A 544580-nucleotide genomic window follows, 5' to 3' on the forward strand; every position below is an offset into this window, starting at 1 on the left:
AATGTGTATAACTCACTGGTTTCTACTACCTTCACAAGGCTGTACAACCGTCTTTGTTACCTAATTCTAGAACACTCCTCTCAACCCCCAAAGAACACTGGTTCCCATGAGCAATCATTCCTGCTCCAGCCTGAACCCCAGTGACCAACCAATCATCTCTCTCTATGGGTTCTCCCATTGGGAACGTTTCATGTTGAACAGATGACATAAGTGGACTTTTATGTCTGGGCTTCTGTCGCTGAACGTAACGTTCCCGAAGCTCAATCATGTTGTGACACGTTTCACAACATGTCTACAGCCGAACCATATTCCATTGGATGGACCTACCACATGGTGTTCATGCGGTCATTCTCTGACAGACTTCCGGGCTGTGTCCACCATGGGACATTATGAATATTACTGCTGCGAACATTCACATACAAGTTTTTGTGCCAGCTGTTTGCTTACATACCTAGGAGTAGACTCCTGGGTGACGCGGTGGCTCTAGGTTTCACTTTCTGAGGCACGGTCCATAGTTTCACAGCCCTGCACCGTTGGCTTTCCCACCAGCAGGGTGGGAGGGTTTCTTGCCTCTCTTGAAACGACTGGAGACCTGGTGGGACTGAGTCCACATTCTGCACATGAAGCTGGCTCAGGACACTTAGGCTCTCCAGCTTGTCACTTTTGTCACCACAGGCAATGGGCACGTGGGCATCTACTCTCCCCCAACCCCTGCCATTAGTCCTTCACACGTCATGCATTTTCCTTACCTGCCAGGCCCCAGAGGTAAACCCTAGGCTGTGTCATGGGAAGAGCAGCAAGATGGTGGGTGATTTTGTTAAGCAAGAAGCAGCTTTCGAAAGGACCAGGTGAGAAGGTCCTTGGGAGGGTGGAGAGCAAGGGTTTGTTAAGATGGGACAGGAGGGGCACCTGGGTGGCTCAGTGGGTTAAGCCTCTGCCTTCGGCTCAGGTCATGGTCTCAGGGTCCTGGGATCGAGCCCCGCATCAGGCTCTCTGTTCGGTGGGGAGCCTGCTTCCCCCTCTCTTTCTCTGCCTGCCTCTCTGCCTACTTGTGATCTCCCTCTGCCAAATAAATAAATAAAATCTTAAAAAAAAAAAAGGACAGGAATGACAAAGCAGTATGGAGAAAAAGAATGACCAGAGTTGCTGATCTTTTGGGCAGCGACCAATAAGAGGTATGGCGGGCTGAGCATCCTTGCCTAAGCGCTGAGGCCCAGCCCCTTCCACGGTGGTCCTGGCGGATAGAGAAGGGCGAGGCCTCCAGGCCCTGCAGCCTAGTGACCTCAAACTCCAGGTAGAATTGGTCTCAGTCTCGATCAGTACTGTCCAATAAGGAGAGTTATGAGCCACATATGTTATCAAACTCTTTTTATCTTTGCCAATCATTGAGTCTAAATGGTATCTTGCTGTAGTTTTAAGTGAGGTTAAGCATCTTTCAATATATTTAAGAGCCATGTTAATTTCCTTTCCTGTGAACTCTTTGTTCACACCCCATGACTGCTTCTCTCTAGGATTTTAGTCTTGCACTTTGATTTATAGACGTTTTTCTTCTGCTACGGAAATTTGTCTGCATATGTGTTGCATATAGTATTCTGTTCATTGTCTTTTTGATTTTGTTATTTTCTCTGTGAAAAATTTTAAGATTTTTATTGTGGTCAAAGTTGATGACTTCTGAGTTTTGAGTCATGCTTCAGTAAACCCACCCCACTGCAGGATTATAAATTTTTTTAGTCTGATTCTTTTATGATTTCATATTTTAGATTTATATCTTAGAGCTGTTTGAAGTTTATTTAGTATAAGTAATGCAGGAAGGATACAAATGCATTTGTTTCCAGATGCTGTTTCTGGAACTTCTATCTTATTCTATTGACTGATTTGTGTTCCCTCAAAAAATGATTTTTTTTAAAAGATTTTATTTATTTATTTGACAGAGTGAGAGCACAAGCAGGGGGAGCAGCAGAAGGAGAAGGAGAAGCAGGCTCCCCGCTGAGCAGGGAGCCCCATGCAGGACTGGATCCCAGGACCCTGGGATCATGACCTGAGCCAAAGGCAGAGGCTTAACCATCTGAGTCACCCAGGTGCCCCCAAAAAAGGATCTTTAATTACCATAGTTTTACAGTATTTTAAGATTTCTTTATTTATTTGAGAGAAAGAGAGCAGGGGTGGGGGCAGCGGGAGAGGGAGAGAATCTTAAGAGGACTCCCCACTGAGCATGGAGTCCAATGAGGGGCTCTATCCTAACACCCTGAGATCATGACCTGAGTAGAAATCAAGAGTTGGGCGCCCAACCACCTGAGCCACCCAGACACCCCTACAGTATGTTTTAAAATCTGGTGGGGCTGCACCCCAACTTCTTACTTTTCTTGATAATTTCCTTAGGGGTGCCTGCCTGGCTCAGTTGGTAGAGGTGAGGCTCCTGGTCTCTGGGTTGTGGGTTCAAGCTCCACATTGAATGCAGAAATTACTTTAAAAAAAAAAAAATAGAAAGAAAGAAAAGAAAAAAGAGGAGTGCCTGAGTGGCTCAGTTGGTTAAGCCTCTGCCTTTGGCTCAGGTCATGATTCTGGGGTCTTGGGAGGGAGTCCTGCACTGGGCTCCATGCGCAACAGGGAGTCTGCTTCTCCCTCCCCTGCTCCCCCTGTTTGTGCTCTCTCTCTCTCTTTGAGAGATCTTTAATCTTTAATCTTTAAGAAAAGGGGGGGTGCTGGGTGGTTCAGTCAGTTAAGCATCTGCCTCTTGATTTCAGCCGAGGTCATGATCTCAGGGTCATGAGCTTACGTCCCATATCAGGCTCCGTGCTCAGCAACGATCTGCTTGAGAATCTCTCTCTCCTTCTCTGCCTCCCCCCTCTCACACTTGCTCAGGTGAGCTCTCTCTCAAATTAAATAAATAGATAAATAAATAAATAAAAGTAATCTTCTTGACTCTTTTTTTTTTTAAATAAGATTTTATTTATTTATTTGTAAGAGAGAGAGAGAGTGAACACAGGCAGACAGAAGGGCAGGAAGAGTCAGAGGGAGAAGCAGGCTCCCTGCAGAGCAAGGAGCCCGATGTGGGACTCGATCCCAGGACGCTGGGATCATGACCTGAGCCGAAGGCAGCTGCTTAACCAACTGAGCCACCCAGGCGTCCCTCTTCTTGACTCTTAAAAACCAGCTTTTCTGTTTCTTTTGGGGAGCCCACATTAAATATATAAATTAATGGAGAAATAATTGATATCTTTCTAATACTGATTTCCCTCCTTTTCTGACACAAAGCATCACATAATCTATTCCGCTCCTTCCTTTCTTTCACTCAACAGTATATCCTGGTGATCTTTCCCTACTTCGTAGATGTTCCTTATCCTTCCGTACAGCCGCAGAGCATCTCACTGGTAGATGAACCTTAGTGTGTTGACTGGTACCCTATACACGGATACTTATTACCCTTTGCATCTTTCGCTATTACAAACACAACTCATTTTGTGTGCACACACACGCCACTCTACCCCAGAGACTTTGTGCTCCTCTCCACTAACCCCATATTCACGTGGCTCACCTCGTCACCTCCTTTCTTCTCCAGGAAGCTCATCTCAGCCACCTGGCACTCCCAAGCTCCCTACTCTGCTCAACTCTTTTCTATTAGCAATCACCACCTTAGAACACGCTGTATCATTTACTTTTACAATTACATTTGCTATCTGCCTCCTACCACCAGATTGGAAGGGTTTCGGTTTTGGTTTGGGTTTCATTTTGTCCAATTTATTGTTTACTCATTTGCGTTCTTGGCATACGGAAGAGTATCTGATGAAGAAAGAATAAGCACTCAGGAATAATGGTTGAAGGAGTGAATGACTCTGCAAACATATTGGTGAGGTAAATTCCCAGAATTGGAATTTCTCAGTCAAAATGTAAATCTTCCATTATATTTTCAAACTAATCTTTTTATATTTAACAAGCTCCTGTTTTTTTATTTTTTAAAATTTTTTTAGAGAGGGAGAGAAGTGGGGAGGAGAAATAGAGAGAAAGGGGAAGAGAGAATCTTAACCAGTCTCTACGCCCAGCACGGAGCCCAACATGGGGCTTGGATCTCACGCCATGACATCATGACCTGAGCGGAAATCAAGAGTTGGATGCTTAACTGACTGAGCCACCCAGGCTTCCCTAAGGCTATTGATTTTTTTTTTTTTAATTTGTTAAGTAATCTCTACACCCATTGTGGGGTCTCAAACTCACAACCCCAAGATCACACTTGGAGTTGCACACTCCACCAACTAGCCAGGAACCCCAAGCCTATTAATTATTGCTTACTAAATTTGTACTCAAACACCTACTGAATTCTTTCTGGGTTACAGATTTTTAGTTAAATTTCTTACATTTTCTAACTTATAATTTTATCATATTTTCTTTAAATAATATCCCCTCTTTTTTAATCACTTGTCCATTTGTTTATTTATATTGGTAAGTGCCTCTGGAACAATTTTAAATAAAAGTGATACAGGGAATATCTTTGTTTTGTCCTGATTTTAATGAGAATGCTTTTAGTATTCTAGTATTTTATCCTTACAAATTGGCTTTTTGGCTTTCTGGGTATGTGGGTGGGTGTGTGTAATTGTATTTTAAGAACATATCCTTTCCTTCCCCCTTCCCATTGTTTAGAAATTTTCATTTTAGGGCGCCCTGCTCTCCTTGAGCCTGATGCTCTCTCCCTGCTTGTTCTCTCTCTCTGTCTGACAAATAAATAAAATAAAATCTTTAAAAACAAAAAAGAAATTTTCATTTTAAATTAGGCATGGATTTTGACTTTTACCAAGTATTTTTGCAACATAATGTAATAATCATGCAATTTTTCTCCAATGATTTATCAACACAATGAATAATATCAACAATATTCCCATTATTGAACCATCCTATATTTCTTGGTATGCCCAAAGTCGGTTGTGGTATATGTATATTTTATGTGTTATTAGATTTTATTTGCTAAAATTTGGCATACAATTTTTGCTATTACATTCATAAATGAGACTACTAGTCTGTAGTGTTCCTCCCTTGTGCTATCTTTGAAAGACTGGGATATTGGGGCACCTGGGTGGCTCAGTGGGTTAAGCCTCTGCCTTCAGCTCAGGTCATGATCTCAGGGTCCTGGGATTCAAGCCCCACATTGGGATCTCTGCTCATCGGGGAGCCTGCTTCTCCTTCCCCCTCTGCCTGCCTCTCTGTCTACTTGTGATGTCTCTCTCTGTGTCAAATAATTGAAAAAAAATCTTAGAAAAAAAAAAGACTGGGGTATTAATATGTAATATTCATAAAAGGCATTTGGAAGAATGGACCTGATAAAGTGGTTAAGAGGGTAAATTCTGGAACTAGGTTCAAATTTGGATCTTCCACTTACAATTATGTAGCCTTGGACAAGCGATTTAACCCCTTTTTTAAAAAGATTATTTTTTTAAAGATTTTTATTTATTTACTTGACAGAGATCCACAAGTAGGCAGAGAAGCAGGCAGAGTGAGGAGGAAGCAGGCTTCCTGCTGAGCAGAGAGCCTGATGAGGAGCTCAATCCCAGGACCCTGGGATCATGACCTGAGCCAAAGGCAGAGACTTTAACCCAGGTGCCCCCCCCCCAAAATTTATTTTTATTAATTAATTTTTTTAAAGATTTCATTTATTTTTTGACAAGGAGACACACAGGAAGAGAGGGAACACAAGCAGGGGGAGTTGGAGAGGGAGAACAGGCTTCCAGTGGAGAAGGGAGCCCGATGTGGGGCTTGATCCCAGGACCCCAGGATCACGACCCAATCCAAAGGCCGACGCTCAATTGAGCCACCCAGCACCCCAATTTAACTCCTTTTGCCAGTTTTTTCATCTCTAAAATGGGGACATGATTTAACTTCTTCACAGGATTATCTTTAACTTTTTTTTTTTAAGATTTTATTTACTTATTTGACAGAGATCACAAATAGGCAGAGAGGCAGATAGAGAGAGAGGAGGAAAGCAGGCTCCTTGCTGAGCAGAGAGCCCGATGTGGGACTCGATCCTAGGCCCCTGGGATCATGACCTGAGCCGAAGGCAGAGGCTTTAACCCACCGAGCCACCCAGGTGCCCCGGATTATCTTGACTATTGAATGAATTCAACAGAACAGCAGCTGCCACTAGGGGCTCAATAAAAATAGGATTTTTTTTCTTTTCTAGGAACTTGAAGAATTTGAATAACACTTTTAGTCTCCGCACCTTAAAGTGTTGGTTGAATTCACCCAAGGACTTGTTTGATCCTGGTGCTTTTCTTTTTCCCTTTGTGGATGGGAAAACCACTCCCCGATAACATCTTCATTTTTTGTATGTGATATTTGGTCTGTTTCAAATGCAATTGTCTTCTAGGATTGATTTTGGTCATTTATGGTTTCCTAGCAAACCATCCATTTAATTCAGCCTTTCTCGTTTATTTGCATAATATTCAATTCTTTTAAGGTTTTTTTTCCACTATAACGTTTCCTCATTTTCATTTCTCATTTGGTTTGAAATGGTCTTAAGACCTTCCCTCCTTCCTTCCCACCTTTTTCGCTTTGTTTCTTTTTTTAAAGTAGGTTCCACACCCAGCGTGGAGCCCAATGCAGGGCTTGACCTCACGACCCTGAGATTCAAGACCTGAGCTGAGATCAAGAGTTGGATGCTTAACTGATTGAGCCACCCAGGTGCCCCAGGAAACTACGTTCAATACCTCAAAAAGTCCAAACACTATAGGTCTGTACTACTTAGCAAAACTAGCAAGTCTCCTGCTTTGGGCTGAAATGCTGTCAACCCGTTGAGGTAATGGTGGTTATCACCTGCTAATCCAAAGCACTAGTGGCAGATCAGGGTTATAATTTAGTTACCACATAAAGGCAGATGTCCTCAGTAGATACAATTTTTTAAACCACGAATCTGTAGTGAAGGTGACAGTGGTGGGTCACCAAGGGTCCTTGGTCAATGACCAGGGTCAGTAACAATAAAGATGTGTTAGGAAATATCTTCTCACTCTCTGCCGGTTTGTGTTAATCCTCATCGGCTTGGACAGAAAGGCCTTAACTAGTTTAGCAAGAGAAGGGTTCTCTGCTTTTGTCCTGGATTGCCCGTAGCTGTTGTTTCTAAGTTCTGAGAGTTCAGTTACCATGGCAACTGTGTGAGGGAGCCCCAGAGAGAGCTGTTTGTTAACTTTGAACAGGGTGAGTCTGGAAGGAGGCAGGGAAGCACGGAAAGAGGTTGGTGCGACCCATTCATTCATTCTCCTGGCACTGGGGATACCCGTGCGGACAAGACAGACAAAAGCCTAGCAAGACTGACGGATGGTTAAGAGTCAGGTAGATCTCTCTTCAACTGCCAGCCCTGCCTCCTAATAGCCGGGAGACGTCTGTCTACCGGCCTGGGGACTGAGCCTCCCTGAACTTCCTCTGCGAAACGGAGCTATTCACATCTGCTTTGCAGGGGCTGAGATAACTCCTGCAGGCGACTGGACCTAGAGGCTGCGCTCTGTAAGTGTTGGCTCCCTTCCTCCCAGGCCCAGCGCAGCCGTGTATGGGCTCTGCGACTTGGGGGACGGTGTTTATCTGCTTGGGGATTCCATGTCTTCCTGGATGATTTCTTAAGTCCCCTCCGGTTCTGGGAGCCTTGGATGCTGAAGGGTTAAATATGGCAGTTTGGCTGCTCCTTCCTCCCAAGCAGAACAAACCCGACTTACCCGACTTACCCCGGAAGTACAGGTTCCTTCTGCCGCCAGCAAACCCCAGCCGCAGGTTTTCCAGGGCTGGGCTGATTTCAGGTGTGAACCCCATGCTTGTCAGACCGGATTTCCTGGTTTGGGGTTTGGGCCATCCAGTTGCTCTCAACTGATCCTGCAGGGGATGCATCCCTCTGCTTCTCTTGGCTCCTCTGCTTGGGGGTGGGGCGGGGGGCTAGGGACCCAGACCGCTGGGTCAGTGGAGAACAGCAGTGGGAGTCAGTACACGGGGCAGGGAGCTGCGGAGCCTGGCCTTAGCTGCTTCGTGGGTTCTGTTTGTTTTAGGAAGGTAAAATTCATATACCATATAGTTAACCATTTTAAAATATATCATCTGGGGGCACCTGGCTGGCTCAGTCCTTAGAACATGCGACTCTTGATCTCAGGGTAACGAGTTCAAGCCCTGCATTGGGCACAGAGCCTCCTTTAAATAAATAGGAAAATAAATGAAGGAAGGAAGGAAGGAAGGAAGGAAGGAAGGAAGGAAGGAAGAAAGAATCATTCTTTGGTGTTTTGTGCATTTTCAACGTTGTGCTGCCGTCAGCTCTATCTTGTTCCAAAACGTTTTCATCACTGTCCCGGGAGATCCCATGCCCATTAACTAATCCCTCTCTGTTTCCCTCTCCTCCCAACCCCCTGCGACCACTAATCTGCTTTCTGTCCCTATTGATTTAAATTTACCTATTCTGGATATTTCGTGTGAAGGGAATCCTACACTGTGTGGCCTTTCTGCGACTGGCTTCTTCCACTTACTATGTTTTTGAGGTTTCTTTTTCATGGCTGAATAGTATTCCAGCGCCCAGGGAGCACACATTTCATACACCCACGCATCCGTGAGCACACCGTCTGAGTTGTTTCCACTTTGGATTATGGTGAGTAGGGCTGCTATGAATATTCGTGGGCAAGTATTTGTTTGAAAACCTGTTTTCATTTCTTTGAAAGGGTATATACTCTTGGTAGGAGCGCCATTCTGTCCCGCTGGGAGAATAATCATAGCCTTCTTCACCGGCTGGCATGAGGGTCGAGGGGAGAGTAGAGGAAAAACAGTCATCGTCACACTAACAACGCCCCAGTTTATATCAGCAGCCCGTTAAATATCTTCGTGTAGCTAACTGACCTCTACACTTAATGCACCCCAAACCGACCCCTTACTCTCCGCCGAAGGCAGCGGCTTAACCCACTGAGCCATCCAGGTGCCCCGGATTCCACTTTTGGAGGCTCAAACCCCACAGGCACCCTGGACTCCTCGCTCCGGCTCACGCTCCCCATCCCCGCCCCTGGGGAAACCAAACTGGCTCTTCAAACACACACAGACTCTGACTCCCCCTCACCGCCAGCAGCACCGGGCCTCCGCCTGCTCTTCTCATTCTTCCCCTGCCCCTTCCATCTAGGCTCATCCCGGCCATGGGTTATCCTTCTCCTGCCCAAGTCGGAGCCTGTCATTCTTCTGCTAAAGACTCAAGGGCTCCTCTCACCCAGAGTGAAAGCTGAGTTCACAGCGGCTGGCAGTGCCCCGTGGTCTGGCCACCCTACCTCCAACTTTGTTTCCCCGCTCGCTCCTCTACAGCCCCTGCACACCCCAGCCCTCCACCCTGGCTCCCCATGGGCCTGGGCAACTCTGGCCTGAGATCCTGGCACGTGTGTCTCCCTCCCCTCCAGCAAAGGCTCAAATGCAACCTCCTTAATGCAGCCAACTCTGACGCCCTATTTCAAATGACACTGCAGACCAGCCCACGGTATGCCTCACGCCATGTCTTTCTACTTTGTCTCCCCCAAGAGCCTTTCTCACTTTCCAACAGGCTGCTGCCCTCATCTGTTGTCTACTCTCTCTCTCCCCTGCCTCAATGTGAACCCGCCAAGGGAATGGGTCTCCATGGGTTTTGTTCCGTGATCTGCTCCGAGGGCCTAGAAAGTACCCAGCACTATTTGATGCCCATTTGTTGAATCGGTAAACAAACGATAGTGACCATTCAGCCTGTTACGGGCCACGAGCTCTCATGTAAATCTCATAAATGAGCTGAAATTTTTGGCTTTCATCTTACGGCTCAGGGCACACTGTAGGTGGCTTGTCCCGAGATCACACAGCTAGCACACGGCAGAGACGGGTTTCAATTCAGGTCTATCTGCCTGACTTTGAACCGATGCTTCTTTTTCCTTTGCCCCGTGGTCGCTGCAGCTGTGTTTAGTATGACTCGCTCACTCACTCATTCATTCAGTACATTTCCCAACCCTCCTCCAGCTCTCCGCCAGCAAAACGCCAGGCCTGATCGCTCACCCGGCTCCCTCATTTCGATGGGCCATGGATTCTGCCCAGAGGAGCTCAGGTCCCACAGCCTGGCCAACAAGTGTCCCTGGGAGCTTTGCAAACCAAAAAGTGTGTGGGGGGGGGGGGTTTCCTCTCCACAACGATTCATTACCTCTGCCAGACAGGAGTCCATTTGAACTGATGTCCCTCATTTAGAGCAGTGACAAAACCGCTTCCAGCGCTATATCCCCCGGCCCCCAGCCTGAGTGGGGCCAAAAGTGCACGCACCACGGCAGGCACCCCGCATCTCACCAGGTAGACAAGCCTGGAGGAGGGAGGCCGAGGGTGTGGGTACAGGCCCAGGGCCAGCCAGACCAGAACACGGGCTGAGAGGCGGGAATCCTAAGAGGAAGCGGGCAGGGGGAGGGCGCGGTCTGGAGCAATCATGATTGCCAAATGGGAAAGACGCCAGCCCCAGAGGCTGTCCTGGGGCTTCCTCTCCCTGTTCTCAACCCCAGGGACTCACCCAACACAGCTGAGCAGTGGGGGCCAAGGGGATCCATCCTCCTGCTCCCTTTCCTCCCCATGCCCAGAACTCCATTCTTGGCGCCCCCCCCCCACCCCAGCTGCCCCACTGTCCCATCCCCATTAACCTTCCTCGACCGCCTCCCAAGGAAAGGGGGAAATCATTCGGCCAACGAACTGCCAACTGCCTTGGTACTTCATTTTATAAAAAGTCGCTAAGGAGTTGGAATTGGGATTGGGGTTTGAATAAACACACATACTCTTGGTCATGCCCTCTGGGTGGCTTTCTCGTGCTTTTGTTGAGTGAAATGAAACACATATTGGAGAGCCTCCTCCGTGCCAGACCCTCAGCCAGGCGCTGGGCGCCCGAGATGCTCAGGGTCTGCTGGAGAAGCTAAAAAGGCAACCATAAACCACAGTGTAGCCATGGGAAAAGCTGGGGGGCTCTGGAACCCCAGAGGAGTCCCCAGGCAGCCCGGGCAGAGAAGACACCCCGGAGGAAGATGTGAATGACAGAAACGTTATGATCATCAGCTGAAGCTCCAGGCTCAGGAGTGAGCTCCTCGTTCTAATGATGACGTCCCTGCTATGTCTTTCAGAGGCATGGAGGCGACTGCCTAGAATCTGATCCAGGCCTCCCTTGGAAGGGAGGTGTGGGCAGTAGAGCAAATATCCTGCCCTTGAAACTGTACCACTGCGAATTAGAAAGGGCGCTCCCATTACAGAGAGCAGCCAACTGAGTCACAGGGGCGGGGCCCTCACTCCCCTAGATCACAGGCTGCCTTGGAGATGGGATATTGGGCTTAACACAGCATCTGCCCCACTGAGGCATGAAAGACTTTTTTAAACCATTGGTAGCAGGATTTTTATTGGTATGGTAATATAGAAACAGGTTGCTAAAAAGGTAAATGTTGTATGACCCAATTTTATTTTTTTTTTAAGATTTTTATTTATTTATTTGATAGACAGAGATCACAAGCTGACAGTGAGGGAAGCAGAGAGAGAGAGAGAGAGAGAGAGAGGAGGAAGCAGGCTCCCTGCTGAGCAGAGAGCCTGATGCGGGGCTCAATCCCAGAACCTTGAGATCGTGACCCGAGCCGAAGGCAGAGGCTTTAACCCACTGAGCCACCCAGGTGCCCCTGTATGACCCAATTTTATAAAATACATAGGCACCTATGCATCGATTTTTTAAGACTACAAAATATTAATAGTTATTATCTCTAATTGTAGACTGCAGATGTTTGTAAAAGACTGGATTATGTAGAATATTGGACATACACTAAAAAAGAGAATTAGACTATGAAACTTCATCAGCCCAATAGCCATCAGATCATCCCTGGCCATAGAGTTATAGCTCTATGACTTATGACATATGACATATGACATCTATGACATATGACATAGCTCTATGACATGGAAGGAAATACACACATCATACCATTCCTTCTCTAAACATTTCAGTGTGTCTCTGTTAAAATAAGAACTTTTTCTGTATTACTATATATATATATATACCTGTACCATATAGATAACTATATATATATATATATGTATACACATTATACATAGTATATATACACACAAAACCACAATACCATTGCAACTAAAAAGATATACAATCATTCCTTACTATTATCAAATGGCCAGGCAGTGTTCAAATTTCCAATAGTCTCATAAATGGCAGAGATGTTTCCATATTACAGTGTTTTGGTTTTAATTGGGATAAAAATGAAAACTGCCCTGTGCAACTGATTGAGATGTCACTTAGGTCTCTTTTGTACATGGTCCCCCTGCATGCCTTTTTATTTTCTTTGTAAACACCTCACTTGTCCTATCCTCTCCCACAGTTTGGATTCCGCTGCTTGCATCGCTGGGGTATAATTCAACCAGCTACTCTGTCCTTTGTGTTTCTGATAAATCGATGGTCTAACCTAGAGCCTGATGAGATTCAGATTAGTGTTTTCTGGCAAGACTAATTCATAGGAGGTGTTGTGTGGTTTCATTAGGGGGCAAATCATGTCTGGCTGTTTCTCTTTGTGTGATATAAGTGGCCATTGCTGCTCCAACCTTATATCCCTTAATTCATGAAGGGTTGCGAGACAAAGTCATCCAATTTGAACATTCTCTCTTCTACCACGAGCTGGAATGCTTCCAGGAAGAGAAACTTCTGCTCAACCCTATTTGGTTCCTCTGAGGTACAAATCATAAAGGAAAGGCAGAATAAATGCTTCATTCTTGCCCTTAATTTATTGGTCTTCAGAATAATGAGTTGGATTTCCCTCATCCAACAAGGGTGACAACTTCGGGTTTTTTTAATTATTACCTTTAGTACCATTATGAACACACAGATTTAAATATTTGATGTGTTTTAGTCTGTTACACTTACTATTCTTATTGATGTTCCGATCATCCCATCTTTGGTGCGTGGGAATCTCTTCAACGTGGCTCTGAGGTCCTTGGAACATCCCGTGAGACTCAATAGTTTCTTTGCTAGACGGTGTTTCAAGATGTTCCAAACTCCTCTTGTGTTCTGCTCCTTGCGTTCTAGCCAGGAGTCAGCCATTCTCTACGGAGCCCTGGTTCCTTTTGAAGGAAATGGTATTTAGAGATCACAAGCTGGTGCTAGGGGTATAAGAGGCTTCTAAAATTTTTTTCTTTCTTTTACTTTTTATTTTGAAATAATTTTAGATTTACAGAATAGTTGCAAAAATAGCTCAGAAGTTCCCGTATACCCTCTTACCCGGCTTCCTCTCAGGTTAACTTCTTATATAACATAATAAAATTATCAACGCTCCCCTCCAAAAATGGGCACAACACTTCTAACTAAGCTATAGACTTTATTCAGATTTCATTAACGTCAACTTTTCCATTAATGTCCTTTTTTTTTTTTCTGTTCTAAAACCCAGTCCGCATCCAGCCCGTCATGTTCCCTTACTCTTCTCTAATTTGTGACATTCCCTCCGTCTTTCCTCACCTTTTATGACCTGACATTTGAAGAGTAGTGATGAGGTGTTTTGTAGAATGTCCTGCACTTTGGGTTTGCCTTGTGTTTTCTCATGATTAGATCGAGGTTGTGCCTTGTAGGGGAGAATAACACAGGAGCAACCCTCTCTTTAGGGCTCCCGGGGGTATGTGATGCTGATATGTCTTATTTCTGGGATGTTAAGCTAATCACTTGGTTAGGATGGAGCCCATCAGTTCTCTCCAATGTGCACTTAGTATTTTCCCTTTAACAAGCATCTTGGGGCAGGGGCGCCTGGGTGACTCAATTGGTTGAGGGTGCCACTCTTGATTTCAGCTCAGGTCATGATCTTAGGATTGTGGGATCAAGGATGCCGCACTCAGCAGGGAGTCTGCTTCTCTCTCTCCCTCTCTCTCTCTCTCTCCCGCTCTCTCTGCTCCTCCCCGCTGGCATACACTCTCTCTTTCCCAAATAAATAAATAGATCTTTTAAAAATATATATCTCGGGGTGTCTGGGTGGGTCAGCAGGTTAAAGTCTCTGCCTTCGGCTCAGGTCATGATCCCAGAGTCCTGAGGTCGAGCCCCACATCGGGATCTCTGCTCAGCAGGGAGCCTGCTTCTTTCTCTCTGCCTGCCTCTCTGCGTACTTGTGGCCTCTGTCTGTCAAATAAATAAATAAAATCTTTTATCTATATCTATATCTATATCTATATATATCTATATCTCAGGGCACCTAGGTGATTCAGTCGGTTAAGTGTCTGTCTTCAGCTCAGGTTATCATCCTGGGGTCCTGGGATCGAGTCCTGCATTGGGCTCCCTGCTCAGTGTGGAGTCTGCTTTTCCCTCTGCCCCTCCCCCAGCTTGTTTGTTCCCTCTCTCTCTCTCTCAAATAAATAAATAAAATCTTTTAAAAGTAAATAAATAGGGGAGCCCGGGCGGCTCAGTCAGTGAAGCAGCTGCGTTTAGCTCAGGTCATGATCCCAGGGTCCTTGGATGGAGCCCCGTGTCGGGCTCCCTGCTCAGCAGGGAGCCTGCGTCTGCCTCTGTCTGCTGCTCTGCCTCCTTGTATTCTCTCTCTCTGTGTCAAATAAATAAAAAATATATTTTAAAAAAAAATAAATAAATAAAAATATGTATTTTGGGGGAAATACTTTGGACCATGCAAATATCTGTTTTTTCTTAAAATTTTCCCTCTAGTTTTCACATGCATCAGTGGATGTTGCCTGCAAAGATTATTATTGTGGTGTTCCAATGGTGAGTTTCCGTTTCTCTTATTCCTTTCTGCACTTATTAATTGGAATCCTACTGCAAGAAAGAATTGTCCCTTCTCCTCCCCTCCCCCCAATTATTTATTTATTCAATTATTCCTTTATATCAGTATGCATTTGTGGATATTTTATTCTGTGTGTTTTAAGCTAGTACTGCTGCTAGTATGATAGGCTTTGAATAAACGTTTCAGGGCCAAAGGATGGCGAACAGGGGAAAGAGGAGAAGAAAGTGGAAGTGGAGCTTGTCTCATTTCTTCCGAACACACTTCTTCATCCGAACACACTCTACAGATTAGGCAGAGTGTTCCAGGCCACCCATGTGCTGGTGGCAGTGACTTTTGTACAATGCAAACCTGATTCTGTTAGGAAACACCCCACTGCCTGAGGCTTTGGGGGGCTGGTTCCGTGTCTGATTGGCATCTCTCCCTCCTCAGGACTCAGTCTGGCCGGGACAGACCCACTGAACGCTGGTTTCTTTGAGCCACATTCTGCCCCTCCTAAGCCTACAGCCCTACAAAGTTTCCCCATCTCATTTAGTAAAAGCCGAAGGCCTCACAATGCTTTCAGGGTCTTCCCACTCGGAGCCAGCGCTCCACCCTCCCAGACCTCTTCTCTCTGTCCTTGGTTCACACTTTGACTTTGATCACATCAGTTCCGTTCAGCCAGGGCCGGGTCTTGGCGCTGGCCTGGACTGCTCTTCCCTTAGGATGGCCAGTGCTCCCCAGTCCTCCTCCTTCAACTCTTGAAGGTCACCCTTTGCAGGAGAATGTCGCTGACCACCCTACCCCAAACTGCCCTCTTTCCTGACACGCTGCTCCCTCCTTCCCCTCATAACACTATACATACTTGTTTGAGATAACCTTTATTTTTTCATCTCCGGCCTCTTTCTACAGGAATCTAAGTTCTGGGAAATGCAGAGGTCCTACAGTGTGACAGTGGGAAGGGGACAATGACAGCACAATGTGAAAACCCAAACAGGTAGCCAGGAAGGGCTCTCCAGAACAGGTAACCTCTAGATCTAGAGCTAAAGGTCATTTAGCTGCAGTGGTTGAATGGAGGCATGTCAGGGAGAGATAAAGTCCTTTAGGAAGCAGGGGGGCGAGAGCAGGTTACTCGAGGGGGACTGTGTGAATGGCCAGGTCATTGGAGTCACCTCCGCACTCCAGCCAGGGTCTGGCCAGAGTCTCGGGTGTGCCCGGCCACTCAGCCAAGAAACAATCAGAGGGGAGGGGAGAGCAGCAAACAAAACCACACAGCCCCTGGGGTCAGCAGGGAGATAATGAACAAACAGGGTAAGTGAGGGAATGTTTAATGCCACTGAGAGTAAGTAAGGGGAAGGAACAGAAAATGGTACCAGGGTGGCCACCTTTGGGGGGGGCGGAGCAAGGTCAGGGGCGGAGCAAAGTCGGGGGCGTGGCCCAAGGATAAGCTCCGGGGCCAGAGGAACACTCCAGGTAACCATACCTTGGTGGAAGAAGCTAGGCATCAAAAACCAGAGCTCAGAGACGTGGAGGAGGGATGTGGGGCCAGATTTTGCTGGAGGACATGGAATTTGGTCTTAATCCCCAGGAGGGAGAGCCACTGAGGGGTTGGAAACCTAGACGTGACTTGCATTCTAGGGGAGAATCCATCTCCCTTTTTCTGAAGAAACAGGGACTCCACTCAACAATGCCTCATTTTCCAGCCTTTTTTTGCTTTTCTTTTTAATTTTATTTACTTTTAAAAAAAGATTTTTATTTATTTATTTGACAGAGATGGAGCACAAGCCGGGGCAGTGGCAGGCAGAGGAAGAGGGAGGAGGTTCCCAGGACCCTGAGATCATGACCTGAGCTGAAGGCATACTTAGCTGACTGAGCCACCCAGGCGCCCCTTCTCTTTTATTTTTTAATATTTTATGTATTTATTTGAGAGAAAGAGAGAATGAGTGGGGGGAGGGGCAGAGAAAGAGGGACCAGCAGACTCCCTGCAGAGCTCAATGGAGGGAGGATCCCAGGACCCTGAGATTGTGACCTGAGCCAAAGTGAGGCACTTAGCTGACTGAGCCACCCAGGCATCTTTCAACTTTTTCTTAACTGTTTCCCCTAAATCCTAAGGACTGAATAACCGGGGCACGGATAGGAGGCCCCCAAAGTTTGCAGCTTCCCCTTTACTTGCTGACTCCGTTTGTCCTTTGGGTCCATTTTTCTTCCTTACATTTATCATAATTTATAATTATACATTTGTGTGAGTGTTTACTTGTTCATAATGTCTGGGCCACCGACCGCTGTTAAAATTGTGGGGTATATACTTCCATTCGTTTCCAAAATAATTTTACATGAGAACAGTAATAATGCCTCATAGTTACTGAGCCGTTATTATGTGACAGGCCTGATTCGGAACACTTTAAGGAGCATAAATTCATGCAAATCTACCTTGTGAGGTTGCACTAGTTTTTAATCTTCATTTTACAGACAAAAAAAAAAAAAAACCATGAAAGGGTGCCTGGGTTAAGCCTCTGCCTTTGCCTTGGGTCATGATCTCAGGGTCCTGGGATCGAGCCCCACATTGGGCTCTCTGCTCAGGGGGGAGCCTGCTTCCCCCACCCTCTCTGACTGCTTGTGATCTCTGTCAAATAAATAAATAAATAAAATCTTAAAAAAACAAAACAAAACAAAACATGAGACCCTTCATATGTGGGATCATATTCCATAGGCCTATCCCCAAACCTTGTCTTATTCAGTCATGTTTTAGAGGTCGCTTCTGGTTGGTGTACACAGATAGAGTTCTCCCATTTTCCCTTGGATGTAATGTTCCTCTGAAGGACCAGATTTTAATTTTTCTCTTTATCTCCTATTAAATTATCCCCAGTGTTTTAGTGACTTTCCATTATAAAGCTCTATTCTATTGTATATTAATCTTCCAGTTTACACTGAAAAAATATGAAGTCCAACTTTCTAAGTTAACGCAGAGGAACTGGGGGAAACTTTCCAGTAACCTCAGGTACCCTAGAATGGATTAGGGAGAAGCGATAGGGGAGGGAAGCCTGGGGTGGCCTTTCTCCAGCCTGAGAAAACTTTCTGTGTTGCCAATCTGGCTTTTCTCTAAGGTTTAAAATTGTTCAAAGGCTTAAAGACTACCTCACCCAGTCCTCCTTCTCCCACAGAAGCCGAGGGCTGGAGTGTGCTAGCGGGTCGCAGGGCTCTCCTGGCCAGCCCGGAGTGCTGTGGCCAGGTTGGAACTTGGGGGACCTTTTTGCCTTTCTCTGCGGCCCTCCGTGGGCCCTGCATTCCCTGCACGCAGGCTCAGGTATAAGGTGCTTTCAGGACTCCAGCCCTGCCCAGCCCTCAAGCCTCCTTTCTCCCTCCCCCACCTGATCCCTCCCACTGCTCACCTTCCCCCTTCTGGGCCCGGGAGCTCCCGCATCTTTACAACTCAGCAGTACCTGACTTGACAGTGACTCGGTTCCTCTGCGTTTCCTGCCAGACCCCCAGCTCCAGGAGGCAGGGGCAGGCTCTGCTTCGCTCCCAGAGTCCCCAGCTCCCAGCACGGCCTCCAGCTAAGAGCATGAGATTGAAGAAATGCATTGAGGAGCACATGGATGCTTGTAATGAGAAAATAGTGGGGAGTTATCACAGTGGTCAAGGTGAAAATCAAGGTAGGTCTGGCTGGGTCAGTGGTGGGCAGTGGAGGTGGGCATGGGTGGGGAAGAGAGATGAGCCCCGATGGGAGAGAGGATTTGCAGAGATAGAATTGAGGGTTTTTTGTTTGTTTGTTTGTTTGTTGAGAGGTTTGTTTTTAATGAGGAAAAAATACACAATGGCCAGTCCACATTCTTTTTGTCCCAGAGGGGTAACTGACCAGTGGGCAGGTTATTTAGAGCCACTGAAGGTTCTTGAGTAGAGGAGTGGTTGCTCTGTGATGCACATTGTCATGCATGTTTTGCATTTTGGAAGTTGTTTCAGTCTGAAGGTAATAGGAGCTTGAGCCTGGTCTGGAGGGGAAGTCTGGAGGGAAGACTGGTGGGCTCACTCCTCTGTCCACCTTGGCTGGGACCCCGCACAGCCCCAGAATCCCAGCCGGTGGGCCCACCCCGGCGCCACCGGAATCTCTCAGGCTCATGCGTGTGCGGGCATGACTGATATTCCGCCTGCAAAATCGGTGTTGCAGCAACACGGCTGTTGCCATGGTAACAGGGTCGCTTAGGCAGGTTCCCTCAGACCTGGCTTCTGAACCACACTGGGAGGGAAGGAAGGCCAGTTTACCACCAGGTGGCCCATGGCCCCTACAAGCCACTGAGTGAAGGAAAGGCCCACCCCTTTATCCTCAATGTAAGTCACCGTGGAGTAAGACGACCTGTGTTCAAATCCTGACCAGGACGCTTTCCATCCTCAAGTTACCTAACTTCTCTGTGCTGTGTTTCTCTCAAGAGTAAAATGGGTGTGAGGGTTACCTGAGATTATACATGAAAAGCCTTTAGCACAGGGGCGCCTGGATGGCTCAGTCAGTTCAGCGACTGCCTTCCTTCGGCTCAGGTCATGATCCCAGGGTCCTGGGATGGAGCCCCAGGTTGGCTCCTTGCTCAGTGGGGAGCCTGCTTCTCCCTCTGCCTGCTGCTCCCCCTGCCTGTGAGCTCTCTCTCAAATAAATAATTAAAATTTAAAAAGAAAGGAAGGAAGGAAGGAAGAAAAGCCTTTAGCACAAACCTGGTATGTGGTAACCGTTGGCTAATATTAAATCACCTTAGCCCCTCCCCTCCCTGCCACCCCCGGGTCCTCTGTAGAAGTTGGACAGGAACCCACAGGCCTCTTTACACAGCAAAGCCACAGTGAGATGCAGGACGGTCTTCTAGGACAAAGAGCAGGCCCGAGATGAGGAAGGGTAGGTGTGCCTTCTTATGTGGGCTTTAGCAGTTCCCAGTGACAAGGCCAAGAGCTTCCTGGACTGTCCTGCGGCTGGCCCAGCTTCCCCCAGACCTGTCGTCGGTCTTCCCCACTGAAGTCGGGCGGGCACGCAACTACGTGATGACCGTTCGCTTAAGGCATATCTTGGGAACTCACTGGAGCCCCTTCATTCTTTTGTTCTTTCATTCATTTGACTCAACATATGCTCTGCTGGACATCACAGAGCCCATCTGTAATGTGGCCCAGAGCTCACGGTCCTTGCAGAGGGACAAAGTGCCAAGCACAAATGTTATTTTATTTAGCCCGTTGTGGGACTCGATCCCGAGACTCTGGGATCATGACCTGAGCCGAAGGCAGTTGCTCAACCAACTGAGCCACCTAGGTGCCCTGTTACTTTATTTTTTAAAGAGGTTTTTTATTTGAGAGAGAGCGAGAGAGAGCAAGCACAAGCCAGGGGGTGGAAAAGGGCGGAGTGAGGGGGTGACGAGTCCTCAAGGAGCTCATGGTCCTTGCAGAGGAACCAGAAGAGCAAACAGGTGACTAATCTGGCAGCACCTGGGCCATTTGGCCCCGCTTGGGGAGGCAGGTGTGGACAGGGGGCACCCCGGGGTGGAAAGCCCAGCTGTGGCAAGGCAGGGAAGTGAGGACTTTGGTTTTGCTGCATCTTAAAGCCTGCAGTGGGTTGGCTGGAGAACAGGCTAAAATGTGGCCCAGAGCTTTACAGGCCCCCTGACAAGGGGTAGACTTCATTCAGAGGACAAGGGACCACTGTCCAGGGTTTTAAGGATGGAATTTGCTTTTTCCAAAGATGCAGGATAGGAATGGATTGAAGAGGGCGAATGGGCCGTCGGGGGTGGGAGAGAGGGGCGGGGAGTGGTGCTCCGTGGGGTGAGCTGGGACAAATGGTGAGACCTGTATCTGAGGGACACTGACGGGCAGCATCAGTAGGATGGGCCCCTGGCTGAGGGGATGGCCCTGCAAACTGCCGGAATGACACTCAGGCGCCAGTGCTGACTCTGGTCCCTGCACTGAGAACAGCAGGCCATGCAGCTGCCATGGGAATTGTGCAAGACCTCCAAGGCGTGGTGGGAAGCTCATTGCCTCCAGAGTGCAGCCCGCTTTTGGCTGAACGACCCGAATGGCCAGTCTGTGTCCCCTCCTACAGGAGAGCGTGAACCTGGCACAGCACAGACACTCAGTACACAGCAGCTGGATTATGAATTCGATATGACTGTGGGAGCACAAAAGGTAGCCTCCGTTCACTCAGTATGCACCCACTAAACACGCTGGGGACAGACCTTGGACATGACCACCTGAGCCTTCTGTGGAGACTGAACGAAGGAAGGACCGAGACATCAGGCAATAAATATCACAGGACTTGGGGAGAAAGGGGGTTTCCTTCAGGACTCTTCACAATGCAGAGGTGTCAAGAAAAAAAAAATCTTCCAGCCTGTTATGGGGCCAGGGTCTGGCTTCTTAGAGTCTACACTGAGGCTCACCATCATTTGGGAGAAACACCAACAGTGTTCAGGTCATGTGGCTTTTCTAAAAACAGGCCAGGGAGCCAGGATCACCTGGAGCTCCTGGGCCCTGACACACAGAAGAGCCCAGGGCAGGACAGGGCCCACAGCAGGCTGGCTTCCCCCATCTTCCAGGGCCCACTTCCTGGCCCCAGGGAAAGAGGTGGTTGTTTTATTGGCTTCTCCAGGCCGGGCCTGCAGCCTCCGCCCAGTACAGGCCTGGTGCCAGGAGCCTCCGAATATTTAATGGGAGGAAGGAATGAAAACCCGTGTGACTGGGTCTGTCCCAAACTGAATGTTTCGTTTGCCAGACTTGTGCCCAACGTTTTCTTCAGTAGCAAGGAGGGTAAGGGTGTCTTGAGGAGCATGGCGGGTGCCAAGCACAAAAGTTATTTTAAAGAGTTTGTCTGAGAGAGCGAGAGCGCGCAGGGAGAGGGAGAGAGGGGCGGACTGGGAGGGCAAAGCAGGCCCCGGGAGCCCCAAGCAGCAGTCTGTGGGGCTCCATCCCGGGGCCCTGATATCGTCACCCGAGCCAAAGGCAGAGGCATAACCGACTGAGAAACCCAGGCGCCCCACAAATGCTGTTTGAGACCGCCATTCCCATTACACAGACCAAGAACCCAAGGCACAGAGAAGCGACCGAGGTCGCACAGATCTGCGTGCAAGCGCTGCCTGCTTCCACCGCAGCGTCCTGCCGGTTCTGTCCCTGTGCCTTTTACTGTCCCCCCCTTCCCCCAGGCCCCAAATAACGAGGGGGAGGAGGAGAAAGGAGGGGAAGGCTCCTCTCAAGTCTGTGGTTAAAAGGAATGAATGTCTCAACCGCCCAGCCCCCAGCCGAAGGTGGGTCGCAGCCCCCACCTTCTACTTCGCCGGGTCTCCGCGCAGCCCCTCACCCCCGCCCTGGCCCCTGCCCCCCTCCCCCTCGCTGGGCCGGGCTCGCGGCTCTGAAACGCCGGCGGCTCGGGCCGTGGGCTCCCCCCGCCCACCCGCACTCCCTCCTGCCCGCTCTGCGGTGCCGTCGGGCCCCCGCGGTCACACCTGCCTCCCGAGCGTGACCGGGCCCGAGCCCGGGCCCCGGCGCCATTGCTGGAGGCGGCGCGTACAGGGGACTCTCCCGCAACCCGGTCGGGACGCGTTTGTTTTTCCACCATCCAGCCCGGTCTCCGCTCTCCGAGGGCGTCCGCCCGCCCAGGGTTCCGGCCGGAGGCGCAGGGAGGGCGCGCTCGAAAAGGGAACTCGATCGGGCAAACAAAACCCCAGCGGTTTCCTCTCCCCCCGCCCCGGAGACACAAAGGGTCCACGCGGGGAGGCGGGGGCACAGGTCGCACGGCGGGGCGCGGGGAGGCGGCGCTCCAGCCCCGGGCTCGTCCCCCGCCCCCACAGCCCCCGGCCCGGCCGCCGGCGCCCCGGGGCTTCCGCGGAGGAGCGGCGGCGGGCGGCGGGCGGCCACACCCGGCCCCGGGGGCCGACGGTCCGGGGCGCGGGGACGCTCGCCGGCAGACCCGGGACAGGGATCCCCGGGCCCTCGGGCGCTTCTCGCTGGAACCTCTGAGAGAGCTGAAGCTCGAGCCCCCCGCGGACCACCCGCCCAGCCCCGGCCCCGGCCCCGGCCCCGGCCCCGGCCCCGGCCCCAGCCCCAGCCCCAGCCCTCTGCCGGGACCGGAACCCCGAGCCGCCACCACTCCCCTCGCCGTCGGGGGTCGCAGCGCCGCGCAAACCCGGGCCGCGGTCACGTGCCCTCGGAGGGCGGGGCGGGGCGGGGGAGGAGGCGCCCGGGGTCCCCGCGCGGCACGTGCAGGGCCTCGGCGGGGGCGGAGCTCCGGCCCGGCCGCTGCGTCCTCAGCTCGCCCGGCACAAAGGTGTCCCGGGCGCCGGCCGGGTGCGGGAGCCGCGCCGCGATCGGAACCCCCGGACCCGCGGAGGGTGCCCGGGTGGCGCTTGGCAGCAGCCGGCAGCTACCGCGCCGCCCTCGCGGAACTCCCTGTTGGGGATCTGCGGAATAGGTCTGACCTTAGGAGCCCGACCAAGAGTTCTTGTCAGTAAAGGCAGGACAGAAGAGTTGGTCCCCTTGAGTTTTCTACTTGATTTTTGTTTTTTGTTTTTTAAATGGGGAACTTTTAACACAGACGAAAGTCGTGACGGTAGAATGAGCCCCAGCTGCTGATCACCCAGATACAAGCACCGACTCGTGACAGTCTGGCTCTGTCTGTCCCCGGCTCCGTCCCCACTGCCCACAGCCCCTCCCCGTCACCGTGGAACCGATCCGTAGCGTCAGGTCGTGTGCAGTTGTGCCCCTCACCCCCTGGCAGTACCAGTGGGTTTTTGGGAAAAGCCTGGTTTGTTTAGAAAACTTTTTTTTAAAAAACTGAGTAAATTAAAACATTAAGGAGGGGAGGTAAAGACGCTGATTGGAGCTGAGATGGAGATAAACGCAAGTAGTGGGTGGGAGGCGTGGAAAGACAAAAGCCCTGGCGGTGGTTTCTGGGACATTAGGTTGCCCAGGCAAGAGCTGGAGCGGAGGAGCCAGCGCGCTGATGAGAAGATGGGGGATGCAGGGCACTCACTGAAGGTCAAAGTGACCAGATTTGCTGATGGATTGAACAGGGAGCTTGAAGGAACGAGGCTTGAAGAACGGGAAACTAGGCGGCTGGCGGTGCTTTTATTAACTGCAGTGGAGACCAGATATGCAGTGGGGACCAGATATTATGGGAGAGTGAGGGAAATCAAAATCAGGCTCTGCCATGTTACTTACCTCTGAGCTGCCTCTTAGGTACCCAAATGGGCATGGCAGCATGGAGGTGGCTTGAGAATTCTGAGATCAGAGCCGGACTAGAGATACAAATCTGGGAGTTGAGAGCCAGTAGTGTATTCAGAATCCTAGGACTGGACTTGGTGTGGACCGAGTCCAGGAAGGTTGGAGGGTAAACCGGGACGTGTGCTGTCTCAGGAGTCAGGGGAAGAAAGTGTTCCCTGCAGGAGGGAGGGATCAACAGTGTGAAATGCCACTGAGAGGTCAAGGAAGGGGAGGACAAGAAATTGACCATCGGATTTAGTAACATGGACGCCCTTGGTGACCTTGGCAAGAACAGTTTCAAAGGAGTGACAACTGAAAGCCAACACAGAGACTTGAGAGAAAGGAGGGCGAGAGAGTGATAAGTTAATCTTTGAAGAAATTTTGATGTGGAAAAAAGCTAGAGTTGGAGGTGGAAGAAGGCATGGGGACAAGGAACATTTCAAAACAAAACAGGGGCCCCTGGGTGGCTCAGTCGGTTTCAGAGTCTGCCTCTTGATTTCAGGTGGAGTCTTCATTTCAGGCTTGTGAGTTCAGTCCTACCTTGGACCCCGGGCTGGGTGTGGAACCTGCTTAAAACAAACAAATCAACCCCTAAACAAGCTTTTGATACAGAAAATGTAAAGCTTACACAAAAGTAGAAAGAATAATGTGATGAACTCATTCCCATCATCTAGCTTCGGTGATTATCAGCATACCACCAATTTGTTTCAGCCATGCCTGCCTACTTATTTTATTTTAAATATTTTATTTATTTATTTGACAGAGAGAGATCGCAAGTAAGCAGAGAGGCAGGCAGAGAGGAGGAAGCAGGCTCCCTGCCGAGCAGAGAGCCCGATGTGGGGCTCGATCCCAGGACCCCGAGATCATGACCTGAGCCAAAGGCAGAGGCTTAACCCACTGAGCCACCCAGGCACCCCTGCCTACTAATTTTAAAGCAAATCTCAGGACACATTCTAGTTCACTCTTAGACTTCTGCATATATCTCTGATAGATAAGGATTCAATCTTTTAGTAGATTTTAGTTGTTTTTCTAAGATGGTGTTTTTTAAACATAACCACAGTGTAATTATCACACCTAAAAATAATTAGCAATAATTCCTTAATATCTTCTATTATGTGGTCACAGGTGTTCACATTTTCTTCACTATCCCATACATGATCTCTTTTTAAACTTGGTTGGTTAGGGCGCCTGGGTGGCTCAGTGGATTAAGCCGCTGCCTTCGGCTCAGGTCATGATCTCAGGATCCTGGGATCGAGTCCCGCATCGGGCTCTCTGCTCAGCAGGGAGCCTGTTTCCCTCTATCTCCCTCTCTGCCTGCCTCTCCATCTGCTTGTGATCTCTCTCTGTCAAATAAATAAATGAAATCTTTAAAAAAAAAAAAAAAAAAAAAAAAAAAACTTGGTTGGTTACAATCAGGATCCAAATAGGTCCATGTATTGCATTGGTCTGGTATGTCTCTTTAGACTTTATTGATCTATAACATTCCCTTTCCTCACCCTTACCCCTCCTCCTTTAAAGTTTTTTTTTTTTTTTAAGATTTTATTTATTTATTTGACAGACAGATCAGAGAGTAGACAGAGATCAGAGAATAGGCAGGGAGGCTGGCAGAGAGAGAAAGCAGGTCTCTGCTGAGCAGAGAGCCCGATGGGGGCTTGATCCCAGGACCCTGGGATCATGACCTGAGCTGGAGGCAGAGGCTTTAACCCACTGAGCCACCCAGGCACCCTTAAAGTTTTTTTTTTTTAAAGAAACCAAATCACAGGTACGTGGGTGGCTCAGTTGATTAAGTGTCTGCCCAGGGCTCAGGTCATGATCTCAGACTCCTGGAATGGAGCCCCATGTACAACTCCCTGCTCAGAGGGGAATCTGCTTCTCCTTCTGCCTCTGCCCTTCCTCTCTGCTCATGCCTGCAACCACTCTGTCTCTCTCTCAAATAAATAAAATGTTTTAAAAAAGAAGAAAGAAAGAAACCAAATCATTTGTCTTTTAGAAGTTCCCATATTCTGGGTTTTGCTGATGACACAATGGTGTCATGAACTTCCCACGGTGTCACATAAGGTCTGGTTGTCTCTGTGTGACTGCTCCGCTATCTTCAGCCAGATCCTTCAAGTATAAAGGTCCCCGCTCGCCTTTCACCCATCACCCCCTCAGCATTGCAGCCCCAGTCAGTGGTGAAGAGAAATCCTCATGAGGGGCAGGACTTGGAGACTATTTCATTGTTTACATGGTCTGAGCTTCGAAGTAACTGGAAATTGGACTCCTGTGCAGCATAGGCCTGGAAGATGGGTGACAGGAGATCTGGGGAAGGGCTTCTGGGAATGGACTCCTCAGCATGGGCTCTGTGTGGGCGTTTCTGGGTCCCATGAGCATGTGAATGCTCTCCGAAGGCCGTCTGCCGCAGACCTGGCTCTCAGGAATCAGGAGGACAAATGACACATTCTGTGGATGTCAGTCAGCCTCTCTCCCTGGCCACGCTGGTGCTTCTCCAATGGGTCTGCGTGGCAGTGATCGGGGACATGAACCAAACAAATAGCAAGGACGTCCCCTCCTCAAACTGACCTGGCTAGTGCATTCCCTGAGTGTTTCTCCTCCCAACAGCAGAGACCAACCCTGATGTCCTCCGCCCCCCTGCCCCCGTACAAAGGACCAACCAGCCACCTGTTGGACTCCTCAGAAGGAGATAGCAGTTTGCCCTCACTGGAAGAAATATGCATTCGGGATAAGGTGTACCCTCCCTGCCTGCAGTGTTTCTGCCAGCGCCACCGTCCATGGACTTTTGGAATGCCTTAGGCACTCTCGTGGTGTTCCACACAACAATACCTTTGATCAAGGGGATCATTTCCTAGCAGCAGAATTGCAGCTGTGAGCATGTGTGCATAGAATGCACTAATTTTTTCTAAAGATTTTATTTATTTATTTGAGAGAGAGAGAGGGTGAGTTGGGGGGAGAGTGGAAGGGAGAGGGACAAGCAGACTCCCCACAAGCACAGAGCCTGACGAGGGGCTCGATCCTATGACCCTGAGATCATGACCTGAGCCAATATCAAGAGGCAGATGCTTAACCAACTGAGCCAATCAGGTACCCCCAGAATTCACTAATATGACTGTGTACCCCATCACACAGAACCAGCTGGCCTGATAGAATGGCAGAATGGCCCTACTGATGCCTGTTGTGGCATCAGTCGAAAACTCCCTGAGAGGATGGTGTCTGTCTTACACGATGCTTTAGACCTGTGATCTAGGCACGGTGCCGTTCAAAATTCTGGAACAGGAGTGGCTGTGCACAGCACTACATCTGCTTCTCATTCCTCCTCCCACAACTTTCAGCTGGATGGGAGGTCTTAGCTCCCAAGGGAGGAGAGCGAACATCAGGGGAAGTGGCTAGGGCTCCGCTGAATTAGAGTCTGGACATTTCGCATTTCTCAGTTGGTGAACAAAGAGCTTACTCTGCTAGCCCGGATGACTCACCTCAGTTGCCAAACCAAACTGTTGGTTATAGCGCGGGCAGCAAAGCGACGTCCCGAACCTAGAGGATCCCACGTGGCACCTCTTATTACTTGCTTGTTCAGGATTAAAAATTAATGGGATATCAAAGTAACCTTGATAAACCAGAACCCCTGAGAACTCAGAGCTTTTAAAAATGAAGTTTGGATGGGGCGCCTGGGTGGCTCAGTGGGTTAAAGTCTCTGCCTTTGGCTCAGGTCATGATCTCAGGTTCCTGGGATCGAGTCCCGCATCGGGCTCTCTGCTCAGAGGGAAGCCTGTTTCCTCCTCTCTGCCTGCCTCTCTGCCTACTTGTGATCTCTGTCTGTCAAATACATAAATAAAATCTTAAAAAAAAAAAAATGAAGTTTGGAGGGCACCTGGGTGGGTCAGTGGGTTAAAGCCTCTGCCTTTGGCTTGGGTCATGATCTCAGGGTCCTGGGATAGAGGTGCGCATTGGGCTCTCTGGTCAGTGGGGAGCCTGCTTCCTCCTTCTTTCTCTCTGCCTGCTTCTCTGCTTACTTGTGATCTCTGTCTGTCAAATAAATAAATAAAATCTTTAAAAAAAAAAAAAAATACTCCCACCACCACTTTGTGAACAGCTACAGACCTGCTACGGAAGACTGGGGCACTTCCCAGCACAGCTGTGTCCTTTAGAGATCATCCTAGCGTTCTATCAGACCAGCAGCTCAAAATGTGAGATGTGGTATGTGCTAGGATCAGTGTCAAAGTGATGGAGATTCTTTAGGACTATATTGTGATAGAAAGCAGGAGAGCTAACGTAGCCCTGGGGTAACACAGGGAATGTGGCCTGCTGTTCATCACAGATGAATACAATTTGCTTTTCAGTCACCATTGAAAACTGTGCGTTTGCCAGATTAATAGCTGCATACCGAGTACCAGAGGCTGTGTTGTTGTATTACAGTAAAAACGCTGCGTCTGGCACAGCAGCTGTGATTAGAGCTACCGTTTGGTCAAGTTATGGTAGTTCACTTTCATGATCCATCTGGCTTTTGCAAGGGCTAGTCCCGTGAATTAAACATGATCCTAATCTTTTCCATTCCACCCAGGCTGTAGGAATGCTTCTGATGTGCTGTGTTGACCAAAGGAAGGACTCAGACAGTTTCAGGGACCTCTACCTGGTCTTTCCAAACACAGGGGTTAAGGAATAAATGGGTGGATTCTGCTGGCCGATAAGTAGATCCATTCTGATCGCTCCAAGATTTGGGAAATGGCTAGAGGACCATTAACTCCATTTACTGCCAGCTTTCCAATGCCCCAGGGCGGCGATGGCACTTGGGTCTCCTGGGATCGACATCAACTCAAAACTGTATCTAAGAGTCCTCGAAAAAGCTGGGCATTCCTCTGTTCATTTATTCTGATAAGTGACTAAAAGTCTTTTTGGAGAAGTTGGGGAGCCTCTGGTGTATATACTTGTTGCGACCCTACAGGGTCCTTCCTAGAGGAACCCTGACCTGCTCTTCCTTTGATGGGTTCCGCTGTAAGAACCAGTTCCCGTCCACCCAATAGGTGAGAAATGTAGATTTTCCAACCTCATAGCTGACCTCAGTCATCTGCCAAAGCCATCCATCACCACAGATCTCTGTGCTAAAGGCCATCTGATTGCCTGCCATTCGCATTTTCTTCCCTATGGTGGTCATTGTGTCTGTCTTGCCTCTGATGACGAAATGCTACCCCCGGCCTCTGCTAGTCAGACTCCTATCATCCATACTGACATTGAGGAGCCCAGGACCTTTGTAGGCCCAGGCCCACAGCACGGCTACTGCTGTTCTTCTGCAGTGCTGACCTCTGACTCTGAGCTGCTTCAGTGAAGACAGTATCTTCCAGAGACGGTAGTCAGCCTGCCGATTCTTGGGTTTTGCATAATAAATCCATTTTTAAAAACGATTATTTATTTATTTGACAGAGACACAGCGAGAGAGGGAACACAAGCAGGGGGAGTTGAAGAGGGAGAAGCAGGCTTCCCGAGAAACAGGAAGCCTGATACGGGGCTCGATCCCAGGACGCTGGGATCATGACCTGAGCCGAAGGCAGACACTTAATAACTGAGCCACCCAGGTGCCCCACATAATAAATCCATTCTAGCATACCTCCCTCAGCTTTTTGAGGCTTCTCTCCACTCTGCCCAGGCAAGTCCAACATTTCTACCCAATTTACTGTAGGATGTCTTTGTTCCAAGCTTTGAGGGGCTGTTCTGGAGACTGTTAGAACTGGAGTTCCAGGAATCCTTGCCAGAATACTAAATCCTGAATCGCGAGAGTGTTTCCCAGATCAGTAAAGTCTCCCCTTCCAGCGTTATAACCCACCCCTCCCTGATCCATTGCTCTCCAGACACGTTCCCAGGCATGGCCTTGTTCCTTCTGGAACAGATTAGCGATGTCCTGAAGCTCTTTTGTATGACTTGACCCTGGTTTTTGGTCCGGAAACCTTGAGGGCGGGAAAGGGCAGATCTCAAAGAGGGCAGGTATCCTTATACAAGACAATTGCCTCTAGTGAGGCCTTTAGGAGGTCTCCAGGTAATGGAGGCTGTGTTCCTCTCACGAAAGAGAGGGGCCCGGTGCTGCTGTCCTACATGGTGAATCTGGGTATTTAGGATTCTCCACTGAATCTGCTCCATTGTCACATCCCGTTCTTAGAGCTCCACTCCCTCCCTCCCCAGTCCCTAGCAGAGAGACTTGCAGGAGCTGTGAATTTTATAAGTAAAACCTGGGGTCTGATTTCAGCATTGTCTGTTCTCTGGCTGCAGGAGATGAGGGTCTCTTTAGACACTATCATTGAGGATTTCTGGTTTTCTTTTTCTTTCTTTCTTTCTTTTTTTTTTTTTTTTTTTGGTGGGCAGCAAAGCAAGTTTCATGGAGCCATAGCAAAGTTGTAGTACAAAGCTCTCAAGGAGGAAGGGGCCCCAAGGGGGTTGCCCAGATTTCTGGTTTTCATATCGTGCTTTGAGTTGCTAGCAGACTGAGTTGAGCCCATTATTTTCTTCCTTCTGGGCTTTAATGGCCGTTAAGACAGTCAACCAGCTTCATAATCCTTATAATGACCATTGCCCTCTTGTTTTTCAAGTTATTGATTTGTCTTGGGCTCTGGCGAATCTTCTCCCTGTATCCCATTCTAACCTACCCGAAGTTAAGAGTCCTGCTAACGCGCTGGTACGGCACCCTTGGGGCGCTCTCATCCCACGTAACATCAATAACACTGTCCTCGACCACACCTGGCAGACACGTGATCCGGTTCCAAAATCCCATTGGAGAGCTTACTTCCTGGAACCACATCTGGTAACCTCTTATTTTAGATCCCATCAAATGTAGACCCTTAAGCAGGGGTTTGAAGGCAGACAGTTTATTTTGTGAAAATGATCCCAGGAGGTCCCAGGGGAGGGTAGCATACAGGGTGTGGTTGATATACGGGTACAGGAACGTGCCATTACCCCTGTGAGCAACCAGGACCCCGTCTCAGGCTCCCTTTAGGAGGTGTGCAGGGCTTTCCTCTGGACTGTTTCTCTCTAGGAGTGAGGAAGCCCGGCATTTGCCCAGTGACGCCCACCTCCCACCATCTGAGGGCTGCTCTTAGGACTGTTCACTTCCTGGCATTTACATAGTGTCCGCGATCAGGCTAGACATGTTCCCTGTGATCAGAGAAGGTGCTTCAGGCCGAGAGTCTTGGGTGCTTGCCCTGGGAAACCTTGGGGTGCTCAGGAACGACGAGTGCTTCAAGGACCTGATCAGGTTCTGCCAGTGCTGAAGTCTAGGTCCCAGGCCCCGGAGGGCCCCTCCCCTGGCTTGTCACACAGCCCACAGGCCCTGCATGATCTGGCCTTGCCTACCCCACCGTCCTCATTTTGTGGGCTCTCCTTTTCACTCGTGCTGATCTGTTTCTCTGTTCATGAATCCCTTTATTTGTTTCTAGGCAGGAAAACGGAAACCAAACTGGTTATTTTGACCCGGAGAAACTAATGTAGGAGATGAGCTAAACAGCTATTGGAAGACTGGAAAGGCAGGAGAGGAACACTGAGACCGAGAAAGGAGACAAGGCCAGGCGGTGCTGTGTGACGACCTTGAGGGAACAAGGGAGAAAGTATTTGGGGAACCACCCAGACAGCATCTTGGCCGTGCATGGCCTACGAACGGTTCCTGTTTTCCCTTCTTGTTTCCGTTCTATCTTCGACTTTATTCTACAAGCATTTTACTGACCAGGGCTGTCCAGTCCCTGTGCCTAGAGTAGGCCATGCAGGGATGCATGCCTGACCTGTGTCTCAAAAGAACCATCTGATCTTGCCCTGAACAAGGCTTGAACCTTGTGGATATGGATTTTGGGAATCTTGGTTTACCCTCTGCTCTGTTGACATTGAACTTTGCTGTGAGCTCAGACGAGCCATGCGGTACCATACCTCAGGGCCTTTGCCTGTGACACCCGTGATGTCCCTGTGCCCTGGAACATGGCTTCTCCTGTTCCTTCTTCCTGTCATACCAAACTCCCACTCCTCCTCGAGACCTAACTGAACTATCCCTCTTTCTTTCCCTATGCAGGACTGTGGCTTCATCTGTGGAATTTACATATGCGCACACACATTTATTAGACCTTGTATTACAACTTTTTTTTTTTTAATCTGTTTTTCTCCTGGGGTGCCTGGGTGGCAGTGGGTTAAGCCTTGGCCTTCAGCTCAGGTCATGGTCTCAGGGTCCTGGGATCGAGCCCTGCGTCAGGCTCTCTGCTCAGCAGGGAGTCTGCTTCCCTCTCTCTCTCTCTCTGCCTGCCTCTCTGCCTGCTATGATCTCTCTTTCTCTGTCAAATAAATAAATAAAATCTTTAAAAAAAAATGTTTTTCTCCTGCCCAGAGTATGACCTCCTTTGGGGCCTCATTCATCCCTGTGTCTTCATTCATTCATGCAATGCATCTTTTTTGAGTCCCTGACTATCCTAGGCGTGGGAGCAGCTCCGTCAATGTCTGCTGGAGGGATGAATGAACTGGTGTGTGGTTGCTATCCCGATGGGTGCTATGTTGCTAGGTGACAGCCTTTAGTGATGATTAGCGAGAAGGGGGAGAATCTCCGCTGTTGAGTGAGGTGAGAGTAGACACATCTTCCTGCTGGATCAGGGAGACTTCGTGGTCCACGGAAGGGCCACACTTGGCCCTGCCAGTGTGGCAGGGGTGAGGCGGGGCTTCTGACCGTGGGTGGGGAGAGAAGGGACAGGGGGAGGCTTTCCAGGATACGCACGTCGTCTGAAAAATTCCTATGAGGCTATCTTTCCTTCCTCCTTCACATAGGGAATCACTGCAGTAAAAGTTTTCTTTTTTCTTTCTTTCTTTGGGAGAGAGCGAGCGAGCATGAGAGGGGAGAAGGTCAGACTCCCCATGGAGCTGGGAGCCCGATGGGGGACTTGATCCCTGGAGTCCAGGAGCATGACCTGAGCCGAAGGCAGTTGCTTAACCAACTGAGCCACCCAGGCGCCCAGCATTAAAAGTTTTCTTAATGAGAGTGAAGAGGAAACTGAATGGGACGGCTGATGTGCAAGCATCCGCACAGATGACAGCAGGAGCCCATCAGGACCGTGTGAGTGACAGAAGTGGGCTGGGAGACCGTGGCTGTGTCTGGAGCGGCGGCTGCTCGGCACAAAGGATGTGTCAGGTCCACGCTGCAAGATCTTTGACATTTTCAGGAGAGGCCACCAGGCCAGCTTGTACTGTGACGTCTCCTGATTTTTCAGTATCAAAAAAAATCAAGATTTTACAAAGCCAGGGGCGCCTGGGTGGTCGTCTGGCCTAATCTGGATCTTTCCTACAAGACCCAACCCGGAGAGCACCGTCCTGGGGAGCATTTCCGTCATATCACTCGCTCGGGAGTCTCTCCGCTTGGCAGCTCCTGCAGCATGCCCGCCGGGTTCAGTGCCTCCCTAGCTCTGTTCTTTCCCCCATGACCTCCGTCCACAGCCACTCCCCCTCTAGTCTGGGAGCACTCTGAGGGTAGTAAGAGTGCTGTGTGTGTCTCTGCATTTGGCACATGAAAGAACAAGACATGTGCGTAAGTGAAGCATCTGGGGGAACACAGGCCTTAGGTAAGTGAAAGACAGCGTGTGAATTTGGTAGACAAGTGGGTAGGGTACCGAAGGCTGAGCTAGGACCTTAGTCAGAGCTGAATTTAGTAGAAAGAAGCATCCCTAACCATGAGTTGGGAGGCCTGGAGGAAGGTAATGAGCTCACCATCCCTCAAGGTATCTGAACAGAGATGAGCTGATGAGCATCCAGAAGATGCTGGAAAGAGGGGAGCTTTACTGGGTGACAGGTTGCGCTGGATGGTTACCTGTTCCCTCCGCTTCCGTCATATCACTGATTTGTGTTCCGTAGAGCGAGATTGAACAAACCGCTAACCCAGGCCATAGAGGCATTCAGGTGGTTGGGAGCTGGGCCTGTGCCTCCAGGCAGACCTGATTTTGAATCTGGGCTCTACCACTTTGCTGCGCCAAAGTGGGCAAGATGCTCACCCTCTCTGAGCACAAGTGACTTAGTGTCTATGGCCCTGGAATGCTTTCTTCACTTCTTCCCCGCAGGGCTCTGACCCACGCAGCAGAGACAAAGGCCACCTCCGAAATGGACAGCAGGCACTCGGTGACAGCTAGCAGTGAAGGTAAAGGTTGCTCCTGGTTAAAGCCATTCTTCAGACGCCCTGGGAAGGTGGGGTGTTGTCCTGCCCCACAGTGAGTCCAATACCACCAGGGTCTTTTCCTGTTTTGTAAAAGAAAACCACTGGGAAGCACCAGAAGAAGCTGTTAGCTTACCTCTGAAGGCTAATGTTTTTGGAAAAACCCCCGTCCTTAGGCATTAGAATCACTTCCAGTAGGGAGATGCCCACACTCCAAGGGGCATATGGGATCCGAGTAGATCAGAGAACCTGACGATTTGGGTCTTCTCTCTCCACACTCCGGGCCAGAGAGTCACTGAGATGGAGGGTGGGTAGGATCACCTCCGTTATTTAAATCATTATTTCTCACTCGGTCTCCCTTCTCTGCATCTGCCAAGCCCATATACCAGAATCCTCATCTGTTACTTTACTCTTATGAACCTGGGCAAACCAGAACATAACCCAGGGCTTTGGTTAGTTGTGCTGAGAACTTGACTTAGGCCTGGACCTCGGTCCAGCCTTCCTCCTCTCCCTGCCTGCAATGAAGACAGCTGGGTCCCCAGTGCATCCCAGCAGGGATAAGTAGGCAAGCTGCAGGGGCGCCTGCGTGGCTCAGTGGGTTAAAGCCTCTGCCTTCAGCTCAGGTCATGATCCCGGGGTCCTGGGATCAAGCCCCGCATCGGGCTCTCTGCTCTCCAGGGAAGCCTGCTTCCTCCTCTCTCTCTCTCTCTCTCTCTCTCTGCCTGCCTCTCTGCCTACTTGGGGTCTCTGTCTGTCAAATAAATAAATAAAATCTTAAAAAAATAAAATAAAAAGTAGGCAAGCTGCAAGAGAGTGAGACCAGCCACCTCCCACGCTACTCACCCATCACAGGCAGAATAGAAAGGGAATGGGCACCTGCCAGTCATTTTAAAGTGATACCAACTACCATGAAGTGATTGTCGAGCGCTCACCCTCACCCCTCTACCCATCAGGGAGAGCAAGCAAGGGAGAGAAGGAAAGGCTAGAATTGTCCGTTGTGGGCATTTGCATGGAAGCACCCTCTTTATGGTGGCTTAAAACACTTCTGGCCACACACACTTGCTAGGAGACCACCCACGTGGTCTCCTATTATTATTCCAATAATATTATTATTATTCCAATAATAATGCAGTCCCTAGCACGTGGTGAGCCTTCAAAACAGTTAATTTCAGGGACATCGGCCAGGCTCAGTCGGGGGAGCCTATGACTCTTAATCTTGGGGTTGTGAGTTCAGGCCCCGTGTTAGGTATAGAGATTACTGAAAAATAATAAAATCTTGTAAAAATGTTAATTGTAGGGCACCTGGGTGGCTCAGGTGGTTAAGTGTCCAACTCTTGATTTCAGCTCAGGTCATGATCTCAGGGTCGTGAGATCGATCCTCACACTGGGCTCTACGCTGCCCCTCTCCCCCCTCAAAAAAATAATAAAAATGTTAATTGTAGCAAATAACAGTAGCCAACAATGAAAATAATAAATACACAGAATAAAAATATTAACAGTATAAAAATAGTATGATACGGGCGCCTGGGTGGCTCAGTGGGTTAAGCCGCTGCCTTCGGCTCAGGTCATGATCTCAGGGTCCTGGGATCGAGTCCCGCATCGGGCTCTCTGCTCAGCAGGGAGCCTGCTTCCTCCTCTCTCTCTCTGCCTGCCTCTCTGCCTACTTGTAATCTCTCTCTGTCAAATAAATAAGTAAAATCTTTTAAAAAAAATAGTATGATATAAAGAGTTACCAAAGTCGGACTTCACTCCAGGTGTTGGGTGCTATTAGAATCTGCTGAAACTACAATACTCCTATGATTCTACTGATGTGCATGTATTGAGTTCTTACTGTATATGTATGATTATGTCCCTGATGTTCATTTTATAGATAAGAAAAATGAAGCTTAGAGAAAGTTAAATAAGCAGCCAGACATACTGCTAGTGAATTTACAAACCCATGTCACCTGGCTTGAGAACCATTCACTTGAGTATTAGGCTCGACTTAGTCACTGATGTTGGGTCATTTCACTTATCCAAATAATGGTTGGTAACTGATCATTCCAATAATTGGTAACTCTGGAACCCAGCCAGAAGAGGTATATCTAGCTTTAACTTTTTTTTTTTTTAAGATTGTATTTATTTATTTGACAGAGAGAGAGAGACAGTGAGAGAGGGAATACAAGCAGGGGAAGTGGGAGAGGGAGAAGCAGGCTTCCTGCAGAGCGGGGAGCCCGCTGCAGGGTTCCATCCCAGGATCCTGGGATAATGGCCTGAGCCAAAGGCAGACGCTTAATGACTGAGCTGCCCAGGGGCCCCTAGCTAGCTTCATCTTGAATTGGAATCAGGAACTGATGCAGAAACTGGGTGATAATGCATTGATCCAGGCGATAGCAATGCCCAGGACAGGTATTGGCTGCAGGCACAGCCAGATGGCACAGGGTAGACGCGGCTTTCCCATTTCTTGTCTCTGCTTGTCCCTCTTTCTCTTTGCATGTTTGTTTCATTCCCTTTGGCCACAGCCAGACCATCTCTACCTGGTGGGAAAGGCAGATCACAACCTAAAAGAAGAACCCTGTCCCTCCTAGTGTCCCTACAGCAAGGTGGGCTACACGCCCATTTGACCGGTCACTCTGGACAGGAGATGGAGCGCCACTATTGTCCAAACCTGGACTATGGGCTCAGCCCCGCAGTTAGGTGGTGGTCAAGGCCCTGTGGGCGGGCATCCCACCTTGGGATGTGCTGGGTCAGTTTGGCAGTGGAAAGAGAGGTGTTAGGAAAACAAAAGCAGGCCTCCACTATAGGGAGGTCTACAACTAACAGAATATTTCAACACAGTGCGGTAGGTACTGGGTGCTGTGGGTTTGGACCGTAGGGAGCTGTCATTTCTCGCTGGGGTTGAAAGAAGCCTGTCTGGCTGGTGTGGCCTGGCACCTAGGGCAAGGCGGCTGAACAGCATCTAGGGCCGCTCCCTGCTCCCTGGGGGCCCACCTCCCCCGGAGTCCCCAGCTGCCCTAGCTCAGCACAGTGCCAAAGGCAATGGATGGGACATCAGCAAGCAAGCCGTGGAGAGCAGCTGGGGTTAAAGATCACTCCTGGGCTCATGGCTGAACCTCTCCTTGGACATACCGCGCCCCTCCTTCTAATTCCGACTCTTCCCGCTGGCCGTTTCTGCATTTGCAGGGAGGAAGACAAAAGAGAAAGAACTGGATGTAGACAGGGAAGCATGACCCTTGACAGACACAGAGTGGTCACTTCCCTTTGGATTTTTTTGAGGGGGAGGGGACTTCATGGTCAGAGTTCACAAAATGCCAAACACAACCTCAGACTCCTGCCACTTAAGCCAGCCTAGGTGGGTCGGTGTCAGGAGACCAAACTGCTGCATGGTTGCCTTGGCAACCAAATTTGTTAGTGATAAAACCTCAGAGCCACAGCGGAGGGAAAGCTACAATCTACAACACTTTCACAAATTTATCTAGTCAAGCAAAATCCCGAGTGAGGAGGGGCTCTCTGGGAAGGAGCTAGGTGATTCCCTTTGATAAGAGGACCTGGGGGTGCTGAGAGCATCCATTCACCAATGCAGCAAAGAAATAACCCCTGTGGGGTGCCTGGGTGGCTCAGTGGGTTAAGCCTACTCTTAGGATCCTGAGATCGAGGCTTGGGATTGGGCACTCTGCTCAGCAGGGAGACTGCTTCCTCCTCTCTCTCTGCCAGCCTCTCTGCCTACTTATGATCTCTCTCTCTCTGTGTCAAATAAATAAATAAAATCTTTAAAAAAAGAAAGAAAGAAAGAAAGAAAGAAAGAAAGAAAGAAAGAAAGAAAGAAAGAAAGAAAGAAAAGAAAGACCCTTATGACCGCACGAGCTCCCGCCTAGAGTGGCAGAGCCCTTCAGTCTGGAGCACTGGGGATGCCAGGGTTTTGTCGGTTCTGGGCTGACCACTTCCCGGGGTACAGGCAAGACTTGGGGCCTTTCTGCACTAGAATCAAGTGCTATGCCCTCGTGGGCTTGCTGGGTCACAATGACCAGAACGATCTCTACCCTTTGGGTGTTTGTTCCCTGTTTTTTTCATCAGACCTCTGCTGTCTTCTCTTTCATGCTCTGGGACTCTCCATCCCTCCCACAGCTCGCCTCACCTGTCCACTTTTTAAATAAAAAAGAGCTCTGTAGGGCTGCCCAGGTGGCTCAGTCAGTGAAGAGTCTGCTTCAGCTCAGGTCGTGATCTCAGGATCCTGGGAGCGAGCCCCACATCGGGCTCCTTGCTCAGTGGGGAGTCTGCTTCTCCCTCTTTCTCTGCCCTTCCCGCCTGCTTGTGCTCTCTCTCTCTCTTAAATAAGTAAATAAATAATCTTTTTAAAAAATGCTCTGTAACATGGGAATGGGGAATCACTTATAATCACAACTGTTTGATTCAATGATTTTTTTGTGCAGTGCTGGATAACATTGTCCCTATAATTTTTTTTATCTGTCCAGGAAGCAGATGAACATTAACCTCCACTATGGGAAGCCTCTTTCCCATCTGTCCCTGCCCACATCTAACGTCAATTCTGCTCTGTGTCATTGCAAGGGAAAAAGATCCTGCCTGGGCTGAATTCTAACATTGGCTGTGTGTAGGTCACGGCCATCAACTAATGTGCTGCCATGTGGTTTGGGATAAGCCCACCATACGTGTGGACCCCAGAAATTCTTCCCCAAATGTTCTGGCCCCTAATTCAGATTATTATGGCAGCTGTGGTTTCTTTCCCTAAAAATTATTTTTTTTATGTCTTGGTTTTCATTGTAAAGCTAATATTATATTGCAAAATTTGGTAACAGAGCTGTAAACTTTTCTGTATTTCCTTAAGAGACTTTCTTTCCCTTTAATTGGTATATATTTTTTTAAGATTTATTTATTTATTTGAGAGAGAGAGAGAGTGTGTCCATGCTCGTGGGGGGAGGAGTCACAGAGGGAAAGGGAGAGAGAATCCCAGGAGGAATCCTGGCTGAATGAGGAGCCCAGCAGGGGGCTTGATCTCATGATCCTGAGATCATGACTGTGGCAAAATCAAGAGTCGAATGCTTAAACCCATGGCACCACCCAGGTGCGGGGTATTTCATTTTTTTAAATATGATTGCAATCATATCATATATGTAATTTTATACTTTTTTTTGCACTTGACATTTCATAAAAGCATTTTACTTAGAAAAATAAAAGAAAGTAAGCCTTTTTGCAAAACAAGCTTTTACATACATAAACACATGTAATGGTGACCACTTCGGGTTCACAACCACACTTATATTTTTTTATTTGTATTTTTATTTTTTTAAGATTTTATTTATTTATTTGAGAGAGAATGAGAAAGAGAGAGAGAGCATGAGATGGAGGAGGGTCAGAGGGAGAAGCAGACTCCCCGCTGAGTAGGGAGCCGGATTCAGGACTCTATCCTGGGACTCTAGGATCATGATTGTGACCTGAGCTGAAGGCAGTCGCTTAACCAACTGAACCACCCAGGCACCCTTATTTTTATTTTTTAAAGACTTTATTTATTTACTTATTTATTTAATTGACACAGAGAGACACAGCGAGAAAGGGAACACAAGCAGGGGGAGAGGGAGGGGGAAAAGCAGGCTTCCCGCCAAGCAGGCAGGCAGCCCCATGCGGGGCTCAATCCCACGGTCCTGGGATCATGGCCTGTGTAGAAGGCAGACACTTAACCAAATGAGCCACCCAGGCACCCCTCAATGTAATAATTTAATTTTTAACATAGATGTGAAGGGTTTACTAAACAGAAATTATAAGGCAATGGAAGCAACCAAAAGTTAACAATTAGAGAATGGCTAATTACATAATAGTACATACACTATCTTGACAGCACACAGAGGAGCTATTACAAATGAGAATCATAGGGACAATGTTGCAACATGAAAAACCACCACTGCTACATGATATGGAAAAAGCAGAACTAGAAATTTCATGTACCCCTACAATGTTTGCTACAATGCTGCAATGCTTGGCACCCAAAAACTATTCAATAAATGGTTGATAGTATTAATTTTTGTCATAATGTTAAAAAAAAAAAAAAAACTAAATGTATGCCTATGGAGAAGAGCATCAAGGGACCACATCAAAAATAATTGATTTTGGTGCTGAAGGGGTGGGATTTTGTTCGTATTCTCTTCCTTTTTTTTTTTTTTAACAAATTATATTTTCTAAAGAAAAATTTGATAGTGCAAAGCCAAGAACCCCATACAAAATGGAATAAAAAAATGGACAGAGGGGGCGCCTGGGGGTCTTAGTGGGTTAAAGCCTCTGCCTTCTGCTCAGGTCATGTTCCCAGGGTCCTGGGATCGAGGCCCGCATCAGGCTCTCTGCTCAGTGGGGAGCCTGCTTCCTCCTCTCTGTCTCTGCCTGCCTCTCTGTCTACTTGTGATCTCTGTCTGTCAAATAAATAAAAATAAAATTTAAAAAAAATGGACAGAGAATAGACAAGTGCTTCTCATAATGAAAAAAATAAATGAATCAAACAAATGGAGAAATGTTCAGTCTCCCTCATAATGAGAGAAACGTACATCATAATTAGCCTGACACATCCTTCTACATCTGTCAGATTGGCAAAGTCCAAAGAGTTTGATAACGCCACTGTGTTACAAGAAGGTAGGGAAACAGGTGCTCTGATACCTTGCTTGTGAAACTGTAAGATGGTACAAGTCGCAGTTAGCAATCTGGCACTATGTATTAAAACTTAAAATGGACATGTCCTTGATGCACTAATTGTCCTTCTAGGAATCGGTCCTATGACCTACTTACATGTATGCAAAATAATATGAAAAAGTCTCTATATTGCAGCATTGATATAATATCAAATTCTTGGAAACAATCCAGATGTCTCCTAAAAGGAGATGTGTTTAAATAGTTCACGTGAGAGGTACCTGGCTGACTCAGTTGGTAGAATGCATGATTCTTTTTTTTTTTTTAAAGATTTTATTTATTTATTTGGCAGAGAGAAATCACAAGTAAGCAGAGAGGCAGGCAGAGAGAGGAGGAAGCAGGCTCCCCAAGGAGCAGAGAGCCCGATACGGGGCTCGATCCCAGGACCCTGGGATCACGACCTGAGCCGAAGGCAGAGGCTTTAACCCACTGAGCCACCCAGGCGCCCCTAGAATGCATGATTCTTAATCTCAGGGTTGTGAATTCGAGCCCCAGGTTGATTGTAGAGATTACTTAAAAATAAATAAGTAGGGGCGCCTGGGTGGCTCAGTGGGTTAAGCCTCTGCCTTCAGCTCAGGTCATGGTCTCAGGGTCCTGGGATCAAGTCCCGCATCAGGCTCTCTGCTCAGCAGGGAGCCTGCTTTCCCCCTTTCTCTCTGCCTGCCTCTCTGCCTACTTGTTATCTCTCCCTCTCTGTCAAATAAATAAATAAAATCTTTAATAAATAAATAGTTCAAAAGAAGGAGTCTTCTGTAGGCTTTTAAAAAGGGGCTAAGTATATTACCGTGAACAGGATTCAATATATTGTGTTAGTAAGTAGCTGGAGCGAGGTGTAGAACAGTGTATCCAGGATGTTTCCCTTTGTGTAAATAAGAAAGGAGAGTGTCTGTTACACACTGACTATCCCCACAAAGATGCACAGAAGTTTCCGCAGTGGCACCTGGTGTGGGGGGTGGGATAGGGTATGCTAAGAACCACTGAGAAGGAGGCTTTGCATTTAAACCTTTATTATACCTCTTGGATTTGGAGCTTTGTACACATAATGAAACACTAACTAAATAAAATAATATTGTTTTTTTTTTTAACCTAAAAAGATGCGAGAATGTTATCACTATTTTAGAGCTCAATAAAATCATAGCCCTTTGGGGGCACCTGAATGGCTTAGTTGGTTGAGCCTCCAGCTCTTAGTTTTGGCTCAGGTCATGATCTTGGGGTTCTGGGATCCCCGCCAGTCAGGCTCTGCACTTGGCAGGGAGTCTGCTTAAGGATTCTCTCTCCCTGGGTGCCTGGGTGGCTCAGTGGGTTAAGCCACTGCCTTCGGCTCAGGTCATGATCTCAGGGTACTGGGATTGAGTCCCGCATCGGGCTCTCTGCTCAGCAGGGAGTCTGCTTCCTCCTCTCTCTCTCTCTGCCTGCCTCTGCCTACTTGTGATCTCTCTCTGTCAAATAAATAAATAAAATCTTAAAATAAAGAAAAGGATTCTCTCTCCCTTTCCCTCTGCCTCTTGCTCTGCTTGCTTTTCTTATGTCTCTCTCCCTCACTCGCTTTCTCAAATAAATAAATAAATCTTTTTTTTTTTAAGTTTATTTATTTATTTATTTATCTGAGAGAGAGAGGTCACAAGTAGGCAGAGAGGCAGGCAGAGAGAGAGAGGGAGAAGCAGGCTTCCCGCCGAGCAGAGAGCCTGATGCGGGCTTCTATCCCAAGACCATGACCTGAGCTGAAGGCAGAGGCTTTAACCCATTGAGCCACCCAGGTGCTCCAATAAATAAATACTTAAAAAAAAAAAAAAAAAAAAAAAAAAAAGAACCTCATAGCTTGGGGCACCTGGGTGGCTCAGTAGGTTGAGCCTCTGCCTTCGGCTCGGGGTTCCAGTCGAAGACAGAGGGGAGCTTGCTTCCCCCTCTCTCTCTGCCTGCTTCTCTGCCTACTTATGATCTATCTCTCTGTCAAGTAAACAAAATCTTAAAAAAACAAAACAAAACAAAACAAAAACAAAAACTCATAGCTCTACAAGGTTTCTTAATTCAGACTTGCAGCGGACACCTGGATCCCTGCGATGGAAGTGGGAGGGTCTTTTTTTTTTTTTTTAAAGATTGTATTTATTTATTTGACAGACAGAGATCACAGGTAAGCAGAGAGGCAGGCAGAGAGAGGAAGGGAAGCAGGCTCCCTGCTGAGCAGAGAGCCGGATGCGGATGCGGGGCTTGATTCCAGGACCCTGGGATCACGACCTGAGCCGAGGGCAGAGGCTTTAACCCACTGAGCCACCCAGGCGCCCCGGAAGTGGAAGAGTCTTGAGGTCTCAGTTCTGCCTCTGCCTCAATGTGCACAGTGATCGGTTTCTTTGTGAGCCTTCCTTTCTCATCAGTGGAGTTGGATTAGGTAATCCTTAGAGTGACTTTTGCCCTGTGAGTACCTTTGAAAATATTTTATAGTTTACAGAAAAGAAGATACCATGCTCAAACATTTGCTAAAGTGAACGTTTTATTGAAGTAAAGTGCACGAACTTAAAGTGTACAGCTTGACAAACGAACAGGCACCTGAGACACCCAGCACCTGGTGGATGGTAGGACGTCACTAGGACCCCTGCAGACCCCTCCCGGGCCACCACCATGCTCCAAGGCCACCATTATCCGGACCCCATAGGTTAAGTTAGTCTGGCCAAGGACAGTTCCAAGCAAATCATTCCGGCACCCTACAACTGTTTGCACTTTTCTTCCCAGTCTTTTCAAGATGTAAATCCCCGCGAAGTTTGCCAGAATCTAGTCGACACCCCCGTGTGCTTTCATCCACTGCCGATTCTTTGCCATTTCAAACCTCATGGTAAGTGACCATTAATACTGTTTTTTCCTTTCTGCCGCCCTTCATGATGTTAAAGGAAAAATGCCATTTCAGATGTTTCTAGACAAATCACACGCAAGCAAAGTAAACACGTGGGTGAACTGCCTGGAATTCACTCTCATCAGATAAGGGAAAAATCCAGGCTGTCTTCTGGTGTCTGCACTCACATAGCCTGGGGCGTGTGTCCTGCTCCCTGGGCTGTGGCTCCCCGGCCCTGCATTCGCTGGGTGGAACCTGGGGGTTAGCTGGCTTCCGGGACGCTCCAGCTTTTGCGGAGAGGGGAGAGGCAAGAGGACCCGGAGCCCCAGGCCAGAGAGGGGGCCTGCCCTCCCTGCTGCCCCCACAGCGAGTGTGAATGAGTGACTTTCAAGTCAGATTCCCCAGTTTCCAACTTGGCTGCCGTGATGTAACTTCTCCCTGTTCGTCCACCTCGCTTCTGTTGCAGTGTCTAAGGCCAGTGGATATTTTTAAAAAGTTTGCCTCCGAGGACACAAAGCTGCAACCCTGGGCTTGAATGGAATGGATGGGATCTGGGGACTAGGGGGCGTGCTTCCGAGCCCCTGCCTGCTCCCCCACCCCACCCCCACTGCCAGGAGCTGGTGTCATTAGTGATTTATGGCCAGCGGGGCCCAGCTGTTGGGGTGGCCAGGGCAGCTGCTCAAGGTTAAGCGGGACTTCTGTGCGGGATACCAGTCCTGGGATGGCCCAGTGCAGTTGTTCCCTCTCGGGGTCAAGGGGGTGATCATGTTGCCAGGCTGGAAGCCAGGACAAGCTGAGGGAAGGCTGCAGGCTCCCCGCCCCCAACCACACTCACCCCCCTACAGCTGAGGCCCAAAGCTCTGCTCTCAGTCTGAACCCTCCTGGTGGCCCGTTTGATTCCGGGCTGGCTGACCTGAACGGATGTTTAGGCGCCTGGCCCAGCCCTGTGGGAACCTGGTTTGTGGGAGCTGCTCCCCATTGTCACCGAACATGGGCATACATCAGGGCAAGGGCTGAGAGCCAGAGGGGACATCCAGCTCTTCCTAGAGCCCCGACTGTGCCCAGGCCCCATGCCACACGCTTCACTTGCATGTTCTGATCTAACTCGCAACAAGCCGATTGATTTTACTAATATTTTACTAATGCTTCCCTCCGGAAAACCAAGGTTCAGAGAGGTTAAGGAAACTGACCAAGCTCACACAGCTGGCTGTCTCTCTCTGGGGCTTGAACTTCTCTCTCTTTTTTAAAATGAGAATTTATTGCTATTATTCAGCATTTTAGTTATTGTTTTGTGTGTGTGTGTGTGTGTGTTTTTATGTAAACTCAGTGCTCCACATGGGACTTGAACTCGTGACCCTGAGATTGAGACTTGAGTGCTCTCTAGACTGAGCCCACCACCGTCAGGCAGTTTGCACAGGCTAGTATTCAGTCTCCTCCTCCACCTAAGGCCATCCGGGCTCTCCACACTTGGGAGTGGAGGAGGCAGGCTCAGTGTCTTTCCTAATGTCACTTGGGCAATGAGCAGCAGAGCTGAGACTGTCCCGGGTGTGCGGGATACCAAACTCCATGCTTGTTTTCCCACTATTTCAACCTAACTACACCTCCCCCCTGCTTCGGGGAGGCTTCCTAAGAGCCCACCGTTGACTTTTCGGCTAAAGGTGCAGGCAGACTCCTGCCCATTCTGCTGCCTTTGACAAACTTGATCTCCCTTTTCCAGAACACTCTCCTCTCTTGGTCTGAGCTGGTCCATACTACATGGGTTTCTTTTACGCCATTGGCTGTTCCTACTTAGCCTCATTTCCTGAAGCCCCCTCCTTTCCCTTCCTCCGAGGAGCAAGAGGTTCAGGACTCCATCCTGAATTTTCTCATCCCTTACACATCTTTCCAGTGAAAGATCAGCCCCCCCCGACCCGCAGCTCCATAACTTACGACTTACTTCTCTTCATTCCTTTTAATGCCACATTGGGTTTATCCACTTATCTATATTTATTTTAGGGGGGGTGGTGAGGATCGGAGGGAGATAGAGAAATCTTAACCAGGCTCCACGCCCAGCACAGAGCCCAATAAGGGGCTCAATCTCATGACCTGGTGATCATGACTTGAGCGGAAAGTAAGAGTGGGATGCTTAACCCACCGAGCCCCCCCAGACACCCCTATCCATTCATCTGTTGATGGACATTCGTGTTGTTTCTACTTTTTAGCTATTATGAACAATGCTGCTAAGAATATTCATGTATAGGGGCGCCTGGGTGGCTCAGTGGGTTAAGCCTCTGCCCTTCAGCTCAGGTCACGATTCCAGGGTCCTGGGATCGAGCCCTGCATTGGGCTCTCTGCTCAGTGGGGAGTCTTCTTCCCCCTCTCTCTTTGCCTACTTGTGATCTCTCTGTCAAATAAATAAATAAATAAGTCTTTTTTTAAAAAAAGAATATTCATGTGTAAATTTTTGTGAGGACTGACATTTTCATTTCTCTTGAATATATACCTAGAAGTGGAATTCCTGGGTCATGTGGCAAGTCCATGGTATGTGTGTGTGTGTGTGTATATATATATATATATATATATTTTTTTTTTTAATTCAGGGAGTATGTTTTATTTTATTTTATTTTTTTCAAGTTATCTCTATACCCAATGTGGGGCTTGAACTCGCAACCCTGAGATCAAGAGTGACACATTCTACCGACAGCCAACCAGGTGCCCCAGCAACTCTTATGTTTAACTTCTGGAAGAACCACCCAACTGTTTTACACAGTGCTGCACCATTTTACATTCCTACCATTAGTCTGTGAAGGTTGCAATTCGTCCACATACTACCAACACTTGTTTGTCTGATTATAGCCATCCTAGCCATCCTGGTGGGTGTGAAGTGGTATCTCATTGTGTTGTTGTTGTTGTTGTTTTTTTTAAGATTTTATTTATTTATTTGAGAGAATGAGAGAGAGAGAGCATGAGAGGAGAGAGGTAAGCAGGAGAAGCAGACTCCCTGCTGAGTGGGGAGCCTGATGTGGGACTTGATCCCAGGACTCCAGGATCATGACCTGAGCCAAAGGCAGTGCTTAACCAACTGAGCCATCTAGGCGTCCCTTGTTTTGTTTTGTTTTTAAGATTTTCATTGTGGTTTTGATTGGCATTTCCCTAATGTTGAGAATGCTTGTGCTCATTGTCGATTTGTACATCTTCCTTTTTTTTTGCTGTCTTCAGCTCAGGTCATGATCCCAGCGTCCTGGGATCGAGTCCCACATCGGGCTCCTTGCTCGGCGGGGAGCCTGCTTCTCCCTCTGCCTCTGCCTGCCATTCTGTCTGCCTGTGCTCGCTCACTCTCCCTCTCTCTGATAAGTAAATAAAATCTTAAAAAATTAAAAAAATAATAATAAAGATTTTTTACTTTTTAGTAATCTCTACACCCAGTGTGGGGCTTGAACTCACAACCCTGAGATCAAGAGTTGCACACGCACTGACGGAGCCAGCCAGGTGCCATTGTACGTCTTCTTTAGAGAAATATCTACTCAAATCCTTTGTTCATCTTAAAATTAAATTATTTGGCTTATTATTGAGTTATAAATGTTCTTTATATATTCTGGACACAAGAGATGCAATTTTTTTTTCCCATTTGGTGGGATATCTTTTCACTTTCTTGATGGTGTCCTTTAGAACATAAGTTTTACAGTTTTTATGAAGTCCACTTTATTTCCTTGTCTTTGATTCTTTTGCTCTTAATGTCATATCTAAGAAACTGTTTCCTAACCTGAGGTCATGAAGATGTCCTCCTATATTTTCTTCTGAGAGTTCTTTTTTAGTTTTAGCCCTTACATTTAGGTTTGTGACCCATTCTGAGTTAATTGCTCTATACAGTATGAGGTAAGGGTCAGACTTCAATATTTTGCATGTGCATCTCCAGTTGTCCTAGCCCAGTTGTCCTAGAACCATTTCCTTTTTTTTTTTTAAGATTTTATTTATTTATTTGATAGAGACAGAAAGAGCACAAGCAGGGGGAGGGGCAGCAGGAGAGGGAGAACCAGATACCCACTGAGCAGGGACTCCAACATAGGGCATGATTTGGGGACTCCAGGCTCCTGACCTGAGCCAAAGACAGACGCTTAACCAACTGAGCCACCCAGGTGCCCTGGATTATTTTCTTAATTTCATTTTTGGAATGTTCCTTGCTGGCATATGGAAATACAACTGATTTTCTTTTTTCTTTTTTTTTTTTTTTAAAGATTTTATTTATTTATTTGAGAGAGAGACAGTGAGAGAGAACATGAGTGAGGAGAAGGTCAGAGGGAGAACAGACTTCCCATGGAGCTGGGAGCCTGATGTGGCACTCGATCCTGGGACTCCAGGATCATGACCTGAGATGAATGCAGTCGTCCAACCAACTGAGCCACCCAGGCGCCCAATACAACTGATTTTCATATATTGATCTGGTATCCTACAACCTTGTGAAACTCATTTATTAGTTCTAATAGTTTTTTCATGGGTTCCTTAGGATTTTCTATATATGAGATCGTCTCATATGTAAAAAGAGAATAGTTTTTACTTATTTCATTCTAATCTGGGTACCTTTTATTTCTTTTTCTTGCCTGATTACCCTAGCTAGAACCTCCAAAACAATGTTACAGAGAAGTAGTGAGGGGTGCCCGGGTGGCTCAGCGGGCTAAGCCTCTGCCCTTGGCTCAGGTCAGGATATCAAGGTCCTGGGTTGGGCTCTGTGCTCAGCAGGGAGCCTGCTTCCCCCCTCTCTCTCTGCCTGCCTCTCTGCCTACCTGTGATCTCTCTCTCTCTCTCTCTCCCTCTCTGTGTCAAATAAATGAATCAAATCTTCAAAAAAAAAAAAAAAAAGAAAGAAAGAGAGAGAGAGAGAAGTGGTGACAGTGGACATCTTTGTCTTATTCTTAATCTTAGGGGAACATCATTCAGTCTTTCAAGATTGAGTTTGATGTCAGCTAGGGGTTTTTCATAGATTCCCTTATTCAGGTTGTGGAAGTTCCCTTCTATTCTTAGTTTGTTGACTATTTTTGTCATGAAATGGGTGTTGGCTTTTATCAAATGGTTTTTTCTGAATCTACTGAGATGATCATATGTGGGGTTTTTTTGCCTTTTATTCTATTAATGTGCTCTATTATGTTAATGGATTTTGAATATGTGTTAAGGTCCCTAAGACCACCTTCAGGATCGATGACTCACAAGAAGGACTCATAGGACTCAGCAAATAGTCATACTCACAACTAAGTTTTATTATAGTGAAAGGATACAGAGCAAAATCAGCAAAGGGAAGCAGCACATGGGGCAAAGTCCAGAGGAAATCAGCCACAAGCTTCCAGAGTACTCTCCTAATAGAGTCAACGTAGGAAACGCCTAGTTCCTCCAACAAGTCATGACAGAGTGAGTGAAATGTTGTCTGCCAGGGAAGTTCATTCGATAATTTCATTGGCCAAGATTTTTAATAGGGGCTGGTCATGTAGGCACCCTCTGCTTAGCATGTGCCAAAATTCTGGCTCTGGAAGGAAAGCAGGTATTTAACATGTACCACACTGTTTGTACAAACAGTGTAGTCACAGTGAACCACTCTTACCAGTCCTGAAATCCATGTTCCCAGATGCCCGCTAAGGGCCAGCCTCATAAGCAGGCACTTCTAAGGAAAGAAGTCTCAAGCTCATGGTGTTAACTCCCTTCTGCAGAAGACATTAAACCAGCCTCGTACTCCTGGGATAGGCCCCACTTAATCATGACGTATAACCCTTTTTATATATTGTTGAATTCAGTTTCCAGTATTTTGTTCAGGATTTTTGCATCTAAGTTCATAAATGATATTACTCCGTATTTTTCTTTTCTTGTGATGCCCTTGTTTGGTTTTGGTATCTGACTAATACTGGCCTCATACAATGACTGGGAAGTGCTCCTTCCTCTTCCATTTCTTGGAAGGGTTTGTAGAAGACTGGTGTATGAGTTTCCTATTGCTACTGTAAAAAATTACCACAAACTTAGCGGCTTTTTTTTTTAAGGATTTCTTTCTTTCTTTCTTTCTTTGACAGACACCAAGAAAGGGAACACAGGAGAGGGAGAAGCACACTTCCTGCTGAGCAGGGAGCCCGATGTGGGGCTCAATCCCAGGACCCTGGGATACTGACCTGAGCCGAAGTCAGACATTTAACCGCCTGAGCCACCCAGGCACCCCAAACTTATTGGCTTAAAATAACACATATGTATTCTTTTACATTCCTGGAGATTTAAAATCAAAAATGAGTCCAAAGAGCTAACATCAAGGTGTAGCAGCTCTGGTTCCTTCTGGATGCTCTAGGAGAGAATTTATTCCTTTCCTCTTCTAGTTTCTAGAAGCTGCTTATTGCTGTTTCCTCCATTCTCAATGCCAGCCGAGAAGTAGGTTCTCTTTTGGGCTCTGCTTCCTTCCTCACATGGTGCTCTAACTCTGACTCTTCCATCGTCCTCCTCTAAGGACCTTTGGGATAACGTTGGGCCCATTCCAATAATCCAAAATGATCCCACCAACTCAAGATTCTTAATTACATCTGCCATGTGAATTAGCATTCTTAGGCTCTTCAGATTAAGACATGGGTATCTTGGGGCGCTTGGGTGGCTCAGTGGGTTAAAACCTCTGCCTTGGGCTCAGGTCATGATCCCAGCGTCCTGGGATGGAGCCCCGGCATCGGGCTCTCTGCTCAGCGGGGAGCCTGCTTCCTCCTCTCTCTCTGCCTGCCTCTCTGCCTACTTGTGATCTGTCAAATAAATAAATAAATAAATAAAATCTTAAAAAAAAAAAAAAAAAAGACATGGGTATCTTTGGAGAACCATTCTTCAACCTACCACATTGGTTTAATTCTTTGAATGTTTGGTACAATTCACCAATGAAGCTATCTGGGACTGGGCTTTTTTTTGTGGGATTTTTTTTTTAAGATTTTATTTATTTATTTGACAGAGGGAGAGACAGAGATCACAAGTAGGCAGAGAGGCAGGCAGAGAGTGAGAAGTAGGCTCCCCACTGAGCAGAGAGCCCAATGTGGGCCTGGATCCCAGGACCTTGAGATCATGACCTGAGCTGAAGGCAGAGGCTTAACCCAATGAGCCACATAGGTGCACCTGTGGGATGTTTTTATTTTTTTTTATTTTTTTTTTTAAAGATTTTATTTATTTATTTTACAGAGAGAAATCACAAGTAGATGGAGAGGCAGGCAGAGAGAGAGAGAGAGGGAAGCAGGCTCCCTGCTGAGCAGAGAGCCCGATGCGGGGCTCGATCCCAGGACCCTGAGATCATGACCTGAGCCGAAGGCAGCGGCTTAACCCACTGAGCCACCCAGGCGTCCCTGTGGGATGTTTTTAATTATTAATTTGATGTGTTTACTGTTAGAGACCTATTTATAGTTTCAGTTTCTTCTTCAGTCAGTTTTTTTTTTTAAAGATTTTATTTATTTATTTGACAGACAGAGATCACAAGTAGGCAGAGAGGCAGGCAGAGAGGGGGGGTGGGGGGAAGCAGGCCCCCTGCCGAGCGGAGAGCCCGATGCGGGGGCTCCATCCCAGGACCCCGAGATCATGACCCGAGCTGAAGGCAGAGGCTTAACCCACTGAGCCACCCAAGTGCCCCTTCAGTCAGTTTTTTGTGTGTTTTCCTAGAATTTATCCATTTCATTTAAAATCTCTATTTGTTGGAGGAAAGTTGTTCATAATATCCTCCTTTCCCCCCTTCTTTTGTATTCAGCTTCATTAAGGTGTAATCAACAAATAAAATCTTATACATTTAAGGTGTAGAGCTTGACAATCTGATATATGTATACCCTGGGAAACGATTACCACAGGTTAACACATCCGTCACCCCTGAGAGTTGCCCCTTTTGTGTGTGTCCTAAAGACTCTTACAGTCTACACTTCTAGCAGATTTCAATATACAACACGGTGTTTTTAACTGTAGCCACCATGCTATACAGTATATCCCCAGCGTTTATTCATCTTATAACTGAAAGCTTGTGCCCTCTGAGCAGCATTTCCCTATATACTTTCCTTTTATAATCTTTTTTATTTCTCTAAGTTTTGTGTCTATGTCCCCTCTTTTGTTTCTGAATTTTGTAATTTTAATCTCCTCTCCTTTTTCTGGGTCAGTCTAACCAAAAGGTTATTACTTCTGTTGATCTTTTCAAAGAACCAACTTTGAGTTTCATTGATTTTCTCCTTGTTTTTTTTTTCTCTTTTTAAAAAAGATTTTATTTATTTATTTGACAGAGAGATAGAGGGAACACAAGTAGACAGAGCGACAGGTAGAAGGAGAGGGAGAAGCAGGCTCTCCATTGAGCAGAGAGCCCAATGTGGGGCTCAATCCCAGGACCCCGCAATCATGACCTGAGCTGAAGGCAGCCGCTTAATCGACTGAGCCATCCAGGGTCCCCTGTTTTTTTTTTCTCTTCTTTACTTTATTTATTTCTGCTCTAGCATTTATTATTTCCTTCCTGCTTCTCAGTTTGGGTTTAGTGTGCTTTCCCCCCCTACTTTCTTAAGGTGAAAGTTTAGGTTATTTTTTGAGATCTCTTTTTTAAAAAATAGACATTTAAGGGGCCCCTGGGTGGCTCAGTCAGTTAAGCATCTGCCTTCGGCTCAGGTCATGATCCCTGAGTCCTAGGATCGAACCCCCTTAGGCTCCCTGCTCAATGCAGAGCCTGCTTCTCTCTCTCCCTCTGCCTGCCACTGTGCCTACTTGTGATCTCTCCTTGTCAAATAAATACATCTTTAAAAAAAAATAAAAAATAGACATTTGAAAAAATAGACATTATTTATTTATTTAAGAATTTATTTATTTATTTGACAGAGGGAGAGAGAGAGATCAGAAGTAGGCAGAGAGGCAGGCAGAGAGAGAGAGAAGAGGAAGCAGGCGCCCCATGGAGCAGAGAGCCCGACATGGAACTCGATCCCAGGACCCCGAGACCATGACCCAAACCGAAGGCAGAGACCCAACCCACTGAGCCACCCAGGCGCCCCCCAAAATAGACATTTAAAGAAAAAAGACATAAAAAAATAAATTTCCCTCTCAGCACTGCTTTGCCTACATTCTATATGTTTTGGTCCTTGACATTTAAAGGACAATGTTGTGTTGAGGTTAAGGTCACAGTCTCTGGAACTCATACTTCCTGGGTTGAAATTCAGCTCTGCTATTTAGTAACTGCTTGGTCTTAGGCAAAGCTTCATTTGTAAAATAACGTAACAGTAATAGTAAATACCTCATAGAATTGTTGTAAGGGTTCTACCAATATGCATATAAGTATACATAAAGGATACAGAATGATGCACAGAAAACAAAGTTCTCACTAAGTGTAGCTGGTGTTATATATTCAGTGAGTATTTAGTGAATCCCCACTATAGAGCAGGCTCAGTTTTCCGTCAGTGGGGACAGAATGATAAACAAGATGCGGGCACTACCCTCCTAGCATTTGTGTTTCATAAATGGGGAAGACAGGCAGACATACAGCCAGAAAATAAATAAGTAAATAAATAAATTAGGGGAATGTGTTATATTGAGAAATAAAACAGGGTGATGTGCTAGAGATTGGCTGAAGGGCGCCTTTCTGTTGGGAGAGGGAGTTAGGGAAAGTCATATCTAAATGAAATCTGGGTACGCCTGGGTGGCTCAGTGGGTTAAGCCTCTGCCTTCTGCTCAGGTCATGATCCCAGGATCCTGGGATTGAGCCCCACATCCGACTCTCTGCTCAACAGGGAGACTGCTTCCTCCTCTCTCTGCCTGCTGCTCTGCCTACTTGTGATCTCTCTGTCAAATAAATAAATAAAATCTTTATTAAATGAATTAATGAGTGAGTGAGTGACTGAATGAAATCTGTCAGGGACAGAACATGCCAAGGTGAGGGAAGGGCTCATGCCAGAGACTACAACAGGAACAGAGTAGCATGTTTGAGACCTCTCTTGGGGAGCCTGGAGAAGGGGACAGGAGAGAGTGGTGTAAGAATTTATTTATTTATTTATTTAAATTTTTAAAAGATTTTATTTATTTATTTGACAGAGATCACAAGTAGGCGGAGATGCAGGCAGAGAGAGAAAGAAGAGGAAGCAGGCTCCCCACTGAGCAGAGAGCCCGATGCGGGACTCCATCCCAGAACCCTGAGACCATGACCCGAGCCCAAGGCAGAGGTTTAACCCACTGAGCCACCCAGGTGCCCCAGTCTAGGTCTTTTAAATGGCTTCATGAGATTCCAGAGTCTGGCTGTTCCTTAAATTTTAAATACCCTCTTATCTATAGTTGTTTTCCAATTTGTTACTGTTACAAACAATGCCAGCCCTCCAGGTGTATCTTTGTGTGCTCATGGGAGCCTCTAAAATAGACTCCTAGAGGTGAAATTGTTAGGTTGTATTATTTTTTAATTGGAAACAATGTTATTACAAAATAAGAAAGGGACCATGGGATGGAAAATGGGGCCGACACCACAGACACATTCCAGAAGATTCTCACGTGTGGGAAAGTTTAGCCTTGGGGTAGCAAGATGATACTGAATAATAAACTAGAATTATCATTTATTAAGAGCTAATCATGTGCCTGGCTCTCCACTTCCTTACATGCAAATCCATATCTCATCTTCATAAAAATGCTCTGCTATGGAACTATTGGTCTCCCATTATGTTAACGCCCAGGAAAGAGACACTGTGTTAAAATAACTTGCCAACAAAAGTCATGTGGCTCGTGGTATAGTCTGGATTTGCACCTGGGAATCTTGACTCCCTTTTTAAGTGTAAGCCCTGTATCTGGTAGTTGAAGAGCTGGGAGTCTGGAGACACTATTGGTGGGAATGGGTCAAAGGCAGACCAAGAACACAGTGTCTACTTCCTAGGTGAGAATAGCTCTGAGAGCTTTTGTTTGTTTGTTTGTTTTTAATTAAGTATTTATTTATATGACACAGAGAGCACAAGCACAGGGAATGGCAGGCAGAGGACGAGGGAGAAGCAGGCTCCCTGCAGAGCAAGGAGCCTGATGTAGGACTTGATCCCAGGACTCTGGGATCACGACCAGAGTTGAAGGCAGACATTTAACGGACTGAGCCGTCCAGATGCCCAGCTCTGAGAGTTTTGAAATTGATTAGCACCCGTGATGCCTTGAAATTAGTAATTAAAAAAAAATCTACATATATTTATGCATTGTCAGTTGCCTTATAATTAACAGACTCTTTCATTTTTTCCATTTAATATAGCTTTTATTATTTTTATTTTTTTTTATTTTTAAAGATTTTATTTATTTATTTGACAGACAGAGATCACAAGGAGGCAGAGAAGCAGGCAGAGAGAGAGAGGAGGAAGCAGGCTCCCTGCTCAGCAGAGAGCCCGACGCAGGGCTCGATCCCAGGACCCCGAGATCATGACCTGAGCCGAAGGCAGAAGCTTTAACCCACTGAGCCACCCAGACGCCCCTAATGTAGCTTTTAGATGGACATGTTACCCAGGATAAAAACCATATCTCTCCCCGTCCTGCATTAACTGTGGCCCCGTGTCTAAGCTCTTGTGGGTGGGATATTAAGTAGAGATGCTGTCTGGTGGCTTCTAGGAACAGAGAGTAAGAGACTGTGGGTGTCCCCTTTGCCGCCTCCTTCATCTCTCCCCAAACTTCTGCCATGCGCTATAGATCCTATCTTGGTGCTTGAGGACAGAGGCCACCCATTATCAAAGGGGCATGGGCCAGAGAGCTAGCAGCAGCCTGAGCAAGGAATTCAATGTAGCTGAGCTTCTATTCCTGCCCCTAGCTGCATGCATCTAATATTTTCTATTCTATTCTAACTCCTTAAAATGAAAAATTGGGGAAAAAAAAAAAAAACGAAAAATTGCCTGTGACCCACTTGACTTCACAACACACTCATGGGTCACCAGCTCCAGCAGCCCTTGAAAGGCAAGTTCCCAACAAGGCAGGAATACTGGAGAACTAGTTGGGGAAATTGTCTTCCTGTGTTTTGGGTGCTGTTTGCTGCTTTTTAGATCTTACTGGAGGGGGGCACAAGCTGAAGTTCCCCAATCTTTGGCAGAGATAGAAAGATACTCCACTGGTGGTTCATAGTCCAAGTTGTCCAAGAGTTCCAGAGCGTGGAGAGGACTTTCACAGCCGAAAGAAGCCATCTGTTTTGGTATTTCAAACCTGAGCAGCTATAGGGAGTGGCAGGGGAGCTGTAACAAGAGATTAGACTAACTTTCTCCCAGAGGCCATGGGCCTGAAGGCAAAAGCAGGATTAAAGGATGCTGCTTTCCCACCCTATTTCAGGAGGAATGAAGATGGCTGCCATTAGGCTCAACACAGAGGCTCATTTCTAAGAAACCAAAGTACCCAGGCTTAAAAGTTTTATCTAGATGAGATCGTTGGCTGTGGTCATTTGCACTTGAAGCAAATAGCCTGAAAGCCATTTAAGTGTTTGAAAGAATTATATCTGCAAAGAAACCACTAGCTCGGCCTGCAAACATCTGTGACACTCACCCCTTGATTCCATGCAGGACACCAGAAGGAAGAGCTAGCGGCTGTCCCATGAAGTCCACACAGGAACTAATTCTACTGCCAGAGAAGGAAATCTTCCCTGTCCCCACCCAGACACTATGGATTGCAGTAGACCATCATCTGCTGGGTGTTTCATAGCCTTTAATTTTCAGAATGGTCGTTTGGGTGTGTGGGGGGATTATATTGTTCCTACGCCACTGACGTGTATTTAAATGAGAGTTCGACTTTTAGTTTGTAAGTTGCACCGACATCTGGAGCTGGTGGATGGTTACAGACCTTGAGTGGGGTGCAGTGAGATTTGGGGGTTCTCTACTGGGCACAGGTGAGTGTGTTCTATATATGGAAAGAAGGATGTATATAGGGTACCATGGGACATACTGCCCGAACTGGAACACTTCTGTATATTATCTCTTCATATATTAATGTAAGTATGCACGCATGTTTATTTTAATTGTGTTATTGAGGTATAGTCGGCAAATCAAAAAATTGCACATATTTCAGTATACAGATTGAAGAGTTTTGATGTTTGTGTATGTCCATGAAACTGTCTCCACGATGAAGATAAACATATCTGTTCCCCTTCCCAAAACTCCTTGTGTCCCTTGGTAAACTTTCTCTCCTGTCTCTACCTGTACCCCACCTCTCCAGGCAACTACCCATCTATCTCTGTCACCATTTGTGAGCCTGCATTTTTTAGAATATTATGTAAATTTTACATAGATCTATATATAAACACTATACTCTTTTTTGTCTGGCTTCTTTCATGCAGCATAATTGAGATTCATTTTTGTTGTATTCTCAGCAGTTTATTCCTTTATATTGCTGAGCAGTGTTTTTTTCTTACTTTTTTTTTTTCATTTAAATTCAATTAATTAACATATAATGTATTATTGGCTTCAGAGGTTGAGAACAGTGACTCATCAGTCTTGTATAATACCCAGTGCTCGTTACATACATCACGTGCCCTCCTCAATGCCCATCCCCCAGTGACTCCATCCCCCACCCCTCCAGCAACCCTCAGTTTGTTTCCTGTGATTAAGAGTCTCTTGTGGTTTCTCTGATTTTGTCTTGTTTTATTTTTTCCTCTCTCCCCCTATGATCCTGTTTTGTTTCTTAAATTCCACATATGAATGAGATCATATGATCATTGTTTTTCTTTGATTGACTTACTTCGCTTAGCATAATACCCTCTACTTCCATTCCCTCCATTGCAAATAGCAAGATTTCCTATTTTTTTTTTTTGATGGCTGAGTCGTACTCCAGCTGAGTCGCGTTCTACTGTGCGGCTGTACCACAGTTTATCCAGTCACCTGCTGGGGTACCATCCTCCTGTCCAGTTTCCACAGTAAAGCTGCTCTGAATAGTCAGTATTTGTATGGACATTTATTCCTTCTTTTCTCTTTGTAAATACCTCAAGTTTTGGTTTTTCCCTTTTCTTTTGTTATGGTAAAATATACATATCAAAAAATTCACCATTTTAACCATTTTTAAGTGTTTGGTGGCATTAAGTACATTCACATTATTGTGTTCTTGTAGCCATTCCCATAATTTTTCATCATCCCAAATAGAAACTCTGTACCCTTGGGCACCTGGGTGGCTCAGTGGGTTAAAGCCTCTGCCTTTGGCTCAGGTCATGATCCCAGGGTCCTGGGATGGAGCCCAGAATCACCCTATGGGGTTCTCTGCTCAGCAGGGAGCCTGCTTTCCTTCCTCTGTCTCTGCCTGCCTCACTGCCTACTTGTGATCTCTGTTTGTCAAATAAATAAATAAAATCTTAAACAAACAAACCTCTATACCCATTAAATACAAGCAGAACCATACAGTATCTGTCCTTTGTGTCTGGTTTCTTTCCCTAAGCATAATGTTTTCAAGGTTCATCTATGTTGTAGCATGAATTAGTACTTGATTCTTTTTTATGGCTGAATAATACTCCATTGCACATATATTCTACGTTTCGTTTATCTATCAGTTGGTCATGGACAATTGGTCGTTTCCCTCTTTTGGCTATTATGAAAAATGCTGCTATGAATATGGGTGTAGAAGTAATCTGTGTCCCTGCTTTCAATTCTTTTGGGTATGTACCTAGGATAGAATTTCTGGATCATATATTTCTATGTTGAATTTTTTGAGGAATGACCAGTTTTTCTCCCTTTTTTCACTTTTGAGTGAAAAGGAATGCTGTCAATAATTATGTGGGATAACAGTGTAAATCATGACTATCCTGTGCAAATCAAATTGTACAATCATCTTTCATATGCATGGACAAAAGGGTAGGACATGGCAGAGAAAAGTATTGGTTTCCCAATCTATGTTTTCCACTTTCTGTAAAATTTAGGTTTGCACATGACCACTCAGAATGAAGGCCATATTTCCAAGGTTGCCTTGCAGCAATGTGTAACTATGTAAACTACATTCTGGCCAAGGTGATATGTAATGGCGGGTGCAGTTTCTGGGAAGAGCTCTTATTTATTATTTATTATTTTTTAAAGATTTTATTTATTTATTTGACAGATCGAGATCACAAGTAGGTAGAGAGGCAGGCAGGCAGAGAGAGAGGGGGAAGCAGGCTCCCTGCCAAGCAGGGATCCCAGGACCCTGAGACCATGACCCAAGCCAAAGGCAGAGACTTTAGCCCACTGAGCCACCCAGGCGCTCTTACAGGGGAGAGCTCTTACAGGGAGGGGCATGCCCCCTTCTCTCATTTCTTCCTTTTCCAGGCTAAAGTGGAAATGTGATGGCTGCTAGTCCTTGGAGCAGAGATAACTTGGGAAAGGAAAATGCATGCACAAGGCAGGGCAAGAAGGTGGAAGGAAGGAGCCTGGACCCCTGATGCCCGCTGGAGTCCCTAACACCAGTCCTGGGCCACCTGCCTCTGGACTTTTACTGGAGAAAGAAAGAAATTCTTTTTTTTTTTTTTTTTTTAAGATTTTATTTATATATTTGACAGAGAGATCACAAGTAGGCAGAGAGGCAGGCAGAGAGAGAGAGGAGGAAGCAGGCTCCCCGCTGAGCAGACAGCCTGATGCGGGACTAGATCCCAGGACCCTGAGATCATGACCTGAGCCAAAGGCAGAGGCTTGACCCACTGAGTCACCCAGGTGCCCTAGAAAGAGAGAAATCCTTGTTTTATTTGTTTCAAGGTTTTCTACTCCTAATTTTCCCAAATGCTCTTATCTTAGTAACTAGTCCGAGATTGTTTTAAGGGTGTAAATGCTAACTGATCATAGAGTAAGTGTGGAAATCCAACTCCGTCTCTGGCTTTCTTTGCTTTGTTCCACTCTAGGCTATTCTGAGTTTCCTCACCCTTCGCACGTCTTCTGTGCCCTTTCTCCTTGGCTTTTTGCTCCCACTTTCATGGCAGAAAAAGCCCCTCCGCATCGACACTCAGAGCCCACTCCCTGCAGCCGCTTGTTCTCACGGGCACGCGGGGACCTGCTGGCCTTGGCCCTGCAGCCGCAGAAGCAGAGGCTCACGGTTCCTCCTCACCTCCTGTGCCTCTGGCCCTGTAGCCTTTCCCTGCTGGCTCTTCGCCGCAATTCCTCAGTCTCCTCAAAGCACCACCTGCTTCTCTGTCACACTCGGAGAACTTGGGCATCTGGGCCCCAGGACGGGCAGCTACGGGACAGAGAGCTGGTGGTGCTAGTGATTGGCGTGGGATCCAGGCGAAGCTCTCCCACCATCATGCCAGTCTCAGCAGCTCAGAAACCCCAGTCCCTGACATCCCCATGTCGTTGCCTCCTGGCCCCACTCCTCTCACACCCCCCCACCCCCGCCCCCGCCCACAAACCTCTGCCTTTCAGAAGCGTGGAGCCTCCTGGTGCCTCTCATCTCTTCCCCCTTCTCAGCCTCACCTTAATCATGCTACATTTCCTACAGGCAGTGGGCCCCACTTTTTTCTTTTTACTACCTCTCCGGCATCTTTGACTCCGGGGCACCCAGTCCCCCACCTCCTGCCTCCTCTAGGGCAGGAGTCAGCAAATTTTTCTATAAAGGGCAAGACAACAAATATTTCAGGCTCTGCTGGCCTTTCCTCCTTTATAGCTAGAAAACCCTACATAGACAATCAGTAAATGAATGGGTGGGGTTAGGTTCCAATAAATTTTGATTTACAAAAACCCGGCAGCTGGCCTCTGTAGTTCGCTGACCCCTGCTCTGGGGCATTGTTTCACGAATTATTCCTGACTCCTCCTGGATTTTTATTTCTTCCTCTATGACAGTTTCTTCTTCACAATCTGCAAACAGGTTCAAGTTTCTGCATCTGAATCGGGAAATCCCTGAAAGGGGAGAAAGAGTCGGGGCAATGGAACCCAGGACAGTTTGTGGCTGAATTTAAAGAAGGCAAGAGACTGAACGTGATTTCAGTGAACCTCTAACAGGAGCAAGTCCTTGTTTGTGGAATCTAAAAACCAAAACAAATGCACTAACACACAAAAAGCTATACAGACCCATAAATACAGAGAACGATCTGGTGGTTGGCAGAGGCAAGGAGAGTGAAGACATAGGCAGAAGGGGGGCAACGGAGTGGGAGGTACAGGCTTCCAGTAATGGAACCAATAATTCACAGGGATGAAAGGTTCAGCATAAGGAATATAGTCAGTGGTATGGTATAGTGTTGCATGGCGACAGATGGTCCCTACATTTGTAGTGAGCACAGTATAACATACAGACTATATTGTAACCCTGAAATTAAGGTAATATTGTGCATCAACCATACTTTCAATAAAAGACAGAGGGGTGTCCATCCGGGAGGCTCTGTCAGTTAAGGGTCTGATTTTGGCTCAGGTCTTGATCTCAGGGTCCCAGGATTGAGTCTCGCACTGGGCTCTGCACTTAGCAGAGCAAGGAGTCTGCTTCTCCCTCTTCCTCTGCCCTTCCCCCATCTGTGCATTCTAGTTCTCTCTCAAATAAGTAAATAAAATCTTTTTAAAAATAAAAGAGAGAGAGAAAGAAAGAAAGAAAGAGAACTTAATTCTCATATCTAAAGCATAAAAATGGTAAGAAACCAGCTCTTTTACCAACCAGAGTAGTTTCCAGGCCACACTAAAGACCTGGGTCTCATAGGGTTAGGTTTGACTGTCAGAAATGGGAAGTACAAAATAACAATCTTTTTTTTTTTTTTTTCAAAATAACAATGTCTTAAACAAGATAAATAAAAGCTGAGAGACACAGCCTTCAAAGGGAATGGGTCTCCACAATGTCAGGGACCCCGGCTCCTTCTGTCCTTTTGCTGCACTATTCGTACCCACCATTCCCAAGATCACCTCATGGTACAAAATGGCTGCTTGAATTCCAGCCGCTAGTTCTCTCTCCTTTTTTTTTTTTAAAGAATTTATTTATTTATTTGACAGACAGAGATCACAAGTAGGCAGAGGGGCAGGCAGAGAGAGAGGCGGGGGGAAGCAGGCTCCCTGTCTAGCAGAGAGCCTGATGCAGGGCTCAATCCCAGGACTCTGGGATCATGACCCGAGCCGAAGGCAGAGGCTCAACCCACTGAGCCACCCAGGTGCCCCTCTTTCACCATCTCTTGATGGCCCACTCTGGGGCATTCCAGCTGCTACGTCATGAGGCAGCCCTGCACAGAGCCCCATGTTAGTAAATTTGGAAATGGATCCTTCTTCCTTTGTGACCTCAAGAGCCACATGAGTGAGCTCAGAAGCAAACCCTCCTCGTGGAGACTTTAGGTGATGGCAGCCCCCGCTGATACCTTGATTACAGCCTCGCCCGAAAGAACCACGCTGCTGGATTCCTAACCCACAGAAACTTCAAGAAACTAATGTCTGTTGTTTTCAGGCACTTAGCTTTGGGGTAATTTTTTTATGCAGCGTGGATGATTACAACATCCCTTTTTAAGGATACTTCTCAAAACTGGCCTTCACCAATCATATGTACATCCGTTTGGTCGAAACTTACTCCATGACCACACCTAGTTGCAAGTGGTGGTGCTGGAGATCTAGTCTTTAGGGGGATGGTGGCCAAGGCCTGGCTCAAAATGGAGAGTTCTATAGAAAGAAGAAATATTGGAGGCTACCTACAGTCTCTGCCAACCCCTAGAACATGACAGTGACCAGAGGAACGGGTTGAGATGATTAGCTTAAGCAAAATCTAGAACTAATCACTCACTAGGAAAATGACTTTTTCATTCTGGCTTAAACGAAAGGGGATCCAGTGCCGGAGCAGGGAATGGGGTCAGAGTCCCAAGATTCTCATAGGCTGCCTGGGGAGGTACAAAGACCCAAACAAAACCAGGTTTCTGGCTGGAAGAAGGAAGGGGGACCTGAACACTGGGAAATCAACAAACAGCATCCTCCCAGACTGAATATAAAAGGTGATGACTTTCTTCTCACTCTCCATGATCTCCACAGGAGACAGAGACAACAGACTGATACCACTTTGCCCAACAATTTCCTTATCCAGCCCAGACCCCACTCTCAGGTTGAGACCCCACATACCCAACTTGCTTGCTGCCATCAGCTCACGGTCCTTCCACATAACCCCCTGTGTGCAATTGTCAGGGCTACTCCAGCAGAATACCATGGGCTGAGAGGCTTAAACAACAGAAATTTATTTTCTCACAGTTGTGGAGGCTAGAAGCCCAAGATCAAGGTGTTGGCAGGTTTGCTGTCTGTTGAGAGTGCTCCGTTTTGCAGGGAACCACTCTGAACAGTTTTCATGACATCACATGTATGTTGCTGTTGGTTTTCTACACCCAAAACCAGGTCTCCAGCTCTCTGGACACCCACTGGGTGTCCAACAATTCTATTCAGTTCTGACACTAACCACCCAGAGTTAGTTAGCATCAGATGCCATAAATTAAGGGTTGGGTCCCCTGAGAGAGAGTGCCCCTACTTCAGAAGCCAATCACAGGGTGCCTGGGTGGCTCAGTGGGTTATTGCCTCTGCCTTTGGCTCAGGTTATGAACCCAGGGTCCTGAGACATGGGATCGAGGCCCACCTGGGACTCCCTGCTCAGCAGGGAGCCTGCATCCTTCCCCTGCCCCCCTGCCTGACTCTCCGCCTACTCGTGATCTCTCTCTGTCAAATGAATAAATAAAAATAAAATCTTTAAAAAAAAAAAAAAAAAAAAAAGGAGACAATCACAATTCCCAGGCCTCCTGTACTTTTTGATTGAGGCTATAAATTGGGGGTTCCCATGACCCCCTCCTCAGGTTCAGTAAATTGCTAGAATGGCCAAGGTAGGAAGGCCGCTTTACATCCTGTTGTCTGTTTGTTATGAAGGACGCGGCTCAGGGACAGGCAAATGGGAGAAGTGCAGACGGCAGATGTAGGAGGACGGGCTGGAAGCTTCCATGCCCTGTGTGGGTGCGCTACCTCCCCAGCACCTTGACGTGTTTGCCAATCCAGAAGCTCTACAAGCCTCATAGTTTAGCATTTGTATGGAAATTCCGTCACAGAGGCACGAATGATTAAATTATTGGACTATTGAGATTAACTCACTCTCCAATCCCTTCGTCCTCCCCAGGGGTGGGGAATGGGGTAGACCTGAAAGTTCCAACGGTCCAATCACAGGGTTGGATCCTTGGGCAGGGGAGGATCCTAAAGCTATCTAGGGGCTTGGGGTGCGCCAAGAATCACCTCATTTGCATAAACTCAGGTGTGGTTGAAAGGGGCTAATTGTGAATAACAAAAGAGGGTCCTCTCACCTCTTCACTCAGGAAATTCCAAGGATTTTAGGAGCTCTGTGCCGGGAACTGGGGACAAAGACCAAATACATATTTCTTATTTTAGAGTAACCCATTTGCCTTCTCTGTGTCCTCAAAACAGGGCTTTTTTTTTTTTTTTTTTTTTTTTTTTTTTCTGTGTACCCGAATCCCTGGTATCTGTTACTCTTATTAGGACACCAGTCATATAAGATTAGGGCCCCACCCTACAGTCTCATTTTTTACTTAATCACCTCTTTGAAGATATTGTCTCCCAATATAGCTACATTCTGAGATACAGGGAATAAGGACTTTCTGAATTTAGGGAGGGACACTGTTGAGCCCATAATATCATCTTTTTTAATTTATTTTTTAAAAAAGATTTATTTAATTTATTTGACAGACAGAGATCACAAGTAGGCAGAGAGGCAGGCAGAGAGAGAGAGGGGTAAGCAGGCTCCCTGCCAAGCAGGGAGCCCTATGTGGGGCTTGATCTCAGGACCCTGAGATCATGACCTGAGCCGAAGGCAGAGGCTTTAACCCACTGAGCCCCCCAGGCGCCCCTATCATCTTTTTTTTTTTATTTTTTTATAAAGATTTTATTTATTTGACAGAAAGAGATCACAAGTGGGCAGAGAGGCAGGGAGAGAGGAGGAAGCAGGCTCCCTGCTGAGCAGAAAGCCCAATGCGGTGCATGGATCCCAGGACCCTGAGATCATGACCTGAGCCACCCAGGCGCCCCAATTACTTTTTTTTAATTAAATTTAATTTTTTTCAGTGTTCCAAAATTCATTGTTTGTGCACCACACCCAGTGCTCCATGCAATACGTGCGCTCCACAATACCCACCACAAAGCTCACACCCCCTACCCCCGCCAAAACCCTCCAGAAATCTTCACCTGCATTTGTTCACAGACTCATTCAACAAACATATGTAGGGATGGCACTTACAGACTGGTCGGGGATAGAGAGAGTGGTGTTGGAGGGCCGGGGACTGAGATGTGGGGATCTGAGCATCTTAAAGATTTTTTTTTTTTTTTATTTGACAGAGAGAAATCACAAGTAGATGGAGAGGCAGGCAGAGAGAGAGAGGGGGAAGCAGGCTCCCTGCTGAGCAGAGAGCCCGATGTGGGACTCCATCCCAGGACCCTGAGATCATGACCTGAGCCGAAGGCAGTGGCTTAACCCACTGAGCCACCCAGGCGCCCCAGAGCATCTTAAAGTTAGAGGAGGAAGACCCAGAAAATGAGCCAAAAGGAGAAAAGGCCTCCCCTTCCTGGTCTGTGGACCGCCCCCCCCCATTCCCCTCTCACTTCTCTGGTTCTTCTGCGAGCCTCCTCTGTAAGTGAGACCCTTTCTCGCTTTGAGCCCCACTCTGCCCCTTGAGATTCCCCATCTCCATCCCTCCTTGGCAGGAGAGCAGTGCCATACCATCTCGCTTCTGGCACATTCCCACTGGATGTCAGTGGAGCCTTCCTCTGCTTGGGCATCAACTGCTTTCCAAGACGACTGGGAGCAAGAGGGAGCTCTGGGCTCTCACAGGGCTGTAACGTGGTAGGCATTTTCTCTTCAGTTTGAAAGCTCTGTATCAGAAGTAACTGTAGCTGTTTTGTTCCTCAGTTACCAAAGGGCAAACTCACCGTATCACCATAGAATTCCTTTTCTTCCAACTCCATACTGTCTAGCCGAATGAAAAACGCAATTTCCTCCTATTGATAGGATTTTACCCTGTTTCTTGAGAAGTGATGAAGATTTCCTAGTCTTTTGGCCCCAACAATGCGTATGCTCTCCTCCTGGGGATTTTTTTTCCCAAATATAATTGTGTGAAAATGCCCCCATCTAAGCTACCAGGGAGGAATGACCCCATTAAGAACTAGATCTTCTCTGATTCTCTAGTTTCTCCTCTAATCTTGGGAGGGTTTGCTCCCTTCTGCCGTACTACTGAAACTGGAAGAAGGAATAGGCTCCAGATGGATATGGGTAGTGGGATTTGGGTAGTGGGGACGTGAACGTGTTGTCTTTGGAAGCTTTATCTTTGCTCTGTGAGGTAGGAAGTGAGGCCATTACTGAGAGTGAAAGAGGAAGGTGAGGCAAGCACACAGCTCAGCCAAAGGTTAGCCATCGTCCTGAGGAGAGTGGGCAAGACAGCTGGCTGGAGATGCTCGGTAATGTTCTCAGCATTGTTGAAGGCTCAGGGAGAGAAGTGACCTTGAATTTTAAGTTATACCAGTTTGTGTCTGCCCTGTATGGCTGCCTGCCACATCATTGCGTCCACTCCCTATCTCCTTCCATTAACCGGTCAGTCAACCACCAACCTCATAGATTCAACTATGAGGCCTAAATATTCCTCAAACCCATTTTCTGTCACCATACAACAGCTTCCTCACTGTACTCTCTGGTCCTCTTCTCTCTATCAGGGTGACTTTCCAAAATGCTTTCCAAATTCTTAAATTTTATTGTGTCACTCCCCTACTTACAGCCCTCCAACGGTTCCTTGTCACCCATGGGCTTCATTCTAAGAGCGGTAGGAGAACTTTGGAGGGCTTTGAGCTGTAGAGTGATATGATTCAGTTTAGATTTCTGGAAGTTCACTCTGGCTGTTGTGTGGAGAATGGGTCTGAAATGGAGCAAGAGTAGAAGCAGGGAAACCAGTGAAGTCTTGTAATGTGGACGAAATAGTGGCTTAGACCATGTGCTGAGAATGGGGATGGAAGTAATTGGAGGGAACTGAGACATCTTTTGTTTTGTTTCATTTTTTAAGGTTTTATTTATTTATTTGACAGAGGGAGAGACACAGGGAGAGAGGGAACACAAGCAGAGGAAGTGGGAAAGTGTGAAGCAGGCTTCCCGCTGAGCAGGCACATTGGGGGGCTGGATCCCAGGACCTTAGAATCTTGACCTGAGCTGAAGGCAGCCACTTAAGGATTGAGCCACCCAGGTGCCCCGAGACACGTTTTTAAAATAGGATTGATCACGTTCGCCAACAGTTTGGATGTAGAGTGCACGGGAGAGGGAAGTGTTATAAAAACCCCCTACTCCTGGGGACTGCCTAATTCCTTGGCTACTGGTGCCCTTCACCCTTCACTTCCCGTGACCGTGCCTCTCCAATTTTCATGGCTCTGCATTCACTGACAGCTCCTCAAATGGGTGTGCTTCTCCAAGGTCCATGCCCCTCTTCCGTTCTGTCTTTATTAGTTCCTTTACCCTTTAGCTGCAACTCTGAACTATCTATATGTTGACATTTTCCATGCCTACATCCCTGTTCTTGACCCATTATCATGCCCCATGTCAGTATTTCTATCCGGAATAGGCGCCTAAATTTAACATGTCCAAAATGGAACCTGTTCTTTGACCATCAAGTATGCCCCCAATTCTGTACTCTTGACCTCAATGCTTTCACCGTTTCCCCAAACATTCCTCACTGTGTACGAGCATGTCATCGTCTTCACCTTTCTCTCCATTCCCCCTAAGGTTGTGAGCCAACAAAGTCCATGGTCTTCAAATATGCATCCCATTCTGTGTTTCCATCCATTTCTAAAGCCACTGATTTATTCAACCCTTCATTATCTTTTGCTTGGACTATTCTGACCTCCACGAACTACTCCTTCTCTACCTTTTATCCTCCAGATTTCTGATGCTTACAATTAATATTTCCCCGGGGTTGTTCCACATATGGCTTGGTCAAAGTTCAGATGATATCACCAGAAACCATTCTTCTACCTCCTCCCTGCTCTGCTTCCTCTGTGTGCTGACTCCATTCCTTCATTCCTACGTTCCATTCACTTCATGCTGCCAGGACTCTGACCTTTCTCATTCAAGTCCACATTAAACACCTAAAATGGAGCCTCACTGGCTCTGACTGGCCATGTGTGTGTCGCGAACCTCCACTTGAACAAATCGGTGTTTAAGAGGACAGTATGTTCTCATTGGCTTAGGATGAGGTCACATGCACCCTTGGTAAGGGGGTAGAAGTTTCCCCCAAAGCATAATGGTTGAGTCAAGAAAGATTGGTTCCCTAAAAGCAAAACCAGGGTACCATGATCACAAGAAGGCAGATGTGATGCTGGGCATCATCTGCTCCAAGGTTCCTCTTCCCCTCTCCTTTTTCTTGTTGAGTGGTACCACCCCCAATTTAGCCACTTGAGGTAATCCTTGGCACATCCATTAAGTCCCACCAAATCCCAAATCCAATCCACTTTTCCTTTCTGTCCCCAAACAATCCATTGTTAGAAACGATCCTATATGTTCGTAAGTATTCGTTTCCTCCAACACTTAACAGGTTTCCCTGGCCTGTTAACTTTGGATTTCGCCACATGATATGCTCTGGCCAGTGGGATGTGAGCATATGGGAACTTTGTCACACTCATCCAGAGTTTTGTTTTGTTTTAAGATTTTTATTTATTTATTTGACAGACACGGACCACAAATAGGCAGAGAGGCAGGCAGAGAGAGAGGGAGGCAGGCTCCCCACTGAGCAGACAGCCCGATGTGGGGCTCAATCCCAGGACCCTGAGATCATGACCCAAGCTGGAGGCAGAGGCTTTAACCCACTGAGCCACCCAGGCGCCCTCATCCAGAGTTTTAAATGCAACTGTGGGGCTTGGCTGGGGTACTTGTGCTCTAGTCCCTCACTGTGAAAAAAGGTCCCAGACAGTGGCTATTCCTTCAGCCTGGACTCCAAAATGAAAAGATATGGGTAGCTGAGTCTAGCAGAAAGATAATCAACCTGAACCTATTATATGAGCAAAAAAATAAGTATAGATTGCCATAAGCAGTAAAATTTTAAAGCTGTTTCTTATGCAGCATAACTTAGAGAAAGCTAAGTTTTACATAGACTTTGTACACAGACTTAAGTTCAGGTCCTTAATATTTCTACCTGGATCACTGCAACCAATCTTTCCTGACTCTCACTGCAACGTCCTCCTAGTGATCTTTCTGTCTCCTGGCCTCCTCCAGTCCATTCTCCACTTTGCTGTCACAGGGATCTTTCTACAGGGCAAATCTGACTACATGATTTCCTATCTTGCCACTATTTTCAGGATAAAATTCAAACTGCTTGAACCCAGTTTTTCAAGAACGTCTCCGGATCTCCGGCCTTATCCATCTTCCTTCCTCGTGCATCTACCCCTGGCCCCAGTCTCACTGACCCCTTTGCAGTGACTAAAGTCATGATTTTAAGGTAGCAGGAACTTTGCCCACCCTGCTGGCCCTGCCTCTTACTCATTGAGGGGCCACTCAGTTGTCCCATCTTCTACGGAGGAACCCCTTGCCCAATGTAGATTTAAGTCTCCTTTCCCTCCTCTGTGTTCCCACAGTGCCCTGTGCCCCCTCCCCTTCTCATGAGGCTCACTAATCTCACTCTTTCCTGGCCCCAAAGTTCCACGAGGTCAAGGACAGGGTCTGGTTTGTCTCTGTGTTCCGTGGGCTTGGTGGTATCTCGCACAAAGCGTCTGGCGATGCTTGGAAGATAACTAAAGACAAGAATGAATGCACGTGTTGGATACTCTGCTACCTATTCCTCCAAGATTCTACTTCCGCTACCAAGATTCCCCAATCTTCCAAACTGCTGTCGGACTTACCTTCCTATAAATGAGATTTGATCATTTGATTTCCCTGCTGAAAATGCCTCTCCTGGCTCCTCTTTTTTTTTTTTTTTTTTAATTTATTTATTTGACAGACAGAGATCACAAGCAGGCAGAGAGGCAGGCAGAGAGAGAGAGAGGAGGAAGCAGGCTCCTTGCTTCCTCTCTGCGGAGCAGAGAGCCCGATGCGGTTCTCCATTCCAGGACCCCGGGATCATGACCGGAGCGGAAGGCAGAGGCTTTAACCCACTGAGCCCCCCAGGCGCTCCGGGTTCTTCTTTGTTCTTACTCCATCATGGTCTAGTTTCTTCCACTCCTTTGACTTTGGCCACTATTCAAATACCGATGAGGCCCAAATTCCAGCCCAGAACTCTCTCTACTTTTAGATATAAAACTGCCTATTTTACTTACCTACTCCTGTGTCTTGGAGAGACCTTAAACTAGATGAGTCAGATGTCCGTTTTCCTCCTCGAATCTTCTTCCTCTCCCTCTCCCTCTCAATAAATAGCATTGTCCACCACTGAGTTGCCCAAACCTGGCAGCTGGAAGTCGCCTTTAAGAAGTGGGTTAAGGTGGGGGGGGGCGCCTGGGTGGCTCAGTGGGTTAAGCCACTGCCTTCAGCTCAGGTCATGATCTCAGGGTCTTGGGATTGAGTCCCACATCGGGCTCTCTGCTCAGCAGGGAGCCTGCTTCCCTTCCTCTCTCTCTCTGCCTGCCTCTCCATCTACTTGTGATTTCTCTCTGTCAAATAAATAAATAAAATCTTTAGAAAAAAAAAAAAAGTGGGTTAAGGGCACCTGGGTGGCTCAGTGGATTAAAGCCTCTGCCTTCGGCTCAGGTCATGATCCCAGAGTCCTGGGATCGAGACCCGCATCAGGCTCTCTACTCCGCAGGGAGCCTGCTTCCTCCTCTCTCTCTCTGCCTGCCTCTCTGCCTGCTTGTGATCTCTGTCTCTGTCTGTCAAATAAATAAATAAAATCTTAAAAAAAAAGAAGTGGGTTAAGAGGGGCCCCTGGGTGGCTCGATCAGTTAAGCAACCAACTCTTGGTTGGTTGGCTGGATCTCAGGGTCATAAGATCGAGCCCCGTGTGAGGCTCCACACTCAGCCGGGAGATTGCTTGGGATTCTTTCCCTCTCCCTCTGCCCCTCCTCCCGCTTTCTTTCTCTCTCTCTTTCTGTTTCAGGAGTAAATAAAATAAATCTTTAAAGAGAAAGAGAGAGAGGGAGAGAGATGGGTTAAGAGCTCGATTGTGGCAGACAGATAAATGGCTTCAAAGGCTGGGTCTACCACGTAGTGCTTGTGTGTCCGCAAGCAAGTTCCTGCACCCTCTCAGACTTTAAATCTGTAGACTCTCGTCATGGCCACACCCTCCTCCCCAGGTCACTGAATGACAGAATCACTCCAAGTGCTAGGCGAGTACTACTGCCGAGTAAGTACTTACCAAATATTAGTCTTTTTTTTTTTTTTTAAAGATTTATTTATTTGACAGAGAGAGAGAGAGAGAGATCACAAGTAGGCAGACAGGCAGGCAGAGAGAGGAAGGGAAGCAGGCTCCCCGCTGAGCAGAGAGCCTGATGTGGGGCTCGATCCCAGGACCCCAGGATCATGACCTGAGCTGAAGGCAGAGGCTTTAACCCACTGAGCCATTCAGGCGCCCCTCAAATATTGGTCTTTACTATGATAATGACCCTCCCCCTCCTTGAGCCATCATCCAACCACTAACTTTGTAGATTCTACATTCTCACCGTCTCTTGAATCTGTCCCATCCTTTCTGTCCCCACTGTCGCCCTCCTAAGCCAGCTTCTGGTCCTCTCTTGTCTAATGACGACAGGAGCTTCCTCACCAGTCTTCTGGGCTCCACTCTTGCCCTCTTTCGATCCTTTCTCTATAGTCCTAGTGTGGCTTTTTCTGAAAACAGACTCAGCTCGTGTCGACTTCCGGCTGAGCAGAACTTCTTTCAGTTCCTCAAATGGACAGAACTCTACTCTCCCTCCACAAATGCTGTTTCCTCTGCCGGGACCTCTGCTCTCTGCCAGCCCCCTCCACGGGCTGGCTCCCTCTTCTCTTCTTTCTGCTTCCCACACAAATGTCAGGCTGCCTGCTCACCTCTGAGGGCTGTGGCTCAATATCCCCTGTTCTAGCAGTCATCACATGTTACCACAATGATGGCTTTAGTGACCATCTCCTGTCACTGGACTGGGAGCACCACAAGGCAGGGTCTCTATTTGGGTCACCACCATATCTCTAGGAATTAGCACAGGTCTGCTCCATAATAGAAACTCCATACATTTTAAAATTATCTAAGTTACTTTTTTTTATTTTTAAAGATTTTATTATTATTATTATGATTTTATTTGACAGGCAGAGATCACAAGTAGGCAGAGAGGCAGGCAGAGAGAGAGAGAGGGAAGCAGGCTCCCCGCTGAGCAGAGAGCCCCATACGGGGCTCAATTCCAGGACTACGAGATCGTGACCTGAGCGGAAGGCAGAGGCTCAACCCAATGAGCCACCCAGGTGCCCCCATCTTACTTACTTTTAATAGGTAATATATGTGGGTGCCTGGGTGGCTCAGTGGCTTAAGCCTCTGCCTGCAGCTCAGGTCATGATCCCAGGGCCCTAAGATCAAGCCCCATGTTGGGCTCGCTGCTCAGTGGGGAGCCTACTTCTCCCTCTCTCCTCTGCTCATGCTCTCTCTCACACTATCTCTTTCTAATAAGTAAATAAGTCTTTAAAAAAAAAAAAAAGATAATACATGTAACTAGTAGAAAATCCAAAAGGTGCAAAGGAACATACAGTAAAAAATATCTCCCTCCACCCTCATTCCCCAAACATCCACTATTCCTATTTTCTTGAGGATCATTCCAAGATATTCTATGCAAATACAAGTATATATGCATATTCACTATGGTTTTGGTAGTATATTATACACCGTATAGGACACCTGTTTATTATTTCTCTTAATATATCTTGCGGGATGCCTGGGTGGCTCAGTCAGTTAATCGTCTGCCTTTGTCTCAGGTTGTGATCCCAAGGTCTTGGGACTGAGTCCCACACGGGGCTCCTTGCGTGGCGAGGAGCCTGCTTCTCCCTCTGCCTTCCTCTCCCCCTGCTTGTGCTCTCTCTCGCTCTGACAAATAAATAAAATCTATATTTAAAAAAAGAAAAAGAAAAAGAAAACAACGTATCTTGGAAGACAGTCCTTTTCAGTCTACATAAAACTTTTTAAAAAATCTGCGTTAGGGCTGCCTGGGTGGCTCCGTGGGTTAAGCCTCTGCCTTCAGCTCGGGTCATGATCTCAGGGTTCTGGGATCGAGCCCCGCATCAGGCTCTCTGCTCAGTGGGGAGCCTGCCTCCCCCCCACCCCCGCCTGCCTCTCTGCCTACTTGAGATCTCTATCTCTGTTAAATAAATAAAATCTTTAAAAAAAAAAAATCTGCATTAGTGTTCCCTTGTAAATTTGTATCATAAATTACTTAAACAGGGGCACCTGGGTGGCTCAGTGGGTTAAGCCACTGCCTTCAGCTCAGATCATGATCTCAGGGTCCTGGGATCTAGCCCCACATCTGGCTCTCTGCTCAGCAGGGAGCCTGCTTCCCCCTGCCTCTCTGCCTACTTGTGATCTCTCTCCCTCTGTCAAATAAATAGATAAAATAAATAAATAAATAAATTACTTAAACAGTCCTCAGCCACTGGGGATTGAAGCTGTTTTCAATCTTTTGTTCTTATAAACAGTGTTACCCCGACTATCCTTAACTGTGTCATTCACACATGAGCCCTGATTCCCCCTCTCTCTCTGTCCCTCCCCACCACTCATGTTTTCTCTCTCTCTCTCAAATAAATATCTTAAAAATAAATAAATACATAAGTAAATAAAATTTAGAATCTGACAATACCAAATGTTGTCAGTCAAGTGGGATGACAGGAACTCTCAAGCACTTCTGGCAGGAGTGTGAATTGGTTAAGCTGCTCAGAAAACCTGGGACTGTGGAATCCCTAAATCCCAGAAATTCCAGTCCTAGGACTTACACATCTTGAGAGAGCCTTGCCCATGTACTTCAGTTCAGAGCAGAACTATTCCTCATAGAATAAAAATGAAAAGCCTTCAAAGGTCCATCCATAGTAAAATGGAAAAATAAATTGTGATTTATTAAGACAGTGCAAAACTCTACAGCAACAGAACGAGCAAATCACACCTTCAGGCAGCAGCATGGCCTAACAACGTGGAGCTGAACACATATGTCACAAAAGAAGAGAATGGCTTCCTTTATGTAAAGGTGAAAAATGGATGAAACTATTCTACAGTGTCTGATGATGCGCACATGGGAGGGAAAACTATATTAGAAAGGGAAGGAAACAGTGGTGACTGAAGTCAGTGTAGTGATTCTGCTTCTGAGAAGCAATGGATATGCGATAGGAGAGGCCACAGCAGCGATGGGCAGAGCTGCTAACAATCGGCTAGATTTCATTTTGTGGCCTGCCTGATGATTACACACTTGTTGGTTTTGTCTTTAAAATGTGTATATAAGGGTGCCTGGGTCGCTCAGTGGGTTAAACCACTGCCTTTGGCTCAGGTCACGGTCTTAGTGTCCTGGGATCGAGCCCCGCACCAAGCTCTCTGCTCAGCAGGAAGCCTGCTTCCCTTCCTCTCTCTCTGCCTGCTCCTCTGCCTGCTTGTGATCTCTGTCTGTCCAATAAATAAATAAAACCTTTAATTTAAAAAAATTTGTGGCTTAAACAATACAGACATTCATTATTTCACAGTTTATACAAGTTAGGAGTCCAGGCATTGCTTAGGTGGGTCCTCAGCTCAGGGTCTCCCGGGGCTGCCATCACGATGCCATCTGGGCTGCGTCTCATCTGGAGGCTTGAATGGGGAAGAATCTGCTTCTGAGCTCCTTCATAGGATTGGCAGAATTCATTTCCTTGTAGTGGTATGACTGAGGGCCCCAGCTTTGTTGTTGGCTATTGGCCTATAGTTCCTAGAGACCACTCACAGTTTCTTGCCATTTGGCTTCCTCAACATGGCTGCCTACTCCATCAAGCCTGCAAGGAGAACCTCTTACTCTGATTCTCTAATTGGCTAAGTCTTGATGCAGTCTCATATGACACAACATGATCTGGGAGTGATATCCTATCACCTTTCCCACTGCTATTGGTTAGAAGAAGTCACAGATTCTACCCACACGTAAGGGTAGGGGATTACACAGAGGCAGGAACATCAGGAGGGGGGAATTTGGGGGAGTCACCTTAGGGTTTGTCAGCCACCACTGTTTATTGTTTGGTGAGGTTTTTCATCCACTTTCTTTCCTATTTTTTTTCCCTTAACCGCATGCAAAAGCTCTGTGATTAAAGAAATTAACCCCTTGTTTACCAAACCACCAACTCTTTTTAAATTTTTACTTATTGATTTTTTTAAAGATTTTATTTATTTGAAAGAGAAAATGAGAGAGAAAGAGAGAGAGCGCGAGAGCAAGAGCACAAGAGAGGGGAGGGTCAGAGGGAGAAGCAGACTCCCTGCTGAGCAGGGAGCCCAATGCAGCACTTGAGCCTGGAACTCCAGGATCATGACCTGAGCTGAAGGCAGTCGCTTAGCCAACTGAGCCACCCAGGCACCCTATTTGTTGATTTTTTTAAAAAGTAATCTCTATACCCAATGTGGGCCTTGAGCTCACAATCTTGAAATTGTTCTTTGATTTATGCCAAGAGGAGTCAGAAGAGTAGTGCAAAGACTAAACCTGCAATGAGGCCGCTGGTCGGAGGTCAAGGCAAGTATTCTACCGACATCTGATGGAGATGCACCTGAAGTCCAGGGGGAGGAGATGTTTTTCAGGTTGGCGGTGTGTGGAACACTGGGTTTGCTACATTGTATGCCTGTAATGACTTCAGTACCCCAGGACATCAGTTGTCACCAGGTGATGTCACACGTTTAGCTCCCCAGTAAGCCACAACACCAGATCACCTGTGCCCATCGCCCATGGGCTTTATGGCATTTTCTGTGCCTCCTTTTACCTATGCCTGGATTACAGGGACAATGGGTTTTTCAATTGTTTCATGTTGGACTTTTTGCTTTTGTTTGCTTGTTGGTTTGGTTTGGTTTGGTTTGCTTTACCAGGATAGCCACTCTCAGTCATTCAAGACTCCACTCCCAGGCTGTGTCCTAGAAGGACACCGGAACTTCTAGGCCAAGGTTGTTGTATCATCATCTTTGTGTAAATTGTAATTGTGAGTATTGTAATTGATTCTGTATTTACATTCCTGTCTCTTTCACTCAATAGCAATACCCTCCAGGGCAAGGACTGTGTCTGATTTCCTTATAGATCTGTATGTCCATCCGTCCGGGGGAGATGTCCATATGGGTGTCCCACAAGCACATTACCATGTCCAAAGCTGAACACATCTAAAGCACCTGACTGAGTGCTCATATAACACCCAAGACTCTATCATTGCCTCTTGAATATTAGATTATAATTTCCTGTTTATGAGACTATCTTTACCACTAGACAGTGAGAAACTGAGGGCAGAAATCGTGTGAATTTTATTTAATTTTGCATTGCTGGAGCCCAGCACAGTGCCTCCATATAGGAGCTATTCAGTAAATGTTCAATGATCTGAACTGGATTTCTCTATCTTCAGGACAAGGTACCGTGGGAGTATCTAGGAAATTCTCAGGACACATTTGTTACGTTAGATTCTAGGAAAAATGCTTCTCCCAAAGCCCTCTGCCCGCCCTCCTTCTCTGGCAGGCTTAGATTAACAGTGAGAGCCAATAGTTTGTCACATAGCAACAATAGTAAAGAATGAGCTACCGCCGAATAGAGCAGACGCTTGCCTGCCGCAGAGAGCAGAGCAGAGCTATTTTGAGATCCTTTAGGTAGAGTCACAGTCTGATAGGCCCACACATTGTGGCGATAGTTACCATCAGCTTAGGGGTACGAGGCATTGAAAACATCTGATTTGCATGTCTGTCTTTTCTGCCATCCTTTGAAGAACGCTTTTAGAATATAAAGGACCAAATTTTAGGTCACGGTTTTCTTTTCTTGAAGTCAATCAGATTTTTATTTTTAATACTGCTAACCTATTTTAATATTCCAATGAATTGCTGTACATTCTAATTTGTAGATCAAACGACCACAAGTTCCAAATAAAAAGCAGGGCTCAGTCCAGCCTTCCCAACATGGCACACATGGTCCCTTGTGGCCTGGCCAGGCCACTCTTTCAGCATCCTCTGCTGCCTGGGTCCTTTCATTAGCATGTGCTCCAGCCTCCGTAAGCAGCACCCAGGCACCAATGTGACAAAGTATTTCACTCATGAATTATCCATTCTGTTTGCCTTAAGAGAGCCTCCACTACTCTGTCTGGTAACTACTGATCCAACGAGGTTTCTCTCCAACTAGATGGTGTGCCCAGGGGGTGAGAATAGTGTCTCTTCCATCTTGGAATCCACAGTTCCCAGCAAAGTGCTGGGCACAGAGAAGATGCTCAGGAAAGGCTGGTTCAGGGTGTCAAGACTGCAAGTTCTTGCTCACTAGTAGTTAGGCTCTAAAAGTCCACTTCAGTCCTTATGGTGGGGCACCATGCCTAACAACATGGAAAGTTACAAAATCTATGGCTGCTTTTATGGCTTTGGCACTCTGTGTTCTAATTTTACAGAAAAGATTTTATGATGGGGTGCCTGGGTGGCTCAGTCGTGTCTGCCATCTTTATCTTATCTCAGGTCCTCATTCTAGGGTCATGGGTTCAAGCCCCACGTTGTGCCCCGCATTGGGCACGGAACATACTTAAAAAAAAAAAAATTGTGAATGTGTGTATTTGAGTATGTGTTTATATAGAGAACTTCCTTCTTCCTTTATTCATTCATTCAACAGACATTCATTGGCTTTGAATCCTGCAGCAGCTCCTGTGCTAGGTACCAGAGGCGTGAGAAAGCGTGAGACCCACTTTCTGCCCTGAGGGTTAAGTGGTAAGAGGCCTGTATGGGCTGTTGGAAAACCTGAGTTCAAGACTTCCCTTTGCCTCAGTTTGGGGTCTCATGAAGGACATTTTATTTGCTTTAGAGCCTTGGTTTCCTAGATCATTAATGAATATAAGCACTTATTCTCCTTCTGTTATAAAAATCTGTTATAAAGAGGGCACCTGGGTGGTTCAGTGGGTTAAGCCGCTGCCTTCGGCTCAGGTCATGATCTCGGGGTCCTGGGATTGAATCCCGCATCGGGCTCCCTGCTCAGTGGGGAGCCTGCTTTCCTCTCTCTCTCTGTCTGTCTGTCTGTCTACTTGTGATCTCTCTCTGTCAAATAAATAAATAAAATCTAAAAAAAACATCTGTTATAAAGAATCCAAGATATTCATGATTCCAGGAGAGAGGAAGATTGGCTGGTACCCGATGCACAGGTGAGAGAGACTGTCTTTTTCAGGGCCAGATAGATGGTGTCCTGGTCACTGCAGCAGAAAAGAAGGATGGGCAAAGAGACCGACTCACTGAGACCAGCCTGGCAAATCAGGGGTGTCTATTCATTTGTTCAAGACGGTTGAGTTGAGTTCCTACCATGCATTAGGTCCTGAGTTAGGAGCCGGGAGAGAGAGAGATGGACAACATGGTCACCCTACCTGCTGTCACCGGGAAAGGCCAACAAGGACTATAACACAGGCCGAAACACAGGCAATTCAGAAGTATAGGGTTCTTGCCATGGGATGGCATCTGCAGTCAGGATTTGAGGGATCAGGAAGGCCATTACGGGAAAAGGGATGTGTAAGTTGAGACCTGGAAGGTGATTGGGAATTAGGTGGCAAAAAGGGGGCTGGGGTAGTGACTGTTTCAGACAGAAGGAATATGTGTGAAGAGAAAACACATCACAAGCAGCACAGAAGTGATTCCATTTTGCTGCAAGGAGGGAGTTTGAGAGAAATGGGGCAGGTAGACAAGGGCCATTTCTTACACATTACAAAGAAACACATTTCTTTGCTAATGGCAAAGAGGAATCATTCAGGCTTTTTTTTTCTTCTTCTTCTTCTTCTTTTTTTTTTTTTTAAGATTTTATTTATTTATTTGACAGAGGGAGAGAGAAATCAAGAGTAGGCAGAGGCAGGCAGAGAGAGAGGAAGGGAAGCAGGCTCCCCGCTGAGCAGAGAGCCCGATGTGGGGCTCGATCCCAGGACCCTGATATCTTGACCTGAGCCGAAGGCAGAGGCTTAACCCATTGAGCCACCCAAGCGCCACCCCCCCCTTTTTAAAATATTTTATTTATTTGAGAGAGAGACACACAGCGAGAGCGGGAACACAAGCAGGAGGAGTGGGAGAGGGAGAAATGGGCTTTCCGCCGAGCAGGGAGCCTGATGCGGGGCTCGATTCCAGGACCTTGGGATCATGACCTAAGCCGAAGGCAGACGCTTAACGACTGAGCCACCCAGGCACCCCCCCCCCCAAAAAAAAAGATTTTATTTGAGAGAGAGAGTGCATGGGTGAGAGTGTGCATAGCAGGGAGGGGCAGAGGGAGAGGAGGAGAGAATCCCAAGCAGACTCCAAGCTGAGCCTGGAGCCTGACACCCGACTCAATCTCATGATGCTAAGATCATGATTTGAGCCAAGATGAAGAGTGCGACACCTAACTGACTGAGCCACCCAGGCGCCCCGCTTTTAGCCACTTTTAAGTGCACAGTTTAGTGGCATTAGGTCCATTCACACACCTATGCCAGCATCACCACCATCCGGCTCCAGAATTGTCTAATCTCACCAAACTGAAACTCTCCACCTGTTAAATGGCTCTTCCCATTCTTTTCAGGCCCTGGCAACCACCATTCTTTCTGTCTCTGTGAATCTGAGAACTTTCATAAGCGTATATAAGTGGAATCATAATCCATAGTTGGGGTTTCTCGTTGTTGTTACTGTTTTTAACATTCACTTAGAGACCGGCTGGGCCTGGTGGTTTCTTAACCTTTGGGAGTGGGGAGAGGAACTATTATAATGCTGCAAGAAATGTTCTCATAGGGGCGCCTGCGTGGCTCAGTGGGTTAATGCCTCTGCCTTCGGCTCGGGTCATGATCCCAGGGTCCTGGGATCAAGCCCCCACGTCAGGCACTCTGCTCAGCGGGGAGCCTGCTTCCCTTCCTCTCTCTCTGTCTGCCTCTCTGCCTACTTGTGATATCTGTCAAATAAATAAATAAAATCTTAAAAAAAATGTTTTCATATCCATCTCTGTGCACTTGCAGAATTCATCCTAGAGATATTGGGATTTTCAAAATCTTTAAGTGTAATACTATGAACCTAAAACATGTGTTCCAAGCTCTTTTCCTATTAATATTGTATATAAACACCAATTCTCCACATCCTTGCCAATATTGGCTACTAAAATTTTTTTCAAGAACAGATTTTATTAAATGTATGATATAGATAAAAATGTGTTCTCGTAAACGCTGATAACATTTTGGAAGAGTGTGCAAATCAGTAATTACTTGCAATGGATATGCAGCCACTTTCACAGCCGGTCCCCATTTGTATTTGCAGAAGGAACCCAAGTTCCTGAGGCATTCTTCCCTTCCTGGGTGGGGAGCCACCCAGGCGCCCCTCGAATAGCCCTTTTAATCTAATTTTAGAATGAATGACTGGAGGGGCGCCTGGGTGGCTCAGTGGGCCAATCTTCTGCCTTCGGCTCAGGTCATGATCCCAGGGTCCTGGGATTGAGCCCCACATCGGGCTCTCTGCTCAGCAGGGAGCCCGCTTCCCCCTTTCTCTGCCTGCTGCTCTGCTTACTTGTGATCTCTGTCAAATAAATAAATAAAATCTTTTTTTTTTTAAATCCCAGGGGAAATTCTTTTTTTTTTTTTAAATATTTTATTTATTTATTGGACAGAGAGAGAGAGATCACAAGTAGGCAGAGAGAGAGAGAGGAGGGAGCAGGCTCCCCGCTGAGCAGAGAGCCCGATGTGGGACTCGATCCCAGGACCCTGAGATCATGACCTGAGCCGAAGGCAGTGGCTTAACCCACTGAGCCACCCAGGCGCCCCAAATAAATAAAATCTTTAGAAAAAAAAAAATGAATGACTGGAAACAGCTAAGGTGACACTATGTATCAGACATTGCAGGTAAACATTATTCCTAAATTATCATGTTTAATCTTCACAGTAAAGTAGGTCCAATCAAGAAATCCATTTTACAGATTGGGAGCCTGCCCACGTCACACAGCTGGTAAGTGACACAGCCAGAATTTAACCCCAGGCCTGGTAGCCTTCAGTGTCCATGTTCTTACCTGCCAGTCTCTGCTCTCTTCTGTGGCTCCCTCTCCCACCCCCCTCGCACCTACCAGTTTGTGACTGACAATTCCTTCTTCGTGCACACCCTTAATCCACACATAGCACTGCACAACTGTTGCAAATATTCATTTGGTTAAGGTATATATAATCCAGGGTGATCATTCCATTTTGCTTTTTTGAAACTACCTGAAGTCTCATTTTTTTTTTTTTTTTTTTTAAAGATTTTTTATTTATTTATTTGACAGACAGAGATCACAAGTAGGCTGAGAGGCGGGCAGTGAGACAGAGAAGGAAGCAGGCTCCCTGCTGAGCAGACAGCCCCATGTGGGGCTTGATCCCAGGACCTTGGGATCATGACCAGAGCCGAAGGCAGAGGCTTTAACCCACTGAGCCACCCTGGTGCCCCATGAAGTCTCATTTTTAAAAAAAGATTTTATTTATTTATTTGACAGAGAGAGAGATCACAAGTAGGCAGAGAGGCAGGCAGGGGCGGGGGAGGTGAAGAGCAGGCTCCCTGCCAAGCAGAGCGCCCTACGTGGGGCTCAATCCCAGGACCCTGAGATCATAACCTGAGCCAAAGGCAGAGGCTTAACCCACTGAGCCACCCAGGCGCACCCCCCCCCCCTTTTTTTAAAGATTTTATTTGACAGAAAGTCAGCGAGAGAGGGAACACAAGCATGGGAAGCGGGAGAGGGAGAAGCAGGAGTCCCATCGAGCAGGGAGCCCCGCCCAAGGCCGGGCAGATGCTTAACAACTGACCAATCCAGGAGCCACTGAAGTCTCATCTTGATTGCATTCGTGGGACCCTCGCTCATTTCTCCAGTCCTCTTCAATGCTGCTGACTCCAGGTCCTAGGTGAACACCCCGAGGCACAAATCCTGGGAAGGAGCAGGAGGCATGAGAACTCTGTTTACTGTGGAGCCTTCCCTCTGGTTAGGTCCATGGCTCCTGATTCTTTTTGCACAATTTTCTCATGAGATGGTCCTCAGATCTTCTTGGATAGGCTTCTTTTACCTAGTCCTAAGGTACTTTTGGCCAGGCAGGCCAGTTATGTTTGAATGCTGCTTAAATTCAGGTTGGATCCTTGGCAAAACGAGGCAAATCTTTTTCCGAAGGTCAGAAACTCTTCAAAAAGTTGGGTGAGCAACCTTCCAGAATAAAACTTCCAGTCAAGTTTCCAGGTGTTGTCCACATCTCTTTCCTATGTCCTCTTTACTGCAAAGGTGGGTATAAACTATCAGAAATAACTGAATCATTCCTGCAGGCCCATTTTGACCTTAGTCGCACATGCTGAATCCATCCAAAACCAACTTTCTTAAAGCACCTTTTCAATTTACCTGCTTTTCTACTTTGATTGTGGTGAATTAGGCCTGAACTTCACAGGACAGAACTCATCCTTATTGGTAATCTGAGTTGCTCCACGGATATCATCTCTGCTAGCTTCTTACTCCCCCCATTCACTTTAAAGAGCAAACCACCACCACCACCACCAAAGTGAATTCAACAATAAGCACACACCAACTAAGGAGCAATGAGATTTGAAATATGTGAAAAAGCTTTTAACTATCTCCATAGATACTGGTTTGGGGGTTTCCTTGGGGAACACTAACAACCTTGCCACCTCCTCAAGTACCAATTTACCCAAGGCCAAACACAGCGGAATCCCATAATGTGTAGGAATGTGAAAGCATGCTGGCAAGGCCCTCCTCTGCAAAACTATGTTTTGCACACACTTTATTTATATTCAAGAATTTTCCTCCGTAGTTACATTTTGCTTTTGTCCAGGCTTAGATTATCTTTAGCACATTACGTTTTTGCCCTTTTCCGTATCTGCATTATCTTTAAGGCACTACCTAAACGTACCTCTTTTATTGAACTAGCCTACTGGGGGTGGGTGAAAAGTACCAGCATAAAATGTCCTCAGATCTCAGCTGTATTCAGAAAAATAATTCGTCTCCCTTGGTGAAAGAGGTACCTGGTAGGGGCAAGCGGACACGTGGTGGGCTAGAAGCGAATTTAGGTCTGGTCCTACAGCGTCTTCCCACCACTGTGATTTTTGTTTCTTGATTATCAAAATAATATAGGCTTATTGTAAAACAAAGTGTAAAATTTGGAGAAAAGGGAAACAACTCATAATCAGTGTGAATTTTTGGATGTGAACCGTTCCCTCTGGGAGAGAGATGGAGGAGAGAGGACGCACTGGGTCTCTCACCAGAAACACTGGCCGACGACGGGGTACCCCCTGCCTGGTTGAATCCACTGGGGTTCGGAAGACTGGCCGCCCAAGGACCCGGGACGCAGGGCCATCCCCACGGCGCTCCTATTCGGCCACCTGCGCCGTGACCTGGCGCCTTCCCCAGTGCAGCTCCCGGGCTCCGTCACTCCCCGTTCCCACCGGTCCCCTACGCAGAGACCCAACCCAGGCACCTTCCCCCGCAAGTGTCCACCGACTGAAAATAGATCCCGAGTCGGCCCCTGAGCCCCCCCCCTTGCCGCCAAGTCCTCCCCTTTAAAGGGAGCCACCGGGTGACGCCGGGGGAGTTTGCGGAAGCGCCAACCGTGTTGGGGCCTTGGGCGGATCCCGTGATTGGAACTGGCCCCGCCCCCGGGTCCTCTTCCCCCATTGTGTGAGCGGCTCGGGCCCAGGCCCCGCCCCCTCGCCACCTCCCTCCGGAGGCCCAACCCCTCCCCTTTTTTTCACCCCCCCTTGGCTCATTTCCGGCCGCCGCTGCTACCGCTAGCCTGTAAGAAGGATTCGGCAGAGGGAAGAAACAACAGCCGCCATCTTGTTTGTGTGCTAGGCTGGGGGGGAGAGAGGGCGAGAGGGAGCGGGCGAGAGTGGGCAAGCGGGACGCCGGGCTGAGTGCGAACTGCGGGAGCCAGAGTGCGGAGGCGAGCCGGGCCGAAGAGAGGCGGCAGGGGCCGAGACAGTGGCAGGGGGCCCGGGGCGCACGGGCTGAGGCGACCCCAGCCCCCTCCCGTCCGCACACACCCCCACCGCGGCCCGGCAGCGGGGCCGGCGTCGACGCCTAGGGGGGACCATTACATAACCCCGCGCCCCGCGGCGCCTTCGCCCGCCGCCGAGGGCGGCCCCGAGCGGAGCCCCGGGGGGCGGGCGCTCCCGGCACCTGGCCGCCGGGGGTGGGGGCCGTAGCGGCGGCCGTATTTATTTCTGTGCCGCGGGAGAGGAGGGCGAAGGAAGAGAGCGCGGCGCGAGGAGAGGCCGCCTGCGCCGCCCGCCGGAGCGGGGCCTCCTCGGTGGGCTCGGCGTCGGCGCGGGCGGGCGGCGCTGCTCGGCCCGGCCCCCTCGGCCCTCTGGACCGGCGAGCTCCGCGCCAGGCGTCCTCGCCGCGCCTCCGCCGCCCGCCGCGCGATGTGAGGCGGCGGCGCCAGCCTGGCTCTCGGCTCGGGCGAGCTCTCTGCGGCCATTAGGGGCCGGTGCGGCGGCGGCGCGGAGCGCGGCGGCAGGAGGAGGGCTCGGAGGGTGGGGGCGCAGGTCCGGGAGGGGGCACCGGGAGGAGGTGAGTGTCTCTCGTCGCCTCCTCCTCTCCCCCCTTTTCGCCCCCGCCTCCTTGTGGCGATGAGAAGGAGGAGGACAGCGCCGAGGAGGAAGAGGCTGATGGCGGCGGCGGAGCTCCGAGAGACCTCGGCTGGGCAGGGGCCGGCCGTGGCGGGCCGGGGACTGCGCCTCTAGAGCCGCGAGTTCTCGGGAATTCGCCGCAGCGGACGCGCTCGGCGGATTTGTGTTCCTGTGCCCTCCTCCGGGCCTGGGCCCAGGCCCGGCCCCTCGCACTTGCCCCTACCTTTATCGAGTCGGCATCCCTCTCCAGCCACCGCGACCCAGCGAAGAGAAAAAGGAACTTCCCCCACCCCTTTCGGGGGCCGGCGGAGCCCCCCGAGCCCACCCCAGGGAACGGGGCGGGGAGCCCTGGCCCAAGAAGAGATTTCCCGAGGATTCTCGTTTTCCTCGTCTGTATCTCCGAAAGAATTAAAAATGGCCGAGAATGTGGTGGAACCGGGGCCGCCTTCAGCCAAGCGGCCTAAACTCTCATCTCCGGCCCTCTCGGCGTCGGCCAGCGATGGCACAGGTTAGTCCCGGGAGCCCTGGCCTTCCACATCCCCCTTAATCTTTTTTGCTCCGTGCACCCTTCTTCTTCCATATTTTCTTCCTTTTTCTTTCTTCTTAGTTCTCTGCTTCTTCATTAATTTCAAAGGTGTTTGAATGAGCTGGTCGAAGACGTCCAGTAGCCCAACCATTTTCTTTGCTTCCTAATACATTCGTTGCAACACTATGTCATATAGATGTGTGTTCTGGAATTAGAGCTCTTGAGTGGTGCTATGGAAATAGCCTTTATTGTTGCTCCCATGCAGTTTAATTTTTGAAATGCCAGTGCATTTGTGTGTAAGGGCTTTTTTAATGCAATTTTGCTTTGAATGTTTTGTTGTTGAGAAATGAGGAATTGCGAATCCTTTCTCTTCTATTGCACTTACTCTGTTTTCTCTACTTTCCACTCTTCCTTTTCAAGGTTTTCTCTTTTTTGAACAGGATTTTCCGTTGAGGATGAGAGTATTAAAAAAAATCTCGATTTTATTTGTGTGTATGTGTGACCCAAGATTTCAGGTTTGACGTTAGGTTTAACGTCAAACCTGAAATTTGGTTCGAATTATTTTACCTCCCATTCCTAGCCCCCCCTCTTTTTTATTTGCCTTAAGAATCAATATGGAGCGCAGTTCATTTTACATCTTCCATTTCTTTGGTGTGAGATTAAAATGTCTGAAACTCTGGGGTTTTAGGTTGGGGGAGAGCAGAGGCATTTTCTTTGCAGTTTGTACTCACTTTCGGCGGGGGGGCAGTGGAGATAACCAATTGTGTGAAGTTATGTACTTGGAAATCAAAATTAGGAGTTGTAAGGGTCCCAGTCATGAACTGCAAATGTAAACTGATCGTACAAAAGTTTCAAATGTGCATTAGGTTCTGTATTTGTGTGGTTTTGATTTTTTATGTTTTAAACATACTTGGGGATCCATAGTTCAGCTTAAAAAAGCTCAGCCATTCTTAACTTCACTCAGTTGTGGACCAACCCTTTTGTCAAGGGAAATTCAGGGAGACTTCCCTCCATCATTCCCTCCTTATAATTAGTTTGGTGCTGTCCTGATGGCCACCGACCTTCTCTTTTGCTCTCGTAGTTGTTTGAGGTGCCAGGATAATGAAGAGGGAAGAATGGCTGGCCATCTGACAGTCCACAAGATGTTCCCCCTTACTACGGAGCATCTCTTTAACTCAACGTCATCCCTCCATCTGCCAGTGAGAGTGCATAATGGAGTTAAATGTACCCTATGAGTTTGTAGAGAACTTCTAAAGTATGTTTCTAAGTAGGCTTCGTCTCTCAGGGTGAAAATGTAAGGATGTGTGGCAAATGCTTTGGATTCTTTGCTTTTATAAGAAAAATGTGTCATGAGTTTAAGATAACTGCAGATTGAAGATTTTTGCAGTTTTCTACTTCAGACTTGTAAAATTGGCCATGCAAGAACTTTGATCTATTCTTATTCCTTGAACTTTCTGTATTCTTCACAGGTTTTTTTTTTTTTTTTCTCTTACTTGCCTTTTTTCCTCAGGACTGTTACACATACCGAGTATCCTATTTCTTTGCACTTACTAAAATGTTCCGAAGGATTTTCATATCACCTTTAGACATATTTCTGTCTGTATGTTTTTGTTACTTTAATTTTTGTGTACTGTAGTAATGAATTTTACATTTGAGTTCAGTAGTCACTTGGGATGTTGTAGAAAAAACTTTAATGTGTCACTTTGATGACCCCTGATTTGAGCAGCTTAGTCTTAGAGAAATGCAAGGCCTGAAAGGAAAGCTGTGCTCTCTTGTTCAGGTACCTCTGTTCAGGTGCACTACTGCTTTCCTATTTGATCTGTGTACTTAGCAACTTTAGCTAACTCATTTTAGTAGTGTCTCACCTGTCTAGTACACAAAAACTGCTTCGCTACTGGAAATATCTTTGGATAATTGAGAGTCCTAAATGTATCAAGTGGGTTTTTAGAGTAAAAAACTGTCGACCTTGAGATGAACTCAATTTTAGTACTAAGGGTTTATCTTAGTATTAGTTACCTTTCTCTAAATTTTGTGATGAGAATTGATCCCCCTGCCCCAATTAAGATTGTACTCTAGGAATTTTTTGGTGTCAATTTTTAATCCTAATCAGTCTGGGTTTTGGCCGGGGAGCGGGGGATGGAGGGAGAGAGTGAGGGAGTTCTAAAGAAAATACTGTCCCATTGTGAACTTAATTGAAGTTGGTGATTCCCCCCCACCCAGCCAACAGTGTGTAGTATAAGTTGGCAGGGAACTTTAAACAGACGCACCTCACTTCTTAAAATTGAAGTTTTCAAAACATTTCTACTTTTTGACTTTTGAGTTATTACCTGGATATTTTATAAATGTGAAAGTAAGTTGTTTTTTGGTGATTAAGAATTTTATCTAGAACTGGATCAAAATGATCCCAATGTGCTAGCCATCAGAAACTTTTTATTTTATTTTTGTAATGATTAGGTGTTGCTATTTTAGTAGTGTAAGCAGACCTACCACGAGTGTTGGCATGTGCCCGTTTTACAGGAAGGAAAACTGGAATCCAGTTGGTTGATATACTAATGTGTTAACAAATTAACGTTTAAATTCCAACTTCTGGATTTTTACGGTTAGCCACTGATGGCAGAATAAAAATGACTTCTTTATGAGAAGTCAAGGATTCTTCTAAAACATTCCGGATTGATTCAAATAACTTGAATTAAGTTAAAGTTTATGTGTTGGAATGGGAAGACACATTTTTTTAGCTTTTGCATCTTTGTGTTCCTGTTTCAGTATTTGTACTTGACTCATTGAAAATTTTATTTAACTTGGTATGGTTAGATCAGAACTGTTTGATAAATCAAATGACTGCGTATCCTCCACCCAAAAAAAGATGCTGAAAGCCTTTTGTAAAAATATTCTGGTAAAATTACTGACCAGGAAAGTTAACAGGTAAGTCCTGAAAATATTTTTTTAACCTATTTCTAGTAATAATCTGAGTGATGGGCTTGATGAGGTTGATACAGTTGCTTTCATTGTTCACTGGGTATGTTCTGTAATCGCTTTGTAAACACTTAATGCTATATGCACTGAAAGAACAGACTCTGGAAAGATGGCAGATATTGTGAAGATCTGGCATGTTAAATAAGGATCTTTCTGGTCTTGGTAGCAGTTTTGTAGTCCTACTGTGTACTCGTGTCAGAATCGGCTTGGATTTTATGCCTGTTTTTCATTTCAAAGGAACAGATAGGGCAGATAGTATATGTAATATTTAATATATATAATATTTCATTTTGACCACTAGATTAATGCACATAATAAGGAAGTGGCAAGGATTTTTTTTTTTGTCATTTATATTTTCTCAAAACACTACTGTGGATTAATGGTTTATTATCCTAACCAGAATATTTTTGGTGGAGGCCATTTCTTTTCAGCTCTTAAGCCTATGATACTGTGTTTTAATTTTAATTTTTAAGGCGTGCATGTTTATATTAGAGTTCTCCTGGGGTTTTTCAGTTATGGCTCCTTGGTCCAATGAGGTATTGCTGACCTCAGTGTTATGTTGCAAAACCTTTTATTAAGTGCCTTGAACTCTGGCAGTTGCCTATTCTTAAGGCTTTGGAAGTTCATTTATAGGTCTTCAAGAAGGCTATATATGATTGATAGTGAGATAAAGTGACTTTTGTTAAATTGTAAACAGCATATGTGTTATATACAGTATGGGTGCCCTTTTCCAGCAGAAATTCTTTTTTTTTTTTTTTTAAGATTTTATTCATTTATTTGACAGAAATCACAAGTAGAAGGAGAGGCAGGCAGAGAGAGAGAGAGGGAAGCAGGCTCCCTGCTGAGCAGAGAGCCCGATGCTGACTCGATCCCAGGACCCTGAGATCTTGACCTGAGCCGAAGGCAGCAGCTTAACCCACTGAGCCACCCAGGCGCCCCATCCAGCAGAAACTCTTGTCTGTCACAGATGTAAGGAATGTATTGGCATGTCCAGTGAATGTATAATGGAGAGGAAGGAAACAGTTTCTGCTTTTGGTTGCCTTTTTGCATTATTTTCTGTTTTACTTTGCTTTTCCACCTTCTCCTTAGTCTGTTCTATAAAAAGCGAGAAAAATTGAAACAAGAAGTTGAAAATTAGTGCCTGATGGTGTTTGTAGGGACGTTAAGTGGTAAATAGGAAAGGGGAAAAAAGAGTAGGAAGAACGTTGCACAGTCAAGTGGGAGTGTAAAATCCCTCTTTCTGGTATATTTACAAAAACAGCTCAGGAGCTGTTCTGCCAATTCATAGCAGCCAACAATTAATAGAAAAGTAAGATATGCTTGTTTCGTGTGTATTTGGTGATTTTAGGGTTTCCTCTTCGAGAATTTCTTTTTTTTTTTTTTAAGTTTATTTATTTATTTATTTGACAGAGAGGGATCACAGGTAGGCAGAGAGGCAGGCAGAGAGTGAGAGGAAGAAGCAGGCTCCCCGCTGAGCAGAGAGCCCGATGCGGGACTCGATCCCAGGACCCTGAGATCATGACCTGAGCCGAAGGCAGCGGCTTAACCCACTGAGCCACCCAGGCGCCCTCTCTTCGAGAATTTCTGAAGTTGAATTTTTTAGTGTGGCAGACATACTAGAGAAATTAATGGGCAGGTTAAAACTTAAATTATACCAAGTGTACAAATTTTTAAAACATTGAATTTTGCAGATGATTTTTTCATGTGATGGGTGTTAGTTTTCTTCTGAAATTTTGGTAGGAAATTTTTTATTGCCTAGTTCTCATAGGTTTAAGGGAATGAATTTTAAGGTGTTAAGCTTCTTCTGAACAGTTAAGATATCCTTTGTTTTAAGATATAGATCTTATTTTATAAATGCTTCAAAAAGCATTTAGGAGTAATTTAATTAAGAGAGAAAGAAAAACTAAAACTCCTGAAAAAAAGTGAGTGCTTAAGAAAAGGGCTTTTTGGAGAGACTAGATTTCTGATCCCAGATGTGACTTTATTATGAACTGTCAACCTTGGGCCAATTACTTACCCTCTTTTTCTCAGCTTCCTCACCTGTATTACCCACCTTACAGGATTATGATGAGGAATAAAAGAAAATTCTCTTTGTCAAATGTTTAGGATGGAGTGCTTGCTGCAGTGTAGTAATATGCTCATTGTGTTGATGGTTTTTAACCTTACTGGCTAAATATATAGCAACGACACAGCAGTGGTAAAGATTTTTTAGTGGATTTATAGATAGATTAGATAAAGAGAAAGCCAACTTCATGAAGTTCAGAGAGTAGTAGTCTTTTTTTTTTTTTTTTTTTAAGATTTTATTTATTTATTTGTCACAGACAGATATCACAAGTAGGCAGAGAGGCTGGCAGAGAGAGAGGGGGAGGCAGCTCCCTGCTGAGCAGAGAGCCCGATTTGGGGCTCGATCCCAGGACTCTGAGATCATGACCTGAGCCGAAGGCACAGGCTTAACCCATTGAGCCACTCAGGTGCCCCCAGAGAGTAGTAGTCTCAGAAGTAAAGCTTATGATACAGTTAGCCAATCTGCTCAAAGATTAACTTTCTGAACAGTGTAAGAATACAGTAGCTGAGACTAAAAGTAGAAGCACGCTATGTCCTGTCATACAGGGTGTTTTGTATATGTAAGTAATTAAAATGGAAATGAAGTATTAAAAGCATAGTGAGAAATCAGAAAGATTGTTCTTACTAGAAATGCTCAAGTTAGAATGGCTTTTTGCTAAAGAACTGTGTGATTAAACACTATTTTTTTTCTATTTTCTGTTTGCTTATCCCTGGGTCTTAAAAGAGTTTCTTAAAAAGGAAGGGGGAGAAGAAAAGGACAGTGCAGTGCTTTTCACATGTTTTTGACACACCCAATAAGAACTACATTTTACATGGAGAACTAGAGCCCCTACCTCAGCAAGTGGACAAACTACTTCCCTTACTACCTGTAACATACTCTGATGTTTTCTATTATTTTTTTTAAAGTTCTGTTTGTGACTCATCATATTGATTTCATGACCCGCTATTGGCTTGTGACCCACAATTTGAATTACTGGCTTAGAAGAGTTGACAACTTGGCATTCATCTGTACTGGACCAACATTTTCTGTATACTAGGCATTTCTCCTCAGTGCAGGGAATACTCAGTTAATCAAGACAGACATGGACCCTTCCTTTCTGTACGTAGCTCATAGATAAGGGGATGAGAGTGATGATATTTAAGACTGACCAGCATTATGTTTGTGAAGTACCATGTACAGAGAGAGACACAGGAGGGCCTATAAGCTGTAACTACTGTTCCTCTGGTGGCTGTCTTTGAAGAATTGGTGTCTGATCCTGAGATCTGAAGGATAGAATATAGGATTAGTAAGAGTGCGCCCAGGCTGGGAACAAGAGTATGGCCTGTTCAGGAAACCTATTAATTTCCTTCTGACTGGGGTGGAGGGGTGGAATAGCCAGAGATACAACCATATACGTAAGCACAGAGCCAGTTATGCTTGGCTTACAATTCTTGGAGTTTAGACTTTTCCATTTTAGCTCTTTTAAAAAAGATTTTTATTTATTTATTTATTTATTGCCAGAAAACACTTGGATTAACACGTGCGCAAATGGGGGAGAAGCAGGCTCCCCACTGAGCAGGGAGCCCAATGCGGAGCTTGGTCCCAGGACCCCGGAAATCATGACCTGAGCCAAAGGCAGATGCTTAACCCACTGAGCCGCCCATTTTAGCTCTTTTTTCTTTTTTTTAAGATTTTATTTATTTATTCATGAGAGAGAAGCAGAGGCAGAGGGAGAAGCAAGCTCTCCAAGTAGCAGGGAGCCCATGTGCGATTCGATCCCAGGACCCCAGGATCATGACCTGAGCCGAAGGCAAATGATTAACCATCTGAGCCACCCAGGTTCCTTGTTTTAGCTCTTTTAAATGGTTGGGACATAATTACATCTTGATGATTGACTAAAGTGAGGAATGCTTTGCAAAGGAACAGGGAAAAATATTAAATAGGGAGACCAGAGAGATGGCTGTTTTAGGATTCCAGCTGTGATGAGGGTGGCCTGAATTAGTAGATGGAAAGCTGTGAAAAGATTTGAGGAAAGTGGGTGACCAGCAGAACTTAGTGATTAATTACACGTTAGGATGTTGTGATAGAGGAATCAAGGGTAATTCCCAAGTTTCAAGTTTGGGCAGTTGGATTGGTGAGGTTGCCATTTTCTAAGATAGCAAACATAGGAAGTGAAGTATTTGTGTCTGGATGGTGGTGGGGGAAGGGGTTGTGATGAGTTAAATTTTAAGCATTTTGAAATTATGTGATTCCCCTGAGTTGAGTAGTCACTGTTTTCATTTGGTGTGTCTTTCTCTTATTTCAGCCAATAAACGTTAATTACCAAACATCAATTGCTAGACACTTGGAATTGTAAAAATGAATCAAGGTTGTACTTTTTGCTCTTAAAGCATTTAGGATCTGATGGGGTTGGTACACATGTCCGCACAATTTTCCTGTGAGTCGTAGTCTGATAAGTGTTTTTAAAAAGTCAGGATAAAGGGAGAGGATAGGGATTTTTTTCTGACAGTGTGAGGTTGGAGAACTGAGGGAAAACTTCAGAAAGTGTATTTGAACAGAGGTAGGAGAACTTGAAGATGACTTAAAGAAGTAGAGAATGTTGGAAGAGTATTTGTGTTTCAGGTGGAACAAATTAAGGCGGTTCTGATGTGACTGGAACGCAGACTACGGTGTTATGTTTTCATGTGAGACAGGTGGAAAACGATTTTGGTGTCCTATTATGAAAAGACAGAAATATAGTAAGGAGTTTGACATTTCTTACCATCAGGATAAAGCTTTTACGAGCAAGAGAATGACATGGTCAGGGAAAGGGGGAAGACTAATTCTGGTGACACAGTACAGGCTCAGTAGCAAGGAGAGCCTAATGGCAGGAAGACTTAGGGATATGTCATTTATCTTTTGAAGTGCACTTCCATTTGCCTTGGAAGTTTTTGGTAGAGTGTAGTTATTGATGTGGGTGGTTTATTTTTTTAAGGTCCAGTTTTGTTTACCAGTAGTCCTAAATGTGGAGAATACAGGAGAGAACTCAGAAACCATTCATTCTCTCCTTTTTCTTTACAGATACGCAATCTTTAGGAATTTTTTTGGTTTTGTTTTTTGGAGAGATTATATGATAGCTCTAGCACGTAGGCTCCCCTATGGGCATTTCATTCCCACAGGACAAACCCCAGTTAAACAGATGAATCTTAGACTCACTTCCAAGATGTTACCAGTATTCAAAATCAAGAAATGATCAGTGGTGGTTAAACTAACATGCAGTTTAGGTTTAATATGAACATGTCATTGAGTTGATTTTTAAAGTGGGATTTTTGATAAATAATAGTGACCTCACCTTTTAGTTAATTTCATGCCAAGAAGTGTCACCATATTAATAAATTGATGAAGAGCAAGGCATGTAGTCAGTATAAAACTTATAAAAGTGGGCGGGAGGTCACACATTTGATCACTTATAACACTTCATCTTTGTTTAAATTTTGAGACCTAACTTAAATATGTTGGGGTTAAGAGTCAACTCCAAGTCAGTCACTTGCCAGAGTATAGGTACACCTTTTGATGTCATGGTTGCAGGACAATGTTAAGAATGCATATTTTGAAATTTGCTTGCACTTCTGCCCTTTGACTCCTTTGGATTTCAAAATTCAACACTTGCTGACATGCATAGCTGTGTGATCCTCTATAACCTAATATTGATCATCGTCTTCAATCCAGATTTGTAAATAACTCACAGATTGTTTCCAGTTGTCTTGAAAAGTATTAGAAGCCATATCTGTTTATCCAGCATGGATATTTCATTTTAATTTTCTTAGTTTTTAAAAAGTAGCTTTGAAGTGTTTGTGCATCTTTCCTTTCTTGATAGATGGGTTGTTTGTGATTAGATTAGTTCTACATCTACAGAGTATCGAAATACAATTTTTTTTTAAAGATTTTATTTATTTACTTGACACAGAGAGAGATCACAGGTAGACAGAGAGGCAGGCAGAGAGAGAGAGAGGAAGGGAAGCAGGCTCCCTGATGAGCAGAGAGCCTGATGGCGGGCTCAATCCCAGGACCCTGGGATCACCACCTGAGCTGAAGGCAGACGCTTTAATCCACTGAGCCACCCAGGCGCCCCTCGAAATACAATTTTTAAATAAAGCGCTGAATGAAGGTTAGGAAAGCTGTTTCATTCTAATTAATCCATGAAGTCTGCAAATTTGCCTCATTTTAAAGGCTGCAGTGTTTTAAAATGTCCTGCCTTTTTTTTTTTTTCTTAAGATTTTATTTATTTATTTGACAGGTAGAGATCACAAGTAGGCAGAAATCCAGGGAGAGGGGGGAAGGAAGCAGGCTGTCTGCTGAGCAGAGAGCCCAATGTGGGGCTCCATCCCAGGTCTCTGGGATCATGACCTGAGCCGAAGGCAGAGGCTTTAGCCCACTGAGCCACCCAGGTACCCCAAATGTCCTTCTTAAACACCCAGACAGCTGAGTTAATGTAGAAAGTGTCCTAAACCAATCAAGAATGAGATATCTTTGTTATATTGCCAATGTCTAGCCAAACTGTTAACAGATTTATTGAAGTTATATAGATTTGACTTTCATTACCATCCTTACTTTTTAAAATTCCACATCCCTCGCTTGGAATAGGGGCTCTGAGCATCTGATCTCTACCCACCTCGTCGCTCACTCTGTTCTCCCTACTTTGAATTCTTAACAGTTGCTGAACTGGAGCTTTAGGTGGTACACATCCCATTTTCTTTCTCTCCATCCTTCACCTGTCCCACTCCTACTTATCCTCTGGCCTCACTGCCGGGTTAGAGGAAAGAAAGGTTTTGAGATCTGGAATGTTCTTTTTTTAAAGCATTTTAATGCCATAGAGAGAACTAAATGAAAGGAGAATCAGGGGGGCCTGGGTAGTTCAGTGGGTTAAGTGTCTGCCTTCCCCTCAGTTCATAATCCCAGGGTGCCTGCTTCTCCCTCTCCCACTCCCTTTGCTGCTGCCCCTGCTTGGGTTTTTTTCTCTTTTGCTCTGTCAGATAAACTCTTAAAAATAAGAGAGAGAGACACACACACTCAGTGGATAAATTCTGTCTTCTGTTAAGTGCATACTTGAGAATTGACTAGTTTTGGAATAGTATGGATATTAGTATGGGTATTTTGCTTATGTGCACAGTTTAAAAGCAGTACTGAGTTTTTTATTTGACTTCAGTTTACCTGAAGCAAAAAAATAAGCCTGTTACAAACAAATAATGTTTGGGCCTTGTAAATGGGAAAAAAATGTATAACTGGGAAGAGGTGCCATTCAGTAGAATTAGATTTTGGGCCAAAATTATTTCAAGTGTCACATCCTAATTAGAAACTTAAAAAAAAAAAAAAGCCTATTATTTATGCTCACAGCACAGTGTGCAGTGTGGGATTGTATTGTTAAGTATTCTAATTTTGAAGGTTATGCTTCATTTATGTATTTCATGGTAGGTAGTATTTATCTAGTTTCTCATATATTGTGGAAGCATCATTTTTGGAAAGGCTAAGTGATGTGAGTATTCATTTTACAAGAGATTACATGGCTAAATTGTATAGCAATATAGAAAACACCAAGGGTGACCTACAAAATCAGTATGTAATAATGAAAGGATGTTTTGACTCAACGCTGGTTTCCCACATAATTCAATCCAATTTTGTTTTTGTTTAGGTTGTCACATTTCTAATATCTGGTTCATTAGATACACCTCATGTATTCTAAACTTTGCAAATCACATTTAAATCTGTCCTGTTAGTCACATTTGTATCACTGTATTTGGATTGAATGTACACTCAGGTGAAGAAACATTTTACTCAAAGTTATTTTGTACTTGAGCATCATTAAAGGTATTTGGGAACTTTTCAACCAACTATTTGGTAGAAACTGTCCGTTAGTGATGTTGATTGGTTGATAATTTCTTAAAAGTAAGCAGGAAATATCTTATTGGACATAATGTGAGTTTATTCAGCAGTTGTCTGTGATACTGTTTTGTGATAATTTGCTGTAGGATAGTCTAAAAGGTAATAGAATAAATTTCTAACCATATTTAGATTTATAAATTTCTAGCCATAGAGAAGGGAGGCAATTAAGCAAATATTTAGGAGCTTGCTTTAATATCTAGAAAAGATACTTGCTGCCTTTTCCTTTCTTACCTCCTACCCCTCAGTCCACTGCAGTCTGGCATTTGCTGTTCACAACTCCAGTGAACCACTCTAACCTGGATTAGTAAATATTTCCTAGTATCTACATTTAGTCAATTCTCTCTGGAGCATGGGACATCACCAACATTTCTTTCTTGGAACCTGGTTTCCAGGACAGTATTCCTGGTGGATGGGCTGGGGAATATTGGGTTTTAACATCCTTTGATGGTTTAAGATTATTGTCCCTTAAACGCTTGTATATCTCATGGTCCCTCTAATGTCCAGTGGTGACTTTTTTCTTACATCATCGTGTATTCCTCTAGATTTCCCATCTGAATAGCAGAACCACTATATACTCTTAAGTCATGCAGCCCAGAAACTTAGGAGTCATCCTTGTCTTTTTTCTTAACCCACCACCTGTAGTCAGAAAGAGTTCTTTTGATTGACATTTTGGTGCCTGCCTGTGCTCATCTAATACATCTGTTCCAGGATCAACTGCTAGTTTTTGTCACTTCTCCAGCAGCAGTCCCCTAACCAGTCTCTGACTCCAGCACGTCCGTCCAGTTCATTCTTTATCTTGTTTGCTTGAGTGGGATCTAAGAAATACAGATTTGTTCATATGCTATTATTGCTTAACGTTCTTCAGTAGACCAATTTTCTCTTTATAATAAAAATTCCAAACTCTTAGCTTAGGGGATCTTCTAGGTTTCTCATGTTTGTTGAACATCTGAATTTTATTCAGCAAATGTGAACTAATTACTATGAAGGGCAAGTTGAGTTAGGAGTCTGAGAAGATGATTTATTTGAACCTTCATTGTTTCCCCTTTCTTTGAAGGAAGAGGAAGAATTTGAAAAGCTAAGTAACAAGCATGAAATTGAGGCTGGTCAGTACTAAAACTCACCATCCTGTAGGATTTCCTAAATGTGACATTAAATTTTTTAATTATTTTTTTCCCTTGCATCTTCATACATTTTGCTTTAGTTTGGGACTGCTTTTCTACTAGTTTTAGACCAAGGGTTTCATTTGTTGTCTAGGACAAAATTGTAGCTAAGGACTCACACTAGAAATTATCCTGGCCCATCCCTCTGGACAGAAGGTTCTGAAATTTCTCATCAGGCGTTCAGATTCTCTGTCACTTAGCCAGGGACATCAGAATCTTCTGTGTAGTTTACCTTTTTCAGTAAACACTGTTCCTGTCCCTAAAAACAGAACAACAATAATAAAACTCCATGAAGGAAGTAGAGAAAGTTTAACTGTATCTTGATGGAAGGGCGACATGAGCTCACAGTTTCTAAATGAGGTCAGCTTATAGATTTGGGTTTAGACTCCCTGTGCAGTGCCAAGGTATAGATAAAACAATGATAGCTGATGGCATTTAGGAATCATAAATGTCCAGAGCTTTGAGGCACAAAGTAGCTTAGGGGTAATAATGAGTGTTAAGGATATTAGATGAAATAATAGGGTCTGTTTGATCAAAGAATATATGACTTTTTTATGTAGTCTTCCAAATTAGTATAGCTGTTGAAATGTTTTAAGTAGGGGCGCCTGGGTGGCTCAGTGGGTTAAGCCTCTGCCTTCGGCTCAGGTCATGATCTCAGGGTCCTGGCATGGAGCCCTGCATTGGGCTCTCCAGTCAGTGGGGAGCCTGCTTCCCTTCCTCTTTCTCTGCCTTCCTCTCTGCCTATTTGTAATCTCTGTCTGTCAAATAAATAGATAAAATCTTTAAAAAAAATGTTTTAAGAAGAGGTAAGAGAACTCTTAGAAAGTTTAAATACCAATCAAATATAAATACAGTATGCAATTTTAGAATTGCTGTAAAACATTATTTAATTCTGTGAGCATATGGTAGATCGTGTGAGAAATGTAAATATTTATTAAATGCAACCCTTGGGATGCCTGGGTAGTTCAGTCAGTTAAACGTCCAGCTCTTGATTTCAGCTCAGGTCATGATCTTGGGGTTGTGGGGTTGAGCCCCCCATCCTGCTTCCCTGCTCAGCAGAGAGTCTGCTTGGGAATCTTTGTCTGTGCCCCTCCCCTGTGCACATATGCGAGCTGCCTCTCAAATCTTTTAAAAAAATAAATGCGGGGCGCCTGGGTGGCTCAGTGGGTTAAGCAGCTGCCTTCAGCTCAGGTCATGGTCTCAGGGTCTCTGCTCAGCAGGGAGCCTGCTTCTCTCTCTCTCTCTCTCTCTCTCTCTGCCAGCCTCTCAGCCTACCTGTGATCTCTCTCTCTCTCTCTCTCTCTCTCTGTGTCAAATAAATAAATAAATAATTTTAAAAATGCAGCCCTTATCCTTCAGATACTCATAATTTGGTAATGGAGTAAGATGCACACAAACATTTAGCCATAACAAAAGGTAGAAGGGAGTGCCTAGTTGACATTGAGAGCCATCTTGGGAAACAGGAATATTGGGATCAATCTTTGAGTTGGAACCTGAGTGGATCTCTTGTAGTAGTAACTACATTTTAGGTCTATTGAAAATACAGGATTTAAAAAAAAAAAAAAAAAGAAAATACAGGATTGCCATTAACAAAAAAACCAAAACTTTTATTTTCAGGGTCTATCCATGTAAACCCTCCTGTCTGGCTTCCTGATGGAGCTAAACTTTTTAATGTGATGGGAAATGTTTTGCATAAACATGAAAGAGCAATCAGATGGAGCATATTTGTGGCTATAATGCAGGTTAAATTAAAATCCTCAAGATTCTAGGGTCTCCAGGGGGACTTCCATATTCCTAAAGTTGACTTCTCAGTGAATTCTGTGTGTGTGGCTCTTATCTACTACAGATACTATTGAGAAGGGTTAGTGGGAATAATACAATTCTTGAAGTGCCAGGAACAATCCCTTGTTGAAAGTGCCTGATAAAAGTTTGTTCTCCTTGTTACAAGATTGTTTGTCTCCTAATAGGGTAATGATTCCATGGACTAATAATAGATAAAACATTTTTATGGTGCTTAGTATGTGTCAGGCACTATTCTACAAATTAACTTATGAAGTAGGTACTTTGTTATATAGAGGTGGAAACTAGGCTCTTCTGTGTGTTCTTCAGAATCCTCTTGTCAGGTTCCCTGAAAAACTGTTAGGATTTTGATTGGCATTGCATTGAATGTGTAATTTTTCTTGTATTATTCCTTTGGCTGGATTGTCCAGTACAACATTGAATTAGAAGTGTTTCTCATGGTTATCTTTGTCTTGTTCTGATGCTAGAGACTTTGATGTTGGTCCGTTAATGCATTATTTGCTGTCAGTTTCTGGGTTTTGGAAGGAACCCCTTTTTTTTTTTTTATCACTTTAAGGAAGTTCCCATCACTTTCTTGATTGCTGTAGTTTTTTGTTGGGTGTGACTGGGTATTAATTTTTTTTTTTACGATTTATTTATTTATTTATTTGACACACACAGAGAGAGATCACAAGTAGGCAGAGAGGCAGGCAGAGAGAGAGAGAAAGAGAGAAGCAGGCTCCCTGCTGAGCAGAGAGCCCGACAGGCGACTCGATCCCAGGACCCTGAGATCATGACCTGAGCTGAAGGCAGCAGCTTAACCCACTGAGCCACCCAGGTGCCCCTGAGTATTGAATTTTATACAGTGTTTTTCTTTCAGCTATTGAGATGAACCTTACATTTCCATTCTCCTTTGTTAATACAGTGGATGGCGTTTATAGATATTATAGGCTTCTAATGCAGATCCCTCCACCCTGGATTCCTGACATTATCCCAACTTGATCATTACAGTGCATTTTAAGACACTGATGAATTTGACTTGCAGGGTTTTGTTTTGTTTTGGGGTTTTTGTTTTCAGTTTTTGCTTCTTACGTTCATGATTTTCTTTTCTTGTACTGGCCATGTGATTTTTAGAGTATTCTGTTTTCTAGAAGTGTGTATGAGGTTGAACTTTTACTTGGAAAGTTCAGTGAGGGGGGGTGCCTGGGTGGCTCAGTTGGGCAACTGTCTTCCACTCAGGTCATGATCCTGGAGTCACGGGATCAAGTCCCACCTTGGGCTCCCAGCTCCACGGGGGGTCTGCTTCTCCCTCAGACCTTCTCTCCTCTCAGCCCCTCTCTCTCTCACACTGTCTTTCCCTCTCTCCAAAAAAAAAAAAATCTTCAAAAAAAAAAAAAAGTTCAGTGGGAAATGCCTGTAAAAAAACATTTAGATATGGTGTTTTCCTCATGGGAAGATAAACCAATGATTAAGACAGAGACTCACTCTTTCTCTCTCTTTTTCTCTTTCAAGATTAATTCCTTTGAGAGAGAGAGGGAGAGTGCAGAGGAACAAGGGGAGGGGCATCGGGACAGGGAGGATCCCTAATTGTGTTTCAGGATTATTCAGACTTTCTGTGTCTCCTTTTTGAAAACTTATTTAAATGGGAAATTTCAACTTAATAGAATAGTTAAAAGGAATTCCCATGTGCCTGTTACTTCAAGTTATTTTTGCACACACAAACATGCTCCGCTCCTTTCCTTTTTTGCTGGAGTGTTTCTAGCAAATCCCAGACCAGTCATTTCACCAGAAATCTTCTTATGTATCTCTTAGTTTAAAGGATTTGTTTTAACATAGTAACTATGCTATTACCACACCCACCAAAGTCAATAATTTAATATTACCCACCACTCAGTCATATTTAATTTTACTGATTCTTTTAAAAAAATCTATTTATTCATTTATTTATTTATTTATTTGAGAGAGAGAGAGGCGCCTGGGGAGGGGCAGAAGGGAGAGGGACGAACAAAGAACCTCAAGCGGACTTCCTGCTGAGCGCAGAGCCCAACTCGGGGCTCAGTCCGGTGACCCTGAGATCATGACCAGAGCCAAAACCAAGAGTCGATGTCAACTGACTGAGCCACCCAGGTGCCCCTTCCTGATTCTCTTCTTAAAAATGGGTTTTCTTATAGTTGGTTTGCAGGTTCCAAACAAGGTATATCTAGTTGTTGGTTCTCTCTAATAACAACTCCCATTCCCTTATATTTGTCTTTTTATGTCATTGATTTTTTTTTGCAGAAACTGGGATGTTTACCCTACAGAATTTCTGTTTGATTAAGGTTTCATTAATATTTTCTCAGGAACGTATCCATTTTTGTCTCTAATTTTTTTGTGTGAGGCTGATTAGCTGTATTGCTTTCTGTTTTTTTCTTTCTTCCTTAACCTTCCAGAAACTCCGCACCCGGAGCAGAGAGCCGGATGCGGGGCTCGATCCCAGGACCCTGGGATCATGACCTGAGCCGAAGGCAGAGGCTTTAACCCACTGAGCCACCCAGGCGCCCCATGTTTTTCTCTTCTTTTGATAGTTACTTTTATCTTTGATTATCTTGCTACTATTTTTTTCTAATATAACTTGGCTACTTAACTCAATTTTTATCTTTACTTTTTACTTAAGTTTTGAAATGTATTGTTACTTTCCTTTTGTGATTTCCTCTTGTCACTTACGTATATGTACACTTTTCAAATTTCTAAATGACGGGGTGCCTGGGTGGCTTAGTGGGTTAAAGCCTCTGCTCAGGTCATGATCTCAGGGTCCTGGGATCGAGTCCCACATTTGGCCTCTCTGCTCAGCAGGGAGCCTGCTTCCCTCTCTCTCTCTCTCTCTGCCTGCCTCTCTGCCTACTTCTGATCTCTGTTTGTCAAATGAATAAATACAAAATCTTAATAAATAAAATTTCTAAATGAGCAGAGTTTTTTTTTTTTACTTAAATGCTCAACGCAAACTATGCATATGATGGGATATATCCTTGTATACTGTAGGGGAAAAGTAGAATGCAAAATTGTTCATAAAATATGTATGATTTTAGTTTAGTGAATTATGTAAGTGGAAACAGTGAAGGAAATATATCCACATATTAAGCAGTTGTTTTTTCAGTAGTGATTCAGAAAAAAACTTTTTTTTCTTTTAAGATTTTACTTATTTATTTGTCAGAGAGAGCACAAAGCAGGAGGAGTGGCAGGCTGAGGGGGTTAGCAGTCTCCCCACTGAGTAAGGGAGCCTGTTGTGGGACTCTATCCCAGGATCCTGGGCCGAAGGGAAATTTTACTCGAGACTTTATTTGTATTCCAAAATGCCTAAGATACATTTTGTAGGAGCACAAAATGATTTTTCTTTTTTTTTTTTTTTTAAAGATTTTATTTATTTATTTGACAGAAATCACAAGTAGACAGAGAGGCAGGCAGAGAGAGAGAGGGAAGCAGGCTCCCCGCTGAGCAGAGAGCCCGATGCGGGACTCGATCCCAGGACCCTGAGATCATGTCCCGAGCCGAAGGCAGCGGCTCAACCCACTGAGCCACCCAGGCGCCCCACAAAATGATTTTTCAAAAGGAAAGACTACTATAAAAATCTGGACTCTGAATCATGCCCAGAGATCCTGGGATATAATACAGAGCAAATTGTGTGTGTGTGTATTAGAACTTCCCATTCTTTCTTTTTTTTTAATAGATTTTATTTTTTTATATGACAGAATGAGAGAGCACAAGCAGGGGGAGTGGCAGAGGAAGAGAGAGAAGCAAACTCCCCACTGAGCAGGGACCCCATGTGGGGCTCCATCCCCTAGAGCATGACCTGAACTGAATGAAGGTGGATGCTTAACCAACTGAGGCACCTAGGTTTCCCAATTCAGAGCAATTACAATATGACCAAATGCTTAAGTGTGTTGGACATTAGGGAGTTGGTGTGTGAGTGGTGAAACTTGTCCTTCCCAAATACAGAGTCTGGATGCAGGGGTAGGGTGAGGGGTGGTGGTAGGAAGAGATAGCATGGAGGAGGGGAGAGAGACAGACACACAGATAATTTCAGTGCCATGATAGAATGCTCTTAAGAACAGAAAGGGCACATAGAGGAAGAGTTGGGCTTCGGAAACAAGATTAAATTGGACCCAAGTAGATCATTACTAAGTGGTATTTTGTCTTCAAGGGATGGACTATCTTTTAATAGTATAATCAGTTGATTCAAGTGTATCTAATTATTAAATACCCAATAGTGCCAAGATTTGAGAAACTCTGAGTTAATCCATAACTTGCATTCTCTTTTTGGGGTGATTGGGGTGATTTGTATGTTGTTAAAGGAACTAGGTAGGCATAGTTTTATATCCTATTCCAGTGAGATTTTGGTTAAGGAAAGCTCTCTGTAGGCTGAGGTCAGGTGAAAGTGAATTCACTCAGATCAGGCACTTTGATGGCAGGCACTTTGATAGTCACTTAGTAAGGAATGGTAGATAGCCCCTGTCATGGAGTTCACGGTTAACGTTCTTGGAATGTCTGTCAGTTTTCTTCACTTGATCTTAGCCAAAAGGCTGAGAAACCATCAGTTGTCTTTATTATTATAATATTTTAAGTCTTGTATTTCATTCTGAACTTAGTTTGTGTATAGATAAGTTATTTTAACCTCTTTAAGGAATTCTGGAATATTGAATGGTTGTATATCTTTTTTTTTCATGAACAGCAGTACAAACTGGGCAACTCATGTAATGGGGTTGTGCTAACATTTAATCCTTTTTCCTTTGGTCCTACTTTAGGTACAGTTCATAGGTGTTTAAACTTGTTGGCATAGCCAAATATTTTCTAATTTTTAAATACATATGTAAAAATTTTTAGCATAATATGAAAGACTATAATACATGTGGTATCCCATGGATTGAAGTTTGGAAATATTTAATGCTTATCAAGAACTAAACAGAGAATTTTGTGATTTTGATGGTCAGACTAACTGTCTTTTCTCCTTGCTTTTAGATTTTGGCTCTCTATTTGACTTGGAGCATGACTTACCAGATGAATTAATCAACTCTACAGAATTGGGACTGACCAATGGTGGTGATATTAATCAGCTTCAGACAAGTCTTGGCATAGTACAAGATGCAGCCTCTAAACATAAACAGCTGTCAGAATTGCTACGGTCTGGTAGTTCCCCTAACCTCAATATGGGGGTTGGTGGCCCAGGCCAAGGCATAGCCAGCCAGCCCCAACAGAACAGTCCTGGATTAGGTTTGATAAATAGCATGGTTAAAAGCCCAATGGCACAGGCAGGCTTGACTTCTCCCAACATGGGGATGGGCACTAGTGGACCAAATCAGGGTCCTACGCCATCTGCAGCAGGTATGATGAACAGTCCGGTAAATCAGCCTGCCCTGGGAATGAACACAGGGATGAATGCTGGCATGAATCCTGGAATGTTGAGTGCAGGCAATGGACAGGGGATGATGCCTAATCAAGTCATGAACGGTTCAGTTGGAGCAGGCCGGGGGCGACCTAATATGCAGTACCCAAACCCAGGCATGGGAAATGCTGGCAGTTTAATGCCTGAGCCACTGCAGCAAGGATCTCCGCAGATGGGAGGACAGACGGCATTGAGAGGCCCTCAGCCCATTAAGGTAAGTGCAGTTTGGGTTTGTATGCACGGTCAGGATGTTTTTCATTGTTCCCATGATGGAGGGAGGGCTTGAGGTCAGTTTCTCATCTGTTCTTTTTTTTTTTTTTTTTAACGATTTTATTTATTCGATAGATCACAAGTAGGCAGAGAGGCAGGCGGAGAGAGAGGGGGAAGCAGGCTCCCTGCTGAGCAGAGAACCCGATGTGGGGCTCGATCCCAGGACCCTGAGATCATGACCTGAGCCGAAGGCAGCGGCTTAACCCACTGAGCCACCCAGGCGCCCCTCTCATCTGTTCTTTATCGTTCCTGCTTAATCTTCTTCCATGGTGTACCATTTCTCACATATATGCCAAGGATCTGTGTTGGCACAAATTTTATGAAGCTCTTACATTAATTTTAAGTAAAACCGTTTTTTCACAGTTCAGTGATAGTGTATACCTTCAGTTTGTTCCAGCTGATTGCTAGCTAATTCCTGTTTTCTCGGTATTAGAAGTAGTATTGGAATATTTTCACAAATCCTAGAGAATTTTTAATTCCTTTCTAAGCCCACTTTACCCTTCATAGCATACTTGTAAAAATATAGTTTTGAGCTAGCTGGCTCTATACCATCTTCAGAGAGAGATCACGTATTTCCACTACTTGGAATATCCCTGGTTTTCAAGAGGTGTTTATTCTAAAAGATTTATTAAATGTTATTTTTTCTCGTTAGTTAATGGACATTAAGATGCATTCATTTACTCAGAAACCTCAACTGACATTCCAAGTGTTTAGTTAACATAATTTTGGTCATTGTTGGAAAGGCTTTTCTTTTTCAAAAAGCCTACTCTTTTAGCTTTATTAACTAACACACACCAAACACATTTTTCAGAACTTTTAAAGTGTGTTCTTGATGTATAAAATTAAGATGTTATAACTCTGTATTTGATGTGTATTCCTTCATATTTTTCCTACATACCTATTTCTTTATTTTTTGAAGTGGTATCCCTATAATTGCCAGCACCTGTCATATAGTTAGTAAATATTTGTTGAATGAAAAAGATGACTTTGCTTGGAAGGTGATATTGAAGATGGTTAAGATTTTCACAAGCAGTTAAGAGCAAGCTCTCTGTGTAAACTCAATTACTGAGTAGGCATTGGGACTTTGTGTTCCTGAGAATCATGATGATGAGAGAGTTCAGGGGTGAAATTAAAGACAGTGGGAGGAGATGCGCCTGGGTGGCTCAGTCGGTTAAGCATCTGATTCTTGAACTCAGCAGCTGAGGTTTTGATCTTCAGGTCGTGAGTTCAGGTGCCGTGTTGGGCTCTACACTGGGCATGGAGCCTACTTAAAAAAAAAGGAGATGAGGGACGCCTGGGTGGCTCAGTTGGTGGACGACTGCCTTCGGCTCAGGTCATGATCCCGGAGTCCCGGGATTGAGTCCCGCATTGGGCTCCCAGCTCCACGGGGAGTCTGCTTCTCCCTCTGACCTTCTCTCTCATGCTCTCTCTCACTGTCTCTCTCTCAAATAAATACATAAAATCTTAAAAAAATAAAAAAAGAAAAAGAAAAAAGAAAAGAAATGTTTCCCCTTAAAAAAAAAAAAGGAGATGAATAGGGAGTGGGGAGACTGAGGTCATATTCATAAATGAAAGCCCTTAATTTTTAAATTTAATTAATTAATTTATTTGCTACACAGTAAAGAATATTGACCTCTTAGGGAAAGATTCTGTTATCTTTCCTACCTCCTCTGTAGATTTTCCCTTTTTGGTACTTTAATGTTGCTGTGTTGATATGGTTCAGTTTGAATATTTGGAGTGGAAACCAGAATCAGGAAGGTAAAATATTTAGGGGTGCCTGGATGGCTCAGTGGGTTAAGCCTCTTCCTTTGGCTCAGGTCATGATCCCAGGGTCCTGGGATCGAGCCCCACATCCGGCTCTCTGCTCAGCAGGGAGCCTGCTTCCACCTATCTCTCTGTCTGCCTCTGCTTGTGATCTGTCTGTCAAATAAATAAATAAAATCTTTAAAAAAAAAAAAAGGTAAAATATTTATTAGGTACCTCTTCTGGGTTCTAGAACATAGCTGTAAAGAGTCCCTGCCCTCCTGTTGTTTACGCTCCAGCGGGGAGTGGTGGGGTGACAGATGAAACCTTCCCTGACTGATCAGATACTTACTGAGCCTAGCTTTGGTGTTGAATGAAGATAGAGCTGTGAATAAACTTACTTCATAGACCTTACTTTCTAGTGTGTACGTAAGCTACAGGCTTGCATATTCCAGGTACAGGGTGGGAAGAGAAATTTGAAAGGAAAGGCTCAGGGGCACCTGGCTGACTTAGTTGAGCATGTGACGCTTGATCTCTGGTTGAGCCCCACATTGTGTGTAGAGATTACTTAAAATCTTAAAAAAAAAAAAAAGACTCCGTCATAGTGGGGTACTATGTATTTATAATCTGAAACACAAATTTCAGGGCGCTTGGGTGGCTCAGTCGTGAAGCGTCTGCCTTCTGCTGTGGTCATGACCTGGGTTGGAGCCCTACGCCGGGCTGCCCACTCAGCGGGAAGCCCGCCTCTCCCTTCCCCCTGCATGTGGTCCCTCTCTTGCTGTATCTTTCTCTGTCAAATAAATAAGATCTTTTTTTAAAAAACAAAACACAAATTTCTCGTATCAGCATTGTTTCAGGGACTGGATATATAGCAGTGTATAAAACAGACAAAAATAACCTTTGTAGTGCCTCTTTTCGTGGGATGGAGGAATTCAGATATAAAAATATTATTACTAAAATATTTTGTGGTTTTAAATGAGTCCTGTCTATATTTTTAAAGTTGATATTCGTAAAGTACATAAAGCGCTTCCTAACATATAAGAACTCTAAATGCTTATTTAGTAGATGAGTTTTGGGGAATAATGTAGGTTTGGGATGAGATACCCAATTAATATACAACCAAGTACTTTTATAAAACAAGTTTTCTCTTTATAGCAGGGGGAAAAAAACTATATTTTTTTACTGGAGATTAAAATAAAGTTGAGTCAAGGTGTTAAAATTATTGGATAGCAATTCCCTTTCTGTGGGCCCAGGTCCGAAAATTACCTCAAAGAGCTGATTATATTCATTACTTTTCTTCCAAAATTCCTAAGAGTTCTAATGATATTTAAGAATCCGGAATTGGGACGCCTGGGTGGCTCAGTTGGTTAAGCAGCTGCCTTCGGCTCAGGTCATGATCCCAGCGTCCTGGGATCGAGTCCCACATCAGGCTCCTTGCTCGGCAGGGAGCCTGCTTCTCCCTCTGCCTCTGCCTGCCACTCTGTCTGCCTGTGCTTGCTTTCTCCCCCCCTCTCTCTGATAAATAAATAAAATCTTAAAAAAAAAAAAAAAAAAAAGAATCCGGAATTAAGGAAATTTTCAGTGAGACTTGAAGATTTGAACCGTCTTGGCAAATGGCAGTGACTTTTGAGCACAGTTCTTTTTATGGAGGAATCTGTGGTTCAGAGTGTGCTCATAGGTTGTGACATTACTGCTTAAACAGCGTTCTTCCAAAGCCTAACAGTGGTTTATGGGGAAAAACTTGGGTCATATCCCCCTTTAAGCTAGTGTTTGATTTTAGAGTTAGCATAAGATGAAGACAGGGTTTTATGTCTTAAAGTTATTTCTGACTGATTAGTTCTGGAAGTGCCATGAACAGCAGAAGAGTGCCGATTTTGAGTCCTGGTACCTGGGTTAGTTTCTGGGCTGTTAGCACAGTCATTTCCTCTTCAGCTGCATATTGCCACGCTTCTTGGTGAAATTCTTTCACTCTCCAGTAACGTCACAAGACATAATCTACCTCTTTAAAAATGCTGGTGACAAAAGAAATAAACATTTTTGAAAATCCTTTCCCTAATAGCTGCCTTTTTATGTATGAAGAAAGAGATGAAATTAATCATCATAGTTAATGATGGTGGACGGTGGAGTTTTACTGCCCAGGTTAACAATGAACTTAGTTATTCACATGTAGCTATAGTAACTTGGGCAACTTGCTTGCTCTACCTCAGATTTCCCATCTGTAGGATGGAAGTAGTAAGAGTGGGTAACCTACCTGGTGGAATTATTGGGGAACTAAATAATTAATAGAAGTAAGCCCTTTGTGAGTGGTATATTTTAAGGACTTACCTGTAGAGTAGTAATAGTAGTGGGAGCATGTGCTTAGTATTATTGTAGTTCCATTTTTGTGAAGTTGTTCAAACATTTTTATGGGGAGAGGGAGAAATCGAATCTAGATCACCTAAGTTAAGCTGTAATCTTCTAGAGGCATAGCTCTTGGCTATAACAGGAGATGAAACAATATACCACATGAACAGCTGTTGGCTGGAGGATATGGGGATGCCCACTAGTAGAGACTTCAGTGGATTAATATTCTATAAATTTGGTGAAGATTAACTTTCTTTGGAACTAAGGACTTTTTTTTTTAATGATTTTATTTATTTATTTGAGAGAGAGAGCAAGCACGAGAGGAGAGAGATCAGCGGGAGAAGCAGACTCCTTGCTGAGCAGGGAGTCTGATGAGGGACTTGATCCCAGGACTCCAGGATCATGACCTGAGCCGAAGGCAGTCGCTTAACCAACTGAGCCACCCAAGCGCCCCGGAACTAAGGACTTTTTATTCAGGCAGTGTTCATTAATATTCTGGATACCCCCCTCTTAGAAAATACAAAAAAAAATTCTAGGGGTTCCTGGGTGGCTCAGTCAGTTAAGCATCTGCCTTTGGCTCAGGTCGTGATCTTGGGGTCCTGGGATCAAGTCCCACACTGGGGCTCCCTGCTCAGGGGGGAGTCTGCTTTTCCCTCTCCTTCTGTCCCTCCTCCTGCTTGTGTGCATGCTTTTTCTCCCTCTCTCTTAAATAAAATCTTAAAAAAAAGAAGAGTATCTGTTCTGTTAAAGAGCTTGTTATGATTTTTTTAACTTTTTTTTTTTTTAAGATTTTATTTTATTTGATACAGTGAGATCACAAGTAGGCAGAGAGGCAGAAGCAGGCTCCCTGCTAAGCAAAGAGCCCAATGTGGGGCTCGATCCCAGGACCCTGGGATCATGAGATCATGACCTGAGCTGGAGGCGGAGGCTTAACCCACTGAACCACCCAAGCAACCCATGTTATGGGGCTTGTTATGATTAAAAAGAGACAAGATCCAGAATTTTATTAAATAACAGCAGACAGTATAGTTGTATCTAAATTAGCATTAGCTCCAACAGTTAAGGAGCTGCTGAATTAATATGCTAAGGACATTAATTCTAACAGCAGCCCTATGGTTTTATGTTACACAGGTGAGGGACCAGTCAGGAAATGGGTATTACAGAGAATTTTTGTTTGTTGTTTGTTGTTGTTGTTTTTTTTTTTTTAAGATTTTATTTATTTATTTGACAGAGATCTCAAGTAGGCAGAGAGAGAGGAAGGGAAGCAGGCTCCCTGCTGAGCAGAGAGCCCAATGCGGGACTCGATCCCAGGACCCTGAGATCATGACCTGAGCCGAAAGCGGCTTAACACACTGAGCCAACCAGGCGCCCCAACTTTTGTCTTTTTGAATTAAAAGTGCCTGTTGTTGATCACTGTATAATGTCATTCTGTTGTTATGATCCATGTATTAATAAAACTTACACAGGTAAAAACATAGAGTTGCCTTTATGTTTCTTGCAGCAGCAGTCACCTCCTCACTTACTTGTAACCTTATATAGGGGTGATCATTGCTAGATCTGCTAGATCCTGTAAGAGCAGGAACCCTGCCTGTTTTCTATAATTCAGTTTTCATGATTGCTGGGCCATCCACAGACAAAGCCTTGGAACATCCTTTTGTTTTGTTTTTAAGATTTTATTTATTTATTTATTTGAGGGAGTGAGAGGAGGTGGTGAGGGGGAGGGAGGAATCCCAAGAGGACTCCACACTGAGCACAGAGCCGGATGTGGGGCTCAGTCCCATGAGTTGCAAGATCGTGAGCCAAAACCAAGAGTCACACTCTTTAATCAACCTGAGCCAACCAGGCACCCTATCTCTTTTTTTTTATACGATTTTTTTTTTAAAGATTTTATTTATTTATTTGACAGACAGTTCATAAGTAGGCAGAGAGGCAGGCAAGAGAGAGAGGGGGAAGCAGGCTCCCCACCAAGCAGAGAGCCCAATGCGGGCCTCGATCCCAGGACCCTGAGATCACAACCCAAGCTGAAGGCAGAGCTTTAACCCACTGAGCCACCCAGGTGCCCCTCTTTTTTCTTTTTAAAAAGATTTTTAAAATTTATTTTAGACAGTACAAGCCATGGGAAGGGGCAGAGGAGGAAGGAGAAGCGGACTCCCCCACTGATCAGGGAGGGCGAAGCTGGACTCCATCCCAGGACCCCAGGATCATGAGCTCAGCCAAAGGTTATGCTTAACTGACTGAGCCACCAGTCGCTGCCAGTCACCTCATCTTAGAGCATTTTTATGTATTACTTTTTACTTCTTATTTTGTAGTCCTGGATCTGGGGGATGGCAGATCCTAACCTTCCTTTCCTCTGTCTCTGGTTACCTCACATGCTGTGAAGAATTGTGTTATTTGGCATCTGTATAGATTGGTTTCCAAATTTTGTATGAATTGTGACTGATGAAATTGATATTTAAAAAAAAGTCTGGGGGTGCCTGGGTGGCTCAGTGGGCTAAAGCCTCTGCCTTCAGCTCAGGTCATGATCCCAGGGTCCTGGGATTCAGCCCCAGGTCGGGCTCTCTGATCAGTGGGGAGCCTGCTTCTCTGTGATCTGATCAGTGGGGAACTTCCTCTCTTTCTGCCTGGCTCTCTGCCTACTTGTGATCTCTGTCTGTCAAATAAATAAAATCTAATAAATAATAAAATAAAGTCTGAACTTGATTCAAATGAATATTGGCTTTAGGAATAATTCCCATTTTCCTTCTTTCCTTTTCCCTTTTTACAATTTTTTTGAGGTGGTAGGAACAGTAATGTCATTTTTGGAGTGCTTCTCTTAAAATTAACATTAGTTAGTGATCATCTTTGCCATAGGATGTTAAAGAGTATTTAGCCTATAAAATTTTGAAGTATAAGAGCAGTGATTGATCTGTTTTAGAACTTGAATCAGCCAGGAGTGAAGCAGGTAGGAAGGACCACTTGGGATGGTGGGTATTAAGTTTAAGGAGGAAGAATCCATTTTGAGAGAAAGACTAATCTTAAATTCTGTAATCTGACAGATTTGAAAGAAGAGGGTCTTATACCCAAATTTACCATCTAGATGGATGTGGTTTTAGGTTTGTAATAACAGTTTGAGGGATAGTCTCAATGGGTGATGAGGCCTGCTAAACTAAGGCATTGGTATAGGAGTAAGGGGAATGATTCTGAAAAGTAATGTTTAAGATTTGCTGTAGGTTCTAAGAGATCCCTAGTCCTTCTTGTTTATCATTGTACCCTCAGTTACTAAGTAGTATCTGGCATCTAACTTGGATTCAGATATATAACGTTGATATTTATTAAATCTGATAGGTAGTAGGAAATGTCTGATTATAGTTAATTTTGTTTTTATTATTTGATGAATCTTGGAGTCACACACAGGGTATTGTTTTGAGTTACTGTGGTATCTTCAAATCTTACTAAGGGATTTTTTTTTCCCACTGTGCTAAATATTCCCAAACAATTATTTTCTTTATATTTGAGGTACTACTTTTATTTTTTCTATGTATTTGCTAATGATAACCCCTGTCAGGTGTTTTCTGGATTCCTGTGCTCCATAAGTTTCTTCTTTTAATATATTGAAAACTTAGAAAAAACCTGTAGAGACAGATTTTTTTAAGGATTTATTTATTTGATAGAGAAGGGGGGGCAGAGCGAGAAGGAGGCTCCCCCACTGAGCAGGGCCCATTGCCCACACACCCTCCCCCGCCAGGGCTCGCTCCCAGGACTCTGGGATCATGATCTGAGCCGAAGGCAGACGCTTAAACAACTGAGCCACCCAGACGCCCCTGTAGAGTCAGATTTTAAAAAAGAAAGGAAGAAAGAAAGAAAATATTCTCCCTGAGGTGTTTTTTGTTTTTGTTGACTAGAACTGTTGTGGCTTCCTGGTCCTCTCTGCCTTTTCCATTTAGGTGGTTCTCTTTATCCTTGGGGTGCAGGTGGGTGGTGGGTAGTTGGACGTCAAGGATCACTTGAGATACAGAGAAGGGAAACGATCAAATAATGAACTACAGTGTAGTGGAAATTAAGTACAGTATATTCCCTTCCTGTTATATTTGGTGGGGAAGTCCTGGAGGCTGGTGATATTGGAAGGATAGGGATGTGGAGATGGGGAGATTGGTTGTATTTTGTCAAACACTGGCCCCAGAACCCTGAGGAAAACCAGAAAAGCCAGAAGTCTGAGAGTCTTCGTGGGTCAAAGTGATGAGAAGTGTTAGGAATGCATTACTGCCACTGATCAGCAGTCATTGCAGTCTGTATATGTGAGACCAGTAGTCCACCCTGGAGTTTCTAGGTAATGCATTGTAACTGGGAAAGCAAACGTCAGGAACTGGTTGAAACCCAGTTGGAGTCAGATAAGGCAGTGCCTGTGTGAACAATGTGAACCACCAGATTCTACTGTGGTATATTTGAGTAGAGATATTATGCTTATTAAGAGACATCAAGGTAGCTTACAAATCACTGTGTTTTATTTTCATAAATAAGGACTCCTAAAAACTTAATTTATTGTCTGCTGGCCTTTTATGGTCTGTCCTGCAGATTCTGTGTCAGAATAGCATTCATTTTATGTCTGTCATGAGTTTCCATGCTGATAGGAAACATAGTCAACTGAAATGTAACTCCCCCAGATGTAAGCTCATGTATTATTGGACCTATATATTCATATAAATAATAGTACTTTAAAAGCATGTGGAGGACCAGCACTGCAGCCACGCTTGAAACTACCAGCAGAAATTTGACTTGTGTTTAAGCCTGTTTCTGTAGGCCAGATTCATTTAGGAAATTCCAGTTATTGGAGACTGAAGCAGTAAGTTTTTTACTCTGGATGCTCCCCATTCAGATTGCCTCATTCTTTTTTTTTTTTTTTAAGATTTTATTTATTTATTTGAGAGAGAGACAGTGAGAGAGAGCATGAGCGAGGAGAAGGTCAGAGAGCGAAGCAGACTCCCCATGAAGCTGGGAGCCTGATGTGGGACTCGATCCCGGGACTCCGGGATCATGACCTGAGCCGAAGGCAGTCATCCAACCAACTGAGCCACCCAGGCGTCCCAAGACTGCCCCATTCTTGTATGATCTCTCCAAACCTTGCCACTTCCCTCAGGCTTATTCCCCGAGTTACTGAACTCCTAGTCTTCTGATCTCATCTGGAAACTGTCACAGTTCTTTAGTTTTTCATTACAGGCAAACCTTTGAAGATGTCATATTTCTATAAATCCTCTGTATAGATACTGCATATAATTTATTATTATTATTATTATTATTATTATTATTATTTTAAAGATTTTATTTGACAGACGGAAATCACAAGTAGGCAGAGAGGCAGGCAGAGAGAGAGAGGAAGGGAAGCAGGCTCCCTGCTGAGCAGAGAGCCCAACACGGGGCTCCATCCCAGGATCCTGGGATCATGACCTGAGCTGAAGGCTGCGGCTTTAACCCACTGAGCCACCCAGGCGCCCCAGTACTGCGTATAATTTAAAGAACAGTTTTATTCACTGAAGTTTATGAGTTTATTTTGTGACTCTTATATTTCTGTTTTCCTGAGTCAACAAGTTCTTTTGTTGAGCAGGATAAGGGCAGTGGGGCTACAAAGATAAATGAACTAAGGTTCTTTCTCTTAATGTGCATGGTCCGGGGGGAATAGAAGAGGCATACATTTTATTTTTTCACCTCTGTTGTAGTATAAATGCACAAACATTTTTTTTTTTTTATATTTTATTTGTTTATTTGACAGCTAGAGAGAGAGCACAAGTAAGCAGAGTGGCAGGGAGAGAGGGGGAGAGAGAGAAGCAGGCTCTCTGCTGAGAGCCTGATGCAGGGCTGGATCCCAGGACCCTGGAATCATGACCTGAGCTGAAGGCAGCCGCTTAACCAACTGAGCCACCCGGGCGCCCCTGCACAAACATTTTTTAGGGCAGAAAAAGCGCTTCAGTGGTCTGGAACAATAGATGCTTCACAGACATGGTAACTTCTGAAATGTATCTTAGAGTTCCAGAAGAATCTGTAGCTGCTCCTTAGTTGATGGTTGTACCACTAAGTAAGCAACAAAAAATGAAAATTGGACTGCTTCTTGGTGGACTTAGTATCTTCTTTCTTTACAGGTTATCGTTCAGAAATCAGACAGGAAGGGAGGGTGTGCCACTGCTTAGTTATAGGGAAAAGGGAAGTCTTTAAGGCAGATGATAGAGATTTAAGAAGAAAGTTGCTCTTCAGATTTGCAAGTTAATGGGTACAGGCTACAGAAGGATACCATGGATAGATAGTCAGGCTTCGTGAACATCATGAAGGCTCTGGGTAGGGTAAAAAATAGAATAGACAGAAGGCAAGAAAACCTGTTGGACACAGCCTGCACAAGCTGTGATGAGGGGCTTGAATTAAGACACTGACAGCGGACAGGGAACAGTTTAGGGTTCGTGTATGTGTTTGGAGATAGAATTTGAAGGCCCCTCTGGTAGACCTGGATCTGTCTGAGTAGACTAGAAATCTAGTATGACTCCTTTTAATTGGGTAGTAGTACTAGTCTCCTTAGTTTCTATGCTGAGAGCTTTGCAGTATGTTTTTAATAGGTGGTGGTTGACTTCTGGTGGATTCTTCTATGGAAGAACAGGATTGTAAGTTGCATCATTGCTATCAGTAAAACATTTGGCTTCTGAATAATTAATACTCTGTTCATTAAGTTTATAACTATCCAGTATGATCGCTCCAGATTGCCTGTCCTAAGTACAGACAAAAATTTACTTTTTTAAGTATATAGGGGTTACAGAGAAACTCAGATTTACTTTAGGAGCCAAGCAGGTAATTTAATAAAGCAGGTAGGTTTGAGACTGCAGGGAATGATGTGGACTCTGAAGTTTGCATGTTCTGTCTAAGGGATTCAGATATCAAAAGTTGTTTTATTTTATTTTTTTATTTTTTTTAAAAGATTTTATTTTTATTTATTTGACAGATCACAAGTAGTCAGAGAGGCAGGCAGAGAGAGAGGAGGAAGCAGGATCCCCGCTGAGCAGAGAGCCCTATGCGGGACTCGATCCCAGGACGCTGAGATCATGACCTGAGCCGAAGGCAGAGGCTTTAACCCACTGAGCCACCCAGGAGCCCCAGATATCAAAAGTTTTAAAATCGCTGTGCCACTGTATCCCTAAATGAAAAAAGGACATATCCCCTAAATTATGTTTTCTACCTTTTATATGAACAAAATGCTAGAGTAAGCATTCAGATGCTCTTGACATGTCATACTCTCTAACATAGAGATTAGGTCATTTATTGAGTTGAATTTAATTTATTAAGCCATATTTTGTACATTAAACAAAAATGCATCTACTTCATTCAAGTGAAGGTGAATGACAAACCCTTGATTTTTAGATACAGCTTAATGAAGATGCTTATAAGTTTTCTAAAACACATTTATCAAATATTTACAGAAAATAGCTCTGTAGACTTATTCTACCTGAGCTGAAGCCCCTAAATATTTTTTTTAAGGTTTTATTTATTTATTTTGACAGAGAAATCACAAGTAGGCAGAGAGGCAGACAGAAGGGGGAAAGCAGGCTCCCCACTGAGCGGAGAGCCTGATGCAGGGCTCCATCCCAGGACCGTGAGATCATGACCTGGGCTGAAGACAGAGGCTTAACCCACTAAGCCACCCAGGCTCCCCTGAAGCCCCTAAATCTTAATCTTTTTAAATAATTTCTTTATAAAAAGTTTTTATTTATGTATTTGCGATAGAAAGCAAGTGAGAGGACTAGAGAGAAGAGCGCACAAGTGGGGGGAGGGGCAGAAGAAGAAGCAGACTCCCCAACAAGCAGGGAGCCCAACTTGGAGCACAATCCCAGGACCCCAGGATCATGATCTGAGCCGAAGGCAGATGCTTAACCAACTGAGCCATCTAGATTCCCCTATAAATCTTGATCTTAAAAATATGAGTATTTCCATGAACATACTTCTCTAGTCTGTTTATAACAGCAGAGGACTACTTTTAAAATTGTCTCTATAAATTAGGAAGTGGAAAAGGAATGGTCATGTTCTGTTAATGCAGGGAATAAGATTTAATTTCTTGTCTGTTTTTATTTATTCTTAGATGGGAATGATGAACAACCCTAATCCTTACGGTTCACCATACACTCAGAATTCTGGACAGCAGATTGGAGCCAGTGGCCTTGGTCTCCAGATTCAGACGAAGTCTGTACTACCAAATAACTTATCTCCATTTGCCATGGACAAAAAGGCAGTTCCTGGTGGAGGAATGCCCAACATGGTGGGTAGTAATCTATCAAAGATTTGTCTTTAAAGTAGCATTTTGACAGAAGTACTGTGTTAAACTTTCATGCTGTCTGTATACACACTAGGAGTTAATGGATGGACACTGTGATCTAGCTTGTTCCTTCCTTCCATTTCCCGTGGGTTTTTGTTTCTTACAGTATTGTTCAGTCAGAGTGCTTGGCCAAATGGGAGCAAGTGGGGCTGCTACAATGAAAATTTTGTGGCCTGTTCTATTGATTATCTTCTGCTTGTGAGCATTTCTGTGGAATTGCAAAGTAGAACCTTTCTCCTCTTGGGAAGGACTCTGGCGAAGCATTCGGACTCTCAATGACTGTATCTACTGATTTGTATCTGAGTACCATACGAAAGTAACCTCCCTCACCCTCAAAGTTACACATTGTTTTAAACCGTGATTTTTGTTTCGGGAAATCTCCAAAGCTGCTAACATTGCTATTTTTATTTCTTTTTTTGGTGCCAGGAGGGATTTTACTAAAGCATGGGCATGGGACCCATGGGCAGAAAGAGCTGCTGCTTGCTATTTTGCCAAAGTAAAACGATTTCTAGGTGTAAATTTGTTAAGTAGTCCATGTTCACCTTTGGAAAAAAATTGTCCTGTAGAAATGCTACTTCTCTTTCAGATTTTTAATTTTTTTATTTGTGTTATATAGTCACTGAATTGCGTGTATTTCAAATACTTAAATTACTAGAGATAATAAAAATGAATAAAACAAGGCATCTCTGTCCCCAGAAATGTTTACTTTTTTCACTGGGGAAGAAAAGGGGCTTTCTTCGATAATTACAAAAACTAATTTTTCACCCACCTAAAAGGATCTTGCTAGGTCTCCCGAGGAGTTCTTCATTGTTACTGTGTTTCAGAACCTGAGTTGGACATTCTCTTCACTATAGACTCCTTGCCTTTTCCTCTTCCACCTCAGCTTATCCTGCTGTTCTCTTTACTTTTGCTTTATATCCTATATATACTATGACTGTATTACTTGGTAATGTAGCTTTGTTTTCTTACTGAGCTTCTTGATGGTAGGAACCATTGTTTTATTTTACCTTGGAATCTCCTGTGGCACATGGTAGACTGTCCTTAAAGGTTTTAATTGAAAATGTCTAGGTCTGTATTTATTAAAGAGCACACTGTGACACCTATGTTAAATGTATCTTTGTTGTTTTATCCCTTAGGGTCAACAGCAGGCCCCACAGGTCCAGCAACCAGGCCTTGTGACTCCAGTAGCCCAAGGGATGGGTTCTGGAGCTCACACAGCTGACCCAGAGAAGCGCAAGCTCATCCAGCAGCAGCTGGTTCTCCTTTTGCACGCTCACAAGTGCCAGCGCAGGGAGCAGGCTAATGGGGAGGTGAGGCAGTGCAACCTTCCCCACTGTCGCACAATGAAGAACGTCCTAAACCACATGACACACTGCCAGTCAGGCAAGTCCTGCCAAGGTGAGTGGGCTCAAAGGGTTTCTGTGCTCAGCAACTGACCTTCAGAGTCCAAGAGAAGAGAGAAAATGTGATCTCTATTTTGAAACTCCTTTACAGTTAATGTCTTACTCCATATTAGGATATAATAAAATTCAGTATTATTTTGTCAGTATCTAGGGTTGTGGTAGAAATTTTGAAGGATATCCCTTTTGTGGTGATCCTTACTGACTTTGATTTGCCCTAGCATAATATACTTTAAATATTATTGAGGATTTGCAGTCAGGCAAATACTAAAACAATGTTACCCAACTTAGTATATTTTATATATTTGTGGAGTCATTAGAAATCTGTTTTTATAGAGTAAAGTAGATTGCACATCTTGGTAAAAAATATGGGCTCTGGAGCCGGGTTGCTTAAGTTTGAATCCCACTTTGAGTATTCTGACTTTATGCGAATTGGTTAACCAGGTTTTGCCTGTTTTCTCAACTGTAAAATGTGAGTGGTTATAGTACCCTATAGAAATATTAGGAAGATGAAATGAGTTAACATTTTAGCACTTGGTAAGTGCTATCAATAAGTTTGCTGATAATTAATGTAAAAAAAAAAACTATAAACTGCATTTGAAAAAATTATTCTTGTTCTTTTTAGTGGCACACTGTGCATCTTCTCGACAAATCATTTCACACTGGAAGAATTGTACGAGACATGATTGTCCTGTGTGTCTCCCCCTTAAAAACGCTGGAGATAAGAGAAATCAACAGTGTAAGTGATTAAATCTTTTGAGAAGCTTTTGTACTAAGAACATTCTTAGATTCTTACCAGTGCACTTTGGTGGGATTTAGAGTACTTTTTGATTATGTGACATTCCTGTGCTAGGTTGTTTCCACTACTGTTAATTTCATATTAATGAGATTAGAATTAGTCTTCTATTACCTAAAGATCCAGAAACTGTTAATAGTCGTTCTGTATAAAAACAGTGAATTTATGCTTCATTTTTACATTTATGAAAACTTGAAAGAAATGACATTGGGTAAATTACTCTTTTATACTTGTCTAAATACCTAGACAGTTTGAAATTTAAAGAAAAAGGAAAAAAGTTTGAGATTATTTTTATAAGCTTGGGATGATGAGCTTTTCTTAGAGAAAGACAAAAGGAGAAAGATTTAAGTGCAACTACCATACCTCCTCTCTAGAAACAAAACATTAAGGATTTAGGGCTGAAAAGACAAATTTAGAAATATGTGTACAGCATGTGAAGAAGGAATTAAGTACCATAAATTAATGACGTCATAAGTAACCCAGGAGAATATTGGGATAAGGAAATAATAATAATTATTTAATAGAGGGAGGACATACCAGAAAGTTCACTATTAAAAAATGAAATAAGGTGCTGTTTCTCTCATATCACATTAGAAGAAATGATGCTCCCTGGTGTTGGTATTTGTGTGGCTCTGAGTCATGGATACACTGTTGGTGGGAACACTGATACAGCCTATAGGGAGGCTTTTGAGTATTCTGGATTGAAAGTCTTTCATGCCAGTGACCCTCTTTTGACCATTCAGTTCTACATCTGGACATTTTTTTCAGGGAAATAATGAAAAACAAGAGGCATGTACTGAGATGTTTCATAATCACATAAAAATAATTTTATGTCTTTTAAATTCATGATGGGTTGGTCTGTTTTTCTTACATCTTTAACATTATAATCCCATTTTCTTTGTCTTCTCTAGCAATTCTGACTGGAGCACCAGTTGGACTTGGAAATACTAGCTCTCTTGGGGTGGGTCAGCAGTCTACCCCCAGCCTAAGCACTGTTAGTCAGATTGATCCCAGTTCTATAGAAAGGGCCTATGCAGCTCTTGGGCTGCCCTATCAAGTAAATCAGATGCCGACACAGCCCCAGGTGCAAGCAAAGAACCAGCAGAATCAGCAGTCCGGGCAGTCACCCCAAGGCATGCGGCCCATGAGCAACATGAGTAAGTTTGTGTCCTCCCTTGTGACAGGTGTGATGTTGGTTATATGTAAATGCCATGCAAAATGCAGAATTACCTACTTAGGTTTAGTTTATGTGTGTGTGTCTTTGTCTTCCCACTCTTAATTTTTTTTGTTACGTGACTAATTGTTTAAGGTATTTTTATTTTTAAGTTTTTATTTATTTACTTGACAGAGCACAAGCCAGGGGGAACAGAGGGTGGAGGGAGAGGGAGAAGCAGACTCTCCCCACTGAGTAGGGAGCCTGATGCGGGGCTAGCTCCCAGAACCCTGGAATCATGACCTAAGCTGAAGGCAGACACATAACTGACTGAACCACCCAGGCGCCCCCCATGATTAGTTCTTAAAGTAATTTTTTTAAAGATTGTAGTATAAAAGCCTCATTGTGGTCAGTATACCTGAGGCAACTGCTAGTGATTTATATCCTCCTCAATCCATACAAGCATATGTGAACTTGGATTTCTAGAACTGGGATCTTGTGTGTTATTCTATAACTATTTCTTTAATGCAGTTAGGACATCTTTACCCACTGTATCCTTTTTAATGGTTGAAGAGTAATTCATTGTACAGAATAATCTTTCACACATGGACATTTAGATTTCCTCCCCCTCCCCATCTTAAACCACACAAATTGTTATGGGGGCACCTGGGTGGCTCAGTTGGTTAAGTATCTGCTGTTGGCTCAGGTCATGATCCCAGGGTCTTGGATCAAGGCATGCGTCATGCTCCCTGCTCAACGGGGAGCCTGCTTCTACCTCTCCTCCCTGCGAGAGTTCTCTCTCAATATCTTCTTTTACTTTCTTTAAAAAAAAAAAAAAAAAAAATCTTAAAAAAAAGAAAAGGAAATTGTTGTATTTTGGTTTAAAATATATAGAAATGAGTGTGGTTAGTTTTGGGGTTTTTTTTGTTTTGTTTTTAAGATTTTATTTATTTGACACAGAGAAAGAAAGCCTAAGTAGGCAGAGGGATTGGCAGAGGGAGAAGGAGAAGCAGGCTCACCACTGAGCAGGGAGCCTGATGTGGGGCTGGATCCCAGGACCCTGAGCTGAAGGCAGTCGCTTAACTGACTGAGCCACCCAGGCGCCTGAATGTGGTTATTATTAATACAGAGGCCCATATTCTCACTGAAGTGGTGTGCCTTTTGAAATAGCTTATTGAATGTATGTGTTTACTTAACTTCTCCTATGATACGACTGAGAAGGAAGGGGAAAAGTGAGCAGTGTTCTAGTACCTAATTTGGGGCAAATTGTTCCCCTCTGTGTGTAGTGAAGTGAAGGAGGTTTGCATTTAGATTGTATCCCTTTGCTGTTACGCAGTTAACATTTAAGCCATTTTGTTTAAATAGTTAAGTAAGTAAATCCACTGGTGAGTCAGTGACTTTTAATACTTTGCCTCTTTATTCGAAAATTGTCCTTGGTGATGAGATCTTCTGTGAGTAGAAAACTGTCTGGGGGCGTCTGGGTGGCACAGTCAGTTCAGCATCCGACTTTTCGTTTTGGCCCAGGTCATGATCTCAGGGTCCTTGGATCAAACCCCATAGTTAGGCTCTGCTCAGTGCAGATTGTTTCTCCCTGTTCGTCTGCCCCTCTCACTTGTGCTGTGGTCTGTCTCTCCCCTCAAAATAAATAAATCTTAACAACAACAAAAAAGTTCTGGTTCTGTATAATCCACCATATTTTTTCCTGTGAAGTCCGTTGTCATCCTTCTGTTAATATTTGTAATAAGCTTTATTTCTGCCCATTACTGCCCAATTCTAACTGAGGAAACAAAGTTGGGCACACTACTCTTACAAAAATGTAATCTTGCTGATTTTTGTGCTTTTTAACTCAAATATACATCATTCTTTGATGAGCATTGCTAATTTATTAAATAATTATTGAGGGTCTAGTTTAAAAAACTAGACCGGAAACTGGGTAAAGAACTAACTAATCCTGCCCTTTTGTGCTCGTTTTCTTTTCTTTTCTTTTTTTTTTTTTTTAATGTATTTTATTTATTTGACAGAGACATTCAGAATCATTTGAAAGTTAGCTTCTTGAGATTTCTTTTGCCCTTTTCTTGGTGTCTATATTTTAGGATTGAAGATTAATTAAGTTTCCATCTCTTTCTTGTTAATTCAGTTATTAATAGTAATAATCATCATGAGCCGAAACTTCTAGAATACCTCATTTCTTTCTTCTTCTGTGTTCAATCCCATCTTAAAAACTGGTGTGAAAACAAACTCCTCTTTTTGGCGTGTTACATCCTCATGGTTTTTATCTATTAGGCCCAAGCCAGATGGGCAAAGGCTTATATATGAAGTGTTATTTCTTTTATACCAAAGCCCCTTTATTTATTTATTTTTTAAATATTTTCAGTGTTCCAAGATTTATTGTTTATGCACCATACCCAGTGCCAAAGCTCTTTTAGAAGTAAATAGTCCTGGGCACCTGGGTGGCTCAGTTGGTTAAGCCACTGCCTTCAGCTCAGGTCATGATCCTGGAGTCCTGGGATCGAGGCCCGCATCAGGCTCCCAGTTCCACGAGTTCTCATGTTCTCACTGTCTCTCTCTCCCTCAGATAAATAAATAAATAAAGACTTTTTAAAAAGGGGTGGGGGGAAGTGAGTTGTAAAAGTAAATAGTCCTGGGGCTCCTGGGTGGCTCAGTGGGTTAAGCCTTACGCTCAGGTCATGATCTCAGGGTCCTGGGATCGAGAGGCCTGCATCGGGCTCTCTGTTTAGCAGGGAGCCTCCTTCTCCCCCTCCCCCACCTGCTGCTCTTCCTACTTGTGATCTCTCTGTCAAATAAATAAATAAAATCTTTTTTTAAAAAAGGGGGGGTTAAGTAGTCCTATGTGTTTATATTGAAGGGTGCCCTCTCTCTTTTCATTTTCTTTTTTATGAGTTCTCTAAAACCTAGATAATAAAAGAAATGCATCTCAAAATGGAATCCCCCGGACTAGGGCATGTAATGTTCTCCACAGTCTTACCTTTTTCTTTTCTTTTTTGAGAGAGAGGGAGGGAGAGAATCTAAAGAAGGCCCCGTGCTGGGTGTGAGGGAGAGTTCAGTCTTGCAACCCTGAGATAATGACCTTAGCGGAAATCAAGAGTCCGACGCTTAAGCAACTGAGCCACACAGGCACCCCTCTCTGCAGTCCTTTTTTTTTTTTATTAAAGATTTTATATATTTATTTGACAGAGACAGCAAGAGAGGGAACACAGAATGGGGAGTGGGCGAGGAAGAAGCAGGCCCCTTGCTGAGCAGGGAGCCCAATGCAGGGCTCCATCCCAGGACCCCAGGATCATGACCTGAGCTAAAGGGGAGGCTTAACAACTGAACCTCCCAGGCGCATCCCCACCCCCTATTGTCTTTAAGAGGGTTTTAAGAAAGTATTTTATTGCATGTTATGAACATGTGACCTCTTTTTCACTTCACACCAAAATCTTAACCAATTTATTTGTTGTCGTTTTAAAGATTGATTTATTCATTTGAAGAGGAGAGCGAGCAATCGAATGTGGGGAGGGATAGAGGGCGAGGAAGAGGAAATCTTACGCAGACTCTGCACTCAGTATAGAGGGAGCCCTTTGTGGGGCTCAGTCTCATAATCCTGAGGTCATGACCTGAGCTGAAACCAAGAGTTGGATACTTAAACAACTGTGTCACCCAGGCAACCCAGCAATTTATTAGTTTTAATCAAAACTTTATACTTCCGAGTAATGTTTGAACTAAGGATTACTAAAAATTATTTTTTGGGGTACTTGAAGTGACCCTTTTAGGCTTCTATGTTTTGAGTTTTATATGGATTTTACTAGAAATATCATGATTTTGATTATCAGAAATAATGACTCTGGAGTTGTATCTTGGCCTTAGCCTAGAACCATATTATCAGAAAGAGTAAAGAAATGCACAGTTCAATACTCAGATTACTATTAACTGTATTTTCTTACCTTTCTTTTTTTTTTTTTTTTTTTTAAGATTTTATTTTATTTATTTATTTATTTGACAGGCAGAGATCACAAGTACGCAGAGAGGCAGGCAGAGGGAGAGGAGGAAACAGGCTCCTTGGGATCATGACCTGAGCCGAAGGCAGAGGCTTTAACCCATTCAGCCACCCAAGCACCCCTTTCTTACTTTTTTTTTTTTTTTTTAAGATTTTATTTATTTACTTGAGAGAGAGACAGTGAGAGAGAGCATGAACGAGGAGAAGGTCAGAGAGAGAAGCAGACTCCCCATGGAGCTGGGAGCCCAATGCGGGACTCGATCCCGGGACTCCAGGATCATGACCTGAGCCGAAGGCAGTCGTCCAACCAACTGAGCCACCCAGGCGTCCCCCTTTCTTACCTTTTTGATGTCTCATAATTTTGAAATACTAAGCCAGACTCTTCACTTCTGTTTTTTTTTTTTATTTGTTTGTTTGTTTTTCCCCCACTAATGTTCTTTATTTCAGGACACTTTATTTAGGTTTGAACCTGATATGATACACTATATCCACAAATAGAACCATATTGTGTCCTCTCAACAATGTAAGGTTTTTATTACATTTTATAAACAAAAGCAATTTACTATATTTCCACATACTCAGCAACTTAAAATTATTGGACTCCCAAGTGGTTAGTGCCATGAGGTCTCAGCCATATTATTTTAACCCTAAAGTATTGTTGGGGACCCTGCCAAGAGGGCAGAGTGGATAGATGATCAGAAATCCAGGGGAAAACTTCGTTAGGAAATTTGGGACATAAAGAATTTTTTTGTATCCTTCTTTACAGCAGTTTAAAATACTCTAGGTTACTTATTCATAATTGTTGCAGATTTAAGTAAGGTAAAAGTATTATTTAATATGAATATACTTTTTTCCTTCTATTTATTTGACAGCCAGCGATGAATATACTTTTTTCCTTCTATTTATTTGACAGCCAGCGATCACAAGTAGGCAGAGAGGCGGGCAGAGAGAGAGGGGAGGAAGCAGGCTCTCTGCTGAGCAGGGAGCCATATGCGGGGCTCGATCCCAGAACCCTGAGATCATGACCTGAGCCAAAGACAGAAGCTTTAACTCACTGAGCCACCCAGACGCCCCAGTATACTTTTTTCCTTCTAAATTTTAGTTTGGAGTTTTCAAAACCTACCTTAAAGTTGTAATATTCCAGTAAAGACTATATACATACCTTTTACCTAGATTTCTTTGTTCTCAGCATTTTTGCCACATTTGCTTTGTTTCTGAGTATTCTTGAGCTGTCCTGACATTTGACTGCTGTTTCAGCAGGTTTCCTAATAAAAAGGATATTCTTGTCCGTGACCACAACGCTGTTGTGATGTGTACAAAATCTAACATTTGTTGATAACGTCATCTAATGTACAGTCTATTTTAATTTCTCCAGTTGTCCCCCAGAGTCATTTGGGGATTTTTTAGTTTGTTTTTTGATCCACCAAGGCACCCCCAAAAGGTGGATTATTTATTTATTTTTAAAATGTTTTATTTTTTGATTAACATATAATGTATTGGGCGCCTGGGTGGCTCAGTGGGTTAAGCCACTGCCTTCGGCTCAGGTCATGATCTCAGGGTCCTGGGATCGAGTCCCGCATCGGGCTCTCTGCTCAGCAGGGAGCCTGCTTCCTCCTCTCTCTCTGCCTGCCTCTCTGCCTACTTGTGATCTCTCTCTGTCGAATAAAAAAAAACAAAAAAATATAATGTATTTTCAGCCCCAGGGGTACAGGTCTGTGAACCGCCAGGTTTACACACTTCACAGCACTCAACATAGCACATATCCTCCCCGATGTCCATAATCCCATTAAGTCATTCGGGTTTTACATTCAGTTTGTTATGTGCCATGTGTTTCTCTTTATTCATCACACATTGACTTTTGATGATCACTGTAGATTGTCCTATAATTTATAATAGTCTGATTGTTTCCTTGTAATTAGATCCAGATTAAACATTCTTGGTATGAATATGTCATGTATAGTGGTGTGTACGTGGTCAGGTTTTAATAATTTCAGCATATAAATGTCTTGGGACTCTTTATTTGCCTTTATAGTATCTCTATTCTCTTTATTACGGACCTTCAAATTATTGGTTAGCTATCTTTCAGCTATTTTATGGAAATTCTGGAACTATTACCGTTAAGAACTCCTGGGTTTTGTTTTGTGCTCTCTTCTAAATGTCTTCTGTGTCACCTATTTCTCGGATACAAGTGCCAGTTTAGGCTATTGGAGTTTGAGAAAAAGTAGTATTTGTGTTTATCGGTCTATGTCATACCATCATTCCCTGAGGTTTGTAGTCCTGGGTAGGAAGAAGCACCTAAGCAGGCCTTTTTACTAGTGCTTTTAAGCAGATTAAGATCCTCCAAAATGACTCGGGACTACAGGTGTTTCTCTTGCTGTGGCTCAACCGGCTGTAATGCTGGCGCATTCTCAGTTATAAATTTCAAGTACCTTTGATTGATGGGGACATTTAAGTAAATGAGAAACAGCATTCATTCAGATGTGCCGTGTGCTGGGGAAAAAAATAATATGAAAGGGGCATGGCCCCTATTTTGAAACATCTCTAGTTTGGATAGGTAAGGAAGCAGTTAAGCAGACAAAAACTACAAGATCTCTGTTAGTACACATCCAGTTATAGAAATTCTGTAGCCAGAAGGTGGACTCCCTTCTGGAGCCCTAAATTACAGCTTTTTTGTATAAGACTTCTTGACCATATTTGACCACATTCTTAATAGTTCTTGCTGAGTTCCCTTTCTCTGTAAAGGTTAGTATGGGATTCCTCCTAGGGCTTAGACACAGAGTGAGAGAGAGCACACACGAATTGGGGAGCAGCAGAGAGCCTGACGTGGGCCAATCCCAGAACCCGGAGATCACAACCCAAGCCCCAGCCAAGGCAGACACTTAGCCAACTGTGTCAGTCACCCAAGTGCCTTGCATCTGACTCTTGATATTGGCTCAGGTCATGATTTCAGGGTAGTGTGATCTAGGTCCATACTGGGCATGGAGCCTGTTTAAGAAAATAAATAAAATCTTAAAAAAAAAAAAATGTTGGACCCTTAACTGACTGAGCCACCCAGGTGCCCCAACAAAAATATATCTTTAATGATTTTTAGATGTTGTGATTCCTTCCTCCCCCTTCTGACTTCATCTCTGGCAGTACCAGTACTGTTTGACTTATTTTTGTATTCTCAAGTGAATGTTCGCTCTTGGGATTGTTTTTTTTAACCTCCTCTCAGGATCTTCAATATTAACCTATATAAGGGTATTCCTTCTCAAGTTATGATTGAGCTATAACTTGGAGTCAGGGCTGAGTATTAAATGGACCTGGGGATTCATAGAGAATGTTTTGCTGTGTTTTCATGTGCCATTAAAAGACAGTAAGCAAATGCGTGGAGGGTCATCACTTTTTCTTGTACCCCTTCGTGCTGCTGCCATTGATAAAGCAAATCAATATTATGGGTACCTAGTTTCTCTAAACACTCTAAAAAGGAGTGTTTAGGGGCGCCTGGGTGGCTCAGTGGGTGTGGGTTAAACCCTCTGCCTTCAGCTCAGGACGTTGATCCCGGGGTCCTGGGATTGAGCCTCGCATTGGGCTCTCTGCTTGGTGGGGAGTCTGCTTCCCTTCCTCTCTCTCTGCCTGACTTTCTGCCTGCTTGTGACCTCTGTCTGTCAAATAAATAAATTTTTTTTTTAAAGTATTTACACGGACAAATACAGAATTACGAAATAGTACAATTCTGTTTTAAAAGACGACCTTCAGGGCGCCTGGGTGGCTCAGTGGGTTAAGCCTCTGCCTTCGGCTCGGGTCATGATCTCAGGGTCCTGGGATCGAGTCCCGCATCGGGCTCTCTGCTCAGCAGGGAGTCCGCTTCTCCCTCTCTCTGCCTGCCTCTCTGCCTACTTGTGATCTCTCTCTCTATTTCAAATAAATAAATAAAATCTTAAAAAAAAGACGACCTCCAGCAACTACATTTCAGAGCTGGGCTGATGTCAGAAGCATATTTCTGCCCAAGTATTTAGGAAGCATGGAGAAGGAAAGCACCAGCATTTTTCTTCATTAAATGTTATTTACAGGTTCAGCCAATTATTCCCATTATAGTGGGAAGTTTTATTTGTTTCCTTGTTTTTAACTAAAATACCTTGAGGTATGTTGATAGAATTGTAAAAGTTGTAGGGGTTTTTTGGTTTTTGCTTTTACCACATGAAAATCTTATTTGTGTGTGAATATTGCTTTTAGTTGTTTGTTTGTTTGTTTGTTTTTTAAAGATTTTATTTATTTGACAGACAGAGATCACAAGCAGGTAGAGAGGCAGGCAGAGAGAGAGAGGAGGAAGCAGGCTCCCTGCTGAGCAGAGAGCCCGATGCGGGACTCGATCCCAGGACCCTGGGATCATGACCGGAGCTGAAGGCAGAGGCTTAACCCTCTGAGCCACCCAGGCGCCCCTAGTTGTTTGTTTTTAAAGAAATGAGCTATTCATTAAAATTACCAATTGAAGAGGTAATATATATACCTAGAACTATTTAGGTCAGTTTTTGAAGGAGTAGTCAAATGTTTAACCAAAACACGGTCTTTCGTTTCCCCCTCTCCAGTGATCATCATCACACTTACGTTCCTTACATCCTTACATAAGTTGTGCTTATGAAATTATATGCATATATAGTTGTTACCTACACAGTTTCGGTTCTAATTTTTTTTGCTTTTAACGCCATTTTACCCAGTGTCTGTCCATACATGTATAAGTACACCTATAAGACAACATACCAGAAATAGAAATACCAAGTCAAAGAGTGTGTGTGGATTTTCTATTTGTCAGCATTTGCCACAGAGCCCTAGTATTTTTTTTTTCCTGGTTTGTCATTTGTCTCTTTGCTTATGGTGGTTATTTATTACTGAAGATTCTAAATGTTGTCTTTATGGCTTCTGGGTTTTGGGTCTTTGAAAGGACAGAAAATTCTTGTGATATATTCTAGTACTTTTATAGCTTTTCTTTCTTTTGTTCTTTTTGTTAACTGGTATTTAAAATAAATTTTTTTGTTTGTCTTGACTTAGGTGCTAGTCCTATGGGAGTAAATGGAGGTGTAGGGGTTCAAACGTCGAATCTTCTCTCTGACTCAATGTTGCATTCAGCCATAAATTCTCAAAAGTAAGTTTTTTCTTGGTGGGCGCCCTGTGTTTTAAGCACTTGTTAGATTTCTTTGGTTTTTGTTTCCTTGATTTGAAGCTATCCTTGATGAATGACGGCAAATATTGTATTTGAGTCCATGCTTTTGGCTTTCTACAATATTATTTGAAGTTATACCAATTATCTGGGATAACCTATACCTTCCCTGGATGTAGTAAGAAGTTGCAAGTATGCAGCTGCTTTAAAAATGAGCTTACTCTGTCCCAGAGGTAAGAATTAATCCATTATCCAGTGATTCCCTGGAATAAGTTATGTCAAAGTAGCAGTTTAATCTTAACAACATAACACCTAGGTCATCTAGACTTCATCCTCCCCTCCAGAGGATCAGGTGTTGTGAGTTAACTTCTGCCTCACACAGGTACAAACACATACTATTTCTCTCAGATTTCTTTATTTAAAGACTTGTCATAGTGTGTTGGACCATTTGTACTCATCATTGTCCCCTCTAAATGAAATCTTCTTTCTCCTACCTTCTTCACTAAAACTATATCACAATTCTATTTTAAAGCCCAATGATGAGTGAAAATGCCAGTGTGGCCTCCCTGGGTCCTATGCCAACAGCAGCTCAACCATCCAGTACTGGAATTCGCAAACAATGGCATGAAGATATTACTCAGGATCTTCGAAATCATCTTGTTCACAAACTGTATGTCTTATTCATAAAGACTGAGCATGTCTTATTTATAAAGAGTTACCATGTCAACATGCTTCCAATCCTGCCAGGCACTTAACCACAAGAGGGGTATTATTGATTTTTCTGTAGCCTGGCTGTTGCCGCTAATGCTTCTGCTCCTGTAGCTTTCTTGCTTCCTGTTCTCTGCTTCTCGGCCTTTTCCACCATCATTCATAGGAGGCTTTCAGCTTTAACAGTGTATATACTATTCTACCTAGTGATGGTTTTTAGTATATTAGCTAAAAATTATTTTAATGTCCCTGCCTTTGCAAATTTCAAATTTTAGAAGCAAAACCACGTCTCAGTGCATTTGAGTATGGTAGTGGTAACAGTGTTTTCTTGTATCCCTAATAAAGCTCTTAAGATGTTGAATGGTGGCAGCTCTCTGTAGTCTTCTGGACCTCTAAAAATACATGTCAGCGGTTCGTGAGATATCTCTGCACTGTTTGTTGTGGAGTTGATAAATGCCAGGCATTTAGCTTCTTTAAAGAAGCTTCGTTACTTCTTGTCAGAGGAAAGAGGGGAAGGGATAGAGAGCATTATAATGTAATGTGCCCAATATCATAAAAGTACAGTTTGGACTTCACTCATTACAGAGCTTACACTGTGAGTGATGTCCAGCATTTTTTTCTCTGAGAAAGCAGTCTTTTTTCCATTTCTCCTCCACTTAATAGAAGGGTTTCCTTCATTCCATCCATATTTTATACTGGTTTAGAACCATGTGTCTTCTCTTTTATCTAAATTTATTTTTATCTTACATTAGCCTACCAAGTATATTTTAAGTTTCATTTAGGAATTCAAAAATTCCTATTAGTAGAATTTGACAACAAGGAGAAAACTCCCAAGATTTTAAGAAAATGAGTTAAAAAAGAACAAAATGGACTGACTTTGTGATACTCAAATTGTGTAACTATCATTACCTCATATCAGAATCAGTACATTATTTGGGGTTGATTATCTGGCTTGACATTAATTATGAATTTGTTATCAACTCAAATATTCTTCTAAACTTCAATTTCTTTCTTTGCCATTTCGTTTTTCCAAATCTTGCACAACTGAATGTGAGATACCCAAATAATAAAATGAATGACTGGAGGGGCACCTGGGTGGCCCACTCATTAAGGGTCTGCCTTTGGCTCAGGTCATGATCCCAGGGTCCTGAGATTGAGCTCCTCATCTGGCTCTGGAAGCCCACTTCTCCCTCTCATACTTCCTCTGCTTGTGTTCCCTCTCTCACTGTGTCTCTCTGTCAAATAAATAAGACCTTTAAAAAAAAAAAATTAATGACTGGAAATACATTTGTCAGATCTTCGGGAACACTAGTGCCAAGCATTTTGTAGGGAATTGTTAGAAAGGAAAAGACTTTGAATTGGGTGGAATCATTATGCATCTCTGCCCCTTCCACTTCATGTTTTTTATTTTACAAGATTTTATAGTGATTATTAGGTTTTATTTATTTATTTTTTGAGGGACAGAGAGAATCCTTAAGCAGCTCCCATGCTCAGAGCATGGAGCCCGATGTGGGTCTCGATCCTGTGTCCCTGAGATCATGACCTGATCTGAAATCAAGAGTCGGATGCTTAATTTGACTCAGCCACCCAGGTGCCCCATTAGGTTTTATTTTACTAAGCTGAACAAATTGAGGAGAATAGAAGGGTCTGAAGGCGGTTGGTTCTTGACACTATGACAAAGGTCAGCTTTTCCTCACTAACTTTATGCAAATAACATGGTATAATTTTTTTGGTCCTATGTTAGAGTGACAGGGGCCAGAGGGGAATTTTGCAGTGTCGTTTCTTACATTCTGCTCTGGGAAACCTTTTGTTTACCTCCGAGACCATTTCATTTGGGCCCGTATTACTTCCTCTTTGAGTACAGCCCACCCCTTTTTATTTTACTTAATAGGCACATGATATAAAAATGAGAAAATAACTAATGAGGAGAAAGTTCAAAGTATTGTGTATTTCGGTGATGAGAAGGAGAAGTTGACATGATATAATAGTGGTAGAATTTTCTCTTTCTAGTGTTCAAGCCATATTTCCTACTCCGGATCCTGCTGCTTTAAAAGACCGGCGGATGGAAAACTTAGTTGCATACGCCCGGAAAGTGGAAGGGGACATGTATGAATCTGCAAATAATCGAGTGAGCATTTGCTTTTCTATATAAAGTCAGAAATGGACCCGTCTACTTGTGTATTCTTCTTTGTAACATATACAAATAACAGTGTACGTCAGAGGATACTCTTTAGCTTTCCTGTCTTACTCTCCCTGTGCACAGTCAAGATAACAAAGCAATTTTCTTAAAGCGTATGTCATCAAGAATCCTACATTTTTCCTCTTTGTAATACAGTGCACTTGTGTGGCACTTTATCTGGGTTGTCCTTCTGTCAGCTTACAAAGTGGTTGAGCTGTTACCAGCTCTGTGCTGTGTTCACGGGAGTATGGTGAATCAGCTGCTTCTCAAGTAGCAGTCCAGTTTCTCTGCATCATTTGAACTTTGTTCTCTAAATCGGCAGTTTTTCAGAATACAGCGTGCTCATTCCACAGGCTGCAATTGCCAGCATGTGTTCTGTAGACCTGCATAACGAGAGGTCATGCTCTACTATGCAGGTTCATAATAAAGTCGCTTTTCACGTGATGATTTCAAACATGAACTCACACCCAGAACGATCGAGGAAAGTGGATTAGGTGGTGCTTATCAGAGGGGAGGGGTGTGCAATGGGGGAGACAGGTGATGGGGATTCAGGAATGCACTTGTGATGAGCACCGGGTGCCGTGTGAAGTGTTGTGTCGCTGTATTGTACACCTGAAACTAATATTAAATGTATGCTAACTGAAATTAAAATAAAAACTTGAAAACAGTTTAGATTTTTACCCTTTGGGTTTCTGCTTCCCTCTTTAAATGAAGCGAATATCTGTTCTTTATTCATTTTTTCTGTTACCTAATGGGAGTTCCCCTTCCTTATCTCTGTTTTATTTCCAATATTCACAAAGGCGGAATACTACCATCTGCTCGCTGAGAAGATTTATAAGATCCAGAAAGAACTAGAAGAAAAACGAAGGACTAGACTACAGAAACAAAACATGCTGCCCAGTGCTGCAGGCATGGTGCCAGTTTCTATGAATCCAGGGCCCAATATGGGACAGCCACAACCGGGAATGACTACCAGTAAGTGCTTTTTGTACGGTTATTTTGGGAAGAAACTGGTAATAAAATGGTTTCTAAACAAAGTCATTAATTTTCATTGCTTGTGTACCTATTCTAGAGTTTCTGAACCACCCCTTTCTTTGCAAAGAAATTAATTCATCCCTCAGTAAAAGAAGTAACTGAATAGTATATTTAAGATTTCTGGTGATAGTAAATACTTAACAAGTCTTGATAGAAGCCCAGGATACTCTTCTCTTAAAGCAACACCTAGAAAATGATAGTCTACAGGTTTATACTGACTTGAATTTGGTAGACCTCCAATAAATGTAGGCCAAGCAGGTTCAAAGTCCCCACCAGCCTTCATACATCCTAAACACGAAATAAATGTTACTTAACATTGTCACATTTTCTTCTTGACACAAGATGTTTGAGGGCTAAGAATTTTTTTTTTTTTTTTTTAAACACAAGGGTTTAAAATTCATCTTGACAGTTTTGGTATTCTGGTTATAAGAGCCTTCTCAACCTAATGAATTAACCAGATATCCAAGAGTGTTATACATTCCCTTATTCATTCACTGACTTATTACTGGATTTCAAGCTGTGAAATGAGTTTTATACACATGGTGAAGAACAACACAGGCTAGTTTGAATGCTGTGAGAAAGGCTATGAGAGCATCAAGCTTGTATTGCTTGAGGTGGGGAACGCTGACTACCTGTAGACCTGCCATCTGAGCCAGCAAGCACCAGCTCATACATCAGGATTTTAGGTGGGCTGAGAAATTCATCTCCCTCAGGCCTTGAAGTAGTAAAGTGGTGAATTCCTGGTTGCTACTGGCCTTTAACAGGCACATTTGTTAAATGCAGTATGCTGGATACATGTTCTCCTAGGGCCAGTGAGAACCTACTGAGAAGTGTTGAGAAGAGCGACAGTGTGTCTGGCAGAGGCAGAGTATACATAAAGGTCCACTGGCAAAGGAAAAGCAGCAGTTTTTTGTCTTTGGTTTTTTAAGATTTATTTTAAAGACAGCCCAAGCAAGAGAGAGGAGTAGAGAGAGAAGCAGATAAGCGTGCCTCCCCCACCAAACCCCCCTGATTGGGAAGCCCGATGAGGGGCTCTATCCCAGGATCCTGGGATCATGACCTGAGCCGAAGCCAGGTGCTTAACCAACTGACCCTTCCAGACACCCAAGCAGCCAGGGTTTTTTTGTTGTTGTTCTGCCTACCTCCTAGGAGTAGGTAGGAGAGGAGAACAAATGTTCAGAAACCGTCAAGACTAGAATTGAGTAGACTAATTAGGTGCTGATGGTCTAAACCAGGATTAGGTATAGAGACAAGTGGGCCAACCTGAGATACTTGAGTGTGTGAGAGTTTTCTGAAGTTCTTTAGATGTTTGAGCCAACTCTAAAGTCTGCAGATACTAAATTGTGGTCTTCACAGTAGAGGGAAAGCAGTATGGTATATTGATGCAGACATGCAGACAGCAACAGACATCAGTGGAACTGAGTAGCCTCTATCCCTGCCTTATCCCATATGCAGATTAATTCTAGAAGAATCAAAAGTTTTAAATTTTAAAAAATTAAAAGTAGTACATAGAATGTATTGAAGAAAATATAAAATGTATTTTATATTTGTATTTTCTATATGTACATAGAATGTATTAAAGAAAATATAAAATGAAATGAGAAACATCTTTAGATACTACCTAGAAGTTGTGAAGAAAAAAATGACAACAGAAGATATCATAAACAATTTTTAATATTAAAGGTGCTGACTTCCTTAGTGTATGACTCGGGGAAAAAGATGAAACATGGGAAAAGAAAATGAAAGAATAAGTAAAATCAATGTGACCTTTTTGGGGTCTTTAAAGCTTAAAGTGGATATTGAAGACTGTACAGTAACTTGGCTCTGGATTACGCTATTGGGGAAAATTAAAATGTTTTTTTCATTCCCTTAAATCTAGTCATTACATTTCTAGAAATTTGATTTTTAAGTAATGTACTGTTGCACAGAAATATTCCCAATAACATAATTTTTACTATAGAAACATCCTAAAAGTGGCCCCACTATTACATTGCTAAAGTAGCCATACAGCTGTACACTAGAATATTTTAATTGAGGCTTCTCCAGAGCATTCCCTTTTTACCCAAGCAGCTGGAAGATGGAACAGATTTGACCAACCATCTGGAGCCCTCTGCTTAAAGGTGAAGGGCTAGGTGTGGCCGCTAAAGGAACCTCTAGAAGGTAATTCCACCTGCCCTGGTGAGCAGGCAGCGCACCCTGAGGGGCAGCTCCCTATACAGAGATACATAATCAGGAAGAATTCGTCCTGTTGTCCTCATGCGGATAAAAAAGTGCAAGGGAAATTCATTATACAAAACGTAAATGTTCATAGGAAAAATGAAAACAAAAAGGATAGGAAACAAAGTGGGAAGGGTGCCTGGAGGGTTCGGTCGGTTGAGCATCTGCCTTTTGCTTAGGTCATGATCCCAGGGTCTTGGGATTGAGCTCTGCCTCTGGCTTCTTGCTCAGCAGGGAATCTGCTTCTCCCTCTCCCTGCCTGTGTTCTCTCACTCTGTGAAATAACTAAATCTTTAAATTAAAAAAAAAAAAAAAAAAAAAACACAAACTGGGAGAGTTGACAGAGTTTAAAACCAGATTTGTAATAAAAAAAAAAAAAAACCACAGAAGATAAGAATTAAAACAGCTTTATTTAAAAAGGTACAAAATGTGGGGAGCCTGGCTGGTTCAGTCAGTGGAAGCATGTGACTCTTGATTTCAGGGTTGTGACTTTAAGCCCCGCATTGAGCTGTAGAGCTTACATTAAGAAAAAAATTAGTAGGGGAAAAAAAAAAGAAAAGAAAAAAATTAGTAGAGAGATAACAGATACATAGAAAAAAAGATTTGAGAGATAATGTTAGATACTATTGCCCATTTTACCAGTGAGGAGCTGAGGTAAAGAGGTGGCTTGACTTGCTATGGTCACACTGTTAGTGAACGGCAGAGCCAAGAATCATACCCAGGCATTTTGCCTTCACAGTCAGCTCTAAACCATGAAGGTATGTTAAATACAATTGTAATTAAAAACTAATAAAAGGGGGCGCCTGGGTGGCTCAGTTGGTTAAGCAACTGCCTTTGGCTCAGGCCATGATCCCGGAGTCCTGGGATCAAGTCCTGCATCAGGCTTCCTGCTTGGCAGGGAGTCTGCTTCTCGCTCTGACCCTCCTCCCTCTTCTCATGCTCTCTCTCTCAAATAAATAAAATCTTTTTTTAAAAAAATCTGGGGGGAAAAAAAAGGTGCATGGGTGGCTCAGTGGGTTAAGCCTCTGCCTCTGGCTCAGGTCATGATCACAGGGTCCTGGGATCAAGTGGGATTGGGCTCCTTTCCCAGCAGCAAGCCTGCTTCTCTCTATGCTTGACACTCCCCTTGCTTGTGCACTCTCTTTCTTTCTCTCACACACAAAATCTTTATTAAAAAAAATTTTTAGGGTGCCTGGGTGGCTCAGTGGGTTAAGCTTCTGCCTTCGGCTCAGGTCATGATCTCAGGGTACTGGGATTGAGTCCCGCATCGGGCTCTCTGCTCAGTGGGGAGCCTGCTTCCCCCTCTCTCTCTGCCTACTTGTGATCTCTGTCAAATAATTAAATAAAATCTTAAAAAAAAATAAACTACAGAGGTTTTTATCTTACGTTCTATAATTTTTATGTATTGAGTGTAGGTTATACCCATAATTTTATAAATCTTGTATAATTGTGGATAAAAGAGTATGTGAATAAATGTTCAGAATTCTCTCCAGTGTTCAATTTGTGTTTTGGTTTATTAAGAACAATACTTGGGACGCCTGGGTGGCTTAGTCGGTTGGGCGTCTGCCTTGGGCTCGGGTCATGATCCCAGAGTCCTAGAATCAAGTCCCGCATATGGCTCCTTGCCCAGCAGGGACCCTGCTTCTCCCTCTCCCTCTGCCTGCTTGTGCACGCGCATGCTCGCTGACAAATCTTTTAAAAAACAAAAAAAGGAACAATATTAGTGGTAAATCCTAGTGGATTTAGTTAGTTGAATTGTACTAAAGCACTTAGTTGTGTGATGATTTTTATTGTTAGTATAGCATACTTGCGGAAGTGACAGGGAATTTTTTGTTTTCCATTGTGTGGTAGGCTTCCCTTTAGAGCATAGTCTGCCACCAGCAAATCTGAGGTCCTTGATACATAGAGCAGTATAATACGTGAATTATTTAAGGTCAGCGTTCACAGTGGGTTTATGCACATAAAAACACATGGGGTACACATCAAATTTGGTCACTGAACAAAATCTGTGGCTGTCTCTTGGAGGTATTCTGCTGCATACCAACCAAAGATTCCAGATTAGTCAAACAGTAGCATATTAAATGCTATAGTAGTCTCTCCCTCTCTCTCTCTTTTTAATTTAAGATACTACTTTATTTTTCTGTCAACACTGAAGGAAAGCAAAATACTATAATCATTTGGAGGCTTTTCTTATATTTTAGAACTAACATTTTCTTTGGGTTCCTAAGTTCATTGCTTCATTCTTTGGAGAGTCAGGCTGAATTTTTCATGACATTACTAAAGATACTTTGTGAGGTTTTTCTTTTGTTTTCCTTTTCTCTCCTTCATTCTATCAACCCTTCCCCTTTTTAATGGAAAGGCCAGTGGCTAAAAGATGGTTTTCTAAGGGTATCTGGGTGGCTCAAGTCGGTTAAGGGTCCGCCTTTGGCTCAGGTCATGATTCTAGGGTCCTGTGATAGAACCCTGTGTTGAGCTCTCTACTTAGTGGGGAGTCTGCTTCTCCCTCACCCTCTGCCCCTCCCTCTGTTCATGCATGCTCTCTCAAAAATAAATGAGTAAATCTTAAAAAGTAGAAAGATTTTCTAACCGTTTCTCTGTTCCACTCTAGATGGCCCTCTACCTGACCCCTCTATGATCCGTGGCAGTGTGCCAAACCAGATGATGGCCCGGATAACTCCACAGCCTGGTAAGTTGTAAAAGCAATCCATGTAATCCATGTATCTAACCATGGCTTTAGTTTTTCCCGCAAGTAACCTCGATGTCCTACATGGGGCCTAAACTCACAACCTTGAGATCTAGAATCCCCTACTCTACCAACTATGCCAGCCAGGTGCCCCAACCATGGCTTTTTAAAACAGAGTCTCTGGTGTACTACAGGATTATTCTTGCCACCTTGCTTCCTGCCTCAGACCAGCAGCATGTATCATAATTACCAACTTGAGAAATCCGAGCACATTTTGGAGTTGGAGTCCAGGAAGGGAGGGGAAAGGAATTAAGAGTACAGACAGGTTGGCTGGCAGGTCAGGTGGCAAAGACATGAAGCATCCATTTGAAAACAACTGGTCGGGGCGCCTGGGTGGCTCAGTGGTTTAAAGCCTCTACCTTCGGCTCGGGTCATGATCCCAGGGTCCTGGGATCGAGCTCCGCATCGGCCTCTCTGCTCAGCAGGGAGCGTGCCCCCCAAACTCTTTCTGCCTACTTATGATCTATCTGTCAAATAAATAAAATCTTTTTAGAAACAAATAAATTAAATAAATAGAAACAACTGGTCAAGTGGTGCCTGGGTGACTCGGTCAGTTAAGCATCTGCCTTAGCCTCAGGTCATGATCCCAGGTCCTGGGATTGGGCCCTACTTTGGGCTCCCTGTTTGGTGGGGAGTCTGCCTCTCCCTCTTCATCTGTACACCCCCCCCCAACTTGGGCTCTCTTTCTCAAATAATTAAATAAATAAAATCTTTTTAAAAATAATAAGTAAAAACATCTGGTCAAGGTGGATTTTACTCTAGATTACTAGATTTTATTCAGAGAACAATATATTAATTAACAGTGGCCTTCATTCACAGTTGAAAACAGGTTCCTTTAATTATCCTGATAAAATGTTACAGAATCAGAATTCATTCTTTAATTCTCCAATTCCATGAAGGTATTCAGACCTAATGTTTTGTACTTACAGGTTTGAATCAGTTTGGCCAGATGAGTATGCCCCAGCCCCCAATTGGACCCCGACAGACCTCTCCTCTTCAGCACCATGGACAGTTAGCTCAGCCTGGAACTCTCAACCCAGTAAGTGTGTCCTCTTTGTGTAATCATTTTGGCCTTTACCTAAATCTTTTGTTGTTGTTGTTGGTTTGTTTGTTTCTGTTTTGTAAACAAACCTTACAGTTGCTTAAACAGCTAACTATACGCGATTAGCGTTTAGCGTTGATTATTTTCTGTAATTCTATTTGGCCCTTATGGTACACATGATACATGATTATATATGTGTTTTAACGAGGAGAATAAGTAGTTATTTTTTTAAAGTGGAATAGGAGAAAACTAAGCCATATACCACAGTTAGGCAGTAAATACTATAATCCCTAATTTGCATCCATCTCTTTTACCAATAAATTGTATTTAGAAATTTATCCTACAAAATTCATCACTCAGGTACCAAAACGATGTAATTTGGAGAAAATTCATGTTAGGATCTTGTATTATGTACTCTGTTTTGAAAAAGGCTGTATCCTGAATGTACAGTCAGGGATTCATTATGGTTCAATTACGGTACATTTGTAAATTGGAATATTCTATAACCAGTAATTTCAGACTTAACATGGTGGCATAAAACAGGTTTACAGCTTTAAATGAAAAACCAAGTTTCTGAAGTATATGTATTAGAGGATCCAAGATAGTGAAGAACTCTGTTGATTATAATCAATATAAAATAAACACTAAGAAACCCATGGTTCTCTTACAAGAAGAAAGCTGATAAGAATGACAGTCCGCCTTTCCCTGGAGTCTCAATATTTAGTAGCCTGCATATTTTGATGGTCGCCGCTCTTCTGTAATGTGCATCAAACATAGAACCTATCTAGACAGGAAGCTGTCTCTTGCAAGAGTGATGTAGGGACAGTTGTTAAGTTCTAGGGACTAGAGAAGAGGGACTCTGAGCATTCACCTCTCCTTATACAAATTCTAAGGCAGTCCACCTTTCCATGTTAACCCCAACCCTTAGGCTTCCAGAATTAGGTAGTGTCTTTAGTCCTTGAGTGCCAGGCTGCCGTGTTTTAATAATCTTTCTTAGACTATTAAGTATTTGGCCTTTGTTTTTCTATAATTGCTTTCTCTATTAAAGTCCTATGTTTGTTTGCGGAATTTTAGAAATGAAATTTAATAATCCTCAAGATAAAGAACGTTTCCCCTAAGAGTGCCCTCATATTCCCTTCCATTGAATCACTGTCCCCATTAGACAGCTGATACCTTGATTACTGTCACCATGGATTAACCTTACCTGTTTCTCGTCTTCACATAAATGGAATTATTCAAATGTACTCTTGTGTCTGGCCTATTTGGCTCAACATAATGGTTTTAATGTTCATCTGCATAGTTGTTTATGTCCATAATTTGTTATTGCTGAGTAGTAGTCCATTTAGTGAGTGTGCCACAATGTGTTTATTCTTTCTGTTATTGATGGACATTTTGATTGTTTCGTTGACTTTTTTATGAATAAAGTACTGTAAACACCCCCCCCCCGCCATGAAAGAAATGAAATATAACAATCCTCAAATATTTGTGGACCATGAATGCCACCAAGTTCAGCCACAAATCTTTTTTTTTTTTTTTTAAGATTTTATTTATTTATTTGACAGAAATCACAAGTAGATGGAGAGGCAGGCAGAGAGAGAGAGGGAAGCAGGCTCTCTGCTGAGCAGAGAGCCCGATGCAGGACTCGATCCCAGGACTCTGAGATCATGACCTGAGCCGAAGGCAGTGGCTTAACCCACTGAGCCACCCAGGCACCCCTCAGCCACAAATCTTTGTAAGATTTTAATTGTACTGATTATAGATTCTTAACGGTTTGTGCTACTGCAACATCATGACGTGAACACAGACCTTGTGAAGGTGTATTTCACTGTCACTTAACAGTATGCAAAGAGTGGTTACCTCTGTACCTTGTCAGGTGTGTATCGGAATTGGTTTGTCTGTAACCGCCCGTGATTGGTTTAGAGTAGGCTTGGGTCAGCTGTAAGGCTGTTCTCCATTATCTTTGTATGAGAGTCCAGTGTTGTATTTTCTTCCTTTTCTATCCAACTTTCCCCTCAGCAGAGCCACAGCAGAGGTGATTCTAACTGTAGTAGAATAACCATAATGAAGCAATTGGTGCTCTGGGTAATGTTTGTTTTTCCCCCCTATGCAGCCTATGGGCTACGGGCCTCGCATGCAGCAGCCTTCCGGCCAGAGCCAGTTCCTTCCCCAGACTCCGTTCTCCGCACAGGGAATGAATGTAACGAATATGCCCTTGGCTCCGTCCGGCGGGCAGGCCCCGGTGTCTCAAGTACGTCTCAGCGACAGGCTGCTGCTCCTGTTCTGGGGGGCCTTAAACTTCTCTGATCCAGGTTTTCACAGGGAAGGGTGGGAGCAAATAATGGGTGAAAATAGAGGCTTTTTAAGTTTTCAATAAGAGCAATTATGGACATATGGTATTCTGGACATGAAAAGATTATTCTGTGATATAGCAGTGCTGCTAATTGTTACAAACGAAGAAAGAGGTTAAGTTGATCATTGTAACTGTTTTTTAATAGTAGCGAACACTTCTGAAAATGAAATCTTAGAGTTGTAATACGGAAGAACGAACTGTGGCTACGGAGAGCATAACCAGGGAGAAAATACTGTGTATTCAACTGTCCCATTCCCCTGAAGTGGCCGAGGCCCATGCTGTTGTGGGTTGTTTTGTTTTCGGGGATTTTCGGGTGAATTTTCTTTGAAGTCTACTTAATTAAGTACTACGTTGGTGGATTATGTGAAGTTTTGACACATTTTGAAATGGAAGCATATTGCTGTGTAAATATTTTCTTTTACTGTGTTCTCAAGTGCCATCTTGTTCTGTTTCTCATTTAACAGGCACAAATGTCCAGTTCTTCCTGCCCTGTGAACTCTCCTATAATGCCTCCAGGGTCTCAAGGGAGCCACATTCACTGTCCCCCTCTCCCTCAGTCAGCTCTGCATCAGAATTCACCCTCTCCAGTACCTAGTCGCACCCCTACGCCTCACCACACTCCCCCAAGCATAGGGGCTCAGCAGCCACCAGCAACAGCAATTCCAGCCCCTGTTCCTACACCTCCAGCCATGCCACCCGGGCCACAAACCCAGGCTCTACATCCGCCTCCAAGGCAGACACCCACACCACCACCAACGCAACTTCCTTCACTTCCTGCTGCTCCTTCAGCTGACCAGCCCCAGCAGCAGCCTCTCTCCCAGCAGAGTACAGCAGCATCTGTTCCCACCCCGACAGCGCCGCTGCTGCCCCCACAGCCTGCGACTCCAGTAAGCAGAGAGTTGGGTTCCCGCAGAACCCTTTCAAACTGTACTGTAGTGTTGAGATTATTTATATGCCGGTTCTAGTTTGTATTTTGTTGTCTCCCCAGTTAAACTAGAATCTCTTTGCAGTTAGGGACTTTCTTTCCTTTCCTGTTCTTACTATAATTAGTACCTAGCATAGAGGGAGCTCAAAGACTTTGTTTAGGTCTGACGCTGGCCGTGGTATGTTTTGCGTTGTGTTCTGAGACTTGAGGGCATATAAGCAGGTGACAAGGGGAAAGAATCCATAGTATGTTCAGCACACCACATAACTTTTTATTTAAAGAATGTTTTTCAAACAGTCTGAGCTGTAGTATTTGAGAGTAAACGAACAAAACCATAGATTTATGAACGTCTGGTTCTAGCCACAGTTAGAAAATGATGACCTAAGGTGAGAAAAGTATGGGTCTTGAACAGTCCTTAGCTTCCTTGTGAGAGATTCATCATGTACATAGCAGAGATCTAAGTTCCCATCTAATAGTTGCATCTTTACTAATAGAATTCTTTGTGTCAAGGCTCAGAACTTTCTGCTTGCTTACTGATACCTACATTTTAGTTCTCTGTCATGTTGGTGAACAGAAAAGTCCATGAGTCATAACTACTTCATAAAACACCATAAGTCAGCAGTGGTTCATCCCACCCTCTGATAGGCAAGGAACAGTAGAATGCAGAAGGGAAACTTTTGATTAGGGTTCCTGAAAATTCTGACTACTCATGAGGTTTCTTATTGGAAGACCTAGGAAAAGAGATTACTGGTTATCCCATTAGAATGTGGTGATTCAAAACAGCCACTCTGTGGGAGTTCATTATATGTTCTCTACTTTTTCTATACCCTTGCAGATTTTCCCACTGGAAAGTTAAAAAAACAAAACAAAATAGCTATTCAATCCATCTTTTCTTTCCATTTCTTTCTAAATGTGAGTTTCTCTGGAGTAGTCATCTCTGAGACCCTAGCCCTCACACCCTGGCACGGGAGGACAGCTAGTGCAAAAACTGCTGGTGTCTCTCACATGTACGGTCAGCCAGCCAGTTTTGCAAGTCCTCAGTCTTCTGTTCTAACGCACAGTTTACTTCAAGGGAGCGGAGTAGGCCAAGGACGTGAAAGCACCATAAATGAATGTAATGAGAGGAGCCTAGATTTGGGTTGTTGATCACACCATCCTGTTGTGGAGCTTAAACTCTGGTTGTATAATTGGCAAACTTTTTGTGTGTTTTCCTCTCTTTATGCCCAGCTTTCCCAACCAGCTGTAAGCCTTGAAGGGCAGGTATCAAACCCTCCATCCACTAGTAGCACAGAAGTGAGTTCTCAGACCATTCCTGAGAAGCAGCCTTCACAGGAAGTGAAAATGGAGGCAAAGATGGAAGTGGAGCCACCAGAAGCAGCAGATGCTCAGCCAGAGGATGTCACAGAGGTGAGAGCAGGGCAAGGACTGCTGTTGGTTAGGGCCTCAGTCTAGGAACCCAAATTAGCATTCAGGTAATTAGGTCTCATTTCGTTGGTTTCCAGATGAGAAAGGGTCTTCAGGTATGTCTACAGGACAGAGGTTATAAGATAATGATCTTGTTGCTTCCTGGTGGCAAGTGTTTGGAATACTAAAAACGTTTACCTTGTCTTTCAGAGTAAAGCAGAAGACTGTAAAATGGAACCTACAGAAACAGAAGAGAGAGGCACTGAATTAAAAACTGAAACAAAAGAGGAGGAAGACCAGCCAAGTACTTCGGCTACCCAGTCATCTCCAGCTCCGGGGCAGTCAAAGAAGAAGAGTAGGTCTCTTAGGCTCTCTGTTCCTGGAGACAAGGGGGAAAAAAAACCCAAGACTTGGAATAGAAGGGAATCAGGCTTCTTGGGTTTAAGAAATTGATTTTAATGTGATTTCATTAAGCCTGGAGCCCATTTTGCCTGGTCTCTGGGTTATTACTAATATTGGAGAAGACTTTTTCTTTTCTGTAGGTGTAGTTCCTTCCTGCAGTCATTGGGTCAGTTGCACCCATCATTTCTTCAGGGTGGGCTGGTTAACAACCTCTCAAAAAAATTCTTTTCCACCAGAGGAGAGAGATTGTTACATATCCTTGAGTAAAATGCAGGAATCAATTGCAGTGACCATAGTACTGTTTGTTGTTAACCTGGGACTAGGCACTGTACCACCTGCATTGTCTCCTCTAAAAACTTGACAGCGTCTCTGAGTTACCGATGCCTGTTTTACAGGCAGGGAAAACCTGAGGCTTAGCAAGGTTAAGTAGCTTGTCCCAGCTTACTCAGCTGGCAAGTGAACCCAGGGGGGCTGATTGAGTCTCTGCTCCCAGCCAACTCTTAAATATTAATGAGTCAAGCCCAGCAAACAGCTCTGCTTCACACAGAGTGTTTTCTCTCTTCAGTTAATTCCCACAAAAACTGATGTACCAACTACTGTAGGACTAGAACTTCTCCTGGCTGTAATGATGCCCTCTGTGGTAGGACTTCTCTTAAGAGAGGAGTCTGCTGGCTCCTCAGATTGGCACATACAAAGTTTTTCTGTTAATATAACGCAGTTTAGAGTGTTGGAGTTGAAAAATTATTTGTATTTAAATAAGATTTACATAACTGAAGTGGTATTTTAATATAGGCTGTAAGAAACCCAATCTTATTATTAGAAATCTGTCTTTAAAATAGGTAATTTTGCAGGCTCAAATTTTGTTTCTTTTGAGTACAACCAGATATGAAAAACAAAGTATCCTCTCTATTTGTTCATTTATTTTCATGGTCGCCCCCAACATCAAGTGAAAAATATCTGAAGTACTAACAGATAGCCCTTCCTGAAGATAAAAATTAATTTGTAAATAGAAGTAAGAAGGCCTGGGCTGAGAGTGTTTTAAAGCCCAAGATTGAACCTTTAATGAATAGCTTCTTAAATAATAGCTTAAATTAAATCCATCGTCAAATCTTTCCTGATGTTTAGGACATATTAACACGCTAGGATGAAATTTGATCAACTCAGTCCATTTTTTGGCAGTAACAATTTAGTTCTCTGTTTAGACTTAAACCTAACATTGGCCATTATAGATGATATGTCCTTCTCAGCTCTAAAACACCAAGCTAAATTTAATGAGGGACTCTTCCCTCAGGGTTTCGGATTCCTTTAGCGTTTAGATAATACAGGTCTAATTTCTGACTTATTAAATACTGTTATCATGAATAAGGCCTTACTTCTGTTCTTGTTCAACAGCATCGCCTGTCCCTCCCCATCGCTAGTATATTTTGAAATGTTTTTTTGACAGGTCTGTTCATAAATTTTTGGAATGTTGGGGATTCTGTTTCTACTTGGTCAAAACTATCTTAACTGAACTTCTGACTGAAAAATTAGCTGAGTTATGAAGGGTGTTTAAAGTTGACTAGACATGGTGTTTTGAAGGTGCTACCTGATGCGGACCAGGAATTAGAAATAGGAAGTGTGTCCTAAATGATACCTTCATGGAGATAACGTTGGGCAGATTTGTGGTTTGTGAGATATTTTTATAGCTTCAACTTGAAGCATTTCTTCTTTGCTTAATTGATAATTTCAAATGTGCTCTTAAGTTTTCAAACCAGAGGAGTTACGACAGGCACTGATGCCAACTTTAGAGGCACTTTACCGACAGGATCCAGAATCCCTTCCCTTTCGTCAACCTGTGGACCCTCAACTTCTTGGAATCCCTGTAAGTATGTGGTGGTACTTTCAATTTTTTTTTTTAATTTGTTAATAGCTTTATTCAGATACAATTCACATAATATACAAGATACCCATTTAAACTGAATAATTCAGTAATTTTTGTGTATTAACAGGATTGTGCAACTACGGCTAGTCTGTTCTGGATCATTTTCATCACCCCCAAAAAGAAACCCCATGTCCATAGGTAGTTACTCCCATTTCCTCCCCCATCCAACCACTAGTCTACTTCTGTCTCTATGGATTTGTTTATGGGCATTTCATTAAATGGAATTAAATAGTATGTGTTTATGACTGGCTTCATTCAAGGTTCATCCATATTATAGCATGAACCTGTATGTCGTTCTTTTTGTGGCCCAGAAATATCCCTCTGTATGGCCACATCACATTTTCTTTACCCATTCGTGAGTTCTTAGACATTGGAGTTGTTTGCACTTTGGAGCTGTTGAGGGTAGTGCTGCTGGGAGTGTTCATTCACGTGCAGAATTTTGTGTGGGTGGATGTTTGTGTTTCATTGGGGTATATTCCAAGGAGTGTGATTACTGGGTCACGGGTTTATTTGGTAGAAAAGATGGACGAAATTAGCTTCATCTGTTTCTGAAGTTGGCCTTTCTACGCTAGGCTGCTGGGAGCCTTCATTTGAGCCTTCTAAGTGGTGTTGAATAAGGCATTGGAGTGCTTACGGAGGCAAAGTTCTTAGGAACTTCTTTCTTCCTCTAGTTTTCTGTGACCTCAGATCACTGATACCTACTGGGCTTTGTTTTCTCATCAGTAGGCCCTTTTTAGTACTAAAATGTTATGACAGGCCATTTGCCTTCTTGGTCTTTAAATGGATCACACGTATACTGTAGTAAGGAATCTGGGGTTTCAGTAGGTCATCAGCCTACTATCTGGAAAGTCTGCATAGTAGCTCTGTTAATATCTCTATAGATTAGTAATTTAAAGAAAGAAGTGATAGGGGTGCCTGAGTGGCTCATTTGGTTGAGTAGCTGACTCTTGATTTCACCTCGAGTCATGATCCCAGGGTCCTGGGATCCAGCCCCGTGTGTCAGGCTCCGTGCTCAGTGGGGAGTCTGCTGGAGGATTTTCTTTCCTTCTGCCCTCCCCGAGTTGATACACTTGCCCACGTGCTCTCTTTCTCTAAACAAAATTTTTAAAAGAAAGCTAAGGGCATCAATCAGTTTCTTGGATATTACCTTAGGTCAAAGACTCAGCTTTTCTGGAAAACTCATGATTATAATAGGAAGACACACCATCTGCCGTAAAACATACTGAGACTGAGATAATGTTGCTTGGTGCCACTTACCTTTCTAGGATTACTTTGATATTGTGAAGAGCCCCATGGACCTTTCTACCATCAAGAGGAAGTTAGACACTGGACAGTATCAGGAACCCTGGCAGTATGTGGATGACATTTGGCTTATGTTCAACAATGCCTGGTTGTATAATCGGAAAACATCTCGGGTATACAAGTATTGCTCCAAGCTGTCTGAAGTCTTTGAACAAGAAATTGACCCAGTAATGCAAAGCCTTGGATATTGTTGTGGCAGAAAGGTAAGAAATTTTTCACCGGTAATTAAAAGCTTGACTATTTAGAATCCTAAATCATCAGATTGTAAACTCACCTGGAATAGGACTTTGAATCATCTTCACCTGTGGGTGCACAGTTCTGGCATGAGCTGGTTTTCCTGTGCATACCAACTCACATGCATTTCATCTTGTCCTACTGAGTTTTTTGCTAAGTGGCTGAAGGACGTGACGGCCCTGCCCCAATCATCTCAGAGTGATGAGCAGATACAGTACAGTAGTCCCTCTTTGTCATGGTTTTCCTTCCCATTGTTTCTGTCAACCATAGTCCAGAAACAGATGATGCACCTTCTGACATACTAGCAAGAGGTCAGTAGTAGCTTTTATGCTACTTCGGAACACCTGCGTCGTTGAACTTATTTCATCTCTTCACCTAGGCATCATAGCATCACAAGAAGGGTGGGTACAGTACAGTAAAATATTTTGAGAAAGGCCACAATCACATAACTGTGTTTTTAGTATATTATTATTTGTTCTGTTTTATTATTAGTTTCTAATCTCTTACCTGTGTCTAATTTATAAATTACCTTTATTATAGATATGTATGTATAGGAGACAACATGATACTATATTTACAGTGTGGTACTGTCCAGGATCTTAGGCATCCACTGGTGTGGTCTTTGCCTGTTGAAAAGTGAGACTGCTGCAGGATAGGAAGAGTGGTGGTAGTTTTATGTGTGCTCTTAGAAACTGAGTTAGCCCATTATATAAATGAGAACTCAAGAACTCACTGACTTTTGTTTCTGAAATGCTATTTTGCCTATTCTAGCTGGTTTTTCAGGCCTGTGTACTATTTAACAAATGGTTTCTATTGCAGTTGGAGTTTTCTCCACAGACACTCTGTTGCTATGGCAAACAGTTGTGCACAATCCCTCGTGATGCCACTTACTACAGTTACCAGAACAGGTAAGCTAAAACATGTGTGGACCATGGTCCGCGTATCCGTGTGTCCAGGGACTGCATGCGGATGGACCAGCACACATACATTCATGGTTCATGTGTATCTTGCTTGAAAACAACTGTACAGCACAAGTTCTGGTCTTAGCATTCTGCCTTTGTTTGCAGAATCAGTACAGCAGAAGGTAGCCTTGTGTCAGTTGTCTGGCCCCTTATTTTTAGAAGGCAAGAGCCCAAATCCTTGAGAGGTTAACCAGTTTTGTGAGTTGGTGGCATAGATGGCATTATATCCCAGCTTACCACAGCCTGAGGCTGAGAAAATTTTTAAATGAATGTCTTTTCTTGTCCATGAAATTGCTGCCATCTCCTTCCCAAAAACTACCCAAAAAGCTTGTACCAAAAGTTTTTAGCCAGCTATATCTTTTGGGAAATGTTTCCTTTTTGTGTGCAGCCTATCACTAAGTTGTACTCAAAGCAAATGAAAACAGGATTTCAGAGTTTTTTTCTTTGCCTCTGTTAAGCCAATAAAAAGGAAAATCTCCAAAAAATAGGTCTGCACCAGACTGTTACTTCAAGTTTATTTTGAATATGACAGTGGATGGTAGAGTTCTAACAAATTAGGAAACTCTGCTTTATTTTTCTCCTGGCCAAACAATGGCTGTAATCACACAGATGGCATTCATTTATCTATCTTAAGCATGATCTGTCTCCTATTTTCAGTCATTAGCCTACAAATAAAACTTGGGGCGCTGAGACAGTCATAACAAGACCAGGCAGTTAATACTCTTTAATAAAAAAACCAACTTCATGGTGGTGGTTCTTGCTGGACTTGTGTGCTACAGTTGCGTTTCTAGCTTTGAAAAAGTCACTTAAACTTTTTGTTTTGTTTACAAAAAGTTAAGTGCACTCCTAATGCTTTGTTGTATCATTAGAATCCATAGTTTTTCACTGTTAATACCTAGGAAAAGTGAGTCAAGTTTTTAAAAGCACTTACGTTTAAAAAAAAAGTGACAACTTGCATGAAACTTTGCTCATGCTGCAGCCTTGACATCTGTGCCATTTTTGTTTTTTTTAACACCAGTGCGCAGTGTTTGTAATCTTTGTACCTAAGGAACATGGAATCATGCGCCTGCGTGCACCACTGCCTGCCTTTGCCTTTTCAGCTCTCAGTTGGTGGCTGCAATGAGTATTTCAGCACTTGTGCAGAGTTTTCGTTGAAAAAATATTTTTTTACGTGGCTTTGTTGGGATCAGAAAAATTTTGTGGGTTTTTTTCAGTTGGGGTTGTTTTTAGGTGATTGCTTCCTCGTTCTGTATCCATAGTGGATTTTTATTTGTTACTTATTTTGTTCTTGGAAATGGGGAGAACTGTGTGATTGTTTTGTTTCAGTAATAGAGCAGCAGTTCTTTCCTCCAGTACATTTATCCTTCCTCCTTTTGATTATTTTCATCAAGTAGCATTAATTACTAAAATGAAAGAATGTAGGTCTGTGTAAGTGAAACTTTTTTGTTTTATTTGCTGTAATCATTTGCTACTTGTGATCCCATTTGAGATATTTAATGCTAATCTGCTTTGCCTTGGCTTTCTGCTTTGTGTTGTCTTGTCTTGCTTTTATGTTTTTTGTTGTCCTGCAATCCCTCATTTCTTCGTTTGTTTTGTGTTTTTTTTTTCTCCCTCATGCTTGTCCGTTGTCTGCACTTGGCTTTGATTGCAAAAAAAAACCAAAAACCAAAAAAAACCAAAAACAAAACAAAACAAAAAAAAACAAACTGTGGGGCCCATAACTCTGCATCATTGAATGTCCTTGTCGCCGTTGATGACCTGCTCTCTGCTCCCGTCCCCCTCCTTGGCCTGCTGTGATTGGTGGCTTCGTTGCTTGGCTTGGGCTGTGTTGTGTGAACGGAACAGTTCACCCCAGTATGGCCTTCTTGCCGACAGGTATCATTTCTGTGAGAAGTGTTTCAATGAAATCCAAGGGGAGAGCGTTTCTTTGGGGGATGACCCTTCCCAGCCTCAAACGTAAGTAACTGCATTGTTTTGGAAAGTGCTGTCTTGGTTAGTTGTCCAGTGATTATCCTTAAGCTTCTAGTGGTCTTGGGTTACACTGCCAGTATAGTAGCTGTTTGCCACAGTGGGCTATTTAAATACAAATTAATTAAAGGAAATAAAAGTTCACATTTCAGATGTTCCATAGACCTCTGTGGGTAGTGGCTGCCATGTTAGTCAGAAAAGATAGAAAACATTCCTGTCACAGCAGAAAGTTTTGTCAACACTGATCTAGGAAATACATCAACACTGGATTGGGTGGTCATTTTAGATACTTCTTCTATATGGAAACAGCTTCTCTCGTAAAAATTGAAAGGCTGTAGTGCAAGGGAACTTTGTTATTTAACTCAAGTTGGAGGGGAACTGAACAGATAACTTCCTTACAGCCTTCTCGTGTTTGGTTATCAGTACTGAAATCATTATAATCATTGAGCAACATTCATTTCACATTATGGGTTTAAGCACTTAATTAGAGTAGCCCAGAAGAAAGAGAGTAGGTTGGGCTTTTGCATTCTCACAAGCTCTTATTGTGTGTGGCAAATGCCAGGACAAATTTAGAAACATAGCTTAAGTTGGCTAATAGCTCTTCTGATTGCTAAAATGTAGTGTTAGACATTGTGTTTCAGGTGTGTACTGTTTTAGGAAGAAAACTATTTGGTATACTTTAAATATTCTTCAGTTCCTTTTTTCTGGTTTAACTTGTAATAAACAGAAGCAGTTCAGAACATTCCAAAAAGTGTGGGATTGTTACACTACTAGTGAAAAATAGGGCTTCTGAGGGAAAACTGGTTAATTTTTCCGAATTAAGTCTTGAAGTTGCACTTTTCCTTCAGTCACCGTTAGACTGCCAATATAGTAGAGTCGGGTGCTAGTCTGGGGGAGCAGATGCTGGGTCCCCTTGAACCTTAAGGAGATTTTCTGACCCTTGGCTAAATAAATCAGGCTGACTAGCTCTAAGTTCCCCTGATGGCAGGAAAGGAAGGCAGCCTTACCATTGGTACAGTTGAGTGGCTTCCCACAAGATCTAAACCTTAGGACCATGAATTTCTTCGACTAAAGTGTATGGAAATCCCCTTCCAATTCTATAGGTCTGTAGTGGGCCTGAGAGTCTGCGTTACTGACAGGCTCCTAAGTCCTTAAGCACACTTTGAAAAGAAAGGACTTTCGCCCTTTAGATCTAGACCATATGTAGTAGGAAGGAGTTTAAGTGTGGAGAGAGGTCCTCTTTTCTGTGAGGAGGAGTCACTGTAGTCAGCGTTGGGCACCCTGAAGTTGATTCTAGGTAGAGAAGGTTAAGACATTAGCGTCTGTATTGGTGAGGCTATGAGCAGTGTGTTGTGCTAGCTTTGGGGATGGGAGGCCATGTGAAAGTTTTAAACAGGTAACAATTAGTAACCTGAAATGTGTTTTAATATTGAGATTTTTTTGTTGTTAATATAAAATGTTATTTGACTAGACTGTCCTAAGAAATGAATATTAATTTAAAAGAGGGTTTAGCTCCTTCCGTATACACCATCTTCATAGCTCAGTCTAGGAGCTGTCTGTTATTAAAAGCTATAAATGCTGGGGGCACCTGGCTGTCTCAGTCAGGGGAACACGGGACTCTTGACCCTCAGGGTGGTGAGTTCAGGCCCCATGTTGGGTGTAGAGATTACTCAAAAACCAGATCTTTTAAAAAGAAGAAAGGTATAAATACCTAATGATTACTAAGAGTAGTAAACAAAGTTTTAAAAAGAACAACAAAGTCCTATGTTTGTAGTTGGTGAGTTGCTGGGTTGTTCATTTCCTCTCCGGGGAAATAGATTTATTATAAAGTCTCCAAAAACATGGGCATTCCTTTATGTAAATGTACATTTTGTAAGAGCCTAGAATGTGCCTATTCAGTGTACCCTCAGTATCTTAGAAGATTTAAATAATCCACTTTTGTAAGATTTGTTCCTTTGGTTAGAATGGTAGTCAGATTGCTCATTTTTATTGCTTTTTCTCATTGTGTCCCTCTTTTCTCCTTAGTACAATAAATAAAGAACAATTTTCCAAGAGAAAAAATGACACACTGGATCCTGAACTGTAAGTGGCGCCTTGCATAGTCCGTTTACTTTGATATTCCCTCTTCCTTTCCTTCTCTCTGTTTGCATAGCCAGTGTGGTGTGAGGATAAATCCGTACAACGTATGTCCAACACACGGGCTGGAAATTTGGAAGCGTTACAGTTAATATCATTTACATTTCTCTAAATCCCCTAAATAGTTTGGGCCCAAGTGAAGCTCCCTCCTACCTCTGCTGATTGTCATGTGTTCCTTCCCTGTGCATTTTCAGACATCTTCATACTCCCCTACTTTGTAGTGAGGCCAACCAGAAAGTACCGAACAGTCGTAGTACTCTGGACACTCCTAGAATGGGTAGCGTAGTGCCAGACTTCTTCCTTTTTTAAAAAAAATAGATTTATCAGAGAGTGAGTGCACAAGCAGTGGGAGTGGCAGACTGAGGTAGTAGCAGGCTCCCCGCTGAGCAAGGAGCCTGATGTGGGACTTGATCCCAGGACCCTGGGATCATGATCTCAGCTACACAGCCATCCTCAGTGGCTTTAAGCAGTAGTGATCTTTCACTTTTTACTGCCTACCCACAGTCATATTTTAAATTGTCACATTCAGGGGCACCTGGCCGGCTCGGTAGGTAGAGCTTGTGACTCAGGGTTCTAAGTTCAAGCCCCATGTTGGGTGTAGAAATTACTTAAAAAAATTTTTTTTGGTGTGCCTGGGTGTCACAGTTAAGTATTAGTTAAGTATCTGACTCTTGGTTTCCGCATAGGTCATCATCTTGGGGTCATGCAGTTGGGCTCCACACTCAGCAGGGAATCTGCTTAAATTCTGTATGGTGCTAACCCTCCTAACCCCTAACCTCCCTGCCACCGTGTGCTCCCTCTCTCTCAGATAAAATTATCACACTCAGTGACTTAATTACTTTTGAATTTTGCTCTGCCTGTAACACTAAAGAGCTTTTTTAAAAAAGATCCTTCTTTGAATGTAATCTTGGCTATCTTAAATTGTCGGGAATAAAGGAAAGTGTTGGAAAGTTTGATTTAGTTAAAGTTCTGGTTTAATCTCACATTCTTTGGCTTTTCATTACAGGTTTGTTGAATGTACAGAGTGTGGAAGAAAGATGCATCAGATCTGTGTCCTTCATCATGAAATCATCTGGCCATCTGGGTGAGACATTAGTATTTTTTCTAGAGTTTTTCTTTGTGAACTTTAGCAAGTTTTTATCATTGCAATGATTGTATCATATTTTCAAAGTTACTGTGTGTGATAGTTAAAATTCACTTTTAGGGGCACCTGGGTAGCTTACTCTGTTAAAGCATCTGTTGTCAGGTTAGGTCATGATCCTGGTTCCTGGGATAGACCCCCATGTCAGGCTCCCTGCTGCTCTTCAGGGTTCTGCCCCTTCTCCCTCTGCCATTCCCCTTGCTTGTACGCCTTGCATTCTTTCAAATAAATAAATAAAATCTTTAAAAAATTCTGAAGTTCACTTTTAAAACATAAAGCTAGAATCCAAAAATATAAGTCTTTCTCTTAAATTAGCAAGCCTCTGCCTTTGGCTCGGGTCATGATCCCAGGGTCCTGGGATCAAGCCCCGCATCGGGCTCTCTGCTCAGCAGGGAGCCTGCTTCCTTTCCTCTCTCTCTCTGCCTACCTGTGATCTCTATCAGATAAATAAATAAAATCTTTGAGAACAAAAGAAAACAACTAAGTATTTTTGTAAGATTTATCAGAAGAGTTAAGAAACCTCAGCACCTGGAAACTAACAAAGAGTTATTAGAAGGAATTAAATTTGCCAGATTTTGAGTGCTGCTTATACTGTCTATAGTAGGAACATTTTAAGATACAGAGGGTGTCCATGGGGCAGCTCTGTTCTTACCTCTGAGGAAATGTCATGCTGTGAATGGTTTACTAAATGGTAAAATGGGTTATGATTTGATGTTTGCAGGGGGTTGGGCAGTAAGTTATATGGCTATTGTCCAGTGAAAGAGTTTCATAGAAATGACTACAAACAGATTTCTATAAACAAACTGTCTTTGGGTCCCAAGTTCTGTTTCTGAATATTCTCCATGTATTTACTTAAGAACTGCACATTATCAACGACTTTGACAACAGTAAATGGATTTTTGTCCATTGTGACACTTGTCTACTACTGTGGGTCTCTGTTCACTCTCCAGGATGGAGTTGGTACCAGCTCAGTTCAAGGTTGGGGGTGTCTATACATGATCTCAGGGTGCCCGGCTGAAGAATTGGAAGAGCAAGTGACTCTTGATCTCACTCAGGGTTATGAGTTTGATGCACCCCCCACCACCACCACCCTTGTTGTGGGTAGAGATTACTTAAATGAATAAATAAATACAAAGTTAAAAAAAGATGGGCTTTCTGTACTGTCCTGTGCTCTTTAATTGTTGATGCTGGTTTAGGGATCACAGGAAAGAAGTGGCTAATTAACACATTTCTAGAAAATAACATGCAGGGGGAAAATCAGTCATTTGATGTATGTATGGCTTATGTTCAGATATGCCTTTTTAGTGCTCTCAATTTAGAGAGCTGGGTAAGAATAGTTAAAAGGCTTACAGTGATTCCTGCAACTTAAGATCAGTCGATTGGTTAAGGAACACTTTTTTTTATTCTTATTTTTTCCTTAATGCTTTCTAAATGCTCTTTGTATATTGCTTACTTTGTCATTATTATATATTTAGAAATATTTCTCCCAGTTTGTGTTTTGAGTTTTAACTTTATATATATATACACACATATATATGTATATGGTAGACTTTGTTACTACTATGTTAACTTGAAATTTTTCTCTAAGCTGTGTAAGCAGAGTCTTGGTTTACATTTTAGATTTGTCTGTGATGGCTGCTTAAAGAAATCTGCACGAACCAGGAAAGAAAATAAGTTTTCTGCTAAAAGTAAGTTTAATCTTAGAAGTAAATCCTGGCAATACTTTGCTGAAACATAGTTAAACTATCCAAGTGGCCCGCAGCTGGTTCAGTCTGAAGAGCATGTGACTTAGATCTCTGGGTTGTGAGTTCAAGCCCCACGTTGAGTGTAGAGATAACGTGTAAAGGATTAGGATTTGAAATGTGCAAGGTGTGTGTGTGGATTTTTTTCCCTAAATTTCTTCATTTTGGGGGCCACATATAGAAATACTGTCCAAAGTTGCCATCCCATGCGTGATTGCCTCGATTTGGTCCATACAATTAGGGCTTCTTGCAGACCTGTCTCGCTTCAGGGACAAGGGGGAGTGATAGCCAAAGATTGTTATCGTACGGTTGAGATTATCACGTTATTTGGTATTTGGTTTAATGTTACAGATGCCTTTGCACTTTTTACTGACCTACAGAATGCTTTTTTTCCTATAATTTCTCATAATACCCAACCAGTGCCATTTTTAAATATGACTGCAATTGAGGCAAAGTGCATGTAGGTGTTCTATTTTTTAACGTCTGAAATTGGAAAATTTTCCAAAAAGTTGGGTGGAGGGGTGCCTAGGTGGCTCAGTTGGATAAGCAGCTGCCTTTGGGATTAAATCCCAGAACCCTGGGATTGAGTCCTGCATAGGGCTCCCCACTCAGTGAGGGTCTGTTTCTCCCTCCCTGCCCCCACACTCATACGCCGTCTCTAGTAAATAAAGTAAATATTTTTTAAAAAAGAAGGTGAGTGGAAGACACATTAAATTGACTACCTTGTCTTCTTCGACTGCACATGTACTAAAATTGGAATGATAGAGATTTGCATAGCCCCTATGCAAGGATGGCACACAAGTTCATGAAGTGTTCCAGGTTTGGGGTTTTTTGTGTTTTTTTTTTTTTTTTTTTTTTTTAATTAAAGATTGTTTTCAAATATGAACCACATTGCTTTACTTTAACAAAATCAAGTTATCTTATTTGTGTAGAAAGGATATTTTATATTGAAGCTTAAGACGTTTAACAGTAATAAATTGGCACCTTGGTCACTCGTGGACTTCTCACTGCATTTCTAGGGTTGCCATCTACCAGGCTTGGCACCTTTCTGGAAAACCGTGTGAATGACTTTCTTAGGAGACAAAACCACCCTGAATCAGGAGAAGTCACTGTTCGGGTAGTTCATGCTTCTGACAAAACTGTGGAAGTGAAGCCAGGCATGAAAGCAAGGTACCAGTAATTTCTCCTTTCCTCTGGTGCTTACTGTAGCTACTGTTGATGATTCTGATCTGAACGAGATGTTTTTCTCTCCAATCTGCATTGTGTAGGTTTGTAGATAGTGGAGAGATGGCAGAATCCTTTCCATACCGAACCAAAGCCCTCTTTGCCTTTGAAGAGATAGACGGTGTTGACTTGTGCTTCTTTGGCATGCATGTTCAAGAGTATGGCTCTGACTGCCCTCCACCCAACCAGAGGTAGGACTTAACACAGCTGTCTTCCAATTTGAGTGGGAGTTTGAAGCATCATGGGCAGGAAACTATTTGATGTGCTTGGCTTGGAAGTGGAAATGCAAATTTTCACTGCTCAGTACTGCTGTTCTGTGGTCATAGTAATAAGGAAGGGGATAGGAACAGCAGCCTGAAATTGGAAGTGGGAAGCAGACTATTTTTCAGCAAATGGGCTTAAATCTAGATTGTGGTAAAGCACTTTGCCTGAGAGGTATGTGAAAGAATGTTAGGGTATGTTTAGAGTTTGTTTCCAGAACAAGAATGCTGCCAGAATACATTTGGATCCATAAATACTAACACAGTGTGCTTCGAGCACTACTGGGTACTGAGTCTGTAATAGAGCTATATAGGCTTGCAAAACTCCCCTAAACGGCGCACTGTTTGGTCACTTATCTGTGCCTCTGTGCTGTGCATTATCAAGGAGGTGAGAAAGGCGCAGGAGAGAGAGATTGTGTTTTCAGCCACATGAGTAAGAACTCCTTACGTGACTTGACTTGGTTTCTTTCTCCCCACTTGATGCAGGAGAGTTTACATATCATACCTCGACAGTGTTCATTTCTTCCGTCCTAAGTGCTTGAGGACTGCAGTCTATCATGAAATTCTAATTGGATATTTAGAATACGTCAAAAAATTAGGGTAAGCATACTGATGAGTCAGTCCTGTCTTTAAAAACAACTTAAACTAATGACCCCTGGGACATAGGTTGAAGCATCGGTGACTTCCTGCTCCCTTTTCTCAGTATTGTCATTTGGACAGAAATGGCTGTTGTGACCCTAGTCGGACTCATTCCAGATGAGTTCTGTTTCATTCAGTTAAGCTGTTAGGTGCAGTTTGATTGGACGCTTGTTTCTCATTTAGGGCCAGAATCAAAAACTGACTAAGATCTGGAGGTACACAAATGAGTCTGATTTCTTACGTTCAAAAAAAAAACATGTGCTTGAAAATATTCCCACTTCCCCTGGCATGTTTTTCCCTTTAACATTTTGCATTCTCTTGAGCTCTTATCGGAGTGGACCCGCCTAGCTTTGGTTTGGTCTTATTGGAGGGCTGCCTCCAGTAAGAACTACACATTGTGAGACCCACTGTAAGTGCTGTGCGTGAGGCCTGGTTCTGGCCTGATGCTGACTTGTACACTTAGTATTGCCTTAATATGATTTCTCTACTGACCCCACACTACAGCATTTTTTCTGGAATGGACAGTAAACTTTTCTCTTGAACATTCCCTCTCCGTGTTGTTAGATACACGACAGGGCATATTTGGGCTTGTCCGCCAAGTGAGGGAGATGACTATATCTTCCACTGCCATCCTCCTGACCAGAAGATACCCAAGCCCAAGCGACTGCAGGAGTGGTACAAAAAGATGCTTGACAAGGCCGTGTCTGAGCGAATCGTCCATGACTATAAGGTCAGGAGGACTTGGGGGGCAAGGACTCATCCGTTGCTCTGTAGTCTGCCGTTTGGCCATCTTAACAGAAATCTTCTGTTTGTTCTTCCTTTTTCAAAGGAAGAAAAACTCAGTTTTAAAAGAGTCAGATTTACAAATCTCTGTTTTAAAGATGTGATGAAAAACGTATTCTTAATAGCCATTCATGATTAGAGGGCGTCTCATGATAAGAACTTGAACAGATAAGTTTCTTATCTGTTTTTACTCCTGGGGAGAAAGACAAGAACTGGATGCTCTCCTAGGCAGCAGAGCAGAGCAGCCTGTAGCCAGGCAGTTTCCAGTATTTGTGGTTTGGGTTGTTTTGAACATATTTCTGAGTTGGGGGGTGGGGGATGGGCGCAAGGCAGGCATGCCCCCCATTGCTCTGTGCGCGGTCATCACTGCAGCGGTGTGATTGATCGTGCCTCCCCCGTGCCACTGGTCCTAGCGGGAAGATGTCCCACCAGTATAAAGGCAGGTAACCTCCCTGTTCTCACAGGCAGAGGAAAGATAGACCCAGAACTACTGACTTCAGACCTTGAGTTTTCACTGTTTAGGTTTAAATGTCTCCCTGGGCCCTCAATAAAGTCTCTGCGCGTTTCTTTCAGAAGGTGTTGCAGTCCTTTGTGTTTCTTGTGTCTAGCCGTGACTGCTTCTGAATGATAAATGCGTCTTTAAAAAAAAAGGAAAGAAAAACAACTACCTATTTGTACCGGGGTGTTTTCACAGGATATTTTTAAACAAGCTACTGAAGATCGATTAACAAGTGCAAAGGAGTTGCCTTACTTTGAGGGTGATTTCTGGCCCAACGTTCTGGAAGAGAGCATTAAGGAACTGGAACAGGAGGAGGAAGAGCGAAAGCGAGAAGAGAACACCGGCCACGAGAGCGCAGATGTAAGGGCTTTGCATTTTCCTTTCCGGCTTCTGCCTTGATTCCAGGGTATGATCCACGACCAGCCTTCAACTTTTGCCCAGATCTTAGAACTCTCAGGTGTGAAAGTTCTTTAAATTGGTCAGGAAAGAATTGGCTTAGATAAGTTATTAATGTTCTGTTCTAGTGGTTTTCCAGCCTTTCTATCATCAGACCCGTGGATTTCTGGCAGTAAAAAACAGAAGGAAGGAAACCTTGAAAAACTGATAGAAAATTAACTGTTCAGAGCAGGGGGCTGGCAAAAGTGCTTCCTGTAAAGATCCAGGTTGAATATTTCTGGCTTCCCCCCGCCCCCAGCACTACTTTCTATATGTATCGAGCATTCTGAGCCGTATGAAAACAGGCCTGCGCCAGAGTTTGCCAGTCCCCCGGACACAGTCTGGCTTTGTGTAGGGGTCATCTGAGGAGCTTTTCCTGGTCAGTTACTTCCCCATAGCTTAGCTACCATGGTCTCTGTTGAGTCTGACCTAATGATAGTCACTTTTAAGTAGTAGCCTGTTAAACTCACAGCATTGTAGCTTGAATTCATTGACTGGCTCTTCTCAAGTTGTTTTTTTATAGTAGACCCATAAAAGGGTGGGCTACCCTTCCACTCCTTACTCCCTGTTCTCAAATCAGATATAGGATGGATCGATCTGAGTGGTGTCCAAACTGTGGGGCTCGTCTAAGCAAATAGCTAAGGCTACCATGGTCTTATTGAAGGGTCTTAACGTAGGGAGTCTTCACTGGAAGAAAATTAGCGCACAGACGTTAGTAAACATTAGTCTGCTGTAAAAGCTTAAAAAAGAGGGTCTGTGTGGAAAGCACTGGTAGAATTAGAATCTCTAGTTTCAAAGAAAAGAACCCATTACCATTAGTATTATTCAGATCACTTCTTAACAAGAGTGTTAACATTTCCTTGTCCCCTCTGCTAACCTGCAGGTGACAAAGGGAGACAGCAAAAATGCTAAAAAGAAAAATAATAAGAAAACCAGCAAAAACAAGAGCAGCCTGAGTAGGGGCAACAAGAAGAAGCCGGGCATGCCCAATGTATCCAACGACCTCTCGCAGAAGCTGTATGCCACAATGGAGAAACACAAAGAGGTAATATGTAGCCACTTGTGGGGAAGAAGCAGGGAAGGAGGTCTGAAACACTGCCCCCCATGGCTAGCATTTAAGATGTGAGCACGGGACCATTTGAAATTCAGAAGGAAGAAATCCTCCGAGGGGTAAGAAGAAAGAAAAGAGGATAGGTGAGTGGGAGCTAAGAATAGGACTGATTATTTCAGTGCTGTCGTATTGTGTCTCTGGCATTAAAAGCATAAGCATAGTTTGTCCAACCCAGTTTGTAATCCTCAGGGTTTCTGAGTTCTGGTGGGTGCCTCGTTTTGATGTTATCAGTAATAATTATTAGCTATTTTGAGCAGTATTTCGTGTCATGAGATTCTGGCCTGACAAAGTGGTTGGGAAAGGTCCCTAGAGTGTATGATGATAGGCTTGACTTAAATTTTGCATCTAGTCTTCTGACTTTGTTTAGCCTGAAGCTGTTAGTGGGTATCTATTGGGAATTAAAATCTAAGGTTGTCAGTTTAGCTTAAATTTGGGTATTATCGTAGCTGGAGGGTAACATACACTGGAAATAATCAAGAGGATTGACACTGCACGGTTGGTCGTTGTAAAGATTTCATAGGGAGTCACCAGGTGGTTTTATTTCTTTGCCTCTATTTTGAGTGACTCGTTAAAGGGATTCCCTACTGGTTAGACCCAGTGCTTTCCTGTGCATCACATTTCAAAATGCTCTTCCTTGCTTTATGAGCCTTTCTTTGAGCCGTAATGTTACACGCAATATTGCGCGGTCAGACAAACATCACAGTCCTCCCTGATGCTTTTCACGGTTGGCATCTGTTCAAGAGGTGTCTCTACTCAGTGTGCTCTTCTTGCCCGGTGTTCTTTTTCTAGAAAGGTCTTAATCTCGTTTACGCAAATATTGCTGCCCAGGTACAAGTGTCACTGCCAGTTTGTACAGAGTTTCGTCTCTGAGAAACTGGCGGGATGTCGTGGGCAGTGCAGCAGGTGCTCACAGGTTGCTCATCTCTTGAAGGAACCTTTGCGTTTTTCAGCTTAGTAAGAGTTTATAGTTACATACAACTAACGCGAAGTCCATGTGCAGTGCCAGCTTCCTGTTGCAGCCTTGACACTAACGGTTATGGGAGTTAAGAGTGGTTGTGTCTTTTCAAACTTCGATGAACAAGAATTTTCTTGTTTATGCAGCAAGGACTAAGAAGGTTTTGCTTTTTTCTTTCTCATCGCCCAAATTTCAGACTTAGAAAAAGTTGCAGAGTGGATCCCCCGCTATGCCCCTTGCTTAGATTCACCGATTGTTAACATTTGGCTACATCTTTATCTGCAGTTCAGCAAGCACCTTCTAAGAAAAAAAGACCTCCTCTCCTTAACCACACTGTGGCTTCACACTCGTGAAGTTGCCCCCGGCTCCACTCTCTAATGTCTGATTGTTAGGCTCCAGTCAAGGATTGTGTGTCCCGTTGAGTTACCATTCTCGGTCCCTGGCTCTCTTGTCATTGGTAACGTGGGCGTTTTATTGAATCAGGTCAAGGCCCAAAGTCGTTTTTGTAGAATGTCCCTCAGTTTGGATTTGTCTGACTTGTTTCCTTGTGATTAGATTCAGAGTCGGCCGTGGATTGGATCTTAGAGTGGACCCTTTTGATTTGGAAAGGATTATTAAATAAGAGAATAAGGTGTCAATCTTAGGCCCTCTGTCGTCGTCCTCAGTGGAGAGACCAGAGGTTTCGAGCAGCCTTGCAAGCCTCCCTCCTGACTCACCTGTTTGCTGCCATTGACCCAGCGCTGCGCTTACCCCAGAGTCAGACTGCGATGGTCTCTTTCGTAGGTCTTCTTTGTGATCCGTCTCATCGCTGGCCCTGCCGCCAACTCCCTGCCTCCCATTGTCGATCCTGACCCCCTCATCCCCTGCGATCTGATGGACGGGCGGGATGCCTTCCTTACCCTCGCGAGGGACAAGCACCTGGAGTTCTCTTCACTCCGAAGAGCCCAGTGGTCCACCATGTGCATGCTGGTGGAGCTGCACACCCAGAGCCAGGACCGCTTCGTCTACACCTGCAATGAGTGCAAACACCACGTGGAGACGCGCTGGCACTGCACCGTCTGCGAGGTAGGCCCCGGGGGCGGGGGGAAGGGGGAGGCCTGGGTCCCCGAGACGCAGCAGAACAGACGTTACTACACAGGCCTGTGCTCGGTGCCGGTGGGGAGTCCGAGAGCAGATCGGGAGGGGCTTGGCCTTGGAGTGGTTCTCTATAAGGCAGCTTTGGGGCCCTAGCAGAATACAGAAAATGTATTCGAATGGCTTCTGTCTGGGAGAGTTGACTGCACCCATTTTCCCCCCAGGATTATGATTTGTGTATCACCTGCTATAACACTAAAAACCATGACCACAAAATGGAGAAACTAGGTCTCGGCTTAGACGACGAGAGCAACAGCCAGCAGGCTGCGGCCACCCAGAGCCCAGGAGACTCTCGCCGCCTGAGCATCCAGCGCTGCATCCAGTCCCTGGTGCACGCCTGCCAGTGCCGCAACGCCAACTGCTCGCTGCCGTCCTGCCAGAAGATGAAGCGCGTGGTGCAGCACACCAAGGGCTGCAAGCGCAAGACCAACGGGGGCTGCCCCATCTGCAAGCAGCTCATCGCCCTCTGCTGCTACCACGCCAAGCACTGCCAGGAGAACAAGTGCCCGGTGCCCTTCTGCCTCAACATCAAGCAGAAGCTCCGGCAGCAGCAGCTGCAGCACCGGCTCCAGCAGGCGCAGATGCTCCGCCGGAGGATGGCCAGCATGCAGCGGACTGGTGTGGTGGGGCAGCAGCAGGGCCTGCCCTCCCCGACTCCCGCCACTCCCACCACGCCCACGGGCCAGCAGCCGGCCACGCCGCAGACGCCGCAGCCCCAGCCCCCCTCACAGCCCCAGCCCACCCCGCCCAACAGCATGCCGCCCTACCTGCCCCGGACTCAGCCTGCTGGCCCTGTGTCCCAGGGTAAGGCAGCGGGCCAGGTGACCCCTCCCACCCCCCCTCAGACTGCTCAGCCACCCCTCCCGGGACCCCCGCCCGCCGCAGTGGAAATGGCCATGCAGATTCAGAGGGCGGCCGAGACGCAGCGCCAGATGGCCCACGTGCAAATTTTTCAAAGGCCAATCCAGCACCAGATGCCCCAGATGACTCCAATGGCCCCCATGGGTATGAACCCACCCCCGATGACCAGAGGTCCCAGCGGGCATCTGGAGGCAGGGATGGGGCCCGCAGGGATGCAGCAGCAGCCTCAGTGGGTGCAGGGAGGCTTGCCGCCGCCCCAGCAGCTACAGCCTGGGATGCCGCGGCCACCAGCCATGATGTCGGTGGCCCAGCACGGCCAGCCCTTGAATATCGCTCCCCAGCCGGGACTGGGCCAGGTCGGTGTGAGCCCTCTCAAACCAGGCACTGTGTCTCAACAAGCCTTACAAAACCTTTTGCGGACTCTCAGGTCTCCCAGCTCTCCCCTCCAGCAGCAACAGGTGCTTAGTATCCTTCACGCCAACCCCCAGCTGTTGGCTGCGTTCATCAAGCAGCGGGCCGCCAAGTACGCCAGCTCGAATCCGCAGCCCCTCCCTGGGCAGCCTGGCATGGCACAGGGCCAGCAGGGGCTGCAGCCGCCTACCCTGCCGGGCCAGCAGGGGGCGCACTCTAACCCGGCCGTGCCGAACATGAACCCCATGCAAGCGGGCGTCCAGCGGGCGGGCCTGCCCCAGCAGCAGCCGCAGCCGCAGCTCCAGCCGCCCATGGGCGGGATGAGTCCCCAGGCGCAGCAGATGAACATGAACCATGGCACCATGCCCTCGCAGTTCCGAGACATCTTGAGGCGGCAGCAGATGATGCAGCAGCAGCAGCAGCAGGGAGCAGGGCCCGGGCTCGGCCCGGGGATGGCCAACCACAACCAGTTCCAGCAACCCCAAGGAGTCGGCTACCCCCCGCCGCCGCCGCCCCCCCAGCAGCAGCCGCCGCCGCGGATGCAGCACCACATGCAGCAGATGCAGCAAGGGAGCATGGGGCAGATGGGCCAGCTGCCGCAGGCCTTGGGGGCAGAGGCGGGAGCCAGCTTGCAGGCGTATCAGCAACGACTCCTCCAGCAGCAGATGGGGTCCCCTGCTCAGCCCAACCCCATGAGCCCCCAGCAGCATATGCTCCCAAGCCAGGCGCAGTCCCCACACCTCCAAGGCCAGCAGATCCCTCCTTCTCTCTCCAATCAAGTGCGTTCTCCCCAGCCTGTCCCCTCTCCGCGGCCACAGTCCCAGCCCCCCCACTCCAGCCCTTCCCCAAGGATGCAGCCTCAGCCTTCACCACACCATGTTTCCCCACAGACCAGTTCTCCACATCCTGGGCTGGTAGCTGCCCAGGCCAACCCCATGGAACAAGGGCATTTCGCCAGCCCGGACCAGAGTTCAATGCTCTCTCAGCTCGCTAGCAATCCAGGCATGGCAAACCTCCATGGTGCAAGCGCCACGGACCTGGGACTCAGCACCGATAACTCAGACTTGAATTCAAACCTCTCACAGAGTACACTAGACATACACTAGAGACACCTTGTAGTATTTTGGGAGCAAAAAAATTATTTTCTCTTAACAAGACTTTTTGTACTGAAAACAATTTTTTTGAATCTTTCTTAGCCTAAAAGACAATTTTCCGTGGAACACGTAAGAACTGTGCAGTAGCTGTTTGTGGTTTAAAGCAAACATGCCAGATGAACCTGAGGGATGATAGAATACAAAGAATATATTTTTGTTATGGCTGCTTACCACGGCCTTTTGTTTCCCTTGTGTGTGTGGTTCAAGTGTGCACTGGGAGGAGGCTGAGGTCTGTGAAGCCAACCACATGCTCCTGCCTTGCACCTCCGATAGGTTTTATTATTTTTTTTAAATTAATGAAAATATGTAATATTAATAGTTATTATTTACTGGTGCAGATGGTTGACATTTTTCCCTATTTTCCTCACTTTATGGAAGAGTTAGAACATTTCTAAAACCAGAGGACAAAAGGGGTTAATGTTACTTTAAAATTACATTCTATATATATATAAATATATATAAATATATATTAAAAATACCAATTTTTTTTCTCTGGGTGCAAAGATGTTCATTCTTTTAAAAATGTAAAAAAAAACAAAAAAACAAAAAAAAATTTCACCTTTCCTCCCCTCAAGTCAACTTTTGTGCTCCAGAAAATTTTCTATTCTGTAAGTCTGAGCGTAAAAACTTCAAGTATTAAAATAATTTGTACATGTAGAGAGAAAAATGACTTTTTCAAAATATACAGGGGCAGCTGCCAAAATTGATGTATTATATATTGTGGTTCTGTTTCTTGAAAGAATTTTTTTCGTTATTTTTACATCTAACAAAGGAAAAAATTAAAAAGAGGGTAAGAAACGATTCCAGTGGGATGATTTTAACATACAAAATGTCCCTGGGGTTTCTTCTTTGCTTGCTTTCTTCCTCCTTACCCTGCCCCTACCCCATACACACACGTACACACACACACACACGTACACACATTTTCTGTAAAACTTGAAAATAGAAAGCAAAAACCCTCAACTGTTGTAAATCATGCAATTAAAGTTGATTACTTATAAATATGAACTTTGGATCACTGTATAGACTGTTAAATTTGATTTCTTATTACCTATTGTTAAATAAACTGTGTGAGACAGACACCTGACCTTGTTTTACTTCTTGCCATCACATCTTTGCCTTAGAATGCATCCAGTTGCGTAAGTGCCTGATACGTGGGATTCGGAGGAAAAAACAAAAGCACTAGCTTGGAGCCTTCCTAAACTATCACATAAAGTGAGTTCACAAATTTTGATAAATTTCTCCAAAGCTTAGGGGAAAACCCAAGGACCAGCAAAATGTCAGTTTCACCAATTTGACTTGGTATTAATTAGCCAGTAACAGCTTTATATAGGACCTTCTTCCATGGCTCCCAGTGGATGGATGACCTCATGGTCTTCTGATCTCTCTCATCTTACAGAGATGAGAATGAGCACCTCAGAGGAATCCTGTATGTGCCCAAGTCAGAAGTAACTCCTTGAAACAGCGGCACTGGATGTTGCGGCAACAGTATGTTCCTGTCCTGTTACACTTTGGTTTTGTGACCTGCCAACTAAGAAGTCAATGGGGGAAAATATGTGCTAGTAAGACCTGGAAGCCTGAGATTACAGCAATGAATCTTAGTATATTGTGCTAGCTAGAATGAAGAATGAATGAAGAGGTTACTGGTCTCCCAACTGAGTACTACTAACAGCTTTGGCATCATTGGACAGGCCTTGTCTTTGTCCTAGAGCGTCACCGCTATGATAAGTCTACTAAGGGCTAAAGAAAGATCTTCAAGTAGCTTAGTCCCAACACCTATTTGTTCTATTTTACATGGTCTCAACAAAAATAACCAGTATCTTAACGTGAGGTGAACTTGCACACTAAGCATTAATCAGAGACCATCCCAGAAAACGTGTCAAGTGCCTACCAGTCTCCGGTCAGTGTCCAGCAGATCCGCTTGGAGCACCTACATCATGTGCCAGACCAAATGGCACGCAAGGACAGGACGCGGCCCTGCAAGAAGATGGAAGGTTGCTTAAGTGAGATAAAGTGTCCATGTATGTATAAGCAAGGAACAGGCAGGAGTCAGGGAAACCTACTGATGGGGAATTGGGTAAATAAATACTGGAAAGGACAGTATTTAAAATGGATCTTGAACAGCTGCCTGGCTGGTTCAGTCACACAACTCTATCGCAAGGTTGTAAATTCAAGCCCTGTGTGTGGCATCGAATTTACTCAGTTAAAATGGATCTTGGGGGCGCCTGGGTGACTCAGTGGGTTAAGCCGCTGCCTTTGGCTCAGGTCATGATCTCAGGGTCCTGGGATCAAGTCCCGCATCGGGCGCTCTGCTCAGCAGGGAGCCTGCTTCCTCCTCTCTCTGCCTATTTGTGATCTCTCTCTGTCAAATAAATAAAATCTTTAAATAAATAATAAATGAAATGGATCTTGGGACGATGAATGGGAAAAGGTGAGAAAGGAAGGGAACTGCACCAGGAGAGAAGAATCAGATCCTGTCAGGAAGCTAGTTTCAGCTCTGCTTGGCTGACACCAGATTACAGAAGAGGGGGAATGCCTGTTAAAAGACCACTATTTTCTCCATGGTACTAGGGGCCCAGGATTGATCTGAACCCCCCAAAAGGGAAAAATACTCAAGAATTCTTAACTCCTTTCCAAGCCGTAAATATCCAACTTTCACATCTCTAGCCTCCTTAGCTTAAAGACATGTGGGCTGAAGTGTTCAATCACATTTTCACTACAACGTTGAAGAGAGAAAAGTGGGGGCAGAAGTAAAGAAATGGGGTTGGAGGGGGAGCAGTTGTCGTCTAGGTCAAAGGCTGCGATAGGGAGGGGGAAGGGAAGAATCCAGAGGCGGGAATACAAGAAGCTGATTTCAATATTCCTGTGTATTTGAAAACTATCACCATGAAAAGTTGGTTAGAGCTGAAAGGAGCCACAACTCTCCAGTTGAGCTATTTATAACACATCGGTCTAGGAAATGGACACGGGGAGGTGAGCAATGTTCGGAGTTCATTTACTTAGCTCACTGAAATCCTCAAAAACACCCCCAACTGATGAGTGAGAAGACTGCAGCTCCAGCAACAACTTGCTCAAAGTAACGCAGCCAGGAAGTGGGTTAGAATGTCAAGGCCTAAGGGGATCCAAAGCCTTTCTTCTGCACACCCTTCATCTCCCTTACCGCAGAGAAATCCCTAGTGATGGAAGCAAATTAACACATAGGAGGACACAGGGGCCCTGCGCCAAGCCAATGCAACACACAGACTCAAAATTGAAAGGGGAGAAAGAAACCAAGGAATCTGAAAGGTAAGTTCCTCAGGCTTCTCCTTTTACAAACAAGGAACTTGGTCTCCAGACAGATGGTTTCCTGGAATGTTATGTTCATGATGAGGTCATGCTATTTCAAGAGCCCATAAGGCCAGCATCAAAAAGAACAAAATGGTTAGGAATAGATTTAACAAAAACCACCAAAAAAAAGCGTAAGATGTGTACACTGAAAACTAAAAACACTGAAAGAAATTAAAGACCTAAATAAATGAAAAGACATTGTTCATGGATCAGAAGCCTGGGAAGTCCTCAGTAATTTGTTAGGGAAGAGGTACTCCAAATCCATCTGGAGATTCTATGTAACCCCTTCCCAAATACCTGCTGGCTTTTTGCCTTTTTTTTTTTTTTTTTTTTTTTGCAGAAATTGAGATGCCAATCCTAAAATGTATATGGAAACACAAAGGAGCCAAATAGCCAAAACAATCTTTGAAAAAGTGTAAATTTGGAGGACTCATACTTCCAAATTTCAAACTTAAACTTAAAATCTACACTAATCAAGAGGAGCAGTAGCATAAGGACAGACATTTAGATCAATGGAACCGAGTCCAGAAATAAAACCATATACGTATGGTCAAGTGATTTTTTTATAAGGATGCCAAGAGAAATCAATGCAGAAGGAATAGTCTTTACAACAAATGGTGCAGGGACAACTGGATAGCCACAGAACAAAGAAAGAAGTTGGACCTCTACCTCACACCAAATACAAAAATTAACTCAAAATAGATCATCAGACCAAACTGTAAGAGCTAAAATTACAAAAGTCCTAGAAGAAAACAGGTAGAGGTCTTCGTGACCACAGTAATCCATGACTAGACAGGACATCTAAAGCACAAGCAACCAGGGTAAAAATTGGACTTGAACAGAATTTCAAACTCTTGTCCATCCAAGGATATCAGGAAAGTGAAAAGACACCCCACAGAATGGCATCATGTATTTGTGAATCGTATCTGGTTTAAGAGTCTGTGTATCCAGACTATATAGAAAATCTGACACTCAACCACAAAAAGACAAATAACCCAATGAAAAATTGGGCAACAGATTTGAAGAGTTGTTTTTCCCCAAAGAGGAGATACAAATGACCCATAAGCACGTGGAAATGAAACCACAAGAAAAATACAGATGTGGGGCGCCTGGGTGGCTCTGATGCTTAAGTGTCTGCCACAGGCTCGGGTCATGATCTCCAGATCCTGAGATCAAGCCCCACATCCGCTCCCGGCTCTGCAGGGAGTCTGCTTCTCCCTCTCTGCCCCTCCCCCTGCTTGTGCTCACTCGCACGCTCTCTCTCTCTCTCTCTCTCTCTCTCTCTCGCAAATGAATAAAAAGATATCTAGAAGAAGAAGAAGAGAAAAAGGAGGAGGAGAAGAAAAGTGTAGATCCATGGAAATGAAGACAGATACACGAATGCTTCAGCAAGGCTTGACTTGAAACTTGAGTTTTTCTCTTCTTCGCTCTTAAAGCCTCCTCCTCCCCTGAACTTGTTTTTCTGTAGATCCTTTGTCCCAGGAGCTCCCTTCTTATCAATGTGGACATCTCACTGATCTCAGTGTATACTTAGTAACAAGACTCAGATGGCTGTTGCCAGAGCTGGTCAGGAGACCATCTTGAAGACACAATGAACGTGGCTGGCAGCACATACCAGATTCCTATCAAAACGGCCCCAATCCTGTATTTTCCTATAAAACCCTTCAGCCTTGTACCCCGCAGGCGGCTCTGCAGTTTTGCTGGGCTTTTTTGGTTTTGTTTTTGTTTTTAAAGTAGGTTCCACACCCAACGTGGAGCCTGAACTCACAAATGTGAGATTAAGAGTTGCATGCTCAAGAAAAAAAAAAAAAAAAAAGTTGCATGCTCTACTGACTACACCAGCCGGGAGCCGCTAGTCTATAGTTCTGAAGACACCACCTTGTTGCAGCCTCCTTTGCCTGGCCAAGTAATAAAATTATCATTCTTCTTTATCACCAAACTGTCTCTGTATTCTCTTTCAGCACAGAGGAGCACAGAGGTTGGTATCAACAAAAAGATGCTTAACATCATTAGTAATTAGGGAAATGCCGATCAAAACTACAATGAGATACCATTTCACACCCACTAGGACAGCTAGGATCAAAGATAGAGGCTGGTGAGGATGTGGAGAAAGTGGGACCTCACACACTTCCAGGGGGATGTGAAAGAAGGCAGCCACTTTAGAAAACTGTAGTAGTTCCTCTAGGCTAAATATTCAGGGGAGCTTGAAGGGCTCAGTGGGTTAAGCATCTGACTCCTGGTTTCAGGTCAGGTCATGATCTCAGGGTCATGAAATCAAGTCCCACTTTGGCTCGGTACTGGGTGTGGAGTCTGCTTAAGATTCTCTTTCTCCCCCTCCCTCAGCCCTCCCCTCATCCTCTCTCTCTCTCTCTCTCAAAAAAAGAATGTTCTTTAGGTTAAATATCTGTAAGAATTATGTGTACACTGCAGAAAATTTATCTCAGTAAATATCTGTTTGTAACATAAAAAATATTTATGCATAGAGTTACCATATGCCCTAGCAATTCCTCTCCTTGTTATAGACCCAAGGAAACTGAAAACAAATGTTCACACAAATATCTGTACACAAACACCTATGGCAGCATTATTCATAACAGATGAAATAATAAGCAATTCAAACGTCCATCAGCTGATAAATGGATATCCATCCAATGGGATATTACTCAACCATTGAAAGGAATGAGGTGGTGATTTACGCAACAATCTGGATGAAATCTAAACACGTGGTAGTCAATGAAAGAAGCCAAACATGAAAGACCACATACTATATGGTTCTATGTATATGAACTACCTCAAACAGACAAATGCTCAGAGACAGAAAGTAGATCAGTGCTTGCCAGGGGCCGGGTAAAGGGGAGCACGAGGAGTGACTGCTAATAGGTATGGGCTTGATTTGCGGGAGGCGAGAATGTCCCAGAATTGACAGTGATGATGGCTGTACAACCTGAATATACTAAAAATTCTGAATTGTGAGATTTATTCTTTTTAAAGATTATATTTGTCAGAGAGAGCTCAAGCAGGGGTGGGCAGAGGAGGAATAAGTTTCTCTGCTGAGCCCAGTGCAGGGCTCAATCCCAGAACCCTGGGATCATGACCTGAGCTGAAGGTAGACGCTTAACCCACTGAGCCACCCAGGCACCCCCAAGCCTAAGATTTTTGAGAAGGAAGTTGATCACCCTTCTTCCTAACTTCCTGACGAAGTTAATCCAAAAGTAATACGTGCAGTTAACACCTCCCAAATATAGTGCTAAACCTAAGTCCAGTCACTTCCCATTTATGAGGCGCTGAGACCTATTGCGTATGATAAGCTCTGGAGACAGAAGAAGGAAGAACTAAACCAAAACCAAAATGAAGTGGTAGTCACAGTAAACTATAAAATAAGTCTTGGGCTGCCTGGGTGGCTCAGAGGGTTAAGCCTCTGCCTTTGGCTCAGGTCATGGTCTCAGGTCCTGGGATTGAGCCCCGCATCGGGCTCTCTGCTCAGTTGGGAGCCTGCTTCCTCCTCTCTCTCTGCCTGCTGCTCTCCCTACTTGTGATCTCTCTCTGTCAAATAAGTAAATAAATAAATATAAATAAAACCAAAAGTCTTGGGTAACAACCTAAGTGCCAACAGGTATGAATGTGTGAAGAAGTAATGGTCTATACAGAAGCATAGAGCAGAGCGGTGTTCAGTCCTGAGAAAGAAGGGAATCCTGCCCCCCGTGACATGGGTGGATCTCAAGGCTGTTCTGCTAAGTGAGGAGAGTCAGAGAAAGACTGACACTGGTATCCATTCCATGTAGAATCTGAAAAAGCCACACTTGCACACACAGAGAGTAGAATGGTGGTCACCAGCAGCTCAGGGGTTGGGGGACTCAGGGAGGTGCTGTTTAAAGGTGACCAGCTTGGAACTGAGAGACAGACGCCCGAGTCCTGAGGATCTGATGCACAGCCTAGCGGTCTGACCCACCAAGACTGCGGTAGCAGCTTCAACGGTGTCCACAGGCTAGCTCTTAACTGATACCCCCACCAAAAAAGAACGAATTCTGTGACATAAAAAACATAAGCTAAAGTTAAAGTGGCAATTATCACATCGCTACATCCACACACTGCACCCCTCACACATACTATGTCACTGATATTTCAATAAAAACGTATCAACAGGTTTAGTCTAATGACTATGATGCGAAGTCACCAGTCTATGACCTACGACTTTGAAATGGAGGTGACCTTGTCCGTGCTGCCTCACGGAACAGTTGTAAACATACAAAGGTATTGCCCGAGCCCATCAGAGATTAGAACTCTTGTGCATTGGTGCATTGGTGGTGGGAATGAAAAATGAAACAGTGACTGTGGGCACAGGATACTGGTTCCTGAAAAGCTGTACATAAAATTACCCTGTGATTCGGCCATTCTAATACTGAGCATAGTCACTAAAGAACGAAAAGCAGGGACTTGAGCAAATATTTGGACACCAGTGTTCATAACAGCATTACTCATTATTCACCATGGCCAGGGGGTAGGCAGCAGCCCAAGTGTCTATCGACGAATGATGGGATAAAGAAAATGTGGTATGTCCATACAGTGGAACATCATTCCTTAAAAAGGAAGGAAAATCGACAAATGCTATAACATAGATGAACCATGAACCATGAAGACGTTATACTAAGGGAAATAAACCAGACACAAAAGGACCAATACTGTAGGGTTGCACTATGTGAGGATCCTAAACTAGACGAATTCATAGCAATACAAAGTAGAATGGTGGCGGCCAGGGACTGGGGACAGAGGGGACCGCGGGATTATCGTTTAATGGGCATAGAGTTCAGCTAGGGTTGCGCAACAATGTGAATGTGCTTAATAACACTGAAATGCACACTTAAAAATGGTTAAAATGGTCAATTATGTGTTATGTATATTTCACAATAAAAAGATAACATAAAATCATGTTATTAAAAGTATCTTAGGGGGGCACCTGGGTGGCTCAGTGGGTTAATGCCTCTGCCTTCGGCTAAAGTCATGGTCTCAGGGTCCTGGGATCGAGCCCCGCATTGGACTCTCTGCTCAGCAGGGAGCTTGCTTCCTCTTCTCTCTCTCTGCCTGCCTCTCTGCCTACTTGTGATCTCTGTCTGTCAAATAAATAAATAAAATCTTTAAAAAAAAAAAAGGTATCTTGTCAGCAATAAAGCCCTGACCCATACATTATTTTATTTCTTTCCTTCCTGGATGTGGTCCATCAGTTAGCCAAAAAGGAGCCAACGATATATAATTACGTGTCAGGATGGTGGAGAGACTTCTGGCCATGAATTCCAGTACTTCCTCCTAGTTCACACCTACTACGGAGCCGGACAGACAGTACTGCCAAAAGGAGGGGGAGAGATGGCGGCTTGGGTCCCCGAAGCAAACAAGATGATTACCGTTTTGCATACGCGGCCTGGTAGGAAGCAGCCCATAAAGCGAGGCACTAGGTCGTGAGAGTCTGGAATGAGACACACGCAACAGACCCCACAGTTCTCAGGGCTACCGGGTGGTCGCTGGCAGAAAACCGAAGAAAGAAAATGGTACATCAAGAGTGTATGACAGGACGTTCCGATCCGTGTAGCTAGTGCACGGTGCGTGGTAACACGCAGACCCCCGCTGAGCAGGGCAATGACGGTGGGGCTAGTGGGGGACACTCGTGACTCCAACAAATGGAACTTGCAGGCATGAGAAACACAAGGTCTGAAATGGAAAGTTAACGAATGGTGTTAACAGACGATTAAATAACGGCAGAAATTATGTTTGGTGAATCGGAAGATAGAATGATAGAAACGTTACAACGTAGAGAAAAAAGGCTGCAAGAAATGAACAGAGACTCTGCGGGACAATATCAAGCATATGTGTAATTAAAGTTCCAGAAAAGGGGGCAAGAAAAATATTTTTGGAAATAGATGACAGAAAAAGTTCCAAATTTGTTGAAAACTAAGTTCATTCACAGATCCGAGAAGCTCAGTGAACCCCAAGCAGGATAAACTCATAGAAAAATAATACCAAAACACATAATAATAAAACTGATGAAGAACAGTGATAAAGAGAAAATCTTTTTTTTTTAGATGTTATTTATTTTCTTGACAGAGAGAGAGAGAGAGCGCGCACAAGAAGGGAGAGCCGCAGGCAGAGGGAGAGGGAGAAGCAGGCTCCCCGTCAAGCAGAGAGCCCAATCCGGGGCTCGATCCCAGGACCTTGGGATGATGACCTGAGCCGAAAGTAGATGCTTAACTGACTGAGCCACCACGTGGGCCCCCAAAGAGAAAATCTTAAAAAAAAAAAAAAAAAAAGCCAGAAGATAATAAGACATATTATGGAACAAAGATAGATTTCTGGGGCGCCTGGGTGGCTCAGTGGGTTAAAGCCTCTGCCTTCGGCTCAGGTCATGATCCCAGGGTCCTGGGATCCAGCCCTGCATCGGGCTCTCTGCTCGGCAGGGAGCCTGCTTCCTCCTCTCTCTCTGCCTGCCTCTCTGCCTACTTGTGATCTCTGTCTGTCAAATAAATAAATAAAATCTTTAAAAAAAAAAAAAAAAAGACTTCTTATCAGAAATTATGCAAGTCAGAAGTCAATGAGAAAAAAACTGTCAACCTAAAATTCCACAAAAGAGAAAATAACCTTTGATTTAGGAACTTTTGAAAGTCCATTTGAAACAGTCTATTGGCCTTCATATAGTAAAGGTTTAAACATGAAGGCCAATAGGCTGTTTCAGATGGACTTTTACTCTCATTTAAGTAAACTCTATGCCAAACATGGGACTCAAACTTACAACCCCAAGATTGAGTCAAATGCTCTACCTACTGAGCCAGCCAGGCACCCCACAAATGGAATTTTTTTTTTTAATTTTTATTTATTTATTTGAGAGAGAGACAGTGAGAGAGAGCATGGGCGAGGAGAAGGTCAGAGGGAGAAGCAGACTCCGCATGGAGCTGGGAGCCCAATGCGGGACTCGATCCCGGGACTCCAAGATCATGACCTGAGCCGAAGGCAGTCGTCCAACCAACTGAGCCACCCAGGCATCCCCAAATGGACTTTTTTTTTTATATATATTTTATTTATTTATTTGACAGAGAGAGATCACAGGTAGGTAGAGAGGCTGGCAGAGAGAGAGAGAGAGGGAAGCAGGCTCCCCGCGGAGCAGAGAGCCCGATGTGGGACTCGATCCCAGGACCCTGAGATCACGACCTGAGCCGAAGGCAGCAGCTTAACCCACTGAGCCACCCAGGTGCCCCTCCCCAAATGGACTTTTATATGTTACTAAATTAGGGGTGCCTGGTTGGCTCAGCCAGTAGAGTGTGCAGCTCTCAACCTCACGGTTGTGAGTTCAAGCCCCACATTGGGCAGGGAGCCTATGTAAAAAAAAAAAAAAAAAAAGAAGAAGAAGAATAAAAGTTCGGGGGTGCCTGGGTGGTTCAGTGGGCTAAAGCCTCTGCCTTCGGCTCAGGTCATGGTCCCAGGGTCCTGGGATCGAGCCCCACATCGGGCTCTCTGCTCAGCGGGGAGCCTGCTTCTTCCTCTCTCTCTGCCTATCTCCTCTGCCTACTTGTAATCTCTGTCTGTCAAATAAATAAATAAAAATCTTAAAAAATATATTTTAAAAAAATAATAAAAGTTCCTAAATTAATGCAAAAGATAATAAGCAAAGAGGGAAAAGTTTACAAAGAACAGATAGCTAAATAGCAAGACCTAAGACTTAGACTCAACCATAATGATAATTTTTTAAAAGATTTTGTTTATTGGGGCGTCTGGGTGGCTCAGTCATTAAGCAACTGCCTTAGGCTCAGGTCATGATCCCAGGGTCCTGGGATCGAACCTTGCATCAGGCTCCCTGCTCTACAGGAGGCCTGCTTCTCCCACTCCTCCTGTTTGTGTTCCCTCTCTCACTGTGTCTGTCTGTCAAGCAAATAAATAAAATCGTAAAAAAAAAAAAAAAAAGATTTTATTTATTTTATTTGAGAGAGAGCGAGCATGCAAGCAGGGGTAGGAGCCAAGGAGTCGAGGATTTCAAGCAGGCGCCGTGCTGAGTGCGGAGCCTTTCTCCCTGCTTGATCTCACAGCAGCTCAGGTCACGACCTGAGCTGAAACCAAGAACCTGTCACTTAACCAACTAAGCCACCCAGGCACCCCTTAACCATAATGATAATTATAAAAAATGTTCTAAACACTCCAAATAAAAGGTAGACATTAGGGGTGTCTGGGTGGTTCAGTTCGTTGGGCATCTACCTTCAGCTCAGGTCATGATCCCAGGGTCCTGGGATCGAGCCCCGCATCGGGCTCTCTACTCAGGGGGAGCCTGCTTCCCCTCCTCTCTATCTGCCTGCCTCTCTGCCTACTTGTGATCTCTCTGTCAAAAAAATAAAATAAAATTTTAAAAGAAAAGAAAACCTTCTCAAAAATAAAACTCCAGGCCAAGATTATTTCACTGAATAATTCTATCAAACATATAAGAAATAATATAAATCATATATGATTCTTTCAGAAGATAAAACACCTTTCAACTTATTTTTATGAAATCAACACTACTTTGGTACCAAAATTTTTAAAAATTGTAAGAAAACTAAAGACCAATAATCCTCATGACATAGATGTAAAAAATCTTAAGAATCTGGGACACCTGGCTCAGTGGGTTTAAGCCTCTGCCTTCGGCTCAGGTCATGGTCTCAGGGTCCTGGGATGGAGCCCCATATCCGGCTCTCTGCTCGGCAGGGGACCTGCTTCCTGCTCTCTCTCTGCCTGCCTCTCTGCCTACTTGTGATCTCTGTCAAATAAATAAGTAAAATCTTAAAAAAAAAAATCTTAAGAATCTACAACAACAACAAAAAAGCTATTACATTACATACATACTATATTGAAAGCAAAGGTTTTCTCCATAAGCTCAGGAATGAGGCAGGAACCTCTGTTCTCAGCAATTTTTTTCAACATTATACTGGATGTTTTCGGCAGCAGTATAAAGCAAAAAAAAAAAATAAATCAAAGACCAAATGGTTAGCAAAGAAAGAAGTAAAATGTTTTATTCTCAGTATCATGATGGTGTAAATAAAAACCCCATAAAGAATCTACAAAAAATCTACTTAAAGTGATAGGTTAATTTAGCAAGGGAGGAAGATACAAGAAAAGTTCACAAAGATCACTTGCATTTCTATATTCCAGCAATTAACTAGAAAATGAAACTGTTAGGGGTGCCTGGGTGGCTCAGGCAAGCATCTGACTTTGGCTCAGGTCATGATGTCGGGGTTCTGGGGGAGAGCCCTACACCAGACTCCCCACTCTCCCTCCCCCACTTGTGCTCGTACTCATGCTCTCTCTCAAATCTTTTTTTCTTAAAGATTCTATTTATTTATTTGACAGAGAGAGGGAGAAACCATAAAGAGGCAGAGAGGCAGGCAGAGAGAGAGAGAGAGAGAGAGAGAGAGAGGAGAAGCAGGCTGCCCTTTGAGCAGAGAGCCCGATGTGGGGCTCGATCCCAGGACCCTGGGATCATGACTTGAGCGGAAGGCAGAGGCTTAACCCACTGAGCCACCCAGGCGCCCCTCAAATAAATCTTAGAAAAAGAAAATGAAATTTATATATTCTAAATAGGAGTCTCCTATCATATGTTAGGTTTGCAAATATTTCTAACAGTTTATACCTTGTTTTGCCATCCTCTTAATAGGGTTTTTGGGGGCCAGTGTTATAAATTTGTTGGAAGTCCAATAATACATTTTTTTTTTCCTTTTATGGATCATGCTTCTGGCATCATGTCTGAAACTCTTAGGTCTTGGAGATTGTCTCCTACATTACCATCTCAAGTTGTATAGTTTCATGCTTCACATGTGAATTCATGATCCATTTTGGGTTTGGGTTTGTTTAAAGATTTTATTTATTTATTTGTCAGAGAGAGCACACACAAGCAGGCAGAGGCAGAGAGAAGCAGGCTCTGTGCTGAGCAAGGAGCCCAATGAGGGACTTGATCCCAGGAATCTGGGATCATGACCTGAGCCGAAGGCAGTGGCTCAACCGACTGAGCCACCCAGGCGTCCCTTTTTTGGGTTCATTTTTATACAGAGAGGTTTTGCTTGAGGCTTGTTTTGGGGGGTGTTTTTGTTGGTGGTGGTTGTGGTTTTGCGTTTTATTTTGTTCTGAGTTTTTTGTTGTTGCAGATAGCCAGTTCCTCCAGCACCCTTGGTTAAATAGCCTTTCCTCCCCCACCTGGACTCCCTGTGCATTTTTGTCATAAAGAAACAAACAAAGTTGGCCATCTTTGTCTGCGGCTATGTCTGTGTTCCTCTGGGTCTGTTCCATGGGTCTGTATGTCTCTTCATCTGCCAACACACCTATAGTGCTGATTGATGTAGCTACAAGTCTAAAATAAGGCAGAGTGATTCTTCGCACATCATCCTTTTTCAGAATTGCCTTGTTTTTTTTTTTTAATTTTTTTAAGATTTTATTTATTTTGATAGAAATTTTGTTTATTTGTTTTGATAGAAAATGAGCTACACCTATATATCAACTGGGGGAGTTGTATCTTCTTGTCCAGGAGCACAGAATGCCTGTTTGTTTCCACCCCTTTGATTAATTTCATCATTGTTTTGTAGTTTTCAGCATACAAGTCCTCTACATGTTTTGTTATGTTTACACCTCAGTATTTCTTTTTCTTTCTTTCTTTCTTTTTTTTTTTTTACTCATTATAAATGCTACCTTACTTTTCAAGATTTTATTTATTTATTTGAAAGAGTATGTGCATGCACACCAGAGCAGGGAGGGCAGAGGGAGAGGGAAAAGCAGATTCCCCACTGAGCAGGAAGCATGATGTGGGACTCAGTCTCAAGACCTGGAGATCATGACCTGAGCCAAAGGACAGACGCTTAACAGAATGAGCCACCCGGTGCTATTTTACTTTTAATTTTGATTTTTTTGAAGATTTTTTTTTTTAAGATTTAATTTACTTACTTGTCAGAGAGAGAGAGAGCACAAGCAGGCAAAGTGGCAGAGGTAGAGAAAGAAGCAGGCTCCCCGCTGAGCAATGAGCCCAATGTGGGACTCGATCCCAGGATCCTGGGATCATAACCCGAGCCAAAGGCAGCAGCTTTACCAACTGAGCCACCCAGGTGTCCCTGAAGATCTTATTTTTAAATAATCTCTACCCTAGAACTCATAGCCCTGAGATCAAGAGGCGCATGCCCACCCACTGAGCCCGCCAGCGCCCCTTGATTTTCACTTTTTAAGGTTTTTTTTTTGAGTCTCATTGATATATAGAAACACAATTGGGTTTTGTATGTTTGTCTTAGACCAAACTCATTTATTAGTTCCACTGACTTTTGTTGCTGTTGATTGCATGGGATTTCTACGTAGCCCATTATGTTTTATTTATTCTTCCTTCCTGATCCATATCCCTTTTATTTCATTTCCTTCTCTTGCGTCATTGCACTGGCACAACTGGCCCGGACCCTGCTGACTAGCCGCGGGGAGAGTGGACCTCCTTGCCTTGTTTCTGATCTTAGGGGAAAATTCAGTATTTCACCATTAAATATGATGTCGGTTGTAGGTTTTCTACAGGCATTCTTTATCAAGTAGAAAACGTCTCCTCTATTTCTAGTCTCCTGAGCTTTTATCATGAATTGGTGTTGAGGGACGCCTGGGTGGCTCAATGGGTTAAGGCCTCTGCCTTCGGCTCAGGTCATGATCCCAGGGTCCTGGGATCCAGCCCTGCATTGGGCTCTCTGCTCATCGGGGAGCCTGCTTCCTCTCTCTCTCTCTGCCTGCCTCTCTGCCTACTGTGATCTGTCTGATAAATAAATTTTTAAAAAATGGATTGGTGTTGAATTCCTGCCAAGTGCTCTTTCTGTACCATTCCATATGATCAGATGATTTTTTTCTTTCGCCTATTACTACAGTAGATTGCCTTATTTTTGAATACTGAACTGGCTTTGTATCTCTAGATACAAATTTCCCTTGCTTGCAATATGTAATTCTTATTTTTTTTTAAAGAGTTTATTTATTTGACAGAGAGAGAGATCACAAGTAGGCAGAGAGGCAGGCAGAGAGAGAGGGGGAAGAAGACTCCCTGCTGAGCAGAGAGCCTGATGCGGGGCTCGATCCTAGGACCCTGGGATCATGACCTGAGCTGAGGCAGAGGCTTTAACCCACTGAGCCACGCAGGCACCCCAATATATAATAATTCTTATACCATGCTGAATTGTTTGCTAATATTTTGTCAAGAATTTTGGAATCTGGGGACACCTGTGTGGCTCAGTTGTTAAGCATCTGCCTTCAGCTCAGGCCACGATCTCAGGATCCTGGGATAGAGTCCCATATGATTTTGGTCATGATTTTGGCTCAGGTCATAATCTCAGGGTTGTGAAACAGAGCCCTGTGTGGGGGTCCGCACTCGGAAGGGAGTCTACTTGAGATTTTCTCTCTCTATCTCCTTCTCCCCTCCCCGCCAACAAAAGAATTTTTGAGTCTATGTTCACGAGAAACAATGGTCTACAATTTTCTTTTTCCTTTTTTCTTTCTTGTTTTTAACTGTCTTTGGTTTCAGTATCAGGGTAATACTGGCTTCAGGAGATTCTGTAGAACTGGTGTTAATACTTTTTTTTTTTAAGATTTTATTTATTTCTTTGTCAGAGAGAGAGAGGGAGAACACAAGCAGGCAGAGCAGCAGGCAGAGGCAGAGAGAGAAGCAGGCTCCCTGCTGAGCATGGAGCCTGATACAGGACTCGATCCCAGGATACTGGGATCATGACCTGAGCTGAAGGCAGCAGCTTAACCAACTGAGCCACCCAGGTGTCCCGGTGTTATTTCTTTAAACATTTTTTCGAACGCTCCAGTGACACCATCTGGACCTGGAGACTTCTTAGGACATTTTATGAATTCAATTTTCTTAATAGTTATGTGACTGTTCAGATTATCTCTTTAATATTTGATGAAGTAAGGTAGTTTATACTTTTTAAAGAATTGGTCTGGGGCACCTGCGCGGCTCATCGGTTAAGTGTCTGCCTTGGGCTCAGGTCAGAATCCTGGGTTTGTGGGATCGAGCCCCTCATCGGGCTCCTGCTCACGGGGTACCTGCCTCTGCCTTTCCCTCACCTGCTCGCCTGTGCTCTCTCTAACTAATACTCTCTCCCTCTCTCTCAAATAAATAAAATCTTAAAAAAAAAAAAAAAAGAATCAGTCCATTTCACCTAAATTGTCAAATCTGTGTGTATAGCGTTGTTGGTGTATTCTGCTATTATCTTTTTAACATCTGCAGATTCTGTAGTGATGGGCCCTATTTCATTACTGATCTGAGTAATGAAGTTTGTCAATATTGTTGATCTTTTCAAAGAAGTAGGTTTTTGTTTATTTCTATTTTTCTGTTTCCAATCTCATTGATATCTTTTTTCAACATTCATATTTTTATTTTTAAAATATTTTATTTATTTATTTGAGAGACAGAGAGAGCAATGGGGGTAGGGAGAGGGACAAGCCACTCTACACTGAGCACAGGGTCCAATGTGCGGCTCAATCTCAGAACCTTGAGATCATGACCTGAGCTGAAATCAAGAGTCGGTTGCCTAACCAAACGAGCCACCCAGGTACCCCACTGACTTTTATTTTCAGGGAGGCTCCACACCCAACATGGGGCTTTGAACTCATGACCTGAGATTAAGAGTCATGTGCTCTACTGACAGAGCCAGCCAGGGCCCCAAGCTCATTGATTTTTTATCTTTATTATTTCCTTCCTTCTATGTTCTTTGGGTTTTTTAAGATTTTTAAATTTATTTCTTTATTTGACAGATGGAGATCACAAGTGGGCAGAGAGGCAGGCGGGGGGTGGGTGGGGTGAAGCAGGCTCCCCACTGAGCAGAGAGCCTGATGTGGGGCTCGATCCCAGGACCCTGGGATCATGACCTGAGCCAAAGGCAGAGGCTTTAACCCACTGAGCCACCCAGGTGCCCGTTCTTTGGGGTTCTTTAAAATCTCTCTCTAGTTTCTTGAGGTGGGACTATAGATCATTGATTTGAGAACATTTCTTCTTTTCCAAACAGTAAGTGCTATGAATTTCCCTCTCCATTCTGCTTTAGCTCTATCCTACAAATTTTGATATTTCATGTACATTCAGTTTAATTTTTTTCAAAGATTTTATTTATTTGAGAGAGAGAGAGAGAGCATGAAAGGGGCAAGGGGCAGAGGGAGAAGCCGGCTCCCTGATGAGCAGAGGGCCTGATGTGGGACTTGATCCTGGGACTCCAGGATCATGACCTGAGCCGAACGCAGTTGTTTAACCAACTGAGCCACCCAGGTGCCCCAGTTTAATTTTTTTGAACTTCCCCTGAGACTTCATCTTTGACATGTACTATTTAGAAGTGCATTAATTTCCAAGTGTTTGGAGATTTTCCTATAATCCTTCTATTACTAATCTCTAGTTTGAGTCCATTGATTCCAGGGGTCAGAAAATGTACTTTGTATGACTTCAACCCTTTTAAACTTGTTGATATTTGCTTTATGGACCAAAATATAACCTACCTTGGTTCCACGGGCACTTGAAAAAGAATGTATATTCTGTTGTTGTGGAAAGACTGTTCTATACTGTTTGTAATGTCCATCAGATCCTGTTGGTTGATGAGTTCTATATCCCTTCTAATTTTATGTCTAGTTGTTTCCCATTTGTTGAGAAAAGGATATTGAAGTCTCCCAACTCTAACTATGAAGATGTCTACCACTTTATGTTTCACATATTTTGCAACTTGTTTGATGGATGTACATTTAGGGTTTTTTCTTGTTGTTGTTGTTGTTTTTGAGAGAGAGAAAGGGTGAGACCTTGAGCCAGGGAGGAAGGGGGAGGGGTAGTAAGAAAGGGGGAGAGAGTCTTAAGCTGGCACCACACTCAGTGCAGAGCCCAAAACAGGGCTCAGTCTCACAGCCCTGAGATCATGATCTGAGCCAAAATCGAGAGCAGGCCACTTAAACAATTGAGCCACCCAGGTGTCCCTACATTTAGGATTCTGTCTTCTTGACATATTGACCTTGTCATCATTATATAATACCTCTCTCTGTCCCTTGTTATTTCCTTTATTCTGAATTCTACTTTATCTAATATTAATAGTCATTTTTTATTAGTTTGCATATATTTCTTTTTCTATCATTTTACTTTCAATCTACAATTATGATATTTAATATCCATTATGTGATATTTAAAATGTATCTCTTATAATGCATATAGGAGTGCCTGGGTGGTTCAGTCAGTTAAGTGTCCAACTCTTGTTTTCGGCTCAGGTCATGATCTCGGGGTTGTGAGATCAAACCCTCTGTTGGGCTCTGTACTAGGGAAGTCTGCTTAAGATTCCATCTCTCAGGGAACCTGGGTGGCTCAGTGGGTTAAAGCCTCTGCCTTCAGCTCAGGTCATGATTCCAGGATCCTGGGATCAAGCCCCGCCATAAGGCTCTCTGCTCGGCGGGGAGCCTGCTTCCTCTCTCTCTGCCTGCCTCTCTGCCTACTTGTGATCTCTGTCTGTCAAATAAATAAATAAAATCTTTTAAAAAAATAAATAAATAAACAGCATATAATTGGGTCATGTTTTTTATTTTTTTAAAGGTTTTTAAGTGGGGCTTGAACTTACAACACTGAGATCAAGAGTCACACACTCCAATGACTGAGTCAGCCAGGCACCCTTAACTGGGTCATGCTTTTTTCTTTTCCTTCTTTTTAGAGAGAGATTGAGTGTGAGTCAGGGGTAGGGAAGGCAAGTAGAGGGGAAGAATCTCAAGTAGACTCCCTACTGAGTAGGGAAGCCTGACAGGGGGCTCCATAACCCTGGGATCATGACCTGAGCTCAGATCGAGAATCATAAAGTTAACTGACTGAGCCCCTGGGTCATGCTTTTAAATCCTTTCTGCTGGGGCACCTGGGTGGCTCAGTGGGTTAAGCCTCTGCCTTTGGCTCAGGTCATGATCCCAGCTCCTGGGATCAAATTCCACATTGGACTTTGCTCAGCAGGGAGCCTGCCTCTCCCCCTGCTTGTGCTCTTCTCTCTCTGTCAATAAATAAATACTTTTAAAAAATGAAAAATAATATATAATAAATCCATTCTGCCAATCTCTTCCTATCGGTGTATTTAGAAGATTTCCATTAGTGTAATAGTTAGGATGTTAAGGCCTAAGTTTGCCATTTTTTAAAAAATTTTCTGTCTGTTCTCTCTGCTTTTCATTTCTCCTTTACTTTTCCAGCTTTACTGTGAGTTACCTGAATAGTTGCAGAATTCCATTTGAATTTACCTGTAGTGTTTTTTCATGCATTTCTTTGTGTCGCTTTTCAGTGTTTACTCTAGCAATTTCATTATATACACACAACCTGTAAAAATCTTCTGGTGTTGACATTTTACCAGTTTGAATAGAGTACTGAAAGCTTACCTCCACTCACAACCCTTTGTCCTGCCTCATTCTAGTATCTCCCTCTACAGATGTTGAGAATTACATCAGGTAACAGTCAAGTTGTCGCTTCAACTATCAAATATACTCTCGAAAACTCAAAAAGAGAAGTCTATGTATTTACCCATATTTTCGTTCTTTTTTTTCCTTTCTGATGTTGTAAGATCTCATTTCTTTTACTATTTCATTTCTGTTTGGCCAACTCTTTTTAGTCATTCTTTCAGGGTAGGTCTGCTGGAGACACATACTCTTAGTCTTCTGCTTCTCAGAATGTCTTGATTTCTGCTTCGTTCCTATCTTGCCCGGCTGCCCCTTTCCTGTTGGCTAGAGGATTTCTTTTTGTCTGTGCCTGGTGATGGTTCCACGTTCCAGGTTCTGGAGTCTAGGCTTCTCCAGATCCAGTCTGGGAAGTGTGAGGCAAAAAGAAACTTGGGAACTCACCACCATGTCATTCCTTGGGTCCAAATCGCCCTATCTGGTCTGGTCTTGTCTCCGCCTTTCAGAATCTTCTTGTTCGTTCAATATGTGGTTTCCACATATACAGGGTCCAGGGCTTTTCGTGTACTTAGCAGGGGAAATAGTGAAATTATGTCTACCCCATCCTCTCAGAAACAGAAGCCTAGGAAATTATTTTTTAATAGTAGTATCTATAACAGCATTAAAATATGAAATACTTCAGAATAAATCTAACAAAACATATAAAATGCCAACACCGTGAAAAGTACTAAGTACCAGTAAAAGAAATTTAAAAAGCCTAATTAGAGGCATGTGGGTAGCTCACTCGATTAAACATCAGACTCTTGATTTCAGCTCAGGTCATGATCTCAGGATCATTAGATCGAGCCCCTGTGTTGGGCTCCTTGATCACAAGGGAGTCTGCTGGAGCTTCTCCCTCATTCTCACTCTCAATCTCTCTCTCAGATGAATAAATAAAAATCTTAATAATCTTATCTCTAATAAAAATAAAATAAGCAAATTTTTATAAAAATAAGAAATAAAGGAGCAGCTGGTGGCTCAGTTATGATCCCAGGGTCCTGGGATTGAGCCCCGCATTGGGCTCTCTGCTCAGCAGGGAGCCTGCTTCCTCCTCTCTCTCTGCCTGCCTCTCTGCCTACTCGTGATCTCTGTCTGTCAAATAAATAAGTAAAAATCTTTAAAAAAAAAAAAAAAAAGTGGGAGGACACCTGGGTGGCTTAGTCGGTTAAGCGTCTGCCTTCAGCTCAGGTCATGATCCCAGGGCCCTGGGATCAAGTCCTGCATCAGGGATCCTGCTTCTCCCTCTGCCTGCCACTCCCCCTGCCTGTTCTTGCTCAGTCTGTCGCATTCTCTTTCTGACAAACAAATAAATAAAATCTTTAAAATAATAAAAATTTTAAAAAGGCATCAGAAGATTTAAACAGAAAATCCACACAATAACATATGTGAATGGTTAATAAACAAATGAAAACTGCTTAATGGCATTAATCTTCCAGGGAACATGGAAATTAAAATGACAGTAAGATAAATAATAAACCCACTAAAATGGCTCAAATTAAATTAAACTAAACCAAGTGCTGGTGAGCAAGCCAAGCATTGGCACAACTACAATTCTTCTCAATTTCTGTTTGATGCGTGAAACACCAAACTTTGGAAAACAGTTTGATGGCTTTTTATAAAGATGACCACACACTTACTGTAAGACCCAGAAATTCTACTCCGAGGTACTTATCCCACACACTTGTCCATTGGATATGCACATTCCCAGCAGCTTTACTCACAATGGCCCCCAAACTGAAAATAACCTAAATGTTGCCAGGGGAAATACGACTCAGCAATGAAAAGAAACAACCTAATACATGCAAAACCATGGGCAAAAATAAAAAACTTCATGCTGGGTGAAAAAAGCCAGATACAAAAGCATATACTGTATAATTCCATGTATGTGGAATTCTAGTAGGAAAAATCAGGATTTTTTCCTGATATTTCTTCGGGGCAGGATAGCAGGGGTGAAGCGGGAATGACTGCCAAGGATAGGCAGGAACTCTTTGGAATGGTGGAAATGTTCTATGCTTGTCTGTGGTGGGGGTTACTCATTGAACTAGATCCCTAAAATGGCCGTATTTTTTAAAAATATTTTATTTATTTATTTGACAGATAGAGATCATAAGCAGGCAGAGAGGCAGGCAGGGGGTGGGGGAAGCAGGGTCCCTGCTGAGCAGAGAGGCTGATGCGGGGCTTGATCCCAGGACTCTGAGACCATGACCTGAGCCAAAGACAGAGGCTTAACCCACTGAGCCACCCAGGCGCCCCAAATGGATGTATTTTATTGTTTATGCATCATATCAAAATAAAGTTGACTTAAAAGACATTTAATTAATTTTTCCCTTATTTCCTTACATCTTTCTGCAAGATGTGATGTCGGCCACTCCTTGCTTCTAAAACACTCCGACTTCCTTAATAGCATCTCGCCTGATTTTCCTCCTCCTCCTCCAATCACAGGCCTTCAACCTTTCCCAGACAGGTTTCATAATTTTGGCCAACTTCCCAAGTTTTGTTCGTTTGTTTTGGTTTTTGTTTTTTCAGATTTCTGCATGTTCTCTCTTTTTTTTTTTTTTAAGATTTTATTTATTTATTTGACAGACAGAGATCACAAGTAAGCAGAGAGGCAGGAGAGAAAAAGAGAGGAGGAAGCAGGCTCCGCGCTGAGCAGAGAGCCTGATGTGGGGCTCGATCCCAGGACCCTGGGATCATGACCTGAGCCGAAGGCAGAGACTTTAACCCGCTGAGCCACCCAGGCGCCCCTCTGCATGTTCTCTTAACACATTTCCCTGGCTGACCTCTTCCACTTCCAAAGTTTTATATTGATTAAGGACCTCTATTTTGCCAGTGTGCCATGGCTGCAAACAGTAGCCTCCTCAGTAGTGGATGCAGACTGTTGATTGTATGGGTTGCCCTAAGGGACCTTGGAGACAGCCCTTTTGGTGGATGCTGGGGTCTGACCTCATGACTATCTCCAATTTAGGTTGCAGACAGGTATGCAAGGTGCCTTTGGAAAGCCCCAGGGCACAGTAGCCAGGGTCCACATTGGCCAAGTCATCATGTCCATCCAAACCAAGCTGCAGAACAAGGAGCATGTGATTGAGGCCCTACACAGGGCCAGGTTCAAGTTCCCTGGCCGCCAGAAGATCCACCTCTCCAAGAAGTAGGGCTTTACTAAGTTCAATGCGGATGAATTTGAAGGCATGGTGGCTGAAAAGCAGCTTATCCCAGATGGCTGTGGGGTCAAATATATCCCTAACCATGGTCCCTTGGACAAATGGAGGGCTCTGCACTCATGAGAACCTTGGCACTACCCCTTCCCGTCATATTCATACCCACCAATAAATCCAACTTCCTGTAAAAAAAAAAAAAAAAAAGAACCTTTATTTTGGGCCCAGGACTGCCCCCTAAGCCATGGGCCCACACTTTCCCCAAAGGCAAGAGAAACAGCTCCTCTTGGAATATACTAGACATTCCCAATTCCAAATGGCCTATACTGGACTCACTCTGCTCTCTAAACATACCTTGAATGACCACTGACCCCAGCTGCTCAAGTAGGAAACCACAGTGTCTTCCTGATTCCTCTCTCCAGTACAAGTCTTGGCTATTCTATCCCCTAATCACTCATGAACTTGGCCCTTCTGGCCACCTGCCCTGGCCTGGGTCAAGCCCTCAGAGACTCTCTTTCCTAGTCTATCATAGTAGCTTACAAACTAGTCTACCAATCTCCAGACTTTCTCCCTCAATATATCCCCCTAACCACAGCCTGACTAGTTTGTCATCCTCTTAATTAAAAACTTTTTTAGAACATAAATTACCTATTGGTTAGATTCCAAAGTCCAAATTAGCATGGCATTCACAATCCAGTCTTGCTCCCCTCCTCAGTTTCGCCACCTTCCAACACCATCTTGCCATAACTCCAACATGCAGAGTATCACACTATTTCTCGTTAAAACATGCTTTGGGGGCGCCTGGGTGGCTCAGTGGGTTAAAGCCTCTGCCTTCGGCTCAGGTCGTGATCTCAGGATCCTGGGATCGAGCCCTGCATCGGGCTCTCTGCTCAGCAGGGAGCCTGCTTCCTCCTCTCTCTCTGCCTGCCTCTCTGCCTGCTTGTGATCTCTGTCTAATAAATGAATAAAATCTTAAAAAAAAAAAAATGCTTTTGGGCACCTGGGTGACTCAGTGGGTTAAGCCGCTGCCTTCGGTTCAGGTCATGATCTCAGGGTCCTGGGATGGAGTCCCGCATCGGGCTCTCTGCTCAGAGGGGAGCCTGCTTCCCTATCTCTCTCTCTCTCTGGCTGCCTCTCCATCTACTTGTGATTTCTCTCTGTCAAATTAATAAATAAAATCTTAAAAAAAAAAAGATTTAATAAAAAAATGCTTTTGTTGTATTTTCTCTTCCCTGGGCTCACGGAGTTTCCTCTGTCTGGAATACTCGCTCGTCCTTCAGGACCCAGCTCCATATTCCTGCTCCACGAGCATGCTCCAGCCCTCTCTCCATGTTCCTAAAGAACTCGACTTCTGCCCAGACTCCAGCATATGAGCACATATTACATTGTGTTAGAACTTTCTCCATTTGGGTGTGTCTCCCTCTGGACTGAACTTCTAGAGAGTGTCAGTCATCTTTGTCTCTCTGGGCCTAGAGCACAGAACACAGTGACTGGCACAGAGTAGCTGCTCAATAAATGATGGATGAATGGATGGATGGGTAGATGGGCGGATGGATGGACCAAGGTTGGATGGATGGATGAACAATTAAATGAAGGAGAAACAAAGGAAGCTCTTGGCCCCAATGGTTTCTATTTGGTAACACTATGCATCCATATACACACATTCACCTCACTTTGAATTCATTCCTTCTGAATATTCCTGTGATTTTTTTTCCTTCTTGTTATATTTTATGAACAACTGAAAATGTTTGTACGAGCATCATGAAATGTCAGCCTGGTCAAGCAGTTGTCATGGAAACAGGAGACTGACTGCACAAATAGCTCTGGAGAGCTTGATGCTCTTCAGATCGCCACTGTTCTTCCTCCTCCCCCAGCTGGTGGGAGCGCAGAGAACCTCAACGAGGGCAGCCGCGGGTCAAAGTCAGAACTTTGAGCCTTAATTTTCCCCTGAAATTTGATGAATTCCAGGAAAAATCCTGAAGTCAGAAGGAGCAACAAAAGAGGAGGAGGAGGTGTGAGGACAAGTCCGGATGGTTTCCTTCTCAAGGGACTGACGCAAGGCCCAACTCAAGGTTCGGCGTCCCTGTGAAGCCCACCCAACCCCATGCCCAGCAGACGTTCTCAGTCTCTTCTCGGCTCTCCTCAAGCTTCAGTGAGTCTAGAAGGAATCGTTCAACTCACTCAGGCCCTTCTAGTCTGCTATGACCTTCTCTGAGTGGATTCACAGACATGTCCCACCTTACCTCATCTAGGCAAACCTCTTGGCCAGAGGCCACTTCTTCTCTAGAACTCCCCAGCAACAACCCATCCCAACAACCACTTGAACTCAGCACCACGCACTGTGTTTTTACACATCATTTCACTGAACTCTCTGGGGAGGACACTCTGTGACCGTGGAAATGTTGCAGTTCTGCACTATCTAGAACAGAGCCACCGGCCACTGGGGGTGGGGGGGGACTGAGCACTTGAAAGGGGGCCGATGAGACAGGAAACTGAGTTTTTCATTGTAATTAATTAAACTTAAATAGTCCTACGTGGCCAGTGGCTGCTACATCACACAACGCAGTCTAGGTGTCCCTGAAGGGAGGATCATGATAATCCACATTCTGCCTATGAGCGAACCAGAGTTCTTGTGAGGTCTCTGCATCAGTACACAGGGGAAATGTTGGGGTTCTCCCAACCATCAGGGAGCAAAAGAGAAATGCGAAATGGAATGTCCCCTAATGGGTGAGCTCGATGACACAAAGCACAAGAAACAGCAGGTCCCGAGGCTGCACGGACATCCATGACTGAGGTTAACAGGTCAGAAAAAAGGCCAGTCAACAACAGCGAGAAAGAATAAAGGATGGCCGGGGCGCCTGGGTGGCTCAGTGGGTTAAGCCTCTGCCTTCGGCTCGGGTTGTGATCGCAGGGCCCTGGGATCGAGCCCGACATTGGGCTCTCTGCTCAGCGGGGAGCCTGCTTCCCCCACTGCCCCCGCCTACCTCTCGACCTACTTGTGATCTCACACTCTGTCCAATGAATAAATAAAAATCTTTACAGAGAAAAAAAAGAATAAAGGATGCCCAGATACACCCACCCTGCTCCATCAAGAAAAGGCAGCGTCAGGACACCTGGGGGTTCCCTTGGTTAAGCATCCGACCATTGACTTTGGCTCCGTCACGATCTCAGGGTTGTGACATTGAGCCCCATGTCGGGCTCCGCACTTAACACGGAGCCTGCTTGACATCTTCCTCTCCCTATGGCCTTCCCTGAGCTCATGCTTTCTCTCTCTCTCTCTCTCCCCTACTCTCTTTCTCAAATAAAATCTTTAAAAAAGAGAGAGATTGAGAGAGAAGGAAGGCAGTGTCATCTCAAACACACATCTCAGCCCCCCAAAGGGTCAGCCCAGGCATACCCATGAGTCTTCAGGCTCCCAGAGCTTAAGGACACTCATTGCCAACCAACTGGCATTGCACGAGTCCCACCGCAACGGCCAAATGACAATCGGGAGTCCCATCTGGCCTGCCTCCCAGGAGAGCGTGCTCAATCGAGTCCCAATTTCTCTGTGTAAGTCCACGAGCGAGTGGCTGTTCCACCAGCCTCTGCACCCGCTCATCACGGAGGGCGGCTGAGGACAGGAAGTGTCCTCCCCGGGGCTGGGTCGGGTTTCTGAGCCTGCGGGCAGAGCTCCTGGCCGAAGACTACAGCAGACTTGCTAGCGTGACACGTGTCCCCTAGTGGTAATCTGTCTCACACCTGCTGGTCTTTCCCTGTCACACCCCCCCCCCCAGCTTTTCCACCAGCCTCATTTCCGGTTTGAATTGCAACCGACCATGCCCCTTAGCATAGCCCAGGGGGGCCTAGAGCACAGGGCGGTGGCTCAAGGCCCTCCTCTCCCAGAGCTGCCCTGAGTCTCTGCCCACAGAGACTCCTTTCCTACTCAACTTCCGGAGCCCTCACTGCCACAGCACACCCAAGATCTGGTTACACACTGTTCCTGCGGCACACGCCACCACATTCCTGCCCACTCTGTGCCCCGCTGGCCTGCCTTCTGAGCTCACCACGCTCACCCGCGTCAAGGCGTGTGTGCACTTGAGCTGGCCGGGCCTTGCCCATGACCTTTGGCTCCCCACTAAAACGTCACCTCCTCGACAGGCTTCCTGACTCAGGCTGCAGTAGGCACATGGCTGCCGTCTGGCCCGTTGCCCTGTGTCCAGGCTCCCCAGAAACTTCTCACTGTCATTTTTCCTGTTTATTTTTATTTTTTTTTTAAGATTTTATTTATTTATTTGACAGAGAGAAATCACAAGTAGATGGAGAGGCAGGCAGAGAGAGAGGGAGGAGGAAGCAGGCTCCCCATTGAGCAGAGAGCCCGATGCGGGACTCGATCCCAGGACCCTGAGATCATGACCTGAGCCGAAGGCAGCGGCTTAACCCACTGAGCCACCCAGGCGCCCCATTTTTCCTGTTTAGAGTTTGCTTCCATCCCAGTGGCTGGCTTAAGTCCTGGTTCTACTACCCACCAGCTCTGTGTTTTTGATCGGGAATAAAAATTATAGCTGAAGTTCCTGAGGAGTGGGGCGCCTGGGTGGCTCAGTGGGTTAAAGCCTCTGCTCTATGATCTGCCTTATGACCGCCTCTGCGGTCATGATCTCAGGGTCCCAGGATCCAGCCCCATATGGGGCTCTCTGCTCAGCGGGGAGCCTACTTCCCTTCCTCTCTCTCTGCCTGCCTCTCTGCCTACTTGTGATCTCTGTCTGTCAAATAAATAAATAAATAATCTTAAAAAAAAAAAAGTTCCTGAGAAGCTGTGGCCTGCCAGGCACCACTAAACTCTGTTAATACTCCCCAAATCCCAGTGAGGTAAGAGCTACGGTTACTCCAGCTCTACACCTGAGAACGCTGAGCCACCTGAAGATTAAAGAACTTGCCTGAAGTCAGACTGGGAATTAGTGACGGAATTACAAGAATCCCTCTGTACCACAGTGCCCTCATCTGGAACAGGAGGCTCACCTCTCAGAGGAGCAGGAACACAGGAGATGGTGTCTGAGAAAACTCCATTAGCATCTCCTCTGGGGCTCGGGACTGGATGTCAGGGCTGTCTGGACGCCATGAGCTGGTGGCAGCCGGCACACGTGTCCCTCTGTGCAAGGAAGGGTTCTCACGGGCTGAAGTATCGCTCAACTGGCCACAGGAACTTTGCACGTGGCAGGACTGAATAAAGCATATCACTGGGGACAAGGAAGGCCTACAGCCCTCTTGGATTTAGTGTGGATGGTATTTTGATCTATGCCTCTGTAGGCAAAGTTATTTTTTTTTTAAGATTTTATTTATTTATTTGACAGAGAGAAATCACAAGTAGACGGAGAGGCAGGCAGAGAGAGAGAGAGGGAAGCAGGCTCCCTGCTGAGCAGAGAACCTGATGCGGGACTTGATCCCAGGACCCTGAGATCATGACCTGAACCGAAGGCAGCGGCTTAACCCACTGAGCCACCCAGGCGCCCCATAGGCAAAGTTATTAAATGAACAACTAATGTTCCCCTGGGGAGAAAATCAGCTCAGGGAACGTGAACTCAATGCATCCTACCCCGAGTGCTGGAGTTCTAATGTGACCTGGAACAAGAGAAGACCATAAGGGAGAGGAAGAAGAACGAGAGACAGAGCTCAGGGAGCAGGAGGAAGCCAGCGGATGGGTCTGACCTGCGGCAGACAGGGTCCATCCAGAAAGAACAGGAGCTGAGTTAGCCACACACCTCAGATGGCCGTGGCAAGCTGCGAGGCGCGAGGCAGGACAGACACCGGGCATCCGCATCTCCGCTACTTGCTGCATTGTTGCTTAAGCTGCTATCGAGTCTCTCCTGGTAGAGAAGGTCTCAGGGAATAAGAGGAAAAGAACAGGAGGGGTGGACAGGGAATGGGGCTCTGGGGACGCCCTGCTGAAAGGAGGCAGAGAGTCCAAGAACCACGAAAGAAGAGCGAAGTGGCTGGAAGGTAACAGACCATGAGCATCTTGAAGCCAACGTGAACCCGAACGGTGGCCTGCCCGTCACTCTGCAGCTGGTGCGCACAGGCAGATAAATCAGATGGCAGCGGGGCAAGGAGCCGGTGGCCCATGCTGGGAACAAGGAGTGAGGAAGGGGCTGGAATCCGAGCAGTGGGCAAGACAAGCGCACGGGGAACGCCCCTTCCTTCAGGAGATGCCACAGAATGTCTGGGGACACGCTCGTCAGCAGGGAGCACGTGTCCTGGTATATGTGTATTTTTAAATTTGTATCCTATCTTGTCCCCCAAAAGATGAGATATTTTATAAAGAGTCACAGAAGAGGGGCACCTGGGTGGCTCAGTGGGTTAAAGCCTCTGCCTTCGGCTCAGGTCATGATCCCAGGGTCCTGGGATCGAGCCCCGCATCGGGCTCTCTGCTTGGCAGGGAGCCTGCTTCCCCCTCTCTCTCTGCCTGCCTCTCTGCCTACTTGTGATCTCTGTCAAATAAATAAATAAAATCTTAAAAAAAAAAAAAGGGTCACAGATTAAAAAATAAGTGAAGATTCCAGCTGTTAGTAATGGTAGCGGACCTCATATTAGACTAACCCTACTCCCAGTAAGAGAAAATTCTTATATGTGTGTGTGTATATTTACATATGTATATATGTATATAACAAATCCATTTATACATGTATGTGTGTATATATAAAATAATTTATGTGTGTGTGTGTATATATATATAAAATAATTTTTTTAACAATTGGAAGACACTCGGGGTGCCTGGGTGGTTCAGTTGGTTAAGTGGCTGCCTTCAGCTCGGGTCATGATCCCAGGATCCTGCGATCAAGTACAGCTATGGGACTCCTGGCCGTACTTGATCCGCTTACTGGGGAGCCTGCTTCTCCCTCTGCCTCTGCCTGCCGCTCCCCCTCCTTTGCTCCGCCCCCAACAAATAAATAAACAAAACCTTAAAAACTTTTTTTGAAGATTCTGAAGAAGGACAAAAAACAGGCAAAATGGAGAAAATTCTACCCTTTTTAATATATAAACTCTACGCCAAATGTGGGGTTCAAACTCACACCTCAGAGATCAAGATTGCACACTTTACTGACTGAGCCAGCCAGACTCCCCCAGAAAACTCTACCCTTTTATAAACAGACCACCCCTGGGTGAGACCCAACTTTGCATGGCTTTCTCCCCAAAAGCGCTTCAGTCCATGGAGCAGGCAGGGGCCAGAGTTCCTGCTGAAATTAACCATCTTAATATTAATAGCCTGAGCAGTCAGAGCTCAGAGTTTGGGGCTACCAGAGAAGCTACAAACTGAGCAGGCTGGGGGATCCTAGGAAGGAGGGAACCACAAAAGGTGCCCAAGAGTGCGTGAATGGCTCCCTTCTAGCCACTGGCTGACTCCGGAGTTGCACTCAGCGGGAAGATCCTTTGGTGCCCAAGGGGGAGGCTGGAAGTCCTGGCAGAGGTTTCGGCGGCAACCTACGACAGGGAACAGCAATTTGGAGTCTGAGTCCTGCCACGTTAGAGGGGCTGTTAAACAGCTTGGCTTTCTACTAGCACCCGAGAAGAGCTGCGCTTGAAGAGTACATCTCAAGACTAAGGGACTGATTGTATCGTTAAAAGTAAAACCAAGATCAGCTGCCCCAAGCCAGAAGATCAGAGTGGTCTGCCAGCAACTTAACCACCCGCTAAAACATAACTCAACCCGCCCAGAGTCACTGCGACCTATCATCCATAATGTCCGCAACACAATGAAATACTGCTGGAGATACAAGAAATAGGAAAATGTGATCTACTCCACAAAGAATTACCAGGCAACAGAAATAGGCACACAGACCACCACAGATTGGAATTGGCAAATTATTTTTTTAATTCAAATATAATTAACACACATTATTAGTTTCAGTTGGCAGTTAAATTAAAAAAACAAAACAAAACTGGGGTGTCTGGATGGCTCAGTTGGTTAAGCATCTGCCTTTAGCTCAGGTCATGATCTTGGGGTCCTGGGATCAAGTCCTACATCAGGCTCCCTGCTCAGTGGGGAGTCTGCTTCTCTTTCCCTCTGGCCCTACCCCCTACCCACTCATGCTCTCTCCTTCTCAAATAAATAGATAAAATCTTTTTTAAAAAAAGATTTTTTTTTTTTAAAGTAGGATCCATGGGGCTTGAACTCATGATCCTGAAATCAAAACCTGAACTAAGCAACTGAGCTACCAGGTGCCCCAAAACAATAAGATCTTTTACAGTACCATTTGCAATATCTCAAAAAGAAAGAGGAGGAGGAGGAGAAATATCTAGGTACAAATCCAATAAAATGTATGTAGGATCTTTGTGCCGCAAGGTTCAAAACACCAACGACAGAAATTGAAGAAAACCTAAATAAATGGAGAGAAATGCCATATCTATGGATTGGTAGACTCAACGTAGATAGGTCAGTTCTTTCCAAATTGATCTCCAGATTTAACACGCTCCCAAAGATTATTACAGTGCCGTTTTTCCATAGATATAGAGAAGCTGATTCTAAATATATGTGGGAAGACAAAAGAACTAGAGGAGTCAACAATTTTGAAAGAGAAGAACGAAACTTCAGAACCCATGCCACCCAATGCCAAGACTTACTGTAAACCATAGTAATCAACACGGTGTGGCTCTGGAGAACAGACATGGATCCAAGGAATGGAACAGATTGCAGAAATAGATCCACACAAACATGGTCAATCGATGTTTCACAAAGGCTAATTCCATGGGAAATTAAAGTTTTTTCAACAAATGGTGCAGAAATAATTTGGATACCCACACGCAAACCACCTCAACTTATACCCCACATCGGCTACAAGAGTTAACTCAAAATGGGCCATAGACTTAAATGTAAAACATAAAACTACAAAACTCATTTAAGAAAACACAGGAGAGGGGTGCCTGGGTGGCTCAGTGGGTTAAAGCCTCTGCCTTCGGCTCAGGTCATGATCCCAGGGTCCTGAGATCGAGCCTCGCATAGGGCTCCCTGCTCGGCGTGGGGGCCTGCTTCCTCTTCTCTCTCTCTCTGCCTGCCTCTCTGCCTACTTGTGATCTCTATCTGTCAAATAAATAAATAACATCTTTAAAAAAATTAAAATTAAATTAAAAAAGAAAACACAGGGGCGCCTGGGTGGCTCAGTGGATTAAGCTGCTGCCTTCGGCTCAGGTCATGATCTCAGGGTCCTGGGATCGAGCCCCGCATCGGGCTTTCTGCTCAGCAGGGAACCTGCTTCCCCCTCTGTCTCTGCTTGCCTCTCTGCCTACTTGTGATCTCTCTCTCTGTCAAATAAAATAAATAGAATTAAAAAAAAAAAAAAAAAGATTTTAAAAAGAAAACACAGGAGAAAATCATCATGTCTTTGGGTTAGGTGAAGAACTCTTAAACAGGACTCTATTCACAGGACTCCAAAAATCATAAATTGGATTTAACTAAGATTTAAAGCTTTTACTTTGCAAAAAGAATGAAAAGACAAGTCATAGACTAGGAGAAAATATCTGGAAATCACATATACAACAAAAACTGATATCCAAGAAAACAAAGGCAACGAAAAACGAAATAAGTGGAACAACATCAAGCTAAAAAGTTTTTTGCACAGCAAAGGAAACTGTAAAAAAATGAGAAAGCAATCTATGCGGTGCCTGACTGGCTCAGTTAGTATAACATGAGGCTTGAATCTCAGGGTCATGAGTTTGAGGCCCACGCTGGGTGTAGAGTTTACTTACACACACACACACACACAAAAAACAAACAAAAAAACCCTAGTGAATGGGAGAAAATATTTGCAAATCCTATGTCTCCGAAGGAGTTAATATCCAAAATAGATAAACAACGCATATAACTCAATTCTTTAAAAAAAAATCCAAATAAAAATGGGCAGAGCATCTAAATAGACATTTTTCCAAAGAAGACATACAGATGGTAATTCGAAACCACAGTGAGACATTACTTCCCACCTGCTACAACGGCTACTATCAAAAAACGAGAGGGGCGCCTGGGGGGGCTCAGATGCTTGAGCCTCTGCCTTCAGTCCAGGTCACGATCCCAGGGTCCCGGGATCAAGCCCCACATCAGGCTCCTGGTTCAGCTGGGAGCCTGCATCTCCCTCTCCCTCTGCCTCTCCCCGTGCTGATGCTGTCTCTTTCTTGCTGTCTGTATCTCTCTGTCTCAAATGAACAAATCTATTTAAAAAATAAAAACAAAAGGGGCACCTAGCTGACTCAGCCAATACAGCATGTGAATCTCCATATCGGGGCCTTGAGTTTAAGCCCCACAATGGGTGTGAAGATAACTTAAAAATAAGTCAGTCAGTAATTAAATGAAAATAAATTTTTAAAAAGATTTATTTATTTGACAGACGGAGATCACAAGCAGGCAGAGAGACAGACAGAAGGAAAGAGACGGGGAAGCAGGCTCCCTACTGAGCAGAGAGCCCGATGTGGGGCTGGATCCCAGGACCCTGGGATCATGACCTGAGCTGAAGGCAGAGGCTTTAACCCACTGAGCCACCCAGGCACCCCAAAAATAATTTTTTTTAAAAAAATAAGAAATAACAAGTATTGGTGAGGATGTGGAGAGGAAAAAAAGTAACTTTTTTTTTTTAAGATTTTATTTATTTATTTGATAGAGAGAGATCACAAGTAGGCAGAGAGAGAGAGAGGAGGAAGCAGGCTCCCTGCTGAGCAGAGAGCCCGATGCGGGACCGGATCCCAGGACCCTGAGATCATGACCTGAGCCGAAGGCAGTGGCTTAACCCACTGAGCCACCCAGGTGCCCCAAAAGGTAACTTTTTTGCCTTGTTGGAGGGAATGTAACCTGGTGTAGCCACTCTAGGAAATATTATGGAGGTTCCTCAAATAACTAAAAATTGAACTAAAATATAATCCAGCGGGGTGCCTGGGTGGCTCAGTGGGTTAAAGCCTCTGCCTTTGGCTCAGGTCATGATCCCAGGGTCCTGGGATTGAGCCCCACATCAGGCTCCCTGCTCAGCAGGGAGCCTGCTTCCTGCTCTCTCTCTGCCTGCCTCTCTGCCTACTTGTGATCTCTGCCTGTCAAATAAATAAATAAAATCTTTAAAAATAAATAAAATAAAATAAAATAAAATAAAATAAAATGTAATCCAGCAATTCCACTTTCAAGTGTTTACCCGAAGGAAATGAAAACACTAACTTGAAAGGATATCTGTCCTCCATGTCCACTGCATTATTTAAAATATTTTGTGGGGCGCCTGGGTGGCTCAGTGGGTTAGAGCCTCTGCCTTCAGCTCAAGTCATGATCTCAGGGTCCTGGGATCAAGCCCTCAAACCCCGCATCAGGCTCCCTGCTCAATGGGGAGCCTGTTCCCTGCCCCCACCTACCTCTCTGCCTACTTGTGATCTGTCAAATAAGTAAATAAAATCTTAAAAAAATATATTTTGCATTGTACTTTATAGTATCATTATATACAGTATATGCATTTCACAGTATTTTGTATTATAATATAACAGCATTATTTTCAATAACCAGGATATGGAGACAACCTTAATGTCCATTCTTCAATGGATGAACAGAAAGAAAATGCACTCAACCATATACATACACATATATACACACGCACACATACATATATAGGTATGGAATTTTACTCAGCTATAACAAAGGAAATCCTTCCATCTGTAACAACACGGATGGACATCGAGGGCATTATGCTAAACAAAATAAGTGGGACAGAAAACAGTAAATACCATGTGATCTCACTTATATGTGGAACCAAAAAAAAAAAAAAACAAAAACAAAACAAAAAACCTGAACTCATAGATACTGAGAACAAAGTGGTGGTTAACAGAGATGGGGGGTGGGGGGCAAAAAGTGGGTGGAGGGGGCCAGAAGGTATAAACTTCCAGTTATAAGATAAACAAGTCCTGGGGATATAATGTATGGCACGGTGGCTCGGGTTAATAGTCCGGTATGGCAGGGGTGCCTGGCCGGCTCAGTTGGAAGAGTACGATTCTTGGTCTTGGGGTCATGAGTTCAAGGCCCACATTGAGTATAGAAATTACTTACATAAATAAAAACTTTTAAAAAATACAATATTTGCTAAAACTATAGATCTTAAAAATTCTCATCACAAGAAAAAATTCATAACTATATGTGGTGATGATTGTTAACTAGACCTATGGTGATTATTTTACTAAATATACCTTATATCAAATCATTATGTTATGTACCTATAACTAATGCTGCATACTGTTTTATGTCAATTATATCTTGATTTAAAAAAAAAAAAAAAAACTAGTATCCAGGGGCTCCTGGGTGGCTCAGTCGTTTAGCATCTGCCTTTGGCTCAGGTCATGATCCCAGAATTCAGGGATTGAGCCCCACATCAGGCTCCTTGCTCTGCGGGAGGCCCCTTCCCCCTCTCCCACTCCCCTGCTTCTGTTCCCTCTCTCACTGTCTCTCTCTGTCAAATAAATAAATAAAACCTTTTTAAAAATTAAAAAAAAAAACTAGTATCCAAAACAAAGGACTTGTATCTCAAAAGTTAACAAAACAAAGCAAACAACCCAATCAACCCAATTTTTCAAAAACAAGTAAAAGATCTGGACACTTTGCCAACAAAAGACCTACAAATGGCACATAAACATAGGAAAAGAGACTCCATATCATTAGACACCAGGGAAATGAAAAATTAAAACCACAGTGAGATATCCCAACACACCTATTAGAATGGGGCGAACCTGGTATAGGGTTATGGTGAGAACACGGAATGAGGGCATGTATGCAGACTGCAAATGCACCACCATTATGAAGAACAGCTGGGCAGTTTCATAAAGTTCAGCACACCCTGGGGCGCCTGGGTGGCTCAGTGGGTTAAAGCCTCTGCCTTCGGCTCAGGACATGATCCCAGTATCCTGGGATCGAGTCCTGCATCAAGCTCCTTGCTTGACGAGGAGCCTGCTTCCTCCTCTCTCTCTCTGCCTGCCTCTCTGCCTATGTGTGATCTCTGCTGTCAAATTAAAAAAATATATATATATGGGGTGCCTGGGTGGCTCAGTGGGTTAAAGCCTCTGCCTTCGGCTCAGGTCATGATCCAAGGGTCCTGGGATTGAGCCCCACATCGGGCTCTCTGCTTGACAGAGAGCCTGCTCTCTCCTCTCTCTCTGCCTGCCTCTCTGCCTACTTGTGATCTCTGCATGTCAAATAAATAAATAAAATCTTAAAATATATATACATGTGTGTGTGTGTATACATATATGTATATATATATATAAATTCTAGTTGGTTAACATATAGTGTTGAGACTGGTTTCAGGAGGGGCGCCTGGGTGGCTCAGTGGATTAAAGCCTCTGCATTCAGCTCAGGTCATGATCCCAGGGTCTTGGGATCAAGCCCCATATGGGACACTCTGCTCAGCAGAGAGCCTGCTTCCCCCCTCTCTCTGCCTACTTGTGATCTCTCTCTCTCTCTCTCTGTCAAATAAATAAATAAATAAATCTTAAAAAAAAAAGTTAAACATACCCTTACTCACCTTGTAACTGAGCAATCTTAATTCTAGGTATTTACCCAAAGACAGCACAACTTATGTTCACACAAAAACCTGTACAAGAATGTATGTAGCAGCCTTGTTCATAATTACTAAAACCTGGACATTGGAATTAGTGTTCTTTTTCCTCTCCCAAAGATTTTTTAAAAGTTGTGATAGAATATGGATAACATAAAATTAAACATGTGGGGCGCCTGGGTGGCTTAGTGGGTTAAGCCGCTGCCTTCGGCTCAGGTCATGATCTCAGGGTCCTGGGATCGAGTCCCGCATCGGGCTCTCTGCTCGGCGGGGAGCCTGCTTCCTCCTCTCTCTCTCTCTCTGCCTGCCTCTCTGCCTACTTGTGATCTCTCTCTGTCAAATAAATAAATAAATAATCTTAAAAAAAAAATTAAACATGTAACTGTTTTTATGTGTATAGTTCAATAGTGGTAGATACATTCACGCTGTCTTACAACTACTGGACTACTGACAAGGACTTATTTCATCTTGCAAATCTGAAACTCTGTACCCACTAAATGAGAACTCATCCCCACCCCCACCTGCCCCTGGCAAGCACCTTTCTAATTTCTGTCGCTACCCATTTGACTAGGTACCACATACAAACAGAATAATGCAGTGTTCGCTTTTTTCTGAGCGGCTTATTTCATTTAATATAAGGTTATGCATATTGTAGCATGTATCTGATCTTTTTTATTTTTTTCCAAATTTTTATTTAAATTCTAGTTGGTTGGGGCACCTGGGTGGCTCAGTGTATTAAAGCCTCTGCCTTCAACTCAGGTCATGATCCCAGGGTCCTGGGATGGAGCCCCACATCAGGCTCTCTGCTCAGCAGGGAGCCTACTCCCCACCCCCCCGCTCTGCCTGCTTCTCTGTCTACTTGTGATCTCTGTCAAATAAATAAATAAAATCTTTTAAAAGAATAAAATAAATAAATTCTAGTTGGTTAACATATAGTTTAAGACTGGTTTCCGGAGAATTTAGTGGTTCATCACTTATCTATAACACAAAATTTCCTTCCTTTTTAAGACTGAATAACATTCCTCTGTGTATACGTAGACACACACATTCAAATATATATGTGTTTTATGTAATATATGTATAATAGACATAGAAAATATGTGTATATACACATTTTGAAATATTGTATAGACACACATTATATATATGAATATACATATGTATGTGCATATTATTTATTAAATCTGTCAATGGATACTTGGATGTTTGTACTTTGGGCTACTACAAACAATGCTGTTGTAAATATGGGTGTATACATATCTCTTCAAGGGACACGTGGGTGGCTCCGTCAGTTAAGCGTCTGCCTTTGGCTCAAGTCATGATTCCAGGGTCCTGGGATCGAGCCCCGCATCGCGCTTCCTGCTCAGTGGGGAGCCTGCTTCTCCCTCTCCCTTTCCCAACCCTCCATGCATGCCCTCTCTCGCTCTCTCTCACTCAAATAAATAAAATCCTTAAAAATAAATATAAATAAATACATAATTATCTCTTCAAGACCCTGCTTTCAATTCTTCTGGATATATACTCAGAAGTAAAATGTCTGGCTTTTTTCCATTTTTAGTTTTTTGAGGAACCACCATACTATTTCCCATAGCAGCTGTATAATTTTTCATTCCCAACGGCAATACAGATGGGCTCTGATTTCTCCACATCCTTGCCAACACTTGTTATTTCCTGGGGTGCTTCTGATTTGCATTTCCCTGAGTGAGGACAGGCGGTGCTGAGCATCTTTTCGAGCACTTGTCGGCCATCTGTGTATCTTCTTTGGTGAAGTTCTATTCAAATACTTTGCCCATTTTTTAATTGGGTTATTTGGAGTTTTGTTTTATTTGAGTTGTCGGAGTTCTTTATATATTCTGGTTGTTAACCCTTATCAGATATATGACTTGAAGGTATTTTCTCCCATTCCATAGGTGGCCTTTTTTTTTTTTTTTTTTTTTAAATAAACTCTATCCCCGGGGCACCTAGGTGGCTCAGTGGGTTAAAGCCTCTGCCTCTGGCTCTGGTCGTGGGTTTGAGCCCCGCATTGAGCTCTCTGGGATCGAGTTCCGCATCGGGCTCTCTGCTCAGCAGGGAGCCTGCCTCCCTTCCTCTCTCACTGCCTGCCTCTCTGCCTACTTGTGATCTCTGTCAAATAAATAAATAAAGTCTTTAAAAAAAAAAAAAAACCCTCTATCCCCAACATGGGATTCAAACTCACGACCCCAAGTTAAGAGTAGAATGCTTGGGGCGGCTGAGTGGCTCAGTGGGTTGAGCCGCTGCCTTCGGCTCAGGTCATGATCCCAGAGTCCTGGGATCGAGCACCGCATCGGGCTCTCTGCTCAGCAGGGAGCCTGCTTCCTCCCCTCTCTCTGCCTGCCTCTCTGCCTGCTTGTCATCTCTCTCTGTCAAATAAATAAATAAATAAATAATCTTTAAAAAAAAAATTTAAATTTAAATTAGAAAAAAAAAAAAAAGAGTAGAATGCTCTACTGACTGAGCCACCCAGGCTCCCATGTAGTCTGTCTTTTCACTGTTGATCCTGTCCTTTGATAAACAGAAATTCTTAGTTTCGATGTAGTCCAGTTGATAAATTTTAACTTTTGTTTTCCTGTGCTTTTAGTGTCCTAGCCAAGAAGTTACTACCAAGAAGTCATGAAGATTTCTTTTAAGACTATCTTAGCTTTTAAAAAATAATAATAATAAAATAAAACCTATTTATTTATTTATTTATTTGAGAGTGAGACTGCTCATGGGTGGGGAGGGGCAGAGTGAGAGGGAGAGACAGTCCTAAGTAGACTCTGTCTGTACTGAGTGGGGAGCCCAACTTGGGCTTGATCTCATGACCCTGAGATCATGACCTGAGACAAAACCAAGAGTAGATGCTCATCTGACTGAGCCATCCAGGTGGCCCTAAGCGTTTTGAAGTTTTAGGTCTTAGGTCTTTATAGTTCTATCTCTTGGATCCCCTAAATCTTTAATCCATTTTGTGTTAAATCTTGTATAAGGTAATACTTTCACATGTGGATGACCCAGTTTTCCCAGGACTACTTGTTGAAGAGACTCCTTTCCCCCATTAAAAGGTCTTGTTACCCTTGTTGAAAATTATTTGACCAGGGACACCTGGGTGGCTCAACTGGTTAAGCATCATGATCCCAGGGTCCTGGGATTGAGTCCCACATGGGGCTCCTTGCTCAGCAGGGAGCTTGCTTCTCGCACTGCTTGTGCTCTCTCTCTGACAAATAAATAAACAAAATGTTGTTTTTTGTTTTTTAAGAAAAGAAAGAAAATCATTTGACCATATATGCAAGGGGTATTTTTCTAAGAGCTCTATTCTATTGGGAGTTTATGTTTAATGAGGACAGAGTTTCAGTTTGGGAAGATGAAAAATTTCTGGAGATGGATGGTGGTGATGGTCGTACAAAAAATGTGAATGTACTTAATGTCACTGTACACTTTAAGATGGTAAATCATGAAAAAATAAAAATTAAAAATAAGAAAATAAAAAATAAATAAAATGGTCAATCTTATGGGTATTTTACCACAATTATATAAAAATTCTTAATAAAATAAACATTTTCAGATAAGCAAAGTCTAGGATAATTTGCAGCCAGCAGCAGACACTTACTCCAAGAAATGTTAAAAGAAGTTCTTCAGCCTGGACGGAGAGATGAAAATGCAAACCTATAGGAAGAAAAAAAGTACACTGAAAATGGCAAGTATGTGGGTAAATATGATTGTTCTTTTTTTAAACTGTTTTAAAAAGTAAGCTGGCAGATGATATGATACTTTATGTGGAAAACCCAGAAGACTCCACCCCAAAACTGCTAGAACTCATACAGGAACACAGTAAAGTGTCAGGATATAAAATCAATGCACAGAAATCAGTTGCATTTCTTTATTTTTTTTTAAAGATTTTATTTATTTATTTATTTGACAGACAGAGATCACAAGTAGGCAGAGAGGCAGACAGAGAGAGAGGAGGAAGCAGGCTCCCCACTGAGCAGAGAGCCCGATGCAAGACTCGATCCCAGGACCCTGAGATCATGACCTGAGCTGAAGGCAGCGGCTTAACCCACTGAGCCACCCAGGCACCTCTTTTTTTTTTTTTTTTAAAGATTGTATTTATTTATTTGACAGAGAGACAGATCACAAATAGGCAGAGAAGCAGGCCGGTGGGGGGGGCAATCTCCCTGCTGAGCAAGGGACCCTGAACAAAGGATCCCAGGACCCTGAGATCATGACCTGAGCCAAAGGCAGAGGCTTAACCCACTGAGCCACCCAGGTGCCCCAATCAGTTGCATTTCTATACACCAACAAGAAGAGAGAAGAAAGACAAGTTAAGGAGTCAATCCCATTTACAGTTGCCCCCAAAACCTTAAGACACCTAGGAATAAATCTAGCCAAAGAGGCAAAGAATCTATACTCAGAAAACTATAGAATACTCACAAAAGAAATAAAGGAAGACACAAAGAAATGGAAAAACATTCCATGGGGCGCCTGGGTGGCTCAGTGGGTTAAGGCCTCTGCCTTCAGCTCAGGTCATGATCCCAGGATCCTGGGATCGAGCCCCGAATCATGCTCTCTGCTCAGCAGGGGGCCTGCTCCCCGCCCCCCGCCTGCCTCTCTGCCTACTTCTGATCTCTATCAAATAAATAAATAAAATATTTTTAAATATATACATAAAAAAAAAAGGGAAAAACATTCCATGCTCATAGATTGGAAGAAAAAATTGTGAAAATGTCTACCTAGAGCAATCTAAAATATCATCAACTTCTTTCAAAGAAATGGAACAAATAATCTTAAAATTTGTATGAAACCAGAAAAAACCCGAATACCCAGAGGAATGTTGAAAAAGAAAAGTAAAGCTGGTGGCATCACAATGCCGGGCTTCAAGCTCTATTACAAAGCTGTGATCACCAAGACAGCATGGTACTGGCACAAAAAAAGACACATATATCAGTGGAGCAGAATAGAGTACCCAGAAATGGACCCTCAACTCTTTTTTTTTTTTTAATTAAGATTTTATTTATTTATTTGACAGCCAGAGATCACAAGTAGGCAGAGAGAGAGAGAGGAATAGAAGCAGGCTTCCCGCTGAGCAGAGAACTCGACACAGGGCTTGATCCCAGGACCCTGGGATCACAACCCGAGCCAAAGGCAGAGGCTTTAACACACTGAGCCACCAGGCACCCCTGGACCCTCAATTCTATGGTCAACTAATGTTTGACAAAGCAGGAAAGAATGTCCAAAGGAAAAAAGACAGTCTCTTCAACAAAAGGTGTTGGGAAAATCGGACAGCCACATGCAGAAGAATGAACCTGGACCATTTCTTTACACCACACACAAAAATACACTCGAAATGGATCACAGAACTAAATGGGAGAAAGGAAATCGTCCAAATCCTTGAGGAGAACACAGGCAGCAACCTCTTTGACCTTAGCCACAGCAACTTCCTCCTAGAAACATCGCCAAAGGCAAAGGAAGCAAGGGCAAAAATGATCTATTGAAAAAAGATGCATCTAAAATAAAAAATGTGATTTTTCTAATTAACAAAACTTATAACCCATTTGTTTTCATCAACAGTATGCTAATAGTGGTTGAAATAATTTCTTGATCCATAATAATTTTTAAATACAACTTCATGGACCCTGCAAATAAAAAACTATAACTTCAACATTAAAAAAATGAGCTATTGAGATTTCATCAAGATAAAAAGCATTTGCACACTGGGACGCCTGGGTGGCTCAGTTGGTTAAGCAGCTGCCTTCGGCTCAGGTCATGATCCCAGCGTCCTGGGATCGAGTCCCACATCGGGCTCCTTGCTCCGCAGGGAGCCTGCTTCTCCCTCTGCCTCTGCCTTCCACTCTGTCTGCCTGTGCTTGCTCTCACTCTCTCTCTGACAAATAAATAAATAAAATCTTAAAAAAAAAAAAAAACAACTTTTGCACAAAAAAGGGAGACAGTCAACAAAACCAAAAAGACAACTGACAGAATGGGAGAATATATTTGCAAATGACATATCAGATAAAGGGCCAGTATCCAAAATCTATAAAGAACATATCAAACTCAACACCCAAGGAACAAATAATCCAATCAAGAAATAAGCAGAAAACATGAACAGACATTTCTGCAAAGAAGACATTCAAATGGCCAACAGACAAATGAAAAAGTGCTCAACATCACTAGGCATCAGGGAAGTACAAATCGAAACCACAGTGAGTTACCACCTCACACGAGTCAGAATGGCGGAAATTAACAAGTCAGGAAACGGAAGGTGTTAATGAGGAAAGGGGAGCTTCCTACAGTGCCTACAGGAATGCAAGCTGTGCAACCATTCTGGAAAGCAGTATGGAGTTTCCTCAAAAAGTTGAAAATAGAGCTGCCCTACGACCCAGCAATTTCACTATGGGGTATTTACCCCAAAGATACAAATGTAGTGATCCGAAGGGGCACCTGCACCCCAATGTCTATAGCAGCAATGTCCACAATAGCCAAACTATGGAAAGAGCCTAGATGTCCATCAACAGATGAATGGATAAAGAATATGTGATACACACACACACACACACACACACACACTAGATGTCCATCAACAGATGAATGGATAAAGAATATGTGATACACACACACACACACACACACACACACACACAATGGAATACTATGCAGCCATCAAAAAACAAAAACCTTGCCATTTGCAACGATATGGATGGAACTAGAAGGTGTTATGCTAAGTGAAATAACTCAATTAGAGAAAGACAATTGTATGATCTCACTGATTTATTATTAATATTATTTTAAGTAAGCTCCACATCCAACATGGGGCTCGAACTCACAAACCTGAGATCAAGAGCTGCAGGCTCTACTAAATGAGCCAGCCAGGTGCCCCAGGAACATTTTATATTTCCCTTATATTGTCCCCTGTGTCTTTCAATAGGTCCCTGGTAATGACTCATTAAAATAGCTTCGATTACTTAGCATTATATAATATAATACAATTCTCTTTTTGCTTCACTAAATGGGACTGTGCTACTAATGGGGATTCATAAACTTGTTTATGACTTCTAGACAGATTTTCCCCCCCCACATCAGACAGGTCATGTGCCAGTGTTGTGATAAGCTTTGAGGGTAGTACAGCTCACACAAGCATAGCATGAACTCCCAGTAGTCACATCTAGGAGGCATAAAAGTATCTACAATCTTTTTAATAGACTTTCAATTTTTAGAGTGGTTTTAGGTTCAAAGCTACATTGAGTGGAAAGTACAGAGATTTCCTCTACATCCCTTGCCTCCACACATCCATTGCCTCCCCCCATCAACATCGCCACCAGAGCAGGACACTTGTTACATTGTGAACCTACACTGATCCGTCATTATCATCCAAAGTCCACAGCTGACATGAGGGTTCACCTGGGTGTTGCCCATTCTAGGGGTTTGGACAAATGTAGGATCTATATCCACCAGGATGGCATCACATAGAATATCTTCTACCCTAAAAATCTTCTGTGTCCTCTTGATCTCTCCCTCCCCCAACTCATGGCAACCACTCAACTTTTTTTTTTTTTTTTTAAGATTTGTTTATTTGACAGACAGAAATCACAAGGAGGCAGAGAGGCGGGCAGAGAGAGAGGAGGAAGCAGGCTCCCCGCTGAGCAGAGAGCCCGATGCGGGGCTCACTCCCAGGACCCCGGGATCGTGACCGGAGCCGAAGGCAGAGGCTTCAACCCACTGAGCCACCCAGGCGCCCCAACCACTCATCTTTTTTATTATCTCCATGGTTTTGCCTGTTCCAGATGTCAAACAAGCGGAATCATATAGCAGGTAGTCTTTTCAGATTTCTTTCACTTAGTTATATGCATTTAAGGTTCCTCCGTGTCTTCTCATGGCTTGATAACTCATTTCTTTTTAGCAGTGAAAAACTCCCCATTATCTGAATGGACCACGGTTTATTTATCCATCCACCTCCTGAAGAACTCGGTTGCTTCCAAGTTTTGGCAACTGCTATGGACATCCATATGCGGGTTTTCTTGTGGACGTAAGTCTTCAGCTCCTTGGAGTAAACACCAAGAAGCAAAGTTGCTGGATGGTATGGTTAGATTATGGTTAGTTTTGTGAGAAACCATCAATCGGTCTTCCAAAGCAGCTGTGCCATTTTGCATTCCCACCAGCAATGAATGTGGGTTCCTGATGCTCCATATCCTCGAGAGCATTTGATGTTGTCAGTGTTCTAGATTTTGGGGGTTCCAATACGTGTAAAGAGGCATCTCATTGTTGTTTTAGTTTTTATTTCATTGGGGTTACTTGATGTAGGGCATCTTTTCATGTGCTTACTTGCCATCTGTTCTGAGTCTGTTAAAATCTTTGGCCCATTTTTTTAAAGGTTGTTCTCTTCTCATTGCATTTTTCTTTAAAGATTTTATTTATTAGAGCGAGAGAAGGAACACAAGCAGAGGGAGTGGAAAAGGGATAAGCAGGCTCCCTACCAAGCAGGCAGGGAGTCCGATGCGGGACTTGATCCAGGACCCTAGGATCATGACCCAAGCCAAAGACAGATGCTTAATGACTGAGGCACCCAGGTGCCCCTTATCATTGCATTTTAAGAGTTCTTTGTATATTGTGGATAATAATCCTTTACCAGATATGTCTTTTGCAAATATTTTCACCCAGTCTGGCTTTTCATTCTCTTGACAATGTCCTTTGCGGGGCAAAACTTTTTAATTTTAATGAAGTCTAGTTTATTGGTTATTTCTTACATGGATCATGCCTTTGTTGTACCTAAAAAGCTTGGGGCGCCTGGGTGGTTCAGTGGGTTAAGCCTCTGCCTTCGGCTCAGGTCAGGATCCCACCGAGCCTGCTTCCCTTCCTCTCTCTCTGCCTGCCCCTCTGCCTACATGTGATCTTTGTCTGTCAAATAAATAAATAAAATATTTTTTAAAAAAAGTCATCACCATCTCCATGATCATCCAGATTTTCCCCTATGTTATCTTCTAGGGGTTTCACAGTTTTGCATTTTACTTGTAGATCTATGATCCATTTTAAGTTAAATTTTGTTGAGGGTGATCGGTCTCTGTCTGGATTCATTTTTTTTTTGCATACAGATGTCCAGTTGTTCCAGCACCGTTTGTTAAAAAGACTCCTGGCTCCATTGTATTGCCTCTTCTCCTTGATCAAGCAGTTAGCTGTTTTTATGCGGCTCTATTTCTGGGCTCTCTATTCTGCTCCACTGACCCATTTCTCTATTCTTCATCAGTACCATTGGCTTGATTACTATAGCCTTATAGGAAGTCTTGGAAGTTGGGTAGTGTTGGTCCTCTTGAGATAGGGAAACTGAAAGACTGCAGAGAAATCTGCTTTTTCCTCCTTTTCCTGCTTCCATTCTTTTTAATTACTTTCTCCTAATTCTTTTTTTTTTTAAGATTTTATTTATTAATTTATTTGACAAACAGAGATCACAAGTAGGCTGAGAGGCAGGCAGAGAGAGAGAGGAGGAAGCAGGCTCCCTGCGGAGCAGAGAGCCCGATGCGGGGCTTGATTCCAGGACCCTGGGACCATGACCTGAGCCGAAGGCAGAGGCTTTAAGCCACTGAGCCACCCAAGTGCCCATCCTGCTTCTATTCTTGCTAGGACCTACACCCCTACTTTTACACAAACCTCAGAAGGCAAATAGTGCATATCTTCCTTATAAGGGATAAGGAGTTGACAATTTCTCTAGAATAGATGACATCTAAGAAAGGACCAGGTGAGAAGGACCACACAAGCCATCACATGCATATTCCAGATCACTGGTGCAAGGCATCGACACCAAGATTCCCCAGTTCCAAGGAAGAGCACCCAGGACTCATCTAACCAGTTCCTGGTTGTCTAAGGGGACACAGACACCAGACTATAATCCTCAGTTAACACCCCTTTGCAGAGAAAAAATTTGAACAAAGATGAGACTCTCTTTCTTTTCCAAGTTTCCCAGACATTCTGTCTGTACCTGCACTGTCTCTATACTTTCAATAAACTCTCCTCCTACCGGCGATGCTGTCCCCATTTGATGACTCCTCAATGCACCCTGGGACTGTCCTGGCTGGTCCTACAGGACCCCTCCAGATTCTCAGACCTGGCCTGCCTACATCACTTCAATACTGAGTTGACTATTCTTTTTGCCTCTACATACAAACTCTAGAACCTGTCAACATCCACAGAAGAACTTATGGGATTTTGACTGGGATTGATCTATAGACCAAGTTGGAAAGAATGGACATCTTGGCAATATTGAGTTTTCCTATTCAAAAACATGAACTATCTCTCCATTTACTTAATTCCCCTTTAAGATCTTTCATCAGAGCTTCACGGTTTTCCTCATCTAGATCTTACATGATATAAATTTTTTAAATGTGACTGATGTGGGGGGCCTGGGAGGTTGCTCAGTGAAGCATCCAACTCTTGGTTTCTGCTCAGGTCATGATCTCAGGGTCATGGGATGGAGCCCCACATCCCTGCTCAGCCCAGAGTCTGCTTGTCCCTCTCCCTCTGCCTCTGCCCCTCCCCGTGCTCTCTCTCTCAAATAATAAATAAATAATCTTTTTTAAAAATGCAACTGATGTATTTAACACGAAGTCTCTCCATGTAATTTCCATCTGTCATTGAGGTCAGGATCATATATGTCTTTAAGCAGCAGATGGCCCTGACATTTGCAGGTATGGATATGAGAAATGTTCAAGAAGAGAAAGAAAATCTGGTTTCATTACAATCTCAATTCCAGGTGTAGCTCAGCCGCTAACTTGCTGCGTGACCTCTGGCAAAACATTTATTTCCCTTTCTAGGCCTTCATGAAGGGGTTAGCTTAGACCAGTGGATCCCAAAACTGACCCAAGGCTCAAGTCCCAAATATTTCTTCAATAGGTCCAGGGTGGGACCTGGAGAAATCTGCTTAATTAAAATCTTCCCTGGTGGAGTACCTGGGTGGCTTAGACGTTAAGCGTCTGCCTTCAGCTCAGGTCATGATCCCAGGGTTCTGGGATCAAGCCCCGTGTCGGGCTCCCAGCTTGACGGGGGCCTGCTTCTCCCTCTCCCACTTCCCCTGCTTGTGTTCCCTCTCTCACTGCGTGTCTCTCTCTGTCAAATAAGTAAATAAAATATTAAAAAAAAAAATCTTCCCTGGTGTTTCTGATCTCTGGGATCCACTGACCCATTTGAAGTAAAGGAGGTTCCCGAATTTTCACAATCTTGGGACATCAAGTGTTTCTATAATCGTTTCATGACCTCCTAGGCCTACAGAAATACCTACTAGTTCTGTTGATTAAGTACAAACAAACAAACAAATTCAGTAAGTATTTATGTCCTAAGAACTCAATGGCTGTTTGACACCACACACCTTCTCAAACCTTGGAAGCAGGACCCATTTCCTGTTTCACATTCATCTAGGCACAATACTTTTCTAAAAAATACATTGTTCAAGATTTTATTTATTTATTTGACAGCGAGACAGAGAGAAAGCACAAATGGACCTGCAGGCAGAGAGAGAGGGAGAAGGAGGCTCCCCGCAGAGCTGGGAGCTCGATGCGGGGCTTGATCCCAGGACCCCAGAATCATGACCCCAGCAAAGGCAGCCACTTAACTGACTGAGCCCCCCAGGCGCCCCCACACAAAACTTTTTTTTATCACAACCACCACCACCACCTCAGCTTTGCACAGGCAGGAGGTTATCTAAAGGAATGTAATGTGAGCTTGCATTGAAACGGCCTCAAGCCCGCAGCTTTGTGCAGTATCAGACCGATGTCCTTTGTGGAATGGGCTGAATTGTGTCCCGCCCCCTTTCAATTCCTGTGATCAGATTCTAACCCCAGTATGTCAGACTCTGACTGTATTTAGGGATAGGCCGGTAAAGCCATAGTCAGGGTAAAACCAGGTCCCGCAGGTGGGCCCTCACCCAGTCTGACTGGTGTCCTTGTAAGAAGAGATGAGGACACAAATGTGTGCACACATTTGGTGAAATGACCACATGAGGGGCGCCTGGGTGGCTCAGTGGGTTAAAGCCTCTGCTTTCGGCTCAGGTCATGATCTCAGGGTCCTGGGATCGAGTCCCACATCGGGCTCTCTGCTCAGCAGGGGGCCTGCTTCCCTTCCTCTCTCTCTGCCTGGCTCTCTGCCTACTTGTGATCTCTCTCTGTCAAATAAATAAATAAAATCTTAAAAAAGAAAGAAAGGAAGAGAGAGAGAAATGACCACATGAGGACACTGCGAGAAGGCGGCATCTGCAAGCCCACGAGTGAGGCCTCAGAGAAAGGAAAAGCGGCCGTCGCTTGAATCTTAGGCTTCTGACCCCCGGGAACTGCGAGAAAATAACTCTCGGCTGTTTAAGCTGCACCATCTGTGGGATTCTGTTCTAGCAACCTAGCACACTAGCACACGCACACACTAGGGCCAGCTAGCACATTTTCTGGAGACATCATAAACATAAATAAACACTTCTGCCCTAATAACACACCTCATTCTTTGCTTCCGCAGATACCAGTGTGCAGTCAGGAGAGAAGGCCTGAGGCTGGTGATTTAGGCGACCAGCTTGGAGGCGGTCGTGGTGTCTCAGAGAGAGCCAGTCAGGAGCCGGAGAAGGACAGGAGCCGTGGGAATGCAGAAAAGCGGACATATGGGGATATATTTAGTGGCGAGAAGTACTTCTGCTTCAGGATTTGCAGAAGGAATTGTGAGTGGCAGAGAACAGATCCTAGCTTTTTGTTAATAATATAGTTGTATTTTGGATGCCTGGGTGGTTCAGTGGGTTAAAGCCTCTGCCTCTGGCTCAGGTCCTGATCTCAGGGTATGGGGATCCAGCCCCGCATCAGGCTCTCTGCTCGGCGGGGAGCCTGCTTCCTCCTCTCTCTCTGCCTGCCTCTCTGCCTACTTGTGATCTCTGTCAAATAAATAAATAAAATATTTAAAAATAATAATAATAATAATATAGTTGTATTTGTATCATGACTAGAGTCTTTCATTCCATGAGTTTTATTAAGAGCCTCAAATTGCCATGCCATGTCCAAGGTGCCAGGAAGCAGAGGAGGGCAAGATAAGGGATCTGCTTTCACTTAAAATTAAGAGGGTGGCTGTTGGGGCACCTGGGTGGCCCACGTGGTTGGGTGTGTCTGCCTTTGGCTCAGATCATGATCCTAGGTCCTAGGATTGAGCCCTGAATTGGGCTCCCTCTCCTTCTGCCTCTCCGCCTGCTTGTGTTTTCTCTGTCTCTTTCAAATGAATGAATAAAATCTTTAAAAAAAAAAAAAGGTGGATATTGTTTTTCTCAAAATTAGAATAAATAATGCTAAAATGTGTATGGAACCACAAAAGACCCAGATTGCTGGAGGAAGAAGAGCAAACAGGAGTTATCACAATCCCAGGGTTCAAGATAGGCTCCGAAGCTGTTGTACTTGTAGTAGCATGCAACTGGCACAAAAACACACACGCAGATCAATGGAAGAAAACAGAGAGCACATGGGGCCCTGGCTAGTTCATTAGTGGAGCATGTGACTCTTGGTCTCAAGGTTGTGAGTTTGAGCCCCATGTTGGGTGTAGAGATTACTTAGAAATAAAATCTTAGGGATACTTGGGTGGCTCAGATGGTTAAGCATCTGCCTTTGGCTCAGGTCATGATCTCAGGGTCCTGGGATCGAGCCCCTCATCAGGCTCTCTGCTCATCGGGGAGCCTGCTTCCCCCTCTCTGCCTGCCTCTCTGTGATCTCTCTCTCTGTCAAATAAATAAATAAAATCTTAAAAAAAAAAAAAAGAAGTTGTATTTTCTACTGATTGAGCCAGCCAGGTACCCTTGACTAAGATATACATTTTATAAAAATTTAAATAAGATTAACTAAAGATTAAAATATATATTCCAATATATATATTTTTGAAAGATTTTATTTATTTGAAAGAGAGAGAGAGTGCATGCACAAGTGCAGGGGAGGGGCAGAGAGAGAGAGAGAGGGAGAGAGAATCTTGAGCAGACTCTGCACTGAGCATAGAGCCAGATGTCAGGCCGGATCCCAGGACCTGGGATCATTACCTGAGCCTAAATCAAGAGCCAGACGCTTGGGGGCACCTGGGTGGCTCAGTGGGTTAAGCGTCTGCCTTCGGCTCAGGTCACAGTCTCAGGGTCCTGGGATCGAGCCCCACATCGGGCTCTCTGCTCAGTGGGGAGCCTGTTTCCCCTTCTCTCTGCCTGCTGCTCTGACTACTTGTGATCTATCAAAAAAGAGTCAGATGCTTAACTGACTGAGCCACCCAGGTGCCCACCCTAATAGAGATTTTAAAGAGATCAGTCAGGCTATTATGTGTAAAATAGGTTTTAGGCTGGCAAGCGAGGCCACTGGGAAAATAGTTAGACATCTATTAGGACCGCGGGCAGAAACTCATGTTCGCTCATCTGGCATGGCAAGCCAAGGAGGTAAGAGGACAGATTTGGGATACGTTTCAGATACAGATCAACTAGGCTGGTACTTTATATGGCAAGTTCTGCTGTACAAAGATCCAGATAGTCTGCCTAGACCTAGTCACAGGTGTTTAAGTTTGCAAGACAGACAGATTTGCAGCCCTAAGGCTTTAGATCAGATGGATGTGGACTTGAACTCTGGCTCTACCACTTAGTCACTGTGTGACTTCGTACAAGCCATCTTCATAGCCTCCTAACCCTGTAAAATGGGGATAAAAATATTTAGCTCAAAGGGTACATAAGGTAATGCGTACAAGCCCCTCGCAGAGAATCTGGCCACACAGGAAGAGCTCGGTGGATGACAGAGGTTAGCATTTTTATCAGTTACTGGACACTTCCACAGTCATTCCAATTAACTAACTGCAACAGTTCTTTTCCTGGCCTCCCTGCTTCCGTTCCACCTGCTCCAATCCCTCCTCCGCTGGGCCGCAGACCCCCACCTACAGCACATACCTATCACCTCCCTGCCCTTTCAAACACTGTCGTGGCTCCCACTGCCCACATATTAACACGCAAATGTCTTAGAATAACATCCAAGGCCCTTCAAACTTGGAACCGTCCCTGCCCACCTATCCAGCCTGGCTTAGAGCCATGTCAGAATTTCCACCTGATGCTTTTTCGTAAGTAACACCTACTTGATCCAAGGATCGGATCAATGGTGAGTCCCATATTAATCCCTATGTGTGCATCTATCACAGGAAACCAATGGCATTTTCAGACTTAATTGTCATCAGTAGACGAAAACGCTCCTCCAGGGGACCTGGGTGGCTCAGTGGGTTAAGCCGCTGCCTTCGGCTCAGGTCATGATCTCGGGGTCCTGGGATCGAGTCCCGCATTGGGCTCTCTGCTCAGCGGGGAGCCTGCTTCCTCCTCTCTCTCTCTCTCTCTCTGCCTGCCTCTCTGCCTACTTGTGACCTCTCTCTGTCAAATAAATAAATAAAATCTTTAAAAAAAAAAAAAAAGCTCCTCCAATTCCATTTGCCCACGGAAGTCCCACATTTTTGCTTCACACCACTCTTTTGGAGACGTCAGGATCGGACCACAGGAACAGCTGCTGTTGCCAGGCCCCCGGCACCCCTCATATTTAGAAAGAGGGCTGATAAACATTCCCATGGATTTACAAATGCTTATCTCCTGTCCTACCAGAGGGAGTGGGCTGTTTTTTTAGAAGCCTTGCTAATTGATTTTAAGGTGATCAGCTGAAACGAGCAAGAGGCATGGTGGGTTGTCATGAGGATTCGATAAAATACTTGAAAGCACCTGGGGTAAGTAGACATTCATTAAGTATCTGTTGACCCTGAACCTGGGTCAATGACATGAAAGGTGTGGTTTAGTGAAAAGTTGTTTTGGCACCGGGAGGACGGGTTTACTTAGTCTTCTTAAGCTTAAGCCTCAGTTCTTAAAAAGATAAGAATGCCTCCTGCCTTTTAAGGTTGTTGTGAGGATAAAGGTGGTTACAGGATAAAGGAAAACACTTATGCCAGAAAACACCTGCCACACATCACAGGCCCATCTTCCCTTTCACAGGCCCAGAGGGAGAAAAAATAAATAAATAAAAATAACATCTCTCAGGAGACTTGTCAGCCCTCGTGGTGACGGACCTGTGTAGACCCCTCTTCACGCCTAAAAAAGGGCGTGTGATAATTAACTCCCAATTAACTGTATACACCCAGAAATGGTATCACCAAATTAACTGCCATCAGTTCATAAACAATTTAGGCTCCTTTAACGGATACAAAAATCCCTACTTACATTTCTCATGTTCATCCCAAACGATTTGCTAGGAGGTGGACCTGTCAACAGGAAGGACAAAATTATTACTATTTGTTACCAATGCCCTCAGAATAATCATTACTCAGAAAACCCAAAACAGTTGAAATTTTCTGTATTCAGTCAACAACTCCCTCTCAGTTTGGGCTTTGCCTAAAGGACTCCGCATAGCCCAGCCCAAACCTGAAAGAAACATTCATAGTCATAGCTCCACAGTGGCCATTTGGGTTTCTGGGCTAGAGGTGCTGGAAGTTGGGGAGGGCTAGGAGATCCAGCAAAGGTATCATTCTAGACTAGCAGATGATGAGATCACAGGATGTTTGAGTTTCTGAGCTTTATGCCCATCCAAGGCAGTTATCCTGAAAAACCTCTGATTTATTCAATAGTGATGCAGGGGTCACTGCTCCCTGACTTAACAAACCTCTCTAGGACACAATTCCTTCGTCCGTCCAAGGAGGCTAAGAAAAAAGCTTACTTGGGGAGTTCATTGTGAGGCATTATCTATGACAACGTAACTGAAAGTGCTTTCCGCGTTGCAAAGCACTACTTACAGATTGGTTATTAGTTTTCCTAAGTCGGGACATTTTTACGGAGGAGGAAAGTGTGGCCTATTAAAAAAAAAAAAAAAAAAAAAAATCAAACGTCTTCCCCAGGGCGATGAGGGCAGAGCTCGCTCAGTTACTGCCACTCACCAAACCCTTCCCGGTTTTCAAAGTACACGTTTTCCTCAGCCTGGCGCACTGGGCCAAGAGCCAAAAGTCCCAGGTTCGCATCCCGGCTCTGCCTCTTCCACAGTCCTAGGGCACCTGCTTTGTGTTCCGTGTGCCTCGGCGGCCACCTCGAGAAAAAAGGGTGGTGACCGCGCCCGGCCAGCCTGGGTGCTTAATAATGGCAGTTACGCTTTGTCTGCCAGCTTATCACTCCCTTTCCCGCTCCCCCGCGCACCGGGGTTGCAATCAAAGCCGGGGCACTTTAAGGGCTCGCTCAGGGCAGGGCTCTGTGCTCGTGGCTCGGGCCCGGGCGCAGCCCCGCACCTCCGAGTACCTAAGACAAAGGGGGGAGGGGTCTCGCCGCCCCCCGCCCCCAGGGGCGCAACCCCAGGGCGGTGTCCCAGCTCCGCCACCCCCAGCTCGATGGTTCCCGGAGGCCGGCTGGCCGCTCGGTCCCCGCGCCTCGGTCCTACGCGGCCGGCACGGACCGTCCCCCCCACCACCACCACCCCAAAGCCGGGGCCCCGCAGTCCAGGCGAGCCCGCGCCGCGCTCCTCCCAGCTCCGGCCGGGCTCGCTCGGGCGGGGGCTGCAACCTCCCAGCCTCGGGGCGGGCGGGTCGGCCGCGCGCCGGGAGGCGGACCGCGGGGCGGGGCGGGCGGGAGCGCCGGCGGTTGGCGCTCGGAACCGGCGCGCGCCCCCGGCCACGTGGCCAGGGCCCCGCCCCGCCCCGCGACCACCGCCTCTCCCCACCGCCGGCCCCTGCACCTCTGCGCGCGGACCGCCTGGGGCCGGAGCAACCCTTTGCCGTCCCATTTTGCAGAGGAGGCGAGCTCAGGCCTGCCCAGAGTCACCGGTCGCGGGCCGGCGTCAAAGCGATTAGCACCGTGCGCGCCTCAGGCCGGGGCTCGGAAAGCGTTGGGCTCCTTTCCTTTAGATCACATTGGCAGAGAAGCTCTATGAGGACAGGAACTGTGACGCCCTTTTTGCCCCCTCCCCCAAAGGTCTTGTAAAATAATAGGGGGGGAGGCCAGGCAGAAGTGGATGATTTGGTTTAGAAAAGAGCACCCAGCCTGCAAATTGGTGATGCAGGGGAGTTAATCCATCTAAGTTATGGGCTAGGGTACCAGAGGAGCCCAGCTGCAGCGGAATCCAGGGGAGGGATGATGGACTTAAGGGGCAGTAGGACTAGAAAGAAGGAGAAATATTTGAGGTGGGTTTAGGAGAATTAATGGGATTTGCTGGCGGATAGAAAGGATGGATGGAGAGGGAGGAATCAAGAAGTTCCCTGAGTGGTTTAGTAGTGCTGTGTACTGAAATGGGGGAAACTAGAAGAGAAATAGGTATAGGGTAAGGGAATAAAGTGTTCTATTGTGTGGTTTATGATGCAATGTGCAGTTGTCATCTGTAAAGATGGGTCTATGAGTCTGGAGCTCAGATGACACACACATGGGCTGGAGATGTGAACTGGGGGCATATAAAGGCTATTTACCATACTAAAAATAAATGAGCTCACTTATGGTGAGAAGTAAAGTGAAAAAAGGCAGGCCCAGGGTAGAGTCCTGGAGAATGCAAATACTTGAGGTTCAGGCCCTACAATGGGGAGAGAACTGGCCAGAGAGGCAGGAGGAAGACCAAAGGGATCCCAAGAAAGGACAGCGTGTTGCGAAGGCTGGAATGATCATCTGTGCCAAATGCTGCAGAGAGAAGAGAGGTGTGGCTGTGCAGGGGAGAAGTTGTACGGGAACTTGACAACAGTTTTGGTGGAGGGTGGGGACAGATGGAGAAGCAGAAGGGGAGGTAGTATGTGCAGACAAGACTTTCAAAAAATTGGGGGTGGAATGCAGGGGACAGAGGAGGTGGGTTTGAGGGATTTATTTGTATAGTTGAGGACATAAGGACATATTTGTGTTGCTATTGGGAATGATCCAACAGAGTAAGAGAAATCAACTGACCCGAGAGAGAGAGAGAGAGAGAGATGGTGACTCACGGATAGGAGGCCCTGGAAAGAGAGGGGTATTTGAGGTGCATGGTTAAAGGCACGACTCCAACCAACTGAAAAGAGTACCTGTGCTACAGCGTGAGACCCAGGCCCAAGAGCTCTGTGGCAGAAGGAATGACCACATGGTTCCAGGGGCCACTGTCGCTTAGCAACCTGTGTTCAGTAAGATGTTTCAACTGAATTCCTAATTAACAGTCATTTCAACTTACTAACAGTTCCTGTTACTGGGGTGCACACTCTGCTTCTTTCCCTCTCCCAAAGTCTTCAAACTCTTTTGTTGAAATGCTCTAAAACTGATGGAAAGCTTAAATTTCTACTCTCTTGTACTGTGGACACAGGTATGCATCACGATGTGAAAACTGGGAACTCTCACGCAGTCTTGGAGGGTGCCAAAGAATGCGGGATACAGATCTCCAGTTCAGAGCTCTCCAGTGAAGTCCAACTGCCTTCCTGCCCTCTTCCCCACAGGCATCTCCGACTAAGTAGAATCCTTAATACCGTCTATTCAACCACAGAACCTCATTCATTCATGCCACAGTTTTTAACTAGTAGAGATGATGCTTCCAGCATCTATCCATTTGACATGCCTTCCCAGAGTCATTCTGGATTCTTCACTCTCCTCACTCTGTACAGTTAATTACTGCCTCCAACACATTTCTCAAAAATTCTACTTTTCTGCATGTCCTCTGAGTCTGCCATGGTCCAAGCCACCATCATCCTTCATTGGGATCATTACAAGAGCCTTCTCACTGCTGCTTCTCTCAATCCATCTCCAATCCGTTCTCCACACTGCAACCAGAGAATGGTCTTTTAAAGCATAATCAAATCAATTTACTACCCCGCTTAAAACCTTCAAAGGTTTCCCATCACATTCTTCTGCCAACAAGCTGTTCGCCACCCTCCCTAATTTCTGTGTCTCTAGAATGCCTTTTTCCCAATGAACTTCCTATCCTAATTGGCTACTTCTCATCAGGCAAGTCATAACCCCTTCTAGGCACTCCCTTCTCTAGCCTCCATCACAGCTCCCTGCCATGTACCTTCTCAGCTCAATCATACATTACGTTTTCACTGTCTTCCTGCAGGAGGCAGTGAACTGCATGTGGATGGACAGAGATGTTCACCTGTGTCTTCCCAGAGTCCAGCACTGTGCCTGGCATGCAGTAAATAAATATTTGTTGAACAGCATGATTTGCTATGAGCATATTCCCTGCCTGTAAAGTTTATGGTTGTACTTTTTTTTTTTTTTTTTAAAGTAAGCTCTACACACAACATGGGGTTTGAACCCATGACCCCAAGATCGAGTTGCATGCTCTACCAACTGATCCAGCCAGGTGCCCCTGTGGTTGTACTTTTTAAATTAATAAAAGGTTAAGCAACATATAAAGGAGATTCTTCTTGACTGTTTTATCCTTCTCATTGCTGCCCTTCTGGTGTCTAAAAGAATGATGATAACCACCACTGACTGCGCCCGGTGTAAGGCAGGCACTGCCTGTTTCTTATTTCTAGTTCTTACAACCCAATGAGATGATCCTATTATTTCTACTGTACAAAGTAAAACCTAGACTCTGTTTATCATGCTTGATGTTGAATCTGGTTGGTTTGAAATATTTGGTTCATATTTCATTTGAAATCATGGAATTTTTCAAGTTGAATGAGATTAACTGAATCCAGTTTATTTCATGAAGAAGGTGAGGCCCCAGAGGGAAGGCTGAAGTCTCCTCATGAAGGAATGGGGCCCAGAACCCTTTTAGGGGCAAAACAAAACAGTTCTCCAGGGTCAGAACAGCAAGCTACCTAATCCAGTGCTCTGCCTTTAAGAAGCATCCTGTTGTAATCCTTCAAGTCTTATTATCTCTTATCTATTATTAATAAGACTTACCTAGATAAGTCTTATTATCTATCTCTCTAGTCACTGATCCTAGTATATGCTAGGATCTGTTCTCAGCTCTGGAAATACAGTAGAGAACAAGACAGGCTAAGTCCCTGCCCTTGTGCCGCTTACATCCAGTGGTGGGATATAGACAATAAAGAAATAAACGAACAAGATACTTTAAGACAGAAACAAGTATTATAAAGAACTATGAAATGGGTGAAGGGATACAGAGTGAGGAGAGGGAAAAGCTACTTTTTTTTTTTTAAGATTTATTTATTTATTTATTTATTTGACAGAGAGAGATCACAAGTAGGCAGAGAGGCAGGCAGAGAGAGAGAGAGGAAGGGAAGCAGGCTCCCCACTGAGCAGAGAGCCCGATGTGGGACTCGATCCCAGGATCCTGAGATCATGACCTGAGCCAAAGGCAGTGGCTTAACCCACTGAGCCACCCAGGCACCCCAAAAAGCTACTTTAAATAAGGTCCCTAAGGAGGTGACTTTGAGCTGAAATTTGAAAAATGAAGATCCATCCAGGAGAGCCACAGAAAGAATGTCCCACACAAAGAACATCGAGTACAAAGGCCCTAAGGCAAATTCAAGCTTGGCGGTCCAGAACAAGGAGTGAGTGGACCGACGCAGTGAAAGGTGGAGATGGTAGCACAGGAGCAGGTTGAAGAGAAAGCAAAGGGTCTCTCAGGGGCTGGTGGAATGTTTGAATTTTATTCAAAGTGCAAGGGGAAGCTAGCAGAGGTTTCTAGCAAGAGGATGAACATGATCTGGCTTATGGTTTAAAAGATCACCTGTATGGATTAAAGAAGGTGAAAACTCAAACAGGGACCGTTGGAAGGCTGTTGCAGTGAGCTGGTGGCTTCTATTTGCAGGGTAGTGGTATTGGAGTACAGGCTGTATTTTGGTAGTAGAACCAACAATGCTGATTGATAGCATGAATATGGGATTGGTAGTAGAAGGGGTTGAAGAAAGAAAAAAATCAAAGACTTTCACGTCTATGTGGTGGACTGCAAACTGAGACATATTTTTAATATATTCAGCCTCCACTTATTACATTTAGATTCTTTTTTTTTCCTTTGTCTATTTTTTTAAGGTTTTTGTTTTGTTTTTAGTAATCTCTACACCCAGTGAGGCTGGAAGCCACCACTCTGAGATCGGGTCCCACGATCCTTTGACGGAGCCAGCTAGGCACCCCTATATTTAGATCTTAATTAATTATAGCGGAGCATAGCACGGGGAAAGAATTTGAGCTAAACCTTAAATTGCAAACGTGTGCGATCTCGGAAAGAGCTACTGTTTCATCTTTGATAGGGTGATTGGCTGTCTCCAGATTTGAGCTCTTTGTAGATCTCACCGAAGCACCTAGAACTGAGTGTTTACGGAGGTTGTGGGACATCCAAAATGAGTTAGGCAGAGTGCCTCATATTCGAGGTTTTAGTCAGGCGATGGTGATGGAGGGGCAGCGTGGCTGGATTTTGAGCATGAGAGACATTCATAGCGCTGGGCATAAGAGCATTCCAGTTTCTGCCTGAATTGGAAATGAGTCTCTCTGCGAGTCATCCTGGACCAAGAGCACCTTAAAATTCTTCTAATCAGGAAGAATGCGATGTCATTCCTGGTGCCTGGAACAGCACCTATGTGCTCAATAATTGATAAAGAATGGGGTAGGGGCGAGAGGAGGAGGTTAGCGTACAGAAATGAGCTCTGCCCCCGTGCGGGCAGGGCCAGCGCGCACGGATTTTCACATCGCTATAGCAACGTACGCTTCCACGCGCACCCACAGGAGAACTACAAGTCCCACAAGCGCCCGCGCCTTCCCCGCCCCTAGGGCCAGGGGCGCGGGCCAGCGCGGAACCGGCTTTTCCTCCTTCCTGCAGTGTGATTGGCTTGCGGCTCTGGGAGGCGGCCAATGACTGCGCTGAGGAAGAGCCGCGAGGTCAATATGGCTTCCTGCACCTGGTGACGGTTGAAGAAACGGTGTTAGGTCTCATGGAGAAGACTCGGGGCGTCGAGGTGAGAGGGAGGGGATTTGTCGTGACTGGGAAAGGGAACCCCGAGAACCTCGCACGTGGGGCCGATCTTTAGGTCTTTTAGCGACGGCTGGAGGGTGGAGAGTGGAAAGATGGATAAACTGAGGTAGTTAGGCTGAGCAGGGCCAGAGGCGATTGGCCTTGCCTTTTGCGCCCATCCTGCCGGGGCCGACGTCTGGCGGGCACTTCAGGGCGGAACAGCTTCCCTGGCCTCCCTGGAAAGGGAACTGGGTTCAGGATCTGAGGGCTCCTGAATCTTCTTTGTCCTCCCTCCCTCGTGGTCGTTTCTTGGGGGATTAGGGGGTCAGTGACATCCTGGTGGGACGTGAGGGAGAGGAAGGTTTCGTAAAACTACGTGTCTGGAGCGTTCACGTGCCTAATCGCCCAGGGTACTCACAACAATCCGGTGTCACTGTTTCGCTGTTACGGTTAAAGTAGCCGAGGCTTGCAGACAGGTGGTGACTCCCCAGGAGGGCCACACAGCTGTAAAGCGAAGGAGATGGGCACTCAGTCTTGCAGGCTCCAGAACTTCTCCCACTGTCCTGTAACCTGTCCCCCACTCATCCTTGAGTCATTTGGCTTCTGGTCACCTTACATTTACATTCGGTGTCTTTTCTGCTACATTTGGGCGTGTAGTTGTAAACATAAAATGAAATAGCTAAAAAAATTCTATAAGGGACATGGAGGCTAAGAATAATAGTCCACACTTCTAGAGCTGTCGCTAACTGCTGGAAACAGAACTAGGCTTTACATATCTAGGTCTTCGTTCTAATCATCTAAAGAAGGCTTGCTGTTATCTCCGTTGTACTGATGAAGGCAAGGTTCGGTACATGGCACAAAATCACAGTTAAGTGGTGGAGCCAGGATTCAAGCCCAGGCAAATCTGGTTTGAAAGCCCAGGCTTTTAGCCAGTAATAATTGCCAACATGTATCAAACACTTGCTACATGCAAGTCACTGTTTTGAGCGCTATACTTGGATTAATCCTTATTTCTCCCTCAAAGCTTCTGAAAGAGGTAGTATCCTCATTTACAGATGTGGAAACCGAGGCGGGAGAGATTGACTTGCTGTAGATCATACAGCTTGTCGGCACTAGAGATGGTACTTGAGCCCTGGTCTGGGACCTTTTCTCCTAAGTGCCAGGTAGATTGATACACAATATCTCATTTACATTTCACATCCTGTGAGCTAACTACTTTTCCTGTTTCATAGATGAGAAAGTTGAGGCCCAGAGGGATTCAGTGACTTGCCCAAAGACCACAGCTAGTTAGGATCAGAGCCGAGTCCAGAGCTATGGTACATACCACTATGCTCTAACTAGTGTGTCATCTGTTTCCCAGATCCTCCTTAGGGCAGTCTGCGTTCCAAATTAACTTTTTTCTGTGGCTGTAATTGTTTCAGAATTGAGATTGTTTTGGGGCACGTATGCTGAAGAGGGAAGGATGATTTTCCAATATACATCTCCCCCAGAAAGTCTTCATGAGATAACTTAGAGTATTTTCACATCATTGTATTCTATGTGAATCATGTTAAAATGTCATCATTTACAAATCCACAGGAGGAGGTTGGTGAATTCCAATACCATTTTCTGCCTTATTAAGCTATTCTGATAAGTTGCAGTTAAGAATTGTGTAAACGAGAGTGGTGATCCTGGTGTTTGCCAAAGGGGTATTTGATTCTGCCTGATACTTAGCCTAAAGGTGTTGACCCAAGAATTGGAAAGTGAGCTGACAGCAGACCTGCATCCTTCTTCCTCATACAGTAGCCAGACCTGATTTCTTCCTGCCTGGTTTGTGTCATCCTTCCCGTAGGAGACTCCACCACCTTCAGAACCTATGGAAGAGGAAGAGGAAGAGGACGACGACTTGGAGCTCTTTGGTGGCTATGACAGTTTCCGGAGCTATAACAGCAGTGCAGGCAGCGAGAGCAGCTCCTACCTCGAAGAGTCAAGTGAAGCAGAAAATGAAGATCGGGAAGCAGGGGAGCTGCCCACCTCCCCCCTGCATTTGCTCAGCCCTGGGACTCCCCGCTCCTTGGATGGCAGTGGTTCTGAGCCAGGTGCTCTGAGGGTGTCCCCTGAAGACGGGGAGGTTTCAGGAGGCGAGGGAGGAAGAGGAGGATGTAGGCCATGTGGGCAGAGCTGTCCAGGTGTAAAAGCTGTTTGATCTCATATCTAAGGGCCTGTGAGAGAGAGAGAGAGAAGTGCCCCAGGGGGCATTTCCTGCTGCAGTCTGATTTGAAATCGCAATTTCCTTTGTTCTTTCATACGACTAATACTTACTTGGCACACGTTAGATGCCAGTCATTAATATGGTGCTGCTTTTACATTGGTGTGAATAGCTGGTTGATTTTTAAGCCTAGATTTTGAGAAGAACACCTAAAATGTTCTCATTTACTCTCTGGGAAAGGACAAGAAATAACATGTAGGTTGGATGTGGTTGGTGGGGGTGGGGTGGAAAATACAGAGTAAAGTGACTTCCTGGGGAGAGAATTACTGATGAAAATCCCCATAGAGCATCTGGAAGCCAGTGAATTTCTGCGCTGTGCTGCTTGGACAGCTGCTGGATCCCTGTGTCAGGCCTGCTATGTATGGATTGCCTATGAGGAGAGACAAGCTAGATGTCTATGAGGACATACCTGTCCCTTAGTGCTTGCCTTTAGAAGAATGATCTAATACTCTGCCACTTGACTTTTCCTTTCCATCGACCTATCTTCTCTTCGTTCCCCTACCCCCCTACCCCCCTACCCTACCCACTCTGCCACCCCTGCCACTGCCTTTTCTCCCTTCTTCCAGCCATTCTCTTAGAATCTTAGAACTCTGGGACTAGAACCATTAGAAACCATTGAGTCCAGGTGTCTCTATCATGGCTGTGTGTTAGGATCACCTGGGGAGCTTTTTTTTTTTTTTTTTTTTTTAAGATTTTATTTATTTATTTGAGAGCATGAGAGGGGAGAGGGTCAGAGGAAGAAGCAGACTCCCTGCTGAGCAGGGACATGCGCCCCCCTCCCCCCAGCCACCCCCATCCCCATACAGGACTCGATCCCAGGACTCCAGGATCATGACCTGAGTCGAAGGCAGGCGCTTAACCAACTGAGCCACCCAGGTGCCGCATCTGGGGAACTTTTAAAGATTACAGATGCCTATATCCCATCACAGACCAGTTAATTAGAATCTCAGGCTTGGGTAATTTTTAAGCTCCTCAGGTGATTCTAATACGATGTCAGGATGGAAACACTGATCTAGTTCAGTCTCTTTATAGATGAGAAGAAAAGCCACAGAAGTTAGGTGAAGGAGGCACTTTTTTTCTTCTCATTTTCCTCTTTACGGACTTTCCAACACTCACTGTTGCCCTGTGGATTTTCCTTAGCTCCGCTGGGCGACGCCAGGCAGCTGATCTTAGACAAAACAGATTCAGGCGGACACACACCTCCTGCTCCTGTTCCAGTCCTATCAGCCTGACTGGGGGGCTGGGACTCACCTGGTTATTGCACTGTTCCAGATTTTGAAGGGCCCGTTATTTTGTTTGATTTGGGGTGATCGTATTAGGTGGGTCACGTCCTAAGTTCTCTTCCCAGCTGTCTGTGAGATGTGTGGTATCGTGGGTACAAGGGAGGCCTTCTTCTCCAAGACTAAGAGATTCTGCAGCGTTTCCTGTTCCAGGAGCTACTCCTCCAACTCCAAGAAAGCCAGTATCTTGGCCAGATTACAGGTGAGAGACCGTCACTTGGAAGACCCTTCCTGGGGTCCTGGGAGCCGAGACAGGAGCCCCCAGCTGACTGATGGCAAGGGGCCAAGAGGGCTTGGGAGGAGCTTGCTTGTGGCTGTCTGAGGTTGTACGTTTCCTGCTATTTGTTATGCTCTGCAATCTAGAAGGCAGAGGAATCCATTTATGGAGCTTGTTGAATCGCAGATTTCTAGAGCGGCTCTCATCTCCCATCTTCACTCCCGGCGGAGTGCGATGTGTTTAGTACGTTTAAACAAGAGCCTTGGGGGAGGCCGATGCCCTTGGTCCTTGCTTCCTAGCTTTCATGAATGCTCTGAAGGGAAGCTAGGAGACAGGCATATATTTCACCAACCACAGTTGAGTTTAGGAAGTCGATGCCTTGTTCATAGGCGGCTACCTAGAAAGTCTTTTTGTTGTTTTTGTTGTTGTTGTTGTTGTTGTTATTGTTGAGAGACCGCAGTAGTGAGTGGTGGGGGGTTGAGCAGGGACTTCGGAGGGAGAGGGAGAGAGGAATCTTGAGGCTCCACACCCAGTGCAGAGCCCAACTCAGGGCTCAGTCTCACGACCCTGAGATCATAACTTGAGCCAGAATCAAGAGTTGGTCACCCAATGGACTGAGCCACCCAAGCACCCCTATAAATGGAAGGATTCTTTTTTTTTTTAAAGATTTTATTTATTTATTTATTTATTTGACAGACAGAGATCACAAGCAGGCAGAGAGGCAGGCAGAGAGAGAGGAGGAAGCAGGCTCCCCGCTGAGCAGAGAGCCCGACGCGGGACTCGATCCCGGGACCCTGAGATCATGACCCGAGCCGAAGGCAGCGGCTCAACCCACTGAGCCACCCAGGCGCCCAAATGGAAGGATTCTTAAAGAGATGTGTTCGTCACCCACACAGTAGCTGAGAAGTGTGCTGAGTTTCAGAGAGGAAGAATGACTTACCTAAGGTAGTTCTGTTGGAAGAGCAGCAGAGCTGGAACTGGGCTGTAATCGCAGGTGCCTGACTTTGTGGTTTCCCGGTAACTATGGCCACTGTCCACAACACTGGTTCTCTAACTTTCCTGCACATTTGGATCGCCTGGAGGGTGTTTAAAATACTGATGCTTGGGGCATCTGGATGGCCCAGTCAGTTGAGCGTCTGCCTTGAGCTCAGGTCATGATCCCGGGGTCCTGGGACTCAGTCCTGGGCAGGCTCCCTACTCAGCAGGCTGTCTGCCTCTCCCCTGTCCCCACTCTACTCGTGCTCACTCTTTCTCAGATAAATAGTCATAAGAGGCATACACTCCATTGACTGAGCCCGCCAGGTGCCTCCTGGACACAGGGACTTTAAAATTTTTTTTTAAGATTTTATTTATTTGACAGAAAAAGAGAGATCCCAAGCGGGCAGAGAGGGGGAAGCAGACTCCCCGATGAGCGAGAGCCCCATGCGGGGCTCGATCGCAGGACCCTGAGACCATGACCTGAGCCGAAGACATAGGTTAAACCCACTGAGCCACCCAGGCACCCCTGGACATAGACCGGTCTCGCTGGGTGACTAATACGTAGCTGAGCTTGAGACCCACTGCTCTGACATTTGGAAGTTACACTGTGTGCCAGGTCTTCTGCTTAGTAATTCATATAATTTATCTCTCACTTTTGTGAGATAATTGTTTGTTGTTTCCCTCATTGCATGGATTTTAGTCAGGGCATGGAAAAATCTGTCTCCTCAGTGAGCTAATAATAGTATTGTTAATAGCTACAATTTGGGAGTACTTGCTGAGCGTTTGGACTAAATCCAACCAATAATCTCTTAAAAATTATTTTTTAAAAATTCCTATTTAAGGGACGCCTGGGTGGCTCAGTGGGTTAAGCCTCTGCCTTCAGATCAGGTCATGATCTCAGGGTCCTGGGATCAAGTTCCGTATCAGGCTCTCTGCTCGGAAGCAGGGAGCCTGCTTTCCCCTCTGTCTCTCTGCCTGCCTCTCTGCCTACTTGTCATCCCTCTCTCTCTCTGCCAAATAAATTACAAAAAAAAAAAAAAAATCTTAAAATAATTCCTATTTAAGATTTTTTTTAAAGTAATTTCTACGCCAAACATGCGGCTTGAACTTACAATCCCAAGATCAAGAGTTGCTTGCTCTACTGACTGAGCCAGCCAGGTGTCCCATAAATTCCTATTTTTAAGGCTGAAACATTTTCAGTAACTTACACAGAGGTATATAAATGAAATTGAAGGGCCAGGATTTGATCCCAGTCAGTGTGGGATTTAAACTCACATTTTTACTTCACTGATCTTTTTAAATTATCTGGGGGGCGCCTGGGTGGCGCCTGGGTGGCTCAGTGAGTTAAGCATCTGACTCTTGATTTCTGCTCAGGTCATGATCCGATCAGGTCATGGGTTGTGGAATGGAGCCCGTGTCAGGCTCTGTACTGAGGATAGAGTCTACTTAAGATTTTCTCTCTCTCTCTCAAAAAAAAAACAAACAAAAAACAAAAGATTCTCCCTCCCCCTCTGTCCCCTCCCCCACTTTCACTCTCTGCCCCCTCCCTATAAAATAGATATTAAAATTCTCTGGGCCTTTCTGAGCAGGGCTTAACAAATTATAGACCAGACTAGTGGCCTTTCACCTATGGGGGTGCCCCCATTGGAGCACCTGATGAAAGCCATGGACCTGTTCCAGAACATTCCTGTATGTGTACAAAAGGCTGCCTCCTGACTCAGTTCATAGACCTCTCTGAAGCCCACTCTCTGCAATAAGTCTGTAGGAGCCTCAGAGGAAGGAGATGGCCGAGAGTTGAAGGCAGGAGGGAAAATTCCTGGAGAGGAAGCAGAGGCTGAAAAGATAGGAGTGTCCCTCCCTGTCCTGTAGCTCCTCTGACCGGGTCCTCCCTTGTCGAAAGAACAAGAGCTAAGCGCTTACTGAGTGTTGGTGTTAAGCAGGAACGCTCATCCTGGCCACGCCCCTCTGAGCTGATATTGTTATTGTCATCCACTTGATTTACAAATGAAAAAACTAAAGAGGAGTCCCTGGACGAACTCCAGGGTTTGAACCAGGGTTTGAACCACACCAGGGTTTGAACCAGGGCTTGAACCGAGGCCGTGGCCCTGTTCTCTGCTTTTGGGCCGCACACATGTCCGCCTCCCTCCAGGGAAAACCGCCGACCAAGAAAGCCAAAGTCCTGCACAAGGCAGCCTGGTCCGCCAAAATCGGAGCCTTCCTCCACTCACAAGGGACAGGACAGCTAGCAGACGGGACACCGACAGGGCAAGACGGTAAGACGGCAGGGCACTGGTGCTCAGGAAGCTGCTGGGGGTCAGCGGGGGTGGGGTGCCCGTTGTGGGGTGGCTCTGCCTGGGAGCCAGGAACGGGAAAGTGGGGCAGCCAGCAGTGCCCTGGCCCAAGCCCCGCGTGGATTGCCCCATCGGTAAATGGTATGGAAATTACCCCAGGAAATCCCTTTAGTCACTCCCAAGTGCCAGGACCCCTGCTCTTGGTAATTCAGAAACCCAGAATTAGCTTCTTTTCTCTTGTATTGCTTTTGGCCCTTTGACTTATGTTTCCCTTGGGCAGTGGAGACCCCTTTCTGGTTTGGCGAGGGGTTGTGGGATAAGGAAAGGAACCGTTCTCTTGGAGTGTATACAGCGTGTTCTGAGCATATGAGCATTAAGCAGCTCTGTTCTAGGTGGTCTGAGTTTCTTACTGCAGCTGAGCTCAACGGGCAGGCTGGAGGGGCGGAGGTGTGCGCCCCGCCCACCCATTCAGATAAACTGTGGCCAATGAAAGATTGGGGAAGGTCTAAGGAATTTAAGCCCAAAGGTCTTTGGATTTCCTTCTCTTTTCCGGGGAAGAAAGATCAGACATTTCCCTCGAATGTTTACTCCTGAGAGTCTGTCACCCTTTGGATAAGGTCCAGCCCTGTTCTGATGGCCCCTGGTGGGGCAGGTATGGGGCTGCCCCGGTGGGGAAGGACCTGTTTCTATAAGCTTATGGGGGCCAGGTTCCTAGCAGGGCTGCTGACTTCAAACTCTTTCTCATTCTCTGCAGCGCTTGTCCTGGGTTTCGACTGGGGGAAGTTCCTGAAGGATCACAGTTACAAAGCTGCTCCCGTCAGCTGTTTTAAGCATGTGAGTGCCCTGGAGATTAGGGGAGGGAGAGCTGGGAACTCGGGCACTTGCCGCCCCTCTCACCCCTGCCAGCCTCCTAAGCATTCCAGGCTGGGCATTGGCACCAGGGAGAGAACAGTGGTGAGGTCTGGGTGAGCGCAGTCCAGCTTTGCCTCTTGCTCTGGTTTAAATTTCTGTCCGCTTTTTCCCGGCGGCGTCCCACAAATCCTCATGGAGGCTCTCTGGCAGCGCGCTTCCCTCTGAGGAACTTTGTGCTAGAAGTCCTTTTTCTTTTTCTTTTTTTTTGTCTTCCCCATTGTTCCCTGTTTTCCCATTGAAAGCTTGTTCTGAGCTGCCCTGGGCCCCCTGGCCCCCAGGAGGCAGGTGGGGATCCTTCTGGACCCCCCTTCTGCCCAAAGCAGCATAGAAGAGTGAGGCCCCAGGGGGCTGGGCCTGGGCTGGAAGGACGGGCAGAGATGCTGCCACCTAGAGCGCTCACGTCTGGTCTTTCAAGCCAGGAAGTGGAGGAGGAGGCCTCTTTACTCTTGGAGTCCTCTGACCAGAGTCCCATCCAAGTCGCTGCTGAACTCTGGGGAGCGCTGTGGACAGTGGAAGGTTGGGAAGTTTGACTTCTCCTGACCTCTCCGCATTGCTGTTGAAGGCACCCCCCTTTCCCAGTGCGACACTCTTTTACCCTGAGTTTTCACCACAGGGAGTTACATCGTCCTTGCGTTCAGCGTACCTGATTCCGTAGGCTCTGCCAAGCGGGGCCTTGTGTGCCTGGTGATATAGCCCTCTCTAGGTTCTGTGGGAGACCCCTTCTGTGGCCAGAGATGTGGGGTGGTTAGCCTGATAAGCTCAAGCCAGGGTGAGAAGGGAAAAACGGTTGAATTTCTCCAAAGGAGAGTCAAGGTCCTGTTGGTGCCCAGTGAGGGTTAGATAACGGGGAAGGCCAGCAGGAAGGGTGTGCTGGTGCGTCCCAAGAGAAGACAGGTTGGAGAGGTGGAAAAAGAATGTACCAGAAGTAGTGCGTGAGTGCCAGCATGGTGATAGCTTAGAGACTACTGCGTAGGCTTGAGTGGCGATCGAAAGAGGTGGTATTTGTGCCCAGGACAGTCCCGCGTGTGGCGAGCACTAGGTGGTGTTAGGCCAGTGTCGTCACTGGCGCAAAACTGGCACAGGTGTGAGGTGCCCGGGATGACAGAGTGAGCTGGTCCACTAAGAGCAGCACTCGGGGCGACTCAATCGGGATGTCTGGCTGTGGCCCCCGCCCTCCTGCCCCGTCCCCTGCTACCCACCCCCAGAGTCCTCCCTCCGCTCTCTGGGACTCTCCTCTCGTCTTATGCCTCCATCCCTAGCCCCATACCTGGCGTGCCACATGCAGCGAGTGACCTGCACCGAGGTGCAGAGAAGGACGGGATGGCTCATGAGGCCAGTCGCTCCCCTGTCCGCTTGGGCAGCTCACCGGCCCCCCCGACCCCCGAATGCTCTTGTGCCCACACAGGTCCCACTCTATGACCAGTGGGAGGATGTGATGAAGGGGATGAAAGTGGAGGTGCTCAACAGCGACGCGGTGCTCCCCAGCCGGGTGTACTGGATCGCCTCCGTCATCCAGGCCGCAGGTGGGGACTCCTCCTGCCACGGCAGGGTCTGGGTTTGGAGAGTGACATCTCCACATGGGTGGGGATTGTTGCAGGCAGAAATTGGCTTCATGAAACAAACAAAAAGGCCCACCTACTAGAGTTCTGCCAATCCCTTCTTGGGTTTCTACTCTTCCTGGCTTCAGAGAGGCCACAAAGCATGGCAAGTTTGTAAATTCCCCTTTTTAAGGTTTTTTTCCAGGAACGATCAGGCTGCAGAAGATTCATTCTTCCTGCTATGCCATACTACTTTCCGAGTACGGGGCATGGGTTTATTTTGACTGTGACTGTTGTGGACAACAGGGACCCCCTCTTGCCCGGAAGGAGTTCTTAGAATAGGAGTCGGGTTTGGGCTTGAGAAGAGGGAAGGCGTGAGACTGCACCTTTCCCATTCCTCCCTCCGTCCCTCATGGGTGCCCTCCTCCTCCTCTAGGGTACCGGGTACTGCTCCGGTATGAAGGCTTTGAAAATGACGCCAGCCACGACTTCTGGTGCAACCTTGGGACAGTGGACGTCCACCCCATTGGCTGGTGTGCCATCAACAGCAAGATCCTGGTGCCCCCACGGAGTGAGTTGATGAGAACATTCCCTGTCACGGTTTCTGCAGAGCCCTTGGTGGGAGGGGAACCCTTTGTCTGAGGTTAGACCAGAGCAGAACCTGCTTGCCAGCCTGCTTCCTGTAGCCACCCCCCCTTGGCCAGACAAGGCCTAACTAGGTGGCTCTGGCGCCCCCTGTGGGTGGGAGCGGTGTCCGTCTGTGTAACCAGGATTCTGCTGTCTCCACAGCCATCCATGCCAAGTTCACCGACTGGAAGGGGTACCTCATGAAGCGCTTGGTGGGCTCCAGGACGCTTCCCGTGGATTTCCATATCAAGGTCTGGCAGCGAGCCCTTTGGGTCTCCTCCCTGATCTCCTTCCTGCACCCTTCATTTCCTCTGTCCCTGCTACTCACGAAGTTTTTTCTCAAAGACGCCCTTGCTTGCCTGTCTTCAGCAGCTTCACGTTTCTCCAGGAAGGATGTCAGTTGCTCTCTGCCTCCCCAGCCTAGGGTCAGCCTCTGCTCCAGCCTTGTTGCCCCAGACTCTGCCCCAGCCTTGTTGATTACGTTGCTTTGTCTCCTGCTTCCTCCTCCAGAGCCTCACCTTTGCTCACAGCATTTTTCAGGAACATTCCTTCCATGGATTTGGTTAAGTACTTGTATACAAAGAACTGTGGGGATACAGAGCCTGTATTCAGGACTCCGCAGTCTGGCAGAGGAAACGGAGTCCAGCAGAGCAGTCACAAAATAGCCGGGGTTCTGAACCAGGGGTGTGCCTCCGAGTCCTCTCTGTGGCTTTCCATGTTTTATTGTTTTATTTTTAAAGATTTTATTTATTTATTTGACAGAGACACAGCAAGAGAAGGAACACAAGCAGTGGGAGTGGGAGAGGGAGAAGGAGGCTCCCTGCTGAGCAGGAGCGCAATGTGGGGTCTGATCCCAGAATCCTGGGATTGTGACAGCTGAAAGCAGATGCTAAACTGACTGAACCACCAGGAGGCCCCACGCTCTCTTTCCAACAAAACTATAATGTACAACTGAAACTATGATTTCCAACAAAACTATAATTGTACCCATAATGCCTTGCCCAGTGGGCAGATTCAGCACTCTGAACCAAGCACTAAGATCGGAGATCAGTTAGGAACTGAGCACTCACTCTTCTCCAGCTGGCGCTTGTCTGAAGATGAGGCAGGTGACTGTGGGTTGGTACGGCCACCGGTGTTACCAAGCTGGCCTCTCCTCCACTTTAAATAAAATGAGCTTGATTCTGGGGCATTTGGGGGACTCAGTCAGTTAAGCATCTGGCTCTAGAGCCCAGCTCAGGCCTTGATCTCAGGGTTGTGAACTCAAGCCCCACATTGGGCTCCATGCTAGGCATGGAGCCTACTTAAGAAAAAAAAAGAGGAGGGGCGCCTGGGTGGCTCAGTGGGTTAAAGCCTCTGCCTTCGGCTCAGGTCATGATCCCAGGGTTCTGGGATCGAGCCCCGAATCGGTCTCTCTGCTCAGCGGGGAACCTGCTTCCTCCTCTCTCTCTGCCTGCTTCTGTCTACTTGTAATCTCTGCCTGTCAAATAAATAAAATCTTAAAAAAAAAAAAAAAAAGAGGGGTGTCTGGGTGGCTCAAGTCAGTTAAGCAGCTGCCTTCAGCTCAGGTCATGATCTCAGAGTCCTGGGATCAAGCCCCACACCAGACTCCCTGGTCAGCGGAGAGCCTGCTCCTCCCTCTCCCTCTGCCTGCCGCTCTCCCTACTTTTGCTCTCTCTTTGTCAAAGAAATAAAATATTAAAAAAAAAAAAAAAAAAAAAGCTAGATTCTGGTTCCATGTGAGCCAGTCAGCAAGCACACGGTGACTCACTGTCACTTACGCAGTCCTACAGTGGGTACAAAAGCAGGGCCTCTGAGGAGGGGGCGGGGGCAGAGGGTAAAAGGTGGGGAGCGTTGTAAAGGAAGCTCTCGTCCAAAGCCAGTCTAGTTTCTTTGATGCCGACAATGTGATAAGTGCAGAGTGAAATGTTTAGTACACCCAGTGTAAATGTTTAGTACCACCAAGGTCCGGTGTGTACTGTGTGTTGGTCAGGTGAGAAAAAAATGTTGATTGAGCGCTGTGTGCCTGGTTCTGTGCTTGGAGCTGGGCCTGTAGAAGAGGGTCCTCCCAAGCCTGACCTCCACCCCTGCGGAGCTCAGCTTCCGGGTGTGACTAAACAAAGAAGCCACGAAAGTGGTGTTGGGCTGTGGGCTGCCCTGGGTGGGCGGCAAGGAAAGGAACATTTAGGGAAAGTCTAGGCGGGGAAGGTAGCCCAGAGGAACCCCGGCCCAGACTTCACCCTGTGTCTCTCTCTCAAATGGGCCAATTGGGCAGTTGGTTTGGGCTTATATTCCCGGCCTTGAGCTGATGTCTGACGGGTCTGTGGTTTAGGACTCTGAGCTTTGCCTGTTGGCTGATTTGTGACCTTGGAGATGCTCCCCCTCCTGGTGGACTTTGAAATAGCACAGCTTAGGGACACCTGGGAGGCTCAGTTGAGTGGTTTAAGTGTCCACCTTCGGCTCAGGTCATGGTCCCAGGGTCCTGGGATCGAGTCCCACATCAGGCTCCTTGCTGGGCAGGGAGCCTGCCTCTCCCTCTGCCTGCTGCTCCCCCTGCTTGTATGCACATTCTGACAAATAAATAACTCTTTTTATAAAAAAGTTAAAAAAAAAAAAAAGCACAGCTTAGTCCTCATCTTGCCTAGGCTGGGGCTGGTTTTGCTGGGACTGGTTTTCCCAGGGCTGGAAAAGCCCTACAGAGCTCGCTGTTCGCATTTTCCTACCCCAGGCAGGAAGCACTGAGGTGACAGTGACCTGAAAGCCTCTCTACCCTCCTACCCCCTCATCCGTGGCCTGTCATCAGGGCTCTCCAGAACAGCTTGTGGGCATCTTGGTCCCTGCCCCTGGGTCAGAGTGCAGTAGCCGTTTAGAGCTGTAGCCCAGCGGGTTCACAGCTGTCATGAGACGTAGAGTCCCCAGGGGTCGCTGCTGTCTGGCCATGAGCGCAGAGCGTGCGCAAGGCTGGACTCTGGCACCAGTTTCACAGTCCAGCTCTGGCACTGGTGAAGCTGGGTGGGTGTGGGCAAGTCACTTGAGCCCTCTGAGGCACCTGTTTCCTTGGTCTGAACTGGGAGGACCCGAAGGCTCACCTGCCAGCTTCCTGGCTTAGGGATGGGTGAGTAAGGGCTGGCATGGGAGGTGGCAGGGAGAGCCCCAGGACCCCAGCAGGCTTGTGCTCTGATGTTGCAGATGGTGGAGAGCATGAAGTACCCCTTCCGGCAAGGCATGCGGCTGGAGGTGGTGGACAAGTCCCAGGTGTCCCGGACCCGCATGGCCGTGGTGGACACAGTAATCGGGGGTCGCCTTCGGCTCCTCTATGAAGATGGCGACAGTGATGACGACTTCTGGTGCCACATGTGGAGCCCCCTGATCCACCCAGTGGGCTGGTCGCGGCGAGTCGGCCACGGCATCAAGCTGTCAGGTCCGCTGTCAGGGCTGGGGCAGGAGCATCTCTGCATCCCACAGCCCCTGTGTGGTGGGGGTGACCGTCTCCAGCATGCGCGTGTTAGTACCGATGTCCAGAGAGTGTGCATGATTTGACCAAGGTCACTCAGTTTGTGAGGATTTTAAATCACTTCGAACCTGGAGCCTACATGGCGTGGGAAGCGTCTGGATCTTAAGGGTTCAGTAGCCCCTACAGAGAGCCCCTGACAGGTTCTGTCTTCTGGTCTGGGTGGAAGGGCGCAGGGTGCCCAGATACAGATTAGAGCCTATGCAGGGCAGCACCACGGTTCTGGGGAGGGCAGGGAGGTGGCCCTGTGAGCAGCCTGCAGCTCCCTTCTCTCCCTTGCTCCCCTTACCATCTCCCCAAAGAGAGGCGCAGTGACATGGCCCACCATCCCACCTTCCGGAAGATCTACTGTGACGCTGTTCCTTACCTGTTCAAGAAGGTGAGGCACAGCCCTCGGGCACTTCTCATCTCGGTCATGGTGTGCGCCAGGCCTCACGCCCCCGGGGTGTTCCTCTCCCTCCCTGTTTCCTTCCCAGACGACCAGATGAGGCCAGCTCCCCCCACCCTCCATCTGGGCCGCCCAGATTCCCCAGCTGCCCCATTCCTTTAAGGTTCGAGCTGTCTACACGGAAGGTGGTTGGTTTGAGGAGGGAATGAAACTGGAAGCTATTGACCCCTTGAATCTGGGCAACATCTGCGTGGCAACCATCTGTAAGGTAAGCCCGGACCGGCCCCGCAGCCTCTAGCGTGGCTTTTGGGAGCCAGTAGGGCAGCGCAGAGCCCTGCACTCGGCGTCCAGCCCCCCTTCCCCGCTCTGGCTGCTCGGGGAGTGCTGTGCTTATGTGAGTAGGGGTCTTACCTGCTCCTTGCTCAGGATCAGCTTCCCTGTTATCTCCCTGGGGGGCCTTCCCACCGCCACACACTGTCTTCAGGTGGCAGCCCCGCCAGGAGCCGTAGCTGCTGACCACGCTGCACGCCGCCGCCTCCCTTGCGACTGTGGCCTAAGCAGCGAATGACTCTGCCTAAGCCCTCCAGGACATGCTGGTTTGCACATCTAGCCAGTCTTCAGGCTGGGCCCGTGTACTCACCACTAAACATACTGGAAAAAAACAGCTGTAGTCCCTGTGGGAACAGCATTTGCTGTCTTATGAGGAAGGTAGAGAACCTCACAACTAGGGGTTCCGGCGAAAGCAGAAGCTCAGGGAAGGCTGAGCTCTTAACTCTGGTTGGCTCCATCCGCCTCGTGTCCCCCGTAGCCTCCTTACCCTAGGATGGGGGGTGCCATTCGTGATACCATGGTGTCTGCCTGCCCTTCCCCTCACTAGGTTCTCCTCGACGGCTACCTGATGATCTGCGTGGATGGGGGGCCCTCCACAGATGGCTCAGATTGGTTCTGTTACCATGCCTCCTCCCACGCCATCTTCCCAGCCACCTTCTGCCAAAAGAATGACATTGAGCTCACCCCCCCGAAAGGTAAAGACTGTCCTCACAGTTGGAAAGGGCAGTGTGTGCCCACGGGCCCAGATCCCTGTCCAAGCCCACACCCCTAGCCGTTCAACTGGGCTGACTTGGCTCCATGGCTGATGGGTATCTGGGTGAGCGGAGCTCCCACTTGTTCCTTTGGGCAGTGAACAACCTGTACGACAGGACCATGGTCTTCTGTAGCGGGTACCAGGCTGGGGAGGAGGGAGACTCTAGACTGGGTCCTGAAGCAGCTATCCCGTTTGGCTTGTGCGCCTTTCCTGGACTCCCTCCCGCCTCCTCTGCTTTCCCTCCACATCTACATTTTCTGCCCCATCAGGCTACGAGGCACACACTTTCAGCTGGGACACCTACTTAGAGAAGACCAAGTCGAAAGCAGCTCCATCGAGACTCTTTAACATGGTGAGGAGCGCTGGGAGGCACAGGGCCTGGGGCAGCCCTGCCCACTGTCAGCGGGGCTGACTCCACCCCCCTTCTTCCTTCAGTCTGGACCGCGGGGATCAGCCATTTCAGGGGAGAAGTCCCAAACTCTGCCATAGGCATTCCGCCAGACTGTCCGGCCGGCTCCCTTCCCTGCAGGGGCTGGTGCTGGGAACAGTGGGATCACTGGCAAGGGACCCTTCCCCACAGGCACTCCGGGCCCCACTCCTCCCGTGTACTCACAGGGAGCTGGCTGTCGTGGTCACCGCGTCTTCCCCCCCCCATCCCCAGGACTGCCCCAACCATGGCTTCAAGGTGGGCATGAAGCTGGAGGCCGTGGACCTGATGGAGCCCCGGCTCATCTGCGTGGCCACGGTGAAGCGGGTGGTGCACAGGCTCCTCAGCATCCACTTCGACGGCTGGGACAGCGAGTACGACCAGTGGGTGGACTGTGAGTCCCCGGACATCTACCCCGTCGGCTGGTGTGAGCTCACCGGCTACCAGCTCCAGCCACCTGTGGCCGCAGGTCTGGGCTCTCGCGGCCCCGGGGGACTCTTGACTTTCCTTCTCTTTTTCCTTCCTGCCAACCACTCCCTCTGTGCCGGGCCTGCCTCATTCTTTGGCATGAGACCGAGAAGTCTCCCGGACCGCTTCTAGTGAAAGAGTGGCCCTTGTGTCCCCACCTCCCGCTCCTGACGTGTCTGTCTCCCGCTCCCTCTGGCCTGCGGAGCGCCTCCCTTGACCTTGCCCACTCTGTCATATGCTCGTGCCCTGGTGCACCCAGGTAAACCACCCAGGCCCCTCGGAGCAGCCCGGGGGACAAGGGTGGGAAAAAGGGACAGCTGCTCTCCAGTCCCTCCCCCATTCTCATTGCCCAACTCTGGCTTTCCTTCTTGGGGTGCCCCGTGTGTAAGGGCGGCTAGTGAGGTGTGGGCAAGGCGTCTCGGGGCGTGTCCGTACCACGCCGTCTTCAGCTCTCCTCTAACCTCTGCCCCTCGTCTTTCAACAACAGAGCCAACCACACCTCTGAAGGCCAAAGAGGCCACAAAGAAGAAAAAGAAACAGTTTGGGAAGAAAAGTAAGTGATTCTCCGAAGCGGCCGGGCTGGTGTGGGACTTGGGATCAGTTGGGCCTTTGGCTCTGGGAGCAGGGGGTGGTCACCAGGTAGGTAGCGCTCTTCGTGGTCCCTCCGTCTCCTCTCCCTTGCCCTCTGACTCCTGTCGGCCTGTGTCTTAAGGGACCCAAGTACAAATAGGGAGGCTTCGGTCTCTGGGAACGGTCAGGGTCCCGGGGAGAAAAGGCAAGAGATGGTATTTGTAAGAGAGAAGAGGGGGAGGGGTCCCCATCCCTGCTGCCTGTGGTCAGAAGTCAGCGCGGCCCCGTCCGCCCCCAGGCGGACACAACTGCTGTCTGAAAGTCAGATGTCTGGGAGGCTGGCCGTTTCTCCTCAAGCCTGTCGTTCTTCCCCTGGGACCCTCAGGGGCAGGAGCTGCGGTGTCATTTCCCTAGGCGGCGCCCACTCAGATCCGGAGCCCTGTGCAGGCTCAGCTGGACGGGATGGCCGTGGGGTGGGTAGGGAGGGGAGGTAAAGCCGTCCTTCCGAGCTGCCGGCCTGTGGCAGTGAGCAGCTCTCCGTGAAGGGGCACCACGGAGAGGAGAGGTTTCTGGAAACTTGACAAGGAGGAAGGCATGGGGTCCCTGGGCAGGATCAGGGTGACGTGAGGGTATGGAGCTGGTCACGTCCGCAGTGGTGGGGCTGGGAGAGTCACCGTGCAGGGGAAGAGGGGAGGGAAGCTCAGCAGGCACCGGGGATGGGGGGCGGGGGGGGGGGCGTGGCTGGAACTAACCCCTCCCGGAGAGACGCTCTCTGAGCCTGGGGCACCTGCCCCTCGGCCCCTTCGCCTCTGCTCCCCCATGGATGACCCCCACGGATACAGCCCGTGCTGAGTGTCGTTCTGTTTTTATTCAAAGGGAAAAGAATACCACCGACCAAGACCCGGCCTCTCAGACAGGGTTCCAAGAAGCCCCTGCTGGAGGGTGACCTGCAGGCCGCAGAGAAGATCGGGTCAGATCCTGCTCCAGAAGAGAGTAAGAGCCTCCCGGGCGGGGTCGAGCCAGGGCCGGCCTGCTCGGGCGCTCAGAGGCGGCCCCTCTCCTTCCCCACCTGGGCACAGAAGAGGAGAGTCCAGTGTGAAGGGGCTTCTCCGGGCGCCAAGCAGTCCTTCTCGGACCCCGGGGCCAGGAGAGCTTCCCGAACGCCCACCCCCGCCTCTGAACGCACCCGCACGTCTCCAGCCGGGCCCTCTCCGTCTCCGCTGCCTGCCCCACAGGGGGAAGGTGCCATTCCCACCTCCCCGCCACGTCCCGAGGGCCCCCTGCCTTTCCCGGAGCTTCCCACCTGCTCACCCTGTCCTCCCGCCCCCCCCACCCCTCCTCTTCAGTCATCGCCGTGCGCGTGAAGGAGGAGCATCTAGACACGGCCGCGCCCGACAAAGCCCCGAGTCCGGCGCTGCCTGTCCCCATCGAGAGCATCAAACAGGAGACGGACGACTGAGCCTCCCCACCACCAGCCCCGGGCTCCTGGGGGCCGCCGCCCTTCCCCTGCTGCTTTAGTCTGCAGACGGAGCCTTTCTGCCTGAGTTCTGCCAGGAGCTCCGACGGCCGGCCCCAAGGACTCACGCCCTCCGCCCTGCAGTAACCTCGCCGCACACCCACATACCCCTCAGCTGCCAGCGGGCAGAGGGCTGCCCCAGTCACACTGGAAGACGAGTCTGTGAAGCGTGTACACGTGTGTCCCACAAGTCCCGTAATGCAGGCCTGGAGCCGCGCCCTGGAGGGGAGGCTGGTGGCAAGCGGTGTGGGTGCCTGAGAGCAGCCTCTCCCCTCTGGGCTTGGCGCTCTGCTTCTGCCCTACCCGGGGGAGGCCAGGGAACCCCGCGCAGGCAGCTAAGCACCAATGACTAGGAGGCAGGTTCTGGTGACTTGTGAGGTGGCCTTAACCTGTTTTCTCTGTTGGCAAGAGGACTGCCCCTGATCTCCTAAACAGAACAGTGGCCTAGAGGTGGGGTCTGCTCTGGGCTTGGGGCCCCATGCCACATGGGGAGGCCCGGTGGCAGAGGGGGCAGCCGGCCTGGAAGGCAAGCAGCCGTGCTGTGAGGAGGCCCCAGCTGGAAGGGAGACCAGCCAGCTTTGCGCTTAACCGCTCCAAGCCCCCTTCTCGCTGTTCCCCGGGGCCAGATGCAGCGCTGCCCGAGTCACAGGGCTGGCTCAGGTGGCCCTAAGGGAGCCAGAAGAGGACAATAGCACCTGCTTCCTGGCCCTCTATCCCTTCCTGTCCATTCTCCTTTCTGAAATTACATTCTAGAAGCTCCCCTAGTGTCTGCCAGATTTCAGTTGCTTTTATTTTTCCAGTTCGTCCCCTTGGAAACTGTCTCCTCCTTCTGTCTCTTCAGTGAGTCTTCCTGGAAGGGAAGGTGGAGGCAGGCTGACCTTTAGTTCTTGTCTTTGAGTAGAGACCCGCTGCCGGGTGGGTTCCCTTGTCATCCCTCGGGGGTGCGGCCGTGTTGCTGGGGGTGCGCAGCTACATCCTCTGAGCTGGTCCGTCAGGCTGCCGCTGCCCACGCTTGCTGGGGGCGGCGCTGGTCATGCATTTGCTCAGGACCCAGGCTCTTTGATGTCACCCAGAGATGGGGTGACCAGCCTGAGGGAGCTGATTTCCAGTCATTTCTTCCAGGGAGAACTTGAGCCTCACTCCTTTGCTAAAGGTGCTAGAAAGCTCCACGTGGTATAGACACCAGGGCCAGAAAGTGGCCGGTAGGTGCAGCCTGAATTCCCCCCAAAAGTGACTAGATCTAGAACACAGTGAAGATCAAGGACAGGGGCCCTGCTTTTACCTGCTGTCGCTCACACACACCCCAGACCTGCCGTGGTGACGGGTCAGTAGCCTCAGACCCCAGGGGAGAAAGATGTCCTGGGTGTGCATTTGGGCTCGCAGAGAACCCTTGGAGCTCTCGAAGGCTCCTGCTCCTGGTGGAAGCTAGTGCCTCGTCCCAATCCACTTGGAGTTTCTGGGAAAACTGTGTACGCCACGTGACGTGACCCTCAGTTCCTTCTTCCTGAATGAAGTGACACCTGCCTGTGCCTGAGAGCTGAGTGTATTCTCATTTGTCCCCTCATGGGATCCATTACGGAGGGTGGGTTCACCCACAAGCACAAGGAATAAATGTCCTCGTTTGAGCACCCCGTCTCCATAGCAACCACGCCCCGTCTCCATAGCAACCACGCCGGGGTACCCTTTACATCTCTGCTGTTCTCTTGCGGAAGATCCTCAGCTCCCCAGAGGCGGAGCCCGTGCTGCAGCGGACAAGCCCCGATGAGTGTGGGACCTGAAAATACGTGACCTGTGTTGCTGGAGCCAAGAGATCTACTTGATTGATCACAGACGGAAGCGTGGGCTTCTGGGAGGTTTTCACTCCAGGCACAGGACCGGCTTTATACCTCACTTACCCTTGGAGAGAACCAGAGACCTTGGAGTCCAGTAGCAGGGGGAATGGGTGGGGGGGGATGGGGGGCGGCTGTGAGAGCCCCTGACGAAACATGCCCGCTGCTCCATGACCTACAGGGGCTCCTGGCGCAGATTAGACCAAGTGCAGACGCGCATACCTTTCCTTCACTGCTCCCCAGTCTAGACACTGTCCGAGGGGTGGGGCAAGCACAGGGACTGCCATCGGAAATGGCCTCCTACACCGGGTTCAAGGACCCACGCGTGCACAGTCGATTTTCACAGGAACCCTGACGCACATGTTGACTTCACTTTATGGGGGAGAAAAAGCCTTATCAGAGTTTAGTAACTTGTTCACTTAAATTCACAACTGTTAAGTGACAGCACTGGGATTAAACCCAGGGTGGCCTGCCATGTTTCCACCAGTAAGTCCTCACTCGGTGTCCTTGCTGAAGCATCTTCCACTGGCCAGACAGCACGCCAGAGGTTGGGCCTCGAAAGCATGATGCATGCGTGGTCCAGCCGTAGCTGTGCGCAAGGTGAGCAACGGCCCGGAGCAGGGCTCGGAGCCGTGTATGATCCTCGAGGTCAGGGTCCTTGTCTTTTTTTTTTTTTTTTTTTTTTTTTTGAAGCAGGCTCCATGCCCAGCTTGGAGTCTAGATCAAGAGTCTCATGCTCAGAAGTTGCAGGCTGTACCGACTGAGCCAGCCAGGCACCCCAGGGCCCCCATCTTTCTGTTCTTTTGCATTCCTAGGAAGAAACTGCTACTTTCCACAAAAATGAAATAGCGGGGGCGCCTGGGTAGCTCTACTGGGTAAGGGGCTGCTTTCGGCTCAAGTCTTGATCTGGGGGTCTTGGGATGGAGCCCCATGTTGGGCTTCCTGCTCAGCAGGGAGTCTGGCTCTCTGGCCCTCCCCCTGCTCGTACTGTCTCCCATAAAAATCTTTTTAAAGAATGAAAAATCAGGGCACCTGGGTGGCTCAGTGGGTTAAGCCACTGCCTTCGGTTCAGGTCATGATCTCAGGGTCCTGGGATCGAGTCCCGCATCGGGCTCTCTGCTCAGCAGGCAGCCTGCTTCCCTCTCTCTCTCTCTCTGCCTGCCTCTCTATCTACTTGTGGTCTCTCTCTGTCAAATAAATAAATAATCTTTAAAAAAAAAAAAAAAAAGAATGAAAAATCAGGCACCTGGGTGGCTCAGTGGGTTAAAGCCTCTGCCTTCAGCTCAGGTCATGATCTCAGGGTCAGGGTCACAGGATCAAGCCCCACACCTGGCTCTCTACTCAGCAGGTGGCCTGCTTCCCGCCCCCCCCCACCTGCCTCTCTGCCTACTTGTGATCTCTCTGTCAAATAAAATCTTGAAAAAGAAAACGAAAAACCTCTAACTCCAGTGCTATTTGGAGCACCTCACCTGACAGGAACTTGGTGCCACAAAAGTGTCCGCAAAGACTGATGCCATTGTCATTAATGCTGCTTCCAGATCCATCCTCTAAGGCACAACTGCTCACCTTCAGCTTGGGGTCTTTCTAGAGGTTCCTTCCTCCCAGTCTACCTGACTAGAAACACTTATGAGCTGTGTGCCCCTCCCCCAAAGAAGATACACCTGAGAATGAGACCTTACTCGGAAATAGGATCTTTACAGAGGTAATCGTGTTAGAATAAGGTCATGGGGTTGGGCCCTAATCCAACTGGACTCCTGTCCTTCTAGAAAGGGGGAACTTGGACTCCAATCTTGCAGGAAGATGTGAAGGGACAGGGAGATGCCATGTGAAGTCAGGCAGAGACTGCAGTTGTGTGGCCACAAGCCAAGGCCCATCTGGGGCCACCAGAAGCTGGAAGGGGCTCAGAAGGCTCTCTCCCACAGCTCTCAGAGGGAGCACAGCCCTGTGGACATCTAGATTGCTGAGAACAGTGAGCCAAAATGTCTGTTGTCCTAAGCTACCGAGTTTGTGGTACTTTGTCACAGCGGCCCCTGGAGGCAACTACACCACCTCCGGTCCCCAGGCACGCAGGTCCTGGGGGTGCCACTCCATAGGCAGGCCAGGCTGAGCCCTCTCTCTGTCTTGCCAGGACCTGCTTTTCTGTTCTCCATTTCCCTCTCAGGACTGGCCTCTCCCCTAGACACCCTCCCGGTGCCCTCACCACACAGCAGGGGTCCCCACAGGCCAGGGTCCCCGTATCCTCCCCTCCACTGTGCGCTGCACAATTTTGCTACAACCAAGGGCTCAAGTAAACGTAAATGTCAGGCGGGTGATGGAACACAGAGCAGGGGCCAGCAGGAGGCGGTAGCCACAGCGACGGCACCCCTGCTCCTCCTGTCCCAGGGCTGAGCCAGGCCCCAGAGTCCAGGAAGGACTGGAATCAACAATGAGCTGCAAATCTGGCAATAGTGGCATTGCTTCTAGAATGTTGGCTCCAGGTATTCTGTGGCTTCTCAGAAAGGCCACTGTCCCACAGGATGGGACAGTGTAGTCATTTCCTCACAGACCCACCTGGGCCCAGCCAGAGGTAGAGGAGGTGAGGAGCGGGGACAGACATCATAGAATGGAAGCGACAGAGTCACTGTCCAGATCTGGAACCGCAGGAATTAGGACCAAGAGAAGTCAGATCCCTGCTACCCCAGGCTCTTCAGAAACTGACCCACCCACCGAGGCCTCCCCCAACCTGCCCCCAGGCCAACCTTGTCTGCTCTCGGCTGTCATCCCTTCATGGGGGTTCTCCTGGCACTGGACCTGGGGGCGGGCATCCACTTGGCCTTCCTGGCAGCCCAGCCTGGGCAGGTTTCAAAGACAGCAGTTGCAGCCTTCACCCTCTGGCCATGGGCACTGGGAGGGGTAGCACAGGTGGCTCCCACACGCAGGTTCAGCCCCATGAGCCACCTGAGGAGAGGGGAGAGTTCAGGGAACCCGATGTGCCGAGCCTTCCTGGGGAGGGGGCGGCGAGGAGGTCCTCGGGAACTGGGGGGCAGTGGAGCCTGGTGGGTGAGGACAGACTCTGGAGGGAATCCTGGCTCAGACCCTCACCAATTAGGGGACTCAGAGGGAGTCCCTCCATCCTCAGATCCCTTGTCTGTAAAAAGGGAAGAGTAGCAATAATAATGCCAGAGAGCTTAGGGTGCTCCCGACACTGTTCAAATCAATCTATATATGCGAGCTCACAGGGTCATCCTCACGAAGAACCGCCATGAGGTGGACACAGGTTCTTCCATCTCCTTTACAGATGAGGGAATGGCACAGAGAAGTTATGGGGCCCGGAGTCAGTTTCCAGCTCTGCTGGACTCCAGGATTCCTGCTGCTTTCTTATGAAATTAATGAAGGGCCCACAAATATTTATTAGGTCCCACCCCCCTAGGCTGGGAGGAGGAGTGAGGGAAGCCAGGCCCAGAGAAGTCCACCCCGAGCCTCCATGCACTTCTGGCGCCCTCAGGCCCGGCAACTGGCTCTGGCAGGACCCTCACCCCAGAAGATGCTCGGCCGCATGGCCATGGTGCCCTGGGGAGAGAGTGGGGCCTGACTGAGAGCCACTGGTGGGTCCCCAGCCCACCCCGGGGTGGGGGTGGGGAGCAGCGGAGGTGCCCACCTGTGCAGCGGGAGCAGCTGGCAGTCACAGTGGAAGGGGTTGCCGCTGAGGTCGATGAGCTCCAGCTGGCTGAGATGGGGCAGGGCGGGTATGGCCTGCAGCTGGTTCTTCTGCAGGTGCAGGCTCCTCAGCCGCGGCCCCAGACCCAGAAAGGCCCTGGGAGAAATCTTCGAGGAGACGCCAAGCGTTGGTGCGAGCTCCTGCCAGGCCTGTCTCACCCCAAGGCCTGGGAGGTTGACCCATGCTCCCCCAGCAGAAGGGAAGCGGAGAGCCCAAGGTGGCCCAGGGAGAAAGGGCAGTGCAGGGATGGAAACCCTGGCTGGTCTGATCCCAAAGCGCCTGCCCTTTGTGCATCACCGAACGTTCATGGTTCTTTCTATACCTGAACACACCCTCATTAAGGCAGAAACCCTTGGGGCTCCAGCCCTGCCTTCAAAGTGCTCAAGAACCCTACGGACCCCCTTCCTCCTTGCTGTGGCAGTACCTTCTCTGGCCGGCCTCCCGGTGTGGCCCTGGAATCCAGCTGGTCTGTCCCCACACCAGAGCGCCCTGGGGGCAGGCACAGCCTTGGCTCATCCCAGGGGCACCCGGGCCAGCCTCAGACCTGACTACGGGGGCAGCAGTGTTTGCTGAGGGACTGCATGCGGCCCGGGGCCTCATGCTGCCTCCCCTCCCCGCCACTCCCCAGCGCACCTGCTCCAGGCCGCTGTCGTTCAGGAAAAGGTGCTGCAGTGACCCGCCCACGGGCCGGAAGGCCCCATCTGCCAGGCCTCCGAGCGGGTTCCCGGAGAGCTGCAGCTCCAGGAGGGCAGGCAGCCCCTCCAAGGCCCCCGTGGGCACCGCTTGCAGCTGGTTCCTGTCCAGGTGCAGCTTCTCCAGCTCCGGAGCTGGGCCTATCGCCCCAGGGAACACTTGGGTGATGCGGTTGCCGCTCAGGTAGAGCCAGCGCAAGGCGGGCAGGCCCGTCAGGTCCCCGGGTTCCAGGCGGTCCACGACGTTGCTCTGCAAGTGCAGGGAAAAAAGGCCGGGCAGGGCGCGCAGGGCGGCCCCGGGCACTTGGCCGAAGCGGTTGCGCTCCAGGTACAGGTAGCCAAGGCGCGGGGCCCCCTCGAGGGCGGCAGCGCTGAGGCCGGAGAGCTGGTTGTCCGACAGGTAGAGGTAGATCAGGCTGCCCAGCCCCGCCAGGGCGCCCGCCGCCAGCTCGGTGAGGCCGCAGTGCTGCAGGTGCAGCGACACGAGCCGGCCCAGGCCCGGGAAGGCCGCGGGCGGCACCGACGAGAAGTGGTTCCGCCTCAGGTCCAGGAGCTGCGTGTCGCTGGGGAAGCCGCGGGGCACGGCCCGCAGGCCCCGGCTCTCGCAGCCGCTGTGCCGGGACTCGGCGGCGCACACGCAGGCGCGCGGGCAGGGCCGGGCGGCCCCGTCGGCCTCCTGGGGGTTGCCAGGAGGGCCGCGGAGCCGCGCCGCCGCCTGCCACTCGGCCTCCTCCTCCTCCTCCGCCCTGTCCCCGGGGCAGCGCAGGTCCGCGGGCCTCAGGGCGTCCAGGGCCTCCCCTCCCAGGCGCCGCGGCCCCCGGCACGTGCCGTCCGAGCGCACCCGCGCCCGCGCCAGCCACTCGAGCAGCGGCCGGGCCTCACAGCCGCACCACAGAGGGTTGCCCTGCAGCCGCAGCCGGCGCAGCTGGCCCGGGCCCCGCAGCGGGGGCAGCGCGGCCAGCTGGTTCCCGCGGAGGTCCAGGCTGCGCAGGCGCGGGCAGCGGGCGAAGGCCCTGGCGTCCAGGGCCTGCAGGGCGCCGTGGTCCAGCATCAGCTCCCGCAGGCCGGGCAGCGCCAGCCCGTCCTCCTCGCCCACGTAGGTGAACGGGTTGTGGCCCAGCTCGAGGCGGGCCAGGGCGCGGGCCTGGGCCAGGGCGGGCCCGGGCAGGGCCTGCAGCTCGTTGTGGTGCAGGCTGAGCCGGCGCAGGGCGGGCAGGCCGGCCAGGGCCTCGGGGGCCAGCACGCTGAGCGCGTTGTGGGCCAGCCGCAGCCAGCGCATGCGCGTCAGCCCCTGGAAGGCCATGGCCGGCAGGTAGACCAGCGCGTTGTGGGCCAGGTTCAGCGTGGCCAGCGCCCCCAGCGCCCCGAACGTCCCCGGCCGCAGCTCCTCCAGCCGGTTGCCCTCGAGCTCCAGCCGCTGCAGCGAGCCCAGCCCATCCAGGGCCTCCTGCGGCAGCGAGCTGAGGCGGTTGGAGGCCAGGTTGAGCAGGAGCAGGCGGCCCAGGCCGCGGAAGGCGCCCTCGGCCACCAGCTCCACCCCGCAGTGGCGCAGGTCCAGATGTGTCAGGTGGGGCAGATCCCGGAAGGCCGCTGAGGGGATCACCTTCAGCTTGCTGCCTTGGAGGTCCAGCCTCTGAGTCAGCTGCGCGGGGAGAGGCGGGGGTTGGGGGGTGCCGAGGGGCGCGAGCACTGCAGCCCTCGCAGGTGCTCTTCCCTCTCCTTGTCCTTGTTCTCTTCACCGGCTCCCCGGCTCCGAGCTGCCGGCGCTTCGCACATCGACCCGCGCTGCGCATTTGCTTTCTCTTCCCCTCCCGCTCCTGACTCCACAGGGCAGAGACCGGATCTTAGTCCCGCATATCCCCGTGCTCTCTGGGTTTGTAATTAATTCAATATTCTCACAGGGTTTGTAATTAATTCAATATTTATCTTTTTTTTTTTTTTAAGATTATTTGTCAGATAGAGAGCACGAGGTGCGTGGGGAGGGGTAGAGGGAGAAGCCGGCCCCCTGCTGAGTAGTGAGCCCCATGTGGGACTCAATCCCAGGACCCTCCGATCATGACCTGAGCCGAAGGCAGACGCTTAACTAACTGAGCCACCCAAGCGCCCCAATTTATAAGTCACCTACTTGTTCCAATCATATAGAATTTTAAATAGGCTGTTTTCCTAGTGGTGATGGTTATTCCCATTTTACAGATGTGAAGACTGAGGCTCGAGAGGAAAAGTGACAAGCTAAGGTCTCCCAGCCAGGCAGTGGCAGATCTACTGGTGCCAACCCAGGCTCCTCCTGTTGTCCTCCCTGCCCCCCTCATCCTGCTAACCTCAGGGATGGCGTTTGGCACCTCAGTGAAGTTCTGGTGCCGACAGGCGACATGCCGTCTGGGATTGTCGCAAATGCACATCTGTGGGCAGCGCTGGGCAGCTACGTGCCAGGCTGGGCCCAGTGGCAGCAGCAGAAGCAGCAGCAGCAGGGAGATGCTCTGGGGCCTGGGAGAGAGGAAGGGTCAGTCGTTCACAGGGGCAAGTGTCCCATGCTGTCCACTTACCAAGCCCAGCTCCTATTTCCAGAGCCCCTTGGATGTCTTCCTCCTTTGGCCGCGGCGAAGGTGTCATTACCATTGCTCCATGCAGCAAAGTTTCTATTGTCAGCCTTGTTTAACACTAGGGGAAACTGAGGCTCAGATAGGTGACCTGGCGAGTCTCTTTGGCTACCTGCCCCTCGGCTCAGGGAGGCCGTGCTGAATGTAAGGGTGACCTGACGGCTCAAAGGGTGTGCCCAGGCTGTGGTGAGGCTCCCGGACCTCCCAATGGCAGAGAGAGAAGCAGCCAGTGCCCCAGGCGCGGTGGCAGGGAGCATAGTGGCACCTACTGTGAGAAGATGGCCTGCGGCCAGAGGGGCACCCAGGCTGGGCCCGAGTGTATAAGGCAAGTCTCGGGGGGGCAGGAACTGTGGGGGCCGAGAGGCTCGAGAGACGTCCTGGCCGGTCTAGCCACACTGGCAGGTGAGCAGGAGGCTTGGGCCTCGGTTTATTCCCCTTTCGTCCATCCGATGCCATGCACCAGCCCGGACTGGGATGCAGGCAGCTGAGGGGATGGGCTTGGGCTGCGCTTCGCGTAGCTCCATCCCCTTCCCCGTCCTTCCCCCAAATTAGGCATCCATCAGATCAGCCAGTGGGAGCCCTTCCCCTCAACCACAACCATGGCCTGTTGCCTCAGGGGTGACCGCTGCCACCGGGGCTCTCCTGGCTCCCCCACACTGCCCACCACCACCAACCGAAGGGAACGTTCCACGACACAGACGGGCTTCTGACACCGCCAGCTGAAAACCTTCCAGCATCTCCCCGCGGCCTTTGGTGGCAAGTCCTGACTCTTGATGCCACCTGGAGTGTGCCCAGATTCTCCAGGGTCGCCCTTGGCTCCCACGACACAGCTTCCTCCTTGCCGCCTGTGACAGCTAAGCCCCCCCCCCCCTCCTCCTGCCGTTCTCAGCCTGCACAGCGTCCCCTGGGCAGCCCTCGCCGGTGCCTGCGCTAGGCCCGACCCTCAGCCTCCTCTCTGCTTGTCACCATCTGTGTTCAGTCTCCTTGAGGTCCCAGGCCCCTTGAAGGCCGGGGCTGCTGGCATCCTCCCGAGGCGCAGGGTGGACTGGGAAAGGGGGGCCCTGTGGGAACAGATCCCTCAGGGACAAGTGTCCGGGTTCAGAGGCCCGCTGCGCTCTCAGACAAGCCCCGAAAGACGCGCCCACGGCGGCTCACTGCAGCAGCCCCCCTCCCATTCACCCCCTTCCTCAGAAACCAATTCGGGGACACCCTGGAGAATCTCTCCCTCAGCAGATCCCAGAGCCCCTGTTTCCCGACCCGTCAGAGGCCCAGAGAGGGCCAGGGGCTTGCCTGCAGCCCCTCAGTTTCTCTAGACACCCCCGATGCCACCCAGGGCCCAAAGACTCACCCCTCCATGCCGCCTCGCCTTGCACTGCCAGTCCAGCCAGGATGCCGCGGGAGCCCCCCTGTCGGGCCCGCAGGCCTGGCAGCGGGGACGGGGCTGAATGGGAGGCATTGTGGGCAGCCCAGCCTGAGGCCGAGATGAAGGAGGGGCGGGCAGTGGTGGGAGAGGCGGCTGGAGTTACAGGGCCTCCTGCCCGGAGCCGGCTCAGGGCTCAGGATCGTGGAGAGCCCGGCTGGGACAGCCAGGGCTGGGCCGGCTGGCAGGGAGGGGCGTGCCCGGGCAGCTCGTGGGTCCCACATCTGGGCTCCCTCCCAGCTGTGGTCTGTCCGGTGGGACTGCCCCTCACCGAGCCTTCATTCCCTACGCTGTGAAAAACCAGTATTAGTAACCAGCTCACGGGGGTGCTGTGGGGGTCCAATAGGCAGCGGGAACATAATAGGTGCTCAAGAATGGTGGACTCTGGGGCGCCCGTGTGGCTCAGGGTCCTGGGATCAAGCCCCGCATTGGGCTCTTGGCAGGAGGCTGGCTTCCCTCCCTCTCTCTGCCTGCCTCTCTGTCAAATAAATTTTTAAAAAATCGAAAAAAAATGCAACAGGGGGACCTCTGACTCTTAGCTCAGATCATGATCTCAGGGTCATGAGTTCAAGCCCCACGTTGGACTCCACGCCGGGCAAGGACCCTACTTAAACCAAAAAAAAAAATTTTTTTTTAATGCAACAGTTTATGTAAACCATAGCAAACTTTTATACATCTGTGACTGTTCAGATCCATATTTCTGGTGGATTTGCATTCAGTTTGCTTGGATTTTTTTGTTTTGACCAGAGATAGTGCCATGCCACAGGCCAATTTCGTGTCAGCAGCATGGCGGTGTGTATACTCTTTGGTTTTTTTCCATTCAGCATTCATCTGTGATGTGTATTTTAAAAATTTAAAAGATTTAATTTTCATATAGCATTTCAGCACTCCCTTCCGTAAGTATTCCACAAGAGTGGCATGCGGGGGAGGCAAGGGAGCCATCTGCCCAGATGCAGGGAACGAGGGGGTGTGCAATCGACAGGGAATTTAAATGCAATGAGACACAGTTGGTTTGCTTTTCATTGTCATCACATGCTGGTGATTCTAAACAACGCTGGTGCTAAAATATTCCTCCCTACTCCGGTGGACCACTCTCACCTCCGCCTTCTTGGTACCACGTGGTGCAATGAATCCATTCCACTCTTGACGGACGTTTGGGCTGTTTCCAGGCTGGGGCTGTTATGAGGAGGGCTGCTTACAATGTTTGCACGTTTTTGTTTTTGTTTTTTTAAAAAGATTTTATTTGAGAGAGCGGGCGCAGGAGAGTGAGTGAGTGTGCACGAGCAGGGGGAGGGGCAGAGGGAGAGGGAGAAGCAGGCGCCCCGCTGGGCAGGGAGTCTGAAGTGGGGCTCGATCCCAGAGCCCTGGGGTCATGGTCTGAGCCGAAGGCAGACATTTAACTGACTGAGCCACCCAGGCACCCCCGTTGCATGTCTTTCGGAGAACACACAGCGCAGCCCGTCGCTGTTGGGACAGACGGATGGGTGGGACTGTTGGCCATAGGATGTGCTTATTTTCAGCTTCAGTGGATAGTGCCCAACAGTTTGTCCGAGGGTTTGCACCAATTTACACTTTCGCCAGCCGTGTAGGAGCGCCATGGCTTCACTCTCACCAGAGCTTGCTCTCCTCTGTCTTGCACTTTTGCCACCCTAGTATAATAGCATCACATGATAATTTTATTTTTTTAAGAATTTTATTTATTTGACAGAGAGAGATACTGCGAGAGAGGGGAACACAAGCAGGGGACAGTGGGAGAGGGAGAAGCTGGCTTCCCGCTGAGCAGGGAGCCGGATGTGGGGCTCGATCCCCGGACCCTGAGCTCATGACCTGTGCAGACACCAAGAGTGTCTGCCAGTCGCTTTACTGGCTATGCCACCCACACGCCCCCCTCCCCATGATGCCTTGTGGTAAACAAAGTCCTGTTCTCACTGCTACACAGTATCCATTGTGTGAATATCCTGCAGTGGCAAACCAAGGAGGCTAAATGCAGGTTAATGTATTAATTTTTTTTTACTCCCAAGGTCTTCAAGATACTCACCTACGCAAACTCCTTAAAGATCAGTAGTTTTGTCTTCTACATTTAAGATTTTAAAAATTGTGGTAAAATGTACATTACATAAAATTTACAATTTTAACCCTGTAACTGCACAATTTAGTGGCATTCCGTGCATTCAGAATGCTGTGCAGACCATTACCACTACCCCTTTCCAGACACTTTTCGTCATCCCAAACAGAAAAACTTTACACCCAAGAGACAGTAACTCTCCTTTGTCTTCAGCCCCTAGTAACCTCGCCGAGATACGCCTTACTCAGTGCGATCACGTGTTACTTGTCCTTTCCTGTTTGGCTTTCTTCACTGAGCACTTTGCTTCAAGGCTCATCCCTGCCATGGCACGTGTCCGAAGTTCACTTTTTTATGAATGAACAGTACTCCACTGTGTGTATTTTTGAAGATATATATTTATTTTAGCAAGAGAGAGAAAGCAGCGGGTAGAAGAGAGGAAGAGGGAGAGAGAAACCCAAGCAGACTCCCTTCTGAACGTGGAGCCTGACACAGGGCTCGATCTCATGACCCTGAGATCAGATCTGAGCTGAAATCAAGAGCTGGACGCTCAACCGACTGCACCCCCATGTGTAGTGATCACATTTCATCTGTCCCCGTTAATGGACACTAGGCTGCGTCCATCTCTGGACTCTTGTAATGCTGCTGTGTTTGCGGGCCTACAGGTTACGGGCTGGGGTCCCCGCTTTCCCTCCTGGGGTGCACACACACTGGAAGCGGGAGCGCAAGCGGTCGGAAGCCCCCTTTTCTCCACCTTGTCTCATTCTCTTCCCTCACTCTCCCCCCCGAGGCAACCACTTTCCTGAGGCAATAGAACTTCACTGTAACGTGTCATTAAAAATTTTAGACTACATGTATGACAGTACATACTGTTTTGCAAACTTGTTTTTTTCACCCAACATTTTCAAGGTTTATTCACATGAATGGAGACAGTTCCTGCATCTATCTCTTGTATTATACACTTTAACTGCTGCATTAAAAAAAATTTTTGTTTGTTTTTTTAGGGGCGTCTGGGTGGCTCAGTCTGTTAAGCTTCTGCCTTTGGCTCATGATCTGCAGGTCCTGGGATCAAGTCCCACATCAGGCCCCCCTCCCCTTGGCATGGAGTCTGCTTCTCTTTCTCCCCCACTCTTTTTCTCTTTCTCTCCTCTCAAATAAATGAATAAAAATCTTTTAAAAAATTTTTAAAGTTTTTATTTAATCTCTACACCCAATGTGGGGGTCAAACTCACAACCCTGAGATCAAGAGTCACATGCTCGGGGCACCTGGGTAGCTCAGTGGGTTAAAGCCTCTGCCTTCGGCTCAGGTCATGATCCCAGGGTTCTGGGATTGAGCCCCACGTCGGGCTCTCTGCTCTGCAGGGAGCCTGCTTCCTCCCCTCTCTCACTCTCTGCCTGCCTCTCTGCCTACTTGTGATTTGTGTCAAATAAATAAAAATCTTAAAAAAAAAGTCACATGCTCTCCCGACGGAGCCTGCCAGGCGCCCCGTAACTGCATCACGTTACCTCACTGCACACTTCACATACCGTCATCAACGATTTTTTTCCCTGGTGGACACTGACGTTACTAATTTTCTGGAATCTTTCATGAAACTGCCCTTTTAACTTGTCACCTTGTGCCCATGTACAAGGGCTTCTCTAAGATCCTTATAAATGGAATTTGGGATCACAGGCTACACTTGTCTTCACCGAGTCCCCGCCAGATCGCTCTCCGACATGGTTTTATTAGTCTGATATCCCTCCGGCAACAAGCGGAATGTCAGCGACTCTGCTCTTTCCTGGGGTCTCCTCTAGTGCCATCTGCCAGTCTGGTCTGAAACGGCATCTCTGTGGTTTTATTTTGCATTTCCTTGATTTCCAGTGAAGGGGAACATCTTTTTTTGCTTCTCAGGTTGCATCCTCGGTGAACTGCCTGTTCCTATCCTTTGCCCAGTTTTCAGCTAGATGTACGATTCTCAACACGAACCCTCACATGACAGACGGAGGAGTCCAGTGTTCTCTGACCTTGCCAGTTCTTAATTTTGGTCATTGTTTTTCACTTTCAACTTGACAGAGGCAAATGTCCTTATGCCTTGTGCTTTTATGACATCAAAAAAAAAAAAAAAAAGAAAGAAAAAAGCTCTTTACCTTACCTCCCTCCTTTAAAAAAAATATGGCTCTTAGATGAATAAATATGGATCATTTTGAATGTTTGGTGGATGACCGTGTGTAACTGTCCCTCCACCCGTCCTGTCCCCTGCCTTCCCCAGACAAACTGCTATCTTGAGCACTGGGCTCAGCACACACACGCACATGCCTACACACAGTAGCTTTTGAACCCATGGTACGTACCGATTTTCTTCACTCAGCGACCTTCCTGATTCACCCACGGCACGTGCGTAGCCAGAGTTGATGCGTTTTTGGCCTGAGTCGTTTCTAGGTTCTTGTGATCAGGAAGTGCTGCCTGGGAGCACCTCTGGCCGTGCTTCCTGGGGACTTTCTAGTCGAGCTTCAGAATGGAATTATTGGGGCGCCTGGGTGGCTCAGTGGGTTAAAACCTCTGCCTTCTGCTTGGGTCATGATCCCAGCGTCCTGGGATCGAGCCCCACATCGGGCTCTCTGCTCGGCCAGGAGCCTGCTTCCTCCTCTCTCTGCCTGCCTCTCTGCTTACTTGTGATCTCTCTGTCAAATAAATAAATAAATAAATAATCTTAAAAAAAAAAACAAGGGGGGGAATTATTGCTGCTTTAGCCCCAAGCCCACAGCTGGGCTCCCTTTAAGTGAGAACAGCCTCGGGCTGAGCAGGCCTTTTGTACTCACAGTTTACAGGCCGTCTCAGCCGAGGCATCTCTGATCTTGCAGGTCCCACGTCGCAGCGCTCAGGGTCCTGAGGCTTATGTCATCTCAGGGTTGCCTATAGGTCTTGGAAGCGCCAAGTGAGGGGAACTTCCAAAGGCTACACAGCTCTCAACAGGCGGCCGAGTTAGAGGCTGAGCCTCAGGCCCTCCCCTGCACCTGCGGCTGTCAGGAGTCTTGAACCCTGAGCTGGTCTGAGGGACTGGGTAGGGGCTGTGGCCTGTACCTGAGACCAACAGGACCCTCTGTGGTGTGTGGGTCCCAGCAGCCAGGCAGCACCGGCCTCCCACAAGGTTCGGTGAGATCCGTGGTGCACTTCTCAGTCTGAACTGATGCTTGTGCCTTCCTAACCTCGGAGGCCACAGAGCCGGCACCAGGCACCCTGGAAGGGTGCGCCAGGCTGGAGAACCAGCCGTGAAGCTGTTTCTCCATCTGTTAAATGATCACCTGTGAGAAGTTCTACTGGAGTCTCCAGACTCAGCTCTCGTATCCCATCTAAGATCTATTTGAGGGGCTCCTGGGTGGCTCAGTGGGTTAAACCTCTGCCTTCAGCTCGGGTCATGATCTCAGGGTCCTGGGATGGAGCCCCGTTATCAGGCTCCCTACTGAGTGGGGAGTCTGCTTCTCCCTCTCTCTCTGCCTGCCCCCCTGCCTACTTGTGATCTCTCTCTGGAAAAAAAAAAGAAAAAGAAAAAAAAAAATCTATTTGAGAGCGAGCACCGGCGCAGGAGCAGGGGGAGGGGCAGAGGCAGAGGACAAGGAGAGGGAACCTCAGGCGACTCCCTGCTGAGCGCAGAGCCTGTGTGGGGCTTGAGCTCACGACCCTGAGATCATAACCTGAGCTGAAATCAAGAGTCGGAGGCTCAACTAAGCCACCTGGGCACCCCATGCACCCCTAACTCTTGAAGACTTCCCTGACCTCACTGCCCACCATCCCTTATACTGGGCCATGACTGTTCGTCTCGCGTGCCAGACTGGGAGCCCCCCAAAAGTTGTGCCTGTGGCCCAGAGCTCAAAACAGGGCCTGGCGAAGGGGTGGGGGTTGGGGTCGGTCAGAACTCTACCTGCCTCTGCCGTATCACCTCACGGAGCAGGGGGTAGGGGGCCAAGGCATGGGAATCTCTGCCACTACCAGCCAAGAGAGAGAGTGCCTGTTGCCTGAGTGGTCCACAGCCAATAAGGAAATGCTGCCCCTTTGAAAGCTCGGAGGCACCTTTTTTTTTTTTTTTTTTTTTTAAAGATTTTATTTATTTACTTGAGAGAGAGACAGTGAGAGAGAGCATGAGCGAGGAGAAGGTCAGAGGGAGAAGCAGACTCCCCATGCAGCTGGGAGCCCGATGCGGGACTCGATCCCGGGACTCCAGGATCATGACCCGAGCCGAAGGCAGTCGTCCAACCAACTGAGCCACCCAGGCGTCCCTCGGAGGCACCTCTTGAATTCAGTGGGAGGCACGGGCTCCCCAGGCGTGCTGCTGGCTCAGGCAGGTGGTAAGGAGGGTCTGCTGTCCTCCCACCACATGAGGCAAAAGGGAAGGAAGGACCCCAAGGGGGTGCCCTCCACTCCAGGCCCTATGGCCAGACACCCCATGGGTGCTTCCCAGCCAAGCTCAACCCTGTGACATGACCTTGCTAGCCAGACCCGGGGGTCCTGACCGTGCAGCCAGTGAGGCTTGTGGCAAAATCCGGACAGGGTCTGGCTGAGCCAGGTCCATCGATGGAGCAGTGCAGGGGCCAGGGGCGCTACAGCCCAAAGGCTTGGTGAAGGGTAAGAGGAGGCTGGACAGCTGCAACATGCCCAGCTCCAGACCCTTTACCCAGAGGAAGAGATCCTTCCACGCTCCCTGACCCCCAGGACTCGTGCGCCGCTCCTGGGCATGAACTGCCCAGCTGTCTACGGTGAGCTGGCACGCCGTGCCCCATGGGACGATACAAGGTGGGCGCAGGGGCGCTTCTGGGGATGGACCAACCCGTCCGGACTGGATGGGCCTCCAGGTACTAAGCCCCAACTACCCACCTTAAGATGAAAGACTGCTCAGTGCCCACACTTGCCACAGATGACTTTATTTGTGAAGCCCCGGGCACAGCCCAGACACACAAAGAGCGCAAAGGGGAAAACACAGAGTGTGGGGGGGCGGCTCCAGCGCAGTCCCCACCCTGTCCTGGTCCTTTAGGAGCCTCTGAGCCACAGCTCAGGCTCTGTGGGCCCCGCCCCCGGGGGCCGGAGACCAGGTCTGGGCCTACCAAAAAGCACCCCCCAGCATGGCCCCCAGGCCAGTCACAGACATCTCAGCAGCAAGGCGCGGGCCCCACTGGGTCTGGAGCGCGCACCATCCACCCAGCAAGTCCTGCTCCTAGACCCCCAGGGTCCGCCACCGGCCTCTCTTCCTGTCCACACGGCCTGGGAACCGGAGTCTTGTCTTTTGCTGGCCGCCCCATGGGCCCACGCCCGTGGCAGTCTCTGCAGTCCAGGCGGAGAGATCAGCCCGGCCGTGATGGACAGTGTGGATGGCAGTGGCCACGGGACCAGGGCTTAGTGACAGGAGGCAAAGTCGGCCACTAAGTGAGCAGCCCCAGGCAGGGCGGGAAACGCAGCCCAGCCGCGACACAGAGGGGAGGGCGGGCAGACAGACAGCAGCTGCCCGGGCTTTGGGGCAGCCCAGCAGGGCAAGGAAGGCAAGGCGGGAGAGGACAGCCACCAGGGCCTTGGGCTGGAGGCGCGGATCAGCAGAGCGCCCTCAGACGGCAAGGAGTTTAATGGCAGAGCAGCTTGCAGCCCTTTCGGGGGGCCAGCTCCCCTCCAGTGGGACCAGGGCCAGTCCAGCAGGGAGACATTAAAAACCCCAACCCTGACAGGAAGCACACACCTGCACACGCACCACACCGACACGCACTCGGGGACCGACATGACACCAAGCAACAAAGAGCCTCCCTGCCTCTGGCTGGCTTGAGTCCTTCATCCGTGTCCCTTCCCAAGTCACTGGTCCGGGCTGCGGGCTCGGGGGGACGCTGGCTTCGCACCTAGACCTTGTACAGCGTCTGCAGCAGACTGTGGCGGGCAAAGGAGCAGGACTCCAGGGCACCATTGGGCCTGTGTGAGGAAAGAAGAGTCAGTGTAGGGGGTGGGAGGGAACCCACACAGCTCGGGCCGGAGACCTCAGGCTGCAGCAGGGCCACCATCCCCACTGTGGAGGGGGGGATCGGGGCTGTTTCTGAGGCCAGAAATGTGCCAGACTCTCTTTCTCTGACCTTCACGATGACTCTGTGGGGGAGATGATAGAAGCCTGCCTTCTGCGCGCTGCAGGGTGGGGGGTGTGTGAAGCTCAGAGCGGTGGGAACCCAGGCCCTACTCTCCACCCGGCAGCCTGTGCAAGGGTCCTTCCAACGGCCACAGGGCCCCTCACAGATAACGGGTTGGCCACTGTCACCGTCAAGATCATGAATCTCGGGGCGCCTGGGTGGTTCAGTGGGTTAAAGCCTCTGCCTTCAGCTCAGTCATGATCTCAAGAGTCCTGGGATCGAGCCCCACATCCCACTTTCTGCTCAGCAGGGAGCCTGCTTCCTCCTCTCTCTCTGCCTACCTCTCTGCCTATTTGTAATCTGTCCAATAAATAAATAAAATCTTTAAAAAAAATTTAAAAAAAAAAAAAAGATCGTGAATCTCACTACAGAGAAAGAAAGGAGGCTTGGCGAGTGGGGGTGCAGCCAGGATGTGCGGCCCACAGGCGCCGTATCAGACCACTGGGCCAGGAGTCGAGGGAGGGGAAAGGTGCCCGTCACTCTGTGGTCACCTCAAAGGCGGCCTAAGGGACAGCTTTTACCAATTCCCCTCTTTTAAGTGGAATAGACAAAGCCTGTGCTGGGGGTGGGGCACACACCCTGCCACTGACCAACAGCACCAAGGGAGAGGGTCTCTTCTTGTGGGTCCACACCCAGCCCTAGGGCAACAGAAAGGCAAAAGGAACAATTCTGACTAGAGGCTGAAAGGAACTGGGCTTTGTCAGGTGGTGGCGGGCAGGGCCAGGGCCAGTAGATGCTCCACGGAACTAAGCCCACACCGGCACAGGGGAGAGTGCACCTGGGCAGGGGAGGGGGGGCAGGGACATCCAGCTGCAGCCAGGGTGAGGGCCTGCCCTGGACTCTGGCAGAGGGCCAAACACTCAGCTCTTCCCCCAGCACGGGGCTCAAACTCATGACCCCAAGATCAAGAGTCACAGGCTCTACCAACTGGGCCAGCCAGGCGTCCACAGCTCGACTTTTCACAATGGCCAGTGCAGGTGCCGCGGAAGGGGTGGTGTCGGCCACAGCGGCGGCGGGGGGTAGGTGTGGTGGTGGCAGGTGGGCAGACATACGAGAGTACGAAGCCCAAGGAGCACAACAGACCACAAGATGTCACGGTGGCCAAGAGGCCGTGGCGCCGACAGTCCTGGAAGCTGGCCGGGGATCCTCACCACATGGAGCCAGATGACCCCGCAACACTCATCGCCTCCACCAGGCAAGGACTGTGCTGCGCTCGCTCCCTCCTGCCAGCCTTCCCCAAGGCACTGGATTCCCAGCAACTGTGGAGGGTCGGAGCCACCAGAGACAACCTCATTCAACAGCCTGGTGGGCAAGTAGGGAGACTAAGGTCTGAGGAAGGCCAGGAGGGGGCTGGGGCCACAGAGGACCTCAGTGAGGACAGGGGACGAGCCCTCCGACCCATCCCTCACAGGCGCTGGGGTGTGAAGGCTCCTTGTTACCCAACGTGGCTACTGCCCCACCACGGCCCATGACTCTCCTGCAGGACAAGGCGAAGGTTTCCAGGCTCTGAGCATCTGGTGTCTGCAGGCGGAGGCCCACGTGCGGGTGTGACAGGCCCTCTAGCTTCAGCCCTGTGGCCAAGGGAACAGACACAGAACTGCTCCCACAGACATCTGCTCCCAGAGACTGAGGACAGGACACTGAGCAGCACAGAGAACCTGGGCAACTCTCCAGTGCTGCTTCCTCATGAGAAAATGGGGGGCCATTCCGTGTCCTCTGTCTCTCTCAGGAAAAGACACCGAGGGGGGGACACTTAAACACAGATGCTGAGAGCCCCGCACAAGGGGAAGCCTCCACGGACTAGGGGTTGCATATGCGAGGTGCGGCTGCACTGGGGGCTGCGAGGGCACACTCACTTGGTCACGAATGCCAGCAGCAGGGGCGCGAGCGCCTTGGGAAAGTAGTCTTGCTGCACCATGTGGTTCAGCGCCATCAGGGGGCCGTACAAGTTGGCAATGGCCTTGATCTTGTCTTCACTCTGTGAGGGGAACACACAGCACAAGGCAGAGTGAGCTACAAGGCCCCTGGGGTGGCTGAGGTCGAGCTGAGTCCCATCATGGAGGAACGGGGCTTAAACGGCCCCGGGCCCCAGCAGGACTCTGGTGTGGGTCGGGGTGGGTGGGTAGGCGTGGCCCGAGCTGCCCCTGGTGTCCCCCCTCCCTCCCCGACAGCCTCACCTTGAGCAGCCCCATGTGAATGAGGAGCCGGGTGAGGAAGGCGTTGGAGTTGAAGGAGGGGGCGCTGAAGGCCTTCTTCATCAAGGCATCTGCAAAGCAGAAGCAGCCATGGGGCAGCAAGTTTGTTGCAGCGAATGGCCGCCCACCGGCCAAGGGCACGCAGCCCCGGCACACACGGGCTGGGGCCCGCCTCCTGCACGAGTCAGCCCAACACAGGGCGGCAGACTGCGGTCACGGGTCCCAGGCTGAGGGGACAGCCAGCACCGAGGGAAAGGCTCAACCCGCCCGCTGTGACACCTTGCCCTTCTTGTCCTGACCTCACACACTGAAAAGGGGCTTGGGAACCTGCGTGACTGGGGCTGGTGGGGGTGGGGGGGCGGTGGGGGTGGAGATGAAGGAGGCAGATCACCCGGGGGGAGGTTCCAGCCACTCTGGGGGGGGCAAGCAAGCGGGGACGAGCAGAGAAGGTCAGGAAAGGAGGGGTGGGGGTCTACTGACACTGGGGCTGCGCGCTGCCGGGCAGCTGTTCTGGGGAACAGAATGCAGGTAATTTGTTCCCATCAATGCGCACGGGGCTGGGACCACAAGGAGCAGACTTAGGGGCTCCACCCGGCCTCACCGCCCCCATCGGCCTCGCTCCCCACTGGCCCTCCTGCCTCAATGCCGCCCACAGTGCACCCACCCAGGACAAAGTGCCACACGGAGCCCCACTCCTCTCTGCCCTGTTCCCGTGCTGAGCTCTTCGTCCCCTCCCTGCCTGGCCAAGCCTGGCCCACCTGGCGGGGCTCAAGGTGCGCAGGGCACACGTGCTGTCACGGAAGCAGCACAGGGAGTGGGGTGGTGAGGGAGGGTCACGACCGGACGAGAGAGATCTCAGGAAGCCCTGGGAACGCTGTGGGGAAAGCAGGCATCCTGCAGGCTTCCAGGTGGGGGGACTGTGTGGAGGCTCAGAGATGAGGGCAAAAGCTCATGACCTCTCCTGCGGGCGGGCCACCCCTGGAAGGGCCTCGGGGCTGTCACTATCTGGCCTTCTACGGCAGATGCCACCTGATGAGATCCAACTAGACATAACTGTACGGCTCTGGAAAGGCCTCTGTTCCCCCTTCCGTAAAAAGTAAGACGGGACCGCAGCCAGCCTGCTCCACGGCAAGAACCCAACCAAAAAGGCAGAAGAGGGCAGAGAGCGGTGCACACGTCCGCGCGCGGCGACCAGGGGCTCCAGCAACTAGAAACGTCACCTGAGCCCGGAGGCAGCAGGGCGGCAGAGCCAGCCACACCCAGGCCAAGCCGCCTTACCTACTGCATCCTGCACAGCTGTCCTCACCGCGGCTTCGTCCTTAAACACAGACGACACCTTCAGGAAGGCAGAGACCACCTTTTCTGGGTCAGAGGTGTCGGTCTGAGGACACAGGAGACAACGGCTGGTCACCAGCGGCCAGAGCTCCAGGGAAGGTGTGCCTGCACACCGCTGCGGGCTGAAGGAGGCCTGTGTCGCGCCAAGGTCTCCGGGGCTAGGGGGGCAGGGATGGGTCCTGCCTCACCCCGTGCGGTCCCCTGGAGCTAGGCAGGGGCCTGGCCCACAGCGGTGTATAGTCCACACAGCCCGTGAGTCCACACAACCATGGTCATTCCCATGGCCCAATGGGCCCCTTCGGATAATCCAAGCTGAACAGATAATGCAAAGACGACATTCACGAGCAAGGAAGCTTAATCTCACGGAAGTGGAGACAAGGGGAACGAACGCGAGTGTCCAGACACAGCGCAGGCCTAAGTGTGACCTCCACTCGTGGGCACGGAGGGGACAATGATTTTGCTGACAGTTTTGCTGACGCATCTCAACAGATGACGGCTGGTATTAGAGGAAAAAGTGGACCTTTCATCCCATGCATCACAGGAAGGAAGAACAGAACACAAATAAAACGTAAAAAGGACATCAGCCAAAATGCCAAGCCAGCGCGGAGAGCGGGCCCATTGAATTACTTATGCTCATCAAAACTGTTTCCTCGGGACGCCTGGGTGGCTCAGTTGGTTGGGCGGCTGCCTTCGGCTCGGGTCATGATCCCAGCGTCCTGGGATCGAGTCCCACATCGGGCTCCTTGTTCAGCGGGGAGCCTGCTTCTCCCTCTGCCTCTGCCTGCCATTCTGTCTGCCTGTGCTCACTCTCTCCCCCTCTCTCTCTCTGATAAATAAAAAAAAAAAAAAAAAAAAAAAAACTGTTTCCTCATCTACAGATTACACACGGTAATAGGGTCCACATGGTGGGCTGCCAAAAGGCTTCGATACCAGAACCATGTTGGGACACTCAGGACAGTGCCTGGCAGACAGGAGGTGCCTGACAGACAGGAGGTGCCTGACAGCCGCCGCGGACGATCCGGGCAGTGAGCCAACACACGAGGCTGCAGCAGGGCCCTGGCAGGCACGTGGCCTCCGCGGGAGCCCCAGGAGGACAAGGGTGGGAGGCGGAGCCTAGGTGTGTGCGCACCAGAGCGTCCTGGGAGAACTCCCTAACTCTCCAGGTGTCCCCAGGTGCTGCGTGCCTGCCCGTCGGTGGCCCGCGCGCGTTCCCAGCAGCGCATCATCTGCAGCCCCCGGAGGGAGGTACACACGCGGGTCATACTCACTCGTGTTTCTGTGGGTTTAAAAAACAAACGTGTACGTATCTACCCAGAGGATACAAACACAGTGATTTGAAGGGGTCCCTGCACCCCAGTGCTTATGGTGGCAAGGGCCACTGTAGCCAAACTAGGCAAAGAGCCCAGCTGCGCATCGACAGACGAAGGGATAAGGATGTGCGACACACACAGACGGAGTACTACTCAGCCATCAAAAAAAGGAAGCTGTAACAATCCGCGATGACGGATGGAACTAGATATCATGCTAAGCAAAGTAAGTCCGATAAAACCAAATGTATGATTTCACCCATATGTGGACTTTAAGAAACAAAACAGATGAACACAGGAGAAGGGAAGGAAAAGAAAGAAGAGAAAGAAAGGCAAACCATAAGACTCTCACCTACCGGGAACAAACTGTGGGCTGCCGGAGTCAGGTGGGGGAGGGGACGGGGTGCCGGGGGGAGGGGCGGGCATTAAGGAGGACACTTGACTGCGTGAACACGGGGTGTTCAGTGCAACCGACGAGTCACTAAACTCTGCCCCCGAAACTAACACACACACAAACACCGGGCAGCCCCCATTCCCACTGGCAGCGTCCCCCCCCCAAGCCCGGGCTCTGCTGGTCCCCGTCTTCCTGCGGCTCCAGAAACCGCAGCTGGCGGCGCTGTCACGCACCTGCTGGGCTATCAGCACCGAGCTCTTGGGTCCGAGGCGCAGCAGCTTCTCCGGAGAGGGGAAAGCCAGGAATGTGGAGACGTCTGCGGGCGGCGGTGTGGACAGCGCAGGCGGCGGTGTGGACAGCACGGGGGCCGGCTCCTGAGGGACAGGGGGCACAGATGGCTCTGGACAGGTCCGAACCCAGACTCCTCACCCAGAACACGCACCCCTCACTCTGGGGGCCTATGGCTCGGAATGCAGTCTTCTCCCTCCCGCTCACAGGCAGGCCCCTAAAGGCTGAGGGGCCCACAGACGCTTCCCTGACTGGCTCCTAGTGCAGGAGCCTCTGCGGTGGGGGCAAGCCCCCTCCTTAGGCCAAGGAGCTCCTCCCTGGGACACACGATGTCCCAGAAGTGACGCAGGAGGCATGTGGGGGTGGAAGGGGACCCCACCAGGAACTCGAGTGGAGCCTGGGGAAGCACCAGAGGTGCCCAGCCATTGGCTCAAATGCTTTCCTAAACTGGGAAAAAAGTGAAATTCAACGTGAGCGCGGGGGTCCTTGTCCAACCCGTAGTTCTCCAGAAGCTGCACTTGGGAGTCTGTGAGGGAACAGACTACGGCCATCCTGTTGACATCAGCCTCTTAGTGAAGCAAGCGGGACACCAAGTGTCCCAGCTGGGCCACAGTCTCCAGAACGGGAGGCTGTCCCTACGGGTCACCTAAATGGATAGGAAAAGAGTTTCTATTTGTGCTGATTTTTACCCTATTCTTTTAGAAATATTTATATGTGTTTCGTAAGAAACAGTGCAGCTGCATAACACACGCTATAACCCCGTCACAGCGCACAAATGAACGCTCCTGTGCCGGGGACAGCGTAAGCCGAGAGCAGTACAGCCACACGGCGGAGATTTTCTTCTTTTACTCACAGGTGTGTGTGTTCAAAAACACTTTGCACCCAGGGTACCTAAGCGGGTTCCACACCCACCACCCCCTGAAGATGCTTCGGGATTTCACATCCGAGGGCCCAGACTCTGACCCTGGCAAAGGACAAGGAACTCACTCCACTGTTCGGGTCCAGAATCTTCCTTGACGGTGTGGATGGCTCCTCTCCTCGCCCCTGCTGTGGCTCCTCCTCCTCCTCCTCCTCTTCCTCCTCCTCCTCTTCCTCTTCTTCCTCCTCCTCCTCCTCTTCTCCTTCCTCTTCCTCCTCCTCCTCTTCCTCCTCCTCCTCCTCATCCTCGCCCTCGTCATCACTGCGGAGGGGACTCGGCTAAAGCGGACCCTCCTTGCCCAGTGGCCTATGTTGGCGCCGAGGCCTGGCTCCACACCCCCACACGGCCCGGGCACATGGGAGGGAGCCTGCAGAGGCCTGGGGGAGCAGCTGCTCCTGGGGTGGGGGGCCACGTGGGTCAGCGGAGAGCCCACTGCTCCCCCAAGGAAGCCCATGTCGTGAACACTGAGGAACCCGATCTCATCCCTGTCCCACATGGGCCCCAGTCCCACTGGGGAAACAGAGAAAAAGAAGAAAATGGTCTGTCACAGCTGACTTGGCATGAACACTGCCCAGGCTGAGATCCCAAGAATGCGCCACCCGTGGCTCACTGCCCACAGAAAGCTGCGGCTGCAGGGGACAGGGGAAGGGGGGGCTTCTGGAACCACGAGCCTCTTGAGGCCATTGCTGAGCCCCCGGTTCTCAGCGGCAGCACCGGCCTAGCCCTGAGGCGACACAAGTGAGGGGCTGCAGGTGAATGAAGGAGTCCTGGGGGCTAGAAGGGCAGAGGCAACTGGATGCTGATGGCCCACACGACTCCTATCCTGCCCACCCTGGCCCCTGCTCCCCCTGCACGTCGGCCCCGCAAACCCCGAACCCCCCACTCGCTTGTACCATCTTCCTTTCCAGACCCCATCTCCAAGTCTGACTGTACAAACAGTCCTGAGCGAGCCCAGCCCCTGCCCCCGGACTTCACTGCTCCCCACCTTAGCGGTCGCTCAGATCAAAGCTCATCCCTTCGGAAGCCCCCGGCTCACCCGCACCAAAGGGTGCCCGTTCCCAGGCTCTTCCTGCCTCCTTGCCGAACACCTGCTAATCCAACGTCCCCGGCCCACCCGCCCCGCCAGAACGACGTGAGTCAGAGACCTTCACGGGCTCCTCGCACCCGCCGCCCCGCAGAGCACCTGGCACAGACAGGGGCTCCAACAGCGGTTTCGGAGCAACTAAACGCAGAACCACAGGCGCCATGGCTCGCAGCCCCCTACCTGAGGGAGGCCAGCACCTTGGCCATGCTGAAGCCGTCCAGCACTTCCTGAAGCTGCTCGCAGCCCTCCTCTCCCAGTATGTTGCCTGTTCATGGGCGGGAGGGGGAGACAAGAGGAAGGAAGGTCAAGAGGGCAGCAGGGCCCACGTGGCAGGCCTGGGCCAAGGCCACCGTCCCTCTTACCGTTGAGGTCCAGCTTCTCCAGCTCGGTCTTGTCCGCCACGGCCTCGGCAACAGCCAGAGCAGCATCTCTCTTGATTTCACAGAACGACAAGTTCAGCTCCTAAAAATAAGAGGAAGGAGTAGAGGCAAACAGAACCACAGGCCGGGGGACCGGGACCTACTGTGAAGCCTCTGTTTTCCCCACGGGAGGGTAAGGCAGGCTCTGTCCTCCAGCCAGGCAGAGTAACGCTCACGATAAAAATAATGCCATTTCCGTCGTGGCGTGCCGGGCGCTGGGTGCGTTCTCTCGTGCTACACCCTCCTGACCTCACGGCTCCCTCCTCCCATTTCAAAAATGAAGAAAGCGGCTCCTATCACACAGGTGACAGGACTGCACAGCACGAGGGAAGCTGTGCAAGGACTGAGCCACGAACCTAGGCCCTCCCGGCCTTCAAGACTACCCCATCCCTGCCCCGACGGCAGCAACCCGAGCATGCGGGAAGCCCAGCCCCGCGCGGGGAGACACAGGCGGCGCCGGCACCTTCAGCTTGGGCAGGCCCCCGCGCACGGCCTCTGCGATGGCGACGGCGCCCTTGGAGCGCACCAGGCAGTCCCCGAAGTTGATCACCTCCACCTGCCGCAAGGTCTTCAGCGTCTACGAGGAGGAAGCCAAGGCCAGGGTGAGGGCGAGGGCCTCCGAGAGCTCACAGCTCACCCCGTCTGTCCTCACACTGTCGCCGCCCCTCTCACCTGGCCTTCCCCGAACCTCATCAGCTCGCGTTCCCTCCCGGCTTCTCGCGAACCTCCCTCCACCCTACTTCTGTGCTACGGCCAGAACCTTCTTGAAGCCCAAATCTGACCAAGTCGAACCTCCAACTTAAAACCCTGCACACCTATTACTCATGGGAGAGCCACGGCGTTAGCAAGAGACCCCCCCCACTCCCTGCCCCTCCTCCAGCCTTTAGACACACCCTGAACCCTGGTCATTTCAAACCAGGACCAATGGAACAAGGCTCCCTCCCACCTCTGGGCCTCCCCCCACGCTGCGGATCCCTCTGCCCAAAACACTCTTCTCTGTCCACAGTCCATGTGGACAGACCAAGCCCTGTACGACTTGGTCAAAATGTGACTTCTTCCAGAAAGTCTTCCCTAAGTCTGACTTGAACTTCCTGTGTGTTCCCCTACCCTTGCCCCCGTTTCTGCTAACAGCCCCCAGCAGCGGGACTAGCCTTTCATGGGGCTTGGGGCCCTGTGAGGTCTCGCCAGCCAGCCAGCCAGCCAGGTTCGGGCCCTGCGCTCTCGCTGGCCTCTCCCCTCCCTCCTGGGACTAGGAGCTCCTTGGAGGCAGAGTCTGATTCAACTCTGCCTGGCCTGCACGAGGTACAGAGTTCAATTAACAGCTGATGAAAGAATCAATGAGAAACATAGAAGCCAGGCAGCCTCTGAGAGCACATCCAGCACCAGCAGCTGGATGTAGAAGCAGCTCAGAGGGAGGCGGTATTTACATGCCCGAAAATGGCACAAGCAAGCCTGTGACATGTGCCCCACTCTGGAATGTTCAAAATAGCCGGGCACATACCTGGTGGAGGGGCAGAGGGGGCTTACCTGATGATGGGTGTGTTCAGAAGGCAGCAGCCACACCTGCTTATTCCCACCCTAACCCCGCCGCCCCCGCCTTACCTTGGCCATAGCCGCGGCGCCCTTCTCGGTGAAGGTGTTGTCGTTCAGGTTGATGACCCGTAGCAGGGGGTTGATGGCGAAAGCCTGGGCCAGGGCCGTGACACCGGGGTGATTGATGCCATTCTGAGGCATGTGGACCTCCTCCAGAGTCCCGATGATCTGTGAGGGGCAGGAAGGACAGAGCAGGGTGGTGGGCTCCCGAGCTATCTAGGGATAGGCCCCGCACCAACAGTATCCAGCGGGCAGAAGGGGAAGGGCTGCTGTCAGCTCGGGCCCAGGTTTGCCCGTGGCTATGCGGCGCACAGATCTCAAAGCACAGCTTTGCGCAGGGTCGTATCTGATCCTCTCCACAATCTCGGGAGGGAGACCTACCTGGACAGAGAAGACTAGGGATCAGAAAGGCTAGTAAGTAACTCATGCAGGGTCACACCGCTCAGAACACAGGTTCCTGCATCATACACAGGTGTCCTCTACCTCGCAAGGACCCTGGGCGCTGGCCCGGGGGTCAGCCGCAGTCCGTCCCTGCAAACTGCACACAGCTCCTGTGCCAGTCTTGCTCGGGGCTCTCCCGCGCTATTCACACAGCACAACCAGTGCCGCACGTTCCCTGCTGCTCTGCAGCGCGGAATCTCCTCCAACCACCTAGCTCTTGTTCAGCCCCATCTTCCGACACCTCCTTCGCTCTGCATGGAACACTGCGGCCTTATCTGTGGACATTTTCTTGATAGACTGACTCCTATGCTGTCTTCCTATATATAGCTCTCATTTTGGACACCTCCTCCCCAAGGAGGGCTTCCAGGATCCCCCTGCCCCCAGGCACGGTCCAGCGCTCTTCTCTGTGCCCCCAGAGCACTGTCCTTCCTCTCTGTGTTTCTCATCCTGAACCATCGGTGCCACTTTCCTGTCTACACCCCACCAGCCTGAGCTCCCAAGGAGAGCCACATTCCAGCCTCTACTGCTACCAAGGATTGAGGCCAGGCACGCGAGGACTCTCCACTTAGGGGCCTTTTGTAGTTCCGCAGTGCCCAGAACAGCACAGGGAGTTCACAGATAAATGCAGGCAGGTAGGCCAGTGAAGGAATATTACCAGTAAGGACTTCTCAGTATCTTCTGGTACCAGACCCTTTGGGCCATCTGCTAAAGCCCATGGCTCCCTCCTGAACATACTTTAAAATTTTAAGATAAATAATACAGAACTAAAAGGAAATCCATTCAACTGGAAGACAGTCCTCAAAATATTTAGAAAAAACCCCAAATGTGTGCTGCAGCAGTAGATGCCCTCCTTAGTACAAAGGCACCAGGTAACAGTACCCGCGGGCAAGCCCACCGCCACTGCGATGCTGATGAGCAGGAAACAGAGGTTCCAACGTCTCTGTAACAACTGTAACTTGATGTGAAAAATCTGTGATTTCCATACTTGTCACAATCACGGGCATTCTGAACGCTGCTGAGATTTATTCTATGTTCACGATTCAAGGTAACACTAGATTTTAGTTACTTTAGTGGTTGTCAACCATGCAATCTTCCCCCAGCCACATTCAAAGACTCCCTGAATTCTACCCACAGACTAGAGACAGCCCAGGGACCCTGTGCGAAGAGCCCCGCTCTAAGGGCACGGGAGGACGTCTGCCGGCGGCTCGCACTCACACAGCACACCATCTTCCCAGCCTGCTTCCCAGCCCACCAGGGACAGCAACCGGGCGGGGGGCAGGGGATGGTGCAGAGAAGGTGTAACCTTTAACGGCACAGAGTTCGCAAGGATGGCAACCGGGCTCCCCAGCTCTGGCGGCAGCAGGAGCTCCCTGCAGCCAGGGGTCCAGTAAGACCCAGGGCACCTTCCGCTGCCATGCTCCCTCTCTGCCCGAGATGAGCTCCGGCAGGGAGACAGTGGGGAATGCCGCTCTGGCCTGAGTGTGATGAATGCTGCCTAGGATACTGTTTGCCAAAGAAAACGTTTAAATTAAGAGAAAAGAAAGACTCCCAAGTTCCCACCGCCTTGGGGCAGGCATGGCCTTCTCACAGAGCTCAAGGTCAGGGTCTCAACAGTGTCCTGGGGTGGGGGGGCAGGGCACCGGGGCAGCCGTGAAGGGTGAAGGGAGGGGAGGCAGAGGGGAGAGGGCACCTGAGCCACTGCTCCCCGCCTCCCCCTCTCAAAGCATCTCTGTGCCCCACCCAGTGGAGGCCAGAGACACGGACCCTCCACGAGCCCAGGCGAGCGCCGTGCCAGGCTGTCATCCCACTCACCGCTCGGGCACCCCGCTGCCACTTCTGAGCCCAGCAGACCTCACCCACTGATCAGAGCAACCCCACAGCCTTCTCAAACACTACTCCAGGGAGCCGCCACCAATGCACCAGCAGTGGAGGACGGAGCACAGGAATTCGGCCCCGCTGCAGGAGCCAGCAGGTGCAGACGGGGAAGCAACTCACCCTAGGCCTCCCAGCTCGACTCCAGAGCTGGATGTCTACCAGCTTTGTCACCCTGCAAAACTCAGCCTGTCTCGGGGCATGGCGGGGCCAGGTGTGCTGGAGCCACTCACCCCGAAAGCTTCCGCCAAGGCAGTGGCTCCATCGTTCTCCAGACGGTTTCTGCCAGCCACGAAGACCTTCAGGCCCAGCGGCTTGCCTTGGGCACTGGATTTCCGGTGACACTCAGTCAGAGCCGCCGCTAGGATCTGGTGGGGGGAAGACAAGAGGCCCAACCCTGAGGCAGGAAGCCCTGTTTTTCAACATCCTGTGCCACCTACTGGTGGCAGACCCGGGGACAAAGAACAGCTCACAGGCACCATGTCATTCCGCGCCTGTGCTCAGCACCCTACAGCCGGCTCCGTGTGTCTGTCCCACCACCCTGTGGGATCTAGCCTTGGGTGAGAGGTGGGGACACACACCCGGAAGGAAGGGAGAAACCAACACGGAGAGGCCAACCGCAAGCCAGCTCCTGTACAGCCAGAAGCCCTCTGTGGGGAGGACGGTGGTGATTCCCACTTTCCAGCCGAAGAACTGCAGGCTCCGAGAGGGGCAGGGACATTCCTGTGGTTGTTAAACTAGTGGAAGACTGTGGACCAGAGCCCCAATCTTCTGGCACGTCTTCCACATCGCCCAGTGCCTAGGGGGAGCTGGCCGAGACCATGGCTCTGTCTCGCACCTCAGACACGTGGCTTGGGAGGTGTCAGGAGATAGCGAGTACCTGGTGATACCCACAGAGCAAACTGCTGGCTGGTTGCTGGGAACCCAGAGACCACGGTAAATAAAACGGGGCAGTCACGAGAAGTACAGGAGAGAGGCAACGTTCGGAGCGCGCCTCCTAGAGGGCCCACACTCTCGACAAAGGTACTTTCACACCTTCTCATTTCAACCACAAACTGAGCCTAGGAAGCAGGTGGTATTGGCTTGACTCTATTAGAAAGAAAGCCAAGGCTCAGAGAGGTAACTGTGCTGGCCGAGGTCCCACGGCAAATGCGCAGGGGAGCCCCAACTGACGGCTGCATCGGCCTGACTGCACAGCTCCCCGTCTCTGGGGGCAGGGAGGGCCAGAAGAGTGACCACCAGCCCGACTCCCGGTGGGCTGTGCACAGGCTCAAGACTGGACTTCTGCTGTAACCAGCCTCCTAAGAAATCTCTGAGGAGGCAGGAACCAGCGGCCCCAGGGGATCCCATTCTCCCTGGTTCCTTCTGAGACCACCATGGTAAGGCCACAGCACCTACTAGAGTCCAACCGGGAGACTCTGGGTCTGAAGAGCTCCCAGCACAGGGATACATCTCACTCCCAGTGAGTCCTTCGGGCCCCTGCCGTTCCGTGTATGTGGCACACAGGCCACAGTGAACACATTCCAGCGGGAGGGACTAGCTTCCGCGGGACCGGGAGACCTTGGCGCTAGCAGCTCACAGGAGGCACAGGTCAGCAAGGCCAGCACCCACAAGATGCGACAAGAGGGTCTCACTGAATCAGAGTATGGGCAGTAAAGACAAGTACAAGTCAAATACCAGAGTGGGGGGGGTGCCTGGGTGGCTCAGTGGGTTAAGCCGCTGCCTTCAGCTCAGGTCATGATCTCAGGGTCCTGGGATCGAGTCCCGCATCAGCCTCTCTGCTCAGCAGGGAGCCTGCTTCTCTCTCTCTCTCTCTCTGCCTGCCTCTCTGTCTACTTGTGATCTCTATCTGTCAAATAAATAAAATCTTTAAAAAAAAAAAAAATACCAGAGTGGGGGGCACCTGCGTGTCTCAGTCAGTGAAGCATCTGCCTTCGGCTCTGGTCATCCTCCCAGGGTCCCAGGATGGAGCCCCGCATTGGGCTCCCTGCTCAGCGGAGAGCCTGCTTCTCCCTCTCCCTCTCCCAGCTGCTCTCCCTACTTGTGTTCTTTGTCAGATAAATAAATAAAATCTTTAAATAAAAAAACAAACAAACACATGGGGCGCCTGGGTGGCTCAGTGGGTTAAAGCCTCTGCCTTCGGCTCAGGTCAGGATCTCAGGGTCCTGGGATCAAGCCCTGCATCAGGCTCTCAGCGGGGAGCCTGCCTCCTCCTCTCTCTCTCTGCCTGCCTCTCTGCCTACTTGCGATCCCTGTCAAATAGATAAATAAAATCTTTAAAAAAACAAAAAACAGGGACGCCTGGGTGGCTCAGTTGGTTAAGCAGCTGCCTTCGGCTCAGGTCATGATCCCAGCATCCTGGGATCGAGTCCCACATCAGGCTCCTTGCTCAGTAGGGAGCCTGCTTCTCCCTCTGCCTCTGCCTGCCATTCTGTCTGCCTGTGCTCGCTCTCTCCCCCTCTCTCTCACTGATAAATAAATAAAATCTTTAAAAAAATAAATAAATAAAAAATAAAAAACAAACAAACAAACAAACAAAAAAAACTCAGAGTGGAGCTGGGCTGCCAGGGAGGCTCCCCTGGCCACAAGGTTCAGTCTTTGTCCCCGCGCCATGCCACACTCCTAGGCAGCTCTAGGAGCCTCAGGTCCCGTGGCTGGCCACGAGGCAGAGGAGAGCCGATGGCAAAGCTGGGGCACTTCCCAGGCGTGTCTCCAGCTCCCTCAGCACACCCTGCTCTAGGGTGGGCTGGACCTATTTTCTGTGCTGATGCCAACATTTTAACGTCTTCACACACGTGCACAGCTTATTGCCCAATTAGACGGGGGTGGGGGGCGTGGGGCTGATTGAGCCGGCCTTCCCTCCCGTGGGGCAAGAGGCAGCAGGCGCCGCTTGCAGGGGAGGCCGCTCTGGCTCCTCAGGCTGGGGCACCAGGAGCACAACACCGGCTCCTCTTGCTGCTCTAACGGGCACGAAAGCAGGTTTAAATCCCTCAGTCCCACCCCAGCGACGCCATCTGGGGACTTGACCCAAGATTTCTAACCCCAAATCCACTCAGGTAGAAAAATAGGAATAGCATCACCCCCTTCTTGGTGGGGGTGGGAGAATCAGGGTAATGTATTTAAGCCATCTTCAGAGAGAAGACGTTCCCAGTCGCTGTAGGTCCCCGTGTCCCAGCCTTTTTCTCCTTTTGGTCAGAACGAGCAGAATGCTGAGTGCAGATACGGAGGATGGGAACTGGCCTTTCTAGCGTCTGGGCCTAAAGCAGCCAGAATGAACGACAAAAGAGAATCAGCTAGGCTGGGCTCCCTCAGTGCAGGCTCTGGGAAGAGAAGAGACACCTTTCCACACAGACCAGCTGACCGGCTGGCAGGGTGGGGGAGGCACCTCGGGCAAGGCCCAGTCCTGAGCTGTGCCCAGGCCTAAGCGGTTTCTCTTCCTGGGCTCTCTCCCCCACATACATGCCGGGCCTCACATGGCTCTGCACGCCGTTCCGAGGGCACAGCAGGTCTGGGATGCCCCAGCCCGGCGCTCTGCAGAGCCAGCAGACATTGCCTCCGTGTTGCCAAGACAACGTGAGAACTGGGGATGGTTGCTAGGCAACCCCACCCTCCAAGCCTCCACCTCCTCTCCCCACTGGCCACAGACTGCTGCCTTTGAGGCCTTGCTCCTCTGGAGAGAAAAGCACCAGGCCGGCCCTCCCAGATGGCGGCCACAGGCACTTACTTCCTGTTCCAACGCAGCAGGGGAGCAGGCAGGCAGGGAGGGAGGGAGGGGACGTGGCGGAGGGCCCGCCGCACCCACCTTGCCGCCGCCGATGCCCATGCCACAGTTGTTGAGCTTGAGCTCGTGGAGGGTGAAGCAGGCGGAGCTCTTGAGCAGGGCCTCAAAGCCTCGCACCCCATCAGGCCCGAAGGCGTTGTCGCTCAGGTCCAGCTCCACCAGCTGCGCCCCGGCGGTGATGAGTCCCTCTCCTAGTGAGGTCTGGACACAGAGAAGGTTCGGCTCAGTTTCATGGACACCTCCCGGAGGAAGCTTCTATGCCCCGTCCCCCCTGCCCTCAGCGGGCACCCAGGCAGAGACACAGACCATTTCAGTACAGACTGTCCCTATGTTACACCCGGGACCAGAAACTCTGAAGAAGGCTCCCAGTTCAGGTGGGGCGTGGGGTCTGGTATGCAGGGAGGTGGTCAGAGAACACTTCCTAGCAGAGGCGGCGCTTGAGCTCAGGCTGAATGAGAGTCAGTCAACCGGGCATGAGATTCCAGCCAACGGTGCAAACGTGAACAGAGAGACATAAGCGTGAGGCAGCCCACTGCGTGTCTGGAGACAAGCAGTGGCCTCCCCAAGAGGCTGATGCTGGAAGGAAGAGAGGAACCACATGAGGCTAGAGTCCTGGATGTCAGGCCAAGGACGGTGAACCTGAGCCTGAGAGCTCTGAGGGCTTTGATGTGGGGGGGAGGGCTACCGAAGACACATCCCCCAAACCTGAGGGCAGACTGGAGGCCGAGAGCCCGCCCAGGAGTGGGAGGCAGTGATCCAGGCAGCAGAGGAGGGAGCTGGCTGGCCAGGGTTGTGGGGGACAGAAGAGAGGAAACAGCCTCAGGTCGGTTCTAGGTCCCACAGAGGGAAGGAGGCCTGCACTTCAGGGCACGTGCAGCAAGGAGACAGGCCCCGTTGATGCCCCCAGGGTTCCTGGTGGTGAGTGCGCAGATGGGTGCTTATCTCCAAGCCGCAGCCCAAGACCAACATGGCAGGATGCTATGCTCTCCTGGCAACCTGCTGGGCGGGGGATACCTACAGTTCCCCACGAGAGACAGGTGAGGACAGGTGGCCCTGGGCGTGCATCCTACACAGGATTCCCAGTGGACAGAGTCAGGGAGCAGAGACACTCTTCCTGCCTCAGCCACAAACAAGAAAGCAGGGGTACTTTCCAGTACCCTCTCCACTACGGCCTTAGCAACGGAGGGCCATTCTCTGGCCGCCCCTGTGCACAGAAAGCCCAGCCCCTGTCACCTGGCCCCACTGGCCGCCTGCCCTCCAGCTGCCAGAGCTGCGGAAGCCTCTCTGTTTGCCCTACCTTCCCTGCGGCTCCGGCCCTTCCCTGACCCCAAATTCTCTTTCCCCCTTTCTAAGATTCACTCTGGTCATCGGTAATACGGAGGTAAGAATACCTCCCTCAGGGGCACCTGGATGGCTCAGTCGCCAAGCATCTGCCTTCAGTTCAGGTCATGATCCCAGGGTCCTGGGATCGAGCCCCGCATCGGGATCCCTGCTCTGCAGGGAGCCTGCTTCTCCCTCTCTCATTCCCCCTGCTTGTGTTCCCTCCTTATCTCTCTGTCAAATAAAATCTTAAAACAAAAACAAACAAACAAAAAAAACACCCTCTCTCAAAGATGGAAAAATTTAAATGTTAAAAATCAGGTAAAACGATGCGTGTGGGGCCCACAGTTCCTGTCTCCCAAGTGCATCTTCTTCACCCCCTCTTCTAAATTTAAATCCTTCTTATAAACCCCCAAATCCTCCCCTCACCTGTTCTTGGTCACCCTTTGAGGCCGGTAACTAATGGAACCGGCTCCCAAAGGGCTTCCTCAATCCCCCAACAGAGGAGCCCTCCCTCTGGGGTCCCCATTTAGGGCACGTATCACTCCCTGAATGACCCTTAATTGTTCACTGGACTGAGGTGCATCATCATCATCATCATCATCATCATCATCATTATACTAACTATTAGCTTATTAATACATTACTCATTCAGTCATTCAAATGGAAGCTCTATGTCCAAGGTGGGGCTTGAACTTGACCTGAAGATGGAGCCATTTGCTCTACCGTTGGAATCAGCCAGGTGCCCCCAGGCTAAGGTGATTTAGAAACGAAGGGAGTCCCTGGGCACCTCGGGAACCACAGTGCTGGCTAGAGGCATGGAGGTCTAAGAAGGCAGGCCCAGCACAACCAGGGTGAGAGACCTAGTAACAGACATTCATACCAATAATTGGCCAAGAACCTCACCCTGAAGGCTGGGCCCCGTGTTACTGAAAGGCTATCTATCACCTGCCTCTCTCCTTGAGCCCCAGGCCAGCCACAATCTGCTCAGTGACGCCCCCTCCTGACCCACCCACCCAACCCCAGGCTGGGAACCGGACCCAAGCCAAGCTGAGTCCCAGGAATGGGGAAATGGAAAGCAGAGTGGATGGAAGCCACCCGCTGTGAGAAGCGAAGGAACGAGCAGTGCAAAGGTAAGAGACAGAAGAGTGGAGGGAGTGAGAGTCACAGTGGAGTCAAGCCACAAAGCTCGGGAATGAACCCCAGGACCCCGGGGCTCTGCTGCACTGCCTGTGACTGGGCCTCGCGTCCCCAGAGGACTGGCCCCTAACCTCTGGCTCTGTCACGGCCTGGACATCCACCTGTCTGTCAGGACACGGGCAGACGCTGCACTTGCCAGGCTTCCATTCAGCGTCTCAGTCCCCCACGGTGTGAACAAGGTGTGAAAACAGACCTGGGAGGTACCAAAGGGGTCACGGTGCCCAGAGGAGGGGAATGGCGGCCCAGTGCACCTACCAGAGCTGGCGGGATCTCGGACCGCAGCCTCCCAGTGAACATGTCGCTCCAGTGGCATCGCTTTGGAAGGAGAAGGAAGAGAGGAGTCAGTGGAGGCTCGCAGAGGTGGCCTGCAGGCGACGCCGCACCCATGCGGCCACGGGCTGCTGAGCCTGACAATACTTCTGAAGCTGGGTTTCCTCAGCAAAAGGCTGGTCCAGCTCTGGCTGAAGCTGGGGGCACCTGGAGGCCCCAAAGGCCACACAGGGCTCAACAGAAGTGTGGGGAAAACCCTGATCTGCCCAACCCTCTCATTTTCCAGGAGGGAAACCAGGCTGAGAAGGAAGAGACTGGCCCCAGGCCCCAAGCAGGCCAGGGGCAGGGCCAGGGCCAATATGCCAGACTCCGTTTCTAAAACCAGTTTCCCATACACTGGGCCCAAGCAACACGGGACAGGATTTGAGTCGCAGAAGTGGTAAGCAAACAATACAAGGAACCAGCAGCGAGGAAGTTACTCGTTTTTCAAGGCTTTTTTAAAGTAATCTCTCTGCCCAACATGGGGTTCACACTCATGATCCTGAGATCAAGAGTCTCCTGCTCGGGGCACCTGGGTGGCTCAGAGGGTTAAAGCCTCTGCCTTTGGCTCGGGTCATGATGTGGAGGTCCTGGGATGGAGCCCCACATCGGGCTCTCTGCTTAGCAGGGAGCCTGCTTCCTCCTCCCCTCTCTCTCTGCCTGCCTATGCCTACTTGTGATCTCTGCCTGTCAAAAAATAAGTAAAGTCTTAAAAAAAAAAAAAAAAAAGTCTCCTGCTCTACTGCCTGAGCCAGCTAGGAGCCCCCCAAGACTCTTTCCAGCCCTCCTGATTACCTCCAGAGGGCGGTCTTGCTTTGGGGCTGGTGGATCTTGCCTACCTCTCCACTTCTGGCTCGAGTGCCTTTTTTTGTTTCTTTGTTTTGTTTTGTTTTAAAGATTTTATTTATTTGACAGAGAGAGACAGCCAGAGAGGGAACACAAGCAGGGGGAGTGGCGGGGGTAAAGTAGGCTCCCCAACAAGCAAGAAAACCTAGGCAGAGCTCGATCCCAGGACCCTGGGATCATGACCTGAGCCAAAGGCAGATGCTCAACAACTGAGCCACGCAGGCGCCCCTTGTCTGCGTTTTGAACAAAGCGTGAGCAGGCCTCATGCCCATAAGGTTTAGGTGACAACCTTTAGGTGACAAGAATTTAATAATGCTACTTTGTTACTTTTATGGTAAAGAATACCATCTTCCATTTACAGAAGGGATCAGGTTTGCTTTTGAATTACATCAAAGTGAGCTGATTTAAAGAAAGTATTGGGTAAGGCCACAAAGGTGGTGGCCCTATGGCTAGACTGTGAGATGACGCAGGTCAGCGGAATTTGGTCTCTAAGTACCCAGCCCTACCCTCCAATTGTGGCAACTCCAGCCTCTCCTGGGAATCTCGGAATGATGGAAGCCAGAGAAAGCAACTTTCCCCTGAAAATCCGGTCCTTGGAATGTATAAACTAAATCCAACCTTAAGTACCAGGCAAACCGATTTCTGTAGAATTCTCGAGGCCTCCAGTAAAGCAAATCACCAACACACATGGAGACTTAGGGGACAGTCTACATGGGTCTGCTCAGTCAGATACACCAGCATGCAGGTGCTCAGGGCCAGGACAGGCAGCCAGAGCCTGAGCACTGGAACCCCGAACAACTGGCCTCTCACCCAGAAGCTTCCCCAACCCGGCTCTGATGGGCCAACAGTCTGCATGGGGCTTGGGGGCACAAGGATGAGGTTCCAATTCTGACTTAACCTGACTCCAGGCCTGCCACTCCCCACTCCCCATCTTGGACCCCCAGGATCCCATCTCTGCAATACAGCATTTGGCCCCAACAGTCTCTAAATGAGAGTGGTTACTGCAGAGCGATGAGGCTGGGCTGTCATCTGGGCCCAGTCCCAGCCCCTCCTGACCCGTGTGGCTGTGGACCTCACCTCTCTCATCCGTCAAGACCTAGCTTGCGCCTGTGTTCCAACAGGAGACAGAGCATCTTCTCGTGCCCCAGCACCCTGGCGAGCATTACTGGGGTCAAGGGTAGCTCCCACCTGCCCCGGCCCTGACCCAGCGGGGGCAGGGTGACTCAAGGCCCTGGGCCTGCACGAGGTGACACAAAATGCATGTGTCACAAGCCTGCATTTGCTCACCACAGCAACCTCACAGGGAAGAAAATGGCTTCATCAAGGAGCCCAGACTCAGAGCGGAACTTGGTGCAAGGCCACAGAACACAAGGTGGCGGTACCGGGGCTTGAACCCAGACCCTCCGATGACAAACGCCAGCTCCAGCCCAGAGCCACATCTCCTCCGTTCCTGCCCTTCACTGGCCAGTGCGGAGGGTCTTTATTCCTAGGAAGATGTCCCCGTGTCTGCTCAGGGAAACGACAGGCCGTGGGCAGAAGAGAAGACGCACCACTGCCCTAGCTACTAAGCTAGGACCATGATCCTTCTGAGAAAACGAATGGTAAGGGCCGCCGCACGAGCCAGCTCCAGGGCCGCACTGGGCAGATCCACGCCACATACCCTCGCCCTGCACCCCTTCCCTTCAGCCGCTGCAGCGGGGCCAGGAAAGAGCAGCAGACTCCGGAGTGTGCCACGCGGCTTACTGACCAGTACGAGGATCTTGGGCTGTTTACTCAGCTCCCCCGAGCCTCCGTTCCCCTGACTTACTTACAAACATACCCAGTCTTTCTCATCTGGGGTGCCCCAAGGACTGAGGACACGTGTCCTGCGTGCACTGAGCACCATCTGCAGCCAGAAAAGGGGATCCCCCGCCCATAACTCTGCACGCCGGGGTTCCCGGGAGCGGAGAGCACACAGGGACTCCCCCATGACATTTGAAACACCTGAAACCCCAACTCTTCTCACTGAGCATCTCGAGGGACTGCTGTTTAGTGGGACCCCCTTTAGGAATGGAACAGAAGGATCCCTGTGCCGGCCAAAGGGGAGCACCACTTGGGTCTAACCTTTAAGAAAGAACCCGCCGTTGAGCATGAGGAGCACAGCACCTTCCCAACCACCCCAGCCCCAGCCACTGAGCGGAGGCCTGGCCACTGCGGCCCAACACGTGACTCTTCTATAGGCAGTTTGCTCTGGAGCTCCCGGCTAGGAAAACTCAGTGCTTGCCAGAAAGGCCCCATTGTCCAAGGCACTGGCGGCCCAAATCTGGGCCCTTCCCTCCTCACAGATGCCAAATCTGCAGTGCTAGCTGCAGGCTCGCCCTGTCCGGTTCTGCTTCTCCCCATTCATCTTTCACGCGTGTTCCCCGAGGAACCTCTGACGCTCCTGTTTGTCACCGGGGGATCCGAATGGACGCATCACACAGGGAGAGGGCCCCTGGCCAGGACTGTGCTCTGGGAAGGCCAGAGCAAGGAGTGCTGTTTATAGTGACCACCAACAAGGCAGGACCTAGGAGGGTCTGGACATAGGCAGGGGCTGTGGTGGCGTGAGTGGAAGCTTGGCCCCAACCATTCTGGGCCTGCTCACCATGCGGACCTCACCTTCAACTCTGACTTCTTCTCCAAGGCCTTGGCGATGACCCTGGCCGCCTCCACGCCCACCGTGTTGCCCTCCAGGCGCAGAGCCTCTAAACCATCAAAGTCTTCAATCTCTTTAATCACGTCTTTGGCTGTGAAGGACCAAAGAACAGAAACTGAGATTTTGGGATTCACGAACAACTGAGGCAGAACAGACTCCGGCCACGACCTCTTCACTCACAATTCCAACAGCAGTAATAGGCCTGCCGTGTGCCGGGTCCTGGCTTACAAAGGAGAACCAGGCAGGCTCGCGGTCCAGCAGGGGACGTGACTAAAAAGAAAATTCCTCTGTACGGAGTACTCAAACAGGCTGGGGTGGAAGGCTTGGAAGCCAAAGGAGGAAAGAAGCTGGCTGCATGGGCCGAAGAAGGGGCTTGGGGCACCCTATGGTGGCGTGGGCAGAGCCTTCCTGCACAGGGAGTGCACGAGGCCAAGCAGGGAAACAGCATCCAGGTGAGACTCCAGCAGGTACAGTAACAGAAAGGCTCTCAGTGTTAGATGATTCATGTGTGGGGCGTTCACTACTGTATCGTTTTTGTTATGATGAAAAGGTTAATTCACCAGAGTAAATTACACAGTTTTACTGACGTCATTATGAATGGTGCCACAGGTGTTTGCCCGACTTGGAAAATATTCATGTCACAGTGTCAAGTGAGAAATGAAGTTTTCCATGGGTGTTTGGTCTGATCACACTTTCAAAATGTTATACCTATTAAAAAACATAAATAAAAATAAAAAAATAAAATGCTATATATTCTACCTTACACATGCACATACACGTGCACGCGCACACACACACATCCCACAAGCTCTAAAAGGATAGAAACCCAATGTTAAAACAGTTTTATCTCTAGATGCTGCAATTATGGCTGTGTCTGTGCTTTTTCATGAACTGCTCAATTTATTCTTAACATCAGGTTATAAAGCAGCTTTTAAAGTATCTTTAATTGGGGCGCCTGGGTGGCACAGTTGTTGGGCATCTGTCTTCAGCTCAGGTCATAATCCCGGGGTACTGGGATCGAGCCCCGCATCTGGCTCCCTGCGCAGCAGTGAGCCTGCTTCTCCCTCTCCCACTCCCCCTGCTTATGTTCCCTCTCATGCTGTCTGTCAAACACACGAACAAAACCTTAAAAAAAAAAAAAAAAAAAAGTATCTCTAATTATGATCCAAATTGTGAAAGAAAGAAAGAGAGAAAAAAAAGAAGGAACTCAGCTATGGTTAGAAAAAAGCTAGGAAAAAAAAGCTAGGAAAAAAACTAGGAAAAAAACGCACCAAAATTAAAAGTAGTTGTATCCTGGGGTGTGAGATAATGAAGGTAAGGGTTTTTTGCCTTCTTTCAATCTTTCTATATTCTATAATGAGCACGTATTAATTTTAAAACCTAAACGAGAACACACAAGATGCATGAGACAAAACCCATCTAGCCTGGCTGGCACAAGACAGAGTGGGGTAAGGTGGTGGGGAAGAGATGGAGATGTGCACAGGAGAGAAAAGTTGGACTTGACCCTTTAGGTGACAAAGGCCACAGAGAGGGTTTCAGAAAGGTGGTGATTTGCAACCTGTAAGGAGCTCGCAGACAAGCTGTCCCGGTGGGGCCTGCGCACACGCCTCCCTCCCCAGGCTGAGGCCGCCAGCAGCCAGCAGCACCTCCCCAGGAAGCGCTGCTATACATCCCAGGCAGGTCAGATCCTGCTTGGCAGGTTTCACAGCCCTGGTCTCCCCGCAGACACTGCCTGCTACCATTTTACACTCTCCGGAGTGATGACTTATCATTACATGGAGACTGGGTTCATAAGCCCCTCCTCACTGGGCCATGAGCTCCAGCTCATGAAAGCAGGCACTTTGCCTCCACTCACTGCCGTGCCCCGCAGAGAGGAATGCTCAGCCTCCTCCCCCACACCGTCTAGTCACTGCTCCGTCTATTTCACAACGGAGTACGCGGAGACACAGAGAGCACGTGGAGACACAGAGAGCACGTACACGCCTACTGAGGTTACACAGCCAGAAGATGGTGACCAGCACTCATTTTCCTTTTCTCATTTCACAACCAGAAGGCTGGACAGGTATGAGCCTCCCACTTTCTAGAAGGGGAAGCTGAGGTTTAAAGGAATGAAGCATCTCTGCCCAGAAATTCAGGAAAAGGGTAGAACTACGTTTCAGACTGGTCTTCTGAAACTCTACCCATGTGCTCCTCTCCAAATCCTTGCTTTGGCACACAACCATGGACTTTATGCAGCGCTCCCCCCAACCGCACCCCCTCAATCCCTCCCCTGCGCCGGGTCCCCAGGTGCTCAGGTGTCCTCTGTAGCTGGCACGAGGGCTGAAATCATGTCTCAGCCCCTCGGACCACTTGCTCTCAAACGGAGCCCCCCCAACAGCCGGAGACCAGCCAGCCAAACAAGGAGGGGGGACAGCTGCTCACGGGGACGTCTGGGCAGTCCTGAAGCGCCAGGCAACAGAGATGCCAGGGCCCAGAGGGAAGACTTCTACTGTACGAGTAATGCTAGCATGGAGGGTTCAGCCCTGGGGAGAGTGACAGGTACAACTCGATCTGGAAGAAAAAGCATCAACACGGGACGAGAAGGGACGGGAAGGCGGAGGTCACCACTGGCTGGCCTCTCTCACTTGTTTTCAATACAAATGGGGTTCTTTTTTTTTTTTCCTTATTTGACAGAAAAAGAGAGACAGCGAGAGAGGGAACACAAACAGGAGGAGTGCAAGAGAGAGAAGCAGGCTCCCCACCAAGCAGGAAGCCTGATGTGGGGCTCGATCCCAAGACCCCAGGATCATGACCTGAGCCGAAGGCGGACGCTTCATGATGAGCCCCCCACGTGCCCAGGTGTGGGACTCAAACAGCGGCCAGGGCTGCGCTGTCCAGACCAGCGGTCAGGAGGCCGGGCGGCAGAGCCTGCTCTCAGCCTCCACAGCCTCACACAGTGACAGGTTCCAGGTGTTCACCACGTAGCCAAGGAGAAGCAGAAAGACCTTTCTTTGGTCCTTAAATGACTTACTGGGGAGAGAAAAGAGCCTTGTTCTCATCATCAGTTTCGCGGCTTCCTCACACAGGCCTGTGCCCTCTCCTGACTGGGCCGGCTCACTCACAGCCAAGACGGAGGCCCTTTCTGGAACCAGGACTCAGCCGCCGGGCTCCCGCACACAGTATCCAAGGGCCTCTGCACTGGACTCCCTCTGGCATCCTGATTTCTTCTGTCCCAAGCCCACCCTGTGTGTCTCAGCTCCCGTGCCACACTCCCGTGGTTCTCCGGCCTCTAGTGCCCTTTCCCCTCTTAACAGTCCACACCCAACCTCATCCACGGAGACTTCCAGGGCCCTCTGAAACCAGACATGAGCCCTCTCCCTCGCCGAGCTTCCCACAGCTTTCTGTTCACGTCACTCAGAATAGCCTTCAACCCTCGGCCGCACCACGGCAGCTCTCTGAGCCCGTCCCTCCCTACTCCCGGGCAGAAGCTCCTCAGAGGCTGGGACTGTAGCTGGGCATCCCTGGTGACCTACAAAATGGAGGCGGCAGGTCCAGCCCGCGCCGGTGAAGTGGTGATCTGCCCGGATTTTAAGGCTAGACAGGCTTGAGCTCAAATCCCAGCTCCACCGCTTCTACCTGAGCCCTTAGGCAAGTCCTATCTCTCACTTCCCTGGGCTTTCATTTTCCAACCTACAAACTGGGGATGAAACTCACCTCAAGGACGTTTAGGAAAATAAAACGAGATTCCATCTGCATGGCACTTGAGCCTGCCGACTCGGCATTCACCGAGTGGCATTTCATAGCAAATTCGTGTTTCCTGAACTGAGCTGAATGTCCACTGAGAAACACAGGAACAGAAATTCAGCTAGACCTCTGTTAAAATCCTGGCTCTGCTATGTACCAGCTGTATGACCTTGGGCAAGTTAGGTCTTCCTAATTGTTTTTCCTTCTTTATAAAATGGTAACATTTCCACCTCCCTCCCCCAAGGATGGTGCATGATCAAAAGTGACAAGAGCTCGGGGGAGCTCTATAAATTTTAAGGCCTTCTAGAGATATTAAGAATGTGCATGGCCGGGACGCCTGGGTGGCTCAGTTGGTTGGACAACTGCTTTCGGCTCAGGTCATGATCCCGGAGTCCCGGGATCGAGTCCCGCATCGGGCTCCCAGCTCCACGGGGAGTATGCTTCTCCCTCTGACCTTCTCCTCGCTCATGCTCTCTCTCACTGTCTCTCTCTCAAATAAATAAATAAAATCTTTAAAAAAAAAAAAAAAAAAAAAAAAAAGAATGTGCATGGCCACACTCCCACCAACCCAAGGACTCAAGTGGCTTCCGAGCCAGTGCAGGGCAACAAGCCTGCCTACACTCCCTGACAACCAGGCAAGCCCAGACCAGTTTCCCTGGTTGGACTCGAACCTCAAGAGGCCTCGCAGGTACTGACATAGGCGCCTTCACTTCCAAACGCCAGCGGATTCCGGGTTGAGGAGTGTTAGCCAGGCTCTGGCTAGGGATGAAAAGGCAGGGCCTGTGTTCTTGTTCCTAATTCCCTCCAGTCCTCATTCCTCTACACAGACAAAAACATCCATCCCTCTCCCAAGGGCATTCAGGTACCTGGACCAGACCTCTAAGAGGGCCCTACCTCTGGGGAGGGCAACCAGTACTCCCAGCCCGGGGACCATGGTGGTAAAGGTCTGAAGACATCAGGGGCGATATCCTGAGGCTGTCCTGGCCCCTCATCGTTTACTATCCTTTCCCACTTGCCAACCTAAGCTGTCACCAGCGAGGATGGCCTCCAAAAACACGACGACCAGCAAGGAAGCCTGTACGTGCTTGTGGACACATCATCTCTGAGCCTCACTGTTAGATAGGCCAAGCGATATCTCACAGAGCTACTAGAACAAACAATGTGATAATGTAGCTAAATAAGCCTGAGCACAAGTAGAGTAAGTAGTCGTTAGCACACTCCCTTTCCTCCCCTGGGCCAGCCCATGCGTGGACTCACCATCTTCTGCAGTGTTGAGTTTGAGGCTCTTGCCCTTGAAGCTCAGCTGTCCCCCGGCCACCTGGGTTTTGGCAAGTGTCTCTGCTAGCTTGGCAATGTCTTCAGAGGCCATGCTGGCCACGTTGCTGGGCTCCCCTGGAAATCTGCAAACTGAGCAGGACAAAGTTTCACTAAAAGAGAGGAGTCAGGGCGCCCTGGTGGCTCCGTCAAGTGTCTGCCTTCAGCTCTGGTTCCTGGGATCAAGCCCCATATCGAGTTCCCCGCTTGGCGGAAAGCCTGCTTCTCCCTCTGCACCCCACCCCCAGCTTGTGTTCCCTCTCTTACTGTGTATGTGTGTGTCTCTCTCTCTCTAATAAATAAATAAGTAAAATATATATGAAAAAAAGAGAGAGATAGAGAGTCTCCTGGGGCCCCCCAGCTGAGAAGGACAGGGCAGAACAGGGTTTTGAACCCCCTTCCCCCACTATGAAGATTCCAACAGCTAAACTATTGGGAGAAATGAAAATAGCATTAGGGAAAGAACAATTCTGGAAAGGTGGAGAAAGTGGCAAGAATGTAGTAAAATCACATTTTAGCCTCTGGAAAGTCACTACCTTACTTTAACTCCTCCCCTGCCCAAAGGCCCCAGCTGGGACACCAAGCAGAGCCATGTGAGTTGCCCGTTTTCTGGGTCCCTTGTGAATGGCAGTTGAGTCCCTGACCAATAGCAGCAAAGAGCCCCAAGCACACACCTGCCTGATCATCTTGGCTACTCTCTGTTTGAGGGTCCCCTTCCTCAAACAGAACTAAGATGGCTATGGGATCCAGGTCATCCATCCCAGGAAATGCCCCACCACCCACGCTGGCATGTCTCTGGGCGTGGGGCACAGGGGTCAGCCCACTGCACAGCCAGTTTCAACCTTGGCCAGGAGACTGGGCAACCCATGGCAGCCAAACCTCAGGGGTTCCTAGGAGACCAGAGGTTTCTACATCACAACAGCCACCATCACAATAGATCAAGGGCAGAGTTCCTAAAGAAAGGAGCTTCCAGCCTGGCAGAACTCAGCACACTGGCAGAAAGGACCATTCCATTTTCCTAAAGAGGAAAAGGCAGGTAATCAGGGTACACCAAGGAAGATGGATATGGGGGACACAACTTGACCCATAGAGACTTCTTCTTATCCAGAACATGTTCTTTCCCAATCTATTCATCCTTAAGATACGACTGTGACGGCCCCCAATCCTCTCATTCCCCCCAGGCGTCCTCTGGGCTTCCGACAGCCAGCTTCCCACCTCCTTCTCTTTAACTTAACCCGGATCACCCTGGTTTGTCTATCTTTACCAGGAAGCATGAATTATTCTTCTGGGTAACGAGGCGTCTTTTCATATATTCAACAAACATTTATTGTGTACTACTATGTTCTATACTTGTTCCAGATACCGGAGCACAGCAGTGAATGAAAAAAAGAGTGCCTTCTTAAAATAAGTGTTCTTTCTCTCTTTTTAAAGATTTTATTTATTTATTTATTTGACAGAGAGAAAGATCACAAGTAAGCAGAGAGGCAGGCAGAGAGAGGGGGATATTTACTTATTTTAAAGATTTTATTCATTTATTTGACAGACCCAACGAGAGGGAACACAAGCAGGGGGAGTGAGAGAGGGAGAAGCAGGCTTCCCACTGAGCAGGCCCATCCCAGGACTCTGGAATCATGACCTAAGCCGAAGGCAGACACCCAATGACTGAGCCATGCAGGCACCTCTTAAAATTTTATTTTTTAAGTAATCGCTATGCCCAATGTAAGGTCTAAACCCACAACACCAAGATCAAGAGTCCCAAGCTCTAACAACTGAGCCAGCCATGCACCCCTTAGAACATGTGTTCTCCACAAGATACGTAGTATCTTAAAACAATGATAAGAAGAAAAACAAATAGAGAAGACGGAAAGGAGTTTTCTGGGGGTTGCAATTTAAAACAGATTGGTTAGAGGAGTGCCTGGTGGCTCAGTTGGTTAAGCGACCGACTATTGACCTCAGTTCAGGTCTTGATCTCAGGGTCATGAGTTCAAGCCCCATGTTGGGCTCCACAATGGGCATAGAGCCTACTTAAAAAACAAATCAGAATGGCCAAAGAAGATATTATTAGGAAAGAAACAAAGACTTGAAGGATATCAAGGTCTGGGCCAGGCAGGTATCTGAAGGAAGAGCATTCCTGCAAACCAAATAGCAGAAGCAAAGGCTCTTGGTTGGGGGGAAGAGAGGAGATTAGAGGAACTGCAAGGAGGCGGGTGATGTTGGAAGGCAGAGAGGGAAGGAGAAATAAAGCAAGAAATGAGAAGAGAGAATGAGCAAGAGGCCAGAGTCACAAAGGCCATTTAAAAATTGTGGCTTTTACTCTGAGTGAAAAGGAGAGCCACTGGTGGGTTTTTAACAGAGAAAAGCAGGCACTGACAGACGTTTTGACAGGATCACTTAAATGCAACCTAAGGCCTGGCATCTGGAAGGTGATCCAAAAACGAAGAGATGACACTAAATAAACATGAGTCTGAAACCCCGCCATCACGTGCAGTTCTGGGTAGGCCAATTTGAGGCAAGAGAAATGGTGGTGGGGCTCCCAGGTATGCTCCTACTGGAACACAGAACTTCTCAGCTAGAAAAGGGCCTGTTCCTCAGTCCCATACGGACACAACATGCACTTTGAAGACTGCCAAAACGAAGCACAGAGAGGTGCTTGATTCGCCCTAGGTCTGCAAAGGATCAGTAAATACACAAACGGTCCTCTCCTTTTCGGGCACGAAAGTCGCAGATTTTCTCGGGTGCACATCTACCGTTTCTGCGAAGCGTCGGCAGTGACTCAGGGCGATCTCAGGGGCTACGGCGCCAGCCCAGGCCCTCCGCGGGCGTGGGGCTACGGAGAGGCGGCGAAAGGGGAGCGACGCGCGTGTGCGGGCCTCAAATGACAGGCGGGAGGCGCGGGAGCCCCATCCGGGATCCCCGGAGGACGCGCACCGCCCCCAGTTGTCACCGACGCCAACAAGAGGCGCCACTGCTGGCAACTGCGCCAGACGCCCTCTCCAAGCCTCAGTTCCCCGATCTGGGAAAAGGGCCTGTGCCCCCCCCCCCAGCACCCCCTCTCTCAGCCCCTCCGCGCTTGGCCGTGGAAGCGGAGGGGATAAGGCCGCGAAGACACCCAGAAGGCGCACGGAAGCGCCACACCTTCCTCGCCCAGATGCAAGGACGCGCCGCCCCCCCGCCCCCATCCGAGGCAGGTGACGGGAAAAGGAAAGGGACCCCGACCCTTACCGTAAACAGGCGGCGCCGTCGCGTGGGACGACCTGAGCGCGCGCGTCCGCCCGGCGGGGGCGGGAAATGATTTAGGGTCCGGGTCAGGTCAGGTCGGGGTCGCTGCCTCCGAGCCCACGGGTCCCGATACCCGGCCCACTCTTCCGTCAGCTCTCTCGGCAGTTCTCGCCACTCCCGTCTCCGACACCACCTGCTCCCCGCACGGCGGCGGATGATGGCGGAGGAGGAGGATTTTGAAAGCCGGCAGTTTCTTTCCTTCGATTTGATTTGTTCGAGGCCCCGGCCGGGTTTCCCCTCCCCCCGCGCGCGTGGCCTATCGGGTATGGTAGTCGAGTTTTCCTGCGCGGGGGGCGGTGTCCGCGGCAGGAGTGCGCCTACGAACTACCAGTCCCGTGATGCACCGCGTCCCAGCGCGCCACCGCCCTCTCCCTCTGCGCCCTCCCTTTTCGGCTTCTGGCTCTTTCTCCAGGAGGCCACAGGGCGGCGTGTAACCTCGGGCGCCCAGAGAGACTACAATTCCCGTCAAGCCTTGCGGTCCAGGCGACTCAGCCTTTCCGGAAAGGTTCACGCTCACCTATCTTTATAGACAAAAGACTAGTAGTCCCGAAGGCGAGCTGTTGGATCTGTTCAGCAAGAAATACGCATCCGTTTCCTCAAAGGAAAGCCTCATCTTTTTAATCCCATGAAATTGAAAGGCCATTCGAAGGGTTTCACATAAATAGCCGCAAGTTGTTTGATAATTAAAAAGGGGAAATGGCTATCCTATGTTAGAGAACCTGGGACACCATCTTTTATTTTTTTTTTTTAAGATTTTATTTATTTATTTGACAGAGATCACAAGCAGGCAGAGAGGCAGGCAGAGAGAGAGAGGAGGAAACAGACTCCCCGCTGAGCAGAGAGCCTAATGCGGGGCTTGATCCCAGAACCCTGGGATCATGACCTGAGCCGAAGGCAGAGGCTTTAACCCACTGAACCGCCCAGGCGCCCCCTGGGACACCATCTTAACTAAATGGTGCCCGTTAACATTAGTAACATGACAAACTGACGTCCATTGCACACCTGCTGAAGTGATGCACTGAGAAGGACGCATGGGACCGTGCAGTCAGCAATGCAGAAGATTAACCTAATCCTGAGGAAACATCTGCCAAACCCAACGGAGTTACAGTTTCTTCCGCTTCAGTTAGAATAACCGCTCTGTACTCTTGCAAGAATGTCTGTGTCATGAAAGACTAAGAAAATCTGAGGAACTGTTGCAGATTTAAGGAGACTAAAAAAGACATGACAACTAAACGCAAACAGGGGTCGTGGACTGGATCCTGGGCTGGGGAGGAAATTACTTTAAAGGCCAATATGGAGACAATTTAGCAAAACCTGACTGCATATTAGATGATAGCATTGTGTCAGTGTTCAAGTTATTGATGGTTGGGCGCCGGGGTGGCGGAGTTGGTTGCGCCACTGCCTTCGGATCAGGTCGTGATCCCAGAGTCCTGGGATTGAGCCCCGCATTGGGCTCCCAGCTCTGCGGGAAGTCTGCTTCTCCCTCTGACCTTCTCCCCTCTCATCTCTCTCTCACTCTCTCAAATAAATAAATGAAATCTTTTTTTTTTTTTAATTTATTGATTGTTATTATTGTGCTGGGTTATGTAAGAGGCTGCCCCTGTTCTTGGGAATGTATGCTTAAATAATTAGGGGTGTGGTATCAGCAACTGACTTACCAATAGTTCAAAAATGTATATATACGTAGAGAGAGCGCACGCGCATGTGGCCTGATGTTCAAAATAAGTGAACCTGGGTGAGGGGGTATGGGGGGGGGGTTCTTTGAACAGTTCTGCTACTTTCCCCTAGGTTTTAATTTTTTAGGTATCAGAACACAAATAGCTTTTCTTTTTTTCTTTTCGCAAAGAACATTTTATCCATTATATAAATAACATGTGTTTGCTATAAATACTTCAACCAACATAGAAGAGGATAAAGAGAAAAGTAAACATTACCCGAGAAACTCTAGCACCCAGAGATAATCACCATCAACATATGCAGCCTTCTCCAAAGTCACCTCTCACAACTTGGCCCACGCACATGATTGTTGCTTTACCTGCAATTGAAAGTTAAGTATATTATGTGCCAGATCTTTTCACACACACTTAATTTAATCTTTACAACCGCAAAGGAAGCGGGCATCATTGCCACCCCTTCCAGCAGAGAGATGAGAAAACAAGCTCTATACCCTGGTGCGCACCACTCCTGAGATGTGGGTCCTCCTCTTTCCACCCATCCTCTCCTGTTCTGCCTATAAGGCCCATGGCAAATACCATCTCCTCCGGGAAGCTTTTCTACATCACTCTGTCCAGAATGAGTCACCTTCCTCTAGGCCCTATAGCAAGCTTCAAGTCCCCACAGTGGCTGATTTGCAGCTCTGAGAGCTTTTTCACAACATTAATAATATTATTGGCAGCGTCCTTGTCAACCTGGGAGAGCTTTGGGGCAGGTACTGTACCCAACTTGGCAGCATCTTTTCCGGGATTCACTTGTCGTAAGTGCCTCACGTTCCCTCATTTGAGCTGGATTCCAGTCAGGGTCACTGGATGTTTGCTTAAAATGAGTCATCATCTGAGAAGGCTGAGATGCTCCCAATTAGGCCTGATGCTATTCCTGTGCCGATTACAGCTAGCACTGATCAAATCAGTCTGGATTTTCCTGGGGGTGATCCCCAGCCTCCCTTTTCCAGTTTTTCTTTTTGAGGCCTTCCTTGACCTTCTGACAGAGGCCTCCCAGGAGGGCAGATGGTAGAACATCTTAGGTGATCTTCCCTGCCCTCCCCTAACTGATGCGTCATAAGATTTTCAGGTTTGGAAGGGAATTCTTAGCAGAAACAATGGCCTTCAGGGTGCCTGGCTAGCTCGGTCCAGTCCATAGAGCATGCGACTCTTGATCTCAGGATAGTGAGTCCAAGCCCCACGCGGGGTGTGCATTCTACTTAATTGAAAGGGAGAGAAAAGGAAACAACAGCCTTCAAGGGCTAAAGAGGTATTGGGAGGTAATGAGAGCCTGGGGGAGAGTAAATGTTCTGTCTGAACATGTTCATGTTCTATACTCAAAATCACCAAAACAGCCCAACATCACCCCTTAGCAATCCAGATTCTGTTTGTTACTCCTGAAACTAGATTCTATCTTAAACCACTTTAAAATGGGAAGACTGGGAGAAGGAGGTTACACAATGGTACACAGTGTCAGAGGAGTCCAGAGCCATCAGTGTTTCCAAGCAACGCAGTTGTCATCCCTTCTCTTTCTGCAACTCACTCTCTCTCCTTTTCAAGGTATCACCTGAGAGCTAGTTTGCTGTGCCTAGTAAATGGAATCAAAGCCTTTGACAGATGGACAGAGCCATCTCAGGCCACGCCTATCTTCAACACTTCAAAGAATTGAGGACCAGAGAGGTTAGGTGACCTGCCCAAATTACACAGTAATTTAGACAAGAGACAGTAGGTCTTTTTGTTTGTTTTAAGTAAGCTCTATGCCCAGCGTGGGGCTTGAACTCATGATCCCAGTAATCAAGAGTAGCTTGCTCTACCAAATGAGTCAGCCAGGTACCCCAAGATAAAAAAGAGCAGAAGCCAGATCTCTGGGGTCCTTTTCTTTCTTTTTTTTTTTTTTTTTTTTTTTAAAAGATTTTATTTATTTATTTGACAGAGAGAGATGACAAGCAGGCAGAGAGACAAGCAGAGAGAGAGGAGGAAGCAGGCCCCCTGCTGAGCAAAGAGCCCGATGCGGGGCTCGATCCCAGGACCCTGAGATCATGACCTGAGCTGAAGGCAGCGGCTTAACCCACTGAGCCACCCAGGCGCCCCTCTTTTTTTTTTTTTTAAAGATTTTATTTATTAATTTGACAGAGAGAAATCACAAGTAGACGGAGAGGCAGCCAGAGAGAGAGAGAGAGAGAGAGAGAGGGAAGCAGGCTCTCTGCCAAGCAGAGAGCCCGATGCGGGACTCGATCCCAGGACTCTGAGATCATGACCTGAGCCGAAGGCAGCGGCTTAACCCACTGAGCCACCCAGGCGCCCCTCTGGGGTCCTTTTCAACACACATGCAAAACAATTCATTCTGTGAGTGTGAGGTGGGTATAAGGGGAAAGGAGAATGTTTGAGACCTTTCTGTCTCTTTGCAGCTTCTTGTTCTTTTGTTTTTAAAGGATGTTCTGAAGAGAAAAGCAGGCTGCCTCTGATTAGTTTGGTTTACTTTAACTGAGTGTTTTAAATTCCATTGTGGTGCCTGGAAACAAACTTAATTACTAATTGTAAATGGTATAAATAACAATATTTATACTGGTACTAAGAGCTACTAAGTCTGCAGACTTGCCATTTAGTGAGATCAAAGACAAATGCCTGAATTATGCCGGACATGTGAGGAATGTGGAGAGAAATTCCCAAGATCCTTCAGGGTCCTGGTGCTTGCTTAGGGCTCCGAGAGAAAGGTAGTGGGCCTGGCTTCCCAGCATTGCAGAGTCGTCTGCCCCCTCACCCTCAAGGGTCAGCTCCCCTGGTGGGAAGTTGCTGCTAACAGATGATTCTGTTAAAGACCACTCAAACCACATTCTCCCCCGGTTCAAACCCAGGGCTCCCCATCAGAATACATGATCTTTTAATTTTTTTTTTTAATTTTTTAAGATTTTATTTTTATTTATTTGACAGACATAGAGAGATCACAAGTAGGCAGAGAAGGAGGCGGGGGGTGGGGGAATAGGCTCCCCGCTGAGCAGAGAGCCTGATGCGGGGCTCAATCCCAGGACCCTGGGATCATGACCTGAGCTGTAGGCAGAGGCTTCAGCCCACTGAGCCACCCAGGTGCCCCTACATGACCTTTTTAAACTTTGATAAATAACCATAATTAAAATAATTCATTCCCCCCACAAATAGTAATCAAGTATTTACTATGTACCAGGCACTGTTCTGGCTCTTGGAATCCGAGGGTGAGTGAGACAGAAAAGAATGTTGTCTGTGGAGGAGCTTAAATTGTGGCCTCATGTTTCTGGGGAGTTTCCTGATACCAAATGCTTTTGGTAAATTATTTTCTCCTTTAAGAATTCTTTTGTTCCAGGGCGCCTGGAACAAAAGAATTTATTTATTTAAGATCTTATTTATTTATTTGAGAGAGAGTGAGAGAGAACGTAAGAGGGGAGAAGGTCAGAGGGAGAAGCAGACTTCCCACTCACCTGGGAGCCCCATGTGGGGCCCAATCCTGGGACTCCAGGATCATGACCTGAGCCAAAGGCAGTCGCTTAACCCGTTGAACCACCCAGGCATCTGGAAATAATTTTTTAATAAATACTTACAGGAATTTTTAAAAAATAGTATAGATGAAAAAAGCATTAAGAATAAAGTTAAGGGGGCACCTGGGTGGCTCAGTTGGTTAAGCAACTGCCTTTGGCTCAGGTCATGATTCCAGGGTCCTGGGATCAAGCCCTCCCCATGCCCCTCCCATTGGGCTCTCTGCTCAGGGGAGCCTGCTCCCACCTCCCCACCCCCGCTGTTCTGCCTGCTTGTGATCTCTGTCTGTCAAATAAATAAATAAAATCTTTTTTTTTTTTTTTTAAGATTTTATTTATTTATTTGTCAGAGAGAGAGCGAGCGAGAGCAAGCACAGGCAGACAGAGTGGAAGGCAGAGTCAGAGGGAGAAGCAGGCTCCCTGCGGAGCAAGGAGCCCGATGTGGGACTGGATCCCAGGATGCTGGGATCATGACCTGAGCCGAAGGCAGCTGCTTAACCAACTGAGCCACCCAGGCGTCCCTAAATAAAATCTTAAAAAAAAAAAAAAAAAAAAGAATAAAGTGAAGGGTGTTGCCTGGGTGGCTCAATGGGTTGAGTGTCTGCCTTGGGCTCAGGTCATGATCCCAGGACCCTGGGATCGAGCTCCACATCAGGCTCCCTGCTCAAACCTGCTTCTCCCTCTCCCACTCCCCCTGCTTGTGTTCCCTCCCTCTCTCGCTGTCTCTCTCTGTCAAATAAATAAATAAAATCTTTTGGAAAAAAAACAAAGGAAAAGGATATGTGTTCCTTTACGGGCCACTTGCGATGGTGGGATACTTCACTGGCCAGCTAGTTCATTTGAGGCAAGATGTGGGGATCCAGCTGGCCTCAGCATCCTCCTCCACAACACGGAGGTGATGGTAACAAGTGGTGGCTAATCTGATCGATTGTCAAGAGCGGTTCACTGTAAATTGTGCAGGGGGTATATTTATCAGATATTCTTATCCTTATTTACAAGTGAGGAAGTTGATGATGTGAGATTGCCCACAGTCACCCAGCCCGCAAGAGGTGGGAGCTGGGACTCCCACCCAGCTTGGTCTTCCAAATGCCAGCGCCCAACTTCCCCAAATCTCCAGGGAAGCTGCCTTTAATGGACGATCTTGGGTCTATCCCAGGTGACCCAGGGATTGAATTCCCACGAAATATCAGAATCCCTAAGGGGTGCTTGTTAGAAATGCTGAATCAGAATGTTTTTTTTTAAAGTATTTTATTCATTTATTTGACAGAGAGAGGTACAGTGAGAGAAGGCACACAAGCCCCGATGTGGGGCTCGATCCCAGGACCCCGGGATAATAACCTGAGCTGAAAGCAGACGCCCAGTGACTGAGCCACCCAGGCACCCCTGAATTAGAATCTTTTGAGAGCCGGGGATTAGATATCTTCATTTTCAGCAAATCCTGCTCTGCAGTAAGTCCAAGGACCTCTGGACGCTGCTTTTCATTTAAAAAAAAAAAAAAAAGATTTATTTATTTATTTGGCAGACAGAGATCACAAGTAGGCAGGGAGATAGGCAGAGAGAGAGGGAGAGGGAAGCAGGCTCCCTGCTGAGCAGAGAGCCAGATGTGGGACTTGGTCCCAGGACCCCGGATCATGACCCCAGCTGAAGGCAGAGGCTTTAACCCACTGAGCCACCCACCTTGATTTCAGCTCAGGTCATGATCTCAGGGTCCTAAGAACAAGCCCCGCCTAGGGCTCCTTGCTCAGCAGAGAGTCTTTTCTTTCCCTCTCCCTCTGCCCCAACCCCTACCCATTCTCTCTCTCTCAAATAAATAAATAAATATCTACACCCCCAGATAAATAAAACCAAGCTTTCAGGATCATTGTGAGAAGGAAGTAAGTAGACACATCTCCGGGTTCTTGCCCTCCTTGCCCTTAGGACAGTGTGTTTAAATGTTAAAAATCTGTCCTACAGGGGCGCCTGTGTGGCTCTGTCAGTTAAATGTCTTTCGCCAGGTCATGATCCCAGGGTCCTTGAATCGAGCCCCATGTCAGGCTCTCTGCTCAGTGGACCACCTGCTTCTCCCTCCCTCTCTGCCTGCTGCTCCCCCTGCATGTGCTCTCTATCTCTGTCAAATAAATAGTTAAAACCTTAAAAAATTTTTGTCCTACCAATATTTCCCCAGCGTCTAAGATGTCTGGCACAAAGGTTTGGGGAAGAGATAACATAAAGTCTGCTGGGGTCACAGTTGATCCTCAGTAATTAAAATACACACATGTGTACGTGTATGTACATACATACGCACGTAAGTATGTGTGCATGAATATGTAAGTGCATGTGTGTGTGTCTGAAATTAAAAGGAGGAAAGAAGGACATTTGAGAGAACTCTCCCGGGGTGAGGGAGTCGTCTGGAATCAAGGGCGCAGGTAGTGGCAGCGAGGATGACACGGTATTTGGAATCAGAAGCTCGGGATTCAAATCCAGCCTGGGCCTGCCCGGCTCGGAGGCGGCGGCGGCGGCGGCGGCGAGGAAGGCCAGACAGCCCGCCTCTCTGGGTCATCTCCCTTTACCCACTGGGTCTTCTAAGTACCCTCAAACCCTTTCCGGAAAGATCTCAAACATAAAACACCAGCCGACTGAGGGTCTGATGCTTCTCTGATGAGCCTCTGGTCCTCGTCCGTGGAATGGGGCGGGGGGTGGTGGTGGGGGCTTTAGTGAAAGCACCTGGCAACGCGGGAGCCCCTCCACCTACCGGGAAGGGCCGAGGCGCTGAGTTGGACCCGCAACGACTCGCCCGAGGAAAAAGCCCTAAAAGGGAAGGCCACGTTGAGAGAAAATAAAGGTGGCTTCCAGGCAGGAGCTCTGCACGGGGCAGGGGGACTTCCCCGCCCCCAGGTGCGCAGCCCGCGCCGCCCACCCCGGGCGCGAGGCGAGGGCAGCCGCGCTCTAGGACCCGAGGAGGAAGAGCTGCAGGAGACGGTGCCTCCAGCGGGTGCTGCCGCGAGCGGCCGGCCGAGGGGCTGGAAATGAAAGTAAAGCGCTCCGGAGCCACATGGACCGAGCTGCCGGGGCGGCGGCGCCGGGAGCACGATGCGGCCGCCCGTAATTAAATAGCATTTACTCTTATTATTACTAATAATAATAACGTAATCATACCTCTAGTCATAGCATACCATTTATCGGGCTCGGCGCAGGCCCGCGGGGAGCGCAGCCCGGCCGAGGTGAGTGCTGCGCGCGGCCCGAGCCCGGCGGGGCAGAGGCCGGGGCCCGACCGCGTCCCCGCGGCGGGCGCGGGAGGGCTCGGGGGCGCCCGGGGGCCGCGCCGGGCCGGGAGAAGGCGCGGGGGAAGCCCGGGCCAGGCCGGAGCTGCGCGGGGCCACCCGCAAAGTGCATTTTGCAGAAATAAAGAAAGAGCCGCCAAATCCTCATTTCCTCCTTTTTGGGGCTCCCTCACCCCGTCCCCGTGCCCTGCCCCAAAGTTTCAAAGTTGTGCGGCCGGGGGCACCTGCCGCTGGGTGATTTGGCCGCCCCTGCAGCTCCCGGTGGTGGTGGTGGGGGGAGTGCCTTGGAATTTTCTTGCGTGGGGGGCTCCCGCCTCGGCGTCCGGAGCTTTGGGGTGCGCGGATGCTTTGCCGGGCCCCCGCGAAGGGGGTCGAGGGGGCTGGCAGGGGCGTTTCTGGCAGCGCGCCCCTTCCTTTTGTGTGCGCCTTGGTCCCGCAGCGCCGAGAGTTGAGGGGACCGCAGCAAGGGCCGAGGACCGCGGCCGCCGACGGGTCGCCTCTGTCGGCTGCGGCGGCCACGCGAGCCCGGGGATCCGGGGCCTGCGGCCCGGCCGGGGTTGGGGGGGGAGGGGGCGGCAGGAAAGGGGGGCGCGGTCTGGGCAGGGGGGCATTTCCGGTCGCGAGATCCATCCCTGGGCTGGGAGGCCTGAGCGGCGGGTCGCTGTGCCAGGAGCGCGCGGGGACTGGGGTGGTGGGGGGTGAGAGGGGGGTGCAGCTCCAGCGCTTGGGGGGCGCCCCCCGGAGATGGGCGCCCCAGAGTCACTGACCCAGACCTCCGACCCCCTCCCGCCCTCAGAGGATCCCCCCTCCAGGATCCCCCCCTTCCCCGCCCTGGCCCCGGGCCTGCTCCCTCCTCTCCCTTTCCTTTTTAAAATCTCTCTGGCTCGGATATTTATAAGGTGCCTGGTTTAAGGGTCTTGCACAGAGACAAAGCAGTTTTCCCAGGAGGAAAACAAAACAAAACGAAAAGGTAGAAACGTCCCCCCTGCCCCTGATGGCTCTGGTGCCAACATGGCATCAATGGGGAAGAGTAGGGGCTGGGGCGGGGAAAGGGGGGCTGGGGAGTCTGGGGCTGGAGAAGGGGTCTGATCCTGGGCTGGGGGACTGGGGGCCCACAGCAGCTTCGTGGGTTCTCTGGGGTTGCTCACAGAGACTTTGGTGTCTGGGTACCAGACTTTGAACCCCAACTTCTTACCGTTTTCCTCAGCATCTGCAATTCATCCAGTCCCATGAAAATAGCAGAATGCAGATCCTTGAATTTTCACACAAATGGGATAATTATAGTACATTTAGCAACTGTTGGACACAAAATTCCAGCGGAATCTTTACTTCTACTACTGAGACTACTACTGCCCCTCTCCCCACATACAACCACACCCACCAGAGTCTTCCTTCCCCATTTTGACTTGCCACTGAAATTGGACTGTCAGGTAGAAATGATGCCTGTCCAAAATGCTGTTGGGGCAGATTGGAGGCCCCGGGGTACCCAAAGCTGGGAAGGTGAAACCTGTTTTGAGGAGGGATGAGATCTGAGGATGGGAGAGAGGTTTTGTGGTCCCTGAACTGGAACCAGGTTTGTGTTCGACAGAGGCCGTGAATTCTAAGCTGTTGGCTTTTTGTTTGGGATGGACAACGAAGAATGCGGGGTGGGTGGATTATTGGGGGCTAAGAAGCTCTGTGGGATGAGCTAGTGTCTAGGTATAAGAAAGTTAAGGAGTCAGTAGGTTTGGATTTGCGACTCTGAAAATAATAATCCCTTAAATAGAACTTTTTCGTTTAAAACAAAAGGGCTTTCACATATGCTAGCTCATCTGGGCTCCATAGCAACCATGTCAGGTAGACGTTATTCAGTCCTCATTTTCCAGATGAGAAACCTGAGGCTTCTAGAATCGAATGCCCCCCTGGAAATCACATAGCAGAGCTAGGATTCCCACTTAAGTGTTTGGACTCTGAATCTTCAGCCTTTCGCAGGGGCCCAGGCCACCTTCGCAAATTAGTTTTCGAATGCCTTCTGTGAACATGGTGAGATGCTGTGGGGCAGGTTTGGGGTTGAGTTTGTCGCCTAGATTGTGGCTGGAAGGAGAGTCAACTCGAGCAGAACCCACCAGAGGACCGAGCCCTGCTCAGGACTGGAGTCAATGCAGTGGGAGGGAGCAGAAGAGAGAGCTCTCAGGGTGACCTGGAAAAGAGAGGAAGGGCCTCTGGAAAGTGGATCTTGAGCTTGACAGAATGGGGAGGTCTGGCTGGGGAGAGAGAAGAGAAAGGGAATTCCTGGGATGACCCCAGTTGCTTCTGTGCTGGGAGGTTGGCAGGTAGTCTGACTCTTACAGTGGTTCCATGAGGGGGGTGGGCATTTATGTCTCCATTTCACAGATGGAAAAATTGAGGAACACGGGATTCATGTGCCTGGCCGGGTGTCAGCCAGCTGGATGGGAACCCAGGCTTATGTGACTGTTGAGTATGTACTACGGGATTGGTATCAGAATTGGCTCGCCTACATTCAAATGTGTAGACAAAGAACAGAGACCAGGCGGATTGGGCAAACACAATGGGGGTGGGGGCTTAAGCCCAAAGACCAGCAGGCTCCCTGAGGCGGGGGAGTCTTACTGAACCTCCCTTCTATCCTGGGGCCTCACTGGGCTGGCCCAGCGAAAGTACTTAGAAGATTTCTGGAAGCATGCCTGGAGAAGGCAGAATGGTGGAGAAAGGAGCACTGGGCTCTGAGTGCGGAGTCTAGGTTCACTTCCTCAGTGCCTGCGGGTGCCGAGCTTGTGGTTTGGAAAGGAGAAAGATATGGGTGATTAACCTGAGCTTCCCAAGGGCAGACACTGGGTCTGATTCACCCTCTGTGCCCCAGGCCCTAGTGGAGGGGGTAGGAGGATACATTCAGCCAACGTGCTGTCATACTGAGTTATGCCCCAGTGTAGAGGAGGAAGGGGTTGTGGTTTTTTTTTTGGCCCTAGATGGAAGGTCTTTCTAGAAGAAGTGCCATTTGGACCCTTGGGAGGTGGTTCAGAAAGGCCAGAGAAGGCATCTTGAGGAGGGCCCGTGGGCTCTCTGGGCCTCAATTTCCCTTTCTGAAAACGAGCCCTGAGGTTGGATGGTGTGTGATGGTCACCTGTGGGGAGAAACCCAGTGCCCAGGGATCGGGGCAGGACAGTCAGAGGAGAGGAACTACACATGGGGGGGGGTTAATTTTTTAATCATATAGCTGTTGCCCAAGCCAGCATTTCCTCTAGTCTGGCCCTATTGTGTGTGAGTGCTTTTTCCTAGATGAGCTTTCTTAATCTTTACAGCAGCCCTACAGGGAAGCACTGTGATTGTCCCCATTTTACAGATAAAGAAACTGGCCAGGGAGGTTGAGCGGCAGAGCCGGAGAGCAGACCCGGGCAGCCTGGCGCTTGAGTTGCTCTGCGTGGGCCCAGGGACAGAGAGGGACGGGGCGGGTGGTGGTAACCTCAGATGGCAGAGGTGGAAGTGTCCCCTGAGCAGGAAGTCTGGCTGCCAGCTGAAGCCGGAGCCTCAGCCTGGCCTGATGGAGTGACGGCTACGTGTCAGCTCCCAGGAGCCTCCACAGGAGCCAGCTCCTTTCATCACATTTAATGGCCCGTAGAAAACCGGCTGGCTTTCCTTTCTCTGTCATCACCAGCTCCGGGGCTCCTTCCTGCCTTATTTATTTCCCCAGGAAGTCTGTTTCTCGGCTAGCGCCCTGATGGCTTCTGCGGGTCCCCCCGTCAGGCGGCGGGGGCCACTGCTGCCTTCAGAACCCAGCTGGGGCTGACTTCAGTTCAGCCGCGGGGCCCTGGCCCCCACTCAGCGCTTGATGGCAGCAGTGGCACTTAGGGACACCGGCCACGACATGTTAAAGGCTGCTGTGTGCCAGCCCTGTGCTTGGCGCTTTCTGGGCCTTCTCTTACTGAATCCACTCAACAATGCTTGGAGGCAGGAGCGCGTTTTAGCTGCCCCATTTTGCAGATGAGAAGGCTGGGTCCAAGATCACCGGGCTGTGGTGGAGCTGGGACACGGAGGGTCAGAGGGAGCCAGGCACTCCCCAGCCCCAGCCCACGCTGCAAGAGAAGTGCCTTTAAGGTATTTTGTTTATTTACTTCGTCATCTCTATGCCCAATGTGGGGCTCAAACTTGCTACTCTGAGAGCAATAGTTGTATGCCCTCCCAACTGAGCCAGCCGGGCGCCTCACAAGTTCTTTTAGTCTCCACGAAGCTCTTATCTATCCAGAAATCTCGATGATTGGATGGGGTCACCCGCTCTCCAGCTCTTCCTACCCTGTCCACACGGTGACTTGGAAAGGGAACAGGGTGTCACATTTCCTGGGACCGAGAGCCATGTCTTCCGAAATGCTGGGGTCAGCCAGCGAACATCCAGTGATCACTTGCTATGAGGGCTGTGGGGGAGGTTGAGGATGTGACCCTTCCGGGGTTTACAGAGGTTCACCTGTGCCCTTGTTCTCTGGGCATCCGTGTCATGGCCTGCGGCACAGGAACTTAGGGCAGGGAGTCCAAAGTCCTGATTTTCATTCCCAGCTCCAGCACATTCTAGCTACGCATTCTGGGACATAATCATATTGTCACTCTTGGCCTCCCTCCCTCCCTCCCTCTCTCTTTTTTAAGATTTTATTTACTTATTTGACAGCGAGAAAGAGATCACAAGTAGGTAGAGAGGCTGGCAGGGGGTGGGGTGGATGAGGGAAGCAGGCTTCCTACTGAGCAGAGAGGCCCAATGTGGGGCTTGATCCCAGGACCTGGAGATCATGACCTGAGCTGAAGGCAGAGGCTTAACCCACTGAGCCACCCAGGCACTCAGTCTCTTGTTCTGTGAAATGGCCTGACCGACCGATTCAGTCCCATCTTCCCTGGGTGTGCTGTGAGACTCAAATGAAGAGAATTTGAAAACTCTAAAGACCAATAGTGTGATAGCATGGTTGTGGTGGCCATAACCTCCAGAATCTTCTCCACTGCCTACCTTGATCTAGGCCCAGACCACTGCAGGAGACTGCTCACTCATTTTCCAGCTTCCCCTCTTTTCATCTGTCCTCAATGCAGCAGCCTGACGGATCTTCTCAAGATTTAAATGGGACCTTGTCAGTCCTCTGTTAAAAAGATTCCAGTGGCTTCCTGACACACACGGAACGCAGTGCTGGCTCCCCAGTCTGGCCTGCACAGAGCTTTCTAATGAGCCTTACTCGTCCCCTTGAAACTTGCTTCCTACTTGGCTTGCCCTCACTCTAGCGGTGTGGTGACACTGGCCTTCTGTCTTTTTCTCGAACATTCCAAGCTTTTCCCACCTTAGGGCCATTACCTTTGCTGGACCCTCTGCTGGTACGCGCTCACCTGCCTTCTGTGTTCCCATGCCTAGCTCCTTCTTGTTTCTCTTGAATGCTGATTCCCTGAAAGGCCATCCCTCCCTGCCACATTTCCAATTTTCAGTTTGCTCCTCTAACTCTTCTCTGTAGCTTTACTTGTCTTGTGCATTGAACATGGGCCTGTTTATTTGTCTTGCCATGCCTGGACCTCGTGTTCCATGAGGTCAGGGACTTTCTTAACCTCACTCCCCCAGCATCTGGCACATAAAGGTGCTCTGTGGTTATTTGTTGAGTAAATGAGTAATAGTAGCAGGGTGGTCCCGAACAGCCCTTGCCAAAAAAAAGAGTGGCCTAGATAGATAGAAACTGCAAAGCAGGGGCGCCTGGGTGGCTCAGTGGGTTAAAGCCTCTGCCTTTAGCTCAGGTCATGATCCCAGGGTCCTAAGATTGAGCCCCACATAGGGCTCTCCCCTCAGCAGGGAGCCTGCTTCCCCACCCCCCTCTCTGCTTCCCTCTCTGCCAGCCGCTCTGCCTGCTTGTGATCTCTGTCTGCCAAATAAAAACTTAAGAAAAAAGAAACTGCAAAGCACTTGGTGTTGACTGATCAAAAAGCACTTACAGAGTAATTTTGTAAGTTGCCAGGTGCTCTCTAACTGTATGGGTGCAGGAGAAATGCAGTCTTTTGATTTCCTCCTGAGTATGGGTGTTAGGGGTGCGGTATGTAAATTTGCAAAATTGTCTTGCAAGTTGGGTATCATTAGCTGCACCTCCCAAATGACAAAACAGAGGCTCAGAGAGGTGCCCTCAAAGCTGGGGGAAGGGGGCTGTGCTGGGATTGGAACCAGGTCTCCCAGACCCTTGGAGACAGAGTTGTGGGTTTGAACCGTTCCCGTGCAGTGTAGCCCCTAAGTTGTGAGCGGAAGGCGAGAAAGTCAAAGCCTTTTGTAACCAGAGCGCTGCAGACGGGAGGGTTCTGCTCTGCCACCTTGGTTGACTCTTGGTTTGGCCCAGAGCGAGAGCGGAGGCCAGAGGGACGTTTCCTGAACTTTGGTTTCTGTTCAGGGTAACACAAAGAAAACAAACTGCAAGTTGCTGAGGCCTTGTGGGCGGGCCATGTCTCGCGTTCATTCCTTGACAGGTGGTTTCTGGCGGAGCCAGCGGTGGCCCTAGTGCCTGGGTGGCCCTGGGCAGGTTAGAGCCTCCCCCTCCCCCCGCCCCCGCCCCCGCCCCCGCCAAGCCTCACTTCTGTTTAAGACTTTAGTTTTTTCAAGCCTAGCTTTTCTGTGGAAGGTGGGGATACTAGCACCTGTCTTTGAGATGATGGTAGAGCTAGGCAGGGTTCCAAGTTGCCTCTGTACCATGGACCTGGTGAGCAGCCTGGGGGAGCCCAGGAACAGCCTCTCAGAAGACTGTGTTTATTATTACTTATTTAAATATTATTATTTATGATTTTATTATATAGTATTATAGTATAAAATACTATTATTTATTATGATTATGTTTATATTTATGATGTACATATGTATATTAAAATAATGCTGTTTATTATTATATAAAATTTATTTATTTATTTAAAAGATTTTACTTATTTCTTTGAGAGAGAGAGAACATGAGTAGGGGGAGGGTTAGAGCTAGAAACAGACTCCCCACTAAGCGCAGAGCCTGCCACCGCATGGGGCAGGGCTCAATCCCTGGACGCTGAGATCAGGACCTGAGCCGAAATCAAGAGTTGGATGCTTCCCCGACTGAGCCACCCAAGCACCCTAGAATCCCGTTTTTATTTTTTTATTTTTTTATTAAGATTTCATTTATTAGAGAGAGAGGAACGAGAGTGAGCACAGGCAGACAGAGTGGCGGGCAGAGGCAGAGGGAGAAGCAGGCTCCCTGCCAAGCAAGGAGCCTGATGTGGGACTCGATCACAGGACACTGGGATCATGACCTGAGCTGAAGGCAGCTGCTCAACCCACTGGGCCACCCAGGCATCCCCAGAATCCCGTTTTTAAATGCATAAAGTAGGGCGCCTGGGTGGCTCAGTGGGTTAAGCTGCTGCCTTTGGCTCAGGTCATGATCTCAGGGTCCTGGGATGGAGTCCCGCATGGGGCTCTCTGCTCAGCAGGGAGCCTGCTTCCTCCTCTCTCTCTCTCTCTGCCTGCCTCTCTGACTACTTGTGATTTCTCTCTGTCAAATAAATAAATAAAATCTTAAAAAAAAAATAAATGCATAAAGTAAAATACACAGGATTGCAAAAGAAACAATACTGAACTGTGGCTGGGCTCTTTTATCAATGCACCGTACAACAAGATCTGGCAGTGAGTCTGATGGAAGCCCCCTAATTTTGAAGCTGGGATGAGCGTGAACAATATTTTCTTGTGCCTGCAGCAGCTGAAATATGACCGGGAAAGAGCTGTGATTTCTAGCACGACACTACTGCGGTGTACTGCCTACCTTTGGAGTTGAGGGAAATGCTATATACCACGTAGGGTTAGTGAAAAGAACGTGTACATTTTTTTTTTTTTCCCCATTCAAGTTCATGACCCCTGAATACTCGCTGTGGGCCCCAGGTTCAAATCTCTTGCCATAAAAGGTGCATGACACCCAACACAAAATCTCTAGAAGTGAGCCCAAACCCGTCCTCTACCTCTTTGGAGCCGAGGGTCCTCAGGTGGGCAGACAGGGTGCACCATGCCTTGTAGGGATAGATGCTGACCTGGAATTCTGACTAGTGAGGTCGAGGACGGCGAAATGGAAGCTTTGCTGGTCTTTGAGGAAGCTGTCGAGCACCTGGTGAGTCTGGAGGCGCGTCAGGCATCTTTGGAGATGACGTCACCTCAGGTGCGTTCATGCGGCGTGTGGCAAGTCTTTAGTCTGCACTGACTGCTCCCTTTCCATGAAACCTGCGGTAGGTGAGAGCCAGGCAGGTGGAGTGTGGGGTGAAGCTGGAGGCAGCCCACGGGGATGGGGGAGGAAGCACCTTGGAGTTGGGAGGTAAGAGTGTGTGGGCTCCAGAGCCCAGCTGCCATGGCTCAAGTCCCCGCTCTGTCACTTACAACCTGTGTGGCCCTTGGAGGTTCGTTCACCTCCTTGTGCCTTGGTCTCCTCGTCTGTAAAGTGGGGATGATAATAGCACTTTTTTACAGGGTGTAGTGAGATTTTTTTAAGAAGATTTATTTATTTGAGAGAGAAAGAGAGCGTGGGGAGGAGCAGAGGGAGAGGGAGATGTTAGCAGACTCCTGCCGAGCGCAGAGCCTGCTTCAGGGTTCGATCTCACAATCCTGAGATCATGACTTGAGCCGAAACCAAGAGTCAGACGCTTAACTGACTGCACCACCGAGGGGCCCAGAGAATTACGTATTATATTTAAAGCTCCTCAAACAATACCTGTAGGAGAAAAAGCTTAATCAAGGACTGAAATCCGCATCTTCACTGCTCTTGTGCGCTGCCCAGAGACAAATCAGATGCAGCTCCTGCCTTCACGAAGCTCCTAGTTTAGGGAGAGATAAGGATGGAAGCACACGCTGTCGCTTAACTAGGGTGAGTGCAATGGTTGTGGTGAGCTTTGGGAGCTGTGTTAGGGTGGGGGTTGGGGAAAGAGTCTTCCTGCTAGAGAAGCCACCTCAGCTGGGCTTTAAAGAAGCACCGGGCCCTAGCCAGGGTGGGAAGAAAGCAGTGGGTGCGGGGGCTGCTCCAAACAGAGCGGGCAGCTTGGGTCTGACACTGTCAGAGTGAAACCTTCCAGGCCGGCCATGGAGCTGGAGAGGAGGCCAGGCACTCCCTACAGGGCTGTGTGCCTGAGATGAGCAGCTTGGCCTTTGTCCTTCTGGTCATGGGTGACATGAAGGTTTTGTTTGTTTTTCAACTTTTATCCACAGGAAGTAGCAAAAATAGTACAAAGGGTTCTCTTCACCCAACTTCGCATGATGACGGTATATACGTTTACATTATCAAAATGGTTCACATTTTCAAAATCAGAAAGTTGGTATTGGTACATTACGAGCCTGTAGAGCTTATTCATTTTTCACCTTTTAAAAAGAGAAATGAAAACAGCTGCATTCATCTGTGTGTGCGCATGTGTGCACCCGGAAGGGTTTTGAGCAGGGGAGTGACATTGACATATGTGTTGGACAAATACTTCCGACCACCAAATGGCAGCAGATTAGAGGGGGCTTGTTGGGAGGCGGTTGGCAGGGGATGCTGAGGGCCTGAGAGCCGTGGTCATGGAGATGGTGGGAGGAGCTGCAGAGTGAACTGTTTTAGAGGTAATTGTGGAAGGAACTGGGGACAGAGAACAGGATGGCAGTTGGAGCCATGACTGGAGTTTGGGGGAAATGCTGCTGAGTTAAGTTTGGAATACAGTAAGTTGGAGGAGCACCAAACTGGGATGGGCACCAGGGAGGACTTTCTGGGCACGGAGGCATCAGAGCTGGGTCTTAATGGATGAATAGGAGTTGGCTAGGTGCATGTGTGTGGGGAGAGGGCATTCCAGGTAGAGGGCCAGGGATTTGGAAAAGCATGGAGGTCCTAAGCAGCCTGGGTGTTGGACATCTAGGTAGCACCGCTCAGAGTTTAAGAGATGTGATTCTGAAATATTGGGGAGGGGATGAGCCTGGCGGGAAGAACTGATTTGTGAGTCATCGACATGACTCATGAGGTCATGAAATGTAAAAGCTCATTTGAGGGGAGCGGGAGCACTGTCCCTTAAGTGGAAGCTCGGACACACTGGTGTTGAGACCTGGGCAGAGGAAGAGGAGCCCCTAACAGACAGAATGGGACAGATTAGAGAGGTGTGAGAAGGACCTGGCAGTTACTGGCAAGAGTCCCAGAAAAGGTGCGTGACAAACTGTCCCTTTACTGGACTCAGCAACCAGGAAGGAGGTCCTTGGGATGGGGAGGAAACTTGGCAAGCACCTTTGGTAGAGTGAAAGGGGGGTTGCTGGGATTTGGGGAGTGGAGTGGGACGTGAGGATGTAAAGACAATATAAATTACTGTTCCACAAAACATGACCAAGAAAAGGAGGAGAGGTTGTGCATTATTCAGAAGGGGATTGAGAATCAGGAGAGAGAATTTTGGGGGGTGGGGCAGACTTGAGCATGATGACAGGTTGAGGGATCCTAGGGCTGGGTCTGATTGCTTAATGGGCAACAGAGATGGTGATGTGTGTGGCCCCAGGGCCAGGTTGCTGGGATTTAAGTACCAGCTCTACCATGTGCCAGCTGTGTGACCTTGGGGAAATCACAGAACTTCTTTGTGCCTCTTTTCTCTTCCGAAAAATGAGAATGATAGGCTATCTCACAGGGTGTGCTGGAAGGTACTATGTATAAAGAGATCATGACATGCCAAAAAGAGAGAGAGAGATACCATGCTAGCTCCTAGCACTTGGTAACCCCTCAGCAAATGTTATTACTTAGTTATTTCAATGTCCGTTTTTTTAATTTATTCAACTTATTCGTTCTTATCTATATAATGCCTGGGTTGGATGAATTGATTCATTGATCCTTTTTTTTTTTTTTTTAAGATTTTATTATTTATTTGACAGAGAGAGATCACAGGTAGGTAGAGAGGCTGGCAGAGAGAGAGAGACAGAGAGAGAGAGAGAAGCAGGCTCCCTGCTGAGCAGAGAGCCCAACGTGGGACTCGATCCCAGGACCCTGAGATCATGACCTGAGCTGAAGGCAGTGGCTTAACCCACTGAGCCACCCAGGCGCCCCCATTGATCCATTTCTTTTACCACCATTTATGGAGCACTTGCTCTGCACCAAGGACAGGGCCGAGGCTTTGAGATTTTGAAGAGGCTGGTCTAATGAAGATCTGAATCTCTGAAATTCTGTGATCACCAAACTGTTCTCAAAAGTGAGGGAAATAAGGGCGCGTGGGTGGCTCAGTTGGTTGAGCAACTGCCTTCAGCTCAGGCCATGATCCTGGAGTCCTCAGATTGGGTCCCACATCAGGCTCCCTGCTGAGCGCGGAGTTTGCTTCTCCCTCCGACCTTCCCCCTTGCATGTTCGCTCACATTCTCTCTCTCAAATAAATAAAGTCTTTTTTTTTTTTTTAACTCTGATTCCTTTTTTTTTTTTTTAAGATTTTATTTATTTATTTGATAGAGAGAGATCACAAGTAGATGGAGAGGCAGGCAGAGAGAGAGAGAGAGAGAGAGAGATGGAAGCAGGCTCCCTGCTGAGCAGAGAGCCTGATGCGGGACTCGATTCCAGGACCCTGAGATCATGACCTGAGCCTAAGGCAGTGGCTTAACCCACTGAGCCACCCAGGCGCCCCTAAATAAAGTCTTTAAAGGAAAAAAAAAGTGAGAAAAAGAATAAGTATGGTTCCTTCATGGTTTTCAGGTCAATGGTTTGGTCTTTCTCCTGGGAAGAACAGCCCATGGACACTTGGGCAGAACTAAAAACACTGGGTTTGAAACCAGACTCCTGGTTTCAAGGCTCCACTTGGCCTCTGAGGCCTACCAGGTTGGCCTCAAGTCAGCCATCTCATTTTGTATTTTATTTTATTTTATTTTATTTTTAAGATTTTATTTATTTATTTGACAGAGAGAAATCACAAGTAGATGGAGAGGCAGGCAGAGAGAGAGAGAGAGGGAGGCAGGCTCCCTGCTGAGCAGAGAGCCCGATGCGGGACTCAATCTCAGGACCCCGAGATCATGACCTGAGCCGAAGGCAGCGGCTTAACCCACTGAGCCACCCAGGCGCCCCTCATTTTGTATTTTAGATTATAAGGTTTACACTTGCTCTGTGCAAAAAATCCAAATCGTGCTGAAAGTGTTCTGTGTCCTGCTGCCGCTTGGCAGATCCCAGTTGCCAGAGGGAACCAGTTAAATTGGAGACTGTCTTTCAAACGTCCTCTTGATGTAAACACACATTGCACACAGATGTGATCATGCAACACAGAATGTTCTGGAATCTGCTGCTTTTTTTCTTCCTCGACCATGAATGTTGGCATCACCATGACGAGGCATAAAATAGATTCAATAGCTGCATTGTGTTCCATGGTAGGGCGTACTATAGCTCAGTGGATTAATTCTCTGCTGGTGGACGTTCAAGCTCCCTCTGGTTTAAAAAAAAAAAAAAAAAAAAATTCCTGTACGAACATAACTGCTTGTACGAGGGTTTTAATAGGATAAATTCTTGGAAGTTTCTGGGTCAGAGGACAGGGCACTTTATCGTGGAGGAGGCTTTGGGCTGCAAGTAACAGAATTCCTCCCTCAGAACGAGAGTGTATTATAATCTCACGTGATAAGTGAGGCAGAGCAGTTCCAAATCTGCTGATTTGGGGGTCGGACAGGTCACTCAACAGCTTCGGTCTCTCTCTGCCGCCCTCCCCAGTGCGTGCGTCGCACTACAAGCTGTCCTGAAACTGCACGAAAGGAAACCTCGGTTCCATTTTGAGTGTGAAGAAAACCCTTCCCAGAAAACCCCTGGCTGACTTCCCCTCCTCTCTCATTGGGCAGGATGGCGTCACGTGTCCATGCCTAACCCAATCACCCGCAAGTAAAAGGGCCATTATGATTGGCTGAGCCCCGTGCAGGTTCACCTGGGAAGGGAACTGTCTGGGGGCTGTGCGGGGAAGGGGGAAGGGCAACTGGGTGCCTTGCTCTTGTTGGTGGGTGTTGCCACACTGCTTCAGGGAGGTGCTGCCAGGCCGCGCTCTCGGTGTACTTGCCAGGTGTACTTGCTTCCTCCGCCAGCGTCCACCGGGCTCTCCTCCCACGGTAGCCTCAGAGGTGCGAGGCGGCGTCGTGTTGTTTAGCCCATGTTGTATCAGTGCGTTCGAGTGTCATTCCTTCACGATTCATTTAGCTCCTGTGCATTTCCCGCTTAGGTTCTTTGCCCCTCTTTTTAAGTAATCGTAATGATCATACAGTAGCCATGGTTGATATTAAATGATTATTCCGTGCCTGACATCTCATTGCATCTTAGCAAAAAACAAAAACAAAAAAAATCTATAAAGGGTGTTAGCATCCTTGGGACGCCTGGATGGCGCAGTCGGTTAGACGCAGGACTCTTGATTGCGGCTGGGGTCATGATCTCGGGGTGGTGGGATCAAGCCCCGAGTTGGGAATCTTCACTCAGTCTGGAGTCTGCTTCTCCCTCTGCTCCTCCGACATTCACGTGCTCAGGCCTACTCTCGCTCTCTATCACATAAATAAATAAAATCTTACAAAAAAAAAAAAAGAAGAAGAAGAAGAAGGTGAAGAAGGAGGAGGAGGAACTACTGTCCTTGTTTTAGAGATGAGGGAAGTGAAACACAAGAAATCAAGCAACTTGTATAGTTAATAAGGAACAGGGCTTGGATTTGAACTCGCTTGTGAACCTGGGTGTAAGGTCACATACTGTGCTGTCACGCTGAGGGAATTGTTTCCTGGTGGTCCCTTAATTCATGGCTGTTTCTGGGAAGAGCCCTTTGAGGTAAGCCCAGCTTGAAATTCCCAAATTATAAGAACATGGACCTAGAGTAGGGGAGAGGGGACTGCCCCGCCTGGTGGTGGGATCCTGGAATCTCAGGCCTGTTTTCTCCTTGGATTTTTTTCCCTTCCTTCATTCCCTCTTTCTCTCCTTCCTTCCTTTCCCTTGCGTTTTTTTCTTTAAAAAGAGATGAGATTTGTGTGACTTACGTGCTTCTTGCTCTTCCACTGTGTGCCCTGACCAAGCATTGCCCCACCCCATCCTCCTCCTCAAAGAGCTTTCTCCCTCTTCAGCTGAAAACAAATGCTCTTAGAACCACTGTCTCAGTCAGCTGGAGGTGCTGTAAGAAATACCAAAGTCTGGGGTGCCTGGGTGGCTCAGTGGTTTAAAGCCTCTGCCTCCAGCTCAGCTCAGGTCATGATCTCAGGGTCCTGGGATTGAGCCTCACATCGGGAATCTCTGCTCAGCAGGGAGCCTGCTCCCCCCCCAGCCCCCCTCTCCCGCCTGCCTCTCTGCCTACTTGTGATCTGTGTCTGTCAAATAAATAAATAAAATCTTAAAAAAAAAAAATACTGTAGACTGAGTGGCTTACACAACAGAAATTTATTTTCTCACAGTTCAGGAGGCTGGGATTAAGGTGCTGGCAGATTCAGTTTCTAATGGGAACCCTTCCTGGCTTGCAGATAGATGACTGCCTTCTCTTTGTGGCCTCCTCTGACCTTTCCTCCCCGGGTATGCAGAGAGGGAGAGCTCTCCGGTGTCTCTGGCCGCACCCTATAACCTCATTTAACCTTAATTATCTCCTTAGAAGCCCTATTTCCAAACAGTCATAATGGGGTTAGGGTTTCAACACAAACATTCAGTGTATAAATTCTGCCCCTTGCCCTCCCAAATTCATGTTTTTAATCATATGCAAAATGCATTCATTCCATCCCCACAGCCCCCAAGGTCTTAACTCATTCCAGCATCAACTCGAAAATCTAAGGTCCTAAGTCTCATCTAAATATCTAAATCAGGTCTGGGCGAGACTGGAGGCAGATTCATCTAGAGTAAATTCCTCTACCGCTGTGAACCTGTGAAACCAGACAGGTTATGTGCTCCCAAAAAGCAATGGTGGGACAGGCATAGGATAGATACTCATTCCCATTCCAAAAAAGAGCAGTCAGAAAGAGGAGAGAGGTGAAATGCAATGGGGGCGAATTCCGTTTGATTTAAAGTCTTGAGAATCCTCTTCTTGGACCTGCTGTTCTTCCTTGCTGGCTCACCAGGGTGCAGCACAGCCCCCACATCTGTGCCAATCAGTCACCCTGCCCCCCCAGCTCTGAAAAGGAATCAGTGACCCCCACCAAGGCAGTTCTGATGATTTGTGACGCAGGGTTAAACTTTCCTTTTCTTGAAGGATAAAGCATGTTTGCCTCCAAATAGCTTTATGGTCCAGTCCTGTAGCATTTGAGAAGTCCAGCAGCTTTCCCCACATTCCGTCATCCAGTCTTCTTTGTCCCCTTTGGTTCTAACTGGTAGTGTTTCTGCTAGTGTAATCCCATCTGATAGCTAATTTGATATGTGCTTCATGACCACACTCATCTCCTTATCAAATGGTTGCTCAGGCACGTCATTAGTGTTCCCTTCAGGACACGCTTCCTCATATTTGTGCAATAGGGATAGGCTGAGAATTTTCCAGTTCTTTATCTTCTGGTTCCTTTTGTTTAACAATTTCTTCTTCATCTCTTTTCTCTCAAATTTTACTATAAGCGGTAAGGAAGCCCCATGCCACACCTTCCATGCTTTGCTTAGGAATCTCCTCTGCTTAGGGGCACCTGGATAGCTCGGTTGGTTGAGCATCTGACTCTTGGTTTTGGCTCAGGCCACGATCCCGAGGTTATGGGATGGAGTCCTGTGTTGAGCCCTGTTAGGCTCTGTGCTCAACGTGGAGTCTGCTTGAGATGCTCTCTCTCCCTCTCCCTCTGCCTCTACCCCCATTTGTGCTCACTCCGTGTGTGTGTGTGTGTGTGTGTCAAATAAAATAAATAAAATCTCTTAAAAAAAAGAAAGAAAGAAAGAAAGAAAGAAAGAAATTGGGGCTCCTGGGTGGCTCTGTTGGTTAAGTGCCTGCTTTTGGCTCAAGTGTGATTCTAGGGTCCTGGGATCGAGCCCTACATCGGGCTCCTTGCTCAGCAGAGAGCCTGCTTCTCCCTCTCCTGCTGCCTACTGCTCTGCCTATTTGTGCTCTCTCTCTGTCTCTCTCAAATGAATAAATAAAATCTGAAAGAAAGAAAGAAAGAAAGCACTCCTCTGCTAAATAACCACTTTCATTGCATGCAAATTCTACCTCTCACAAAGAAATGGAACACAATTAATTAATTTTTAAGTTTATTTATTTATAATCTAAAAAAAAGTTTATTTATTTATAATCTTTACACCCAACATAGGGTTCGAACTCAGGACCCCAAGATCCAGAGTCACACGCTCAAGGCACCTGGGTGGCATAGTCAGTTGGGCATCTGACTCTTGGTTTCAGCTCAGGTCATAGATCTCAGGGTCAAGGGCTTGAGCCCTGCAACAGGCTTGTGCTCAGCACAGAGTCTGCTTGAGACTCTCTCCCTCACCTTCTGCCCTTCTCCCCTTCTCTCTAAAATAATCTTTTTTTCCTGAAGATTTTATTTATTTATTTGACAGACAGAGATCACAAGTAGGCAGAGAGAGAGGAGGAAGCAGGCTCCCCGCCGAGCAGAGCTCAATGTGGGGCTCGATCCCAGGACCCTGAGATCATGACCTGAGACGAAGGCAGAGGCTTAACCCACTGAGCCACCCAGGTGCCCCTTAAATAAAGAAATCTGGGGAAAAAAAAAAAAAAGCCACATGCTCTATTGACTGAGCCAGCCAGGCGCCCCACTAGAGCATAATTTACCCAAATTCTTTGCCTCTTTATGACGAGGATCACCTTTCCTCTAGTTTCCAATAACCTGCTCTTCGTTTCCATCTGAGGCCTCACAGGAACTGCCTTTAACATCCTTATTTCCACCAGCCATGCCTTCGTGGCAATCGGGTTTTTCTAGCCACACCTCAAAGCTCTCTCCACGCGCTCCATATGTGTCGGTGTTTCTTAGAGCAGCACCCCCTCCTCTCCGTACCAAAATCCGTGCTAGGCTCCTCAGGCTTTGGGAACAAAATACAGGATCAGAGCCCTACCTTATGACCCTTTAACTTGACTTCTTAGAGGCTTCGCTGGTCCTTAGAAGACTTTATCTCCGAGTATAGTCCTGTTGGGGGTAGGGCTTCAACATATACACTTGGTGGGGGACACAAACACTTGATTCGTAACAACCAGCTATTAAAATGTTCTTACCAGAGGAAGGAAGCCGAGGAGGAGGAAAGGGTGGGGACGTTAGCGGCCTGCTAGGGCTGGGGCTTTTGCTCACTTGGCACATCGTTTTTTGTTGTTGGTGGTGGTGGTGGTGTTTTGAAGATTTTACTTATGTATTTGACAGAGGGAGAGAGAGAGAGCCAGAGAGCGCAAGCAGAGGAGAGGGAGAAGCAGGCAGGGAGCTCATGCAGGGCTCCATCCCAGGACCCTGGGATCATGACCTGAGCCGGAGGCAGACGCTCAACCGACTAAGCCACCCAGGTGCACCGACATCTCCACCGAAACTTCTTTTGCTTCATGCTGTAACAGTGTCCTCGAAGCCTGGTTTCCTGGCTGGACGGTGAGCCCTTCAAGGGCAGGGATTTTGTTTCGGTCATGGCCGAGTCCCCTGCACCCAGAGCAGGACTTGGCACGACGGAGGAGCCACTCACGTTTAGTGGCAGAATCGAGGGTACCGTTGTGCTTTGCCCACTTCCTCCAGATCACCCAGGGCCACTGTCTGGCAGCCTGTTTGGTTTTCCTTTCCAGGCGGTGTGCTTTATGCTTTACCTGCCCTTCCATGCAGGCATCTGGCACTTAGCAGTGCTCTGTAGCTTGTGTTCTGGGAGGGGCAGAGCCAGATAATGGTTCCAGCCCATGCAGCTGTTGGGGTGGTCTGTGCCTCTTCTGTCGCTGGCAAGGACCACTGGAGTTACCAGCAGAAGGCCCATTGATCAGGCGGAGGTAAGCCCAGTATCTGGTGTGTGGTAGACCCCCAGGAAATCTGAGTTTCCTTCCCTGCTGCCACCTGTCTCTCTGCCTTCCTCCTAGCTGTGGGACAGGCCTACTGGCTGATCCCTGTGGGCAACCTTGGAGTGGGCTGTGGCCTGGGCTTCCCCATCATCAGAGCTGGGCAGATTCTAGGATGCCACAGGGGATTGGGGGGTTCAGGTCAGGCTCGGTGCGCGTGTTTCTGGACAGGTGTCCTGTAAGGACCGTCCCTTCTCTCCCAAGCTCCCCAAGAAATCTGTCATTCTCCTTCACATCCAGCTCAAGGAACACTTCCTGAAGAGCCCTCCCTGGCTTCCTGCAATGGGCCCATCTCTCCTTTTTCTCAGTGCCCAGGCCCTTTGCACTCACAGCTAGCCTGTACTGCAGCTGGTGACTCACCTGTCTTTTCCCTCCTTCTAGACCAGGAGTTCCTGGAGAGCGGGGCTGGGCCTGAGCCACGAGCTCATTTTGTAGCTCCCCTGCCCCCATGCCTAGCACCGCGTAGGGCGGTCATGGATGTTGATTGGACTGAAGTATACCCTGGCTTTCCGGGGCTATCTCTGCCCTTGGCACAGAGGAGACTATCTCACCAATACGTTGCGGGAGTCAGAAAAATCTCAAAGGAGGGGGTGTGGTGATTTCCTCTGCATCCTGGGTCCCTGTAAGACCTGGGCCTCTAGCTTGGTGTTACTTTGTATTACTGTGAATTTTAGCGGTGGTCGTACTCTCGCTGGGGAGGGGGCATATGAAGGCCTAAGGCATATGGATCTCTGCTGGGCATCCCTAGTTTATTAGGGCCGATCTTGCACAAGGCAGCACTCTCTCTTTAAGCACCACTAGGGCCCAGCCCCTTGGGGCAGCCCTACCAACCTCTACTAGCCTGGGTGTGTTGCTTTTGAGATAAAATCTAGTTGCCAGCCCTGGCCTAGGGCCTTTACACTCAAGACAATGACTCCAGCGTGGAGCAAGACGTTGTAAGAAGAATAGTATTTTCACGCTCAAGTCTTCCCCTGAATCATCCCACAGACACATCTGCCTTTTCTGGGCCATGAGTCTGCACCAACCCCAAGGACAGGCTTAGGTGCCTAGGAAGATGACCAAGCGGTTGTCTTGGACCAAACTGTGTCTTTGAGGAAGGAAAGCAGCAGCATTTTTACGGATGTGAAGTCGATAGTTCTGGGCCTGGCCCCCACGGGCTGGCGGAGCCTCACTTTCTCGTTTCTCAAAATGTGGCCCCAGAATGGCCCAGCCCCAGGGTCATCAGTCAGGGTCAGATAAAATGTGGGAGATGACAGGGATTTCGTAAACAGTTGAATGCCGCCTGCCAGAAGGCCCTCTCTCCCTGACACGGAGCAGCCAACTCCTATTCACCCTTGAAAGCCCAGTTCAGAAGTGGTCCTCTTTGTCACTCTGACCCAGGTCAGAATCCAAGCCCCATCCCTCCCCACCACCTGGGGTGTTTCCTGCGCCCAGACAAGCGGACCAGCCTCCTCGCTGCCTCCCACCTCGCTCAGGCCATCACTGGGCCGGGTGGAGCAGGGTTGGGGGGTGGACAGGCCCTCCTCCGAGCCCTCACATCAGACCCGGCCCTCCCAAATGTAGCCACTGTGTTGTGCCTCATCACAGCCTCTTCTGTTCGCCACAGAAGTCTGGTTTGGGGTGGAGGCGGTGGGATGTCCTTCCACATCTGTAAGTTGGTTAGAAGAGCTGTGTGGAGGGGCGCCTGGGAGGCTCAGTTGGTTAAGCCGCTGCCTTCGGCTCAGGTCACGATCCCAGGGTCCTGGGATCGAGTCCCGCATCAGGTTCCGTGCTTGGCAGGGAGCCTGCTTCTCTCGCTGCCTCTGCCTGACTCTCTGCCTGCTTGTGTGTACTCTCTCTGTCTATCTCTGGCAAATAAATAAAATCTTAAAAAAAAAAAAAAAAGAATAGATTTAATCTTGAAAGTTTATTTAAAAAAAAAAAGAAGAAGAAGAGCTGTGTGGAGGGTGGGCACCTTCTCCCCTGTATGTGATGGGCGTGCAGCGGATGCTGAACTGAATGCCCAGCATAGGAATTCTGGTCCAAAAGCTACCCCTTGCTATGTATCTGCCATCTCCCAGGCCCGGAAATGAGCGCCTTCTCTGTGCTAATCCTGTGGGTAGGTGCTGTCTGTAATCTCCACCGTACAAAGCGGGAAACTGCCAGTCGGGGTGGCGGGCTAGCCCGCTCTGGGATGGGAACCCTCTCCGCCGGGCATGCACACAGCACGGCTGCTGCGTGGGGGTTGCGGTGGTCAGAGAGGAGGACTCGCGCCAGGCCGGGTGTGGAACCTTCTTTATACCGCCTGGGGCCGGGCATGTTTTTTTTCCTTGGCTTCGGATTCAGATTTGGGAATTACCTTTTGGGATGGATATGGGCTCGTTTCCCTGAAGTGTGCTCAGACAGCCGGGCGGAGAGGGGACTGGAACACTGTTCTCCGACCCCCGTGGTTTTCTGAGGGAGCTGCAGGCTGAGCCAGGCTTCCGGAAGGCAATAGGCCAACTGCCCCCACATGGCGGGAGATGGTGTGGGGAAAGGTGATCACCGAAATTACAGCGAGTCATCAAGAGGCTCTAGGTGGGGGAGGGGAGGGCCTGTCCCCCAACCCCGCTCACCCCCCCAGAACCCAGTGATGGCCTCAGGGAGGTGGGGGGCAGTGAAGAGGCTGGTCCGCTTGTCTGGGCGCAGGAAACACCCCAGGTGGTGGGGAGGGATGGGGCTTGGATTCTGACCTGGGTCGGAGTGACAGGGTCTGGTGGTCCTGACCCTGTGGTGCTGGTGGTCTAGGCCTGTAGGGGGTCTGCTTCCCTCTCAAAGGTCCCCTGCCCTTGCGGTGCCACACTGCATGGTGACAGGTGCTCCCTTTTCTCTCCCACCAGGTGAGCCTCCCTTGCAGGGCCTTGAAGGGCCAGGACTGGGTCTCAGCTGTCAGTGGCTCCCCAGGCTCCCAGGGAATCGGAAGAATGAGCATATGATGGTCCCCTCGAAGGGAGGGAGGGGCCGTCGTGGAGGGGCTAGGCTTCCTGGGAGGGAGGGGGTTTCCTTTAGAGGAGGGCAGCACAGGTAGAAGGAACCACAAGGCCAAAAGCCAGGAGTCAGGAAGGCCACCCCAGCCCATTCTGGCTGGAGGCCCAGAGGAGCGTGTGGGCGTGAGAGGATGAGCTCTTGTTTCCCAGACGAGGAAGCCGAGGACGAGAGACCAACCAAAAGGTGTGCTTGGCAAGGCCTGGGCAGCCCAGGGCCATCACCGCCTGCCTCCTGCAGGAGAACAGGCTCACGGTTGTGTCCGTCCGGGAAACACATGCAGATTTCTGCAAGAGGGAGGAGCGGGCTTGAATGACACCTGCTGCTGTGGTGGTTGGACTGTCGCTCCGCTCCAGGTGCTCTACCCGTGTTGTCTCTTGAATGCTCACGACGGCATTGCGACAGGAGCTGCTGTCAGCCCCACTTTCCCCATCAAGAGACCAAGGCCCAAAGTCACACAGTCACACAGTCACGCAGCGAGCGTAAGTGCTGTCATTCACACCCAGCTGGGTCTGAGTCCAGAGCTCTGACCTAAGGCTCTGGCGGGGCAAGCAGGTGTCGGTGGCAATGGCCCAGGCCCTGCCCAGTGCGAGCAGCTGGTGTGAAGAGCACTGTTCTGGGAGTCTGAAGACTCGGTGTGGCTTCACCCCTCCCTGGGAAGAGCACATGGGAAGAATGAAATTTGGGGAACTGAGCTCCCCCGATCCCACACTTCTTATCTCTAGAGCCTCATAGCCACCCTTCCTGGCGGGGCTGGTCATCAGACGAGCAGCACAGAGGCGGAGAGTGAGGCCCAGAGCAGTGCAGTGGCTGGCCCTGGCCACAGGACGTCTCCCAGCTCCGAGTGTGGCCAAGGACATGGCGTGTGGTCTGACAGGGCTGTTTGCCTCTCACTGGTTGAGTGATCTTGGGAAAGAAACTTCTCGCTTTGTGTCTCCCTGTCCTCATCTGTAAAATGGGTTAGTGGCCTCTGCTCTTCTCACGAGACAGGATTGTGAGGACATGGTTGAAGAAGATGGAAATAAAGAACAAGGAAGCGGGACATCTGGGTGGCTCAGTCGGTGAAGGGTTTGCCTTTGGCTTGGGTCATGATCGCGGGGCCCTTGGGTCAAGCCCCATGTCAGGATCCCTGCTCAGCAGGGAGCCTGCTTCTCCCTCTCCACCCTGCTTGTGCTCTATCTGTCTCTATCTCTCAAATAAATAAAATCTTTTTTTTTTTTAATTTTAAAAGATTTTATTTATTTATTTGACAGAGAGAGATCACAGTAGACAGAGAGGCAGGCAGAGAGAGAGAGAGAGAGAGAGGGAAGCAGGCTCCCTGCTGAGCAGAGAGCCTGATGCGGGACTCGATCCCAGGACCCTGAGATCATGACCTGAGCCGAAGGCAGCGGCTTAACCCACTGAGCCACCCAGGCGCCCCAAATAAAATCTTTTTTAAAAAAATATTTTATTTATTTATTTGACAGACAGAGATCACAAGTAGGCAGAGAGGCAGGCAGAGAGAGAGGGGGAAGCAGGCCCCCCCTGCTGAGGGGAGAGCCCAATGTGGGGCTTGATCCCAGGACCCTGGGATCATGACCTGAGCTAAAGGCAGAGGCTTTAACCCACTGAACCACCCAGGCGCCCCTCAAATAAATAAAATCTTTAAAAAAAAAAAAAAAAAAAAAGAACAAGGAAGAAAGGAAGTCTGCAAACTTGACATACTTGCTCCCTCCCCAAAGTAGGTGGGTGCTTTTCACACCTTTTCACATCTTGGTGCCCCCCATGTGTCTGCGCTGCAGCCCTCTGCTGAGGGAGCGCCCCCTTCCCAGCAGAGCCCACGGTCCTCTCTGGGGGACATTTGGTAAGGAAGAGAGCGAGGGCCACACTGCGGGGCAGAGCACAGAAGGGGCCCGTGAGTGGCCTGGACAGAAAGTGCTGGCTTGAGACCAGGCAGCTTCCAGCCTGCTTCCCACTTGGCGGTGGGAGCCCAGGCTCTGGTTCTGACCCAGGGAGGGCCCACATCCCTTCTGGGCTGCCACCAGGTGGGGGACAAGCTGACCTTCAGCGGGCCTTCTAGACTGTACACGGTGCCGTGGAAGCTGCATGGGGTGTCTAGATCTGGCCAGGAGCTCCTGGCCCCCGGGGGGCTTGCCCTAAAGAAACGTGCCCCCTGGGACGCCTGGGTGGCTCAGTTGGTTAAGCAGCTGCCTTCGGCTCAGGTCATGATCCCGGCGTCCTGGGATCGAGTCCCGCGTCGGGCTCCTTGCTCAGCAGGGAGCCTGCTTCTCCCTCTGCCTCTGCCTGCCATTCTGTCTGCCTGTGTTCGCTCTCTCCCCCTCTCTCTCTCTGATAAATAAATAAAATCTTTAAAAAAAAAAAAAAAAAAAAAAAAGAAACGTGCCCCCTAGTTGCTCTGCCTGAGCCTCCCTTCTCTTTTAGCAGCTCCCTCTCGAGCAGGCTCTGTGCACCTGTGCAGTACCATCCACTTGTTCTCAGCCTCGCCGAGCCTCTGTCTCCCTCATCCGGGGCATGGGAAACTCCCTCCATCTTGCCAAAATGGGGCACAGGCTCTGCTCCCTGGTCTGGTGCAGGCCACACCGGCTCCGGACGCGTGTGGGCTGAGGAGAGGGCTTGGTGGTGGTTAAAAGAGGGTGGCCTGGGTTCAAATCCTGCTTCGGGTGCCTGCATGCCAGCTCATTAACTGGGGCTCCCTGAGCTTGTTTCCACCTTGGTAAAATGGAGGCAAAATCACACCCGCCTCATGGCATTGTTGAAAGATTCCAAGAGATCTTCTGTTTGGGGTGCTACATTGTAGCTCTAATCATCAGCATCATTTTGTATCTTGTGTATCTCTTCTCCTTGGACTGGGTTTGCTGGTAAAGCAAGGTTTTCTCCTTGACCTTGGGGTAGTTTGATGCAGAATTGCCGCCCACCCCCCCACCCCCCGTGTGTGAGGAAAGGCAGGTGGCCTCCAGGCAGCCCCTGCCCAGCAAAGGCACCGCACAAAACTGTCCAGCGGGGCATGGGCGTGGAGGGCACGAGCTGCGTGGCTGGGTTCACAAGGTGTCTGCAGGCTGTGAGAAGGGCCACGGTCCTTGGGGGCACCTGCGAAGTGGGATGAGTGTGGGAATGAGAGAGCCCACAGCAGGGTAGGGACGGTGACCAGCCCCCGGCCGCTGCTAACTAACGGATAGACTGTTTCTCCCCCAGAGACTGATGGAGAGGCAGAGACGGAAGGCGGACATCGAGAAGGGGCTGCAGTTCATTCAGTGAGTGTGGGGCCGCCGGGCAGGCTGGGCGCGCTGGGTCCTCTGACGGTTTCTTCTCCATAAGCCTTTGCTGCTCAGACTCCCATGTGTGCAGGGAAGTGCTGGGCAGGGGCCAGGGGAGTGTAGATCTGGAATAACACGCCATGTACACACACTCCCTGACTCTGCTTACCCTCTAGTCCTGCTCCGTCCTACCATTTTATTTTATTTTTAAGATTTTATTTATTTCACAGAGAGAGAGATCACAAGTAGGCAGAGAGGCAGACAGAGAGAGAGGGGGAAGCAGGCTCCCCGCTGAGCAGAGAGCCCCATGTGGGGCTCGATCCCAGGACCCTGAGATCCTGACCTGAGCTGAAGACAGAGACTTTAACCCACTGAGCCACCCAGGCGCCCCTCCGTCTACCATTTTACCCTCGCCCTCCACATATCCTGGCACAATTCCTGTTAATTCTCCTGCTAGCCTGTGCACAGCTTATAACCAATCAACCAATAAACCAGTTTCCACTGATTAAGCACACCTTTGGGGCCCTGTGCTGGGCTCTACACAGCCTTCCTCTTCCCAATCCTCCCAACAGCCCAGTGAAGTAGGAGGCCTTATTTCCATTTTGCTGAGGCTCCGAGAGGTTAAGAAACCTGTTTGCGGTCACACAGCTACAAGTGTTAGTATTCTAACCCAGGTCTAGCTGACCCCAAACCCACCTCTCTTTCCATTATTTGCCCCTCAGTACCCACGGGCCGTGTTTGGGGTTTGTTTATTGGTTTGTTTTTCCTTTTTTTTTTTTTTTCCCCACACAAAGCATTTTTACTAACTTTTTTCTTTTGTTTTTCATAAATAGATCCCCAGAGGCCCATTTATCTTGCCATTACTGAAGGGTTAGCTGAAGGGCCCCTCACTTGCTTGGGTCCTTTCCGAAGCCATGGAAGGCTCCCTGAGCAATTCTCTGTTTCTGGTTTTGTGGGATTTTTTTTCTTAAGTGGGAATCCCCACAAAACTAGGATTCACCCTTATCTACCCTCATACAAACTCCCCAATTTTGTTCTCTCACAGAGATCCTTAAAACACGACCTGCCTCTTTCCCACAGACTGGGCCCGTTGTCAGGCACACCGTGTCCGCGTGGTCCTGGTGGAGCGCGTGTCGACATTCACACACTGTCCTTGCTCAGGCCGCCGTGAGAGCTGTGCTCCACCTTTCCCTCCTCTCTGGGCCCGCCTCTTCCCCTTGGGGGGGGGCTTTGATGTGGGGGGACCACTCAAAATGTATTCAGATGCCAGTCTGATGAACAAAGTGAACCTTACAAATACTGTCTTTAATTTAAGTCACTGGTTTCTGTGCAGCTGGGCCTTTGAGTCCCACATCCTGGTTCCCCCACTGGCTGGGGGCTTCCCAAACCTTTGAAGGGAGACCAGCCCCTGCCCTCCAAGAGTCATTGTGCTTGGGGTAGATGGTAGCTCAGTGTTCTTCCCCTTTCCAGAGGGGAGTTCTAGGAAGGTTTAGCCATAGGAACAGCCTCCTGGGAACCCATATGTCGTCTCCTAAGGGATTGCTTTACAAAGTAACACAGTAGGACCTGCTGCTTTTTAATTAATTGCATTTTCACATATAGACTTTGTGCCCTAAGCATTTATTAGGCACCTCTGGGCACAGAGCACTGTAGGACCATAAAGTGGTTTGCACAGGTGGGGAGGCAGTGGCTTGTACGGAGGCTTGAGCACCAGACTCAGGTGACCTTTAGGTCCGGGTGTGCCCCGCTGGACAGGGAGCTAGTTGCTGGAGAGGGGAGGCCAGGAGGGAGGGTAGTGATGGGGCCTGGCTGGGAGTACAGGGAACGGCAATGGGCCCTGGCCCCCGACCGGTGGAGAGGCAAGTGAGAGGGCAGGATGTGAGCCCCACTGTCACAGTCAGGGACATGCCCTTCCCACACACACAGGGGACATCAGGGGACATCGGCATCTTACCACTTGTCACTCACTGGCTTAGGCTGCTCTTTCTTGCCCAGATGTTGGTGGCAGCTCTGAACAGCAGAAAGAGCCCAGCCCTGCGCTCTGGCCCTGGCTCTGCTGCCACCCTGCTGTGTCACTGTCCCCTCCAAGTGTCTGTTTTCCCCTCTGTGCTGTGAAGGACCAGGAGCCTGCCCTTCATGCTGAGCTATTCAGCCTGACAGGTGTGCCTCCGCTCTCCTGGACTGGCGTTTCCTTCTGCACTGAGCGGGCATGTCGTTGACCCCAGCCGAGGACAGGGCGCCCACAGTCCCGTCTGCTTTGTTGAGGCCCGCGCGAGGGGTCAGACTCCGAGCGCACCTGGCACTGGCCGGGGTCCTGCAAGTTTTGCAGGAAGGGACGGGCGAAGGGCGGAGGCTGCCAAACCAGGGGGACCTGAGGTACACTCTCGGGGCCACCTGGGGCCTGCGTCTGCAGGTTTGGTGTGTCGAGGCATGGTCGCTCTCAGGGAACTGGTTTGTTGGGAGGACAGCCGGCTGGAGCTGGAGCGGGCCCGCTCTTTCTCAGCATCCGCACCTGGGGAAGCCTGGCCGTGGCCCTGGAGCAAACACAAGGCCTTGCTTCGACCCTTCCATCAGAAATGGAAGCCCAACCTGGCGTTGGTTTAGGGAGAAAAGACTGCTGTCCCCTTACCCCAGTCTGCCAGGTGACATCGGAGGTCCGAGCTGGAGAACGCCACCCTGGGCGTCGTCTATGGCCTTTGGCTCGGGCTCCTGGGGCCTCCATGAGTCTGAGGCCCCTGGGCTCACCCGGACTTCGTACCTCTCTCCTTTTCCTGCTAGGTCGACACTACCCCTAAAGCAAGAAGAGTATGAGGTGAGTGTCAGCTTCCAGGCTGGGGGAAGGCAAGGGGGAAGGGCCAGGGTGTCCCAGGTGGGGGGGGGGGGGCGAGAGAGGCAAGGCGCCAGGCCTCCACCCCTGAGCCCCATCTGCACCCTGCCCCCGCCGGCAGGCCTTTCTGCTCAAGCTGGTGCAGAACCTGTTTGCTGAGGGCAATGACCTGTTCCGGGAGAAGGACTATAAGCAGGCCCTGGTGCAGTACATGGAGGGGCTGAACGTGGCCGACTACGCCGCCTCCGACCAGGTGGCCCTACCCCAGGAGCTCCTGTGCAAGCTGCATGTCAACAGGGCCGCCTGCTACTTCACCATGGTGAGCGCGCCGCCCGCCCTCCCTCTCCTCTGCCCCCCCTCCCCGCCCACCGCTTCCCCCAGATGCCCAGTCGCCAGGCCAGTACCCCAGTGAGCTTCTGCAGGGCCGGCTCCCCCCCCCCGTCCTCCCCTGTAAGTCTCCCCAGCTGCACCGAACACTTGCCGGCAGAGCCTTCAAAGTGCTCATACAAGAGGCAAAAAAACGGTTTGTAATGTTACTAAGCCCCACCCTGGAGGAAGTAAGTGAGGCTCTCAGGGTGGCCCGGGCCTTGGCAGAAGGAGGCCGGGCAGTCAGGGCTGAGAACCGCTCCCCTCATGGTGGGCTGGGCGGCCTCTTTCTGCAAAGGCCTGGCCTCTCCTGCTCCTCCCTCCTGTCTCCCCTGCCCCCTGAAAGCTCTGGTCTCCACCTCTTCCCTGTCCAGCCTGCTCCCTGACTCAGTCTCTCACCGGATCCTTGGAGAGGCTCTGCTGGGAGCCCTGGAGAGGCCCCCGTAACAGCTCCGCAGGCCGGAGTGGACCGTCCCAGAGAAGCGGGTCTACCAGATGCCTGTTCACACCCTCTCCTGTACTCTGAGCCGCCTTTGTGCTTCCCCTTCCTCTCAGAGGTGCCTTATTATTCTCGGTCTGTGGAGCCCTGAGCCGCAGGCAGGTATCGAAGTAGACATGTCCGGAACACCACGCTCAACACTGAACAATTTAAAGGCCCGTCCGCTCCCGTGGCCTGCCCGTGCCCATGGGCGGCCCCTTCAGCTGGACGTACGGATGCTCTTGACCAGAGTATGAAGGCCAGAGCTGTTTCCTGGAGCCCTGGAGCCCCCTGCCCTGACTCCGGTCCTCCAGTGGCCTCCATCTCTGCAGGGAGAGGGGCAGGAGGCCCGGGGGAGGGACGGAGGGAGGGAACAGGCACTGGCCACTGAGCTGCCCGCCCCTCTCCACAGGGCCTGTATGAGAAGGCGCTGGAGGACAGCGAGAAAGCGCTGGGCCTAGATGGCGAGAACATCCGGGCCCTGTTCCGCAAGGCCCGTGCCCTCAGCGAGCTGGGGCGCCACAAGGAGGCGTATGAGTGCAGCAGCCGGTGCTCCCTCGCCCGGCCCCACGTGAGTGCCCCAGCCCGGGCTTCTGTGCCTGCTTCCTCCCCTGGGGCAGGGGATGGACCCGAACACTGGGATAGGGACTGTGAGCTCTAGTTGTGTTTTCTCAGGCTGCCAAAAACATGGAAAACACACCGAATGTATTAGCTCACCTAATCCTTGCATCTGCCCTTTGAGGTAGTTAGTATTATTGTCCTTACTTTAAAGATGAGGAGAGAGGCACAGAGAGACAGGAACTTACCGAGATCACAGCTGGGGGTGGCAGAAGCCACCTTGAACCCAGGCGATCTGATTCTAGAAGTTCGCATCTTTTTTGTTGTGGTTGTTGAGATTGTATTTATTTATTTATTTGACAGAGATCACAAGTAGGCAGAAAGGCAGGCAGAGAGAGAGGGAGAAGCAGGCTCTCTGCTGAGCAGAGAGCCCTATGTGGGGCTCGATCCCAGGACCCTGCGATCATGACCTGAGCCAAAGGCAGAAGTTTAACCCACTGAGCCACCCAGGCTCCTCCTAGAAGTTGGCATCTTAACCTCTGTACTATGATGGTACAGGGTTGCAGTAGGGACTAAAAGGGGCACCACACATGCCGGGATCCTGATGTCAGGCTGTTCCTCCATGGGGGAGAGACCAGAAATGGACTCGTAGTGAGCCTCGCTTGGCCTGGCCCCCACACACAGCTGGGGCACGGGTCTCTCCCCCTTTATTCAACCACTTAACAAGTATTTACTAAGCACCCATGAAGTGCCCGGATCTGTGCCCTTTAGGACCCACAGTCCACTGGGAGACATGGAAACAGCCCTGGGGTCTAGGCCTGACTCCACCCCTGAACCCCAGTGTGACCTTGGACGAAACACTTCCGTCCTGCACATTAGCTGCGTGTCTATACAGGGCCCCTCCTGCTTTATCCTGGAAATAATGGGCATGAAAAGGCTCAGTTCTGCCCAGCAGTGATCAGGATCTTGGAGGCCTCCCTCCCTGGAGGAAGGTGGGCTTGAGTGGGGCCAGAAGAAGCAAGAAGGGTCTGGGCGGTCAGAACAGAGGGGAGGCCATGCACGTGCACAGTGGCCCAGGATGTTGGTGTCAGAGAGCTGGGTTTAGGATTCTAATCCTGAGTCAGCCATCTACTAGCTGTGTCACCTTGGCCCCACACAGCTTAGTCTCTTTGAGCCTTGGTTTGTACCCACTGTCAAACGGGGGTGACAATACGCCATGCACGATCGGGCTATGAGAATGGAATCCGAAAATCATATAAGGCAGTTGGCTCAATGGCCAGGCACAGTGAGTCCGGGAAACATTCACTCTTCCGATATTTTTTGTTTATTACTCATGCTTCTCCAGTTCAGTTTAAAGTTTTTATTTATTTCTTTGTCAGGGAGAGTTAACGAGCAAGCACAAGCAGGGGGAGCGGCAGGCAGAGGGACAAGCAGGTTCCCCACGGAGCAAGGAGCCGATACAGGACTTGATCCCAGGACTCTGGGATCATGACCTGAGCTGAAGGCAGATGTTTAACCCACTGAGCCACCCAGGTGCCCCTCTGATTCAGTTCAGTTTACAATTAAGATCCTTTCTAATGACAGTAGTCCCTGAGCTGTACAGCATTTTCTAGAAGGTCCGCATCCAAGTCTCATGTCTACTGTGCAGGGGCAGGGGGTGGGGGGGCATTTACCCTACTGCACGGTGAGGCCGCTGGGGCCCGGCGAGGCCGCTCACTTGCCTGAGGAAAGTTCCCAGATGTGGACTTCTGACTGAATTGGGGGACTCCCCCATTTTCCAGTCTTTATTGGCAAATGCTGGCTGAGCTCTGCTCCCTGCTGGGTGCTGGGGACCAGAGATGACTACAACTCTGGCCCTGGGCTCAGGAGCTCATCTGGTAGGGAGGTGGACAAAGGCACAGGTTGTGACAATATCCTTGTTGCCTCTTTGGTGCCTGGACCGTAGTTACCGTTCCTTTGTTCGTGGTTGGCGTCCCCCACCGGGCGGGAGCCTCCATGAGGCCCGGGGTTGTCTTTCCTGTGACAGTGGCATCCCTGACTCCTAGCCCCTGCCTGCCACATAAGGCGCACGCAGTAATACAGCCTTGGAGGGGGAAGGAATGTTGGGTGCTGTTACTGAGCACTAACCGTGGGCCCGCCATGTTCCAGACTTCCCACATTCTCGCTCCTATGGGCCTGGGCACCACCCACATGTCCTCTCTTGCGAAGAGTTCTAAGACATTGCGTGGTGAAAGAAGCCAGTTGTAGAACAATAGGTACAATATGATCTCACTTATGTAAAAAAAAAAAAAGAAGAAGAAGAAGAAGAAGAAGAAAATCCTCACAAAGCAAAACCGAGCATCCTTTCTAGGTCTGTAGGGACATATGTAAATTCCCAGAAAAGATCTGTAGGGAAACAGATCAGAGCATGAGGCACCCTCCCTCTAGGGAGGAGCCTGGAGTGGGGTTCGGGATGGGGGTGATCCTGGGGAGCACTTGCTCTCTCTGCAGCATATCAGTCCTCTACAATAACACTACTGCTTCCTGAGTTTTAGAAATAAAAAGATCATCTTAAATTCCAAAATAAAAAATTATTTCTTTCCCCTCCCCACAGTAAAAGGACAAAGGGAAGCCTGAGTTCTGGGTCAACCCCATCATGTACAAGCTGTGTGACCTGGGCAGCCAGTGACCCCTCCTGGGGTCTCACCCCCTTGTCAGTAACATGGGGTAACAGTGGACATCCCTCCCTGCCCCCGCCCCCCAACCCTACACACATGCCCTGCCGTTGCCCAGGAGGGCTGCACAGGGTCTCCAGAGAGACTAACCCGCTGCACTCTGGGTCTTGTCGCTCTAGGATGAAAGTGTAACTCAGCTTGGTCAGGAGCTGGCTCAGAAGCTTGGGCTTCGAGTTCGGAAAGCATATAAGAGGCCCCAGGTAAGGTGGGCTCTGGGCACTGAGGGTGGGCGAGGGTGGAGATGGGGAGGTCTGAAGGGGAGAACCAGGCACCTTTGGGCAGAAGTGGGTGAGGGTGGCCAGGGCCGGCCCAGAACAGAGGGGATTGATAACAGGGGATCTTCTCTCTCTGTTGGCTGAAAGCCCTGGACCGGCGTCCAGAACCGTTTGGGAAAGGAAAGAACAGCCAAAGCGTGCAGTTCGCCTTACACGCCAGCTGCTAAGACCTGTTCCCTCCCTTGCCCTGGCTGATTTAAACACCCAGAGATGGCCTGAGTTGACACTGGTGTCCTTTGGCCTTGTGTTCTCGAATAACCTCTCTAGGGTGCATCCTGGAGACATGGGCATCCGTGTGGCTCTTTGAGATCCACGTTTATTCAGTTGGCACCTCTTTTATGTCAGAAGCTGCATGGGGAAGAGGGAATGGCTCTAGAGTCATTTGTGACCTTGAACAACTTAGTTCTCTCTCCCCTGGGTTTTCCGCATCTGGAACATCAGGATCCTTATGCCTGCCTCGGGGGGGTTCGTGGGAGGATCACAAGGAAAGAATGTTTGAGGTGGTGCCTGCCACACAGTAGGAGCACTTATGTGGATGTCCTCTGCCCTGGTCCCAGTTACAGGAAGAAAATGCCCGAATCTGATCCCGAGACAGGGCAGGTAACTTCGGGCCGGCCTAGGGGCAGGGAGCCTTAGGGTAGGACCCTGTAGGGGCCTACAGAACCCCAGCAGCCCGTGTTGGGGCCCCTCTGCTCCCGCGGCTGATGGGACCCAGAGCATCTTTCCAGAGTCTTCATCTCTCCCCACTTCTCTAATCTCTGCAGGAACTGGAAACATTTTCTCTGCTCAGTAATGGCACTGCGGCTGGCGTGGCGGATCAGGTAGGATGAGGAGCAGGAGCCCCAGCCCCCTCCCTGCCTCCAGTGCCAACCTGTCACGAGAGCTTCGGATTCACTCTCTGGGGGCATAACGACCCCAGCAGTGGGTCCAGGGCCATCACACTGAAAGGCTGGGCTCCAGCTGTCCTAGTCTAGGACAGTCTGTGAGCCAGACACCAGCCCTGGGGAGCGGGGGTGACTGACCACCTTGACCTGGGCCAGACTCACGGATAGCTCTAGGGATTCAGAGCACACCTCCTAAGAGGGGCCTCCTGGGACCACAGGGCCAAAGTGTGGGGACAGGCTGTGACAGCTGTTGGCGGGCGGGTGGCCGAGTCGCAGTGACCTTTCGGCTTCCTCACCCTTCCTGCGGCCGTTGCTTTCCGCCCCAGTGGCCTTTCTGCATCTCAGCCTCTAGGTCTCTAATGTCCTCCCCCTGCCTACTTTCTCTGCCTTTCCGTTTCCAGGACCCAGCTACAGCACGCACCCGCACTGAGGCCCCTCCTGGTACCCCCGCCCACGTGGCTGCTGGGGAGATGCACAGAAATTGGGGGCAGAGCTCAGACCTGGGGTCCCATGGGGATGAGCCCAGCCTGCAGGGCTGTGAGAGCTGTTCTTGAGCAGAACCTTTCCCTCTGAGCCTCGGATTCCGAACCTGTGAAATGAGGGTGTTCTGTCCCTCGGCTGGAACAAGGGAGCAGATCCTATGTAGTGTGGCACCGCGGGATCCACGAGGAGCAGTCAGCATTTTCCTAGCTTTTGGATGTCCCCACTCCCAGGGCCAAGACGCTGGTGCAGACCTGGCTCATCTGGGGGCGGGGCAGGACCCGACACACACACACTGGACACGCCCATTGCTCACCGCGCATGCTCAGGTGGACTTTGAGGCTTTCTGGAAGACAAGGGACAGGCCCTTGGAACACTGGTGGAGGCTGGGGTCCTGCCTCTTTGTTGTACGTAAGGGGAGACTGAGGTACAGAGCAAGAAGGGGACTTGGCAAACATCGCACAGCGAGGCAGCTGCGGGCCTGTCTGCCTTCCGGGTGTTACGAGGCTTTCATTCCTTCACTCAGCAAACTCCCAGGGAACCCTTTCTTGGCCCTGGGCTGGGTGCTGGGGCATAGCTGAGTCAGGCAGGCACATCCTTGAACTTGGGGACTTCTGGGTGCCCATGGAGGCAGATATGGCTCTGTCTGTGTAGCACTGCTCATGGATTGTAACCAGAAATTTGGGGGCCTGGCATATGTTGGATGCTGAAAAACAAACACAAACAAAAAACACATTTGGCCTAACCAAATGCCATGGACTGGGCGGCTTATAAACAACAGAAATTCATTTCTCACAGTTCTGGAGATTGGGAAGTCCAAGGTCAAGTTGCTAGCAAATTCAGTATCTGGCGAGGACCCGCATCCTGGTTCACAGATGGTACCTTCTAGCTATAACCTCACATTGAGGAAGCGGTGAGGGAGCTCCCTGGGGTCTCTTTTGTAAGGACACTAATCCCATTCTAGGGTGCTTTACCCTCATGACCTAATCACCTCCCAAAGGCCCCACTCTTAATACTCTCCCCTTAGGGGGTAGGATTTCAACATATGAATTTGATGTATGTTGAACATCTGGAAAATATTCAGACCATAGCAGTGAATGAGTGACTGAAGAATTGTAAATCATTTCACAATGCCTTAAAAGGGTACTACTTACCCCTATTACAAAGAAGAAACCAAGGCTCAACGAGTTAGATGATTTGTGTGAGTCCACTGAGCCTAGGGCTAGACATAGTAAGCAAAACATTCGTGGTTCCTGCCTTCAAAGCACTCAAGTCCAGGGTAAATGGATACTAGTGTGATAATTTCTGGTTACAAACCATCACAAGAGCTGTAAAGTCAAAGCGTGGGTAGCCACGGGCCACTGGAATAGCCTGATTTAGATTGGGCATCAGTGATCTTTCAAATGAGACCTAAAGGTTGAGGAGTAGGCAGGGGCGCAGTGTGCTGGTGAAGCTGCATTTCAGACAGGGGAGGGATACAAAGGGAGGTGCAAAGGCCCTGAGGCTAGGAGGAGCTAAGAGAGTAGGAGGGACCAAGTGGAAGGGAGGCAAGGCCCTAGTGGGGCTAGAACAGTAGATAGAAGCCAGACCACCTTGCCCCTGGGGAGGAGCTGAGTCTTCACCACAGGAGTGTTGGGAAGGCATTGGAGGGGAAGAGTATTGATTCTGTTCATTAATTCAGAAGAGATTTATTGACGGCTCCTATGTGCCCAGCATAGAGTTGATCGAGGCACTGGATAGGCAACAGAGGGAGAAATAGCCAAGGAGCCCCACCTTCATAGAACTTACAGCGCAACTGGAGGAGACAATAAACAAAAAGTGATCAGTGCCGTGGAGATGGTTGGCTGGGGAATAATGGGGCAGTTGGGAGGGGTTGCAGTTTTAAACAGTGAGCAAGGAAGGCCTCAATGAGAAGGAGACACTGGGGCAAAGACCTGCAGATGAGGGATGTGCCTTGAGGAGGTCTGGGGGAGGAGGCAGGAGGAGTAGTGAGTGCAAAGGCCCTGAGGCAGGCATGTGCCTGGTGTGTGGGACAATAGCCAGGAGGCCATGGTAGCTAGAGGCTGGGATGCAGGGCTCATCTTTCCTCTCGCCAGAGGTGATAGGGAGGCAGGAAGTCATTTCAGGATGATCTTATTCAGAGTTCCTAGCTATCAAGGGGTCCTGCCTTATTCCTGGAGCTGAAGAAATGGGGGCTCCCTTTTGTTTTCTGCTGATAGTGTTTTAACAGCGCCTTATAGGATTGTGCTGGGGTGACCCTGGTTGGGTATGTGATGGGATGTTCCTGCTTCTTTCCCTTCCCACAGCAACTGCCCTGGTTAAAGCCGCATGACACTAGGGCTAGCCTCCTCTTCCTGTACCCTCAAGATGAACTCTGACAGACCAGTCTCTAGGTCTCTCCCTAGTATAGGGACCCTCCGTGGCTATTAATAAAAGTGTCTGTTTAAAAGTAATCAACTCCGGATCCTCTTGCCTGGCATTCAGGCTCCCCAGCAGTCGAGTTCCGACATCTCTCTCCAGCCTCACCTCCTACTCACGCACCAGGCAGTGTGTGTGTGTGCATTTCTGCCGGGCTGTGCGACAGGCTCCTCGGAGAGCAGGACGGTAGGATCCTCCGTCCTGTGCCTCCGCTTGGCACCCCTTTGGAAGCAGACAGGTCAGGTCTCTGCAAACTGGTGGCATAACCTAAAAGAAATGATTTGTCTTGGAGCTTTGGGTTCCTCTCTGTGAAACAGAGATGATTGTGCTCAGTTCCCGGGGTGCTTGTGTAGACGACCTGAAGGCAGTCAGGGGAGCCAGCAGCCGGTTACCTGCTAGGTGGGTATCCATAGCAGGGAAAGGCAGGGACAGATGAGCCTAGCAAGATAGTCTAGAGCTGGGTGGTGGGCAGGGCCCCGGGGAGCCCTAGACACCCTGGGCAGGGAGGCTCACGGCTTTCCCTAGTATCATTCATCTGGCCTCTCCTTCCGGCCTCACATGAGAGCAGCAGCTCTGACCCGGCATGGCAGCAAACACACCGGAGACACTGAACTGCTCATCTTTGCCAAGCCAGGGCCAGGCTCCAGCGTGAGAGGAGTGTTCTGTGCGGGTGGGGGTCGGGAGTGGACAGGGCTGGGTCTGGGGTCGGGGCTGACTCCCGAGTCCCAAGTCAGACAAGCCCCTCTCTGACCCGAGTGGCAGCTTCCCCGGGCTCCTGGACTGACATCTCCTTGCACTTGGGGGGTTGGGGGAGGACAACACTGCAGGGTGCCTGGACCAAGGGTTGAGCTCACTGGGCAGTGAGGCGCTGGCCTGGCCTGACAGGAGGCAGGACCCCGCATCCTGCTGCTGTCAGCACCGCTGCGGGTCCATGGGACAGGATGGCGATCAGGGAGATTCCAGTCCTCCTTCTGCCGTCGGAGGGCACGCAGAGGACATGAGGTCACCTGGGGGCCAGCCAGGGAAGGAGGACTGCAGCGGGACTGTGCAGGACTCAGAGAAGAGGAGGATGTGCCAGGATTGAGGAATGACTCAGGCCACAGCCAGAGGGGGACACGAGGCAGGGGAGATGCAGCACGCGGGTCCATCCAGGCCAACATCTTGACAGGCAGAAAGCACTTCCTAGGTTCTATGCAAATGTCAAGTGATTTCAAACTCCTAACAGTTCTAGAAGGTGGATGACTGTACCATCCTTAATCTGCGGGTAAGGGAGCAGGCCCAGGGAGGGTTTGGAACTTGGCCAGGCCCCAGAGCAAGCTGCAGCCCAGCTTTCCCTCCAACAGCAGGTGCACGGGGGGCAGTGGGATCCTACCTGGACTCCTTCAGCCTGGGGCCATGATGGGGGCAGGGGACACTGGTGATTCCGGGTTTGGCACTTTTGTCTTTGAGCTGCAGGCTATCCATGCAGGGCACATCTGGGTAAAAACCAACCACCGTCCCCAGGGTATGGACCCTATCCTGTGATGGGCAAGGAAACTGAGGCTCAGAGGTTATAGCTCTTTCCTCTCAGGGTACCCCTCTAAGCAAAGGGACAAGCCTTGAGGCTTGTCTAACCCCGCTCCCCCTGCCTCCTGGCTCCTGCCCGTCCGGCCCTGGGTTTCATTCCAGCAACAGCTACAGGATGGGGGAGGGGCAGGCACCGTGGCCCTCCCGGCCCATGTGTGCCTGACCTTCTGTGTCCTTTCTCTCCACAGGGAACTTCCAATGGATTGGGCTCCATAGATGATATCGAAACAGGTAGTGTCCCTGATCTGAGGGCACAGGGCAGGGATGGGTCCTCAGGGAGGGCTCAGCCCTCAGCTGAGGGCTCCCTGCCCTAGCGACCCCCTGAAGCATGAAAGGAAATAGCGGGTCTAGGAAACCACACTCCCTCTCAGGGAGGAGAGGGTGGGGGGCACCCCAGGCCAGCCCCTCCCCCAACTGGGAGTCCCCTTCTCTTCCTCACTAGCTTCCAGGAAGAGTGATAAGTGTCCCTTAGAGAAGGCGTCGCTTCTCCCCAGGTAGGATAGTCAGGCCCTGAGCCAGGTCCTTTCGAGAGAGAACACAGAATCGAAGGACCCTGTCCTGGTCTGTGGTGGCCTTCCTTCTGGTGACTGAGCCTCTGGCCCCTGAGTCAGGCCAGCGCAGGCAGGGCTCCTGACTGGAGCTCGGAAAGGAGGGAAGGTGCTGTGTGAGGACCCTAGGGCCCCAGGGCACCTCCCCCCACCGCCAAGCAGGAGCCCCCATGGCTACTGGTCCCCCCCTCCCATCCACAGACTGCTACGTGGACCTGCGAGGCTCCCCGGCCCCCCTCCCCTCTACCCCCACGATGCCCCTGTTCCCTCATGTTCTGGACCTGCTGGCCCCCCTGGACAGCAGCAGCAGGGCCCTCCCTGGCACTGAGAGCCTGGACGACTTTTCCGACGGGGATGTCTTTGGGCCGGAGCTGGACACCCTCCTGGACTCACTGGTGAGCCGAGTCGCCGCCCTTCTGCTCCCCGGAGCCCCTCCCCCAGCCCGGACCCCAGCATATTCATCCTCCTATCCCACAAGCGGGGGGGGGGGGGGGGGTCCCATCTCCATGTCACAGTTGGAGAAACTGAGGCCTGAGGAGGGAAAGGGACCTGCTTGGAATATAAACATGAAGCTCTATAGAATTCACAACCATGGGGCGCCTGGGGGGCTCAGATGGTTAAGTGTCTGCCCTCAGCTCAGGTCATGATCTCCAGGTCCTGGGATCGAGCCCCGCATCAGGCTCCCAGCTCAGCGGGGAGCTTGCTTTTCCCTCTCCCTCTGCCTCTCCCCCTGCTTGTGCTCTCTCTCTCAAGTGAATAAATAAAATCTTAAAAAAAAAAAAGACTGCACAACCAGAGGGACCGTGAATATCCCTGGCTCCACTCGTGGGATGGGTGGGGGCTGAGGCACAGAGGGTTGGCTTGCCTACCTGGGGCCTGGGGAGCCTGCCTCTGCCCAGGCCTGGGTGGTCAAGTTCTCCTCCAACCCCTCCCTTTGTTCCTCACCTCACAGTCCTTGGTCCAGGGTGGCCTGCCTGGCAGCGGTGTGCCCAGCGAGTTGCCGCAGCTGATACCTGTGTTCCCCGGTGGGACCCCACTGCTGCCCCCTGTAGTGGGCGGCTCCATCCCCGTCTCCAGCCCCCTGCCCCCGGCCTCCTTTGGCCTCGTCATGGACCCCTCCAAGAAGCTGGCTGCCTCTGTGCTGGACGCCCTTGACCCCCCAGGCTCGGCACTGGACTCCCTCGACCTGCTGCCGTACTCAGATACGCGTTTGGATGCCCTCGACAGCTTTGGCTCAACCCGTGGTGCCCTGGACAAGCCCAACTCCTTTGTGGGTAAGGCCTGGGTGGGCACGGGCACCCCCACCCCCTTGGCAGTTTTCAAAGTACCACAGCATCTCCAATCTCTGGGGGGGGGCGGAGCTGGGATCACCACTCAGTTCAGCCGAGGTCCAGGCCCTCTGTCGCCATCATGGTTCAGGGCCACCGCCTCTGAGTTGCCTTGTCTCCTGCAGTGTTCAGCCCAGTGTGGGGCTGAGGCCAGAGGGGCTGGGTGTCTTGTTCAAGACCAGACTGTGGAGCTGGGCTAGGCCAGGACTCTGAACTTGCAGTATAGTGCTCTCTGGCCAGGCTTCTGGGGCCCTGGGGTCACCGGGTTGGTAGGATCTCACAGGGATGATCCTGAGGCTAGGGGAAGGGCTGCCAGGCCACAAGCTCCTTCAGCACCACTCTGAGCGGGGTGCCAGGGGCCCAGAGAGGAAGCAGAGCTGTCAGGGCCCTCGCAGGACCTGGCCCAGGCCACTCATGGCTCAGGGGGACTCAGGAGGCCACAGGAGCCAAAGGAAGACTTCCTGAAGTCACTGATGGCTAAGGGAGATCTTAAAGGAGAAAGTCCTTGCTATCCAGGGGAGCAGGTGACACAGGCTTGCATGACCGAGGGACTGGCCGATGAGGAGGGTCGTCAGCAAGAGGGGAGGGTGGGTTGGGAGCCTTGAAGAGCTGAAGCTGGTGTCAGAGGACCTTTGAGCCACACTGAGAGCTTGGGCTTTCTTCCGGGGGCAGTGGGGGCCGAGGCAGGTGTAAGACAGGCTGCTCGTGCTCAGGCTGGGACACTGCTCTGCCCCTGGGCAGTGGCCTTGAGGGTAGGGTCAGGAGATCAGCACAAACAGTAGAGGCTGTGTGGCCCAGGTAGTTTCGACAAGTTAGAAATGCCTACGAGAAAGTCCTCAGAAAACTTCTCATCCCTTCGGGGCAGGACGGGTGACCCCTGTGTCTTCTTGCCCAGAGGAAACCAACTCACAGGACCATCGTCCCTCAAGTGGTACTCAGAAACCAGCCCCCTCGGTGAGTGCTTGGCGCAGATCTGTGACCAGGTACCCTGTGCCCTCTCCGGTGGAAGGGAAGTGGGGGTGGGCTCCAGAGTGGAAGTGAGCCTTCCGCATGGGATGGGGTCCTGCACCCCCCAAGGAGAGGCACCCTCAGAATGGCCTCTGCCTAGCCCTTCCAAACTGAGCTACATGCTGGGAGGGCGAGCTGAGGGCACGGCCCAAACCTTGTCTGACAGAAGAGGACATTGAGGCTCAGGGCTTAAGTTACTTCTCCAGGGTTAGTTACATCCCTGTTCTCGGGACTCATCTCATTCTGTTTAGGAGAGCCCTAGCAGGCAGCCTGCCCTCTGCACTCTGGCCTCAGCCTAGACACTAGCTGTGTGGCCCTGGGGAAGTAACCTAACCTCTCTGGGTCTTGCCTTTTTCCCCATCTGCTGATGCCCTGGGGGCTTGGGAAGTAGAGGCCGGGAGTGGGGAGCGGATGTGCGTAGGCCCCGATTGGGGCCATTCCTGTTTCTCTGCTTTCATGTTAGGCTTTTGCTCAAGGGAAGGTTCTGGGCCAAGATTAGTGTCACCCACGCACCCCCTCAAGGCGAGTTCAATCCCAATGTTACAGATTCTTGGATCACGTTATAAGGAATTTCCTTATTTAAAGAATTCCCTAGCCAGTAGGGTAGGAGAAAGGGGTGGATCCTGGGCTACAGTTCTGCTCTTGGGTAGGATGGGGGGGTCATAGAGCCCCCCAACCTCTGGTGCCCAGGCTGGCTTCAGTGGCTCCAGCCAGGGTCCGGTGCCCAAGATGGCCAACCTCCTCCTGTCACAGCCCGAGCCCTCCATGCCCAACACCGCCTTGCTCATCAAGAACCCCTTGGCTGCCACCCATGAGTTCAAGCAAGCCTGCCAGCTCTGCTACCCCAAAACAGGTAATGTGACTCCTTCATATTCCTCTACCCCTCCGCCCAGAGATACTGGGAATCCGGAATAGCCTCTGGGGTGACAGAGCCCTAGTGTACCAGTCAGAGGAAAATGGGAAAACAGGAGCCCCTCTGTGTATTTTGAGCAGGTGGGGAGTTGGGGGAAGGTGTAGAACATGGGGTTCTGGGGCTTTCAAAATTGCCACAAAGGGTAGAGGAGCAGAAGCTAGGAGTCTCCCCAGCCTCTGGGCTGCTCCTTCACAAGCCCAGGACCAGAGCTGAGTTGTGCCGCTCTCTCATGGGAGTCAGGGGCTGCTGCATCGCAGCCTCCCACAGCCTAGAGGCTGCTGCACGGCCATGGGATGGCGTCCAGCTGGCTGCGGCAGGAACACGTTAGCCCACACCTCGTGCCACCTCCGATTCACCATCCACTTCTCCCACAAGAACATCTCTCTGGGTGGATACAAACCTGGCCTGGAACCCTGGAGGCAAAGGAGTCTGGGAAATATAGTTCCTAGATTCCTAGCTCCCAGATCCAAGGGAGGTGACAGAAGCCATTCACAGTAGATGCCCAATGCTGGGAGACAGTTTTCAGCACATCTGGAATCTTAGAATTCTAGTCTGAGACTATTTGCCAGAATCCCGGACGTTTTAGTGCAATATTATTTTGGGAGGCCAAGTTTAAAAGTCTTAGCAATCTAGGATTCTCCATCTGAGGGGTATGAGTTGACAGGACCTCAGAGGCTGTCCAGTTGTTGTCCACACACTGCAGGATCTTCCCCTTCACCCCTGGCCACATGCATGTCACCCCTGAGAGTCCTCCCAGCAAAACACCCATGGACCTGCAGGGGCGGGGAGCAGGGCGCCATCTTGCTGGATGGCTGCGCCCATGATAAAGTCTTTCCTCACACGGACCTCAGGCTGCCTCCCCTGTCCACACACCCGCGGCCTCTCACGCCCTGTGGACTGCGCAGCTGGTGCTGGCACGGCCAGGTCGCATGGCGTCCCTGCGGGGCTATTTCCCCATTGTCAGTGGGGAGGAGGCCCTGGGTCAGAGACTTGACCGAAGCAGAGCTGGCAGCGTGAATTCGAGCAGTGCCCTTCCACGCAGGATGAGAAAGGGACGGGCCTGCTCTCTGCCAGGTGCTGTCTTCCTCATTCCTTCTAGAGAAATCCTGGAGAGTCTGAGTGGTGATGAAAGGGGGGGTGGGTTCTAGAAAGGGGTCCTTGGAGGGGCCCCCTGTCTCTAGGGAGCACCTGGCGAGGAAAGGAGACCCAGCTGACGGAGGGAGATTTTTAGGCAAGGGTCCAAGTCCCACTGCTTGAGACCATCAGCTGTCACCCTTCAGCCCTCAACCTGAAATCTGTCTCTGTCCACATGTCCCTGCAGGGCCCAAGGCAGGCGACTACACCTACCGCGAGGGCCTTGAACACAAGTGTAAGCGGGACATCCTGCTTGGCCGGCTCCGGAGCTCCGAGGACCAGACCTGGAAGCGGATCCGGCCCCGGCCCACCAAGACCAGCTTTGTGGGCTCCTACTACCTGTGCAAAGGTGGGTGCGCCGTGGCGGGGGCCGGCAGTGTGGCCAGGGCCTAGCTCCTCTCACACCCAGCCTTGGCTCTGCCCTTCCTCACCGGTGGGCGGAGGAAGACATTCATCGAGGAGTCATCCCACAGCAGAATGAGCATCTAGGCCCTGTCTTGACAGCTCCACAGACTGGGGGAGAACATTTGAGATGTTCCATTCCAGCGAAAGCCCCTACTGAGCGTGAGAGCCAGGCAGTCCGTGGAGAGCGGTTGCTGTCACAGCTGCAGGGGCCCGAAGGACTGTGGGAAGGATGTGGGGAGAAGCCACGTAAAGCACATAGGACTGGTACATAGTAGAGTAAACGGATTGATAAGTATTAGCTTTTAAATGTTAGTGTGTTGCCGTTGTCCCCACTTCTGGCTCACGGCGACATGGCCGGTATTTAATGGACGTTTGTCGGGTACCTTGCTTGCCGACTTCGATTTCCCAAGCAAGCGTCTTGGAGCAGTCTTCACGGCTCTCTACAAGTAGTCACGACATTGCTGGGCACTTCTAGTGTCGCCCTTCTGTACCCACCATCACGCATCCTCACAACTCAGGGCTGGGAAGCTGAGGCTTCAGGAGGCTCCGCCTTTGTCCCTCAACCCAGCCGGAGGCTGTAGCCCTAGGCTCTCTGGACCAGCGACCTGTCCTCCCAGCAGGATCTTAAGGACATGTCGCTTCTGGGCTTGAAGGCCTCAGTCAGCCCTCCCCTGGCCAGTGTAGATGAAGTCCATACTCTCTGAGGCTTACAAGTCCCCCGTCTGTAAGCACCCAGAACCCGGACTCCTTTGCACACTTGATCTTGATCTTGAACTTGATCAAGCAGCACCCAGATCTTGGGAAGCCTTTCCATACAGGGTTCCCCGCCCGGTGCAGAGCTGGTTCGGGCACAGAGCAGCCAGTGGTGACCATCTGTCCACTGGCTCCCTTGTCCTTGTGTGCCAGCAGCCTGGCAGAAGGGTGAGGCAGGGCAGACTTAGAGTGTGAGCAGGGGAGAGAAAGAAAAACCATTTCCGCCACCAGGAGATGGCAGGGCTCCAGGTTGTGAGCCTGCTGCCCTCCCAACTCCCTGGTTTCCAGGAGCATTTTTTTGTTTTTTGTTCTCTGTATTTTTATTTATTTATTTATTTATTTATTTATTTAATTTTAAGATTTATTTGACAGAGAGACAGCCAGAAAGGGAATACAAGCAGGGGGAGTGGGAGAAGGAGAAGGAGAAGCAGGCTTCCTGCTGAGTAGAGAGTCTGACTTGGGGCTTGAACCCAGGACCCTGGAATCATGACCTGAGCTGAAGGCAGATGCTTAAGGCCTGAGACACCCAGGTGCCCCATGCTTTCTGTTTTAAAGTAGGTTCCACACCCAGCGTGGGGTTTGGACTCCCGGCCCCGAGATCAAGAGTTACATGCTCTACCGATTGAGCCAGCCAGGCGCCCTTGGTCCCCAGGGGCTTTATTATTTCACTTAATCTGTACAACAACCCAATGGTCTCTGTTTATGGGACAGACAGCTGAGGAATAACAGGGACTCCCAGCCCAAGTCTGCCAGATTCCAAGGCCCAGGCCCTTAACCAGTGGTATTTTCCTGGTGCATAATGAGAGTAAAATCCCGTGTGTTTATTTCGAGGCTGTGTTCATCTGCAAAGCCCTTCATCCTACCTCTCATCCTGCCCGACCCCCAGAAGGCAGCTTTGTGGGGTGGTAGAGTGCGATGACCGCATCCTCGGTGGATGGAAAAGGCAGGCACTGCCCTCAGCATGGGTGTGGAGCGGAGGAGGGACCTGGCCTGGGAAGGGCTTTCCCCAGCTCTGTGGCTTGGCCCCACCCGAGTCCCCGGCCACAGTAGGGATGAGCCTGAGTCCCGCCTGCTGCAGCAGAGGTCCTGGGGGCTCTGCGGGCTACCGTCCCGCCTGGCAGAACGTGTGTCCTGTTGCCTCTTTGCAGACATGATTAACAAGCAGGACTGTAAGTACGGGGATAACTGCACCTTCGCCTACCATCAGGAGGAGATCGACGTGTGGACAGAGGAGCGGAAGGGCACCCTCAACCGTGACCTTCTCTTTGACCCGCTGGGGGGCGTCAAGCGCGGCAGCCTCACCATCGCCAAGCTCCTTAAGGAGCACCAGGGCATCTTCACTTTCCTCTGTGAGGTACCCGCTGTGAGGACCCCCACCTCTTGCCTACTGTGCTGTCCCACTTGCCTGCCACCCCACAGTCAATGGCGTGGATGGCACTGGGGAGGGGCTCCCTGGAGTGCCCTGTTATCAGATGTCAGTCCTGGCACCTGGCCGTTTGGGAGGCCTGACTTGAGAATCAGTAGGTGCTTGGACTGCCAGAAAGGCCCATAGGACCCTGTCTCGCTCAAGAAAAGAAAGAGAGTCCTGCCTGCTCTTTCCAAATGGCCATCAGAGGCCAGGGTGGGCACCAGGTGCTGTACGTACTTGCCCTCCCCACATCTCCTTGTCCAGCTGTGCGGGCTCCGGTGCCTAGCACGTCTCCCTGCCTACTTGCCTGCCTGTATCCAGGCTGTCCCCTCTCCTGGGAGTGCCCTCCCTGTGTTCCCATATCTTGGACGCTCTGAGGCTCAGCTCTGATCCCAGCAGCTCTGCCAAGTTGTCATAAATTCCTTCCCCAGAGCTGCCACAGCAGACCCTGCTGGCCCCCGGCTTCCCTGCCTGATCGGAGCATGTTGAGGGCAGTGTCAGGGTCAGATCCCTCTCCACGTGGAGCCAGAGGTCTGGATCCAGGTTGCTGGCAGGGTTGGTGCTGCTCAGCCCAACCTTGACCCAGTGCACAGCCAGCCCTTCCCCCCGCAACTCTCAGAGCAGGTGGACTGGCCGCTCCCTTCAGAGCTCCCAGCCAACAGCTGCATGTACTTTCCAAAGCATTTGCAGTTCTGTTGTGTCCTTTCTGAGCTTCCCAGTGGACCTGTGGGACAGCAGGCACGGTCACCCCAGTTTCCAGCTGAGGAAACTCAGGCCCAGAGACCTAGAGTTGCACCCTGCCCCAGGCATCTGGAGTGGTGGGACCCCAGAGACACAGCCCAGGCTATCCAGGGGCCAGAGTCAGAGACGTGGGAGCCACAGAGCCTGAGGTGCCCTTTCTCACTCCCCTGACTTAGAGCAGGGCTAGCGGGGACCCAGTCTACCCCTCCCGGGGTGGCTGTACTAGGTCCCAGCCCCTCTCCTCCCCGGGCAGATCTGCTTTGACAGTAAGCCCCGGATCATCAGCAAAGGCACCAAGGACTCCCCGTCGGTCTGCTCCAACCTGGCTGCCAAGCACAGCTTCTACAACAACAAGTGAGTAGGACCCACAGCCTGGGGCTAGGAGCAAAGGCCCACGGAGAGCCGGGGTGGTTCAGATCCCTGGGGAGCAACTGATGGGTGGATCTAGGGTGCCAAGGCGAGGTGCAGAATTTAGGGCTCAGAGCCAGCATCTTACAGTCTCTGTTGTACTGATGGGGCTTGGAAGTAGCTCACTCAGTAGGCACGTGAGAGGCCACTTCTCTGACTCCCATCCGGTGCCCCCCACTCCCATGACATTGGCAGCAGACAATGAGTAGGAGGGTCTTGGTCAGGCCTGGCACCCACCTTTGCTCCCTCTGACTCCCCTTGGCTCCCCCCACATGGATGATTAGAGCCCTGGGCCCTGAGTCAGACAAACCTGGGTCCTCTCCCAGCCTGGTCAATGCCTGTTTCATGTCCTGTGGCCCTTGGTTTTCCTGTCTGGGAAGTTGATGATGAAGCCAATCTTCTAGGGTTGTCGTTATCGTCATTAAAATCCTGTCCCACAATTCTAATATATTTGACTTGTGTTTTATCTTAACCACCAGACTATTCCTTCTGTAGCTCAGGAGAGCACCCCTTGCCCCCAGCGGCTCAAAATACCCTATCATCTTTGTGTTGTCCCTGCGGTTCTATGGGTTCTGTATTTTCCTTACTCCCCTCCGAATCTGGCTGGATTGCAGAATTAACGGTTTTGTGTGTGTGTGTGTGTTAAGATTGATTGATTGATTTGAGAGAGAGAGAAAACATGAGTGGGAAGGGTCAAGGCAGAGGGAAAGAGAGTCTCAAGCAGAGTCCATGCTGGGCGGGAGCCCCACGCTAGGCAGGAGCCCCACGCGGGGCTCTGGCCCACGACCCCCAGATCGCAACCTGCAGAGTTACCTCTATGATTATGAAATACAAACTAGAGAACAACAACAAATAAAATAAAATAAAATGCTGTCCCAGAGGAGGTGCTGGAATCCTGCTTCTCTGGTTCTGGGGCATCAGGCTGGGAACCTGCTTGTCTTTCCCCACCATCTGATCCCCTCCCCCCCCGCCGGCACTCCCTTCTCCCAGCCTCCTAGCAGGTGGGATCTGTGGCCTCCCGCTGGCAGTGCCACCTTGGAGCTGGCCCTGGATTGAGGCCAGGAAAGGAACACACCGCCAGGACGGCCTGAGTGTAGGACCCCCACCTCTTGCCTACCGTGCTGTCCTATTTTGGAAGCCTTTTAATAGGGCAGGAAGCCCCTCTCCTTAGGCTTGCGCTGTACCTGAGGGACTCCAGCCTGCATCGTGCCCCTCCCCCCTGCCCTCTGCCTGCCAGGTGCCTGGTGCACATCGTCCGCTCCACCTCCCTCAAGTACTCCAAGATCCGCCAGTTCCAGGAGCATTTCCAGTTTGACGTGTGCCGCCACGAGGTGCGCTACGGCTGCCTGCGGGAAGACAGCTGCCACTTCGCCCACAGCTTCATCGAGCTCAAAGTCTGGCTGCTGCAGCAGTACTCAGGTGAGGGGGCTGGGCAGGGGCAGCCAGGGGGTAGGGGAGAGGCACGGGATTGGCCCGAGGGTAGATGGGCCAGCCCTGGGCAGGTGGCAGAGGGAGGTCACAAGGGGCAGTTACTGGGGGGGGGCTCTGCAGGAGCTGTCCCCCCACCCCCCAGACATCAGGGAGATCACAAAGGACACAAAGGCTCTGCTCTCAGGGAGCCTCCCACTCCAGAAAGATCTTGGGTTTTTCCCTGGACCGAGCACTGCCGGGGGAACACACGTAGAAAGGGAGAGGAGGCAGAGCCCCGTTGCCCGGTTGGTCACCAGTGGGTCACTTCCCCTCACTGAGTCTCCATTTGTCGACCCCTGTGACCTGGTGATCGTACCCTCCACCTTGTGGCGCCTGGGCGGCTCAGCGGTTAAGGGTCTGCCTCCAGCTCCGGTCCTTGCTCTCCGGGAACATCTGCGATCTATAAGTAAGGGCAAGGCAGGCCGTGTAACCAGTAGTATAAATCCCACGTTCCATCTGTTCTAGGACACAGGTTTCCCCCACTGTGTGCTGTAATGCAATTTAGCAGCACTGTTTTGGATGTAACATAAAATAACGGTGCATCTGACAATTGATGTCCTCTTCGAGTTGATGAAACAGGCTTATGTAATTTCAGACGTGCTCAGCGCTGAGAGGAAAGTAAAGCAAAGCAAAGGGCTAGGGAGGGCCTCAGGCTGGGGCATTCGGGATAAGACGGTCAGGGAGGGCCTCCTGGGGAGGTGGTGTTGGAGCGAGGAAGGGTAGGGCGGGCACGCCGGGCAGAGGAAAGAGCAAGGCTGGAGGCCTTGAGGCAGGAGTCAGCTTGGTACAGAAACACTGCCCGGGAGAGCGGAGCTGCTTAGTGCCTGGCAGGAAGAGGTTGGTAGGGACCCAAGGGTGTAGCAGTCTCTAGGTCGTGCATAGAGTCGGGATTGTTCTGAATATGCAGGGTCTGGAGGGATTGGGCGGGGGGTGGAGGTATATGATGGATCAATATTTTTTAAAAGTCGCTCTGGCTCCTGGGTGGAGAATAGAGGGGTGAGGGCGAACAGTGGGGGAGCAGGGAAGGTATGGCCCAGGCCAGGGCGACAGTGGCGGCGGCGGAAGGAGTGAGCCCATCCTAGGGATATGTTGATGGTGGAGCCAGCAGTTGCTGTCGATGGAGCAGATATGAAATAGGAGACAAATAGGAGACCTGGCATCCAGGTCACCGCACGGTTTCTGAGCAGAGTAACTGGAAGGATGGGGTTGGTCTGTTCTCAGAAGGGGAGGCTGTAGGAGGACCAGGTTTGGGGGGGGCGCATCCCATTAGGCTCAGTGTGGGACGAAGGGCGTTTGAGCTGCCTCTTGGACGTCAAGTGGAAATGTGGAGCAGGCAGCTGGCTGGGGAAGTTTGGAAGTCACAGGTGAGGTCTGGGCTGTATTGGGGAATCCTCAGCAAGAAAATGGGTATCAGGTACAGTGCCTGGCCCAGAGTAAGTCTCCAGTGACCAGCGGTCACCATGGAGCAGTATCCATAGGACAAGGTCAAAAGGAAATCAGTCTGAGAAAGGGACTGGAGGAGACGGGAGAGGCTCCAAGCTGTGCCTCAGAGGCTGGGTTCCACCGTCAGCAGTTGGACTAGGAAGGTCTGGGCCACCAGGTTCGGGTGTCTGGCCCTTTGCTGACCTTAAGCAAAGAGCAGTGGCCCCTCATCAAGCTAGTGAGCCAGGCTGGGCCAGGTGTGGAGCCCTGAAAACAGTGGGCTAGGGGCTGCCAAGCAGCAGTCAGGCCTGAGACCCTGCTGAGGGAGGGGGGCTGAGTAGCTGGGGAGACCCTGGCATGAGGGCAGGGGCGTCCCCCTACCCTGCCGCAGGCCCAACACCTTTCTCCTGCATCTCCCCACTCTTGGCTGCATGGATTCTCCCGCTCCCTGTGAGGGCTTGGAGCAGGTCCTCCATTCCCAACTGAACAGACAGGCCCAGAGAGGATGAGTGTGTTCCCTGCTCCGTGTGTCTCTCCATGGCGGGGCCTGGCTGGGGAGTGGGACTCCTTGGGCCTGGGCCCAGGTGGGACCCTGCCGATCCCCTGCCTCTCTCCTCGCTGAGCTCCTTCACGGACGCCCGTGTCTGGTCCCGCCCTCCACAGGCATGACCCACGAAGACATCGTCCAGGAATCCAAGAAGTACTGGCAGCAGATGGAAGCCCACGCCGGGAAGGCCAGCAGTGGCTTGGTGAGGCGCTGGGTTGGCGCTGGGGGTGGGATCCGGTCTCCGGGGGCCACTCTCCATCCCTGTAATGGAGCCTCCTTTCAGACGTACCCAGAAAATTACCAGAATGGTACAAAGAATTCCTGTGTACCCGTTTCTAGGTTCCCCAGATAATAACCCATTTTACCACATTCTACACTTGCTTCACCCTACGTGTATGTGTGTGTACATCCGCACATAAACATTTGTGTACAATTATATACATATCTTCTTCTGAACTGTTTGAGGGTGAGTTATAGACGTGATGCCGTATCACCCCTAAATACTTTGGTGTCTGTTTCATAAAAATAAGGCCACAGTCTTACATAATAACCACAGGACAATGGCATCACAGAACTAACATTGGGATAATTTTTCAGATTATGGTGTCCCGTTAGTTAGATTTTGTGAATCATCCCGAAATCCCAAGTGACACTGCATTCATTAGTTGTGTCTGTCTAATCACTCTCTCTCTCTTTTTGAAGATTTTACTTATTTATTTGAAAAAGTTAGAGGGACAGAGAGTGCACAAGCAGGGAGGAGGGGCAGAGGGAGAAGGAGAAGGGACCCCGACTGGGGACTCGATCCCAGGACCCTAAGATCATGACCCGAGCCGAAGGCACATGCTTAACCAACTAAGCCACCCAGGCGCCCCAGCTCATTTCCTTTAATCTAGAGCAGTCCCCCGGCCTTTCTTGTCCTGCACGGCATTGATGGTTTTGAAGAGCAGCTATCTTGTACAAGGCTCATTCGTTTGGGATTGTCTGATGGTTCCAGAATCCCAGAGCTGGTGTTATGTTCTCAGCTCTGTCCTCAGGAGGGTGTGTCCCTTTAGTGGTGATTATTTGGTTAGACGCACCTGCCCTGTAGAAGTTTCTCTACTGTGAAGTTATGTTTTCCCCCTTTGTAATGCACAAACGTCTTCTAGGGAGGGTCCCTGAAACCCGTGTCAATATCCTGGTTTTCCTTCCCACGGGTCGTATCACCTCCCATCCGTCCCTGTCCAGTGTCCCTGAAGAAATGAGCTGCGGCACTGTGGCATTTGCAGATGGGGAAACTGAGTCTCAGAGCATGCTAGAGACTAACCTGGGGGCACACTCAGTGGTGTAAATGCCTGGTTCTCTGATGTCGCTCTGTTCCCCTACCACCCAACCCCATCCCCACTTCTCCTGAGGATGTCTCACCCATAAAATGGGGACCATATCCCTGCCTGGTGTGTCTCTGGGTGGGCGTGAGGGTCACAGACGCTGACCAGGCTGCAGCTTGCCGAGACCCTGCACTGCACTGGGCCCGGGGCCCTCCCTAATCCTCCTATCGTCCCCAAGAGGTGGGGACCACTATAGCCCTGGATTACAGCGGGGACAGGACGGGTGGTCTCGGGCCCAAGAGATAGTGTGAGGCGAGACCTCCGTGCCATCTGCACATGAGGGACAACCCCTTCCCCAGGCCAGGCCCACCCACTGGTCGCTTTGGGAGGAGGCTGGCCCCCTGGGCCCCACTGAGGCCAGCATGGGGGTGGGAGTGAACCAGGGAGCAGGGCAGGCTGGCCCCCAGGACTGCCTGGTCCCCTGGGAACATCTACCCCCCCGCTCTCTCCCCCTAGCCTGTCTTTTTGCTCCTTTTTCTTTCTCTCCCTCCTCTGTCCCTTCCTGTGCTCTTCTCCCTCCCCCCTCCCTGCCATGTGGTTTGGGTTTTGTTCCTGGCCAGGATCCCGGCTGAAAAGCAGTGAGGGGCTTGGCTTGGACCTCCAGTGTTCTCTTCGAGGACTGACCCCTCACTACCTCTCACCCCTTCTTCCTCCTCACGGCTGCCGCCAGGGTCCCCAGGTGTCCCGACGGGTTTCCACCCCCTCTTGCTGCCAGGGGCCCCACCGAGCCCACCCAAGACACCCCCTTTGGGCCTGGCTCTGGAGCAGGGCTTCTGCGCCAGGCTTGGCCACGACTAGGGCATGTGGCATCTTGCTTGCTTGCCATCTGAGGGCGGGGCCGGCAGCCCTGCGAGGCCTGTGAGCCCGGGTAGAAGCTGCTCGGGCCCCGTGCCCACGGCTCCGCAGCTGTGCCGTCCCACAGAGAGGCACAAGCACCTGCCTCTCGCCAGGTTCCTGTCCTCAGGCCACTTACCCGGGAGTGGCTTAGCAACCTCGCAGAGCCTCTGCTTTTATCCAGTCACATGGGAATGACCCCACGTACCCTCCACCCCCACTAGGGCTGCCGCCAGGAGCTGCTGAGGCTCTAGGGTTGTGAAAAGGGAAGTTCAGTGAACTGGCAAGGCTGCCCATGAGAGCCGTCCCCACTTACCTCATCTGTGAAATGGGTCCCCTCAGGCTTCTGTGAGAATCCAGTGGAACACCTGGAAATCTGGAGTGGTGTGGAGAACCTCTTGCCCACTCCTAGCCCATTGCGTGCCCCAGTTACGAAGGTCTCCTTTTTCCTTGTCACCGAGGTGACATGGAGGTCATCCTGGGGCCGAGCCAGGCTGCAAGTCGTCTCCAGCACCAGGCCAGGGGTCAGTGAACACACGTAGACAGAACCCCTTCCTGCTCAAAGACAGGCCCTGAACTAGGGAGTGCCAGGCACACAGGGGGCTCCCATGGTGGGGGACATGTGTCCTCTTCCAGCCTGCGGGGGAGAGCGCTGCCTGGAGGTGTGACCCCCCCATCTGCGGCTCCAGGGAGGAGAGGGGTGCTCTAGGTCACAGGAAAGGCAGTAGGTTAGCCAACCTAGCTGCGTGAGGGGGTTGAAGGGGGCAGAAGACAAGCCTGCTTGGGCATTTTTCCCACCTTTCACCCCCCCCCCCATCCCAGGGGTGCAGAAGACTAGGCTGTCCTGCCTGCCAAGGCAAGGCTAGAGAAGAAGATGGACAGTGAACATGGTGGGGCCCGAGGGGGTCCAGGGCTGCCCGGAAGTCTGTGCCACCCCCCAAGGCAGGCTCCTGTGTGAGCGGCTTCCTGCTGTCCCCCGGGGCCCGGGCCTCATGTCAAGCTGAGCTGACCAATGTGAGGCAGTTTAGGTAGAGTGGGAGCTTCTAGGATGGGCAGCTGCCCCTTAGGAGTGCTCCAGGGAAGGCTTCCTAGAGGAGGTGGGGCTCGAGCTGGGTTTTGAAAGTTTCCAAAATCAGCCTGAAGACGTCTGGAGGAAGGGCATTCCGGGCGGAGGGAACAGCATGTGCAGAAACATGCCAGGCGCAGGGAGATGCGAGCAGCTCCAAAGAGCAGACCCGCGGGGACTAGCCTGGCAAGGCAGAGAGTGGTTGCGGGAACCAGGGGGCCCGTCCCAGGCCTGGCTCCCACACTGAGGCCGGGGGCGTGCCTCGTGTGGGGAGGTTACTTCCCTCTGGGAAGTGGTGATGATGGGCTGGCTCATTCTAAGGCTCCAGGTGGCCCTAGCACTCCTGGAGGCCACCTATGGAACAGACCCCAGGCGTCAGCCTGGATGACTCCCAGCCCTTTTGCCCCACAGGGCGCCCCTCGGACACACGGGCCCAGCACCTTCGACCTGCAGATGAAGTTCGTGTGTGGCCAGTGCTGGAGGAACGGGCAGGTGGTGGAGCCTGACAAAGACCTCAAGTACTGCAGTGCCAAGGCCCGGCACTGGTGAGCCGGGCGGGGGCTGCGGGGGCACCCATGACCCGGGTGGGAGCAGGGGCTGCGGGGCACCGGTGAGCCGGGCGGGGGCGGGGCCTGAGGGGGCACCGGGGAGCCAGGTGGGGGATGCCCAGCAGAGCTGCCCGAGGATGGAGGCCGGGGCTGTCCCCCGGGCCTCCCCACAAGCCACCTCTGTCCTGCAGCTGGACCAAGGAGCGGCGGGTCCTTCTGGTGATGTCGAAGGCCAAGAGGAAATGGGTGTCCGTGAGGCCGCTGCCTTCCATTCGCAACTTCCCACAGCAATACGATGTGAGGGCCCGGAGCGGGGAGCAGGGTGGTGGCGGGAGCTCAGGTGTGGGGGGGACTGAGGCGCCCCAGGAGGGCCTGCCTGCCGCCTGGGGCTGTGCAGACCGTGGCAGGACTCAGCCGGCTCTCCCCACGCCCACCTTGCAGCTCTGCATCCACGCGCAGAACGGCCGCAAGTGCCAGTACGTGGGGAACTGCTCCTTCGCACACAGCCCGGAGGAGAGGGACATGTGGACGTTCATGAAGGAGAACAAGAGTGAGGGCAAGAGGGGCGCCGGGGTGGCTCCGTGGGGTAAAGCCTCTGCCTTCGACTCAGGTCATGATCCCAGGGTCCTGGGATCGAGCCCCGCATCGGGCTCTCTGCTCAGCAGGGATCCTGCTTCCTCCTCTCTCTCTGCCTGCCTCTCTGCCTACTTGTGATCTCTGTCTGTCAAGTAAATAAATAAATAACCTTTAAAAAAAAAAAGAAGAAGCATGAGGGCAAGAGCAGGCCCAGTGCCCCCGCAGTGCCAGACCCTCTCAGCAGGCCCAGGAGCACCTGCTCCCTCTTCCTTTGCCACCCCAGGCCGTTCCCTCTCTGTGTCTTCTCTTGCTGACTGGGCAGCCCAACAGCAAGGCCTGGGGTGCCCCCAGCTCACGGGTCCGGGGGTGGGGGGATGGGGGCAGAATGGAGGGAGGCTCCCTTCCCACCAGGCACCTCTCTTCCCCTCCAGTCTTGGACATGCAGCAGACCTATGACATGTGGCTGAAGAAACACAACCCAGGGAAGCCAGGGGAAGGGACCCCGATCAGTTCTCGGGAAGGGGAGAAGCAGATCCAGATGCCCACAGACTACGCCGACATCATGGTAACAGCCTGCTTTGGCCAGGGTCTGAGGCTGATCTGGGAGGGCGTGGGGCGGGGCCGGCGTCCCCGGGCCAGGGGGTGGGGAGGTGGGCCGGGGAGCAAGGAGTGGGCACCCATGGCAGCTGTGCCCCCAGATGGGCTACCACTGCTGGCTCTGCGGCAAGAACAGCAACAGCAAGAAGCAGTGGCAGCAGCACATCCAGTCTGAGAAGCACAAGGAGAAGGTCTTCACCTCCGACAGCGACGCCAGCGGCTGGGCCTACCGCTTCCCCATGGGGGAGTTCCGACTCTGCGACAGGTGCTCCCTGGGCGGCCGGGGCCATGGGGCGGGCTCGGCGGGACCTGGCGGGCAGCGGGGTAGACCTGAGATGAGCCTGTGTCCAGCCCTGGCTCTCCCTGGCCTGGAGATAGCAGCACGCAGAGGGGGGTGTCCCTCCAGGGGACAGCTGCTCCTGGGTGTGCGGAGCATGGGGGCAGGGCGGGGTGGGGTGGGCTCAGAACTGCCAGACCCCCGCCAGGAGCCCTGGGGCAGATCCCAGAGTGGGCTGGGACGGGCCAGCTTTCATCAGGACCCAGGTGCCCAGGGAGAGGCTTGTCTTCGGGGGAGGTTAAGCCACGGGTCCACAGCTGGTGGTGGAAAGGGTGTGGGGCGTGGGCAGTGAGCCTCCTGCTGCCCACAGGCTCCAGAAGGGCAAGGCCTGCCCAGATGGGGACAAGTGCCGCTGCGCTCACGGGCAGGAGGAGCTCACCGAGTGGCTGGACCGGCGCGAGGTGCTGAAGCAGAAGCTGGCCAAGGCCCGCAAGGATATGCTTCTGTGCCCACGGGACGACGACTTTGGCAAATACAACTTCCTGCTGCAAGAGGATGGGAATCCCGCTGGTGCCGCCCCGGAAGCCCCTGGGGCCGCCGCTGTCACCGGGGAGTAGGGCCAGCTCTGGGCCCTCGGGTGAAGTCCTAGGGTCGGGGGCAGGGGTGGGGACAGAGGGCCTGATAGGAGGTCCAGGGCAGGCTAGGGCTGGGGGTGGGGGGCCGCCCTCCTCAGGCAGCCCCCGGCCCCCTGGGGCCCTGTCCATCCTCTCTGCCCCCACCACCTGTGTGCATACCCAGGTGCACGTGCTGCAGCCCTAAGCGGTCCCAGGGTCCTCATCCTGCTGGAACCCCGGCTCTTCTGGTTGGGGAGGGAGGGGCCTGGCCAACCCCTCCAGCTTCAGCCTACAGCTTTAACTTCTGTCTGGTCCTAAAGGGGGCCCAAAGCTCAGGGCTGGGGAGCCTGGGGTCCCCACTTGAATCTGCAGCGGGAGAGTCTTCTCCCTGCCCTACCCTCCCCCCATCCTCACCTCCCCTGGAGGGGAGGGCTCATCAGGACACAACAGAGGGCTGGAGGCCCCAATTAGCTTTAAAATGCAGCCCCAGGATGGAGCTGGGAACACAGTACAGGTGGCTCGCCCTCTGGGGCCTCAGTTTCCCCTGTGGTTAGAAGAGTGGGAGGGGCTGGGCTTGATGATCTCTGGAGCTTCTCCAGTCAGGCCACCAGCCCAGCCCTGTTCCTGTGGGCCACGGAATGTGGACTGTAGGTGCTCAGAGTCCTTGGAGATGACTCCACCCAAAAGCCCTTACTGCAGAGAGGGAGACAAAGACCCGGGAAGGGGGGGTGATCCGCCAGGCTCTCCAGCCCAGGGCACGGGGTAGAGCCTGGAGGCACACTGTAGTCGAAAGGTTGAAGACCAGATGTCTGCTGGACCCTCCACACTCTGGGCAGGTCCATGACCGTCTCCAAATCAGTGTGGCATTGGGTCCCAGGCAGCGCCCCCTGTGGGCTGAGGAAGGGAGGCTCAGGAGGCTGGTCATGTCAGCACCCTGCAGAGGGACTGTCCCCTCCTTAGGATGGTGGTGGGGAGTGTGACAGCAGGTTACTTCCCACGCCCACTTAGGGTACTGGTAACGGGCTGGGCACCCACGGTCGCACCTTCTGCAGGATGAACCGGAAGGCAGGGGAAGTGCGGGGCTCAGGGAGCACGGAGAGAAGGGAAACGAAGCTGGGCACCCAGCACGGCCCTCTCCTCCTCTCCCCAGACCTGGACGTACAGTTGTGCCTGTCTGTCCTGGCCTTCCCTGATTCCCTGCCCCGCCAGCTGCCTGGGACCTCAGCCGACCCCCAGCCCCTGCCCCTAGCCACTAAGCCCTGTCCCATCTGTCTCGTCTGACTTGTCTGCGTGCGCCCCTTCCTCTCCATCCCACTCCCTATGGGCAGACCCAGCCTCTCCTGGTTCCCAAGACATTCCAGATTGTCCCACGCGGTTGGCACAAAGAGTGGGGCCCCCCGGGAAGGAACCGGGGACCACAGCTGGAGTCCGGGGTGGGGGGGGTGAGACAGAATGGAATGCCCCTCATTTCTCCTCAAGCAAGGATCGATAGTGAGCGATGATGTGGTTCTGGGCACCCGCGCACAGAGAACCCTGTTTCTCTAGCCATCACTGCCCAGCCTTCCCCAGTAACCATGGCATGCACCCTTTCCTCTCCCTGCGCCCTTCCCCCAGCGGGCCGCACCCCGGTGCAGGCAGTGTGACTGGAGGGAAGGAGAGACCACACCCAAGGTGAGGGCCGTGGCCGTGGCCGTGGCCGTGAATGTCGATGACACTTGTTTTCCCTGATCCGTGGTGTTGCAGTCTGTCGTCACCAGCCTCGTTTTTAGTGTGTATATATGTCGCCCCCGTGATGCATATATACACAGGTATTAAATATATCGCTCTATATAATATTATATATGTGTGTGGTATCCAAGGAATGACTTCTAATGAGGGCTAAAGATAAAGAATTTGGCCAGAAAATGCAGCCATCCTGGTGTAATTAAGAGGGGTTTTTCAGATGCAGGAACTTAGAGCCGTGGGTTGGAGGGGGGTTGGCAGCGGGGGTGGGAGGGGCCCCGCCTGGGCCCAGTTTCCAGACCATTCTGGCCTCGCTGGGAGAGAGCAGTAGTGCTCCAGGAAAGGAAATGATTGGTGTTTGTCTCCCACCCAGAAGAATAGGATTAGAGTCCAGATTTTTCTTCTTCGACCTGTTACCCACCCAGGGGCCCTTGGGATCTAGGGCTCCCTGGCCTGGCCAGAGATGGATCCCCCCTGCCCTGGGTTGGGAAGAGAGCAAGAGGCAGGGGGTTGGTGGGGACAGGAGTCCACTTTGAATGATGAGGGTGATTATTTCAGTCATGACCCCGACTGGGAGGCTTGGAGAGAGTTGAATCAGGGGCCTGTGCCCACTGCCAGCGGGCAGACGAGACTTCAAACATGGTGGGGTGGGGGGCAGGTGCCCAACGTGAGTGTCCCTTTGGGGTAGGGGAAAGAAGGATGCTGCATTTCTCAGCTGGGCAGTAATCAATTTAATGGTCCTTTTAAAATGTCTGTGTATTAAAAATTTAAGAATACCACACTTTAATATTAAATATTCATAAGGTCTAGTATCTTGATAATAATGTAGATGTTTTAATAACAATTTTTGTCCTTCTTAAAATAAAATGAAAGAAACTTGATTCTTTTAGCCTTTGTTCTAGAAAATAAATGTGTGCACTTTGACCTCTCCCCCTCCCCCTGCCCAGGTGTTGCTCCTGTTCCTCCCTGCCTGTCCCTTGTGCCTGGGGGCCTGGGCTGCTTGGTATCTGTGGGGCAGAGCTGGCGCGCTGGGCAGACCTAAAGGCGGACATTCCAAGGGGTGAGGGGCAGAAGGTCTGTGTCCCTGTGTAAACAGGGCAGCCCAGCTGACCCCAGCTCAGGCAGCACCGCGGCTGGCGGGGACAAGCTGTACTGTGTACAAGTGGGCCCAGCAGCCACCCTTCGCCCTGCTCCAGCCCTCCACTTAGGGCTGTCAGAGGTACCCACCCCTCCCCGCGTCCATCAAGGGCACCGTCTTGAGTTCAGAGGGCTGGCTCTGTGCCCTTTCTGGGTGTGGCTTTTCCAGAAAAGTAAGGGGCCACGCCACGCTTTGGAATAAGATTCTGACTGCACTGGGGACAAGTCGGGGCCCAGATTTCTCATCTTTAAAAAGGGAGATCGTATTAGATTGGGGATTCTTGAGTAGGGGAAGCCCATCTCTGCTGGGGTGAGAGGTGCTTTTCCAGAACCCCTGCACCCTGCGCGTTGCGGGTGATGGAGGGGAATCCCAACGGGAGGGGCCGCACGTGTTCAAGAAGGAGCGCTCACCCCACGGCTCCCCACGGCTTGCAACTAGTGTGCAGTGGCACCGGGACAGGGGTCCAAGGCCTGTGACTTTTCCAAGGTGGAGTCCTGTGGGTCAGATATGCAGAGGGGCTCAGGGACTTGATGAATGTCCAGATGAGCCGGAGGAACCACCAACTTGACCGAGCGCCTTCTGCGCACAGGCACTGCGGACGGCGTGTCCATTCCCTACTGCAGTCCTGCACGTTTGATGTCCAGCGCTTACAGATGTTCAGCAGAGGTACCAACGACCCTCAGAAAGGAGACAGTAAAACAAGAACCACTGGGAACTGAGGGATTGGCAAAGGTCCCTTCGGCACTTATGTTCTGGGGTTCTCAGCACCCCTGGAAACACCAATGTGGCCCAGCAAGGTACCACCCCCTGGAGGAAAAATGCAGGTCCGTCCTTGGGCTGGAGAGATCATGAACCTGCATCCAGACCTGCTCAAACGCAGAAAAATCAAAGAAAGTAAGAAAAGCAGTACCTGGCGGATGAAATTCTTAAGTTCTCTACATTCCCCTACATTCTCTTCTGGTCCTCCTTTAGCTCAAAGGGCTAAACAGTGAGCACCCACTCTATCTCAGGTCCTGGGAACACGGTTCCTGAAGAAACGTGGCTTCCCTTGACTCCACAGTCTGCCAGGGGATACAGACCCACGAGGGAGAGTGTAGGAAGGTAGGACAGGCACAGTGATGGGGGGTACTGCAGGTGTCAGATCCAGGGAGGGCTTCCTGGAGGAGGCAAAAAAACCAGAAGAGAGGCTTGAAGAGATAGCCGTATCACTGTCATCGACGTGCACACTCTGTCCTGCATCTGTCTTTCTCTCTGTTGTATTTCATGCGTGCGTCTCCAAGCCCCGGTGAAAGCTACATATTTACAACCGGTGGCTGACCCTTCCTCCATCAAGGGGCCAGAGCTGGCTTGAGCAGCCTCTGGTTACTGAGCCCTTGGCTGTTTCTGGTCTTCACGCCTGTGGGTAAAGGGGGCAGGGAGCCCCACCACCACCACCATGGGCCCCGGCAGGCTCCTCCTGCCTGCCTCTGGGGAAGCTGCTGCTAGGGAAGGCCACCTGGGCAGGTGGGGTGGCTGTCAGGGACCTGAAGGTGGGTGGGGGGAAACTCTGCACCTCTCTAGAGAAAGCCCTGGAGGACTCTGCCAGAAAGCGCGTCCACGTAACCCCCTACAGCGGGGGGGGGGGGGGGGTGGTGGATCTACAGCGGGTGTCAGACCTCTGAGCCAGGAAACCGAAGTGCAGACAGTCCCAACATTGCCGCCTGGAGGTCCCCTCCAGAGGTCTCCAGATTTCTCTGCAGGCTCCCCCCTCCCTGTCTTTCCCCTCTCCAGCTGCCTGACCCAGCAACCTGCCGATGTCGCCCCTGCGTGACCACAGGTGACGCTGCCAACTGGATACGCTGGGTGCAGAGGAGGGGGTGCCACGTGGACTGACTTGTAGTGGCATGAAAATCCCCTAAGGGTAGGGACCTGCCTGGCAGGGAGTGTCACAAGATCTAGGCTGGTGCCAGCTATGCAGTAAGCACTCACGCACGGTCTCAGATACTTAGTACATTTGTACATTGAAAGGCTTCTGCAGAGGGGCGCCTGGGTGCCTCAGCCGGCAAAGCATCTGCTTTTGGCTCAGGTTATGATCCTGGGGTTCTGGGATCGAGCCCTCCCAGGTGGGGCTCCCTGCTCCATGGAGAGTCTGCCTCTCCCTCTCCTCTGCCCCTCCCCCCTGCCCCGTGCTTTCTCTCTTTCTTGCTCTCTCAAATAAATAAATAAAATCTTAAAAGAAGAAGAAGAAGAAAGCGTTCCGCAGAGTTCACGAGGATGAATTGTCATTCGGCAGGTGGCTTATTTCTGAGACAGGTAGGCATTTCCTGTTGCCCCTGGAATCGTGCAGTCTGTGGGTGCCCACCCACTCCTCATTCGTGGTGAGCTGCTCTAGCACATGAGGGGGTTCTGGGGCAAGAGTCAGGCCCAGCCTGAAAATCCCAGGTCAGCCTGAGGCAGCCAGCACCCCAGGCCCACCTCACCCTCACCGCCCAGTGTCTCAGAAGCAAAGGGCACTGGAAGGATAAATAAGAAACTAAATTTGTGAGGCACCTGGTTTGCTTGGTGGGTTAAGCCTCTGCCTTCAGCTCAGGTCATGATCTCAGGGTCCTGGGATCAAGCCCCGCATCAGGCTTTCTGCTCAGTGGGGAGCCTGCTTCCTCCTCTCTCTCTTTCTACCTGCCTCTCTGCCTACTTGTGATCTCTGTCTGTCAAATAAATAAGTAAAATCTTTAAAAAGCAAACAAACAAAAAGAAACGAAGTTTGTTTATGAGGAAGAGGAATGGGGAGGAAGGACAGGAGTAGAAATCAAAAGTGTTGAGCTTTGACCGTATAATGATTTTTGTATTCAAAACTTGAAATTAATTTGTAATTAGTTGGGAAAAGAGCATAGTTGGGGGAGGGCTAGTAGGAAAGAAGGGAGGGTGATCAGAGGACAGGCAGAGGGCTGTTGGGGAGGGGAGTGTCCAGAGAGGTTCCTGGAGAATTTTTGCTTCTTTACGAAGTAGTTTTGGAAAGCTCTAGAAATCATCTACATGGAGGGAACCAAGTGCTTATTGCATCCAGTTTGGAGTGTCAGAAACATGGAACCAGAGCTGAAAGGAGCTTCAGAGGTCACAACACCGAGGAGATTGGGAACTGAGATCCAGAAGAGCCTGGTGGCTTGTTCAAGATCCCACATCAGTGTGTGGCAGAATCGAGAGCCTGACACCATCCCCCAACCCCACCCCACCGCCAAGTCTGATGTCCGTCTTCAGTGGAGGGGGACATGCAGAACCTTGGCTTTGACCATTCATTCGGGGGTCTAGGGACCACAGAGACCAAGGTCTTGGTGAGAGGGACAGAGAGCAAACAGTCTATTGCCACTAAGGTCCACAGGATGGGCTGGGAAGCAGGACATCACCCAAGAGGAGTCTAAGCCGGGTTTGCAGAGCTGCTCCCTCTCGGGAATGCCTGTTCTGCTTGCCCACCCAGGGCTGGTCTGCCAGGCACCTCTGTTCCCCTCCCCGGAAGACTAAAGGAATCCCAGACTGCAACTTTCCTTGCTTCTTTAAGGAGAGCAAGCTTCGGGCTCTGCTGATGGTGCAAAGTTCCACTTACCCACACCCCGTGCAAACCCCCGTGCCTTGCAGGACACGCGTGCCTTGCATACAGGTGTCAGCGCCGAAGCATGCTAACACCCCTCGAGGCTCCCAGGCTCCCAGGCACATGCGTGAGGCCCCATCCTGTGCGGGTGTGTGCTAACACTATGTCCTTTGGCTGAGCTGCTGCGGTGCTGGGTGTCGGGTCCCGGCCCACACTGATTCCCAAGGCCGGCCCTGCCCTCTGCAGCGCTGGACCACCCGCACCCCCCCAACCACCCCCTCCCCCCGCCAAGTGTGCCTGAGTGTGCAGTGCACGCTCGCTGTGGGTGTGGAGCCATCTCACTGCTCTCACCTGGCAGGCCCTGGTTATGGCTCCCAGCCTGGGGGAAGAACTTCCCTTTGCAAAGTTAGATAACAGGCCGGGCTCTCCGTCAGAGGATTGGCGCGGGGGCTCCACGTGCTGCGGCTGGCGCAGGGCCAGGCCCGCCCTGCCAGGCAGCGGGAAGGGAAGGCCTGGCTGCAGCCGGAGCTGGCGGGTGGCCGAGCCGGGGGTGGACGGGTGGGCCGGGGCCTCTACTGCCCATTGGCTGCCTCGGGCTCCCGCCCCGCCCGCCTCCAGAGCCTGCGGCTCCCGGGCCAGCTCCTGCCTCTCTAGCTGCTTCTGAACTCCCCCGAGCAAGCACCTCCTGCCGGGCCATGTCGAGCTGCGACCGGATTGGAGTGGCCCCTGCCATGGATATGCCTGAGGTCCTCAAGTCCCTGCTGGAGCACTCTCTGCCTTGGCCAGAGAAGAGGACAGGTAGGAACGGGGGTGGCCTGCGTTGGCCGTCTGCCCAGGTACCCTGGAGCGGCGGCGGGGGGAGGGGGGGTAGTCACAGGCACGGTGGCAGGATGGGCATCTCCGAGCTGGGGAGGGTCCCCGGCCGGGGTCTGCCCCTGGCCCCTCCCTGGGCAGGAGCAGGGTTGGGTGCAGAAAGGGACACAGTGGGGAGCGTCTCTGCCACTCAGGGGCCACCTCCTGGGCCTGCTAGCTTTTGGGAAGCTGCGGCCAGCGCCAGCGTGTGGCCACTGACAGGTGCCGTGCTCACGTGGGGTGAGGGCAGGACCAGAGCGCCCTGCTGGGACAATGCGCTGAAGGCTGACTGTTGATTAAGTTCCCTCCCTCTGCGCGTTGGGGTGGCGGCGGACTGGCGGAGTCTGTGGATCTGGGCCCCGTCTCCGGTGTCTGGAGAAGAGCCCTTCCTCCTTCCTCCGTTCGCCTGCTTCTGCTCCCGCTCGCTGGAGGGCTGAACCCCTGGATGGGATGGAAGCTGTTATGTAACAGGACCACAGGCTCGCAGCCCCAGTTCCTAGGAGACACAGGCAAACACGGGGCCGGGGAGCCCGCGGAGGAGGCCATGGACAGAGGGCCGGAGCCCGCCCCAGGTATCTCCTGAGCTCTGCCCTAAGAAACAAGCCCCTGGCCAGACTTGGGGGCCGGCCGGCTCAGGGTGCTCCCTCCTGATACATCAATCTCCAAACCTCTTCTGTTCCAAGATGTCAGGGGCTCACATCCCGGTCCTCAGGGCTCAAAATCCACATGCACCTTTAAAGGCACCCGGCTGTCCTCGGAGCCCCACGTGTCCCCTCGGGGAAGCTTTCTCGGGCTCTCCCTCATCCTGCTGTGTCTGTCTCATCACCAGAGCCTGGTTGTCCCCACAGGACTTCCTTCCAAAGGACTCTTAGCCATTCCCAAACTCTGGGGCCAGAGGACAGACACCACAGGCCCTGCCCTCTTTCTTATCCCTTGGGGAGGGAGGAGGTGCTGCCCGAGCGGGGGACAGTGGCCCCCCGAGCTCAGAGCACGGTCCCTGCGGGCTCTCTCACAGAGCTCCGGGCCCAGGCCCTTCAGACCACACCCTGTGGTTTGAAGGCTGGGACAGTCGGGCCACCCCCCAGAGGCAGGGATCCTAGTAGCAGTTCCTATGCCTTTGTAGCCTCAGGGCCCCAGCTGCTCACCAGGAGAAGCCCATCTTCTCAGGGGACCCTCAGCTTATCCTGGCAGAGAAGCCGCAGCTGACTTCTTAGCATCTCTGAACAGCCGTGTGGGTGAGTGGAGTTAGAAGTCCTTCCGAAGGCAAAAGGTTTCCTTTTTGCCCCAGACACTCAAGGCAAGTAGGGTGCCTCTGGATGGCCCGGTGCATGCACAGAGACCAGCTGGTGGCCAGTAGCTCTGCAGGGACAGCTCTCAGCTGGACAGAAAAGGGTTCTGGGGCGATTCGGGGTGCTGCTCCTTGGACCAGGATAACAAAGCTTTTGAAATGTGGCAGCCGTTTCTGGCCGCGGGCTCCCAGCTGGTCCCTGCTGCTTACTGTGGGTGGGCAAAATTGGGGTCCAACAACTGAGGGGACTCGCCCAGGTTCTCAGGTAGAGCCTCTCCAAGAGCTGGCACGTTCTGACTGAAGATCAGTTTGGCTGGTATGGCTGGGTTGGTCCAAGGGTCATGAACCAGAGCCCGACGCCACCTCTTATCTCATCCCCATGTAGCATCTTACTGAGGGTCCGAAGCATGAGGTCCCATGGGAATGACAGATGCCAGTGGGTATATAAGATGAGGGAATAAAGGTTGAAGAGCTAAAGGGGTTAGTGTACCCCACAAAGACCTCACTCCTGCCTGCTGCCCACCCACCATCACCGCTTTTCAAAGCTCCCAGACTTTCCACAGCTTCTTCTTTTCTTCTTCTTCTTCTTCTTCTTTTTTTAAATGATTTTATCTTTAAGTAATCTCTACACCCAAGGTGGGGCTCCAACTCACAACCCTGAGGGGTCAAGAATTGCATGTTCCTCCGACTGAGCCAGCCAGGTATCCCTCTCCGTATCTTCTATAAAAATAAATGTATCTACCTGAAAACCAATATCCCTTGGTTAAAAAAAAAGATACATATACTACACAGAACTGGAATTTCCGGCAGTCATGTAGCAAGTACTTTATAAGGTCTCTCCTCCTGGGTCCCCCGACCCTGGCATCTGACCTCAATGGGAAGAAGACAAGAGAAACAGCTAGTTGCCCCCAGAAAGCAGGCCTGCCCTTAGGATTGCTCACCTTTTGCTTTGGTGTCAAAGGGGTGGTTTCTGCACAGGAGACTGAGGCCTGTTTACAAACTCCCCACTTTCTCCAGCCCAGTGACTGCCTCAGCACACGTTTGGGTCACCTGCAGAGGGTATCTTGGGTCCCGTGTGAAGGAATCTTAGAAGCAAGCCTTGCAGAGTGTGCCAAATCCCAGGTGCGCTCTCACGAGCCCCTGTCCCCCCTGACACCTCTCCCTCCCGGTTCTAGTTCAGAGATGCTCCCTCTCCCTCTTGCAGCCCCTGGGCCTCCCCCCAGCAGCCTGCACAGACCTCCACGACTTTCTGGTCCCCCTAATCAAGCCGACTTTCTCTAGCAGAGCTGACCAGACGGAAGCCTCCCTTGGCTTCAGGTCACGATGGCCACCTGGTGGTCCTTCACTCTGGTCACCAGTTTGACTGACTTTCCTGAGGGCAGACAAATCATGTCCAGTGAAAGAGGGTGTCTGGACCCCGAGTCCTGACTCAGTTTCCCCTCTGTCTCTGGTTCCTGATTCCTAGGATGATTCGTGTTTCCACTGCTGCCCCTTCTCCAGGGGATCCTCTTCCAAGAGGTGATTCTGTTCTGTTGTACATTTTCTCACCTTCTTCTCCAGCTTCTGGAAAGACCCTGCTTCTCTCACCCACACTGTTAGATCTTTACACCCTACCCTTCCATCAACATGTGGGGCCTCAGCTGCTCTGAGGCTGGCCCCCAACTTTTCTGCCAGCTTTGGTCACTCAGGCCTCTTTTGCAGGGAGCCATGCAGCAGGAACCCACACCCAGAGGTTGAACAAGACCCTCATTTGGAGCAGGGCGGGCAGGGTACCCGCCTCAGAGAGCTTCTGGCTAGAATCCCTTGTGAGCCACCCAGCAGGGCATCCTTGACAGGTCCCCCCCAACCTATACAAGGTACAAAGCCTGCCTGCTTCACGGGTGTATTGCCAGGATTCGATGATTTACCCTACGAGGAAACCCTTTGCAAACTATAAAGTCCTACACTGTTTTCCCCACGAGAGACAAAGCCACTGGGCCTAGCATTGCGCGCCTTCCGCCAACATCCTATTTGTAATCTGACCCTCCGTTCTCTTTCCACCCTCCTTCCCGCCGATATTCTCCTTGAAAGAACTGGGTGTTGCAATCTGTGGGTACACACACACACACACACACACACACACACACACGGCTGTCTCCTTGGAAACGCGTGCCAAGCCTCCCGGGGCACGGTGCCATTGTCTGCACACACACCCCCCCCACCCGGTGCCCGCCGAGCTGCCCGGAGCAGGGGCTGAATAACGCTAGGACAGAGTCAGGGGCGCGCTAGAAGGGCCTGGGCGTCCTCCCCTTGGAGGACTCAGTTAAATCGGCCAAAAACCAGACTCCATGCAGCCTGGGCTGTCCTGAGCTTGGCCTCAGGAAAGGTCCATGTGGTTGCCTCCATTCCCAGCCTGGCGGAACCGGAGAGAAACTGAGAAAGTGTGAAGTTTGCTTTCAGGCAAAAGGAGGGCGCGGGTGGGGGTGGGGGTGTCTTCAGCGTTACCGGGCATGTTAGCTCCTTTAATCCGACTACTCCTAAATGGGGAGGAAATGCACCCAGAGGGATCAGCTGTACTCGGGGCCAGGGTGTGCCCAGCCTCTCTTCTTGGCTCCCACGTTAGGACTCGGAGCCTTCTTTCCTATTTGTTTCCCCACCATCACCCATCCCTGAAACGCGATCAGTTTGATCAGTCCCTTCCTGTGGAGTGCGGGGAAACTGACACCCGTGTCCGAAACTGACAGGCTGCCCCTCGCCAAGGGTTATGAGCCTGACCCAAGGCTAGGCTGCCACGGGAATGAATCCTGATTCTAAGAGCCCTGGTTCCTCGAGTGTGAGCATTTTCATTACTATTTGTGAAGTGGCCTTGCAAGGGCCTTATGATTAGCCATTCCATAATGAGGAGAAGGAATGCTCAGGAAAGGGAGGGCCATACACTTATCAAGGCTTCCAACCCAGCTCTGCCCGCTGCCAGGCTCCTCCTCTCCCACCCGGATTCTCCAAGATCTCTTCAGTCATCCAATCGCTTACTGAGTGTTTGCTACACTTGTGGCTGGGGGGGTGAATGACCCAGACACTGCCCCCTCGCCTGTGTTTGCCTTCCGGTGGGGAGAGACAGGCAGTCAGCAGTGAGGAGGGTCAGGGCCAGCCTCTCTGAGGGGGTGACATTGGGACAGAGGCCGGGAGAGTGAGCGACACCGAGAACTTTCAGGCTGAGGGAACGGCACCCACAAAGGCCCTTTTCTGGGTCAGGAAAGACACATATTTGAGCAATAAAAGGCACCGTGGCTGTCAAAGGGGAGCAAGGTGGAGAGAAGGAAGAGGTGAGGTTGGAGATACCTGCAGAAAGAAGAGTGAAGCTGTCCTATCCCTGCCTGCAAGTCCCCACCCCGCCTCCGCCCCCACTATTCTTGGGGAAGCAGCAGGTGGGGAGGAATGTTCCCAGAACAACCCAAAATGCAATTAGGCACAGTTAACTTCAACGGAGCACTTGCTAGGTGCCAAGTGCAGTTCTCCTCGGCAGCACGCCTGAATTGTTTGCCTTCGACATTCAGGCACAGAGAGGCTAAGTAACTTGCCCAAGGTCACACAGTTAGGGAAGTAGTCAAAGTAGGAATTAAACCCAGATGGTCTGACTCCAGAGCCCACACCCTACCACAGCACCATCAACGCAGCGTTCCCCGGAGAAACCATGGCTGTCAGTGGCTGTGGAGACGTGGCAGAGGTTGGAGGTGATGGCTTCTCTGGAAATGGCACTCTTGGGACAGCTCTCCATCTGTAATCCGAACACTGGGAGTGGACAAGAGGCGAGCCAAACAGGAAACTCATACTGAAGAGATGGGCAGGAGTTAGTGAAGAGCTCCACCCACCACTTCTCCCCTAGAACACACTGAGACCAAGGTACAAACCACAGCCCAGAGCTCCACCGCCACAGGTATGCGAGCTATGGGCCAGGCTTGTGCTGGGGACTTGCCATCACGGGTGGCTCACATTTGTTATTCTAGGTTCCACTGTGAATCAACACAGTGACTGTGATCTCGTGCTAATAACGTTCCAAATGTATAGGACTTGGCTCTGAAGGATTTTGTCAACCTTCCTACCAGCCCTGCCAACAAAACGAGCCAACAAATATTTACTGAGTTACTACCCTGAACAAAGTTTTGTGCTCTCCTGCATTGGGCGAGGCCCACAGATAACTGGGCTTTGTTGAGAGCTCGATGGAAGCCTTCTCACTGTCCTGCTCTTAACCTACACCCACCATGCTCCGTAAAGTCAGAAGATTGGAAGAGGTGCTGTCCTACTGGATGCCGACTCTGTGGCCAAATGGATCTTTGTGGGACTACCTGGCCAAAGGCTCCTGGGCTGGATTTGCAGCTCCTCTGAAATTCAAATTTAAATAATAATACTCTGAATGGCATCATGAAAGGCACTTGTTCTGCATATGCTCAATTAGGTTTTTTTAGTAAGTTTTTTTTGTTTTTTGTTTTTTGTTTTTTTAAGTAGGCTCCATGCCCAGTGTGGAGCTCAATGGGGGACTTGAACTCACAACCCTGAGATCAAGACCTGAGCTGAGATCAAGTCTGACTGATGCTTAACCGAGCCACCCAGGCAACCCTCAATGACATTTTTAACTAGGGTTGGTTTGCAGGTTTCTGAAACACTAAAGAGAATTTAGAGCCAGTCTAGCTCTGAAAAAGGGACATTTCACATCCGTGCTCTGCTGTAGCTTTGACCCTAGAACTCAGCCTCCCAGAATAATTCTACTCCTGACCTGACACAACCTGAACGAAGGGGAAGTGCGGAGGCCCACCCACTCCATGACATTCACTGTTCAGGCGGGCACTTGAGGTTGCTTCTCACACATTATCCTCATAACCGCTCTCTGAGGTAAGCACATCCACCTCGGTCTCTGAGAGACAAACAGGAGGCTTAGGAGAAGTCGCTTGCCCAAGGCCATGTGGCTAGTCACCAGCTGAGGGGCGACCCAACCCAGGCCTGCCCCCAAGTCCACAATTCAACCACTGCCCCCCGGAACCGTGCTTCCCTCAAAAAGCCACTGCAGCGGGGTGCCTGGGTTGCTCAGTCGGTAAAGCCCAGTGGCAGGAAGCCTGTTTCTCCGTCTTCCACTCGCCCTGCTTGTCTCTCTCTCTCTCTCTCTCTCTCTCTCTCTCGGTCTCTCTCAAATAAATAAATAAATCTTAAAAAAAAAAAAAAAAAAAAAAGTCACTGCTTGAAAACCCACCACGAAAGAAAACTGAGGTAACACTTCACACCTTTACAGTCTTAACCGTGTAATGACATATTCTTGTTTGTTTTTTTTTTTAAAGAGTTTATTTGACAGTGAGAGACATAGCCAGAGAGGGAACACAAGCAGGGGGAGTGAGAGAGGGAGCAGCAAGATCCCCGCTGAGCAGGGAGCCCGATGCGGGCTCAATCCCAGGACCCCGGGATCATGACCTGAGCCGAAGGCAGCAGCTCGACAACTGAGCCCCCCAGGCACCCCTGACATGTTCTTTTTATGGAGTTCTTTTACTTCGTAGGGCTCACACACACGATGGAAATCACCTAATTCTTACAACATCTGTTCCTGCTCTCTGAGAAGGGATGAGGCGAGGCTGTTGGTACCACTTTACTGATGGATAGGAAACAGGGTAGACAGAAGCTATTACAGTTCTCCTGTCAGCTGGAGAAGGAAGCCCAAAGTGTAAGGGCTCTCACCCCACCTCCAGGGTGGTGCTGCTCCATGCTGCCAGCCCACAACGTAGCTAACTAAGCCCCTAGCTTGCAAGCAAGCACGAGAAAGGACATGTTTGCAATGTTCCCGCAGTGTTTGTGACACACCATTTACCCTGTGGCTATCCAGGAGAAAAGAAAGAAAAGAAAAACCTTTCTGGGGAGTGTCAGGACATGAAAAGAGAATGGAATCAAAACTAAGTTTTTATTTTTTTTAAGATTTTATTTATTTATTTGAGAGAGAGAGCACAAGCTGGTGGAGGGGCAGAGAGATTAGGGAGAAGGAGACGCCCTGCTGAGCAGGGAGCCCCATGCAGGGCTGGATCCCAGGATCCCTGGATCATGACCTGAGCCGAAGTCAGACACTTCACTGAGCCACCTAGGAGCCCCTCAAAACTGAGTTGTGTGTGTGTTTTTTTTTTTTTAATGATTTTATTTATTTACTTGAGAGAGAGAGAGCATAAGAGGAGAGTGGTCAGCGAGAGAAGCAGACTCCCTGCTCAGCAGGGAGTCTGATATTGGACTCCATCCCAGGACTCCAGGATCATGACCTGAGCCAAAGGCAGTCGCTTAACCAACTGAGCCACCCAGGCGCCCCTCAAAACTGAGTTTTAAAGTCCCCACCTGCTTGTCTTGCTTCTCACAAGTGTCACTCGCCTGTTACGTTAGTTGCTCCAGGAAGGGTGGTAAATGGAGTTGACATTATGCCTTTTGGATAACTGTAGTTTACAAAGAAATCTGAATCTTTATTCCTTCCTACTATACCCACCCCTGTTATAAAGAAATGCTATAACTTTCCACTGTTAAATGATCACAAATCCTCCTCTAATACCTTGAAAATTGTTTCCCCCTTCAATAATGTCATATTAGCCAAGAAAATAGACATTTAACTCTAACGCAACAAGTCTCACCATGGCCAAACCAGCCTTTTTTTTTTTTTTTAAGGTTTTTGGGTTTTGTTTCTGTTTTGAGAGAGAGAGAGGGGTGGGGGATGAGAAGGGGGAGGGTCAGAGGGAGAAGCAGACTCCCTGCTGAGCAAGGAGCCTGAAGCGGGACTCGATCCAAGGACTCCAGGATCATGACCTGAGGTGAAGACAGTCCTTCAACCAACTGAGCCACCAAGGTGTCCCTAAACCAGCCATTTTTAAAAAGGGTTCATGTCAATTTCTTCGGGTACCCTTTGAATTTTTTAACACTTTGAAATTTGTTTCAAAATCTCTAGGTCAGTGTCTGCTAAAGACACCTTTAAAAAAAAATAGATTTTATTTTGGGGCACCTGGGTGACTCAGTGTGTTAAAGCCTCTGCCTTCAGCTCAGGTCATGATCCCAGGGTCCTGGGATCAAGCCCCGCATTGGGCTCTCTGCTCAGCAGGGAGCCTGTTCCCCGGGCTCTCTCTCTGCCTGCCTCTCTGCTTACTTGTGATCTGTCAAATAAATAAATAAAATCTTAAAAAAAAAAAAAAGATTTTTTTTTTTAAATTTTATTTATTTGATGGGAAGAAAGACAGCAAGAGAGGGAATACAAGCAGGGGGGAGTAGGAGAGGGAGAAGCAGGCCTCCTGCTGGGTAGGGAGTTCAACTTGGAGCTTGATCCCAGGACCCTGGGATCATGACCTGAACTAAAGGCAGATGCTTAATGACTGAACCACCCAGGTGCCCCTTAAGATTTTAAGTAATCTCTACATCCAATGCGGTACTCGAACTCACAACTCCGAGATCAAGAGTCCCATGCTCCACCAGCTGAACCAGCCAGGTACCCCCTAAAGATATCTTTGTTTAGTCATGTACATAATTCCCACGAACAAGTCAACAGATATTCTGTGCACAATTTAGTATTTCTACTAAACAGAATCCACGTACACCACAAGCAGTGGATATGTACCCATGAATTTTAGTAAAATTATGAAAATGACCATCTGTTGCAGGTTTACAATTGTGCAGTGCATTGGCTTATGGAAATCCCAAAGATAGACCCTGCCCTACCTCCATTTGATATACCAGGAAAGGTGGCCTGGAGATGTGAAGCAGTTGGCTGGAGGCATGAGCCAGAGGCCACGGAAGTGTAATGCACATAGCAGTAAGAACTTGAATTTGGAGTCAGATGCCATCACGTGTCCCAGCCATCTCCCAGAATCCCTTCAAACTTCTTGTTTTCCAGGCCTGCTTAGGGGCCCAACTTCTTCTTCAGTCTCTCTTTTTTTTTTTTTTTTTTTTAAGATTTTATTTATTTGTCAGAGAGAGAGAGAGAGAACACAAGCACAAGCAGAGGGAAAGGCTGGCTCACTGCTGAGCAAAGAGCCCAACGCGGAACTTGATCCTAGGACTCCAGGATCATGACCTGACCTGAGGACAGCCACTTAACCATACTGAACCACCCAGGTGTCCAGAGCGGGCTAGGGGGTGGGGGGCAACTTCTTTTTCCTCCTCAACTCCCAGCAAAATTCTGATCGCATCAGGACAGCTTTCAGGCAGGGTGTTGTCGGTCACGCACCTACACCATGCTCCAAGGACAGCACTCTGCCGCTCCCCAGCCTGACTACCGGATGGCCTGGCTCCTTGGTGAGAAACCAGATAAACAGGCCAAAGCCCCTCCCCGCCCCCACCCGGGGAGTTTAGACAGGGAGAGTGGAGTACTGTTCGGGGGCAAAGCAGAGGGTGATTTGTGCTCTAATAAGGTACAAAGTTCTGGGCGCTCTTTGGGATTAGCTTCCTCTACCGCCTCCGCCATTTGCGCACCCGCTCACATTTTACACTTTTACAGGTTTCCAGAGGCATTCCTTGGAGGATTTGTGTTTTAAGAGGACGTTCACCCACAAAGTGTGTAATCGGTACCCTGTGTAAAGGAATTTTGTTGTTTCATTTTTCCCTAGGAAAAGGAAGGGAAAGTCCTAGAGAGGAACAGAATTGCAGAGCTGTTCAGGATTTTACAGATTAGCCCAACCCCTTCATTTTATGGATGAGGAAGCAGGCGCAAGTGAAGCCACTGGACTTTCCCAAGGTCATAAGCTAGTAAGTGGGAGGAAGGAAGCTTGTACCCGAGCCCTGGCGCAGGGCCGGCCCTTTCTCTCCACCCGCGGGGCTCAAGAATGCTCCCTCCACGCTAGTGTTTATCTGGCTGCCACGCCCGCACCAGAAACCGGGATCCGTGGGGAAGCTGACACCCCCTCCTGCCCCACCCCCACCCGCAGCAGCGACCAAGCGAGCTCGGGCCAACCCAACGGGCAGGGCAGGTCGCCGTCTGACGCCTTGCCCTCAGCCAACCTCTGGGTCGCGGAGGAGGAGGGGTGCGCGCTGGGTTTTGCGTTGCTGTCCCACGACCCGGGGCAGAGTCCCCGGAACAAAAAGGGCCGCCCCCCCTCCTCCCCGCCGCAGCTCCGCACGTGCTACGCCTCGTGCGCCGCCCCGGGCCCCGCCCCCGCCCTCCATTGGCTGCACCGCGCCTTCCTCCTCTTCTCCCTCCCCCCTTCCCACTAGACTCGGCTGCGGCTCCACGTGATCCGCGGGGGGACGGCCGCGCGGCTCGAGCGGGCGATTTGATAGGTTCCCCCGGCCAGCCTGGCCACGCCCAGCCCCGCTTCCTTTCAGGGGCGCGTCCGGGAGGTGGCGAGATTGCAATGAGAGGGAAAGGGGAACGGCTGCGGTGGTCAGGGAGGAGGGCGGGGGCTATGAAGAGGGAGGCGAAGGTGAAACCGCGGGTTGAGGGAAAGGGGCTGCTGTCGAAGAGGGCCCATGACGCTGACTCCAGCAGGCGCCAATCAGGTGACACAGGGGCGGACGGGGCGGGGTCTCCGGCGTTTCTCCTCACCTGGCCCCGCACGTGCCGCGCTAACCCCAGCGGCCTAACCAATCACGGCCCGGAAGGCTGCGCCTGCCCTCCTTACAGGGCGGACCAATCCGAAGCCGCGATCCGGGGAAGCTGGCCTGGCCTCATGAATAATTAATATGCCAGAGCCTGTCCGCAGGCGGGGTAGGGATGGAGGGAGGTGGGGGTGCCGCTGGGCGCCTGCGCAGTAGCTGCCCGTGTCGGCAGCTGCTGCGGGTCGCAAGGCTCTGGCCCATCTCGGGGGGCGGGCGGGGGAGGCGAGGCGCGCGAGCAGAGCGCGGGGCACGATGTCGGACGCGGGCGGCGGAAAGAAGCCGCCTGTGGAGCCGCAGGCGGGGCCGGGCCCGGGACCGGGGCGCGCAGCTGGGGAGAGGGGCCTGCCGGGTTCCTTCCCCCTGGTCCTGAAGAAGCTGATGGAGAACCCCCCGCGGGAGGCGCGCCTCGGTGAGGGGAGGGGGTCCGCGCGCGCCTGGGGGCGGGGTTTCTGCAGGGGCGGGGCCTTGCGAGGGCGGGGCCGGGGAGGTCGGAGGTCAGGGTGTAGTTGTCCTGCGGAGGGGCCTGGAGGGCGAGGCGAGGGAGTGGGAAGAGAAGGTCGGGCGGACTGGAGAGAGGCTAGGTCAGATGGGGGTTGGCGGGGAAGGGGCAGGAGGGAGGAGGTGGGGTGGGGTCGCACTGAGGAGGTTCATTCGGGCAGCCTCCCAGCGCGCGCGACGTGGGTAAGGGTTACTGAGGAGGCCGGTGGGGGTCGAGGCTCCCACTTAAAGGATGCTCCAGGGCGCCTTCTCTGGGGATGCCGGCATCAGAATCACTTGGGATGCTAGTTTAAAATGCTGGTTCCTGGGCCCCACCCTTCGCCCCCGAATCTGCGGCTGCTGGCACAGGTATCTGCATTTGAAGGAGCACCCCACTTCTGTGATTCCAAAGTCCACTAAAGTTTGAGGAGCGCTGATATATGGTGGCGGATTGTCTTTGTATGTGGACTTCCTGCACCTGGGAGGAGGGCCTCCCTTCATCCCTGCGTGTGCGTATCCCCAGCTACTGGGTGCACCAGGAGATTTGCTCTGCTGCTGAGGTGGGGGAGGGGTGTCAGGAGAAGGGATGTGAGGCGCCTTCCCAGGGAGAGGTTGGGGCGAGGCAGGTAGAGGGAGAAGGGTCAGAATGAGGCCGCTGTGGCACCTTCACCCGCTTGTTCGGGGCTGACCCTAGACTTTGGGGTCACTGTAGCAGAGCTGGGCTGCTGCTTGTTTCCTAGGCCACAGAGGTCCCTGGAGCCTGTGTGGAAAGCAGGTTTGGCTCTGTTTTTTTGGACTGAGGACGGGAGGTTCGGGGCACAGGAGGAGTGCCACCTATTGTGAGGGTTTAGGTGCACGGAGGTATGCTTTCCATCTGAGATCTTTGAATTTCTAAGAGCCATCAGTGTAGTTCAGGATTTGGGAAGGAGTAAGCCGTCTGTGAATTGCCTGTTTTGAGGAATTACTTTTCTTTTTAAAAATGCTGTTTCTCTTCATTTCCGGGATGCATTCTGAGGTTGCCATCTCTGACGCTGCCACTGTTGAGTTATAAATAGCTTACGCACATCAGGTAAGGCCAGGCTCTCCCCTCTTGCTTTGGAACCTCATGTCCACAGACCCTTTTCTTTGTTTTGAAGGCAATGCTTTGTTCCAGATGTGGGAATGAGACAAGCCACTGAGACAGGTGTACACATCTCTCAGGTTCTTATTCAAGATTACCAAGCAGCAACCATTGGAAACAGTAATTCTACCTTACATTTGCATAATGCTTACAAAGCACTTAGATAATAATCTATTTAGTCTTTCGTAGTGATCCTGTAAGATATTATCCCCACTTCCCAGATGAGGAAAGCTGAGGCTCAGAAGGTGAGGGTGCTTCCTCAAGGTCACCTAGCTAGGCCTTACAGCTCTCTGCCGGTCTGGTGCTTTTTACCATATCACTGGCATCCACTGATATCCATCCCTATGACCTCTGTGATGGACCTAGTCCTTTACCATCTCCTATAATTAAAACTCTGATTATAATTTATAAAAAATTAGGAAAACACTGATTTAAAATGTTCTTGGGTTGTGTGACTGGCTCAGTCAACAGAACATGCAACTCTTGATCTTGGGATCTTGAGTTCAAGCCCGACATCGGGTGTAGAGCTTACTTAAAAATAAATTTAGGGGTGCCTGGATGGTGCAGTCGGTTAAGCATGTGACTTTTGGTTTCAGCTGAGGTCATGATCTCAGGGTCCTGCAGTCAAGCCTGGTGTCGGGCCCCGCACACAGGGTGCTGTCTGCTTGAGATTCTCTCTCCCTCCACCTCTGCCCCTCCTGCTGGTGCTCTCTTTCTCTCTTTAAAATAAATAAATCTTGGGGCGCCTGGGTGGCTCAGTGGGTTAAGCCGCTGCCTTCGGCTCGGGTCGTGATCCCGGGGTCCTGGGATCGAGCCCCGCATCGGGCTCTCTGCTCAGCAGGGAGCCTGCTTCCTCCTCTCTCTCTGCCTGCCTCTCTGCCTGCTTGTGATCTCTCTCTGTCAAATAAATAAATAAAATCTAAAAAAAAAAAAAATAAATAAAATAAAATAAAATAAAATAAATAAATCTTGGGGTGCCTGGGTGCCTTAGTTGTTGAGCATCTGTCTTTGGCTCTGGTCATGATCCCAAAGTCCTGGGATCAAGCCCTGCATTGGGCTCCATGCTCGGTGTAAAACATGCTTCTCCCTCTCCCACTCCCCCTGCTTGTGTTCCCTCTCTTGCTGTCTCTCTCTCTGTCAAATAAATAAATAAAATCTGTAAAAGAAATCTTTAAAAATAAATTTTTAAGGGGCGCCTGGGTGGCTCAGTGGGTTAAGCCGCTGCCTTCGGCTCAGGTCATGATCTTGGGGTCCTGGGATCGAGTCCTGCATCGAGCTCTCTGCTCGGCAGGGAGCCTGCTTCCCTCTCTCTCTCTGCCTGCCTCTCTATCTACCTTTGATCTCTCTCTTTCAAATAAATAAATAAAATCTTTTAAAAATAATAATAATAAATAAAAAATAAAAATAAATTTTTAAAATAAAATAAGAGAATAAAAATTTTTAAAATGTATTTAATTGCTTACGCCAGATAAAACCTGGAACTTATTGTTACTTGTCCTTCAGTATGGTTGTTTATCTGTTCTTCCCTTTTCCTGCCTCTTTTGATCCCCATGATGCCACCGACATGGGTCACAGTCGTTTCTGAATAGAATGTAGGGTCAGTATCTCAGAGGAGAACAAGGAGGATATCTGCCCACCCAGCCCACCAAAGCTTGGCTTTCTTAATTCCCATTTGGTTTTAAACCAAAGCTTGGTACAGAAGGCAGTTACAGCAATTCAGGTTAGAAGCCATGACCAAATTCTGTTTGTCAAAACCTCCACCTTTTTAACACACTGGGTGTGTCCATTTTCATTGAACCAACAGGCTGATTTTTGGCTGACTGTGGTCTAGGAGTCCATGCATGACTGGTTTATTTCCAACATAATCATATTTGATTTCTCTTTTTCACTTCAGAATCCAGAGTTCAAAGTTGTCTCCCTCAATTTGAAAGCCCATTATGAACTTGTCATGATTTTATCTCTTGATTCCCTGATTAGCCTCCCTGTCACTTTGATTTCCTTCTAACCGGGTTACATTTCTTTCATCTCTTTTTCTTAATTTGCCCTTTTTTACATACCTCTGTACATAGCTTTTGGGCTGAGAGAATTAGGTATATACCAGTCCCCACTAATTGATTAGTTTTGCTATGAATGGGAACAAGCTTTTTTTCTTTCTTTCTTTCTTTTTTTTTTTTTTTTTGGAATAAGCTTTTCTTCTTCGGTTCCACTCCTTCCTTCTTCCCAGAAAACCTGCCTTTAGTCTTCTCTGCTTATTCAGGGATAGCAGCCTCTTGAAATGGTTGCTCTGAAAAAGGTCCTGAAAAGACAGCTCCAAGCCCTCTCTATCCAGTAAACCTAAAGGGAGTCAGTTTGCAAACCCCGCATTTTTCATTCAGTATGCATGTTTTCCCTCAGCTTGCTTCTGCAGTGGTCCTTGAGATGTTTTACAGACATATTGAAATATGTACAGATGAAATTACATAGTATCTAGGATTCTATTTTATTTTTTTCTTAAAGATTTTATTTATTTACTTTTTTTTTTTTAAGATTTTAAAAATTAATTTTAAAATTAATCAGATATAGTCCCTGCCCTCAACAAGCTCACAGGAATAGCGAATGCCTGCTGTGTGCCTGGAACCGTACAAGACACTTTCAAATGTTGTCTCTAGAGGCACACCTGGCTGGCTGAGTCGATGGAACATGCGTATCTTGATCTCAGGGTCATTAAGTTCGAACCCCACATTAGGTATAGAGATGACTTAAAAATAAAAATCTTAAGGGGCGCCTGGGTGGCTCAGTGGGTTAAAGCCTCTGCCTTCGGCTCAGGTCATAATCCCAGGGTCCTGGGATCCAGCCTTGAATCGGCTCTGCCTCTCTGCCTACTCGTGCTGTCTGTCAAATAAATAAATAAAATCTTAAAAAATAATAATAATAACTAAATAAAAATCTTTTTAAAAAATGTTATCTCTAGTCTTCACCAAAGAGGCTGCTTTATCCTTATCTATGGCGGAGGACACTGAGTCTGGGAGAGGTTAAGTAACATGGCTAAAATCACACACCAAAGCAAGTGTGTGGCAAAGCTGGGGTTCAAGCCCAAGGCTGGGTTACTGTGGAGAAGCTTGGCTGGAGGGAACAGGACAGAACACCGAAGTTCTTGGTCTGAAGAATCCTAAAATATCCTTTCCTAAAATAATACTGAGATATCAGAAACTCCATTTCCTCCCTGAAGCCTCTCTCCTGTAGCTGCCCATACCAAAGCCTATTTTGAACTAATCCTGGGACCACAGTAGACCCCAGAACTTGTGGAGAACATTCTGGGAAGGCCAGACCTGGGCAAGGCCATGCAGCCATGTCTGAAGGAGACCTGTGGGCCTCGGTCAAACAGCAGGTTATCCCTGGAGAGCAGAGCGAGCTCTCGAAATTGCTGGTCTGGATTGGGGCTCAGATGGAGAGGAGTCAGCCCCGAGAGGCCCACAGCTCACCTCCTGAGATTGAATGACCCTCTTGTGTGATGTCTCATCACAGATTTTGTGTCTGCAGATAAAGAAAAGGGGAAGGAAAAGCTGGAGGAAGACGAGGCTGCAGCAGCCAGCACCATGGCCGTCTCAGCCTCCCTCATGCCACCCATTTGGGACAAGACCATCCCTTATGACGGCGAGTCTTTCCACCTGGAGTACATGGACCTGGATGAGTTCCTGCTGGAGAACGGCATCCCCGCCAGCCCTACCCATCTGGCCCAGAACCTGCTGCTGCCTGTGGCTGAGCTGGAAGGGAAGGAGTCGGCCAGCTCTTCCACGGCTTCCCCGCCGTCGTCCTCCGCGGCCGTCTTCCAGCCCTCGGAAACCGCGTCCAGCACAGGTGGGTGCCTGGCCACCCGGCCCGTGCAGAGAAGCCCACTTCCCGCCGAGGGCCACTGAGTGCGCACACCCAGTGAGGCCTTGCTCTCAGAGGAGGTCCTGGTGGGCCTGGAGCGTGGAGAGAGCCTCTGCACCCCACCCTGGAGCACAGTCCCTGAGGCTGGAGACGAAAAGAGCAGCCACAGCACAGTCGGCACCTTGCTGTGGGCCGGGGTGCTGCAGGTGACTGGGCCGGTGGAGTGAGCCCTTGAAGTCTGAGGCTTTACAGGATGGAGATGCCATGCTGCTTTTCCTCAGCTCTGCTCTTTCCCTCCACATGCGCTCTGCCAAAGCTTACTGGCAAGCTCAGACAGTAGTAATAGTAATAATAATAGTAGTAGTAGTTGTTGTAGTACCATTTATTTAGTTAAATAAATAATAAATAAACCATTTATTTATTTAGTTAACATTCAATAAATGTTAGTAGCTAACATTTATTTAGCACTTACTCCATGGCAGGCATTAACACATAATCTTCACAAGAACCTTACGAGGTTGATACTCTAATACCTGTTTTGCAGGTGAGGAAACTAGAAGTAACTTGCCCAGGGTCACATAGCTGGTAGGTGGTGAAAGCAGCCAGGGTGCCTGATATAGCCAGCTACTGCTTAGGCACTGCCCTGCTACCAGGACAGACATTATCTCTGGGACTCTTGATTCTCTCGTTTCTCTTTTGTACTTCTTGTAAAGGGGTGGGTGGTGGGTTGGTTTTCATGCCTCCTAGGCATGAACGCTTCAGAGGAGGCATGGCCGCTGTCTCTGGGGGCCCTACAAAGTTTTTTGCAGGCTCAGTTATAGGCACACACAGGCTGATGGCTCCCGAGAAGGATCCCAGGAGCTGGTGTTGGAACCCAAGGGACCTACCCCCAAGGAATTCTCATGCTCTAGTGTTATTTATTATTTAACTTTTTTTTTTTTTTTTTTTTTTTTTTTTTTAAAGATTTTATTTATTTGACAGAGAGAAATCACAAGTACACTGAGAGGCAGGCAGAGAGAGAGAAGGAAGCAGGCTCCCTGCCGAGCAGAGAGCCCGATGCGGGACTCGATCCCAGGACTCTGAGATCATGACCTGAGCCGAAGGCAGCGGCTTAACCCACTGAGCCACCCAGGCGCCCTATTATTTAACTTTTTATTATGGAAGCACTTCAAATACAAAAGTAAGAGACTACTGTATGAGCCCTCATGTAACCATCACTCAACCTTTCCTAATTCTTAACTCTTAATCAGTCTTGTATTCCATAACCTCTCCCAGTCTCTCACCTCATTATTTAATATCAAATCCTAGGGGCTCCTGGTGGGCTCAGTCAGTTAAGCGACTGCCTTTGGCTCCAGTCATGATCTCAGTGTCCTGGGATAGAGCCCTGAATTGGGCTCCCTGCTCAGTGGGAAGCCTGCTTCTCCCTCTCCCTCTGCCCTTCCCTGCCCCCCTGCTCTTATGCACTTGTTCTCGCTCTTTCTTAAATAAATAAATAAAAGCTTTGGGGCGCCTGGGTAGCACAGATGGTTAAGTGTCTGCCTTTGGCTCGGGTCATGATCCCAGGGTTCTGGGATTGAATCCCACATTGGGCTCCCTGCTCTGCAGAGAGCCTGCTTCTCTCTCTCCCTCTGCTACTCCCCCTGCCTGTGCTTTCTCAGTCTCTGTCAAATAAATAAGTAAAATCTTAAAAAAAAAAAAAAAAAAAAAAAAAAAAGTAAATAAATAAAATCTTTAAGAAAAAAATAAAATAGAATCCTAGATACTATGTAATTTCATCTGTACATATTTCAATATGTCTGTAAAACGTAAGGGTTCTTTTAAAAAGCATAACGAAACTACCAGTTTTACATAAGAAATTGACAATATAGCCATAAGCTTTCAAATTTCCAAAAAGTTGTCTCAGAAATGTTACTGTTTAGAGGGGTGCCTGGGAGGCTCAGTCAGTTAAGTGTCTGCCTCTTGATTCTAGCACAGGGCATGATCTCAGAGTTATGAGATCAAGCCCCATATTGGCCTCTGTGCTCACTGGGGAGTCTGCTTGAGATTCTCCCTCTGCCCACCCCATGTGTGCACACCTACTCTCTCTCTCTCTCAAATAAATATATCTGTTTAAAAAAAAAAAAAAGTTACTGTTTTACAGTTTGTTTGAATCAGGATCCAGACAAGACACACAGATCTCATTTAGTTATGTCTCTTAAATCTTTTGTAATCTTTGGGATCCCCTCTCCTTTTTTCTTTGCAATTCATTTGTTGAAGACACTGAGTTATTGGTCCTGTAGAGTTTTGCGCATGCTGGGTTTTTCTGTCCATATCCCTGTAGTGCCATTTCACATGTTCCTCTGCCCCTTGTTTTTTTTTTTTTTTTTTCTGTTTTTTTTCTGTAAACTGAGTAGATCTAAAGACTTCAGCTGATTCCAGCTGAATTCTTGTTGGAGGGCTGCTCATTTCTGTGCTCATCAGCTTGTCCTGGAAGGCTGGTCCCTGTGTGGGTAGGGGGCAGAGCTGGAAATGAGTCCTCATTTTATGCCTTAGGCAGTTTGCCTAAGGTGGTGTTTGCCTCTGATACATTGTTTTTGTTGTTTTAAGATTTATATATTTATTTTAGAGAGAGAGTTGGGAGGGGGCCGGACAGAGGGAGAGGGAAGGAGAGAATCTCAAGCAGACTCTGACCTGAACGCGGAGCCCGAGATTCCACGACCCTGAGATCATGACCTGAGCCAAAACCAAGAGAAGTTCAACCAACTGAGTCACCCAGGTGACCTGATTTTGTTTCTAAGTAAGTCTTCTTAATGAAACTTTTGGCATACAAAAGTACCCATTTCACAGCCCAGCAAATCTTCACAGAGTGCATCCACCCGTGTAACTACCACACAAATCAGGATATAGAACTCTGTTGGTGTCCCAGAAATGCCCTGTGACCCCCAATGTAGTCATGACTATCCAGAGGTAATCACTCCTTATCTCCATCACCAAAGGTGCACGGAATTGTATATTAATTGCGTATGTGTATATATTATATATTATGTTTGTTTTGTCTATTATAATTATGTTCGCAGTCTGATATTTATAGGTGCCTATAGCTAGCATCATAACACACATATAAATTAATATTTATAAAAAATACTTACGGAGTACTCTATGGCAGAAGAAAACAACAATACAGGTAAAGTAAGTTTTATACTGAAGGACTGAACACATGGTGGAAACGAAAGGAGAGTTCCCGCCCCGTCTAGCTGCTTTTCCTTAAGTTTGTGAGGAAATTTATTTCATACCTATAGCAGTTTGTTCATTTCACTCGCTTGAAAGACTCCTTCGTCTGATCATACCATGTTTCTCCATTCTGTGGCTCATGGGCGTTTGAGGCATTTCCAGTTTTAGGTTATGCACAGCCCTGCCGTGGTCCTTTACACGCGTGTCCTTTGGTAAATACATCTGTGCACTTCCGCGGGGCTGGGTCATCAGACACATAGATGTTCAGCCTTTGTAGGTTCCGCCGCACAACTTACCCTGCTCATCCCAGCAGGGTGTGGGAGTCCCGCTTGTCGGGCTCTGGCCCCCTGGCTGTTCGGCTTGTGGGTGTAGGATTTGGCAGCTGTGGCCTTCCCATCCTTACCATGTGGGTCCCTGGTCATTCGCTCTCCTTATCTCAAGCCCTTTTTGTAATTAACCCTGTCTAAGAGGAGCCACTGAGTTTATGCACACAAGCCAGTGAAACATCAGGTCACCTGTGTGCTCAGAACCCTCCAGCGGCTTCTCCCATCTCGGGCTAAAAGTCAGAGTCACTGGCACTGTTGACATTTGGACCAGATAATTTTTTTTTTGCTGGGGTGGGGGGGAGGAGCGGGGCTGTGCATTAGAGGATGTTTAGCAGCATTCCTGGCTTCTACCCACGAGATGCCAGCGGACTCCCCCCCCCCCCCCCGCCACCATGTGGTCACGCATCTCTGGCAGGACAGAATCATCCCCTATTGAAAACCACTGCTTTCTGGGGATTAAAAGGTCTGCGTTTTGTGTTCTGGACCTGTCCTGTTACCCTTTCCTCCCATCCTTCCTCTTCAGCTACAGTGGCTGCCTCTTGGTTTCTTGAATACTGCCGCCTGCCTGTGCACATCCCAGTGCATTTGACGTTCACTCCTGCTGAAATGTTCTCCCGAACAGCCACATGGCGTCCAGCACTCTTACAGATATTTTTAATTTATCTTGTGTAATGTCAACCTTCCCCCGCTAGAATAACATTCCACGAAGGCAAGGATTTGTACTTGTTTTGTGCACTGATTTGTCTTTGCAAGGACAGTTCTTGGCATAGGATAGATCGTTAACAAATATCTGTCGACCAGATATTTTGTGTACTTCTACCAGTAGCATGGGATGAGCAGGCCAAAGGTATGTTTTGTTGTTTTTTTGTGACTTATCTCTAATAACGCACAACCTTTGAATTCTGAAAGTGCCTTTTATCCAAGGTCCACAACAGAGTGGCAGCTAGAAAGGGTGAGGAAGAACAAGGATTCAGAGTCAGCCAGACCCAGACTCAAAGTGTTGCTCGGTCACTTACCGTCTGTGTGACGCTGGGACGACCAGGTTGTGTCTCTAAGCCTCAGTTTTGTTATCTATAGCAGAGGGTTCACACCTGTCTGCCTTTCAGAGTTGTTCTAAGGCTGAATGAGCACTTTGACTGATAACGTCTCGAGGGATTCAAAAATGGAAGCTATTTCCTTGTTCAGTCTGTGTCCCTAGCCCGTAATAGTTCACAGAGAAATTCAGCTGTTTCTCATTATTTGAGAACTTGAAACCACAGGAAGTTAAGGGGGTATAATGACTTAATGTTTTGCTTAACATTTCTGGGGGGAAGAAAACAATCGGAAAATCCTGTCTTTTTCGAGGGCCTCTGTTTCCTTTTGAGCATTTTGTTCCTACAGGAAAGAATTCTTTCCATATTTGTGTTCTTGGGTTGAATCACTTATGCCAGCTTGGGGGCTGATGCTGTGCTGGTTTTTCTTCCCTGCATGTGACAGTGGCTGGGGCAACCTTGAGATTCAAGCAGGTATCTAGGTGTGGGGCATGAGCCTTTGCTGTCCAGTGGACTATTTGGGGACCACCTGCCTCTGTGTCTTTCAGAATCCTCCCTGGAAAAGGAGAGGGAGACACCCAGTCCCATTGACCCCAACTGTGTGGAGGTGGATGTGAACTTCAATCCTGACCCTGCTGACCTGGTCCTCTCCAGTGTCCCCGGCGGGGAGCTCTTCAACCCTCGGAAGCACAAGTTTGCAGAGGAGGATCTGAAGCCCCAGCCCATGATCAAAAAGGCCAAGAAGGTCTTTGTCCCCGATGAGCAGAAGGTAAGCTGATGTCTGAGCTGAGCGGCTGTGCTGCCTCCCATTTGATTTTATGCAGAGGACCCTCTCTCCTTGTGGACACCGTTTAGAAAGGCATGAGTTCAGAGCACAGAGCCGTATCCTGCAGCAGTTGGTAGAAAGAAAGGGAGTCAGGTAACATTTGGCCCCAGTACGACTCCCTGTAGCTTCTGTCTTTTCTTACTGGCCGCCACCATGGTGATGTTCCCACTTCCCTGGCTTTGGCCCAGCCTTCGGGCAGGAGCTCACTAGGCCACAGGAACTGGGGTTGAACAAGCCTTTGCTTTGAAGGACAAAAGATGGTTGTATGTTGCCATCCCCAGGGAAGAGCAAGCAGCTTTTAAGCTGATGCTCTTGCAGGAACTCGGAGAGCAGGAGGGAGAGGCGGATTTTGTAGTCTTTCCATTCTTTCTTACGGAAAACTCCAAGGAACCGATTTCCTCCAAGCCTTGGAATCAGGCAGACCTGGGTTCAAACTCCACGTTGCCACCTAGACCTCGCCAGGCCTCAGATGCCTCATCTGTGGGGCGGAAATAACCATAGGTTTCTGAGGCTTCAGTGACAGTGACAGCAAAGACGGTGGACATTTGTGTGGTCCTTATCGTACGCCGGGCACTGTCATAAGCCCCTTGTACACGGGAACTCGTCTACTCCCGAGACACCTCTGTGTCATAGTCGCTGTTATTGTCTCGCATCATAAAGATGAGGGACAGGCGACAGTAAGAGGCTAAGGGGCTCCCACGGTTCCCCTGCGTGGAAGGAGATTTAAACTCCAGGAACTGGACACAGGGCATAGGCCCTTAGTCCTGACCGGAATGCTGAGGTGAGGCAAGGGTGTGGACGGTGCTTTATCCTGAAGCAGCCCAGAGCCGGTGAGCAGCGAGTGCCCTCTCCTCCCCTGCATATCCCACCCGGCGACCTTGCTGCTTGTTCCACCTCCCCGGGGAAAGGGGGGGCCCCTCGGTGTCCTTGGCACTTGCAGCTCCTTCCCTGGGGTCCAAGCTTTTGGCTGGCGGCACCAGGTGAGTTTCAAGAGGAATCTGGGGCGCAGGGTGCTGGCAGGAGGGGAAACGTTGGGTTTCCTCGTGGGGCGAGAGGAGACACCCACGGGGGACACTTGCCCACAGGACGAGAAGTACTGGACGAGACGCAAGAAGAACAACGTGGCGGCCAAACGGTCCCGGGATGCCCGGCGCCTGAAGGAGAACCAGATCACCATCCGGGCCGCCTTCCTGGAGAAGGAGAACACGGCGCTGCGGACGGAGGTGGCTGAGCTGCGCAAGGAGGTGGGCAAGTGCAAGACCATCGTGTCCAAGTATGAGACCAAGTACGGGCCCTTGTAACCCGTGCCTCCGCTGGGCAGCACCGCCTGCACCTCAGACCTCTGCCTGGGGGCTCCCTGACACCCCACACACGCGTGGAGACTTATGACTCGTCATGGTCGAATGGTGGCACACCTGCTCCGGGAGCGTTCACGTTCAAGCTTCATTATCACATGGCCAGCGCACGTGGCGACTTCTCTGGGGGGCCAGCCTCCTCCCCCGTGGGGGTGCGAGAGAATCTACGTAGACGGGTGAATCAGCCTTAGTTTCTGTTCTCGGATGTCCCAGTTGAATCGGAAGGGCACCTCTGGGGTACAGATCTCTTTTCACAGGAGGCTCAGGCTTCCCTGACTCTCCCTCGGTCTCCGGCCTGGGCCATTGAGCCTGTCTCCATGGAATGAGTCGTGATCCTTGTCGCCCGACGTCTTCTCAGGTAGCAGGGCGCACTTCAGGTGGGGCTTATCTGTCACCCACCTCCCCCTCCCCAGAAAGTCTTTGAGAGGCACATCCGTTCCCATCTCTTTCGGAGGTAGAAAGACAGCAGCTCCTCCATAGTGGCCCCCGCGGGCCAGGCCACAGGAGCCGCGTCTCTGCACGGCCTGGGGTGGGGTGTGGGTCTGGGGCCTGCCGCAGAAGCGCACCCAGCCGTTCTTAGCTCCCACACCCCTTTTCTTCTGAGGCCTGCAAGCCAGGGAGGAGGCCCTGGAGAGGGGCCCTCCCTGTTTGATCTGCTTTGGAGGAGGGCCTCCCAGGGTGGCTGGCCTCCCGAGTCTCGCCCACAGTGCAGAGGGAGGCCTTTTCATCTCCTCTTATCCAGGCCACTCGTGGAGGCCACCTGCAACTTTTTTGTCCCACCACACTGGGCCTTGGAACCTGCTGTTTCTTTTCACCTAGTGACCATGCTCAGATCTTGGATTTAAAAGGAACCTCCCACCCCTTGCCTAGGAAGCTTAACTTCCTGGAGCCAGGATGCCCCTTCGCATGGTGTTTAGAAAACCGGCCTCCACGGCCCCGTACACTGTGGCCGGAGAGCTGGGGCATGTTTCCCAAGAAGTTCCCTTTTTTTCTTGCTCTGCTCTCCAGTGTGGGCCAGGCCAGAGTCATCCACTTTCCCTAAAAACAGAAGGAGGGCTTCCCAGTTCTTGTTCTGGGATCTCTTCCCCCACGCGAGCTGCCCGGAGTGTCCGCCCGCAGGACCCAGTGAGGGATCACAGGAGTCACAGCTTAGCTTTTGGGCCATTTGGTGGGGCTAGGGGCCCCTGAGTCTGTGTCCTAGGAGACACCGGCCGCCCACGTAAGCCTGGCTGCCGTGTGGAGGGGAGAGGTCCTTGCAGCTGTGGCCCCACTACCTCACAGCTGCTCCTTTCGTTTGTGTACGTGGACTCAGTCATCCTTCGGCTGTACCTGGAAGATTCGCTGAGGAAAGCTGTGGAACCCTCTGCGCACTGTGGTCAGCTGGGGCACCTGGAGATGGGTGTATTTATTTGCTCAGGGCAGGTAGCCTGTGGTAAAGAGGGTCAGAGGCGACAGGCGCACTTTGTCATGCTTACCACTGGCTTTATGTAAAGTGGTGGCTCTGAGTCCTGGGCCCTGACCCTGAAAGACTTTTCCTAACAGATGTTAAGACGGGGGGGAACCATGCACTGGTCATGGGCCACACCCCAGGGGAATGCCACGGCCCTCCAGGGACCTGCACACCTGCCCTTCCGGGTACTTGACAAGGGTCCCTGAGGCCAAGGGAGGCCACTCCCCTCCCTCCCAATTTTGACTTTGTGGTTCTATAAAAACCGTGTTCACTCTTACTCTATTGTAACCACAACAGGGCCGTCGCATCCGGCATGTCCGTGTCCTGCCCCGGGCAGCTTGCCCGCCCGGGCACTCTCTGTCTGGTCTGGCTACCCACCAGTAGGGCAGTTCTCATTTTGTAATTGGTAGAAGAGCCTCCAGCTTAAATGCTCTTCATTTTCTTTGGCCAGAAAGTATACGGTTTGTGTTGTGTTGTGTTTTGTTTTAAGGGTGGACATTTAATCTCTGGTTGGTGTCTATGTCCCCCTACCCCCCGCCAGCGGGTAGAATGATGGCCTGATGTCTCCCCTCTCCGTCTCACCTTCTGCCTGCTCAGTGCCCCCCTTTTTCCTCCCCGCCAAGCAGTGGGTGTCTGGATCCTTCCCAAAGTGCTCACTTGGAAAGAGTGGGGCTGCTGGCCTCCTTCAGAAAAGCTCCTTGGAGTCAGGAGCCTGACAGGGACAGGGAGAAGGGTCCACGGAAGGTTGACATCTGGGGGAAGAGGAGCGTTCAGGTAAAGCGTGTCTCCTTCCCAGGCCTAAGAAACGGGTGCTTGGAGCAGGAGAGGGCTGCTGCCTGCTCAGTATCCGTCCGGAGTTGGGAGTCTCCTTGACTCCCTCCTTGGGGCTGACAGCCAAAGAGTGTGGCTCCTGTGCTCAGATCTGTGACATCTCTAAGGAGCACGGGAGGCCAGGGGAGCCGGTGTGAACGGCTTCGGCTTCCCTTCGGTTCATGATCGCTTGGGAAGTGCTCGCCTCCCTGAGCTCCCTGTCTTCAGCTTCGTGGCAGCCTCGTTGCAACCTCAGAACAGACAAATCATGAGTGAGCTAGAATGTTGAAAGAATATACATATAATAAATGTATATCTAGATATAGAAATATATATATATATATTTAGAGAGAGCTTTCATGATGGCTAGCACCTTGTGGAGGACCTGGGTGACTCTTACCCTTGGCCAAAGGAAGGGGTTTGCCTGTCCGGGTCCTGAGGTTGGGGAGGGCACTGGGCAGTAACCGTTGACTGCCCTGCTAAGGGGGGCTGCTGGGGCCCTGGGCAGGCAGCTCATACCGTGCTCCAGCCTGAGGCGGGGTGGCAGGCCTGGGAACCAGCAGAGGAGGGCTCCGTCGTGCCGGGCAGCTCTCCATCCACGGCCCTGGGAGCTCGGCTCCCTGTAACTCAAGGGGCCAGGAACCCCTGGTTTTCATGGGAAAGCCCCACCCCAGAGCTCCTTTAACATCTGTTAATTAAGTGCAATAAATTTTTCTAGAAAATGGCAAAGATGACTTCCAGGTGGATATTGCTATCTTACGGTGTTGGGCATGCCAGAACACCACTTGGTTTTATTTTTCTAAGTGCACGTGGTAGAGTGTGTGGGGCTCTGCGTCCTCCCCTGGGAGCTGGCATTCCAGCGGGCCCCTCTCCCCTGTACCCTTGCTGGGGGAAGGAGGCAAGGAGAAACCCCTTCTTCCCAGCCAGAGAGGGCAGAAGCAGACTGTAGCCCATTGGCCTTATGTGCGTGTGTGCGTGCGAATGTGTCGCTGCTGGTGGGCTGGAGTGATGTGGCAGGGAGGGAAGCCGGGAATGTGTCCTTTTCAAAACAAAATTAAATATTTTGAGATGAGAACTGTGGGACTGTCTTTTCTGTGCTCCTCCCCCTTCCCATGTTTCCTCTGCACATGTCCCAGACACCCCTGCATCACCAGCTGGCCCATCTCGGCCACTCTGTGCCTCAGTTTCCTCATCCGACCGATGGGAGTAATTCTGCCCGCTTACCTCATCGTGTATTGAGGAAGGACAAATGTCACATTCAAAGCAGTCGGAATAAGGAACAGTGTGGTACAAATGCCAGAAAGACAGAATAAGGTGCACCACCCTCTGCAGAGCCGGCTGCACATCCTGCCACCCCCTCCCCTACCTGCACCCCGCCTTCGCCCTCCTACCTCTGCTCCCTGTTGTCACTGAGGTTGGAACTAGGACACCAAGAAGCCAGGGAAAGCAGAGATAACGAACAGAGCCTTTGGCCCCGTGGTGGAATCTTTAGGTAAAGGCTGTGTGTCCGGCCTCCCCTACCCGCTACACCCCCACACCCCACACTACACCCCCTACACCCCCTCAGGGTCTCCAGCCTGCTGCCACATGGTTACTAGCCCTGTACACAGCTGATTGGTCAAGGAGCGAACATGTGACTCAAGTGGGCCTATCACATCCTTCCCTGAAATTTGTCAACTTGAGGTCTGTTTCTCTGTGGCGGTGACCTGCTCTAACCCATGGCATTTTCTACTCTGCATACAGATGTTCCCACCCAAAGCAGGATTTTGTGCAGCCATGGGAACATAGGAGATTTGAGCTCAAAATATGTCAAGATCTTTGCCGAGGCTGTGGCAGGTAAGAACACAGGCTTTGGAGTTCATCCTGGGTTCAAACCTGGCCTCCATCACCAGTTTAGGGTGTGATCTTGGGCAAGTCTGGGCTTGGTTTTTTGTTTTAAATCTTAGAATGGGACACCAGCTTCGCAGGCTCCTGGATGGGGCAGGTGCTCAGCATTTGGCTGAGGCACTGAGGTCATGGAGTAGAAGGTGCTACCCAGAGATGAGCCCCTCCAGGCCAGCATGCAGCAGGCTCAGACCAGCTGGGTGGCCTGGGGTGAGTTACTCCACCCCCGGGGGGTGATTTCTGTCTCCATACAAGGTGAACGGGCTACACTGATCATGTGAGTGCCTAACCCAATGCAGCTCTCCCTCCCACGTCTCTGGAGGACAAGCTTCTAAAGCTGGACACGTGCCTCCTTCCTTGACTGTACCCAGCCACCAGACAGCCCTCATGCACCTCCCCAAGGCTGTGCCAGGCCAGCCCAGCTGGCAGCTCCTGACGTCAGCTGCTAATCCGGGAAACCTGCCAGCCAGAGATAGGGATGAGCGGCAAAGAAAATCGGAAACAGGTTTGAAGGTGGGGGGCCCTGGCCCCCAGCCCCCAGCCAGCCCTTCCTGTGCTCCCATCAGCTTCTTCAGCAAACCCTCCCAACCCCGGAGGCTGCTGTCTGGACATGGTGCTGCTGGGGCCTCTGGTCGTGAGCCACTGCTTCTCTGTAGCAAGAGCTGGGGCCGTGCAGTGCGCCGTGCTCAGCCGCCTCCAGCTCCAAGGCTGCAGGTGTCTCCAAGTTTGGGGGGGGGCGGCACCACTCCAGTTTGGATTCTGGGCCGACTCTAGCTGGTCCCATGTGGGCTGCAGGAAAAGCAGAGGAAGGTGGAATCTCAGCCAGTCTTCGAGCCCAAGCCAGGAGCATCATTCCTCACTGCTCTCCTGTCATCTCAGCCTCACGGCACCTAGGATGTGTGTCCCATTTTACAGAGGAGGACACTGAGGTCATAGCTACTGAGTAGCTGAGCTGAGAGTCCAGCCCAGGCCTGGTCGCTCCTAAGCCCAGCTGTTCTGCTGTGTCAGTCATCTCCCGGCAGAGGTGCTGGCGCTGCCCGCGCCCATCCACCTGGGAAGTACACCCCCGCCTCCCACCTCCCTGACATCTTCCCGTGGACTGTCCAAGCCACCCTGAGCAGCAGCAAGGAGGCCAGGCACAGCTGCTGGCGTAGGGGAGGAAAAGACTGATCTTTGTCCCACACACAGGGCCAGAACCTTCACAGGGACTCCCACTGGGCTACTGTGTTCACTGAGGTTTGGAGAGGGCACTGACTCTCCTGAGGCGGACTGCGGCTCCTCCCCACCCCCCTCCCAACCTCTTCCTTGGTCCGCATCCAACCCCGGAGCAAGGTCTCTCTTTCTCCCTCCCTCAAAGCATGTCCTCTCCTCCTGGGTGCCAGGGTCAGAGGCTTTGGACAACAAGGACCTTACAAATTATTCCCTCCAGGCCCTCCTGGAATGGCTAGGAGAGGGGCCCAGAGAGGAAAAGGAGCTATCCAAGCGCACGGGACAAAATGAGATTGGGACCAAGGGAGCTTGCAGCTCCACATTTCCTGGCTCCCTGGAGTCATGTGGAAGCTGGGTGTGGCCCCTCACTCAGGGCGGGCGGGGGCTGTTCCGACGCCTACCTGAGCCCTGAGTCCTTCACAGAAACTTGGGCTCACGTGGAACTGGCCTCATCCCGGGTCCATCTCCAACTTGCTATGTGCCCTTCTGCAAAGCACATCCCTTTCTGAGCCCCTTCTTCTTCATCAGCACCATCACCTTTCTCGCAGACTTGCCGCTGCCTGCAGTTCTCCCGTTAGAGAAGCTGGCTGGAGGCCAGAGAAAGAGAGAGAGAGGAAGGTAGAGGCAGGAGATGGGGCTTGAAGTCAGCAGGGTCAGGCCACTCAGCACTGAAGAGCCTGGCTGTCCTGCTGCGGGCTGAGTCCAGAACTGCTCCGACCCATGTCTGTGGCAGAGCTGGGCGGCACCCCCACTCCCGTTACTCTGTCTGAGAAGCTGCTAGACTGAGCTCAAATCACCTTGAAATCCTACCCCGAGAACCTTGCTAAGGCCCCAGGTGCGAGCCTCAGGGGTGTGACCAGAGCCAAAGGGAGGCACCCAAAGCTGGGCCAGTGCCCAACCTACCGATGACTCACTGTGGCCCTCCTTGTTCTGGGCGTCAGTTTCCCCATCTGCCCGAGAATGCTCGGTACTTGGGTCTCAGTACTGATGTTCAGACTCCGTAACACCACAGGCCTTTGTCCGTGCTTGGGCAGGTCCAGCCTTTCCTTCCCTCTCTTCTCTGCCTCACAAACTCCTGGTCATCCCTCCAGGCCCCAGTCAGCCGTCACCTCTGCCAGGAAGGCCTCACCAACACTCCTGGGGACAAGTTGCCCCTCTTGCATGATTCCCCACCTCCTCCTGCAGGCATCCAGCCAGGCCCAGGCCCGACTTCACACTCAAGGTAAGGGGCCCGGGAGTGACAACACATGAAATCCTCAGAACAGCACCAGGCATCGAGCAAGCAGCCATATGCACCACCCCCACCCCGGCAACCCACCCCCTGTGTCTCCAGCCCCATTCCTTCCCTGAGCTCCTGACACTTCCCCAGCACCGCCACCGGGAGGTCTCACAGGCATTGCCCCCTAACCTGCCCAGAGGCTCTTGGTCTCTCCCAAAGCTGCTCTTCCTCAGTGTTCCCCACACAGTCAAGGGCCTGGCCATTCCTCAGGAGCTCAAACCAAATCTTGATTCCCTGCTGTATCTCCCAGGCCCAACGGATCTGTCCACAAATCCTACCCATTCTAGAATCCAGTGTCTCCTTACGACCCCTATGGCCACCCCTGGCGTCTGAGCTGCTTCTGTGTCCTGCCTGGATGGTGGCAGCATCCGCCCCCCCATCCCCTCCAATTTCCTCTATTTCCACCGCACTCTGTTATCACGACATCCTTTCCGGTACCTACCATGTGCCACGGCTCCCATCACACTCAGAAACAAATCCGGGGCGCCTGGGTGGCTCAGTGGATTAAGCCGCTGCCTTTGGCTCAGGTCATGATCTCAGGGTCCTGGGATCGAGTCCCGCATCAGGCTCTCTGCTCAGCAGGGAGCCTGCTTCCTCCTCTCTCTCTCTGCCTACTTGTAATCTCTCTCTGTCAAATAAATAAATAAAATCTTTAAAAAAAAAAAAAAAAAAAAGAAAAGAAACAAATCCAAACCCCTTCCCACAGCCCTTGACCTGCCCGCTCTTCACACACACACCCTTCCCCCTGCACAGGCTCTCACCACTGTGCCCTTGGGCTCCTCCCAGGTCACCCCCAACTCCTTCCCATCTCAGAGCCAGTGCACTTGCTGTCCACTCTGCTGGAGTGCTGCCCCCCAGGTCTTCTCGGCCTGGTCTCATTCTCCATGCCTGGTCTGCCCAGTGCTGGGCACCTGGCAGCAGCTCACTAAATGGCAGCAGAACCTGCCCCTGCCCGGACAGGGCAGCAGGAGCAGCAGGGCCAGGTGTTGGCGGGATTGCCGTGTCACCACTAGGTGGTGCTGCAGACACGTCCCTAGGCCGTGACCTCGGGTCCGGCCTTCAGATTTGTTGTCCAGCAAGCCTCCCCGCCTCCCTCCCGTGCCAGGCGGTGCTGTGGGCCACCAGCCGACTCGGCCCCCGCCCTCCCTGTCCTCCAGCGGCCACGGGCGGGCGGATGTGGTCCAGGGCTATCCACAGAGGGAGGGAGGGAGGCCTGGCTGCCTCCCATGGCCGGCACTTCTGGCTCTTTCTGGGGAGGGAGTGGGGGTGTTGGCATGAGGGGGCGGGGTGGGGAACCGGGGGCTCAGCCAGAGCAAGGGATCTGGAATGAGGAGTTCTGAATTTGTATCCTCCCTCCTCTAGTGCTCTGGCCCCTTCTGACAAGCCTGGTCCTGTCTCTGAGCCTCGACTTCCTCATCTGTCAGCAGGGGATAAAATGTGAGCAGGGACTGAAACCCTGTGCCAGGGAGCCGAGGTGGGCTGCTCTATCAGGAGGACGCAGAGGGGCTTTTTGGGGGGGACTCCCCAGTGATGTGTGAGTGGATGGTGTGTGCATCTGGGGAAGAGGCAGGTGGACAGGAAACTGGCCAACCGGGGAAAGTCTCCAGGGCCTCCCTTGCCTTGAACCCTGTGACCTGAAGCATGTGTGGTGCGTGTGTGTGTGCGTGTGTGTGTGTGTGTGTGTGTCAGAGTCCCTGGATATGTGTGTGTGTGTGTGTGTGTGTGTCAGAGTCCCTGGATGTCTGAGTGAGTGTGAGTATGTCTGTGTCTAGGAGCCCATGGCGGGGGATGGGCCACTCACCTTGGCCGTGGAGGAGCAGGAATTCCAGGGAACCAGGGGCTTTCATCTCCCTGCCATGAGGGGCCCTCAGGGCCTGGGGCATCTGCTCAATCAGTACCAGGGATGGGGCCCTAAGAGGGCACCAGGGCACCCCACTCCTTTCCCAGCCCCCCACGCACCTGGTAGCTGGATCTTCTCTCCCCATCTCTCCCCAAGAGCACCTGCACTGCCTGATTTGCATACATTTGCATTCAGACCGTCTAGGCCCTCCTTCCTTCAGATCACAGTGTCGTTCTCACGCCAGTCAGCCCCATCACAGAGGCTGCAGACCTCCTGTGGGCGAGGGGCCAAGGGTTATGTTGGAAGGCCCTGTCCCCTGGCCCGCCCACTTCTTCATGCAGTCAGCCTGGCTCTTTCCCTCCTTAAGAGGTAGAATTATTAAGCACTTACTGTGTACAGATGTTTTATGTACCCGTTCATTCTATCTTCACTTTAAGGTATCTTTATGCCCATTTTACAGAGAAAACTGAGGCTCAGAGAAAGGAAGTGACTCGGCCCAGTCAGTCAGCTCTGGTGGACTTTTGCACACCCACTGGGGTGTGGGTGTGGGAGTGGGGGACACAGCCTCTCTTTCTTGGCTCCCTGCCTTCTGGGTGACAAGCCATCTGCCTTGCCACCTGGTTCTTGGCCTTTTCACTCAAGTGACCCCCTCAGGAGATGGGTGGGTAGTAGTAATGGCAGAAGACACAGGGGCTGCTGAGATTTTGGGGGTTCCTGAGCTGGCTCTGGCCTCTCTCCACACACCGACCCCAGTCTGGAGGTTTTCTCTACAATTCCTTCCCCCAGACCAGCTGAGCTAGCTGTCCCCCATCTCCTGATGGCCCTGTCCAGACACTGTCTGAAGAGGCCAACCTTCCAGGTCCAGGCTTCAAGATGAAGATTCAGTGACTATTTGCTTTAATAGTAATAATAATAATAATAATAATATCATCTGCCATCAGTTGAATGCTCACTAAGTATCCAGCCCATGCTGAGTGCTTTTCAGGCAGTGCTTTTCAGGCAGTCTCTCGAAGCAATATTTCCTGCAACTAGAATTGCAGCCTATTTTTTTTTTAATTTATTTATTTGGGGCGCCTGGGTGGCTCAGTGGGTTAAAGCCTCTGCCTTCGGCTCAGGTCATGATCCCAGGGTGTGGGATCGAGCCCCACATCGGGCTCTCTGCTCAGCGGGGAGCCTGCTTCCTCCTCTCTCTCTCCGCCTGCCTCTCTGCCTACTTGTGATCTCTCTCTGTCGAATAAATAAATAAAATCTTTTAAAAAATTTATTTATTTGACAAAGAGACACACAGCGAGAGAGGGAACACAAGCAGGGGGAGTGGAAGAGGGAGAAGCAGGCTTCCCGCTGAGCAGGGGGCCTGACGTGGGGCTACATCCCAGAACCCTGGGATCATGACCCAAGCTAAAGGCAGATGCTTAACAACCGAGCCACCCAGGAACCCCAAATTGCATCCTATTATTATCCCCTTTTTCAGGGGGAGAAAACTGAGGCACAGAGAGGTGAATAACTTACCCAAGATCACACAGCTAAGAAATGCCACAGACTGGTTTCAAACTGAGTCTATCTGGGTCTAGAGTCTATTGAGCTGAAGTGAACAGTCAAGAAATGGATATTCTTTTTTTTTTTTTTAAGATTTTATTTTTTTATTTATTTGACAGATAAGAGGTCACAAGTAGGCAGAGAGGCAGGTGGGGGTGGGGTAGGGGAAGCAGGCTCCCTGCTGAGCAGAGAGCCGGATTCAGGACTCGATCCCAGGACCCTGGAATCATGACCTGAGCCGAAAGCAGAGGCTTTAAGCCACTGAGCCACCCAGGCGCCCTAAGAAATGGATATTCTAAGAGCTCGTCCCCGCTAGTCGCTGTTGACTGCAGAGGGGTCTTAGACCACCGACCCCAGGCTGGGCTGGTCTGGCCAAGGCAGGTCCATCTCATGTCATGTGGACTAGAGGACAGAAGCACCCTGGATTCCAGCCACTGTGCAAGTCACTCTTCCCCTCTGAGCCTCAGTTTCCCCATTTGCTGAAGGAAGCTCTGGGCTTGCCCAGCCTCCCAAGGGCAGCTGTGAGGATGGGGTCCAGGCTGCCATCATCAAATAGATTTTTCCACTAGAACCTCATTTTCTACCATCATACCCACAAGGCCAACGTATGAAGCTGATAAAAGGGGTGTTTCATCAGCATACATTTCTAAACTCAGGGTGCTGACAGGTCCTTTGTCTAAAGTCAGTTGAGAGAGTAAGTGTGTGACACTTGTGAGGGGATACACATCCTGCTTGGGGTGTTGGTGAGGGCTGTGGTGCCAGGAGCTACCGCAGCTCCCAGTCTCTTCCTGCAGCTTGTCTGAGCTACACCGCATCAAGGACGCCTTTCCTGCAGGCAGAAAAACAGTTTTTAGAAAATGAATTTTTTTTAAGATTTTATTTATTTATGAGAGAGAGAGTGAGCACAGGCAGACAGAATGGCAGGCAGAGGCAGAGGGAAAAGCAGTCTCCCTGCCGAGCAAGGAGCCTGATGTGGGACTCGATCCCAGGACGCTGGGATCATGACCTGAGCCGAAGGCAGCTGCTTAACCAACTGAGCCACCCAGGCGTCCCTAAAAAATGAATTTAAATTAAGCTCTGGTGACAGCCATCCAGCCCAGCCAGGGGTTCCAGGTGTCTCCAGAGCCCATCTGATGCTGGGGGACCCTGGGCAAACCCTTTACCCTCTTTGGGCTTTAGAAGGCACAGGAGGCTGGGGTCCACCTCCGGGGGCCCTTCTGTTTACCTCAGCAAGTCTGGAGTTGGTGATCAGAGACACGTGCCGATGACCAGGCTTCCCACAGCCCCTCAGAAGCCTGGCAGGTGCAGCAGCACACGTGTGTGTGGAGAAAACCTTCAAGGCCTGGCCTGGGGGCTCAGCTGGGATGTGGGAGACAGCTGGTGGGGGGGGGGGGTGACGTGGGATGGGGAGGGAGCAGGGAGCTGACCATGCCCTGAGAGTTTAAAAATAAATCCTGTCTGAGTGCTATTCCCTCCAGCCAGACCCAGCTTTCCAGGCCCTGGTGACATCACCAGGGCACAGGATGTCCTTGGCAGGCCTGAGGGTGGCAAGGGGAGGGCGGAGAGGGTTCTGATTTGCCCTTTCTGTTATGTTTGGCGAGAGCCAGCCTGGGTTGTCCCCAGGACTTAAATGTGTCCCCACATTTAAGAACATTCCATTTCACATCTGAGAAAACTGAGGCCCCAACTTGGAGAGATTTGGCAGGTCCAGACCTCAAGGCCAGCAGCACTAGCTCTCAGGTAGTGGTTCTGAAGTCCAGTGAGCATGGGATGGGGGACCATTTGGGGAGAGGTCTCACTTGGAAGGAGGGCAGGGGGAGGCTCCGAATGAGCAAATGCCTAGCACTGTACTTGACATTGTTCGGGAACAAACAAGTTCCTCCTGACCATCCTCCGCCTCTGCATCTCCCTCGCACCCTAAGGAGGAACTGGCAGGGATTCATGCCTTTCCCATTTTACAGATGAGGAAACTGAGATCCAGGGAGACAGAACCACCCACTCTCGTCCTCACAGCCAGCATGTCATGCCCATCTGGGATGGTGTCCCGCAGCCCCAGCCCGAGCTGCTAATGCAGAGGGAGCTAAGGTGGAGCCAGGGTGGGTGTAGGGGCTGGGGCAAGGGGGTGGCAGGATACAGGGGACGGCTGAAAAGGAGACCCTGCTGCCTCTGCTGTTCGGTGCCATTCATTGGGCCTCCCTCCCATTGCTCTCCCTCCTCACCCCTCCTCTATGGGCTTCCTGCCCCCTCACACTCAGGACAAAGTCAGGCCTTGCCTGGTCAAGGCTTTCCCTGCAAATTCAGGCTCATCTCTCATCACGTACTTGACACACTCCAAGCCTGGGCCTCCAACTGCTTCTAGATCCCTACGGCGACTGCTATTTCAGGCCTCTGAGCATTTGAACAAGCTGTTCCCCCTGCCTGGAATGCCCCCTCCTGTGTCTTCCTGGGGAACTCCTATTCATCCTTCACAGTTCAGCTCTGAGCATCCTGCTCATCAAATCACAACCCTGATCCTGAGGATTGCTACGTTTGCTGCCCACCTCTTTTCTGGACCCGTAACTCTTTAAGGGCAGGAACCGTACTGTAATCCCCTTTCTGTGCCAGTGTTTGGTGCTTGGATGAAGGGATCCAACTGGGTCCTGAGCCTGCTCGTTTCTTACCAGGGACTTTGTCCAAGTCACATCCCTTCTCCGAGTCTTGTTAGGCAGGGACGAAGACCACTTTGCAAGCTTGTTGGAGAATGGTGGGATCTCTTGGGTCCCTTAGTAGGCATTAAAGGGCTTTACCGGTGTGGGGGTGTTGTTCCACCGCCACAATTCAGTCTCTGGACACAAACCGAAGTCTAACCCCCCCACCAAAGGTAGGCCCCTCACTTGCTTTGCCCTTTCCCCAGATGACCATCAAATGCAAGCAGCGGCAACCCCAACCTGACACCCTCCTGCTGCTTGCTTGCTACCCTCCCCAAGGCAACCCCAAGACAGCCCCTCAAACCTCAGAAAGCCCAAGATTCCCCTAGGAAGCCTGTTTCAAATACTGAGTTCCAGGCCTCATGACCAGGACCACTCGGAGGGGTCTGGTGTAGAATCCCAGAATCATCGTTAAGCAGCCGCCCGGTGGCCCCGACCCGGCTTTTGGAGCCTCCTGAGGGCTGCATGGAAGCCCAACACGATGCCCTGACCTGGGGCAGGCAGGGAAAGCCAAGGCCATCATGAAGGGGCTGGGGGGTGGGGGCGATCTCAGGTGGTAGCTGCTTGCAGCCTTTTCTCCCTTTCCGGGGGTGGGGTTGAGGTGGGGACGCGAGTAGGCCCTAAGCTGCGGGCTTCGGCAAAGGACTTCCTCGGCCTACAGGCCAAAGGCGGACCCCCAGGCGGCCGGTGCGCGTGCGGGCCCCGGGCCGGCCCCGCCGCCGCCTCCCATCAGAGCCGTCGGCTGCCGAGCCAGACGCGGATATAAATAACAGCGAGTCCAGGCCGGATGAAGTAAGTGCGAGCGGAGGGAGGCAGGAACCGCCGCCGGGGAGCGGGGGAGGCAGACGCGCGCGGCGGGGAAGGGGCGGCGCGGGCCCGGGTGACCTTGGAGGAGGAGGGCGGGGTCTCCGGGCCCGGAGGTGTGACGTCGCCCGTCCCGCGGGAGCGCAGGGGCGCTGCGGGGGCGACGGGCCTGGCCGGGAGGCTCGGGGCGCCGAATGCCGGCGCTGGGGAGCCAGCCAGGGGCTCCGGGTCCAGAGCGCTCGCCCGCCGGAGAATGGCCTCGGCCCCCGCGCACGCCCCGCCCGGTCTCAGCCTCTCTCCGCGGGAATCGGCTCGCGCCCCAGCCCCCCGTCCCTCTACGTCCCCGCCCCGAGGCTCGGCGCGCGCGGAGGGGGCTGTTCTAGTGTCGGAGGACGGAACAGCCGGGCTATTCCTGGGGGGCCGCCCCCATTGGCTGCCCTGGCCCGCCCCGCCCCCCGCGCCGCCCGTTACGTAACCCTTCCCCGTCTCCCCCCCCCTCCCGCCCCCGCTGGGGTTGGGGGCCAGGAAAGGAGAGGCCTCGGCCCCTCCCTGGGCGCGGTCCTGCGCTGCTCCGCGACCTCCCCTGCCGCTTCACGCCCAAGGGGAAACTGAGGCCGTTGCGTGGCGGGGCCCAGCGAGGTGGGTCCCTGCGGGGTTGGGGTGACCGTGCAGCCTAGCTTCCTTGGGCTTAACAGGGCAGCCCAGACTGTGATGGGCGCCTCAGCGCCGCCTCGGGTCACGACTTCCTCCTCTGTGCTAAGGTTCCCTCCCTGGCCGGGACCTTAGGGCACCCCCACCCCACCGAGGCCCCCGGCTCCGGGAACCTTCCACAGCTGCTCCCCACCCGCGACCACTGTGCCAGGGCCACAGTGTAACTTGAATTCCAGTCAGACAGTGATACCTAGTGGTGACTGGTTCCTCCCCATACCCCATACGGGTGACCTAGGGTGGACTTTGCCTCTCAGAGCTTCAGTATCCCCACTTTTAAACTCGGACTGCTTATGGGCCCTCCTTCTAGTGTTTTAGTGAAGAACCGAGGCATGTCACCACCTTCTGAGTACTCAGCGTGGGAACCGTGAACTGCTCTAATTTCTCCCCCAATCTCCTCCCAGGATCTGGCTGGCCGGTGCAGGACCTGAGCCCAGCCTTGGGCTCCTAGGCAGTGGGCTCGCTGTGGACCTTGGCCTTTGCCTAGGGAGCACATGGTCCAGGCCTGCGTGTGGTCTGGCCCACTGCTAGAGGCAGGGCTGGTCCTGGAGGGGCGATGAAGCAGGGGGACCTTGCCTGGTACCTTCTAAGAGCAGATTTTGGGATGCGAGAAGCATCTGCCCGGCCCTTCTGTGTGCTGCTCAGACGCAGTGGGAGCCTCGGTCCCTTCATCTGCAAAACGGGGACGGTCATACGTTCCTCCTTCCCTTCCTGCTCTTCCTTCTGCCAGGGTAAGAGGAAAAGCCTCTATCCCCGTTCCCAGTTACTGGGCAGGGACTGTGGGCTTCATGCTTATTGTACCTTCCAGCAGGTGAGAATTGGTGTCCTTTTACAGTTGGGGAAACCAAGAGTAACTCCTCAGGGTAGGGTGACCGTCCTGGCTTGCCTTAGATGCAGGGGGTTCCTGGGACACAGCTCTTTTACTGGGAAAACTGGGAGTCACCCTGCCTCCAGGACACACATCCCACAAGGTACAGTGTGAGTCCAAAGTCTGGCAGTCCAGCTCCCGACTGTATCTCTCTCTATCAGTATTTGCTAAATGAATGAGCGCATACCTCCTGCAACCGTCCCTCAGCCTTTGCTGGGCACCTTGGCTCATGTATCAGGACAGAGTTTGGACTCTGCCAGAAGTGTCTTGTGGGAAGTGAGTATGGTCTCTGGGTTCAGCTGCCAGATTCCTAGGATCCCCCTTAGGGCCTCTGTGGTTCACCTTGACCTGAGGGAACCCCCAGGGTCTGCCCATCAGGCTCTTACCCTTCTTCTACAGGGGTGAGGAGCCACTTGCTAATACCAGCTGTGTTTTGCTTGCCGGAGCTCAGTTTCCTCACCTATAAAATCGGGGAGATAAAACCTGCCTGCGGGTTGCTACAGGGATTCAGGGAAATGTGGGTAAAGCTCCTGGGACACAGGAAGCCCTCCGTGCGTTGGCGTTATGGCTGCTGCTTCATGTGGTTAATTACAGCCCAGGACTCCCCCAGCAAGTCCTTCCTGGGTCAGAGAAATGTCTTAAATGCCCTCTGTGCATCTGAGCCCGAAGAACTGGGTGCCGTCTTTCAGCTGAAGGTCTGAGTTTCAGAGAGTCTGCGACCTGCCTGAGGTCACAGCCGCAGGGGGCAGGGCCAGCATTTGCCAGGCACCGTACCCTTGCAGAACTTAGCTCAAGTGACCACAGCCGGGAGTGGCCTGGGGAGACTCAGGCAGACGTTAGGGAGGGATTGTGGAGGCCTTCGCAGGGAGCCAGGCCCCCTCCTCTCCCTCCCAGACAAGCTGGTCCCCTCCTCGCCCAAGGGGGCAGGTCAGGGTGTACGGGACGAGCCCTTTGCTCAGGCCAGGCCGCTCCCCGCCCCCAGTCGGCCGGCTGCCCGCGCCCTCTGCCAGCTACTGTTCCCTTTCGGCAAGCCAAGCCGTGAAGCAGTCCAGGACTTTGTGTCCAGAGAGAGGGCCAAGCAGGCCCCCCTACCGGTGGCCGATGACCTCCTGCTCTGCCCCTCCAGGCCTCAGGCCAGCCTGGCCTGTCCCGCTCTGTGCCCGCGTGAGCTGGGCCCGACCCTGTAGCCACCCTGTCTGGCTAAGGAAGCTGAGCTGCAGAGGGAGGCCCAATTCTGGCAAAGCCACGGGAGCCCGCTGAGGCTGCCCCGCTTGGAGCAGGAAGGGGCTGACGGGCAGCAGCAACTGGGTGGGGGCAGGGCAGTCCCGGAGGGGCAGGACACACAGGGGACCCCTCTGGTTTTAGCCGAAACGCCACCCCCCGCCCCTCCCCTAGCTCAGAGCCCCTTTCCCTCACTTTCCTCCACCTAGTGTTCCTACCTTGTCCCGTGTTTTGTTTCCCTGAGGAAATCTCTCTACAAGCTTCTCGTTTGTGTATTGGATATTGTTGATCTTTTTTTTTTTTAAGATTTTTAAAAAAATTTATTTGACAGAGGGAGAGAGATCACAAGTAGGCAGAGAGGCAGGCAGAGAGAGACGAGGACGCAGGCTCCCAGCCGAGCAGAGAGCCCGATTCGGGGCTCGATCCCAGGACCCTGAGGTCATGACCTCAGAGGCTTAACCCACTGAGCCCTCCTGGCGCCCCATGGGTATTGTTGATCTTGCCCTAGAGACTTGGAGCCTGGTGAGGGCAGGCACTTTGTTGTCCTCGCTGCCTCTCCAGGGCCAAGAACACAGGGTTTTGCACGTAGTAGGTCAACCTATATTTGTGGAATGGACAATCAAGTATTGGCTGTGCCCTTTAGTCACCAGAATAAAAAAGAATATATCCATTACCCCCCAAAGTTTCCTTGTTCCCACTTTTAATTCCTTTCTCCGTTCTCTTGCCCCTCCTCTTCTCCTGTCCCAGGCAACTACTAATCTGCATTCTGTTACTACATGATTAGTTTGCATTTTCTACAATTTTCTATAAATGGATTCAAATAATATGTTGGTTTCGTGTTCGTTTTGGTCTGACTTCACTCATTTTAATATTTTGAGATTCATTCATATTGTGTGTATTAGAAGCTCATTTCTTTTTGTTGTCGTGGAGTGTTCCACAAAGCGATGTCCTGTGTTTGTTTGACCCTAACCCCTTGAAGGACATGTGGGTTGTTTCCCGTCTGGGACTAATGCGTAAAGCTGCTGTGAGCAGTCGTGTGCAAGTCTTTCTACGGACATTCATGTTTCTTACAGGCAAATAATTAGGAATAGAATGGCTACATCCCATTGTGTGTTAAACTCCTAAAGAATCTTCCAAATTATTCTGAATTACTCTATAAAGTCTTTGTAACATTTTGCATTCCCACCAGCAGTGCATGAAAGTAACTAATTCCTCCACATCTTTGTTAACACTTGGTATTGTCAGTCTTTTAAATTTTAGCTGCTTTAATAGGTGTGTTTACTGTGGTGTTAGTTTGCATTTTTCTAATGACTGTTGAACAATTTTTCATGTGTCTATGTACCATTCATATAACCTTTTAAAAGATTTTACTTATTTATTTAGAAAAAGAGAGACCGTGGGAGGGGCAGGCGGGATAGGGAGAGATCTTCTCTATTTTTTTTTTTTTTAAGATTTTTTTATTTTAGGAACACCAGGGTGGCTCAGTTGGCTAAGCGTCTGCCTTAGGTTTGTGTCATGATCCCAGGATCCTGGGATCAAGTCCCGCATCAGGCTCCTTGCTCAGCGGGGAGCCTGCTTCTCCCTCTGCCTGCTGTTCCCCCTGCTTGTGCTCTGTCTCTCCCTCCCGCATTCTTTCTCGGGCAAATTAAAAAAAAAAAAAAATTCTTTTTTTTCTTTAATTTTATCTGAGAGAGAGAAAGAGCCGGGGGAGAGGCAGAGGAACAGGGAAAGAATCTCAAGCAGACTCCACAGTGAGCGCAGAGCCCAACAAGGGGCTTGATCTCATGACCCTGAGAACATGACCTGAGCTGAAACCAAGAGTTCGTTGCTCAACCAGCTGGGCCACCCACGCCCCCCTAGGGAGAGAGAGAGATCTTAAGAAGACTCCAAGCCGAGCATGGAGCCTGACATGGGGCTCGATACCACTATCTGAGATCATCTGAGCTGAAATCAAGACTTGGGCGCCCAACTGACGGAGCCCCCCATTCATGTTTCTTTTCTGTGAAGTATCTGTTCAGATCTTTTGCCCAGTTTTGTATTGTGGTGTTATAATTGAGAGGTGTTTAGTTTTGTTATTTATTTTCTTTTTATTTTTTATTTTTTTAAAGATTTTATTTATTTATTTGAGAGAGACACACACATACAGTGAGAGAGGGCACACAAGCAAGGCGAGTGGGAGAGGGAGGAGCAGGCTTCTCGCTGGGCAGGAAACCAGATGTGGAGCTTGATCCCAGGATCCTGGGACCATGACCTGAGCCCAAGGACTGGGCTGCCCAGGCACCCCTTGTTTTTTATTTTATTTTTTTAAGTGATTTTTTTTTTTTTAAGATTTTATTTGTTTTGTCAGAGAGAGAGAGCGAGAGTGAGCACAGGCAGACAGAGTGGCAGGCAGAGTCAGAGGGGGAAGCAGGCTCCCCGCAGAGCAAGGAGCCCGATGTGGGACTCGATCCCAGGACGCCGGGATCATGACCTGAGCCGAAGGCAGCTGCTTAACCAACTGAGCCACCCAGGCGTCCCTTAAGTGATTTTTTAAAAAATATTTTATTTATTTGTTTGGTAGAGAGCATGCACAAGTGGGGAAGCAGCAGGCAGAGGGAAAAGCAGGCTCCCTGCTGAGCAAGGAGCCCAATGCAGGATTTGATCCCAGCATTCTGGGATCCTGACCTGAGCCTGAGAGAGACACTTAACCAACTGAGCCACTCAGGCATTCCTATTTTGTTTTTGTTTTGTTTTGACCTATAAAATTATATTAGTTTCAGGTGTATAACATCATGATTTGATATTTGTATATATTGCAAAATGATATAATTGAGTTTTGAAAGTTCTTTATAGATTCTGTATAAAACACCTTTATAAGGGTCGCCTGGGTGGCTCAGTGGGTTAAACCTCTGCCTTTGGCTCAGGTCCTGGGATCAAGCACCCCATTGGTCTCTCTGCTCAGCGGGGAGCCTGCCTCCTTCTCTCTCTGCCTGCCTTTCTGCCTACTTGTGATCTCTCTCTCTGTCAAATAAATAAATAAAACCTTTTAAAAAATAAAAATAAATAAAACACTTTTATCAGATACATATAACTTGAAAATGTTTTCTTCCAGTCTGTGGCTTGTCTTTTTGTTCTCTTAACCAGTGTCTAAGGGAGATTTCTTTTTTATTTTGATGAAGTTCAGTGTACCAGTATTTTCTTTCTTATTTTTTTTTTTAAGATTTTATTTATATGACAGACAGAGATCACAAGGAGGCAGAGAGGCAGGCAGAGAGAGAGGAGGAAGAGGCTCCATGCTGAGCAGAGAGCCCGATGTGGGGCTCGATCCCAGGACTCTGAAATCATGACCTGAGCGGAAGGCAGAGGCTTTAACCCAATGAGCCACCAGGCACCCACAGTTTTTTCTTTTATGGATCATTTTTCAGGAGTCAGAGCTCAGACCTCTCTGCCTAACTCAAGATCACAAAGATTTTCTCTTCTGTTTTCTTTGAGGTGGTTTTAGTTTTAGTTGCATATTTCTGCCTTTGGCATATCTCCGTGACTTCTCGAAGGGGATCCTCTGCACTTGCTGTGTCCTTGGCTCTCACTTCTCCTCTTCTGAGCCTTGTTCCTCTCCTCACCTCCCCAGCCTGGAGCCCCCCAGTGCTCACTCTGGGTGTCATCTTACCAGTCCACACCGGAGCACTTGGCCCGTGTCTTGTGCCATAACTTCTCACTCACCAGCTTCTGCCAACCCTCTGAAGGGCCTTGCCGGGCTGGAGCCTCCTCTGGGCACTTGGGTCTCCCTGGGCTTCCTTCTGGCATGAACCTGATCAAGGGGTTGAAGTCATAATGACCAGGTCTGTCTTCCATCACCAGACGTATCCCCCCACCTCCTCTGGCAAGCCCATGCCGAGCCTTTCATCCGTGTCCAGCTCAGAGGCTGGCACGAAGGATGGGCTCCGGGAAGGTTTGTTGATGGTGTGAGAGAACAGTGTCTCACTCTCTCTGCTAGATACAGATGGGGCAACCTGGGGGCGAGAGACTTAAATTTCATATATTTTTTTAAAGATTTTATTTATTTGACAGAGAGATCACAAGGAGGCAGAGAGGCAGGCAGAGAGAGGGGAAAGCAGGCCCCCTGCTGAGCAGAGAGCCCGATGTGGGGCTCAATCCCAGGACCCTGAGATCATGACCTGAGCCGAAGGCAGAGGCTTAACCCACTGAGCCACCCAGGCGCCCCAAATCTCATATTTAAGATAATATCCCAACTCCCCATCTGGGCTCCAGGGCCCGTGGGGTGGCCCTGAGGACCTCTTGACCTGATCTTGAGCTACTTGGCCTTGCATACTGCTGGCCTTTTGGTTCCCTAAAGGAAAGGCCTGTTTCTGCCTCGAGCTGGGAAGGGGCTGACCTCTCTTTGGCTCACTCTGCTAATCCTCTTGTAATTCAAATATTAGGTTGAGAGCTCCCTGCTGGGGAAGGCCCCTTTTCCCCCTGACTAATCTAAAGGTCACTAGCTACCATTGCTGGCTGGGATTGTCTTCATGGCCTGTCCTCAAGGTCTGACATTTTCTCATTTATTTGTGGTTAATAGAACATGGTCTTTGGGGGAGCAGGGATTGATCCCCTGCTGTTCTCCCTTATTTCCCTCATTCTGGGAACAGTGTCCAGCATGTCTGTGGGCTCCATGTTGTGTGGTGAATAGTGAATGTTGAGTAGAGCCCATCAGGGCAGAGGTAGCCAGAGGACCCGGTTGTCTGAGTGGCGGTCCCGGGGCTCTTCCCCGCAGCCGTTCTCCTTGCTCAGCCTGCCACATCCCAGCAGTATTCTGATTGGGTCCTTGTGCCTTGCACAGGGGTTGGGGGTGTTTGAGCCAGTAGCCGTGTGGTCCTGGCCAGGACTTAGCCCATTACTCTTCCCTCCCCTCCTTGGGAAAGGTGCTACAGCACAGGGTCCTCATTACATCTTGGGAGCCACTGTGACAGGAAGAGGTGTTGGCCCAGGGGGTGGTTTAGCTGGCCAGCCCCCCCCCCCCCCCAGCTATCCCTTGTTGTACAAGTGGGACAGATGTCAAGAGGGAAGAGAGGTGTTCAGGGTTACACAGGACCAGGAGCCCACTTCTCCTGCTGGCAGGGACATCCCCCAAATTAAAAACCGGGAGATCAGTAAGTTCCTATAGCCCAGGGGCTTGGAGACTTCCCGGCTGGTTCCAGCCTGTCCTTTGGCCCTGCCCAGGAAGGACTTGGCCAAACTGGCCAGGCCCAAGGGGAGGAGGAGGGAGGGTGAGAGTGTGCCCCTCCGCCCCTGACTCACTCAGAGGACCAGCCAGTGGCATCCTCTTGGCCTGCGGGCAGGCCCTGAGTCAGGCAGGCGGTGACCCACCAAGCAGGGTTCTCCTGCCGCCATGACTCACACCAACCCGCCCGTCTGCTCTCCAGAGGGAAACTGCCAGGAGGTTTCGGGATGCGGGTCGAGGACCGGTCCCATCCCAAGGCCCAAGGCTGGGCCCCTGCAGGGGACAAGAGGCAATGAGCATACTTTGTGGCACTGGGTCGGGGGCGGTGCTGGGGGACAAGCCGCTTCCCACCTTGGCAGAGGGCAGAGCAGCGGCCAGCCTAGTCCCTGCTCCGAGGATGGAGTTTCCTTTTGCTACCTAGCCTGGGCCTGCTGCGGCGGGGTTGGGTTTCGGCGTGTTTGCTGATGCGCGGAGGCCTCTGGGAGCCGGCGGGCGGGTGGTGTCTGAGGATAGACAGGAACCGCCCTGGTGAAGGTGACACTTGTTCACTCTGGGCTGGTTGCTGTGCACAGCGTTTTCCACTCCTTGTTTCATTATTTTCACAAGTAGTGCAATTATTATCCCTGTTTTAGAAGGGAGGGACAGAGGATCCAGAATAGGTGAAGTGGTTTGCTTGAGGTGGGATTGGACCTTCTCAGGGTGTAGAGGAGTCTCCCCCACGATGGCTCCCCTTGGGGGACGCCTGGCTAACCTGTGCTCTAACTCCTGATCCCCGGGTCCTCAGGCCCCCCGTGCACGCCTGTTCTGTAATGCTCCCAGGGCAGACCGGGGTGTTCATGGAGGATTTGTCGAGTGAGTAAATGAGACTTTTTCCTGAGGAGCGGAGTCTATTAGAATGCTCTTTCTTCCTCTGGTAGGGCAGGGGCCTCTCAGGGCAGAGCTCTCCAGAACGTGCACAGGGAGTGGGAATGGGTCCCCTTGGGCACCTGTTGTGACAGGACCTGTGCTGGGTACTTCGTTTCTGTTAGCGTAAGTAAGAGCCAGTGTGAGCCGGGCCCTGGGTCCCACAGGTAGGCTGGCAGCCTGTCCACAGGGTCACAGGGACAGGCTACACTTCTCCCTCGCAGGACAGGGGAAGGGGAGAACCCTGGGAGTGGCCTTACGTGCATCAGACAGAGGCTTGGGCATCCTGGGCAGGGGACTCCTTCTGCTTGATGTGCTCCGTGGGGAAGTGGCTTACGGTGGGGGGTAGGGGGACCAAGCTTCAAGAGCTCCTGGGACCCTGTGCAGAGGTTGGAGGCCTGGCCTGAGAGCTTCTAGGCCTCGTTCACACTCCTGTCTGGGGAGGGGTCAGTGTTGGCCTGTTTGGGAAATGAGAGCCACTGACGGCCCAGAAGAGCCACCAGCCCCCTGTGCCAGGCTGGGGGTGGCAAGGCAGCCCTCCCACCCCCTCCAGGGCAGCGGCACTCTTTCCCAGCAGCTGCCACCGTTCTGTAGGTGAGAATGTTCCATCTGAAAGCTCAGCTTCCCCAGTTAGTCTTGTGCATCCAGACTTGGAGCCCTGTTCTCAGTTGTAGGCCAGAGGGAACACCTCTGGCACCAGGTTGCCATGGGGGAAAGGAGATTCCTTGAATCCCTGGCCGCCCTCTTCAACCTGGGGGCCCGCAGGGCTGATGTGAACCACGGCCAGGGATCAGGTACCCCTGAGTAGTTTCCCCAGCGATGGGCCCTGCAAGAGGCAGGCGGCTGAGCTCTTCCCCAACCCCACGCAGGCCCTCCTGCCCCTATGGCAGTTCTGCAATTGCCTGGCCTAGAGAAGGGCCGAGAATCCAAGCCCAAGGGTTTGGGGACAGAACCTGATTTGGGTGGGCTCTTCTCATCCTTACCCACTTCCGAGGGGGTAGCAGTCTGGGGGAGGTGAAACCCTAGATGTAGAGCAGGAGGGAGGCTGGTCCCTCCCTCAGCCTCCCAAGAACAGGCCATTCCTAAAAAAGCCAGGAAGAGATCGCAAGGCTCGGCTCCGGTACTGGCTCCCCAGCCTATCAGCAGAGGGAGCTTGGGCAGGTCCCAACCTCGGGGAACCGGTTTCCAGGGTGGAAAGGAACCCCTCCAAGTGGGGACTCTGTGTCCTGGGATGACACGATAGGGGGTAAAAGAGGCCCAGGGCACCCCCAGGCGGGAGGTGTGGACGACCAACGGTCTCTGGAAGCTGACAGGGGCCCCAAGTCAAACCAGCCAGGAGCAGGCAGCAGGCTATTATATATCATGCTTTTAATACAAACTTAAAAAAATCTGGAACAATATAAACTGTACAGATTTGATCAATCTTTTTGTTTTGTTTTTAAACTAAATCTCTAAACACACCAATGTCCCATTCCAAAATATTGCACAACATTCTGAATACAAAACGCCTGATTGTATTCCTCCTTCACTAAAGAAAACAAGTTCATTACCCTGCCCCCCCAAGCTCCTCTCCACGCTGCCTCAATGCCCTCCTTCCCATCCCTAGGGGTCAAACTAGAGAATCTGTAGCTCACTGCATTGAGAAAAATACATCATTCCGGACTGAAAGCTTACATTCTTTACAAGACGGTCCACCTTTTGATTTGTTCCTGGGAAAGAGGGGCAGACAGAGAGAGGATAGGGAAAGGGGAGAAATAGGTTTAATTCTCCTCTTTTTTTATTTTAAAGTTTGTTTTTCCTGAAAAAATATCTGTTTCTCTCCTCTTTTTAAGAAAAAATCTTGAAAAGAAAAAAATTACGTTTTTTTTTACGTTAGAAATATACATATATTATATATACCTCTTACATTTTACAAATGTAGCAAATTATTCAATACAAACGGACACCAAAAAATGTAAAAAATAAAAAAAAAGTCTTCCTACGAAACCAGGTAAATTAGTGCAGGTTTTTGTTTTTGTTTCCTTAAAAAAAATAAAATTGAAGCAAAAATGCCTAGATTTGAGACGAGACAGACTGAACTGGGCCCAAGAGTCCAGCACGGGAGTCATGCTCCTGAACATACATTTTTCTTCGTATTTCAAAAGACACTAAGGGGTTGGTCTCCCCTCTCCCTAGATGCCGTGAGAAACAAGCCGACCGGGGGTGGTGGGTACCTGTGTCCTTGAGTGTAAGGGAAAGGGGGCCGGAAGAGGGCATAAATAAGGCAGCATCCAACCTTTCCCAGAGAGCAGCCATCTGCCTGGGCCTGTCACCTGTGTGGGAGCGGAGGGCTAGGGAGAGGGAAGCCCGGACTGGGCTGGCCCCTGAGAAACCTAGGGGACAGAGGATACTGGGCTGAGGAGCCAGGGCGTTGCCCCTCTGGGGGAGGTAGAGCTGGTGCCCATTGCAGGGGGAGGAGACTGGCAGTGTCTGTCTGGGCAGGACCCACTGCCACGGCGGTCGCCCCACTTGGGGACACTGAGGAGGGTGGGGTGGGGTGCCGAGGGCTTTGGTACTTTTTGGTTGATGGAGGGCCCTGATGCCACGTGGCCCACCAGCCAAAGCATCACAGCATGAGTGGAAGCTGGCTCACGGGGGTCAGGTGGGAGAAACTTCTCTCTTGGCAGACACGGGAGCCGCTGTGCTCCCGTAAGACACGCATGCCACCTGCGATGGCCCAACCACCTGCCCAAGCGGGCCTGCCCGATAGACTGCTCCTCACAGCAGGAGGCCCAGCGGGGTTGGGTCGGGCAGTGCGGGGAGGGCAGGAGGTACCGAGAAGTTCTCACGCAGGCAGGGGCAGAAACATACTAAAATCACATCGACAAACAAAGGACTAAGAAGTCTCAGTTCAAGGCTCAGGACTGCCCACTTGAGGCGATGACCCCAAACTCCCACCCTGGGTAAAGGTCACGAAACAGGAGGATCTGAGTCCGGGGACTTGTCTTAGGCATCAGGGGCTGGTAGGCTGGTATTCCCTCAGCCCATCACAGCCATCTCCCCCCTTTTTTGGTCAAAAATAAAAGTGCAGATCCCTCCGCAGTCTGGAAACCAGTTCCTTCTGCAGTATTTTCCCCTGGGAGTGTCTCAGGCTCAGCCAACACGTGACCCACCCTACAAAAGGACTGACAACCCACCCGGCCCGTTCCCCAACCTCCTACATAAATAAGCACGTCCCACAATCTGGAATCATGTTGGGGGCGGGGGGGGTTCACATGGCTTGGAATCCTTTAAAACAGGACAGCAAACCACGCACGCGCTCGCACACACACCCGCCCCACCTCCTTCCCCACAACCTCAGGCCCAGGGAAGAAGGGGCTGCAGAGAGGCCACAAGTGTCAACGGCTGAGTCCCCAGGGCCACAGTGGGGGTCTGGGCGGCGGCGGGGGGTGGGTGGGGGGGGTGGGGGTGGCGGAGGGGGCGGCGGTGGTGTAGGGCCACAGGCCAGAGATGAAAGCAATTCCACTAGACAGAGTGCTACCCTCCCCGGAGCCACAGACTCCGCTCTAGCGGGAGGGTGTCCAGTAGACAGCCCTCAGCTCCCCGCGGCTCAGGCCTGAGAGGGAGCGGGGCGGGGCTGGGGTCAGACCTATTTGGGTGGCAGGGCCCAGAAGGCCTGCTGAGGTTGGATGGCTTTGAGTGAAAGCAGAGCTGGGGGACAGAGGCAGTGACACAGGGCAACCTCTCCCTGCTGCGGGCAGGGTCAGGCCCCAGCTGTGGCTCTTCCTTCCCTGTGAGCGTGGACACACCATTCCTCAACCAGGCGTGTGCAGGGGAGGGAGGGAGGGAGCGGGAGCAGCATTCACATCTGGACCATTCTTAGCACAGGAAGCCGCTAATTAAAGATGTTATATAGAAAACTACATGTAAAAAAAAAAAAAAAGAAAGAAAGAAAAAAGAAAAAGAAAAAATATAAAACCCAAACCAACCAAATAAATCAGAGGCAGGCAGGGAGACAGCAGGGGGTTGCTTCAGGAGCCCCCTCCCACTCCATGCCTGGGCTGGATCTTTTTTTTTTTCCTAGAAGCCAGAGTGAGAAGACTGGGAATCTTTCTGTGTATTTTTCTTTTCCTCTTTTTTTGGCCTTTCTTTTCCTTTCTCTTTTCCGTGGTCGCGGGGTCAGTTGGCCAGCACGACGGGCTGGAAGGGCTGGCTGGGATACTGCATGGTGTTCAGGTTGTAGCTGAGGCCTTCCACGAAGGGCGTCTTCTCCAGGAAGAGGCTGTTGGCACCGCCCCCAAACACCTGCGCCACGTCGAAGCTGCTGCTGTTGCACGAGCCGGCCCCGCTGGCCCCGCTGGCCCCGCTGTCGGCCCCATCGAAGAAGAGGCTAGGGGAGCCCCCGCCGTTGTACACGAACTCCTTGGCATTGGGCGAGAGCTGGGACTGAGGGCCCGGGGTGGCCGCCATGAAGTTCAGCGAGTGCAGGGACAGAGACAGGCTCTTGTGCTTCAGCAGGCTGCTGGTGGGGGAGCGGGCCAGGCGGGGCTGCGGCTGGGGAGGCTGGGGGATGCTGGCCCCACCGCCCGTCACCCCCCCGCTGCTCGCGGCACCTCCCCCCTTCTTCATCTTGGTGGAGCCAAACTTGGTGGCCGCGAAGGAGGCGGTGGTGAAGGTGATGGGCTGGGCAGAGCGGGGGATGAAGGTGGGGCTGGGCGACTGGCCAAGCGACGGCGACGGGGAGTTGGACAAGGAGCTGTCCTGGCTGCCAATGGGCACGAAGACCTGCGCGTCAGGGTTGAAACTGCTCTTGAACTCCTTGTCCAGCTCTGGGGCGACACAGCCCTCGCTGTCATCCAGGTATAGCACCTTCACTGCCCCCTTCTCGCCGATCTGGTAGGACACTTCGAACGGGTCAATCCAGACACTCAGCTCCTCAGGCACGTTGGCCCGCACATCCTCCACGGCCAGGCCACTCCGCCGGGCCGCCAGCTCCACCACGGGGTCCACGAGCTCCCCGATGTGAACACAGCGGAAGCCAGAGCCCTTCAGGGGCTTGTCAGGGTACCAGTGGCCTTCGTATTTCTTTTTCAGGAGCCGCTCCAGCTCCTCCCCGAACAGGTCTGCCCGGCGCCGGGGCAGCTTGTTGTACAAGTAGGAGATGATAAAGTTCAGGGCCACTTTGATCTCCAGCTGCATGGTCCCCTCCAAGGCGGCAGATCAGCTCCGGGCACGTGTATGCAAGCTGAGGGCAGTGGCAGATGATGGAAGGTAGGCAGGCTCCGGCTCCAGACAGCTCTGTGAACCGAGAACAAAGGGCATTATGAGTAGATGTGCAGAAAGCCAGGCGGGGCTGGGAGTGGGATAGGGGGGGCTCATGCAAGGGAGAGCAAAGCACCAACTTTAGATCACGCAGACTCAGGGCCCCTTTTCTGCTCCACTAGTGACTGGCTTGCTTGTGTGGCTGAGGGCTCACCACTTTCTTCTGAGCCTTAATCTCATCAGTGACATAAGGTTACCATGAAGAGTAAGTTAGCTCAAGGATGTAAACTGGCTCGCAGCAAACCTGCTATGTAGAAGACACTTGATAAGATGAGCTATGGTTTTGTAAGGAATTCTAAAGAAACAGGCGTGCTGTGGTTTCCACTGTTTTGAGAATCCAAGTCACTATACAACTACTATTAAAAAAAAAAAAAAAAAGCAAAAACAAAACAAAACACAGACAAAAAACAAGACCCTAATTCAGCTGGAGAAGGGGAAGCTCTTGCTAACTAATCTTCATGATGTCTTAGTGAAGTCGTGATCTCGAATGGTCACAGGCCAAGATATAAGTTCAAAGTCCTTAGTTTTTCTCCTTAAATGGAAAGGGCTATGGATCACTGAACAGGAAGCAGCACTGCCAACTTTTCACTGGGGGCTCCGGCTCTTGTCACATCCAGTCTGTCATCCTGGGCCCCGTCACTTCTGTGCTCTCTGGCTCACTCTGGGTTTGCAGAACTGATGTAAGAACACAGTGTGACCAGAGGGTGCATTTCCCTCCAGGCAGCCTTCGAGAACGGAGAACACGATCCCCAAGAAGTCAAGACCTGTTACAACCAGAGGTGTGGGCCAAAAGGGACCGCTGACCAGGGGCTGTTTCAGGGAAACCGAGGAAATGGAACGGAGGCAAGGACCCCGTAGGCTGAAAAGTCCTTAAGCGCAGCACTGGTGCGGCCTGAGGGACTCTCTGGCTTTTGGCTAGGGGGTAGGTGATGAGGGGGCAAAGAGAAGAAATTTTCCACCACTCTACAGCCTCCAGCTGGGGACTCATCACCACTCAGTCTCCTGGGGACTGTCTGACCACCTGTCCTTGGCACCAGATCAGACTTCTCAAGTGTTTGGAGATCCCCGGAGAGGAGACAGCCCAAGATAAACACTCAGATTGTTATTTTGGGATTCTCTCACAGCCGGCTCCCACAGAGGTCAAAAAGGTTTACTCCTGAGGTCTGGGCCAGGCTCATGTCTCAGGAAGATGATCTGTAAAGTCCTGAAAGCCAGTGATCACTTTCTCCAAAAGGCAGCTCCAGGGTCATGCTGTGGGAAGACTGAGAAGGACCCCCTTCAAGGGTCAGAGGGGCCGGAATTTGCTCCCAGGCCTCCGGGTGGGAAAGTGCTGCTGAGCTCAGCGAAGAGACAAGACTAATTCATGATCCATCAAGGGCCTCTTCTATCCTGTAACAGATTTGGAGCTGGATTTTCATTAAAATCCCTTCTGGGTCCTGCACAGAGTATTCAGGGGCTAATTTGAGGCTTGGGGGTCTTGAGTACCTTTTTTGAGTACTGGCTCAGCTCATTTCCTTATAATTCTCTGGACTGGGGCCATGGCTCCTAGGGGTACTGTTAGGACTGGATCCCTGGGCAAAGCTCTCTTGGGTGAATATCAGAGAAGAATGGCGTATCATAGGACCCCACCCTCATTTCAGGTCTGAGCAGAGGGTCACATGGGGATTCAACAGAGAGGCCATGAACACAGATCAATTCCAGAAGGTTTAAAGAGAGAGAGAGAAAAAAAATGGTAAAGATAGGGGGCTTTCTGTTTATAAGGATTGGGTTCATCACCAGATGCAAGGCTGGCCACCAGGGCTACAAGCCTCCCCCAAGAGGAAGTCTACAAGGGCCACAGCAGCCCTCCGGAGGTGTCCAACATGGAGGAGATGAAAAAGTTGTGAAGAAAGTTGGCACTGGTTCCCCAAGATGGGCCTGGAGTTAAAGACAATGTTTTCAAAGTGTTTTTGAAAAGTAAAACAGACTTAAATATGACATGACACTTCCCCAAAGCACCGCATGGCCTCTTGGTATATCACTCACACTAAGGGGCTCCTACACCTTTCTAGGCCTCCTCAACCTTTGCTGTGTACATGCCTTACCAGCCAACCTCCCCTGAAGTGTTCAGCCTCAAATGGAAGCATTTTTATTTATCTATTTTTTTAAAATTAGGTTTTCCTTAGTTAACATACAGTGCAGTATTGGTTTCTGGAGTAGAATTCGGTGGCTCATCATTTACATACAATACCCAGTGCTCACCACCACAGGTGCCCTCCTTCCTCTTTATCACGCATCTAGCCCACCCCCCACCTCCCTCCGTCAACCCTCAGTTTGTTCTCTTATTATTAAGTCTCTTAGGGCTTGTTTCCCTCTCTCCTTTTTTTTTTTTTTTTTTCCTTTTCAAAACGGGAGCATTTTAAAATGCAGGCCAAAGTCATTGGGAAATAAGCCTCCCACCCCAAAATACAATAGAACCACTGTCATCAGCCCTGCCTAGCTAACCATTTTCTGCAGCATAAGCAACCAAGGCTGCACACCAATTTCTACCTCAGTGATGCTGCCACACAAATAAGGAAGCATATAATGCCATCTTTGCCTCTTTAATTGGAGAACAGGCCTGGCCAGATGGCTGTGGGGTGGAACCTTTCAAAAATGCTGGACAACCAGAATGAGATTTTCTGCTCTATCAGCTCAGGCTCTAATTTTGACTTCAAGAAGCTTATGGAACAGAGGATTAAAGGACTGGTGCTGTCTTGTCTTTAACTAAAGACAGGAGTGACCACTCGGATGAGTTTGTTCATCTTTTTTTTTTTTTTTTAAGGTCGTGGACAAATTCTACACTCATATATAAAATATTCATAGAATGTGGTAAGATTAGAAAGCTTAGTAGTAACTACTCTTCAGTACAAATAAGAAATAAATTCAAGTTAAGAGGGAAGAGAGAACTCTAAGATCTTCTCCAACCCTGGCTCAGGTGCAAAAGGCCAGAAAGGTGGCAAAAAGTAAAAACAAGAACAAGAGGAAACAAACAACCCCCGCCCCAAAAACACATCAAAGACAGGAAAGTGTTTAACAACAGCAACATCTACCTTTTGTTAATGTATCAAAAAGTTGCGAAGGGCAGTGCTGTCCAATTTCATTAGAATCCAATCCTCCTTCACTTTTTATTCCCAACAGCAAAATTAATGTGGGATTCAGATCCCTTGTGCTGACTTGTGTTTTTTTTTTTTTTTTTTAAGATTTATTTATTTATTTGACAGAGAGAGATCACAAGTAAGCAGAGAGGCAGGCAGAGAGAGAGAGAGGAGGAAGCAGGCTCCCTGCCGAGCAGAGAGCCCGATGTGGGACTCGATCCCAGGACCCTGAGATCATGACCTGAGCCCAAGGCAGCGGCCTAACCCACTGAGCCACCCAGGCGCCCCTGACTTGTGTTTTAAAGAGTGCTTAAGAGAAGGACAAAAATGGGGTAAGAAAAGTGGTTGGGGTACCTGGGTGGCTCAGTGGGTTAAGCCTCTGCCTTCAGCTCGGGTCATGATCTCAGGGTCCTGGGATCGAGCCCCGCATTGGGCTCTCTGCTCAGCGGGGAGCCTGCTTCCTCCTCTCTCTCTGCCTGCCTCTCTGCCTACTTGTGATCTCTGTCAAATAAATAGATAAAAATCTTTAAAAAAAAAAAAAAAAAAGAAAAGTGGTTGCTGCAGTCAATGATATGGTAATGGAGTTTCCAGAAAGAGCTTATGACAAAAATGCGAAGGAAGGTTTTTTAAGAAGAAAATCAGTGTTTTAAAGGGGAAAAGGAGGGACGCCTGGGTGGCTCAGTTGGTTAAGCAGCTGTCTTCGGCTTAGGTCATGATCCCAGCGTCCTGGGATCGAGTCCCACATCGGGCTCCTTGCTCCGCAGGGAGCCTGCTTCTCCCTCTGACTCTGCCTTCCACTCTGTCTGCCGGTGCTCGCTCTTGCTCGCTCTCTCTCTGACAAATAAATAAATAAAATCTTTTAAAAAAGGGGGGGGGGAGGGATAATGGTGAGGGAACTCCTCGGTTCCCAAACCATGTATACCTATAAAAATATCCAGGCACCTCAAGTCTTAACATCCAATGATCCTACAACCAAGCACTATCAGAATCAAATGAGTCCCGCAAGAGGAGTCGGGTGAAGGGGTCCTTAATTTTGACAAGGCCACCAGGTGTCGCAAACCGGATCCCAGGGAGTGAGAACCAGGTGGGAGCACCAGGCCCCACCCCGCCAGTGTCAGAGGCAGAGACCCACACCAGCGGGTACGCTTGACGGCCTTCCAGGACTTGTGCGGACGGACCGCAACACCCTGCAAGTCTCGACCACGTCCCTCAAACGTGGACCAGGCAAGCCCAACTCTTCTGACTAAGAAGGCCCTTTCTGGGGCACTCGATTCCTGTGAAGCCAGGAAGACTTCACTGAACTCCAACGTAGGCCGGCAGCGAAGGCACGCTCTGCACGCTGGGAACTGTAGTTTTCCGACACCTCACGCTCAAATCGGAGCAAGTGACCTACTTTCTCTGCAAACTACACTTCCCTGCGCGCTTTGCGAAGGTTCAGCCAGCGAATTACGCATGCCTGGTAAGGGGAGCTGAGCGAGGTCCGAAGGACCGAGGAAAAGTTTCCGATGCACATGCGCGCTATGGTGGACGCCCCCCCTCCGCCCACCGCCTAATACATTTTATATAAATTTACCCATAAGGCCTACTCCCCGAATTGTACCACTCCACCGTATTCACGTCTTGGTCTCAAGAAAGGCAGAACTGCCCCCTCCCCCCTTTCACAGCCTCCCTTGACTGTTCAATTAAGGATCTCCATCTAATGAGTTTTTTCTGGGTGAACACGGTGGGCTGGGACAGATAAAGGTCACACCACCGCCCCCCATTCCCACCCCGCCCCTGCCGCTTAATCTGTATTCCTTGGGCTGGGTGGTCTCCGGCTGGGGTTGCTGTAGGGACGGTGAATTCAAAGAGGAAAAAAGCCTTTTCACTTAATGCCCGGCGGGCTCAGCTCCAGCACCCCGACAGCCAGAAAAGGCAGGAACTAAACCCAGTTCTTCACTCCTCTCGGCCAAAGAAATTCCCAGTTAAGCTGCGGAGAGGCGCCGGGCCAAAAATCAGAAGGCCCAAAGCCAGCAGGGCCCAAGCCTCACCCCTCTTCTAATCCAAGTCCAAGTAACTAGACCCAGCTAGGGAAATGGGAAAAGGTTCCGGCGAGGGAAGGAAAAACTGTGCCTCTGACACCCGAACCACATATTCTAATTCTTGAAATTGTTTGTGAGTCTCCTCCCATTGCAAGGCCTGCTCTATGACCAGACTTACCAGATCCTCGGCAAAGCTCCCCTACACGGTGTTAAACCTCCCTAATCCTTCCTCCCACACAAGCTTCTTTCCCCCACTGCTTAAGAGGGGGATGGGGACAGGCGCCCAAGAAAGCAATAGGAGTGTTTTTCTGCTGGAAAATCAAGGATGAGGGGGGTCACTCCCAAGGGAGGGTGGATAGGAAGGAAAAGAAGAAATGTTAGACACTGAGCAAGGCACCCGAGACCCCCTCCGCTGGCCCAAGCTGAAGCCGGCTGTGTAGTGTTCTGGTTCCTCTGCGGGGTGGGAAAAGGCCAGCCAGCGGCCCCTCCTCCTTCTGCTCCTTCCTCCCCTCCCTCTCTGGTCAAGGGCACAGTCCATCCTCTGGGCAGGACGAGAACGAGCTTGGAAGTAGGGCTCTTCCTCCCAGGCATCTCCCCGGGATCAACCAGAATCCACTCACTGGTATTGCTGTAAAGGCACTTTCCCCCGCCCCCCGCACAGTTTTCCCTTAAAATACTAAAGCCAAAACGGTAAATTCTGGTTCAGCCGCCGGAGGACAGTCACCACTGACCGGTCCAAAAGAGGATGTCTACCTTCTATCTCTCAGCTCCACAGGGCCAGAAATAAGCCCTATTAATTATCACCACCCCCTTCCCAGCACACGGGAAAAGAAGCAAAAAACAAGGCCTGGATCCCCTTCCTTCCTCTGATTTATTTCGTGGTGATGGAAGTTATCATTTGAAGGTGGTACAAGAAAAAATCTAGCGAGTCTCTACGATACGAGGGGGGCGGAGAGGGGAGGAAATGCACCCCACCCAGGAGGGGGCCACACTCAGAACACCCAGCGGAGAGGAGCACCGGGGAAGGGGGGTGTTCTATAGGGGCGATGGAAGGGGAAAGGAACGTGTTAGCCAGTCCTCGGGGTGGGCGCACGACAGCAACGTGCAGCGAAGCAAAGAGCGGGAGTGGGACGGGGGTGGGAGAAGGCGTCTCAGGGGTCCCCGCCGCCCGCACGCCCCCCGCTCACTCACTCGGGTCTCCGCGGTGGCTGGGCGGCTTCTCCCTCCAGGGTGGTCCTGGGCGCGGGGCGGACGTCGCTCTTCCTTTCTGGGCGCTGCTGGGCAGGAGGCTGATGGGTCCTTTTCTTCGTTGAGGGTTGGGGGGCAAGTGAGGGAGTTTGGGGCTATGACTCTCAATTCTAATTCTTTCAGCTTTTTGGAGGTCAGGCTCGGTGGAGAGGGGACGGAAGGCGGGCGGGCGGGCCGGCCGGCGGCGACGGCGCGGGGATGTCGGACCGGAGGGCGGCTCGTGTCGCGGGCGGTCCTGCCCTTCTGGCCCCGCGTCGCCCAAACCACTCGCTTCTCTCCCGCGACGACCCGCACCTTCCCGCGCCCCGGCCCGAAGTGAGCAAAGTCAATGAAAAGTTTCACCCTTAGCAACCCTGCGCACGGATCCTGCTTCCCCACCCCTGCGTGATGCGTCCCTCCGCCCTGCAGGGGCGGGGCCGGGCGCCGGGCCGGGACTACTTCGCAGCCCGCCGGGCGGCTTAACCCCTCGCGCCGCGCGGTCCCTTGTGCCCCCTGCCCACCCGGGGTTCCCGGGGACCTCCTCCCTTCCGCCAGCCCTCCTGTGGCCGGCCTCTTCTCACTCAGATCCCAGCCCAAATGCCAGCAAGGCCGCCTTTAGCCGGTCTGATGATGCCCGCCTCCCCGCCCCAGCACGGCGCCGTGCCATTTATTTTCTTCATGCCCCAAACCACTCTGAAAACGTGCTCCTGGGGTACAGTGTTTCCCCAGGTAGACAGCGAGCTGCGGGAGGGCAGGTCCTGGACTGGAACCGGGTGGGTCACTTTAAATGTGTGAGGTGAATGGATGTCGCGGGAAGGGGAACTCCCTCCCCCAGCTCCCTTGGGCCCTGCACCTGCCCCAGCGCGGGTCGTCCGGCGCGTCCCCCGGGGCCACCTCGGCGAGTCCCTCCGGGTCTGGGCGTGTGACTGGCCGACCACCCGCATGGCTCTCGCACCGCCCCAGTTATCACCCTTGGCGGGACCGGGAGCTAAAGGGATGGCGCGAGCTTGGAAGAGGTTTCGCTCCTTTATTAACTAACTCAGGTTGGCTCGAGTCTTCCGAGCGCCCCCTGCCTCGGCTGGGGATGCTAACGTCGAAGGGAGGCCGAAGGGGAAACGGGGGTCTGGGCACGCTGAGCGGGAGGAAGGGGAGGCGAGGAGAGGCCGGTAGGCCGGGGAAAGAAGCCTAGCGCCACATAAACCTTCTACTTGTCACCTCTGGCTCCCCGATCACCTCGGGGCCGGAGAAGGCGAGCGCCGGCCCCGCGCAGGCGCGCTCCCGCGCCCCTGGCCCGCCCCGGGCGGGGCCCAGCCGTGCTGCGCGTCCTCTCGTTTGCAACCACCGCTCAGAGGACTAGAGAGAGCAGCATTTCTTCAATGTAGGAGCCCCGCCGGCGGGTTGTGGCGCCTGCCTGTGCCAGGGGCCCCGGGCTCACGCACCCGACGGTCCGTGGGGTTGCAGACCAAGGCCCCCTGGCCCTGAACGGGCGCGCCAGGTCCGCGCGCTCGGTCACTTTTGTGACTGCGGGGCGCGGAGCTGAGGGGAGGGAGGCCTGTGCCCAGGTGAGGTCACAGGCGGACCCGACTGCCAGGTGGCGAGGAGCGGAGCCTCTAGGAGTTTGCGCGTTAAGGCCTGTGCCGAGACGCCCATTCCCCAATTCTCTCCCCAACCCCCGACCTTTATTCTCATTCCAGACGGTTCCAGCCCAGCCGAACCCACGTGGGGTGGCGAAATCTGAAAGATTCCAGCTACGAACAGTTTGCATGTTTGTTCCTCGGTCACTTTTTTTGGCAAGGCCAGAGAGCAACGGTAGCGTGGGGGTTTAAAAGCGCTTTCCTTGACTGCAGCAGAAAAACGCTGGACTGGAGGGCAAACTCCAAGGGGACAGGGAGGCGCGAGGGAGCCTGAACCCGAAACCCCCCATCCCCCACAGTGTGAGCGCTTCAACCCCTGGGGCACCTCCAGGGACTACTTGCCTCGTGCGTCAGCGGGTGGCAGAGCGTCACATATACGCCCCCCTCCGCTATGCCCCACTGCACTCCTCCCCTTCTTTTTTCCTCCCTCTCCACCTCCCTCCCCTCCCCATCTCTCCCCGCTCCTCCCTCGCTCTCCCCTAGCGTGTTCCACGCGAGCAGTGAAACCCGGCCGACCCACAGGGTGCCAGAACGCTGAAGAGCTAAAAATATAACCGGGGTGCTAGCAACAGCCTTCCGGTTGGTCGGCGAGCAGGGAGAGGCGGCTTCTGATTGGGCTTTCCATCCCACCGCTAGGATTAAGAACCGGGGCCAAAAACACTGGCGCCGGGCCCTTGGGAAAAGTGTGCGTTTGCGCAATGGGGCGTTGCAAAGGATGCTGGTATTTGAAGTCATTAGAGGGAGCAATGGTTTTGAATCCCAATTGTGTCCAACAACCGTGTTATCTTGATTTAATGGTAACAAATCTCTTTACATCATCAAACGTGCTTTTTTGTTCTTATATGGAGACCGTGTGAGGATTAAATATGATATAGGATGTAAAGCGTGGTTCAAATAGTTGGTATCCTTAATTTAAAGATGACCGTTCAGGCCAGATTGCCTCCTGCGTACCCTGTGCACGGTTCGGTATGTATTCCCGAGCAAGAAACCTTAGTATACAGAATGATGAGAAAGAAAGGCTACGGTGAGCGGAATCGAATTCTCCTAGGGCATCTCAGGAAGGAGGAATGGAGTCCATATAAGTAGATAAAGGGTAGACATCTCTTACCTAAATTTAGTGCAGGCTGAAGGAGGGCGCACAGAATCCCTGGACAGAAGGCATAGGATTTCTGCGTGTTCGTGCTTTTGTTCTAATTTCCCCAGCAGTGCTGGAGACACACCAGGCCTGAGCAACTTAACTAAAACAAAACTGAGAAATCCAGCCTCCTTGGCAGTTGGGAGCTCCGGGTAAAGGGTTGGCATATATAGGAAAGGATAAAATAGAGGGGCAAAAGGTAATCACCATTCTTAACTGATGTCTCCGCTTGTCACGTGGGGAGGAGGAGAGAGGATGATTTCTCTCCTCGGTGTGTGACTTCATCTTGCCAGGGCCTAATTGTGAGCTTAATTCCACTGGAGCATTCCACAGCCCCCTCCCATTTTAGATAATCATAGGTTGAAAGGTACACACGGTGTTTTCAACGTGGTGAGCTTTAGAAGCAACTCCCCTGTCTGAGAGTAAGTTACACCAGATGTTTTGTTGCCTTGACAAGTCAGGCTGGTAATAATTAACACCAATTAGCTCTCAGGGGTGAGTCACTCTCTCGTACACGCATGCCAGGGCGAACTATTTTGTACTTCCTTTTGTGTTATCTAAGAAAATAGCTCCTCATGTTTGATTTTTTCAGATGCCCTGATCCAGCTGGGCAGAAGCAAAGACAACCCCAACAAAACTGGCTTCGGAGAAATATCTGGATGCAGGGCAAAAGGTTTGCTCTTTATTCACCAACGAGGTGAGAGAACAAAGCTTCCTAAAGTTTTGCTAGGACACTGAAACTGCAGTGTTCAAAGAAAGTAACATTTTAACCTTGGTGGTAGCCGGCCACTTGGGATGGAGTTGATAAGCCCCACATCAGGCTCCCTGCCTGCTTTGCAGGGAGGCCTGCTTCTCCCTCTCCCACTCTCCCTGCTTGTGTTCCCTTTCTCGCTGTAATAAATAAAATCTCTAAAAACAAAACAAAAGAACCCCAAACTGGTTAATCTTAAAGATTTTATTTATTTATTTATTTATTTATTTATTTGAGGGGGTGTGGGGGAGGGGCTGAGGGAGAGTGGGTGAGAGAATCCGGAGCAGACTCTGAGCTTAGTGCAGAAGCAGATGGGGGCCTCGATCTCACAACCCCCGAGATCATGACCTCAGCTGAAATCAAGACTGGGCCGCTCAACCACGGGCGCACCCAGGCACCCCTAATCCTAATTTAGGAGCTGCTAATTGGCAGGCCCGTGTCCACACCTGGTGGACGTATTGTCTTGGTATATACTAACACATTAACATTTTAAAAAAAGATTTTATTTATTTGACAGAGATCACAAGTAGGCGGAGAGGCAGGCAGAGAGAGCAGGGGAAGCAGGCTCTCTACTGAGCAGGAAGCCTAATGTGGGGCTCCATCCCAGGACGCTGCTTTCATGACCTGAGCTGAAGGCAGAGGTTTAACCCTGACCTACCCAGGTGCCCCACACATTAACATTTTTTTTTCCCCACACATTAACATTTTTAAAATGAGTTGACATTTGGGGCGTCTGGGTGGCTCAGTCGGTAAAGCGACTGCCTTCGGCTCAGGTCATGATCCCGGAGTCTTGGGATCAAGTCCCACATTAGGCTCTCTGCTCAGAGGGGAGGCTCCTTCTCCCTCCGACCCTCTCCCCTCTCCTACTCTCTCCCTCACAAAAAAAATCTTTAAAAATAAATAAACGAAATGAGTTGACATTTTAAAAACGGGGAGATTGCACAAAGATATGTCCATTTGCTACTTCTGAATTCATAGGATCTGAGCATCCAAGCGGGCACTTGCCTGGAGTTGAATGGCGGCTGCCTGCTTTAGGCCGAGCCTATGTTCTTGGGTTCTCCAAGTCCTCACCACTCTCTCCTATCCCAGACACTGAGGCCAAGGGTCATATGCCACCGATTGTCTCATCCTGTGGTATTGGGGTATCTTTTACACCCCTCTGTTTTCAATCAATTATACTGCTCACTCAGACTCTTGAACTTGTGACCCATTTTTCAGTTTAATGTAATAATTAATTGAGTGATTATCCTGCAGTGGTGGAAGAGGCAGAAGAGTTAAAGGATCTTACCTTTGTTGTTAAACTCTGGGCTGTGATTCACAATCGTCAGTGGGGTCATGGAATCATGTGGCTTAGTGGATTTCAGACAAATTTTAGGATAGAATAAAATGAAAATATTGGAGTGTGTTTACATAGTAAAGATTGTTTTGTGAAATTTATTTCTGTTAAATGCGTGTACTAGGCCTGAATAGCCCAAGTGGGAGAGATTGTTCTGGGGTATGGTGCATCTGGAAACATTCATGAGCTGTCAGGAGCTTAGAAGGAAGAGGTACCCAGTTGGCTGGCTCATGTGATTGTGGGAGGCTATTTTGAACAAAGGAAATAGAGAGCCAAGAGGACAGGATATGGGCAAGGAATGTCCCTTTAACTGCCTGATGGAAGAGCACAGAGAGAAGCGAGATAAGGAAAATCTTGGGGATAGGGAAGAGGGAACCATTTTGAGGACCTTCCATGCCAGGGCTTAAATGCTTACCTATGAAAAAGTAGGAACCCACTGTAAAAAAAATTACCATTTATGTGAAGACTTCCCCAATAAGGGTAAGGAACTTACAAGGTCAAATTTAATTCGTACAACCTGAAGAGCTAAGCCTTGTTAACCTTATTATTTATTTTTTAAAGATTTTATTTATTTATTTGACAGACAGAGATCACAAGCAGGCAGAGAGAGAGAGAGGAAGGGAAGCAGTCTCCTGGCCAAGCAGAGAGCCCGATGCGGGGCTTGATCCCAGGACTCTGCGATCATGACCTGAGCCGAAGGCAGAGGCTTTAATCCACTGAGCCACACAGGTGCCCTTAAGAAATTAATTTTTTAAAATATCTTATTTATTTATTTGAGAGAGAGAGAGGGAGAGAGCATGAGGAGGGCGGGGTCAGAGGGAGAAATAGAATCCCTGCCGAGCACGGAGCCCAACATGGGACTGGATTCTGGAACTCCAGGATCATGACCTGAGCTGAAGGCTGTTAACCAACTGAGTTAACCAACTGAGCCACCCAGGTGCCCCACTTTTTTTTTTTTTAAAGCAAGAGCACATGGAGTAAGTATAATGTTTAAAGGAAATTAAGTACAGTATACTTGAGAAACTGGAGGACACCCATCCTTTATAAAGCCTAGAAATGAATATCAAATACTGAATACTTGATAAATATAGTAATACCATAAATCTAGGAAAGGGCACTGCTTTCTCAGGCTGAGCATGATGAGTTCAATTATTTCAACTAGACCTATGTAGGTATGCTTGTTTATTTTTTAGGTAGTGCTTTTTTTTTAAGAGGTGGGGAGGAGTAGAGGGAGAGAATTTTTTTTTTTAAAGATTTCATTTATTTATTTGACACACAGATCACAAGTAGGCAGAGAGGCAGGCAGAGAGAGAGAAAGGAGGAAGCAGGCTCCCCGCCAAGCAGAGAGCCTGATGTGGGACTCGATCCCAGGACTCTAGGATCATGACCTGAGCTGAAAGCAGAGGCTTTAACCCACTGAGCCACCCAGGTGCTCCAAGCACTTAATAATTTTTAAGACCATTCTGATTTTTTGTAGACCTACACAGTTGACTGAGATCATTTTCTAATTTTCTCCGCAGAATTGTATATATAGTTAGAGGTTAAAATTCGTTTGTAAGTTATATTTTCCCAACAGCAGATAATTTGGTACTATTATTATCCTAATTTTTAAAATTGAAGAGGACTGAACTTGAAATTCCAAAATGGACAATTAAGGATTTGAACTTCAAGGCCATTCACTGGATCACAGGTGTTCTGAACTCATTCATCGTATTGTTCTCTTGGCCTTGGAAAGGAAACAAACCAAGAATGGGATTATGAAAGTAGGTGACAGAGGAGCAGAGTTCATGAGAATTCACTGGGTTGAGGTTGAACTTGCCCTATTAAGCAACGGAGCATGGAGGGGGTATGTCCTTGAAATTGGGCATTCATATTAAACTTGCAGTACCTTTCAGAGGTTTGCTCACGAAGGCTGATGGAGCACAATTGAAATGGTGTTTTGCTGAAACTAAGGAGTAGCTTTTGATAAATTTGCAAATGCAAGATGTTATATGGACCAGGGGGTTAAGAAGCAAATTTTAAAAGTTGATTTGTCTTTATCCAGACAAAACATCTTGACTTACAGTACACATTGAAACTAAAATTACTTTAGGAAAAGTGACATTCTTTTTTTTTTTAATTGCCTTTTTTTTTTTTTTTTTAAAGGATTTTTATTTATTTGACAGAGAGATCACAAGTAGGCAGAGAGACGGGGGAAGCAGGCTCCCTGCTGAGCAGATAGCCTGATGCGGGGCTCAATCCCAGGACCCTGAGATCATGACCTGGGCCAAAGGCAGAGGCTTTAACCCACTGAGCCACCCAGGTGCCCCATCAGTGACAAATTCTAACCTGAAAATTACCTGGTTTCTACAATTTTGACACACCCTAATCCTCCTGACCCACACTTTAGGATTGCTCAGAGAGCTCCCCAAACCCATTGCCCATTCCGGTTGCTTCCTCCACACAAATGCCCACCCCACCCCCTTTGCCTGTAGATTCTAATATATCCTTCAAAGCCCAGTTTATTATCCAGTGTGACTTCAGTTACTCATTTAATACTGGGGAGCTGCTGCCTGCTGGGCTGCAAGGTTGGTTACTGCCACCACGGAGCCAGCCCAATGGGAGACTGTCAGTAATTACCAAACACTAGGGCGCCTGCGTGGCTCAGTTGTTAGGCATCTGCCTTCAGCTCAGGTCATGATCCCAGGGTCGGGGGTACTGAGCCCTGCATCAGGCTCCCTGCTCTGCAGGAAGCTTGCTTCTCTCTCTCCCACTCTCCCTGCTTGTGTTCCCTCTTGCTGTGTCTCTCTGTCAAATAAATAAAATCTTAAAAAATAAATAAAATAAATTAAATCTTAAAAAAAAATCACCAAACACTATCAACACTATCAACAAAATGCTATGGTGCTATGTGGTATTACAAGAGGAATGAACTTAGATTGGGGTCAGGAGAGGCATATTTTGAGGAAGTATTTAAGGTCCAAAGAACATGTAACACCTGGACAAAAGGAGCACCAAGTATTAGAGAACACTTAATAGGTAAAAAGTACTGAGCGGGAAGGAAACCAGCAGTTGAGGAACTGAAATGAGCCCCAGTGGCTACAGTGTGGAGAGGGGTAGGAGGAGGTGGTAAAGCTTTATCGTCCCCCCCCCCCCCCCCCGCCGTGGCTATGACCTTCCACTGGTTTTCCAGAGGTGCCCCCAACCTGGGCTAAGAAACTTCCTTTGTGCATCCTCCCTGGGTTATTCTAAGCTGTTTCTGGCTGCCTTCATCATGAAATTTTTTAAAAATATATTTGACAGAGAGAGAGAGATATCACAAGTAGGCAGACAGGCAGAGAGAGAGAGAGAGAAGCAGGCTCCCTGCTGAGTAGAGAGGCCCATGCGGGGCTCGATCCCAGGACTCTGGGATCATGACTTGAGCTGAAGGCAGAGGCTTTAAAGATTTTATTTTATTTTATTTTTTATTTTTTTTTTTAAGATTTTATTTATTTATCAGAGAGAGAGAGGGGGAGAGAAAGAGAGCACAGGCAGACAGAATGGCAGGCAGAGGGAGAAGCAGGCTCCCTGCTGAGCAAGGAGCCCGACGTGGGACTTGATCCCAGGACGCTGGGATCATGACCTGAGCTGAAGGCAGCTGCTTAACCAACTGAGCCACCCAGGTGTCCCTAAAGATTTTATTTTATTTTATTTATTTTATTTTTTTTAAATTTTGTTTATTTATTTGACAGAGATCACAAGTAGGCAGAGAGAGAGGAAGGGAAACAGGCTCCTTGGCAAGTAGAGAGCCTGATGCGGGGCTCGATCCCAGGACCCTGAGATCGTAACCTGAGCTGAAAGCAGAAGCTTTAACTCACTGAGCCACCCAGGCGCCCCTAAAGATTTTATTTATTTATCTGACAGACAGAGATCCCAAGTAGGCAGAGAGGCAGGCAGAGAGAGAGGGGAAAGCATGCTCCCCACTGAGCAGAGAGCCCGATGCGGGGCTCGATCCTATGACCCTGGGACCATGACCTGAGCCGAAGGCAGAGGCTTTAACCCACTGAGCCACTCAGGTGCCCCCATCATGAAATTTCTTGAAGATAGAGATTATTTTATAATCAAAAGTCTGACAAATGGTCAGAAGACTGTAATTTTTTTCCTTGGCTTTGCTGCTAAATTTCAGTGTAAACTGGACTAAACCCCAGTATTCCTAAGGACTCAAAACATGTTTCAAGTCCATGGTGTTAAAGACCACTTGACTTAAACCTCAAATTATGGGGGTATCTGGGTGGCTCAGTGGGTTGAGGCCTCTGCCTTCGGCTCGGGTCATGATCCCTGCGTCCTGGGATCAAGCCCCGCATCGGGCTCTCTGCTCAGCAGGGAGCCTGCTTCCTCCTCGCTCTCTCTCTGTCTGCCTCTCTGCCTGCTTGGGATCTCTGTCAAATAAATAAATTTAAAAAACAAAAACAAAACAAAACAAAAAACACAAAAAACCCCTCAAATTATGTTTGTGCCTCTTTCGGATAACCAGCTGACCTCTAGTAGGCAAAACGTATAGATGTGTTAGGGTAAAGAGTATGTCTGGATTTGCCCTTATTCTGTGTATTTACTTAAAAAAAGGAAGGGGGAGACACATAAGTATATGTTCACTTTGTGTTATGAATGGACCAATTTCTGTTCTCTGAACTCATCAATTTGAATACATTTAGTCTCACTCCTGTGACCATTATCAGAAGTCATTTCTTCAAAATAAAGTTGAACAGGAAGAAAAAAATAGCTTCTAAAAACAACCTTGATTTATCTATAATGAAGGGCACCAATGGTTCAGAATCCCTTCCAGCAATACTAAGAAAACACGGTGGTTGATGAATCCCAAGACGTCTATCCTGAATCACAAATTCCTGGGTGACTAAAATAAATTCCTAGAGCCAAACTTAAATTGGGACTGTGACCGAGTACCAGAAAAGAAACACCTGCTTTATTAACACAACAGCAACAGAAAGGGTTTCCAAGTTCTTCGAAGGAAAATAACATGAACAGGCAGCACCTGCTAAGTGTTACAAGACTCAGTGCCCACGCTGATTGTTCGAGAGCTCCCCCCACCCCGCAGATGTCTCCTCCCTCAGGGCTGCTGCCAAGAACAGGCTTCTCACTGCGGTAGCGTCACAGTTAATTCCTCAAACAGGAGACTGAGAGGGTATCATTCCTGTTTCAGAAGATCTTGGTGTTAAAGAAGCGGCGGCAGCAGCAGCTCTTAGTGTAGAGAACATAGCCATTTGGAAAACATGCTTGTTTCTTGAATTCAAGAAAAACCATGAGCCAATCTATCAATTCTTCTCCGCTCTGGTCTGCCAGAGTGGGGTCTGAAGATTCCTTTTCTGTCGCTATCACATGTCTGGGTAAGAGGAGGAAAGGTGGAGGGGGGGCCGTGGACGAGGGCTCTCCTCCCTCTGCGCTGGTGGTGGTCGCTATCTTTTGTGGCAGCTGCAGTAGCAGGGGGGTGGTGGGGAGGCCACCCAGCAGTCACCTCTTCTTGAAGCCATACTTTTTGCGTTCATAGAAGAGATCGGTCTTAGAGCTCCCCAAGTTGACAATCTTTGGGCAACCATCTCTCTGGAAAACAGGATAGAGAAGTTGTTAAAAGCCTCTGAGTCTGAACTGAGAGGGACTGAAGATAAAAATAACTTTTCGGGGGCGCCTGGGTGGCTCGGTGGGTTAAAGCTTCTGCCTTCGGCTCAGGTCATGATCCCAGGGTCCTGGGATAGAGCCCCTCTGCTCAGCAGGGAGCCTGCTTCCCTCCGCCCCCGCCTGTCTCTCTGCCTACTTGTAATCTCTGACTGTCAAATAAATAAATAAAATCTTAAAAAAAAAAACTTTTGGATCAGTGGATTTGGCCATTTACTTTATCTGTTCAGTTGTCCTAGTCAATCAATCACCAAGAATTTATTCCACTTTCCAGCCAGGGAGGCCCCCACTTCGAATGCTGGATTCTCAGCCCACTTCTGTCGTTAATACGATGTAGCTGAGGTAGAATTTAACTCTTAAAGATTCCAAAGGGTTTTCTTCAAGTGAAAGGTAAAAACCCTGTAATGATCCTCTATAGATCAACCTCTCTAGATCTCCACTATCTCAAGAAAGAGAAGAAGACCTCCAAGGCAAAAAACCCTACAGGCTTTAGGAGATAGTACATTACATGTTAAATACCATAGGGCTTGATGTGTCCTTAATTCATTTAATGTGACACACGGTCTTGGGGGAAGACTGCCCCTGTGCTAGAGATGGCTACTGAAGGTCTGTACTCTGATTTGTAATGACATGTTCCCCTGGCCACTCTGTGAGCTTGAGTGGTTTCAGTGAAGCCCCTGGGAAGCTGTGTTCTGCAGAGATGAGGACTACGTAAGTTGCTCGGGGATAATGGGAGGAAAATTGGGGAAGATGCTACTAGACTAAAACCTTCACAGTCCTGATTTTATTAAAAACTGCTGTCAAAGGAGGTTGCTCCCTGGGACACTGGACTTTAGAATGAATTAATTGATCAAGTTCTTAGACGTCACATTTCTAACTTAGGTGATACCTCTTTTGGGGGACCAATATCAACAACACCATACAAAAATCTCTAGGAACACACAAAGCCAACAATAACATTTCATTATTTTATAAAAACATGTAGTATGTATTACTTTGAGGACTGCCGTCTGACGAGTTCAGCGTGCTGAGGGCGCCAGGGAGTGGGCCCAGCCCCAACAGCTCCCGATGTGAACTCAGGCTGTGTAATCTGTACTGAAAGTTCTGGTACAAATGAGGGTGAACCTGCCTCTTATGGTGGAATTGGCCTGATACCAAACACACGGGTGCTCTAACCTCTTTATCTTTAGAGATGCTATGAAATTTTGTGCTAGCATAGCCTGTTTAGTCTTATTATCGCCTTACTGACTTATCCCCAGATTCTACCAATACTGTATGAGGTGAGGATGTGCTCTCTGGATCGGGCTGGCTTTTGTTGAATATGCCTGTAAATGGGTAGCAGGAAGAGGAAGAAGGAAGAACTGTTAAGAAATCTTGGAGGCTGGGGCATCTGGGTGGCTCAGTCCATTAAGCATGTGCCTTTAGCTCAGGTCATGATCCCAGAGCCCTGCTTCAGGCTCCCTGCTCAGTTGGGAGTCCGCTTCTCCCTCTTCCCTCCCCTCTCTTGTGCTCCCTCTCTCAAATAAATAAATAAATAAATTTTTAAAGATCTTAGTTAGTTATTTGACAGAGAAATCACAAGTAGGCAGAGAGGCAGGCAGAGAGAGAGAGAGAAGGGGAAGCAGGCTCCCCATGGAGCAGAGAGCCCGATGTAGGGCTCGATCCCAGGACCCTGGGATCATGACCTGAGCCGAAGGCAGAGGCTTAAACCCACTGAGCCACCCAGGTGTCCCAATAAATAAACTCTTAAAAAAGAAAAAAAAGAGAGAGAGAGAGAGAAAGAATCTTGGAGTGTGGGGGTGCCTGGCTGGCTTAGTCCAGGTCATGATCTCAGGGTTGTGAGTTAGAGCCCCACGCTGGGTATAAAGATTACTTAAAAATAAAAAAATCTTAAGAAGAAACAAGAAACAAAAGAAACCTTAGAGTATGATACAAGTATTTATGAGCTGAGCTAGGGGATATTTTAAAAAATACCTGCAAGGGGCGCCTGGCTCAGTGGGTAAAAGCGTCTGCCATGATCCCAGGGTCCTGGGATTGAGCCTGGCATTGGGCTCTGCTCAGCAGGGAGCCTGCTTCCCTTCCTCTCTCTCTCTGCCTACCTTTCTGCCTACTTGTGATCTGTCAAATAAATAAACAAAATCTTTAAAAAAAAATTAAAGAAAAATAAAAATACCTACAGAAGTCTGCCTTATGGCAGTAGTTCTTTTAGCAACTTCAATGTCTGAATACTAGAAATTTCATCCTTTCTCAGATCCCCCCCAGAGGACCGACAGATCTCCCCATTCCTAGCACAGGGGCTTTTATTTTTATTTTCAGCAGCTGTAGTTTGAATTGAAGGCGCCAAGTAAATACATCTTATGGCCACTTAATTTCTAAAATTTCATTTTAGTAGACACCAGGGGCATCTGGCTGGCCCAGTCTGTTGGGCACTCACCCTTGATCTCGGCATTGTGGGGGGCACCAAAATATCAAGTGCTTGTTTCAGTTATACTAAATGTGTCCACTGAAACAACTCTGAAGAGCCCTAGGCTGGGCTCCTGTCATGACCACCAAGCAGAACTCAATGCCAATGGGTTTCCTTCCTGAAGAGGACTGTATTACAAGTCCATTTCAGCAGGAAAGAGAGCTACAAACACTACCCTGACCTAGTGACAAAACCCCAGGATTTTCAAGTAATATTTTATTTTTAAGAAAGCTCTACACCCAGTGTGGGGCTTTAACTCTCAAGCCCACTATGGAGTCAAACGCTTCACTGAGCCAGCCAGGTGCCCCTCAAATAATATTTTATTTTACTTTATTTTTTAGTATTTATTTATTTGCGGCATAGAGTGTGAGTGGGGCCAAGGGGCAGAGGCAGAGTCTCAAGCAGACTCCCCACTGAGCATAGAGCCTGATGCGGGGCTTGGGTCTCACTTTAGATGACCTTAGCTGAAACCAAGAGTTGGATACTTAAGGACTGTATCACCCATGTGCCCCCCACAAGTAATATTTTAATTTTTAAAGACTTATTTATTTGAGAGCGTGAGCGAGCACATGTGCACAGGAGTACGCATGCTGGAGCAAGCAGGGGGAGGGGCAGAGGGAGAGGAGCAGACTCCCCACTGAGTACGGAGGCCGATGCAGTTGCAGGCTCAATCCCGACTCTGAGATCATGACCTGAGTCAAAATCTAGTTGAAGGGTGCCTGGGTGGCTCAGTGGGTTAAAGCCTCTGCCTTTGGCTCAGGTCATGATCCCAGGGTGCTGGATCAAGCCCTGTGTTGGGCTCTATGCTCAGCGGGGAGCCTGCTTCCCCCTCTCTCTCTGCCTACTTGTGATCTCAGTCTGTGAAATAAATAAATAAAATCTTTAAAAAAAAAAAAAATCTAGGGGCGCCTGGGTGGCTCAGTGGGTAAAGCCGCTGCCTTCGGCTCGGGTCATGATCTCAGGGTCCTGGGATCGAGTCCCGCATCGGGCTCTCTGCTCAGCAGGGAGCCTGCTTCCTTCTCTCTCTCTCTGCCTGCCTCTCAGTGTACTTGTAATTTCTCTCTGTCAAATAAATAAATAAAATCTTTAAAAAAAAAAAAAAAATCTAGAGTTGAAGCTTAACTGACTGAGCCACCCAGGTGCCCCAAGTAATATTTTAAATCCAACACTTCTCATTTCCAAAACATAACACACCAAATGGAAATATATACAAAACTGAAATGTAGGAAAAGGCAATTAAAAAAAAGTCTGAAATCAGAAAAACAATTACTGGGGCACCTGTAGGGGCGGCTCAGTCAATTAGGTGTCTGCCTTTGATTCAGGCCATGATCTTGGGGTCCTGGGATCAAGCCCCATGTAAGGCTCCCTGCTCAGCGGGGAGTCTGCTTCTCACTCTGCCCCTCCTCCCTGCTTGTGCTCTCTCTCCCAAATAAGTAAATCTTAAAAAAAAAAAAAAAAAAAAAAAAAAAAAAATTTATTTATTTGACAGACAGAGATCACAAGTAGGCAGAGAAGGGAAGTAGGCTCCCCGCCAAGCGTAGAGCCTGAAGCAGGGCTCGATCCCAGGACCCTGGGACCATGACCTGAGCCGAAGGCAGAGGCTTTAACCCACTGAGCTACCCCGGCACCCCTCAAATAAGTAAATCTTAAAAATAATGAAAAATACAATTACTGAAAAGTGGATCCACATCTTTATTTCTTACAAATGATAGCAAAGAATTATGAAATGAGTGTGCCTAGGTGGCTCAGTGGGTTAAGCTTCTGCCTTTGGCTCAGGTTATGATCTCAGGGTCCTGGGATAAAGTTCCTCGTTGGGTTCTCTGGTCAGCAGGGAGCCTGGTTCCCCCTCTCTGCCTGCCTCTCTGCCTACTTGTGATCTCTGTCAAATAAACAAACAAAATCTTAACCCCCCCCCCCCAAAAGTAGTAGGAGTTGTAAAGGAGGTAAATTTCTTTTTTTTTTTTTTAAAGATTTTATTTATTTGACAGAGAGATCACAAGTAGGCAGAGAGGCAGAGAGAGAGAGAGGAGGAAGCAGGCTCCCTGCCGAGCAGAGAGCCCGATGCGGGACTCGATCCCAGGACCCTGAGATCATGACCTGAGCCAAAGGCAGTGGCTTAACCCACTGAGCCACCCAGGCGCCCAAGGAGGTAAATGTCTAAATTAATTTTGAAAAGTACCAAGTGTCTCTCTTTTTTTTTTTTTTCAGTCTAACGGCTCTGCTGTTCACTAAACAGGGGGAAGAGAATGATGTAAATAGCAAGAGGGAGAGGCACATACTTGACCACCCTGAGAAGAGCAACACAGTGCGGGGTTTGAGAAAATACTTTGACTTTGACCACCCATTCTTTTTTTATTTTTTTAAAAATTTGATAGACAGAGATCACAACCAGGCAGAGAGAGAGAGAAGAGGAAGCAGGCTCCCCGCTGAGCAGAGAGCCAGACACGGGGCTCAATCCCAGGACCCTGGGATCATGACTTGAGCCAAAGTCAGAGGCTTCAACCCACTGAGCCACCCAGGCGCCCCTGACCACCAATTCTTAAAGGTGATAAAACCATCTTCAATATTACCAGTTTGTGTTTATCTTTACCCAATGAAATCTTATTCCTTAGGACTTAATTTCTCTCGTTAGAGGAAAAATATAATTTGAATTTTAACCTTTCTCTTGGGGTGGGGAGAGGCAATAGTGAAATGAAAAACCTGAGAAACAAGGAGCCAGACAACTTGGGTTCTAGGCCTGGATCCGTCACTGATTAGCCATGTGACCTTGGGCCAAGTTGTTTAACATCTGGAAGCTTTAGTTTTCTCGTTTGTATCACAAAGACCTGTTAGAAAAGAACATTCAGCACAGCTTGGGGCACACAGCAAGAGCTCTACGAAATGTTAGTGGCTGTTCTCCTTGTCTTCTAGTTGGGAGAGCTGAGGAGAATGTAAGTAAAAGAGATAAATCGAGGGGTAAGGAGACATCAGATGAGAATGATGCTGCACTGTAGAAACTACCAATGAGTCCTCTGGCAGCAGTGGCCCCAGACAGGAGTCCTGAGTAGTCTTGATGCTGAAAAACTAAGTGAAAACACCCATTTAGTCCACGGGTCTAATTCCCTTATAAATTATGAAAGTGGCAGGAAGAGGAAGGAGTATGAGAACTCCGGCTTGCTTTGATGGCAGGATTTCTGCCTAGGAAAGAAGTCTGAGGGACTTAATCTCCATGAAGATCTGTACGCTGAGAGGCTGGATCAGGTCACTAAACTGCTCTGTGTCTTCTGGAAACTACTGCTGAATAAATGTAAGCTAGATACCGTCTCAAGTATCCTCAGAACACTCCTGTACGTTGTGAAGAAGACGGAGTGATGTCTAGAATAATTCTCAGGAACGGAACGAAGCACAAAGATCCAAAGGTATCAGTTCACATACCACATGCAGACAAGTCAGACAGTAATTAACATTTATCAAGCACTCTGGTTACAAGCTTATTCCAGACAAGAACTCCAGCTTCAACCATGTAGACAGTCAAAAAAATGTTGTCCTTACGGACTCTGGAGCTAGTTTAAGACCTATTCACGTTTTCTCATCATTGCTGTTGCCTTCCCGCGGTTTCACTGCTTACAGATTATAAATGTCAAATACTGCAGACCAGACACTTTATATGGGGCACTACTAGGGATGGCTTACAGAGGAAGCACCGAAATGTGGACCATGCCTGTAATACACAGACACTAAACCAAGAACGTGGGAAAAGAGAGATAAACAGCGAAACCAAGCTCCGTTCTCTAAAGGGGTACAACCCAGTTGGTGGGTCAGATGGACAAAGATATGCTTTGACACACAAAGATAAATGCAAATCAGAGTTCAGGACAGGGTAATGTTCAAATCACCAACTGAAGTTAAGTTTTTGGTATTTTATCTATGTCCTTTCTCACCTCCCTAAAAAATTAGAAGACATAATGGTGTAAGAAACAGTTTCATCTGGCCAGATACGTCCCCCTTCCTGGGGCTAGACAGGCTCCAAATATACAGAATCAGGAGGCTGGGTGTTTCTACTCAACATGGGCACATCCTCCCAGAAGGACTCACAAAAGGATGACAAGGAGTAATGGGGACACCACGAGCTTTAGTCAGACAATCTGCACCTGCCATTTAATAGCTGGTGACAGACTGTAAAATGGGGATAACGTGGGACGCCTGGGTGGCTCAGTCAGTTAAGCATCTGCCTTTGGCTTAGGTCACGATCCTGGCTTCCTGGGATGGAGTCCTACATGGGGCTCCTTGCTCAGCAGGGAACCTGCTTCTCCCTCTGCCTGCTGCTCCCCCTGCTTGTGCTCTCTCTCATAAATAAATAAATAAAATCTTTTTTAAAAAGGGGATAATAATAATCCCTATTTAACAAAGTTATTGTGAAGAATAAAGGATGACATCTATAAACTACCTACTGTGTACGTGGGAACGTTAAGAATCATGTATCTTTTTTTTCTTTTAAGATTTATTCGAGGGGCGCCTGGGTGGCTCAGTCAGTTGAGCGTCTGCCTTCGGCTCAGGTCATGATCCTGCCATCCAGTCCCAGGCTTCCTCTCATCCCGCGGCCTGCTTCTCCCTCTCCTTCTGCAGCTCCCCCTGCTGGGGCTGTTGTGCAGGCACACACCTGTGTGTGCACTTGAGCACCCTCAATCTCTCTCTGTCAAATAAAATCTTAAAAAAAGAAAGAGAATTAAAAACAAAAGTAGGGAGGCAGAGAAGCCTCAAGAGGACTTCCTGCTGAGCGCAAGCCTGACCCCAGCTAGTTTCCAGGACCCTGAGATCATGACATGAGCTGAAACCAAGAGCTGGCTCCTCATTCTACCAAGCCACCATGGCATCCCTCATGTATCTTTTGCCTTACTCCAGATTTAGGTAACCAGGAACCTTCCATTAGTGATACTATTATGAACACTTAAATTTTTTAAAAAAAGACTTTGTTTATTTGTCAGAGAGAGAGCATAAGCAGGAGTGGCACAGCAGGCAGAGAGAGACGCAGGCCCCCTGCTGATCAAGGAGCCCAATGTGGGGACTCCATCCCAAGACCCTGGGATCATGGCCTGAGGCAAAGGCAGACGCTTAACTGACTGAGCCACCCAGGCGTCCCACGTTGTCCCCGTTTTACAGTCTGTCAGCTAATAAATGGTCCTGGGATCATGACCTGAGCTGAAGGCAGACGCCTAACCAACTGGGCCACCCGGGCGTCCCCACACTTTTTAGTATGTCATACGTTAAGAAGAAGAAAACAAGCAGATTCACCGTCCCCACCCTCTAAGAAGGCTCCTGCTTCCAACCTAAACAAAAACAGTAAAACTTGCTTTTATTATAGATCTACAAGCCCCCTATCCTGGCATTTGACTAAAGGAATTGAGTAAGTAGCCACCGCCACTATACAATGTCAAGGAGCAAAAATGTCACGAGACAGAATCACAATCCTGCACTATCAGCCCAAAGGCATTCTTTAGCCAGTTAAAGTGGAAATCAACTTGAGGTGTCCCAAATTCAACTGTCACCACATCCACTCAAACAATCTTTCATGATAGGAAAGAAAATGACTGAGCAGCCATTACCTACTGTGCACTGTGCCTGGACTCACAAAGGCAGGATATTGTTTCTGAAGAAGGATAATCAGAGGGGTGCCTGGGTGGCTCAGTGGGTTAAGTCTCTGCCTTCGGCTCAGGTCATGGTCTCAGGGTCCTGGGATTGAGCCTCGAGTCAGGTTCTCTGCTCAACAGGGAGCCTGCTTCCCCCTCTCTCTCTCTGCATCTGTCTCTGCCTACTTGTGATCTTTGTCTGTCAAATAAATAAATAAGCTTCTTAAAAAAAAGAATAATTAGAGAGAGAGAGATCAAAGGAGTAGAGAGAAGGCTCTCCAAATTGCTGACGTTGACAAAGTTTTGTTTCTGTTGCATTTCAGCCCTCGATGCAAAATAACTGCCTTTTATTGGACGACACCCAGCTGACCTCACAGAACTTGAGGAAATTATAACCTGCGTGCCTAGTTGAACATAGTAATCTCTATGGGCCATAGGAGTTTGCCCTGGTTGGCAAGAGTTACTAAATAAAAGCAGCAAAGATCAGATGGAAAGCTTAGTGTACACTCACATCCTTCTCCTGGATGGTGCACTCCTTACAATAATAGGCATCCGAGACTCCAGGGCCTCCACAGATCACACAGCGCCCCTGGTAAGAGCCATAATTACACTCATCACATATGCGCACCAGAGTGCAGGGACGCACGTAGGAGTCACAGATCACACACTTGCCATCACCTGGGAAGAAGAGAGAATGGAATTACGCCCACATACAAGTACCTCCTTAAGTCTACTGCCCTGCTCCTGCTATGGGGAAAATACAGTGGTCTCCACCCCCTAGTGACTTTAGGACTCTCTATTTTGGTATTACAAAACTCAGCTAACGCTGTGTCCCTCTCAATCCCTTCAACGAGTAAGTTAACCAACTAATATATAAAGAGATTAGAACATCACCTCATAGACAAGAAGTCTCCATCACTACTGGTGAAGAACTGTGTATGGGTCGTTTGGGGACAGGGTCAGGCTATCTCCTGGCTAAAGCTACAAATTTTCTCAAAAACCCAAACATAATGTTTAAAATGTGCAAGTTGCAACGGAGAGATGGAGAGGGCTTTGGTTGCAGCCTGGTACTCAATGTTCACAAACTTGCAGGCACATCTGCCCAAAACCCTCTTTGTGGCACTGCTGGAAATGCCCGTTTGCTGGCTTTAAACAAACTATGAGGGGAAGGAGTGGGGGTGTTTGAGAGGGCGTGTTCACTCACATTTTTCACACAGTCTTCCGATGGCTGCAAGATCAAAGATGGTAAAGAGTACAATTAGAACTGGTTTTGACGAAGAGGGGAAAGATCCTCGAATCTGGGGTGGCGACACAGCAGGGACTGCAGTGAGCCCTAAGGGCTCCTATCCATCTAACCCTCACCGTAAGGTTCCATCCGAAGCAAACCCACACCCTTCTCAGCCCGCTCCCAGGTCCTGGGCAATCTGAGCTTCCTCGGACCTCACTCCCGTCGCCTGCCTGACTCTCAGCACGCGCGCCCCCGCCCTCTTTGCATCAGAGACCACAAACGCGCGCGCTCCCGTGCTATCAACCGTGAGGCGGGAAACGTGGCGCCTCCGAGGCAAAACCCGAAGGATGAGATCGGAACCTCTGACCACCTCCTACCCTCCAGCTCCTGACACCATCCCCACCCTGACAGCCGGGGGCAGGAAGCTGCCTCACCAACACCAGCCTGCTTGCGGCAGAAAATCAAATCCGGATGATGTTTAGCCATAGTTCCAGCGCACGCCGGCCACCGGAAACTTAGAGAACTTCCGTCCGACCTTTAACCTCCATTTTCCAGCCCCCCGGTCGCCGTGATTGGTTCTCCAGGCTTCATCAAGACCCGCTCGCGCTCGCTCGCCCGCGCTCGCTCTCGCGTGATCTAAGCCTTAAGTTAAAAAAATAGAGGGAGTTTCCGTGCGTGCTTGGGAGCCAGGTCCTGGCAGATGCATGGAAGTCATTAAAAAATTTGCCTTTCCCAGATTTGGATGGAAGAGACAACTGAAATTTGCCCTTCGATAGCACATCTATGTGTCTGGTATTTATTTCTGCAAGTGTTTTTATGCAGCTCTTTCCCTTTCAGGCGTCCGTTTCTAACACGGGAGCTCCGCCCACTGCGCTCCCCGCGCTCTCGTCCCTCTACCGAGGCCCCGCCTTTACCATTACGCGTTTCTCTTCCAGGCCACGCCTCTGCCCCAAAGCTTTAAGTACGCCGTGGTTTACGTCATCTTTACGCGACCTCATCTTTGTCAGTGCACAAAATGGCGCCTTACAGCCTACTGGTGACCCGGCTGCAGGTGAGCGAGCTCAGGGCCCTCTGGGTTCACGAGGGCGGGGAGCCTCCTACTGAGCCTGCAGCTGTGGGCGAGGCAAGGCGAGGCGGGCCCGACCTCCCGCCGACTTTCCGTGGACCTGTCCGGGCCGCGGGCCTTGCGCGGGTGTCCGCTCCTCCCGCGCCCGAGGTCAAGGCGTCCCCGGCTCCGCTCTCCCAGTCCTGTCCCCGCCCCGTGGGAAGCGTAGGTCCAAGCAGTGGCTGTCAGGTGAAGAGTGGAGGCACCCCTTTCTGAGGACTCCACTCCGCTCTCTTGTAGGGTGTCTTTCCGTTCCTCAAGGTGAGGACAAGGTGACTGGGGGGCGCGGTCGTTGTGGAGCCCGCTAGGCCCAGAGTCTGAAGGCCTCACTTCCCATCTCTAGGCAGCAGAGCCCTGCTAACCAGGGGCTTCTACGATTGCCAGGCCTGGAGGCTGTAGACGAGATTGGTACCCTGTTCCATTTTAAAAGGATCCTGCGGAACATACAGTCAAGAATGCGAGGGGGCTTTCTTTCTTTTTTTTTTTTTTTTTTTTTAAAGATTTTATTTATTTATTTGACAGACAAAGATCACAAACAGGCAGAGAGAGAGAGAGAGAGGAGGAAGCAGGCTCTCTGCTGAGCAGAAAGCCCAATGCAGGACTCGATCCCGGGACCCCAAGATCATGACCTGAGCTGAAGGCAGCAGCTTAACCCACTGAGCCACCCAGGTGCCCCGCGAGGGGGCTTTCTTGGCGCAGACCTAGTAAATAGTAAGGGTAGCAGTAGCCTCTCATCTTTGCAAGATTGCAAGACTGTTTTAATTCCTCATCTTATCATTTGATTCATATAATCATCTGGTGATATAATTCCCATTGGATAGGCTACAAAACTGCTAGAAAGTAGGTGAAAGTTTGTGCTCTCTTGAGTGTCACCGAGGTGCTGTTTGGAGCATCTGCCCTATTATACCCTTTTGTTCTTGTTCATGTCAGCCTGTCTTCTCTAAGCCAGAGTGTGATCCTCGAGCTGACATTGTATTTGTGAGAGTACCAGTATAGAGTATTTTGAGCTCAGTTCCTTTTCATTTAGGAGGTAGGAGGATAAAGAGACTCAACAGTTTGACCTTGACTCTTCTGTTACGAACCATCTAGAAAACTGACTGTGACTGCCAGATGGTTTTCTTCACTCCTAACTTGATAACACTGGGAAGGTGTTACATGGAAGGTTTCAATGTCAGGCATGTATTTTATTTTATTTTATTTTATTTTTTTTTTTAAAGATTTTTTTTTTTTATTTATTTATTTGACAGACAGAGATTACAAGTAGACAGAGAAGCAGGCAGAGAGAGGAAGGGAAGCAGGCCCCCCGCTGAGCAGAGAGCCCGATGTGGGACTCGATCCCAGGACCCTGAGATCATGACCTGAGCTGAAGGCAGTGGCTTAACCCACTGAGCCACCCAGGCGCCCCAGGCATATATTTTATTAATAAAAGTAAAGCAAGCAATAAAGTCGACATTCTCTGACAACCTTTTACATTTAACTTTGTGAATCTGCTTTGAATCAAGTGGCATAGCTTTGATTATAAAATTAAAGAAGTTATGTGCTATACTCTCAGGAAGCATTGTGTTACTAGGGTTTGTTTTTGTTTGTGTTTTTTAATCACGTTGCTTAAATTTAGACCATATGGTTTAAAATGAAATCATCATTTGTCTTAAATACTTCTGATCTCTCAATTTTGGACAAAGACAAGGGGTTTGCCCTAATTTGCTTTTTAGAACTTTTGATTTTTTAGGTTAATGATGTAGAAAGAAAGGTAGTTGTTTTTTCCTGATCCTGCTGCCCCGTGATGTAGTGAAGTCAGGCAATATTATTTGATGGTTAAATGATTACAGACTTAGTGATCTTGGAAGAGAGGACTAATATCACAGTATTTAAAAAAAAAAAAAAAAGATTTTGGAAAGGTTTTAGTGTTAGACCAGTATAGAAAGAGATCTGGTCCATAGTTCATATTCTTTCCTGACCCTGTGACCTTGAGCAAATTACTTTTGGATTCTAGTTTCCTCACCCGACAGATCACTGGGGATAATCTTCATTGACAAATGCTTACTGAGTACTTGGTTCCATTCAGATTGTTATGAAGTGATAAGAAAATGGAATATATTTGTTTTTGATCATCATGTAGTCCAGCCTCCTCTTTTACAGATGGATAATCTAAGACCTTGGGTGACTTCCAGTAGCAGAGTCAGGATTAAAATCCAGGTGTCCTTGTTTGTTTATTCAGCTAAGATGAATGAAAAGCTGTATACCACACTGCCTCTCAGTAGCCAAGCTATCTTAAATAATGGCCTGCTAACACTGTCCTCAGAGAACCTTGTAAATTTACCTTTTTTGTATTTAGCTACATTTGAGAAGTGATGGTGCTGCTTTAGTTGTCATGTCTGTAGAACCCTGTCCATGCATTCAGTTTATTCCGACCTCATTCCATGCATATTCATTGAGTACCTACCACTTGCTTCAAATACAATAATAAGCAAAGCAGACAGTCCCCATTTTCATGGAACTTCTACTCTATTCTTCTACCATACTAGATTCTATTATATAGTCAATGTGTTTTGCTGCAGAGGGCCTTGAAAATCTTATCAGCCAAAATATTTTTCTTCTGCCCTTAGCTGGACCAAAGGTGAAGGTAAATAATAGAATGAATGATGCCAGTTTTTACTGCCATTAAGAGTACCTAACGTTTGGGGGCGCCTGGGTGGCTCAGTGGGTTAAGCCGCTGCCTTCGGCTCAGGTCATGATCTCAGGGTTCCTGGGATCGAGTCCCGCATCAGGCTCTCTGCTCAGCGGGGAGCCTGCTTCCCTCTCTCTCTCTCTGCCTGCCTCTCTGACTACTTGTGATTTCTCTCTGTCAAATAAACAAATAAAATCTTTAAAAAAAAAAAAAAAAAAAAAAAAAAAAGAGTACCTAACGTTTGGGACGCCTGGGTGGCTCAGTTGGTTGGACAACTGCCTTCGGCTCAGGTCATGATCCCAGAGTCCCGGGATCGAGTCCCGCATCCGGCTCCCAGCTCCAAGGGGAGTCTGCTTCTCTCTCTGACCTTCTCCTCTCTCATGTTCTCTCTCACTGTGTCTCTCTCAAATAAATAAATAAAATCTTAAAAAAAAAAAAAAAAAAAGAGTACCTAACGTTTACCTTACTGTGTGCCAGTAATCCCACAGGATGCCGTGAGATAAGGCAGACCTGTTGGCTCTAATAGACGGAGAAACAGGATTGGAGAAGAAACACAGTATGATGCTTAAGAGCTGGGTTCTGGGGCGCCTGGGTGGCTCAGTGGTTTGAGCCGCTGCCTTCGGCTCAGGTCATGATCTCAGGGTCCTGGGATCGGGTCCCGCATCGGGCTCTCTGCTCAGCAGGGAGCTTGCTTCCCTCTCTCTCTCTCTGCCTGCCCCACATCTACTTGTGATTTCTCTCTGTCAAATAAATAAATAAAATCTTTAAAAAAAAAAAAAGCTGGGTTCTGGCGTCATACTACCGGGACCTGAAAGCTGACTCTAATATTCCCCAGCCATGACTGAGCAGATTACCTGACCTCTCTACCTGTTCCCTCACCAGTGAGATACAGATAATGATAGTACATCTGGTTTATTTGATTATTGTATTATAGTTGCAAACTAGACCCCTCCCTGTACCTAGTAAGGGCTGTATAATTAAGTACAATTAAGTTAAGTAACATGAAATAAACTTGCCTAGGGCCTTATTATTAGTCATTAGCAGGTGTGATTTGAATCTGTACCTTTTTTTTTTGGTACCTTTTTGATTCCAGGGTCTGAGTTCCTAGCACCTGTGCTATGCTGCTTCCCTTTGGCATCAAGACTCAGCCTATCCACCAGGGTACTGTTAATGCTTCCTTACCTGGGAACAGATCTCCTTAAGTTGAAAGTGTTCCACTGTTTTTTGTTTGTTTGTTTGTTTGTTTGTTTGTTTTTTAAGATTTTACTTATTTATTTGACAGATAGCGATCACAAATAGGCAGAGAGGCAGGCAGGGGAGGGGTGGGAAGCAGGCTCCCCCTCACTGAGCTGAGAGCCCGATGCGGGGCTCGATCCCAAGCTCAATCCCTGAGATCACAACCTGAGCCAAAGGCAGAGGCTTTACCCACTGCCCCCCAGGTGCTCCGAAAGTGTTCCACTGTTTAACAGTGCCGGCCACCAGCTTGTAAAGTTAGAAACAGAGAAAAAAAAATGGAGGTCAGCATTTTGAAAAGCCCCATTTACTCTCTGGTGTTTATTTTTTATTTGTGTGCACACAACTGTGGATGGTAGATAAAAGGGGTTGGGTGCTTGCAAATATGTTTCTTAGGTCTTTGGTTTTACCTTGAGGTGCTGAGTTGCTGAGTTCTTCATCATGTAACCTCACATGCAAATCCGAGATGGCCATTAACTACAATGGAATCTGACAGATTTGGCAGAAGTTAAGTTCTCTGTCAAGTGTCAGGTTAAAACAACCACCACCACCTTGGGAATTAGGAAATGGGTCATTCTGGTTGCATGTCCCTGTGGTCCGGTCTCGGGTATCCTGTAGTCAGCTGGTGACTGGAGTTGAGTAGATGAATGAATGATTGAACGGATGAGTAAGCAAACTTCAACAAACGTCAGGTCTAAACTTTGGGCAGAGAGAGTAGAGTCACCATCTTGAGAACTAGGGGAGTGCATTGTTGCCTTTTGAACTAGCTGTTTCCAAAATGTTCATTGAAAGCTTTAGTATATGACTTAACACTATTTTAGACTCTACGAGTGCAACAGTGAACAAGAATAGTGGATCTTATATTGTAGTTCTGGGCAAACAGAAGATAAACAAGTAGATAACATTGTAGCTGCTAAGTGCTACCAGAAAGGTAGATTAGGAGCCTGTGGTAGAGAGGGTCAGGGTGGGCATGTGACATGGCTTTAACTGGGGTGGGTGGCAAAGGCCCTACAGAAAAAGGTGACATTTGAGCTGTTACTTAAATGACAAAAAGACAGCCTTCAGTATTTTTTTTTTAAGATTTTATTTATTTATTCGACAGAGAGAGAGATCACAAGCAGGCAGAGAGGCAGGCAGAGAGAGAGGGGGAAGCAGGTTCCCTGATGAGCCGAGAGCCCGATGTGGGGCTCAATCCCAGGACCTTGGGATCATGACCCGAGCCGAAGGCAAAAGCTTTAACCTACTGAACCACCCAGGCGCCCCTGATAAATAAAATCTTTATTTAAAAAAAAAAAACGACTGGGTCTAGGGAAACTGCTTGTTCCTTCCCTAATCTCCATGCAGGTGCTGCTGTAAGAGTTGGGGAGAAGAGGTAGAAATGAATCTGTCAGCTTCTTGATTTTATTCTCTAAGTTGACGTGCAACTTTGGGAAAGTGGACTTTACAATTACTTTTGTAATATATATTTTTTAAGATTTTATTTATTTGAGAGTGAGAGCAAGCGTGGGAGCATGAGTGGGGCATGGGCAGGGGAGAGGGAGAAGCAGACTTCCTGGTGAACAGGGAGCCCGACGCGGGACTTGAGCCCAGGACCCCGAGATCATGACCTGAATCGAAGTCAGATACTTAACCGACTGAACCACCCAGGCTCCCCATGTTTGTAGTATTTTCATCATCAAAGTCTGGGTCCTGGGAGAAGTTGGGCCCGGTGGGAGTATTTCTGCTTCTATCCCGCAGAGAGAGACTGGGACAGCTTCTGATGGGGAGCTTGAATTCTGGGGCCGGCTGCAGGAGGACCTAAAGGGGTCTCAGAAGCCCCTCTAATCCCCCGCACTTCATGCTGTGTCGCTGGGTTCCTTCACCTTCTGCTGGACATTCGTGTTCTTAATTGTTCATTGAGGGAGCCGTAGAGCTGGTTTAAGACGAGGGCCCAGCCTGTGGAAGAGCTCATACGCTGGCGAGGAGGAACTCACTTCCTAACCGCACAACACGCTGGCCTGAAGCAAGGAGGGAAGGGGTGACTGGGCCGTCGTAGAACTTAGGTGTCTTGGGACGCGTTTAGTCTGTGCCACACACATCGCTGGTGTTAGAGATACCAGTCGCTGAACTAGGTCTTATTTTACAAGGACTGCCTCATTTGCCCTTCACAACAGCCCTAAGAAGTGGGTGTCATTAGCCTGAGAACCAGAGGGGCTGAGCAGCTCGTCTGAGGGCACAGCTAGCGTTCGGCCCGGCCAGATTTTGAATGCAGATTCGTTTGCTTGCAGAACCCAGGCTTTTGACCACTCTGCTGAACTGTTTCCTCAGAGTACTACCCCCGGGGCTGGAGAGTCGAAAGTAGACCTTTGTGGAGGAGGCCAAATGCAGGGGACACAGTTCAGTTGGCTCCCTGCCCTGCTTGGCTCTATGTTTATTTGGGGCCTTGATTGCCTCCTGCCCCAAATACCAGCCAGGCCTGGGAGGGTGAGGCCAGAGGGCTGAGCCCCACAGAGGCAGCTTTATTCCTTGCTGGAGCCGCTGGGCAGCCGCACAGGCCACCTATTGAGTTCTCAGAAGCCGCCCTTCCTGAGTGTGTTAGTGTGCAGCGTTGCCCCCGGGGGCGGGATTCGGGCTCAGATTTGTATGCAGTTCACAGTGTGCCTGGCGTCTCTGCCCCTGCCACCGGCAGCAAAGGACAAGCGGGCCCAAGAGTGAATCTATCAAACAGTTCCTTAAAGAACCCCTCCCTGGCCTTACACACACGCGTGAGCGCCAGCTGACTTGGAGAAACACAGCTCCCTGCCCCCTTCCTAAGCCTCTGAAAAGGACTGCATCACCTTTTGTGCCTGCCAGTTGCATAGCAACCAAGCTAGCTGATTGCCTCCTGGGCGGAGGGGGGGAATTGTTTAGCTCTGGAGAGGAGCCCAGCGTCACCTCCCAGGGGTGGGAGAGAATTGTTCCAGGCAGCAGAGGTGTGGGAAGATGCTGCTGCTTTGGAGGGTGCTGACTGACAGGCATTCCTTGTGGCCCACCTAGCCAGAGCCTGCCTGAGGCTTCCCTGCCAGGAATGGCCTGGCTGTTGCAAGCTAACAGCTGTGAGCCTGAAGGCTGCTGAATAAAGGTCATGGTCAGAGGAACCAGGGGTCTTACCCTGCTGAGACTGTGAAGTCATCCTGCTGTTGAAATGGGCTGCCTTGTAAGGTAGTGCGTTCCCCCACCCCTGGGCACAGGTTGGATGGCCTCGTGTTAGGGATGCCCGGGCAGCATGAGAGGGTAGAGGAGACCTTTTCAGTCCCATTGCTTTGCTGTGTGGCCCTGGTGCTTGGGATCTGCTCTGGGGCCCCTGGTCTTTGTGAGCTAGGAGGGGGGTAGAGGACATGGTGGGAAACAGCACTGCTTCGTCCTTTCTGTAATACACAGGCGGGCAGTGGGTTAGTAGCAACATACCCTCCCGGGAGAAGTGAGTGATAGCCTACATGTATTGAATGCCTATCAGGAATCCAGACTGAACTCTGTGCTTTGCTTATATTTTTTTTCTTTAAAGAATGTAGTATATTCATAAAAACCCTCTTTTCACTCCAGTCCCCAAAGGCAAACACTGATAGGAATTTTGTGTTTTATCATTCTAGATTTTTTTTCTCTACATTTACAAGCAGTACATTCTTTGTAAATCTCACAAAAACCTCTGCTCTTTTATCCCATTTTATAGAAAATAAAGGAAACTGGGGCGCCTGGGTGGCTCAGTGGGTTAAAGCCTCTGCTTTCAGCTCAGGTCATGATCCCAGGGTTCTGGGATCGAGCCCTACATCGGGCTCTATGCTCAGCAGGGAGCCTGCTTCCTCCTCTCTCTCTGCCTACTTGTCATCTCTGTCAAATAAATAAATAAAATCTTAAAAAAAAAAAAGAAAGAAAAGCAAGGAAACTGAGGCTCAGAGAGGTGGAAGACCTTATCTGAGGTCCTTGTGGCTAGGGGAACCAAGATTGTAAGCCAGATCCATCTGGCTCTAGAGTGGATGCCCTTTCTTTGACTTGGCACGGGTAGGACTGTTTCCACAGTGGCCCTCGACAGGACTGCATGGGGTTGGTGGCTGCTTTGTCTCTTGCTGAAGCAGTTGCCTCAAGAGACCAGGCATCTTCTAGGAGCCCAGCCTGTTGGGACAGCTCAGCCATTTCTGCTTCTTGGCTTGCTCCGAGTTCTGGTGCTCAGCGACATGTGGCTCCCTAAGGCAGCGCTGGCACGTAGGCCCTGCCTCACCGGGTGGGTGAGAGGTCAGGCTGGCCTCCTGGCCGAGAATATGTCAGTCTCTTTGGTTTGGACTGTTCTCTTGATACAAATGGTTCCAAGGGAAGACTTGTGTCCTTTGGGAAGGAAGAGTAGCATGTCTGACCTTGGTCAGTTGGGAAGTCCAGAGTTTCGAGTGGGGAAGCATGTAAGGTGCCACAGCATGGATCCCCTTTCCGTGCGCTTGCTTCTGTAACTGGGCGCGGCCAGCTCAGCACCTCGGCTAGAGGCACTCACAGTGTGAATTTGAAAGCATGATGAAGAGGCTTGTGTTCAGATTGTGGCTCTGCCTTTGTCCCTCTCATCACCAAATATTTTTTCAGCTTCTGTGTATCAGACATTTTTCTAGGCTCCGAGTATGCACGGTAACGTGACTACACAGGTTTTCTGCCTTCAGGGCGCTTACAGTTTAGTGGAATTTACTTTCTCATCTGCCCAAGTCTCCATTTCCTCTCTATGCGCGGGACTGGCTGACCTGTAGCAATCCCACTTGGCACACTTGTTGGGAAGGTGACAGAAGATAACCTTTGTGATCTTGCCTGGCACAGTTTTGTTTTGTTTCTTTTCATTTCTTGCCAGGCTCCCCATTGGGGTCCACTTTGGGTATGTTTCCTCCTCCAGAATTTATTCTGTGTCAGTAAATGCAGGATCAGCGGTGCCTCCCTTACTTCCTTGGAGCCCTGGAGATTTGGATCTTACCCAGTAAGGGAGGGGCACTACCACAGGAGCCGGACTCCACCAAAGACACTTTGGTTTAGCAGTTGGGACCAATAGCCCCCCACCACTGAGGGCTGGGCCTGCCTGGCTCTTGGGCCAGAGCAGAGGCCGGGAAACACTTTCTGTAGCACAGTGAGAAGACCATGGGCTCTGTAGGTTCCCAGCTGTGTGACCTTGGGTCGGCCACTTCCTGTCTCTGGGCCTGTGCATCTTCAGGGCAGTTAGGGAGGCTGAGCTTTGTATAAGGTTTAGCAGAGTAGCTGGCACAGAGCAGGTGACCGCTGACAGCTATTTACTCCAAAACAGATCTGTGAGCATCTGGCTACTATGGGAGACTCCCACCCAAGTGTAAAATTAGGGAGTTGTTTGGTAGCAGAGGAAATGCTGTGTGGATGCTTAGACTGTTGAAGACACGATTAAGGTTTTCAAGGATTTGAAAGGCTGAAATGTGGAAGAGTGTCTAGGCTCATTTGAACTGGTTCCAAAGGTCAGGGCTAGGAAGTGCGGCCTGTCATGTGTCAGGCACTGGACTGGGTCCTTCCGTAGGTGCTCTCTTTGAGTCCTGACTGTAGCCTGGGAAGGTTAGCCCCGCTTAGAGGAGAGAAGGTGATGTTTAGATGCTAAGCCTCTCAAGGTTACATGGCCTGTTGGGGACAGAATCTCCAGTGCCGGAATCTGTGTTCTAATGTGACTGAGGCACGTTTCAGTTCAGTATAAGAAGCAGTTGTAGCAGTTGGAAAGTATTAGAACTGTCCAGGAGTGGAATAGGCTTTCTGGAAGAAACTGGGCTTCCTGGTCCCATCCTGTTCAATCAGGGGCTCAGGGAGTTTGCCCAAGAGGGGTTTCTGCTCAGCCGTGCTCTAGGCTCCTTTGTTCCAGAGGAAGTGGAGGGTGAGGGCTTTGTGAAAGAACCCCTTCTAGATAAGGGCCTGGCGTGTACCCATGAAAATTTCACAAGACCTGAGACTTGGGCTCCAGGTATGGGAAACAATTTTCCTGTCTTCTGGTTGTTGCAACATCTGGGTTGGTAGGCCTTACGAGTGATCTCAGGAATGTTTCTGGGTCCCAAGGCCAGGTGGAACTGAGCATTTGAGTATGTTTTACTTTTGGATTTAGGAAAGAAAAACAAAATCTTAGTAGGTTATTATTATTTTTTTAATATGCCCACAAATCATCATCCTTCTTTAAATAACACTGATCCAGGAGCGTTTGGGTGGCTCAGTTGTTGGGCGTCTGTCTTTGGCTCGGGTCGAGATCCCAGGGCCCTGAGTCGGACTCCCTGCTGAGCAGGAAGCCTGCTTCTCCCTCTCCCACTCCCCCTGCTTGTGTTCCCTCTCTCGATGTATCCCCCGCCCCTGTCAAATAAACAAATAAATAAATAAATAACACTGATCCAGACTACTTGACCCCCAGCCACAGTGGCTGGCATATTGTAGGACTCAGTAATACCTGTTTTTAAGGTGAAATTGATTTCTTAACTTTTTTTCTTGTTTATGAAGGTAATTACCCATTGTAGGAAACTTGGAAAATACAGAAGTATAGAGAATATCATAAAAGTTACCTATAAATATTTGTAATACCCCACCTTTACCCAGAGATAACTACTGTTAATGTTTGGCATATGTCTTTCTAATGTTTTAAAATTTTTACAATCCAGATTAAAAACATGTACAATAGTATGTGTATTTATAATCATAAAAGCAGCAATGAGGAGATTCTTTTTTTTTTTTTTTTTCTAAAGATTTTATTTATTTGAGAGAGAGAGACAGAGGGCAAGTGCAAGTGCAGGAGCTGGGATGGGGGAGAAGACGAGAGGGAGGGGGACAAGCAGACTCCCCGCTGAGCAGGGAGCCCAGTACGGGGGCTCGATCCCAAGACCCTGAGATCACAACCTGAGCCGAAGGCAGATGCTTAACTGACTGAGGCACCCAGGTACTCCAACAATGGGGACATTCTTATAAACACTTGAACACCCCCCCCCTTTTTAAGTAATCTCTATACCCAACTTGGGGCTCCAACTCGGAACCCAGAGGTGGAGAGTTGCATGCTTCACTGACTGAGCCAGACAGGTGCCCCTGAATACTCTTGATAAAACTAAAATCTTTCTTTCTGCCAGCCTTTTCCTAAACTTTTCTCCTTCCCCAGGAGTAACAGCAGATCAGTGTATGTCCTCTTAAGTGCATGTCTGTGAACATTCAGTACATACATAAATAGTGTTAAAGCAAATTGCTGTGTTTTATATCTGTAACTTAACAGTGAATCTTAGAGATTTTTCCTAAAGTGTTACAGTATTCCACAAAATGGATAAAATGTAACTTAAAAAAGAGAACATTTAAGTTTTTTCTAATTTTTTAAAGATTTTATTTTTAAGCGGGGCACCTGGGTCCTGGGATTGAGCCCCGCATCGGGCTCTCTGCTCAGGGGGGAGCCTGCTTCCCCCTCTCTCTCTCCCTGCCTCTCTACCTACTTGTGATTTCTCTCTCTGTCAAATAAATAAATAAAAATATATTTAAAAAAAAAGATTTTATTTTTAAGTAAACTCTCCAGCCAGTGTGGAGCTCCAGCTCACAACCCTGAGATCAGGAGCCACATGCTCCCCCAGTGAGCCAGCTAGGCACCCCTAGGTTATTTCTAATTTTTTTTTTTCAAGATTTTATTTATTTGACGGGGGCGGGGGGGTGGGTACAACAACGAGATAGGGAGTGCAAGCAGTGGGGTTGGGAGAGGGAGAAGCTGCTTTCCGCCAAGAAGGGAGCCCAACGATGCAGGGCTCGATCCCAGGACTCTGGGATCACAGCCTGAGCCAAAGGCAGATGCTCAACGACTGAGCCACCCAGGCGCCCCTATTTCTAATTTTTTAAATATTTTGCTTCATGGGGCAGTGAACATTCTTGCAGCTGCCTTCTTGTGCATGTGTGTGGTGCAGGGGTGCCTGCGGAAGCGGACTTACTCAGTCACAAGCGTAATGAATTCTGGTAGCTATTGCCAGTTCCCACTGACGAGACTTTACTAGTGTTCTCAGATAGCAAAATTCAAGGTTATTCTTTCCTCTAGACTCTTGCCAGCACTTTCTGTTGTAAATCTTTGAGATTTTTGCCAATTACTTTTGTATAATGGCGGTGGAGGGAAACAGTCATGTTCCTTTAAAAAACATCTGCCAGGGCGCCTGGGTGGTTCAATGGGTTAAAGCCTCTGCTCAGGTCATGATCCCGGGGTCCTGGGATTGAGCCCAGCATCGGGCTCTCTGCTCAACAGGGAGCCTGCTTCCTCTCTCTCTCTTTCTCCGCCTGCCTCTCTGCCTACTTGTGATCTCTGCCTGTCAAATAAATAAATAAATAAAACTTACAAAAAATAATAATAAAAAATTTTTTTTAAATCGGCCTTCGTTCTGCTTTTTAACAATCCGGAGTAGACCGCCAGTCATAGGAAGCAATGTGGTGCTTAGAAACCAATGATTTCTGTTTCTTTAAAAATATTTTTCTGATCCTAAAACTAATGTACATACAGTTTTAAAGGTTCACACATGAATTTAAAAAGTTCAGATGTCTCCGTAAATTCACACTCCAGGGAGAGCTGCTGGTAACAGTTTGGCATTACTTCTTTTTTTTTTTTTTTTAAAGGTTTTATTTATTTATTTGACAGAGAGAGATGACAAGCAGGCAGAGAGGCAGGCAGAGAGAGGAGGAAGCAGGCTCCCTGCTGAGCAGAGAGCCCCATGCGGGGCTGGATCGCAGGACCCTGAGATCATGACCTGAGCCGAAGGCAGCGGCTTAACCCACTGAGCCACCCAGGCACCCCGGCATTACTTCATTTTGATTTTATTTGGTTTCTTTAATTAATTTCTGTCCAGATCTGTACTTAGAATTGCCAGGGAACACTTGGAGGGTTCGGGGCTTGGGCTTTAGAGCTAGGCCGTGTTTGAATGCTGGTCTTAATGTTCACTATCCGTGAGAACTTGGGTGAGTTGTCACCCTTCTCCAGCTCTCAATTTGCTCATCTGTTAAATGGGGCTCATATTATTACAAAAGGGCTCTTCCTCCACGCAAAGCTCTTACAACTTGGCACTTGGTGGGAAGAGTTAAATATTTCTACTGATGGTCTTTGCTTAGAATCCTGTTCAGTGTGGGTATAGTGGGTTCAGTGGTGCCAGGAACTGTGAGGAGGTGGATTGGCCATGGAATAGGTGTTTGCTGCCTCCCTTGGAGTCACTGTGTATTTAACACCTCTGGGTACCTGGTGTCAGGCCATGGAGCCCTCTGGGAGCTGTGGTGGTGGTGGCGGATAGCCCTGGATGAGTTTCAGGGAGTCTGTGAAATTGCATTTTTATGTGTTTTGTAAATTTGCTCTATAAAATGTGTCCTGCTTTTTTTTTTTTTTTTTTTTTTTTTTATTTATTTATTTGACAGAGAGAGATCACAAGCAGGCAGAGAGGAAGGTAGAGAGAGAGAGAGGAGGAAGCAGGCTCCCTGCTGAGAAGAGAGCCCGATGCGGGACTCGATCCCAGGACCCTGAGATCATGACCTGAGCCGAAGGCAGCGGCTTAACCCACTGAGCCACCCAGGCGCCCTGTGTCCTGCTTTTTTAAATGGCTGGAAAAGGGGGCCTGGGTGGCTCAGTGGGTTAAGCCTCTGTCTTTGGCTCAGGTCATGATCTCGGGGTCCTTGGATCGAGTCCCGTATCGGGCTCTCTGCTTGGCAGGGAGCCTGCTTCCTCCTTTCTCTCTCTGCCTGTCTCTCTGCCTACTTGTGGTCTCTGTCTGTCAAATAAATAAATAAAATCTTAAAACAGGCTGGAAAAACCCTAGTAAATGCTATTTTTTTTAGTCTGCTTGTAGCGTTTCACATACTAATTGCTATTTGAGAGGAACCCATTCATGCCCTTTCTAGGCTCATATAATACTCAGCTGCTCTCTTTTTCTAAATGAGGAAACCAGGTTCAAAGGTGAAGTGCTAGTAAATGGTAGAGCTGGCTTTGAAGCTGGATCTAAGTTCTTTTCACTGCGCTGCTATAAACCATGGGTTATAGTCCCAAGTTTTAGGATAGTCAGCCACACCCAAACTGACCTTCCACTATTTCCTGCTTTGTCAGTGACATCCTACCCTTCTCTGTGCTTAGTAGCTTTTGCACACTTGACTTGATGGTTCTGTATCTTTATATGCTTTGTGTCTCTTTCGGTGTCTTCCAAACTCCCGTGTGTCCTCCACAGCCCTGCTCGAAGCCCTGCCCTGGCTCCTCAAGCCGAGGTTATGGTTCCCTCTGCAGCACTCCCGCTTCTGGCCTGTGCTTCCTTTTTGCACAGTTGGTTACATTTACCTGCTCGTCTTGGTCAGAGTAAGGTATCTTAGCTTAGGGACTGTCTTCCTCTTCTTGGTGTCTGTTTCTATTGCCTGGCACATAGTAGGTGTTCAGGTGTCACAGTGGGTGTGGACACCCCTTTGCTAGAGGAAACAGGTTACAGGATAAGCCACCATCAACCTGTTTTCCTTTTGCCTCTCTTGGATGCATTACCTACATAGTAGCCACGGATTTTTTTTTTTTTAATGCAAATCTGATCCAGTCATGATCCTGCTTAAACCTTCTGTGGCTTCCCACTGCTTTTAGGAGCAAGTTAAACATTGAACATGTCCTGCTGTAAAGCTCACACACACTTACAAGACAAGGTCAAGGCCTGAATAATTGGATTGGTACAGGTACAGTGAGGCGCTTTTGTGTACAGACAGTTCATAGCTGACACAACAGAAGAACAAGCCAAAGGTGCCAGCTCCCTGGGTCCCAGCCCCGCACACCAAGTGGAGCACACCAAAGCTGAAGGAGCCAGAGGTTCATCCATGTTGTAGCACATGTCTCAATTTTTCAGGCTTTTAAAATTCCTTTTCTTGTGGCACCTGGGTGGCTCAGTGGGTTAAAGCCTCTGCCTTCATCTCAGGTCATGATCCCAGGGTTCTGGGATCGAGCCCTACATCGGGCTCTATGCTCAGAAGGGAGCCTGCTTCCCTTCCTCTCTCTCTGCCTGCCTCTCTGCCTACTTGTGATCTCTTGTCTGCCAAATAAATAAAATCTTTAAAAATTAAAAAAAAAAAAATTCCTTTTCACGGATGCCTGTCTGGCTTAGTTGGTGGAGTGTGCGACTCTTGTTTTCAGGGTTGTACGTTTGAGCCCCACATTGAATGGAGAGGTTACTTAAAAATACAATCTTTTATTTATTCCACCGGCTGAGCCAGCCAGGCACCCTAAAATTCCTTTGCAAGGAATATTCCATCATACAGATGCATCACACTTGGGTTGCTGACATCTGGCTGTTGTGAACAAGACTATTGGGGGTGTACGAATCTCGCTCTGTTTTGTTCTTTGAACACAGCAGTTACCACCTCACTTTAGAGGTCCCTTAGATTTTCTTTTTTTTTTCTTTTTTAAAGATTTTATTTATTTATTTGACAGAGAGAGAACACAAGTAGGCAGAGAGGCAGGCAGAGAGAGAGAGAGAGAAGGAAGCAGGCTCCCTGCTGAGCAGAGAGCCCGATGCGGTACTCCATCCCAGGACCCTGAGATCATGACCTGAGCCGAAGGCAGCGGCTTAACCCACTGAGCCACCCAGGCGCCCCACCCTTAGATTTTCTGTAGGGGATGTTTTTCTTTCATTCTGTAGGTTGGCTTGTACCTTTTGTCAGCTCATTGTTCAGTGTCACCTTCTCGTTCCCCACTGTTCTCTTTTAAATGGCACTGCCCCCACTGCCCTGGCTCATTTTCCCGTTGCTCCTGCTTCCTTACCTATCATTGACACTTAACAACATCTGACTGAAGTTTTACTCTTTTCCGTGTTTCTGTCTGTCTCTCTGTCCGACTTCCTCTGATGCCTGGGAATGTCAGTTCCAAGAGGGCCGTTTTGCTCATTGCTGTATCTCCAGTGCCTAAAACAATGCCTGGCCCCCATAACCTCTTAGTAACTATATGATGGGCAGACAGGTGAGTGGGTGAGTGAGTGAGCAAGGTTCGGTCGTAGGAGGGAAGAGGGACACTTTGAGCGAACAGCAATGAAGACAGATGTTTTTCCCCAGTCAGCTGTGCTCACCGCTTCTCAGATTTCTGGCTGCTACTGCAATTCTAAGGGTAAAACTAAAATCTTAGCTTTTTCTTCCACGTGTCTTCTCCAGTGACTGTACCTGCCCCCCCACAGGCAGGTATGCTCTGGAGAAGTTGCATGATACAGAACACCAGAAAGTGCACACAGAACTGGCGGGATCAACGTGGGGTTGCAACTGTTAAACCTCTGCAAGTAAGAGTCCCGAAACACCACCTTCCCCCACCGCGTGCCCAGCAAACCATTATCCACTGTCAGCATCCCTGCTTCAAAGAAAGGGCTTTTTAACGTGAAGGCATAGGAAGGCAAGATTCAGAACAAAAGTCATGTTTTAAATTTAATAAATTAGACTTTCTTTTTTTCAAAGATTTTATTTATTTGGAGAGAGAGAGAGCACAACAGCGGGTGAGAGGCAGAGGGAAAAGCAGGCGCCTCGCTGAGCAGGGAACCCCGTGTGGGGCTCAGTCCCAGGACTCTGATCGTGACCTGAGCCTAAGGCAGATGCTTAACCGACTGATTCCCCGTTAAATTAGACTTAAAACAAAACACACTTGCTATGTTGTCTTTATTTTTCTGATTTTCTTGGTGGAGAGTTGTGTGCAGAGAGGGACCAAGTGGGTGGCAGTGGCTTGGGTGCCTCTGGCGCCACGGACTGAACCAAACGCTGCGGAGATCCTGACAGTGCTTGGCACAGGCCCGGGGCGACCGTGAGCATCATTCTTTGGCTGTTTGGCTCAGGCGTTTGTGGCTCTTTGTTTAAATTCTGTAAGGTGTTCAGATTGCCTGTCCTGACCTGTCATCAGGTAATGAAATTAATCGGGCGCAACTTGCCTTCTAGGAAAGATAATCTAGAATGCTAAAGGAAAAAGGCCAGACACAAAGAGCCATGAACTGTATGATGTATATGAACGAGCTAGAATAGTTAGTGTTTAGAATAGTTAGAATAGCTTAGTGGTTAGTGGTTACCAGGAGAGTGAAGGGAATAAGGAGCAGCTGCTGGATGGCTATGGGCTTTGCTTTGGAGTAACGAGTGATTCTGGGACCAATAGTGCTGGTTCCACTGTGCATGTGCCCACCTGGCTCCTTTCACCTAGTTACGGTGGTAAATTTTATGTTATGTGTGTTTTACCACAGTATAAACAATAATAGAATGAGAAGTATTAGTTGGGGCACCCGGGTGGCTCAGTCGTTGGGCATCTGCCTTCAGCTCAGGTCATGATCCCAGGGTCCTGGGAATGAGCCCCACATCAGGCTCCCTGCTTGGCAGGAGGCCTGCTTCTCCCTCTCTCATTCCCGCTGCTTGTGTTCCCTCTCTCGCTGTGTCTCTGTCATAGAAATAAATAAAATCTTAAAAAAAAAAAAAGTATTGGGGCACCTGGGTGGCTCAGTGGGTTAAAGCCTCTGCCTTCGGCTGAGGTCATGGTCTCAGAGTCCTGGGATCGAGCCCCACATCAGGTTCTCTGCTCACTGGGGAGCTTACTCCCTGCCCCCACCTACCTGTGATCTCTGTCAAATAAAAAAATAAAAATCTTTTAAAAAATTTTAAAAAATAAAAAATAATTAGTAGAGCACATGACTCTTGATCACAGGATCATGGGTTTGAACCCCACACTGAATGTGGAGCTACTTAAAAAAAAAGTATCAGCATGCATTGCACATGGTGAGTGTCGTTTAGTGAAACTTGTTTTGTTTTTATTTATTTTTATTTTTAAAAATATTTATTTGACAGAGAGCACAGCAGGGGGAGCAGCAGGCAGAGGTAGGGGGAGAAGCGGGGTCCCCACCAAGTAAGGAGCCGATGTGGGGCTCAGTCCTGGGATCATGAGCTGAAGGCAGACACTTAACGGACTGAGCTGCCCAGGCGCCCGGTGAACCTTGTTTTAGTTACGCCACCTTGGCAATACCTTTGGCCTGGATCACAACATAAAATGTATTTTGTGTGTATGTGTGTTCTCAGTCAAAATGTGAAAGCCCCTTGGGGCGCCTGGGTGGCTCACTGGGTTAAAGCCTCTGCTTTCGGCTCAGGTCATGGTCTCAGGGTCCTGGGATCGAGCCCCACATCGGGCTCTCTGCTCAGCAGGGAGCCTGCTTCCTCCTCTCTCTCTGCATGCCTCTCTGCCTGCTTGTGATCTCTGTCTGTCAAATAAATAAATAAAATCTTAAAAAAAAAATGTGAAAGCCCCTTCTCTAAGGCTTCTGTTAGAACATCCCATGGCCAATATTTGAAAGTTGCTAGGACCCTCCCTCTGAGGTGACTACACGAGGATACAGTGGACTTTGAATGACTTCCTCCTTCCATCAGGACTCCACAAATGCCACACGATTTTAAGTGAGTCGTTCTGTTTGGCTTTTGCATCTGTAGCCAATTTTTTTTAACTTGAACTCAAACATGACCTTGGAGAAGGTCTTGGCCTCTTGTTCACTTGACCACTCATATTTCTGTGCCTTCGCTGAACCTTAGACCTAATGTCACAAGAGCAACTTTAATAGGACCACACTTGGTTTCCGTGTCTGTCTTACCCCACCAGGTTGTGATCCTGCCTGTAGGGACAGCACGGGCGTGTTCTGGGGTTTAGTGGGTACAGCTAAGCTTTCCTCAGGTGTGCTCTAGCAAATAGGACACAGGTGTGCAGAGATCCTGACCCCCCCACCCCCACCCCCACCCCCAGGTGCCTTCCAGCAGCAGCCTGGTCTGTCTGCCTAACTGTGATGTCCAAAATGAGTTACTTTGTTCGTGGGCCTTAACTTAAAAAGGTTTGGGAACTGCCCTAACAGTGCTCGGAACCTAGGTGTTCATTGTTAAATGAGGTGGTCTGGATAGGGGTTATTCTCCCTTATTTTATTAATATTTTACAACAGAAAGAGTCCGCCGTTTGGCCAGTCATCAGGGGCCAGTGATGAGCAGCTAGTGTGCCGAGTGTGTAGTGCTCTGTGGGCCTCCACGTCGGGCTGGGTTTCACGTGCTCACACCCACAGCTCCCCATGGGGAGGCGAAGGCCAATGCAGAAAAGCCTGAGCTCAGGGGGTTTTCCTCCCTGGTACAGGTGCATCTATTCTGACATTGCTGCATTTTCCTCTGGGCCTTTGGGGAACACATGGCCTTCTCTGAGAGCCCTCATGCCAGGGAGGAGTATTTATAGAGTCTGCGCGGGACAGAACTTTGGAGAACATCTAGTCCAGTGGTTCCCAGACATGGCAGTGGCATGAGAGTGACCTGGTTGTCTCCATCGACGCTTGGGCTCCACCCCGGGGGACTCTGACCGACTGGTCCAGAGTGGCACAGCCGAGAAGCTGAAACCTCTCAGGCGGCCTTGAGCCGCTGGAATGATCCACTTCTCCCGAAGTGGAAAGGGAGGCACAGAGGGACGAGATTATTGTAAGGGTACCTAGTGACTGAGCTAGGAGGCCAGATCCCTGGACTCCCATGCCTGGAATGTTCCCTCTCGTCACATGGGGGCTTTCACTGTTCTGTCTACACACGGGCAAGTGCCCCATGGGGCAGGCTCGCCCCGGCTCTTCAGCCATCTGAGCGTGGTGCCCTCACTGGAATGTCAGATTGCAAAATTGGAGTTCAGGGACAAAAATACAGTGACACTAGGGGCCTTCAGCTCTCTCTATGCCAGCTGAAAAGAGTTTGCTGTCAATCTCTTTTCCACACATCACCTTAATACAGATTTGGAGAATTATAGGCGAAAATAATTTTCCCTCTTAACCCAAACATTTTTTTTTTTTTATGTTGTTAGTGCATTTCCTTTTGGTCCCCCCCCCCGCCCCCCCGTGAACATGAGTTTTATAGCATTGTAGTCTGTGTGTATGTAAACCTGCTTTTTCTTATATTATTGTATCATAGACAATTTCCTGCATTGCTACATAGTACCTAAAACTATCATTCCTGGGGTGCCTGGGTGGCTCATTTGTTAAGCATCTGCCTTCAGCTCGGATCATGATCCCAGGGTCCTGGGATCGATCCCCGCATCGTGTTCCCTGCTCAGCAGGAAGCCTGCTTCTCCCTCTCCCACTCCCCTGCTTGTGTTCCCTCTCTTGCTGTCTCTGTCTCTATCAAATGAATAAATAAAATCTTAAAAAAAAACCCAAAACAATCATTCATGTTTAGAATTATTTCTCCAGGGTAAGAGTTTCAGGTATAGAATTGCTCAGAGGGTGTAGGTGTTCCTGTGGGTTTCATATTGACAAGCTGCTTTATGAAAAGTTTAATTTGCTTTTACTCCGCAGCAAGCAGTCTGTAGGAATATTTATCTTTTGGTTTTGAACATTTAATTTTTTTTTTTAAAGATTTTATTTATTTATTTGACAGGCAGAGATCACAAGTAGGCAGAGAGGCTGGCAGAGAGAGAGAGAGAGGGAAGCAGGCTCCCTGCTGAGCAGAGAACCCGATTTGGGACTCGATCCCAGGACCCTGAGACCATGACCCGAGCGGAAGGCAGCGACCCAACCCACTGAGCCACCCATGTGCCCTTGAGCGTTTAATTTTTTTTTTTTTTAAGATTTTTATTTATTTATTTGACAGATCACAAGTAGGCCGAGAGGCAGGCAGAGAGATGAAGGGAAGCAGGCTCCTGCTGAGCAGAGAGCCCGATGCGGGGGGCTCGATTTCAGGACCCTGAGATCATGACCTGAGCCGAAGGCAGAGGGGGTTTAACCCACTGAGCCACCCAGACGCCCGGAGCGTTTAATTTTTAATTAAAAACTAATGTTTATAATTTTTTCTAATTATAAGAAGTGTTGGAGTGCCTGGCTCAGTAGGTAGAGCCTGCAGCTCTTGATCTCAGGGTCGTGAGTTGGAGCCTCATGTTGGGGGGTAGAGATTACTTAAAAAAAATTTAAACCATAATTGGTATCTTTCTCAAAATATTTTTTTGTTATAAATATTTACACATAAGTAAAAGTTGGGGGTGCCTGTAGTTCAGTGGGTTAAGCATCTGTGTTTGGCTCAGGTCATGATCCCAGGGTCCTGGAATGGAGCCAGGTGTCAGGCCTATTGCTCAGTGGAGGGTCTGTTTCTTCCTCTCCCTCTGCCCCCCGCCCCCGCTCATGTGCTCTCTGGCTCGCTCTTGTTCTTTTCTCAAATAAATAAATCTTTTTTTTTCTTTTTTTAAGATTTTATTTATTTATTTGACAGAGATCACAAGTAGGCAGAGAGGCAGGCAGAGAGAGAGAGGAGGAAGCAGGCTCCCTGTTGAGCAGAGAGCCGGATGCGGTACTCGATCCCAGAACCCTGAGATCGAAGGCAGCGGCTTAACCCACTGAGCCACCCAGGCGCCCTCAAATAAATAAATCTTAAAAAAAAAAGGAAAAGTCGAGAATAGTAGCAAGGACATCCATATACAAACCTACTCTCTTCCTTATTAACGACAGATTCCTGTAAATTAACTTGCTAAAACAAAGGGTTTGCACATTAGGAAAAAAAAATGACACAGAACATTGTTGATTGCCAAATTGCCGGTAAATGATTGTGCTGGACCACTCCACAGTCAGCATGCTTTCTGCATCTCTCTGCCTTGCTCCTTTTTTCCTGGTTGCAAAAGGAACTCCTATCATGTCACATTTAAAAGTTACAGAAAGGGCACCTGGCACCTGGGTGGCTCAGTCGTTAAGCATCTGCCTTCAGCTTGGGTCATGATTGCAGGGTCCTGGGATCGAGCCCTGCATCAGGCTCCCTGCTCAGCGGGAAGCCTGCTTCTCCCTCTCTCACTCCCCCTGCTTGTATTCCCTTTCTCGCTATCTCCTTCTCTGTCAAATAAATAAAATTTAAAAGTCTTAAAAAAAAAAAATAAAAGTTACAGAAATACTTGGCCTAGAAAGGAAAAGTGCCCATAATTCTAATCCGTAGAGATAATTGCCATGCACAGTTCAGACATTTCATTTGTTAACATATCTACATGTGTGAATTATGATTTATTATTCTATAAGAGCTCTCATAATACTGTCTTGCTACTTAATTTTTTACCCTGAATGTGTCATGGAACTTTTTCTCTGCCGGTAAAGGTAGATCTACTTTTTTTTTAATTATAGTAAAATGTATGTAACATAAATGTTCACATTTTAACCATGAGTAAGTATTCAGTTCGGTGGCAGTAATTACTTTCACAGTGCTATGGGACCGCCACCTTTAATTCTTTTTTTTTTTTTTAGTTTTTAATTATTTAAGTAAACTCTGCACCCAATGTGGAGCTTGAACTCAACGACTCAGAGATCAAGAGTCACAGACCAGCCAGGCACCTCTCAAGTTAATTCTTTTTAAATAGCTGCAAGATAACATTCCTTGGTAGATGAACTAGAATTTATTCAATCAGTGCCCTCTTATTGGACAGTTGGGTTGTTCTCTTAAGAATGGTGCTGCAGAGAATGGCCTTGCTTGTCTCAGTGCTCAATTATGTGAGCATTTTTGTGAACTAGCTTTCTGGAATTGAGGAAAGCTGGTTAAAGGGCATAAACATTTTACATTTCAATAGGTATTACCTGATTGTCTTTCAGAAATGCCTAGCCTGGGGGCGCCTGGGTGGCTCAGTGGGTTGGGCCACTGCCTTCGGCTCAGGTCATAATCTCGGGGTCCTGGGATCCCGCATCCTGGGATCCCGCATCGGGCTCTCTGCTCAGCGGGGAGCTTGCTTCCCTCTCTTTCTCTCTGCCTGCCTCTCCGTCTGCTTGTGATTTCTCTCTGTCAAATAAATAAATAAAATCTTAAAAAAAAAAAAAAAAGAAATGCCGAACCTGGGGGCCCCTGGGTTGCTGTGTTGTTTAAGCCGGTAAGCGCCTGACTCTTGATCTTGACCCAGGTCTTGATCTCAGGGTCCCGAGTTTAAGCCGTCTTGGGCTCCATGCCAAAAAATGTTGAACCTGTTTATACTCTAACCAAGAGCGTCTGAGTCTGGTAAATTATTGATTTGTTAACTCTTTGCTCTCACAAGATTAACCAAACCTGCTCTGTATTTAACCCTATTCAGTGTGGTTCAGTGGTCAAGCAGAAGCAAGTCTTGGTTTGATTGATATTTATGTAGCACCTCCTGTGTATCAGACCTAGTGTTCAGTCACGGGATATTTATTATGAATAAATAGACCTGTCCCTCGCTGATGGAACTTACAGACTAGTGGAGACAGATACCGTCTCACAAATGAATGTGAGTTTTTTACTGGCCAGTAAAAATTCCAAAGTGATCTGCCACAGGACCTTTGTACATGCTGCTTGTGCAGCTTAAAATGTTCTCTGCCTACCCTCATTCCCAATCTGTGCTTTGTCTAGGTCACTCCTACTGAACTTTCAAGTTCCCAATTAACAGGGAATCCTTCCTGAACTCCCAGCCCAGCCAATGTCTATCATCTATGCCTACTTATTACTTCTCTTTTTTTCTTTTAAAGATTTTTATTTACTTGACAGACAGTAAATTTTTATTTACTCACAAGTAGGCAGAGAGAGAGGGGGAAGCAGGGTCCCTGCTGAGCAGAGAACCCGATGCGGAGCTCAATCCCAGACCCTGGGATCATGACCTGAGCCAAAGGCAGAGGCTTAACCCACTGAGCCACCCAGGCACCCCGGGCCACAGCAGCTTAATGATGCTGCAGGGCTGAGCAGTCTTGAATACATATCCTCAGTCCGGACCAACCATCACACCGTGCCACCTTCAGTGAGAAAGGGTAGGCTGTGAGTTGTGAGAGAATGGCAGAAGCCAGGGGAACAGACCCATCTCTGGAGACAGACCTGAACTTGCATCCCAGATTCCCTGCTCTCCACTTAACCAGTATGTGACTTCTGGCTTAACCTTCCTGCTCTGCAGTTCCCCCATCTGTGAGACCAGAAGAGCAGTGACCTGGCCCTGTTGTCATGGGAATTCAAAATTAGGCACAGAAAGTGCTTGGCACAGAGCAGGTGCTTAATAAGTAACGGCTGTTTTATTCTTATTCCAGAGGGTGGGGGTATGGATACGTGTCAGTCACCCAGAATGTACTCTTCATTTTTTTTTTTAATTAAGATTATTTATTTATTTATTTGACAGAGATCACAAGTAGGCAGAGAGGCAGGCAGAGAGAGGTGAAGGAAGTAGGCTCCCCGCCAAGCAGAGAGCCTGATGTGGGGCTCGATCCCTGGACCCTGAGATCATGACCCGAGCCGAAGGCAGAGGGCCAACCCACTGAGCCACCCAGGCGCCCCTTTAATCTTCATTTTACATGTGAGATTTGTTGGGTTCGTGAATGATTGATACGTGATGTCCTTGCCTTTGAGACCCGTCTCTGGGGTAAGCATCTTGGTAATGTGGTGCTCTCCAGAGTTCGCGCAGGACATTTCATGCACGGCCGCCTCACAGCACTGAAGGGGGAGCAAGGCTGAGATTTCACCTGTTCTGGGTGTGAAAAACTAAGGCCTTTAGGGATGAAATGAATTGTGTGAAGGTCTCACGGCCAAAGTAGCATCTTTTCCTTTTTGGGGGGGATTAGTTTTGTGAGTGTGAGTACTGATTTCTGCAGGGAGTTCGGCCTGTCAGGCAGGCAGTCCCTAACAGCAAAATAAACAAGGCCTGAGTGACAATGCACTGAGGTGGCTCTTGGGGCGCGTGGCTGGCTCAGTCCACAGAACATGTGACTCTGGGTGTCCACAGAACATGTGACTCTGGGTTCAAGCCCTACACTGGGCATAGAGCCTACTCGAAAGAAAATACAGTTGGGCAGCTCTTGCAGTGGACGAAAGACCTGGAGAGTTGCTAAAAAGACCTGCAGAGTTGCTAAATAGACCACTGTTGACCTGACCAGACGTGTGCCCTGTGGAGCCCAGCCTGGAGTGGGTCCCGTTGAGGCTTGGATGAAGAGCCTGAGAATTGTCCTGTGTTTGTGGCTGACATGCCCTGGGAAGGCCGGCCTGGCACGACGTGGGGTGACTGCCCAGGGCTCCTGTAGACTCCAGGGGCAGGAGGCAGAGAGAAACAGATGATGAGATTAAATCAAGATGAAGGTAGAGCTTTGCAGAGAAAATCAAGGCTCCAAGTACCGCGAGGCTCTGCGGTCTAGGAGGAAGATGGTCGGTCGGGTGTTGGGCCGTCTGGAAGCGAGTGTGTGTCCACGGTGAGGCGGGCTCTCTTAGGCTGGTAGCAGCCTTGAACAAAGGCTTTACCCTCGGCCCTGGGCAGAGTAGGGTTGTTGCGGAATTGGGAAACCTGCCATGTAAAGGGATGGTTGAAAATAACTCTGGGTCCCCTTGGCCAAGACGAGATATTAGAGAAAATGACAGGCTGCGGTGACTTCAAGTAGGTGAGGGACCCCACCCTGGAGACAGAGTCATTAACGTGGGTATGGTGTGGGAGTCTGTATTTTTTTTTTTAAGATTTTTTTTTTCTTTTTAATTTGACAGAGATCACAAGTAGGCAGAGAGGCAGGCAGAGAGAGAGAGAGGGAAGCAGGCTCCCTGCTGAGCAGAGAGCCCGATGTGGGTCTCGATCCCAGGACCCTGAGATCATGACCTGGGTGGAAGGCAGAGGCTTTAACCCACTGAGCCACCCAGGCGCCCCGGATTCTGTATGTTTAGACTTAGGAAATGGTGATGCCTCTGAGATCTGGGAGCCGTCGTCCCGAGGAAGAGAGCGGGGTCCCGGAGGGTGGACGCCGGCTGGAAAGCAGACCGTGTGAGGACGCAGAGCTGGGCTGAGCGTGCCGGAGAGGACTCTGAAATCGTGCAGGAGTGGGTTGGGTGGTTGTGGTTGTGCGGGCTGATAAGCTCCTGGCGTGGGGAGGTGTGTGTGGGTGGCGCTCCCAACTTAAAAACATAAAGGGACCTTTATAGAAAAAGGGCTTTAAAGAACATGCGAGTTGTTCAGGCTTCCGAAAAAAAGACGCTTTCGCTCCTTATTAGTATATAAACCTGAGGCATCCCATGTGGCAGCTTCATTTTAAGTTCATTAAAATTGAATAACATTGAAAGCTCCTGAGCATCACTCACCACCCCCCAGGGCGCTCTGCAGCCCTGTGTGGCTAGCGGCCAGGGTCCTGGTTGTGCAGATCTAGAACGCCCCCATCGTGGCCGGAAGTCCTCCTGGCCAGTGTTGGCTGTTGTGCCCAGATGTTTGGAAAGCAGAGCCCATGGCAGTCAAGGGCTGAGCAGGCAGTGATTTTCTCTGTTACTAACAGAGTTCACCTCTGTTTTGGAGGGAAGGCTTAGGGAGTTACGTAACCTGCCCAGGGCAAGGGCAGGTAAGTGGGTCAGTCAGGCTGGAATCCAGTCCTGCTTGCTACTCTGTGGCCTTAGTCACTTGTTGCAAGCCTCAGTTTTCTCATTTGGAAGATGGGCTAATCATAGGCGACACTTCACTGGATGGCTGTGAGGGTGAGAAGATGTAACGCTTGCAAAACACTTAGCAGAGCGCTGGCATCACTGGGCATTAATAATTTTCTCTTATCCATTACTTGTAGTCTAGGTGAAAACATCTGATTTTGTCCCTTTATTCTCCAGTTGGCATTGTTGCTTTCTTTTTTTTTTCTTTTTTTGAGAGCGAGAGAAAGAGCATGAGGCAGGAGAGGATCAGAGGGAGAAGCAGCCTCCCCACTGAGCAAGGAGCCTGACTCGGGACTCGATCCTAGGACTCCAGCATCATGACTTGAACAGAAGGCAGTTGTTTAACCAACTGAGCCACCAAGACGCCCTGGCATTGTTTCTTAACCCTAATTTTTTGGGGGCGCCTGGGTGGCTCAGTCATTAAGCAGCTGCCTTTGGTTCAGGGTTCTGGGATTGAGCCCTGGGGAGCCTGCTTCTCCCTCTCCCACTCCCCCTGCTTGTGTTCTCTCTCTTGCTCTCTCTCTGTCAAATAAATAAATAAAATCTTTTTGAAAAATTAGTGCAGGCAGCGGGGCAGGGGTGGTTGGGGAAGAGGAGAAGGAGAGGGACAAGCAGACTCCGGGCTGAGCCTGGAATCTGCCACAGGGCTCCCAGGGCTCGTCAATCCCACAACCCTGCGATCGCGACCTGAGCTGAAATTGAGTCGGATGTTTAACCGACTGAGCCACCCAGGTGCCCCTTTATTCTTATTTCTAAGAAACCTAAAGCTTAGGACAGTTAATTTATAGAAAGAAAGATAGATGTCTGTGGACATTGGAAAGGTGTCTGAGAGGTGTTGACAAATGAGGAGAGCGAGTTGCAGAACAGAACAGCTTGTGTGGTTTCTCTTACGGGGGTAATAATAGAAACTGTGCCAGTACTTTATGTAACTGCTAATCCCCACAGTAGCTCTGTGAGGAAACGGGTGCTTAGGGTAAATTGACCGAGATGACTCCATAGTCACTGGCTGCCAGCTTCAGCCCGCTTTCCCCATTCCCCTGCTGTGCAGGGGCCCCTGGCTGCTGTCGCCCGTGTGCGTGCAGGCTGTTGAGAGTCTTTTGATGCGCCATTGGTGGATTCTTCATACCTATCCCCTGAGGCAGATAGTGAGAATCCCCTGGGAGGGGGCAGGGGTTCCTCAGTCTGCACTGGGGAGGACCCTCCTGCTGGGGCGGTCCAGTGGGTGCTGGTTGGGGTGCCGTTTCCTAATGGGGTGGGCTCTCACTGATGAGTGCACCTGTCTTGGCTCAGATGCCAGCGTTGGCAGAGTTTGGATCTAAATGTTGCGGTGACGGAAAGAAGGGGGTCTGGGGTAGTGGCTGGAGCTTTGCCTCTTTTCTTACCCGTCAGTAAGGGAAGGATCTACCCGTTAGCGGATAGACTCTGGTAAGTAAGGGTCTACCAGGAGCATCACCTAGAAGGGAAGCAGCCATCCCCTTCCCTCTCATTTTTGGGGTTCCTTTATTTTTCCACGATCATAGTGCACCCTATAAAGGTTGTTGCAGTTTAAAATGAACTAAGAGGGGTGCCTGGGTGGCTCAGTGGGTTAAAGCCTCTGTCTTTGGCTCAGGTCATGATCCCAGGGTTCTGGGATCAAGACCCACATTAGTCTCTCTACCCGGTAGGGAGCCTGCTTCCTCCTCTCTCTCAGCCTGCCTCTCTGCCTACTTGGGATCTCTGTCAAATAAATAAATAATATCTTAAAAAATAAATAAATAAAATGAACTAATATAGACCTCATCCTCACAGCCCCTTACCTGTGACTGTGACTGTAAAACAAATTGCCCCCTCATTTAAAGACTTAAAACAATCAAGATTTCTCACTCACAGTTTCTGTGGACCAGAATTTGGGAGCAGCTCTGCTGGGTGGTTCTGGCTTGGGATCAGTCAGGAAATTGCAGTCAGATGTCGCAGTTACCTAAAGCCTGGATCTTGGGCTAGGGCACTCAACGTGCAAGGTGGTGCTGGTTACTGGCAAGAAACCGTGGATCTCCTGTGAGTGGACCTCTCCCGTCTTCCCCAGCACTGTGCAAGTGTCTTAACGCAGTGACTGTCTTCCCCCAGAGCAGTCAGAGAGGGCTGGGCAGAAGCTATCCTTTATTTAATTTTTTTTTAAAAGATTTTATTTATTTATTTGACAGAGAGCAAGAGAGCACAAGCAGGTGGAGCAGCAGCAGGAGAGGGAGAAGCAAGCTCTCCGTCGGGCAGGGAGCAGGTGCTGGGCTCGACCCCAGGACCCTGAGGCAGATGCTTAACCGATTGAGCCACCCAGGTGCCCCAAGAAGCTATTTTTTTTTTTTTTTAAGATTTTATTTATTTATTTGACAGAGGTCACAAGTAGGCAAAGAGGCAGGCAGAGGTGGGGGGGGGAGCAGGCTCCCTGCCGAGCAGAGATCCCGATGCGGGACTTGATCCCAGGACCCTGAGATCATGACCCGAGCTGACAGAGGTTTAACCCACTGAGTCACCCAGGCGCCCAAGAAGCTATTTTTTATGATGGTTTTATCCTTTACTCTTTAGGATCAGTCTTGGAGATCACGTGGCCTCCCGCCCCGTTCTAATCGTTAGAAATAAATCTGTCTGCTGCACATTTAAGGGGGCCTCCTTTGAAGGGATGAGGAAACATCAAAGCTCATGCACAGGGTTTTCCTCATTTTTTCAGCCATTCAGTAATTATTCTCAAGTCTACTATGTCCCAGGAGTCCAGATACAAAAATGTCAGACAAATAAGGCTTGATCGCAGCCCCCGAGGAGCGTGTCGTGCAGGTAGAAGGACAGCTGTGGTTCAGGCAGTGCTTTACAGCCTTACTGAGGACTTCCATGGATGTTCATATTTAACCATCTGGTAACCTGGTGTGTGATCTCTGTGGCCAGTGGTAACCCCACTACCTTGTCCTCCGGGGCTCAGATGCTGGGGGGTTTTCTTAAGCTGATAGAACCTGACTTTCATCCCAGCAATTCTGACTACGAATCTCTTGCACTCTCTGCTGCCATGGGCTGTGTTCCATGGCTGCTGGGTCATCCCCTGCCTCAGAGGAGGGCACGGAGGCTGCGGTCCCTGGGGAGCTCTTGCTACTTCCACCTCGCTTTTTTCACCACACGGAGCTGTCCTCCAGGGCAGACAGGGTCCTAGTCCTCCATTGACAGTCACTGTTGTCTTTCTTCTTGCAGAAAGCCCTGGGTGTGCGGCAGTACCATGTGGCCTCAGTCCTGTGCCAACGGGCCAAGGTGGCCATGAGCCACTTTGAGCCCCATGAGTACATCCGCTATGACCTGCTAGAGAAGAACATTGACATTGTTCGCAAACGGTAAGGGGTAAGGCTGTGGGGGGCGGGGGGCTGTGGAGACTGCCCCAGGGGGCTGCTTCTGCTTCCTGCCCCTCTCAGGCAGGGCAAGAGGTGCTTGGCAAAGCATGGCTGGTGATGGCGATAGGATCCAGGCCTTTGGGGTACAAAGTTCCCTGCCGAGGGAAGGCACTGCGGGTTGGTGATGGGCCTCGGCCTTCTCTGCCAGGGGAGAACCCACCGTCAAGGAGCCTGGTGATTTGGGCTCTGTGTAGGGAAGGTCTCAGACGCTCTTTGGCGCTGTGGCCTGAACCCTCCAACAGCCCTTTCCAGGGCAGACCACTGACCCTGAGCCAACCCCCTGGGATCCGCCAGGCCCAGAGGCTGCAATCTGTATTTCCTCTTCGGTGTATAGGTCTCGAGGAGCGCTCAGGCTTGAGACCCAGAAGGAAACTCAGGTGGGGTCTTGAGCATATCTTTTTTTCTGGGCCTCTCTTTCCTCTTTGGTGGAACGGTGGCCATTTTGCACTGCTGTCCTGTGTGCCAGGTCCTGCGCCAGACGCTGGCACCGGAAGGATGCATGTGACACCACAGGAGGATGAAGGGGGAGTGCTGGTAGTACAGAGCAACCAGCACTGCTCCCGGAGCTTGAAAGACTGTAGACAGGACTGGGTGCTTGCCCACCTGGTGACCATGACCCTGGGATTAAGAGAGAAGAATATGAGTCTATCCATTTATAGCCAAGGAACAGGCTTGGGTGGAGAAGCAACTTGCCAGGGGCACACAGTGAGTGAGCAGTGGGACCGTGTCTCCCTGCCCTTGTCCACTGCTCTAGCCACCATCCCACGCTCCCTCTCTGCCGCCACTTAGCCTCCTCTTTACTGGTGTCCTCATTTCGGTGTTGAGTGAGGAGGGACTATCACAGTCTTCATCTCCAGCAGCCTTCAGCCAGGCGTCACCTGATCAGAGTAAGAACTGAGGAATGTTCACCAGGGATGGCTGTGGGAATAGTAGCTGCCTGTGTGTCTAGTTCGTTCTAGGCCCTTCACATACCTTTCTTTTTTCTCAGCAACCCCATAGGTTGTTGTTATATCTGCCTCGCCATTTGCTGATAAGGACAGCGAGTGTCAGACTGGGGAAGTCCCCGGTCTGAGGTCATAGATCTGTTGAGTGGTTGGACCCAAACTCAACCCAGGTCTGTCTGGCCCCATTGCCTTTCGCTGTTTGTTTTGGCATCGTTGTGGTTTTGTCTAGGGTGCCCAGGAGGATCATCCTGGAAGCTTTTTCTTTTGTAAGATTTTATTTATTTGAGAGAGAGAGCGAGAAAGAGAGCATGAGCTGGCGGAGAGGCAGAAGGAGAAGGAGAAGCAGGCTCCCCCCTGAGCAGGGAGCCCAATGTGGAGCTCGATTCCAGGACCCTGAGCCGAAGGCAGATGCTTAACCGCCTGAACCACGCAGGCACCACCTTGGAAGCTTTTATTCATCTATTTTTAGAAGATTTTGTTTTTGTAGAACATTTTATTTGTTTTATTTTGAGAGAGAGCAAGAGAGTGCATGCATGGGCAGGGGGAGGAGCAGAGGGGGAAGGAGGGAGGGGGAAAGACCTCCAGCAGATTCCACCCTGAGCTGGGAACCCCTTGTGTGGCTGGATCTCAAGACCCTGAGATCATGACCTGAGCCGAAGCCAAGAGCTGGAAGCTTAATTGACTAAGCCACCCGGGCACCTCTAAAAGATTTTGTTTTTAAGTAATCTTTCCATCCAGTATTAGGCTCAAACTCACAACCCAAGGTCAGGAGTCCACCAATGGAGCCAGCCGCGCACCCCACCTCAGAAACTTCTAGAACTACTGACACCTGGGCCCCGATTCCGATTCAGTTGGTTTAGGCCTGACTCCTCCAAACGTGGTCCGTGGGTGAGCAGCACCAGCCGCACCGTGGGAGCTGGCTGGAAGTGAGGCTGTTCAGAACAGAGTCCAGTGGATGGAAATGTGAAAGCCGTCAAAGGCTCGGAGACGTGCGGAGGGACTCTGCCTCCACCTTGCGTTCGTGACAGAGGGGGCCCAGTTCTGTTCTCGGGAAGCCAGGTCTCTGTCAACCAGTAAAGCCGAGGGACAGATGGACGCAGAGGCCCCGTTTGACCATCCCTAGTTAATCCTTAAGGAAATGCGGTCCTGAACTCGTCCTTCGGCTTTTGTCATTGTCAGGCTTTTTTGTACAACATCAGGCATTCGCTGTCAAGGTCTTTGGTTCTAAAGCCCATGTGCTATTTTTCGTCTCCCTTGGGGCCGGAAAGGGGCTGTGCTTCGTGCCGTGAGTCACTGCCCGTACCCCAGCCTTGCAGACGCTGCCACAAAAGGGGGCAGGCTGTACCTCAGGCCCGTGCTATTTTTACTCGAGGTTCTCATGACGGCAGAACCGTAGAGCTTTCCAGAGTTGCCGGTTGCTCTGCTGTTGTCCACGGAGCCAGCTCCTTGGCAGCTCTTGCTCTCAGGGCTGGATCAGTGTGGGAGTGAGGGGCTGGAACTCAGGCCGGCGGAAGGGAGTGTCTCTGCTTTCCCAGCAGAGTCCTAGCGGTGCGGGCCCTGAGAGTGCGAGTGATCGAGCACTTTCCAGAGCCTGGGCCTGGTTCTGGCTTCCAGGTGTTCCGGAGGGAGGGATGGCTGGGCCGCAGTGCTCGGCTCCTGGCGTCCTGGCTCTGCCGCTCGCTGGCTTGTGCACGGGGCAGGTTCCTTCCCCTCGGGGCGGAACAGGCTCCCTGTCCATGTCTTGAGGAGCCAGAGGCTTGTGTACATTAAGGCACTTAGAGCCATGCTGAGCTAAAAGGATGTGCTGTGAGCAAATGAATCCGTGGTAACAGAAGACAGGTCACTGGTTGCTCGGAGTATGGGGACAGGGGATGACAAAGGGCCACAGGAAAACTTTCGGGGGTCATGGATGTGTTCTTAGCTTCATTGCAGTGGAGTGTTCACAGGCGTGTATGCGCGTCAAGACTAACAAATTGTGGCGGGGGGGGGCGCATGGGTGGCTCAGTCGGTTGAGCGGCTGCCTTGGGCTCAGGTTACAATCCCAGCATCCTGGGATCGAGCCCCGCGTTAGGCTCCCTACTGGGCGGGAGGCCTGCTTCTCCCTCTCACTCCCGCTGCTTGTTTCCCTTTCTTGCTGTGTGTCTCCCTCTGTCAGATAAATAAAATCTTTAAAAAAATTAGTGATCAGTATACTGGAAAAGCAGGTATTCTTAGAAAAAAACAAGCCTGCCCACTTCTTGGGATATTGTCACCTACTCATCAAGTGATTTTTGGAGCACCCGGTGTGTGCCGTGTGCCAGAAGGACTGCAGCGAGCAAGACGGATTCGTGCCTGCCGGCATGGAGCGCAGGCGCCCTGGCCGTGCCCACCATCAGGGTCGCCACGGGGCAGAGAGGGCCTGGCTGTGGGTGGGCCGGGGCTTGTGCAGCCAGCGCCCCTCCCTCTCCCCCCAGATTGAACCGGCCTCTGACCCTCTCAGAGAAGATCGTGTACGGACACCTGGATGAGCCAGCCAAACAGGAGATCGAGCGGGGCAAGACATACCTGCGGCTGCGGCCCGACCGCGTGGCCATGCAGGACGCCACAGCGCAGATGGCCATGCTGCAGTTCATCAGCAGCGGCCTGCCCAAGGTGGCTGTGCCGTCCACCATCCACTGCGACCATCTGATCGAGGCCCAGCTCGGCGGGGAGAAGGACCTGCGCCGGGCCAAGGTGAGCGGAAGGGGCACCGAGGGCCAGTGCGTGTGGCCTGGGACGGAGGGCAGAGCCCTCAAGCTAGGCTCTTTGTTTGAAACATTTTTGCTGTTTCCTAACTCTGAAAATACCATTTGCTTATTGTGAGGATATTAGAAAATACAGAGAAAGCCTTAAAAAAAAAAAAAGCTCAAAACCCCCCAATCCCTCTTAATCTTCCCGCATTAAAGGCATCTTTTTGTGTTCATTTTTCTGTTCTGTTGGGAAAATCATGCAGCCACCAGGTTCAGCAGCAGCATCTTGCTGCTGCTCTGGAGAGGGTGACTTAAGCTTCCCTCCTACCAGCCTCAGCCATCCGCTCACGTGTCGGCTGATTCTTGAGGACCCCAGCCGGGTGACGGGCAGGTGGTGTTGCTGTTTGTAAATCCGAGGGGGCCGAGGCCCTGTGCAGGGAACACCCCCCCCCCCCCCCGTCTTGAGCGCTGTCTCTCACTGATGGGCCTCTTTGGGGGCTCTCCTCTGGGAGTTTGCGTCACGAGGTAGAAACAGTTGTGTGCCACGTGGAACCGTTTATTTCCTTGACTTCCCAGCCTTCCGTACGGAATGAGATTGCCGCTCCTTCCCCCAGCCCCTGCCTGTGGTACCTTTGTGTGTGGCTGCCCTTGACCACGGCAGATCTCTGCCAGCTCTGGGCGCCACCCTTTCCGCCCCCTGCACTGGAAGTGGACCCCCCTCTTGGGGGGCCGCTGGCAGGAGCTGAATGCTGGCAGGGCCGCCGTTGAAAGTGCTCCGGCTCCCAGGGTCAGCACAGCTCACAGAGCCTCTCAGACCCATGGGAAACATTCTTGTTTTCCCACTCGAGCCCTGCCTTCCCACCCTGGCCTGTCAGTCTGGGTCCTGGCTGCCAAGAGCTCTTTTTCTGCTCTTTTTCTATGGAAAAAGCCCAGCCTGCTGGCCAGAGGTTTCCCAGTTAGCAGCAGCTGGGGGTGTTGGGGGGCAATGTTATAGGGGCCCCTGCAGTGCTGGCAGCTGGCTGTGGCCAGGAACAAGGTCCTCTGCAGCCCTGGGAGTGACTGATCACTGCAGGCCACCACCTTCAAGGTCAGGCCCTCCCTTTACTTTATGGATTCCGAATCTACCTTCTGGAAATGCCATTCACAGGTTCATGGGATTTCAGTGTTTACTGACCACTAGTGATGTGCTGGGCGCTGTGCTAGATGCTGGGGATGCGGTGTGGACAAGACAGGGGCCCTGCCTTCTTGCATCTCAGAGGCTGGTAGGGAGACAGACGCCAGACCATCACACAAGCGGGTCATTGCCGATTCGGATGTAGCTTATGAAGGGGAGACAGGATTCTGAGAGAGTATAAGAAAGAAGTGTAATTTAGACTCTGAGGGGAAAGGGACAATCTCTTGAGAATGTGACATGTCAGCTAAAACTCACACAGATAAGCTGATATTCACTGGAGGAAGAACATTCCAGGCAGAACAGCGTATGTATAAACCCTGAGGCAGGAAGCAACTTGACGCATTTGTGGAGTTGAAAGGGGGTCCGAGGAGGAGAGGGTGGTGTGAGCTGGGTGGGGGCAAGCGGCCCTGAGGGCCCTGGGCACCGTCCTGGGAGTCCCCGAAGGGCTTAAGCAGAAGAGGGTTATGGTCAGATTTGCATATATTTGTGGAGTCCCTGTGGTTGGGGATCAGAGTGGCAGAGTGACCTATCCAGGATCACACAGCCAGAGAAGGCTCTAGGCTGAGTTCAGGCCGAGACTCTGCTCCACCATTCTGTCCCCCTCCACCACCGCCACCACTTGCCCAGACATGAGAACACGCACTCCCACAACCACTGCCTCCTGCCCGTGGTGCCAGTGTTATATAAGTGACTGATTTGAATGAAAAAGCTGTCTTAGTAATTATTAATCAAGAGAAATGGCTCCAGGGGCCCAAGTTTTTTTATGCTGTTTGTTTGTGTGGGGCTACTGATGGAACTCAGAGGGATGCATGGTTGGTCTGGAGTTTAAATGAAGGAGACTCTGTGGCCTTGAGGGTCTCTGTTGAGGGCCCGGGAGCTGACAGTGAGTCCCTCTGCCTTGGAGCGTGGGTCTCCCATGCCCAGAGGCCAGCCCATGTCATTGCCTGGTTCTTCCTTTGGGACTCGGTGCAGTCTGCCCCGGTCCCTTCCCTTTTGTGACTGGAGTTTCCCCTGTCCAGGAAGACTCTTCCTTTAGTCTTCCAGATAAACCCTGAGCTCACATCAGCTGTGCTGGGAAGCCTTCCCTGCCCACTGAGGAAGCTACCTACCAGTTCCAGGCAGAGTGGGCACAGCCTGTCCTGTCGTGTTGAAATCTGCATTTTAGCACATGGTCTATCAGAGTCTTTCATTTGGGGACCATCAAATGTATTACCGAATTCTGAGCACCTAGAACGTGCCAGGCGCTGGTGTTCCTAGATGTCCTCTTTCTTATAAGGGAGGTAGCTCTATCTTATGTTGGAATGTAACTCTTGGGTTATGTGGCTGCACAGACCTGGTTTCAAACCCTAGAGTTTAATTCTGGGATCTCCAGCAAGTTAGATCATCTTTGAGCCTCTGTTTTTTGCATCTGTAAAATGGCCTCGAAGACAGTGCCTTCCCTCTTCGGTGGGGGGGACTGTAAGCATGTGTAGTGCAGTGGGCCTTCAGTAAATGTCCGCCAGGGTTGCCGACGTTGCCTTAAGTGAGGCATCCGAGGCTTAGGTGGAGTAACAGCCCCTCGCGTGAGCTACAGTGGGACTGGACCCCACACTTAATCCCAGGCTTCCCTTAGACAGCCCCCTTCCCCCGACACCATATCCCAGTTAGATGGTCCTGTGGTGGTGTGCCCCTCACTGCTGGCCTTGACGGAGGACTTGACTGCCAGAGGGACCGTTGGAGATGATGTAGCGAAGTTCCTTCCACAAATGAGGAAACTGAGATCGGGGTAGAGTGCCAGACCCACTCCCTGGCCAGGTGTCACAGAACTGTCTCTGCTCCCTTGCCTTTCTCCCTAGGCCAGCCAGCTGAGACGGGGCCAACCTCCAGGCCCTTTTGGAATTACTTGTAGAGGCCTGCAGGAGGGGGCCTGTCTTCATAGCACCAGCATTTCCGAGTCGGGTGGCGGTGGGTGGGGAGGGTGGGGTCAGCAGGGGTCACCGGGACACACACTGTGTTACTAATGTTCTGCTTATTGACTTGTCTCAATAGGACATAAACCAGGAAGTGTATAATTTCCTGGCAACGGCGGGTGCCAAGTATGGTGTGGGCTTCTGGAGGCCTGGCTCTGGGATCATTCACCAGGTAAAGCTGGGCTTGGCCTGCCTTTCTGGGGGAAGGGCCCTTAGGGACTCAGAGAGCACCTCCTGGCCTACAGGAGCACAAGGCTAGAGGCTCAGGATGGGGGAGGGGGGTTGTATTGGTTTTTTGTCTTGTTTTTTCCCACGAGTGTTACTCCTTGTTGTGTGGACACCTAAGATTTGATGGGTGTTCTGTGTGCTGGCACTAGACTTAGCACTTGACAGATAATAACTTCCATCATTGTTCACCACAGCTCTGTGAGGTGCCTCCGGGGGTCTGGCCCCAGAGCCAGAGCTCTGCCCCATGTGCCGCAGGCGCGCCTCCGGTCACACCAGGCGTTCCTCCCCCCTCGGTGCGCAGAGCGCTCCTTAGGGTCTTTCTGGCCCTTCTGGCCCCTGATTCTGCAGGATGGAAGTACCCGAGGTCACATGGCTATGTTAGCCAGGGGTTTTTCCAGGGTTTCCTGGATGGATGATCTTTGATGGGCGATTTTGTCTCTGCGAGTGCAGGTGTGTGCCTGTGTTTCTGGGGAGATCGGGGCTTCCCTTTCACCCAAGGTGACTGGTGTCTGGGGTGTGCACTGGTTTGCGTGTCCGTTTGCCGTCCATCCTGGATGTGTGAGGCCTGCCTCTTCGCACCTTTCCAAGGTGACCCTTCTCCCCACCTCTGTCCCAGGCCTCCGTCAAGACGAGCTGAGTCAGGCTGTAATCTGACCCTGCTCCAGCACTGCCCCGCTCCAAAACCGGAGCCCACGGATCACTGCTCTGCCCTTTCGAGCCATTGCCCTTGCCAGGAAGGGACTGCCTGGGAACGGCAGGTCACAGCTGTGTGCCGGGCGTAGAAGGCCTCTCTGGGCGGCAGCGCTGGGGAGTCAGGGAGATCCAGCTTTGGACTTTCATCGTGAGGGACACCCTAGTCCAAGGGTCTCCCTTTCTACCCTGTTAGAAACACACTGGCCGCCAGCTAAGTGTACAGCGTGATATATTTTTCCTTTATTTTAAATTGCTATTTTATTATTTTAAAAAAAATTTTATTAAAATATTTTATTTATTTAGACAGGGTTGGGGGAGGGGCAGAGGGAGAAGAGAATCTCAGGCAGATGCCACACTGAGTGTGGAGCCCAACCTGGGGCTTGATCTCAGGACCCAGAGATCATACCTGAGCTGAAACCAAGGGTCAGTTGCTTACGGACTGTGCCGCCCTGGCACCCTGATTTTTTTTTGTTTTTTTTTTAATTTTTTTTTTATTCATTTGAGAGAGAGCAGGAGAGAGTTTTCATGTACACGTGCAGGGGGAGGGGTGGAGGGGAGGGAGATGCAGACTCCCCGCTGAGCAAGGAGCCTCCATTCGAGGACCCCAGGATCATGACCTGAGACGAAGTCAGACACTTAACCGATTGAGCCACCCAGGTGCCCCTAATTTTTTCCTTTAAAAAGAAGATTCCCTTGAAGCCTGTGATCTCTGTGCAGCTCTGGTTTTTCTCTCCCCCACCCCCACCTCGATGTCAGGCCATCAGCAGCTCTCACCCACCACATCCAAACCAGACCTTAACCCCTTGCCTCCACCTTGAATGTCCTGTGCCCAGGCCCAGCACATCCTTCCTCCCCATCTCTGCCTTTTGGTTACCTCTGAAGGCCCATTGCCCTCGGTCCCGGCATTAGAGCGCCCTTGTGTGACCCTCTGTGGGTCCCCTCACATTATGACCCCCGTACGTGCAGGTGCTTGTGCCCTAGACCTTGTGCTCGGGGGTCAGAGACTGCACTTCACCGAGTCCTCTGTAGCTCTGGGCCTGGGCCCAGGTGGGTACAACTAGGTCCTCGGTACACCTGTGTGGATGGCTGGCTGACGGACACTTCTCTCCTCCATGCATGTCCAGCTGCCTGTGAAGGTCACAGTCACAGCCAGCTTCATGGTGACACTTTGTACAGTCCTAGGGTCTGCACTAACCCCTTCCTTTTGGACAGGGACTCATGGGTGGTCTCTACTGTGTAGACCACACCGAATTCTGTGTGTCTGCTCTACATGGATCAGACCTGCAGAACCTTCAGGAGCCTTATCTTTTTTTTTTTTTTAAAGATTTTATTTATTTATTTGACAGAGAGAGATCACAAATAGGCAGAGAGGCAGGCAGAGAGAGAGAGGAGGAAGCAGGCTCCCCGCTGAGCAGAGAGCCCGATGCGGGACTCGATCCCAGGACCCTGAGATCATGACCTGAGCCAAAGGCAGTGGCTTAACCCACTGAGCCACCCAGGCGCCCCAGGAGCCTTATCTTAACGAGTTTTAAACTTCGGCTTATGGCTGGGGCCAGGAGGCCGGAGAAAGGAACCAGTTGAGCAGTGCCCTGTCCAGCACCTGTTTGTCCAGGATTTCCTCTCTCCCGGCCCTCTCTCCCGGCCAGTTGCCACCCTCCCGGGGAAGGAGCCAGCCCTTCTAATGGCTGGCAGTCCTGAGAGGCAAGACCCCCTCTCCTTGCTGAGTCTGCTGGGAGACGTGTAGCCCAGCGCAGGGGTCCTGGGGTTTCTGTAATGTTCCATGGAGCCTGTCCACCATGAGGCAGGCGCAACCAATCATGGAGCCTTGCACGTCTCTGACCTCCTTGCCCCTTCCCAGCATCCGAGCGTGTGCTGCAAAACAATAAACAGAAATACTGCCTCTCCCAGTAATACACACGATCTCATGGAGTTAGCACTGTGAGCACTGCTGGCTGTTTCTGTCGATGCGCAAACAGGTCTGGAAGGTGAAGTGACTTGCCCGAGTCCCACACCTACCGGCAGGTGGTGGGACTGGGGCTCAGGCTGAGGGCCCCTGGGCCGGGGCTTTCCCAGCAACATCCTGTGGGCTCTGACGCCTAGATTGGGGGCAGGGCTCTGGGATAGCTGCACCTCTGGAACCCGGTGTCTGGGGAGATGCTCACTGCCAGCACCTGCCCAAGCTGAGAGGAGGCCCCGGACGCGGGAGCCCCTTGCGGACACTGGAGCCAGGTCCTGAGGGAATCGTCTCTCCTGAGAAGCCCGGTGGGCACGTGCCACACAAGGTGGGGAGTGGTGTCAGGCGCTCCTGTGGACAGCCACACCTGTCACAGAACACACTCCTGTACCCCCGCTTGTCTGGTTCGTACCGTGAGTCCACGGTCAAGGCGGTGCAGGCGTTCTTGGTACCGTGTCACAGACATGGATACTGGGCACGAGGAAGCCCTTGCAAGCCCCAGTCAGACAGTCCAGGACTGTGGGAGCTGGTCAGGAGCCCGGCTCCCTGTCTCTCTTCTGGCCACCCTTGAGAGGCCCTGTCCTGGAGGGATGCCTGGGAATGGCCCAGGGAACAGCTTTGCTGACCCCTTTGGTCCCTACCTCCATTTTCTGATGAGGCTTTTAGGCTGAAGATCTTCGGGTCTTTTTCAGATCATTCTGGAAAACTACGCGTACCCTGGGGTTCTTCTGATTGGCACTGATTCCCACACCCCCAATGGCGGTGGCCTGGGGGGCATCTGCATTGGAGTCGGGGGTGCTGATGCAGTGGACGTCATGGCCGGGATCCCCTGGGAGCTGAAGTGCCCCAAGGTAAGGAGTAGGGAAGGGCTCTTCTGGGGGTGGCTGCAGAGCTGTGGTGGGTGGGGAGGCGTAGGGCCGCTGAGACCAGGTGAGGTGAGGGAATAGTTCAGACTTAGATCTCTTTGGGAGAGGCAGCGTAAATAAGCAGGAGTGCGAACCCAGCAGGCTGACCCTTCGGCTTCCCGGCTGGAGCATAACACATGGCGCCTGTAACTGCTGTCTCGCTCTGCCTGTTCAGGTGATTGGTGTGAAGCTGACGGGCTCGCTCTCCGGTTGGACCTCCCCCAAAGACGTGATCTTAAAGGTGGCGGGTATCCTCACCGTGAAAGGTGGCACAGGCGCGATTGTGGAGTACCACGGGCCTGGTGTGGACTCCATCTCCTGCACCGGTGAGGGAGGCGGCCATGGGATGCGGTTGTCAGCCCGTGTTGGGCCTGATGGGGCCTAGAGTTGAGCCATGGAAGCAGGGAATGGCCTTCCCCTGAGAATCCATCTAGTCTGGGGGACTTGGATGGACACCTAGAGGTGGGGAGGGTATTATCTAGTCAAGGTTACTCAGTAAACTTCAGCTGCCATGGCCCTGGGCTTCCTTGGGTGATCCAGAAAGGGAATCCCAGAGGTGGTGTTGGGAATGGGCAGTCAGAGCCACGGCTTCATTCATGAAGCAGCCCCCTTCCCACATCTTCCTGGGATCCTCACTCATTTCCCTGGAATTAGACTTACCACCTACTAGACTCCCAAGACTTAGTAAGTAGGAGCCAGCTTCTACCCATCACTGCAGGTGACCTGGCTTCAGTGCCTGGGTGCTCCGGGATGTAGGAAGACTTGGAAAAAGCCTTCCAGGTGGTCCAGTCCAGACTTCTCAGCTCCACGGCAGCCCCACAGGACTTGTACCCCTCCAGAGATGGGGGCTCAGTCTTATAGGGAGCCCTTACTACATTGGACAGCGCACTTTGGAAGCGGATAGCAATCCTATCCCCACGCCCCAGCAACCCCAGGAGACTAGTATCCTGATACAGTCAAGACATCTGTAAGCCTCCCCGGTTCTGTGTGAGGCTCTGTGGTCCAGACAGTGGCTGTCCTTCCAGTCTAGTTGCTGGAAAACCTGAGACCCAGGAACATTTCCACACAGCACCGCAGTGTGGCTGAAAGGAGGGCAGGCCTGGACACCAGGCAGGTAGGCTAGACCTGAATGCCACTGCCAACACCTGACCTTGGACCTCTCTGAGCCAGCTTGCTCACCTGCAAAATGGCCACAGTAACAGCTGGGCCGTCTGACCAGGTCAGCCTTTGGTACACAGTGACCGTCCCGTCTGCCGAGCAGGACCGCCAGGGCCAGAAGTGGAACCCGACTGGGAGGGGCTGAATCTTGTGTTCTCTTCGCTGGCCCTTGTATTAACCCTGGGCAGCGAGGGACGAGTCTGCCGGCTGCCACTAGATGGCTGTGTGAACAAGGGAACAAGTGACACCAGCTCCCCAGGGTGAAGATATGTGTGCCCACCCAGCAGGTGTGTAGGACCTGTGTCCAGCTGCTCCGTCCCCCTCACGGGCTCTGCTTCTCTCCAGGCATGGCGACAATTTGCAACATGGGCGCAGAAATCGGGGCCACCACATCAGTGTTCCCGTACAACCACAGGATGAAGAAGTACCTGAGCAAGACAGGCCGGGAGGGTGAGCCGGCTGGGCCAGGGTGTGGCGGGACAGTCGTGGTACAGGGAGACCCTTGAGCTAAACTTCTCCCTTCGGGGCCGGAGTCTTTAATCTCGTGTCTCCAGACTGGCTTCAGAGTGGTGTGGAAAATTACGTGTGTGTGTGTTACTGTTGCGGAGTAGGGTGTCTGCAGCTTCAGCAGCTTCTCGAAAGGCCTGTCATCTAAGTTTGTGATACCTTTGCCTTGGGATTGGAATTGAGTTCCACCTGAAAGGTTGGCCAGGCCCAGGGTCTTTTTGGTCTGGTCCCTGGTGCCCCCTACAGGAAGCTCTGGAAATGACATGGTTCTGGTTCTCTGATTAGTAAGTAGGAGGAAAAACATTTGGAACCAGAATCACTTTGCCAGTCTCCCCCACAATCTCCTTGAACTTCTAGCCTGGCTTCTTTGAAGCTCAGAGGAAGAAATCGGGCCCGTGGGAGGGGTCATTGGAGCCATGAAGGGAGAAGATCAAGGGTGGCTGGCGGATCGAAAGGCCAGCGATCGTGGCGAGAGCTTGTCCAGTTGCTTCCAGGCGCCGAACACATGGGAGTGCTGCCTGGCAGTGCTGTCCCTCTCTTTCCTGTCAAGTACCTTCTCCTTCAAAATTCAGTGCTGCTCATTTCCAGGAAGCATTCCTGGACTCGGAACCTCGGTTGTTACATCTGTGTTCCCTGTTCCTGTGTGTCTCTTGTATTGTAACGTAACTTCCAGCTCACTGATCGCTCCTCCATTAGATTGCGTGCTCCTTGAGGGCAGGGCCTGTGTCCGGTGCTGTTTTCATCATTTCTTTGTTTGCTTAGTCAGTGCCATGGCCCTGTTTAGCAGGTGCCAGGGAACTGGCTTGAGGGGGGGGTGGGTGTGTGCGTGGATGGATGGATGGACGGTTGGATGGTCTCATGACCATGTTCTGTCCCGCATGCTTTAATCTCCCTCCCTTATTGGTTTCAGACATTGCCAAACTAGCTGATGAGTACAAGGATCACTTGGTACCTGACCCTGGCTGCCATTACGACCAACTGATTGAAATTAACCTCAGCGAGGTGAGGAAGGCACTTGGCTCCAAGGAATTTCTGTGGGTGGCGAGTTCAGGCCCCGGTCGGGTGGGAGAGGTGCTGGGGCTGGTGATCCAGAGGCTGGCTCGGTCTGCCTCCACCTCAGCGTCAGCAGAATCCAAGATTCGGCCTTGGAGGTTGCTTTGTTGTCTCAGTTCAGAGGTCACAGCCCACGACTCCCAGGCTTGGGCAGTGTTTGGCACACTGAGACCCGCAGACCAGAGTGAGCATCTAGAAGGCCGCAGGAAAGGAAGTGGCCAAGTAGACTGGTTGAGGGTTTAGGCCGGTCTTTATGAGTTCCAGTCAGAATTCCTGACCCTGCCAACTTAAGCCTGTGACCTTGAGCGAGTTCCTCAACCTCTTTTGGCCTCACTTTATCATGTGTAAAGTCTCAGTTGGCCATGGGACTTAAATTCATTAATTCATGTAGTAATAATTGGGCATATTGTACTGAGAGCCGCGTGCACTTTGCCAAGTTTTTTGCATTTATTGGTAAGTATTATCATAGACAAAGCACCTGGCTTTAGGTCTGTTTTTATGCTGAGATTGATTACAGAGCACAGCATAGGAGATGGACTCATGATGCTGAAGTCCTTCATTCGTTCCATGCTCTTGCCATCTCCTACTCTGTGACCTTGAGCGACCTTGGGCAAGGCATGCCACCTCTTTCATCTGCATGGAGATAATATACACCTGGCAGGGTTGGAGGGATCCCGGAGCTGACACATGTACAGAGCCCACCGCTCGGGTGTTCCTGGGTTTGAGCTAGAAGTCAGCCTCCTGGGTCCTCCATGAAGCCCTGGGGGAGAGGGAGCCACGCAGCCTCTGGAGAACAGTCTTAAGATTTCCATCCTCCATGAGTTGTTCTCTCCCCTTTCTGTTTCTTCAGCTGAAGCCTCACATCAATGGACCCTTCACCCCTGACTTGGCTCACCCTGTGGCAGAAGTTGGCGCCGTGGCGGAGAAGGAAGGGTGGCCCCTGGACATCCGAGTGGGTGAGTCGCTCCTACCCTGCTGGCTTCGGAAGGCCGGGACCAGGGCCTGCAGACGCCTGCCTGCACCAGGGGCTACTTCCTAAAGGTCCCAGGCGCTTTCTGAAAGAGTCTGTTTCTCCTTTAAGGCTTTTTTTAAAAAATTACTTTTTATGTAATACCAAAAAGAAGTATGTGCTCATTGTAGTGGATATTTGCAAACAAATGAATTTTATTTTATTTTATTTTATTTTTTATTTTTTTTTAAATTTTATTTATTTATCAGAGAGAGAGAGGGGGAAGAGAGCAAGCACAGGCAGACAGAATGGCAGGCAGAGGAAGAGGGAGAAGCAGGCTCCCTGCTGAGCAAGGAGCCCGATGTGGGACTCGATCCCAGGACGCTGGGATCATGACCTGAGCCGAAGGCAGCTGCTTAACCAACTGAGCCACCCAGGCGTCCCTTAAAAACTCCTCGTCTTAACCCCCCAGCCAGAAACCAGCTCGAGGAGCTCCTAGAGGGGTTCTTTGCACATATGTGTACATATCGATGTGTGTCTGCTTTTGTTTTACGAACATTTCATCAGCCCAACCCCATTGCCTGATTTCTGTTCACACACTACATGTACAGACGCGCTGGCGTGTCATTGTGACTAGCCCCTGCTCTTGTCACTGGACAGTGTGTCTACAGCGTGGATCACAAAGCCAGGTACCACAGAGCCGGGCCTGAGCAAATTACGTTACCCTCCTGTGTCCCCGTTCCTTTTCTGGAAAACAAGGCTGATACTGTGTTTACTTGTCAGTGTGGGCGGGGTGGAGGGGGCCAGTTAACGCGGGCAAAGCGCTTCCACAGTCTGTCGCAAAACAATGCCATGGGGTGTGTTCACACTCAGCAGTTGAAGCAAATGTGAAAAAAAACAGTGGTGGTTTCATTAGAAGCAAAATTGCTAAACTGATGAGTCAGACTGTCTTGAGGTCTCTCAATAATATATCATCCAGTCTTTGACTTTTTGAAGAATAATCATAGACTTTGAAAAAAATTCTGTTTCTCTCTGATTATAAAGCAATTAAAAAAGAGAATACTCAAAAGTATAAGAAACTTTTTTTTTTTTTTTAAAGATTTTATTTATTTAACAGAGGGTGAGATCACAAGTAGCCAGAGAAGCAGGCAGAGAGAGAGGAGGGAGCCTGCTTTCTCTCCAACCTTCCCCGATGCGGGGCTCGATCCCAGGAACCTGAGATCATGACTCTAGCCGAAGGCAGAGGCTTAACCCACTGAGCCACCCAGGCGCCCCAAGAAACTTTTTTTTAAGATTTTATTTATTTATTTAAGAGGAGAGAGACTCAAAGGGAGAAGCCACTAAGTGGGGAGCCCGATACGGGACTCAATCCCAGGACTCGGGGGTCATCATCTGAGCTGAAGGCAGTCACTTAACTGAGCCATGCAGGCGCCCCTAAAAGAAGAAACTTTTAACTATCTCCTAAAAGCCCTGATCAGCTGTGGTCACATATGGTATTCTGGAGTGAGTCCTCTGACTCACATCACTGGCCGCATCGTCTTCCCCTTAACGGCTGGGCCGTGGAGCAGCCTGTCCTGTGTTGTTAGAGCTGGACTGCTTCCAACTCATCTCCGTTAAGAACAGCCCCAGGCCTGGCATGGTTGGCGAACTCTTGACAAGGTCTGGATAGTTGAGGTCAGGTGGAGACCTCTGGTCCTGACCCCTGGCCCCATCACCCACAATGCACCAGGTCTGATCGGCAGCTGCACCAACTCCAGCTATGAGGACATGGGGCGCTCGGCAGCCGTGGCCAAGCAGGCGCTGGCCCATGGACTCAAGTGCAAGTCCCAATTCACCATCACACCAGGCTCTGAACAGATCCGTGCCACCATCGAGCGGGACGGCTATGTGAGTGCCCACACACCCCGCCCCTGGCTCCCCCTCCCCACCGCGCAACCTGGCTTGTCAGCTGGGACCAACTGGGACAGGTACAGGTCTTTCTCCACCACCCCCACCCCGCAGCTGCCCTGGGGCTCCAGAACAGCTCTTCATCACTCAGACTCCTGACCCACCCTTGCCCATCAGCCGTCAGGCTGCCTCTGACTGTGCCGGTCCTCCTCTCTCTGCAGGCACAAATCCTCAGGGAAGTGGGCGGCATCGTCCTGGCCAATGCCTGTGGCCCCTGCATCGGCCAGTGGGACAGGTGAGAGGCTCACCCCTGATAGGGCACCTGCGCCCGGAGCCCCAGGTATTGAGGGGGGAGTGTTACTGGGTGGAGAGAACAGACTCAGACCCAGGCCTCTAGCTTCGGGAGCTACTGCACATTAGAAGACTCTTCTAGGAAGGACCGGAAAGTTGGGCTGGAAATAAAGAGAAGGAGCAGCCACCTGGCTGAAGCCAGACGCAGGCCAGGGGCTCTGACGGAGCCATTTGAGCGGAGGCAGCGGCCCCCAGCCAGGAAACTTGGGCCTTGGTCTGGGCTCTACCTGCCTTACGTGTGATCCTGGGCTCCCTCCTGTGTCTGTGTGAGTCCCAGGGAGGAGGTGGCTGTTTCGGGGTCTCTCCGTTGCCCTGTTCTCTGTTATAAACCAGGCGCGATGGGCTTGGTGACAACGGCAGACACGCTTAATTTAACCGTCTCCTCTGGCCTGGCAGGAAGGACATCAAGAAGGGGGAGAAGAACACCATCGTCACCTCCTACAACAGGAACTTCACCGGCCGCAACGACGCGAACCCCGAGACCCACGCCTTTGTCACGTCCCCGGAGGTGAGCCTGCCCATCGGGGCCGCGACCCGGGACGGCCTCTGGGGCCCTGCCGCCCCTGGCTGGTGGGTGGGGGATATGGAGCCTGGGGCCGGGCGTCTGACCCTGCGGGGCTGCGGCCGGAGGGTTGGCATTGCAGAGCAAGGGGCTGTCTGGGTGGAATCCAAGAGCCTCAGGCCTCAAGCGTCACAGTTAGTCACGAGCCGGTGCTTGGAGTCACTGTCCGGGAGAAAGGGCAGCTCTGCCTCTACCCAGTCATGTGAGCTTGGCTGTGTCACACTGCTCTGTGCCGAGGATCCTGTTAGGGTCACAGGATGAGGATGGAAAGTGCTTGACTGTCTCCACCGGGCAGGCGGCCTCTGTGAAGAGCACTGCGCCAAGTGCTCGGGGGCTCGGCGGGCTTTCAGCCTCAGCCCAGGCCCGTGGCCCAAGCCCCCAGAGACATCTTGCAGCTTTGGCCTCTGGGGAGGACTTACATGGGGAGGACTCCGGTGTACCTGCTCCGTACTCTGTTTCCGTCTGGGCTCCTCCTCGGGAGGGGGGCGTGGTGACAGGAGTGGTGTTGGCTACTAATCAGCAGTGGGCCACCTCCATTCCAGATTGTCACAGCGCTGGCCATCGCGGGCACCCTCAAGTTCAACCCAGAGACTGACTTCCTGACGGGCAAGGACGGCAAGAAGTTCAAGCTGGAGGCCCCAGATGCGGACGAGCTTCCCCGGGCGGTGAGCAGGCGCCACTGCCCTGTGCTCTCGGCCGCTGTGGGCCGCTCACTCCGGGGCTAAGACCCTCCTTCCGGGCATGCCAGCGTCCGGGCGCTGCCCTTCCTGGGCACGCAGGACCATCCTGGGAGTGAGAATGAGGCAGCTCCGTGCATCGGAGGGGAAGGCAGGGGACACGGGAGGCCGTCTTCTACAAGCACCTCTACGTGGGGACTGAGGACTCAGCCCCCAGCACGTCCCAATCTTCTGCAGGAGTTTGACCCTGGGCAGGACACCTACCAGCACCCTCCCAAGGACAGCAGCGGGCAGCGAGTAGACGTGAGCCCCACCAGCCAACGCCTACAGCTCCTGGAGCCTTTTGACAAGTGGGACGGCAAAGATCTGGAGGACCTGCAGATCCTCATCAAGGTCAGCATCAGTGTCGCGGGGCTGGGGCGGGGAGAACAGCCCTGGCTCACCCCGGCCCTGCCCTCCGCCGGAAGGGTGGAGAAACCACAAGTTTTCCCCTGGGCCCCCGCGGGGAAGGTCAGGCCGGGGACGGGGCCTCCCAGTGTTCCTTTCTCTTCTACCCCCTGCCGGGCTGAGCTGGAGCTGGCTGGCGGTGTCTGGGGTGCTCTGCGGCCACTCGGGAGGGCCACCAGCAGCGGCCACAGGCAGTGGGTGCCGTGCGGGCAGGACCAGAAGGGCACCAGGTCTCCACACCTCTGGCTTGACCACCTGGGCTCCGGAAGCCACGGAGTCCTCTGCTCCCGCGGTTGGGTGTCAGTCGGCCTGGCCTGTGTTAGGGAGCCCGGCAGACGCAAGCCTTTGTGGTGTGCCCAGAGGCCTGGGACCCACGTCAGCCATGATGTCCTGCTGTTGATGGAGGGCCTTCAAGCAGCGGCAGCCCGTGTTAAGCCCACATGATAGATAGAAGTGGTCACCAGCCAGGACACCTCCTCGGACTCCTCTGGGTCCAGCCTGAGGTCCTGTAGCTGGTCTTCCTGCCGGGGCAGCACTTGCCAGGGGGCTGGGTCTGAAGACTGAGCGAGCAGACCTGCCTGTCCAGCCCCTGCCCCTGAGAGTGTCCTGTCCCAGACCACTCACTGAGCAGCCCAGGGCCTTCGAGGGGTTGGGGACGGTCTTGCCTGAGCCCTCGTGGGCAAAGTGTGGGAAAGCCAGGGCGTCACACCGTGTGTCTAAAGCCAGACCTGCTGCCCTCAGCACGGCTCCCGGGTCACAATTGCTGGGCGCGCTGCAGCCTCTAGAGGGCGTCTCCCTCCCTCCGCCTCTCTTGCGCCTTCCCCTGATCTCCGTCCTCTCTTCTCACAAATCCAAGGTCAAAGGGAAGTGTACCACTGACCACATCTCGGCCGCTGGCCCCTGGCTCAAGTTCCGCGGGCACCTGGACAACATCTCCAATAACCTGCTCATCGGCGCCATCAACATCGAAAATGGCAAGGCCAACTCGGTGCGCAATGCTGTCACCCAGGAGTTTGGACCTGTCCCCGACACCGCCCGCTACTACAAGGTGGGTCCGAGGCAGGGGTGGCAGGGGTGCTGTCTCCCCAGGAGCCCACACCAGTAGCTGCGCGGTTGAAGGGTGCCCTGGTGCCCATCCCGTGTCCCCTCTGTCATATACTCCTGGGCTCTGCTCTCACCCTGTGGCCTTCCCCCCACTCCTGCCTCTGTCCTGAGCATGTCCCCAGGCCCCGTGCAGAGTCAGGGCCCACATCTGATCCCTTCCATCCCCTCAAGGCCTCTTTGGGGCCCGATTCACCTGATTGCCCAGGCAAGGAGGGGCCTCTCTAGCCCCTTGACCTGTGAACCTCGGGAAGCCCAGGGGCAGCAGGCGGGGGCCAGCGCCCCTCACACTGGCCTCACTTGCCCGACAGAAACATGGCATCCGGTGGGTGGTGATCGGAGACGAGAACTACGGGGAGGGCTCGAGCCGGGAGCATGCGGCGCTGGAACCTCGCCACCTCGGGGGCCGGGCCATCATCACCAAGAGCTTTGCCAGGATCCACGGTAAGGTGGAGCCCGGGTCCAGCCACATCCGCCTGCCCTCACCGGCAGCCCGTGGTCCCCCGCCCTGCCGGCGGCGGGGGCAGGCCTGGAGCCACACACACGCTTGGTTTCCACGCCGTGTCCGCGGCTCCCATTTTCCACCACAGTCTCCGTCCCTTCCGAGTTCCGTTGAGTCCCCGGCCCACAACTTCCCGAAGTGGGAACTTGCTTCCAGACTTGCAGACCCAGCAGCAGTTGACGTGAGCATCTGCGGGGAGGCCAGCGGAGACCCCAGCCGGCGCGCTGGGCTCCGGTGGAAGGGACCCCGTCTCCGGGGCTGTGGCCGCCCCGGTCCTTCCAGTTCCGCGCCGTAGTCTCCAGATGGCAGGACCCGGTCCTCTCTGTCCCAGCGCCCTCGCTGGGGTTAGAAAAGGAAGCTAGGGGCACCTGGGTGGCTCAGTGGGTTGAAGCCTCTGCCTTCGGCTCAGGTCATGATCTCAGGGTCCTGCGATCGAGCCCCGCATCGGGCTCTCTGCTCATTGGGGAGCCTGCTTCCTCCTTTCTCTCTGCCTGCCTCTCTGCCTACATATGATCTCTGTCTGTCAAACAAATAAATAAAATCTTTAAAAAAAAAAAAAGGAAAAAAAAGAAAAGGAAGCTCTTAGGCTGGTGAGGCTCCCCGAGCAGAGAAGCAGGGACTGGCGCTCTATGGACTCCGTGTGCCCTTTGCCTTCTAGAAACCAACTTGAAGAAGCAGGGCTTGCTGCCCCTCACCTTCGCCGACCCAGCCGACTACAACAAGATTCACCCCGTGGACAAGCTGACCATCCAGGGCCTGAAAGACTTTGCTCCTGGCAAGGTCAGGAGGCCAGGGAAGGAGGGCGGGTCGGGGACCCCCACCTTGCTTCTCCTCCACCGGTTTCTGGCCCCAATTGCTCCTCCTCCCATGAGCCTTTGTTTCAGCTGGAAGGGCCCTTAAATTCTCCAGGGACCCCCCCCCCCCTTGGAGGGAAGAAAGTACCTTCCCCGAGACAGGGTGGAGCCAGCTTAGGCCCCCCTCGTTAGCTCAGGCCAAGAGCCTGCGCAGAGCAGGACCCTCTTGGCCCTGGGAGTTACGCCATCCACGTCTCACTGTGGCCACCCAAGCCTGGGCCTGGCCTCTGGCCCCCAAGTTTCACCTCGAGTGTACCCCACCTTGCAGACCCTGCAGCAGAGCTCAGGGCCATGTTCCTAAGAGCCTCCACCTCCCCCCACTGCCTGCAGCCCTTGAAATGCATCATCAAGCACCCCAACGGGACCCAGGAGACCATCCTCCTCAACCACACCTTCAACGAGACCCAGATCGAGTGGTTCCGCGCCGGCAGCGCCCTGAACAGGATGAAGGAGCTGCAGCAGCATTAGGGCCCGGCCCTGCACCCGCCCGCCTGCTCCTCCGACCGGCTCCCGGGTGCCCGTGCGGCCCGCGCCTCATCAGAGCCGGATCTGCCCCAATCCAGCCATGGCTTCCTGCCCCGAGATGGTGTGGTCAGGCCTCCTGGCCTCCCCGCCCTCAGCCCGCCGAGTGACCCATGGTTGGGGGTGGGTCTTAAAAGAATGTTCCAGCCCCCCTGCCTTCCCATTTGTAGTCTGATTCAGACCTTGAGCAGCTCCATTCAACTGTATTTATTTTTATTACGAGACTCCCATCTAAAGTGTTCTCCTGCCTCATTTCACTGGTGGCTCAAGGATTTTAAAGAAACTTTTGCTCTTGCAAGGAAAATAAGAATCCAAACTCAGTGACTGTCCCTGTGTGTGAGTGGTGGTGTCCGTACTGTCGCCGACTCCGCGGCTCAGGGGTCTTTGTAGCCGGTTGGCAGAGGCCCCCCCGCTAGCCACGCCACAGCAGACCCGCCACTGCCGTGAAGGACACATGAGATGGTAGCTTTCCTGTGTCTTGTCGGCCTCCCCCCCCCCCCGCACCCCAGCATCCGCATAGCCCCCACTGTGTGCCAGGAGGCTGGGCCCGACATGGCATTTCCCCTGGCCCTGGGCACGGAGTTACCCCTCCAGACACCCTGAGGGGGACCGAGACCCCTTCCTACAGGCCACCTCACTCAAGGCCACGGCTGGGCAGGGGTGGGCACCGTCCCCTGCCCTGTGGCACCAGGCGGCGGCGGGCGTCGTTCTGCAGCTGCTCCCCACACCCACCCCGTGGAGACGCTCCACGGGCAGGACCTACACCTCCGCGCCCTGGTGCCTGTGTGAGCAGAAAAGGCCAGAGCAGGAGGCGGGCTCCGAGGACGGCCCTCCTCAGTGCGAGATTTGCCTGACAGAGACACCGTGTCCAGTGAGCGCCATAAAGCCGGGCTGCGGGTTCTGCGGAAGCGAGAAGAGGTGGGCGGGGCTGGCAAAGCCCTGCTGCTCAGTCAACAAGGCGGGGTTTGGCGTCGCCAGCAGGCCCCCACACGGTTCCTGGTGTGGCGGAGGTCACAAGTGACCGCTGTCCTACTGCGGGGAGGGATAACACAGCTGGTCACCAGCCCGGACCTCAGGCCACCTAAGCCCACGGCCTCCACTTTCCTGACGGGGCTGGTTTGGCTGAGTGCAGGCCCCCAGCTTCGCCCGCTGGTGGGGGAAAAGGCGGTTGTCCCTAAAAGGTCAAGACCTGACAATAACTAGTAGCTACCCCAGGCCAGCCTCTCGCTCAGTCACTTTAGAGCCACCAGGCTTAGCCCAGAGCCCAGCCTGAGGCCCACACTCTGTCAACCCCCAAGCCCTGCCAGGGTGGTGTGGGGGCAAGAGGGGTGTCCCCTACAGAAGGGAACCGGGAGAGGCAGGACATGTGGCCCAGCTGTGGCAGCTCGGTGATCTTCAATCACGGAGACAAGGGTGGCTCTTCCCTGACGATGCCGTCTGTTTATTAAGTCTGTGCTGTTGCCAAGAGGCAGAGGTCCAGAGAGACGGTGGGAGTTTGGGGGCAGCTCCAGCAGGGACGGGGCCAGGCTGGCGGGGTGCACACTCCGTTGCTCGGCATCTGTGGGAGCAGCTGCTGTCCTCACCTCTAGCTGCTCGTCCACCAGGAGAGAAGGCCCAGGCCCGGCTCACTGATCGATCCCTGTGGGAGAGAAAATGGGCACATTCCATCTGCCTTCAGGGCTCAAGCTACCTCGGGAGATGAAGGGACCAGTGGAGCCGGCACACACCAGCCAAGAGGATGGGGGGACATCAGGGGCCACCCCAGTATGCCTGGCTGGCACCTGGGAACACAGCCCATCTCCCCTCTCCCGCCCCAACCTCTCCTGAGGCCTCTAAGGAAAGCGCTGGTTCTCTAAGGGCATGGCCTCTGACCTCAAGGCCTCAGCTAGATCCGGTTCCCTTCCTCGCCCCCAGGCCCTGCCCAGACAGGGGCACCGGCTGCCGGGCCTGGACATGCTCTCAGTCCAGCCAGGAAGGCCCAGTGACCGTGTGCCCCAGCCTCCAGACACGTGGGGGAGGGGGTGCCCTTGGCCACCCAGATTTTGACAAAGCAAACCACCCACAGCACACATCCAAGAAACCCCTACTAGCAGGACCCAGGAATCTGTCCCACTTCATCCTGCATCGCTGTCGCTTCATGAAGGTAGACGACCCAGGGAACCCCAGTCAGATCTAGTCGCGGCTCCCCTGCTATCCTGTGCACGCGCCTGCTCGGTAGGGGAGCCCGAAAGAGGGTCACCCCTCCCCCCCGCAGCCCCACCATCGTGCCTGACGTACTCCCAGCAGCCTTGTCACTGGTGTGGGCTCCGTCCTCTGGCTATCAAGAGCCTGTGGCTCCCAGTGTGGGGCCGTGTCTGGCTCGGACACAGGATCCCTAGGGCGAGGTGACTAAGAACATCCCAGGGACCTGCGCCCTGACCTAGGGGAAAGGCCCCAGGCCAAGAGCAAGTCAACACCCCCAGAAGCCGCTCCCAGCCTGGCTTCTCCAGCACGCCCCCCCCCACACACCGCTGCCCTCAGTCTTGGCCGCGGTGTCAGCGTCTCACCACGAGCGTGTACGGAGCCTCCTTCTTTGGCAGCTCCTCGCTGGACGACGTGGCCTCGGCCGAGCTGGGCCCCGTGGGGGACGTGTCCACGAAGCTCTCGTCCACCACCCGGAAGCGGATCTCCTCGCCGGTGTCCATGTACAAGTCGTGCGCTCCCTCCTCGGTCTCGTACTCCCACACCCACACCTGCTCGGCCTCGTCGCTGGCGGGGCGCGGGGTCAAGGCACCAACCAGGCGGGAGGGGGCCCACAGGTGGGGGATTCCTGCCCCCGGGGAAACCCGATCAGGGAGATCACCTTGGCTGGGGTGTCCAGGAGAGGCGGGCCCAGGCCACACGCGAGCAGCCAGGCTGGGCAAGATCCGGGCTGCGGAGGGGGGAGCGGGAAGTCTGGGGGGCACAGGCTCCCCCACCCAGACCCACAGCCAGGTGGGCACAATCCTCGGCCCCAGAGCAGGAAGGAGGCTCAGCAGCAGAGCGAGCCCCACCTCTCGAGGCCTCTTGCGGCCCGGAGTGCGCTCCCTGCTGGGTCTGACTCGGCCCATGTGTCCTCTCGGGGCGGCTGCCACACTTGGGAGCGGCTGTGCCCTGGGTCCCCCTGTCCGCAGAGACTGTGGCAAGGCCTGCCCTCGTGGGGCTGCAGTGAGGGGGGCAGGAAGCAGTGCACCCAGAAGGTGCTTCCCGCGGGACCCGCCTGGGGGGCCTAAGAAACCGGGGGGCCTGGGGAGCAGCCGGAGCAGGGCTGTGTCCCCACACGTCCCACCCCGCAACCCTTCCGCTGCGCCCTGAACACGCAGCACAAGGAGCTTCCCGGTGTTAGGGAGGACAGCACGGCAGACGGAGGGTCACCCGCCAGGGCCCACAGCCAGCGCGAGGCCAGGACCGGGTTCCCTGACAGGCCCCGGCGTCCCACGCAGGCCAGGCCTGAGCGCAGCACCTGGGCCTCCCGGCAGAGCCCACGTCCTCCCTCAGCCCACACCGCAGCGCCACCGCGCCCTCTAGTGGCCGTCACGCGCAGGGTCGCGCCCCAACCCCTGGGCGCCAGGGCCCCTACTGGGCCGCAGGGGACACAGTCCTGACCAGATGGGGTCCCGTCCAGGGAGCAGTCTCAGCGAGGACGCCCCAGAAACACACAATCCCAATGCTGCTGGGCCAGGGCTGGGGCAGGGCAATGGGGGAAGCCAGCAGAGGGGAACAACTCAGCCCAGGACCGCAGGGCAGTCAAGGCCTTCAACCATGTTGTCCACACAGCAGGGAGGGGGAGAGGGAGTGAGTCGGGCAAACCTCCCCAGAGCGGGGATCTCCGAGATGATCCCTGAGACGACAACCTAAGCCCAGCAAACAGCACACCCCCTACAGAGCCTGCGCTCGGATGGGCACCGGTGCGGGACGCCACGGGAGCTGCCACGGGGGCAGGGGCAGGTCAACACCACACACATGCAGACCCAGGGGCGAGGGTGGACACACAGGTCAGCAGTGTCAGATCACAGGCCCCAGGGTCACCCCCAGGAGCGGGGACTGTCCTTTGGAAAGACCTGAGCTCCCCTGTGCCCCACCTCAACCTTGGGAGGATACAACTTGGCTGGCTGCTGCAGCGACTCGGGGGGAATGAGGATGTCATCGAAGAACCCTAGAGAGACTGGAACATGTGCAGAAGCGACAGCATGGGACCAGGGCGGTTGTCGCCATGGAAATCGGAGCCCCCCACCCCGCTCGGAGCCCCGCGCCTCTACCTGTGCCTCTCAGCCCCCCAAACCTGCAGCGGCGGACACCACACAAAACAGGGGCCAGAAGGTGCCGGGGACCCCTGAGTGCTCGCCCCGAGGTCCTGAGTTACAGCCTCACGGTGAAGCCCAGGGCTGGCCGAAGCCATCCCTGAGCACTGAGCACGAGGGGGGCTCTCCCTCCCTCCCTCCCCGGCTTCCCTGACAGTGTGGAAGCTTCTGCGTCCGACCCCTCCCCTGACCTGCGGCCCAGCACAGAAGCTGAAGGCAGGCCTGCTGGTCTGGCCGCTGGCCCCAACGAGCTCCCAGCTTCGTCTGAGGAGTTGGGGCCGCCGTTACCGTGCACTCCCTCCGGGCTGCAGCCTTTGATCTTGCCGATCAGAATCTCATCCAGGAAGGGATGGAACACCACGTAGCGAAAATGGACTGGAAGTGAAGGCAAAGTATTAGGGACGAGCTGGCAGGTGAGGGACGGCCGCTCGGGGCGGCCCCGGCTTCCCATGTCGACCGGACTCGCCAGACCTGGAGGCCCTGCGGCTAGCTGGGAGTCTGCTACCCAATACCCCTGGGGGTCCAGATCCACGCTGGAGGGACCCACACACCGTCCCCTCAAGGCCACAGTGTGGCCCCCACAACAGGCCAACAGCAGTGGCCCGGAATGGAGAGCCTGAATGGAGAGCCCCCAAGCTCACCTGACAAGTCACTCCTGAACCCAGATTCTGGGCCGCGGATGACTCCAAAGTCAACTCGACCCTCCCTCTAGACTCACTCCCCTAAATTCTAAAGCAGAGAGAAGTAACGGGCAAAGCGAGCCGGGCTCAGGATCAAGTTCACCGTCTCCCTCTGACGTGAAAGTTTGCCCCAGGCACAGCTCTGATCTGGAACAGGAAGTTTAAAATGCCCTGAAATGGAAGGGGCCATGGGGAGGCAGAGGCGCGGGGGCAAAAAAAAATGCCTCTGGGGGTTCTCATGCGCTGCCTTTGGTGGTCCCCACCCAGCAGAACCCCAGGAAGATGTCAGCTCAGGTCCGTGCCCACATCACAGATGGACCCCCTGGACATGGCAGAAGCCACTGCCTTGTCACTCCTGCCCCTGACACCCCCAAAGGGGTGACCGGCACTGGCCTGAGGAGAACCGTGAGGCCACGTCCTGCCGGTGACACGGGGCCCACCGAGGCCCACCAGTGTCGGTTGTCATACATCCCCGCTGTGAAGACGGGGAAGCAGCTCTGAGGGCTGCGTCACCTGCTCCCAGCCACACAGCTCTTCCGCCCTGCTGTCCCCGGGGAAGACGCGGAGTCCTTCCGGACCACCAGACAGGGCACAAGGGGACGCTACCGTCCTTGGTCAGCTTTCATCCCCAGGCAGGCTCCCGCCACCAGCATCCTCGGCCAGCCGCTCTGCCCATCCTGCCCTCAGGCCAGTCGGGCAGACGGGGGCCCCAGGTCCCTGCCAGGTGGCCTCTCTGGGGCCCCGCCGGGCAGGAAGTACGAGGGAAAAAGGGGGCAGCTGCTGTCCCCGCCCTCCCGGCGACGAGAGCCTCATGCTGACCCTGCAGATTGCAACTGGGGACAGCCAAGGGTCGCTCATCCACAGGGTGGGAAAGCCCCGTCCCCCATGTGACTCGATGCTCAGTTCAGCTTACCAAATGCCCACAGAGCCTCTCCCGAGTCTGTGCCAGGGCCGGTGTGGGCACCAGGCTTATGGGGACAGAGCAGCACGTGGGCCTGCGCCCAGGGAGCTCTGGCCCGGAACCACCACACAGGGTGGCCAACCCAGGCGTCCATCGACGGACAAACGCAGAAACAGTGTCCCCACATAACGGGACACCATTCAGCCTCCAGAAGGGAGTACAGACACCCGCCACGATGGGAATGAAGCTTGCGGACATCACATCACACAGAATGAGCCCGTTGCTGAGAACCACATACCGCGTGATTCCATTTACACGAAATGTCCAGAGGAAGCGAATCCAGAGACAGAAAGCAGATCAGTGCCTGCCAGGAGCTGGGGGAGGGGGGAATGAGGAGCCACTGCTGACAGGTACGTGGTTGCTTTTTTGAGGCAGGAAAAATGTTCTGGAATTAGATCGTGGGGACAGTTGCACAGCTCTGTGAATATCCTAAAGAGCTACTGAGTGGTAAGCTCTAAAAGGGTGAATTTTATGGCATGTAAATTAGATGTCCATTAAAAACAAACAGGAGGGGCGCCTGGGTGACTCAGTGGGTTGGGCCTCTGCCTTCAGCTCAGGTCATGATCCCAGGGTCCTGGGATCGAGCCCCACATCAGGCTCTCTGCTTGGCAGGGAGCCTGCTTCCCCCCACCCCGCCTGCCTCTCTGCCTGCTTGTGACCTGTCAAATAAATAAATAAAATATTTAAAAATAAAATAGGAGGCTACAGACCAGGGCGAGAGCCGGCCGGGTGAGGCTGTACTGGGGCAGGCAGACAGGAGCCGGGAGAGGCAGCCAGGGCGGGTCCGCAGGACCATCAGGGGAGGACCTGCTCTCAGGTGCGGGCTCGGGCCAAGTCCCGGGAGAAGCGTGGCTGCCTCGGGATGCACTGGGTTTCTGCAAAGGGCAGACACGAGATGACGGCACCTGTATGCAGGACCCTGCGTGGTCAAATTCACAGCGACGGGAAGTGCAGTGGTGGTTTCCAGAGCCTGGAGCGGCGACTGCGGGGGAGGGGCAGAGCTTGGGGCTGGGAAGGTGACAAGGCTGGGGGGGCCACACGGCCATGACTGTACTCGGTGCCATTGAACTGGCGCGAGAAATGGTTAACACGGTGAATCTTGTATTTACCACAACTTACAAAAAGAGAAAACAGAACAAAGCAAAGTCTGGGCACGAAGACAGTCCGCTCTGGAGCTCTGAGCAGGCGGGGGTGGCAGGGCAGGGCAGGGGGGTTTCCCCCGGGGGGCCGGGGCCGGCCGGCTGGTGGGGCAAGAGGAACACGGCACGGGTGCCACGTGCAAGTACCCTAAGTACAAGAGCTGGGGCTGCGCACCTGGGCGCAGCGTCACAGTCACGGACGCTGACGTCCTGCGAGCACCTGAGAGAGGAGAAGCGATCCAGCCCGGGGAGAAGGGTACAAGGCAACAAGCAAACCAAGAGTCCTCAACGCAGACGGGGCAGCGTGGTGCTGGGGCCTCCTTCCGCGCACCCTGGCCACAGCCCTGGGTGAGGCAGCAAGGACGGGCCCGGCGTGGAGGATCAGCCTGGAAGCGTGGCCATGGATCCCCACGCCAGAACGTCACTCTGCACGGCGCTCCGGGAGCACACGGGCTTCACGGCTCCAAGTGCTGACCCCATTTTACAGATGATGAACCCGAGGCCAAGACAGGCAGAGTTACCTGCCTAAGGCCCGCATCCGGCGACGGGGGTGGGGCAGAGCCAGAATTCAAATCCAAATCCAGGTCCATGTGACAGGCCTGACGCGGGGCCCTGATCCTCACATCTCATTTCCGAGGAACGAGGGGGCCCAGGGCACACTGGGGGTGTGGAGTGGGGGGCTAAGAAAACCCACAGTGAAAATCTTACACCAAGTGGCAGAAACAACCAAATGAAAGAACAGAATTTCCTCAATTTATAGAATTTATAACTTTTTTCTCCCAGGGTTCCTTGAAGTTCTGGTGCCTCTTATCACTCGTCCCCTGGACAACCGTCTAAGGGCAGAGGCTGGGCTCAGCTCCAGGGCACCTTTCTCTGTAAACAGAGGCCCCGTGGTCCTGTTTTCACGTCACCCGTTTTATTTTTCCGCGAAGTGCTCCTAGTGCGTACAAATTCAGCCTGTCTCCTGGGGCTGTCCACAGAGCACCGTGACATCTCCGTGAACTAATCAGGTCTCTGGATTCCTGGACACAGACACCAGGCAGCCACACGGCACGTTCCGGAATGCTGGACATCTCTGTGCCCAGAGGCTGACCAGGACGGCTAGGGCTGGGCTCCTGACCCTTGGCCTCTTGTGAGAAGCCCCGGGCTCCTTGCTAAAGTGCCGTCCGCGGGCTGCCTCCGGAGACCGTGAATCAGCAGCTCCGAGTGATGCCAAGCTGCAGACCTACCCTCTGGGAAGCGCGAACCACCTCCGAGCCCCCCCACCCCTGCTTCTGATCTGGCTGGGTGCAGGGAGGAGAGAGAACGCCCCACTCCCTCCCTGAGACCCTAGCCAAGGGGACCGTCCCTCTACACGGTCCAGGACTGGTACCCAACCGGCCCTGCCCTTCCCAGGGTGCACCCTCCTTTGCTACTGGATGGCAGTTCCTCCCATCCGAAGGCGGAGTCTATCTGCCCCTCCCTTGTCCCAGCCTCAACCACGTGACCTGCTCTGGCCAATGGACTATAAGCAGAGGCTTGAGAAGTTGCTTGTAGGCTGGCCCAACCGCACCGGTATGGGAAGATGGGACCACTTGCTGCCGAGCCCTCCCCAGGAAGCCTCTCCCCACCAGCTAGTCTGCCAACCACCGGACACTGAGGCCACCTGCCCCCATCCAGCCTGGGACAGGACAGGCTAGCCCAGAAGAACCCATTTAGAGGATCGACAGAATCAGGACAAACAGTTCAGATCAAGGAGCCCCCGAGCCCTCACTGTGTGCCAAGGACACAAGGACTGATCCTAGGACCTTTGCACATACTAATTTAGTATTCTTACAACAGTCTTGTAATATAAACTCTATTGTTAACTACATTTTATAGGCAAGGAAACAGCAGCACAGAAAGATTACATATTCTGCAAAGGACACAGAGCAGTAAGTGGCCAAGTTGGGATATGAATTCAGAGGCTACACTTAACCATTATGTCCTAGTGCCCCACAAAGTCCCCCACCCTCAGCGAGCCTCCTCCCCAAGCGACAGATGCACTCACCTCTGCTCTCCATTTTTAATTCTTTTTTAAATATTTTATTTTTAAGTAATCACTACACCAAACAGGGGTCTTGAACTCACAGCTCCCAGATCAAGAGTCACCTGCTCTACCAACTGAGCCGGCCAGGTGCCCCTGCTCTTCACTTTTAACGCAGCAATGACCACTCCAAGTGCCCCTACCTGTCCAGCCACCCCCCAACCAGACCGGGCAGCCTGACGGCCAGGCAGAGCAGAGCTCAGTAAGAAATGAGACCAAAGGGAGCACAGACACAGAGCCACAATCGCAGAGCGACAGAGGCCGCCAGATGTCGAGCATCTGGCTTGGTCGTGTAGCGACAGACTCTTAGCTCAGGTCTGGATCTCAGGGTCGTGAGGTCGAGTGGGACATCGGGCTCCACATTCGGTAAGGAGTCAGCCTTTCCCTCTCCCACCATGGGCACGTGCACACTCTCTCGCACTCGCTCTCTCTCAAATAAATGAATGAATAAAATCCTTAAAAAAATAAAAATTAAAAACAATCTCCTCGGGCACCTGGGTGGCTCAGAGGGTTAAGCCTCTGCCTTCAGCTCAGGTCATGGTCCCAGGGTCCTGGGATCGAGTCCCGCATCGGGCTCTCTGCTCAGCGGGGAGCCTGCTTCTTTCTCTCCCTCTGCCTGTCATTTCCTCTGTTTGTGCTCTCTCTCTCTGGCAAATTAATTAATTAATTAATTAAAAAACAAACAAAAAAACCCAATCTCCTCATCCACCGTTTCTTACAGATGAGGAAACCAAGGCCCAGATGGGAAAATTCTGCCCACTATCACCTGGTCAGTTCCTGGCAGTCACAACTAGGCCTCAGGTCTCCCAATCCCTAGGCCAGGATTCCCACAACCAAAAACCAAACCCCAAGAAACCCAATGCCAAAGAGGAAAGGACAGGCCGCCCGGGTGGCTCAGTGGGTTGAGCCTCTGCCTTCAGCTCAGCTCATGATCCCAGGGTCCTGGCATCAAGTCTGGCTTTGGGCTCCCTGCTCAGCCAGGAGTCTGCTTCTCCCTCTGCCTCTGCTGTTCCCCCACCCCGCTTTTGCTTATGGGCTCTCTCTCTCAAATGAATAAATAAAAAATCTTAAAAAAAAAAAAAAAAAAAAAAAAGAGGAATAGGCACCCACCTTTGGTGTGTGACGCGCCATCCCCTGGGAACACGTAGGCGTCCTCCAGCTTGGTAATGTCGAACAGACAGATGCAGAGCCCCACGTTGTACACGACCTGTGTGCACCCGTGGACACACACACTGTGACACTGAGGTCCAGCTCCCCAGCATGCTCTCCTGAGACCCTCACCACCCAGGGCCAATATGATTACCCCCGTTTTATAGCCAGAAATGAGCTGGGGCACCGTCGGAGGTAACCCTGAGTCGGGGCCTCCCAAGGGTGTGGAGCTCTGGAAAGAGCGGGGCGTTTGTCACAAGGCAGATCCTGGTTACACTGCCAGTTCCAACACGCACTGCGTGACCACCAAGGTCACTTCTCTGAGCCTCAGTTTCCCCCATCTGCAAAAATGGACCTCCCACGCTGCAAGTTTGTTAAATAAGGAGAGAGCATGGATGTGACGCCCCTGCTAGTGTCTGGCTCACATGTTAGAAGTAAGCACTGTCAACCATGGGTCACTGTTATTATTAGTCAGGATCACTGATAACTAGGGAACCCTGGTTTAAACCTCCACGTCCTAAAGTCCCCAGATCCACGCTGGAACTCACAGCTCCGTGTCAGAGTCCTGGCTAATCCCCACTCTGCACACAAAGTAGGAGACACAGCCGTGGCCACAGGGACTGCAGCTGGCAGAGTGACACATGGCCAAGGGCCGGAGACTAGGCAGACAGCATCCCATGCCCCCATCCCCACCCCCACAGTGCTCCAAACCACTGACTCGCTTGGTATCATCTTATCTGCCACCAGTGTCATCACCTCCCAATTACAGATCCTGCAGACTGTTCAACGATTAGCAAGAAGCTCAGAGAACTCAGGGTCTGGGCCAGACCTCACCACGATGAGGTCTGGCTGGCTTCAGCAGCACAAGACCTGTGCCGTTGGCTGGACCACGGACCTCTTCTGTGCAGCCTCCTCTCAAATGACTCAAATACAGAAAACTCATCTCAGGGCGCCTGGGTGGCTCAGTGGGTTAAGCCTCTGTCTTCGCCTCAGGTCGTGGTCTCGGGGTCCTGGGATTAAGCCCTGCATCGAGCTCTCTGCTCAGAGGGGAGCCTGCTTCCCTCCTCTCTCTCTGCCTGCTTGTGATCTCTTTCTCTGTGTGTCAAATAAATAAAAAAATCTTTTTTAAAAAAAGGGGGTGCCTGGGTGGCTCAGTGGGTTAAAGCCTCTGCCTTCAGCTCAGGTCATGATCCTGGCATCCTGGGATCGAGCCCCACATTGGGCTCTCTGCTCGGCGGGAAGCCTGCTTCCTCCTCTCTCTCTGCCTACTTGTGATCACTATCTCTCTCTTAAATAAATAAATAAAATCTTAAAAAAATAAAATAAAATAAGACTCATCTCAACAGGTCACTGAAGGCCCCAAAGGGACTTCATTTCATTCTTGGACTTTTCACAGCTTCTCTCACCACGATGCTTGCACTTCATCCCACCACAGACCCCCTGGCCTTCTAACTCACAAAGCAGCCAGAAGCCATCCACTAAGGACTTCATGAGTTCTCTCCACCAACAGCTCCCCAGATCCATACACTTCCCTTCTATGACCTCACTCTAAGGAAAGGACCATCTAAAGCCAACCAACCTTCCTTTTGGCTGGCTCCTTCTAAGCCTATCACCTCCTGCTGGTCTACGTATGAAGACCAGTACCACCATGATATCCTGCAGGCCCATGCAGCTTGGTTCCTGCCACCTTTCCAGTCTGCCCTGCCCTCTCTTTCTGTGCCCAGGCCACACCAGCCTCCTCCATGTTATGATGGGTCAAGTATTCCCTTCCTGCCACAGGACCTTTGCACATGCTGTTTCCTTTGCCTGCCCAACTCTTCTCTCTGCACAGCCCTATCCCACCCTCAAAAATGAATCCCCTCTTCGGCATCATCTCTCAGCTCAAGCACAAATGCCACACCCCTAACAAGGCTGCTCTCTCCCTCACTGTAGGCAGAGATCTCCTTGTCGGAGACTTGTGAAGACCTGTCCTTCACAGCACCGACCTCAACTTGTCATCACATACTCAACTGTGGGTCCCTCTCATTCATATCTGCTCTCCTCACCATACTACAGGGCAGAACCTTGTCTGATTCATTCAGTCAGTGAACAATTATGGAACATATGCTGTGTGCCAGGCTCTGGCCAAATATGAAGGCACCATGTGGGGAAGACAAAGGTCCCTGCCATCATGGCGCTGGAAAGAAAAACCATAACCATCTAAGAAGGAAAGAGTGATACGACACAGAGTAACTGAGGGAGGATTACTTCAGAAAAGGCAGTGAGAAGGCCCCAGACCAGCGGTCACTAAGGCATGCTGGGCCTGGCACATAAAAGGTGCACAAACACTTTTCTGCAGGAATGAATAAACAAACCTCCTGGCCGTTAACTCTAAACCACTCTGTCCATCTTCACAAAAACAGTGCACGATTAGGCAGCCATTATTATTTCCATTTTACAAAGGGAAACTGAGGCCCAGCGGGGGTAAGCGACCTGCCCAAGACTGCAGAGTAATCTGGCAGTGTGGAACCTAGCATTTCCCAGTCAGAATGGCCTTTTTCAACCCCCGTTTCTTTTTCGATTCCCTCTAACATCCCATATGCAGGGGGATTACCCCCACCCCACCTACAGGTGAAGAAACCCAGTTCTGCGACGTTAAGCTACTTGCCCAAGGCCAAGGTTTGGCACGACCAAGGCCAGGCTGCAGCGGGCAGGTGGGCAGTGCCGGGCCCTCCGGTGCCAGGGCCTGTCAGCGACCCCGTCGGCCCAGTACCTTGTTGGCCAACTTTTTGTTCAGCTCCTCCGCAATGGAGTCGTTGAGCTTCCTTTCAAACTGCCACGGGGGGATCCGCACAGTGTCCACCATCTCCACCAGGACGAACATGCCGGCCCGCGCTGGGGCCCTGGGCGCCGTTGGGTCAGTCGCGCACCGTCTGGGGCCGAACCCCCTCCGCCCCGTCCCAAACGCCGAGACAGCCCCGACCACCACCACCAAGGCCGGCAATAGGGCTGCGCGGTAGGGCACCCGGGGCCCCGTGCGAGGCGTGCTCAGCTTCTGCAAAGTGAGGAAACTGAGGCTCAGCGGGAGAAGCCCTTACTCGGGTGGGAGGGGTGCGAACACCCGCCGCACGACCCCGCGCTGCCCAGCCACGAGCCACGCGCCGCGGCCACGCACCACCTTCCCACACGCAGCCGACTCAGGGCGAGATTCCGAATCCCGTCGCTTCCGGAGAACAGACCAATAAGAAGCCTTTGCCCGCCCCCCGACGCGGCGCGGGGCGGGGCGGGGCCTCCCCCTCTGCCGGGGCGGAGCTGACCGTCCTCGGGCCGCGCTTTCTGGTTGCTAGGCAACCGCTGTGGGTTCCAGACTTCACCTGCTGGGCGGGTGCTTTACTCTCTTATTCCTGGTCTCAGGTGGTGCTCTGTGCCACAGCCAGAGGGATCCTTCCAAAAGCCGGCACAGGATGCTTAGACCCCTCAGTACCCCGGGGGCGGGAGAATTAACTGGAAAGGGGCAGGCGGAACCTTTCTGGGGGTGACAGAAATGTTTCGTTATCTTCTTCTTAGGGGTGGGTTTCACAGGTGCATGCGATTGTCCTGGTGCCTGGCTGGCTCAGTTGGCAGGGGATGCAACCCTTGATAGCAGGGTCTGAGTTCAAGCCCCAAGCTGGGTATAGAGATTACTTTAAAATAAAAATATTTTTTAAAACCTCATCAAACTCAGCAGTTAGGATCTTTGCATTTAATTGCAGGCAGATTACATCTCAATTGAAAAGTGGCAATAATGGGGGCACCTGGGTGGCTCAGTGGGTTAAGCCGCTGCCTTCGGCTCAGGTCATGATCTCAGGGTCCTGGGATCGAGTCCCGCATCGGGCTCTCTGCTCGGCAGGGAGCCTGCTTCCCTCTCTCTCTCTCTCTCTGCCTACCTCTCCGTCTACTTGTGATTTCTCTCTGTCAAATAAATAAATAAAATAAAATAAAATAAAATAAAATAAAAGTGGCAATAAATTGGGACTAAAAAACAACCTCGGTAGTTTCCCATTAAACTAATAATAAAATAATAAACTAAATATATAAAAATAATAATAACTAATAATAAAGTCCGAAACTAGGCAGGCTCAGTTGTGGAGCTGGTGACTCTTGATCTCCAGATTGTGAGTTCAAGCCTACACCTTGAGTATAGAGATTACTTAAAATAAAACCTTTTTAAAAACCTCATCAAACTCGGGTGCCTGGGTGGCTCAGTGGGTTAAGCCGCTGCCTTCGGCTCAGGTCATGATCTCAGGGTCCTGGGATGGAGTCCTGCATCGGGCTCTCTGCTCAGCAGGGAGCCTGCTTCCTCCTCTCTCTCTCTCTCTCTGCCTGCTTTTCTGCCTACTTGTGATGTCTCTCTGTCAAATAAATAAAATAAAAAATCTTTAAAAAAAAAAAACAAACCTCATCAAACTCAACAGGATCTTTGCATTTAAATGTAGGTAGATTACATCTCAACTGAAAAGTGGTAATAAATTGGGACCAAAAAACAACCTCAGTAGTTCCCCATTAAACTAATAATAAAGTCCGAAACTTGGCTGGCTCATTTGCAGAGCTGGTGACTCTTGATCTCCAGATTGTGAGTTCAAGCCTACACCTTGGGTGTAGAGATTACTTAAAATAAATAAATAAACTGGGGCGCCTGGGTGGCTCAGTCAGTTAAGCATCTGACTTCGGCTCAGGTCATGATCTCAGGGTCCTGGGATCCAGTGTGTGGGTTGCTTTTCGGGGAGTCTGCTTGTCCCTCTCCTTCTTCCCCTCCCCAAGGCCCTGCTGGTGTGCTCGCTCTCTCTCAAATAATAAATATCTTAAAAGTAAATAATTAAGTCCAAAACCTTTATGATCGCTCACAAGTCCCTGTAGGATCTCACCTCTACCCACACCTCCAGCCCCATTTTGTTCTCTCCCCCGCCGCCCCTGCCAACCCCACTCATCTTCCTATCACGGGTAACATGGGCTTGGGCTAAGATAATTCAGCAGCTTGTCTGACATCGCGGGCTGTGGTGCAAGCAGGCCCATCTAAACCTCTGCATTGCCTCTAAAAGTTGGCGGGCTGTAGCAATCTACTGCTGTGTGTTTAAACCAAATAAAAATTTGAAAACGTAAAAAAAGTCTTGGGGTAGAGGAGAGAGGCGCTCGGAAATGCACGCTGCTTCACTTTGCAGATTTTACACGTGTAGCGCTATCTGCGTGAGGCCGGCTGCAGTGAGACTTAATTTGGCCTTCTCTGCATCCATATTTTTATTTTTAGGTCTGTCCGCCTCTCCTAGGGTGTGAGCGACTTGAAGACAGGGGGAAATGCTACTTCAGCTCTTTAGTCCCATGATCCCCTAATATGGTTTCTAGAAGGCATTCAGGAGACGCCTTGAGGAGATGATATTAAGTCTTTCCCTCAATCTCTCAAACCTCCTTCTTCATTGCATTTCCGCGGCTACTGTCCTGGTTCAGGCCTTTCTGTAGCTCTGCTGAAGCTTAGCCACACCCCTGGCTCCTGGGGCTCCTGGCCTCAGTCTCACCCTGTCATGAAAACCCTCCCTTCCTGGTCTGGACCAAATGCAGCTTTTCTCTCCAGTCTGACCTCCCTTCTGTCCTCCAAGCACGGGGGTGAGGCAAGTTCTTGTAGTCCCACCTCAAACACTTCTTGACCTGGAAAAGTCCTACTCAGCCTTCAGAACCCAAACACAGTGCCCACCTCATTCATTCATTTCATTTCATTCATTCACTCAACATACTGTGTGCCCAGCTTCGGAGAACCCCGGGTCCTGCTTCAGCCCAGAGGGGTTGCAGGGAAGAAGAAGAGAGGGATGGAATTTGAAGGTCTCAGAATGAAAACTATTTCAGCTGATTTATAGAGAGATAAGAACCAGAGAGATCAGAGACCTCAGCAGGGTCCGGATCCCAGGGGACTTATCGTTATAATATTCATTAAATTTAATCCTCACAACAGCCATATAGTAGGGTCTATAATTATCATTATCTGATTTATCTCATTCTCATTTATCTCATCTCATTTTGCCTCATCTAAGGCAGAAAGAGGTTAAGTAGGTCGTTCAAGGTCACACAGCTAATGAGTGGCAGAGCTGGGATTCAGGCTCCAGAGCCCACGATCCTAACCACTGGGCGGTGCCAGGACTTTATTAGCCCAAGGACGGCAAAGGGAAGCCTTAGATGGTAACAACAGGGGAATGACACAGACGCATCAGCAGGGTGGACCGCGGGTGGGACCAGGGAGGAAGTTACTGGAAGGCTCCTGTGAGAGAAGGCCCGAGTAAGGCTGGTAGCCATGGAGCGTGAAGCTGGGCAGAGTCCAGAGGTTTCCAGGAGGTGGTCTCCGCCATAGGGTGGGTGACCTAGGGACGGAAGGGGGAGGAGCCAAGGCAGGAGGGCTTCGGGCCTGGCGGGCTGGCGGGGCCTTTCACGGAGATGGGAAACTGGAGGGGGGCCAGGCTGAGGGGACCGGCCGGCCTTGCGGCGTTAGTGTTCTGGGTTCCCAGGCTTCTTTTATGGCATTCAGCTCACAGGACGGCAACAGGGATTTGTTGGCACGTTTGATTTCCTCATTAGGAAAAACAGGGACCGGGCTTCTTTATTCATTCTCTGCGTTGTTCCGTGGAAGCTGAGGCGGCTCGCAGACGCACACAAAGGCAGTTTGTGAGCTCAGCGGCGGTGGACCCCGGCGCCGTGTCCCTCTGCGTCCTCTGGGCCTAGTCCTGTGTGCGGCCTGTAAATATGGGAACGACAAAAGGCTAGCCAAATCATTGCTAAGTGGAGGGAGAGACAGGGCTGGAAGCTAATCCAGGAGGAGGAGGAGAGAGCAGGGAGTGGTGAAGGGCATGGAGTTCCCACGCCACCGCACGGGGGCTGAGCGAAAGCCCGAGAACCTCTCAGGCGCCTCAGTGGTCTCTCTCTAAAACAGAGATAATAATAGAACCGATCTCAGACGATTGTCCGTCATGGAGGACAGGATAGAAATGACATATGGTGCCTCACAGAACGGAATAATACGAAGCCGTAAAAAAAAGGAGGAGAAGGTTCTTTGTGTGTTGCTGTGGAATGAGATGCGGGATACACTAAATGTAAAGACGCAAGGCATAGTGCAGTGTGTATGGGTTGTTCCTGTTTATGGGAAAATAATACTCTGTGGGCAAGCAGCTGATTCCGTGGGGGGGGGGGGGGCACGCAAGGAACAGAACGGCTGAGGGTGTGGGGGAGGGGAAAGACGGGGAGTGAGATTACCAAGCGGCCTTGCCCTCTGGAATCTTCGATAATTAGGATCATGGGAATATATTACCTATTCAGAATTCAAATTTATTTATTTATTTTTAAAGATTTTATTTATTTATTTGACAGAAATCACAAGTAGACGGAGAGGCAGGCAGAGAGAGAGGAGGAAGCAGGCTCCCCGCTGAGCAGAGAGCCCGAAGCGGAACTCAATCCCAGGACCCTGGCATCATGACCAAGCCGAAGGCAGAGGCTCCACCCACTGAGCCACCCAGGCGCCCCCAGAATTTAAATTTAAATTGAAAAAGCCATTAAGATTTTTCACATCTTAAAAACACCCCCCTCTCGGCCCTCCAGCTAGTGGCCCATTTTCTGCTCCCTTTAGTGGCAAAACCACTTGAAGGTGCCCTCCCAGTTGGCGGTCCCCTAATCCTCTCTTCAACCTGTCAAGTCCGGTTCTGGCCCCGCCACGCAGCGCACAGCGTTTTCTCTGGGTCACCGACGGACGGTCTCCGCGTGGCCCAGTCCGGGGCTACTTGTCAGCACCTTCCTCCTTCCTCCTTCACACACTCCTTGGCTCCCAAGGGCCCGGCACGCACTCACGGTCAGGCCCACTTTGCAGCCTCATGTGGCCTCGGGGTGGGGGGTGGTGATGAGCCCTTCCCCCGACCCAGGCTCCCCCCCCCCGCCCCCCGTGGCTCCCTTGTGGCTCCCTTGTGGCCCTCTCCCCACACTCCAGATTCCCCCCCTACCTGCTGCACATCCCTGTTCAGGCATCTCAAGTTTAGTCTGGGCCTGAGTGGCTGCCCTAGTCTTCGGATCTTAGAAACGGACTCCTCCATTCTCGGGTCGCTCAGGCCCGAACCTGGGGATGAGGCTTCCTTGGCTCTCACCACCTCCTCTAAGCACCTGTGAACAAATCTTGGGTGTTTCTACCTCTGATGCATCCTGAGTCCAGCAGTCCGGCTCACCCCCACTGCAACCCTTGGGGCCCAGGCCCCTCTCCCTGCACCCCCCCCCCATGCCCCTCACCTGGGCCTTTGCTTTAGCCTCCACGCTGGTTTCCTTGTCTTGGCCTCATTCCCTCACTGGCTCTGCTAAGAAGCCGGAGAGACACTATTAAAACACTGGTCAGAAATTCTCGGTCTACCTCTCCAGACCCTGCAATGATCCATCTCATAAAAGCCAGGCCTGGGGCACCTGAGTGGCTCAGTCGGTTAAGCTTCTGCCTTCAGCTCAGGTCATGATCCCAGGGTCCTGGGATTGAGCCCCACATGGGGCTATCTGCTTGGCTGGGAGCCTTCTTTTCCCTCTCCCTCTGTCTGCTGCTCTCCCTACTTGTGCTCGAGCGCTCTCTCTCTCTCTCTCTCTCTCTCTGTCAAACAAATAAATAAAAAACCTTTTAAAAAGTTTTTTTCCTGGGGCGCCTGGGTGGCTCAGTGGGTTAAGCGCGGGTCATGATCTCAGGGTCCTGGGATCGAGCCCCGCATCGGGCTCTCTGCTCAGCAGGGAGCCTGCTTCCCCCTCTCTCTCTGCCTGCCTCTCTGCCTACTTGTGATCTCTCTCTGTCAAATAAATAAATAAAATCTTAAAAAAAAAAAAAAGTTTTTTTCCTATAAATAAATAAATAAAAGTCAGGCTTTAGGGTGTCCTTCACAGCCCATGGCGTCCTCTGCCCCTCGCCTCTGTGACTGCATGTCCCATCACTGTGCCCAGTGGCTGTTTCTGACACCCCAGGCCCACTCCCCACTCAGGCCTCTGCCTCTCCCCAGAATGGTCTCCCCTCCTTGTGTCCTCCAGACCCTTGCTTTTTTCTGTGAGGCTTTTCCTGACCCCCCCCACCTCGAGTCCGCCCATTTTAAATCTCAAGCCCCCCAGCCAGCAGCCCCCACTCCACGCCACTTACCAGTTTCCCGCAGCACGTGACCTGCCTCACCAGGTTCTTCTCTCGCCCCCTCCCCTTCTTGACTGCGAGCTCCATGAAGACAGACATTCCGTCTGTTTTGTTCACTGTGGACCCCCGCCAACCTAGAAAGGTGCACAGTCACTCCAGGACAAACATTTGTTGGATGATTGAATGAAAGAAGGGAGGAAAGAAAAGATTAGCCCTGAGACACCCACCCCCATGGTCTGGAAGCTTGCTGATGGTGGAGGGATTTGGCTCAGAGCTTTCCAGCAACCACAGCCAAGAGGAAAACATTTTCAGTTACAATCTGGAAACTCACCAGATGTCGGTAAATCCAGATTGTCTCAATTCTGAGCCCCAGAGACCTCCTTCCCGGTTCTTAGGAATAGAAGCTCTGAGGAGCAGAACGAGGAAGAATTATCTCGTTTGGACACTCTTTAAAATGTGCTTCCATGGTGGGGGGCACCCCGTTGACTCAGTAGGAAAAGCATGTAATGCTTGATCTCAGGGTTGCAAGTTCGAGCCCCACGTTGGGTGTAGGGATTACTTAAACTCTTTTTTTTTTTTTAAGACTTTATTTATTTAACAGAGAGGAGCGAGCACAAGTAGGCAGAGAGGCAGGCAGAGGGAGAGGGAGAAGAAGACTCCCCACTGAGCAGGGAGCTGGATGCAACCGATCCCAGGACCCCAGGATCACGACCTGAGCCGAAGGCAGCCGTTCAACCAGTTGAGCCACCCAGGCGCCCCAAAAATAAACTATTTAAAAAACAAGTCTTGGGATGCCTGGGTGGCGCAGTTGGTTAAGCGACTGCCTTCAGCTCAGGTCATGATCCTAGAGTCCCAGGATCGAGTCCCACATCAGGCTCCCAGCTCCATGGGGAGTCTGGGTCTCCCTCTGACCTTCTCCTCACTCATGTTGTCTCTCACTGTCTCTCTCTCAAACAAATAAATAAAATCTTAAAAAAAAAAAAAGTCTTTCCATGGAGGCCAAAAACACAGCTGAAGTACTACTGGGAATAGTGATTCTAGAAGGGACCTGGAAATAGAGGCTCCTGATATGTTGCTCTCTGTTCTGGCTTGAGCCAAAAGCAAAATGCAAAAAATCAAGAGGTATTTATTGGGGGCCCCCGATGGGAAGCAGGAAACAGATGTGGGAGCTCATTCCAGGCATTGCTATGGAGAAAGGTCACATGCATACTGTGACAGTGAGTGACTAGAATTCTAGCCAGGACAGTCAGGGACAGCCTCACTCAGAATGTACAGGGGGAGGAGGCTGAATGTTGAGAAGACACGGGGTGTTCGGGAATGGGTGTGCGAGGGAGGCCTGGCCCACACCTCCTCCCAGCCCTGGGTTTGTTGGGTGGGGGGGGTCGGCCTGGCCCTGGGGTCTTAGGGCAGGGTGCAGATGGGGCCAGCCGTGGGCAGGGACCCCTTTCCCCATGATGGAGAGCGCTTCCCAATGACTCAAGAGGACTTAAGCGTCAGGAAACTCTCACCCGCAGACCACAGGGTCATCTCCAGCCCTGGGGCCAGGGCCAGGGGACCCCTCCATCTTCCTCAGTCTCCTGCCTGTGTCGGTCATTACCCTGGACGGAGCCGTGAGACCACTGGGGGTACTCTTTGGAGTCAGGAGCACGTCACGCCTTCCTATCTCATTTCAGGTGAGGAGCAGACCTCTTGCCAGCACCCCCCCCACACACACAGTGTGACCCTGCCCTACTCCGTCTTTCCTCATCCAGCCACATCAGTGACCTTTGGAACATGCAGCAGCCTTTCCTGCCTCTGGGAGTTCAGCCATGCTCTTCCCTCTTTGGGAAACACTCTTCCCCTGCTTTTTACAAGGCAGGCTCCTTCTCACCCTTGGGGATCAGCTTGCAAATGGCCCCTTCTCCTTCTCCAAGTGGCCTCTCTCAGCCCTCAGTGGGTAGATTCAGTCCTGCCTGTCTCCTTCTTCAAACCCTGCTTCTGTGCTGTCTTCATAATTTGTGGCTATACATTTATTCGTTTGCATACTTGGTATTATGTCTCTTCCTAGATAAGACATAAGCTTTATAAACTCAGGGAGTGTATTTGTCTGGTTGACTGTTGTGTTCCAGCCTAGACCGCCCGAGGGGTCAATAAATATTTGTCAGATTTTTGAATGAATGAACGAAGGACGTGGTCCAAGCTGCAGAAATAGACCTTCTCTGGCAGAAGGGCGGTCAGTGGTCGGACTGGACAAGACGGCCGGGGGACAGGAAGAGAGGATGGAAAAGCCACCGTTCTCTACGGAGCAAAATCACTAGAACCTGCTGGAGAAGAGTCCCATGGCCAAGGCATTGGGCATCCAGGGGACCGAAAAGACATCTCGAAGGCAGTGTGGTGTAGCAGAAGGAATGAGAAGGTAATGAAGTCAGAACTCCTGAGATTTAATCCCAGCTCTGTCACCAGCTGTGTGATCCCCGGCAAGTTTCTCTACCTCTCTGTGCCTGAGTTTCCACGTCCGTCCAACGGGTGGCACCCACGTCTTAAGGATGGATGTATCTTAAGGCATCTATGGATTCAAGGCCAGGGAGGCCCAGGCCTGGCCCCCGTGGGTGGGCTGGCAGCGGGTCACAGGGTGGGAACTGTGAGTCAGAGGGAATTAGTAGGACTCGGGCTATTCTGCCCCTTACCCACCTCCAGATTCTCTGAGGCGAGGAAGGCTTTCGAGGAGATGAGCTTTTGAATTCTCAGCGTTTCACAAAAATAGCCTCGGCGGCAGAACCCCTGGTTTCAAGCAGACAATTTCTTTGTTACTCAGCGGCTGGTGGGTGGGTGGGTGGTGCCACGGGCTGCTCATTTCTTCAATGAACAGCTGTGCCCTCTCCTCATTGTCGGGAATAATCATAACACAACTTCAAACCTCGGCCCAGCCTCCTTCATTCACGGCTCTCAGGGTGCCTGGAAGCCCCCACTCGTGTCTGCCGGCAGCGGGTGGGCCCTCCGAGAAAGGCCGGCCACAAAGTGAGGGTCGGGCATGTGGCCCCCGCTTTGTCCTTGCCCACAGCAGACCAGGCCTCGGGCTCTCATAGGTGGCCTTTCAGGCCCTGCCTCCTGGCCTCCAGTCTCCTATACCCCCGCCTCACCTCCCTTACCACCTCCAGCCACACCAGCCTCCTCTCTGGATTCTGGCAAGTCTGGCTCCTTCTTGTCACTTGGGGCTCAGCTCAAACATCATCCCCTCAGAAAAGTTCCCCCTGGCTGCTCCCCATTCTTGACCCATCATTGGCTTGTAGTCCACAGCTCGGCCACCAACAGCCAAGGTCCAATCTCCGCCAACTCAGGAGCTGAGCGAAGAGCCGACCTTGGCATTGAAGTTCCAACCCAATTCCCGGACTCCAGCTCTGATGCGCAGATGGGGTTCCTGTGGCTCGGGAGAGAGAAGGCAGTCCCTAGATGAAAGCACGGGGCCACTCCCCCGAGAAGGGACGGTGGGTGGTGGGCCGGGAGATCGCAGGCGTGGACCCTTCTCCTGGAGTGTGAGAACACGATGGGACCACAGCCTGTTCTGTCACTCTGTCGCTTCCGTGCTGGCTGACTCAGCGAGGTCCCCCATCTCTCCCAGCCCATTTCCTCATCCAGAGCTGTTATTAATTTTTTTTTTAGAAATTTTTTTAAAAATTTATCTATTTAACAGAGAGAGAGATCACAAGTAGGCAAAGAGGCAGATAGAGAAAGAGGGGGAATCAGGCTCCCTGCTGAGCAGAGAGAATCTGATGCGGGGCTTGATCCCAGGACCCTGGGATCATGACCTGAGCCGAAAGCAGAGGCTTTAACCCACTGAACCACCCAGGTGCCCCTCCTCATCCAGAGCTGTTACAAGCAGCATGTGAGCTGGTGCTCGTGTGGGCCCTTTGAAAACTATGATTCTCTTTGGAAGAGAGGAAGACCAAGAAAGAAGAGAAGGGTTTAAGCCGGGTGAGGTTCCACTGGGAGGGTTCTCAGTCTAGTGAGTGGAACAGAATCCAAACTCCAGGCCTCGGGTGCGGATGGGCCACAAGGATCCCCACCTCTTGTGCAGGATCAGAAACGTAGCCTGTCCGAGCCTGATTGTTCTGGGAGGTTCTGGAAGAGCAGGGATCTGTGGTGGCCTTGGACAGCCCTGGGTTCAATATCTTTCTAGCCAGATAATGAACACGGGCAACTCCCTCCTCCTACCCGAGCCTTACGTCCTCAGCAGCAGAGCAGGGGCGGCGGTCATAAATGGCTGGACCGCTGTGGGCCTTGGGCGAGGCAGAGCCCGCTGGGAAGCCCTCAGTGCGTCTTACTGGCTGTTGTTATTTGCGTTTTTCTCAATCATTTCCTTTTTGACCCCCTCCTCCTTCTGATCTTAATAAGACTTCTGTTCAAATGCCAGCCTGCCTCAGGAGGATGAAGGATGCTTGCGGGAAAGCTTCCTTCTCGCCAAGCTGAGGCCTAGGAGAAGGGGTGGGGAGGAACAGAAACCCCAGGTGGAGGCCTCTTTAGCGGGGCCTGAGGCTTAACTGCAGACTGCTCTGCAAACACTGAGCACCGTTGAGAAAGGGCCTTCTTCCCTTCTTTGCAGAGAGGCTGCGGAGGATCAGAGTCCGTAAAAGATTTTCCCAAGTGATCACGGGCCTGGGGATGCTGGAGCGGAGATCCACACCCAGGGTCTCTCTGATGTGGAGACAGGGGCACTGGGAAGGGCGCAGGGGTCGTCCGACCTGGAGAAAGAGAGAAAGATAGAGAGAGAGAGAAGCAAGCTTATCACTCCCTTAGGGGCTTCTCGATTGAATTGAATTGAATTGAATTGAATTGAATTGAGTTGAGTTGAATTGAATTGAATTGAATTGAATTCAATTCAATTCAACAGAAACATCGTCCACTGTGGGCCACTGTGGGCCGGAGAAGGAGAGGCGCTCCTATAATTGCAGACAAGGATCTCCACCGAGCAAGGGGTAGACCTGAGCAGTGTCGGTGCTAATGGTGGCCGGGGACACTGTGGATCCACAGGGCAGAGGAAGGTCAGAGAGTCCCCAAAACGGGGCTCGCCCCGCCCTTGTCGGGGCTCCCTCAGAGAGGGCTCCTTCCCCTCCTCTGTTCTCCCAGACTCACCACTACCCCCGGCCCAGACCCCGAGGCCCCCAGCACAGTCTCCTGTACACCCCCCACAACCCCCCACACCCCCACCCACACGCACACACGCACGCACACACGCACGCACACACGCCCACCCCCCAGCTCTCTAATTGCCAGGAATGCGGGCTGCCCCAGCTTCTCTCTCTCCCTCCTCCCCCCGCCGCCCCGCACCCCCCCCTCCCCGCATTCCTCAGCAGCTACTCCCACCTGGCAGGGCAAATTATACCCCAGCCTGACAATAAAAGCCACTTTCCAAAAAAAGAAGCTTTAGGGCCGGGAGAGACGCAGCTAAAACTCCCTCACCCCGTCCGCGCCTGACTCAGGAGGCGGTGTCTGGCCCCGAGGCAGCAGGGCCCTGGGTCCCTTTAAGCCGGGAGTACAAATTCCCATCCCCGTCCCTCCCCCCCCCCCCCGGCTCCTCCTGACGTCAGGAGGAGGGCGTGTGTGAGTGAGTGAGGGGCTCGAGGTGCCGCATGCTCACACACACACACACACACACACACACACTCGTCGTACACACAACCCATCTCAGACCCGGCCCCTGCTGGCCAGCTCCGAGGGCCAGAGGGAGGCAGAGTGCTGAAGGCGGCTGCGGGAGGCGGTGGCTGGACCTCGGCTGCCCCGGAGAGGTAAGGGACAGGACGGGGCGGCGAGGGCACACCAGCTCGAGAAACTGGCTTTGGCAGGGACCACGCGGGGAGGTAGGACACGACGGGGCTGGGAAGGTGGGTCCCTCCCCTGGGGCTGGCCCAGCCCCGTTCCATTTACAGAGGAGGGTGTTGGAGGGTTTGTGGAGGAGCCCACCCGGTCCTCCCTCCTCCCTCCTCCCTCTCTCCCTCCTTCCTCCAAGCCCCCAAGAGGAGCCGAGGCCGTGTGGCTCCCTGTGAGGCGTGTGTGTGTCTGTGTGTGTGGGTCTGTGTGTCTGTGTCTGTGTCTGGGACTTGTGTCTGGCCCAAGAGGCAGAGAACAGCAGACACCTGCCAAGCCGCAGCCTCCCGTCTGGGAACCGGGGGAAGAGAAATGACTGGGGAATAATTGTGCTCCGACCCGATGCCGAGAGGTCGGAGCACAATGCAGCAGGGGGCATGTGTCCGTCCCCCTGGAATTCGGGGCTGGGGCCCGGGGACCGACCATTTAGGGCAGGCAGACAGTCGGACCTGGAGCAGCTGTGTCGTCCTGACTCTATTTCGTCCCCAACGCGATGGGGATAATTGTGTTAATGGGCTTGGAGAGGCGGCTCCTTGTAATTATCCTCGCCTCCGAGCAGCCCCCACCCAGAGCTCTCGCCTCTCCCAAGGCCACTCCTCTCCCCTGTTTGCTGGTCTCGCTCTGACCTCCGCCCTTGCCAGGGTGCAACCCTGGGGCGGCGGGGTGGGGGGTGGAGAGGCGAGGGTGCTGAGCCCGGGGCTGCTGGCCCCCAGCTGTGGGTTGCTGGGACTCGGGGCAGCCTGGGCTAGCCCCAAGTCCTTGAGTGGCCTGCCCGGGCACAGGGAGTCCGGGCAGAGATAAGGGGTGATGCTGGCACCCGCAAGGGAGACAGCAGGTTCCTGCCAAGCTGCCAGCCTGCAGGCTCTTCCCAGGGAGAGGGGAGGGACGCGGCGCGAGAACAATAATAAATACGGAGTGTGAACTGCTGCATCCGCTGGGGCTGGGGGAGGGGAGGAGGAAGTGCGCCCGGGAGGAGGGTGGGCAACCTCCCTGAGAGCCTGGCACCGTGCCCACCTGGATGTGCTCCAGAACCGGGCTCTCGATGGGGAGGGGCAGTCTGCAGCCCCTTGGAGAACGGGGAGCCAGTTCCCCAAAACTGACTGCATCCCAGAGGCCCCTCCAAATTCTGGATGTTTCCTTCACCCAGACTCCCCCCCGCCCGCCTACCCCCACCATTTCCTTGAAGTCCTTTCCAGCATCTATTTCCCATATCTGTCCCACCCCTCCGGATCTGTGTCCCTCCACTCCAAAAAAAAAAAAAAAAAAAAAAAAAAAAAAAGATCTGAGCAGGAACTGGTCACAGAGAGGCCTGGGAAAGGCCCGGGGACAGTTTGGGTCACGGGGTCCCCTGCCAGGCCTGGCAATGTTCACGGATGCCCGTTGGCCTTGGAGGGGCTCTGGAGGGAGGAATAGGGGGACCTACACTGCCAGCCTGTGCGGAGGGGACACCCGCGGGCGGGTCTGGAGGCAGGGCCCCAAGATTGGCACCAGCAGAGGGCGCTCCGGGCTTGGGTGAGAGGGTCGTGTCTCGGGGTCACCGCCAGCACCGCCAAGTCCCGGAGCCTGGTGGGAAGGGGGCTTGGGGCAGTTGGGGCCCCTGTCCACGCAGAGCAGCCAGGTAGGGAACAACAAGTAGTGGGGGGCTTCTCCCTTGCTCCAAAGCAGGTGGAATGATGGTCACTGGGGTGGCAGCTGACACCCCGGTGAGCTCTGGGCTTTGAGGTCACACTGATTTGAGTTCAGCTACTCTAAGTGTGACTTTGACCAATCCTTTCCTCTCTCTAGGGGACTCAGAGTGGGAAAGTGACTTGCTCAGGGTCACACAGCCTGGCAGAGATGGGATGTGAGCACGCCTCTTGCGGGGCCCATTCTGGCATCTTTACCCTCACTGGTGCCAAGGAAGCCCGAAGGCCTTCCTCAGGGTGGCCCCTCCCCCAGGCAGTAGGGGCATGTGACAAGGAGAGTGAAAAGGTCTCCATGAAGCTCAAATATAGGCTGGGGCAGCCCCTAACCCCCATGCGCGCGCGCGCGCACACACACACACACACACACACACGCGCGCGCGTGTATGCACGCGCACGCACACACTGTAGGAGGGGGAAGAACCAGGTTTAATTAGGTCACCTCCAGCTGCTGGAGCAGCTTTGGCACTGAGGTATTTTAAGGACTGTCTGGGTGGCTGGGGGGGGAGGGGCTGGGGAGGTGCCAGCTTCTGGCTGGTGGTCCTGAGGTTGTTTCCTGCTCCTAGGACCGCCGACCGTAGATAAGACCCCGACATTGAGAAAGCCCTCTCACCGCCATCCAGTGCCCTGTGTCCTTCCCCTTTATAAGCCACTGTACCTTCTCCGGCCCGTGGCTGCTCCTGCACGTGGGGGCTCAGGGCTGGGACATACTCACTGGGGGAGTTGTTTTGAGGCTTGCCAGAGTTGGCAAGTGATTCACCCAAGGTCATAGTCTGAGTCGGCACAAAGCCAGAAATAGAACCCCAAGGCCTGACTCCCCAGTTTTTCCACACCCCCGTTCTTCCTTCACCAGCGGAGGGCAGGAGATGTCAGGGAGCTTTCCTCCCCCCTCCCACAGTCTCACGTGCAGAAAGCACCTCCCCTGACCACCTGTGTGACCCCAGGTAGCTTCTTTCCTTCTCCGGGCCTCAGTTTACTCTATTGAAGAATGGGGCTAATAACAGTCATTGTCACGTAGGGCTGTTGTGGGGACCTCCTGAGGAAATGAGGCCAAGGACTTGGCAGAGCACGGCCATGTGGCTAACGATCTATATGTGGTAGCCGTGCCTCTTGTCACGTTCGGACTTCCCACGCTGTGCCCTGGTCAGTCTGGTCCTCCCCCTGGAGGCTGGGGCTCCCTCCTCCTGTGCCTGTGGTCCCAGTGCCTGGCAAGCAATTTCCTTGCAGTTACATGTGTTTTTTTGACAGCCTCAGAGGACAGTTGGACTGACCTTCAGTAGGCATCTGGGCCAGTGATGATTCAAGCAGCTCAGGAGAAAAGTGAGGCTAAGAGAGGGTCAAGGGCGGGCCCAGGTCACACAGCACTGGGGGGTTGATCCAGTCGGCTTTCCCTACTCTGCCCCAGACCAGAGACATTCGCACAGTCAAGAGAGGACTCTGACAGCCATTGCCTGCCCCGTCTTTTTGGGGTGTCTGAGAACTGGAGAAGCCCCAGCACCAGGACGATGGTCACCTGCTGACAGGGCTGACTCACACTGTATCACAGCCTCGCCTCAGGTTACCTCTGAACAGCCCCGATGTTCTGGTTTTACCTCCCCTAGTCCTTCTGTCCGCAGAATGGCCAGGTTTGGCCTTCATGCAGAAAAATACAGACCAGCGTGGCCGGAAGGGTCGAGCCAGAACACATGGGCAGGGAGACGTGCCCTCACAGGGGGACCGTTGATACAGCGGCCCCTCAGCCCCTCCCACACACGGGACAGGTGCCACTAATAGCCCTCGGACAGATAAGGAAACTGAGGCTCAGAAAGGGAGGGTCACTGGCGTCCAGCCCAGGCCAGAAATGGTCCCGACCTGTCCTCGAACCTCCAGCGGCCCGTTCTGAAGGGCTTCGTTCTGGGCCACATGTGCTCCCAGACACTAGGACTGAGTCCCCTGGGGGCTGGGCTTTACCCTGAATTGAAACAAACTTTCTTCAAACTCATGTGTTTTGCGGCTTTGGGGAGTTTATTTTCCCCTTCAGTTCTCAGGGAAAGGTCTTTTAGTAAAAACTCCAGCCGTGTTTTGGCTGAACCAGGAGCAGAATTTAAGAAGAACACCATTTGCTTTCAGCTGAATCTGGGCTCTTCTCACTCACCTGCTGTGTGACCTTGGGTGAGTCACTCCACCTCCCTGAGCCTCAGTTTCCTTAGCTGTAAAATAGAAATGATGGAAATTCCAACCTTTCAGGGCCACTGGGAGATTTCGGAAGGGAGAGTGACCTCTGTAAAGACTTTTGCACTAGATACAGCATTCAGACAATAAAAGCCTGTCTTTACTGGTTCCTTTCTGCAGCAACACCCTGGGGAGAGGGTCTGAACTGGAAGTTTGCTCTGTGTCCCCTTATTCTCTTCTGGCAGGGCCCAGAGAGGGGAAGCCTGTCCAAGGTCGCACAGCAACTCAATGGCAACGCAGGGCCTGAACTCAGGGCTCCAGAGTCAGATTACCTTGCTTCTAGTCCTGGCTCAGACATTAATTGCTGTGTGGCCTTGAGTGAATGACTTGGTCTCTCTGAGCCTTAGTTTCCTCCTCTGCAAAATGTAGTCATGATGGCAGCCGTTGAAAGGGCCGCTGCAGGAATTAATAAGGGAGAAGCTCTGAGGGGCAGGGCGGGGACCTGGTAGGTGGACAAGACCTTGAGATACAGGAAAGAGGGGGGTGGGGCTGGGCTTGGCTTGGCTCAGCTGGGGCTCTCCTTCCTCCCACTCCCTCTTCCCCCTAAGCCCAATTTAGCAGCCGTGTCTGGGAGGGGCGACCTCTCGCCCAGCACCTGCTGTTCTCCCCCGCACTGCCTCCCATTTCATCCTCACAGGAGCTCTGGAGGACGGTTCCGGCACTCCCCGTTTTCCAGAAGAGGAGGGAGTTGGGGGAGATCCGAAAGCAGCACCCTCTGCCCCCCTGGAGGCGGCCTTTTCTGCACCCCCAGCCCTCTCTCCTAAGGCCAGCCGTGGGCTGCTTGCGCAGAGCCAGTGTTTGGGGTGGGGTTGAAGGGCCGGGAGCAGCCAGGCCTGTGGGGCCAGAGGGCAGGAAGGCCTATCCCTGCCCTTACTCTATCCCCCTCTCTTCTGCTGCCGAGTCCCTTGTGGGGAACCCATTTTGGGGAGGGGAAGGGAGAGGGGCCTTCCCTCACCCCTAACCCTGGGTAATTAATCAATGCATCTCTCCCCCTTCCCTGCAAGAGGCTTCGTTCGGGTCGGGAGACCCGGCTGGCCTGGCCAGAGCAGGGCCTGGCTCAGCTGTGTCTCCCTGGTAACGGCTGTGGGCTGCCTCTGCCCCTCCTCCCCACGACCTCCCAGCACCGGCTGTCACCACCAAGCACAATACCAGCTCTGGGAAAACTGTGCAGTGGGCAGGCTGGGACTGCCCCGCTTTCTGGACAGAAGGAAGGGGAGCGTCTGTCCACCTGCCACCCGTGCCCAGGTGCAGAGGGGACACCTGAGCGGGCAGTGTGAGGCCCCGACGTCTCTTGCTCTCCTGGCTCGGACTGCTTGGGTAGTTTTGCTGCCCGGTTTCCTTTTTGATAACAGCTTTATGGCGATATAACCCACATACTGTATGAGTCAACCGTTCAAGGTGGACAAGTCAGTGGTTTTCAGTATAGGCACAGAATTGTGCAACAAGGCCATGATCAACCTCAGGACATTTTCATCGCCCCAGAAAGAAACTGCACCTGTTAGAATTTACTCCCCATGATCCCCCCCCCCCCCCCCACCAATTCCTGGCAACCACTGATGTCCTTTCTGTCTCTGTGGACTTGTCCATTCTGGACATGTCACATGAATAGAATCACACAACGTGCTTTCTTGTGGCTGGCTGGCTTCTTCCACTTGGCGAAAGGGTCTCCAGGCTCATTGGTGTTGCAGCCGGTGTCAGGAACTCCCGTTCCTCTTTACGGCTGAATCCTATTTGGCTCTGTGGCTAGACCACGGTTTGTGTCTCCGCTTGTCTGTTGATGGACTTCTGGCTCGTTTCCACTTTGGGCCTGTTGTGGATAATGTTGCTGTGAACGCTCAGGCCCAAGTTCTCGTGTGATTGCGTTTTCTTCTCTCTAAAAATGGGAATAAAAATGCCAAACCTGGCCCGGCCTCCTGGAGCAGGCTCGGAACGAAAAACCCCACGTCGGCCTCAGGGGGCTGTGAGGAGCTGTGAGGGGCCGTGAGGGAGCAGCTCTCCTGGGTGGAGAGGCATGTTGGGGGGCGGGGGTCTGGGGAGGAGGAAGGCCGCAGCATCTCCACCTGGAGGCCGGGCAGAAGCAGCTCCTGATCCTGACCCAGACGGGTCCCACTTGCTGTGTGACCTTGAATGGCGGCCAGGAGACCTGCCCCACTGTTGGATCTTGTGACTTCTCCGCTCTCCCTTCCCTTGCCACACTGCGTTTCAGGGCGATTCTGCCCTGGAAATTCTAGGCCGGAGTGGGGGTGGGGCACAAGATGGAGGCCAGAAATAGGGTTGCGGCTCAGGGATTTACCTTAGGCCCTAGGGTCTTTGGGGGAGGGGGAGGTAGTGAAGAAGGGGGCTGAGGAGGCGGAGAGTCCCGTCCTCATTCCTGCACAACTGTAGATTAGGATGGGGCCTCTGGGAAGGCCTAGGCTTAGCCAAGGCTCACCGGAGCTGGTGAGGGAGTCAGGCAGGGTTTATCAGCTGCATTATACAGAGGAGGAGACTGAGGCCAGTGGAAGTTCTCCCCAAGGTTGGCGGCTGGTACGTGGCAGAGCTGGAGGGCTCCTGGTCCAGGTGTCCAGTCTGGCCCCACTGTGGCCCCGGGCTCCGTCCACAGCCCGGCTCGGTACCCTGAGCCATCCTCCCCGGGGTTCCACGGCAGCGTGTCTTAGGGTCTGAGACTTCCCAGCCCCGGTGGGGAGAGAACTATGTTCTCTTCCTCAGTAGAGGAAAATATAGGGTGAATTTTTTCAAGGTCATCCGGGCACTTAGCAGGTGATGAGGGAATTTCTACTGCTGAGCATTGACGATAGCCATTCATTGGGTATCTCTGAGATGCCGATATTGTCACACACTCCGTCGGTGACCCCTCGCAACCTTGCGCGGTAAGTATTCTCAATCTCACTTCAGAGCAGAGGAAAATAGGGCTAAGGCAAACTCACCAGCGTTCCCAAGGGCTTCCCACGCCCCCGCCCTGGCATGGAGAGAGGTGCTGAATCCTGACAGCAACCTTGCCGCCAAGTGAAGACCAGCACTAGCCCCATTTTACAGTGCAGAAAACTGAGTCAAAGATTAAAAGCGTTGACCAAGGCAGGCTGCATAGCCGGTTAGGGGCAGGAGGCAGGATTCAAACCCAGGTCACCTGGCTCCAGAGCCTGCACTGTCTCCTGGAACTGTTGAAGTCACCAAGTGACAGTGACGAAGCTGAGATTCGAGCCCAGGTGTGTGGATGTGAAGCTGCTCACACTTGGGCCAAACTGTGTTCCAGATGGTCACTGGCTGCTTTCCCCATCCTACCTCCCAGGGCCCTGGAGTTAGAGAACTGAGCCTTAAGCTGGAAGGACTTGGAGGTTAGTTTTAGCTTGGACCATCCCTTGTGACCCAATACCGTGGACGGGGGACTTCAACGACAGTTTAACTCTCACAGTTCTGGAGGCTGGCGGGCCGAGATCAGGGAGCCAGCATGGTCTGGTTCTAGTCAGAGCCCCCTTCCTATAGACAGCTTCTGTCTCGCTGTGTCCCCACGTGGCGGCGAGGAAGCAAGGTCTTTGGGTCTCTTCTTCCAAGGGCACTAATCCCATCACGCCCCCCCGCACCCCTCTCCCACCTCACCTGCTCCAAATGGCTTCCCAGAGGCCCCATCTCCAAATACCACCACATTGGGGTTAGGACTTCCAGATAGGAATTTTAGGGGGAAATAATTCAGCCCAGAGCAAGCTTATAGGACCGTTTTGTCTTTCTGGGAAGGATTCTGAGTCAGTGTGGGGCTATGAGTGGCCTGAGGTCACTCTGTGAGGGTCGGTGAACCGGCCCAACCCTCCAGGCTCCGGCCTGGTGTCCAGAAGATGCTCAGCCTGGCCCATACTCAACTCTGCCTCTTTCTCTCCCTTCTAGACGGAGGCCGTGGCTGGTGCGGCTGCCGAGCAGGGCCAGGCCGGGCCCTGCCCGCAAGGACGCCCAAGTTCTTCACCGGCCCCTGTGCCCGGGAGCCCACCGGGCTCTCTCGCGGGACCCGCCATGACTTCAGAACCCACGTCGCCCCCGGTAGTGCCCCCACTGCACTCCCCCAAGTCTCCTGTCTGGCCCACCTTCCCCTTCCACCGGGAGGGCAGCCGGGTCTGGGAGCGGGGCGGCGTCTCGTCCCGGGACCTGCCCAGTCCTCTGCCCACCAAACGGACCAGGACGTATTCAGCGTGAGTACCTGCCCCTCGCCCAGGCTCCGGGGATCTTTCCCCAGGACAAGGCTCCAGTCCTATCCTTGTGTAACCCCTGCTGTCCTCACTCAAGGACTCAAGGGAGCTGGATATGGACCTTCCAGAAACTACTGTGTTCATTCATTCATTCATTCTTCACTCCACTAAGATCTACTGAGCATCTGACTAGGGCATCCGGTGGTGAATAAGACAGTCTCTGCCTATAAGCTGTCTATGATCCAGAAGGAATTTGTCTACAGTTCACCTCCACCCAGCAGGGTTGGGAGAGAGGACACAATGTCAGGCATCAGGGGGGATGAGGTCCTAGTGGGTTTGGAGGACGTGTTAGGTGAAGAAGGAAGTTGGGTGTTCAAGGTACATGGGTCAGCCTGGACCAAAATGGAAGCAAGGACTGGCCTCTGGTGAGGGGTGGGCGGGCTAGACAGAGACCAGACTTGGGCCTCTGGGGTAGTTCGCTGGCTGGGGTCACATGGGAGAGGTGATTTGGAGAGATCACAGGCGGACTGACTTGTCTTGGCCAAAGGAGAGATTTTTTGTTTTTGCTTTAAGTAAGCCCTACACCCAACATGGAGCTTGAACTTACAACCCTGAGAGCAAGAGTCACGTGCTCCACCGACTGAGCCAGCCAGGTGTCCCTAAAGGAGAGGTTTTGGATGGGACTGGTTGTCCCCTGTGTCCAACCCAAGGCTGGGCACAGAGCAGATGCTTGATAAATGATAAATGAGTGGGTAAGGGACAAATAAGTGAATAGGATACCGTGACCTCGAAAGGTAGTGAGCTCCCCATTTTGAGAGGTATTCGAGTTCAGGTTCGGTATTCTTCACTCAGAAGTCTTACAGCAGGAGCCCATGTAAACCTGAATCGTCTCAGGAGGAAAGGGTGCTCTGCACAGAGAGGGGCACTGGCTGGGAGTCAGGAAATTTGCTTGCTGTGTTCCCTTGGAGAGCCAGTTGCCCTCTCTGGGCCTCAGTCTCCTTATTGTCCAATGGGACCATGACAGAGCATTACCATGTGCAGTTTCTGGGCTGGGGAGGACTTTCTACAGCCCTGGGACAGGCTCTACAGGCAGACATGGCCAGGGAGGGCTGTGGGAGTCCAGGGAGGGGAGTCCCCAGATCACAGCTCTAATCCCCCTACTCTTACCTCAGGACAGCCCGGGCCTCGGCTGGCCCCGTGTTCAAAGGCGTCTGTAAGCAGTTCTCACGCTCACAGGGCCACGGCTTCATCACCCCCGAGAATGGATCCGAGGACATCTTTGTGCATGTATCTGAGTGAGTCCCTCCCCCACTACATTCCTGGCTGGGCCCCTACTGCAGGCTCCTGGCAAGGCCTCTAGAAACGCCTCTCCAGGCCTGTACCCTGGCTGGCTGAAGTCTGTGTCCCTGGCATCTTTCTCCTCCTGTCGCAGGGGCTGCTGGTGCGTGGGAGGGGGAGCAGGGGAAGGCTGGACCAGGTGGGGGGGGGGGACATCCCGGACCCAGAAGCCCCGGGAACTACTGGCTGAGCCCTGGGATCCAGCATCACGGGCACTGAGAGGGCGGGGCCAGCCCCTGGGTCTTTCGGCCTGGAAGGTAGATGGGCATGGGAGAGCTGACCTAGGCCTGGCCCCCAGCCCCGGTGCCAGGCAAACCTGGGGAGGGCACTGAGCTTCTCTAGGCCTCCAGACCTCCCTTGCCTTTCGTGTCTCAATCCCCAAAAAGCACAGACAGGAGGGACCATTTCGGAGTCCCATTTTACAAGTTAGAGAGCTGAAGCTCTGAGAAGGGAGGGGAGGCCACCCTCAGGCCAGCCCGCGGCAGGTGTCTGGGAGTGGGGCCCGCTGCTGGGCTGACGCCGCTCTCCCGCCCGCCAGCATCGAGGGGGAGTACGTGCCCGTGGAAGGCGACGAGGTGACCTACAAGATGTGCCCCATCCCACCCAAGAACCAGAAGTTCCAGGCCGTGGAGGTGGTGCTCACCCAGTTGGCCCCACATACTCCCCACGAGACGTGGTCCGGCCAGGTCGTGGGCTCCTAGGCTGGGGGGCTTGCGTGTCAGCCGCCGGGCGGGTGGGGAGCCACACAGGGTAGATGGGCAGCTGGGGGCTCCAGGCCCCGCTGCACTGGCTGGCCCGGTCCCCTGGGCGGCCTCAGCATACACGTCTGTCTGTCTGTGCTTGTGGCCGTGAGCACGTGCCTCCATCCGCCCCCCCGTGACCCGTGACTGTTGCGTGAGCTGGACCAAGGGGAGGCCCCCAGCCCCGCCTGTTTGTCCGCTGTCTGCTTCCCCTCCCTGCCACATCCGCACAGGACCCTCTCGCCCTCCTGTCCACCGAGCCCGAGGGCCTGCGTCGGGCCTGGGCCCGGGAGGCAGCGGGCCCCGGTGGGCTCCTGTCCATACCAGCGTGTTGCCCTTGCCTCTGCTCCAGGCCTGGCCCAGGGACCAGACTCTGCTTGTGCTCCTTACCCCTCCCCCCTGGGCTGGGGCCTCCCACGGTGGCCTGCAGCCCTTCCCTCAGAAGCCTGGCCAGCGAGAGCTCTGGGGGCGCCTCCCAGCCTCTGGCAGGGTAAGAGGGTAACCCTTGGAGTCAGACCCCCCCTCACTGCCACGGGCCCAGCCTCCCTTCCTTCCACCTGCTCCCTCCTCTCAGCGTCCCGGAGAGGCAGGCAAGCAGGAGCTGAGGGCAGAAGGCGGTTTTGGGGTCTCAGTTTTGCCGGCAATGGTCCCTCTGCCTCCTCAGTCTGGCAATGGCTCTGTGAGCTCAAGGCTGTGTCCCCTCCCCTGGGCTGCACTGAGCCACGCCACCACCACTCGGGAGACACGGATCTGTGGAGGGGTGGGGGCACGTCTCCCCCGGCTTGGACGGAACCATCCCCCTCGCCCTGACCCACAAACTCCGCTGATGCTCTGCCCATGCCCAGATGTGGCTGCTGAGGACCCCACCAGGCAAACGTGTCCCCATTCAGGCAGGGCCAGGCAGGGGCACCCACAGGCTGGCCCTCGGCCCAAGACCACTAGCCCCGCAGCCCCTTGCTGGACTCTCTCCCTGAAGCTTCAGCCCTTACTACTGGCCCCAGTAGGCCAGCGGCTGGGGGGTATGGTCCTGATCTCGTGCATTGGGTCCCTTAAGGTGTGTGCGTCTGTGCGTGTATGTGTCTGTGTGCATTGGCTCTCGGGTGGGGGGGCTGGTGTGGCCTGGGAGGCCAGAAAGGAGAGGCTTTGCCTCCACTACCCCCGCCATCACCACCACACTCCTTCCCAGAGAACACACCATTTGATGGTACAAGAAATGGGGGTCGAGTAAAGGCCTGCCAGGGACAGTGATCCTTGTGAGACCGGGTCTGGGAGTAAAACAGGTTCAAATGCCCAAGATGAGGGGTATCTGTTTAGAAGGATCCCCAGTACTGCAGGTGCCCCGAGGCCCGCGGGGTAGCAATGAGCTGGGGTACGCGCACCACACGTCGGTCCCTACCAGGCTGGGGGGTGATCAGAGCTGCTGAGAAATGGAATGGCCCAGCCTGACCACTTCGTCTGAGCCCAGCTGTTCGGACAAGGCCCGAGGACTTGCCCCAGAGGAACAAGGACTCCCTGGCTTCCTTGGCAGAAGGTTTATGGGTACAGGTTAACTCCTGGGAGCCCCCAAGCCTCCCTCCTTTGAGCAGACCCCCCGTTTTTAGGCACTAGCCAGGACAGAAGATGTGGTAATATCAGCATCAGGGCTGCCTGGGAGGCAGGGGGCGGCTGTGCCCCTCCAAACCCATGCCCCACAGTGTCCAAACCACCTGGACCCCCTCCCAACCCCCATCCTTCCTAACACTGGCAATAAACCCTCAACTGTGACTCCACCTGGCCCAGAGCTGCCTCTGTCTGTCTGGGTCCTGGGGCAGGCGCCTGGGGAGAGTACCCCAAACTTAACCTGTTTTAGGGCTTCAGTGGCCCATTGTCAAGTGGGTCGAAGACTTCCTGTGTGACCTGGCAGGGGGTCGGGGAGTCCCTGCCAGCTCTGCCTCCGCTCCCTCACCTGCCAAGGGGTGGCTGGGACATCCGTGGCTTAAGATGGGCGCCAATTACGCATTCAGACAGAGCCGACACCATACCTTGTTCCAGGAACTTTAATGTTTGAGAGAAAGTTCTGGCAAATACGCACCTTCTCCGGTGCACTGCACCCTGCCTGGGACAGGCAAACTGGGCGGGCTCTATCTCGTGCCAACATTAGCACAGGCCTACTTGCAGCGTAGACCGAAATCTGTCCTGTTCACAAGTACAAGCAGCAGCTGTGGCCAGGGCCATCAAGGTGGAGGACAGAGCCGGTCCCCCCAGGAGCTGACTAGCTGGGGACGGTTGTCCGTGCAGACCCTGGCCCTGTCAAGGGAGGCCTTGGAGCAGGTCATAGGCAGGCATCCTGAGCCACGGGAGGAGGGGCCTGGCATCCCCCAACCCCCACCATCGGGGCCAGGGGCTCTCTTTAGGCCTGGGGGGAGCTCTCTGAAGTCCCTACGAGCAGGCATGGGCCCTGGTCACGCCTCATGCGCGGTCTCTGGGAAAAAGATCTCACGGCATCGCTGTACAGTATCCTGCGGAGAGACCACGCTGTGGCCGACGGTCCGGGGGTCAGCGTAGATCTCGAAGTCATTCCCACCCTGCGCACAAGGGAGGGCAGGAAGGCACTTATGTAGGTGGTGCCTGGAGGAGGTTCCCAGGGCTGAGGCCCAGCATGTGCCCTGCCACAGGGTCCCCTCGCCACACTGGCTCTGCAGAGCTATCTCTCCTCCAGCCCCCCTCAGAACCACCCAGAACCCCACCTTCTCAGCCTTCACCAGATCTGCCCTGACTTGCTGTGTGACATGAGACAAGCGTCCAGGCAGCTCTAGCCCCAGCCTTCCAATCTGTGTAATGGGGCTGAGGAACACTGGCTGTTCTCCAGGGGTCTCCTGAGGGAGGTTTCTGTTCCCCTGTGTCCTGGCCTTGACCTGGGGGTGACTTGGAGTGGAATACACCTGGGCTGAGCCATACTCACGGGGCTGGTCTCGTTCCCAAAGAAGTGGATGGTGTCGAAGCTGTCCTGGTCCAGGCTGTCCAGACAGTAGCGCTTGTCCCAGCCCTCAGGGAAGACATCGAAGCTGATCATGCCGCCTGTGGGGGGTGGCAGACGAGGCTAACAGTGGCGTGGCCCACGGGGTGGACTTGGCCAAGATCCTGCATTTATGCCTACATAGAGCCAGGCACAGGGCCTGGAAGCCTCAGGCTCCTCACTGAGAGCTGTGATCCTGGCGGGCAGAACAGGTGATGAACAGGCCAGGCCACCTCAGGGTAGTGGGGTAGAGAGCCGGAAGCTCCCCCACACAGCGCTGCGGGGGAGACCTCTCTGGGAGGGAACACTGAGCTAAGGCCTGAGCCAGAGCGCCAACTGCAGGGAACCCAAGGCGGAGAAGGGCACCGTGTGTTCTAGTACCAGAGGAGGCCAAGGGCCGTGCAGGGGCGTGGCCACGCAGGTCCTGGGGTCCAGCATGGTCTGCTTTCCCGGGAGCATCCCTGGACACTGGACACTATGACAGTGGTGTTGGACAGCCAGAGCCTGAGAAGAGGCTGCTGGTGGCAGAGGTGTGAGCCGCGGTCAGATTCCAGAAACATTCTGGATGCAGGGCCCTGGGACTTGCTAGGACACTGCCCTTGGGAAGGGGTGAGGGAGATAAACACTGAACAAGACACTTTGGTTTTTTGACCTGAGCAACTGGGTGAGGCAGGGCATGGCCTGGGTTTGGGTGGGGAGGACTATGGGGCAGGAAGGCTTAGGCTGGGGCTGGCGGCCGGGCCAGGCTCTCAGACCCTCCACGGGATGAATGGAAGCACGTACCTCGAGAGAACCTCAGCCCTTTGCCAGCAAACTCTGTTTTCAGGGCTTCCACGAACTTCTCCCGGATCTTCTCCTTCTGCAGGAGGGAGGGAGCACACTCAGGCTCCCAGGGCTGCCGTGTGCCAGGCCCTGTGCCGGGCACACAACTTGCCGGGGGCTCAGAGGTCTCCAGGTGGATACCGTGATCCCCACTTCACAGATGGGGAAACTGAGGCTCAGGGAATGGCTGTGCCCTGTTCAAGGTCAGCCAGCCTCAGTGGCAGAGCCAGGGCCTGAATCCAGAAAGTCAATGACTGAACTTAGGGGCGGATCCTGTCCCTGGGGGGTGTGGGCGGGGTATCTGAAGGAGGCCTTGGAGCGGGGCAGAAGGAGAAGTTTGAGGGGATGGGCTCTGCCCAGCTCAACAAAGCAAACCAGATGCCAGAAATGAGTGTGAGGAGCCACGAGCACATGGAGCCCTGTTACTACGCGGCAGTGGCCGTGGGTACTCAGAGTAAGGTCAGCAGGATGCCAGGCACAGCCATGGGCCCAACCACATGGCGATGTGTGCCGGCTGGACACCTCCGGTGTGCAGGGGTCTGGGGACTTGGGCAGTGCCCAGGAGCCCCCTGCTGCCCCCGACTCCTCAGGCAGGATCTTGCAAGTCTGCAGTGTATCTAGAGACTCGGACTAAGGAGACATGCACTCAAGGACCCCTGGCCTGGCCCCGCTGGGGCCACAGATGGAGGAGCCATGCAGGGCCTAGTGGGGGCAGCACCTTGGCTGCTGTGCTGGGGACCAGTGCCACAGGACAGAAGGTTCATGCAGTGTGGGCTCGCTGTGCCCAAAGCAGCAGCAAGAGCCTGGAGGGACAGTCAGCTCACAGGTGGCCTGGAAGGGAGCTTGCACACATCCTGGGGGACCAAGAGCCACTGAGGATGCTGAAGCCTGGGAGTAGAGTACCTAGGACTGCATTTTAGTCAGTCCGCGCTGGGTAGGACTGGAACCGAGAGAGGCAGGCAGTGGCCAACAGTTTGGGACCTGAAGTGAGCCAGGGAGGACATGAGCTATAAGGCCAGATATGGCCGAATCTGAGGTAAAGGCAGGCCTCCTGGGTTCCAGGCCTGGCTGTGTGACCGTGGGCAAGTCGCCTGACTTCTCTGAGCCTGTTTCCTGAGCTAAAGGATGGAGAGGTAATGAATGAATCCTACCTCCCTCCCTCTCCTAACAAGCAGAAAGGTGGGATGTGAGACCCCTGCCTACTGTGGCCTTACCTTCCCAGCAGGCAAATGGTCCCCCAGGGAGGCCAGAGTTCCCACCAGAGGCCACTTTGTGGGCCCACAGTTAGAGTTAATGGGGCCCCAGGCGACCCAGAAGGGGTATACTTCCTGTCTCTGGAGAAAGAACCCTGTGTGTCAAGTCTAGCCTTAGCAAGAACCAGCACTGTGATCTTGAGCTAGTCAGCCTATGGCCCCAGTGTCCTCGTCTAAGGAAAGGGGCTACCTGCCCTTGGGATCCGAAGGACTGAAGAAGAAGAAAAGAAGAAAAGAAATGGGATCCTGGCTGGTGTAGGTCACACAGGCCAGGGAGTCTGTGCCTTCCCCTCAGACCGGAAGGGGGAGAACAAGAGCCAGAGAGACAAGAAAAGACCCTGGAAGCTGCTGGAAGGGTTAGTGTGTGCCAAACTTCCAACTCGCCCGGTCGGTAGCCCATGGGATGTAACTGTGCTCACCCCCACTTTACAGATGTGCAAACAGAGGCACACAGTAGCTAGCAAAGCCCCCGGCTGCTTGGCAAGCAGGAGGTGGAGCTGGCATTGGAAACTGGGTGGCCTGAGTAGGGGCCACCTCTCAGTATGTGAGTGGGAGGGGTTCTCTGCCAATGGTCAGTCTTCACCACCCCAAAAGGAAAAGTCTCCGTGCCCATGGGCAGTGTCTCCCCTGAGCCTTGGGACATGGACTGGGATGAGGTGGGGGTCAGTGAGCATCCCCGAGAGTCCCACCCACCCTCAAGGAAACCTCAGCCATCTCCTATGGGACCTTGGCAAGTCATTTCCCCTCTCTGAGCCTCAGTTTCCTCATTCATAAAATGGGACACCACCACCTGTTTCATTCATTCAGAAACGATTTCTCGAGCACTTGCTACGTGTTGGGCACATGCCAAGCTGGCCCTTAAGGAGCTTACAGCTTCCGCGGGGGAGACAGACAGTATCCGCGATTTGGAAAGTAGGTTGAGAGAGTGTACTAGAGGGTGGCGACGGCTGCCCGGGGAGAAGCAGGACAGGAAGGGAGCAGGGGCAGGGGCAGGGGTGCCAGGTTGGATGGAGTGAGAAAGAGACACCTGAGCAGAGGTGGAAGGGATGGGGGAGAGCCCAAGCACAGCCCTGAAGCCGTCTCCATCTCCACCTGCGTCTGCAGAATCCGCAAGGAGGACGTGGTTGGAGCAGAGACCGCGAAGGCCAGAGAAGGCAGGGTGGGCGGTGCAGATGACACACAAAATGCAAGTCAAGGTTTAGCAGAGGCGCGCGTACCGGAAGGCGAGAGAAGTATCAGTATGTTCTAGGAACAGATGCACAGAAAGCTGAAAGGTGGGTGCGGGCTGGGCAGACCCCTCAGGGCTCAGGGCACCAGAGGAGGGGCTGGGGCACTGCCAATTGGCAAGGGGAGCGTTGGAAGCACTGTAAGCAGGACGTGGGGGGAGCTGACAGGCTTTAGAAGGTTCTCAGTGGCATCGCTGGAGAACAGACTGGCAGGGGGTTATGGGGGGAGACACACACAGGTGAACAGATCTGAGGCCACTCGAGAGGCTGGCCCCCACGTGGGCGGAAGGTAGAAATGATGCCCTTGGCTTAGGCAAGTGATGGCTGCTGATGCCAGTGACGAAGGGAAGGAAACCAGCCACACAGGAAAGACATGGAGTGCCTAGACCATGGCTCGGGACGGGTGTCCCAGAGGGTATTGGTTGAATCAGAACTCCCACCCCCGACCCCCGCACTGATCCATCTTGCTAAGGAGAAAGAAAGGCTCAGAGAGGCTGAGTGGCCAAGGTCTGAGAGCCTAAGGCTGCGCGGCGGGGGCTACCTTGTCCAGCTCGGAGAACTCGATCCGCTCCTCCAGGGTGCAGCTCCGGCCGATGGGCGAGATGTTCAGCATGCCATTCCGGAACTCGATGAAGGTTCCGCTGGCGGTACAGGGGCAGGGAGAAGGACAGCCCTGAATTCAAATCCAGCCCCATCTGGGACCTCGGCCTCCTCAGACCTCAGGTGGGACAAGAATCCACACAGCGATAAGCTGGGGCCCCAGCGCCTGCCGGTGGCATCCAGGAGACCCGGCCCTGTCCTCCCTCAGGCCTGAGACAGGGGTGGCGGGGCAGGATGCAGGCTGGGAGGGCTCACCGCTTCTTGGGCAGTCTGAGCAGGGCCATGTAGCGCAGGCAGAAGTTGATCAAGTCCTGCAGCAGCTCCTCCCCGAGATGGTTCTGGATGGTCTGGGCAAGGAACGCGGGGCTCTGAGGGCAGCGGGCACAGTGCCCTCCCCCAGTCCGGGACTGAGGCATCAGAGGCTATGCCGCTATGGAAAAGTGTCGCAGGCTGAGGCCCTGAGGGGCACTGACCTGCTTGGAGAGCAGTCGTCCATGCTTATACTGCACGGTCCCATTCTCGGCAAACACATAATCAAACTTCTCGATGACTTCAGGGCACACGGAAGCGGGGAAGAAAGAAAGACTGTGAGACCAAGCCCCCAGAGCCAAGTGGAGAGATAAAGCTCACACTCCTTGGTTTCGCATTCAAAGCCCATTTGTTCCATCCGAAACCTGCTTTTCTCTGGTCTTCACCTTCAACTTTTTTTCCAAACAAGCCAGCAAGTTGGTCAACACCTCCGGGCCTTTGCACGCAGGTGCTTCTGCCTGGATCACCCTCCCCACTCCAAGATCCTGCAGCCTCGAGAGACTCCCCAGCAGAGGGCGCCATTTCTGCCATGCTCCCACCTTGTTTTATTGTTTCCATCATTATTCTGCAAGGGGGGCTGTATGGAGGAGTTTTCAGCTCTGGCTGCCACAGGAAGTGGCTGGAGGGGGCAAGAGGAGAGGCTCCGGGAGCACAGCCAGGAGGGAGCCGGACAATGGAGGGGCCCTCGAGATGCAGTGGTGGGTCCTCAGGGAGATATTTTGAGACTTGCTGATGGGATGCATGAGGGGGCAGGGGAAAAGGTAAAAGTCAGGTAAATTTTCTAGTTCATGAGCTGGTGGGATGTGCCTCAGTTGTGCTGAGACCTGGAAGTCAGCTGAGAACAGATGCTCTGGGGCTACAACAACTTCCCCGGGTGACTTCAGAATCCTCTGTTCAGTGGGATAACTGTGCCCACCCTACAGTGTGGCCATCAGGATGCAGTGAAAAGAAATCAACACATGGTCATTTTCAGTAACTGACTATGTGCACTTTAAACAGGAAACCTGAGACTCAGCAGAGAGAGCTGAGAATGTCAACTACTCCAGGGCAACATCCTGCCTGCTTTGTTCCCTGCCCTTTCTCCAAAGCCTGCCACAGTGCCAGGCACATGGCCGGAGCTCCCTGTGAGTCCGTAAGGGAGCTATCAGACTGTTTCCTCTATTCCCTCTGCCCCACAGAAGCGGGGCTGGGTCTTTGAAGGCGCAAAGGATCGGGGACCTCCCGAACTCCCCCCACCCCCATCTGGACTGTGGAGCCGGCTCTGGGTGCTCCTCCTACCTTCGTCCCCATCTCCCAGCTGCTCGGCAATCTTAGAGTAGTCGGAGCCGCCCACCACACCGATCTGTACCCTACTACGCAGCTTCTGCAGGAAGGCAGCCACCTCAGGGTCAATTTTCTGCAGGGGAGTGGGGAAAGCACAAGATTTCTGGCTGTTAGCAGGTCTGGGACCTCACTCAACCCACACACAGTGCTCAAGGGGGCCCATGTTCCATCTGAATCTGAGGTAGCTCAAGGTTAGAACCCAGACCTCAAAAGGAGACGTCATAGATTCAAACTCTCGCTCAAGTCCCTCAATTGCAGATGGTTCTCGGGCAACTGGCTTTGCTTTCTCTGCCTTAGTGACTGTCCCATCTGTAAAATGGGGATCACAGTAGCAACCGCTGGAGGCGGTCCGTGCTAAGATTAAATGAGATAGTGCATCCCGATTGCTTGGAAACAAACAAGCAATTCAATGTTAACTAATCATGTGAAGATTCCCCAAGGAAATGAAAACTAATGAGTTACACTCCACGTTTTCAGGTTCCCGGCTATTTAAAGCCGACAATACCTGTAGGGAAATGACCTTGTCAAATTCTGCCACTGAGAGTGTAAACTGGTGCAGCCCCTTTGTAGGGCAATTTTGCAAGAGAGCTTAAAATGCATTCACCCCGTCCTCCAGAATTTCCACTTCTCTTGCCTGGGTGTATATGGAGGTTCACTGAGGTGTGGTTTATCATAGTGAAAACCTGCAAACAACTCCTAAGCTTGCTGACCCGAGAAGGGAAACACTTGCTCTGAAATGGTGCCCTGTGGTTACAGAGCAAGGCAGGCCTGTGCTTCCAACAGGCAACAGTCCCTAAGACATGCTGTTAACTGTCCAAAACAGGTAGCTCAGCACAGAGTTTACCTGAGACACACTCTCTCTCTCTGTCCCTCCCCCTGCTTTCTCTCTCTCAAATAAATAAACAAATCTTTAAAAAAAAAAAAAAAAAAAAGGCAAGTTACAGAAAGGCACACACAGTATGACACTATTCATAAAAAAAGGCGGGGTGGGGGGTGAGTGCCTGGGTGGCTCAGTTGTTAAGCATCAGCCTTCGGCTCAGGTCATGGTCTCAGGGTCCTGGGATGGAGCCCTGCATCAGGCTCCCTGCTCAGCAGTGGTGGTGGTGGTGGTGGACAACGGAAATTGCTTCTTCCTCTCCCTCTGCCCCTGCCCCTGGTTGCGGGGGAGGGAGGGCTGCTTCTCCCTCTTCCCTCTGCCCCTGGTTGTGCACTCTCGCTCTCTCAAATAAATAAATAAAACCTTAAAAAAGAAAAAAAAAGGCCACAAAAACTGCTTAATATTTGTTCTGAGTAAACAGATCTAGACAAAGGTCTGGAAGGAAATCACAGGACCGGTAACAACCTTTCTTTGGGGTGGAGGTGGGTCTGGGATCCTGACGTGGTCAGAAGGGACTTTAGCATCTCTGTTACGTTTTCATTCTTCACAAGAGAATGTGTTTGTGAATACGTATATAATTAAAAATTAGCTTTTAGGGCACCTGGGTGGCTCAGTAGTTAAGAGTCTGCCTTCAGCCCAGGTCATGATCCCAGAGTCCTGGGATCGAGCCCCACATGGGGGCTCTCCGCTCAGCAGAGAGCCTGCTTCTCCCTCTCCCACTCCCCCTGCTTGTGTTCCCTATCTCGCTGTGTCTCTATCAAATAATAAATAAAATCTCTAAAAAAATTAGCTTTTATTTATTTATTTATTTATTTAAGTAATCTCTGTACCATGTGGGGCTAGAACTTAGGAACCCCAGATCTAGTCACATGATCTTTCGACGGAGTCCGCAGGGTTCCCTGGTAATTAACTTTCAAGAGCACTAAGGACAGAGCTTGGCATTAACAGGTGGCCAGCAATAACACACGTCCGGGCTGGTGGGTCAGTGGAGCAAAGGGTCAAAGGGAGGGGTTGGAGCTGTGCCTTAGACCTTGCCACCCCCCTCCACGGTCATCTTTCTCCCATCCCTGAGGACCCTGGGAGCTACTGGCAGTAGAGCAGCCTGACCTCTCCCTGTGTTCCCAGAGCCTAATCCAAGGGAAGGGGGTGCCATTTAGGACCTAAGAGGGGAGGCTAAGACCTGGCTTCCCATCAGCCTCTGCCTTGCAACCCAGCCCTACGGGTCCCTGCTCTAGGGGATCCCAGTTGTCCCTTATGGCCTGGCTGGAGGGTGGAACAGCCTCAGGGCTGTCCAGAAAGAGGCCTGCCTATTTACTACCCAGCTGGTGAGAATCGGTCTAGGGGCTCATCTAGGGTGAGATCCAAAGCTAGAAACACTGAGCGCCGGGCAGAATTTGGAGGATCAACACAGCGACAAGTCTTCAGAAGAGTGGTCCTCCCACCCTCCCTGGGCCACGACACCTTCACAGTGACCAGACCAGGCCCAGTGACTCTCACCTCCGGGTGGGCGGAGCCCAAAACTCCTCCGGGGAGGTACAGGAGCCCTCCCTGCCTCCATAACTGAGGGTGGGAGGTGAAGTGGCAGAGGAGCTTGAGAAAATCAGACCTAGGCCCGGGCCTGGAAAGGTCAGGTGGGCTGGCTTCACGACTCCCGGACTCTCACTAGATAGCGACTCTGATGCTCGGGTGCGCGCCGAACCCTGTCTAGAATCCTGGGCTCAGATGCCAGTTTCGGGCTACAGGTGCGTCCTAGAGGCGGGAGCCCGGGCTGGGGAGGCGGGGGCGTCCGGGGACCAGGCCTCAGCAAGGCGAAGCCTGAGCAGGGGTAGGGAAGCCAGGTCCCCGCTCGCAGTCTCCTCCCTCCAGAATCCCACCCGCTCCGACGCTCCCGGGCAGAAGGGGGGCGCAGACACTCGTGGGCTGCGACATGGGGGGCCGGGGCCGCATCACTCCCAGCGGGCGGCCCTGGGGCGTCAGGGACCAGGGACCGCTGCATCCCACACTCCGTCCTGGGGTGTCCAGCATCACCACTTTCGGCCTCTAAGCGTCCGCGTGACACTCCCGACGGCAGCTGCTGAACGTCGGGGCCTTACCTGGCGAGCCGGCGTCAGGGTCCCGTCCACATCAAACAGGCAGAGGACGCGCTCCTTCCTGCGGGCGCCCTCAGCGGAGACCGCCATGGCTGCAACTCCGCGCGCGCGCGGCCGAGGCCAGAGATGCGGCCGCCACAGCCGCTTGGGAAAGAGGCTAGACCAGGCGGGGCCTGGGAGGGGCGGGGCCACGCGGCCCGCCGGCGGGTGCCAAACCGGGAAGGGGCGTGGTCAGGGCGTGATCTCGGCGGGAGAGGGACAGCCCGGACGGGGCAGAGGCGGGGCCTGAGCTGACTCAGGGAGGCTGGTTCTGATTGCACCGGGAGGGGAGGGGGCGTGGCTTGGGGCGGAGCTGAGCGCGGCGGGTTGGTCGGACTGTTTCAAACCAGACGGAGGCGGGGCCTGGGCCCGGGCCCGGCGGGAAGTGATACAACCCGGAAGAGAGGAGCGGGGCCAGAGTCGCTCCTTCGCGGGAAGATTCTGATTGCATCGATCGACAAGGGGCTGGACGGGGGCGGAGCCTCAAACTCCGCAGTGCAGTGCGGGGCGGGGCAGGGCGGGGCAGGGCGGAGCAGGGCGGGGCGGGGGCGGGTCTCAAAGAACCTGTGCAGTCTCGGACTCGCCCAGCTTGCCATCATCTGTGACGCACCCGCCTGTTGCTAATGCCTTTGCCCTACAATTCTCAAGCCTTAAGTAATCACCTGATGTCCTTTGCTCAGGCTCTGGACTTTGCCAGATGGCCTTCGCCGATTCTTACTCCTCTGCTGTCATTGTGTCCACCCCATGAGGCCCCGTTCATGGTCCACCTCCTTCGGGAAACCTTCCTGGACCCCTCTGTTCACTATTTAACATCACATTGACTTTACGGTTAGTTCTAGGTTTTCTTCCCCCTTCACCCCTACGTGACTTTGGACAAGTCACTTCACCTCTCTGAGGCTCTGCGTCTCCACCTATAAAAAGGGAAGACTACCACTTACTTTGAACGGTTGTTGTGGCACCTACAAAGAAATAATAAATGAAAAAGAGTCCACATAGTACCCGGCACACAGCAGACCTACTCCAAAGGAGAATTTCTACAGATGTACTTGGTATCGTTCCTGATTAAACAGCTAATGGGACAGCAAACATTTTAAAAATGAGCAGACCTTTGAGCCAGCAATTTAACTTGTCAAAAATAAGGGAAAATTTGGGGATTGGTTAACTTAATTACGATCCATTTATGAGATGAAGTGTCATGAAGCCATAAAACCTGCGTTGTAGAATATTTAACATGGAAAGAGCATTAAAATGGAAAGTAGCAGGCCGTCCCCGGGGAGTGGTATCACGGTGAATTTTAACGTTTTTCTCCCCTCAGAAATGCATCGACTGCAGCTTCCTTTTCTCCAGGACTCTTTTTTTTGGGGTGTGGGGGGCTTCCTTCCATACTGCCAGAGCCCAGCCCATCCCTACTCCCCTCTGTGCTCCCCCGGGGGGTGTCATTCAGCTTGACCGGATGCCTGGACGGGCATCTTTGCTGTACCTGCCACTCTTGCCCTGACGCCTGTGATCAACCCCGGCAGTTTTGGTCATGCAAAGACACACATCCACACACCTATGAGTGGCACGTCAGAGCACCATCCTTTGCTAGTTGGGTTTTGTTTTTCTATTTTTGTCTCAGTAGCTGCAGTGGCCTGGGAAGATCATGGAAGGCAGAATCAGGAGAAGTGTAATTTGGTCCCTGGTAACTATAAGGACTTGGACCGGTCACCTGTCCTGACCTGTTTCTTAATCTGTATAATGGAGATGTAATCGGCACCTGCTACGACTATGAACAGTGAGACAGTAGTGATGCAGTAGTAGGCAAGCAAGCTAAGGACAGGCACAAGTTGACATCGCGCAACCCAACCCCCCCCACACCCCCAGCAGTGGGGCAGTGGGATATGCCATTCACATTCACATTCCTCCAGGAAACTTACAACTATTCTCATGTTAATGTTTTACTAGAGGGAAAACAACTTAGCTTGATAATAGCAAGGACTGCAGTATCCTGATGGTCCTCTTTAAGCAACGAAAATCCTTTTGGATACCTCCCTTTTCTCCCTTTTTCCTTACCCCCAACTCCCAAGTAGAGAATCAGCCAGCCCTCGCAACCCTAGTATAGCGCCTCTTTCTGCCCAAGGGTCCTGTGCCCCTGCTTTAATATAATCACCTTATTGCACCAAAGACATCTCAAGAACTCTTGGCTGTCGCCTCCCGACCTCACCTACATTCCAAAACTCCATTAACAGTAACTGTTATTTCCTGATCCCTAGACTGTGCGCTAGGCACCACACTGGGCACTCGACCACGTATCTTCTTCATTCTCAGAGCAGCTGTAGAAGGTAATATTGTTGTTGCAAGATTTATTTTCCTTTGGTGCCCATGGTCCTCGGTCAACACCGCTTTGAAGAATGAAGACGTAGACCAGACGAAGAGTGGTGGGCAGCAACGCCAAGTTTATTGAGCTCCTGAGGAGGGAGCAGACCCAAGAGGGTTGCCACCAGACTTTCTTAAGTCTAGGGGTTTTCATGGGCTTGTTCATGGGATGGTTTGTGTTTTTGTTTTAAGATTTTATCATTTGCCAGGGGTAGAGAGAGAGAAAACAAGCAGGCAGAGTGGCAGCCAGAAGCAGAGAGAGAAGCAGGTTCCCCGCTGACCAAGGAGCCAGATGGGGGATTGGATCCTAGGACTCTGGATCATGACCTGAGCCAAAGGCAGCGCCTTAACCTACTGAGCCACCCAGGTCTCCCCAGGACGGGCTGTTTTAATCTAACTAATCCTCCCCGTGCCTGTCACCCAATCAGGTTTTTGTCATTTATCTGTCATGTGGAAAAGGGTGGAGGGCTCCTTGCAGGGTGGGTGTAGAATCCTTTTAAGGGTGGTTTCCTCTTAGGGCAGGAGGTTTGGCGGGGAGCCTTGACCCTGTGGGCTTTTCTTCCAATAATCCTTCATCTAATCCTTCATCGCTGTCTCCACTTGGTGTAGAAAAACAAAAGGGATGTGCCCAAGGCTTTACAAAGCACCTGGCAGGCCCCCAGGGCTGAGACCAGCATGGACAGGTAAGGTGCGTGACATGCCACAGGCAAAAAACTTAGAACACCAAAATATAAAAATAAATGGCATTTTGGGGCACCTGGGTGGCTCAGTGGGTTGAGCCGCTGCCTTCGGCTCGGGTCATGATCTCAGGGTCCTGGGATCGAGTCCCGCATCGGGCTCTCTGCTCAGCGGGGAGCCTGCTTCCTCCTCTCTCTCTCTCTCTCTCTCTGCCTGCCTCTCTGCCTACTTGTGATCTCTCTCTGTCAAATAAATAAATAAAATGTTTAAAAATAAAAAGATAAAATAAATGGCATTTTAATTTAATGTTTAACAATATTTTTAAAAATCAAAATTAATGCAAAAGAATCCATGATGAGCAGAATATGAGAAAAAAATTTAAAAGACAGGATCAACAGGGGTATCTGGGTGGCACAGTTGGTTGTGCCTCTGACTCTTGGTTTCCGGTCAGGTTGTGATCTTGGATCCATCAGATCCAGCCCCAAGCTGACATCGTGCTGAGCGCAGAGCCTGCCTGAGATTCTCTCTCCCTCTCCTTTCCACTTGTGCTCAAATAAATGCACAAATCTTAAAAAAAAAAAAAAAAAAAAAAAAAAAAAAATGGACTGGATCAGTAATTGTGCCCTGCCGAGGAGCCATATTCAAGCTGGGCAAAAGAAAAAAAAAATCTGCCTTTTTTTCCCAAGCCCTGTGCCAGAGTTTGGTTCATTCATTAAACAAATGCATTGCGCTATGTGCTGTTCTCAGTTCTGGGAACACTGTAGAGAACAAAACAAGGGCCCTGCCCTCAAAAAGCTTTTGTTTTCTGTTGGGATACAGACAGCAAACAGAATCATCTGCATGGGAAGGGAAACCCAACTCGTTCTCCTACCTGTCCTGTTCCTCCTGCTCCATCTGGATCTGGTCCCTGGGACTCTGGGCACTGGCAGGACCTGAGACCCCCTGCCAGGGTCCAGGAGTGTAGAGCCGGTGGGTGGGGCTGGAGTGTTGAGATTAGTCTCTCCTATCTCACAGCCAATACCTGTTCCATTGCCCAAGAATTCCTAAGAACTGATTGAATGCAGATACCCGGGCTCCGCCCCCGCGGCTGGGATCCAGAAGCCGTAGGAGGGGGCTTCACAGGGCAGGACAGGGTTTTGCCTCCTGTAGATTGGGTCCACAGCAATAGCACACCTGTGCCTTAGACGTGCAGTGAACTAGTTTCCTTACAAATAAATACCTTCCACAGTCTTTTTCTGAATTCTCGTCTCAACCAGAGGGAGTGGCCCTTGTGGCCACCAGTGTGTCCCTTTGAGAGGCTTGTCCCTGGCAACTGGTACTCAGGTGGGGCCCTGGAGTGGCCCTAGGGAGAGGGAGGAGTAGGACTGGGGGAACTGGGACTAGAAAGACCCATCCAGAAAGCATTTCCAGAGCACCAAAGGAAGCCAGGCCTAAAGACAGGGGGCCTGAGACCCTAACCCAGAAGGTTCCTGCTCAGGAAGGCAGGCTCTGGCTCTGTGGCGCCAGGCATCTGACTGAGGTTTGGAGATTAGTGCACCTTCCATATCTGGTTTGGACACTGTGGCTCCTACCCTGGGTGTTTCACTTACTTTTGCCCAAAACCCTTGGAGGTGAGTACCCTTATGTCAATTTCTAGAGGTCAATACTGACACTAGGGAGGTGAAGCTGGCTTTCTAGGACCACAGTGTAACCAGGATTCACATTCCGTTGTTCCTCTAAAGCTTGTGCGTTTCCCTGCCCCCTTGCTGGAAGGCCAACTATCAGTGCGTACTGAGTATAGTGGGTATGGACCCTCTTTCTCCCTGCCTGGAGTGTGACTTTTCAAGGGTTGCAGTGCCAGCCTGTGGGGCAGTCTTGGTGTGGTGTGTATATAGTCAGACAGCTCCTGGGGCTGCCCCGACACAGCCCGAGGGTGACCTTGGGCAGGTCCTTCCCAATGTCTGAGCCTGTTCCTCATTTACAAATGGGCCACCAGTGCCTGCCTCCCCAAGCAGTCAGGAAGATGAGGGGCACAGGAAAGGAGATGTGCTACGAGAGGCTCTGCAAAGAACAGTCCGGGCTGGGTGCTGGTTCTAATTCCCTCTGGGTTCAGGGGCAGCAGGAGGCTGGGGGAGATTGTGGATGTTGGCTTTTTCCCTCCCTATTTCAAAATGTCTGCTGGGCTTATATTATTTTCACAATAAACAGTGCATGGAATTTAAACAAGTGGAAGGGCGCATGCTCAGAGGTGTTTATGGAGGGGGTGGAGAGCTGTGGCTGGCTTGGCACTAGGTCCCCTTGGGGCCAAAGCCAGTGGGGACAGGGATGACATTGCCCCACCTGGAGGTGGGGGGTAAGGGCGGCAGCCCTCCCCACGCCCACACCTGGATCAGCGCCCAGCCCCGGGACTGAGGACTTGGCGATTCACTCCTCATCTCTGGAACCAGACGCAGGGAGAGGAGTCCCCACTGGGAGGGGTGGCAGAGACTATCTGAGCCACACAGTCTTCATTCTAAGAATGAATGAAGAAGAAGCTGAGGCCCAGAGAGGGGGAGGCCTTCATTAAGGGTTATTTGAGTCAGAGACCTGTATCCAAGTCCAGGGTTTTTTAAGACCTGACCTCCCCTTGAATGTTGGCTCTCCAGGAGATGCTGCCTCTTTGCCAGGTCCTGTGCTGGACACCGTGCTCCCAGGTGATCAGAGCCAGGTCCTACCCCTGGAGGGTGCCCTTGCTAGTGGGAGTGCACCAGGAAGCGGAGGAGAGTCCACTCTGGGGTGGGGAAAAATCAGGACAGTTTTGTAGAAGAAACGCTGGAGCTGGGCCTTTAGCTCCAAGTAAGGGACAGCTCTGCAGACAGGTGGGGAGAGGTGCCCCGATCCGGCAAACTGTAACTGAAGGAGGGGTTGGAAAGCACTTGTAGTGCTAGGGCCCTGTACTTGCTGCAGGGTATGGGGGTTGGAGAGGCCCAGGGTCTGAGAAGGGTCTTGATGGGGTACCTGGTTGGCTCAGTGAATTAAACATCAACCTCTGATTTTGGCTCAGTTCATGGTCTTGGGGTTGTGAGATCGAGGCCTGTGTCGCTGTCTGTGCTGGGTGTAGCGCCGGCTTGGGATTCTCGCTCTTCTTCTCCCTCTGCTCCTCTACGGCGCCCCCTGGTGCCCATCTACCTCCCTGCAGCGTGACCTTGTAGGGGCTCTCTCCAGGGGCGGCATGGGGGCGGGGCGGGGGGAGTCTGTGGAGCAGAGATCTCTGCAGGGGACTCTGGGGCTCCCAGGCAACCCTTCAGACCAGAACCAGTCCCACAACCCCCGCCCCCTTCCAAAGGAGCTGGGCTCCATGGTCAAGGCGCTCGCATTCAGAGATATACCAGGCCCCTCCTGGGTTCTCTGCTGCCCTCTCAGGCCAGAGCCCCTCTGGGCTTGAGGAACCATGGGTCTCATGGTCCAACCCGCCAGCCTGGGTGGACATCCTCCTCCACCATCTTCCCACGCCGGGGCAGGTCCTGCCCCCACGAGTGGCCTACTCTTACCTACTGGTTCCCTCAAGCTTTGGGGAACTTTGCTGGAATGTCCACTCCTTAGAGCTTCCTCCATCCAATACGACCACCAGGCACCCTCTCTCCCTTCTCAATGGTTCTCCTCCTACCTTCCGGGGCCTTACAGGTCCTCACGACATGCTGGGAGAGAACAAAGGCAGGCAGCACAGAGCAGGTCCTCAAACCCACAGAACCATGGGCAGAGATGTTCACAAAATCCAGTGTCCCGTAGGATGACGGAATCTCGGATGACTCTTTCCTCTCGTCTTTGTACTTTCATTGGTCCCTTACATTTTTTAAATATAGATTATCTTGTAAACCCCCCTCAAAAAAAAAAAAAATTCATTTTGGGAAAAACAGATTAAGAACTTTAAGCACACCCCAGAGCAAAGCTGGAGTAGCTCCATCAAAGCTCATGGACTCAGGGCAAGAGGCTGACTGGCTCTGTAGTCATTGAAGCTCTGACCATTCCTGTCTCTGGAGCGGCCCATTCCCTCCCTGCGCTCTGAATACCCGGGAACCTGCGGCGGGGGGGGGGAGGGGGGGGGGCTTCTCTCCGGGCCCTCAGCTGATACACAACACACCTCCTCTTCCCTGACTCCTGCACTACCCCCCTCCCTGGTTTTCTGCTGCCTCTCACACCACCACATCCCCAGTCTGTTCTTTTTTTTTTAATTTTTTATTTATTTGACAGAGAGAAAGATCACAAGTAGGCAGAGAGGCAGGCAGAGAGGCAGGCAGAGAGAGGGGGACGCAGGCTCCCTGCTGAGCAGAGAGCCTGATGCGGGGCTCAATCCCAGGACCCTGGGATCATGACCTGAGCTGAAGGCAGAGGCTTCAACCCACTGAGCCACCCAGGCGCCCCCCCACCCCCCAGTCTGTTCTCAACACAGCAAATCGAGTGTGTCA

General features: G+C 50.2%; 12 protein-coding genes, 5 long non-coding RNA genes, 2 other non-coding genes and 1 pseudogene across 38 annotated transcripts; 11 read left to right on the plus strand and 9 right to left on the minus strand.

Annotated features, from left to right (window-relative positions):
- The first annotated feature begins 608 nt into the window (after positions 1-608).
- LOC131838017 (uncharacterized) lies at positions 609-4441 on the plus strand. Its single transcript, XR_009356412.1, has 3 exons — positions 609-848; positions 3776-3852; positions 3969-4441. It is a non-coding gene; the product is annotated as an uncharacterized LOC131838017 (long non-coding RNA).
- A 17428-nt stretch (positions 4442-21869) lies between these two features.
- On the plus strand, positions 21870-57243 carry LOC131839521 (uncharacterized). 2 transcript variants are annotated; one of them, XR_009356969.1, is made up of 4 exons: positions 21870-21967; positions 33971-34047; positions 43456-43555; positions 56026-57243. It is a non-coding gene; the product is annotated as an uncharacterized LOC131839521 (long non-coding RNA). The 2 variants fall into 2 exon arrangements; XR_009356968.1 differs by lacking the exon at positions 56026-57243 and adding an exon at positions 46942-47054.
- A 23678-nt stretch (positions 57244-80921) lies between these two features.
- On the minus strand, positions 80922-83037 carry LOC131839522 (uncharacterized). Its single transcript, XR_009356970.1, has 2 exons — positions 82722-83037; positions 80922-81724 (listed from the first exon to the last, which is right to left on the minus strand). It is a non-coding gene; the product is annotated as an uncharacterized LOC131839522 (long non-coding RNA).
- Positions 83038-83247: 210 nt separating this feature from the next.
- EP300 (E1A binding protein p300) lies at positions 83248-166022 on the plus strand. The gene is made up of 31 exons (XM_059187082.1): positions 83248-84597; positions 103483-104120; positions 116349-116525; positions 117719-117980; positions 118608-118721; positions 119690-119935; positions 128957-129050; positions 129598-129735; positions 131784-131901; positions 132753-132927; positions 137813-137890; positions 138877-138986; positions 141100-141237; positions 141804-142226; positions 143492-143671; positions 143879-144023; positions 145813-145931; positions 147257-147496; positions 148347-148435; positions 150365-150445; positions 152483-152539; positions 153600-153677; positions 155355-155422; positions 156496-156646; positions 156745-156891; positions 157447-157560; positions 158164-158329; positions 159077-159241; positions 160200-160361; positions 162166-162447; positions 162681-166022. Exons 1-31 carry the CDS (start codon positions 84504-84506, stop codon positions 164892-164894), a joined length of 7263 nt encoding a protein of 2420 aa, XP_059043065.1. The 5' UTR covers positions 83248-84503; the 3' UTR covers positions 164895-166022.
- LOC131840050 (U6 spliceosomal RNA) lies at positions 156202-156301 on the plus strand (annotated as a pseudogene).
- A 708-nt stretch (positions 166023-166730) lies between the features above and the next one.
- Positions 166731-220418, minus strand: LOC131839524 (uncharacterized). Of its 2 annotated transcripts, none has more exons than XR_009356972.1 (4): positions 220372-220418; positions 217577-217617; positions 204986-205041; positions 166731-166919 (listed from the first exon to the last, which is right to left on the minus strand). It is a non-coding gene; the product is annotated as an uncharacterized LOC131839524 (long non-coding RNA). The 2 variants fall into 2 exon arrangements; XR_009356971.1 differs by lacking the exon at positions 220372-220418 and adding an exon at positions 218287-218888.
- LOC131840063 (small nucleolar RNA SNORA70) lies at positions 187490-187618 on the plus strand. The gene has a single exon (XR_009357174.1). It is a non-coding gene; the product is annotated as a small nucleolar RNA SNORA70 (small nucleolar RNA).
- On the minus strand, positions 208447-208553 carry LOC131840088 (small nucleolar RNA U13). The gene has a single exon (XR_009357198.1). It is a non-coding gene; the product is annotated as a small nucleolar RNA U13 (small nucleolar RNA).
- Positions 220419-224057: 3639 nt separating the features above from the next.
- L3MBTL2 (L3MBTL histone methyl-lysine binding protein 2) lies at positions 224058-243875 on the plus strand. 2 transcript variants are annotated; one of them, XM_059187085.1, is made up of 17 exons: positions 224058-224199; positions 226030-226273; positions 227792-227925; positions 231068-231191; positions 231964-232043; positions 233527-233644; positions 234096-234230; positions 234449-234537; positions 237473-237704; positions 238097-238173; positions 238346-238450; positions 239060-239207; positions 239536-239618; positions 239928-240162; positions 240649-240714; positions 241608-241724; positions 242078-243875. In XM_059187085.1, the coding sequence occupies exons 1-17, from the start codon at positions 224176-224178 to the stop codon at positions 242188-242190; spliced, it is 2124 nt and encodes a 707-aa protein (XP_059043068.1). In that variant the 5' UTR covers positions 224058-224175; the 3' UTR covers positions 242191-243875. The 2 variants fall into 2 exon arrangements, with proteins under 2 accessions (XP_059043068.1, XP_059043069.1); XM_059187086.1 differs by lacking the exons at positions 224058-224199; positions 227792-227925 and having other exon boundaries at positions 226139-226273.
- On the minus strand, positions 241581-252720 carry CHADL (chondroadherin like). Of its 2 annotated transcripts, none has more exons than XM_059187083.1 (6): positions 252411-252719; positions 250784-250949; positions 248407-250107; positions 247714-247880; positions 246815-247013; positions 241581-241800 (listed from the first exon to the last, which is right to left on the minus strand). In XM_059187083.1, exons 1-5 carry the CDS (start codon positions 252704-252706, stop codon positions 246833-246835), a joined length of 2511 nt encoding a protein of 836 aa, XP_059043066.1. In that variant the 5' UTR covers positions 252707-252719; the 3' UTR covers positions 241581-241800; positions 246815-246832. The 2 variants fall into 2 exon arrangements, with proteins under 2 accessions (XP_059043066.1, XP_059043067.1); XM_059187084.1 differs by lacking the exon at positions 241581-241800 and adding an exon at positions 245301-246706 and having other exon boundaries at positions 252411-252720.
- Positions 252721-259419: 6699 nt separating this feature from the next.
- RANGAP1 (Ran GTPase activating protein 1) lies at positions 259420-291161 on the minus strand. 3 transcript variants are annotated; one of them, XM_059187088.1, is made up of 16 exons: positions 290913-291161; positions 287634-287783; positions 282617-282744; positions 279080-279139; positions 276326-276505; positions 272757-272891; positions 270220-270378; positions 269081-269194; positions 268561-268660; positions 268379-268463; positions 267183-267375; positions 266141-266281; positions 264150-264252; positions 262854-262942; positions 262533-262654; positions 259420-260467 (listed from the first exon to the last, which is right to left on the minus strand). In XM_059187088.1, the coding sequence occupies exons 2-16, from the start codon at positions 287743-287745 to the stop codon at positions 260398-260400; spliced, it is 1791 nt and encodes a 596-aa protein (XP_059043071.1). In that variant the 5' UTR covers positions 287746-287783; positions 290913-291161; the 3' UTR covers positions 259420-260397. The 3 variants fall into 3 exon arrangements, with proteins under 3 accessions (XP_059043071.1, XP_059043072.1, XP_059043070.1); XM_059187089.1 differs by lacking the exon at positions 290913-291161 and adding an exon at positions 288570-288590; XM_059187087.1 differs by lacking the exon at positions 290913-291161 and adding an exon at positions 288365-288531.
- A 7874-nt stretch (positions 291162-299035) lies between these two features.
- On the plus strand, positions 299036-356708 carry ZC3H7B (zinc finger CCCH-type containing 7B). Of its 5 annotated transcripts, none has more exons than XM_059187095.1 (23): positions 299036-299372; positions 323501-323575; positions 326357-326390; positions 326527-326724; positions 327662-327820; positions 330641-330721; positions 331561-331617; positions 336333-336375; positions 336894-337087; positions 337645-337966; positions 338886-338974; positions 339719-339881; positions 341263-341424; positions 343382-343587; positions 344636-344736; positions 346028-346209; positions 348346-348431; positions 351905-352038; positions 352233-352338; positions 352483-352591; positions 353049-353182; positions 353316-353479; positions 353862-356708. In XM_059187095.1, the coding sequence occupies exons 2-23, from the start codon at positions 323523-323525 to the stop codon at positions 354106-354108; spliced, it is 3024 nt and encodes a 1007-aa protein (XP_059043078.1). In that variant the 5' UTR covers positions 299036-299372; positions 323501-323522; the 3' UTR covers positions 354109-356708. The 5 variants fall into 5 exon arrangements, with proteins under 5 accessions (XP_059043078.1, XP_059043077.1, XP_059043074.1 ...); XM_059187094.1 differs by having other exon boundaries at positions 299051-299372; positions 323517-323575; XM_059187091.1 differs by lacking the exon at positions 299036-299372 and having other exon boundaries at positions 323517-323575; positions 339782-339881.
- A 4355-nt stretch (positions 356709-361063) lies between these two features.
- Positions 361064-387769, plus strand: TEF (TEF transcription factor, PAR bZIP family member). 6 transcript variants are annotated; one of them, XM_059187100.1, is made up of 4 exons: positions 361064-361325; positions 377339-377671; positions 382802-383022; positions 384165-387769. In XM_059187100.1, the coding sequence occupies exons 1-4, from the start codon at positions 361223-361225 to the stop codon at positions 384378-384380; spliced, it is 873 nt and encodes a 290-aa protein (XP_059043083.1). In that variant the 5' UTR covers positions 361064-361222; the 3' UTR covers positions 384381-387769. The 6 variants fall into 6 exon arrangements, with proteins under 6 accessions (XP_059043083.1, XP_059043084.1, XP_059043080.1 ...); XM_059187101.1 differs by having other exon boundaries at positions 361066-361325; positions 377354-377671; XM_059187097.1 differs by lacking the exon at positions 361064-361325 and adding an exon at positions 371981-372138.
- Positions 387770-408181: 20412 nt separating this feature from the next.
- Positions 408182-418888, minus strand: TOB2 (transducer of ERBB2, 2). The gene is made up of 2 exons (XM_059187104.1): positions 418460-418888; positions 408182-412107 (listed from the first exon to the last, which is right to left on the minus strand). The coding sequence occupies exon 2, from the start codon at positions 412006-412008 to the stop codon at positions 410989-410991; it is 1020 nt and encodes a 339-aa protein (XP_059043087.1). The 5' UTR covers positions 412009-412107; positions 418460-418888; the 3' UTR covers positions 408182-410988.
- Positions 418889-419235: 347 nt separating this feature from the next.
- On the plus strand, positions 419236-433759 carry LOC131839535 (uncharacterized). 3 transcript variants are annotated; one of them, XR_009356975.1, is made up of 4 exons: positions 419236-419538; positions 420190-420304; positions 421857-421961; positions 433670-433759. It is a non-coding gene; the product is annotated as an uncharacterized LOC131839535 (long non-coding RNA). The 3 variants fall into 3 exon arrangements; XR_009356974.1 differs by lacking the exon at positions 433670-433759 and adding an exon at positions 428046-428718 and having other exon boundaries at positions 419237-419538; XR_009356973.1 differs by lacking the exon at positions 433670-433759 and having other exon boundaries at positions 419237-419538; positions 421857-422221.
- PHF5A (PHD finger protein 5A) lies at positions 428264-439130 on the minus strand. Of its 2 annotated transcripts, none has more exons than XM_059187108.1 (4): positions 438730-439061; positions 438272-438295; positions 437579-437745; positions 428264-428925 (listed from the first exon to the last, which is right to left on the minus strand). In XM_059187108.1, exons 1-4 carry the CDS (start codon positions 438779-438781, stop codon positions 428836-428838), a joined length of 333 nt encoding a protein of 110 aa, XP_059043091.1. In that variant the 5' UTR covers positions 438782-439061; the 3' UTR covers positions 428264-428835. The 2 variants fall into 2 exon arrangements, with proteins under 2 accessions (XP_059043091.1, XP_059043090.1); XM_059187107.1 differs by lacking the exon at positions 428264-428925 and adding an exon at positions 435783-436147 and having other exon boundaries at positions 438730-439130.
- An 83-nt stretch (positions 439131-439213) lies between these two features.
- ACO2 (aconitase 2) lies at positions 439214-490491 on the plus strand. Its single transcript, XM_059187103.1, has 18 exons — positions 439214-439346; positions 468844-468980; positions 472435-472693; positions 475892-475984; positions 479380-479538; positions 479768-479918; positions 481096-481200; positions 482168-482259; positions 483161-483266; positions 484989-485146; positions 485368-485441; positions 485894-486005; positions 486602-486724; positions 486974-487129; positions 488040-488231; positions 488596-488728; positions 489445-489566; positions 489971-490491. The coding sequence occupies exons 1-18, from the start codon at positions 439311-439313 to the stop codon at positions 490106-490108; spliced, it is 2346 nt and encodes a 781-aa protein (XP_059043086.1). The 5' UTR covers positions 439214-439310; the 3' UTR covers positions 490109-490491.
- Positions 490492-491576: 1085 nt separating this feature from the next.
- On the minus strand, positions 491577-503670 carry POLR3H (RNA polymerase III subunit H). Of its 2 annotated transcripts, none has more exons than XM_059187106.1 (6): positions 503228-503670; positions 500437-500533; positions 494770-494856; positions 494282-494336; positions 492709-492910; positions 491577-491801 (listed from the first exon to the last, which is right to left on the minus strand). In XM_059187106.1, exons 1-6 carry the CDS (start codon positions 503336-503338, stop codon positions 491748-491750), a joined length of 606 nt encoding a protein of 201 aa, XP_059043089.1. In that variant the 5' UTR covers positions 503339-503670; the 3' UTR covers positions 491577-491747. The 2 variants fall into 2 exon arrangements, with proteins under 2 accessions (XP_059043089.1, XP_059043088.1); XM_059187105.1 differs by having other exon boundaries at positions 494282-494345; positions 503228-503669.
- Positions 503671-515072: 11402 nt separating this feature from the next.
- Positions 515073-525887, plus strand: CSDC2 (cold shock domain containing C2). Its single transcript, XM_059187110.1, has 4 exons — positions 515073-515364; positions 523216-523514; positions 524684-524806; positions 525388-525887. The coding sequence occupies exons 1-4, from the start codon at positions 515209-515211 to the stop codon at positions 525548-525550; spliced, it is 741 nt and encodes a 246-aa protein (XP_059043093.1). The 5' UTR covers positions 515073-515208; the 3' UTR covers positions 525551-525887.
- Positions 525888-527609: 1722 nt separating this feature from the next.
- On the minus strand, positions 527610-537253 carry PMM1 (phosphomannomutase 1). The gene is made up of 8 exons (XM_059187109.1): positions 537088-537253; positions 534073-534190; positions 532959-533035; positions 532741-532832; positions 532427-532526; positions 529368-529443; positions 528531-528646; positions 527610-528153 (listed from the first exon to the last, which is right to left on the minus strand). The coding sequence occupies exons 1-8, from the start codon at positions 537172-537174 to the stop codon at positions 528031-528033; spliced, it is 789 nt and encodes a 262-aa protein (XP_059043092.1). The 5' UTR covers positions 537175-537253; the 3' UTR covers positions 527610-528030.
- Positions 537254-544580: the final 7327 nt, after the last annotated feature.

The sequence above is a fragment of the Mustela lutreola genome, chromosome 8 (assembly GCF_030435805.1).
Source record: "Mustela lutreola isolate mMusLut2 chromosome 8, mMusLut2.pri, whole genome shotgun sequence".
Classification (NCBI taxonomy): Eukaryota; Metazoa; Chordata; class Mammalia; order Carnivora; family Mustelidae; genus Mustela; species Mustela lutreola.

Excerpts from the sequence above, each read along its gene's own strand:
- CHADL (XM_059187083.1), bottom strand. The coding sequence starts at position 252,706 with ATGTGGGACCCACGAGCTGCCCGGGCACGCCCCTCCCTGCCAGCCGGC. Across the intron at positions 250,950-252,410 it reads AGGCGAGGCGGCATGGAGGG|GCCCCAGAGCATCTCCCTGC; the intron begins GTGAGTCTTTGG and ends CCTCTCTCCCAG. Across the intron at positions 250,108-250,783 it reads TGCCAAACGCCATCCCTGAG|CTGACTCAGAGGCTGGACCT; the intron begins GTTAGCAGGATG and ends CTCCCCGCGCAG.
- EP300 (XM_059187082.1), top strand. The coding sequence starts at position 84,504 with ATGGCCGAGAATGTGGTGGAACCGGGGCCGCCTTCAGCCAAGCGGCCT. Across the intron at positions 119,936-128,956 it reads GCGGCCCATGAGCAACATGA|GTGCTAGTCCTATGGGAGTA; the intron begins GTAAGTTTGTGT and ends GTCTTGACTTAG. Across the intron at positions 159,242-160,199 it reads CCGGCCACGAGAGCGCAGAT|GTGACAAAGGGAGACAGCAA; the intron begins GTAAGGGCTTTG and ends GCTAACCTGCAG.
- TOB2 (XM_059187104.1), bottom strand. The coding sequence starts at position 412,008 with ATGCAGCTGGAGATCAAAGTGGCCCTGAACTTTATCATCTCCTACTTG.
- L3MBTL2 (XM_059187085.1), top strand. The coding sequence starts at position 224,176 with ATGGAGAAGACTCGGGGCGTCGAG. Across the intron at positions 224,200-226,029 it reads AGAAGACTCGGGGCGTCGAG|ACTCCACCACCTTCAGAACC; the intron begins GTGAGAGGGAGG and ends TTCCCGTAGGAG. Across the intron at positions 239,208-239,535 it reads TGAGCTCACCCCCCCGAAAG|GCTACGAGGCACACACTTTC; the intron begins GTAAAGACTGTC and ends CTGCCCCATCAG.
- PHF5A (XM_059187107.1), bottom strand. The coding sequence starts at position 438,781 with ATGGCTAAACATCATCCGGATTTGATTTTCTGCCGCAAGCAGGCTGGT. Across the intron at positions 438,296-438,729 it reads CCGCAAGCAGGCTGGTGTTG|CCATCGGAAGACTGTGTGAA; the intron begins GTGAGGCAGCTT and ends TTGATCTTGCAG. Across the intron at positions 436,148-437,578 it reads GCACCATCCAGGAGAAGGAT|ATTTTATTTGACAGAGAGAG; the intron begins GTGAGTGTACAC and ends TCTTTTTTTAAG.
- CSDC2 (XM_059187110.1), top strand. The coding sequence starts at position 515,209 with ATGCTCACACACACACACACACACACACACACACTCGTCGTACACACA. Across the intron at positions 515,365-523,215 it reads ACCTCGGCTGCCCCGGAGAG|ACGGAGGCCGTGGCTGGTGC; the intron begins GTAAGGGACAGG and ends TCTCCCTTCTAG. Across the intron at positions 524,807-525,387 it reads ATCTTTGTGCATGTATCTGA|CATCGAGGGGGAGTACGTGC; the intron begins GTGAGTCCCTCC and ends CCCGCCCGCCAG.
- TEF (XM_059187096.1), top strand. The coding sequence starts at position 372,490 with ATGTCGGACGCGGGCGGCGGAAAGAAGCCGCCTGTGGAGCCGCAGGCG. Across the intron at positions 377,672-382,801 it reads GGAAACCGCGTCCAGCACAG|AATCCTCCCTGGAAAAGGAG; the intron begins GTGGGTGCCTGG and ends TGTGTCTTTCAG. Across the intron at positions 383,023-384,164 it reads TTGTCCCCGATGAGCAGAAG|GACGAGAAGTACTGGACGAG; the intron begins GTAAGCTGATGT and ends ACTTGCCCACAG.
- ZC3H7B (XM_059187095.1), top strand. The coding sequence starts at position 323,523 with ATGGAGAGGCAGAGACGGAAGGCGGACATCGAGAAGGGGCTGCAGTTC. Across the intron at positions 343,588-344,635 it reads TCTTCACTTTCCTCTGTGAG|ATCTGCTTTGACAGTAAGCC; the intron begins GTACCCGCTGTG and ends CTCCCCGGGCAG. Across the intron at positions 346,210-348,345 it reads GCTGCTGCAGCAGTACTCAG|GCATGACCCACGAAGACATC; the intron begins GTGAGGGGGCTG and ends CGCCCTCCACAG.
- RANGAP1 (XM_059187087.1), bottom strand. The coding sequence starts at position 288,449 with ATGGATGACCTGGATCCCATAGCCATCTTAGTTCTGTTTGAGGAAGGG. Across the intron at positions 287,784-288,364 it reads TAGCCAAGATGATCAGGCAG|TTTGCAGATTTCCAGGGGAG; the intron begins GTGTGTGCTTGG and ends TGTCCTGCTCAG. Across the intron at positions 268,464-268,560 it reads GGAGAAGCTGGACCTCAACG|GCAACATACTGGGAGAGGAG; the intron begins GTAAGAGGGACG and ends GCCCATGAACAG.
- POLR3H (XM_059187105.1), bottom strand. The coding sequence starts at position 503,338 with ATGTTCGTCCTGGTGGAGATGGTGGACACTGTGCGGATCCCCCCGTGG. Across the intron at positions 492,911-494,281 it reads CTGCAGCAGCCAGCCAAGTT|CGACGAGGCCGAGCAGGTGT; the intron begins GTATCCTCCCAA and ends GCGCCCCGCCAG. Across the intron at positions 491,802-492,708 it reads AGGCTCCGTACACGCTCGTG|GGATCGATCAGTGAGCCGGG; the intron begins GTGAGACGCTGA and ends TCTCTCCCACAG.
- PMM1 (XM_059187109.1), bottom strand. The coding sequence starts at position 537,174 with ATGGCGGTCTCCGCTGAGGGCGCCCGCAGGAAGGAGCGCGTCCTCTGC. Across the intron at positions 534,191-537,087 it reads CCCTGACGCCGGCTCGCCAG|AAAATTGACCCTGAGGTGGC; the intron begins GTAAGGCCCCGA and ends ACTCCCCTGCAG. Across the intron at positions 532,833-532,958 it reads GACGACTGCTCTCCAAGCAG|ACCATCCAGAACCATCTCGG; the intron begins GTCAGTGCCCCT and ends TTCCTTGCCCAG.
- ACO2 (XM_059187103.1), top strand. The coding sequence starts at position 439,311 with ATGGCGCCTTACAGCCTACTGGTGACCCGGCTGCAG. Across the intron at positions 475,985-479,379 it reads GCTCTGGGATCATTCACCAG|ATCATTCTGGAAAACTACGC; the intron begins GTAAAGCTGGGC and ends GGTCTTTTTCAG. Across the intron at positions 485,442-485,893 it reads TGCATCGGCCAGTGGGACAG|GAAGGACATCAAGAAGGGGG; the intron begins GTGAGAGGCTCA and ends CTGGCCTGGCAG.